The sequence below is a fragment of the Apis cerana genome, linkage group LG2 (genome assembly GCF_029169275.1).
Source record: "Apis cerana isolate GH-2021 linkage group LG2, AcerK_1.0, whole genome shotgun sequence".
Lineage (NCBI taxonomy): Eukaryota > Metazoa > Arthropoda > Insecta > Hymenoptera > Apidae > Apis > Apis cerana.
The window spans coordinates 5,652,501-6,162,805 of NC_083853.1; the positions used below are offsets into that span (position 1 = coordinate 5,652,501).

General features: G+C 35.9%; 5 protein-coding genes and 6 long non-coding RNA genes across 64 annotated transcripts; 7 read left to right on the top strand and 4 right to left on the bottom strand.

Annotated features, from left to right (window-relative positions):
• Positions 1 to 1,717: 1,717 nt before the first annotated feature.
• Positions 1,718 to 237,822, top strand: LOC107994245 (transcription factor AP-2-epsilon). Of its 14 annotated transcripts, none has more exons than XM_062071883.1 (12): positions 1,718 to 1,921; positions 2,011 to 2,094; positions 30,229 to 30,420; positions 104,815 to 104,939; positions 192,741 to 193,118; positions 202,594 to 202,809; positions 203,303 to 203,354; positions 218,727 to 218,925; positions 225,574 to 225,692; positions 233,121 to 233,262; positions 233,403 to 233,574; positions 233,771 to 237,822. In XM_062071883.1, exons 4-12 carry the CDS (start codon positions 104,877 to 104,879, stop codon positions 233,906 to 233,908), a joined length of 1,479 nt encoding a protein of 492 aa, XP_061927867.1. In that variant the 5' UTR covers positions 1,718 to 1,921; positions 2,011 to 2,094; positions 30,229 to 30,420; positions 104,815 to 104,876; the 3' UTR covers positions 233,909 to 237,822. The 14 variants fall into 14 exon arrangements, with proteins under 14 accessions (XP_061927867.1, XP_061927872.1, XP_061927869.1 ...); XM_062071888.1 differs by having other exon boundaries at positions 104,820 to 104,939; XM_062071885.1 differs by lacking the exons at positions 1,718 to 1,921; positions 2,011 to 2,094 and adding an exon at positions 25,193 to 25,355.
• LOC133665717 (uncharacterized) lies at positions 8,198 to 23,719 on the bottom strand. 3 transcript variants are annotated; one of them, XR_009828963.1, is made up of 3 exons: positions 9,099 to 11,567; positions 8,841 to 9,027; positions 8,198 to 8,424 (listed from the first exon to the last, which is right to left on the bottom strand). It is a non-coding gene; the product is annotated as an uncharacterized LOC133665717 (long non-coding RNA). The 3 variants fall into 3 exon arrangements; XR_009828964.1 differs by lacking the exon at positions 8,198 to 8,424 and adding an exon at positions 19,727 to 23,719 and having other exon boundaries at positions 8,702 to 9,027; positions 9,099 to 9,293; XR_009828962.1 differs by lacking the exon at positions 8,198 to 8,424 and having other exon boundaries at positions 8,567 to 9,027.
• Positions 107,669 to 108,801, bottom strand: LOC133665719 (uncharacterized). Its single transcript, XR_009828966.1, has 2 exons — positions 108,590 to 108,801; positions 107,669 to 108,170 (listed from the first exon to the last, which is right to left on the bottom strand). It is a non-coding gene; the product is annotated as an uncharacterized LOC133665719 (long non-coding RNA).
• On the bottom strand, positions 145,461 to 246,327 carry LOC107994247 (KH domain-containing, RNA-binding, signal transduction-associated protein 2). Of its 35 annotated transcripts, XM_062071908.1 has the most exons (17): positions 245,349 to 246,327; positions 244,365 to 244,486; positions 244,166 to 244,282; positions 243,654 to 243,966; positions 243,465 to 243,579; positions 243,278 to 243,397; positions 242,865 to 242,965; positions 238,309 to 239,708; positions 206,075 to 206,163; positions 177,038 to 177,344; positions 169,941 to 170,082; positions 169,383 to 169,866; positions 157,597 to 157,781; positions 155,889 to 155,986; positions 154,989 to 155,373; positions 145,843 to 146,559; positions 145,461 to 145,772 (listed from the first exon to the last, which is right to left on the bottom strand). In XM_062071908.1, the coding sequence occupies exons 1-8, from the start codon at positions 245,551 to 245,553 to the stop codon at positions 239,701 to 239,703; spliced, it is 1,101 nt and encodes a 366-aa protein (XP_061927892.1). In that variant the 5' UTR covers positions 245,554 to 246,327; the 3' UTR covers positions 145,461 to 145,772; positions 145,843 to 146,559; positions 154,989 to 155,373; positions 155,889 to 155,986; positions 157,597 to 157,781; positions 169,383 to 169,866; positions 169,941 to 170,082; positions 177,038 to 177,344; positions 206,075 to 206,163; positions 238,309 to 239,700. The 35 variants fall into 35 exon arrangements, with proteins under 35 accessions (XP_061927892.1, XP_061927896.1, XP_061927898.1 ...); XM_062071912.1 differs by lacking the exons at positions 169,383 to 169,866; positions 169,941 to 170,082; positions 177,038 to 177,344 and having other exon boundaries at positions 238,309 to 238,553; positions 239,151 to 239,231; positions 239,604 to 239,708; XM_062071914.1 differs by lacking the exons at positions 169,383 to 169,866; positions 169,941 to 170,082; positions 177,038 to 177,344 and having other exon boundaries at positions 238,309 to 238,553; positions 239,151 to 239,247; positions 239,604 to 239,708.
• LOC133665716 (uncharacterized) lies at positions 173,333 to 175,020 on the top strand. The gene is made up of 2 exons (XR_009828961.1): positions 173,333 to 173,740; positions 174,213 to 175,020. It is a non-coding gene; the product is annotated as an uncharacterized LOC133665716 (long non-coding RNA).
• Positions 246,327 to 247,640, top strand: LOC107994249 (N-acetyltransferase family 8 member 3-like). The gene is made up of 2 exons (XM_017051047.3): positions 246,327 to 246,629; positions 246,861 to 247,640. Exons 1-2 carry the CDS (start codon positions 246,331 to 246,333, stop codon positions 247,369 to 247,371), a joined length of 810 nt encoding a protein of 269 aa, XP_016906536.1. The 5' UTR covers positions 246,327 to 246,330; the 3' UTR covers positions 247,372 to 247,640.
• Positions 247,450 to 251,240, bottom strand: LOC107994248 (uncharacterized). Of its 4 annotated transcripts, none has more exons than XM_017051043.3 (8): positions 251,108 to 251,240; positions 249,889 to 250,029; positions 249,595 to 249,712; positions 249,356 to 249,517; positions 249,043 to 249,276; positions 248,827 to 248,958; positions 248,570 to 248,742; positions 247,450 to 247,692 (listed from the first exon to the last, which is right to left on the bottom strand). In XM_017051043.3, the coding sequence occupies exons 2-8, from the start codon at positions 250,023 to 250,025 to the stop codon at positions 247,617 to 247,619; spliced, it is 1,032 nt and encodes a 343-aa protein (XP_016906532.2). In that variant the 5' UTR covers positions 250,026 to 250,029; positions 251,108 to 251,240; the 3' UTR covers positions 247,450 to 247,616. The 4 variants fall into 4 exon arrangements, with proteins under 4 accessions (XP_016906532.2, XP_061927911.1, XP_016906534.2 ...); XM_062071927.1 differs by lacking the exon at positions 251,108 to 251,240 and adding an exon at positions 250,978 to 251,015; XM_017051045.3 differs by lacking the exon at positions 251,108 to 251,240 and adding an exon at positions 250,845 to 250,971.
• A 2,238-nt stretch (positions 251,241 to 253,478) lies between these two features.
• On the top strand, positions 253,479 to 255,252 carry LOC114577029 (uncharacterized). The gene is made up of 3 exons (XR_003696741.2): positions 253,479 to 253,527; positions 254,813 to 254,930; positions 255,106 to 255,252. It is a non-coding gene; the product is annotated as an uncharacterized LOC114577029 (long non-coding RNA).
• An 8,875-nt stretch (positions 255,253 to 264,127) lies between these two features.
• Positions 264,128 to 351,413, top strand: LOC107994244 (uncharacterized). 2 transcript variants are annotated; one of them, XR_001765286.3, is made up of 4 exons: positions 264,128 to 264,719; positions 264,804 to 264,894; positions 339,650 to 339,829; positions 341,390 to 351,413. It is a non-coding gene; the product is annotated as an uncharacterized LOC107994244 (long non-coding RNA). The 2 variants fall into 2 exon arrangements; XR_001765285.3 differs by having other exon boundaries at positions 264,149 to 264,894.
• A 60,644-nt stretch (positions 351,414 to 412,057) lies between these two features.
• On the top strand, positions 412,058 to 464,478 carry LOC107996648 (lachesin-like). Its single transcript, XM_028666231.2, has 8 exons — positions 412,058 to 412,103; positions 412,411 to 412,571; positions 427,404 to 427,595; positions 428,033 to 428,228; positions 433,872 to 434,000; positions 448,908 to 449,027; positions 450,123 to 450,293; positions 459,132 to 464,478. Exons 1-8 carry the CDS (start codon positions 412,058 to 412,060, stop codon positions 459,374 to 459,376), a joined length of 1,260 nt encoding a protein of 419 aa, XP_028522032.2. The 3' UTR covers positions 459,377 to 464,478.
• Positions 464,479 to 469,844: 5,366 nt separating this feature from the next.
• LOC133665718 (uncharacterized) lies at positions 469,845 to 492,258 on the top strand. Its single transcript, XR_009828965.1, has 3 exons — positions 469,845 to 470,295; positions 490,820 to 491,098; positions 491,169 to 492,258. It is a non-coding gene; the product is annotated as an uncharacterized LOC133665718 (long non-coding RNA).
• The last annotated feature ends 18,047 nt before the right edge of the window (positions 492,259 to 510,305 follow it).

Sequence of the window (510,305 nt, forward strand, 5' to 3'; positions counted from 1 at the left end):
ATTCCATTTTTCTTTTAATTCTTATTGAAAATCTCTATATTCTTCCAATTCTTTAGGATTAATGACGAACATAGAGCTTCGTTTGTCATCAAAAATGAACGAAAAGTAATAAAAAGTAAAGAAAATAATCATTTTATTATTTCATTCTTTCGTTTTTAAATTGAAAAAAAACCAATTAATTACAATCGTCGATGTTTTATCCAAGGAATGAAAATTGAAAGAAAAACCGAGATTTCTCCAATTTTATCTTATAATTCTTTCCAAACTTCTGCAAGATGGTTGTCTTGTTCGTGCGCAACACGCCAAGCAAAAACTTTGTAATGAGCGAAACGAGAGGAGGGACGATGTTTGCAAATCATTAGTACGGCGGGAAGGGCTGAGGGTTGGTACTTTGGGACGAGGGCTAAAAGTCTGCGATGTCGTACAGGTATATATATATATAACGCGTATTATTACGAGAAAGAATTCAAGACAGTTGTTTCGTTGTTTCGTTGAAATTACAACATTAAAGCTATCGTTCTTAATCAATCTCGTATTTTAATTCTGGTTACCATTTTTATTATTATTTAATATTAACTCGAGAAGTGATTTTGAGATAATCTAGATCTAAAAAAAAATTTTTTTTTTTGCGCAGTACGTTTCAGATAATCGAATCGATATTTTGGTATCAAGATTGTAGTGCAAAGAAGAATAATTTCGATGGATAATAAATTAACAAAGTGAATATTTTATGGAATATCATCCATAATTATTAATAATCTCAAAAATTTGCGAAAATAAATAAAATATATGAACCGGCAATTTTGAGATCGTCATCATCAACTTTGTGATGAAAAAATAAAAAAAATCATCTCGTGAATCCTCATGAGTATATAATTTAATTTCATTAACGAAATTTTAATAAGAATGACAGTGACGAGTAATTTCGTATCTTGTGTACTCTACAAATGAATATATCCTAGCTTTCTTGGTAATTCTCTGAGCATCCAGAAGGGAGGATTTCGCGTCCCTAAGGATCAGAGAAGGCGATTGCGAATAACAAGAACCCTTCGTCTGCGCCACGAGCCTTGATCCTGTTAACAGGATCATCCGAACGCCGCTGATAGAGCAAAAGACCGTGAGATAAAACCAAACTCCCTTGGACCTTTCTCTTTGACTGTTGTTTCGAGGTCACTGGATCAATCCAGAGGAAACTTAGTATTTTTCCCCTCTAGATCCTTTTCTTCTCTTATTTAATCGAAATATTATTTTTATAGAGCAATGCGAAGAAGTTTATTTTTCAAAGATTTGAGAAGGACTTGAAAACATTTAATAGACTAAATTAATGTGGTGCAACGAGAGAACGTGAATCTGTAATTAAAAATTTATATTTATAAAGTTATATTTATAACTTGTCTTTTATTTTTACTTTTATTTTTTTCCATTATTTTGAATCTTATTTAATCTTAAAACTATAAGTACAGTATGAATTGTAAGTATACAAGTATAATAATCTTGCATTTTTTTATTTTTTATTCTTCAAGATACAAGTAGGCAATAGTAAAAATCAGAAATATAGATAATATAATTGTAATAATAACATAATAATATTATCTATATTTTATCTATTATTGACGTATTCGATGACTCGTTGATATTAATTCTATGCGAAAATAAAGTTTCAAGTGAAAAAAATGTCCACATTATTTATTTTCCGCATATAGATTCATCATCTTTGTAATTATATCATTAATTAGTCTTGTCCAATTAAAAACAAACTTTATTTATTTCACTAATATAATTTTACTTTTATTTTAGAAAACTTGAAGTCGAGTTTCACAAAGTAAACGTTTGCTTAGCAAAAACTTTTCACTGTCAAGGGAAAATGATGAAAAGTACACTAACGCGGCAATGGTGCACATCTCTGAATATTCGTAGAAAGGTTTGCAAATCAGATTTCCCGGCGCTAGGCCGATTCGTAATGCTCGGTCACCGTATTTACATATGCATATCATTTGTATCGTATCGCAGGGGAGAAAGCTCTGTGCTGGTAATATCCCAGAGGACTCTCCATATATCCAAATCGCATTACTGCGCTGCCCATTTCGTGCTAAGGTACGTCATGAACGATTTGATATGCGTGCGCTATAACCGAGTTAACGATCCGCCATGACAGATGGTGATCCGAACGATTTCCCTCCCTCCCCCCACTTTCCATCGATGCGCTTCCGGTTTAATCAGGAAGACGTTCTTAACGAATTCACGTTTTTGAAACGTGAAACATATTTTTAATTAAATTTAATTGTGTGGCATTCTTAAAATGATTGTAAGATAATTTTTATATTACGATTTTTTCACACAGTACCCAATAACTATCTAATTTTTAGAAGACATATTAGCTCAGGAATATTACAGCAGACTGTTGTTATCCATTTATATTTTTTAAATAGCGAAGAAATCTTCGTCATTTCGATCATAATAATTTCACATACAGATTCTAAAGTGAGTAGTACAAACGAATAATTTGATGGCACAGTATCAAGTCGATATTCACAGAAGAATAAATTTTTTTTCAATTAATTTGATACTTCGACAAATTCACAGGAAAAATTTATACCTTGTTCCACTACTTTCTCTGCGTAAAAAAAGGTGCAAAACATGATGCAGCTAAACGATTTCGAAGATTGCCGGCTCTGTTCTCTCCGCCCCCGCTCTCTCTTCCTCGAACTTGCTCGAAACGGTCCAAAGAGTTTCTTCGACTTTTTCTCCGATGTCCACTCCCCGCGCCTTATACTTAAAAGCAAACATTTTTACAATCGGGGGCCAGGCTGGTGTAATCACTCGTCGAAAAAATTGCCGAACATCCTCTAAAGGGAGCGTGGTTGGTGTCCAGAGATCGATGGGAATCTTGGAGTTGTGGGTGCGACGACCCGTCGTCGTTACACACTGGCCAGCCGCAACTCGAGTGTTTTCGAGTGGGCGATGGTTATTTTTATGCCTCGTAATTATACATTCTTGCGCCGGTTGCCTCGAACTTTTAGGGTTACATTTAGACCAAATCGGCGGCCCGAGTTTTTCGCGGCCGATCCTCTCCCACGATCCACGAACGAAGGACCGCGGACTCGTACCCCTTTCGCACCGCGGCAGAGAAGCATTGTGCACCTCGACAAAGTGTTGCTCCCTTCCCCTTCCGCAACAACTTTTAACTTTTTGCGCAATTATTACGCAGTAACAATGCCGGAAGAGAGAGGGGTATGAATGATCGCTCGAGGTAAAAGGTTAATGATCGTATCGAGTAATTTAACGTTTGGGAAAGGATTTCTTGGGGGATGATGCTCCATTTTAGATGTTTGCTTGTTGATTGTACAGTTTATTCTTCGTTCATTCGAGGAAAGGTATATAAATTGATAACCGTGTCGAGAAATTTTAAGTTCGGAAAGATGGATCTCTCGAGTGATGATAACTTGGAGTTTAATACGTATAGCTCGAGATAGCTGAAATTCAAGGTGTTTAAATCTTTTTTATCGTGTGTTTTAAAAAAGATAACGGTACGATAATTTGAAATCGTCTTTAAATTCGAATTTTTAAATTTCTTGTTTCACGATTATTATTATTATTATTGTTATTATTATTGTATTGGTTGTCAACGATAACAGCGATAATCGTTATCGCTGGCCGTGATTTTGAGACGTCGATGATGAAACTTCATCAATAAACGGCCACAGCATACTCCAGCATACTTACTCGAGAATACCATAATAATTGCTCGTGTATAGAAGCTATCCTATGTTTACGAAGGACCTGCTATTAGTGGAAACACGTATTACCCGTCCGGTTGTTCCCCGTTTATGGTCGCTAAGTGATTTCAACCAATAGAAATTGGCGGCAAATTGAGCATTTATCCAACGCGAAGAAGACGTCAACGCGAGAAAGCTGGCTATGGAAATTTCAAACATCGTTTTCGAATATATTAAATGTTGCTCCACGAATTTCTTCCTCCATAAGATCATAAATTATAAAAATGATGGTCAGTCTCATTTTATCAGTTATTCAGATTAAAATGAGAAGTTTGGTATGTTTTTTTTTTCAAATAGTTACGTTTCCTAAAATTTTCTCGATATTGAAAATTTGTGGTTTCGATCTAACGATAGATGAGTATCTTCCATTAAGCTCTTCTTATTGAGCAAATATTGAACTTTATCTTCAATCAATTATTTCGACATAATTCGTCATATCACTTTAATAGGATATCACTTCTTTTCTGAGCTTCAAAATCTTTCTGCAATTCGATTGATATATATGATTCATTAACGATGAAGAAAAAAACAAGCTTTATTTAAGATAATTGGCTTGCCTACCTAGAAATAACTCTTCTCGAAGTATCTAACACAATACTCGCATGAAGAGAAGAAGTGTTACGCAACGAGGACGCGTACGAGGATCGATCGAAAGGGCAAAGTTGAGACGCAAGTCGAGCGCACGCTGGCCGACAATCGAATATCGTGATTAATAGATCCAGGCCGATGGATAGATCACGGTACACGAATCCGGGGACCGTGAAATTTACCTGATGAATTGTTCTCACAATTATCATGATCTACGTCGGGTCGGTGGATCCGAGAAACACGAAAGTCTTGGCCGGTCTGCTAATCTTTCTTCGGCGAACCCTTCACTTTGGCCCCCAGCACCCCCTCCCTCCCCCTCCCCCTGCTGCAGGGGCGGCCAGCTCGCCCACACTCGAGCGCCCTATAACGATACAACTACCACCACTTTTCTGCGCGGCGGCTAGCTGGCAGAAATCTCGGAAATTCTTACGTCGATCGAGAAACTATAATTATCTTTCCGGGCTATGCGGCATGCAGTGAGTAGATACGTAAGAAAAAAACTCGGTCGAAAGGCAACGCCGACGCGTCGTCCATTTTTTTCTCTCCCACGATCGAGCGTGCGTCTGTCGTCCAACTTGGTCACGGAAGGTGGAAACATGGAGGCGAGAAATTGTTCCCCGCCTTTGGCTGGATACGATGAAGAGGGAGAGGAAGATTACGTATGCTCGATAGAAAAGAGGGAATAATTTTATTTAGCTTCGATTATTTTGTGACATTAAGAGAGAACGGTCAATACATTCGAAATGGAATTTTAATTAATTATTAATAATGATAATTGGAGTGGTGTTTCACTTTCTTCAATGTGATCGTCATCGTCTGTATTTTTATTTCGCTTTATCAAATCGATTACAGCTACCGAGGATCTTTTGATACATTTAATTAAATAAATCATCGATGCCACTTGTGATAATTCCAGAAAATTTGCTATGTAAGCTTAGCTATAACGTACAATATACAACCTATAGAGATATAGAGATCTTGATAGCTTGAATAATACAGATAAGATTACGATAATAATAATAATAATAATAAATTTGAATATTCGATATATCTATGTTTTATCTTTCGAAATTTTTTTCAGCTCTGATTATTTGTTCAAAGATAAAAGGTGAACAAATATGATAAAAAAAAGTATTCTGTACAACGATAATTATTTCTGTGCCAGCTAATTCGCGCCATTTTCGTTAATCCGTGATAATAATGCGCCACTGATTAGATAAAATCACCATGACCGTGATCACGGCGGTTAAAGTTATTTCCACCTCGGTCCTCCATAAATCACGTCTCGTGGACGTCCAAAATTCTTCTGCAATCTCGCAAACCGTTTCCAGAGGAACCGCGAGATGCATTCCTCCGAAATGGCCCCCTACACGTGAAAATTTTATCCTTTGCCAGCACGCTCTAGGCTAGATTAGATTTTTATTTCTTGCGAGAAGTTTTGGAGGAGAGATTATTGCGAACCGATTCATAGAATTTTACTCTTCGATGCTAGAAATTGAAACGTGGAAAAATGGTTGTAAAGTAATTATAGCATTTTAAAGAATAATTTTTTGAAGTTTGTGCAACTTATATAACTATATATATATATATATATATATAGTTACATAAGTTTCAACGATTCGAATATTGATTTATAATAGAAGATAAAATAAAACATTTTGTAATTTTTTTATTCATCTCGTAAAAGTAAGAAATATCTAAATCAAATATTTAACGTATTCTTCAAGAACTTCTTATTACTCAGTTATACAAAAACAAGAAAAATTTCGAGGAATAATACGTCAATTCCGCATTTCACAACAGCCGTTTAGGCTTATCTATCTTCTTGTACCAATTATATCAATGATCGTATCGTATTTCAAAGATTTTACAATTTTATTCATAAAAAATAAAAAAGATTAAAAGTAAATAATATTCTCATCATCTCTCTTTCTTGCTCACTTATTATGACGACTAATTAAGATAAAAAATTTCAAAAAAAAAAATCTATGCTAATTTCTTATCTCCATATATCCTCGTTATCGTCGTTACACGATACGATCGACCAATCGAAGGAATTTCTCGTGTTGTGGACGCGATAACGAGGGTTTTGCATAACGAGGATTGATTATTGGCCGGCCATGGGAGCGAGCATGCTACTTCATTTAAACTGGAGTGTCACGCGGATACCCGAAATTAGGGTTATAATCCCCCCTGTGCCATCTGATACGCGCCACCCTTACCATTCAACCCCATTCCGCTCGCTATTTACCGATAGTATTTTAACCCTCGATTTGTCGTCAACAGCTTTCGCTAGTCCATTGGGAATCTTAGTTTTTGCCAGCCACGGGAACGACATGTGCCGATTATCGTCGACCATCGCGGCCCACGGTACCCGAGACGTTGAATCTTAGCTCGAGGTGTCGATAATTCGTCTCGAGACACTTCGGCCCTTGGCGTAATTGCCACGTACGCGTATATATAGCCACGAAGTTACGCCTAATGGCCGCTATTTTCGGCCGTTTCGATACCGAGAAACACCGAGATCTCGCCAATGATAAATGATAATCGATAAATAAGTTCGTTTTATGCTTCCTAGTGGCGATGAGACTGTAAATCTTGTAAGAATCACGAGGACTTCCTCCCTTCTCGAAAGATAAGAGTTCGAGGGAAGGTGATTGTTCCTCGCTTTGGTAAATGATATAGCTTGCGAGAAATGGAACGTGGGGGATATTAATAATCGGTTTCGAAAAGATATTGAAAGATATCTTTACGTTCCTTTTTCCTTCTTCTTCTTTTTCCGCTACCGTATAAAAACTGTTTCACATTTTATTTATTCGTTCACGTTATTTTTACTCTTGTCGAGGAATTTAAACTTGCGAATGTCATAATGTTATGTACAAATAAAACTACGAGGAAATTACGTATGTACTCGCATTTTAAGATAAATTAAACGAAGTGGCGCGAGTATGAGTCAGAATTATTCACACTGTCCCGATAACGGATACTCTTTCACTGTAATTTGGTCGCTTACTTATATTAGAATGCTTTGAATATTCTTAAAACTTTAAGGCGAAACTGTAAATTTATACAATTTTATACACTCACCTATATATATATATATATATTTCTTCCGACAATTCTTCCACCAGCAAAGCGAGATCTTTCGAGTTCCTCCGCGATTTCGCGACGCAACCTCGCGAATGTATATATATATGTGGCAAGAGTATACATACCAGGTACATACAGGTGAAATATTCGAAAGGAACGATTCGAAACGACGAACGAGAAGGAGAACAAAGAGAACGTCACGGTTGATATGACCCTAAGCGGGTATCGATCGCCGTTCTTTCTGCCGTAGTGGGCGCAACCAGCCAGGATATTTTGATAATTCCCTTTTTTGAGCGCGATACTCCGCAGCGTGTAATGCGGAAGAGATCAAAGGCGTCAGTAGCACCTGTCCTCTAACCCCCGTCTTGTCATCCAGCAGAATTACGCCAGGAGGCTGGGGGGATCCCAACGGATTCACTCTTTTCTCTGCTCCCACTCGTTTCTCCTCCTTCCTTCTCCTCCACCTACCTTCCACTCTATCTCGCTCCCAATTCTCTCCTCTGGAAATTTTCCTTTCCCCGTATTTCTATTATCTCTCCCATTTACTTTTACTCGTTCCTTCTCCCAACAGATTGTCCGTTTCCGTATGTATGTACGAAACGGTTTGATCAGCCTTTCTAAACGGGAGAGAAACAGTCTTCGTTCGGCTTGCTTGGGATCCCTAGGCCGGATTAAACTGCAATTATCTTTATTGCGTGACCCGGAGCTACTACCTGTGCTGGTCGAACACTTCTGCGGTTCCTCCATTTACAGATGAGGGTCGGTTGCTCGTCATCGAGTTTTACTCGTTTATACACACGTTTTGGTCCAGAGATTGATGGAAAAAAAAAAACTACGTACCATCGGAGAAAGTGGAAGATAAATTCGAAGGTGGATGCGAGATTAGAAAGCGAGCTTGTAGAGAAAATTATATATGTCCAAAGGAGGATTAAAAAATTATTCAAGATATGAATGATGTTTGTTTCTGAACCTGGAAAATAGAGCTTTCGTAAGATGAATGAAATTCTCAAGCATGATTTTTTTCGATTAATTTTCGAAGGGCTGCAAGAAACGTTTACTTTCTTCTTATCTATTTCTTCATTGTGAATCTCCATGTGACTGAACCTATTAGATTTTTCTTTGGAAAACTTTAATATCGATTTGCAAAATAATAATTCAAGAGATAAATATCTAGGAGTAGACAGGAAATTTCAATTTGTCAAACTTTCAATTTGTTAACTTAATCGAAAAATATCTTTCATTAATAAATTCAAATTTCATTATTTCTCCATAGATCGATAATACTTAGCTGCTAATAAGTTGAAATAAGTATCATACTATACATGCCATTCACGTGGAAATTACGAAAGGAGGTACAATTCAATTTCAACCAAGACAAGATACTACCTCTCTCTGATCCATCAGCAGACAACAGACACAGAGATTCGGCGTACGTCTTGTGTGCTAACATTTGCACAGAGCATCGACAAAGACGTCGGGGACGATTCACTGTGCCACCACTCGATGCACCGACGAGTTCAAATAACTTGAGCGAGCATAAGTCATCCGTAAGGCCTGAGGCCCCGTGGCTACCCTAGAATTATCGCTAAACGTTATTGCTTAGCCTCCATAGATCTTGCGTATAAAATGCTAGGTTATCCTTACCGTTTATGTGTGGTTAGAAGCGAGGGTGGATCTATGCCGGGCCGGGTTCGAGGCTAGAATTTCGTCGAATCGCTTCGCCCAAAGCCTCCTCGCGGATTTAGACGATCATGGCTCTGAAACCTTTTCGTTCTGCTATTTTTCGAGCTTGTTCTATTTAATTAGAATCGGCTACGGTTCATCACATTGGCATTAGGCCTACGATTTTATTGATTTTAAAAAGAGCTTGTAAAAAGTGGGGAAGTGTTTCTTAAAATTTGTATTTTTAATAGTTACTCATATATAAAATATTAATGAAATTGTTAGAAATAAGGAAGAAAAGATGGGAATGTTGTAGAGAAGAAGGAATGAATAATGAAAAAATACAAAATAAGGGAAAATTGAAAACGTATTATTCTGCGAAATAGTTACAACTTCGTTCGATCCTTGTGGAAGATTCAATTTTGCTATTTTTTGTCCGTATTTTATTCAAACCTAATATGTGCATCATGGTTACTATTTATTGATTTTAACAAGCTTGTAAAAGGTTGAGGAAGGTTGTTTAAAATTTATATTTTTGGCGCAGTATTCCAAAGCTAAAAGTAATATTTATTTTGCCATTTATATATTACGTATCGTTTTGTAAAATTTCAAATATTTAGATAAAAAATTCGACTCTACCCCTATAGATATAATTTATAGTTCTGGATGTTTCAACTTCATTGTTTATCGAACTCGTTTTACTAATTTTGTGGATAATTGAAGAGAAAAATTGAAACTTCTATTTTCGATATTGGTGTTATTCCATTTTCCAGGATTGTCAATAACATTCCATTCTATCATTTTACATTTAACATAATAATAATACGTTTCAAAATCATTATGTCAGGCTACAGTTTCGTTTTTAACAAGGATAATAATAATAATAATCTTTTATAATTCTCCGATTTTAGTATTCCATTTCTCCGTTTCATCAATAATATTTATCTCGCCATTTTTTATTTATTTATTTTTTTTTTCATTTTATTTTGCGCCCATATCAAACATTTAGCCGCATGAAAAATTCCATCCCCCATCATCTCGTTTCACGAAAGATCTCCGGCATCCAAATTCGTAACAGTGACGAGCAATTAATGTCCTTAAACGCGTTAAACGATCGTGTCATCATTATCTGGCTATGCTGCCGGTTCTTCTCGTTCCGTGGTAAATGATATAAAGCACGGGAACGCTTTGGATCCTGCCGCGAGACATTAACTCGTTTTTCGCCTTTTTTTCTCTCTCCCCCCCGGAAGCACGTAAAGGGACGATAGAAATTCACAGAAATGGACGAAGAGAGCATAGAAGCGGAGAAATAGACAGAGAGAGAGAAAGAGAAAGAGAGAGAGAGAGAAAGGGAACATATACCAAACGAAACAGGTCGCTTTGTTGTTAAACGACAGGAGTTGGAGGGTATAATTCACCGTTGTAACAGACTTTGAGCACCGTTACGTACAAAGATCAAAGCCAGCTAAACCGTCCGAACTCCGTGCCAGCCAGAACCATGATATTTTGACGTATTTAATGTTCGTTTCTTGTTAAATGTTGCGTTGATATTAACCGTGCCCGGACGCGCGTTAACAATTCGACTATTCTCTATCACGGTCTGGTAATGATACGTTTGTAACCGGATCGTTCGTATCGATCTATGACAAAAGTTCATTGATTTATTTTTTTACACGAATTAATACCAACGAAAGATCTTCCACGAGAGTATATTTGCGCGTCGAGATGTTAATTTTTGAAGCTTGCAGCTTCTTTTTTCTTTTTACGCGACAACGAATCTATCGATAATCGAACAATAATTTCTTTCTTAAAGTGTTTTATATGTATGTGAATATATCTTGATTATACGGGTAGATAATTTTTAATTCATTCATTATGTTATAATGAGTATTATAAAATTAAGCTCGAACTAAAGCTTTACAAATAATCCATCATATATAGGTTTCTCGTTGCCATATTGTCGATATTCGCGTTTGTCCAAAATTATAGTATTAATCAATTACGTTCTAATATCGTCCCAATAATCTACCCACAGTGGTAAGATAGAAAGGGGTTTCTCATGGGATATATGAACGCTGTAACCGAGGAAGACATTCTGAGTGATTGTGGTTGCGGCGATCTTGACATCTTCTGGAAATCCTCGCCTCTTCTCATCTACATTTGTTTAAGAACAGATTTATTTTTACATATCCCATTGAGTGGAAAATTTGGCTTTCAATTCTTCAATCTCTTAAAAGTAGTAATGGCAACTCGATGAATCGTTAATTAACTTTTTAATAATTTTCTAGAATTCTTACGTATTCATCAAAGTATAATTATTTCATATGGTTTCATAAATGTTGCAGATTTTGCAATATAAAAATAAAAATCAAATTCACAAAAAAAGATTCAATAAGTATTCAATCTTTTAAACACTTTATATCTGACATTTATTAAACAATTCTTTGTGTATCGAAATTAAATCTCCAATTAAAAAGCATTTAAAACTGTATACCCAGTTTTCCAAGTATTAAATAATAAAATTTCTTAATATCCTCGAAACATTTGGACCAGTTTCAAAAATAATTAATACCTGTATACCGAGATTGAGCTTTGATCCGCTTTTACACTATTGTCTCGAGTTATGAAAATTCATATTTCGCAAGGAGATTACCGCGCATAGATTTGCTTTGTGACGCATTGAACTGTATGATTATCGAAGTTCGGAGGCTACAGTGGCCCAGACATCTCCACTATTCACTTGAGCAGACAAAGCTACACAGTTGTTCATAAACGCCGTGAAAATTCTGTGCTCAAAAATTATCACGATTATATCTATATCATTTCGTCATCTTGAATCCTAGAATCGAGTTAATTGTTTCTATGAACTTGTATTTATACGATTAATTGATTTTTCATGAAAATCGCGTAAGCAACAATAACTAGAACTTTAAATCTATTGTCCTTTCGTGAAGAGATTCTTGCAAATTCAATTTGGAAATTTTCGTCGTTTGACAGGTCCATGGTCAACGCGTAGTTCACGTGAGTTTTAGAATTTCATCGTGGAAAATTGTTGAGAAAATTGTTAAGAATTTCGATTCGGGATATCGGATATTCTCGAATTCGAAGGGAGGGTGGCACGCGCGAATGTCGTGATTTGCGATTTACTTACTACAACGAGAAGGAAAATGTAAAATCAGGATTTTCGACAGATGGCCGGAATCTCAGACCTCGGGCCGTGAATACGCGGATAGCGAAGGGAACGGCAGACCTCACGATTTTACGCCCCCGGGCGGACCGCCGATGGAAAAGTTGCGCTCTGAGTGCTTGGTCTTTTTTGCTCTGAGACATTCGTGCCAGCTCGAAATTTTCGAAACATTTCCATCGACGACGTTTTGTCCACTGTGTCTCGTTTTCACCGCGCGCGCTTGTTAACGGAACATCCTAAACGAAATCGATCGTTTTTTACGCATACGACGCTTACGCTCCCATTGTATTAACGTTCCCCGTAAAAGATGGATCGACATTTTTCTAGAAAATTTTTCCACCGGCGATTTGTTAATTCTGTTGGTATTGAAATATGGATAATTTTTAATAACAAGACGGTCTTTTGTCTCTGATCGTCTCGATTATCTTCTTTGCATTTATTTTTAAGGGAAAAGAAACAATCAATTATAAAATGAAATGACTTGATGTCTTGTTAAATAATTTAGATATTTTTAATTATATTATATATATATATATATACTCAAAAAGAATCGAAACTTCAATTTCGACTTCAACACTATCAAATTCATCAGATGGGATTGGGTACAGATTTTCGTTGAATTAATCGTGGTGTAAAGGGATTCATCAATTACCGGGAAAATTTTACAGATCTCAGCCAGGGCGAGTACAAAAGACGGGGATTCGCTCTCTTCGCCGTATTTATCTGAAATTATTAAAAGAAAAGCATTTTCCTTACGCTCCCGCAGTTTAAAACTTCTTCTTTTCAAACCCCTCACGCTCCATCCCCCTCGTGCTCGCGAACGAAATAAAAAGGGATCCGTCGAGAAGGAGATACTGGTTATCCAAGCTTTTAAAGAAGAATTTTTCGCGATTCAAACGACCGGTGGAACGATGTTTTTATACTTTTAATTGCTAGAAATTGGATCTACAGTGTGCAATTTATAGCGGAGAATTTATAAATCTCTCTTTAAAAATAAATTTCCACGATTTGTCGATGAGATCCAAGAACCATAAAAGACTCGAAGATCGAATATACTTGTAATTTATTGAAATTGTATCGAATATATTTCCAATAAAATGTAATTGCGGATAACGTGTACGGCATATTTTATAATAGATTAATAGAAGATTTATCGAAGTGAAATTTTTACACGAAAATTGACAAGGGTTGCTTTTTTCTTTTTTTTTTGATATGCCTTATCAAGCTTCAAATATCATTTAACCACGGTGGAAAGTGAATTATTAAGAACGTTTTTAATGGTATTATTATTACAATCTATTACAACCCAGTTCCAGTATTATAAGTTCCTGCACCCTAGTAAATCGTGACGCGTGGTTGCGCGAAACTGGTTCAAAACAGAGTCGGTAATACATATCTAACGATACCGGATACTCCCCGTCGGATTTATGCGCGCGTTACGTTACCTTATTTTTGCATGAAACCACGCTAACCGAATATTATCGAAGAAATCGGGACTATAAACAATGAAACGTCGTGAATTATCAATTTTAATAAAACGTTTTCACGGTTGATCCCTCGTCGCAATTTGTTTGCTGGTAGCACTGTGTTATTACTTTGTTCCGTAGATGCAAATTGTTTCCAGTTACTTGAGATAACGTTTGATTTATATTTTACTCTTCTTCTTTCCCGAATTTCGTTTTGTATCGATTCATTGAAATCCCGAACGACAATATTCGAAGACATTTTTATGATTAAAATTGGAGTGAATCATGGTGAGGAGGAGGGGGAGGGCGTTACAAATCACAGGCAAAATTAGCGTGACGCGAAGATGCGTGTGGCGAATCAAACCGTGCATTTCAATTGCAATCGAATGTAACCGCTACATTGATATTATCCCGCGTATCGCCTTGGGCTGTGTAGAAAACTAAATTCATGGTTTTGGGCGGGAATCGAGTAAGAAGCGGAAAGTACCGCAACGCCATCGGCTATTCGCGCTTTATAATATCAGAGGAATCGTTAAACTAATACAGATTCGACACGCTATTCATCATAAATATTCCTCTGAATTATTAACCATTTCTCTTTATTATTCTTGTCCACTGTTAATCGGAACATTTTTCTAATTTACACCACTATCTTCCCTCATCATCGTATAATTTCATCGCATAATTATTTCTCGTATGAAGAATCACAAATTCCAGAGAAATTTTAATTTTTACACGTCACATCGTTCCGTAAAGCTATAAAAAATAGAAAAAAACAGGAAACAGAAAGATAAATGACCATGCATTTTTTTTTTACTGTAAAGTTTAGAACATTTTTATAAAAAATTTAGAAATAATTTAGAAAATTTATCGAAACGAAGGATTATTCTTCTATATTGAAAACTGATATTATTTATACGGAATAATCTGTTTGATAACAAGCTTTAATCTTTCATTAATGAGACACCTAGGCTTAACTAGCGATTCCCTTTCTCTTCAATGAGTAAGCGCTGGCAGAGAATCGCTTGTCCTTAACTGCGTATCACGCCCTGGTCTAACTATACAAGATGCACGTAGAACGAACGAGAGGCATAAACAATGCAAGTATCTAGCGGCGAAGGGGTTTGAGCACTTGGCACGTAGGGCTCCCTGCAAGCCAACGTCCAATTACCAGCTGGGCGCGTATCTTCATGGGGGGTCCTACACGCAATTGTTGTATTTCGCCATTGTTCCGCAGCGTGATTGAGCCCATTGTTTTTTCTTCTTGTAATTATCAGAAAAAAAAAGAAGACTCGAAAGAATCGTGGCGTGGAAGTTCGAGTGGCACGAACCACAAATCGAAAATTCGAGGGGGCAAGGTACATCGAGATGTGTAATTCGAGGATGATTGTTGTCATCTTTCCAATTTGTCGTCTTAAGATCCGATTATTCATCATATGATCGAACACGAACATATTTCTTATTCTTTAGATACTTTTTAATGCGAATCGTTCATAGTAGATTTGTAACAAATAATATTCATTAGAGAATACTATGATTGTAACAATTTTCTTTTCCTAGGTAAATATATCGTACAAATAAATATTGCGTGTGTTAAATATTAATGAATAAGAACAACCAGATTAGCACAAGGTAAATAGCAATATTCAACGATTCTCTGCGATATCCATTATTGCTTCGTGCTATTATCGATAAATATCGGTGACACAAACTTTTTTATGAACTCTGTTATTAAAATGTGATCCAACTGGGGTACTTTGCGCGCGAGGAAATACGATTTCCGGCCGTGATTTCGATCGATCGGCAGCGTATTTTCGGGCGATGTACGATGTTGAAATTTCTGAAAATACGGCGAACGTCAAACAAAACGCGAGCCTTCCCGCCCGTGCTAGTCTATCGTGCTTCAAAGCCCTGACGTTTTCATATTTCAATATTTAAAACTGAAGTCGAACTGCATTCGGCCAATCGGGCATTCGGTGGACGAATCCCCGCGGTATTGCAAACGGCAAAAAACTAGAGATGATTAAGAAGTGGTGATGGCATTCGCGAGGCCACGACTTTTTTTTAATGTCACGTGACAGAGGCAAGCAATCTAGTGATGCGATGCTGATAGAATAACATTTGTTAATCATTTAGAATCTAAAAGGATTTTACGAATGAATCGAATCGATAATTGTAAATTGTCGAACGATCTCTCTTCACCTACCTTCCGAAAAAGAAAAATTCTCTTAATCAGTCGCAAACTGTAACCCAGCTTACAAAAATTTCCTTTTTAAATAAATATACTACTGTATGGAACAGACAGTTCGAAATACGTCGATGAAAATGCGACGAATAATCACTGGTTTTCGCACGAGATTGACTTTCTAATTACCATTTTTCCAACGATTGGCGGACACCGGTTGGAGAAAGAAATAGGTCATTGACGATCCGTTCTCAACGCGTTGGTGCGTAATCGAAATTTTTGCGGTGTGACACTCACCGTATCACGTTTCCCTTTCGCCCGGGGCGCAATAGTGTATTATACGTCCACGTAGAATAAAGATCCTTTGACAAAATTCTCCCCGGGGACTCGCTTTAGGGACGGCTATATGGCCACCAGGAAATGACTGAACTGCGTTAGGATATTAGGTTATGTTAAAGGCGTTTCCCCGTAAGAAAGTCGGATGATTCTCGTCGGTGTGGCTTCTGGTATTGTTCCGCTTTATGTAACATACATTCGACGCGTCGCGTGTATCGTTTAAAAAATTCTTCGCACACACAATATCGTGAAACACAATATCCACAATCTACATCTTTATAAAAGCGGACCCAAAAAGTTTCATCGATTAGAACGGGAGTGAAAACAAACGAGATATCGGGGAAAGGAGAGGGCGCGAGTTCGAAAATAATTAATTAACCCGTAACGGCGCGATGCCTGTTAATTAGCAACGGGGCAAAAAGCGGCGCATGGAAGAGGCTACGGTTAATTTCTCGTTAAACGTGTATATATATATGTGTATACACACGCATATATACATATACACGCATATATATATACGATTTCGGATCCCCCGCGTGCCAACTATGAATCGCTTACTTGGGGTTCCCCTCTTTTCTTTTTCCTCTCCTCCTTCTCTCTCTTTCTTTTTTTTTCCTTTTTCTTACACGAACTGCAGAGCAATTTATACGCGAGCAACGGGGGAAAAGCGAGAAATATATATAATGATAAAGCTACGGGAATAACCGGAACGTCAGTTCCACGGAGACCGGTCGTTGGCTGTAACCGATGAAGACATAAACCCATGTCCACGCGTAATTTAGAGTTCTTAACTCCCAGTAGGTGGTTGCCCACCACCCGGGGCTCGAGACACCTTATCGCGCCCACGGCTACGGGCCATCTTTCTCTCTCTCTCTCCCCCTTCCCTCTCCGTGGAGGATGATCTCCTTTTTCCTCTTCCACTTTCGCGCCTGCTGCCGCTCCCTCCCTCTTCCTCCTCCCTCTGAAATATACCGGCGTACATGCGTTGGTACGATGGTTGTTTTACAAGCTGCCGTGCGTAGCGATCGGATTGGCAGGGTGTGCACATAGAGAACCGCGTCGGCACCCTCTCGAGAGAGCAAGAGAGGGGGAAGAAAGGAAGAAGAAGAAAAGGAGAAGCGGGTTTCGTGATAGGACAACGTTTGCACCGTCGCGACGGGTCAGAACCGCCGCAGCGAGAGGCGGCCGGTCAACCAGGGCCCCCGATTCACGTCGACATCCGACCTGACACGTACACACCGAGCCATTACTTTCAATTTATGTTCCTCCTGATCCTTAAATCGGCAAACTTTCGGGGACCGCCCGCGGGGCGCTCGAGCGCCGCTAAAATATATATGTCTTGCGTATAAGTAGAGAGAAAGAGAGAGGGGAGGTCCGCGCGAGCGCGGATCAGCACACGCACAGGTAACACGGCTTCTCGGATGGGAAGAGGAGAAATATGTTTTCGGGGAAGGTGGAAAAGGAGGATGAAGATCGACTCTGGATGAAAGGTGAAGGAGAGGAGGAGGAATCGGAGGCGACTGGAAAGGGGGAAGAGGATTTCGACTCGTGCGTATACAGGGTGTCAGGAACAGAAACGGAGTAAGGAAAAGAATTTTTTACTTTCTGATTAAAAGATTTTCGATTATTCGTGAGTTTGATCAATTGAATTGATTGCACGCGAACAAATTCTAACGAACGAAAAAGTAAAATACGACAATTTTATTATTTTTAATTTTCGTTCGAAGAGAAATGGTCAAGTTGTCCGATGAACTATTTCAAGTTGATTTCTTTCGATACGAAGTGTTTGAATTTTTGTAGTGAGAATGATATCCCCTGCTTGTGCCACTTGTCTTGAAACACTCGGTATATGTCCACGTGCGCGTGATCATGGCTGATCACGTTGGATGAGTCCCGTCATAATTTTTCTTTCGGCTCATAACTCTTCCTTTCGTGCGATCTGGTTGGCTGTAACGATGTCACGTTACGATCGACATGACTACGACAACCGATAAACAAAGTATCGGTTGGATAAGTCAGTGATTGGAAGTTTGCACGCAACGCGTAGTTAATTTAGCTTTTGCGTGGAAATAATTTCGCGTATCGTATGAGAAGAAGTATCGAGAACTATTTTCTTGAAATTGTTCCAATATGAGTTTTCTTAGATAACTTTAGAAAAAGAATATCTCTTATACAATATGGCGCTTCCATATCTTCTTGATATCGAGAATACTTTTTTACGTTTGAATGATAGGTAAAAAGATAAGTATGGATACAAGTATTGAAAAGTTAAATGTCATTATACTTCATTTAACGCGATGATGTTTTCAACGAAATGAAATGGAATGGTTTAAAATTAAGTAGTAGTTCGTTTTTAAACGAAAGAAGCAGAAGAGTGGTTTTATGATCGCATAAAAATTTTTGTACACTTTGCGATTCTATGGTACAAAAAATAAAAGTTCAATCAGACCAAAGTTTTCTCTACAAATTCGTCAAATTATACGAGCGTACTAACGAACCGCGAACTGTTTGCTCCTATAATATTTGGACAATCGCATGATGTTTTTAAGACTACGATTTAAGAGCGAGACCCAGCTTGTTGGCGGTGATCGAAAATATCCAGCCCGGGGCGGCGATTACTCATGAATTTTCATTTATTCACTCGACATTGACGGAAATTCAATACGTTAACTACTTTCCGCGGGTTCCTATATGAAATAAAGCGGGCTGAACAATTATCGCGTTAAATAACTATCGAAGCTGTTGATTTTATTTATTTTTTTCCAATTTTCTTCCTAACCTTTTTTTCTCTTTCTCTCTCTCTCTCTATTTTTTATTTCACCGCGTTTTTCGCGTTAAACGCGTTTCAAATAATTCGTAAGCCGATCGTTAATAGACGAATCATCTACGATGATTCGTATCGAATCAATGGTTGAAAACAGTTTGGCAACAAATTCGGAGAAAATATATACGCAAATGTGTATAAATAATGCAACGTTAACAAAATAAACCATCGGATGTGATTCCGTGCATACGCACATTATTTTCTATTTTCCGTCACTTTGCTTTAAACATCGAAAATATTGGATCGTGATTGAACCGTAATTCCGGCCGCGCAATTGTATCGATGATATTTGATCGTTGAATAAAACTCGTATTTGAAACAAATTTAATTAGAGCGCGCGCGCGTTTGTCATACATTTATTTACTCTCCCGTTGAAATAATATTGTATTTTATTCCCGCACAGTTTCACTCTTATTCCGTACCAAAAAATGCAAATAACATTTCGATTGCAAAAAATAATCAAACTTTCTCAGGTTACATGTTCGTACAATTTTTAGAAATTATTAGAATATTAACTATCCTTGTAAACGCACCATCTTTCGATCCATACTGAATATCACACTGAGATTTTCCTTCTTCAAATTCCATTTTTCATTTTTCTGATACCTTTACCTTACAATCCATCCATACAACACAAGTTCGATTATCGTGTCCAGAAAATTGTCCCTTGAATTTTCCCTTTCATCGGTTAACACCGGTGCCGGCGAGGTTGGAGAAAGAGCGGGCGACGCGCGCGCGTTTAACCGGGCACTAAAAGTTTAATTGGGCCGCGTCGGACGCGTCGTCGCCAAGTGGCGCGAAGGGCGGAAAACCTGGGGAGGAGCTGGCATCCCTTTCTTCGAAGGGGAAGGGAGGGAGGGCAAGTTCTCTCGAGAAATTCTCCAACGTCCAACAACATCGTATCCGTCGGACGCGTGGCTCTGGCCCCGCCGCGTGAAAAGGAAGAGGAAGGAAGCAGCGGGGGAAGGGAAGGTAACGCGGGCAGAGGGGGAGAGATGGGGCGGAGGGAGAAAAGATAGAGAATTGTCTCCGACAATGCGATCCCTTCCAACCTGGTGGATCGAAGTGAGTTTTGAAAATGTATGCGCACACGGCCAGATTCACAAGGAGGGCTGTAAACCCCGCCTTAGGCCAAGCTCGGGAGGGTCCCTTATATTCCGCACTAAATTTCACCCTATACCGCCGGCAGACGACGCCGTCCCCGCCCCACCCCGCGATCCCTCCGTTTCTTCCCTCACCGCCGCCGACCATGTGTGTACGAGTTTCGTGCCAAAGCAGTGACCCACGAACCAACATATTGGCGTTGTTTGAAGAACGAGAATTGCTCGACGCTCGGTTGGGGTTCCGCGCGACAGGAGCTTGAACGATCGATCGGGTAGCCGCGCGATCCGTGCCCCGGCACGGCTGTAAATACCGGCAGGCCTCCTTTTGATCGTCACGTAGCCGCGTAATGACGAGTGCATTCTTCTCCTCCTCCTTTCTGTCCTTCCCTTGCCCCGTCCGGAGGGGATATCCATCGAATCGAGCTGAATCGTGAACGACGAGCCGGGGGACCATTTCCTTTCTTAAGATTTCGAATCGAGGAAGGAGAAGATTTTCCGGAACGGATTTTGGGAAGAGGATACACGAGATGTGCGAAAGGAATTATTGTAAAAGGAAATAACGAACGTAAGTTTAATGTCTATTGGTAAAAAGAAGATTTCGAAAAAAAGAAGGAGGGAGGAGAGATGATAAGTTTATCTCGTTTGAGCCTCATCTATAAAAGTTTTCTTTTAAAAGCGATCGATGGCTTTCCATTCAACTGAAAAGTCTCACGCGACTCTCCTCCCGTATCTCCATCCAACCAAGGATCCCTTCCTCGATCTTTGAATTTCTTCCAGGTCCCCGAGGTTTCTAACCTCGAATTTATCCCGTCGGGATTCCATGATAATTGAGGTCTAGGTCCCGACGCGCATCGGGAGGGATATTTGTTCTCTCCACTTAAAATCAAGCCTCCACGCATTCCCATATTACGCGGTTTCGTGCCGCTGCTGCCGGGCCAGCTCCGGAATGCCGTAGCGTGCGCGCCGCCCACGCTGCATCTCTTGTCTCGCACGCACACGCCGAGCGGATCATGCGTCCCGCGTACTGCGATGCTCGTAACGCGCACGGAGCAAATCACGAAGAAGTCGAAGACGAAGGCGAAGAAGAAGAAGAAGAAGACGAAGAGGAGGAAGAAGAAGAAGAAGAAGAAGAAGAAGAGGAAGAGGAGGAGAAGGGCTACGTGTGCGGGTCCAGGACGGGACGGGTGCGCGTTAAGCGAGGACGAGCGGTGAGTTCACGCATACACGCGCTCTCCACGGTTCGCGCACAGATTAAACTCACGCACAGGCCGGCCCCGGGGGCGGCGTGCCAGCCAACTAATGAGAGAGGCGAGCGACCGAGCGCGATGATAAAGTCTCTTCAGAGTTCTCCGTACCAGGACCCCGAATCTTTTCTCTTCTCGCCGCTCTTCCGCCGACTTTTCTCCCCTCCTTCAACATTTCCGAGCAATCTAACACTAGCACCTCGGCTACCTCTTCTACACACGTGCCTGCACGTATCTAGATATACACGATCAGGTTGTACATGGAGAGATAAAAATGATCGAACGTTATCGATGAATAAGGATATTAACAAAATCGTTTCCTTTTCACACAGACACTTATGCTAATCATGCTTATAATACGTGTTAGGAACCATTTGCGCCCAACTACTCCCGATGGCCTCGTATTTTCGTATTTTCTTGCGCGCTCTTTTTTGAGCGCACCGCTTCCTTGGAACAAGCTTTTAGCATGCACGTAAACGCCCCGTAAGGAATCCCGAAGGAGGAGGATATCCGAGGATCGTGTTCGCGCCGTAGGTGAACACGGCGAATGCTCAATAAAGGGCGAACCAATGTTTTATCACGAATTAAGAGGCGCTCAACATGGCGCTCGCCTACTATCCGATGCGTTCCGGAATTCGGATGCAGGGACCGGCTCGCTTTCGAGTGCCACTTTCGATCACGCCACGCCACAGGCCACAGACCATTCTTCCCTACCGTACTCCGGGATTTCTCCTTTATCGACGGGAGGAATTGACACGCGCTTATTAGAATCGGCCGGATAATGGCGCAAATATCGTATATATACGAGCGCCGATTTGCGAGGCTTATTCCTTCGATGCGAGGAGCAGAGTGGGCAGGGAGACGTATCGGGACGTGTGCCGTTTTCAAATGCTACCGGATCACGCCACGCTGCGGGCGATTCGGCCACGGGAACGGACAGAACGTCGCTCATAGTGGGACGAGAGAGGCTTGGCATACTGTTATTAGAATGGCCGCATAAGTACCTGTATACCTAGGATGCATACGTCTTTCCGTGTTTCGCCTGGCAAAGATGAACACTAATTTAGGAACGCGGTTCCGTTGCCGCGGAGGATGCGGCGAGAAACTTATGGTTTGGACGGAGAGGGGGATTATTATTCCAAGCGATTTCCTCGGGGGTGGAACGATTCGAGCGGTATCTTGTATTTATTTAGATGTCAGCTTTTCCTAGGTCGGTTTATGGATCTGCTGGTTTATCGTGGTTCTTGGATTAGATTGTGAACAAGTCGATGGAAGGATTAAAACGAGGTATTTTATTGACTGAGTGAACTTATTAAGAGATTTTTAATGGATCGTAGAATCGGAAAAAAAAAGGAAAAAGAAGATACAATTTTCACAGTGATGAAAATAAATCCGCGATAATATCGTGCTCGATATTCCGCTCGCGCGGAACACTCTCGAACCCTCTTACAAAAATATCAAGCTTCAAAGGGCGGTAAACCCTGTTCGGATTCAAAGTAGTAAGAAATCACATTTCAAAAGAACCCAAGGAGTCCAGACGTTAGGTAAGCCAACAATTTGCATGCTATTACCGTGAGGCGTTTGTGCTTGGTGGCGGGGCGTTTTATCGCGGCAACCGGGACTTGTTTATTGTAATTACGAAAGTTCGACTTACCAGTCTCTTTAGCTCAAAGTCTGCCGTCGAACTCGAACGCGTAATGGGCCGGAAAAAGTTCAGGATATTTGATAAAATAAATTATCAAATAATTATTGCTCAAACGTGTTTATCACGTTCTCGTTATATCAATTGTAAAAAATGTGCATTGCATAAGTTATATCGTATTTTATACATATTAATTAATAGATTTTTATATCATTCGATGGAAGTTCGAATTCATATAAATGAACAAAAATTTGATACTGACGAAAGTAAAGCTTGATATAGAACTTGATAAAAATACAATTCCTAGGAAAGCAACAATGTGTAAATAGTTTTTTTTTGTAGCCGCTGTAGTTATTTTAAAAGAGTTTCAATCAATATTAAAGAAAAGAAGAAAAAGAAAAAGAGTTCACAAAAAAGGATCGATGTAACAATGCGATGCAGAGTACATAGAACCATTTCGTGGGCGTAATCCTCGAAGAAGCGTGGGGTAGAGGAGCCGTATTCGCGGTGGAAAACGTTTGAAAGGACGAAATTTGCCACGCGCTTAAGTCAACAAGCTCTTCACCGCCCGCGGTTGAAAAAAAGAGAGAAAAAAAAAAAAGAAGAAGAAAAAAAGGAGAAGAAGGGGAGGTTATTCAGTGGGCTTTCAAGATGCACGAATGTTTTCAGAAAAATCAGCTCCAGATACGCACATTTTTACGGTCCTGACGGCGGTAGCACCTGACAGCCTCGAGCTGTTCGTGAAACGTGAAAGGATATATACCGAGGACGCGTCGCGTTTGCGGTCCTCGTGATCAATAGGGATCAGTATCGATTTCGTAGGATCTGTTTATGGCAGCGGACGGATCATCCGGGATCTATTGATTCTGTCGTTCCATCAATCGTTTTCCCTCTCGTATAAAGATGCTTACGTGAAAAAAAAAAGGAAAACTGTTATTGGAAGGAGAACTCGGATAGAAAAAAGGGAATCATGTCAGGTTGAGTTTGTTACGCGTGTAATGCCGTGTGTGAAATTGTGCTGCGTAAGTTTAGTAAAAAATTATTATACTTTTTCAGATTCGTTTATCGAAATTTTTTAAATTTCTGTTTATGAAAGATATTTATTACTTATAGAATTTTTCAAATCAATCTTCTATCAGAATTCAAAAAGATTTTAATTTAAAGTTTTACTTTCTTTTTTTTTTTTTATTGGAAATATTGAAATTGATATTCATCCGTTGGAAACGAAAGGAACGAATATTATAGAATAATCAAGTTTGCGCGTGTTTCGAGTATGCCTATTAGAATTTGCCGGAGTTATAGATACATCATTCAACTTGCTGTGACGCGGAAACCACTTAGACGCGGCCAAAGTTAGGTCATCGCTTCGGATTATTAGGTAATTAGGGTAAGATGGTCTCCGTGACCATCTCGATGATGGAGAGGGTCCACGGTATATGGCAGACTACCTACCGATAGATAAACACATGGGCAGATTACACAGCGCTCTCGGCTCTTGCATGGATATATGCAATTTAACTAGTAATTTCCAACTTACACCGGCTTAACTTTGGGAGTAATGATGTGGTAGTTAAATTGCATCACACGAGCGAGTTATGGCGTTATAATGTGATGTGCTCTGGAACAAAGTGGATTATAGTGGATTTCTTAGCGAATAACTTCCCGGTTAGCTTGCGAAGCTTCGTTACAGGAAAGATTCTGTCTTTGATCGTACGTACGTCGTTCAACGAGGCAAGTAAATTTCTTAATGATACCTCGCCGTCAAACCTCGACCGAAGAAAATTTAATTGGAAAAGAAAATTTCGTTAACTATGCTCACCGTGTCGTCGTACACGTTTCATTTTCAATCCCATTCGTTCCTTTGCATCTTCTACCTCCAGGATAGCATGATTTTTAAAATTATAAATCAAAATTTTTGCTTTATTCATTGTACAAGATACGTAAACATCTTTATCTTTCAAGGTAATTTCTTTATCTTCAAGATCATTATTAACGTGTGATAAGTAAAACTTATCCGATTTCTGAGATTCGAGGAAAGAAAGAAATAAGAAAAAGAAATAGCTAATCATACGATATCTCACTCGTATCGTTAATTCATGCTCTCGAGCGTGGAAGAGGCCAGGCAACAGGCGACCGTCGATAGATAGATATATCGGGGCAACGACGAGAAGTCTAATTCCCTCCTCCATCGAACGCCCTCCTAGTCGAGGCGTTTGCACATCGATGTCCGCCCGATGCAACATTGTCCGCAGGTAAGCGCAAGATATCGAACATCTACGGTGCCGTATCGAGTTTTTCACGACGAAAAATCATTCGATTTGACCCTGTCGACCCGACGAGTTGCTTACGAGTTCAATCGGTTGGTCTCGTTAATTGCGCAACGCCCGACCCGTTGTTCGTCGATCTTGCATTTCTCGCTTCTCTATCCGCGGGCTATTCACGAATCACCGTGAATACCCTGGAGGATCGCATCAGGTTGTTCCTGGGCGCTAATATAACACCGGCGCTTCCTTCTTCTCGATCGAGTCACGATTTAACATAGGCGTGGTGCGCCTCCTCTTACAAGAAGATGGACGGTTTGACCTCTCCCGCGAGTCTAGCGGTTCGATCAGGGAAACTGGAGGCACGTTGTGACGATATATACCGTTGCCTCTTCGTAAAAGTAATCACTTTCCTTACGGAATCCGGGAAAAATATAGAAACACGATGAATAATGGCTCGATAGATCTTTCCGATTATCGATCGAAATGATTATTTGTTCTATTCGCGATTAGTCTTCCTGAATATTAAATACACGTCTTTAATCTGTCCATTGGCGACTTCGAATCGCAACTAGAGCAACAACACGATGAAATAAAGCTAGGATTCCTAAAGCTACGAGAATAAGAATATCGTTTCAGATATCGAATTCTCTTCTGTGAGAAGAGAGATTTTTATCTAGAATAGATCCATCGAATTGAAGATTCATGGTATTCCTGAAGAAAGGAATAGGCATAGAAGGAATGCGACGAGAATTCGGCAAAAAGACAGGAAGTAGAGATATCGGTAAAAAGAGACACGGAAGACGGCGTGAAAACCTGCCGAAATCTCCAGAGAGAAAAACAGAAGTCTCGACGTGTCTTGGAAGTCTTTTCTTCACTCCACCTCTGAACGTTTCTCCTCCTTTAACCGTGCACTCTCCTCTTGATCTTCCTCTCGTTCTGGGAACCTAGGGGGTGAAAGTGCCGGGTGGGATGGGCAGCGGAGGTAACGACAGAGCAGGGCTGTACGAAGAAAAGGGGCTGTAGTCCTAGTTCGCTGGGAACAGGGTGGTGGGGTGGTACGTAGTCGGGCGTATACGTACAGTAGTAGCGTAGTAGTAGCTCGTCAGGAGGGGTGATTGCGGAGAAGGAAGGGGCATTGATCGGTCATGCGCAGACGATGCTAAGCATTCGTCGTCCTTTTCGTGTTACGCGGCACAAATGTATTGGCGTCATACAGTTATCCAGTACGTCCTAGGATTAGGGATGAAAAGGGTGTGGTGAGCGGAATCCAGCCCTCTGTCCTCGTCGCGCGCACGCACACACGTTTACGCATCGTTTACGCGATAACTATCGAAATATATATCGATCGCGTATTCGATCTTCCTTTCGATTCATCATACCTTCGATCTCTTTCGAGCATTCCCTTTTTATCTATATCCATATTCAATATATTTTTTCCCAATAGTTTATTTTTATTATTTTTATTATTATTATTATTATTTATAATTGTATCATTTCATAAACACTCGCGATACCATGTCTATATCGATAAACGTAGATATAAAGGGAAAAATTTTGAAACCGTACGAGCCGAGAAGAGGTATATGCGATCGGTTGACGAAGCGCGACGCGTTAAACGAAGCGCGCTCATATAGGTTATATCACGCAGTCATGTAGGTTAGGTTAGACTATCCCCGCCGGCAGGCGCGTATAGCAGGGAGGCCGCGCAGGGTCCGTCATGTGACTGGAGGCGGAGGCACCACACCCCCGTGGGGTGCAACGAGAAGGGGAAGGTCGGTGGTGGACGCGCCGCAGGTGCGGGCGGGCGGGCTGACGAAGCGAAAGGGAGGATGAGGAGGTAGGGAGCGTGGTTTACGAAGGGTGGCTGTCGAGAGGAGTTGGGGGGCGCCGCGGCGCCTCTCTTGCCTCGAGCGCAGTGCGACGTCGCGACGCGCCACGTGCGGTGGCAACACACACCGGGGGAGGTACAACGTACAAAAGTCACTTTCTTCCTTCCCATCGTGTATCGTCGCGCTCAACGCCGTTTTCATCCACACGCGTCTTTATCGTGCTATACCGGTCCAGTTCTTGATATTCCGAAAATTTCGTGTCCTATTACCGCAGGGTTCTGCTATCGTAGTGTTCACCGATTATATAAGGGGCCATCGTTCTAAGTAGCTCGGTGAGGGTGTGAGAGCGAGAAAGAGACACAAAGGGAGTGAGGTAAAGAGAGAGAAAGAAAGAGAGAGAGAGAAAGAAAAAGAAGAGAGAGAGGGAGTGAGAAAGAAGGGGAGAGGGAGGACGAAAAGAAGGAACGAGAAAGAGAGGAAAGGAGAGAGGCACGAGTCGAAGGACGGAGCAATATCGCACAAAAAAAGGCGAAAGGTATGGGGAGGGGAGGCGAGTAAAAGAGAGGGCAAGAAGGGGATCGAGAAGTCGATGAGAAAGAGAGGAAGACGCGGGTTGCATTTCGAATTAGCCTTTGCTAATCTAGCCGAGTATTAGGTTACCGGGCCTTGGATCGTGTTTGTGTGTAAGCGTGCGCGAGTGTGTATTCGAAAATAAGAGGACAACCGAGTCGACGATATTGCGTATTTTCGTCGACCTAGAGAATGTTTATTATTCGCGAGGAGGTCGAAAGCTTTGGAAACGCGACAATATCTTAACGACGCACATTACGTTCGGTGTCGCGTCGCGTCGCGCACGCTTGCTTCGCGTTTCGCGAATCGTCGACACGATGGATCCTTGCGAAGCCACTGATACGAGTGAAAAGAAGATGCGTTTATAATTTTTCTATCGTGTTTATGCGTTCTCAAACGTGAATCGAACGGCGTATTAATCGACGAGAACATCGCGAGTGCTTTTTCGAACGATCGTCCTCGTGACGTGTGACGTTGCACCATTTTCGCGCTCAAAAAAACGAACGGACTGCTTGTGACTCTGTGATTTTGAATTTTTTCGTTATCCGAGACTGATTTCGGTGTGGTTTGGACGTGAATAATCGAGCACTCGTCTTGAAAAACTTGTGGTAAGTACGTTTTTCGTTTTCTCTTTTAATTTTCCGTTATTTCGTTCTTTCGATACGTGACGAATAACGTTTAGGTTATCTTGCATCGTGTACAGGTTACGTGAATGCGTTTCATATTCAATTAAAAAGAATTAAATGTTATATTTATCTAATTAATCCTAGTGTATGACAGTTTTAAGAAATTTTAAATCAATTTTACGAGTATTTGTTCTTTTTTTCTTAAAATGTCTGTAATTTTAAATCGATAATAAGGGTATTTATCTACGTAATTTTTACTTCGTTTTTTACATTCAAATATCAGATTTATCGTTTCCTTTATTTTTTAAGATATTTAATATAGATATCTACGCGTTTAAAAAGTGAGATTTACTTTCATACTTCATAATTCATACTTTCTAATGCTGATCGTATCTAATTATAATCGTAATATCTACACAATATGTACAATGATATATACAACAAGTATGTATTGTTGAACTATTACTAATCGAAAGTAAGCATTAGTAAGCAAGCATTATAAGTAATATGATAATTAAACTGAAATTATAAATCTGAAATATGTCGATGTAAAATACGATAATAAATAATTCGAAGTGATGGAATGTATTCGTTGAACGCGATGACTAATCAGAAAATCATCGTGTACCGGAATGGCTCAGGTTATCTTTTCGTTTTGTGAAAGTGTTTACAATTAAAAGGCAGTTGTGCTACCTCGGGGAGTTGTATTTAACTTTGCTTAACTAAGTTCTCGATCCGTTGACGGAACGCCCGGGGGATTTGAAACGTCGACAGTGTAATTCACATTTTTTTCGCTGACTTTCGGTTTCCGTCTATTTCTTCGTAATTCTCTCGGTTATTCAATTTCTTTTATGATATTATTATTTTCGTTTATTTTTTTTTCGTTTATATTGTTTACAATTTTTCATCAAATCCATGATAAATATTTCTCGGAAAAATCTTTTGGAATATTCGTTTTGTTTGACGTCTTTTGCAACTTAGGTATCAAATATGGTCGTATAAGCAGAAGTTAGGTTAGGTTAGATTTTGATCTTGCATCGTTATATAGGAATAAATGCATCGTTATTAATACATTTGAAATATATTGTTACAAATAGTCGTTGCATTAGTTCCATTTTATTTTGTTTCGAAAATACGTTGTATGAAAAATGCTTTTGTGTAAATATTAAATTTTTTCGGCTAAAATTAGCGATATTTTCATTGGTTTTTTTTTTACAAAGATTTATTTTTCCGTGGTTCAATTTTATTTCGGTGCGTTAGATTTATCTGAAAATTGAATGCTTTGAATCGTGGTATGCACATTAATATTTGCTTATTTATTTCTGTGTAAACGAAATTACTTTTATTGTCCTTTGTAATATAGCGTATTAATAATGAATGAGTACAGAAATGAAAGCTGTGGAAATAATATAAAATTGCGCAATAGAGGAAATATGAAACAGAAGATAAACGGATTATGAAAATAAGATAATTATTTGATAAATGAAAAGTTTAGATTTATATAAGCAATTAGTAATGTAATAAGTATTAAGAATAGGATAATATGCGAAAATTATTTCAAAATTCATCATCAAGCGCACGGTATAAGAATATGATTTAATAAGATAATAATTAATATAATATTTTAATTATAAAGTTAAATTTAACAAAATGGTATAAAAGAAATCAGAAAAAATATTATCGTGTAAAATATTTTATATATCATCTAGTAGTGTTTTAAATCATACAATTCCTATATTATTATAATTTTTACAATTAGTAAATTTATAGAAATGTGTAACAAGAAGTATACTTTTTTTTTATAATTAGAAAATTTGTTTTTTGTTAATATTGCAGAATACATTGCACGTTGTCGAAACCACCGACGGAAGATGCCGCCGACCGATCGTCTTGGGACGTGAGTGAAAATTTCCATATCGACAAAGTGCCGATCAGCCACGGGTTTAGAGGGTCCACAACATTTTTACAATCACGGAGGACAGTAACAACAATATGTCTTACCTCGCTCTGGACTCCAACGCCTGGCAGGTAAGTGTTAAATTCAGTTTTTCACTTACATTTTCATCGAAATACAAATTCTGAACAAAAATAATGAAGCAATCGAAAATCTACTTCTATCATAATAATTTGGACATCGTATCAAATATAAAGCTAGACTAGATAGCCTAGGTAGATTAATTTTTTAATAATTTAATCACACAAAATAACTTGAAAAAGTCTTCTTGTATATTTTATAAAAAGATTATTTTTATTAAAATAAAATCTTACAAAGATTAAAAAGTTAGTTTTATAGATAATTTTTTTTAATAAAAATAATCTTTTTATAGAATATGTATAAAAAGTTTTAACCAACAAATGGTATATATTTTTTTTCGTTAATTCTATAGAGAGTTAACGGAATATTTTTCATCGGAGATTATTCCAATTTTTATTCACTGATTAGCTAATTGTTCCACTGTTAAATTGTTCTACTGGCACAGTCCCTACAATTATCTTTCCACAATAGGGAATAACTCGAACGATTCGAGTTGTTCAATTAATTCGGTTCTATCGACATGTGTTAACCCGTGCAAAAGTCAAGGGAAATGCTCGGCGAACTGTTGCGCACAAAAGTTGGTTCGAATGATATGTAAATGCAATTACATCGTGTAAATACTGTAGTTGTACGGCGAACAGAGGTAACACGGTGAAGCTGTGCCGTTTAATTCGCGGAAAGTGCAATAATTTAGATGGTAAATATTTGTTGACGAATAGATTGCTTTTATGGGCGTCGAGTTGTGCACTCGATGAATTCACGTTGTTCATTTTGCCACGCGCGTTAGGAATCATTGGCCTGTTGAAAATAGTAGTATAAAATGTCTAGAACGCGTATTCGCGAGTAATATTCAGTTATTGTACGATGGAATTGAGATCCAATGTTAAATAGCTCAGATAAGGGAGTTAAATGAGGCCTGTGTAATACGCTATTGTTGCGCGATAGAATTTGATGGAACTTGTAATACACGTAATTTCCTCAAACAATGTGGTTACAAACGGTAGATAAGTTATTCAATGTAGTTCGATACTAAGACGGTTTAGCCTAGATTTATCCGTGAAGTTTTATACATTATTCGATCCTTATTTGTGCAAAAATTCATCCTTTGAAAAAAATAAAACGCTAATTTAACATTTTCCATATTTTTGAAAAATATATTATTTCGACAATTTGCTCAAAAATATAATTTAATTACTTCACGGTTCTTTCTTAATTTAAAAAAAAAATCCATCAAGTAGTTGAAAAAGAACACGGCCTTGGTTTTAAGCCCAATCAAAATGTAACATTCGATTTCTTCGAAACGCAGACGGAACTCGAGAAAAACGGAAATAGGATTTTTGAGGTAATCGGTCGCGTGCCCCAATTTCGAGCTATTATCACGAACGAGAACTATCGCGTCGATAGTCGGTCGAAACCTCGGGCCTGTTACCTCGGGCATTCCTAATAAACGTGGCAGATCATCGGGGACAGATCAATCTTCTTCCGTGATCGCGCGATGATCATCGAGGTTCCTCCCCATTCATAAAGCAGCCAACCAGGCGTCAGATACGGATCGAGCAGCGGCTCCCTTTTCGCCGGTTAATTCTCCACCGTAGTTGCAGTCATTATCGAGGCAAATTAGCGACGCCTGATTCGCGTACCGACATTCTGTGTGCGATGAGGGGAACCAGTTTGCTCGATTACGCCTGCGTTAAGGCTGAAAAACGTTTTCAGACGTTCATTTATAAAACAGCATGCCTGACATTTCGTGACATTATGAGTTTAAGCGTTTTTTTTTTAGGAAATTAATTGGATAGGTTCGATTCAATAATTTCGAAAGGGAGGTTATTCTTTTATTTCTCGTGTTGGGAATTTTTAGTATTTATTTTTTTTATTGTAAATTCCATTTCACGGAGAAAATTTTAAATGGGTTGGAAGGGAGAGTTCGGAGTGGGACGTATCCGAATCACGCGGCATGGAATGTTAAAAAAAAAAGAGAGATCGCAATTTTAAAAATATTGAGAATCATTAGACGTTTATTTCGAAAGGAAGTTAATAGCGTTTTCTTTTCTTTTTTAATTACGTGGTATCGATATTTCTTTCTCTGTTACAAATCACTTGAAATTTAATTTATTCATTTGTTCCTCAACTATAATAATGATTTGTAACGAGAAGCAATTGTTCATTTCGTTTGAGTACACAACGCTGTTGGAATAATCTTATATAGGGAACCAGTTGGAAGTATTGAATCAGAGGTGGTCTCGAAAAATTAATCGCGCACGCCAGACTTTCGCTCGAAAAGAAACGTTCTCGTGGCGATAAAAAGTTAATAGGATCACGGTGGAAACGTAAAAAAGGTCGTTCGTGCGGTGAAAAACGTCGGTATATATTCGACACAGTATGGCGCGTATCAAGATTCCCCTTCAGTAGCCACGGAAATCACATAGCGACGGCAGGAAATGTAAGGCCTCGACCATGGCGGATAACGGAAACAAGTTTAGGCAGACTCGGTCCATATCGAATTATATTGTTAGAGAACTTCACTAGCTTTGCCTAGGCTTCACGTAAAAGACGATGGTTTTGATGTTGCAACTTCTCTTCCGGCTCAGAGGACGCGTATTTAGAATTCATCTCCCTTGAATTCATGAGCGATAAAGCACGAAACATCGTTTCGCACATGATAAAAATTTGATATTTCGAGTTTTACATTACATCCCTCGCGCGTTTATAAATTTCGATCGAGTCGTTGTTTGTCGTTGTTGCAAATTGCAAATTAAAAACGCAATTATATCGTTCGATACATTTCAACGAAATACGTATTTCATCTATCGAACATATAATTAAATTCGCGATCCGATTTACATTTACACGCACATCATCGACGAATTACGAATAATATATTTTAACGTAAAAATTAACGCGTGTACGTGTTCTTATTCACAAATTCCTCTTCATTTACCATTCACTTGAAAATGATGAGATCTCGATTGGAAAAATTGTCCCAAAAAAAAAGGAAAGAAAAGAAAGAAGAGGGAGAAGGACCAAGAGAGGGGAGGGGTTAAGAACAGTATTTGCACATTTTCCAATAAAGTATGATGCGTGCGCGTGGCAAAGGCGAGCATCGCCTCGTGTCTTTGCTTGAAATAACAGGGGTGCGCCGTACGTGGAATTAATACTCGGCTCCCACGTATCGTGGATTCGTGGTCCTTTATCGACCTTCCTCGGCTGTTTGTCCGTTCCACCGCGACTTCCACCAATCTTCCCCCGATCGGGCGGCCGGTAAACGATAGGAAAACCACGAAGGCAAGCACGGCTCGTCCTCACGAACAACATACGGCCAATATTTCATCTAGGTTGGTCGCACATGCGTGTACGAATGCACACGTGCGTGCACACGTACACGCATGTGCCCTCCCTCCCGGCCGGAATCAGAAGAGTTAAGAGGCTGGAACCGCGGTTTCGTGTCCCCCGCATATTTGTCTTCGCCATCCACTCGACTTTCGCGCTCGTGTTCGCGCGTTGAAACGATCGTCCTCGTGGGGAACTGGGTGCGTGCACTCGATTAAGTGAACAAGGACCGGTCGTGTTTTACGATTTCCCTAGAATCCCTTTGATGCCACGACAACCACCGATATAAATCGACCTCCCCCATTGTGGAAACTCGTGTAAACCCGCTTCAACTCGATTCGTTGAATTAATTGGAGGATTATTAAGTTTGGACGATGATGAATTTTATGATTATGAATATCGGCCGATATTTGTCGATATTTCGAAGGCCCGTTTAGCTTTTCTTCGCATCTCGAAAGAAGAAAAATCTCGAAGATGTTTATTTTACTACGGGAAATTAATTGGATAGGAAGAGGAGGAAAGGAAAACTGTTTGCCCTCGATTCGACGAGCATTGGACGCTTTTCGATTACTTCGATTATTTGTCTCTTCATCCTAATGCGTGATTCACTGCTTTGCATGGCGAACGACGCAGGAACAGTTGGTGGCTACATCAAAAACCGTGCACTTCAAAGTTGCTCGATCCGTGTAACAGCTCACCACCGAAGGAGAGGGTTGAGGGGTAGTAGGGTAGGGGTGGCTCGTTTGCGCGGAGGATAAGAAGGAAAAGGAAGGGCGAACGAAAAATAAATGATAGCCGAATTAGCGTAATCGTGTGATGGTTTCACGGGGGAGATCCTCGCGCATCGAACGGGTATCAACGAGGGACGAGAAATTGAATTTCGATTTCATTCTCCCCGTTTGACGTTTGCCGCCGCGCGGCCCCGGAGATTTGCGGATTGTAAAACTGTCAAAACTTTTTCCAACGATCTTTTTGAAAATCCTTTTAATACGAACTATTCGGTCTCTCGATTGAAATGATGTATCGAATATCGTATAATTTTTTAACATTATAGTAGTATACGATGTTCGAAGAATCGAGCAAATACGTAATTCGCTCTAATTAATTAATTTCCAAGGACATTCAAAATTTTCTCCGACTTTCATACGCAAATTGATGGATAAGATCGATAAACGTGCAGCGTATCAGGAGACTAACGGAATACGATTCGCTCAATTGTTATTTATTCTGTACGGGTTGAACGGAAGCAGAGGTAGGAGTCGTGGAAAGGGAGACATGTAGCGTAAACTAAGCTCCGCTTTGTTAGCGTTCAAACTTCGATGCGGAGCGAAACTGGAATTCTCTAAAATGTACGCGGCTGATGTTCAGTAATTATAGTTCCACGGGCGAGTCACGTACGCAGCATGCCGCAGCACGCAAAGGGTTGAATAAAAGATGATGAGCCGATGTTGGCCGAGCCACTGCGATGCCAAACATCCGTGATACCCCTCCCTGAAAACGTTGGTTAACCCAGTGACAATGCGGAGTGCCGAGGTCCATTGTCACACCCCCATCGGGCACAAAGGGCAGCGCCACTTTGTTCATGCGCGCTTATGTACACCGGCCATGTCACGGGACACACATTCCTCTATAATGCAGAAGGCAAATTCAGTTGAGCACAGCGTTTCAATTCTTCCGTCAGAGATAACTTTCATTGCTTTTCGCGCGCGGAATCGGCGGCGGCGAATCGTGCGAGGAATCGTACGAGCGAAACGAGGGGGAATAGAGAAAGAGGGAAATATATACGAGCACGAAAGAGAAACGGGATAAATCGTTTGGTGTTTAATCCTTTCTTCCGAATAAATATTTAATTATCGACGAATATAGGTGTTATATGGGGTTTCGCGGATTTAAACCGGTTAAATCGATCGTGGGGAATTTGTGAGAAAAATAGCGAGGGGGAAGGGGGAGAAGGTGTCACATATCTTCCGCAATAATAATTTTTCTCGACCGTTTTCATTTGGCACGGATGTCAGACGCGACGCGCCGTGATCAGTCAAGCGACGTCGGCTTGTGTTTTAGTCTTTAACCCGTTCTGCTTCCAGTAATTAAGACTCGAGCATAAAAAGAGAGAGAGAGAGACGAAGGGACAGAGGAGAAGGAGAGGAAGGCGAAGCGAAAGTAGTCGAAGAGGAACAGGGGGAGGGGGGAAGGAGAAATAGAAGAACGAGTGGGCGAGTGGTATAGGGTGGCTGGTGATAAAGGTGGAGCATTCGAAGTGAAAGAAGAAGAGCGAAAAAAAGGGAGAAGGTGAACGTTGAGGCGGTTGAGGGGGAGGGGGGATGTGGGTGGTGGGGTAGGGTTGGGTTGGGTTGTACGATGACATGCTCCTTTGTTCTGCCCTTTTGCGGAAGACACCGTAGCGAGTAGCATTTGCAAGCACAAAGAGAAATAATGACTAGTCCAGTGTTCAACTAATATTTGCTTCCAACTTTTCCAGGAGATTTTTTTTTTTTTTCTCCCCGAGAATGCTTCCCTTTGTCATTCGCGAGAGAGCCGGTAGACACGACGTTGACGACGCTGGCCCGGTTCGGCTTGTCAGAAAAGTGCTCCCCGACGCTCGTGGGGGGAGAGGATTATCCGCGTCGTTGCAGAAAAACCGGCCTTAAGATGGCTAGTCTCCGGCTGTCGTCTTATGTATCAACGGAAACAAAGGATCATACTTTTGCCGGCTCGTTGCTTGGCCCTGCTTCCTACTCTCTTTCTCTCTGTCTCCTCTCCGCCTTCCTCTCGCCACATCTGACAAACAGCACGTATTACACACCTGACTTCTTTCCTCGAGTTTGCGCTCGCCTTCTCTCTTGATCTTTTTTTTTTTCCCCTTCCTTCCATTTTATACGTCTCTCTTCTTACATACGTCTTTCGACGTCTCACGGGATTTAAGAGACTTTTCTCCGCGTGATTTGTCGCAATTCGTTTCCTTTTTTTTTCTTCTTTCATTCTCAGTCGCTGTTAATTTGCTTCAATTCATTGAAGCAACTTTGCCAACGCTTCAAGGATAATTCCTTAAGGGTTTAAGTAGGACGTCGTTCAAGACGTCGAAGATATTTTTCCCGGATGATTCTTTCGCACGTAGCTTTCTTCCTCGTTGTTGGGGGGAGAAAAAAAATTTGAAATATTATTTACATCTTTCGCCAGTGGCGAAACGGTGTGACGGTGAATATCGGAGGTTTTTCATAGTGCGGGCTCTGGCGCGGTGTGCGTCGGCGAGAGAAGGGTGACCATCGAATTCACCCTATATCTAGTTTAGTGGTCCTGGTTTTTCGAGGGTGGTAGTTGCTGGTCGCAATGGTGGTGGTGAAATCGAGTTAGCCAAATTAACCATGAAATAGACTCCCTCCGCCCTAGTGTCTGTCTATCTCGTCAGCCGTTCGTGTCGTTCGCATCGTTCCACGACCACTAACCAAAGCTAACCAGTCCCGCAGGGCTTTTTAGGGCCAGTGCACGCAAAATTGAAGTATCAGGTCTAAAGAAAACGTAGGAAACGTTCGTTGGTATCTCGAATAATTGGTGCTCGCTTTGACGACACGTCATCGGGATAGTAGCGTGCAAATTTTTTTTCTTTTCTTTCTTTTTCATTTCCATTCCATAAAGAAGGTTATAAACGATTATAAGTAGATGTAAATTTTTAGATATTATTATTTTTCCATCCGATATAATTTATGGAGGTGTTGCGTACATATGTTAATCGGATAATCGTCGAAAGGAAATTATCCAATTTTTATAATTTCCGTATTCTCTCGTTTTTATTTAAACAAGTTCAAGAGCCGAATGCACGTGGGGATAATTCCGGGGCCTTAAGCCTTTGCAAATTACTTCTCGAAGGAAAAAAAAAAAAGAAAACAAATGCACGGTGCATACCTAATTACCAACATCCTCCTCTTGTAACACGCATCATTCTTCCCAAGGGGATAATTTCATTTACTTAAACATCGATTATCTTTAATTATTTCTACGATTGTTAATTAGTCGAGAGTGGCAAACCACTTTATCGAAAAGAGGGAGAATGGGAGAAAAAAAAAAAAAATAAAAAAGAAAATAAAAGGGAAAGAATAGTTTCAACCTTTTCAACGCGGTTGAAAAACCCAAGTGAGCATCTCTCCGGCTTGATTCATGGGCACGATGATCCCATTGACAAATAAGAAGGACGCGGGTCGGCCTTTTTCTCATTAGCGGCACTTTGAACTAACCCGCCCACGTTATGACAAACTAGATTAATTTTCTGTCCAAAAGGGGCCGCCTTACCGATCGTTTGTTACGAAATTTCTGTCTGTCAGGAATCGCCGTGGCTGGTAATGGCAAAAAAAACTCGGCGTTTAACCGATCGTTGCCGCAAAGCAAAATTGATCCCGCGATTTAGAAAACGATTCGTCGTCGACGTTCGTTTTATTTTTCTCTACTTTTTTTTTTCTCTCTATTTTTTTCCCCTATTTTTTTTTTTTTTTAGGGGTAGTTTTTTTCGTCGTCCGTTGTAACATTTGTACACGATCTCAATCGAGTTTTCGTCGTTGAACGTGATTGTTTCGATTCGACACGGTGGGGCTTGTTAAAAAACTAAACGTAAATTCAACGACAGCGTTTCGAGATGACAATTTTCATTCTCGAATTACGGCTCGGTGTATCGAACATTCGTAATTGAGCCCTGGATAACCAACTGAGCTGCTCCCCCGCGCTTCGATTATATATATATACGTATAAAAGAGTCTCGCTTAGCTTGGTTATAAAAATATAATCGACATCGAGGGAGGGGAGAGGGAAGGGAATAACATCAAATATCAACCGGGACCGAATTACTTTCGATAAGAAATTTCATCAACGTATACACAGTTTTTTACGCGAATATATCCCCGCGTGGACAGTTAATTTTTCATATATCGAAACCCCCGATTGCCATACCCCGTCGCCTCGTCGTATAAACGCATGGTCAATAACAGAATCCTTCCGCGATCCAACACGAGAGTTGATTCGTGAAACGTGGATGTACGTTTTAAACGATCCCGTCTATTTCAACCTTCGATACACGCGCTCCATGTAACATTAATTAACTTCGTCCTCGATGTAAGTGTAACATGCGCGTATAAAAGAGGAGAGGAGGGGAGAGGAGAGGAGAGAATTCTATAGAGAGTGGGGAATATAGCGAGAATGGGTCCCCATAGCGATAATAAAGCGAGGTCAGGAACGTTTGTAGAAACGGGCGCCTGGTTGAGGAGGAGGGAGTTTTCATTGTAAAAATCGAGATCCGGTTAAAAATATTCAAAGGTGGGAGCGATGGCCGGAGTGGGGTTTATAACTCACGTCAGGCAGGTAATTAGCCGCTTTTGCCCAGCTGTAATGGACCCGCTAAGCCACTAAGCGAGACCCTTAACTTATTTAAATGAACTGGTAACCCATGTCCATGTCCAACGTGAGCCAGACACGAGGCAATATAGAAAAACCATTTATAAGGGCACTATTCCGGATGCCTAAGACGCGTCCTTTTCGTTTTGCTACACTTTCGACTACGCAGACGTCAGACGATCTATTTTTTCGTGTCGACAGGTATGCAACAACGTGTATACGAGTCGTCCCTATTTATTGCTCTTCTTTTATTTCCCTCTCCCGACTTGCGCTTAGATAATTCCACTTACTTCTCGGCTCAATCGAGTTAGAATGTTTAATTAATAATTAATGGATCGTGGTTAAGTTGAGTTAAAATTTTATCCCGTGAATTAAGAAATTATCGATATGTATCTTCTTAACCGAAAGAATTAATTCGTACACGTTTTTTTTTTTTCATTTTATCATTCATTCGATTGGAATTTTAATTTCGTGCGCGAAAATAAGAAGATACGGGGAAAGCACTCGATATCTTTGGTCCTTAAACGCGAGGAGTGCATTGATTTGTTTTCGATGGAATTTAGGGACGTGTCCAAAGGGCGAATATTGATTTTATGTTCGGCTGTAAAAGTGTGATTTGAATTTTGATTGCGGGCTGGGAGAGATCGCGTAACAGGATAGTGCACGCTTTGCCAGACACACAAGAGCCCTTCAACGAACGCTTACTCGACTAGAAAATTGAAGGAATACACGTTTTAAAGTGGTGAACTTGAAAACCTCCTGACCGAATAGGGTCTTGCGCTTGAAATAAAGAAATCTGCCTTCTCTTTTCGATTCGATATATTTTTATACATTTCTCATGCGATTAACCAACGTGTATTTCTTCAAGTCAGCAAAATTAATTTTTTTAACGGAAAGGATATTTCCTTTCGCGCACCTGTTGTATTGTTATTTCTTTTTTTATCTCGCGCATAATCTTGTATAAATTATGCAAATCGCAATTTCTTTCGTCGCGTTTAATTATAATGATATTAAATATGCGAGATGGTCGATTCATTTTTTCTTTCTTCTTTTTTTTTCTTCGTCTAATTTAATATTCAGAGCGTTTTGTTTTATGTCTTTTTAACGCGATGGAAAAAAGAAAGGACCGTCACGACGTAGGCGTTTTTCTAGGTGAATCATCATAGTTTGATTACGATCTTCAGCCGGGCATAATTCGATAATGATACGAGGGCACAGATTTTATCGTGGAAGCATGCTAATTTCGCTTTTGTTGTAACCCAAGATGCCTATAATCTGTGGGAACATAAAAATAGAGATTAAAATATCATCATAGATCTCTTTTATTAGTAGGGGAAACCGGGGCCCCTAGTTTCCTTTTGTCAACTCACACTTCGAAATGATACGGCATCTCTTCCTTTGGTAATTATCGTCAAATTATAACGAGCGTATCTTTTATGGAGGCCATAATCTTAAATAATTAATATATCGAACGAAGAAGTTAAAAAAAAAAAAAAGCATTTCAACAGCTCGTTTTTTTAATTAAAATAAAAATTTACGCTAGTAGAAAGTGTTAGATACAAAGTGTATTTCCTTTCCTTCTTAATTATTATTATTTTTTTCTTTAATTGAGCATTTCAATCATTTTACTCGACGTTAATATAACTAAGAGATAAGAGAAATAATCTGAATTTAGTAGGTCGAACGCAAGATTTATAACGCGATACCAATACTCGGGAAATATGTTGTAACAGAATATTATTCCACTTTATGTCATCGTCATAGGGGTAGATGAGAGTCACCATTCGTTACGATACCCAAGGCGTATTTCTGGTGCATCTGCATGCAAAGCTAATGCAAATAAACGCAACGCGTGTCCAAAACATCATTTCGCACAAGGATATCGTGTTTATAATGCACGAAACGTCTCAGTGCAATATCGTTAAACAAACTCGCGTCACGCGGTCCAATTGCTAATTAATGTTGTACCGTAACGTATAATTTAATATGTCGGTATATAACTTTTCATCGAATTGTTCTCATTCGCCTTATAATAATTTTCCGTATCGATATTTCATATTCATTTTCAATTTCGAACGTATACACCGTTCCCTATAACGCTTAGTTACAACGGCAATATACCTTTATTATTCCTTTATACACGTTTTGCTTTCGATAACAATTCTTTGATCCGGCTCGTTTTCATTTGCATACTGCCAGCCCCTTGCAAAATATCTTCACCGACATTATAATTGATATCGATCAATAAAGAAAAAAAAAAAAAGCAAAAGAAAAACTAATCCAACGAATGTGCATACATCTCTGAAAACGTTCAACCAATTTTCTCGTTGTTGCTCGTTCAACTTCTTGATTAAAATTTCAACGAGAAAGTTGATCGACCTAACCTGCATTCAGAAAAGAGGGGAAACAAGAAGACGAAAATCGGTATCGTTAAACAAACTCGTAACACGGACGGACAAGTCGTGTTAATGCGATCATTGGCGCGTTCGATCGGTGGCGCACCACCCATCTAACGAGATCCTTTTCGAACACTTCTTCACCCCATCCTGCCCCTCCGTTTTTTTTCCCAACGTGCCATCGTCCACCTTCCCTGTCTCCCAACCCTCTTACTCGCCTCCTTTTGCCTCTCTCTTAATATCTCGTGGCTCCAATTAGTTCTGAACGTCGGACCGTCCCGATTGTCCGTCTATCCCCGATGTCTGTCCATCCATTCTGTTCGTCTGTCCGTCCGTCCGTCCGTCTGTCGGTCGGCCGGTGTGCCGTTTGCACACCGGCGCGGCGCGTTGGTTGCTGCGTTCCTCTCCTCGCTCGTTGCCTCGGCTCGTTCGTATCCCTCAGCTTCATTAAGAAACGGTAATGCGTTTTGTTTCTCTTTTACGCCCCTCCCCCCTTCTTCTCTCTCTCTCTCTCTCTCTCTCCTCCACCGAAGGGGAACGAGCCAGGGACTCTTTTAATAATCCCGCAGCACGCTCAGAGATTTATTATTTTCGGGCTACGTTGCTGGATAAGTCCATACGGCTGATGCTTACCCTTTCTCTCGCTCCTCCTCTCCATCCGTCCCTTTGTCTCTCTCCAACACCAACCACGGCTCTCTCCTTTTCTTTTCTTTTTTTCTCCTTCTTTTCGCCGCTCCTCTTTCTTTTCTTTCTCCCGCATTCGCAACCGCGTCCGCCGTCCGTCCTTTCGCGAACTTCTGTACTGGGTGACCTAATAAAGAGCGTCCATTTGAATGAGCCGTGCGAGGGCCTTTGCGCGCGGACAGTTTCGTGCGCGATTCCTCCTCTTGTCGAGACGGAGGATGGGACGATCTCGCGAATCATTCGATTCTGGATAGATAGAGAGACGGACATCTTTGGGAGGTTCGTTTCTTTCTATCGTATCGATATATTTATATCGAGGGGAAAAGGTTGAACAAAATTGTAGCCTGTTATTTACGATTGTGCAAGTATCCGATGGTTATCGTTGATTTTATTTTATGGTTCGATTTATCTTTCGTGCGATGATCCAGGTAAATTCTTTCGATTTAGAAGTTGAATTATCCCTTGTGAATTTGAGAATTATAATTTTGTTAGGGGAAATCTCTCGGCGTATGGATCATCTTCGTTGAAATTGAACGATGTACGAATTCGTACATCGGTTTGGCGCCTCGACTATGGCGGTATTCGATCGAGAGCCAGAAGAGACTCTCCCACTCGTTTGGTTATAATTCTTGGGGGACGTGTATAAGCATATTCCGGTCCTTTGATTTAACGAGGTGTGGTGTCGGTTATGGTATAAACGGTACATCGGAGCGCCTATAAACCAAACGGGCGAGTCGGTAAATTAGGAACTGAGACCTCTCGCAGGAAGCCCCTAAAAATACAATTAACGAGTCGTTTAGCGGATATACCTGGCGTGGCTCGCTATTTCTCAAGATTGCCCGTGCGAAATGATGGTAACTGATTTTTCTATGGTATATTCCATCCGGTGCAAGACCAAAGATGTTCCATGAATTTGAGATACTAGAGCATTGGTCATCGACGATGAGATTTTAGTTGCCACATTTATTAACGATCTCTCGTAGTTGGAACAATTCGAGTTGTACGTGATTAATCGTATTTAAATAGGGAGTTTATGTCGATTGTTAAATTTAAAAACAGTGACTTAATCGTGATGCTCTCTTTCTTCGACGATCGAAAATTTTGAAAAATGTGGAGCGCCGCGTAGGAAAGGGACGGAGGGAGGATGGTCGATAATTCTCTCAACGACAGCATCGTCTCAGCAGTAAATTACGAGTCGCGTAGTTTTATATCGTGTCCATAGCGCGCCAACGAATATAATCCACGATAAATCACCGACAGAATCTGTAGCTTAATGAGTTTTTAGTGGCGTGGGTTTCATCGACCGTGATTCATTTTGTTTTTTAATCAATTCCTTAACGCTGCGCTTGGATTCTCCTCTAGAGAAGAAGATAGATATAGAAAGAGAGAAATATTTCGCCTCAAAATCTGCTCCAATATTCGATCGACTTATATTTTCATTAAAAAAATATCATCATCGTTCTAAGAAGAACGATTCCATGGTGTTTTACTGAAAACTAATTAAATATTGATCTCACGATATTTTCAACAATAATTATTCGATTGTATATCGCGGTATATATTTTATCCCCGGTATGAAACGTTTCGTAAATTAGATAATTAGCTTTACTTTACGGGGTAAAAAGATGAATTATTTATTTATGCGGTGGAATGGTAGAATGAAAATTCAACCGAGAATTATACATACATATATATATATATATATAAATCTGTACATATTGAACGTAATTAAATATTAAAATTCCTCGATAGATATTAATGCGATTTTAATGTTAATATCTCAATCGAATGTTTTTCGCCAATTTAAATTTTCCTCCCCGCGTTACCTCATTTACATTACATTGAATTCGCCGCGCTCTCGCCGCCTTGTTTTGTTGTTTTAAATCAATATGCATAAATCTCGTTGATATATTCGAACAGGGCAAACAAATCCCTTACGAGATTGAAATTTTCGTTAAAACACCGAGGAAAAGAATCTCTGGTTCCACAGGTTCGCTTTATTCCCTCGTATACGTATCGAAATGTTGCAATTCAAAAGCAAGCATAATCGCAACGAAAAACGGTGGAAATTTATCCATATTTATCCACAGCTTTAGTTGCTGCTTACAAATTCGACAGTTGTTCGAAAATATATATTTATCATGGCCGACAAAAGCGCGTAATATCGCTTCAGTAATCAAAACGGAAATACAACCCTTGTACAAAGAGGGAGAGAAACACTTTCCACGCGTTAGGAGCCGCGTATTGTGGCACAAAAGCAAAGGGGGTTGTTCCAAGACAGTGGAGTGGTAGAAATTCTGAAATTCAAAGTGGCGAGAAAAGGTTTGCGGTTCGGCAAACGATCAAATATTAAATCATCAAATACCTCGAGTATTACTAGCTTCCTTATTAACATTTATCGTGCTCGTACACACGCAGAGTGGGAAAGGAAAGGAAAGAGAGAAGGGTTGGTCGCGTCGCACGAAGAGTAAACGCGTGGAGAGAATTTATGTAACGGAGGGGGCGAGTAGAGGAACGGGAAGCATAGTTTCATGCGCATTATAAATACAAATAGGAGGATGGAAAGGAGGGGAGGGGAAAGGGTGGAAAGAGAAGAGAGGTCGAAGAAGGTGTCGGTGCTGAAGCCCTGCGGGATACGACCCCCGTGGCGAGCACACGACTCCCGAAACAGCCTCCGTTTGGGAATCCGCGCCTGCCCCGTCCGGCGAAGTCAACCTGTCGACCGTTTCTTTTCGAGTACCGGTGGCCGAAACTGGTGAGGAATGCCCTCCTCCCCTTCCTCGGAACGAGATTATGGGTCACGATATCGGCCAACTTCCGTCACACCAATCACTATTCTATAGTCCGATAATTTTTCCTTTTTCTTGCATTCTATTTCGATTCGCGTTAATTCGTTCGTAAATTTATATTCGATTTATCTACGATCTGGCGCAAGAGTAAATTTTCACGGTGATCGCGGTGAAAAATTTCCTGATATTTGGATGGAACGATAGGAACGAGGCTCGTAGTGATTGTTGGCCGCAATGATAAATAATTGCAATTAGCATGGGATTGTGTTTACGTCGAGCCATGTGCGAATACATTCCGCGTGATATTGAAATAGAATGGTACGAGATTCCTCCCCCTATCTCCCCCCTATATATGGATAAATAATTCCGTAAATTTGTCCAATCGTTACAATTGCTATCCACCATCTCCGTGAAAAGTATCGAGAGCCACCTTGACGGAAAGAGAAAAAGAGAGAGAGAGAGAGAAAGGGAATATTTCTCCTCCAGAAAAATCTGCTCGTCGTAAACTTGTTTTCACGGTTTGGAGCACGGTTCCACGGGTGCACGATGAAAGCAAGAAATGAGCGGGCGAACGCGGTTGGGATGGCTCGTCGAAAGACGGATCTATTAAGGCTGCGGCGGTTGGGGCCGTGCTACGGGGGGAGGTTAGACCTGTAATTAACCGGTAGCTCTTTTACTCGCGAGAGAGCGTAACAACTGGCCGTTTAACGGTCTACTTTTATTGGTCGCTTATTGGTTATTTTTGGGGGCCGTTCAGTGGCCCTGGGCGCCGACCGCCTCCGGCCGGCGTGCCACGTAACCGGAAGCCGGAAGTGGAGATCGGTTGTGGATAATGGAAAGTATCGTTTTGCACGCTGACACTTAATACTTAATACCCACGAGCTCTGGCTCTCCTCGATTCGAATATCGAATTTGGCAGAGTGATTACGGGCCGCGGGTTAATGGATCGCTCGCGTGCCGACGAGTTTTGCTCGCGACGATCATCCTCCGCCTCGCAGGGGGCGTGGAAACTCGTTCTCGCCTCTTCGTTTTTTCTCGCGAATTCCTCTTTTTCCTCTCTCCTTTGCAAACGAGCCTTTCACGAGCCCTCTCTCCCCCCCTGTTTAGAATAGTTAATTATTTTGATAGTGTGGATGTCGATTTTGCAAAGCAATCTTAAAAATCTGGAATGTATCTATCTAGATATTATTGGTAAATTGATAGAGATATCGTTTCCGTTTCGTAAAATTCATAATTCTTAGATTTGTCGTGGATATTCCAATTCCTTATTTTCTCCTTTATTTCTTTTTTTTTTTTTATGAACATACGAAAGATCGAACTTGATCGTTGGAGCGAATTTTAATCGAGTCTAGCCGTCAGAATTAATTTCTCGCGGAAATGCATAGCGATAAACGATCAACACCCGCGCGAAACGAAGCTAATAAAATCCATTAAATCCAGGGCCGAAGAAAATCCACCTAGACGCAAATTGGATCACCCGGCCTCGGCCCTCTCTTCATCGTTGTTAGTCTACCTACTTGGAGCCGCTGCGTTCTCTCTCCCGTATCGAGAGGGTGGGCGCAACAAAAGTGAAGCTTACAGTATCATGATTTTAGCTTCGCACGTGTCCAACGTGCCCGTTCTGTTTGCTAAGCGAAGTGCACTCACGGAAGTACCCGTTGTTTGTTAGACGGCACTATTAAGCGCACTTCACGGCTCGTTCGGGTTCGAGTGCTCTTACCCGCTCGTGCCCGCCGATTTTAAACCAGAAGTATCGGCCGCTGTCAGCGAGCCCCGGCCTTTTGATTAATTAATCGTCTGAAATGATGAATATCCCTCGGCCCAGCGGGTGTTTTTCACCGTTCCGTTTAATGTTTACCGTAATCTGTCTATTATTCACCTTTGTGCTGCGCTCTTTGATAATGGTTTGCGGTGATGATGTCGCGATTACAAGGATTATGCATTTTTCCGCAAGGGAAGAATTTGGAATATTTCAAAGGGAAAAGGGAAACAAGATTTCTTTTTTAATCTTGGCATTTATCATAGAAAAATGACAGGGACGAAAGAAACGTTAACGAGTTACAAATAGATTGGTCTTCTTTGTGTCTAGTCGAGTCTCGGCCGTTATCGTATCGAGAAACGTGTAGTCGAGTGCAACGTGATAGTTTGGTATGATCGAAGGTTTCGCGGTTGAACGGTTTTGCAACTATTATCTGGAACGAGGGCTGGAACAGCGAGGCTCGAGATTATACGCAATTAACGCTATAACGACCGCCTTGGTCAAATTGGATTATTTTTTTCCGGCAACGTTTCAATCAACCCCGTCAACGTCCCCTTCAGCTATATCGAAAGATTCGACCCTGCAATTACTTTGCTAATTAAATCACGATCGCTTCCGTGGCAGATGTTTCTTCCACGGTCAACGACGGGTACTGAAAAATTGAAATATTTGAAAAAGAAACAAATCGGGATGTACAAAATTGTGTAATTTATTCACGCACAAGTTGCATCTATTTTGAAACAGATGAATTATTCATCCGGCTAATTTGACTCGCGATAAACTTTGACTTTAAATATGGTAGAAGAGTATCGTAAAATTACACCATCGAATATATCAATTGAAATATTTTATTAAGACTATTTCACAATTCTCTCTTCATTCTAATTAAATTAAAATCACCGTCTTCTTGATGAACAAGAACCGCAACCACGGAAACCTCTTTTTTCCGTTACGTGTCATTAGAAAGGCGATCAAAGGACAAGTGTTACGACGAAACCGACAATTATCCTCACCCCACAATCTATCTACTCGCAACACAGTCACATTTTCCACGCTCGTTTTAATAGCATTCCTCCTGTCTTATTTATGCACCTCGTTCAACCTGCCAAATATATTCCGCCTTTCCTGCTGCTCGTGTCCCTCCCAAAACCCCCTCGAGCCCTCTTCTCGCCGATTCTCTCTTTTCTCCTCGTTTTTCTCCGCTCGACCACGGAAAAAAGAAAAAAATATATATATACGTTCACCAGCGTTGTCCCTCCTAGAAGAAACCTAAAACTGATGGTTAATTATATTCGTCCCGCAACCGAGCCTCGGACTTCGAGAGGGTGGGTCTTTTTTAGTTTTGCGGCACGCGCCGCCACGTGGCTGGTCGCCGCGGACCCGTGAAGAGGAAACGAGCAGCGAGCGTTCGGCTTATGCCCGTCCGAGCTGTGTATATACTGTTACCGATACGCGGAGGCCTCTTCATCCTGGAGATGGAAAAGAGCCACACGCGCTGAGCGAACTGCGAGAGGTTGCACCATTGCTCGGCCATTATCGCCCCCGTGAGATCGGATACAATGGACCGATTCCCGTGCGAATGAGGCGAGATTTGCGGGGATAAATCGAAATGGGCGGAAATATCGAGTCTTTCGAATTGAATTCGTGGGATAGATTTTCTTGTTGGATAGATATTTGGATTCGTGGATTTCGAAGTTTTTGAAATTTTCTTTTCGACAAGGATCGTGTAATTTCGAATTTAATCGTGGAATAAGTGGTTGTGAGATTTGAACGATCGTGCGACTATCGAGATGATTCGTTATAAGTTATAAGCTTCGCTTAATATCACTCCAATGATATAATATTGCCAGAGTTCATTCTCTGCTTAAATTCGACGATATATTCCATAAAATGTGACGTTCATTGCCATTCATTTGGCGCATTGATGCGTGACGATTGCTTGCCACCGGGCAAGGAAATGCCAAGGTCTTGCAACGACTCTCACCTTCAACTTGCAAAGAGCAAGGGAAAGGGATAACCTCGACTCGAGGAGAAAATGTCTTCACTATTATCAAATTTTGTAATTTCGATATAACGACGATCGAAAGTTCAGAAGAATCATTGGTTAGCCTCGAGTCTCAAATGTCATCAACTCTCCTCGTACACGCTCCGCTTCGAATCTACGCCTGAAGAAGAAGAAGAAAAAAAAGCAACAGCAAATTGTCGCCGCGTGTGGGTAAAAAGGGCTCGTTTTGCATTTCGAGAAAAGACGTAGCACGCGAACATCCCTTTCAATGGCGAAACCCTCGATCATTAACCCGCGATTCTTCCTCCGCCAAAAATTACATGCGTCCGATCCTCTCCCCCTATACGGCATCGCAAAGTCGTGGCACGGCTCTCTCACGCCGCCCAATTTCCCCGGGCGACGATAATTCGGATTCGAAATGCCCGAAAAAAACGAACTTTTCAACCCTCGACCACGCGGTACGGTTTCTCGCGCGAGACGCGCCTGGATGGAAATGGGTTGCTGTTTATGGTACGCGGAACGATAATGCTCAGCCTTAAGTAGAGGGAACGGCGAAACTATTGGAGCTTCTCCGCGAGCGAAAATGGCGCGTGGGATTTGGGACAGCTGCGCCCGGGACAATTAATATGAATTATGGTAAACACCGGAGTGAAAGGGATGATCCGTGGGATTCGCGTATTCGAAGGCAGCCGGGCATAGGAGAATTTGCCCGGGGCATCGCGAATATTTTTGACGTATGTTTTTTTATTTTTTTTTTTTTTACGTAGAGTCGCAGAAGGTTGGTTCTTGGCGCGTTTGTTACCGGAGAATCGGTAAATCGGTTGCTCGACGAGCGGTTTAATAAATTTATCCTGGAGATTAGAGCGGGCGCGACACTCGAGGCTTGTAATTATGAGCGTTATAAAACGGATGCATGTAGGAATATCAATCGGAACATTTCCATTTGCCCCGTGGCGCGAACGCGAATTTCTACGTTCGCATTTTTGTTTCCAACAGGGCCGTGAGTGACTTGCTAACCTGTAAACGTCGAAATAAATAGTGTTGCATTATGTAACGATACTCGTGTCGTAAATTTATATAACTAAAGTATTTCGTAACAAGCAAATCCGGTAAAAAAAAAAGAATCCCCCTCGAAATTTTCAATCTCTCCTCGCACGTTCAGAGAATTAGAAATTATAGGAATCGTTTAAATTCTCCGTCGAACTGTTACGTAAAATTTCTCTGTTGCATATTCCAGTCCAGATTGCAAGTCATCGTAGTGTTTAAACTTTCTATCAATTAAGTCTAAGTCGTATTATGAATTATCACGGCAAGCGAGCCAATTTTATCGATGTAGGTCAACGGCTCTACGGCTTGCTTTAATTAGAGTTATCAGGTTGTAAATTAGAGGCCCGATTCCACGCACTCGAATCTGTCGGCATGTTTTCGATCGGCCGCCACGATATCTATTTCCCCTTAATTTCTTGCACGCGACACGCCCCCGCCGCGAAAATGGCTCTTTAGAGATTTATTGGCCGTTCCAATTTCCTTCTAATTGGCATCGTTGCCAACGCCGATCCGGGTTACGCGTAATTATAGAAATCAACCAACCAATTTTCGTTCGCCAAACTTACTTTATCGCAATACCCTCATTCAACGTGAGTGTAATCGACGCATAGCGAGTTGGGATGTCGAAATAAGTGAAAAGTTTCACATTCTCTCCACCCGAATGAATCCAAATCTCTCGATAAATTAAAAGATACTCCAAGAAATAACTTGGTCATTAAAAAGAAAGATGAAACTTTTCGACGTAACTTTTACACTACGCCTTAACTTAACGTTAACGTTTCCGATTATCGACGAGCGTGCAGAATGATTAAGATTCCTGGACAAAGACTGGCCTCCATTAACTCGGACAATCTGTTCGATACGCCACCCAGATAACGCATCCCCCCTGCCCGTTATTATTATTCCGTGTAATAACTTTGAACGCGGGCCGGTTCAACGCGCACGCCACGCGCAAAGACATAAAATCCTGTAAATAATAATAATCGGCCTCGGTCTCGATCGGGTAAACGTATCGATATTATTATTATCAACCGCGTCGAGTCGAGCACTCATTGTACGAGCGGATCGATTGTACGGCTCGAATGAACTCTAATTAGCGGCCGATCATCTGCATACGAATCGTTCCCGACGGTAAACTCGAGCATAGTTTTTTCCCCTTCGAAAAACCCGTTATTCGAGTTAAAAACCGCCTTCAGAGGCTCGCGAGTTTAAGCCTGCTTTAACGGATTAATGGAGCCAATTCGGTGTCCGGAATATATCGCATCACCATTTCATATTGCCACTGCTCGATGTTAAACTGCTGCGTCAGTTTACCCAAATATTCTATACGAATGATCGATAAATCGATTACAATTCACGATTGGTGTAAACGAAATATCATTGATAAATGAATTCTAGCACCAGATACAAATCTTGTATTTCGCAATAAGAAGTGCGTATATAATAATAATAATAATAATAATAACAACAATAATCGTGAAAAAATTCCGAAAACGCGATATCGGTGGTCTTGAGCCAATTTTTCCCGATATCAATCAGCCGGTAACGAAACCGCCGCTGGAAGATCCATTCGATACGTTATATACCCGTGGATCGGACGCTATCAGCAGGAATATAAGAGAGACTTTAATTTGAAAAACGTCAGTGGCAGTGCGCCCAATTGTAAATGGAATCGCGGATATTCCCGGCCTTCCACTGATTGGCAAGTTTTCCGAGATATACCGGCCGGTTGATAGCCGATAGACGAAAATTAATACCCGTGAAACGTGGGTGGGAGGGCGTGGTGGTTCGGCGGTAAACGACGAATTCAATATTTTGAGGGACAAATCGTTTGACATGCACGAGGAGGAGGCGCCTGTTCACCTGTCGATTCGAGGGTTGCCTCTCTCTCCGTCGAAACGCGGCTGACAAAATAATTAGTTTCCAAGTCCCGCCGCGTGAGAAGGATCCTCTCTCGAAATCGATCAAAAATTTGCGCTCTATCCACAGTGAAATATCGCCGGTGCGAGAGCATTCCTCCGGTGGAGGTCTTCTTCTTTCGAGAGGAGAACTCTCTTTTTTCCCCATTTGAAACCAGACGATTTAATTTTCAAACGAGATCGTTGGAGATGCATCGCAACTCGCTCGATTTATTTATTTGTCGCGTGAAACGAAATCGGTGAAAGTGATCGATTCGCGACCTCTTTCTCGTTTAAAAAATCGTCCCCCCTCGTTTAATAGTTTATTCGTTTAATTGGAAAATTCGAAATTACCGTTGATCGATCTTCTACGCGTAAAACCGTAGCGGGCAAACCGTTCGATGGTAATTTGTTCGTTAGTATTATACAATCTGGACGATTAATCTGCAGTTGGTTAACTCGGAGATAGCAATTACGAAGCATTAAATCATAATAATACGTACATACGTACGATTCGTACGTATTATCTTGTGTTTTAATCTTGTGTTTGGATATTAATGCGCGGGGAATTGTATTAACACCGTGCTCACGTATCGTCGATACGAGGATTACTTTTAAAATGTCACGAATTTTGTACGTGTAAAAGTAACGCGACTCCTTAATTTGACTCGTTGAAATAAATGAGGAAGAAGAGGAGTTAACGCGACACGTTAAATCGTTACGAGCGATAAATTCGCCGCGACGCCTTTTCGATTTCTTTCCCTGCGCTTAAACGATTCGTTTATTTCATGTCTCGCTCGAAATTTGTTCAAACGATCGATAAGAAAACGAAGCTCCTCGCAAGGGATAGAAAAGTAGGTAGTATCTACAAATAACGTTTGCATCGCTCTTAAAACGCTCCGTTATCGATTTAATCTTATCTCGTCCGATCTCGTTTATCACCTCGATTATTATCTCGAAAAATATGTTGGCGTGTATCCCTTCGCATCTTTCCTTCCCAATTTTTCTTCCTCCCTCCGTCCATTCTCCTTTTTTATCCTTGCCTATCCCGAACCAACCACCCGTTTTCGTTCGAAATGACTTCATACACGCTCGAATACACGATACGATCCCCCGATATAACCGTTCCTCTTCTCGCTCCTCAACGTTTTAATGGTAATTAGCAACCATTCGTGACGTTGGCGAGTAAAATGTAATTGGCCTTAATAATAGCGTAACCGATCCGATGACGATGATGGCCTAGTCCCGATCGGTCCTGAAATTTAAACGGTCTCTCGAGATAACGCGCGTTATAGATAATTTTGTCCCATTCGATGGGATAAAAAATGCCGTGTACAATGCGGATTCGAGGGTAGTGTAGCGTCTTGGAGACTTGTCTTGGATACACATCGGGGTACGCTGCGATAGCTGCAGGCTGATAGATGTCGGCTAATTATGTAGCCGAGAAGAAGTCTTCGTCCGGCCAGGAAGAGAGCTCTTGCCTCGCATTCTTTTCTCGGTCCCTCGCGGACCGACCACCCATTGACAATAAAAATGTCTTCGCGTTGCTTGGACAACAGAAATCACGCCGTTCCCCTGTCTATGTGTGCGTGGAAAAAAATCTTACGATTTTTTATCGAACAATTTTCCTTCCTACGTGTTTTCATTCATTCGTGTTTTCTCTACAATCGTATCGAGGGATTAGCACTGAGATTAAATATAAATTAAATAGATTCGTGAAATTGAATCACGTTGTTATTAATAACGAATAATTATTTTGAACCGATCTTTCGATTCATCGCGTGTGTCGTGTTTAAAAAAATCGTTTGTCCAAGATAAGAACACTATCGTTCGTAGATAAAGTACGTCAATAGGTTTAATTGTTACGCTCTACTATTCTTTTTATATATATTATCTTAAATTTTTATACAAGTGTCAAGATCATACACACGTGTATTCATTCGAGTCGGAGTAATCACGAGATCGTTTATCGATGATATATCACAATGGGAAAAACTAAATTAATTTTCTCTACTGTATACGGAAGCGAGATAACTAGAGAGGAATCACCCACCTAGTTCGACACTTTTCAATGTGCACGCGTGCCCCGAATAAAAGTCCATACAGTTTAAAACTCGACTCACACCTTTCTTTTTCCAAGCGACTTTTTTATCATCGTTAAGGATCGTGTGTCCCGAGGAACGCAAGAGGGATTAGTAGAAGCGAATTGGAGTTCGGTTCGAGGCCATTATCATTTATCCCCTTCCGGCGGGTCTTTACGAATTCCTCTACGTCCTTGGCTCGAGCATCACGAAACGCGGAGCACGAGGCGCAAAACGGGCACGCACGCGGTGATCGCGATGCCCTAAAACTCTCTCTCTCTCTCTCTCTCTCTCTCTTTCTATCTGGAGGAAGGTGGAGGCGTTGCGTTGTTTCTTTGCGTCCGTTCCGTCCATCCGTCCGTCCGTCCGTTGGTTCGGTGGTACTGGCCCTGTAATTGGGCCCAAACTCTTAGCTCCGCTCGACCGGCCAAAGATTATACACCCGCATGTCCCGAGGGCCCCCCCCAGCCAAACGTTCCTCTGTGATATATTATGCTGCGGATACCTGTATCTGATTCACGAGGTTCGAAGCCGGCGTAAACGGAGTAAACTTTTTCGGCCGTGGCGAAAAGCACGGATCGTTGCCGGGAACGACGCGTGTCGAGGCGATGCAACCGATCTATCGTAGCAAATAACACGTCGAGGCGATGGTCGGGGAGGGCGCGCGAAATGAAACGCCGCTGTTCAGGGGCCGCCAATTTCGGGGAGGGATCTTTTCATTAAGCGCATCTTCGCGCCTCGCCGATTAAACTCGTTGGAGATTGATTCGTTTGTTTATCGCAACGTTGGTTTCAAAAGGTTTATTAGCTTTGTTCATTCTTCCGAGGATTTAAGAATGATAAAAATTGTACGTGTATATCCGGATTCAAAATTCAAAAACAACAAAGTGTTTGGCGCGAATCTTTGTCGGAAAGAAAAAGAAAAGACGAGGGTTTTTATTAACCCTCGCTTGTGCCTCGAAGAGTACACCTTGTAAACATGCTGTAGATATCGCGTGTAGATCCCGTTATCTTTGAAAAGTGAGCGCGAGCAATTTTAAAACTCGAAATGGACGATAATGGGACGCAAGTTAACGATTGCCCCTTATCGGAACCCATCTCGTCACGAAATTTACCTCGTTCGAACGAGGAAGCTCTCTACGTACTCGCTCCTCCACCTGCGTGCCGGCCAATTACGTTTCCTTTGTTGCGCGGAAATTCGTTCTCTCGGGGCACGCGGGTGTACGCGACACCCTTACGTCGTTACGTTTAAAACGATTACGACGGAGGGGCGACAAAGAAGAATCGCGTAACGGCACGTCGATCAGCCTTAATGAATTCAACACTCGAGGCTCTCGATCGACGGCGCGATAAACGTTTTCCCGGGGAACTGGAACAACGAAAAGACGACGATGCCCATCGTCGTCCAATTACGCATGTCGGTCACTCGGCCAATTCACGTCCTCCTCCGCGCCTTGTCTTCTTTTTCCCCCGCCGTTTAAGAGAACGTTGTCAGCGAGAGATGAAAAAGAGAAAGAAAGACGACGTTGAGGTTGTTGGCGATAGAGGAGTAGCCAGTTGCTGCCGTCTGTGCTCCCACGTCCGTTTCGTCGAAAGACGTGCTGCTATACTGCGTTGCACGCTTGCCCTTTGTCGTTTATTGGTTGTATTTTATCCATGCCATCCGTTACGAGACGAACGTGCTGTCCGTGTCGGCCGGCTGATACCGGCCGTGTTCCGACTGTATTTTATTGCGCCAACGATGATCGAGATAGGGTGTTAACCGTTTCTTCCGATACAAAATGTGTTTAGCTGGAAGTGAAACTCTTTTACACCTCGTGAATTACGATAGAGACCCGTTCCAGGGAACGGAACGCGTTCTCGAACCAAGCCAAGGATTTAATGTTCATTTCGCTGCACGGTAATCGTAACCTTTCCGATTCATCGAGGACGATGAAGATAGCGCAATAGACTTCGAATCCTGTGCTTGTGTAAATACGTTAGATTAGCGAATCTGATGGGATTGGATCGTTTATCCGGGTCGAGATCTCGCCGAGTCAGGGGGTTCGCGAGTGAAATCTTCGATCTTGCCTCGAGAAGCAAGATTTCTCTGCCGAGAAGAAGAAATATAGAATAGAGCGGCGGTCCGATTCGAGGGGACGGATCGAAGAACGAGAGGCGGCAATGGTCGACGACTCGAAAGCGATTCGATGGAGCGCCATCGAGGGGGTCGAAGATTGGCCGAACGTAATGCGAGGGTGGTAAGAGTTGGATCACCACTCTTTGATTACGTTACGGGAGTGGCAGGGTGCTGTGTGCAGCGTATAACCCGTCCACGTTCACGTACGGGCGAAAAAATCGCGCGAAGAAGCTTTTGCCTCGCGCACATCGTTGATGTGGCCACGCCCGTGGCGGATTCCTCATACGTAACTCGTGCGGTGGCTCGACCTACCAGCAGACCTCTTTCTCCTTCTCCTACGCCTTCACCGTCTAAGATTACCGCCACGATGCTTTTATTGCAATTGAATCCCTCCCCAACCCTTCGCCCGCTTTACCAGCTTCTCTCCTCCCTTTATCTCACTTCCTCCGCTCGAGCTCGCCCGCTCCTCGTTTTTTCCTTCTCCTTTTTCCTCGCCCCGATCCTCCATATATACCCTTTCCGCTCGTTGCTACATCATCCTCGCCTTCATCCTCACCTCTACTTCCTCCTCTCTTCCTTCCCTTGCTTTTCCATCATCGTCCTCCTCTTCGCCTTCTTCTCCGTCTTCTCTATAATCTTCTTATACTACTACCACGTCTACCCCCACCACTGTCACTACTACTACTATTACTCTTCTCTTTCTTGCTCCTCTTTTTTTAATCTTCTCATTTCCCTCTTCTACTCTTGCTTGCTCGCTCCTTCTGCTTCTCTCCGACCACTGGCCTCCTCCTCGTCCTTCCCTGCCCCTCGTATGAAATATTTTCCTGGAGCACATGCCTTTTTGCCCTTGCACTCTCTCTTTCTCTCTCGGCTCACCACGCGCTTTTATTATACCGCGCGTTTTGCTTCTACTCTCATTCCCTCGCGCTCTCTCTATCCCCTTGGGTGGATCTCTCTTTCTTCCTGCACGAAGTGAACGAGCCTCGCAGCTCATTAAAGCGATGCCTTCTTGATCCCCTAATTACAAGATGGCGGACGCGGCTACATGGCGTATGAGCAACATTTGCCGGTCGATTGATCCCTCGTTTCTTGCGTTAGGTGTTCGTTCCTCTTTAGATAGGGCGAGGAAGGATTTTCTTAAGTATCGATGATTCAACGTGCGATTTTTTTAGGGATAGGATACTAGAAAATCGAAGGGGGGTGGAATTAATGTGGCGGTTTAAGAGCAGAGTCGAATGGCAATATTTTGAGTCTTTGTAACGTGACTTCTTTCTTTCTTTTTTTTTTTACAAAGGTTTGTGAAACCGAATTATATTTATTTCGAATAACTGTTTACTGAAATTAAATTATTGTTTATTTTGCGAGTAACTGGTCACGAAATTAAACGATCGTGTTTGTTAATAATAAAATAATCACTTTGGTATCGATTTCGCGGATAAAAATTCTTTTGACCACTATTGCCCACGTGACAATTGCAGTTTTGCGATTAAAAATATTATTATTAAATATCGGTTTTCCTGTGTAAATAAGTAGAGGTAATATCGCGAAAGGGGATCAACGTAAACGTATTAATTTACTCTTCAAGTTTTTACATTTTACTTTTGCTGTATCGGTTGGAATAATAGATCATACTTTGGACAAACTTTCCTCAAATCCTGTAGCATCGTTTCTCGGGGGACCTGTTTCAGCGTTTTCGCATTTAATGGCACATCTTGTCATCCTGAAATATAGCTCTCTCCCTTGTCGAGAACAATCTTGCCCCGTATTTTTATTCGACTTCTACTTGCGTCTTAGCTTACAAAACCCGTGCACGTTTTAAATTTTAAGGAGTAAATAATTTTCCATAAAGCGCACGATTCGAATGGATACCAAAACGATTAAATTTTTAAAGCCATTTACGAGAGTTTCGAGAGAATTATTATCGCAATTATCGTTGTCGGCGTGGCGTGCGAGTCGTTCGAAATTGCAACATTTACACGAAGAACGTACAATTGGCAATGCGCGAGAAAATATAAGAGAATAGCGAACATGGTTTAAATGTTACCATTCAGTTGCTGACATTTGAACTTTTACTGAACTGTTGAGTGAAAGTATGCAGTCACTTAAGCATTCTACGAACTCCCCTCGATCTTGTCTCTTGGCGATAATGGAACAAACTCGAAACGAGGGAATTTCGCTAATTTCTTCTCACGATTTCATTAGAAACTTGCTCGATCCTTTGGCCGAAAGTTCTTCATCCAATACTTTACAATTGTTCAAAAATGGTCTTGAAGAATATTACTCTTTTTACTCGAACGATTAGAAACATTTAAAAAATCATGAAATTTGTTAGGTGTATACAAGGTGTAAGCATTTTTATAATATTTATAATTAAGTTTTTTGCAATATGCAAAGTGTACACGCGAGATAATATTAATGTTGCGTTGTTAAAATTAGAAGTTGTTAAAAAAAAAAAAAAACGAAAAATAATGTTTACGAAATTGCGTCGGATATTTTAGTATACGGTGAATTTTCTACGCCATAAATCCGCCAAGTTTATCAGCATCGATGTAGGGTGATGTTTTGATGAGGTTGAAAATGCAGAACGCTGCTTTTCTATGGGAACAACTAAATACGCGTTCAGATGAATAGTGATGAGACAAGAGTGCTCTAATATGTATATGCGTGCATGCATATGTATGAATGCATATTCGACAGATTTTCTATCAAATGAGAAGAGCGAAATGGACGGGACCGGGAAATTTATTCATCACGCGTGTAATAATCGAAAAATAATATTTTCGGAAATGCGAAATTAATTTCGTCGAATCGATGAACGTGCGATGCGTACACCGATATTCATACCTCGTACTAAATATTAATTTTTTTTATCAAAATATATAAACTCTCGTGTTATCAACATACTCGATATTATTACGAAATGTTTACAAACTGTCCTCTATATAATACCTCGTCGGAAATAGTTTCAGTCGAAACGTGGACGCGTGTTACGAAGCACGCGTAATTCGTCGCTCCGTTTCAATATAATATATATATATTATTCGCCACGATCCCAATTATCAATTGTTACGATTATTTTTACATTTTTAACGATATCGTCAATGAAATTAACCAACCGATATCATCGTCAACTTCGATCTTATCCTCGATGCTCGAAGCACTTTTAATAGAAGAATGGAAGAGAGAAAGAAAAGAGAGGAGAAAAAGAAGAAGAGGAAGAAGAAGAAGAAAAAGAGGAGCGTTGGAAGGCTGGTCACCTTCGACCCGGTCCTCGAGGCTTCCACCTTTTAAAACGGAAGTAAAAGTAGACGTAGGAGGCCGCGCAGTGTCCCGCAGGTTGTAGGCATTGTTTCCGAGTGAGTTCGCCCGAAGGGTGCGGGCTTCTTCAGGTTGCTGGCGTCCTACTGAGCGGCCCACGCCGACTGCCGCTCATCGACATCCCGACAGCCCCAGGACTCGAATCCAGAACGATCCTCCCCGTCCACGGGCTCTCCATGTTCCTCCATGTTCCTCCATTTTGTCTCCTTCTCCCTCTTCATCATCATCATCATCATCATCATCATCATCATCATCTTCGTCATACACCTCCTCTTTTCCTTCTTCTTTTCCACCTCCAACTTCATCATCCTCGTCTTATCCGCTTCGTCCTCCCGTTCTTTTTTCCTCCTCCGTTGATTTCATCTTCCTCGGATACACTCTCTCTTTCTCCCTTCTTTTCGTTTGCGTGGCGTGGGTGTGCGTGCCTTCACTTTGCCCGGTAATCGTATGTAAATCGTATAGCAGATCTCTCCCGTCCTGGTCGCGCGACCGCCTCGATGAAGAAGGCCCCGCGTGCAGAATCTGCAGCGAGATGGACCGTGCAGCTTCTTACCCCGCGGCGGATACGGGGGATAGCCGCGTGCGTTGCTCATAAACAAATTATCCGGACCCAAGGGTCGAAGGTCTATTGAACCGAGGCGATCCGTTCTCCGTTCTCATTTACATAGTTAGCCCCGGAGCTGCAGATGCCCTCCTCTCCTTCTTCTTCTTCTCCTTCTTCTTCTTTCTTCCCCTCCTTTCTCCCAACTCTCTCTCCCCTTCCTTCGTTCGCGTACGTGTGTGTCCAGAATACCGGCGATTCTTCACCCTCGATCCTTCCCTCCAATGTTTCTTTCTCCGATGGATCGAGCGTTCAACGACAATCTCGTTGCTTGGAATTCCCAGACGAGGGAATTGTGACGAATCCCTTGAAAAGTCGAGCGTTAACCACCGACGATAACAGAGAGGAGAGAAAATCGTGATCGAAACGCTTGTCGCGAGATCGATCGTGTTACGGTTGTTGCGCGTTTTATCATCGCGCGCGAGGTCTAACTTGTATAATTACATCGGCGGTTGATTTATCGGGCAGGAAGGGGAAGCCCGGCCACCCCCGGTGGCTACGGGGCTTGCTCGGCCCCGTTCAAATAGCTTAATAACGCGACGATAAATATTCCAAGGCAAGTCGAACGATTTAATCGATCGCAGAAGGAACTGTGCGGAGCCGGACAGATGACGAGTTCAGAGCCACGAATCACGCACGAGATACACCCCCGTAGGGCGGTGTGTCCAGGATGCTCATTACTCCGATCGTTCGAGCCCCGGCGGTAATGTTCTTTCCGCTCTCTGCAAGATCTCTGCACACGCGTAACGAAACCGACTCCGCTGTTTATTATTACCGGAGGAGCGGTTTTAATCGTCGAAGATAAGGAACCAGCCTCGAAAAAGTTTCCTCGATATGTCCGTCGTATTATAAATACGATCTCCTCTGACGCGAGGAGAGAAGATGAAGCGAATTGAAAGATCTCCGTCTCGATCTCCGTGCCTGTACACCTACCGCTAGAGTGGTATCGTAGAGTGGAAGGAAAAAAGAAAGGAAGGAAAGAAGGAATGGATCGCGAGGTATAGAGGGTTCTCGAGTATCGTCTGGCTGTTAGCAGCGAGCGGCACGAAAGGAATCAAAGTGCAGGCTGCACGTCGATCGGGAAGACGGAGGTTGATTCGATACCCCGGAGGTTGTTGCAACAAATCCTTCCTCGCCGTGGCCGGGGTGGTACACCTAGGCGATACTCATTACGAGAACGGACGAGCCTTACCGGCTGTTTCGCGCTCCGATCGCGTTTCGTTTTGTCGGCGGTGGTCGTACCTCTATGCGGCGTAATCACAGTGCCCCGTAGCGGTGCGCGTCCGAGCCCCGCAAGAGTAATCCCCACGAGGGCAGGGCACCAGCAAGAAGAAGAAGAAGAAGAAGGAGGAGGAGGAGGAGGAGGGAAGGCAGAACTCGAGGAGGGAGAAGAAAGAGTATAGGACCGTTCTTCTTAGGGTTGCTACGCGGGTTGCACAGAGAGAGAGAGGAGGGTTACATTTTTTCCCCCTTTTTCTTCTCATTGCAGGGAGGAGGAGATTCGTGGGGGAGGAAGAGGGGCCTATAAAGGTGGAGGAGGGGATACGGGGACCGAGGTTCGAGGCGCTGGCTGGCAGGTTGAGTCGTCGAGGCGGCTCGACGCCGCCGGAGGGGGACTTGGGTGCGCGGAGGAAGGCTGGGGTGCGGGGGGAGGGGCACAGGGGACCGCGGCACGGTGTAGGAGGCACGGGGAAGAACGAGGCCCCCTCTCGTGGCCCGCCCCCGCCGCCCGCCGCGTGATTGCCTCCCCGGGGCAGGCATCGCGTGTCAGGCCCCTCTTGCGCGCTATATCCACCCCCCTCGTCCTCTCCTTTTCCCCGAGACTGGCGCTCGATCGGGCCCCACTCACTGCTCCCGCTCTCCCCCTCCCTCCTCTATCCGCTGCCTCTTTTTCCAGCCGCTCGGTGCTTTCCTCGTCGACCACCACGCGCTCTCCTCGTCCTCGTCCGTGCTCCGCCGCCCTCGCAGCCCCCCTCGCCTCTCTCTCTCTCTCTCTCTTCTCTTCATAGGCTCGCGCCCACTTCGCGAATACGCTTCTGCATATCCGTTTTTATTTAGCTTTATGTACGCTTCCACTTCGCGTTACGAGTTTTCGGGTAGTTTGAGTTTAGATCTGAATGGAGAGCAGGCGTTGTAATGCTATTTTAATGTGGTATTCGTGTGTTACTTTGGGAGAATCTTTTAGGTTCATTTAGGTTATTATCGAAGCATTGAGAGATAGTAAGTAATTAATTCTATAAGGTTAAACTGAAATGCATTTTGTTTCGTTTCATCGAGGCGATGAATTAATAAAGTTTCAAAGTTTCTTCGAAGATTCCACCATTTCGTGAATTTTCTTAGCAACGTGTTGTCATCAAACGATGGCAGAATCACGTAGACACGATCGTTTCTCGGTATCTTGCAGAGGGAGGGTTAGTGAAGACGACGATTAAGCCGTAAAAGCGATGATTTTTCTCGCATCCCGAAACAAACAACATCATGGCGAACGGCGGACGCGCAAAAACATTTCACTTCTCGAGAGAAAATGGTCGCTCATGATCTCCGCCAATTGAATCCCGGGGAGAGATCTCGTCCCCGTTCCGATGGAGCCTCTCCAACGCAACTCGATTCGCAACTCTCTTTACAATTCCCACAATAAGTCCATCATTTTTCCCCGAGAGATGGAATAAAACGTTGCGTTACATCGGAGATAATACCAGTTCCGCACGGTTTCTTCGCACGGTTCTCTCATTCTTCGGAGTAAAAGCGAGAAACTGTGAACATTCGGATCGATCGATCTCGAAATAACAGGGCGCAATCGTTTCTGGAAACTTTCCAAGTACGAATTATATTACTTTCTTCAAAATTATCTCACCTTGCGACCTTGCGTATCGGAACATAGTTTCTTATTAACGATTAACTCTGATCGCGCGATCTGTGCGTAATTTTCCTTGGCCAGCATGATCTCCCTCGCGCGTAGACGTAAGCATAGGGCAAAGATATCAATCTTAATAATACGGCGAGACCGTATCGTGGCCGAATCTCGCTTTATCCAGGCATTGCTTCCCCTTTGATTCCTTTCGCGTTGTACATAAATTCAACAAACTATTCATTTCACGGTGCAATCCACGGTTGCTATCGCTTGCCAACAAGCTTCACGAGTCCGTCACCGGGCATGATTTATTCCCCCGTTATTTCGTTTCATCTTCGATGAGTTTCCAACAGGTTGTATTTCTTGGCTGTATGGCACTTTGTGCGACGTAAAATTAAAATCGATTGCTCTGCTACGATTTGCAATTTTTAAGATTTTTTCTTAGAATTCCTAATTGCAGTGGATATTAATCGGTGGCAATTATGGCATCACGTAGGATTGACAAGTTCAATCGAAACATCGTATTATTCAAATTCGTTAAGAATTAAATTCCCGCGTTAAATACACTGTTATTATATCGTGGAATTTCTACGAATTCCTAGAAATTGTAATAAAAGCGATAGAACTTGTACAAGCGATGGATTGAAGATAAATTAATCCACGTTCAACAATTCTCCTCTGTGTTGTGTCCGTGAGACTGTTCAATCACTGTCAAACTTGTGTTAATTTCTTATCCGATGAATTCTTCCTCTTCTTTTTTTTTTCTTTCTGAAAAGAAACTGTAAGAGAATGGATTAATTCCTCATCGTAGATGCGCAATGATGGAGAAATCAAGGGCAAAGAAATTAGACACTAGAATCCGGGATCATGCTTTTCGTTCCACGAAGTTAATAATGACTGGGCGTATAATTGGCCTAGACTAAACTCCACCTGTTCCCAAGAGTTAGTCACGGCACTGAAATCGTTCCGTATCGTCCGAGTTTCGAACTAATATTACGAAACCGAGTCGGAGACGTTCAGTCCGTGGAAATAATTTCCCAGGGATCGGTAGCGAGTGTAATTTTCCAATTTCGTTTCGTCGATAATTCCCTGTGACAGTGTACACCCTCGTCTCGTCACGTACCACCTGACACCTGGCCATTTCGTGCGATACCTACTCGTCACACGAGTTCAACGTGAAATTATTCACACTCTTTCTTAAAAAGGAAGTTGGTATGATAATTATGATGGTATTTCATAGCAGCAGGATAGGTCTCTCTCCTTGATTACTGGTTAGTGATATACTCGTTATTTTTTTTTTTTAATTGTAATGTTTCTTAGATCGATCTTTCGTTCGATCCTCGCGCCAATCCCGAGTCGCCACTTGTCTACATGTTAAGTATCCGATTTGAAGTAATTTTTCTTTTGACGATAGTTTTTTGGATGTAATAAAAATTTCTTCAAGTTAGAAATTTTCGCAGATTGATTTTATCGAGTTTCTGAAGTAAAGATTGAAAGAAGGCGAAAGAAATTTCCGAAATTCGAAGGTCATACGGGCGCAACGACTGTAGAATTACAGGTTACAAAGACTCGAGTGTCATTTGCAGGCAGGCCTCATAAACGACTCTTTATTTGATAATAATTGCGGCATAAGAGCCATAAACACTCATTTTCTGAGGCTCATGCTTAATACCTGGTATTTGTTGCCTCGTTTTGTCATTCCACCGTGTTTTTCGGCGTCTCTTTCCGCCCACTTCTTCGTTCCACTCTTTCGAAACTCGCTTTTTTTTCCCGCCCTTCTCGTGGATCATCATGCGATCATCCAACTGTTAGCATTATGTCATTCTCCAACTCCAACGAGTTTCTAACAATTTCAAATCCATCGTTTCAAATTCCTTTTTTGTTATTTTGTATAAAATTACGCTAATAATTACTTGAATTCTATTCCTCTAAGAGCTGGTCAAAAAATATCAAAGAGAATATAAGAAAGGAGGGGAAGTAATTTTTCTCAATTACAAAGAATGTAATTGAAATAGTGGTGTTTTGAGATGTAAGAAGATAAAAATTTGTAAAATTTATTCACGCCAAATCGTTTGCGGAGGGTGTGATCGATAAATTTTATTTAAAGTCCAATGCATATTCCACGCGTTATACTTTCCTTACTTCTTGATGGAGGCCGTTATGTTTGCGCGTCAACCTTCTGGTGCAGTGGCCGACCTTTGTCGGCATCTTTTCCCTTCTTCTTCGCTTTTCACGCACGCAAAGTCGCCGCTCGCATTTTCCTCTTCCTCGCCCTTTTATCCAGCCTTCCAATCTATTCATGGAATCACGTGTGATTCCCCGATGAAACTTTCCTCAAAGCCCGCATCGCGAATGAAAGTCGTTCTACTGCTATCATTCACTGCTATTGTTTGCATTGCTTAAATATTAGATCGAAAAATAAAATAGTTCCATCGATTGATATTTCGTGAAAAATAGTATTTTCAAATTTTAACGAGATTGATTCTTTTCGAGTATTTCAGTTAGATTCTACGTAGATGCAAATTTCATCATTGCGTCTTTTATCACTCTTTTATTTTCTTATAACGATACACGCTCCATCGAGGGTCCTTTCTTGCATCCAACAATACAATTTACTCACGATTTTAAAAAGTAAGTAAAGTTCTCTTCCACGAGATTTAGGATAAAATAGAATTCCGTCGAATTAAGAAACGAAACGAGATGAATCATATTATTCTGAAAATATGCTTGGTTCGCGCCGTTCCCATCTCTCAAAGTTCATCACCCAAAGCGTACAATTTACAAAAATCGTCGAAACGAGGAGAGACACGGGGGCCGAAATTCCATCCGGGCGCGTAAAGTTCGACCCGCAATCTTCAGACAAAAACGTTTTCGTTACACCTCCCCCAAGTTTCATCCTCTCTCTCTCTCTCTTTTTTTTCCTTCTACGAGTCCCTCGTTCTTCTCTCTGTCCTCCTCCTCCTCCTCCTCCTTCGCTCTCTTTTGTCCTTCTCGTATCCCTCTCCCCCTCTCGTCTCGTCCGAATAAGATGGGGCAAAATACGAAACGGACGAAACCGCAAATCTATAATTTCGCGATGCGTATAATCATCGAATACCAGAAACTGTGCTATTCATTATTTCATTCGGCGCATTTGCTACCACAGCGCGCCGTTTTTCCACGCCGCGGCAATAAAAGTTCCCGGTGATTATGCTAATCCGGCAAATGATACGGTCCCCAAACTCGCGGACCGTAGAGGGAGGGAATCGGATCCAGAGATTTGGATCTTTCACTTTTGGATGATGGTTCTTCGGACGTTTCTTCGCCACGAGTAATTTCGTAATTTCTAAATCCTCGATTGCATCCTCGTCGTCGAAACGGATTCTCCCAGGATTGCAACATATCGATTCGTCTCTCTCGAGATAACGAGGAATTGTTCAAAAGAATTGTTCGAAATGGAGATATATTTCATAGCCGTCCCTGTAATTTTTTTAAAACATTCCATCGAATTACGATTTGTCGATTCCCTGGCAATTTATCATCCGGGTTTCTGGAACAAGGAAAAGAATCCTGGTATATCCGTGAAGTCCGTGGCCCAGAATTAAGATAACCCTTTCCGGGGCAATTATCCCTCGCCTCCTCCCCGTGGCATTCTTGATCGACCCGCTCGCGTGTAACAATCTCAAGGTCGAGGGAAAGTGTTTGAACCCGGGTCGTCGATGCACGTACGAAGGGATTACTTCCTCCTCTTTCAACGTCGCGCGGGTAAACCACCCACGCGTCCAACGCGAGTTGAGTTACGAGCCCGAATGCGAGCGCACCTGATCCACGATAATCGCCTCTAATCTTCCACTTTGCCCTTTTTCTTACCTCTTCCTTCCTCCTTCTCCGCCGCCAGCCTTCGAGTGGTGTATATAAATCATCCGGAATGGTAAAGTCGGTTGTTCCGGTAAAGTCCGCTCTGAATGTGTTCTTTTTTTTTTTTTTTTGAAGGAAAAGAAATGATGCGCGAAAAGAAGAAAGGAAGAAAGAGAGGTTTGGAACGATAGTTTGGACAGTTGTTGGATAATTCTTGAACGGAGAAGGAGGATGGTAAATCATTTTTATCGATTTTCGGTTAAAAATTGGACGCGTTGGCTCGAGTTGTCGGATAGTTTCACCATTGGATATTCACGTTATGCATATTGTTATTTATAATCATTTACTCGCGATCGTAAATATATGCAGAAAGATTTCTTTTTCGAGGTGATTGTTGTCGAATAGCTGGAAGGATGTTAAATGAATGGAAAGCTAACGACTTCAATGACCATAACTCAGGAAAGGTAGCGACAGGGGACAGTGATTAAACTGATTTATATAGCCCGGGTTTAGTGGCAGTAACTTCTGTTACTGTTGATTCTAGCCTCGTATCGAGCTATGCGTTATTATCGATAAATAATGTAATGTTAAAATTCGCAAACAAAGCGGAGGAGGGAAAAAAGTATAATAGAAATTTCTTTTCGAATCCCTTTCTATCATCCAACTTTCTATCAGACCAACAACAATATAAAGCAACGAACGAGATGAAAGAGGAAGAGGAAAGAATAGAAAGAAACATCGATAATTTACTTTCACTTTCAAAGTATAAATCATCTTTACAATCGTCATAAAAAGAAGAATGAAAAACTCGTCTCTTTGTAAAAATTAAAGCGCAAAAATTCGATCGAGAAATCATGATAATCGTCATCATCGTTCAACCCACCAAAGAAAAAAAGAAAATGCTTTCGAAAAACTTGTGCACGCCGCGAATCTGTTAACTCGCTCGCTTCCCCTCAACTTATCCTCTCCAGCGCGCAGCCCTGGACTGGACTGCCCTTCGTTCCCCAGCCTTGGAAGTTGCAAACACGTGTAAGAGCCTCGAGTTCCGCCCACGCACGCGCATTCTGCTCATTCGTTCCTCCATCCGCTCGCTCGTCCATCCGCCCGACAATCTGCCGGCTCCTCGTCCTTTGCCGCTACTCCACAACAGCCAACAGCCGAGGAGGCGAGCGTTGTTGCATTCCTTATGCATATCCCTAAGGGCCTGCCGGTGCAGGATCCGGCAATTTGTACGGATCCGCACATATATATATATATGTGCACGTAGGAGCAGTTAAAAGCGGCGTTATATTCAAATCAGCGCTTCTTCGTTTTCGAGGGAAAATTTTAAAAGGAATTTTAACGCGCCAGTTTTTGAATTTCTCCTCGAGGAGCGCTCCAACTTGGCAAAAATCGAGATAAATATCGCGATTCTTAGATAGACGGATCGGTAATAACGATAACGATGATGATGATGATGATGGCGACGACGATTATTTTCGGCAAGAAACGCGTGTCACGGTGCGATGAGCATCTTCGATGGAACTGCTTTCGAGTTTTCTGGATTGTACTAAAAGAAAAGGAGTAGAATTTATATTATAGATACAATCGAATCCTTGTAATTCAAGTACCGAAGGTTTTAAAAAAATTTCATTACACGAGCAAATGTATCAATTTTATATATATATATATTTTCAATAAAACACGGACATCCTTTACGGTCTATTACCAGCAGGAAAAAGGAAGGTTTTCGTTGCCAAAGGTAAAATACGAAAGATATCTCGTTGAAAAATCCATGGAACGGGCATCTTCCATGCAAATCGAATTCCTGTAGAAATGTCTGCGCCACGTACGCGCGCGGAGCCATTGAATCTGGTAGATGGTCGATTCCCCGGCTCGGGATCATCCCCGGGGGCCGAGGGCTCGTCGCTTCTCTGTCGACTATCTATCTGTCTGTCTACTTGCGTCTATGTCACACGAACGGATCCGCTTGATAATAATTGTTTGTTGCGATCGCGCGTCGTACGCAGTTTCAAGCCTTTCGGGCACAACTTTGTGCGAACCGTTGTTTGCCAATTTCGCTTCGTCCACCATCGCTTTTCGACGCGGTTTTCATATTCCGAGATATTGTTCCCCCTCCCCGCAGACGCTGTTCACAAAGTGTAGAGAATATTTTTTTTTTCCACTCCCTCCTCCCCGATTTTTCGATGAAACGCTTTGATCGAATAAGGAATCGGCACTGTTTTGATAGTTTTTGTAAATTGACGTGATCGGATGCGGTGGAATGTTTCGTGCAGATGATTTTTCTTCCTTTTTTTTCTTTTTTCAATTATCATACGCGTTGTTCGTTTGGTGGTTCGATTTATTAAATATCGGATGTAAATTTTTCTTGGAGAATTGCAAGATTTCTTTGAGTAATAATATCACATATATAAATCTTCCTTCGCTATTAATGAAATGGATACGTTAGAAAAAGCGAATAGCGTTATTGAGGGGAACGTATGATTAAGGGGAAAGGGAAGTTGGTCAACCGTGACAGAAGTTCAAATATCACATTTGTATCCCAACCTTTCTTTTTTCTTTGATACAATGGAACGTAGTTTGCGCAATTTTTCAATCGTTGAGAAATTTTTTTCTCAAACCAGCCCGACCTTCTCGACCTGTTGATCGCTGTTCCCTCCGTGATTAGAGGGAATCGAGCACACTCTCGTTCCTTGCATGCGCTTAGAGATGCTTAAATTACACGGCTCGAGCTCGTTCTATGAAACGATCGACTCCATAGATTCGCGGCTAAACAATGACACCGTCCAACGACTTAACGTTTAAGACGTGATAGAATCTCGCTATGATACGCACACACACATATATATATAACGTAACGAATTACGTGTGGGTGGAGGAGACAAAGAGATGAAAGCGAGAAAGAGGAACTCGTCCATCTGGAGCCGAGTGATAATTACCTTTCGCGTGTTTCCAAGCATTTAAATAAGCTCTAGTAAATTGTTAAGCGGCCGTATATCTCGGGCCACGATAAAATAATGACTTATAGGAGGTGGAAATAATCGGTGGACGGCCAGCCTATGATACAGGTACCCAATTTGTTATTATAATATATAGCGTTGTTAACGATGGGACTCGATGGAAAATATTATAACTACCGAGATTGCATCGAGCCAAGTGTAGATGGATGGAAGATTGTCTTGACGATACTTGTGAATATTTCGAATAGAGGTAATTCGATCAAAAATACGCATCACGTATGTCGATACTATGCTTTGCCTTTCGAACAAAACGTAATTTCTTAAAATCAAGAACGAACAGATTCAGAAATACGCGGCTCGTCGAAGCCAGCATCGGCGGCAGCAATTGGTTAAAGCTTCAATCGAAAGGGACAAGAGGATCCGCCTACGCATCGATCCGCCACGATCGATTAAAGATCCTTTGGCCAGATACGCGATCCCTTGCCCGATCGAAAACGTTCGCGTGTCTCCAAGCAGCGAGGTGTTCCGTGGCGCCATCCAAATTATTAGCCTTATCCGCGGCACGTTGATAATTATATAGCCGAATAGAAGGGCGAAACGCGTTCCGTCCCGCGGGGGGAGGAGGGGATATCCACTGGATGGACGGTGGTTGCGTCAATGCTTTTAAAACTTTATAGGCCGCGGTTGATGCGGCCTACACACGGGGTTACCTTAATGAAAAGGTTACTTGACCCCGGCCAGAACGCCCTGGCGCCTCCTTCTCTAGCTAGCTAGCTAGCAACTTCCCCCTCTTCACCCTATTCCCCTCGTTCTTTCGCTCCTTCACTTTCCTCTTCTCGGTTACTTAATCACTCCTTCTCTCTTTCTCTCTCTCTCTCTCTTCACCTATCCCCCTCTTCCATTTCTTTTCTCTTAGAGACCGGATATACATCTGGCTAAAGAGGCGAAGAGAAGGAGGGGGGAGATCTGGTTCATGAGAATCCTTCCGCCGAGAGTTCGGCGTTTCCGCGAAATCCTCCCCTTTTCGATGAGGGAAACGAGGTGCCGCCCTCGAGACGCCTCCCACGTAGACGTAGGATTTCTGGCAGAATAGCGTTGGAACCGAAAAACCGGCGACCTCCAAGACCCCGAATTGTGCGGTGCTCTTGCTGGCGAGTCGAATTTCAACGCTTTTTTTATTTCTTTCTCTTATGCTCCTTTCGTGATTTGACTTTTTTCTAGGATTCATCTAATTTTGGAGAGTTTTATTGTTAGCAGCATCACGTTACGTGCATCAGACACGGAGTTGAACGGAGTTCGGTTAGGCGAAATTTTATTTAATGTGGACGTTGAAGAAATTCGATGTAATTGTAATTTAAAAGCTCAAATGGATAACAGGTATAAAGATATATACACTATAATTTGTAAACTTGAAACTGAAACGAATGATTACAGGCAGTAAAAGGATTCGGAAAAGTGTAATAATAAAACATTACGAAAACGTGTCAATCAGAATGGAAAAATTGCAGAAATTACGCTCCTTAGTTTCGTAACTTTACAATGATGGATTTGATATCGTTTCATTTCAGAATCGAATTTCAAGAGAGATTGTAGCTCTCTGTAAATACTCTCGGTCACGGTTGACCTGTGCAACGTGCAATGCTCACATACGAGAACTTTAATAACCCAAGTTCGCCTCTGAACTTCTGTTTGGGAACTAGTCACCTCGATATCTAATAAAATTTAACAATTTCGAAACATCTCTTCCCCCTTCGACGTATCACTTCTAATACGTCTTTTTGGGAACCGTTGCTATTATTACATCGTTATGCTAATATCACGATAAAATCCTCGAAAAAAATCAACTGATAAACGATCGACATGGATGGCAGGCAAAATAATAACGAGGCTGATCATTTTCCTGAACAATGATCGACCCTTGTCACTCGAGATCGTGCTCTACCAGATACGGATACCACGTTGTGCATTGCAGCGTATCTTACGGAATCCCTGATGGATAAACATTCTTAAAATAAAATGAAAAAACTGAACGATTCTTTAGAAAGTATCGCATACCAATATATTAATTCGAATCGAGAACGGTATTTAGTTCTATTTCGTTTTAATTAATAATTTCCATAAGGAATATTTTATCTCGTATAAGAAAGTCAACAAATTGCAAGGCCTTCGACAAGCCTTTTCACGTTACAACGTCATACGATCTTAACGTTCTATTTTTTTCCTTTTTGGAATGTTCGACATTTTGCATTCATCAATTATCATCATTCTAACTCGCACGCATAACTTACGCATGCACAGGTTTAGAATAAACCTTGATGTAGTGATTTGCAAACTAGATTCGCAAAGCTCCATGCATATCAACTACTTTTGCATGCCAACAAGGAGGACAGATGTACGATCCCAGTATAAGTAGATTAAAAAAGAATATATTAAAAGTACGTTATTCCATTTTCCAACATTCCTCTCCCACGAGGAGATCTCCGCGAGAGAAGAAGGTAGCTCTCGACGCTCTCACAGAGACATTCCATCCTCTTTTCTTCAAAAAAAAAAAAAAAACGGTTTCCAAAGAAACCGATCACAAGAATCCCCATAAATCGGTTATGTTACACGAATTTCGCTCCGGAATTTCTCCCCCTCTTTCCGAATCCGCGGGATTCGTCGTAATGGCGAAGCGTGTTGTTTCGAGAGATCAGAGGGGATCCTCTCTGATCCGGAACCGTGTTGTATAGAATTCTAAGCGATTACGCGAAATCCCTAATGGAAATTACAGTGGTCTCTAAGTGGCGTGAGGATATACTTACCGTGCCTCGTGAGCTCCGTTAGCGCTTTTTAGCCAAGTTTGACTTGTTTCTGACTGTGAGATTGTGTGTGGGAAGCGTTTCGGTAATCAATGGTTCTGGCAGGTAGGCGCCCTTTTAGTGGCTCTTCAAGTGTATAACCACAGTTTTCGGAGTTCCGTTCCCCGGCTAGGCAACCGATCTTTCTCTCTGTGCTTTATCCACTCCCTCGCTTTCTCGTCGGGGCCACGATTCGAGATCGGGCTTGTTGCGTGGAAGACGAACTGGAATCTTGGAGGACAGAGAATTTTGGGGTCGAGACAAAAGCAAAAGTGTATTCGTCTTCTGTATTGTTGCTTAAACGATCCATCTTCTTCTCATCTCCAGTTTCGATCAAGATGACAGTTTTCAGAATATTATATCCTCTCAATAAGAGTTGTTATCCTGTTTTACTCTGCTCGAGGGATGAGAGAATTGACCAGCAGACTTTCGATATTTTTGCAAGAAGCGACGCTTTATAATTCGTCTGTGCAGAGGAATAGCGTGACAAAGTAAAGTAAATTTTGGACGAGGAGTTGGTTCAATTTAACCCGTCACGGTCCTCTCGAGAAGAAGTAAATGGAAGGGAAAGACCGAATTGTCCGATCATGGATCATCGCGTAGTCGAATTGAGGCGACCCCCGCTCTTCTGTTCAAACAGGCCAAGGTGCCGTGTGTACATTGATTCCGTCTACAGGCCACCTTCGCGTGTGTGCACGTGAATGGTGAATGGTTCTAATATCGGTCTAGCCTTTGTGCCGTTTGTTTGCCTTGGTCCGGCCTTGTCGGTATCGATCTCGACCCGTGGAAGATTCGAAGAATTCGCTCTAAGAGAATCAAAATCCGCAATTACATTCGTTCGAGGAAAAAACCAACGCATCGTCCAACGGATTCGATTTGTTTATTTATCTTTTTTATTTAGAAATTCGACGTCCATTGCGTGATTGTATTTCATCGAACTTGTCGCTGCCGATATATATATCGAATAACGAAGAAATGTTGGGTAAATTTTATTGATGTACGAGGATCGTCTCTATTCCAAGAATTTGTTTATCTTTCTTCTACACGAAAATAATAAGATTCGTAATATATTTGGAGCAAATACCGATTATGAAGATAAAACGGGGGGCGTTCAATTAGCGTCGATCATTAGCCCGATAAAAGTTGGAGGAATGAAAAGGCGCGTTGAAGATCAAAGGAGGGGTTTGGTGTTAAAGGCGTTCGATAGCGGACTGTTTACAAGGCCTATGGTTATAATTTGAGCAGTGATAAATCACAAATTCAGCACGTACTTCGGCAACGGTACGTTGGCAAGGCTTCGTTTCGAATGCACGGTGCCTAACGCCGGCGAGTCGGTCCCGACCTTCGACCCTTTAAAAACCCCCCTTCTTCTCTTCTCTGGTTTCGGGGGTCGAGCTAAAAGGTAGAAGAAAACATCGAAAGGGGCGTACGGTGCGCCACGTCGTAAACATATTTTTATTAAATAATTAGAGATTAGGGCTGCCCTTAATGGGTGGTTAGAGCCCAACTCGTGCCCTCCATTCCGCGCATTCCACCGCGGCGTACGTGAGATTCCCACACTGTGTACCAGTTTAAACTTCCTTTAAGGTTAACCAGCCTAACTCGCGAACATTCAATCGTTGCACGCTTTGAGAATTTTGCGCGCGTTCTAAAAAAAATTTCCCTTCCTAATCAATCTTCGCACCACGAATCATTTTAGCTAATCCCACAAAATTTTCCGTACACATTTTTCAAATTCATCAAAATTATCATTGATACGCGATTGTTTAATAACGAGTTCGTCGTGAACGGTGCAGAATGCTCGTGTCTCGTCTCAGAAATTCGGAGAATCATTATTTCACAATCCTCCACGGGAGAAATGGCGGCTGTCAGGAAGAGGAAGGAAGTAAAGCGGAGTCGAGGCGAACCAGTTAAACGCGAGGGAGAGAACCGGCGCTTCTAGGTGGGCTCGACTAGGTGTTTGCTAAACAAACGTGGCGATAATTGTCCTCGTGCTAGTTGTAAATTTAACGTTGTAAATGCGATCGATGGCGGAACGACGACGACGACTACGACGCCGACGCTCGAAGCGTATGAGGAGGAGGAGGCGTTCACAGGCGGTTGAGGTCGAGTGATGAAGCGTTCCTCGTTCCTTTCCCTGAATATGGGGCTGCTCATTAAAAAAAGAGAAATGTTAAAGGGCGAGTGAAATGAGCCGCGCGCGGGCGTCGCCGCGTTTCAAACGGCTCTGTGCGACGATGCTTTTTTAAGGGACCTAAAAATAGTGTCCCTTCTAAGATTGTGGGTCACGAGCCGCATCAAAGAAACTGGTCTTCCTTCTCCTCCACTTTTCTTAATCCTCTGCGCGGGGTCACAGAGAGGCTCGGCCGCGATATATTCATACACGGCGACGTGTATACACTTTGCTAAACGATTTTTTTCTCTTTCCCCCCTTTTCCCCCGAGACACGCCCGCTCAAGGTGTCCGCGAAACCTTCGAGCCCCGGGAATGGGCTTGTATCAAAGCTGCCTCCTTTTCTTCCCGATCTAGGTTGACGCATCAAACGCCACTTTAAAACGCGTCTCAAAGCGCAGCCGGGGTCGGACAGGTCTCTCTATCGACGAATTTTCCAATTTTACCCGATCGATTCCCATTTTCCTTTCTCTAGACGGGAGAGAAAAGGATTATCTAGATGTCCAGATAAAAGAGAACTGTCCGAAAATTGCAAATCCGTAAGCAAGGATTATCTCGCGGATGAGATCTTCCTCCACGCGTTTGGTAGAACTTTCGTCCAAAGCGCTCGATCAAAGGAGGATCTCGAAGGAGGCCGAGGGTGCGCGAGGCGAATCGATGGTGGAATGCTCAAGGCCAATTCCAGCGCAGGCCCCCACGTCCCAGGTGTTCGCCAGGTTAATTAATCGAAGGTTTAGGTGGTGGCCCGTCCGCGTACCCGCGAGCGGCGAAATTAAGAGCGAGGACAGCGGCGGCGTTCGCTATGAGCGCCGACACAAGCACCAGCGGGCTACTCATTCAATTATGTTGCCGACACCGAGCGCATCAATCTTGCCGGGCCGGCGCTAACGCGGGCTGGATTTCGATGGATTTCGTGTGCGCGCCGGAAGTGGACGTGCTCTTCCGCCCACGTGGCGGACTTTGCTATTGCACCACGTTGTTTTCGCTAATTTCGAAATGAGTGAAGATAAGAAAAGGATATATTCGCTGTAAAATTTGGGGGGAGGAAGATTGATTTTAGAAGATCTTTTCTAGGAAATTTCGTGTTTGGAGAACGTTTCGAGGAGAATGGTTTTATTTCATTTTATTTTTAAGAATCGATAAATTTTAAATTAATTACGTTTCCTGCATTTAAAATTCGGTAGCGATTATTCATTGATCACGCGAATAATTGCCCGGAAAATTAAAGGACACAAAGTTATTATCTAGTTTGCTGATTATTTGATTTATTATCCGTATTATTATCGCTTTGAAATTTATACCCTTGACAACTGTAGCGGGACTTGAACATATCCCCGTATACGTGATATATATTTTATCTTGTTGTTACATTATTATAATTCATTTAAAATATCGTACCGACATTTAAATCTACCATCCATCCGAGTATTCGATCGATGTGATTACTCTTATTAAAACTCGCACGCATTCGTAACGATTATTCAAATTCTTCCTCCTCTCCCTCCCTCCCTCCTCCATCATAAATCTTTCTCGAGAAATCTCCTTCCCCAGAAAAATTGGACGAAACAAAAAATTAAAAAGCGATCGAACGACTGTCTATCTCAAAACGCACACACAGCTTACGTAACGAGCGATGGTAAACGAGGCCACGAAAATTAGCGAAACCTGAATCCTCTTCACGCTCCATTCGGGGATCCACGAAAATTCGCGCGAAATTCGTGCACGGGGGAACCGTTTAACTCGAGCAAAAGCAGCAAAAATCGTACTCTCCAGAGAAGGGAGCTGGAATGGCGGAGGTGTATCCGTACCAGATTCCCGGAGATCTAATTTAAAATTATAATTCGCCGTTTATTTCGGCCAACCCGTTTTCCACGAATCTCACGGAACGCTTCTCGCGTGCGCCACAAAAAGCGACCAACAACCGGTGAGGAAAAGTGAGGAACGGAAGCAACAAGAAGAAGAAGAAGAAGACGAGGAGTAAGAAGAAGGGTTGATCGAGAGGATGGAAATAACGCGATTAAAAAAAGGAGAGAAACGACGAGACGAGGGTGTGATAAAGGTGGCGAGACAGAGGCGAGAGAGACGAGCGAAAGAGGATGAAAGGAGAAAGCGATCGGCGGTGGCAGGCTCGGCCGCACGCGGGAATTTCAATAACCCGCGGGACACAAAGCGGAATGTGTGTAGTCACATCTGGCCCGGTCTCATGCGGCAGTTCTCGGTTTACGTTGGACCGTCGGCGCGGGGACGGAAAATCACGATTGCCGGGAAGCGGCTGAGAGAGGAAGCGGGCGGGGAGGGGGCAGCGCGTATCCGCGGCTGGAAAGGGACAGAAGCTGCGGGGAGAGGAAAAGAGACAGACGGATGGAAAGAGGGGGCCCACGAGAACCGGGGGAAGAACCGGCGAAACGATTGGAGGGAGACGGAAATATATATATATATATATATATATACACGTGTACGCGCGGATGAATAGAGAGAGATGGAAGGAGAGAAAGAAGAGAGAGAGGGGGAGGGAGAAAGGGAGACGGGTTCGCGGAGGGTGGAGAGGGAAAGAGAGCGGATAATGATCCAGCCGGCGCTGCAACCACCCCCTCGTGGAGAATGTGTCTGACGAGAGGCAGAAGGAGAGACAGGGAGAGGATCGCGGGGAGGGTGGAAGCTATCGCGTACACGTAGGTGGATGCAGCGTGGTCCGGAGAAAGGGTGAGAGAGCGGTGTACCGCATGCATATTGAAGCGTCATTTCATGGTCACCGCAGACTGGTGCTGCTCCCAGGTTTAGACACGCACGCTGTTAACGGTGGAAAGGTCGTTCGATTAAACGTGGCGAAGGAATGGAACCGCTTGATGGATATTTATGCACATATATTTGGCCGATGACGAGGAGGATACGTTTCGGACAGGGCTCAACGACCTCGAGCCCGAAAAAAAGAAGAGCGAGCGAAGGAGGAGGAGGAGAACGTGGACAGGTGCGTCGACGAGATTGGGGGCGGCGACGGAAATAAATTATCCATCTCAAATTTTGTATAACGTTTCCCCCTCTCACGGGATGCGGAAATACTTATTATGATGTCGAATCGAAGAGAATTTTTGATTAAAAAGGAAGGAAAAATGGTCACTTGCCTGCGATTTTAATTTTTAACTCGGTGTGAAATTTATGGAACGGGAAATTGAAAATGTGAGAACGATCGATTAACATTTTGCATTCGAATGGATGGAAGACGGTCTCTGCAAACGCGTGATGGCAACCTCGATGCACGTTGTATTACATTCGTCGGGCATTTCATGGTCACCGAGACTTTGCCGCTTTGCACACGAGAAACTTGCGGCGGAACGGTAACATTCGATGTAACGCCACACTCGATGTGTACTTACGCACGTGAACAAGTAACCGTGCAAATTTGCATAAACGCATTGCTCGCTCGGTGCGCGTACAGTTTGAAGAAACACGTGTACCGACCGTCCACCGATCGTAAAATGTCATTATACATCAGGTATGCAGGTGAAAGAACGTCATTAATAAATTTACGCGCGTCGAAATGAGCGAAAACGATTTAATGTATCCCCCTTTTTTTCTCTTTTTAACCAAGCTTGGACAGAGGCAAATTATTCAATTATCGTCTAACGATCCGATCTATTTGATCAACGAAATTCCGTGTAATTATGTGATACGTCGCGTTGATAATGATATATTTAATCAAGTTTCGCTGTAATGAATCGAAACGTAATATTTGTAGAATAATGACATCAATCGACACTGTAGGAAATTAACCTATGATGCTAATTCGGAATAACTCTGCTGCAACAAAAGTATTAAGTATGTAAGAAAAATTAAAAGTATAGATTATGAGTTAAGCAATCGTATCGTGGGAGTTATTTTAATTGTTTTCTTTTTTTTTCTTTTTTTTAGAATTCATTTGAAACGATTTATTGTTTAAAAGTTTGGTCGTGTATTATTTTTGCACGCGTAATATTTTTGTCTTTGCTCTTAATCCAAAATGAAAATAATTGAAAATAGTTCGAAATTTGTACGTGTTATATATGAAAATATATATATTCGTGGCGAATAAAACTAAAAACGAAAAATTTCTTTGACTATTTACACAATTATTTTGGAAAATATTAGCAGAAGAGGGGAGGAGAAATGTTACAAAATGCGTTGGTATTAGTTTGTCAGTAACGTGGAGTTTTATTGTAATTGAAATTCCAGCTGCCCAGGTTTCAAACAATCAGAGCGAAGCGATCTATTATTCACCTCTATTTTTATCCAATATTCCTTTATTTCTTATTAAACGATTCTAAATAAAACGCAATCAATTTCGATCGATTGCAATCACATTTGCTTTCCTGATTCCCAGAAACATTTCTCTCTCTCTCTATCCACGGTTAAACGATTTAAACTTGTAACTCCTCCATTCTTCGATCGCCTTTTCAATCGTCTTCAAACTCGATCTCTCAAACGCGTCGCTTCTTAAACGTCCCCTCTTCCCTCTTCTCATCCCTCATTCGAAAACCAACCCAACCAGCATCCAATCGCCGATCGATTCTCGGCTTGAGACAAAAGTTCTCTCGACCCAACGAAACGAACCTTTCGAACGAGAACTTTTGGAATCGAAAGCGGGCTTAATACTCGGCAAGGAGTATCCGGCAAACGGTTACATCGCCGGTATCAGATTAAGATTCACTTTAGGAAGCCGGGTTTATCTTTAGAGGTTGCACCTTCCGCCTCGCTTGATAATTCAATTCCTTCCGCGCTGGCAACTCTCCTTCGTTCTCTCTATATCCATCCAACCAAACACACAGCTCCATCCACCACCTCCACCCTCTCCCCGAGACCAGAGGTAAGCTCTAGCGAGATTATACTCTCTCGGCGAGAGAAACGTGCTGCGAGCGGGGAAAGGGGGAGGGGGAAAAAAGGATAGGAAACGGGGAACGAGGGTCGAAAGAAAGAGAGAGAACCGACAGCGGTTCCTCTCTCCCCTAAGGTGCATCGATTTCCTCACACCCCCTCGTGGCCCCGCGCGCCACAGCAGCCGCCCATATTCGCATATACCTCAGACAAAGAGACCTAGATAGACGGAAGCCTACCCCGTACGAATAGCAAGGAAGGAATGGAACGCCGGCGGCCATTTTGTAAGCTCTTCCCGGAGGAATCAATGTGACGTCGCCTGAGGGGCGCTTGCGCTGCGGGCAACCCTCCGTTCGTCGTCCCTCCAATCCTTCCTCCTCCGATCAATTCCAACTTCGATGCCTCCCTCTCCCTCTCTCCCTCCCTCTCTCCCTCTCTGTTTTTTCGCGTTGTCTCTTTCCTTCTCCCCGTCTTCTCCCTCTCCCCATGTTTCCTTCTCCTTCTTTTTGCGCGCAATCGTTTTCCTCGCCGCTCCTCTTGCACGGAGCTCGTGTACATTTCGCGCTCTGCCACCCTCTCCAATGCCCCCAAACTCGCGCGAAAAAGAATTAAACGACGCTGAATTCTGTGGAGATTTATGCTCCCGATCTGTCCACGGGAGATTCATCGAGTTTGGTTGATGAAAGAGAAAGAGAGAGGAATTGAGGGGAGATGATAGGGATGATTTTTAATTCCAGGGAATATTATGTATAGGTTTGAAAGAGGTATTTTTTGGTCGAACAAAGGATTTCTGGAATCGGATACCAGGGATGTTTATGTTTTTTTCGATTGAAAGAAAAAAGGATAGTTTCGCTATCATCCCTTTGGGGGCTGGCCGCGTCTCGTACCCCGATCCATTCGATGTATCTTTGTTACTTCGTTTACGGTGTGTGTACAACGCGTGCAAAAGGGAGCGTTGAATCGAGCGCAGCCGAAAGCTGATTTTCCAACCTTTGTATCCATACCCGTGGAACGATGTTTCGAAACCGCGAATTTTAAACTTATTTCCCTCGAAAAGGGACGAACAAGAGTAAACTTCTTCCAAACCACGTCCATCCGCCAACTCTCCTCGGTTATCCAATATTTCAAATCGGTCATTTCGCAATCAAAAAAAAAAAAAAGAACAAATCAACGCAATTCCTCTCCGTCCTTTCGTTCCGCCATCCGTCGTCCACGCACCGACGCGTCGCATCCCCATCACTTTTACAATACCCGTGCAATACCCGTATTATTCCAAGTGTCCGCCATTCCACTCCCTCTTTCTTCTTTCTCTTTTTCCCTCCGCAAGCATGGCCACGTCCGCGGCAATGAAGCAACCGAAGGTAAAGAAATAAAACGATCGACTTCCTCTAAGAGGAGAGAAAGGCAGAGAGGAAAGAGAGAGCGAGAGCTTATACGCGTCTGAGGGCAACTGAAATTTATAATGCCGGGTAATCGTAGCAGGGCGTGCACGCACCTGGGTACTAGGGTACCGGCACGTTATTATGATTAGCTACTTTCGGTCCGGTCCAGGGGAGTGGTGGAGATTCCGATCGGATACGCGATACGCGACGCACACCTCGGATTACGGGCCGGAGAAGATGATCTTCCTTGTGGACGCCCGGGGCCGTCGTCAGGTACCTACACCCTACCCACCTCCTCCTACCAAGACATACTTCATTTATTATGACTGTGATCATCGATTATGCACCGACGTCTGCCTCCCCCCCTTCTTCTTACCTCGCCTTCCCACCTCTGCCTCCCTCCCCTCGCCTCCGCCAACCCTTCCTGTTCCTCTGGAGCGCGGCCACCTTCTCAGCTCGCTTCGTTTCCTTCTGTGCGGCTGTGTGTATGCGTCTTGATCTATACGGTGATTCAGAAATAATGATCCTTCATTCAGGGGATGAGTTCGATCGACTTTGAAAAGTCGATGGCTCGTTTTTTTTTTCTTTTTTTTATATATATATTGTCGATGATTCGCGCGGTGGAATTTTGAAAAATTTCGAAAAAGCGGAGAGGACGAGGGGATCGAAGGGGATCTTCCTTCGTCTTCTTTTGTTACACGATTGATCGAACGGTAGAACTAGAATTGTTGAGCTGTGATCGAAATATAAATGGAAAATTATATGATGCAAGTGTTTCTGAATTGTCCTGTACGTACCACTCTTGGCGAGCGCACGCATTATCCCGAGCTGGAGGATATATTCGGCCGGATTACGCCGAAGGGGGGCCGATCAACATCCGCCGCCGCCCCCTCTTCGTACGTACGCGGAGTTTAAGGTCCGTGGCGAATTTTTCGAGAGATGGTGCCTCGCCTCCCTTTCGAGATTCATCGATTTGCCCGATATTTCGATGCTTGGGCCGTGGTCCAATCCGTGTAGATGCGAGAGCTAGATTAAGACGATTCGAGGTTGACTGCGGTTATTCGGGGTGGAATAAGAAGTCATTGATCATCAGTGAGGGATGGTTGAGCTGGAATCGTTAACGAGATCAAGAATCGATACTTTGAGTTTGAATTGGAGAATCAAAGGAATTGGGCATCTGCAAAATTCGATACGTTATTTTATTTTACACTGATTTTAAAGTTCCTTTCAGAATAAACTCGTATGAGGTTCTGTCTACAAGAAAAATATCCGCACAACTGTTTCAATTTGAAACCTATCGAGTTTTGACAAAACAGATGCGTATTAATTTTTCAAATGGATATCAGAATCGAGTTTAGGAGATAATTGAATATTACATTTATATAGAAAGTTTTTTAAGATACTGTTCCAAATGATTATCTATCTTGGAACTTGGAAAAAAAACTTTCGCAATGCAAAATCAGGCAAGAATACGATTTCATCGAATATAAATATATTTCTTTTATCTTCGACGTTCAATCCCTCGGTGTTACGTGTTGCAGCATTTACCTTACCTCCCTCTATTTGAATAATTTTCTCCCTTCCTTTCAACTTTACCGTTCCAGATCCAATTATCTTTGAATCGAAAGGGAACTAAAAAGTTTCCCCGGGAAACCGAAATTTCATCAAGTCTTTTGTTATGATGTTTGAGCATTATGTTTCTCGCTTTACCGTGTCTCACCAGGGTCTAAGGATAACACGCGCTCGATTTATCGGAACACGATAACTATCACGGAGCAGAGTTTGAAACGCCGCTGGCAAGATTACGGATTTCTCCTCGTACACGTGTATTTCGAACGAAAACTCGTACACATATTCGTTTCTTGCATATTTCTCCGCCTCGTCGTTTCGATTCCTTCTCCCTCTCTTTTTCTCTCTTTTATCCACGAATAATAATATAAGTTAAGTTGGAACGCGGAGATTCGAAAGAAGGACGATCGCGGGAATATTTAAAAAACTATTTTTCCACGAATGAAGATAAAAATAGACATCTTTCATTTTTCAATTTCTAATCGTTTTAATAACACACACGTAAGAAATCAATTGGAATTACAGACTCGTTCAAATATATCTTACCGTTATCGCACGTTTTTCATTTCCATTTTTACGAGCGTCTGTTCTGTTTGAAGATTAGAAAATTGCCATCTATTACGTAGCCGCTTTCTCTAATATCTCGCGGCTACTTGTCACTTTCTACGATGCAAATTTTATCGAGAATGGAAAAAATACCTTTATAAAGAACGATATCGTTTAACCAAGAGTTAAGAATTAATCGAAATAACTAATTATTTCTATCCTAGTTAAATTGGCAAGCGATATCGGGGGAGATCGAATTTAAATCGATAGCCGATGTTCGCGCAAGAAGTTTAATATCCACAATAGACGTTGATATCGGGAATTTTCGCTTAATCAAGGCTTGCTTACCGGAAGCCAGTTGTGTACATAGGGCAGAACTATCAGCCGCGTGCGCGGCTATTTACCGAAATCGTATTCGACGAGTTTACATCGAAACTGGTTTCGACCCGGTTTGCACAAAATATATATATATATATATATAGTGAATTCGTGGCCCCCTCCCCGATCAAATTATGCCCACGCACCACGTGCCTTATTAACATATTTGTAACGTTTAATTGAAAACACATGGAAGGTGTTATGGACAAATATTTAAAAATCGATATTAAGCCGTGGGAGCGGCAGTGGTCCGGTTTAATTGGAATTTTAAAAGCGTATTTGCCATGCAGTTGCATAAAGGAAATATGGATTAAAATATTCGCGAGCGGTTTTTTGGAGAAAAAGAAGGAAAGAAAGAAAAAAGAAGCGAAAGAGGTTGATTAATTCATCGAGGCATAGATTAATCGCGTTGATTAATTTTATTCTTTGTATTTTTTACAATCCTATCTTCCATCCATGTGTTCTAAAACACATTTTCCGAGTGACGAGATCTTCGATTCACCCTCAAGTTCAAAAGAAGCTCGAAAGAAAAGTCAGGATCCACGTTTTTAGCAATCTCCTTATCCGAGAAATTTCAATATTGTTGGAGCGGCGCGTGTCGTTTCGGCCTTGTGGAAGCGCAACGCTGATTTACGAGTGTTGGAAGTCGCTCCAAGGCGGAAGAAAGAAGTTCGTAATACGGGCGTGTAAACATCCTGGCGGATAAGTACCGATAGTTAACGTGCTCGTTAAATATCGCCACGTACGCCCACGCCCTCCGCCACCTTTCAACCCCTTCGCGGCTTCTCACAGTTATTTTTTCTTGTTCCGTGCGAACCCGTATTTGGATGGAACGGAATTATACTTTGCCATAGTTGGTAGCTGTGAAGAGATAGTTTCGCCGCAGTCGATGGAACTTCTAGTTTCTGGAAAGTTTGAACAGATTGTTTTGCGGAAGAGACGTTGAATGTAAATATTTCTTCTTTTTTTTTCTGGTTGTTGTAGAATGTAAAAAATAGGCTTTTCGTGGAAATAAATTCGATAGTTTTCTCAACGCGTTGGAATATTTTTCAGAGATATACTTAGCTGTTAACCGAGCAGCGGTTGGAATATGAAGCTACTTTATTTGCATAACGGAATCATAGTGATTCTCGAAAGAAGAACGAGTTTGAAAAATGTGGCCGGGTTGTTGTAATTACAGCGCTACAAGTGTAAACGTCTTTATAACTCATATACGCTGCTCGGGGAACTGGTTTAGAAGCATATAGATCGCGGTGCGGTGTGTTAAACGCGCTTAACTTCTTTATGAACGCGAGAAAACGAACAAGAAGATCGCTCTCCCCGATTTTGAATTTCTCATTTTTTCAGATCAACCGGATCGAACGATGGTGAAAAATGTATTTCTTTGTGTGTAACGCCTCTCGTTATATCAAACAATTCATCTCCATTTACATATTCTACAAAAAGTAAGCCAATTCTTGGAGACCAACGTTTTTCCATCTCTCTATCCACCATCAATAACAACCTTCGAATTCCCCGGGAAACACACCTATCTCCTTCCGTCAAATGTCTCCTCGCCAGTCAGAGATAACACCCTCCTTTTCCTCCCAGCTCGAAGTTCACCCGTTTCGAACGAAGGAAAGGGGCAATGCGTGAACAAAGGGCAGAGTAATAATGGCGGTAATAATAACGTTCTCCCCAACGTTCAATGGTGTCTTTCGTTCAACGCCACGAGGGAAACATTCCGAGACGGATAGAGGCGATTTCGGTCGAGCACAGACGAACGATCAGCCAACGATGTATATATATATATATATATGCACACATATATATGTAATACGCGCGTATATACAATTTCTATGTACAGCCGGTTCTCTCCCTCACGGAGAGGGAAGTTCTTGGCGAACCCCTTTGGCGAAAAGGGTTTCTAGCTCCTGGTGATTGGTGTAAGTTAGCCCTCTGGGCAGAGAAAACGGTCTCGTGGGCGCATGCGCCAGCCACGGGGATCCCCCTTTGCTTTAGGGTTAGCCGCGGTCCTCCCTGCGGCCAACAGCCCAGGATGACACGCCCCGGGCTACCAGATCAATAAGATCCCTTATACCTACCTACCAACCTACCTACCTACCTCTTTGGTTACGCCCTGAGATGTACGCCGGTTTAAATTTTGCGATACGCGTGGCGCCCCTGCAACGATGCATACCGTTTCGTAGCCCCTGCTCCTCCACTCGCTCCAGGGGAAAATCCTTGGATGCTCCTCGAAAATCCTCTCCTTCCCTGCGTTGTTCGTTCCTGATTCGCCGAAATTCTGCCGACTGAGTGGAGTTTGGAAATGGAGACGAGAAGAAGAGGCGGACGAAATGAGATAGAAGCAATATTTTAATACTTTTGCAGAGTTCATTTGGCGTCTGTGGGATGGGTTGTCAGAGTTTAGATCGCGGATATTGTTATTGTTAAATTGAGGTATAATAAATGTACGAACGATATTTTAATTTTTTCTCTGGAACTCGGCGTAGAGAGATAATTGGCACAGTTATTTACGCGGCGCAGGATGAAACTAGCCGGCTGCAAAGTGTCGCGATGCGTCATCTTGTGACAATTGGATCGAAACGACGAATGACTCGGGACAAAATTGACGTGTACACGCACAAGTGATACAAGTAAAAGATTTCGAGGTGCGATGAAAAGATGCTTAATGTTAATTCGCTGAAGGAGGGAAAAGAAAAAAAAAAAATGAGAAAAATACGAAATGTCGAGAGAAATAAAGGAAATAAAAAGGTGCAGGAGAATGGTTGGGTAAAAAAAAAGAGAAAAAGGCGAGCGTAGGTAGGGTTTGGGCATCGCAGTTGATGACCGCATCTCGTTAAAAGGCCTCCCTTCCAATTTCGCCAGCTCGATCTGAAATTTTCTTGTAAGCTCGCGTGCACGCCCTGGGCTGTCACGATTCGGACCTAACTGCCGCGTTCGTACAACCGATTCACGAATTCCTCGTAAGGTAATTTCATCTTTGGAATTCCTCCTTCGCCCGTATATCCCTCCTGCAAAACGAAACGCCGCTCGCCTCTCTCTGGTGGCATCTTAATTTCGTCTAGGTGATTCGTCGAGATTCCTCGAAATCCCGTAGATTTCCGTCGTAGTGCTGGGTGACGTGTTTTCCCCCGTAAAAAAAAGAAAAAGAATATTTCAACTTTTGGTAATAAAATTCGACTCGAGTAAACTTGGAAAAGATTTTTATTGTCGTGCGTTTAATTCATTATGTTTTTGGAATTATTAAACAAACGATGGTTAAATCGCTTTTACTTTCGAGCGAAACTTGAAAATATCGATTTTCCAATAACGTAATAATTCATAATAATGTTTGAACTAATGGAAAGGAAACGATGGTTCGATTTATTTAAAACATTTTATTCCTCGTTTATTTCATACATTATTAGATTTTCGAAATATAATCGTAGAAATTATTTAATTGAAAAGTATCGGGAAGTTTTGAACGTTAATCATTTCGTTTACAAATCGTTCATATGACGATAATAAACTTCTTATTTTATATCTCGAAAATTAAGATATTATTCGTTCAAAGAAACACGAACATCGCTGCATCGTCATCAATCGTATCCATGAGCGAAACGTGACAAAAAAACTTAATCGCGTGGCCACGAATTATTCATCAGCCACGATATCCCGATGTAAATTTCATGAATACCAGTTCCGTGACGTTGGCTCCCCGGCCAAATTAAAACTCATCGTGAAACCCATCAATGAAGATGGCCACCATTAACGATACAAGAAGTTGTAGGGGCAATAAAGTCGAATGGGACAGTTATATTCTACGAAACGGTCGAAGGAATTTCATTCATTCGTTCATTGCTTCAGGTAGCCGATCGGAAATCTACCCTCTGGCCTGCCCTCGGGTTAAATAGGGTCGTCGACCAGAACGATGGAACTAGTCGCATTGAGTCGTGTCCGCCTGGTCAGCAAAAATCGGAACTATGTAGCCGTACAATCAACCGTGAACACTTTATATCAGAAATAGTCCTCTGGAAGAGTGGAATCTGCAATGCAAGGTGCGATAAAACGATCCTGCTATAATGAATATAAGTATTCATATAGAATAGAATTAAAAGTGCTAATTAAAAGATATCATCTATAATTAATATAGAAAAGTTTATTCGAATTCAAAATCATAATTTATCGCAACTTTCAACTATTTCCTACTCGAGCCTTGTCTAACAAAAGTGTACACACGTAACAGAGAAAAAATACACAGAATTCTGTAAAATCACAAGAGAACAACAACAGATTAGAATAAAATCAGAATAAAGCTGAGCTGGTTGCACAGCTCCGAGAATCGCGACGGTCTCGAAGCCCCGGCTCCAATATCGATATCAGGATCATCGGGGTCCTGTAGGTCCCTCCGGAGAGGGAGGCAGAGGAGGGCGCGAGATAAAGGCTCATCCTTTATTCAAGAAATAAAATCTCCACGACATTATCCGCGGGTTTATCCGACGAACAAAGACAAAATGAGAGAAGAGCAAAGGATACAAAGGAAGGGAGAGAGAGAGAGGAAGCAGTAGAGCGTGTATGCAAGCTGGCAAACTCTAACCAATCCCATACGAGCTGGGCGTCCCGCGTTTACGTGGCCAACACGAGCGAGCAACATGGGATTGGACCCATTCCTGGGCCCCTCGACCAATCGACGCTCGTTCGAAAACGATTCAGGCCTTGAGGCCCATCCCAGTTCCCACCCCAAGCTCCCTCGTCTGCCGCGTCTATCTGGTAGCTAAGGCCCCGCGGGCGCAGTAACCCTCGAGTCTTCCTCCGCGTACGACGGTTTAAGGCGAATACCCATACACAAAGCTCGAGATATCGGAAAACAATATCCTCGACTCCATATATCTCACACCTCTCTCTCTCTCTCTCTCTCCCTCTCTTGTTCCTTTTCCCTCCTCCGTTTTTCCATCCTCTCACTGCCAGTTCCTCCGGGTCCCACCTCGTCGCGACGTTGGGCCCGAACCCCGCAGAGACAGGTAGCCGGCGAGCAAACACGCGACCGGCTCGTGAAAGGTACGCGAAATTTACGTCTCACGTTCCTGTCCTCGCACTCCGTGCACGCTCTCAAGTGTTCTCTTTCTCTCTCTCTCTCTCTCTCCACGTCTCGAGATCGATCTCGCGTCGATCGAGGTTTCTGTTCGAGTAGTCGAGAGGAGAGAAGATCTTCGCAACCGACGATGTTTCGCGCGTGGACTTTATGAGGAACGGTGGTGGTGATAAGGTTTGGATGAAGACAGGACCTGAAAATTAGAGGACGCGAAGTTACGTGTGGTGCGCGAATATTGGTGATTTATATGAGTGTAATGATCGCGAAGTAATATCGAGTTGCTGTTTTTCGAGGGACAATCTATTCCGTGTTTTTTTTGGAAGTGTTTTCTTGCCAGGCCAGGTTAACGTCAACGCGAGCCGGATGCCGAATCTAGACTACTACAACACAGCGAGAATGCATCAAATGGTAAACTCTTTTCAAGATATATTTGAGTGGTTCTTTCTTTCTCTCTCGCGTATTTCCCTCGTTGTTATCTTAATCACGACTATTATCATTAAGCCTGCTACAATATTGATATCTAATCGGAGAGATTCCAATAAAGAAGTTTGAAGAGAAGAGCAAGATTTATAACGAGGAGTATTAGCCGTTCGTAACACGACGTTGCGCCGTAAGTTTTTTTTCCCACCCTGTCGCGTGTTTACGACGTGGAAACGCAGGTTTTTGAATGACGCGGGAGAATTCCCCTTTTTGTCCAACCATCTTCTTATCCAATAAACGTTTTCTCGCGCGGGGATCACCTGACAGCGCAAGTTGAATTCTTGTAATAATCCTCTAAGGGCACACCTTGGAACGTGACTAAACTTTCTAACGTTTCTAAAGGATAAATAAATACACATCGTGTCTTCAAACGCGATGGCTGTCGAGCGAAGAAAACGTTCATCGGTAAATTGTATTTCATTGGTACAAGGTATATATATATATATATATATTTACGATCCTGTGCAAGAAACAATCCACGATTTCTCTGTGCGTGATATATTAAAAAATATATTACGAAGCGACAGGATAGATTTAATCGAAAACTAGTTTTTAGTTTTCAGGAATGAGGAATTGGGATGAAAGATTGCGAATTATCCGGTTTTTCGTTATTCTCGTTTTTTTTTTTTTTGCGAAACGTGAAAACACGGTTGTGAGAAGTGGTTCTATCTAGCAAGAAATCGGTGGATAAGAATTGGATAATAAGATAACATTATGCGGGGAAATACGGTGTTACTCATAGAAATCGTAATCTTTTAGTCATGCGTTTTGCGATCATGATAAATGCTCGTCGTAAATTTGATACAGTGAATTGCTCGATGGGATCGTGACAAAAACAATTTAATACTCAAGTTTCTCTTCGTTAATGGTGTCCATTATGTATTTATGAATATTTAATATCTCTGTATTAAATATTATTCTAGATGGCTATTTATTCTATCAAAAGCATATACTTTATCTTTTTTTTCTTTTCTATTCGCACGAAAAAAAACCTGCGCGAATGGATTATTCATTGTTCATTCACGATATAACATCGAAAATAATAATGGTTTCTATTAGAAATTTCCATCAGGTATAAATTTCCGTACACCTTCAGCCGCCATCGCGTTTCTTTTTCTCCCGCGAGAATTCAAACGAAAAACTTATTCGATCGAAATCTCGTTTTTGCTTCGTAACAAATTAGATATAAATTTCCATCCAAAACGTAGAATCTACAATACTCTATCCCGAGTTTCCGTTCTTTCCACGAAAGATTCAAATTCGTGGCTATTTGACGATCCCATTTACCAAAATACGTATCTCGTGTCTCCGCCATTGCGTTCATCGACCATTTCTTTTCATCCCCGCGAAAATTCAAACGCGAACCGAGACGCGAGCTCGGGAAGAATCTCGCGACTTCAAAGATAATCCATTGAACCGATCTGCACCTATCTGTACACTTGGCCTCGGGTAATAAAACCCGGCACAATGGCGTTACGAGTAATGCGTCGATTCGTAACGCGCCCCGGGGACGCGTTTAAGTGAAATAGATACGTCAGTCTTATGGAATATAAGTTCATAAAATTGAGCGGTAAATCATCGGGGATTTGTGTTGCGTGGAGCAAACAGAGCGAGCAACATCGGAACAGCTCGGCTTGTAATGACAGGCTTTAACAGCGACTCGTAAAATCTTGCCACAATGGAATCATTCTTAACGGTGGTTGCCTCTATTGCACGGGTTGAATGGTGAGCGGCTCGCGCGAGTTCGCGCGTATTTTACAAGCGTGAATGGCCGCCGCCGCGAGTTTCATCCCCCAAGTGGTAGCTTCTTCTCGTTCGTCACGCTTCGACCGATTTTTGCGTGGGAGAAGTGCGCTCTCCAAACCGATAGATTTTTCTTTTTCTTCTGGTTAATTCGGTTTTAACAATTGGACGGATTTAAAGCAATGGCAGGTTCGTGTTGAATATTAGAATTATTGGGATTGGGTTATATGTTTAGTTAGATCTTTATAGTTTTGGTGAAGTTTATTCAGTTTCTATATCGCCTTTCAATTTGGAATTTCGTAAGGAGTAAAGTTGAATTTTTTAGTGCGAGGAATTGCAACACAAGGTTTGAATATTAATTAGATTCTTTAATTATAAATTTAGCAATTCTTGCAAGGTCCGAATCTAATTATAGATGTAAAATAAACTCTTTATATATTCTCATCTAATTCGAATTATACTGTTTTTATCATACATATTATACAGCAATTAATTTCATTTAATAACGTAATTTACATTTTCATTCAGCTTCCGCGAACGAAGAACGAATTGTTATTTCCTCTCTCTCTCTCTCTCTCTCTCTCTCTCTCTTTTTTTCATCATCCAAGCGAAAATCAAATATTTGCAGGAAATTTACACGCTTTATTTAGTTACTCAATATTGACTGCTACAAAACATATCGCGTTATTATCGTGAAATGATTGATAAAAATCTGTGAATTTCATGTATAATATTTACCTTTTGCTAATTAAAAAAATAACTTGGCGTTGCATCCGTGTATAGATATATCATTTAACAAAATTGAAAAATCAATCGATATTTCACCAAATTATTTACTCATATTTGTTCAATAAATTACGTCGGAATTTAAACAAAACGTTTCGAGAATTTCGAAACTTTGAAGAAGAGTAAGAAGAGTATAAATTTAAAACAAAATAAATATCATTATTCATCTTCTTGTCTACGCATTCGTTTTCTGGATGATTAGGTTTGTAATCGTCAAAAATGGCCGCGAAAAGAATGTCTGTACGTGTAACAATGGATAAACGAACGAAAAGAAAAATCACATCATGTTAAAATTAACGGCCATTAGGCTATTAATCGTTCGTCAGGAAGAAGTAACAATTTCGTCGTTGCTTTCAACATCTTCGAGGTGTTGCAAGTGTTTCCTTGATAAAACGTTTGCCGGTTCGTGAAAGGAAACTCTGAGTATTAGGAAAGTTGAAACTGTTTTATGAAACATTCGATATAAAATTTGACTAATAAAAATAATATTTCAAGTTTGGCGAGGAATACGCTTTATTGTATCTGTTGCAATCGAATCTCTGGTCGGAAATTTGTTGAAAAAACGACGATGGAAGCATGATGCGTTATATAAGGATTGAAGGAGAGAAGAAACGTGTAGCGCAACATATCGCTACATAGAACATAACTTCTGTTGGCTGACGTTTCAATCAACCGTTCTTCACCTCCGTCTCCCTCATCGACTTTTGTTGTTCGCCGCGCGAATTTTCTAATCCCGTCGTCGAAATATATTTCAGTACTCATCATCAACGTCGAAACAGTAGTAAATAACCGTTTCGTTCCATGAGAAAGAATTGGCCGTGATTTATTCTCGATCCAGGCTATCTTTCTTGATACCTTTCTTCCTTTAAATCATTAATCCCTTGTATTACCTATCATATCTATTTATACACGATACGATTTCCAAGAGTTGAGAGAGAAGAATACTCTCGCTGTTTCAACGTACATAAAGAACGCAAACAACGTTGTCACAAAATAGAACGAGGTTAGATGGTAGCGTGTTTGTTACCCCTACTTTGTTTCCTACTTTAAAAACCATTTGATAGCACGCAAAAGAAACAATTAAGAAAAGGAGGGAAGCGAAGGGGAGAAGGAGAAAGAAATGGCGTGGTGGGTGAGTGAGGCCCGTTTCTTTCACCTGTGCCACCACGAGCAATAAATAACCGCCAGCTTAGCCGATTTTACTGCCGTGTGTTTGGGTGATCCCAATAACACCGAGCGAACAAGGGACCCAATAACGCGAAGAAAACCAATCTTCCCGCTAACTAGCCATTCAGACGGCGGAACTGGCAGACAAGTACTCCAAGGACCTCTGGTTAACCCCTGAAACGAAACGGTTTCAAGCTTATTTCGGTATTAAAGAATTCGCGGGGGACTGGCCCATAGCCGCGTGGGCGGAAATGCTTCTCCACGCGCGTACATACCATCGTTCTGCCCCTTGCATTCCTGCATTGTCTTCGCGCGCATGTTTTAAACGAGAATGAGAATTCGATATTTCGCGACGGATAATTTTTCAAATATGGCAAGAAATAATTTCGAGTAATTTGGAACGAGCGGTGGAAAATGAAAGATTATAATTTGAAAATATAGATGATAAATATATTTATGTTTAATATAAAATGGAGGATAAAATTTTTCTCTGGAAAGTAAAATTGAAATTCGTGAAAAACGTAGATGGACGAGGCTTTCGTTGCCACTCGAATGCCATTCGGGCATTCCAAGTTAATGGCTGCTTATCCCGATAAACGTGTTTTCGATCGCGCGTTGTCATCTGCGTGGGCAGACAAGCGTCTCTCGAAGGCGTGCTATAATAATTGCTCGAAGATGGTAGCCATTAAAATGGCACGATTTATCACCCGGCCAATCGTAATTCAACCGAACACTATAAACGTATTGTGCTTAATTAAATTACATCCGTTGATAAAAACCGTGGATTCGAGAAGAGTCGTGGCACGAGCGAAACAAATCCTTATCTCGACGAGTTATGATTAAATACGATTTCGATTTTGTCATCGAACGTTTCTCATATCTTTCGATTGCCTTTCGATCGAAAAAAATTGTGAATTGTGTTTCGAAAATGTTTTAATCGCTGATTTCTGTTCGAAGGGAATGACTTTTCTTTTTGGGATCGAGTAGATTTCTACGTGAGATTTGGTGGAAAATCGTTGATTTAGAATGTCTTTTGCGATTAAAAAGTAATGTAAATAAAAATCCCATTGAAATTAAGGTAATTAAGCTTCTGATTTGAGATAAGAATTTTTCACAATGTGAAACTTTGTAGGCTATCTTTAAGATCGGATATACTTCTGTGATTTGCGCGGTTGAAAAGAATTAACGGTGTAAAGTAAATACATAGTGTTGATAAGAATCATTAATTTCAGATAATTCAACTTATCGAATTATAAATAGTTCCTTTCCTTGGTCGTTCTCTTCGTACTGAGACGCGTTATTAATTTACGTTTCTAAGTGTATAAATTTACCCCCCCTCCAAAAAAAAAAAAAAAAAAAAAAAAAATACAATCGTTTCTCAAATCCAATCACGAAACTAAATAAACCGCCCGATTCTTAAAAAATTCAGCTAATTAAATCATTCCACGATTGAAAAACGGCCTCTATAAATCTCTCGGCCAAAGATTAATAGCCAACGCTCAATCATACGTCTCTGAATATAAACTCGCATTTGATAAACTGTCCCATCGGCAACATCCTAATTAGAATCGACTTTAACCCAAACTACGAAACGCGCGCAAAAAAGAAAGAAAGAAATAATAATAATAATAATAATAATAAAGACAACGTAGGTACGTATCAATTTCAAAATACGTTTGAAAAATTCGTTCTTACATCGCGGATATAAGAAAGAAAGAAAGAAAAGAAAAATTTATTAAATCTGATTCCCGTAATCTCGTCACGCACGAAGATTTTATTCACAACACAATTTGCAATCGAGTACGCGTAACTCGTTTGCATCATACTTCAAATTTGCTTAATCATACTTGGACAAAGTTTAACCGTAGGATAGGATAGAGAAATGAATTTTACGGGACGCGGTTCCTACGATCAGATAATCCACACGCACTCGTTGCTTAATTATTAACGGGTGCCAAGCATGTCGTGCGTTAATCGCTCGAGCGCAACGGTGCGTGGCTACGATTTTGACAAAATTGCACAATCCGTCATTTAACCTGTGCAAACAGGTTAATCGCGCGATAAAACGCGCAAGAAAAATTGTGATTATCGTACCGTAGCGATGACGTTTTAACGAATTTCGTTCCATCTTTTTTTTTTTTTTTCCTCTCGTAGCAAGAAAGGCTAATCAAACGCGATGATGATCAATTCGAAATGGGCAAATGTTGAATGAAAATTAGTATTAGTTTGATGGCGTTGGAAAAGTGTTGGCGTTATTCGTAATGGAGGGTGATGAACGTTTCACGGTGAAGAGAATTAAGGACAGTTGATTCTTTGGCGACTTGGTAAGGACGTAGGAAATAGGAGATGGACCCCCATAAATTCAAACGTCGCCGCTCGAAACTTCATCAAATCGGTAGGAACAGTGACAGAGGGAGTATTAGAAGAGTAGAATTGAAAATTCTGTCGGTTGGCACGATGAGGTATTAAGGTCGTGATAATGAGAATTTTTCTCGAGAATGGAGAAATGTTCTTCCCTCTGAATATATCCCTGAGAATAAATAACAGAGATTTATTTGTTTAGTGATATAATTTCACGTAATTTTCCATTCCAGTTATAACCAGAAGTGATGGTATTATTAAGTTATTGGAAAATGGTCTATTGTACGATAATAAGTAAATTTTTTACTCAGAAGAAAATTCATCGAAGAGAAAAGAATTATTTAAAACAAAATAATCGGCTCGAAACAAATAATCATCCGAATTAAAAATTTTCGTAAATCGTCGAACTTGCAGAAAGTTCGCAACACGATTTCCACATCCAAACTATATCCCATCAGAATATTGGCGTCGCCATCGAAAACCCTTCAACCCCCGAATCGACGTAACTCTCTCTCTTTCTCTCTCTCTCTCACACACATTCTCCACGGGCACAGGATGTTTCAATTACGCGGCCGGCCAATTTCACCATAGCGGAAAGTAATACTTTCGGCCGCGAGTTTCAATTATCGAGCCAGTAACAAAGTTTCACGTGAGCGTGGGCCACGGCGTGTCCCATCCGCCTCTTCGTTTCCTACCGTCGTGTAACCGTCCCCTCCCCCCCTCTCCCCCCGCCGGCTGGCCAGTATCTATATAATAACTGGTTAAATTCCGGTAGTGGCGATCCTTACCGAACGGTAGCCTCTAATCAACCTAATTTCGGGTTCCTTTTGGCCCCGAATCTGGGCCAACATTGGAATTATTCGGTAATTGTAATGGATATGGAATGTTGCGCGTTCGCTCTTTAGAGAATAGCCATCCACGTCTTCGGGGCCCAGGCCCAATTTCTTACGCTTCTTTCCTTTCTTACGTTCTTTCTTCCCTCGCTTGCACGTGTTCCTCCTCCTCCTCCTCCTCTGCCACTTTCGTCGCCTCCTCGGCCGGCCATTATCGAGGGCCAATGTGGATTTGATTCTTCTCTCTCCCACCTAACTTCGTCATTATCCTTGCTCTTGATTATTTTCTCTCTAGTCGGTCGTGGATTGAATTCTTATGAAGCGTACGGGACGCGTCTCTCTCTTTCTCTCTCGGTGAGAAATGTCGATAGACGTCGATTCTTTCGTTAGAGGTTTCTCTCGATCCAGAGGAAGGGAGAGAGAGAGTATTTTATTCGAGAATTTCTTTGGACGCATCGCTGCTACCTTCGTTTTTTTAAATTACGGATCGTCGAAGAGGTAGTCTGGTTTTTTGTTATGGGGGATTAATGAGAGGAGACGGGGTTGCTCGGAAGAGAATTGCTGGGAACGAAAGCTGGCACTCCGTTGGATCTGTCGAGTTGTTGGGATAGGCGTATGACCGATAGCTAGAGAATATTTAGGGGAGTGGAGTAATAGTTGCTCCTAGTGTAAATTTATATTCTCTCGTTTGCATTCTCATTATTTGTTCGGACAGTCGATTTGTCAGTGTAAATATCTAAAGTTAACTATTGGGACAAATTGGTCGTGATTGAAGTTTTTACAAGCACGTCGCTTCAATGTTTCTTTTTACGATTTGTTGATTCGGTTTCTTATACAAGCATCAGCCATTGCTGCGAATTTCGTAAATAAAATCGTCCGTTTCCTGGAAATTGCTAGATTAAAATTCTTCTTCTGGACGAGTCAATGTCAATCGCGCAAACTGCTGTAATAAAAGTTTCGATATCCTCAATCATCACGAAATGATCAGGATGAATGCAAGCTGAAGCCTAGAACTCGCCAACCGGAATTCAGAACCTAATAATTTAATCGACTGACACGAAAGGAAAAATATGATCGTTCTCGAAGGAGGAAAGGTATGAATCACCAGTTCTTTGAAATGTCGAGTCATATATATACTTTTTGTTTCTGAATATGAAAAAGAGGAATGATTCTTAATCTTCGATCGTTTTAATCCTCCACGAGATGCATTTACTTTTAATTGCTGGGTAATTTGCTTATATCGATTGGGGCAATTACGGTTTGCTCGTTTCGTTACAAAAATTTTTGTAATTGTGAATGGAATTCCAGATATCATGCTTTATACTTAAAAGATTTATACTTAATCACGAATATAAATTTCATGCTAAAAGTCGATTCACCTTTTGAAATTCGTTTTTATTGGAATGAAAATTTTAGTTAGTGTGCGATTAAGTCCAGCCATAGGATCCTATCTAAACGCGAATTCTCATTATTCGAATGAAAAATCATGATAGCAGGGAGGGGTAAATTCCTATTACCCGAAGTCCAGTTATGGCAATATTTGTTCCCCAAGTTCGGATAAGTAAATGAAGTTGCAGATATTTTGGAAATAATTGATAAAATCTGTGGAAAATTTAATTTCGGTGTTAATTTGCTCTCCTTCTCCAAACTTCTCGGCTCCCTATCCTTCTAACATTTTTAAAGCAAAAAGGAAACTTTTTTTCGAATATTTTTAAATTACATTAAATTTACAGACACACTAACAGATATGTCGACAATAAAATTTACAAATCTTTTCACAACAAGAATTAATATTCCCAAACTAAAATTTGCAACAAGCTCCCTTGCGATATAATAACAAAGCAATCGAAGGGCAAAAATAAAAACCATTAAAGCGTTATTCCAACCGGATCACAGATCGGCAAAAATCAGAAACGACTTTTCCAAGCGAAATTAAACCTCCTCCTCCTCCTCCCTTCGTTCTAGCTTGGTTTTCACCCGTAATTATATCGTTTTATGCGATGAGTCAGCTCATTACAGATTCGAAGTCGCTCACCGTAAGATGGAAACAGGCGCGAACAAAACGAAACGGTGCGCGTGCACATGCAATAGAGATGGGATTAACACGGTTAATAGCATCAAATTGTAACCATAAAGAATCGCGGAACGTGGGAAGGGGCACGGTGCGCGAGCTGTTTTTGCCGTTTTTAATACGAACGCGTTCGAGGATAGAGCCAACGGATTCGTTGCAAGCCGGATACAAGGGGATAATAATTTTTTTAATTGCCTACCGTCCACTGGACTAATGACTTTTCATTCCCCCTCCCCCAATTAAAACGTACGTTTTAACGCGATATCTTTGGCCGTTTGGCCAGATACGATTATACACCCTTCGGTATGGCGGTATTCGTCGATCCAGACGAAGAGGAAAAGGAGAATTGCGTAATTTTGTTAATCTAATATTTGTCGTCACGGTGGCGATGAGAGGGTAATTAAAAAATGGAAATTTTATGCGAGACGGCGAATTGGTGGATGGGTGTTTGTCTTTGAAGGATTGCATCCTTGGTTGATCGTCATGTTGTTATTATTTTCTTGTTTTTAGAAATTACTCCGCTCTCGGGAGATGGTTGAGAGGAGATAATTTTCTTTATTCTTGGAAAGAAAGGAAAATTGATAGGCGTGCAATTTAAGACGCGATCATTGTATCTTTTCTCTGGAATTATATTCGTTTCGTATCGCGCGTGCACTTATTGCGTATGTGTGTAATGAATATGCGCGCGTGTGCTGGTATACTCAACCTCTTTGAGTTAACTCTGATGACGTTTTAATTACTTCGTGTTTTAAAATCGGGTCATGCTGTATTAACTACGCTGTGTTACCTGCGCTGTTCAAAAAAAGTCTCGAAACACTTAGCCGGCGTGGGATATAACGTATTCGTATTTTGAAATGATATACGGGGAAAATGAAGAAATGTTAGCTTAGGATATTATCAGATCGACGCTTTACACAACTGTGCAACGTAATTATTACTGTTCCTCCTCTCGGCAACATCGATACTTCCATCTCGAGACATCACAGTGATTATCAATTATCAAAAACTGCTTAAAGTAGTCTTAACCAGTGGATACGAATTTATTCGCGTGGAAAAGATTTTTACGATAATTTTTACGTGATCGTAAACACGTTTTTCCTGTAATTTCAACCGAAACCGGTGGAATGGCCGATACCATGAATCTTATCCCAGTCGCCGATTTAACAAGGTAGTCGAGGCCCAGCTTGCATTATTAATCGACCATCGCCGTCCTTTCCATTGCCTCCCCCCTTTCCCCTGTTAAAATTCGTTTCTCGATTTAATTTCGTCACTCGCGAGCCCAATTTATTCTTTAACGAGCGTATCAACGTTGTTGGAGGGAGGGAGGAGAAAAAAAAACAAGGAAAAATGGGGGAAAAAAGGAGAGGAGGGCGAGGAAGGGAGAGGGGAGGGGTGGACGTGTCAGAGTCCGTTGAACAACACCGGATCGTTTGAAATAACACGCTACGGAAGCGTAAATAAATTAAACCGAGCTGCCGCGAGCAAATGTTACACGAACAACCGCGATTCTATGGCAATCAAACAATTTACACGCCTGAATTTACATTGGGATATGCGGTAATCGACGTTAATAATCGAGCATTGAAAATCTCCATCATCATCGTCGCGATTTCGGAGACGCGAAGTTTAAAAAAATATATATATATTCAATATTCCCCAGATAAGTCGATATATAAGTTGATACGATGCATTTCTTACTTTACATTCGATCTCGATTTTATTTTCGTCTAAGTAAATGATAGATCTCGGTTAAAAGAAAAAAATCTCCAAACACCTGATGAATCTCGCCCCTTATAATATCTCTTCTTCCAATCTCTCAATGAGTTAATCAGCTCGCCAAACAATTTACCCACCACGCTCACTTCTCTCTCTCTCTTTCTCTCTGGCTCCTCGGTGGCCGCAAACCAACCGCAGGAAAGAAAGAAAGGGGAAAAGAAAATGGAGCCATCTCGTTCAAGAGACAAAAGTCGATAACGACGAAAGGATCTAACCGATTCCCTTTGTGAAAAAAGGAAAGAAAGAAGAAGATAAAAAATGATAACCATAACGCCGAATCCTCGAGAGCATCTCTGTCGCGGGCCAGCAGTGTCCACTGCGTTTCCATGAAAGGACGCATCGTTTTGCGGTTTACCGATTGCGAGGTGAAACGATCGTCCGCCTAGGAAATAGCCCGGTAAATAGCGCGGATCCCCCCTCGTTAACTCGATTTAATGGCGCGTCGTTAGTGGTGCTGGTGCAGTCGTGGATGACCATTAAAAAAAAAGAAAAAAAGAAAAAACAAAAAAAAGAAAAACGAGTACACACAGGAATTCGGGATACCCGGAATCGTCGAGGCCGCCATAGAGACAGCCAGGTTTCGAAGCTGGAAACTGCTGCTGTTATTGCAGCTGCCTTACCAGGCCATCGTCCGCCTCGCTCGGCCGCAACGATACCTATAAAAGATGATAACGCCTGCGATTGCGGGCGTGTAAATACTCGTGGCCTGTTCGACGATTGTATCAATACTGTGACTGTGTGGTATTCTGGGATTCTGGTTTTTCAGGAGATAGATAGATGGTGTTGGGAGGGGGGTTCTCGATGGATGAATTGACTCGACCCGGTATCGTGATTTCTTGTTGCCGATTGTTGGCAAGACGGATCACTAGGGAAAATTTATGTAAAGTGGTGCGAGTTACTATGTCGAGGAAATTATATAATCGATGTTATATATTCTAATATCGTGGACGGTTTGTATATGACGATGGAAATGGAGGATGTTTTTCTTGGTGCTTTATCGAGATTGATTTCGTGATATATTGGTCTTGTATATAATTGGAAATAATATGGACGTGGGAGGAGATTTGACTAAAATTAATAAGAAATATTTTATGAATAGAGTAGACGATGAACATGTTTCTGCGAAGATTTTTACTATTACTGGTGGGATCGTGAATTTCTTAGACGAGAGCACGTAAGACGAACACGTTTCAATTTAAAATACATAGTCGTCTCACACTTGAAAGATGAAGTTCAGCTTCGTAGGAATATAGGATTCCCTTTTCGTCGTTCCTTTTGTTCCACCATTTCTTTGTTGTTTGCAGTTTTTTTTCTTTCTTTTTCTTCTTTTTTTTTTTTTCAAAGTCTCGGGGAACAGAGGAAGAAGCATTTACAATTTTTATTTGAAACAGCAGTTTGAAGTAGCAGTTTAAAGTCGACTAATATTATCTTCTGCTTTGTGACATCGCTTTTACGTATTCCCTTTGCCTCATCTCTATTGTTTTAATCCTTTCCACGCGTTCGTAACCAGTGAAAAGCAGAAAGATGTTTACTATTTTTTTCTGCTGAAGGAATATTGCTTCGAAAAATAAAATGCGTTTTCTTATTATATATGTATATATAAATTAAAGGAAGTTATAAATAAAATTTTCACAGGTATTTTATATCTTTTATCAAACGATAGAAATTAAGCGCGTATAATTTATAATTTATAAATCAGAAGAATCGAAAAAAGAAACGATCACAAAAGTTGAATCGTGATAATTTGAACCTATTGCGTAAACTTAATTCCGACAATAAGGAAATAAATGATTTCATTCGAGACTCGCTTATTCATTGGAATTTTTTTCAAAGCGAGAGATTCCTTCCAACGAGGATATTTCTTTCGCAATTACGACGCTGCAAAGAATTTCATTTCTACAACAAGATTCTATGATTCGAATAATATAAGAATTACTCTAATATTACGATTTCTCCAATTCACTCCTACAACTCCTATAAATTAATAATTAAAAAGATCACGAATCAAAGATTTCGAACTTCGAATCTATTTTAAAATTTTAAACTCAAGTAAAATTCTTCCCAAACTTCTAAAATAGAACGGAATTCTATTCAGAAAATCAAACCGCCTAGCACACGGTGAACCAAAATATCAATCAGCGATACAATCATTCCCCGTTTAATCAAGCAGGAACCACGGGGCACGCGTACGACGACGAGCCTCGTAGCCAAATGACTCCATATTCAAACAGTAAACCTGCTAGGCCTAGAACCACGCGTGGTTTTCCGCCCGAACGATTTCATATTCGAAACAGGCCAAACAGCAACTGTGCTGTGCAGGCCCCGCGAGAATCGTTGGAGCCTTGTCCACGATCCACGCCTCTCTACAACGCCGATGGGTTTCCCGATGCGTTCGGACTCGCTTGTTGCCGGTCCAGAGCCGGCGTCCCGTTTCGCGAGCGCGTGCTCGTCTCGTGGAACGCGGCTGGACGTGCAGGATCTCGTATCGTACGCGGCGTAGAAACGCATTATGAATATTCAACCGGGGGGGAGGTAGCTGGCATGGCTGCGTTCGAAATCCATTATTCATCGCCGCGGCGGCATCGGTTGCTGCGTTTTCCGCCAGGAGGGGGAGGAGGTTAGGAGAGGGACGGGGGAAAGGGAGTGGACGGAGAGGAGTGAGAAATGGTTGGCAAGAAAAAGAGGCCGAGGAAGAGTGGAGATTAGATGAGAGGAGGGAAGATTGGAGTTGGAAGATTGGAAAGAGGAAGTTGTAAAAAGCGGGAAAGAGTGTCGAAAGAATGAGAAGGAAGAATGATACGGAGGATTGGAGGAGATTGGAGGAGCAGTGGGAAATTGTAAAAAAGAGTAGGAAGAATAGGAGAGAAGATGAAGTATTGGAAAGCGAGAAATGAAAGAATGATGAAAAAAAAGAAGAGCGGAAAATAGGAGAGAAGGATATAAATAAAATATTGAAAGGGAGAAATTAAGGATTAAGAGAAAAAGGGAAGGAGAAAAAAGAAATAATCGAAGGTATATAAAATTATAATTGAAAAGAGAAAAGAGAATTGTTGAATAGCGAGGGTAATACGAGTTATAAATTAAAATATAAGAAAAAGATGAAAGTATATTGAAAAATGACAGAGGAAAGAAAATATACTTCGTATTTTTGTCTGTCCATTTTTCCCCTCTTAACCATGCTTGTTCTTTTCGTGTGCATCTCTTTTGCATCGTCTCGTTTCTCTTCGGGATCCTCACCCTTCCCAGTCGCTGGTTCCTCCGGTTGTTTCGCGTGGTTTTATTCGTTGGCGGAAAGAATGCGCTTCGTTCGGCCTAGTAATCAGTTCGAGGAGGCCAGCTGAAAGGGAGGAGAGGATCGCTTACGCAACAGAACGCCCTGGTCGAATTTTTCGAATTCCTTAGCGCGCGAAATAAACCAGATTTCCGTGGTCGGAATATTCGCTTCCTTTTCCCTTTTCAAGTATAAAATTAATACGTATCTATTAAACTTATTATTTCCAATCGTCTTTCTAATCGAATAAACCTATTCGTTCGTTAAATTTAAATTTTATTCGAATTCTGTTCAAATAAACGAGACAAAAATATCATGTCCAACTATCGCGATAAATCACCTCGTCAAAAAATGCGGCGAATCTTCACATCCGTCACACGTGCGCGATTTTTAAAAAATAATCTACATAATAAATCATCCTCGTAAACAAACAAGCTTTCATCGGGACGCCTAAATCACAGACCCGGATCAACCACCGGTAATTACAACTTAATTATACCGAAAACAACCCCGGTATCTCTCCTCGGTCTCGTTTCACTTCCTCTCGTAAACATTTATCTCGCGAAAAAAAAATAAGGAAGAAAAGAATAATCAAGATACACGTTCCTCTAGGCCGCGAGTTAAGTAGCCAGACAGTTTTCTAGTTACACGCATCCAACCTGTGTGTGCAACTACACCGGTTATCGTTGGTCTGTTGGCGTGTTTTACATGAAATTACGTTCATTATACCCGCGGCGCGTTAAGGGGAAGTATAGCGTGGAAGGGAAATGAAAAATCAGGCGAAGAAGGTAGCTCGAAAGGAACACCCGCTGCGACTTAACTTTGCATCCGTATCAATGCGCCCCCAGGATTGCAGGGTTCGATGCTTCTGATGTTGCATTCTTGTGACACGGAATTCTCCTGGCAAAAACATCCGCGAGGTAGGATTAAAACGTGTTTACAATTAACTCGAGTGAAAAGTTTACTTTTCGATGTAGTTTGCCGGTACCGAGGGATTTTGTCCTTTTTTTTTTTTTTTTATTGGAATGTTTTCGCGGTTGAAAGATTTCTGTTAGAATTTTAGAGAGTGATCGTAAGAGCGTTGCTAACTATTCGAGGCTAGTTGTTGGCTCAAATTATGGTACCTGGTGTTTGAGAGGAATTATATCGCGAAGATTTCTTTTTTGGAAGTTGATATTTTTGATGCGAGGATAATTGTTTGATTAAATAATTTTGGAGAATTGATGTTACGTTAATATAAAAGTTTAAGTATAATAAGTATTTTTTAATGAAGAAAATATTATCTATTTATATGCCAGTTGTATTAATTATGCCGTTCACTTTATAGTGGATTATAGACTTTATATGTTTAACGTAAATATTGATGTTTCGTAAGTCCAATCGATAATTCTATGAAGCACAATAATAGTATATCCTTTCATTACAGCGAGGAGATTGCAATTATTAATGTTCTTTCAACATTCGAATCGTTCTTAATCAATTTATAAAAGATTGTAACGAATCGGAATTGATGAATAAAAAAAAACATGAACATTTATCATTATCATCATTATCCATCATTCTACAGAAAAATGAAATGCCTTCGAGTAATCAATACTTCTTATATTTACATAATTTTAGTTAATAAATCAACAACTTTTTCTTTTTCCATACTTTCTACGTAATTATAATTTATGATAAATTTTTTTCTTACATTACATTTCTTCAAGAAATATTTAATATCCCATCTTCAAGTATCTTTTTTTATGCAATATTAAATATTCATTAGTCATTTTCAGAGATGAGCATATAAGCTTTCTTTTTGCCTTCTCCTTCTTGCTCAAAATGAGTATTTAAACAGATATCTTTACCGTGATATTTCCAATGCTTACTAAACTTTATACATTTCTTTTAATAATGTTCACCGCTCAAATATTTCTTCTTTCTTTTTTCCAAATAAATCTTCCAACTTACACTGTCCTCTTCTTCCCATTTTTCCCCATTAATCAAATTAAAAAAAAAGGATTCACAATTGGATTGCTAAGTAGGCGTTTCGTCTTGTTCTAGGTAAGTTGTGACCGGAGAACCGCGGTGAACGTTTGGATAATATTTCGGCGGTAGAGCTCAGAATGACGTTCAGATGCATGCCAGCCTTTCAGACTCTCGGAGGCGGCGACTGCGGTGCATCCTGGGTAAGTGTGTTACTCTTATGCAACTCGGTTGCCGCAATCCCCACAGTCATAAATCTATCTTTTGTTTCGACCTTTTTTTCGCGCCGATCCCAACAATTCGTATTTTCCCGCCAATTTTCTAATCGACTCTCAGACACGAAGTTGCGAATTTTCAAATGAATTTAAAAAAAAGAAAATCATGTTTCAATATTCCGTATTTTTATCTCGGAGAGAAGGTGTCGGCTATCTTCGCAACGCGAACTTGAGCGATTTGAAAAATTTTAATTCTCCTCTCCCCGTATCTTGGCGGGGATCAATGAAAACTTTATTTTTCCCCGTGTTGCATGTTTGCTCATTTGTCTACCTATCTCGAGAGTACATCGTTCGACACGGCACGTTAACTTTTGTCCGTGGCACGTTTCCTGATTTCATTGTCGGCCAGCATGATCCCTGTTTAATTTGAACAAGAAAGCGATCTCTTTTCTCGATTAGTCGCTCGCTTGAACAGTAACTCAAATTCATTGAGATTCGAGTATCAACTCGAAAGAATATAAATAAGAGAATGAGAAGAACATAACGTGGATATTATCTCACGTAGAATCGTTGAACGTGAACGTGTCCATGATATCTTACGTTGTAATCACGTAAGAAGGAAACGATGATTTATACTTATTTTTTCCCTTGATCATCGTTTAATGGAAAAATTGATGGAAACGTTAAGTTAAATGGTAAGTTTAATATATATATATATATACATGTAATAATCATATTCACGGAACGTAATGGAAAAATAGACACGATTGTATTATTGTGTATGAAAGATAGAATTTGTATTTCTTTTTTTTAAACATATATCCTGTTAATTTTTTTTTCAAATTTTCTTATAAATTTTATCTTCATTTATTGCATACGTCCGAATCCATATCGTGCCGTTAAATCTTTGATCCAGTTTTTTTTCTGGAAAACAATAAAAGCGAACGTGCAATATTTTGTTAATAATAAAATAATACATTTAAATTTTCTATGAACAATATCAAAAATTCAGTCGCTGGTGTTACGTCTCCTCTCTGGGCTCGTGCAATAAAGATTTCTATTTCGTTAAAACGAAAGAGTTATATTCAAGAGTTAAACGAAAATCACGTTTCTTAAAGCACAAATCTCTGCAAACGGATAAGAAAAATTAAGAGAATTTGCGACCCAGCACGCGTTAAATAATTTCCACGAGGCTAAAACCACCGCCGTTGCTCTTCGTACGGAAACGAGTCTCGGCCGCCATTATATTTGCCGGCAAACCTGATAATTAATTCAACGAATTTAAACCATTGTAGGAAGAAACGGTAACGTGAGAGAAAGATTCAATTAAAGGTACAATGCTCCTTTTGCTATCTTTATTCATTTATTCTTGTAGAGCGAAATTATAGCACACGTGATCGTCGATCGATGAAATTTGTTGTACAAATTCGAAGAATGCGTAAATTTTTTTATCGTGCAAATTTGTTCATCCAAGTCCAAGATTCTGTTTATTCGATTCAATTCTATCCACGTAATATGCGTGGAAATTTTTCAAAGAATCCGAGAAAACTGCTAGTCTAGTTGTTGCACGTTGAATGGGAATAAAGTAAATTGTAGTAACAAGCTTCTTTTCATTAAGTTTACTTTACGCGGGAGGAAGTTTTTGTTACTTACCTGTTCGAGAAGAAATTGCCAAGATTTTTTCCCTTGTAAAATAAAACTTTAAAACTTGGAAAGTTTCTATTGGATTCCTGATGGATGCTTGTTAAATCAGAAATTAATTTCTTTAAAATATAGAGATAAATCTTTTAAAAAAAAAGAGAAAGAAATTATTAAATTGGTTGTTTAAAACGTTGTATTTAAATCATTGTGTTGGTATAAGATTTAATTAAAAAGATTGTAATAATCGCCAATCTATTTATATTGCATAAGAGAGATTCAGATTAGATAGCGCAGATTATTAAAATAATTACTGTTCGTTATCTATAGTATATGATCGAAGTGTAAAATTTTTACGCAATTTAATATTGAATATCGATCATTTTTGAATAGAAGACATATCGGTGGATCAAAGATGTAATACGATCTACAACATTAATACAAATTAATGTTCTCGATTTCGACAATAGTTTTCGTGACGACTGTGAAATTCAAGAAAACGTAATCACAACGGATTATCAATTGATAGTCGTGAAGTGTAATAGCAGTAATCGTCCCAATCCATTACTGAATTTCGTGCTTTGCTGAACACTGATTATCATTCATTCGACATTCAATCCTGCCAATCTAATTTACGTATAATTTTCAATGCAAAATTGATTGCAGTAAAAGGTTTGGTATTTGGAAATTGGAAATTTTGTTTTTTGGAAAAAATTAAAAAAAAAAAATATCGCAAGAGAGCAATTTCTCATTTTATCGTTTATGGAGCATGAATTATTAACATTACTCGAATAATAAATATATTATCAAAATTATTATTTATCTTATTTGAGGAATTCTTTGAATTTCTCAATATATTCATAATTTATCTACATATTCATTATCTATTTTTTTTATAATCGATATTAATTTACAAAGTATACAATATTGCAATTTGAAAGGGATAAAGTTCAGTTCTCAACGATCGATTCGAAAAAAAATTTCAAAAGAATTGTTCGATAATCGCGATAATTGCAAAAATTTATTATATATCTGGAAAGGAAAAGAGGAAGCAGGAATGAAATAAAATAAAATCAACGAACGAATATTCTCTTAATTCTTTCTAAAAACTTTCGTAAAGTACAATTCTCTAGCGAACGAAAATCCTCGATTTCAAAGGAAGCTTCTATATATTTTATAGAAATCGGCAACGAATTAGAATACAAAGTGGAGGATCGAACGGTCATCGCGGGGCGGGATTCACGGAATTAGAGAAACGAGGTTGGCAGAAGCCATTTGCCGCGGATAATAAACGCGATAGAAAGCCGCCTTAATGCGGCTGCGCAGTTGTTGAAGTTTGTGCGGCACGACCTAAGGATTCAAACCTACCTTCTTATTCTCATTCCGTTGTTATTACTTTGTTTCCTTTCTCCCCTCTTTCCGAGCCGAGTAAATAACTCCTCGTCGTTTACTCACCCTACCCCCGAGTTTATAATGTAGATTATCTTATTTGCTTGTTGAGACTCGTTTCAAGTCCGAAGTCCGAGTTTCTTGGTTACTGGAAAAGCGGAGGAAAATCGTCCGCCTCCTCCGTCGTGAAATCTACGGATTTATGAATGAATGAAAGAAGGGAAAAAAAGGTATGCCTCGCAGTGGAAAAATAATCAGTGGTTGTATTATTAATTTATTTCATATTTTTTCGGTTTACTATAGCGATTGTGTCGTTCCTTTTTGTAGGTATCATTTCGTGATCGTAGTTTGCAGACGATTCAATCCCGATCCTTTAAAAAGATTTTAAAAAAAGAAACTCGAAAAGAAGCTTGAGAAGATTTTTCTCAAAACGAGCCTTTAAATGTAATAACAAATCTTACTTGATTGAAAATTTAAAAGAACATATTATTTATAATCTTATATTTCACATATTTATTTATTCAGCAAAATTTTCATGAATATAATTTCCTTTTGAACGGATAATCATTTATTCCACGTAAATGCAGAATTCTTCATCAATTAAACCTTACCTTCAAATCGTTGTCAACTCGACAAACATTTGCACAAAAGTTGGGGAATCAAAAATAAAATAATCGGCTCGATCGAAATTCCCGTTCCACCTGCGCACTTTTCCCAAGAATTCGCCCAGCACCATTTGCCACGATCCACCAGTCGGTTCCATCCGTTTCTAGCCATTCGATCCGGCCGACGAATCGCGCTTAGCGCTGCACCTTGCAATTACGCGGAAAGGCGGTCCACCCACTCCGCGACTCCGCTCGTTGCATCGTACGGTAACAGGCCTCCTCCAACCGTCTCCCCTCCTCCTCCCCCTCCCCCTCCTCCCTTTCATTATTAATTATCGGGTCGCCAGTGTGTTATTAGTGCACTAGGAGAAACCGGCCGCCTCGCGGCGCGACTCAATCCGAGGAGGAGGAAGGAAGCGGGCAAACGCTTAAACCGACGATGATAAATAACGACGTGGCGGTGGTACACGCGCACGTATAATCTGCTCGACGGCCTGAGTTCCTGAGTGACACGCGGTTGTAATTACTATTATCAATTAGCGAATGGCAGGGGAGATTTATGAATTGAGAATAAAGGCTGCCGTCGAAGATCATTTGATATCTTCTCCGCTTCTTCCCCGTCTGTGGGTTTTATGAATCGAGGCCTCTTTCAGCTTCTTTTTTCTTTTCTCTCTCTCTCTCTCTCTCTCGCCCTCTTTGGCTTTCTCGAAACGTTCCAGGAATTTTTATTGTTTATATAAACGTTTTAGGGAGAAATAAATATTCTGACTCGTGATAAATTTATATCGAAATGCATTGCAAAGCGTATTTCTAAATTGGTTGCGTGTAAACTCGTGTCCGATGCGCAAGGATAATTAAAATTAGAAAAAAAGGGAAAGGAAAGGAAAGAAGAGGAGACGCGGAAGCAGAAGCGAAGTCGCAGATAGTTTCTCTTCTAATTATTAGCCGGTTAATTAATGCCGCGTAATTAAAACGGCGTTGAAAAATGGCGCGCGAATCGGCGCGGCCCGCGTTTAACCTCGCGCCGTTCGTTTTTCCTCCCACGAACGAGCGAGTCCATTTATTTCTACGCGGTAATCCACGACAATGCGCGGATCGGTCGATCTACGACAAGCGAAACAAAGCGTGTTGGGGGTTGTGGATGGCGCGCGTGCAAGCCGCAGACCGCTTCTTGGCAAACGAGATCCGCGCCGGAGACCCCGAGGGGCGGCGAGTATTTCACCAGAATTTACGTTGCGTTTCACGCTGCTAATGCCGCCGTGGTATAATTATAATTAGCGGGCTACGCCCTTCACACCGCCCCCTTCGCCTGGATACCTGACGCGCGCGTATCCTTCACCTTGATGTCCAGCTCGATGGCCATCGTGCTTTGGGGCGGTTCTCCCCGCGGCCTTGGATTTTCTTTCGACATTAGACGAATTTTGGCGATCGAATTTCTTTCTTTTCTTCTTTAAAATAGAGTTTACGTTGAATTGGATGGTGGTGTGATGGTTTTTGAGGAAAATGAAAAGGTTTTAATATCGTGAAGAATGAATATTTCTACGCGATACATTTTTCCTGGATATTTGTACGTAGATGGCGGCCATTGTATCGGCTATTTTGAAGAGAAATATTTCAAACTGAATTTGACGGACAACAATATATGCACATTTGTGGGACAAATATTGTAATTTTTTTTTTTTTTTACAATTTTTGAGTCTGGAAAAGAAATATACAGATACTAAATCGGATTACATATCGTAGAATTGCAAATTTGCAACCACGCATACAGTACTCGAGTGAAACATATTTTCCCCCAGAAACTTTTTGTAAAAAATTATTCACTTCGCATTGTTTCAAGTTCAATAACATTATTGCACGTTGTAATTCCGGTAGTTTAAACTCATCCCTTCGTACCAAATGGAAAATAGAACGAAGTTTATTTCAAAATTAAATAAAAAAAGAAAGAAGAAGACTCCCAAAATTTTCCTCCATCTTCATCTTCCACCTCTCACCTTTGCCCAACAACGAAAATACCTCCAATGAAATAGAAATCCATCCAATGTTGTTATTTCAAACAAAGGCACAACTCTATAGAATCTTCTTCGATCTTCAACCCTCCCCCTCGAGCCCAACCCTTCGTTAGAAACTCCCCATCATGCCTAATCGAGATTTTCCTTTGCAAACTCCTCCTCGAATCGAAGATCCTATCCGTAACGAAACCGTAGCCTATCGAAATATTCCAATCTCCCCTTAAATACCAAACCAAGAATCGAATCACGCCCAGAAAGCGCTCGTCCGTCGTCCCATGGAGGAGGGGGTCCCGTATACTCGAATAGATCTCGATCGAAGAGAAAAAAAGAGAAAAGAAGAGGAGGAAGGAAAAGAGGAGGAAGATGCGAAACGAGCATCGCCTTGTCCGCCACTTATAGCGCGGCGCGATCAGCGCGAAGTTTCCATGGGCGAGCGTTTTGCACGGCATGACACCGGCCAATCGCGCGAAATTACGATGGAGAGGCCGACGGAAACGGAGGGAATGGATGGAAAAAGGAGAGGGAGAGGAAGGCGAAAGATATGGTGCGGCAAAAGGGGGTGAGAGAGGGGAGGCGAGGGAGAAGGAGAAGTTGGCGGGCAAAGGGAAGAAAAGGGAGGAAGGGGGGGAAAAAAAGAGAAGAGAAAGAGAATGGTGCGCGTGCCTCGGGGCTAAGTCTTGGGCCTCGCGTGCCCAGGCATGGCCTCGTCTCACTCTCGAGCGTTCGCGGTCAGAGGTCATCATCGAGCACGAGCCACCTTCGGGTTCTCAACCTCCCCTCGGTGTTGCCAACGCCGGTATAAAACTGCCTCATTAAAGGCGCTCGCGAATTCCGAGCGTGCCTCGAATTCGGGACGAACCTGGGCCCTCGATTTTATGCGGGATTTTATCATCCTATCTTTTCTTCTCCTTCTCCTCGTTTCTCTTTTGAAAAATTTTGGTTTTATCATTTTTTTCTTTTTTTTTCTATTGATTTTAGGACTCTGCTCTTTTTGACGGAGCTTTTTATTTCGAAGAATGATACTGTGATTAATTCGGATGATTGTTGGCTCACTTTTGATATTCGAGGGTAAAGATATTGGTGATACTTTTTTATCTATTATTATTGCACGTGAATCAAAAGTGATTGATTTCACTATTCCTGAAGACTATTGTTCGAATTCATTTTTATTTCAATTCTGTCATTTTTAACGTAAAAATTTAGTTTATAATTAAAAAAAATTACTATATATACGTTATCGATCATAAAGATATATTTGGCCAACCAGTTAGGATAACCAGTTAAAATACCATTATATAAACAAATTATACGCTACATTCTTCGTCCACATTATTCGATCCACTCAATGTTTCTCCGCATCGCTATAAGAAACGCAGCTCATAATCGAAGCATTTAAACCCCCATACGCGGGAAACCCGTTTTAAATCCGCCCTAATCAAATGTAAAACATCGAACTGGATGCGATCATGCTATGTGTTCTATTCCATGTGTTTGCATACAACGTCCAACGTTCCTCCACGAACCGTTTCAATAAACTATCACGTAAGAGCAATAATTACGAATCGACGCGCACGAACCGACCGATCGTGCATTAAGATGATCGGTAAGAGGCGACGCATGACGGTCATTAACAAAAATCTCGTCCACGGGGGATCACCGAGTCATTCATTTCCTTTAATAACTATAAATTATGGGTTATCTGTGGGGCCGGGTTTCGTGACCGGCAAGTCCTATGAATTTTCATCGTGAGCGTGGCTGGCACCCCCGTGTGTAACCTTGTCTATCTGATGCGCGCGATTAAATCGCGTTTGCCGATGGACACACGGGGAAAAAGGTACACGAGAATCTAGAAAAAAAGAGAGAGTCGAAGAGAGAAAGAGAAGGTGGTGAAGAATAAAAGAAAGTGGATGGATACGCGTACGGTTGTCGAGCAAAGCGGATTTTTCTAAGATAGTGTGTCGGCTTGTAATCAGGCTAAGTGGCCTGTTTCACGTTTTAATGCCGTAAACACCGTCCAACCTCGGCCAACGTATCGATTTGAGAAACGATCGCGCGTTTTAAGCTCGAAAGCAGAATGTGTGTATAGGATGCGGCTAGTTTTTCTATAGAGTTTAACGGGATCGGTCTTAAATCATACACTTTGGACCGATCATTATTGGAATCAGTTACGTTTTAATAGGGGGGATATTTATTACCGTCAGCTCTAGCTGGATATTCTTCTCTTTATATTCAACTCTATTTTTCTTCTTTTTTTTTTTTTTTTTAGACCAATTAGTCGGCTAAACATATGACGGCATCCGAAACCGGTTCCCACGTGGCGTATGAATTTTAAAGGATAATTATTTTCCGCCTCTAAGTGAGAGATAGCGTTATGGGGGAAGAAGGGATTTGGAAGCGTAGGAGGGAAACCTTTGCTTAATAATGATTGTGGAAAGAATGATTGAGAAAGTATAGAAAGATTTAGATGGTTTGGGAAAGGTAGATTGGTGTTTAATTTACAAGATAAATTGAGAAACAGTTAGTTTGATTTATGGGAGTTTAAAGAATTGAGAGAGTCTAGTAACTTTTGTATATTGGTATTTCTGGGAAAGTGTCTATCGTGATTTGTAACTATGCTCTTCAGATAATTCAGGAAACGTGGGTAATAGTAGAGACCTATAATCACGGAGAAAGTGCAAAAATAGACCTGTTATCTTATAAGAAATTATACCCTATATTCTGATCCGAATATTCGAATAATGATAGAATCTTATTATTCGAATATTCAAATGTTTGTAATTCGCATTTCAAAATTCAAATTTTGATATTTTTTCCATATTCAAAATATGGTATAATTAATATATTATAAATATATGAAGATATATTTATATTGGAATTTAATAAAACGATCTTTTTTTGTTTAATTTTAGTTTCTAGAACAATGATTCGAATATAATTCTAAATCATTGTTCTAATAATCGTGGAAGATCATGAAATTGTCCGATTAATTACACAATTCGTAATGCGAGATATAAAATTTTACAAAATAACAGATCTAGGTATTTTGTATCTTGATTATATCTATCCTGTAAGTCCTAGTTTCAGAAGCTCTTCGGATACAATCGCAGAAGCCGGTAAATGGAGTCGGTAAGCAAGATATCTGCTGTTAGTTGAGAGGATAACGAGAGATTGTATATTCTTCATTTTCTCAGTAGATGGTTGTAGTATATATTTCTGTATCAAAATGCGCGAGATATGAAATGCGAGAGTTTGAAGATATTAATTTTAAATATACCTATACATATTAAATGCGGATGTGTATTTCAACATCATATCAAACAATTGCTCGTTAGCATTCTTTCTCATTTTGAATAATTAGTGGTGTGATTTTATTTTTATTTATCGCACAATAATATGTGTGGAACGAAACATAATTCTATGATAAAATGTATATTTTGGCAAAAGTTTTATTTTTATTTAAAATAATTAAGGATATCACTTTATCACTTTCATTAATTATTTCCATAAACTTATATATCCAATATAAATAATTCTTTAAATTAAAATTACCTGTATACACGTTACATTCTTTTTCCATGCAAAGATTAAACACAGAATTAACAAAACTCTAATCATTACAAGCACAAAGGGAGGTACAAGCCAGGTGCCGAGATTGTCGATCGAATCGTTATCGAGTAACGTCCACGAGGAATATGCAAGCTCATCGTAGAAAACGGCCAATTGTCGGCGGCAATATACGTGTGACGGATAGGTTTTGAGATTTACAAGAAGATATCGAGTTGTTCCTTTTCCTTCGCAGAAGGAAGAAACATCTAAAGACATTTTCTTACCGTTAACCCGATAGGATCTCCTTATTGATAGAGTCCGCGAGGAATTTTTAATTAGCCCGGAGCACGTCGATTAAATCTTGTCGAGTAATTACGAGCCGGCCCCTTCAAGTTATCTCGTAACTGTGCCCGCTATCGTGCAATTTCTTGCTTTCGTTTCGCGATACCACGTTCCAATTTTTATTTCGATTCGACGACACTCGTGAATTTCTTTTATTATGCGATTAATAATTATATTGAAGTTGAGGGAAACTTCTTTAAGGATTGTGAATTCGAGTGAGCATATTTCTTAATTTTTGATTCTTAGTAGAGTATTTAGATACCTAATATTTTGATTTTAGTTTATTTTTTCAAATTTAGAATTACATATTTTTGGTTCTGTATTCTTAAATTTTTCGATATTTTAAATTCTGTAAAATTTAAGATAATATCTCACCAATTCCATTTTACAATAATTATTTCTTCGAATATTAGTTTTGATTAGTTTATCAGAGAATTTTCAAAAAAATAAAATATTAAAAGTGGAGGAAGGCAATATGAGAAATATTCGTATTATACGAGTGAAGAGAGATATGATTCAAATCAAAGTTAACTTTTAATTAATCGCAAATGCATCGATTACTTTCACTCAGAGTTTCCCTTGATAATTATTATTTTATATAAGTGCAATCATCAGCCCAGATTGGAATCACATTGTATTACCAATGTGAAAGTGTTCACGACTCGGCGATAACAGATATAATTTTGCTGAGAACGCTCTATGGTTCTTTACCAGTTTTGTCGTTTCATTCCTTCTTAGTTCGGTCTTTTATTTACAGTAATTCCTTTCATTCCTTTTAAAGTTTCTTTTTTTTCTTTTCTTTTATTACGAAATAATAATACGTAACACGTAATTGGTAACTTATACTAATTTCTGTTTCAAATTGTAACATAAAAGTAAATTAAAAAGTAAATACCGCAAATATTTCTTTAATTGTTTAATATTGCTCGATAAAAAAATTAATTCTGAAATAAATTTTCAATTTATTTTTCCATTCATATTATTAAAATAACTTAAACTATTATTGTATTGCGATATTTTTTTCTGTTGCATTATTAAAACAGAAAATTAAAATTTCTAATCTTGGATTCAAATAAATATTTTAACGCAACTTTTTACAGTGTTTTGCGATCAAGGTGTAAGGAATGATCCAAGTTCGATAATAAGAATATAATAATATCAATGACGTGCATCCTTCAAGCTCATCCTCCTAGACTTGTAATCAAAGAGACTTGATTTGCAATTAATGACTTCTTCGTTGATGATTCTTGATGATCTTCGACGGTCGGTTCTTTCGGCCTATTAATGAATGTGTCTCGATTCATGACTCAAGATTTACGACCTTCTCTCCACCGTTCTGTTTCATGCAACGCAAGAACAATGTGTCTTTCTGTTTCATTTTTATTGCCACTCGAAAAATATAAAATGAATCGGTCTTTGTACAGTTTATAACTTGATTGCAGCCTTTGATACTTTTATTCGACAAAATAATGTTCAACGTAATTAAAAGTAGGATAATTGAAAATAAATAATGTTAAATTATATTTATCACATATTATTATTAAAGTCAACGTATCAAGATATCAATTTTCAATCCTCAATGAACTCAAAATTCAAAGAGTATTCAATTTCTGTCTATTGAAAGACTTTCAATATTTGAAATTTCTGAAAAAATTATTATACATATATATTCAATAATTTGACAAATTTAAAAACAGATGAAATTTATACAAATTTCAACGGAATAAGGATTAATTTAAGCATAGCTAACATTTCACATCCGATCGATCTATAAAAACGATTCGACCTGGGATGAGAAACATCTCGATTGATCGAGAAGAAGAAAAGAACAACGACGAATAAATTAATCCTGGTTCGGTGAACACGATCTCTTTTCGCGTTGTCACTTCTGTTGTCGGTCTTGGATCTCAAAAGGAGTACGCGCGATCAAATATCTCACGTGTGGCGTGTCAGCCGGTTAGAAAGTTCGCTCGATCCTCGAAAATGTCCCTCATGCATTAATCATTGTCTGGCTCGCGCGATTCTCTAACAACACCGTTCGATTTCAATGAGTGTGCACACACATACCCGGCAACAAGGTGGAAGAGCTAGAATGGAGGACAAGATTGATATATAGGTTTCTGTGCTAGGATCTAGTATATCGTTGCTGATGAATAAATTTCTTCCCTTCCTTAAGTTTTATTTAAAATAGAAAAAGAAAGAAAAATAGAATTCTTCTATATTGGGAAGGGATTTAAATTTAATCATTCGAAAAACAAATGGAGAAAAATAGGGAATGGCCATATCGATATTGTTGATTTGAAATTGTCAACTCAAGATACAAAATAAAAATATTGGAAGTTTATAAAGAAATAGCCCATTCTATTATTTTGAGTTACTGCGAATTTAAATTATTTTATTCCTGTATGTATTTCGAATAACTAATTTTTGAAAACTAAAAATATTGTAAAAATAATTTACACTTAAAAATGTCATCGTTGAAGCTCGGCCATTGGAAAAAACAGCCAAATCGGACGGAATAAACGCTAGAATTCGATCAAACTCGATCAATCACGCGCGGCACGATCGTCGTTATTACAATGGGAAAATATATACGGGAAGATATAATTTATCTTCGTTGGCGCAATTACCGTATGGTTGTTTAAACGATGAATCGAAATAGCGACGATCGCGATTCAGACGATGGGAATAAAACGTCGGTTACAAAAGAAGCTCGCAGCATTTCCATCCCGAAGCTTTGCCATTCATTCACGGAGTTATCGCGACGTATCCGTGCCGGAGAAAAGAAACGTGAAAGCAATTAGGGCATCGTCGAGATGAAATCTGCGTGTGAATTGACGGTGCCGCGTTGATGAAGTCGCCTTGCCTCGGGATCGATGCGAATAAAAATTAAGCCGAGAATAAAGTTTGACGTTGACCGGCGAGCTATCTTAATCGCACAATCTCGTTACTTGATTTTAAATCAATTTCGTCGCGGGTACTTTTAATGGAAAATAAAATGAAAATTTTCTTCTTATAAAAGTTTTTATTATATATATATACTTTTTTTTTTTAGATTTACGTCTTGTCTTGTTATCTTTATTCGATTATTTCAGTTTATATCTTACCAAACTGCTTTCAAGTATCATTAATTCTTCAAATTTTGATTTTTTTTTTTTCGTTGTTGTTTCCTTATCGCGAATTTCATTTTTGATACGTGAAAAATATTCATACAAGAGATGTTTTAATTTTAATTTTAATAAGAATTTTTTTTATGATCGATAAAGCATGTCGACGAGTGAATGGTTATATAAAATATGACACGGAATAATTTGTTCCTGGCACTTATCTCGTTGATATACAACGTATGGGAAAATTAATGCGTTGTAAAAATTAAATGCATTAGCATTAAACATTTCAGAAAAGTATGAAAATTATTGTGTACCCACGAAGAAATTTTGTTTGGCTGAATATAATATTTCTAAATTTATAATTTTTTTTTTGCTATTTTACATGTGATTCTATTATCGTCGATTGCGAAAAGTGCACGATGATTAAACGAAAGATAAGAATTTTCATCAGACTTTTTCACAAGTCTTTTTCAATTCACAATTTTGGATCAATTTTAATAATTAATTATCAAATCAATTAAGTGAATCTTTCGACTTAACCTTTGAAATAGAAAGCTGGCAACGTGATTGCCAGTGATGCTTTCACTGCACAAATTAACACAGTAACACTATCAATCAAACTAATGAATTTGTTTGATTATGTTCTTAGCCACGTGCAAATACATATAAATCATCTTACTTACCCCAGCACGAACACTTCAATTGTTTGAAAAAGTAAACTTCAGAAAACGTTCAGACCCTCCAAAGATATTCCATGAATATCATATCAACGTCTCATCAAAGAATAAATTTTGTACATCTGTTTCATAGAGCAATAAAACGATCATAATGCTCTCGAAAGACAAAAGAATAATCGAGGATAAACTGATCGGCACACCAGGTCGAAATTAAAAGCCTGGAAAGAAGATTTGCTCTGGACACGAAACGATGTAATTTGCTGTGTCATTGAAGACCATTGCTCTGATCATCAACCATGATAAAATTCTAAACGATTGCGTGTAACGTGACTCGCCTAACTTCTAATTATACAATGTATGCTGCGTCCGTGCGAAATCTTTAAAAGTTTGTGTACAATGTACACAAGTTCGAGCGTATTTTAATATTCGTCTTGTAATTCTTCCTTGAACGGATTGCGTTTCAAACGATCCGTTATCGTTCAATGCATAACTAATTTGTCACATAAAGTATCTTTTATTAATATATATATATATAATAATAATAATTTCATAATTGATAATAATCTTTTCAAATAAATAATTTTAAGTACTAGAAATTACCAATTTTTATTTTTTCAATTTCAATGTATATATTCAACTGTAATTTCTAAAACGATTTGAAGTTAATTGCTTGAATCACGATTATGGAAAAATATAATATTCACTTTTATGCGATTGGTTCCCGGGAGTAAAGGCGTATAATTCAAAGAAGCGACTCCATCGCGTGTACGCACGTTCCGTCAACGATCGTCTCGCACGATCCTGCCAACAATTACCGATTTGCTCAATTTTTTCGCGACGTCTAGCACGATTTCCCCAGCCGGATGTTACAGTGTGAAACAGTACTGAGTAGTAAAATGATAGGGGTGGTGAAAATGAAAGGATAGACGGATGTCGCGTCGTGGATGCAACGATTTTAAACCGATTTATTCGACCCCCATCCAAGCAGAGCTTGAAATTAACGTGGAAAAATTGATTCGTAATTTAATTCCCATTGATCAAAAATTCTCTTATTTCATCTGTAAAATCTAATAGTTCTCGGATAGATGTAATTCTTGTTCATAAATTTTGTAAAATTTTTCTTACTTGCTCAATGTTGCACGTGTCGATGATTTGTTTCCTTGACTCGTTATCACTGATTATTATTCGTAATACGTGGTATGAAATATCGCGTAAATATCGGGCGAAAGAGAGAGATTATTTTTTAAGTAAAGTTTGCACAACAGTTTGTACGTGTATATTCATTTTCGATGTAACTAATTGCAGTTTAGTTGTAAAAAGATCAATTTGTGTGTCTAAGATTTAGTGTTTGCTAGATATATAAAGAATTATCTTTATATATAATTAACGACCGATAAACGTATAAACATTTTCAAAAAGTATAATAATAAATCAGTATTATATTCACTCTTCAATATATTCAATTACGAATTCAAATAAAAATCACGAATCAGACACGATCGGACATTTACAATCCAATTTTTCATTTTGTCGAGGAAATATATATCCTTACGTAGATCTCTAAGATCGTGATTTAACAATTTCGCATTGGACGAGGCATAATTTATCGATTTTTTTCGTCAAATAACCTATCATCGCATTAAATATACGTAAGCGATAATCGAAAATATACTAATTTCTTCTAATTTCTACTTGTCCCAATTTTCTCTGAACATGCTCGTTAATTTCCAAGACACGGAAGGAACACGGCGAACCAAAACTTCCATTATCGCCTCATTCTCGGTCGAAGAGGATCCTTCCACATTTGCTTCCGGAATCCATTCCACTTCCGGGGAAACGGACGACTTTCTCGAGACGGGGCGTCGCCGCCGCGTTCCCTCTCCCTCCCCTACTCCCACCGCGACATTTTTTCGAATCTCTCGAAGCGGGCAGACGGGGAAAAAGTCTAACGTTGCTCGAACCCGTTTGCCCTAGATGCCCGCTCGCCACTCGCGCGCGTGCACGCACGCAGACACGCGTTATGAACGGAGGAACAAGGTGCGTTGGTCACTGGGGCGTTGACCTGGCTGGACCAAAGGAGCACGAGCGGAATCTCGCCTCTGCCTCCGGAGGATGAGCGGCCAAGGAGCCTCCGTTTTTTCCTCCTCCTCCTCCTCCTTCTTCTCCCGTTGTCCTCTCGTGTTCCAAGCTTTCGAGTATCCCTTTCTGGGGACATTTATCAGCAAGGCGATTACGCGAGGAGAATCGTTGGAAGGAACGAAAAGAGAAATGTTTTCGTTTACTTTTGTTTAAGGTTCAAGTTTCCAAATATTATTATTGAATTTCGATTATTTTCAATATCAGAGAAGTTTAATTTTCTTGTTCCCTGATAAAAAAAAGGGAAAAACGTCGCGAGTGAACATCTCCTCGACGAGAGAAGAGCAGCTTCTTTCCCTCCCCCCGAAAGAGAGTAGAATCGAAGATGTAGAATCAGCATCGCGTGTTCGCCTCGTATCGGGATAGGCTCGTGCGCTCGCCTTTATAGAGCATAATTTCCTTCTCCACGATTCGCGGGGATCGGAGGAAAAAAGAAGGCGGCTCGAAAATAATCCGGTTGGCGTGTCGTTTCACGGGGTTCGACCCTTCTCCTCCTTCTTCTTTTTCGCGTGGAAAAGAAGAGGGAGGAGGAGAAGAAGAAGAAGAAGAAGAAGAAGAAAATCACGTCTTCGGCCCATTCGTCGTTGACCCAATTCAACACGGACAATTTCGAGTCGCACAATCGGCTACTTAATGAACTTTTAAAAGCCGTCTATTATCGTTCCACTATAATCAGGCATCGGTTCCGTACGCTTAACGCTTTTTCGATTCTCGGCCGAGGTAGTAATTACGTCATATGGATTCGACCGGATAACGATTATAATAACTTTGCTCGACTAACGTTACGAACGAAGGTTGAAAGCTGTTGCGCGCTCCCCCTCCCCTCCCCGATCTCTTCTCCGAGGTCAGCCGTGAATCGAAAACTTTTTTAACCAGGGAGCCCCCTCTTTGTAGGGAAGAAAGGAAAAGCGAGGAACGAGAGGTGGTAAAAAGGGAGTCCTCGTTTATCTCCCTTTCTTTACCTTTTTGTTCCAACGTTCCGTTCAACTTCGCGCCGTCCCCGATCGAACTTCCTCCGCGAAAACTGTTCTCGTCGATTAATTAAAAGGTTAACGAGTCGATGCAATGACGCAAGCTTTTACTTTTTTTTTTTTTTTTTTAATAATTCGACGATTGCTTCAGCCTTGTGTCGTTCCCTCTTTAAAGATATTTCTTCTTCTTTTTTTTCTTTGTATTTTTCAGTCTTCACGAAAGTACACTCGAAAACGATACAATGAAAATATTCACAAACTTTTGAAAGGGTGCACGAGTGTATTATAAAATTGATTGAATTTTTTCTTAAAATTATCGAGCATTTGTTATCTTCGTTTTTTTTTCTATTAATTAAAGAATGCCGGAATTTCACCCCTTCTATGAAGAAAAGAAGGAATTTACAATTAATACTCCAATATACAAGTACAAGTTTTTATTGAAGAGTTTATTGAATTTCACATAGTGTCGCATGGTTCATTTTCACGAGTTATTATTATGTTTTCTTATAAATCTTTCGCTTCATTACATTGTCGAGAAATATACACATATACACGCCGTTCTTTCTCTTTCCACTCTGTACGATTATTCACGCGGGATTACGTTATGAAAGATCGATGCAACACCGAGCTCTTTGATGCGTCAGCCGTGGCTCGCTTTGTGCGAAGCGAGAACCGACGCGATTGTTGAATTTGTCAAGAGATTATTACCGATTTAACTTCGCATCCTGTATATTCTTCTATTCGTGAACGATGATTATTGCCTGCCTATTATATCCCCGCTAACGATAATTCGTTTTCTAACACCGTCAAACCGTATTCCACCGTGTTAATTCACCGACAATCGAACGATTTCCAAGTGTTTATCGATCTTATGACTAATCGTCGAATCTTCGATCGTATTCGAATTCATCCTCAAACGAAAGCGAGAGTAAAATCGCATTGTTGAATCGATGAACTTCGGGATTGTAAAGATATGTGACTCGTAGTTTAATCTAATATAATAAACAATATAATAAATATAATAAACAATATAATAAACAAGTGAGAGACATTTTAAAAGAAAATCGTGATAAGAAATCATTTCTTATCCTTCCAATTAGAAAAACTGATATTAATTTAATTACTTATCCTGTTAATTCACGTACGTATCATTTCACACACACATACACACATTACCATTTCAAAAGATTTTCATGTAATATTCTCTGTCAAGTTTTAGTTCGACATCGCACACGTCTGTTCCCACACAAGCGCGAAATCCGTTTTGGAAAAGAAAAGAGGGATGCCTTGTATCCGCGATCACGCTCCAGTTCGTCCACCCGTCGAAAGTGAACACGTAGTATACTATACGTAATCCACGAGTGATTTATCTCGTGGAACGGTCAGCTGGATATTGTCACGACCTCCGCGGCCCAGAAACAAGCGCGAAGAAAGCGAGCCAACCCGTTTTTGCGGGGCCTCGACCCGCGCGAAAACCTGCGAGCTGTAATTTACACGGCCGTAAAACGCGATAATGCGGACCGTGATATCTTTGTCCACCGATGCAACCGCTGTTGGCCACCGTTCAACACCCGTCTCTTTATTAACGAGCAACTGCTATCCGAGCCCTTGACGAAAGTGGAAAAGTTTCATCGTTCGAAATTTGTGGACAGTTTTCAACGGAACAGGACCGATTATTCATGGATGACGAAAATTGGATAATTGACGACTTGGAAACGAGAGATGAGATGGAGTTTTTTTTTAATTTGCGTGTGTAATTATAATACCTAAGCAATGTAATAATTTGTAATAATTTGTGAAACTTGAATGTTTGTAAGAATTAATAGTTATGTAAATAATGTTAAAATATATTTGTATAAAAGAAATAAATTGTGTTATATACATAGATATGAGTTGTACTTTTGTTCTATTATACCTAGCTCACTATCCTATATATATATATACATATATATATGTATATATATTTAATAATTTTTAATGATATTAAAAAATGTTTCAGATAAAATATTTCAAGAAATATACATTCTGATGTTATTAATTTTTTTATACATTGACTTGTGGGGGATTTATAAAAATCTATATCAATTTTTTTAATAGAACTATACGTTTTATAATGTTCCAGTAGATGTATCTCGCTGCTCTTTATAAAAAAAAGTACTAAAGCTCATATAGCAAATAATCTATAGTTTAGGAAATGATTATATTTGAAAGAATATTTCTTCAACTAATTCTATAATAGATTTAGTACTTTTTTTGTAAAGACTATCGAGTTCCATCTATTAATGCTAAAATATTACTGTAGAGCAAAAAAATTAATAACATCAGAATTCTCTTTATGAAATCGTACAATTTTAGTCCAAACATTTTTTAATATTATGAAATACTAAGATAATAATATTACATATCCCATCCTGTCTATCCCACAATCCCTTAGAATTAAGTAAATTGTTAAAAAATGATTAATTCTTGAAAATATGGCTGATTTAAAAGGTAAGTAAAATAGGTAAGTAAAAAAGGTAAGTATAAAAGGTAAGTATAAAAGGTAGGTATAAAAAAAGTCATCTTTTTATAAATAGAAGCATAAAGCAAAAAATCTATATAAATGAATATTGCTTTTTAAATAGAATTAAATATTTTTTAATACACTAATTGATGTCTTAGCATTTTTTATCCAAAAGCACTAAACCATATATATCAAAAATTTATAGTTTAGGAAATAAATAAATTTAATTAAATATCTTTTAAATTAATGGTTTTTTGTATAAATGGCTCAGTACTTTTTTATAGGAAATACTACGATACATCGATTGGATCATTAAGATGTATATGATATCACATAAAAAAATAAAGTTGAGCTTGAGAAGTTTTTTACGGTCAATATACGAAAAAAATTAGGCGACCAAAATATTGCAATTTCGAAACCATTTAACTTTTATTAGAAGAATTTTTTAATATTACGAAGAATAAACCAGATATATAACAAAGAAAATAAATATTGGAATTTCCTATCGAAGAAAAATTTTTGTCGAAAAATTCGATTTTGTATTAGGAGAACATGATACGATAGGAGGTCTTATATTTTACATTTTCTTAAATATCTCCTAAACAAATCGTTTTTCGCTATATATGGCCTAATACTTTTTTATAGAGAATACAGAGACGCATCGATTGATGCATTAAAAAATATACGATTCCATTAAGCAAATACAATTGACGTTGATAACTTTTTTATGGGTCCACCTACGAAAAAACTGAGATCACCAGAATGTAGCCCTTTCGAAACCATTCAACTTTTATTCGAAGCATTTTTTAATATTCCGAATAATAAGCGAGATATTCAAGAAAAAATGTTACGATCAAAATTCAGTGAGGGACAGAAAAATTTTTGTCGAAAAATTCGATTTTGTATTAGGAGAACATGATACGATAGGAGGTCTTATATTTTACATTTTCTTAAATATCTCCTAAACTAATCGTTTTTCGCTATATATGGCCTAATACTTTTTTATAGAGAATACAGAGACGCATCGATTGATGCATTAAAAATATACGATTCCATTAAGCAAATACAATTGACGTTGATAACTTTTTTATGGGTCCACCTACGAAAAAACTGAGATCACCAGAATGTAGCCCTTTCGAAACCATTCAACTTTTATTCGAAGCATTTTTTAATATTCCGAATAATAAGCGAGATATTCAAGAAAAAATGTTACGATCAAAATTCAGTGAGGGACAGAAAAATTTTTGTCGAAAAATTCGATTTTGTATTAGGAGAACATGATACGATAGGAGGTCTTATATTTTACATTTTATTGAATATCTCGTAAACTAATCGTTTTTCGCTATATATGGCCTAATACTTTTTTATAGAGAATACAGAGACGCATTGATTGTTGCATTAAAAATATACGATTCCATTAAGCAAATACAATTGACGTTGATAACTTTTTATGGGTCCACCTACGAAAAAACTGAGATCACCAGAATGTAGCCCTTTCAAAACCATTCAACTTTTATTCGAAGCATTTTTAATATTCCGAATAATAAGCGAGATATTCAAGAAAAATGTTACGATCAAAATTCAGTGAGGGACAGAAAAATTTTTGTCGAAAAATTCGATTTTGTATTAGGAGAACATGATACGATAGGAGGTCTTATATTTTACATTTTCTTAAATATCTCGTAAACTAATCGTTTTTCGCTATATATGGCCTAATACTTTTTTATAGAGAATACAGAGACGCATTGATTGATGCGTTAAAAATATACGATTCCATTAAGCAAATACAATTGACGTTGATAACTTTTTTATGGGTCCACCTACGAAAAAACTGAGATCACCAGAATGTAGCCCTTTCGAAACCATTCAACTTTTATTCGAAGCATTTTTAATATTCCGAATAATAAGCGAGATATTCAAGAAAAAATGTTACGATCAAAATTCAGTGAGGGACAGAAAAATTTTTGTCGAAAAATTCGATTTTGTATTAGGAGAACATGATACGATAGGAGGTCTTATATTTTACATTTTCTTAAATATCTCGTAAACTAATCGTTTTTCGCTATATATGGCCTAATACTTTTTATAGAGAATACAGAGACGCATCGATTGATGCATTAAAAATATACGATTCCATTAAGCAAATACAATTGACGTTGATAACTTTTTATGGGTCCACCTACGAAAAAACTGAGATCACCAGAATGTAGCCCTTTCGAAACCATTCAACTTTTATTCGAAGCATTTTTAATATTCCGAATAATAAGCGAGATATTCAAGAAAAATGTTACGATCAAAATTCAGTGAGGGACAGAAAAATTTTTGTCGAAAAATTCGATTTTGTATTAGGAGAACATGATACGATAGGAGGTCTTATATTTTACATTTTCTTAAATATCTCGTAAACTAATCGTTTTTCGCTATATATGGCCTAATACTTTTTATAGAGAATACAGAGACGCATCGATTGATGCATTATAAAATATACGATTCCATTAAGCAAATACAATTGACGTTGATAACTTTTTTATGGGTCCACCTACGAAAAAACTGAGATCACCAGAATGTAGCCCTTTCGAAACCATTCAACTTTTATTCGAAGCATTTTTAATATTCCGAATAATAAGCGAGATATTCAAGAAAAAATGTTACGATCAAAATTCAGTGAGGGACAGAAAAATTTTTGTCGAAAAATTCGATTTTGTATTAGGAGAACATGATACGATAGGAGGTCTTATATTTTACATTTTATTGAATATCTCGTAAACTAATCGTTTTTCGCTATATATGGCCTAATACTTTTTTATAGAGAATACAGAGACGCATCGATTGATGCATTAAAAATATACGATTCCATTAAGCAAATACAATTGACGTTGATAACTTTTTTATGGGTCCACCTACGAAAAAACTGAGATCACCAGAATGTAGCCCTTTCGAAACCATTCAACTTTTATTCGAAGCATTTTTTAATATTCCGAATAATAAGCGAGATATTCAAGAAAAAATGTTACGATCAAAATTCAGTGAGGGACAGAAAAATTTTTGTCGAAAAATTCGATTTTGTATTAGGAGAACATGATACGATAGGAGGTCTTATATTTTACATTTTCTTAAATATCTCCTAAACTAATCGTTTTTCGCTATATATGGCCTAATACTTTTTTATAGAGAATACAGAGACGCATCGATTGATGCATTAAAAATATACGATTCCATTAAGCAAATACAATTGACGTTGATAACTTTTTATGGGTCCACCTACGAAAAAACTGAGATCACCAGAATGTAGCCCTTTCGAAACCATTCAACTTTTATTCGAAGCATTTTTAATATTCCGAATAATAAGCGAGATATTCAAGAAAAATGTTACGATCAAAATTCAGTGAGGGACAGAAAAATTTTTGTCGAAAAATTCGATTTTGTATTAGGAGAACATGATACGATAGGAGGTCTTATATTTTACATTTTCTTAAATATCTCGTAAACTAATCGTTTTTCGCTATATATGGCCTAATACTTTTTATAGAGAATACAGAGACGCATCGATTGATGCATTAAAAATATACGATTCCATTAAGCAAATACAATTGACGTTGATAACTTTTTATGGGTCCACCTACGAAAAAACTGAGATCACCAGAATGTAGCCCTTTCGAAACCATTCAACTTTTATTCGAAGCATTTTTAATATTCCGAATAATAAGCGAGATATTCAAGAAAAATGTTACGATCAAAATTCAGTGAGGGACAGAAAAATTTTTGTCGAAAAATTCGATTTTGTATTAGGAGAACATGATACGATAGGAGGTCTTATATTTTACATTTTCTTAAATATCTCCTAAACTAATCGTTTTTCGCTATATATGGCCTAATACTTTTTATAGAGAATACAGAGACGCATCGATTGATGCATTAAAAATATACGATTCCATTAAGCAAATACAATTGACGTTGATAACTTTTTTATGGGTCCACCTACGAAAAAACTGAGATCACCAGAATGTAGCCCTTTCGAAACCATTCAACTTTTATTCGAAGCATTTTTAATATTCCGAATAATAAGCGAGATATTCAAGAAAAATGTTACGATCAAAATTCAGTGAGGACAGAAAAATTTTTGTCGAAAAATTCGATTTTGTATTAGGAGAACATGATACGATAGGAGGTCTTATATTTTACATTTTCTTAAATATCTCCTAAACTAATCGTTTTCGCTATATATGGCCTAATACTTTTTATAGAGAATACAGAGACGCATCGATTGATGCATTAAAAATATACGATTCCATTAAGCAAATACAATTGACGTTGATAACTTTTTTATGGGTCCACCTACGAAAAAACTGAGATCACCAGAATGTAGCCCTTTCGAAACCATTCAACTTTTATTCGAAGCATTTTTAATATTCCGAATAATAAGCGAGATATTCAAGAAAAAATGTTACGATCAAAATTCAGTGAGGGACAGAAAAATTTTTGTCGAAAAATTCGATTTTGTATTAGGAGAACATGATACGATAGGAGGTCTTATATTTTACATTTTCTTAAATATCTCGTAAACTAATCGTTTTTCGCTATATATGGCCTAATACTTTTTATAGAGAATACAGAGACGCATCGATTGATGCATTAAAAATATACGATTCCATTAAGCAAATACAATTGACGTTGATAACTTTTTATGGGTCCACCTACGAAAAGCTGAGATCACCAGAATGTAGCCCTTTCGAAGCCATTCAACTTTTATTCGAAGCATTTTTAATATTCCGAATAATAAGCGAGATATTCAAGAAAAAATGTTACGATCAAAATTCAGTGAGGGACAGAAAAATTTTTGTCGAAAAATTCGATTTTGTATTAGGAGAACATGATACGATAGGAGGTCTTATATTTTACATTTTCTTAAATATCTCCTAAACTAATCGTTTTTCGCTATATATGGCCTAATACTTTTTTATAGAGAATACAGAGACGCATCGATTGATGCATTAAAAAATATACGATTCCATTAAGCAAATACAATTGACGTTGATAACTTTTTATGGGTCCACCTACGAAAAAACTGAGATCACCAGAATGTAGCCCTTTCGAAACCATTCAACTTTTATTCGAAGCATTTTTAATATTCCGAATAATAAGCGAGATATTCAAGAAAAATGTTACGATCAAAATTCAGTGAGGGACAGAAAAATTTTTGTCGAAAAATTCGATTTTGTATTAGGAGAACATGATACGATAGGAGGTCTTATATTTTACATTTTCTTAAATATCTCGTAAACTAATCGTTTTTCGCTATATATGGCCTAATACTTTTTTATAGAGAATACAGAGACGCATCGATTGATGCATTAAAAAATATACGATTCCATTAAGCAAATACAATTGACGTTGATAACTTTTTTATGGGTCCACCTACGAAAAAACTGAGATCACCAGAATGTAGCCCTTTCGAAACCATTCAACTTTTATTCGAAGCATTTTTAATATTCCGAATAATAAGCGAGATATTCAAGAAAAATGTTACGATCAAAATTCAGTGAGGGACAGAAAAATTTTTGTCGAAAAATTCGATTTTGTATTAGGAGAACATGATACGATAGGAGGTCTTATATTTTACATTTTCTTAAATATCTCCTAAACTAATCGTTTTTCGCTATATATGGCCTAATACTTTTTTATAGAGAATACAGAGACGCATCGATTGATGCATTAAAAAATATACGATTCCATTAAGCAAATACAATTGACGTTGATAACTTTTTATGGGTCCACCTACGAAAAAACTGAGATCACCAGAATGTAGCCCTTTCGAAACCATTCAACTTTTATTCGAAGCATTTTTTAATATTCCGAATAATAAGCGAGATATTCAAGAAAAAATGTTACGATCAAAATTCAGTGAGGGACAGAAAAATTTTTGTCGAAAAATTCGATTTTGTATTAGGAGAACATGATACGATAGGAGGTCTTATATTTTACATTTTCTTAAATATCTCGTAAACTAATCGTTTTTCGCTATATATGGCCTAATACTTTTTATAGAGAATACAGAGACGCATCGATTGATGCATTAAAAAATATACGATTCCATTAAGCAAATACAATTGACGTTGATAACTTTTTTATGGGTCCACCTACGAAAAAACTGAGATCACCAGAATGTAGCCCTTTCGAAACCATTCAACTTTTATTCGAAGCATTTTTAATATTCCGAATAATAAGCGAGATATTCAAGAAAAAATGTTACGATCAAAATTCAGTGAGGGACAGAAAAATTTTTGTCGAAAAATTCGATTTTGTATTAGGAGAACATGATACGATAGGAGGTCTTATATTTTACATTTTCTTAAATATCTCGTAAACTAATCGTTTTTCGCTATATATGGCCTAATACTTTTTTATAGAGAATACAGAGACGCATCGATTGATGCATTAAAAAATATACGATTCCATTAAGCAAATACAATTGACGTTGATAACTTTTTATGGGTCCACCTACGAAAAAACTGAGATCACCAGAATGTAGCCCTTTCGAAACCATTCAACTTTTATTCGAAGCATTTTTAATATTCCGAATAATAAGCGAGATATTCAAGAAAAAATGTTACGATCAAAATTCAGTGAGGGACAGAAAAATTTTTGTCGAAAAATTCGATTTTGTATTAGGAGAACATGATACGATAGGAGGTCTTATATTTTACATTTTCTTAAATATCTCCTAAACTAATCGTTTTTCGCTATATATGGCCTAATACTTTTTTATAGAGAATACAGAGACGCATCGATTGATGCATTAAAAAATATACGATTCCATTAAGCAAATACAATTGACGTTGATAACTTTTTTATGGGTCCACCTACGAAAAAACTGAGATCACCAGAATGTAGCCCTTTCGAAACCATTCAACTTTTATTCGAAGCATTTTTAATATTCCGAATAATAAGCGAGATATTCAAGAAAAATGTTACGATCAAAATTCAGTGAGGGACAGAAAAATTTTTGTCGAAAAATTCGATTTTGTATTAGGAGAACATGATACGATAGGAGGTCTTATATTTTACATTTTCTTAAATATCTCCTAAACTAATCGTTTTTCGCTATATATGGCCTAATACTTTTTTATAGAGAATACAGAGACGCATCGATTGATGCATTAAAAAATATACGATTCCATTAAGCAAATACAATTGACGTTGATAACTTTTTTATGGGTCCACCTACGAAAAAACTGAGATCACCAGAATGTAGCCCTTTCGAAACCATTCAACTTTTATTCGAAGCATTTTTAATATTCCGAATAATAAGCGAGATATTCAAGAAAAAATGTTACGATCAAAATTCAGTGAGGACAGAAAAATTTTTGTCGAAAAATTCGATTTTGTATTAGGAGAACATGATACGATAGGAGGTCTTATATTTTACATTTTCTTAAATATCTCGTAAACTAATCGTTTTTCGCTATATATGGCCTAATACTTTTTATAGAGAATACAGAGACGCATCGATTGATGCATTAAAAATATACGATTCCATTAAGCAAATACAATTGACGTTGATAACTTTTTTATGGGTCCACCTACGAAAAAACTGAGATCACCAGAATGTAGCCCTTTCGAAACCATTCAACTTTTATTCGAAGCATTTTATAATATTCCGAATAATAAGCGAGATATTCAAGAAAAAATGTTACGATCAAAATTCAGTGAGGGACAGAAAAATTTTTGTCGAAAAATTCGATTTTGTATTAGGAGAACATGATACGATAGGAGGTCTTATATTTTACATTTTCTTAAATATCTCTAAACTAATCGTTTTTCGCTATATATGGCCTAATACTTTTTTATAGAGAATACAGAGACGCATCGATTGATGCATTAAAAATATACGATTCCATTAAGCAAATACAATTGACGTTGATAACTTTTTTATGGGTCCACCTACGAAAAAACTGAGATCACCAGAATGTAGCCCTTTCGAAACCATTCAACTTTTATTCGAAGCATTTTTAATATTCCGAATAATGAGCGAGATATTCAAGAAAAATGTTACGATCAAAATTCAGTGAGGGACAGAAAAATTTTTGTCGAAAAATTCGATTTTGTATTAGGAGAACATGATACGATAGGAGGTCTTATATTTTACATTTTCTTAAATATCTCGTAAACTAATCGTTTTTCGCTATATATGGCCTAATACTTTTTATAGAGAATACAGAGACGCATCGATTGATGCATTAAAAATATACGATTCCATTAAGCAAATACAATTGACGTTGATAACTTTTTTATGGGTCCACCTACGAAAAAACTGAGATCACCAGAATGTAGCCCTTTCGAAACCATTCAACTTTTATTCGAAGCATTTTTAATATTCCGAATAATAAGCGAGATATTCAAGAAAAAATGTTACGATCAAAATTCAGTGAGGGACAGAAAAATTTTTGTCGAAAAATTCGATTTTGTATTAGGAGAACATGATACGATAGGAGGTCTTATATTTTACATTTTCTTAAATATCTCGTAAACTAATCGTTTTTCGCTATATATGGCCTAATACTTTTTTATAGAGAATACAGAGACGCATCGATTGATCCATTAAAAATATACGATTCCATTAAGCAAATACAATTGACGTTGATAACTTTTTATGGGTCCACCTACGAAAAGCTGAGATCACCAGAATGTAGCCCTTTCGAAGCCATTCAACTTTTATTCGAAGCATTTTTAATATTCCGAATAATAAGCGAGATATTCAAGAAAAAATGTTACGATCAAAATTCAGTGAGGGACAGAAAAATTTTTGTCGAAAAATTCGATTTTGTATTAGGAGAACATGATACGATAGGAGGTCTTATATTTTACATTTTCTTAAATATCTCGTAAACTAATCGTTTTTCGCTATATATGGCCTAATACTTTTTATAGAGAATACAGAGACGCATCGATTGATGCATTAAAAAATATACGATTCCATTAAGCAAATACAATTGACGTTGATAACTTTTTTATGGGTCCACCTACGAAAAAACTGAGATCACCAGAATGTAGCCCTTTCGAAACCATTCAACTTTTATTCGAAGCATTTTTAATATTCCGAATAATAAGCGAGATATTCAAGAAAAATGTTACGATCAAAATTCAGTGAGGGACAGAAAAATTTTTGTCGAAAAATTCGATTTTGTATTAGGAGAACATGATACGATAGGAGGTCTTATATTTTACATTTTTTAAATATCTCGTAAACTAATCGTTTTTCGCTATATATGGCCTAATACTTTTTTATAGAGAATACAGAGACGCATCGATTGATGCATTAAAAAATATACGATTCCATTAAGCAAATACAATTGACGTTGATAACTTTTTATGGGTCCACCTACGAAAAAACTGAGATCACCAGAATGTAGCCCTTTCGAAACCATTCAACTTTTATTCGAAGCATTTTTTAATATTCCGAATAATAAGCGAGATATTCAAGAAAAAATGTTACGATCAAAATTCAGTGAGGGACAGAAAAATTTTTGTCGAAAAATTCGATTTTGTATTAGGAGAACATGATACGATAGGAGGTCTTATATTTTACATTTTCTTAAATATCTCCTAAACTAATCGTTTTTCGCTATATATGGCCTAATACTTTTTATAGAGAATACAGAGACGCATCGATTGATGCATTAAAAATATACGATTCCATTAAGCAAATACAATTGACGTTGATAACTTTTTATGGGTCCACCTACGAAAAAACTGAGATCACCAGAATGTAGCCCTTTCGAAACCATTCAACTTTTATTCGAAGCATTTTTAATATTCCGAATAATAAGCGAGATATTCAAGAAAAAATGTTACGATCAAAATTCAGTGAGGACAGAAAAATTTTTGTCGAAAAATTCGATTTTGTATTAGGAGAACATGATACGATAGGAGGTCTTATATTTTACATTTTTTTAAATATCTCCTAAACTAATCGTTTTTCGCTATATATGGCCTAATACTTTTTTATAGAGAATACAGAGACGCATCGATTGATGCATTAAAAATATACGATTCCATTAAGCAAATACAATTGACGTTGATAACTTTTTTATGGGTCCACCTACGAAAAACTGAGATCACCAGAATGTAGCCCTTTCGAAACCATTCAACTTTTATTCGAAGCATTTTTAATATTCCGAATAATAAGCGAGATATTCAAGAAAAAATGTTACGATCAAAATTCAGTGAGGGACAGAAAAATTTTTGTCGAAAAATTCGATTTTGTATTAGGAGAACATGATACGATAGGAGGTCTTATATTTTAGATTTTTTTAAATATCTCCTAAACTAATCGTTTTTCGCTATATATGGCCTAATACTTTTTATAGAGAATACAGAGACGCATCGATTGATGCATTAAAAATATACGATTCCATTAAGCAAATACAATTGACGTTGATAACTTTTTATGGGTCCACCTACGAAAAAACTGAGATCACCAGAATGTAGCCCTTTCGAAACCATTCAACTTTTATTCGAAGCATTTTTAATATTCCGAATAATAAGCGAGATATTCAAGAAAAAATGTTACGATCAAAATTCAGTGAGGGACAGAAAAATTTTTGTCGAAAAATTCGATTTTGTATTAGGAGAACATGATACGATAGGAGGTCTTATATTTTACATTTTCTTAAATATCTCGTAAACTAATCGTTTTTCGCTATATATGGCCTAATACTTTTTTATAGAGAATACAGAGACGCATCAATTGATGCATTAAAAAATGTACGATTCCATTAAGCAAATAAAATTGACGTTGATAACTTTTTATGGGTCCACCTACGAAAAAACTGAGATCACCAGAATGTAGCCCTTTCGAAACCATTCAACTTTTATTCGAAGCATTTTTAATATTCCGAATAATAAGCGAGATATTCAAGAAAAAATGTTACGATCAAAATTCAGTGAGGGACAGAAAAATTTTTGTCGAAAAATTCGATTTTGTATTAGGAGAACATGATACGATAGGAGGTCTTATATTTTACATTTTCTTAAATATCTCGTAAACTAATCGTTTTTCGCTATATATGGCCTAATACTTTTTTATAGAGAATACAGAGACGCATCGATTGATGCATTAAAAAGTGTACGATTCCATTTAAGCAAATACAATTGACGTTGATAACTTTTTTATGGGTCCACCTACGAAAAGCTGAGATCACCAGAATGTAGCCCTTTCGAAGCCATTCAACTTTTATTCGAAGCATTTTTAATATTCCGAATAATAAGCGAGATATTCAAGAAAAAATGTTACGATCAAAATTCAGTGAGGGACAGAAAAATTTTTGTCGAAAAATTCGATTTTGTATTAGGAGAACATGATACGATAGGAGGTCTTATATTTTACATTTTCTTAAATATCTCGTAAACTAATCGTTTTTCGCTATATATGGCCTAATACTTTTTATAGAGAATACAGAGACGCATCGATTGATGCATTAAAAATATACGATTCCATTAAGCAAATACAATTGACGTTGATAACTTTTTTATGGGTCCACCTACGAAAAAACTGAGATCACCAGAATGTAGCCCTTTCGAAACCATTCAACTTTTATTCGAAGCATTTTTTAATATTCCGAATAATAAGCGAGATATTCAAGAAAAAATGTTACGATCAAAATTCAGTGAGGGACAGAAAAATTTTTGTCGAAAAATTCGATTTTGTATTAGGAGAACATGATACGATAGGAGGTCTTATAGTTTACATTTTTTTAAATATCTCTTAAACTAATCGTTTTTCGCTATATATGGCCTAATACTTTTTATAGAGAATACAGAGACGCATCGATTGATGCATTAAAAAATATACGATTCCATTAAGCAAATACAATTGACGTTGATAACTTTTTTATGGGTCCACCTACGAAAAAACTGAGATCACCAGAATGTAGCCCTTTCGAAACCATTCAACTTTTATTCGAAGCATTTTTAATATTCCGAATAATAAGCGAGATATTCAAGAAAAATGTTACGATCAAAATTCAGTGAGGGACAGAAAAATTTTTGTCGAAAAATTCGATTTTGTATTAGGAGAACATGATACGATAGGAGGTCTTATATTTTACATTTTTTTAAATATCTCCTAAACTAATCGTTTTTCGCTATATATGGCCTAATACTTTTTATAGAGAATACAGAGACGCATCGATTGATGCATTAAAAAATATACGATTCCATTAAGCAAATACAAATGACGTTGATAACTTTTTTATGGGTCCACCTACGAAAAACATGAGATCACCAGAATGTAGCCCTTTCGAAACCATTCAACTTTTATTCGAAGCATTTTTTAATATTCCGAATAATAAGCGAGATATTCAAGAAAAAATGTTACGATCAAAATTCAGTGAGGGACAGAAAAATTTTGTCGAAAAATTCGATTTTGTATTAGGAGAACATGATACGATAGGAGGTCTTACATTTTATATTTTCTTAAATATCTCGTAAACTAATCGTTTTTCGTTATATATGGCCTAATACTTTTTATAGAGAATACAGAGACGCATCGATTGATACATTAAAAATATACGATTCCATTAAGCAAATACAATTGACGTTGATAACTTTTTTATGGGTCCACCTACGAAAAAACTGAGATCACCAGAATGTAGCCCTTTCGAAACCATTCAACTTTTATTCGAAGCATTTTTTAATATTCCGAATAATAAGCGAGATATTCAAGAAAAAATGTTACGATCAAAATTCAGTGAGGGACAGAAAAATTTTTGTCGAAAAATTCGATTTTGTATTAGGAGAACATGATACGATAGGAGGTCTTATATTTTACATTTTTTAAATATCTCCTAAACTAATCGTTTTTCGCTATATATGGCCTAATACTTTTTATAGAGAATACAGAGACGCATCGATTGATGCATTAAAAATATACGATTCCATTAAGCAAATACAATTGACGTTGATAACTTTTTATGGGTCCACCTACGAAAAGCTGAGATCACCAGAATGTAGCCCTTTCGAAACCATTCAATTTTTATTCGAAGCATTTTTAATATTCCGAATAATAAGCGAGATATTCAAGAAAAAATGTTACGATCAAAATTCAGTGAGGGACAGAAAAATTTTTGTCGAAAAATTCGATTTTGTATTAGGAGAACATGATACGATAGGAGGTCTTATATTTTACATTTTCTTAAATATCTCGTAAACTAATCGTTTTTCGCTATATATGGCCTAATACTTTTTATAGAGAATACAGAGACGCATCGATTGATGCATTAAAAAGTGTACGATTCCATTTAAGCAAATACAATTGACGTTGATAACTTTTTTATGGGTCCACCTACGAAAAACTGAGATCACCAGAATGTAGCCCTTTCGAAACCATTCAACTTTTATTCGAAGCATTTTTTAATATTCCGAATAATAAGCGAGATATTCAAGAAAAAATGTTACGATCAAAATTCAGTGAGGGACATAAAAATTTTTGTCGAAAAATTCGATTTTGTATTAGGAGAACATGATACGATAGGAGGTCTTATATTTTACATTTTCTTAAATATCTCGTAAACTAATCGTTTTTCGCTATATATGGCCTAATACTGTTTTATAGAGAATACAGAGACGCATCGATTGATGCATTAAAAAATATACGATTCCATTAAGCAAATACAATTGACGTTGATAACTTTTTATGGGTCCACCTACGAAAAAACTGAGATCACCAGAATGTAGCCCTTTCGAAACCATTCAACTTTTATTCGAAGCATTTTTTAATATTCCGAATAATAAGCGAGATATTCAAGAAAAAATGTTACGATCAAAATTCAGTGAGGCACAGAAAAATTTTTGTCGAAAAATTCGATTTTGTATTAGGAGAACATGATACGATAGGAGGTCTTATATTTTACATTTTCTTAAATATCTCGTAAACTAATCGTTTTTCGCTATATATGGCCTAATACTTTTTTATAGAGAATACAGAGACGCATCGATTGATGCATTAAAAAATATACGATTCCATTAAGCAAATACAATTGACGTTGATAACTTTTTTATGGGTCCACCTACGAAAAAACTGAGATCACCAGAATGTAGCCCTTTCGAAACCATTCAACTTTTATTCGAAGCATTTTTAATATTACGAATAATAAGCGAGATATTCAAGAAAAAATGTTACGATCAAAATTCAGTGAGGGACAGAAAAATTTTTGTCGAAAAATTCGATTTTGTATTAGGAGAACATGATACGATAGGAGGTCTTATATTTTACATTTTTTTAAATATCTCTTAAACTAATCGTTTTTCGCTATATATGGCCTAATACTTTTTTATAGAGAATACAGAGACGCATCGATTGATGCATTAAAAAATATACGATTCCATTAAGCAAATACAATTGACGTTGATAACTTTTTTATGGGTCCACCTACGAAAAGCTGAGATCACCAGAATGTAGCCCTTTCGAAGCCATTCAACTTTTATTCGAAGCATTTTTAATATTCCGAATAATAAGCGAGATATTCAAGAAAAATGTTACGATCAAAATTCAGTGAGGGACAGAAAAATTTTTGTCGAAAAATTCGATTTTGTATTAGGAGAACATGATACGATAGGAGGTCTTATATTTTACATTTTTTAAATATCTCCTAAACTAATCGTTTTTCGCTATATATGGCCTAATACTTTTTTATAGAGAATACAGAGACGCATCGATTGATGCATTAAAAAATATACGATTCCATTAAGCAAATACAATTGACGTTGATAACTTTTTTATGGGTCCACCTACGAAAAAACTGAGATCACCAGAATGTAGCCCTTTCGAAACCATTCAACTTTTATTCGAAGCATTTTTAATATTCCGAATAATAAGCGAGATATTCAAGAAAAAATGTTACGATCAAAATTCAGTGAGGGACAGAAAAATTTTTGTCGAAAAATTCGATTTTGTATTAGGAGAACATGATACGATAGGAGGTCTTATATTTTACATTTTTTTAAATATCTCTTAAACTAATCGTTTTTCGCTATATATGCCCTAATACTTTTTTATAGAGAATACAGAGACGCATCGATTGATGCATTAAAAATATACGATTCCATTAAGCAAATACAATTGACGTTGATAACTTTTTTATGGGTCCACCTACGAAAAGCTGAGATCACCAGAATGTAGCCCTTTCGAAACCATTCAACTTTTATTCGAAGCATTTTTTAATATTCCGAATAATAAGCGAGATATTCAAGAAAAAATGTTACGATCAAAATTCAGTGAGGGACAGAAAAATTTTTGTCGAAAAATTCGATTTTGTATTAGGAGAACATGATACGATAGGAGGTCTTATATTTTACATTTTCTTAAATATCTCGTAAACTAATCGTTTTTCGCTATATATGGCCTAATACTTTTTTATAGAGAATACAGAGACGCATCGATTGATGCATTAAAAAATATACGATTCCATTAAGCAAATACAATTGACGTTGATAACTTTTTTATGGGTCCACCTAAAAAACTGAGATCACCAGAATGTAGCCCTTTCGAAACCATTCAACTTTTATTCGAAGCATTTTTAATATTCCGAATAATAAGCGAGATATTCAAGAAAAATGTTACGATCAAAATTCAGTGAGGGACAGAAAAATTTTTGTCGAAAAATTCGATTTTGTATTAGGAGAACATGATACGATAGGAGGTCTTATATTTTACATTTTTTAAATATCTCCTAAACTAATCGTTTTTCGCTATATATGGCCTAATACTTTTTATAGAGAATACAGAGACGCATCGATTGATGCATTAAAAATATACGATTCCATTAAGCAAATACAATTGACGTTGATAACTTTTTTATGGGTCCACCTACGAAAAAACTGAGATCACCAGAATGTAGCCCTTTCGAAACCATTCAACTTTTATTCGAAGCATTTTTTAATATTCCGAATAATAAGCGAGATATTCAAGAAAAAATGTTACGATCAAAATTCAGTGAGGGACAGAAAATTTTTGTCGAAAAATTCGATTTTGTATTAGGAGAACATGATACGATAGGAGGTCTTATATTTTACATTTTTTTAAATATCTCTTAAACTAATCGTTTTTCGCTATATATGGCCTAATACTTTTTATAGAGAATACAGAGACGCATCGATTGATGCATTAAAAATATACGATTCCATTAAGCAAATACAATTGACGTTGATAACTTTTTTATGGGTCCACCTACGAAAAAACTGAGATCACCAGAATGTAGCCCTTTCGAAACCATTCAACTTTTATTCGAAGCATTTTTTAATATTCCGAATAATAAGCGAGATATTCAAGAAAAAATGTTACGATCAAAATTCAGTGAGGGACAGAAAAATTTTTGTCGAAAAATTCGATTTTGTATTAGGAGAACATGATACGATAGGAGGTCTTATATTTTACATTTTCTTAAATATCTCGTAAACTAATCGTTTTTCGCTATATATGGCCTAATACTTTTTATAGAGAATACAGAGACGCATCGATTGATGCATTAAAAATATACGATTCCATTAAGCAAATACAATTGACGTTGATAACTTTTTATGGGTCCACCTACGAAAAAACTGAGATCACCAGAATGTAGCCCTTTCGAAACCATTCAACTTTTATTCGAAGCATTTTTAATATTCCGAATAATAAGCGAGATATTCAAGAAAAAATGTTACGATCAAAATTCAGTGAGGGACAGAAAAATTTTTGTCGAAAAATTCGATTTTGTATTAGGAGAACATGATACGATAGGAGGTCTTATATTTTACATTTTTTAAATATCTCCTAAACTAATCGTTTTTCGCTATATATGGCCTAATACTTTTTATAGAGAATACAGAGACGCATCGATTGATGCATTAAAAATATACGATTCCATTAAGCAAATACAATTGACGTTGATAACTTTTTTATGGGTCCACCTACGAAAAAACTGAGATCACCAGAATGTAGCCCTTTCGAAACCATTCAATTTTTATTCGAAGCATTTTTTAATATTCCGAATAATAAGCGAGATATTCAAGAAAAAATGTTACGATCAAAATTCAGTGAGGGACAGAAAAATTTTTGTCGAAAAATTCGATTTTGTATTAGGAGAACATGATACGATAGGAGGTCTTATATTTTACATTTTCTTAAATATCTCGTAAACTAATCGTTTTTCGCTATATATGGCCTAATACTTTTTATAGAGAATACAGAGACGCATCGATTGATGCATTAAAAATATACGATTCCATTAAGCAAATACAATTGACGTTGATAACTTTTTATGGGTCCACCTACGAAAAAACTGAGATCACCAGAATGTAGCCCTTTCGAAACCATTCAACTTTTATTCGAAGCATTTTTTAATATTCCGAATAATAAGCGAGATATTCAAGAAAAAATGTTACGATCAAAATTCAGTGAGGGACAGAAAAATTTTTGTCGAAAAATTCGATTTTGTATTAGGAGAACATGATACGATAGGAGGTCTTATATTTTACATTTTCTTAAATATCTCGTAAACTAATCGTTTTTCGCTATATATGGCCTAATACTTTTTATAGAGAATACAGAGACGCATCGATTGATGCATTAAAAATATACGATTCCATTAAGCAAATACAAATGACGTTGATAACTTTTTTATGGGTCCACCTACGAAAAACTGAGATCACCAGAATGTAGCCCTTTCGAAACCATTCAACTTTTATTCGAAGCATTTTTTAATATTCCGAATAATAAGCGAGATATTCAAGAAAAAATGTTACGATCAAAATTCAGTGAGGGACAGAAAAATTTTTGTCGAAAAATTCGATTTTGTATTAGGAGAACATGATACGATAGGAGGTCTTATATTTTACATTTTCTTAAATATCTCGTAAACTAATCGTTTTTCGCTATATATGGCCTAATACTTTTTATAGAGAATACAGAGACGCATCGATTGATGCATTAAAAATATACGATTCCATTAAGCAAATACAATTGACGTTGATAACTTTTTATGGGTCCACCTACGAAAAAACTGAGATCACCAGAATGTAGCCCTTTCGAAACCATTCAACTTTTATTCGAAGCATTTTTAATATTCCGAATAATAAGCGAGATATTCAAGAAAAAATGTTACGATCAAAATTCAGTGAGGGACAGAAAAATTTTTGTCGAAAAATTCGATTTTGTATTAGGAGAACATGATACGATAGGAGGTCTTATATTTTACATTTTCTTAAATATCTCGTAAACTAATCGTTTTTCGCTATATATGGCCTAATACTTTTTATAGAGAATACAGAGACGCATCGATTGATGCATTAAAAATATACGATTCCATTAAGCAAATACAATTGACGTTGATAACTTTTTTATGGGTCCACCTACGAAAAGCTGAGATCACCAGAATGTAGCCCTTTCGAAACCATTCAACTTTTATTCGAAGCATTTTTTAATATTCCGAATAATAAGCGAGATATTCAAGAAAAAATGTTACGATCAAAATTCAGTGAGGGACAGAAAAATTTTTGTCGAAAAATTCGATTTTGTATTAGGAGAACATGATACGATAGGAGGTCTTATATTTTACATTTTCTTAAATATCTCGTAAACTAATCGTTTTTCGCTATATATGGCCTAATACTTTTTTATAGAGAATACAGAGACGCATCGATTGATGCATTAAAAATATACGATTCCATTAAGCAAATACAATTGACGTTGATAACTTTTTTATGGGTCCACCTACGAAAAGCTGAGATCACCAGAATGTAGCCCTTTCGAAGCCATTCAACTTTTATTCGAAGCATTTTTAATATTCCGAATAATAAGCGAGATATTCAAGAAAAAATGTTACGATCAAAATTCAGTGAGGGACAGAAAAATTTTTGTCGAAAAATTCGATTTTGTATTAGGAGAACATGATACGATAGGAGGTCTTATATTTTACATTTTATTGAATATCTCGTAAACTAATCGTTTTTCGCTATATATGGCCTAATACTTTTTTATAGAGAATACAGAGACGCATCGATTGATGCATTAAAAAATATACGATTCCATTAAGCAAATACAATTGACGTTGATAACTTTTTTATGGGTCCACCTACGAAAAAACTGAGATCACCAGAATGTAGCCCTTTCGAAACCATTCAACTTTTATTCGAAGCATTTTTAATATTACGAATAATAAGCGAGATATTCAAGAAAAAATGTTACGATCAAAATTCAGTGTGGGACAGAAAAATTTTTGTCGAAAAATTCGATTTTGTATTAGGAGAACATGATACGATAGGAGGTCTTATATTTTACATTTTTTTAAATATCTCCTAAACTAATCGTTTTTCGCTATATATGGCCTAATACTTTTTTATAGAGAATACAGAGACGCATCGATTGATGCATTAAAAAATATACGATTCCATTAAGCAAATACAATTGACGTTGATAACTTTTTTATGGGTCCACCTACGAAAAAACTGAGGTCACCAGAATGTAGCCCTTTCGAAACCATTCAACTTTTATTCGAAGCATTTTTTAATATTCCGAATAATAAGCGAGATATTCAAGAAAAAATGTTACGATCAAAATTCAGTGAGGGACAGAAAAATTTTTGTCGAAAAATTCGATTTTGTATTAGGAGAACATGATACGATAGGAGGTCTTATATTTTACATTTTCTTAAATATCTCCTAAACTAATCGTTTTTCGCTATATATGGCCTAATACTTTTTTATAGAGAATACAGAGACGCATCGATTGATGCATTAAAAAATATACGATTCCATTAAGCAAATACAATTGACGTTGATAACTTTTTTATGGGTCCACCTACGAAAAAACCGAGGTCACCAGAAAGTAGCCCTTTCGAAGCCATTCGACTTTTATTCGAAGCATTTTTTGATATTACGAAGAATTAAAGAGATATTTAATAAAAAAGATTGAGATCGAAATTCCTGGAGCGATAGAAAAATTTTTGTCGAAAAATTCCACTTTGTATTAGGAGAACATGATACGATAGGAGGTCGATCGAAAAATTTTTCCAAGAAATGACATCAAATTCTCGGAATCGCTGAAATTCGTGGAATTTCTGAAATTCTTGGAAGTGACGTCAAATTCTTGGAAATTTCCAAGTGCTCGAACAATATATTGAAACTCTTGGCTAAAAATTCGACTTTGTATTAGGAGAACATAACTTAAGAGGGGTTTTTTCACATTTATCCCATATCTATCGTTCTCCTACATGTTTCTTTGCCATTTTTTTTACCGCTGCCGTTTCCCTAGAGCTTTGAAGCGTTCTTTTTTACAATTTACATAAATTTCGATATTTTCCCTTTGCATACTTCTGTTTTACAACGAGTGCTGTCATTTTTTAGAATTTTTTTATTCTTTAAAAAACTCAAACGTTCAATTCGTGTTATTTGGAGTATCTCCATTGTTTTTTATAAGCCATTACAAAATATAGTATTGTGGGCGTCATGATAGCATTATTTGATGTATCTCCTTTGTTTTTCGAGATATTAAAAAATGTTTCGAATAAAAGATACGTGGTTTGGAGGGAGGAACGTCCTGCTGTAGTTTATTTTTTTGTACATAGAAGGGTTAAGGATTTGCGAAAGTAAGCCTTGTTTCTTTAAATGGAAGTATACGTTTTTTAAAGCACTTAGGTTGATATCTCTTGGCATTCCTTACAAAAAAGTACTGAGCCACATGTAGCGAAAAACTTATGGTTTAAAAAGTAAACGAATTTAATGAACTCTTAAACTAATGGTTTTTTGCTATAAGTGTCTTAATACTTTTTTATAGGAAATTCTATGATACGTCGTATGGTGCTTTAAAAAGTACATGATATCATTAAAAAAAATAAAGTTGAACTGGAAAAGTTTTTTATTGGTCATCCTGGTAAAAAAACGAGAGTACCAGAATATAGCCCTTTCGAAACCATTCAACTTTTATTGGAAACATTTTTTAATATTCTCAATAATAAACGAGATATTTAACAAACAAGCTTAGCATAGAAATTCTTCGATCGGCGAAAAATTTTTGTCCAAAAATTCCACTTTGTATTAGGAGAACATGATGCGATAGGAGGTCGATCGAAAAATTTTTCCAAGAAATGACGTCAAATTCTCGGAATCGCTGAAATTCGTGGAATTTCTGAAATTCTTGGAAGTGACGTCAAATTCTTGGAAATTTCCAAGTGCTCGAAGAATAGATCGAAACTTTGGATTGAAGATTCTATTTTCTATTAAAATAATATAATTTAAAAGATGTTTTACACATTTATGATATACTTATCTTTCTTGTACTTATTTTTTTATTATTTTTCTTATTGATATTTTTTTTTGTAGAGTTTCAAACTTTTTTTTTCTTGTGTCGTGCATGGAGATCTTTAGTTGTCCCATACTTATTTTCTATGATGCTGGTTCTCATATTTAAGACCGTTTTTAATAACTTTTTTAATTTTTGATTAATTAGAGAATATACTGAGCATATTATTTTTCTTATTTGTAATATTTTTTATATTTGTGGTTTTATTAGGGAATAGGTTATGAAATGGTTCAATAAAAATAAAAAATGTACAGTATAAAATAATATTTATTTATTATATAAAATTGGTACAAAATACATTGTATAAATTTCATGTACAAATATACAAAGTATAAGTTACATATATTTTTACATTTTTATCTTATATGTTATATTATATTTATATCTATCTCATCTTCGTCGAACATCGATCAAATTTTCGATCCTCTGCTATGCGTGCCGGACCGCTTATCAGTCATCCCACCGTTTCACCAACCATTCTCTTCATATATCCAACCAATGTACTCCAATTCTCTCCACGTAACGCGACCCCATAACTCGGCCGCGTAACAAGCCCGTCCTCTGTAACATACATGTTTCATTCTTGCATCTCTAAATCTTCCTTACCATAGTATACACCATATATACTCACTTCGAGTTTCGAGATCCTCATAACAGCATTGGGTCTCGTCATTCTTGGGATCACGAAGTCGTCGTCCTCCGATCCAGGGGACGTGTGATCTATTGTTCCTTCGAGCTCGATTCGATGCTGCAAGTTGGACGATCGCCGATCTTTGAAATTGAGAACGGAATGGAATATCGGTTGGAGGAAGAAGAATGGCGGATAACGCAGCCTTCACGAAACGAATACGATATCGTTGGAACGAGATTCTGATCGGCGTGGATCCACCGCTCCTCGATCGCGAAACCGCAACCAGGCCTGGCTCCAGGAATGGAGCTCACGTGGATGCTGTGTGCTGTGTGCCCTAATGGCCGAGTAGAATCGAATACGCCTCGTTTTGCTTTTTCCTCTCTTCTTTGCTCAAGCGCGCGAGATTTCTTTTTCTTCGTTCTCGTCCCACTCGGCCTGCTGCACGCCGTATCGATCCGAGATCGTTTCGCGATTGCGCTCCAACGATAAAGCGGGGAGGGAATTGGCTTTGTGTATTTACGATTTCACAGTGGAATGTCTTCGTTTGAGGGACGAGGAGGAGGATACGAGATTGGGTATGGAAGGAAGTCGTGTACTTTTCTTTTTTTCTGCTTTCGAGAAAAGCGGTTGCACGATTTGTTTCTCGAAGAACGATTTTTCTTGTTTTTTTAAAATTGTGGCGATGATGGAAGGACGGAGGAGACAAATTGATGAATTCTGTGGAACAAAGTTTCCTATTGTATTTAAAATATATTTGAAAAATTAAAACTAAAAATTACATATACGTGTGATAATCAAAATCTAAAGAAAAAAAGAAGTATAATGGATATTTTGAAATTACACGCGAAAAATTGAATAAATGTATATCTTGAGCTTCGCGTTTCACGTATTCAAGCAAGTTTTAAAATTAATAATTGTTATTCTATCGATTTTACGAGCGTAACAGTTTTATTTCACCGACAGAATATATCTAGCAGTGGATTTTATCGATCCGCTTTAACGACTGAGAAGGTTCGATCTTTGCCAATCGGTTAATCGGTTAATGGGAATGAAACAGATACACGTTACGATCCCGTTATGTTCTTCTTTCTTTCTTTCTTCTCTCTCTCTCTCTTTCTCTCTCTCTTTTTAATCTTTTTCCGCTCGTTTTTCCACGCGCGTGTCACTGTTTTGTAATAGGATTCGATTTTTATGGTTTATATAAATCGAACATATTTACGATCGTACGACTTGATGACTTTTTACGACGAGCTGTTCGTGTGATTCTTCGACTCGGTTTAGAAGGAATAGAAAAAGAAAAAGAGGGAAAAAATTGTTAGAGACGATGATTTTTTTAAATGCATCTTCGCCAGTATATCATTTACGAGAGGAATAACGATGATTATGAATGACACCTACGAGCGACGTCACGTAATTACGTACATTGCGTAATATAGAAAGATCGTAAAGCAATAACTTCGTAATTTATTGGATGATTGAGCCGCTTATACATGCAAATAATATGTTATCGTAAAGTGTCGAACGAATTGTCCGTGGTTCGTTAAGGATAACACGTTAAAGGTGATAATCGTGTATCTTCATTTGATTCTCACTCGTGGAGGAAATCTATCCATCCGTTTGTTCATTTGTTTAATGAGATTCTTTCTGAAATAAATATTAGCTTCGAAATTGAAGATCTGATAAAAGAGAGATAACAACAGAGAGAAATAGTACATAATTCGAATAGAAACGGTGAAAATGGGGAGAAAGAAGAATGAAAATCGGCTGGATTCGTGGCTGCATTGGAAGCGACTCTCGCAATTCGACGTCTAAGACGTGATTGTAATAACGAATCTCGAGTTGGCCACGCCTATTTACCATCATATCATTCGCGGGTAAATGGATAAGAAGCGAAATGGCAACGGTCGAACCCGGTCGTCCAAACGGTCAAATGATTGCGATCGTAACGTTCGATCCAGCGGCACGCAATTGGCAACGTGATTTTCTGGTAATCGGTGCTCGCATTTATTCCCGCTGCTTTTCCTTCCTTAAATTGTTTCCTGCTCCCTCGTCCACCGGTCTTGAGCCTCTACGATCTATGGCAAGCAACGCGTTTACGTTGAATTAAATTGGAAAAAAAGATGTAGAGATAATTTTTACTCGTGAAAAATTCTATTGTACCTACTTTATATAATAAACACCCCTTTTTAATTACATTTCTTCTTTTTCCAACAATTCTTTCGTAAGATAAAGTGATCTCGAGAAAGAGTCTTCTCTGAAACCTTCAAACACGTTTCCTCTTCGTTCCAATAATCTCATAAAAATTCTTTCTACGAGGAACAAATCGATCGTTGAAGTAAACAATTCTTGATCCCCCAATAACCCTTAATAACCCCGTTTCGAGATCGCCAACTCGTTATATCTCATTATATACGCGCGAGAGGAGTGACAAATAGGTCCATCCGAGGAACCGATTTTTCGTCGAATTTTTCGGGGAGAAAATAAGACGAGGGCATGGACGGAAAGCCGACAGAAAACGCTCGCGGAGAAAATCGAGCGGAGATAAGCGGATACAGGTGAAGGCAGAGGAGAAGAAGGGGGCTTTGTGCCATTTGTACAGCAATATATTATCCGAGCCAGTATTACGTCGTATCGTGCAGGTTGGATGGCCTTTACCATCAGGGACATTGTGCGGCTTCCATACGTGGCCACATATTGTGCGACACGGCCCCCGCTATCTGCATCCGGCAGAGACACCCTTACAAGAGACGTGAAAATATGCTCAAAGATTTCTCCGGGGAACGTCAATGCACGCCCCGTCCCACACCCGAAAGACGTATCCACCATTATCGAGCAATCCTTCTCTAATCTGAAAAACGTATCTTTCGCCGTCGTTCGACGATCGTGTTTCGTGACATACACAGGGTGTTGAAATATGAAGACGGGAATAATCTGAGAGAATCGATCGCGCGAATGTGTCTAATCTAATCTGGATCCAAGATGAATATCTTGTGTTGATTCGTCGCTTATAACGAGGCTCTTGATGCGCGTAATTTTTAAGAATTGGAATCTTTAAATCAAATTATTACAAGTAATTTCGTATAATGCCAATTTCTATGGCAATTTAATTGTTTAAATTCTAGAATTTAAGCATCTTTTTCTCCTTACCAAAGCATTGAAATAAATTACAAAATATTGTAACTAATTTGTAATAATCACGTCGGAAAACACTGTTGCCACAGATCACCATAAATCGCAGCGACCATCGTCCAACGGTATTATATTACGAGCGAAGGTGTTGCAAATTTTCTTTTCTTCTTCTTTTTTTTTTTTTCATTTTTTCTCTCCCAGTTACAATGAATTTTGCATGGTATATCTCGTTTATAGATCGCGGTCTATTTTTACACAGGTAACACATTGTAAATCAGCGAGAAACAAGCGTCGTTCCACTTTCATAGAAGCGTTTCGAACGAGCGTCGCGCTCGTTCTCCTCGAAATTCCCTCGCTTACGTCACGATATATCGAGCAACGTTTCTTGTAACACGACCGACGTATCTCCCCTTGTATCCTGACACGGGGAATGCGTCGAACGAGTTCGTTAACCATTCTCCTTTTTGCTCGTTCCCCCTCTCCACCACCGCCTTTTTCTCCCCTATTGGACATGGATCCACTGCTGTTTTCGGCAGTGATCTCATAATTACGCACGTGGGTGGCTTTCTCGAGAATGATCCTTGTTTCTCGATGCTTGTAGAACGTTTTCGATGGGAGTTCTCCTTCCGAGAGATTTAACGTTATCGAAGATTTCACGAGGGAGGAGGTATGACAGATTATGCAAAAATATGGATGGATATTTTTATATGAATTGTTACATTCATTGTTCTTACATCATCGAGAATCGTATGAAATGTTGACATTACTTATTTTGGATAATTAGAGACGAGCCTGTCTTTGCACGTTTATTTTTATTCTTTATAATTTTATCTTGTAACAGATCGTATAATAAACCGCATAAGAAATGAATTATCAATGGAATTGGTAAAAATTAAAAGAAGGAGAGAAACGAGAAGAGATAGAAGGAAGATTATAGGAAGCGGGATCAGCAGATCTCGAGTCGAAGCTGGACAGGTGTGCGTAAAGTGGAGAGAGGAAGAGGAAAAAAGAGGTGATCCGTCTTGGTATGTTGGAGGGACCAGCCTCCTTTGGAGGAGCTGCGATTCCAAGGTCCGCTGTTGCCAGTTCCTATTCATCTGACCCGAATATTTTCACTCGTTAAATCCTGATGCCGATATCCTCGGGATAACGAAGAGGGCACATCTCCAATTATTCCTCCCAGTAGTTCGATCGTAATTTAAAGGGATCGAATCGATTTTCGTGTGTGAGAGAGACGTTCACAGAGACGCTCCAGCAAAATATTAATTTAAGAAAAGAGGATAACAGGAATATGATTAATTAAAAATCTTTGAAGCGATACCGTGTACTTTTAAAAATCTCAATTAATTTGTGATAAATATCTTTAAATGTTACGATCGAAAATGGATGGGAATAAATAAAGAAATTTTTGAATGAACTTTAAATTTCGATAATAAAGATTATACAAAGAAAGAGAAATATATATATAAAAGACTGTTAGAACACCGTAATTGGAAGCAACAATAGTTTCCCTTTCAGGAGAGTTCAACAATATTTCTTGAAAATTGGTACTTATGACGTAATCGTTGGCAATGGACGCGTAATTCACAACCGATTACGGTTCAGTTATTCCACCATAAATCCGCGGTTGAGGCGGTTACCTCCTATTCGTTTGTTGGTTTTTGCGCGAATATTAGTCGCGGCATATAACATGAGGTAATAGAACAACGTGTGCTCTAAAGCAAGTTTATTGCAAGTTTAAATTATATACCGTTGCTAACCGTTTCTCAGCAAAACATTCCTTCTTAATGAGCGTCTTATTTCACGTTCGCCGTTGCTCATATTTGGGTTAACGTATGGAGGAATGTCTCTCTGTATACGCGATCCTGTCACAGGATGCCGACATTTCTTTCTTTTTTTTTTTTTTCTACTTTATCTCTCTGCACGCGCCTGTTATTCATAAAAATATCGATTATTAACGATCTCTCTTGACGATTAACGAAGTTACGTTACGTTTATTGATAAATTAAATCGAAAGTAATTAATAAAAAATTTGAGAACTTTAGGATTATTTATCTGTTGGAATTATAATTTCAATTCTGTAGAAATTCTTCGACACCGTTTCCTCAGGTTTTCCGAGATATCGAAGATATACAAAGACGATTATATCGGATGCTTATATCCGTCTTGATTCTCGAATCGAGCATTAAGAGTCTTAATACAATAATTCAATCGCTAATAGTTGCCGTTTTTTTATTATTATTATTAATATATGCATAACTCAATTTCAAATTTACATTCTTAATAAATATTTAATATTCCTCGATCGGAAAATAAAGAAAATCAATCCTTCCTCTCGAATAATAACTTCGACCAAAACAAACGTACAACCAACAACAAGACTCGATTAAAGGAAACGCTATCGCCACTTTTTTTCTTTTCTTCGATAAAATAATATTCGATCATACGTAATGCAACTTCGATTAAAAGCATAGGAGCATCGCATCCCGAGACTAAGAAATAAGAGCATAGCGTCGGGCTCGCAACTCTACTTACCGGATGCTAATTAGCAGAGTGACAAGAAAACGAAGACACGAAGAACGAAGAACGCGAAGAAAGCAAGGGTGGACGAGGGAGGGAGGGGGAGAGACCGGTCCAACGCGATTTACTTAGTCGATCGGATCGCTAAAAGCTTGGTAGCGATTTAAAGAGATGATCGGGCAAAAAGGATCGAGGTGTCGACGTCCACTGTCACAGCTTGAACACGCAACACGAAACGGAAGTAATGATTCCCGGCCGGCATTGATACCGTCTCGATCTCGGTTGACAGATTGATTGCGGTTGTAATGAGGCGAAAATTAGCGAAAGTATAACGCGTTACCTGTTATCAAACGAGTCGACGTTGGAGATCGTGAACGGAATTGAAGCGATCGATGGATTTGTCCGTGAAAAAGAGCACGAATATTTGTAATTTGAACGCGAAAAGGAGTAGCTCGCGCGCAAAAATGCGTAAAATAATCGATATAATGGATAGGCATTGTGATATTTTGCGTGGAATTTTTTAAAACGTTATTACAGAATAGAATGCAAACACGATTATTAAGATCATTAGTAAGTGACTCGTGCTAATTTAATACTTTAAACTTTCACACGTTCTTCAATCCGTATACCATTTATCACGAAAAATCTTCCAACGCTGATAAACAATTACAAACCGATCCAAAGGTGTCCGATTCCAACTCCAAACAATCCATTTATAATTCAGAAAGAAAAGCGAAAGATCTCGACACAAAGATCGAAAAACAAAGATAAAAAGTCAGGAGTGAAAACAGAATCTTACGTGGATAAGATAAAAGGGAGAAGTAGCATCGAAAGAATGTTAAAAAAGAGAGAAGGTAGAAAAAGAAACAAGGGAGATCCTTAGCAAATCCTAGGGCGCCGATGTTCCGCCGGTATCATCTACGATACGTCTTGGGATGACGGAGAGGCGGCGAGCTCTTGGTCGAACGGAGACAAGTTGCCGTTGCCCGTTCGAGGTGGGGGATCGGTTGGAGAGTGGGCACGGTCGTGGAAGAGGAGAGAAGGTGGTGACGGAGGAGAAAGGGAGACGAGAGCCGCGGAGGACAGCTGGTATCGGCTGGCGTTCTCTCGTGAAGGTGGACACGAAGCTGCGGCGGCGATGGTGATTCCGGGCGAGATGGCATCGTCGGCCCTGGTAGCTGGCTCGGTGTGTGCGGTGGTGGCGGCCGGGCGGAGGATGGTGGCCGTGGAAGCGGCGGCCAAGAGGAGACGACGGTAGTAGTGATGGTGGTGGTGGTCCAGCGGGCATATCGCGCGGGTCCGACACTTGCTCTCGGCGAAGGAGAGAGAGAGATTTGCCCCCTCCTGCCGCGGGCGGCGCCACTCGAGGAGATCCTTTCCTCTTTTCGCCTCTAGGCCATTCTCGAGAGGCGCGCGCGGCAACGCGGTGTCGCACGATCGGTCCTCGCCGACCTTCGAATATTCGATACGCGATTTCTACGATCCGATCCTTCCAGCCTTCGATTCTGGAAACGGTTTCTCGCTCGATTCTCGCCGTTCGAAAAATCTCCCGCGTTCCACTCGTATTCGTCGCAACTCGTCGCCCCCTCCTGCCCTCGCGGCCGCCCTCTCCGCCCCCACGTGACACTGGCGACCACGTGACTGAGAGATCGAGACCGCGGATTCTCCGCCACGGAACGTCAACATCCGTCGCACGGCCCCGAGGGATTCGCCGTTTCTCTCGCTCTTTCTCTCCTCTCTCTCTCTCTCTTTCTCTCTCTCTCTCTCTCCCGAGGATGTTTCGTGACGACGACGTGGACGAAGCTGATCGTTGCGTAACACGGATCACTGGACCGGATCACCGTGTGTCGAAAGGAAAATTACGCGCGTGCTGTTGTTGTTTTGTTACCCGATATTGTGGACGATTTTGAACGGACTGGTTCGATAAAGGGGAAAGATACATAGAAACTGAGATCAAGTGAGGCACGACATCGATCAAGTGCAACGTGTTTTCGAAACGAGTGATGAAATTTCGAGTAAAGTATAATTAACCGAATAAAATTGTTCAGAAGAGAGAAGAAGGAAGGACGATGTTGGATCTCGGAGGAGGATTTCGATCGATTGAAACGCGTACTGAAGAATGAGCGTGTGCATGAGAGAATCGTGGGTATGCACGAGGTGGGGCAGGGTCGTGATGCCGGCAGGAAGTGTGTGCGCGGGAATCGATCGGATGCAATCGTGTTTACCGGCGGCAGAGATCGTCCGCGACACGATTCCACGGTGAAATCAGGATCCGGGGACGCGAGGTTGTGGACGTGAGAACAGTAGCAGAAACGGCAACGTGATCACACGCCAACTCGCCACGTGACTGTTGCTCGCCGCCGGTCCGACGTTTTTCTTTTTCTTCTGCGTCATTTTTCTGCGCCTCGACTCGCCACAGTTAAACGATTCTTCTCGACTCTCTCGTCGTTCTCTCTCTCTCCTCGCATCCGAAAGATCCCGCGCAATTTTCGAGCGGACGATGCTAATCCCGATGAGCGCGGATCAACATCGGCCCGTGTAATCGGCCGAGTTTAATTACACCAGCGGCCGAGCGGTTTTATTAAACCGAGCGGGGAGATCGGCCGCAAGAATTCAGGTTTCCTGCGTCATCGATCAGTGGAGGGCCGGTGGAAAGCCGGGAGACTTTAATGCCCGCAGAGACGCGCGCCGCGGGATCGTTTTACGTCTGGTTTCCAAGCTGCGTGCCTCACGCACCCGTGAATCTTCGTGGCTCGTCCACTTGGATCGTTCCTTTCGCGAAATCTCGCTCTGCTATCGAATTCGCATTCCTTCCCGTTTCCCTTTCTCCTCCTTTTCGAAAAACTCTATCCGAAACTCGAAGAAGAAGAACAAGAAGAGCTCGTTAAAAAGCGAAAGAGAGAGAGAGGAAGGGAAAAAAGGATGTTGGAATCGTTAGGTTCGAGTCGATAGTGATTCCGCGAGCGTTTCACGTTGGGCCAGCAGGTGTTCCTCGACGTTGGCTGCGCCGCTCGATCGGCCGACTGGTCGCCACCGAGAGGAAAAAGAAGGTCAGGCTCGTTTGGAAAATTGGATGTGCTCCGGCCGGGATTCTGTTTACCGGTGAGCGGCACCGTTATCGGAGACAGGCGATTTATCAGCCCATTGTCTTCGGGCAGGGCGAACGCGAGCTCGAGCTTCACGAATGTACGAATCCTCGAATCCGCTTGGATATTCGTCCGTGGATCGAAGACGAGAGCTCGAACGAAGGGAATTGATCGATGAGAGGAAGAGCATATATACAAAACGATTCAACGAGCATACGTGAACTCTACTCTCGAATGAAAAAGAATTCGAAAGGAGAGTGTCGTGGTACACGCGTGTAAGGAAAGTGTCGGACGTTTCAGGGATTGGAATTATTTTCACGAAGCTTTGTCGTTTATCGGACAAGAGTTAGGGAATAGAAAGGAAATTGGGCAATTGGAAGGAAGGATCTATGAACGTGGATCCGTACTCACTTGAAGAGTGGAGGTGCCTCGTTGCCACCTCTCGTCTTGTCGAAGACGAGGCCCGACTGTCCGCGAATTCTGGTAATCGTGACGACCATCGAGGAGGCATCCGCGGCGGGAAAAGTGGCCCATCATGTCCGTGCTGGAGGCCGGTGAAGCCGACAGGTCGACCATGTCACCGCTGGACGAAGTCGTATCCCCGACGAGCGTCGAGTCGGAACTGATGGTCACCGACATGTTGGACGAGCACGAGACCACGCTGAACGAGCACAGGGACGGTGGCAAGCGCAAGAGAGACACGGACGGCGAGGAGCTGACACCCAGGAAGTTGCCCTCACTCACCAGGAACAACAACGACGTGGGCTTCGTCCTCGAGGAGAGCGCTGACGACGATCTCCGCGAGGACAGAGATGACGTAAGTCGAATATTTCTTTTTTTTCTCTCTCTCCTTTCCTTTCTTTCTTGTTTCCGCGGAGGAGAAAGAAAGAGAAAGAGAGAGAGAGAGAGAAGTGTTGGTTTCGAGGTGAATGGTGATTCGTCTCGTCGTGTCGATTAATATCGTTGGATTAGATTTTGCTGATTCATACGATGATGGAATCGAATGGAGTAAATTTTGGAAGAGTATGATGATTTTCTTCTTTTTTCTTTTATTTTTTTCGGGGGAGGGGATTTCTCAATTTAAAATTTAAATAAGCGAATAAGCAATATCTCGAATTCTCATATATATAATATTCAAATTTCAAATATATAATACGTTATGATCGTATATACGTTTGATCGTTAAGTCGTGATCTTGTGATGTATTTTATTCGATTTTTCCAATTTTCCAAAGACTATAAATGAAATCTTAAAAACTTTCTGAAAACTTTCTTCCATCGTATTTAAAAAAAATTTAGAATTAAAACTTACAGATCCTTTCGCCAGAAGGTTTCTCCATTGTGAAAGCTTGAAAGTATACTTCATTGTCATGCTTCAACATATTCTCCTCAAAACCATACCTTGTATACCTGAAACATCGACACACCGCATATCTTGATATGTTTGAACGAAAAATGCAAGGAGGGAATGATTGTTAATCGATAACAGCTCGACGAGCATATCGTGGAATCAATCGATTCCATGTTCTTTTTTTCTTTCTTTTTTATTTCTTCCGCTGGACCAGACATTTCTACGAAACTTGAGACTACGCACCGCCTTTCAATGACATTTATCCTCTTTTAAAGCGTACTCCATAACCCTGTTCTTCGACGAACGAGTCTCAAACTCTACATTGCGTAGAAACTAAATTCTCACGTGGCAAGTGAAAGAGCAGCTGTCGGTTCAAGTGTTGTCCGCCCACGCATCGGTTATACCTGCTCCACTGTCGTGAGCAGTATTCAACTCTGACATACGGCAACAAATCAGGTGTCTAGATCCAGGACTATAATAAAACGAAGCTATTAGCGCGTCATCTTTACGGCCCAGGAAGCGCGATATGCCGCTTGTATAGCTAATAACGCGCCCTTTTCTTCTATCCGATTTTCGCATGGTCGTCGAACCTTAAATCGGCCCTTTCCATTCCATGTTTTTCGTTTTTTTCTTCGAGCTGGCGATTCATTAAAGACGATTCATCGAGAAGCGAGTCGTGTTGAAAAATTGGAAAATTTACGCGATTGAGATTGATCTTTTCATCTCGGCCGGATTCGCATGAAATTAATAAAGATTGGATCTTTCGATTGGAAATCTCGCGTGCATTAAAGATCGTTAAAGATTTCTAAAGATGGTGGTCACGACATTTCGTAGAATTTATTAAAGATAATTGGAAATTTAGAAAGCGGTCTCATATTGGAAATTTTCTTCTTGGAACGTAACTTCTCTTGGCTGTATCTGTTCGAACGAAACGATCGAATTAAACGAAGAGGATCGAAAATTTGTCTTATCTATATGGAAAATTCGTAATAATAGCGGTTTCTATTATTTTTGATTGATTGAATACGACGAGGTGTCTTTAAAAATTAAAGAAATGTATAAAATTGTCGGTAATTATAATAAATTTCTTCAGAACCTATCCAATTCTCTCTAAACAATTTCATATTCGTAGTTCGTTAACTCTACAGAGAAGCCTTTTTTATTAGCTTCTTCCAAAGATATTAAGTTATCTAAAAATGCAACCTTGTTAGGATAAATTATCCCATTCTCTTTAAACTCTCGTATAACCTCTGCGCCAAGAGACGTAACTCAAAACAATTATCAAATTTCTTTCACCGCATAACGAACCGTACATCATCGTTCATTGCGTCATACTGTAATGTTATAATTGCTGTCGTAAAGGCAGTGTAAACGTTCTCTCTTAAGTATTCATTAAGTTCGTTTCGTATAGCGGAAGTATCTTAAAACGGGACATTAAAAACATTATTTACCGCATCGACGTCTTGGCGAATAATAATCTTCAAGATGTAAAAACAAAATTAGAAAGGAAGTAGCCAAATAACTGTGTTGGCTGATCGTTAAACGCGACAAAGAAGTAAATTTCGAGTTGTCCAAAATTGTTTTTTTATGTTGTACGTCCGTCATATACTATTCTTCGGCAAACGTCATACTTGCTAAATTTCACGCTCGTCATAAAATTCTCGATTACCTGTCTTAACGGTCGGCGATTGCCATTTGCACGTCCTCGATTGGTTCTTCCTTTAGAATTTTAGATTCCCTTTAGCTGTTACAGCCTTTTCGTCGAAATTATTCTTGCCGGTCAAAAATTTATCGGCTAATAAGAGATCCTCCCCTGGACACAATTTTTCATTTCAATTTTTCACTCCCACGAAACTGAAACAAGAAAAAAATGTTAACAAGATTACAAAATTCACCCTCTATATTAATTCTCTCTCTCGATTAACTAAACTATTTGACACGAAGAAAACTTCTATTCTTCTTTCTTCATCTACAAAACCAAAAACTAAAATCAATCGGCAGGAAAACCAAGAATCTGAACTTTCTCAAACGATCCTCGACAAAATCTCGATACATCTCCGTTGTACAAACGGATCTAATTGGTAACGAGAATCGCGTTAGCATTCGAGATAAGAGATCGAGGGTGTTCCTCCTCCTCCTCCTCCTCCTCCTAGTTAAGCATCGAGGAAGCGGTGTCCACTCACGAAAACGAGGACAGATGCATGCTCTGAGAGCGTAGGCAGGATTGTCGTAGGATACAAGCCTGTGCACACGAGGTCAGGAAACGGGTTTCAGGGAAAATCTCTACGATCCTATCCCGCACGAGATGCGTTATCCGTATATATATATATATATATATCTGCCTGTCTCGCAAGAAGAGATCCAACGTCGAACATTAATAGAGGTTCCATTAACCGCGTTTCCTGCCCGATCCCCGTGTGTCCACATCGCGGGGAACATTTTCTCCCGCGAATCGTTTCTCTTGTTGGATATTATATTGTGGGACGATACGCGTTGGCGGGATTAGATCGAACGTATCGAGAGACAGGTGTGTTTTCAGGATACGTTTGACGGATCGACTCGATTAAGAGATTATTGATCGAAACTGGAGACGGTGTGTTGCGTATTTAAACGAAGAGGGAAGTTTATTATTGCGCGTAATTTCGATGTATAATATATTTATTTATAGCTCGAAATGTAATAAAATGTAAAAATATTGGCCGTTTAAATAAAATTATTTTTCTTCTTCTTCTTTGTTAGCGATCATTTCAAAATCGATCGTTTTTTATCTTTGTAGTTCGAGTTAAACAAATGTATTTAAGTTAATAGATGTTCATCGATTAACGTTTCTTTGCTCAAAAATTTGCAATTTGTGCCGCATGTAACATAAGATTATGTAGATATCAGCAGAATTTGAATACATCATATTGATTTAAATAGAAATAAAATTCGATAATTTCTATTAAATATACGCATATTTTTTCCTAAAAGAAATTTACATTATCTCTATCTCAAAGTTCCCACTACTTTGAAAATTAATAAATTTTAATAATATTTCACCGATTCGATATATCCCCTCGAATACATCTGGAAATATTCACTACAACAACAATCATCCGAGGAATTTATTTCATTTCCATATCGTTTATCGCGAAACGAATTAAAAATCTTTCAAATCCGTCGTAAATCAATCCCTCTGTGGCTTCGAGAGCCACTCTTCGCAAGACGAAAAAAATAAGAAATAAAAAAAATAGCAAAAAAAAAAAAAATAAAAATAAAAATAAAAGAAAAAGAATAAAAAAGATAAAAAAAGATAAAAATAAAAAAAAATCGCTGAAAATAATAAATGATTTGCGTAACGGAGAGTTAATGACTTCGAAACGGCAATAAAGAATTTCTCGGTGCCTAGATCCGCGCATTGAAATCGCAGGAAAGGCTTTCGTGGAAACACCGGAAAGGATAATAGGCGAATATCGGTCCGGTGTAGACGTTGTAGAGGCGAGTTACGGACAATTTATTTACGCACAATCCTGAGATGTAGCCGTTCCTCGTGTGTACACAGTGGTCCAGCGAAACGTGTTTACCCCGATGCCGATTCCAAGATCCCATAGAATAGCATCGTGGATTCCATTAGCCGTATTTCCACTGGACGTGCCCGTAAAAATCATCATTTCTCGATCCTTCTCGCGCGCTCAGTGTTAAACTGTGAAGTTTGTTATTGCCGCGTGCAAACCTCGAGTTTGAGGGAAATAATATTGGATTTATAGGATTAGATTTATTGCGCGCGTTACAGGATATTGGATTTAGCAAGAAATGAATATTTGGATACAAATAAGCGGTGTGCGGTTTAAGATGGATAAAAGTGGACGTATTCGATGGTCGTTTTCGAAATTACGAAAGTGTGACGATGAGATGGGATTCTAGAGAATGATAAATTCGATAAAGAAAATTTTAAAAAAGAAATTTTGTTCCGCGATATTGAGAGAGAAAATCTTTTTTTTTAAACATCGAATACAACAGAGTCGATGATTAAACATGATCCCTGCTTCCGATCAGTTGGCTCATTTGATAATTTACTTTTCTCTATTCTATTTTTTCTCGGTGCCAATTTTTTTTCTTTTAAATCAATTTTTCCTAAGTTGATCGTGAAGTAAAACCTCTTTAAGAAACGCGATCAATTTATAATGATGCTGTAAAAATACCAATAAAATTATGATGACATCAGTGAAACATCCTTAAAGTGTCATAAGAAAAGAGACATAAACAGACGTACATACAAGTATACGAACGATCGTTTTACGAGACATAAAATTCGAAAAACGTTTTAAGAAATCGCGATAAGGAATAGAGATTTGATAGTTACTTAATCTTCATGCAACGTCGTAAAAACTAAAAGAACTATCTTTCTTTATCGAATCGAATTCGATAAAAATTTTCAACGAATGCACACGATATAATAAAATTTCTTCTTCGAAAAATTGTACGAGCATCTATAATTTAATTATCGTCCAAATATCAACATCGTTATATTTTAAATGCGATGCAAGACTTTTAAATACTTGGATCGTCGTTCGAATTTTCGAATCCAAACATTTACATAACGACAATTCCTATTATAATTATAATTGAACAAACGTTATATCACGGAGGCTTTCACTCGGCACGGGGAATTTTTGAACGAAACAAAAAAAAAAGTTAGTCGTTCACGTCTGACTTCGACGGCGATTCTATCTTCTTGATTGGAAGCCGAAGCGCGTGTTATTAGTTTTAATTACGGCTGGTTATGAAAGTGTACCCTTGTCAAAGAGAAACAGTCGTAACTTAAATCCTCGATCGGTGTGGATGTTGTTTAGAGAGGTTCGTACTCGTGAATCCTCGATTCATACTCGAGGATGAAAATTGGTTTTAGATAATGAAGAGATTGGTATCTTCGAAAGATATGATTTCAAAGACGCGTAAATAATAATAGAAGTGATAATGAATACGAAGCCTATCGATTATTTCTTACGTGATTCGGACAAAAATTTCTCAGAAGTAATAAATATTCATACCAGGGGTGTAAAAATAAATAAAAAATCTCGCAAGATTTGTAAAATTTGAAATAAAATCTTAATGCAAAATTCATAAAGAAACTTACAACGAGGAAGTCGAGCGAAATTTGGAATGGTTTTTCTTTTTTTTTTCAAAAATTTCGAAAAAAAGAAAGAAAGAAAGGGTAAATTCTTCGCAAGGATCAAAGATTCGATAAAATATTCAAGATATGGATATTTGCAATTCAGAATACACAAACGCAACAGGGGAATGGTGAATTGACAAGTGGTTTTGTCACCTACACGTTTCTTGCTACGTAATAAAACATAAAAATCTCTTCATTTCCGACAAATTGGACGGCAAGAGTGAGAGAAGGTGGTTACGACACCTGTAATCTTCATAATCGCTCGCAATTTACACGCCAACGAAAACGATCGCTCATGATAATTTGCGTACGATTCGTGCGAATAGTTTAATAGTCGTTTCGTCCCTATATCCGGCTGTTTAACCTTTGTTACATTGTGTGCACATAGAAGAGTGCGTAAATTATCGCGACGAAGGGTCTGTTAATGATTCAATCCTCTATTCGTAGTGTAAAGTTATTCTGCAAACCGAACAACATCGGCCGTTTAATGATTCAACGATACTTTGGAGTATAAAATGGATATTTCAATTTTATTGTATTGAAACTATACTTTTGCAAAATATCTTCAAATTTTCAACATCAGGAATTCATCCTCTAATCTTATCCATCGAAACTCTAACAAATCTTTGCAATTTGCGATTACAATATTACGAATCAAAAAGCATCAACACTTTCAAACCTCCTCCAACATCAGCAAATCTATTCTCAAAACTTATTGCTCCAAAACCACCAACACAAAACTCTCTCCACCATCGACAAATCGTTTCAAAACGATTGCTCCAAAATAGCCGATTCAATTTCAAGCATTTCTATATCTCTAAAACTTGTATCCTTCAAACCTTCTCCAACCATGTCCAGAGGAACCATCCTAGGGATACAAGCACCCTAGCGGACTTTCAACCTTGTCTCCTGTCCATCCGGCAGATTTTCGCCCGGAAAAAAATGGCGAACGGCTCGACTCGGTAGTCAAAAGGCCGCGTATAAATCACGCGGTGGCATCTTAGATAATGACAGTCATGCGGCATGCCCGTGTGCGCCGGCCACGACGGCTGATATATTGTTCGGTGGCCGGCCAAGGTAGCGGTTAAAATTCTTTGCCAATGATAATCCAGTCTTTTTCCTTCCTCCTCCTCCTCCGTTGCGTGCACGATTTCCGGTCCGATCGCGATCACCGGTTGGATCGATATCAAAGGGAACTCGCTCAGAAGAAATTACACGCTTCCGCTTGTTTTCATCCGGTTCGGGCCGTCACAGATCGAGTGATACTATTAAAATGCGTATCCCGATCGCAAAATACAAATATTCCTTCCCCTCCTGCACGTTTAACTTAATTCTGGGTATTTAGGAGGAGTCTCGATGTCTCTTTTTGTTGTTGAGAAAGAAAAAAATGGGTAAAAGGTAGAGTTATAAGAGGTTATAAGGGATGCTCTGATTTCGTTAGGTGAATGTTAGGCGCAAGCTTGATCGATAAACGAATTATATAGGTAACGAGCGAAGAAAGAGAGATGTATATGCAGATAGAACAGTGATTAAAGCAAACTGATTATCTTAACGAGTGGGTGCTTCTTCGTTCAAGTAGTTTATTTTAGCTGATTTTATTTGTACGTACGATCTTCTTGGGTGATTTTGAAGTGAATCTTTGATAAAGATGCGAGTAGTTAGACGTTGGATTGTATACATTATGTTAGTAAGATGTGTAAAATTTTGCAAGATTGATGTGTTATTAATATGGAAATTTGTATGAATTGGAAACGTAGCGGGATTTTGTTAAAAAAACGATTCTCGTTTCCTTCCTTCCAAAGGATTATTATACGTTGTAAAAGAAGGATTAAGTTATTAAATTCTGCCTGAATTAACTTCATTTATGGTAATTTGCGTAATCCTAAAAAATTAAATTACACGGAAGAGTTTCTTTTATCGTGTTGGTTGCTGTTGAGTGCAAGTTTCTTACGATGTGAATTAATATTTAGAAAGAAATAAACAAGAAACTTTTATCATTTCTGGAATATTTATTTTTGCTATTATAAAAGGAGCCTCGGATGAATTTAACGAAATAAAATTACAAACGGAAGAATAGAAAACCAAAGCGAAAAAAGAATTTTGATACGATACATATTTCGATATATATTTTTCATCATTCTTATTACCTTGAACGTAACACGCATAATATAATTAACGTTTTTACATTCAAATCAAGTAGTTCTTGAGCAACAATATTTACTGATTTGCCGATTAAACGGATATTTCATAATACTCATATCAAGTATATTTTTCGAAATAATTATATCAGAAAGATACAATTTTAGATCGCTCAAATTTAATCCATGAATATACATACGGAATTAAAATTCACGTTGGAGGGAAGGAGCAATTCTTTGAATAAATTCTCAGGTTGTATCGTCATCCGTGCATTGCGGCAGCTGCAGCAAGCAACGAGAAGGAAGAAAAAATATTTTCTCAGCGAAGAAAACCACCGTGCAATCCGCAAATCCTTCCGTTGCGAAAGAAAGACGACGAGCTTTACTTGGACTTTTGTAAATCTCATCGCGACACTCGGCTCGAAAGGTCTTTAAACTTGCCGCATTAAAGTATCCCTTTCATTCCATTATCCTTTTGAATGGTAATATTGAATTGTTTATTGTTGTTGCAAAGAATTCTTTTTTCGAGGCGGAGAAAGAGGAAGTGGAAACCGATTTCATGGAAGTTATGGAATTTATAATATTTTCGTCTCATCTATCTATCTCAAAAAAACACACATCAAAAATTGAAATTTCTATCATCATCTTCTTTCCACTTGACTCCGTTAAAAAGAATAGATTAAATCGTTCTTCTTAACATCGTTCCAATATTTCAACCCATTTCAATTTTATCCACAAGATGAATCAATCACAGAGAAACGGTACTTACTCCTATAAAATCCCTTTCTCGTATTCTTCACAATGTATATATTTGTCGAATATAAAATATAAGGAAACAAATCGCATCGTCCAAATCACGTTTACATCTTCGAAAATAGAAATAGAAGACAAAGTATTAATTTGTTCGCAACTACTTAACCAGCTATCCTTTATTCCGCGAGTTAATCTCTCGTAGTATCCAGTGGCGTTCAATGGCGCATTCGCACAGTGGCGCGAATTAAAAATTTCGAATCGGCGAAATACGAACCTGTTCTCAATCCAAACCAGGAAACCTCCCTTATCCGGAGGTCGTCAGCTTCCGCGCCTGCATCGGGGAGGAGAGGTTGGGGTCGGTTTCGAGTAATAATAATATACAAGGGGCTGAGTAAAACGGCCGTTACACGGATAAATTTGTCGGTCCCGTGGTCGTTTATCGACTTCCTTCCAACCACGCCTCGCGCCTATGTTTATGCGCTTGGCATCGAAGCAGCCAGCTTTAATCCAGATCTTTATTGCGGCCTGCAAAGCCTATTGCGAGACACTCGAGGCGTACGGGGGGTGGTTGGAGAGGGAAGATCCGCGTTTATTGGGAATAGCCTCGAAAGGATTCGTAAGAATCGAGATCTTTTCGAAGTTTCCCTGAAGGGAAAGGAATTCAAAGGGAAATTTTTCTTCTGTTGCTCGATAAAGCGTGCGAGGCTTTATTGTTTGGATTTGATTTTGCGACGGTTCAGATTTGATGGAGAAATTTTGTTACTAAGAGAGAGAGAAATATTTCAGCAATGGAAGGAATTTTCACATTTTTGAAAATTTTTCAACAATTCGTTTCACAAAATCGATTTTCATTAATTCCAAACCATCTCCACGGCTTTTTGCATTAATTTTATGTTTGTGTATCGCACAATGCTCACTGTTAAATGTGGCTCGACTACCGATAACGCGTTTCGCGAACAAGGACAAGATTGTGGCCATGAGCATCAATTTATCGTGGCAATCGTAACAAGTATAAAACCTGTTAACGTTTTATTCCCTTTCCCGATTGCTACGCATCGATATGCAAATAGTAAATGCATGCAGATCGTCTTATTTTAAAATCTTGAAATTGCAAGTGTTCCAATAAGGATAAAATTGATATTTTTTTCACACACTTTTTATATATTTAAAACGTAAATGAAACAAAACAAACGTTAATTTTAATGGAATATTTTAACTTGGACAATTTTCTTTTCTAAATTACTCTATATTTTTTCGGAATTTTATACAATCTATTCGCGATAATAGAATCAAACGATTCAAAAAAAAAAAAAGACTCGATTAATTTGCATCCATTATAAGAGTCAACGGTTAACCGTTAATCAACCGTTATGCGGTAATTATACCGCAAGAAATATGATACGCGCATTTCCATGCCGCGTACCTTTCTCAACAATCGCGTTCATCCGTGGAATATCAAGCCGAATGCAACTCCAACTACTACCAAACGAGTATTATCCACTGAGAACGGAGGATAATAAACGCGGCTAACAGTGCCGCGATGGAAGTTCTTTTTCCACCTGCGAGTTTTCTTTTGCCGTCCAGGTAGAACACGATTTTACACCGGCGTACGCTGCACATCCGTTTTACACGGGTTAACACTCGATCACTCGTTGAAACGCAGGAATCGAGTTTTCAACGTTTCTTCCTGCCTTCTGAGTGGGAGAAACCGCGTTACCCTCGCTTCCTGTCTCCGTTCTTTTCAACTTCTTATCGCGGAAATAGCGGCGGAGAGCGTTCAGAGTTTTATCTCGTAATCGAACAGGAAAGCTTCATCCTCATCCGAAGTGATGGATTAATCAAAGAGAAATTTTAATTGAAGGTAAATTTTCAAAATGGGGTTTTGCGTTAGTATTGATAATGCTATTCCGATGATTAAATTCTATCTCTGTGTTTTTATTTGTCACGCTTGTTCTTTATTATTCAATATCTCACATGAGAATCTCTTTCTGTATTGTTATTCTGTATTTTCAATCCACTTTTGATATTTTACGTGAACTAGCATCTCCAATTTTATTTCACTACACTTCGATTCAAATTCCAAAACGAAAATCATTTGGATTTTCAACGAGCCCCTAAACAGCATGAAGCAACAAAAATTAGAAATCCATCCCCTGTGGAAAGTTCTCTCGTCGGGGTTCGAAGGGCCGCATTTTGCTAATTTTCTCTTTGCCCCATTTCTTTCGCGCGTACACTTATTATTCGTTGTCGGCTGCTCGTCGACTCTTTGACGGCTCGACTGAGAGGTAATTTGGGATCAGAAAGCTTAGTAATTACCATGTAAATCGAGCATGGATTATTAAAGCTAAAGTAATGTATGCGTCTTATTTCGTGCTCGTTAGCCGAGCGGCTACCATCGCGGCTAAGAAGCCGACGCGTCGTCCGCCAAAATTCATTCCGAGAACTCCATTTTTTCTTATTTCATATTTTTATTTCGCACCTCTTGAAAAATTTACGTAAACGTATAGATATTCCTTTATGAAACTTCGTCTCGTTAACTTGAGCAAAACCTCGCGTGTCTTCCACCTCGAATAGCCAAGTGTTCCTTCCACGTGTGACACGTCCAATATGGACGATGCAAATTTTTGGTGGTAAATGTAGGTGCGAATTTCGTTAGCGCGACGAAATTGGCCTCTTCCTCGATTACGAAACCGACCAGCCGAGCTTCGTTCCGTGTACCCCCCTGTCCCTCGTTTAATATTCAGATATACTTGGCCGATACTTCGCGGAATCGATCCCTCCTTCATGAAAATTCATCGTTTCGAGCCCCCTCCTGTGAAAATTCTTTAAACGCTTTGATTTATTCAGTTTCGGCGCGATAAATCTTCAAAGCATAATTCAATATAATGTTACGTAATAAACGCTCGCAGGACAACCTAACCTTATCTTCTATGTTCTCTTTTTCTAACCTCAAAATTCAATCCATGCGTCCCAGAATAAGATCGAAACAACAAAATATTCCATAGACCCAACCTTCATTCCTTCGATCTTCCACTCATATTAATTTAATGATTAAGCTAGGTTAGATCAGGTCACGTTCCAACCTGAAAATTCAACATGTACAAATTATTATAATTCAACAATATTCTGTAATTCCTACACATAACGTTGTGAAACTTCGAAAAAGATGCAATTATTTCTTGGACGATCGTGCCGATTTTGGACGAGATATCTAAATAATACACGTTACGAAACGAAAAATCCTTTGATCCCACCTCCTCTTATAACACGTTTCTCCATCCATACGATTTCCTCGAGCTGTGCCTACTATCTCACAGCATCGCGCGCGATCGAAAAATGCGATCATCGGGAGAGGAATTCGAGCGATTCAATGGCGGATCCCCGAGCTTCCGTAAAAACGGTTCCGCGCGAACGCCTCGAAGGCAAAACACCTCGCGACGCGTTTGCGCTCGTTGGAAACATTATCGCGGAATTCCAGGCGTCGTTTCGAGCTTGTTATCAGCACGATCGGTGGATATCTCCCTCTCTTTCTTTCTCTCTAATGACCCTTGCCGCAACCCTTGTCGTGGACCAAGTCACGAATCGTATATACCGAGTCGAATGTTCATTCCACGATCGGTAGAAGACGACACAAAGTGTTTCGAGATTTCACCTTTCGGCTTATATTATTAGCCATTGTGCTCTTCGACGTCTCATCTCGCGCGCACACACACCCCTTCCACTCCTCCCTCAGATTATTTCGATTAGCCTTGAATGCCGAGCTATTGTCTCAGAGAGCTCTTACGTATCCGATGGCCGAGCTTCTTCTGCACGCGGATACAACCGTTAACCTTTTCACGTCCTACTTCGACGTTGGCCGCCTTGTAACTTGGCGAGACGTGTACACGACGCTCGAATATGACTCATAGATTCGCGCGAGAAATATGAAATATGAATCGTACGGTCTATCGGAGATGAGAGGGTACGGGGAGCGATAAATATTTTTAATCGTCGGATGAGTGGCACGGTGTTTGCGTTGAACCGAGTAGAGAGTTGTCTCTTGGTGTTTGTCTCGTGCCTCGAGGATTTGGTTGTGCGAGTTTAAACGAGGGATAATGGTAATGGAGGAAAAGCATCGTTTATTTGTTTAGTATGATTTACGATGGAAAATATTCGACGGATCTAGAGGATATTACGATTTAATTTTACGTTTGTTTTAAATATTTTTTTTAGTTTGAGATTGATTAATGTTGATAGACAACAGAAATGGATCATTCATGGATAAGTAATAATATCCTGCATAACGTAAATATAATTTAATAATACGTGTTGCATTTCACGATGAGGCACGTTGATGTGATAGATTATCATTTTCTATAGTTCTTATATTTATCGCTGTTAACATTAGATTACTACGATGATGATAACGATGGAAAGAGAATAAATTAAAATTCATAAATTTACATTTAATAATCACTCGACGATGAAATGGGAAAAGAAAAATATATACGAATGTATTCGAAGAGAATCAAAATACTTATCTGTATTCTTCTAAAGATATCAGAATTTAAAAGTTAAATATATACAATCTTTTTGAAATAAATTATTGAGCAAAAACTTTAAAATTTGCTAATTTCTTTTCTAATAAGAAATTATAAATTTTCAAACATCAGATGCATAAACTTTTAGTTTTAATCATGATAATTATGATAATTATGTATTATATTCTACGCATGAAGTGTCTGAGTTTTTATCATTAAGGAATTAACATGATGTTAAAATTAGAAATGATTATACATGCAAGTTTAGATTATCTTATCGATTCTCAAAAATTTTAATCTATCAATTAAAATTGCATTAACAGTACACGAAACGTCTAATATCATAACCATTAGTGATTTTACCGTTTACCGAAACCATTAAAAACGTGGAAATAGATGTTAATGTATCAATCATACCTCGTTAAAACGAATTATAACTGTACAAATACTGTTCCTAATGAATTTCAGATCACTTCTCTGAAAGACAAACTCTAATCTAATCATTAAACCCATAAAAACGAAATCTAAAAGGATTACGAAAACCATATATTTAAAAATATCCCTCATTTTGTCCACCCTTATTCACAAATATTCCTATTATTCCCATCCACAGAATAATAACAAAATCAAACAATTTCTCAATCAATCCCATCGTAGAACAGATCTACAAATTGCATCGAAACATTACCAGATCATTAACTTTTCACGGATTCCACTTTGATACAATATTGTTAAAAATCTTTTCTTAGAACCAGAGAAAAATCAAAGTGATCAGTTCGTGCGACGGGGAAAAGGAAAACATCAATTCCGCCCACGCGTGTAATAATTTCACAAAGTGGAAGGAAAGATCTCCGGATCGATCGGTGGATCAAAATCCGAATCCGCCTACCTGAAGCTCAGGTAACAGGTTTCCTCCACGCCCTGCGTTGTGTCGAGCTCGATTTAAACGCTCGTCCTATATCGCGTGCACACGCGTGTGGACGTGAACACACGTGGTTCGAATCGATGGGACGGAATAGAGCTCATGTTTAAATACATGCGGTGAAACGTAGGCAGGTACTTTGGCTCGCAACACGCCGTCGGGTATAGGCCGACATGCGCAGGTGCCTTCGGGCTGCCTCAAGCATTAAATTCACTCCTTGGACGATGATTCGACGAGCTGACGGAAGTAGCTTTCAGGAAGAACCTTTCAGTAGGCCTTTGAGGAAAGGATTTGATGACTGTCCTTTCGTTTTTTTGAAGCTCTTCATTTTCTTTTGATAGTTCTCCTTTTATTATTAATTTTATATATATTGTGGCTTGGTTATTGGTCTAAATCATCTCCTTTTCAAATTCTTTTCTTTGTAATCGCGAATTCAGCGTTTATAGCTCGACTGTATGAGATCAAATTAGAGATTAAAATTTCAATAAATTAATGAATTTAATTAATGAAATTATTTCGATATACCTTCCCAACAACTATTCGATCCACACACGTAAAAGATATCATCCGTATGTAATTGTATCGCGTGACGATGATCCAAGGGAAGTGGCGTCTTCGCGCGGATCTATCACTCGCGGGACCCTGCGTGTCACGTTGGAAATAATAACTATAAAACAAAGATCGGCGTGTTCGACACGTGAGTGAAAAATTATAAACGTGTTCTTTTATCATCGCGGTCACGCAGATCGTTCCCTCTCGACGGATAAGGAAAGCTTCGAGGGAGGAAAAAAAAAAAAAAGGAAGATGAAAGGCGTTAATACACGATCGAACAGCACGCACGCGTCTTGTAGTGTCGTATAATACGATCTACAAATCATACGGCGATACGTATACCCGTATTTATTGGCCGTGTTATTTTTCTATCGGCCTGGAGACCAGCTGGACCGACTTGACTTATCGATACGAGTCGAGGATTCGTTCGTCACGCGACTATTTTTCCAACCTGTACACGATGTTCCTTCGAATAACCGATAACTGGCGGTTATTGTTCTCGTGGATGCGTATTTTTCTTTTTTTTTTTTTTTTTGAAAATTGACCGATTAACGGAGATAAAGCGGATTCTATCTTGGATTCTAATTGGTGTCTAATAAATACACGTGTAAAAAGATTTTGCCAAGTCATCGATAAAAATTGAATTTATGTATGAAGCTATCGTTTTTATAATTGATTTTTGCCCGATACGAATGTAACGATAGTCGTAGTAATAGTAGATTTTAGATGTTTATGTAAATTTTTTTTCATTCTCTCGTGAGAATTCTAAAAGAGAAAAAAAAAAGAAAATACGACAATTCTCCGCCTCCTCGTGACGATTCGAATTTTTATAAATAAATTTAACAAGATCCGCCAAGAAACGTCCAATTATGGTAAAAAGTGAACAAACGTCGGATTCGATCAAAAATCAATACGAACGAGTAGAGTTAATAAAATCCTTCTAAAGACGATCGAGCCTCTAATAATAAATTGTCATTATTAATATAACTTTTATTGACATTTCGCAGCGCAAATCGCGCGTGGATCCCCGTTATCACGATCGGGGAAAAAAGCGGCAGCCATGAACTTTTGCTTGTTCTAAGCTTCGTTGGCGCTGATATTCAACGCCATTCACGCCGATCCTACGCCAATTATAATATTGTCAGCTGTAAAATCTGCGATAACCTTTTCATTTTAATCGATACGAGAGATTGTCGCGAAGTTTTTTTCCTTCCTTCCTTTCTTTCTTTCTTTCTTTCTTCTTCTACGTATTATCGCGTTATAACGATTGGTAAATCGCGATGAAGAGACTGTTTAAACACTCGTTTGATTTGTTGTTTGTAGTGTTGAATAAACCATTTTATTAATGTATTTAAGTTAAATGTATAAGTTTGATGCGTGTTAAATGTTTTTCTTGGAAGTTGGATTTTCACGAGTTAATATTTACTCGTCGTTAAAATTATCGAAAAGCTAGGATAGACCAAGAGTTTTCAATTTTATTAATTTACGAAGAAGATTTGAGAAGAATTTGTAGTAAAAAAAAAAAATTAATATATAGCGTAGTTTTCTACGTTTTCGATTTAATAATAATAATAATAATAATAATTTCAAACGAACGCGTAATTCTTGTGAAATAATTTTTGTGATTGTAAATCATTGTGCACGTGCTTCGTTTCTCAAATCTCGTTGCACAAGATTATTTTCCTCGGAGCGTGATAATTTTTAATTTGCATCGTATTCCAGATCATAATCATTATTGAATGGGAAACAATGCAATGAAGAATATAAGTAGAAGAAGAAATTAACATCGAATATATATATACATATACGAATGTATCCAATGCTTTCTAATAGAATTTCTAATCGTAAGATAAACATCGCATCGTCATGCCACATAACACGAACGTGATGAAAATATTCGCGTTATTTTATTATACGTATATAAAATTGAAGAAATTGCCACAAATATTGGCAAGGACAAAACTTTAACATTTGATAAAGGTTATGTAAATGCTAGAACAATTCAAAGTTCTCGTGAAATTCAAGACTATTTGATTTTTTATTAAAATATAAACTAACATAAGAGAAAGATTCAAATGTCATGGGCAATAATCATTTAAAATAAATATATATATATATACGATAAAAAGCAAGATAAATAAACGTTTCAAACGAAGGTAGCCATTATAGCATTATAGCATTATTCGTCACTTGATTCAAATAGGAAAAGTAAAGAAAATGGACAAATAGGTTCCGTATGAGTTAATCGATATATTTATGTGCAATGACGAATGGAAATGATCAGCCAAAGTTATTCTACTAAAATAAAATAAAATTCACAGGATAGGTTCTTCGAACGTGCCATGCATACTTGTCATCGCGTCTAAATTTGATATGATGATTAACAGTAATGTAAAATGTGAAATTTTTTTTTTTAATAAAGTTAAGTAAAATTCTATTACTATTTAACGGAAATAAGATAAATATTTTTAAAGATTCTAAATTTTAACTTCTTCTTACTGGTTTGTATTGCAAATTGATTTGGCATATTTGAATCTCCTTATTGATTCTACAAAGAGCAACTGGAAAAAATTTCCAGCCAGAAGTATAATTTTATTATACCATCGAGATACAATCTGAAATGTCGCGTTACACTTATGAGCATGTATTCTTAGATAATAAACTTCGATCTTATTAAATCATTTGCAAGAGAATTTAATTTATCAAACATAATTTAAGTTGTAATTAAATTTTTAAGCAGTAATTTAAATGGCGATATATAATTAAACTTTTAGCGGTCATTAATTAAATCTGGAAATTAAATCTTAATAATATGTATATACCCTGATTCTTTATCTCCTGTTATAATTATATTTACCGGTGCACAAAATGAAGATAATTACCATAGCAATAATTAAAACCAAAAATAGACAATAAAGATTATCGAGCAAGATACGAAAGATTCGTACGCTCGTGTTTGAATGCTTATCGGTATAAGCATGTTTTAAAAAAAATTTATTAAGACATCGAGCCTGAAATAAAAAAAAAAAGGGAGATTGCACGACATCTCAAAGATAGATCGGTAAAGATATAAATTACAGCGAAAAAATCTTACGTCATCATCCTTATTCCATTTAAATTTAACATTTATACGCTTAAGAAAATCGTTAATAAATCCATTTGTATCCGTTCTAAGTACTTAAACTCTCTTCTATAACTAACAATTCGTTCACTCTAATACGCTCAAGAATTCTTAGAAACGTTAGAATTAAAAACTATACCGCTTGCTCGCGACGAAAAGCAAAAATTATCTCGTGTAAAATTACAAAAATGATGGAACTCTACAAACGAGGCACTCTAATTATAGCCGACTTCCGCCCAACAAATTCGCCTATCCCGCATTGCACCTGCCTGTTCACGCTTTAATTCATGTCCAAGGTGGATTATGGTTGTCGACCGCCTACGAGGATCCGATCCTATAAGCTCCGAGATGATTGCCGCGTATCGGGCTCCGTACACGCGGACCGCATTAGCATAACACGATCTAATTGATGCCAGTGGTACCATGCACCTTCGCCTCTCACCGAACGAACGTTAGACGTGCGCCTCGTGCGTTACGTGCACGTTCGACTCACGGAAAATCAAAAAAAAATTGGAAGATATGTATATAGATAGTGAGAAGTGTCGATGCAAGAAGTAAATATGTGAGGGGAGATATTAAGAAGATGAGGTGATTGGTTAAAAATTAGTAATTATAGTTAAAAATAGTAATGGAAGAAATTGATGTAAAGAATGTAAGTATTTTTATGAATCGTGTGTTTTAACGGAGGAGTGGTCAACGTCCATTTTAATTAAGATTCCTTTTCGTAGAATTAATCTATAAATTCCGAACAAACCGTATTATGAATAAATATGTTTTTCTTTTTCTTTTTCATTCTTTTTTTTTTTTTTTCAACTCAAATTCTCCCACATTGAAATGACACAACCGAGAATTTGAATAATAAAGAGATAAATTATAATACGCATGCATAATCAATGAGCAGTCCAAATAACCTCGATGCTTACTTGTCTGGGCGAGGATCGGGCTGAATTTTGAGAGAACACCAACATCCCAGAAAAAGAGGAATAAAAAATAATCGAAACGACAGGAACATCTCGATTTAATAGCATCTATCATAATTTTCGTTCTACTGGTTCCGCGTCTACTCGTCCAAATTAATCGAGCCGATATTTACCATTCCTCTAAATCACCGAATCACGTTTTAGGAACGCAAAATATTTTTTTGACGAGATGATCGTGACACACAAGAGAGCTAATAAATCAGTCTAATTAATGATCGCGGTCATTGCACCATTCGAGCATCGGCCGATCCAAAAAAAAACTGGATCTATAATTCTAGCAAACAGCATACAGTATGGATATTTATTACACATTCGTTCGATTCTTCCATCGAGAGTCGAGAATGTCGCTCAACGAAAACGATGCCGCGATGACGAAGTTGAGGAAAGAAGGAAAAAAAGAAAAGATTTAGTTGGAGATCGAATGAAAGAAAGATGTACGGGATCTCTCGATTCGACGTGAGGATCAGTGTTTATCAAAAAGATAATGAATCATTTTTCTTTGGGGAGGGAAATGAAAGGAGCGGTGAAAGCAAGACGATGCGTATCCATCCAGCCTAACTATAAATACACGTTAATACCCCGGTTGCGGACAGTGAAAATGATTTTCAGCATCCGCCTGTTGCGGAACGAGCGTTGCATGTGTAGTTTTTTTTCTCTTGCAGTGTCTCGAGTTATAGAAATTATGGAGAGATAGATCGTAGATCTAGGCGTGACGTGTATCGTTTTTGTCGCCGCAACGAGGACGCGCGGAAAGAAATCGTGAAATCCGTGTTTTCATGGAGAAATGTGGTGTTCGTAATTGAATTTTATTCGAAATTAATATTTCTATTTCGTATTTTTGAATATCCACATACCATATATTTACGTATATTTAATAATTCACGCGAAATAAGCGAAACTGATCGATCAACTTCGTTCGACTTTTGTAAAATTAAATTCTAATTTCTAGGATCATTAAGCTATTCCTTTTTCTCAGCCTATTTCCTCTTGCCTATAACTAATTCTCGGATAAACTTTCGATACCCGTTTCGAGTACGAAATTTACAATTGCGGTTTTAAATCTTTTGTTGAAGGGGCATAAATTCGATATCGCGATATCGTCCGGTTTACAATTATGATAACGGTCGGCAAGTCGAAATCGAGAACGAAATATTCTTAAAAAAAAGGGGGGAAAAATCGTTGAATTTATCAGTCAGCGGTTGACGGACACCGTTAGACATTTATCACGTGACACGAGTGATAGCCATAGGAAATCAATGGGTTTCGAGACGTCATCGTGATCGAGGTGAAACACGCATAGACGATAACCGCTTCCTAATCTGTAGCTAATCGAAATTGTAAAGGTGGAATTGTTGGAATAAATCGGTGCTGCGTTGCGAACACTTTGTCATCGAATGCCTGGAATAAATTGTAACCCGTTCTCTCGATTGGCCGCAAAGTCGGGCAGATCCAATACGATCACGTACACGTTGTCAAGTCTCGTTTGATAATTATTATGCGCATAAACGTTGCCTTTCGGCGTCAAATTACCATCCCGTGCTACGTGATTGACTGCATTTGAACGAACAGAAACGGAGCGCGACAATTGACCCGAGCAATAAGCTTTTCAGAACGGATGATCTCTCTGTCTCGCAAATTTTTACTTGATAATAATTTTTACTCCATTGTAAAATTAAAACTTGTTATTTTGAATATCTTCTTGTAACGATCGTGATCGTGACACTGAAACTAAATAAATATTTTGAAAAGATATTTACACTTCAAATATCGTTGAAGCAAAAGCCCGATTGAATAAACGATACAAAACTTGCACAAGTTTTCCCACTACTCGAAGAAGAAAGATTCCGTCGTTAATTATTCATTTGCATATTCAATTCGACGATAACGCGAAATTATCGATGGAAAAAATAAATATGATTCCGTAACACGTAAAATCCCAATTCTTTCATGCGAAATATATATATTTTCGTTTCGAGTATTGTCAAACATTTGCACAGATTTTAAATCTGACTCTTATTCTTAGACGATCGTTGGAAAGTCGTAATTATAGAGCGCGAAGGATGTAAAACTTCTCTTGTTAAAAAATCATCGTCTCATTGACATTGGGAAGAAGAAGTAACGAAACAATGTTATTCGCAGCTTTGTAATTAACACCGACGTGAAAGAAATCGGCGATGGGTCCATCTTGTATTGTATTACCAGACGTCCGATTGATAAATACGAAACTAAAGCCGAGTCACACTTGCCGTTTAACATTGTAACAGAGGATTGTGGCACGGATTGCGCAATAGATCGTCACGTGCGCCACGCTATGAAAACGTTTCAACTGACATTTCCACTGACTAATGGCGATTAGATCTTTAACAAACGAAGATGTATCTACTGGGAAGATCCTTTATTACCCCTGCATGCGACATTTCGATCCGAACGATGACACGAGATTCAGGATTATTATTATTATTAATGTCGGTGGAAACAAGCAATCTATCATTCTTTTTTTGTTATCACGTTACGAGATTAATAATCCTCTAAATGTTCTTCATTCTTATATATGTAAAAAGTATATTTTCGAAGACTGTTTCGAATGTTCAATATTCTATGTATAAAACGTATGTAAATTTGAACCAAAATGGCGTCGATTATGCACCACGAATTAAAAACTCGCGCCTCGACAGGCATCGAAATCACCAGATACAGCGCATAGGCGAGGCGATGCTACCATGGTGTCTCAAAAATCCTTGAAAGAATTTATTTTTCCAATACGATTCAAATAATTCACCTTAACGAAATCTGCCACACCTCTTCCTCATACCTTAAATACTACTATTAACACGTAAAAAAAAAAAAAAATAATTAAGAAAATAAAATCCTTTCGTCCAATATATAAACAATAGATTGACTCCTCCCGTACAAAAATTCCTCTCGAACGAAAAGAAAAAGAATCGCTTCGAGTTGAAAATTTTCGATACCTTTTGACCAAAGCATTGGAGAGCAAAGCGCTGCCGTATGTCAACCTAAAGCTGTTCACGGACACGTACTATAAAAACCTCTTCCCCTCTTCGTGCGCTCGAGCGTGTACGTGTTTTTCGCGCGGGTGTGCGAAACGTGGCGACCACGAAGAGCCGCGCTCATGCGATCCGGTCCCGTTAGCTTGAACCCTCTGGACCGGACTCTCGCCTTCTTGGCACGGCTACGTGTGCACACGCGTGCCTGGCCCTCTCTGTCCACGCGGCCTTCACGCCGGCGGAACGATAAACGGCCGATTCACTCGTCCAACTGAAATTAACGGTGAACATCAGTGTTCTTCCAACTCGCTCGATCCTTCGCCGATCCTTTTTTCCCCTCCCAACCTGTGGTATTTCGCGCTGGAATTGCGGCAACCGGCCGAATTCGCGAGAGTCCCCCATATCAAGGGAATCGTTCGAAGGCAACGATTTTGTAATTAGAGAATCGAGGAGGAAATGTTTCGATCGGTGGATCGATGACGGATGATCGATCGCTAATTGCTAGGTGTAGTCGCGTTATTTTTTTTTTTTTTTTCTTTGAATGAGATGTAAGGAGTAATTTGTCGGTGTGCGTGCGTAAGATGATTTTGAATATTTTGTGTTAAAATTGATAATAAATTGTAATTATTGAACGATAATATTATACAAATTTATAAGATGTATAATGGAAGCTGATCTAAATGGGAAATTTGTTAATATTATAAATATATATGTATTATAGAGAATATTTTACCTTGGTTGTAATATTTGCATATTATTTGCATTTTGTACATTTTTGCATAAATATATCTGCAGTCTATATATTATTCATGACTGTTTTACTAATTAATGCAATAATTTCGGATATTTAATAACCACTTCGTTGGTTGCAACGTAAATAATTATCGAATTTTTCAAAATTTGCAGATCAAAAAAATTATATATTGTATCATTAAAATTAATTCATCTTCTAATTTTTTTTTTTCAATCGTTTTATGAAATTTAACAAGTAGTTAATCCATTAAAGAGTTTGAAATTCGGCACAAACTTTAAACGATTCGTAATTTTGTTTCCCGCAATCGTGCTCCAATTAAAATAATTGGATTAACCCACGCGATATCGATGATGCACGCTTCGTTATATTACGTAATGACACGTGGAAAATTATTAATTGAAATAGGTTGAGGCACGCTGGAATCCACACGCTGGATTCCCAAGATTACTAATTTGAAATATAAAAATGCAACGCTTTGAAAGTTCATTTCAAATCGATTATAATAATAACGTTCACCGATAATTGGAAATTAACAAATTGAAAATTCTTTAACTTACTTTACCTTACTCACGAAAAATTAATCTCTCATCAAAACTCCCATCAAATATAAGTATTAATTACTTGAATGAAAATATTTATTCGTTATTTACCAACGAAGTGCATTTAACTCGCCATCATCATCAAACATCAATCTCTCGTTACAAATATTTATCCATTTCACCGATAAAATTATCGACTTCCATCCGATTTACCCGCAATACCTACTCGTAATCCATCGCAACGAATTCTGACGTTCTTAAAATTTCCCACCAGTTTGAATAATCAATACGAATATGCATACCTCCATTCAGTCCAGCGTGTATGCGATAAAATTTCTCTCTCGCACCGTATATTTATATATCATTATATCCTCTTGAATAATTTCGTGTAATACATTGTACAAAAATGACCGTCCAATACAAACTGCGTAAATTAAATGACGCACATCGAGATAAAGGGATCGTTTAAACCCACTTATCGTTTTAAGTATCTCAGACACCTTTCATGAAACGCGGGCAAACTTGTTATTTATCGTTGCTCGCGCTTTTTATTATCGATTGGCAACGGTGCTCTCGTGCTCACGCTCGTTTCCGCTCGATTATTTCCAAAGATCGACGCGCTACTAACGCGCCGTGTTAAACTCCGTCCGTATATTAAACTTCGTAATTCATAAATTTTGAAAACAAAAATAAAGCGCGGTGTCGATATAACACGTAACTCGATTGTGTACACGAATGGATTAAGCGTTCGTAGACGAATGTGTAAACATTGGAAGGCATAGGAAAGATATGTTTATCGATATAGATATTTCCAATACGTGTAGATATTAAATATTATGGTGAAATGGGTAAAATGTATGTTTCATTGTGTTCGGCAATATGTTGTTGATAAAAATTATGCTTGGAATTTGAGAGAGAGATTTGTAATTGAAATGTATACATCGAGAATGTATAGAATTTCTTTAAATATAATTTAGAAAATAAAAAAAGGGGGGATATCGATGATATAATAATTGAAAATTGCAAAACTTAAAACTTTGGTAATGAAATTATCTGAGATACGATAGCATAAGAATATAAGGAGATCAAATTCATTAACGAAGGTACATCGATCGAAAGCAATCATTTGTAATAAACTATTACTCTTCTTTCGATTTTCAATCGATTTTCTTAACACAATTATTAATGAAAACGAGCAATAAATGTTTGATGATGGATCGATTGAAAATCGATTCGAAAGGTAGCATTTTTACGAGTCATTGATCGTCTAACAAAAAAATCCATCTTAACCACCATCAATGTACAGCGAAGAAATAATTCGAAGTTGAAAGATTGACCTCTTTCTCACGAATGTCGGCGCCACTTTCATCGTGACTTCGAATCCTGAAAAATTCAGTGATCGTAATCAATAACTCCAAACTTTAACAGAACTGCAAACTTTACTGGCTTTAACTGTTATTTCGAACAAAATTATTATTCGACTATCTTCATTTTTAATCTTCGAAAAAAAAAACTACACAGCGCAATACAACAGTATACCGTATTTTTAAATTTTAATATATAATAACTCAAATTTAAATATGCATAAACCTTTCGTTCATAATAGAATTACTTGCACTTCCGATATAAATGGATACTACAATATTTTATGTTCACACTTGCTTAATTATTTTTACAAATTTTAAAGAAAGGAAAAAAATGTCCTGCCCAAATTCTCCATTTGCTCGATCAATATTCGCTAATCCGACCGACGAGTAGAATGAACCGAAATGGCCGAAAATCGACGTTCTCCTTGACCATGGCCGATCCGTTAAGGTAACGTAAGGAAAGGTGCGGTAACACCAGGTAAGATAAGGGCGTCATGCGTTGGTTACCGTTGGGTGGCGCTGGATGGTCCGCTTGGAATGTCGTTTAGCGACTTCCCTCTCCCACCATACTCATCCAGAGCTCTTTCTTCGGCTTCGCCTCCTCTTCGTCCGACTCCTGGTACGTGCCTTTCATACCCGAACACCGTACCTTTGTACCCGACCGATTGTAATCGTCGAAGGACCCTCGGTCGCTACCCTCCCATCCGCAGACTCGTGTTCCATTTCGCGAAATAATCGATCGAGAATGGAGAAAATTTGACGGGGAGAGATATCGATTAACCTCTCTTGCGAATATTATTTTCTTTCCTTTTTTTTCCTTTTTTTAATGGAAAGAGCGTGTTTGAAAATCTTTGTAAGAGAGATTTTTAAGACTCGAAGGAAAGTTTGTTGCGAGAAAAAGGAAGAGAAGAAAGAGGGGGGGAAGAAAGGCATCGAAACCGTGTTGTGTGACTTTTTCTTTTAATTTATGAGATTTTTTTTTTTTTTTAAAGAAACGAGAAAATTAAAAGTACTTCTCCCTTTTTTTTCCACTTTCCCTCTCGTAAATAATAATATAATATATGGAAAAGAGTGTTGTAAATTACAAGGAATTCTCTTAAGATTTAATAACCGTACCCATTTTGTTTTAACGAAATTTAAAAAAAAAAGAAAAACTAAAAAGAGGAGAGAGGACGTGAAAGATTTCTTCGATTCGCCGATCCAATGAATAAATATATCACGTGTTTAAAGAGAAACACGAAAATCCACGTACTTGGACAATTTATACAGGGTATTAATGACGCAACGGTCGATCATCAAATCGTATCGAGGCTTGAATGAACGAGTAAATAACACGTTCTTCGAGGGAGTCGGCTGTAACCATTCCAAACTAATCCACGGCGTAACAGTGGCAATTACTGCTTTTGCGTAAGTAACGGACTGAAGATTACCGATGATTACCACCTCGGCTATTCCTTTATCGACAGCTCACTCTCACGCCACTTCTTCCCATAACACACATACCTGATGGCCGGCTTTCGAAAAAAATCCGTATTTCTTTTAGATACGGATGTTGTACGCTTGCGTCCTACCGTCATTGCGATAAATAACGAAGAGATGTGTATTTACAAGAGGGATTAACATTACACCCGTGGTTTAAACGCGGGTACAGTTATATAAATTGATGAATTTATCACAGGGATTAGATAGCATAGTTTGTGGAAAAAGAAGTATCGATCGTCATTTGTGTATTCGTTGGTAACTCTTGATAAGGATATTTTAAGGGATGGAGTTAAGTGAGGAAAAAGAAAAAAAGACGAATTACTCGAATTTGTTATATTACTTCAGATTATAAATTATATTTAAGGTAAGGCTCTAGAGAGGAGGGAAATTTTTAAAAATTGATAAATAACTTGTCGTGGAATCGTCGTAGATTGTTGCGTAGAGGTATATGAATTTATCACGTTGGATTAAGTACACTTAAGCGGGAGAAAAACAGAGATCCTTCTATTTTATATTATTTATAAAGTTGTATTCGAGATAGGATTTTTCAGAAAGGAAAAAAAGAAACGAATTTGAATCGAAATAAATAATTCCTCGTGAAACTATGACGCAGATTATTATTATTATTATTATTACAGAAGTATTAACAAGTGGCAGATAGAATAAGAGTTAGTTAGGTAGACGACAAGTATACTTTAACCATTCGTGGAACCGCTTATGGATTTAAACATTGTAAGGTGTGTAATTCTGAAAGTCAACTGAGACGAATTTGACTACTTTCTAAATTTTAAATGGCCGCCTTTCGTTGTTCTGTTTGAAGAACGGAATGAATGGCGCTAAATCACTTTCTAAATTTGCAGTAGAAACAGATGGTCCGTCGACAAATTAGTAACAGGCGAGCCAATATTTAATATTGAAATCGTATTTTAATTTATATAAATCGTCAATCCAAAAGATAATAATAATTATATATACCTTGGGGGGGAAAAAATTGACAGAAAAAAGGAAGGGAAGAAATATCCAAATTCATATGAATTTAACGCACGAACGTACTTGGTACGAGATTTTCACGAAGGCTCAACTATCGAATCGCAACCTGGAGCGGAAATTATCGAAAATTCACGAAACAATGAAAACAAGCAAACCATTAAAATCCTTTTAATTATCAGCACAATTTTATAAATTTTGTAACGAGTTTAATCTACATTAATTATCACTCATAGAGCGAGTGAAAATTTACAACAATTCCATTCATCTCTATGGGCAATGCTTAATAATCAAAGTTGCTTCGATAATTATAAACTATCGACTATAATAACGCAATACTTTGATAAATAATTACTTTATTCCAAATTCTTAACCAGTTAACTTTTTCAACATTGGACCGAAACGACCCCCGAAATGAATTAACCGCATCTTATTAAAAGTAATATATAATTTCAACGTTGGTCGCAACGCCTCTCCCCTCCACAAATTTCCAATTTCAGCGATCGCATTAATCCGCGTTAATTCCGGCCAGGCAAACATACGATCAAACACGCATTATCGAAACCGATGCTCCATAACAAGTGCTCGGTTCGTCCGCAAAACGGATCGGTTGATCGTTTAACGCGATCGAGTAATCGGCGTTAATTCCTGGCCGGCGAGCAGGCTTTACGATTCCATTCGGTTTACCGATTTCTCGACCGCAGCCCGCGGTTTCCACTGATGGACGCCGTTTCAACGAAACTGAAAAATGCATAGATAGAAACCTAACCGGGGCAAACTAGTTCCCCCTCCCCAAGTAAATTCTTGTCGCAACGCGATGCCTGCGGCTTCCTCTTTCCAGAAGGCGCATTATGCTGTGTACGATCGAAACGATCTTTTCTCGATCTTTTTTTTTCTTCTTCTAGATATATTAGATTAGATTAGAAATTGAAATTTATGTATCGCAGAGTTTGACAGGATATCGACAGAGATGATATTATCTATGTCGATCGTTTTTTGGAATTTTAGGAGAAATTTGTATGTAAATTATGTATCGTTAATTGATATATCGATACATTGTACGTTCAGATTCTTTTTTTTAACTTCTTTGTCATCGTATAAATTTAAATTTTATGCTTATAGTGGTTGTATTGTATCCTTATTTTCCAATAAAATTTGTTTTTTTTTTTATATGTTTCATTTTCAGTAACAAATTTTAATAATCGTAACATGAGACCAGATAATGATGGCGTATAATATACTTATTTGATATTATTGTAAAAGTATATAAAGATTGTGATTAATATAATTATATGCAAATAAGTTTTATAATTTAACTAAGGACACGCATGTATATATGGTAATGTAAAATATATATCTTTTCTTTTTTTAATTATACGAAATATCGAAAACGTCTCACGAATCTTTACTCGATGGTTTATCAAAACTTTCGCAATAAAACTTGAGCAATTTATATTTTCCAAAACAAACAAAGCGATCCATCTACGATCTATCGGAAGACCGTTTCTCATTAACCAAAAATAAATAATTCAATAATTCAACTTTCGAATAGAATCTTCAAGATCCACAAAGTGAGATACGCTCACTTTGTAAGTATTCTTTCGCTTCGCCAGCACGAAAATCGTGTTTCGAGAGCTTCTTGATTAATGGTACTCGACGTGAGAAAGGTGATAATCACTCGACACGATTCTTGCTCGCAACTATGATAAATTCGATGAACGCTAAATCAATGAGATGATTAGTTATCGAGCGATTGATTAATCTTACCTCCGTTTCAAGTGTCCGCTTAATTATTAGGTAAATGCACGTGAAACTTTGCTCTTCACGATAAATCTTCTTTTCTAATCATCGTATACGTATTTAGTGAAAGTAAAATTTCCATTTTTCCCAAACGAGATTCACCGTCTTACGAAATTTAAAAAATTTAACGAAAAGAAATCTTATTTAATTTGTACAAAAACTAGAAGAAAATATTAGAAAATTTTCAAATTCTCAATCATTCCAATTTTCACTTCTCGCGAAGAGAATTGTACACGTAACAAAAATATGAATTAGCATGCAAATTATTAAACGAAAAATAAATAAATAAATAAATAAAACAAAACTCGAATTGTCGAAACGATACTGAAATAACAAAAAAACAAAAAATCCATAATGAAATCAATTCCAATCAAAGGGGAGAGATTCCATCACGCGACAAATTTAAATCGCCGAGCGAAAAGAAACAGCATCGGTTAATGACCGATCCGTCGCCTCTCTCAGATATTTAATTAAGATTTACATCGATCGAAAGCGTGATTAAGCCCTTGTCCTCTCCCTCGAAACCGTGCTCTCCCTCTCCGTTCGAATCGAGTCGCTTCTTTTTCGCGACGACGACGACGACAACCACGTCCCGACTTTCGTCACCGATCGTGAATGGCGATCCGTGAGGCGTAATTACGCGACAGAAATTTACACGCGGCATAAATTATATATACGCGAGTCGACGACCCACAGCACCGCACCACACTTGCTCGTTTTCACCTTGCGCGAAATAAAAGTTGCGGCAAATGAATGAAACGGTGATGGAAAAGCGAAGTTGGAAAACGGAGCCACGTTAATTAATACGTAATTTCGTCTCCCGCTGAGCCGAATAAGATAACGAAGTCGGCCGTTATCGAGTGTCACGATCTAACGATAAATATTGTTAATATATCACGAGATACGGCCGCGATCCCGATGTGGGTGATAAGACCGAGTCGAGGATTATACTCATTATGCGCAATTACAGCGTAGTCTGCACTTCTTGGAGGAAGCTTGTCCTTGGAATTTCGCGCGATAAATATCGCTCGAGTACACGAAGTTGAGAAATTTTGTTTGAAATTGTACATGATGCTCGACAATGTAATTGAAGCGAAGTTTTAAAGTACGCGTCTTTTCTTAAGATAAATGATTTTTAAACCGAGTATTTTTAAACATTCTTCGCTCGATTAATTCGTGTAATTCGCAATGAATCTCGATACTTGATCTAGCGAAAGAAAAAAAGGTGGTATAAGATTCTGGTGTTCTTGTTTTAAAACGCTTTTTTAAGCAAATTTCAAAATGCAGATTTCGCGAAGGAAGTGATTGACTTTCATGCAAATATAAGACAGCTCACGATTTCATTGCCATAAAACCACCGCACCTTAAAATACCAATTGCGAAGGATTATTAAAACAATCCAGAATGAAAATCTCACGAGTTACTTCACTTGTTGCGAGGAGCAAAGAAAATACAATACATCCTAGCCACAAGCATAAAATCTGTTCCACACGGTTCGCACCTCGATCGAGCTGAAAATCGAAGGGAAAGAGAAAAAGCAAAACAAAAAAAAAATAAAACGACTTCCACCCCCTAAAGTTCGGCCTCAGAGTGGCGCGTGTGTCGATCGGGGAAGTAGAGAGTGGCTGTATCTCTCCTATTCGCTCGATCGTAGGACGTCCCCCTCGTGAATCTTGGCCGCTCTCGATCGTCTGGTGGGGCAGCTCTAGGAGTAGTTGCACGTGGTGGCGCGTATCCTCGGGCGAAATTTCGGTCGTCGTCTGTACGCGTGCCTCTCCTCCACCGTTCCCCTGTCTGCTCGCCGCTACGGGCCGTGGCCTGGTAGGGCAGAATTCTTAAAGGCGGTGATGGTGGTGGTGATGGTGGTGGTGGTGCAGCTGGCGGCGACGACGACGCCCGTGTCGCTGGTGGTGGTGCCGCCGGTGGTGGTGGCTGCCGGTGGTGTAGGTATGGTAGTAGTAGGCAGTAGTAGTGGTATTAGTAGTGGTAGTAGTAGTAGCAGTAGTAGTAGTAGTAGTAGTAGTAGTAACTGTCGGTAAGAGCACACCGTACCACCTCCCATTTCGTTCTCTCGTCGTGGCTGGGCACACGAGCTGTTAGCTATACTTTCGTACGGATCGCCGTCGTCCCTGTCGTTCAGTCGGTCGGCCGCAACACGACGCTCGATCAACCGATCAGCTGTTCTCCTCTCAAGCATCGGCCAACCTTTATCCTCTCCTCCGAAAACACTTGCGAATCTTCGTTTCGGTTCCACGATTCTTCGCTTCCTCGGAATTGCTGCACGAAATTCCTGCGTCTCTCTCGCTTTCTTTCTTTCTATTTCTTTCTCTCTTTCTCTCTTCTGTTCTCTGACACGCGAATGTAATAATAATTGTATTGTACGCGACGAGGTGGTCGGAACGTCGAATGCAATCCTTGATGCATCCTCGAGAGGAGAGTATGTTGGAGTTTGCGCGCGTTTGCTCCCTCGTTGCGACGGGCAACGAGTCGTTGGAGATTGATGGGTCTCACGCGAACGATGTTCGATAAATTCGCGGGTGTTTTCAATCCGAAACTTACGATTACAGGCAATATGTTTAAAACGTAAACTCTTTTCCTGACTTGGTCCATTAATGGAACTATGTGGTTAGACGCGTCATGTACATTTTTACTCGTCTCCGTCTGAAACTTTGAAACGCTCGTTATGAAGAGAGCACGATCGTCTTTGGTGCTGCGTATAATTATTTTTTAATTTCCGTCGATGAGGCTAAGAAACTTTGGTCGAACAAACCAGTGATTTGAACGAAAAGTGTACAAAGTGTCGAGGGAGAGAGAGAGGGGAAAAAATTGACAAGTGGAATGAAAACGGATCGTGTTTCTGTGATGTGAAATCAGTGCTCGAAAAGTGGTTATCGCGAGCCTATTGTTGCGGATCTAAACTGCGGAATCTGGCAAACTGGAGATCTTAGGGATGTTTCCGCCGCGGACGGAAGCGCCGACAGCGGACAAGCTGGCGCTCTGTTACGCGCCACACGTTGACATGACCACGGTGATCGAGGTCGAGGTGTGTTCCCATTGATCATATATTATATATAATTTTCACTCGCATTCTCAGAGTTGAAACACGACACCTTCGTATGTATAAATTTTGGGGGGTGAATTATTTGATTAAAATATATATATATAGTTATATATTGAATTGATAATAACGATAATAATGACAATTGAAATTTGAATGTTTGAAGAGTAGGATCTGACGATGCTAATCAATCATTTATTTAGTGAAGTGGTACAAATTGTGCCCAATTTCGTTACCGAAAAGAGCTGTGTTTCTTAGAAGCATTACTCGTGCAATGATTCATGTGTCGATCGATGTGTCGAAGATATATAACTCATCGATTCGAATTTCCAAGAAACTGCGTTGTAAAAAGTAGTAATATTTAAAAAATATATATATATTTAAGACATATTTTTGAAAACAAAGTTTTCGATTAAACTTTTCCCCAATTAAATATTTCCTCGTGTAATTTCGCTTATCCAGATTTAATAATTCTATCAAAACTGTCCTTATCTCTATTGAAAATTAAACACTTTTATCTCCTATTACTACTACTTAATTTCTTCTTATGAGAAGTTCAGTTCACAACTCATGCGAAGAAAATAGAAATACAAAAGTAATGGAACAAACTGCAATAAATTAAATTAAAAAAAAAAAAGAATATCACATCGATATTATCATTGCATGGCACGTACACGAAATACATAAAAAAAATATAACTAAAAAGTTAGATATATACACCGTTACAGCTAGTTAACGACGATAAATCGAACGGAATATATGTTCAGAATTCTCGTTTACATTCTCGACACTGTTAATTTCTTTCCTAGTTATTTATTCGTAATCTACGATCTGTCGATTTCGACACGAGGGCCGGCTTATTGGTTATTAATTGTCTACTTGTCATATGTGGCAAGAAGGACGATTTCTCCCGGCGTTATCAATAGCGATCTCAGCTGGAAAGTTCGGCTATGCGTCTTGTGAAATGAATCGGCCATTTGCAGCTTGTTCTCCACCCGAAATTTTATGCGTATGTATCGTGTCAGATCGTTTTGATCGAGCTCGTTATTAAACTCTCTCTCTCTCTTTTTTTCTCTCGTCTCCTCTCTTTCTTTTTATTTCTTTTCGCGGATAGTTAAATTACTTTCCTCGCCTCGATCAATCTTTTGCAACGGTTTAGAAATAGATAGGCGAATGATTTTTTTATGATTTCACGAAGGACACTCGATTCGAACCGGAATTCGAATTAATTATTAACCGTGTAAGTTCTTGGATCTTGCATAATTACTCGGATAATGAATTAATGAAATATTATCGCCGTTTGCGATAATATTTTCTTTAAGCTTATTAGCATCGTCGTTCTACCCTCTCTAATTACCGCTCTTTTCCGCTCTTCCAGTGAGAAACCGCTGTTTGGTCTGACGTGTAAATATTCTCTTCTTTGTTCGTTCTAATTTGTATATATATATATATGCCGTAGTAATAAATTCAATTCATTATCAAATTACGGCCTTCGTGTGTTTCTCTAAATGGTTTTTGTAATAATGTTTAAACAGTGGATCGTAAAAAGAGGAAAGGGATAATTCTGCGCGTGAATTCAATTAGTTTCTGATTTTATGTCTGATCGGAGAATACAAGCGTACAAAGGAAAAAAAAAAAAAAAAAAGATTACTTAGGATACAACGTATCCGCGTATTAATTCGTAACACGTGTTTCAATAATCCTGCCAATTATTCGACGATTAACGATCGTTTAATAAATTATTCATTAACAAATTTAACAATTTTAATTCAAAAGATATTCAAATTTGACAAAAAATAAATTCATACGCGGCGTTCAACTTGCACGAGAAATTGGAGGCGCGTGTCCATTTTCGACACGTGAAAGTCGGGCCTATAATAATAATAATGGTCGAGCAACAAACATTACTGCAAATTGAAATACGCCTTAATGGGCTCCCCTTGGCATCGAAGAAGAAACGGTACTCTACCATTGGTCCGTAACGACGAAACTCGTTAAACGGCGACAAAATATTTCGGACGGAATAAAACCGTGCACGGGGAATTCTGTTCCACCGAAATTTCCATTTCGAAATAACATGAATTTCGTTTTGGAAAGCGACAAAGTTGAATTTTTGTCTTGTTTGAGAACGTATATCCATCGGGTAGATTAGGAGCAGCGGCAGGCGTGTGTTTGGCCAAGCGAGAGTTCCCTTCTATAACGGGCCTTTCCGCCCAATTTTCGGCCTACCGTCGTTAAACTCCGTTATGGACTGCCTTCTCCATAATCGAATTCTTCCTCCTGTTGCGTCGCGATTTTACACCCTGCCACGGGTTGATGCTCGTCGTTTGACCTCCAACTGGCCCGAAGCCCTTCTGAAGAAGGTTCTGAACGGCGAAATTGACGAGAAAAAAGTTTTTGCTCGCGGTTCAAATTTATTTTAAATTGATTTAAGTATCGGTGAAAGCAATGAATACGTAATTTAGAATGTGATAAATTTTTTTTTATTAAAAGGTAAAAAACTGAGGCGCGATTAATGTTGAAATTGGAGGGGGGTAGTTGTGTTTAAAGGAATTGAAATTTTAATAAAAGAATTCTTTTTTCTCGCGAAGAATTAGATGAAATTAGAATTGAGAGACTCGATGAAACAGAAGTTGGACTTATGACTTATGACTGAAAACGAATTAACATAAAGAAATAATAAAATTTACTGGGAGTTAGATAATTAATAGAGACTTAAATAATAAATTATTAAAAGAATTTGAAAATAAGGTAAGTAACTTTCTTCATAACTGAGAATATAATAAAATTCATCCGATTCATCTTGAAGCTTGATCAATAAATTGCTTTGCCTAATTGGAAGCAACGAGTGACATTCGTGGATAGAGCATGAATGGGGGGAGGGAGAGGGGAAAGGTACACGCTGGCCCTTTCGCGGCTTATAAAGATGTTCGAGATCGTATCACGGGAACAGAAACCTAATGGCTTGCACAGCTATAGTGTCGATACAAAACCTTTCTGCCGATATTCAGATAAATCACTGGCCGATACTATCTACCTGAGTAATACCGCGTAATCGTTCCATCGAGAGATCGCGTGGACCAGATTAAGTCCCGTTTTCATCGCGCGAAAAATTTCGAAAACCTTGGAAATCAATCTCGTTCATTCCGTGTTATCCGTGTTCTTACTTCAATTCCAGAATTTTATTCCAAAGATATTTTGAAATGAAAATAATTTTCATTGATAATTTAAGGGGAATGGATAATTTTTATTAAGAATCTTTCAGATACTTATGCTGTACAATTTTTGAAATTATTTCTCGTTTGATTCAGATGATTTTTTCGTTCATTTTTCTTTTAATTTCGTATATACATACTTATTCCCACAATTATCAATATTTTTAAATGTGAAACGTGTTTTAATCACGGCGATTTATTTCTGATATAACTATATATACAATCAATAGTACCGAACTAATAAAATTTTATTACAAAGATATTATCGAACTTTTTTAATGATATTATATAATGGACAAAAATTAGAAAATCATTTTAAAGGAAAATTATAGGGAAACGATATTAGATGAAAGACAATGTTCTGATTTAATTTTGTTGTTAAAGTGGTTAGAAATTAATAATCGAACGCAAACGATAATTATTTGATCATAAAAATCCCAAATTCGTTTAATGGCGATTTGAAGTGATTGTAGAAAACTTTCTATGTAACAATGTTCGAGCATTATAATTTTATCCTATTTTACAAAGAAGCTTCTATCTTTCTATTTTCCTTCTCTTTTTAAACTTATCTTTCTTATCGTATTAATTTCGGTATACCATTGAGAGGAAAAACAAGAAAGAAAAAGTAATATTAAAATATGCAATGAAAACTAATTTCATGAAACCTGAAATTTATTCCGTTAAATGGATCATTTTTCAATCAAAAACTTCTTCGAAACTGAAAGTTAATAAGAATAAATTACTTTTAAACAGAGCACGATGTATTTTTCATGCAAATTTTGCATTGAGGAATAAAATAAAAATTGCGAATAAATAAATTACCAGACATATCAATTACTTAACCGTCAAATTAACATGTATAATTTTATAAATTAATCTCGAAAATTATAAATTCTTCAATTCATTTTTGAATCATCGTCGTGGAATTCTTTCAAAAAGTTCTTGCAAAATTCAAATATTCAAGGAAACAAGATCGTAATGATTATTAGACCAGTAAAATTCGCGCGATCAAGACAAAGATAAATCAATTAAGCTACAATTTCCGAATGAAAAATGTCGAAAAAACACGTTCGAACGATTACGAAACCTTTTTTTTTTTCTTTTTAGTCGATCTCTTTCCCCCCGTTGTATTTTAACCTATCACTTTCCATTCCACATCGTTCGCAGAATTTCGAATAATAAATCTTCTCATCCGTCTCATCAGTTATCGCTCGACGTACGATAAACCATCGAAGATTGCAAGAGAAAATGAGGAAAATTACGATGGATTTATGAACGACTTGAAAGGGGTAACGGGCCGTGATCCAGTAGCGAGTTTCCTCCCGGTCGCTTATCATTTCTAATAATAACATTTTATCGGGTTATCGGGAGCTTCGGGGATCGGTGTCCCTCGTTTCGACTTTAATATTCGATTTTCACGGCAAAGATCTATGGCATGGATCTACGTTCTACCCTTCAGCTATTTGCGTTACTCGTTGCTCGTCAAAAAATTTGCATGGTATTTACTCTCCGTGTTTACGTTCACCACCTTTCGCGATTAAACGCCACTGCCCTGTATACTTTATTGTAATGGCAGACTTGCAACGAAGCTGACACGATTTTTTTCTTCTTTTCTTTTCTTTTCTCTCCCCCTTGAAACCGGCATACATTAGTCACCGTAATTATGGCCAGCAATTTTTTAATAGCGGCGAAAGTTGCGCTCGACAACGAGTACGGACATGCGTCGGCGAGTGCGTTTCCCTGCTCAACTTTATTACGGTTATTACTTTTTACATGTTTCTTTTCTTAACGCCGTATATAACTATGTATAAATCAAAATTCGATCGATAGATTTTAAACAAAGTAGATTAGAAGTAAGATGTAGATGATAGTTTGAATTGGAATCATTGGAATATTATGCGAGTCATGATGTTGTGTATATATAAAACAATGTAACGATGTCTGAGCCTTATCATTAGGTGCTATATAAAATAAGTATGATGCATGAACTTTCCTTTTTGGTTCTCATTTCTTTTTCTTCTTCTTCTTCTTTTCTTTTTTTTAAATCTTTCTCCGTGTTCATTGCACGCTGTTGATACACATGGACGGATGAAAGTGAGGATAGCTTGAAACTTTCGAGGAAAAAGAAACTTTTTCCAAGCTACAAAGAATTCGATTACTTTTGAGTACAAAGACTTTTTGAATGCTTTGTGTAAAGAAACTTGAAGTAATACACAATCTCAAAAATGAAGATACCTTTTACTTGAAAATATTCAAATATTTTAATCATTTTCCACTTATAAAGAACTTATAACCCAAATTTGATATCCACAACTGTGTTATAATAAAAATATTTTTATATAATTTTCCCTCGTGATTAATATTTCATCTCACCCTTTTCAATGACCAATTCTTCCCCCAAAGAGCAAAGAAGGAAGGAAAAATGAAATCCTTTGATTAACGGAGAAATTTTTCTTTTGAAACAGGACCGTTTAACTGGTCACGGGGGCATTTCCTCGCTGGGCGGTGGAAACTCGTCGCCTTATTCAGGCGCCCATCACCACGGTCACAGAGGCAATGGAAACGGAAGCGGGATGCCCCATCACGGTGGCGCATCGTTGCCCACCGCCTCCGACTTTCAACCACCGTACTTTCCACCCCCGTTCCCCTCGCACCACCACGCGCCGGCGAGTCCTCAACATCCGGGCCTCGGCCAGCCGCAACATCTCGATTACCTCGTCGGCGATCCGTACACGCAGACGCTCAACACGTTGCATCAACATCACTATAATCACTTGAGCGCCGCTGTCACGGCTGGCCAAAGGAGCGGCGATCTTAGGAGGGACGCGGAGGGTATCCATGTGGTGAGTAATTGACTCGATGAGTTATTGGTTACGTTTTAACCCCTTCCTGTTGGCGAGCAGTCTCTCGGGACTGGAAGCGACTTTTGAATATTTTTCGGATGATTTTTAACATCCTTTTTTTTTATTTTATGCCAATCAAAGTGAGTTTCAGGGTGATATTTGAGAAAAGTTGGTAGTTTGTTTTCTAGTGCTAGTTTTAAATTGTTCTGTTAATATCTGTGAAATCATGACATGGTTCTGTTTTTCGTTAATTGGATCGATATATAATTATAAATCTTATTAGATATATATCCTCTGTTTTAAAGAAATTTAAAGTTATTTAACAATTAACTAATACATCGAACGGAATGAAAGAAATAAAAGATTGTAACTTGAGAAAATGGGGATCAAGATTCAGAAATGAAATTTTCAATTTCTTATTTGAATTATTTAAATTCATTGTAAAAATACATAAATAATAGAGTATTATGGTTTTCCAGTACATGAAATTCAATATCTTTGATATTATTTAACTTGCAATATATTATTATTATTATTATTTTTAAGGGGTAAAAGATACGAAACGGTAAAAAAGAGCATCTGACTGAAATTCAAATTGAAATTTCTCGCTTAAATATATTGTAAAGGAATCACTGTTTAATGAAATATAAAATAATAATAAAATATTAATAAAATATGAATTTCCTTTGGAATAAAAAGTGATAATGTGTTATTAATAGATCATTAACGCATTATGCGATGATTTTTATCGCTTTTCGTAATTTCATCCATTATAATTTTGCGGTAAATAGTCATTTACAAATGCTATTTGCTTATGATAATTATTATACCTTTTTTTTTACACTTAAAAAAAAAAATCAAAGATTGATGTCATCATAGAAAATTGATATAATCAGAGTCAGAGGTTCACATTTTATTAAACGACTGTTACGCGCATTACCTTTTCAATATTCTATCTAATTGACTATAACATTTATTATTCCATGTTAGAGTCATAAATTAACTTCGGTTAATTAAAATTTTCTTCGATTTCGCAATTTATACATAATGAATACTAACTAACGTTATGGTAAATTATATATACGACGTTGTTTTTTTTCTAAATTCCGATATTTTACTCTACTTCGACAATAAAAATTCAAAAACGTGCCCGTCAAGAGTAATCCTTCGTAATCAATCTTTTGAAAGAAATTGCGACGCGAAAAAATTAAAAATTATAAATAGAATTATAAAAGGTAACGAGAAATAGAATGGATATTTTGAAATCGAAGAAACACAATAAATAATTCGCACTTTCGAAAAAATATCTCGACTAGAATTTTACCGGAAACTTACTTACCAAAACCCAATCTTCCTCAATCCTGATCCAATTTTACAATCTTATTAAACCTCCTATAAAACCCCCTATACGTGCAATCTTTATCAAAATACATTCCACACCCCAACCAATAATCCAATAATAACCTTAACCCCTCCCTAATTATCCGAAAAACGAGATCACGCGTTCCTTAATCTCGTCATACAGCTTCGTCTTACCCCCTTGCCGAGAAATTCTCTTATCGGGTCCTCGAGATCCTCGAGATTGCCGCCGCGTCGAAATCGAAGATCCGGTCACGCGCACATCCGGCTCATTAGAAAAGGCGCGAGGCGTGTTATTTGTAGGACGAGCCGCTGGCTGGATCGAGGATCAGGGCGAGTAATAATAATAGGCGGCCTATCGATCTATTAGACGGCCAATAAGTCGGCCCGTGACATCGGTGATTGCGATCGTTGATCCCACAGAGAGAGAGAGAGAGAGAGAGGGAGGATGAGGATGCGACGAGGATGAGTCTGAGACAGACATTTGCGCGACATTTGCATTCGCCACGGTTTCTGCGTGCCCGGTGTAATGGATGGAGTGGTGTGCTCATGTATTAACTCGACTCGAAAGAAACGAGCGAGTCTCTCGACCGAGAGGACCTCCCTCGAGGGGGGAGTCTCTACAGGAAGGACGAGGACGAACGATAACGACGGATTTCGTTCCCGACTCCCGAATCGATTTTTCCGAATTAAAGGTCAAAGGATAATGGTTCTCTTGTTCTTGGCAGTTCTTGGACTCTTATAGGAGATAGGATTTCCTCCTTTTAAGGTTTACCCATAAGGTGAACACGGATCGGAATCATGCGGATCACGAGTACGGGTTAAGTGTACCTGCACCGGGCTTTTTGTTTGAAGAGGTGCGAGAGAGAATTTGTTTGCTCTAGCGGGAATCGTGAGTACGAGCGTGGTGTGTAGAGTGGACGGTCTATTTCCAATGTATTTTGTGGCGTGGAGAATTTATTCCCGAGATTGTGTTTGGATAAGTATTGGCCAGTCAACGGTAGTTCAACGGGGATTAGGAGTGGCTTAAAGGAGGAAGTGATGGGTCTATTTGAGCGAAAGAGTTGTCGAAAGAGGATAGGGACGTGTAGGTCTTGTAGAGGTCGAATTTGTGACGAGTTTAGAAATTGATATCTCCTTTCTTTCCAATTTGTTGTTAAGAGAAGGGAATTTTTTTCATTCGATCATTTCTGCTACGTCACAAATATACAACTTTCTTCCTTTAAACTCGTTCAGTTTGATTATCACGATACGACACGATATTTACTACAATCCCTTTCGTTAGCATCATCAGTTTATTCAATCATTAATAATTTAATCGTTGGGAAAGAAGCGTCTAATTTAAAAATTTATGTATCCCAAACAAATCTCCCGTCGTGTTCTTCAACGCCTCTGTAAAGTAAGGCAACACCAAGATCCAACCACCTATTTAGGGGTAACTTCAGACCTCTAATAACGCTCACAGTAATAGTATTTGCGGTACACCTTATCCCAATACCTTTTATGAAAGTATCACCCTAATTACAAGGGTGGGGCGCGTTGTGGATTATGTTTTGGGCGGTTTCCATGGGTGTCGTGTGACATTCGTGCGCAAAAAAAAAAAAAAGGACCGTGTTCAACGAAATTCGATACTCAGCCGAAGAATAACGTTTAGTTTCGCACAGCTCGAAACTGGCCAGAAAAAGAGAAGAGTGGGCTCGGTTTAACGCATCTGTCTCCACCATATGCAAGCTCGTGTTGCGAGGCCGAAATTCTCCATCGATTATTGTTTATTTCACGCCTTGTTGTAAAACGAGTAAAACACGGAGGGGAGTTTGCATTGGGAAAAATAATCATCGATGGATTGACAACGCGTCGTTCATTCGAAACAATCGATTAAATGCAGAGAGAGGTGTTTTGATGATTGTAATTTGTTGTTTTATAAGTTGGATAGAACGTTGCAGAATGTTCTATCAGAAATTCGGCTTTAAAATATTTACCCATTATATGAGATTGAGATATCGATTATTTCGCTACAACCCCTCGTACCGTATCTTGGCCTGCCTAAAGCACATTCTTCAAAAGAGGGTGCCCCGATCTCAATGAAATCTTACACCGATGCAATCTCTTGCTCCGCGAAATATCGAGCAAATCGTTCAAATACTTTTAGATACGCTATTTCGTAATTTATCTTCGTATTTTATTGAAGAAAATTATTTTTCAATAAGTGAAAAATATTATAAGTCAAACATAATCGATATAATTTTCAGATTCGAAAAATCAGAAAAAATTATTAGCTTAAAAATTGTTTACTTTGGAAATAGAAAATAAGTAACTGCAAAGTATCTATTTTTTTTTTTTTTTGAAAATACAGAATCTAGCAAAATATTCGCAGAATTATCTGGTCTGTCATAGAGGAAGATAGTTGTAGACGGGACAAAGTCTCAAACTATACGCAGTAATGGCGTCTTGCATAGTTGATCATAGTTAAGAAACTTGAGCACTATGTGTCGACTCTTGTCACCCTTAGAGTTTTCGGTTCCAAATATCCCTAACATCGAGAACGACAACGATGCGAGATTGTGCTTCGACAGTTTCAAGGGGACACGTTGTTCGAAACTACTTCAGAGTTTGAAAGCATGTAATTACACGTGATCTATAATAATAACGAAAAAAAATCTAACTTTTTAATCTTAATTACTATAATCCGAAGGGAATTAATATTCTAGCCGAAAGAAAAATTAGAAACTGTTCTACATTCTATCGCGCATAAAAAAAGTGAAAGTTTGGTGAAGGTTCTTCTAAATCATATTTCTCGTGTATCCTTGGATCACTATAACACGTAACGTAGAATAGAATTCTATTTATTGGAATGAAATCTCATTTAATGTACAATTATATGGTCTCGTGTTAATTGAATTCGTTTATCCGAACGTGACTTCTTCTTATTATTTGAATGGAAAATAATAAATGAGAAAATCGGTAAAATTTCTCTTTTACAGGAGTTGAAAGAAATATTTGTACGTAATCTTTATTTATTTTTTTTTCTTAAATTTCTTTCGTCAAATGTTACATTTTATTTTTATAGACACGTAAAAATATCACAAATAACAGGAAATATAATGTTGTCACTCTGATGATAAGATTATTAACATATGTATATTTCTCTTAAATAAACCTCTCTAGATAAACTTCACGAATAACACGAATTACGTTAGTCCTCCGGTAACTAACTGTCCACGTACACAGATAAAATACTTTTCTCGTCTCCTCTAACTAAATCCCAATACAACTCGATATCTAGGAAATGGACCACCCTCTCCAAGCATTGTTCCTTGCCCTTCCTCGAATAATTTACTTATTAAATTTTCGGCTGACCTTTGGCATTCCCTCGGGGAGGATGCCAGAGACGTTTACTTTGACGGAAATATGCCAAGCGTTGCAATCCTTAAGACAGTGTTGGAGATACGTAAAAGGGGTAAACGGTCCTTCACCCTCTTCCTCCACTCGCCCTCTTCTTCCTTCTTTTTTTTTTTCGTTTACGCGACCCACGAGAAACCACGACTTCCGGGCACAGTGAAAAATTTTTACAGAACGAGACACATGTGTGTAACTCGCCAAGGTAACGTTGGATCGGCCGTGTAATCGGTAATCACTGATCTCGCGCGATAAAACGATTAATAAGCGGTGTTCCAGCTGCCGATGACTAATGTTACATCATGCCCGAACAACAATGATACGGTAGTTTCTAGTATAAAATGTAGTATAAGAGAAACACGGAGGTAGACGGATGAACAACGTTTTACTGGGATCGTTCGAAAAGAATCGGGGGAGAGAGTGTTTCACGTTATGGTGGAGATCTTTTAGATAAAAGACGCGTGAAAAATTGAAAATTGAGAATTGATGTGAGTTTGCAATTTTGCATTGCGCGCTTATTGTATTCGGATATATGCAGAATATATTTCGAATATTAGATATTTAGCAAGTAGGTTCGAATGTCAGGAAATTATAAATTACCGCGATCGAAAGGAATTAAGGAAGAGAGGCATGGATCGATGGAGATCTTTTAGATAGGAACATATGAAAAATTGAGATTTTCTTGTCTTGCATTCTGCATTTACAAGTGTACATTATACATTAGAATAATGTAATGGAAAATTATAAATTGTACGCGTCTGTCTATGTTTTTTTCTTTAAGAACAAAATACATAATCGATAGCAGAAAGGAGAGAAACGTTTTTTGAAAGGGAGGGGACGATGATAGAGTTTCTGAAAAAGAGACGACAATGCCAATAATCAACCAAGTGGTTCGACCGATTCCAATAGCTTTATCCTTGAAAACGAGTAGCTTCCTTCTATTCCTACCCCACGCGTTCTATACTGAATTATACGTAGCTATCTCGTCTGGATCCCTTCACATTTATGCTCGAGAGAGTACAATTTGTGACAGCCTCTTCGCCAAGGGATCTTTCAGATTCGGAAAATCTGCCTTATTGTTGAGTCGAGCCTTTCTCACTCGACTCGGGGAAGAGTTAAACGTTTCTCTAATGATGATAATCCACATTCCTTTATTAAATATCATTAAAAAAAAGATCAATTCAATTTTTCCAATCATTATATCATATTCCTTCTCTACAAACAATTTCACTCTAACCAACAAAACACCACGATCGAATTACACGTGGAAAACGCTTGGACTTCGACTTGTCCTCAACTTCCTCTTCGAAGATCCTCGCAAATTTCGACAAATATTTGCTCGATCGCATAACACCATGTTATGCGCAAAAATTTCTTGCGCAATTTTGTCTCTCGATTAACGCCTCGACAAACGAAGAGAAACAGAGAGAGGCGTGTGCACGAATTGCGCAAGAGGAAACGCGGAGGACTCGCCTCTTGATTTCCGCCGCGTGGTCCCATTTATCAGTATCGATACCTCGAATAGCGGCCGACGTGACTTCATCCCGCCGCGGCGTTTAACGAGGGAAAGGCGATCACATTTCATCTCATTAGTCGGGTGGCATGGTTACATCAATTTATAACTAACACGACGATGGATAGTGGATAGTGGATACGCTCGTCCACTTATGTTGGCCGGGTTAATTAGCGCCGCGTTTCCATTTCTTTGCCGCGTGAAAGCCGCGCTCTAAATGGACGTGGCGCGCAATAAATCGCGCGATTTTCAAATAATTTTCGCTTCGATATCCTTCCGACGATTTAATAACCTTAACGTAATCGTGGAGGATAGTGGATAGTTCTTCTGGATAATTGAAAAGGATTGACGTAACGGAGTTGGAAAAGTTTTTAATTTCAATTATTTTTTATGCTGTATTAATACCGGGATAATTACATGTCTGATAAATAATCAAGGCAAGAACTAAATTTTCCTCTTTATTTTCATTTCTCTTTCTTTCTCTAATTTTTTTCATCTTTCAACTTATAAAACGTGTAATAATTATCATTATAATATTACTAAATTGCTAAGTTTCTGTAATTTTAATTGATTGTTATATGAGTTACTGAATTACACGCACAACACGTTCCCTCATATTTTACTACGAAGAAAATAACAATAATTGACAAATGTCTAAATAAACGGGAAAAAGATATAAAGAGAAAGTAGCATTTCTAAACTAATAGTTGCGAGATTATCGAGATTTACATTTTTTTTTCATATTACATTACATCGTAGCTCGTATTACTTTTACGTCTCATCTCGTTTTGATCGTGGAAACCTTTTAATTCTATTCACGGATAAATCGAACAGTATATCAAAGTTTTGTATATATATATATATATTATTTCCTCGTTCCATTCGCTGGCCAGAAACGAACGTATCGCAACAATCTAGAATAGTCGTTGCGGGGAAAACGATTACAATGGAGCGAACAATCTGGATAGGAAATCGGCGAAACGTGCGCGGAGATTTCTTCTCGATGCTGGAACCTCGTGGATCGCATAGAAAAGATATATGGCAATAATGGTAAGGGCTCGTAACACGAGCGTACTTGTGACCGACTTGCAGACACGATAAAATCTCTAGTTTTTCTCGTCGGATGTGATTAAGATTCTGAACGTATGTCTATCTTCTGTTTCGATTCTTAGAAGACTGCCTTTGTTTTTTTTCCCCTCTCTTTCTCTCTCTTTCTCTCTCTCTCCTCGATATATTTCTCTTTTTTATATCTTGTACGTATTCTTACATAAGAATATTTTAACCTGATACTGTAACTTTGTAACGAAATTCAAGAAAGTAAAAATTAATACGCAGAAATGTGTACAATTATTCTTCGAGTTGATTGAACAAGTTTAATTTTAGAAAAATGAAGATGGGAAGAAGATGGGATTATTCCATCTTGTTTTATTTAACGCAAAATTAAATTGCTTACAACTCGGGAAATTAAGCTTCGGAAATTTTTCTTTTGCCTCAATCCATAAAATTGATCCCTTAAATCTTCGTTCTAACCTCAACGTTCGTCCAATCGAATTAAAAATTGAAATGGAATTATGAAATGATAAGATTAAAATTGATAAACAATTATATTGATTCGCCCAGGGAAATTATTTATATATGTACACGACGTGGAAATAAAAAAAAAACAATATTTGGTTTGCCAAGTACGTAAAATAAAGGAACGGAGGCGATCACCGATCGTAAACATCAATTTTCATCGCTTTTGAATTTTAATCCACACATCCTATTATAACGATGATCATAATAATTTATGCGGCAATGATATAACTGCGTACGTGTACCGCACGACAATAATAAATGTGTTCTCCGGTAATGATCAAATATTTATGAACGGTTACGGTGATCGTTTACAATCATCCCGCCACGTCTCATCTTAATGTATAATACAATCTTTTCTTTTCTTTTTTTTTTTTTTTTTTTTAACAACTTCCAACTCTCCGCGCGCGTTGCAAATTTAATAAAATTAATCCTTTCCCCGAAGTGAAGTGAGCGATATCCTTTAAAAGTGCACGAAGGAACGATCGATTTACGTAATTCTTGGATACAGGATTAATCGAGGTTTTAATTGGTTTTAATATCCGACGCTCGCCTCGACGAATTATTATCGAGCCAGTTGAAAATTTATTTGTACTTGGGTCGAATTAAACCGATGTCACACGATGGATTTATGGCTAATTATCGTATCGAGTCGGACGGGCCATTTTGGAAAATTACACGTGAATTCGAGTTGCATTATTATTATTTTTTTTTTTTGTTCGTTCCTACGTAATAATAATGGTTTCTCACAAAGAAATTGTTTGCGTATCTCGACTGAGATTGGACTTGGAGAATTGAACCCTTTTAATTTCACGTTTTTTTGGTAAAAGAATTTCTCTCGATTTTATTTCATCGTAAGAGAAAATTTATATCCTACGTTTCTATAATATTTTAGAAGAATTTTAAGATTAAAATATATTTGTTTTATCGTACAACAGAAGACGCGTATAGAGGAATTAGAACAAAAGAGGATGTACGAGTTGATATGGTGGATATGGTAATTAATTAAAATGAATACTGTTTTTTTTCTGTTCGAGATGCATTAAAAAACAGAAGTAAAGAAGTTACATTGGATACGATTAGGTGACCTAGAATACCTGTAATAATGTTGACAATCTGCGTAAAAGGTAATCTACACCTGTCTTTAAATAACGCGGCTTACTCACTGCAACGTGTCAAGACTTGCTGGAAAAGTAATTATACCATGATTATTTCCATTCAACGATTCTTTCGTGGCCGTAATCATTTCGCAATTGTCATTAATTCGAATGGAAACGTTTAACGTTCAATTATCAACCGTATGTGTTGATAATTTTTATCATATTAATGAATTCTTCGTTAGAAAGAGAATGGAATTTTTTGAAAACCACATAAATTAATACTCGAAACTTTCATTCAAATATAAATATAGATAAAACTAAACATTTTCTAAATTGTTATTCTAATTAGTTCATTATTTGACAGGAAAAAAGTAAAAGGAATTCGCGTAATGTTCAATAAAACTATCTTTGGACAAAATATCTTAAATCTCCAACTGTATCGAAATTTGCATAAAAATCCTTTTTCTATGATTACGATAGTTCATAAATATCGCGAATAACGTATTTTTTCTCCCCCTTGAATGAATTTCAGACGAATATGCACGCGTCGTTTCCGTACGACGGTGGACGCAGTAGCGGCGGAGGCGGAGGAGGCGGAGGCGGAGGTGGAGGTGGAGGTGGCGGCGGGCGAGGCGTCGAATATGGCGCTGTCCGCCGTCCTGACGCCCTTCTACCACCCCCAGGCCTCGACCAAACCGACCTCGTTCTCCACAGCAGCCTCGTAGACGACCCCCAGGTGAGCGACGATGTACGTAATCGCAACGTATTTTCTCTATTATCTCTGTTTTACAATTGACACGAATGGAAATGCTACAAAACGACAATATTTACGAAGAAATTGCGATCCCACAATCGATTTCTCTTATGATCTTTCTCTGATCGTTTAAAGAACGAAGAAAGTTTAATGTTTATTTAATTCTATACATAAGAATAAAAAATTTGAATTATCAGATTATGGAGGGAGGGAAGGAGAGAAGTCAAATCCTCCTGATATCTTATTCTTATATAGAATTATCAAGCGTAAATAAATAAGAGTGGATACGAATTTCATTAATTTTATCGCAAAACGAATTTTATTTATAAGATTAAATTATTACTTTTGCTTTCGCGTGGAAGAATTAACTTCCATTAAAATGTATCTCGACTTTCAACTTTTTCCTTTTAATTCAAGATAAATTAGAATTTATACTCCCTTATGAATATGTATATACACTCTAATCTCTTCTTTAAATTCTTTCCAGAACACAAACGTGGACGATGGAGGGTTCATGAACGATCTCCCTCTCCTAAAAAGTAAGTAAATCTATCCTAATCGCTTGTAATAATCACGAAAAAGAAGAAATATCGCTTTATGATCATCCCGAAGCGATTGATCTTTCAAGATGAATCTTATTTCCATGATAATCGACTTCCTTCCGGTCTTGAACCTTTAAACCTGTTCCCCACCGGTTTAAATGCTCATTATCAGACGCGCCACTTAAATCGTTATCGTATCGGCCTCGTCCATCTCGATCTCGAAAGATGCCGTCTATTTTCCGAGCCCACGCTCCTCTGTTTCTTAACAGTGTTCTAAATACCAAATCGAATCGACAAATTTACGCGATAAGACGCGAATGCAAAAGAGAAAAAAAGGAATTACGTTTCGTATATAAGGATAAAAGCGCGAGAGGTGGCGGGCATTATTCCCATCGCGTGGAAAACGTGTCCGCCGCGCAAACCGGAAATATAAAATAGCCATGCCGGTAACTTGCCGCTTTTAATTAGAATTTATCTCCTCGAGTGTCGTATCGATTGCTTCTCCGTGAACGGATTGTGAATTTCAAAAGCAAAGATGGAAAGGTAGAAAAAAAAAGTAGATGGCCTTCGTCCTTCATCCGCCATTAATAGAATTTTAAAGACCCGTAATTGCGAATAAAATGAAGCACAACCGGGACAGGGAGGGATATCACAAGGATTTTTAATCGTCGTTCAATTTAACACTGAATATAGAGAATATCTTGACGTTGATTCGGATAGATAAGCGGAAAAAATTTACGAACATAGCATTTAAGTTTATACAAGTTTTTTCTAGAAATTATTTTCCGTTTTTTCAATCTTCTTTATATAATTTTAAAGAAAATTAAATATGCGAAAATAGAATCTTTACTCTTTGAAATGTCAAAATTTGAAATTTTTCATTTTCGAGATAGACGTGTATCTATATAATTACGATTCGATGATTCAATTGTGTTTTGAAATAAAAATCGAAAAGTGGTAATATGATTTGAAGAATCGAGGAATGTCAGTTTCTGTAGATTTCTCTAAGCGATAAAATAGATATTGTTGACTCGAAAAACCACAATCTTTCCTCTTACATCATGTTTCTCGTTTTACCCACGATAATCCAAGCTGAAAAAGAAGTTGCTTATTCGCAGATTATTTAACCAATTTTTTTTATTTACATCTTGCATTATTCTCGTCGTCTCGATTAAGGTAATCGCGATAAAAACCATCCACGAAGTAACTCATTTGATCGGGAAACAAAATTGCCAGATAATAAACCCAATTACCTCGCCACCCCTCTTCGCTCCGCTGAAATTCATTTTCCAATCCCCCCTCCTGTCAAAAAACGGTCGAGATAACATCGAACTAGGTAAAAGTCCACACGTCATCGGTTTAATTAAAAGTTTATCTTCGGAAACTCGTTTAATAAAATCGCCTAGCCGATAGTGGGTCGCACTTTCACGCCGATCTCGCTACCGATTCTCGGAACCGCGTATAAACCTACAGATAACCAATTTATACGAACAGCAGAATAGTTTCATTTGACTCGTATGTTTTTCCTATTCCAACTGTTCCATTACACGAAGTTTTTCTCGACTTCAACGTGTACAGAAATTTTTCTCTATCGGAAGACTGCCCGATACGCACGGTTGCGTAACGATGAACCGGTTATCCGTTTGTTTCGAAGAGAGGAGGATGAATCTCTGAATGGATGGAATGATATAGATTTGATTAAAATCTATCGTTTCGAAACGTATCGAGAAATCTTCTTAAAAATGACACAGATCTAGACTAAAGACCACTTGGACGTACTTTTCGAAGATAAAAGAATGCTAGATCGATACGTAATCACATTAAACTTACTGGAGACGAGGTGAATATTCGAATATTAGAAATGTGAGACACTCGTCAAAATCTTACTACTTGGTCTTGAAATTTGGCCGAATGTTCATTCAAACAACGAAGCACAAGAACCCTCGATGCGATTCTTGATTTTTCCGAATCACAATGGCGAGGAGGGAGGAAAAAAAAAAGGTGTTACCGGTCCACTCGGCCAGATACGTGCGTATAGGTTAGGCCAGGGTGTCGGAGGTGCGAAGGAGAAATAAAACTGGAGTGGAATTGGCCCGAGGCGGGTCGGATTTCGTTCATTGTCATTGTAATTTCTTGGCGGGGCGCAGTTTTCGGGGCGTTACACACCACGGGGGTATTACCTACAGATGGCTGTTTGTTCGAACGTCACCGTCGGTTATTATATGCCTTGTTACGCGCCCTCTCACGGCTTATATTTGCCCAGTTTTCCCTTCCATTTCCACCCCGAGCCGCCATTGTCCCTTTGTTTCGAACCACGTATTTCGACATTGTATCGTCGAATTTAGAAAGGTGTATCCGAGAGACGCGTGTTCACTTTAACGGGCGCGACTTCTTTCATCCTCCGTGTATATACGTATGTGGGATCTTAATGGAGAGAGAATAGTTCAACCTTTCTCCGTCGAAGATTTTTTTTTGTTTGTTCCTCAAGAAAAATTATTGATATTAATATCACAATCGAATATTTCTGTGATACGACCGTGTCAATTTCGATCCGCGTCAAAATTAAAAAAATCGCACCTCCACCTACGTACGTTGTAAAAATTGTTCGTCACACGTTGAAATATAGAGCCGATTGGCGAGAGCAGCGACAAATACATACAACATAACATACGTGTTCCGTTTCTCGGAAGCCGGTTATACAATTACTTGCAGCTTACCTTGGCTCCTTCGTCACTCCTCGACGTGCTCCAGTTTACCAGTTTAACGTTGCTCCAAGGTATACGAACGAAATGGATTTTTCTCGGAACTGTAAAAAAAATTGAAAATTTTAAGATTGAAAACTTTGATTGGGAAAATTGAAAGAATATCGAAGAAATTGGGGAAAGTATGGGGAATAATATTTTTTTGATAAAAGAAATATGTGTGTTATTATATCGAAGAAAAGATAATATAAAATTCATTCAGAAATCAAAAAAGTTGGAACATTTGGCGAATAACTACAGGTCGTAGATAACTAGTTGGCAAATCACATTAAACTACAAGTTCACGTTACAGCGTATAATCTGACATCTGTTGACATCTACTTTAACCACTAATCCGTTCCTCTTTTAACGAATAAAAAAAAAAATCTTACAAGAACAAATAAACGTATATCACAAAAGTTAAAGATCGAAGGATATTTTTCAGATCCATTTCTATTTAAAAAAAGAATCTAATTTTTAAAAATACTTTAAAAAAAGAAAAAATATTCAAGAAATCCTAAGAACGTAAATTCGAAAACAGGGTAATTTTCTACTTGCCAAACAGGCGCGAAGAGAAAAAGAGATCGCTAAGCGGCGCGTAAGGAGATGAAACGAGTTTTTGTGGTTAATCAATCGTCCTTCGTCAACGATGAGACCGTGTCGCGTTAGAAACAATTAATCATTCAAATGAGGCCAGCAGGCATCTCTTTACCATGTTAATGATTTTTCTAATTTAACCGGTCAATGGTGTCCATGGTCAATTAACTTTCCTCGTTACTTCTGCACGTTACGCGCGCATTGTGCTCTTTTAAAATTACGTAAACGAAAAGAAGAAGGATGGGTGTTGCCACCCGTGACAAGAGCTCAAATCTGAAAATTATGCGCGCCTTTCCACGTCGATCGGTTTGACTTATGACTAGAACGGTAATTTACGAAGCGAGCCTGCGTTTTGGATATCGGACGAGAGTCGTCGTCTCGTTGTGTTTCATTAGGAGGGCATATTATGATAATATCTTCGTTTTAATCTTCGACACAACAAACCTGTTTCGTCCAACACGTGCAATACACACGCGCGTAAAATCGTCTCGTTACCGTTGTTAAAAATGAGATTATTCATTTGCACGAATTTATTATTTATATGAATTATGCTGCGTAAATTTTATTTCGCAAAGATATATTGATTCTTTTTTTTTTTTTTTTTTTTTTAATGAATAAATGTATGCTGGAAAGGTATAAAAATTTGTCTGAATAAAAAAAAAAATATTCTGAAAATTTAATTCGTAAATTCAACACTATATATTAACAGCAATTGATTTTTTAATAATAATTTAAATTTTATGCATTTTTCACGCAGGTAGGATTTTATTTACCCTTTGGCGCCTGCAATTCCAACGATTCATTCATTAATCGTTGCATATATCTGAATAATTCGGTTTTTTTTCGCGCTTTTTTCTATAACGGAGTTCACATTTTATCTGCATACATTATCTTAGCGATTTAAGTATCGATATTAAAGGAAAAAAAAAATTGGTTGCATCATCTACAGGAAACCTGTTCGAAATGAAACTATTTCTATGCATCTTTTTCTTATTTGATTACATTTCTAGCGGCTGTATTTTACATTAGATCGCCAATGCTGTATTTTACATTAGAAATTCGTGTCTCGTTATCCCGTGTAGTTTAGTTAAGCAATACCAGACCAATATTTCCCTTAAAAATAAAAAAGATCTCTTTTTATTTCCCCCAAGAATATACTACTAAAGTTTCGTATTGAATTTTAAGCAGACATTTCTATCTATAAAAATTTCATTCATACCGTTTTGCTACATAAAATTGGCCAAGGAATGAACATGTTACAGCATAATCTTGATCTCCATTTATCTCATTTAAACCATTAAACCTCGAGATATGATCTTTCTCGTAAAAAAACTTTTGAATAGACTTATTCTATCACTAATCAAATGATTTCACGGCATTTATCAAAGTAGCTAATTATTCCGACAAATTACACGATTAAAAAAATGCTGTAACATCAAGCTATTTCAATATCAATTAATAAGATTTTTCTAACGAGGATACATTCAATAGTTATCGAATATATCGATTTAAATCATATAGCATAGATATTTATTAAAAATGTATTTCAAGTACAAAACTCTTGTCGTTTCCTCTACTTTATTTGAAGCATCTTAAGATTTGGAGATTATATTATATTCAAAAATTTTAGAATAAATAATAATTGAAACGTCTATTTATTGTATATATTATTATCTTTTTTATCATTATTTTTTATCATTATATATATATTATTATCTTTAATAATTGAAACGTCTATTTAAATTAAAGATTTGAAAAAATCAATTCGAACATTGGTTGCATATTATCTTAATCATTTTTTACTTTTACATTATTATTTTACAACTTAAAATCTAGAATGTGCAATATTACATAATATATATATACCTCATATAATAAATTTAATTTCCTTTTAGAGAATATTTTAAACAAGAGATTATCTCTGAAATTCCTCATTATTTTGCAAATTCAAATTTTCGCCGTAAATATCTTCTAATCTATCTCGCCTACTCGAAAATATTTTCCTCTCTACAACGTGAATCATTTTCAAATACTCACGACGAAAACCTGCATGCATCATACTTGATCCCATCTCCGATCGAGTATATTCTCGAACGTGGCCGCTAAATCGATTTCAATCGAAAGTCTCCTCTCGAGGAGCGGCGGATAAGTGCCTTTTTCTCATTGTCCCCTCCCCCCTTCGATTCGAAAGGATCGGGTTTTGGATGGAGGGTGGCCCACCATCTTTGTTCAAGGGCAGCCAACCTCCCAGAATTCATGGCCTAATGAAATTAACGAGGACCAGTGGCGCGTTGCCCCCGGGCCAGGTGGATCCCTGCCTCGCTCACGAGACACCCCTGGAGTGCCAGGGTCGAAAAGTCACACCCCAGCCCCTCGGTGGTAACCAATCAAGGTCGAGAAATAAGTGAACTCGTTTCTACGAGGCGATTGGTTAAGTTTCCGGGACGTTGATTGCCCAGGAAATTGTGCGTGCGCGGGACACACTGCACGTGGCGAACTTGGAGGCTCCAAGGCTCAAGGCTATTCTCACTTTTGCGAATTAACGCCTTTTACTGGAATGCGCGCGTGCAAGGTTTTTATCGTTTCTTTCGGGTTGGAGAATACTTTTCCCTCCCAAGATTTGTTCGATATTTGAATACGAATTGAATCGACGATTTTTTATAGGGAAATATTAGGAAAAATATTTAATCTACGCGAGTAGAATAGTATACGTATGTGGATATTATTTGTAATTATAGGTGCAGAAAAAACTGTACCAATTAAAATCGAAGTTGTTTTTCTTACATAATTAATTAATTTGGAATTAAAAAAGTTAATACGAGTGATATCGTAATATTTAATCGAATCTTTAATTTCATATAAAATTCTCTACATTCTACTTCGCAGAAAGTTCCCGTTTAATCGTTATGATATCCTAATGATATATAAGCGGGATATTGAAAAATTATTTATTACCTCCGGGCGAGGGGAATTAAAATTAAAAATTTGATGAAACACCTATCAAATTCAACCCCATTTCTTCGAGTTAACGTAACGAGAACGAGACTCGCCAAGATTAATCTCGATCGATTTTTCCCATTGTAATTTAAAACTTTTAAAAATTACTCACATCAATCACAAACTCATAAATTACGTCCTATTTGAGCCAAGTCACGGAATGTGTCGATAATTTTTCATCGTGCACGAGGAACATAGAGAAACGAGGCTGGGAAAGGAAGAAACTAATACGCGATTCCATATTCGAAAACGAGGCATGGCAAAGGTAAATGCGCGTAATAGAAACTTTATTCGAATGATTATTCAAACGCACGCTTATTTCGACATTGATCGATAATCGGCCGTGCAACATTGTGAAACAAAAACACGGAAGAACAAATGATCGGTTTGCGAGACCAATTAAAACATCACGTTACCATCCACTGGGAGCGAGCACTCGTGAAAGATTATCTAAAAGTTGTGATGGAATGGCGAACGATGAGAGATCGTAAGGTACATTTGTCGACCAAATGCGTGATAAGTTTCACGTCCATTTACGTAATACGTTGAAATTCAGCCTTGAGCAGTGAACGATCTTTGATGAGTTGGAACCGATTGATCCATGGATCCGCGAAATTTATCATAAACGTGACACAAATGAATATATATAGAATAACGAATGTATAGAAAAATTACTATTGGTGAGAGTTTAATATTTTCTTGATTATTATTATTAAAAGAGGAATTAAAAAAGGATGAGTAAACGAGACCTTCAATTTAATGTGGATAAATTTTAATAAAGAAAAAGAATCTGTATATTATTTTTTGTAACATTCTCCCTTTTTAAACGAATATGAATCTTATACGTAATTTTCTGAAAAAAGTCCTCCGTATTTCTCATCCATTGATTCTTTTTTTCACTTTTATTTCTGGATAATTATCGTTTATCACAATTATTTTTTATTATCATTTATGTAATATTAATATAAAGAGAACACTTCCAGGAAAAAGTGTATCAATGGCGGATCGTATACGATAAGTTTATTATATGATAAAATCTCGAGACACTAATAATTATCATCAATGAGATCATGATAAAATAAAGCACAAATTGGAAAGAATTAATTCCATTTCTCTTTCTTTAAGTATATTTTCGTACGTGAAATAGGCCTGTATTAAAAATACCTCAGCTTGGACAAAATTAATCGAGATCTCAAAATAATATATGCATAATTCTACAAATTCATTCTTTTAATCGCAATTTATGAAATATAATACGTGCATATATTTACACACGTATAAATACAAAACCACAAGCGAAAAAACCAAGAAGAAAAAGAAGAGCTCTTGCAAATTCGTTTCGTAACAATTTGATCGAAGTGATATCCAGAAAAACGGGATTGTTATCGAAATATCGAATCGATTCGTATTAACTGGCTCCAGTGTCTTAATTACAAAGCAACGAAACCGCACGCATCGATTAATTTAAGGTTCGCGCTAGCAACCGACCGCTTTTAATTTATCAATACACCTGTGCAATAATCGCGTTACATAATCGGCCTATTAATCACAAATACTGGCGTATATCGTATCATTAAAATCATAGACATCCAACTCGAAATGATCTCTCTAAATATCCCCGGGGCTATAGATAATACAGAATCGTTAAGTTTTTTCTTCGTATGAGTGACGATTGATAAATCGATGATGCGCCGAGAAGTTAATCGCCTTTCCTCGGATGACTTTTCACCGATGTGTGTATGTATTACATTTATATTTCATTGAGTTATAGCTTTTTTGCGGATTTTTTTAAGCTTTTTGTTTCAGCCCTCGGATGAAATAAAGTTTTATTCTTTTAAAGATCGGATATTAAGTTTGGAAAGTTTTTCCAAACTTAAATTTTCCGAAACTCGAGAACTTTGAGAGAGAAATATTTTTGCTTGAGGATATAATAATCTGGTCGATCGAGTTTGTGCTTCAAACTTATTTTAATGGGTGTCGAGAGTTTCGAAACTTTCGATGTGTTTCAGATTTGAATTTCGCAAAGAAATAATTTTCGATCCATTCTTGTTTTTGATAGATTTATTCATCATCAATCTTGGTAGGCACTTTTGCAAGCCGTCATTTTTTTACTGGAATCCGTGTGTATATATCAACGATTGATCATATTTGTAATCGTTTCTTTTTTCAATCTTTATCGTACTTTCTGAATAGAATTTTTATCATTCGAGTAAATTTTCCTCGTCATCAATCATAGTTTGAAATTTAACAATTGTACATGTTCACGTCAGAATGATTAATTTGATATAATCGTTATAGATAATCATGGGATAAAATCATTCTTACGGTTTCAATATGTTTGAAAAAGAGATATATCTCTCATTTATTGAATATAGGTAATATGTTCTTCTGATATTTTAATTTCGTTCTTCGATGTAGGTATTAGACATGAAGAAGATCGTTTTGCTACTTTGTAATCTTTGTTAAAATGAATTTAAGTATAATGAATTTTAAAAATTCGACTTACAGTTTTATTCCATAGATGCTGCAATTAATCTTTCACTTTTTATTTATACTCTATCATTTTTGTAAGAATGTGCATAATATTATTTTTAAATTTAAAAAAAAAAAGGAAAAGATTCCAAGATTCCACATAAAATCTACCACAAGCAACCACATTGATCGTAATTTAAATATTTAACTCTTTTGGGACAAATTTTTTTTTTTAAAAGTTTTTTAACAGAATAACGTAAGAGTTGAGTCATTGTTCAAATATTATATTTAAGTAACGTTCGAGTATTTTCTGACGACGTAATCCAACTAACTAAAAATATTTCTGGCTAACATTCAAAATTAAGCTCCATTATCCCGCCAATAAGTTCTACGAAACGCATTCACGATCATAATCACGTGTGCATGGCTTTATTCCCGGCAAATTATCGAAGATTTGCCTTCTGTCCCGCCAAAAGGATAGGTATAAATGTTCTTTGTATAAATGTGGGTCTCTTTTGCAACGTTTAACCGTCCAAGTTGCTTCATTGACGTCCAACGTGTTCCGCTCGTTGTGTTCTCCACCGTTTCCGTTGGAATGAAAATTGCACCCCTCGATCACGATCGTTATTAGCCATCGCGAGTAAAAGTGCTACTGGCAATCTGCCGTTTCTCATGTGCTCGACAACATACCATTTCTTCCTTATTATATAGATTTTACTTTTCGTTTATTGATATAAGAAAATATTTCGATATTTTTTTTCAATTGAAAAATTGCTAATTTATTTTTACTTTTCATTAGTTTTATTTCTAAATAAAATAATTAAATGCGTAATTTTAGACGGACACAATTAACAAGTTATAAATAACAGATTATAAATAACCAAATACTGCGTTTATCCTAAGAATATAATGAATAGCGTCGTGACTTGATACCAAAATGTTTTCTTCGTGCAAAAAAAGGAAAAAAGAAAAACAGACAACATTAAAAAGAGAAATTACGTATAATATATATTACAGAACTGCATTCGTGACGCTTAATTTTTTCCCTTACACGAGGGAAAACTTTTCAAATCTTGTTTAAACCTTGTTCGAATATTTAATTAGATATACAAATGATGAATGATGGCATGCTGGCCATGTATGATCGTATATGCGTTGATAACTGCTACATTGAAATGCACGAACAAATTTTAAGATATGTTGTCAGAAATCTCTGACATGTGTGTGTGTAGTAGTAATAAAACGAATGATAATGAACAAGTATAAATGTCGTGCCTATGTAACTTTGTCGATTTCTTGGAACCTGTTTTATTGATTAAATACGCTTATTGATCGTATAAAATTAAAATATTTAAACGGAAATATAAAGTATGAATAATTCTTTGATTAAAAACTATCGAGAAATTAATAACTGTTTGATCATATTTAACTCATAATGCTAAAATATGAATTAATATTGAATAATTTAGGCTCCCGTGTTTGCAACAAATTATCGATTAATAATATTGAATTGATAATGGAGATACAATTTGAAAAGATAAAAAGGGGAAAAATGAACATACACGAAGGAAACAATACAAAGATTGCAATATTCGAATTATATTTATGATATATTTTCGTATTTTCAAAATATATCATCCTATAACCAATAAAATCTTTAATAAAACGTTATTAAATTTCATTGATTCGCTCAACCGATTAAATTATTAACGAGTTTATTTTCGAATAATGGATAAATAATAACAAATTTCAAGAAAATAATTGATTTTAATAATGATAAAGAATTTTCAATAAAAAAAAAAAAAAATATCGTAATATTTTTTGATCAAACAATTTCTCTCTTTCAATATTTTATTTCGATTCATCATATCGAAACAAAAGAGCCAAGTTTCAGCAAGGAGAAAATATCGCGAGATAACGATCAACAAGCTTCATGATCGAGAATCACGTGGCCCGTGTTATTATCAAACTGTTCTCTCGATAATGTTACTCCATTGTAACTTTCCTAACATTATAATGATTGTGCCGAACGTACAATCTCCGCCCACGATTTACCATTTGCCACAATCTACCTGTCAGATAGTTGTTCCGTGCTCGAGATCCACCGACGTCAAATGGAAAGAAGTTTTATTCAGTCTCCCGATCAAACAGCAGCAACGATTTATCGCTGTTCCAGAGCTTAATTGACTACCCACGCTTCGGCAATATAGCCGATACCATTTCAATGTCTCTGACAAACGATCGTTGCTTGTTTTAACGAAGTGAAAAATATTAAGTGAAAAACTTGTTGCGAAATTAATCGGTCGATGAGAGTTTAATCAATGATCGAATCAATCTGTATTCTCGTTCTTATTTTTATTTTATCTCTTTCTAATCTTTCTAAACATTTTTCCTTTTCTAAACATTTAAATAAAAGTCGAATGATAAAAATATATTTTATTCAATTAATCAATTGCGATTTTAATAGAGAAACATACACCGTAACACGTAAGGCAAAAATTTTCTATTCTTTTTATCAATATCTATCCCTGCTTCCATTCATCATCATCAAAATTATTCCCTTTCGAAGAATTTCTAAAAAAGAATATAATTATACCACGAAGGATCATCTAATACCGTAACCAACGTATCGTGTCTATTATTATTACCATATTATGAGCACCGTAATTAACATAAAAGCCGGTTGTTTAACCCGTGCAACGTAGAAACGAGTCGTTTTCACGGTTGTAGAAGTCGTGACCAAGGCTTTTGCCACTTTTGTTTCAACAGTACGTGGTAATATATCCACGTTGCCCGAGTGACAAATTATCTGGTGGCGACTTCCTAGACGTTATCTCGAGTTAAAACAAGACGCGCCACCGATCCTTGGATACCGAGGCGTGGATGTGGATTACGTGCTTTCCATATCCAGGATGAAGAGAGCGCGAAGGATGAGTGAAAATCTCATTAGTCGGTTAAGTTTCGAATCCATACGAGTTGAATTTTAAAATACGATTACGTTTTTCTTTGGTATTAAGATTTGTGAAATTACGTTCTTGGTTAGTTGGAATGTTGTATGGGAATGGAAAGTTGCGAATTTCAGGAAACAATAGAAAATAAAAATATAATACCTTTTTTGCGATATCTTAATTTTCCCCCGTACAAGTTGTATCTATCATTTAATTAAAATAGAATAATTAAAAGGTATGTAAATTTGAAAAGGTATTTATGGCCGTGTACTTTTCTTTCACTTGAAATATCAAGCACTCGATCTTTCAACAGTATCTCTCACATTTAAAACTCGATAAACAGTCACATTAAATCCCCTGTTTTCACAATGATATTATTCTTAAATAAAACGCATATATTACAAGCATATGTGACATAATGATACTATCTTAAGTCACCATCTTAAATCGTGATTTCACAACGATGCAATAAATCAACGCAACGCAATTTTGAAAGTGAAAAAAATGGAAGGAAAAGAAAAAAATAAGGATAAAGAAGACGCGGGAAAAAAGAAAAGAAGAAATATATATATATATTTTTTTTTTCAACGCGCACCTAGCAATTTGCAAATTACTGCCATGAATGAATTTCATGGTATAATTTCCAACCAACGTGGTCCGTTGCATTGCAATTTAGTCGTTAAGATAAATCGAGTAACGATCGTTTTAGTTAGATATCGTTGAACATCCCTTGGAAAAAAGGGGCACATTTGTCATAAATATCGAAAGATGTCTCGACTTATTTACGATTGATATCGTAATATCGAAAAGAAGAATCGAAGAATGGAAATGTCACGGGATCGTTTATACACTTGAATTAATCGATAACATACCTAAGTAATTAACTCACGATCGATTGATCGATAACGGGCTCATCCCTGAGACGATTTCACAATTCACACCGGTGGAAAGGTTAAAACGATCCATAGGATAATTACACGTTTTATAACGTGGCCAAGAACGTAAGCAAAGAAAATGAGTTATCCCCATTAAATAAATTAATACACCTTCCAGTGCCGTTACCGAGATGAAGATAACAAGGCGAGATAACTCGAGGAACGTTTCTCGAAGCGTTCTTTCCTTTCTTCTTCTTCTTCTTCTTCTTCTTCTTTATTCAAAACGATACCTTCTGACATTTGATATCATATGATTTTTCTAATCCGTGAAATATAAAACGTGGAATTTCGAAGAGAAAAAGTGGAAAATTTCTTTCTTCTTCTCAATCAAATTCTCAAGTTTTGAAAAAAAGGAAGAGCGACGTTTCTTCCTTTCCTTTCTTATCTAGTTAACATGAGAAAACAATCGTGTTGGATAATTGATCGAATAATTTCTCAAATTGCAAAATCGAAATGGTGAAAGTCAGAAAGTATAAGGACATACATAATAATCTTTGTTTCTTTTATATCGATTATAAAATATAGTAACGGGCAGGTGTCTGCGGGTAATTGCTTCAAATGTAATTTTTTAAACCTACCAAATTATTTCGATCAACATGCCGCTTACCGTTACACGATTTTCTACCGCTTCATTCTCGGGATTACGATTTATAAGCGCGGAACAAATCCACGTCGACCTATTTGGTCTGCGTAGAAATTTATTACCCGTTTGACCCGGCCCGATCGAGACGTCGTTGTGGATTGATCTGCTTGACAACTTGTTTGCACTCTCTTCCTCTCTCCCTTCCTCTTTCGCCTTCCCTTTTCTCTTTCTTCTCGAAAAGCTATAAGCAAAGGTATAAAAGGTTGTCGAAAAACGCAACTGAATCAGAAAAATGATTCCGTGGCAAAATAAATTTCTTCGGATTTCGACGTGAATATTGCAACTATTGGAACTTGAGAGAAATTGAAGAAATGAACAGTAAAACTAAGAAGAAATTAAATTTTTCTCGAATTTGAAAATAATTAAACCTATCTAAGTTATCTAAGTTACAATTCTTAGAACGGGGAAATTATGAGTATCTCGATAAAAATTTGCGAACAAAATTCTTACGTTCGCAAGAAATAAAAAGCACGGAATTAAAAAAAGAATAAAGGGAACATCAACCCGTATTTCACCCGATCCACCCAAAAATCTTCAAGGGTTTAACTTTTTATGCATAAAACCCGAACATTATATACGAGAGAAGAAAAGAAGATTAAAAAAAAAAAAGAAAAAAGAAACGGCGTACGTTATGTCGTATTACAATATTTTTCAACGAGAATTTTTCGAGGTTATCGAGATTTAAAACTAGTGTTCGTTCTAAACTGCCATAAACCATAGGTGTAGCTCATGATCGAGGGAAGCAACGATGAAGAGTTTCGAGTTATAAGTTGACCATCGATTCGCCTTGTAATAACACGGCTTTGTCCGGACCCCGCGGCCCTATATTAAGCATTCCAGAGCAACGATGCAATAATGCGGGACTATCGGATGCATAGAAACGAAAACGGGACGGAGGCACGGCCACGAATTTAAAATATTTCGCGGATATAATATTGCCCTGATATCATGGTTATACATATACACACAGGAGGGGGAGGAAGAGGGAGGGAGGATAAGGTAATTTCGGAAGAACCTTCGGTTTCGATATTCCTTCCTTCCTTCCTTCCCACTCGTCCACTCGTTGAACCGAGTCTTTGACCTTTCACAAGAACGGGCAGAACACAGGATTATTATGGCATACCTCTTTCATCAACCGAAAATCAAATTAATTGAGAAATATTTTACGTGGAAACGTAAATAATTTATCGCTTTTACCGATTTAGAGAAGGAGATAGCTGTTGCGTAACATCGAAAAGTATTTTATTTCGTTAATTCGTTACGCGTTACAATCCATCATTTATTATATTTATTACTAACATACATGTTCATATTCTTCATGCAAATAATCGTTTGTTTCATTTCTATCGTCTAAGAATCGATCGTCCTCGTTGATTTGATTCAGATAGTTCTTTCTTGATTATGAATAAATATAAAAGTTTTCGGAGACTCCACTTATTCAATAGGAAGCGAATAATACGAATTTCATTCACTATTTTATTGTACTATTCACTCGTTCATACGAGTGAATGAAAGTTTAAGGCGATGATAATGAGCATTATTTAGCGTTACATCACACCTATCTACCCATACGAGTTTTCTACATCCTTTATCATTCAACATATATATATTTTCAATATTTCAATATTCGTTTCGAGAAAAACACTAATGAGACAACAACAAACGATAACCTATTATCAGCGATGCTCAGTCAACAAGATTACATCGGGGCTTGTCGCCGTTCGAGCAAAAAAAAAAAAATATACATACATTTACATTCAAATTTATAATATCCTGAATAAACACGCGGAGCGACAATTAAACACCCATCGTTCCATCGATCCAAATTGCAATCTCCGTCCATTTACAATTTCGCAAACACGGCCACGAATTTCTTAAACAAGTACATCCCATCCTACACGCGTATCCGCCACGTTTTTAATCGCGTTAGCGTTGATTAACCACGAATTCGAGCCGAATCCGAATTCACCTGGCCCGGTAATAATTGATTCCCAATCGGTGAAATGCATAATCCTCGGACCGCATACGTGTTACAGACATGAAACCATCGGACAGGAGCGAGAAGGCGATGCTGACCGGGAACGCGCAGCCTTCGGACGTGTTCTGTTCGGTTCCAGGACGATTATCGTTACTAAGCAGCACCAGCAAGTACAAAGTTACGGTAGCCGAGGTACAAAGACGACTATCGCCACCGGAATGCTTGAACGCGAGCCTCCTCGGCGGGGTCTTACGGAGGTAAGAGATATTATACGCGCCATCATCACCCTGCCTCTCGGTACACCGTCTCTCCTCTCGTTTTGCATAATGCAATCCTATAAGGGGATTAACCCCCGTTCAGACCACAGTTGTTTGTCTGGCGAGGAAAATGCGCTTTGGGGAAAATTATATCGTAAAATCGGCCGCGTTTTCCGCCAACTTTAAAGGATGCCGCTTCGATGTTTGAAATGCATCCGTGTTCGAGGTTCTATCTTTTTATAAGCTTTCGTGAAGTTTCATTGATAACGATTGGAAATATTATTATTGGCGATGAAGGAAGAGAATGTGATCAAAATTATGTATAATAAGTATCGAGGAAATATTAATTGAGATTCGGGTCAATTTGCTGGAAACGTTTTTTTCTATTCGATAAATTTACTCCGATAATATTATTATGACGTTATTAATTCCTCTACGAGCACTGCTTCCGCGAACGTGGAATCATTGACTCGCATCACTGATTCAACCGCGTCCGTTAACACGTCTCGTGCATGAAAAGCGACGAAGACGAACAACTCTCTATTATCGTTTATTACCACTGTCTTCCGCACACCTTCCATTCAAATCTCACCTCGGATCTCCTCCCCGTGATCCCCGTGTTTCCTCTAGAAAAAATCGTTCGCGCATGCACTTACGAGGCACAGGGATTTCACGTGCGTGAGATACATCCGGGCGTAGGTATACAGTGATTTATCCACGCCTTTGGTGATAAAGCATTGCGCAACGGATAATGTTCTGACCGAGTAAAATGGTGAATCAGATAAAGAACGGCTCTTCCCGCTTCCAAGAGGGTAACTCATAAATCAGCACGCTGTCCGTGCTCGAGCACGAGGTGGTCGAATAAAGCGAATGCGCGTTTATTAATTAACTGGATAGATAAAACCGAGTAACGGTATCGTTCCATTTCGATTATACGCCATATATATCGCATAAGCAAATATATTTCTACTGCGTGCGAGGAGAAGAGTTTTGCATCTTGTTTCTACAGATTGCTGAACCTTAATCTCTAATTTCGTTCGAAAACTGATGAATATCTGTCGACTTTTCAAATGTATTGACGCCAACCGTTCGTAAAGCACGATCGCTCGCATTGTCCCGTGGATCGAGCGAGCGAGAATTCCACAATGGTGGGAGGAAAAAGGAGAACGGTGAATAAACTGCCAGTAAAGCGGCCGATCTATCCCCGATGCAAATGAGACATTAATAATTGCATAGCTTCGAGTGTCAATTCCTGGTTGCGCGATCGGCCCTCGGGCCCTGCCAGCGTGCATTCGATGCAACACACCGCAGACCGCGACGATATAATTCATCCATTCGAATAGCGATCCGGCCGATAATTACACGCGCCCGGTTCTCTTGCCACCATAGATTTCTACCGTGCCCATCTGCCTTCCTTTTGTCTCTCTCTCTCCCCCCTCTTCCCTTTCTCCCATCCTCCTTTACCACTCCACGATCTTCTGCCTTCGCGGTATGAATCAATGTTTACGATCGACACGGTGTGCAGCCCGAGAAACGCGATATTTTTCGCCTTTTTCGAGCAAAATCCCCCCCTTTCGAATCGAGACGAAAATTAAAACTCGGTTTATCGAACTTCCCTCGAACCTGTTGGGGGAAGAGGGAGTTTGGATATTTTATTAACCATCGCGCGATGAAATTCGATTTCTCAACGAGTGCACGCCTTCTCGATCGGCTGACGATTTCGTGGCGGAATTGAGAGAAGAATGCTTTCAGAATGTAGAGGGTATTGGCTCGTTTCGATTGGCGATATAAATAAGACTTGGGGTGCTACCCTTATTTCGTATTACATGGATATTGGTGGATATTCGTTTCGGAGGGAATAATGTTGATGGGCGTGATTCTTGATGAGCGTGATGTAGAATTTTGTATTGATGATTCGTGATGAAACGCTGGTCGATTAAAATTTGTCATTGAATTATGCGAAATTTCAATCGTGCCAAGTGAACGTTGAATGGGCGGACTAGTAGTTTTCAAAAATGAAAATTTTTCTGTATTTCTAATTATATTCTACTCAAAGCCAGAACAGCAATTGATATACGTTAATAATTCTTTACAACGTTGGAACGTCGTTACTTCTTTTCTCGTTTAAATTGCAAACAATTACGTCTGAAAACGGTTATACCACGGTGTGTTTTACAATGATCTTGTAAATGTTTGTTGAAATGATGCAGAAAAAATTTTACACGCTCCCCAACTGAGAAACACGCGTACGTTTTTTCAATCGTAAAAGTCGATTCGAGCGTATGTTTTATTCATAATTTCACGTTTCATTTTCATATCTATCCGTTCTCACAATCGGTTAACGACTTTCAGAAATTACCATCGAGCAATTTTCCATTGTAATCTCTCTACTTTAACGCGAAACACAGACAATAAGACGTATTAACGTCATGTCGTTATTATTGTTTCACCGACCCAAAAAAAAATCCTCAGCAACTTACGACTAGTTAAGCAATAAGCGTATTAAACGCATTAAACAAATGTAGCAATAAGAAACAAATAAAATTCTATTTTACGAGCAGATAATCTTTGCTTGCTATTTCTGTAGTTTCCTCTCGGACATTTACCGAAAATTTCCACGATAAAATATTCATGCTCTATGCAAATCGAAAATTTATAGAATTTTTTTTTTTTATTGAATCAAATTCTGATTTAAAAAAGAAGTCATAAATGTTAATGCAAATTTGTCCTTCGAGTCAGGAATCAGGATCAAAACTTAGAAAAAAAATATGTATATCTCTAAAAATATGGAGAATTCTTCGGATAAATCGTTGAAAACGATTATCACCTTTTTTATGAAGGAAAAAAAAAATTAATTCAAATAGATGACGCGAATAATAATAGTTGGATCGAAATTATGCTATTCGCAGATGGTTATTTGATGACATCGTAAATTTTCCTTTACCACTCTTTCGTTTATCTATTTCTTCTACTTTCTTTCGAGTTGCGTTGCATCTTTATGACCAAACGAAGGTTTACGATCGACGGTTATATTACGTTGCAAAAGATCCTCGAGATACGATTGTTTCTACAACGAATAAGCGGGATAATTTAAGTATCGTCGATCGTTCGAAAAAAAAAAAAAAAGAAAAAAGATCGATGCGTTCACCTGTCGACAGTATCATCGATCGTCTTCTTCTTCTTTAGATCTTTTTTCACTTTGGTTGAAACGTGATAATCGCTGGATTTATTGCGAGTTTTCGAAAGAAAAAAGAAAAAAAAAATATCATGAGATATACAGAGGCGAGTGAAATTGAATCATTTGAAAGACGCTTACGAAATGTGAAATTGCTTGATGTAATTTATAATCTTGGATAATTGGTTGCCGCGTACTATGATCTTTAGAGATGTAATAATTATGAATAATTAAATAGCCATGAAACGATCGTATCGTATTATAACTGGCAGTATATCGTATATACTGGCAGTAAATTATTTCGAAGTTAAATATTATGAAATATCGTTCATTAAGAGAGAAATAATTCAGAATGAAAAGCGAAATTCATTTCTAACTTCACTCACTTCTTGAATCTTATCTTATTAAAATAATCGAGAGGGATTTTTATTTGAAATAAAAGGAAGAAACAATCTCTTTTAACTCGAGGGGAGGAAAAAAAATAACATAACATAATATTCTCTTCCATTCCAAAAATTTTCCATTCTCGATCGCGAATCATTCGTTCACTTATCAACGGCGATCGAGATTTTAACGATTAATGTTAGTCGAGGACATCTCTCGAGTAATCAGGGGTGATTTCTGAAGTTCATATCGGGGGAGGATCGACTGGAGAAGGGTGTGAAGAAGTAGAAATCTCTGGGAAGAGGGAGGATTCGTTGAAGAAGGCGAGAATCCTTCTCGGGACAAGACTGTGTAATGAATGAAGAATTGGTCTCGTCACGTACAAAGGAATCGCTTCGATAATAAATATGTATATGGAGATACTGTCGTTTAATTCCTTCCATGGCGTAAAATAAATCGAAGATAAATCGAACAAGTGGAAGGACACCGAGTTGCGTAAACTTCTCGTATTAAACGGGTAAATGTCCTGGGACGATAATAATATAATTATGCAACTTGTACTTGTAGGATGATCGAGTGTGAATTATATATAATGATGAGAAGAAGGTGTTTTGAGAAAAAGAAATAAGTGTATCGCGTTAATGACGAGTAAAAATTTGAATGTGTAAAAAGCTATAAACACATGCACGATATGCAAAGTGACATAAAATCTAAAGTATAGTGCGCACAGAATACTATACAGATATAAAATTATATAACGAAAATATAAAAACGTCACGTCGTCCAAAACGAGAACAACAAATCAGAAAGTAAAAATCTCGAATTCCCTCGTTGAAATTCAATCAAATCTTTCAGTTCGACAACGAAACGATTAAAGATACAAAAGAGAAACGTTCGTTGACGGTAAAACGTTATCTGATCCCCCAAACTAATAAACGTTCAAAAATTATCGAAAGAATTCCACCTTATATGACAATAAAATTACAATGACAAAGAATTTATTTATAACATAGAAGAAAATCAATCTTTTTATCAAAAATGTATAGAAAATGTGAATATAGAAGTTGATTTATTTACTAACTCATAAGCAATTTAAATTAGATGAACACATCGTTCGACAGAAATTTTCATATACAAACTTTTGTACTTATTTTAGAATCGATCCTCCAAAAAAATGTATTAACACTTCGTATATATTACCTATTATAATAAATAACGAATAAAAATTATTTATTTAATACGTCTTAATATCATAATGATAAAAAAAAAAACTTTATTGCCGTATCGCATAATCTATAATGAAGAAAGCATCGAAGTGTTTGCTTAGCATCTCCATGATGGAAGAATCACGAGGCCGCATTTCGAGGAGGCGTAGATCCTTTCGGCAGATATATTAAAAACTCATAGCGGTAAAGTGTATTAATTGCCGAGCGAAGCGAAAGATTACCGGATGAACCGGCTACTCGAGACGAACAAAGGTAGCCGATGTGTATAAGTACGTATTACCGTTATGTCGGTCCACGAATGATGGATGAATAGGGTGTGTTAAGAAGCGCTATCGAATTCTCGACCATCTTCCGCGAAATAACCTCGAGAGCTTGTGAAAGATTTAGGATGTTCTTCGAGCTCCGTTGTCGTTCTTTTTTTTTCCTTTTTTTTTTAAATATTTTTGATCTATTCGCTCGAAAAATGTTTACCCTTTTCTCAAACGAATATTATTAGCATGAATATTCAATGTCAATATTCGATTTAGGTTATTGAAGAAGTTCAAGGAATTTTGTAATATGATTATACATGTACATATTTAAGATACATATATAAGGTGTAATGGGATTAGAATGAGAACGTGAATTGTAATATATCGTATATCTTGTCGAGAGTTGAAACCATATTTGACATTGATTTTGTCTTCGAGGAATTTCATTATGTTTTTAGAAAAGATTTCTAATTTTTGGGAAAGAGAACCTTGGAAGAATTTGCATAGTAATTTATTACTTTAATCTCAAAGTTAGGAAATTTAAAAAAAAGAAAAAAGATCGATGAATAATCTTTCCCTATCGAAAAATAATATTATTTTCAAAAATTTCTACGAAGGTTCAAGAAAGAATAATTTATTAGTCAATAATAGTATGATCGAAGTATAATGTGAAAGAAAGTAATGTAAAAATATAAGATATGATTAATTTTTTATGTCGGATTCAATAATATGTAGAACACTTTATTCTTTTATGCAACACGTGCAACATCTTTGAAAGTATCTTGTCAGCCATCGACTCGGTAAAGTTACTCAATCGTCGATGGATGACACGCGTACGGATTATGCTAATTTTCTCGTTTCTCCGTCTCCCTTCCTCTCTCGGTTACTAATCGATTTTTTTTCTCTTCCCTCAAAGATCAGAAATGATTAATGGGGCAATTCCGTTTCGTAATTTCTGCGCTCTAGAACGAGTCTTAGTTTGAAGCGCGTTTCGAACACTTTACTATATTTAAACGCAAAGTGAACAAAGGAAATCAAAAAATAGAATTTCATTTCAATGAATTTGCATGAGCAAGATACGTTGAATGCAACGAGTATTTTAGAATATATAACGAGATGATTTGACTTTTTATAAGTTTTTTTAAAAAATGTACACGTGTACATTTTTTGTTCTATCATTGTAAATTTATTATTGTATAATACACATGTATTATTTTATCTTTTCATTTTCGTATTCCACGAGATGACGGAACTCTATTGAATAATAAATGATAGTTTTTGTTTTATGAAAATGAAGAATGACAAAATTATTTTCTTCAATATTTTAATTTTCATTTTGTAGTTCATATTCATCCTTTTTTTTTTTTTTTTTAATACATTCAATTTCTTGAATCATTATATTAATCCTTATGTCAATATCTACGTTTTTTAAATATTATTCAACTTTTGACTTTAGGACTTTTATAGTAATCTTTTAAAGTTTTATCTTAAATCAAAGAATATTTGTATCCCTAAATATTGATATAAGGATAATTATATGCTCTTTTATTAAAAGTGCTATATGTTATTATAGTAAAAGTCGCTGATTGCATTTTTTTCTTATATTTCTTAGAGCGAAATCCAAAAATGGCGGACGTCTGCTTAGGGAAAAATTGGAAAAAATTGGGCTGAATTTGCCAGCAGGAAGAAGGAAGGCTGCCAATGTCACGCTCTTAACATCCTTAGTGGAAGGTAAGTTGCAATAATATATTAAATATTAATGATAACACGATAAAATTTATTCGCAACGATAATAATTTTAGAAAAAATTAAAATTTAAATCACTACGTCGCGATAATGGAACGAGTTATTATTAAAATGGATTTTTAAAATTATTAAAATAGATCCATTGATTTAATTCATTTTCTTTCTTATAAGTTTCTTTTTCGTTAGAACTTTAATATGATTTATTATGCCAGAGAGATTAAAAAAATTCAGCAAAGATGAAAAATCTTCATATGAATCTGACTATTTAATTATTTTGATTTATACAATGCGTTAGATCAAAGGCAAGAAAATATTTGCATTTACGTAAATACTGATCAATAGCTTCAGACTATGCCATCATGTTAATATCAATATTACGATGTCAATATGATTAAATTGATTGGAAAGCACTTCCGGGCGTGAATTAACGAAGTTAATATTAATTTTTACTACTTTAAATGAAATATATTGCGCAGTTTATTTAAAATCAAACATTTTAAATCAATCGTTCTATATTCATCATCCCAATTCCAACTATTTTAACGATCTAAATTTCAATTCTCCCCAATCATTACACGAACCATTCATGTATTCAACTAATATTTATCTATTTTCTAAAAAAAAAAAAAATAATAAATTATAAATAAAAGAATCTCTTAAAGTACAACATACAACAAAAGTTTTCTATTTATCATAATCATTACTACCATAGGTAACATTATGCTTCGATCCATCATCATCATCATCTCTTAGATACTCATCGAAATTATTTCAACGAAATTATTCGCATAAGCAGAACGACATTAAATACTTTTTAATGACAATCGAAGCATGCCCACGAACAACCAATACGAGGCCAAGACAGTTAATTAGAACCATTCCTATAGGATATTCACTATTAACCACGCTCTTAATAACACACGTTCACATAACGAGATTCAACGTATAAAGGTCGATCCACCCTGACGAACCTCTAATGACTCAACTGGCGAATTGTTAGAGTGTTAGTGCAGACGTTGATTATAATTTATGGTCGATGGGCTGGTATAAAACACCGACTCGATTTTTCTTTCTTTCTTTCTACCGCTGACATATCGCGAAAGAACGGTCGCAGCACGCGTGTATAATAGTCACAATATATTTTAATAAGTCGGTTCGTCGAGATTCGCGGAGTATAATGCTCGTTAAGATGTGTGAAATACGAATAAGAATAATTTTATCGAATATTAAGTCGACGATTATAAATATTTTAGTTAAATTATCGATGATAACACGATAAATAAAATCAGCAGGAAGATTTTTTAGGAAGAATATTGTAACGAAGTATTACTTTTGATAATTGATTTTTTTTTTAAGTTTTGTGAAAATATATCTAATATTTGATTTATGATTTAGGAGATTGATGATATCAATTTCCCAAGAAAACTTCATCAATGATGAATAATGAAATATTTTCACGATTTGAGATCTAGAAATTTTGAGAGTTTGATATGCCAATCTAATTTTTCAAATCTTCTGTGAAAATTTCACTCTATGTGCTTCCGATAAAAAGACTCTTTCTTAACGAAACTTATCTTCTCTTTCATAATTATCCCATTATAAATTAAAGATAAAAAAATCAAGATTTCTTTTTCGTAATTATCCCACAATGTAAATCGACCCGTTCATTATTCAATTTGCAACGAATACAATTGGATCGCGTTACAAACGAAACACATTTCATTTCTCTAAGCACTTCTCGTTCCAAAATGCCAAATACTCGCCAAGCTATATACTCGAACAATAAATTCCAACTTTGTTTTTAACATACTATCAACGATATAATCTCGTTGCAGACTGAGAAAAGGAGGAACACACGTAACTTCTTAATAACGCATAAACAGAATCAATTCTGTGAAGTGGCTAAACCATATCTCGAGCTATCCTGTCCACCAATCTAATTAACTGTCTGGCATACAGGTTTTCAAACTAGTTTCGACGGACATTTAGAATCTTCATTTCGTTCATGGCATTTCGAAGACGGAAGTTAATCTCGAAGATATTCTATTCGAATAACCGTTTCGTGTTCTATGCTTCGTCCAATACATTCTCTTCCTTTCTATTCTTCCTTTCTTTTTAATCGTGTATACAATATAAGAAGGAATAGCGAGCACAACAAATATTAGTCAGGACACTCTATCATATTCGCAATTATCGATGCTTATTTGAATAACTGGATATAAATATATACGTATATAGAAGGCGGTATGGTTGAATCTAAAATCTAATTATGTGTTGCGTAACCGTGCAGATTTGTAGCAGCGAGGAGGAATACCACTTGTTAATTGGAATTCGCTCCTCGGCTCTTTCACGGTCCATGAATCGTCGGGACAGAATGTTGGATGCATCGATTCGTTGCATTTTCGTATCTGGTTATTGACTTTTAATCATTTCGAACCGATTCCTATTCTTCTATTTGCGGTATAGTAGTGGAACGATGATACACGATTTATCAGCTTACGAGATTACCTTTGTTCGGAGTTTGTCCATATATAAATGATCTTTTCTGAGAATGAGAGGGATAAGAATTTGGAGAGCGTGGTTTTGGGATTAAAATTTTTGTCGGAAGAGGGAAAATATTTTCAACTCTTTCCATTTCTGAACCATCGATGATTTCATAGAAAAGAAACATTAACTCTCTCGATTACCTAATAAAACAATTACTGAAATACGATTTCACTTGCTCGTAAAATAAATTACGAAGTTTTACAATATGATCGATGGACGATCGATCGAAATCGTGAAGAATCTTTCCCCAACGAAAATCTTACTTCATGCAGGTAAATAAAGATATAAATTGGAAATACAATGAGATAACTGTATGCAATCGATCAATCGATCTGAAGTGTACGCACACGTTTCGTTAAATTTTGAAGAACAGTGGCCGAGGAAAGTCAAATTCGTCGAATGATATGATATTTCGAAATATCCACGTGTGTCTAACAGATACGTGCAGGTACAACACGTATGATAGCCGTCGAAAGAGGTGGTGGTGTGCAGCGAAAGTGTGGGAACCTCCTCTCAAAGGAGGACGTAAACGCGCCAGGTGTATAGATATACTTTGGCCGTGTACGATTAACGTATACCTGTGCGTGATTCATGCGTAAATTCGTGTCTGGTTGCCTGTACGTGTGACGCAATCTCGGTTGTGTACGCATGACGAAAGCTCGTTTCTGCTCTTGTCTCCGCCTTACTCGTCGCGATTTCTTACGATAAATTTTGTTTTTTTTAGATAAATATAATCGAACATCCAGCGTTGTTTACAATTAAAATTCGTGATCTCGGGTAATTTTTAATATCATTGATCCGTATCGAACCATAGGACAACGATCGATTTTAAATTCTCCTAATTATACAAATCTACAACGTTTTTTCTTTTTCACAAGCTCCTCAATTCCTCGCTTTAAACGATCCCTCCATAACGTATCCCATAAAAATCATTGACAAAAATACGAAGAAGAAAAACATTCGACTCGTTACCATGTGTACATAACCGACGGTATAAATATGAAATCAGAACACCGTGTATATACGCATCGACGTGTCTACATACTTTCTGCGTATCGATCGCAATCGGGTGGGTTTCGACACACCGGTGAAACCGCAAGCATACTCAAAGCTATCTGAACACCGGTGTCTCGAGGTACACGGAAGAGGATCCCCCTCTCCGAAATCCTTCCCCAGATTTCGATTATCGAGACACATTACAGCCGAGCATAATTTGCGGTCGCTCTCAAAGATTGATCATCCAGGGTAGACTTATCGATTATACGAACATCCATCGAATGCCACTATCGACACCGTTTACCGTTCCTCGACACCGCCGTCGTAAAAATTCAGGACGAGCGTAAAAAAAAAAAAAAAGAAAAAGAAAAAGAAAAAGAAACGCACACACGGAATACCGAATGAGATAATTATGTAATTTAACGAAGAAACGACATATTTAAATATATATATATATATATAAATGAATAAGGGGAAGTAACGATTTGCGATTACGTTCGAATTTTTCCTTCTTTCTTATTAAGAAACTATCGAAATCTTTCTTAAGTAGGTTAACAGTTCGTATTGTTTCTTTCTTGATTCTGAGAAAACTTGATAAATAATATGAATAATTGTTATCCATTCGCTATCTCTTCACAGAAATATTTTATATAACTCGAAATACAATGAGATGAATTATTCTCTTCTGTTTTACAAGTAGTGTTTATAATGTTTACAATTTGATCGTTTTTTAATTTTTTAATTTTAAAAAAATTGGTGATGTCATCTGTTTTATCGCTACTTTATTTCCTTCAAAACGCATCATCGATATACACGGTAGAAAATTATTCATCGATGCATGTAATGTAAGAAAAAAAGGAAAAATTCGATCAGCAATAATGCGTTATCGATACGTACAAATAAATTAAGTAACCACGTTAATAGTTAAAAACTCGTCTTCGCATTATCTGTTACCAATCGTTTGAAAAAATATCCGATGTTTCAAAGGAGAACAATCTATCGTAATGATAATCTATGATAAAGACGTGCAACGAGATAACTCAATGCAATGCAGATGAGGACCACAGATTGGTCGAAGGTGATTGCAGATGCGAATTGCAGATTGGTACACGTGAACACTCAGCAACGTGACTCGTGAATTAACGATTATTTTTTTCGCTTCATGGCTTTACCATGTACGTCATTCGTTCAAAAATCAACGTGATATAATAATGAAAAATATAGATATCAATCTTCGTTTTAAAACTAATCTAAGATGCTTCTGGATTAAATGGAATATAATTGAAGTAGAAACCAAGGTAATAATTCAAAGCGAAGATACACAGAAATATTTTATCTTTATATTATCCTCTCCAAATATTTCGTCCGTTCGAAAATGTAATTATTAAATATTCAAAATGATGATTTCCAAGCCTCGAAAACAAGTATCGCATTGACATAATCAATAACAAAACGAATGGCTGATAACTGAGCATTTCTAACGTTTTCACTATTGCAATTAATTTAAAACCATTGACAAATTAATTTTATACGAAAATTATAATTTACATCTAAATATTACATCTGAAAACTGTGCGATATTTTTTCCGATATAGAATCAACAGTTATTACGTGCGATCACGTAATATCTACATATATCTTGTGATCTAAACAATAATACGCATACCGCCTCGCAACAATACTTCCAACTAAAAAGACACGACAGATCAAAGGGCAACTTATATAAAAGATTTTCATAAGAAAAATTCTATTACCGCGTCCCATAAAAAGGAACGATCTTAACGATCTCTTAACGATATCCCGATTAACTAATCCCACGTGTGCACAACGCATACGTAAAAACTCGCGCATCTACGAAACGTGACAGAAATATCAATTCAAGTTAAAAGGAAATTAAAAGAAGTTATGAAACGCGCGACGCGCTACGAGCTCGTATGCAAATCACCGGTCGTATGCAGCAATACATCGTGGACGGTACTAAAAGCTAGTTGGAACGACCTGTTGCACTTTGTACGTGCATCGTGCAGAAACTAGCGCGACTTGCGTTCACGATTAGATCGTCGATAGTCGGTTGTTGGTGACACGCGTTTAATTCTTGGCCTCGCTCGGAGACGACCGATCCTTTCGAGTTTACACGGCTTGTACATAGTTGTAAACTAGCTTTTACACGTTGGATATCGACAATGAGGGGATATTTCATCGCTTTTATCGGAGGGGGGGAAAAAACGTTACCAAAGCGAATCGTAGAATCTTCTATCTGTGGAAACATTAATTAATATTTCGAGTTCGATGGTACGTTTTGTTTAAATGCAAAACTATCAATCCCAGTGGATTTATAAGATTTTATAAGAAAAGATGGTTATATTGAAAAGGAGTTGTAAATGTTGACAATGGAGTTTACGATGAGAAATTTTTTTCCGTGTTATTTTAGGTGTTTTATTATTTCTTATTGGTTTAGAAAGTTTTATTGCAACGATATGCAAAAAGTAATATATGGTTAGAATAATTTATTGCATGATATGCCTTTTTTCCTTCTTTTTTTTTCTTTTTTTTTTTTTTTTGAAAAAGAAATAAGAGGAAATTTTTCCTTTGAATTTGCCAACAATCGATGGGAGAAATGCAATTTGAGAAATTATATAAATTACTATCGATTGTGAAACAATTTTCCAAGATTTTCGATTCGCTTGTTTCGACCAATTCGCGCCGCTGCAGAGCTTCCAATTTTTGAACTTACGCTCGATTATTATCGATCAAAAATTCCAAATATTCCAAAAATTCTTTTGAAGTTTAAGCTAAGAAGAAATGCAATTATCAATCAGGATAATTTTGGATACTTTTCACCCGCGCGAAAAGGAAGAAACGGCGGAGTCCGCGAAATTGGATAATTCGTTAACTGCAGATGGCTCTCGAGGCCGTGTTCCTCGATCTCTCGTAAGGACGAAACCCGGCAGGCCTGCGGGTGGTTTTGCTCGGTTGTCGATAATAGAGCCCAGCGGGCTCGCTTCCATCTTGCACGAGAGTCTGCTTGTAGGTACCTAATTACCTGCCATCATCGGGAGCGGGTAGAAAGGGTGCAGGGGACAGAGACAGCGGGAGCAAGAGAGAAATGGTGACGGATGAAGGGGAATTGTTCCGAAAGGGGAGAAACGGACCACCACGTGCTCGAGAGAAAGCACGTATGCCGTTTCATTATCGTAAATTAGTTCCTCCACTAGAGAACAATCTTGTAACTTGGCACGCGCGAAATGGCTAAGGTCGTTTTGACCTATAAGAAGGGATCTGAGGAAGAAGTTTCTAGCGTTGGATTTTTCCATTCAACGGAGTTCGATTCGATGAAAAATTTGCATTGAGATTGAGAGATTGTTGAGAGATTACACGTTTATCTTAAATTTAACGAATTCATTGATGATGAGGATGATGATGATGTTGTTGTTGTTGTTATTTTGGGGTAAAAATAAAACGTATTTGAGAGTAATGCGGAGGATAATTTTTCACAGTCGAGGATGTAATAAATTAAAAAATGACGACGATATATAAATCTCCCCAATCAATTAACAATATATTAACTTTCGGTTCGTTGAAAATGGTTCGTTTTACGTAAGGTATCATTATTCGGAGGAATCTGGAGTGTTTAAAATAACCCATAAAATGAAAGAAGTACATAAAGAAAATACGTGCGAGATAATTTTAATGGATGAAAAAAGATAAAAAAAATTTGTATACAAATTTCTCGTTCCATTGAATCGTAAATGAGCGATAAAAAAATTCACGCATTTCCATATGATGGGTTGCGTAATTGAAGTTATCCCATAACAAGTTCATTTTATTCTCCTTTCATTTATTTTTTCTTTTTTTCCTTTCTTTCTCCAGGAGAAGCCATTCACCTTGCCAGAGACTTCGGCTACGTGTGCGAAACCGAATTCCCTGCGAAACAAGTTGCCGAATACCTCAGTCGGCAGCATTGCGAACCGCAAGATTCCTACAGGAGAAAAGAACTTCTTCATGCCACCAAGTAAGAATTCATTTCCACGTGGAGAATGGCGAGAGATATCGAGATAATCGATTCCTATTATGAAATATATAGGGAATATGTATAGATATTCGAGTTTAATCGAAGTTGCAAGATTTAAAATCTGAGATTTCCTCTTTCAGACAAATCACCAAAGAGCTGATGGATCTTTTGAACCAAGACAGATCGCCACTTTGCAACACACGACCGCAACACATCCTCGATCCAAGCATACAGAGACACCTAACACATTTCTCTCTCATATCACACGGATTCGGAAGCCCTGCAATCGTAGCCGCTCTTACGGCAATACAGGTACTGCCCTCTGTATTTCTTAACTTGAAATTAAATTTTTTTAATAGGAAAGATATTACGAAAGATTTCGCTTAATAAAAATAGTAATCAATTTTCTTTTTTTTCTTTTTTTTTTTTGCAATTCAATCATGATCCTACAGGTTCATTGCTACAATCCAGTAGAAAAAATTCATTGATTCGAAATTATTCGTTACAGAAGTTCCTAAGCGAATCCCTGAATCATCTGGAGAAGATGTATCCAGGCAACGGAAGCGGCGTGACAAGTAGTCAGCAGTCGAGCCTCGACACGAACAAGAGCAAGGACGGCACGTTGATGAACGACATGAAGAAGTGACGCCCAGATGACCCGCCTACCTCCAACGTGGTCACTTCAATTAGGCACTCCTGGCCGTACAACTGAGCTTTCGCGAGCCTTTTCTTTTTCTCTATCCTAATATCGCGAACAGCTTCTGATGGACCACTGAGACGACACGTATGTCCGCGCTCCACCCACGAGCTCCGTTGTAATAATCAAAAAAAGAAAAAAAAAAGAAAAAAAAGAAAAAAAGAAAGTGGGGAAAATATATAGAGGAAAAAATATAGGGAAGAGGAAGAGAGATCTGTTCTACCCTCGAGGCCTACGTGCTCGCGGATATCCGTGTTCGCTGAGGTTGGCTGGTCGAAAGTGTTCTAGGTAAATGAATGACAAAGAAGTCACGAGAAATGTGCAATCTCTGTTAGTCGATTAAATCGAACGAGAGCCTCGTGGTGAGCCTCGCTCAACAAGCTTCGTCGAGGACAAGATCGAGAGAGTCGAAACGATCGGCAATGGGATAATAAACGAAAAGATATTACTATGCTTCATTCCCTCTTGGATCGACGACAGTCGGGACACGATACCTACGTGTATCGCAGTTTCGAAGAAACTACACGCGAGATTCTACGGTTACGTTTATCAACAACGAGAACGTGCTCTCGATTAAGAGTGACTGTTATCGGTTTGTTCTTTCCACTGCCTGTTTCAATTCAGTTTGAGAACGCGCCTGTGCCGAGGAGAAGAAGGAACGTATCGATCGATTCGACGGGATCTATACGATCGTCGTGGCGTGCGAGAGATCGAAAACTTTTCCATTCGCGTCTTCCCCCGCTTGCTTTTCTCGTCGTACGTTTTCTATCACGTGCGATCGTTTCGAACAAACGATCCCCCGAAATGTTTATACGCGCGTTGCGTATTACTTGTGATAGTTCTTTTTTTAGCGATACCTCCAAACGTTTGTGCAATCGATTTTAAAACGGCCGCGGTGATTTTTACAAATTTCACGATATAATAATTGTATAATAGGGAAATATACGATAATAAATAACGATGTAAAATTCGAACGATGGCTAAGAAATTGAAGAAATTATAACTGTTATAACGGGAGAAATACGGAAAGATATATTTCGTATTCGAATGCCTTGATCTTTGTGTCCCCTCTTTGTAACTCGCGAATCGATCGATAATCGAGAGCGCGCACAGAGGTAACAGCGACGAAAACAGCAGTTCTAACACCAACGTTTTGTTTTCTCTTCGTATAATTTTTCGACTATTTATATATTGCTCAAGCATCTGCTACTCTTTGCTCATTACCGAGCGTCCGACATACGCGCAATAAATATCGATTACGACGCTGTTACGTAAGCATTAATATTGTCAGCATAGTGATATATTGCTCTCTATATCGCGTACAATTTATAATTTAACGATTTTACAACGATTGTAAATCCGCTTGCGTCTTATGGACCACACTTCTATGATTGATCGAGTCCATCACGCGTGGAATAATTTAACATTTAAATGTGAACACGTATACAACGATCGTTCCATATTCATATTCGTGTTGTGTGTTTTCTCGTAAACATAAATAAACATTATTTTTTTTCAAATATAAATTTACGATATCCATGATTTAACATAAAACTTCTAATTGTGGACTCGGTCATGAAATTATGTTTTATATTATATTATTATATCCTTTAAGCTCTCGTTAGAATATCTGCGAATCAATTATCCATCGAGAATGTAGAAGAGCATACGCTCGATCTCGATCGCGTCGTGCGAGATTAAAAAAAAAAAGGTGTCACAACGAACAAAAAGAAAGAAAAAAAAGTGAGAATTCACACGTGCAACAGCCGTCCGAGGCTAAGAAAAAAAAAGTATTAATTTAGAATCTTTATCTATTAAATAGCCGAGCAAGTTTTATTTAAATCAAAATAACGAAGGACGATGAACGATCATTCCAATAATCGTTTGTTCATCGCAATGACCGATTGTTATATTCAGATTCATCACGACGACACCGAGTTTTCGAACGATTCCGTGGTAGCGAATTAGGAATTTACGATACGATAATAGTTTTCCATATGCTCGAATTTCGATCGAGTTCGATTCACGATTCATTCCACGTAAAGATTTTCTTCTCGAATAGCTGGAATAGTTGATGACACATGACCGTGCGAATTACGCTCTCCAAGCACTTTCTATTAGCGATTCGATCAGTTGAACGATGATTTCAATCGAGAATCTTTTATGATCACCGTTATGCTTAAAGTCGCAATTCTCGGACAATATTTCGATGCTTTGTTATTACGCTCGATTGATCCATTTCGTGTAATGTAATGTTTCATAGATTTGTAGCATAAATTCAATATAATATCACGGTATGACCGGATAGATCGAATAAACGAGTGACATATATAATTTCGTAAATCGTTATTGAACAACGACATCGATTGAGTTATGTTCGTTTGTGCCAATTGCCTCATTAATGCAATTACATGGATTCATCTAATTGTTAATCTAAAAAATTTAACCCTCGAAAGCGAATTTAACAAATGGGTAATTTTTAATTGCATATTTTGCTCCTTGTTACTATTTCTCTAAAAATTCTGTTCACATACAGCGTGTGTGCGATCATCGGTGTCGACAAATTGAGAAAAAGAGAGAGAGAGAAAAAAAAAAGGAAAAAGAAGACAAAAACTCTAAGGATCATTTTAATCGTGCCAATACGAAAGTTGCCATTTGAGATGTGCCAATTAACGATATCGAGTTTAGAAATGTAAGATCTATCGACGATTAGAAGCGAGTAGCCGAAAATATCTAAATCGAACGAACATCGTTCGAATTTTAGAAGAAAATAAGTTTCGAACTTTTATTTCGTGAGAATCACGAAAGAAAGTATCGTGAGAGAAGAAAACGATCTCGATCAATGGTATCGAGGTTACTCGAAAAGTTTCGTGTAAGGAGGGGAAAAGATAGGAAGAAACGCAGAGTGGAATACACGAGAAATTGCGTTGAAGTACAATACCAGGTGAACCTGAGACATATCTAACTTTGTAATTAAATCTTAGGCGTATGTAAATGTAAGATTAAGAAACCTGATCGAACGTCTCGCGTTCCGGGATATTATGTACAGAGTATTTGAATCTTTCTTGTGATATAATCGTAATATTACTAAGGCATAAACCGAACAAGACAAGAACGAAAGGAGGGAAAAAAAAAAAAAAAAAACACTAAAATTACTATTATCATTCCATGTTTTTTCATAGGTACTAGCGCGGTTGTAGATGGCGCCACACACCAGACTTTTCGTTTACCGGAGACGCGCACCATCGAACTTTATTCGAAGCAACCAAACGCTAGTTACGAATAGTTATCAGACTTTTATCGCATCGACAAATTTTATTTCCAACGACGAACACGTCATTTTTTCCCCTTACGACGTTGCGTACTACTTTGACCGCAATTTTCTTCAATGAAAAAAAAAAAATTAAGAAGCAGAAAAAAAGAAGTTATGGAAAATAGGAAAACATTTTTCCTTGAATATCGAGACCAACGCCGTGAGTTTAGTTAGAAAATGAAAGTGAAAAGAGACGGTAAAAAGTTAGAGAAAAAAGACAGAGAAAAATCCTTGAATCCCCTTATTTTCATTCACGAATACTTAGGCGACTTGTTAGAACGTAAGGTCCCGTAAATTAATACTTATTTATAATCCTTAGAGCGACCGTAGAAAAACGTTTTTCTACCAGAATTTCTGTGCCAACTGCAAAGAATGTTGTAGACCATTTTTGTTCGAAGTTGAAGCATCATTCTAATCTTGTAAGATACTCAGATATATCTTTATTAAATATATTTGAATTTCGTAGTATATTATATTCTGATATTGATTATACAGTTCATTTTTGTATATTGGTGTGTGATAAATAAATAAGAATATTGTTTCTAAGCAATTTATACACTTATGTTCAGTACAATCCTATTTAATCATTTAAAATGGACTTTAATGATTTAATATTTTAAGTCAAGAATTTGTGGTAATGAATTTTTTAAAAAATTACAAAATATTTTATCTATTTAAAAAAAAAAACTAGAAATGAATGATTATTTTGTTTTTGTAAAAAAAAAGTAAATATTTAATAATAGTCGATAAAGTAATATGATATTAAAAAAAAAATATAATTAAGAAAAGAAATAAAAAATCTGTTACATAAAATTGTAAAAATAATTGAAATGAAAACTAATTCGAACGTCAAAATATCAAAGTATATAAAATAATAAATTATTTGTCAATGTAAAATATGAGGATCGTTCAAAAGTTTTCATTTTGTAATAATTTATTTCAAAAATATTAACATAAAAATATGAAAATTCAAATGTACAATATATGTTTCTAATAATCTTCAAATATCAATATGTCGATTTCAAATAGTACATACCTATAGCTGTGAATAGATGAAGCGCGCCAAACCATGCAAGTTAAACGTTATTCTCACTTCGCTAATCATCTTGATACACAATAAAAATTTACACTTTATCTCCACTTACTTTCTAGATACTTCTAAACTATTCTTAAATATTAATTAAAACCGTTTACACAGAAAACAGAATAAATATTTCAATTTACTTCGTACACACCGCGTTTACAGACGCCATTTTGGTAGCGAACTGCAACTTGCGCCATCTGCCGAAAAAAATTATAATTTCATATATTGCGCGGAAAATTCAAATATAAACTGAAATAATAACCTTATTATTTTTATCATTTTTTACAAAATAAAAATTAATATTCACTCCATCCTTATTTTCGATATTTATTTTAAATTGAATCTTTTTATTCTAGATAACGGATGCATACATGTCCGTATAATATATAATATATAATATATTTGTGTTACTATGTTATGAAATGAGAACTTAAATTTATACTTCTAAAATATTATTAAAATGAAATGAAGATCTTCATTTTATTCGAAAGTTTAAATATTACTTAAATATTAAGTTATTTATATATTATTTAAATTAGATCAAAATGAGTAAGACTATATTTTATTGACATCAATTAAATCTAATTGAAAGATCTAATAAAATTTCCATTTTGTAAACTATTTTTTATATCATTAATTATTTTTAATTCTATTTTCTAATAGTTTATAAAATCATAAAAATACACAGAATAAATATTTTTTAAAATCTTGTCTATTGCATCAAAAGAATTATGACATATATCGACATTGAACTTTAAAAATATTTAAAATATGTAGCTTGTATTTTACCATACCAGTCACTGTTTAATAGTTAAATTCCATTATTTCTTCAACTGACGTAATTATAATTGTGCATAGACTGTACATCCCATTGCCTGAAAAAAAATCTTACTATCTCATAGATTTTAGCATAAACTAACAAAGAGAGCAAATTAAACTAAACATGCAAATCAAAATTTAATCTTTTATCACTAAAAAATTTAAGCTTTTATCACTAAATTAAAACTGTGTTATCTATGCTTTAATAAATATTAATGCAATTTCCAAAAATGAAAAGTAAAAACTCTAATCTATATATCTTGAGATAACATATATAAATAAATAAAATTTTTTATAAATAAAACTAAAACTACATTAAATATAAAACTACGTAAAACTACATTATATATATATATCTTTTTCATGTGACAAAATATTTTTTAAACTAATAAACTAAAGTTATTTCATAATAATGAAATTATACTCACATGATTTCAAGGCACTTCAAACTCCACTGAATAGAGAAACAGGAGATTAAAATATTTCAATCCATGAAAACGTTCCCACACAATCTTCTGTATTCCTCTATACACCTAAGAAGGATATATGAAAAAAATATGTTAGAAGTAAATGTTTTAAATACTTTAAAATGAAACTTCAATCAGATTAAATTAAAAATATGTGTAATAATAGATTAACACTGTTATTCTGTATTTTTCACAAATTTATTACTAATAAAACTGTAAATAATTTGCAAACTTTTTAAGTTTAATACAAATTAACACGTGTTTAATATTTAGCATATATAGTATATTTTAAATTTTATTGTTGCTTATATTATATTAACGTAATTAAGACACATTCAAACATTTAAGGAAAATTAAATGTAGTTTATTATATTCTTTTGACAAGATTTCTTAACATTAATTAACATTCCATGGTTGGTTTAAAACAAACACATTAAATAAAAATTACTAGTATATCGATGAATAGATATTTTTGTGAATTTCTGAATATATTAATATTACGTATTAGGTCTAAAAACATTTCATTATTTTCATGTTATAATGTTATTGATTAGGATTTTGATTTAAAGCTTTTCAAATGCTTATTATATAGCGCTATTATATTTCTTATTTATTTCAGTTTAAGAGAATTACATATATATGTAAATGTATAGCAGAAAACAGATAATTATTTTAAAAATGGGAAAATGTTTATAAGTTATGGACAAATTATTTTATCATTTTTTTTTGTATTCTTATATTATAAGATCTTAAGATTACAATTTTTTTTTTTTTTTTTAATATAATATTATAGCTACTGAATCTTTATAAGCTGTATGATTTTTCACTTCACATATTCTGCACATGTTACTATACACGTATTCTTTAACATTTATTTATGCCATTTTAAGTTCTCAACACGTTATTTTTATTATTATTCTGTTTTTTTATTCACGTAAATACTATACATATTAATATTAAATGAATTACGATATAATTCGCATTACTATATGCAACTTATTTAATATTAATTTATGTGATCATCTGCCATTGGATGTCATTTACAATATTTTATTTTCTATTTTAGATACATATTACTAATTTATTATAACGCACACGACTGTCTGAGCTATGTATTTTTCAGTATTTAGAAAACTTGACATATTAAAACCAAAGAATAGATATCTATCTAAAGGAAAAATGAAATAAAAAAGAAAGGAAAAAAAAATATATATATATATATAAAAGTTAAAAATTCTCAAAGATATTTACAAATCTCTCATTTACGTACATAGTACGTAATTTATAGTTTCGTATTGACTTTATTATATGCAATTATATTTAAAAAAAAGAAAAAAAAAATTAAGATTTCGCGTATGAAATGAATCAATATAAAAAAAGATAAATTTGATATCTAGAAAAATGTAACACAGCTCCGACGCTTTTTTTTTTGTTTTTTTTTTTTTTTTTTTATTTAAGAATTTTACTTGTCTCGTTCCACTGATCCTCTTGGTCCTCTAGTCTTCCACTCTGACGTGACATTTTTTTTTCAGGAGGGGAAAGGATTTGAAGGAACGTATGATTTTATCTCTTTTTCTAATACTTTCATAGAAAATCAAAGATTACGATGGAAATCGATTTAGAATTTCTACGGAGTTAATATTACATGCGAACATTCGAGATATAAACTCTATCGAAATCGCGGAAACGCTTTGATTAAAGTTTTCATAATTACATGTCTTGGTGTTTATTCAATAGCTACAAGTAATTGATTAAAAATTACATTAGCTTCATTACACCATTGACTCGGAAAATTGTATACAATGGAAATAAAAAGAACAAGCAAAAAATCCGCAAGCGTCAAAGTATCTTTCATTGAGGATAACGAGAATCTCATTCCAAAAGAAAAAAATACCGGTCAATCAGAAGTTTTCTTTTAAGCAAAACTTCGAGGAATCAAATTTGTAATGGCAGTTACGTTATATCTGTTCTGTTTTATAATTGCTATATGATAAAAAATCATAGTATCATTTACCACAATCACTTCTTGCGTCTGATTTCATTTAAAAAATGATTTTAGTTTTTTTTTTTTTATGTTTAGGTTTGTCATCTCTGACATCATAAGTTATTGTTTGTTACGAAAATTATATGTCAACAGTTTAAGATTATGAAAAACAATAAAGTTAGAAAAAGGAAAGATCGTTGTTTCGTTTTATAATGCAGGAATTGTTTGGATGTGATAAAAATTAAGAAAATATTTGGGTGCTTTTTTTTTTTTTATATGGATTTTTACTTGGAAGGTCGTGAATACGGGGCGTTGCGGTAGCGCGAGCTTGAGCCCGATGTCGTTGTCGTCTTGTACGATTTCCATGCGCGGCTCGATGATTCCTCTGCGAATTTTATGGAGTTATTCATTTGCATTATTTTTATTAAATTAGTGCACCACCACGTTATAGTATATATATATATATAAAATATTAATCGGATGTATATAATATTAATTTCTTAAGTATATACTACACGAAGCAAGAGCATTATATTATTTATAAAGTTTTAAGAAGAAAATTATTGCGAATGAGAATTGATAAATAATTTAGCTAATATCACACGTTATTATACAAAGCCATTCCATATTTATTTAGTATAGGATATTATATAGGGAAATCTTTAAATTCGATGTGGAAAAATATATTTCAATTTTAAATAGTTGATAGAAATTATTTTCGATTAAAAATATTAATTTTTATTCGCGTATTATTTTATGTAGAAATATGAAATTTCTAGATTTTTTGAAAAAATCAATCTTAATATTTCTATTAAATCATTTAAGTTTTAATATAAATATAAAATTGTTATATTATTCACATAATTACAAGAATTAGTTATTATAACTAGAAATCATATTATTAATGTTTTTTAAAATTCTGATAATATTTAAATTTTTGTTTAAAGCTTTTTATATTAATATAGCTTATTAAACCAATTTTATTAAATATTTCATGCTTTGACTTCTTTTTATCAACTCTTTATATTTAATTCAAATTGAAATTTAATATTTAAATAATAGTTCAGTAAAAATTTGTCTATATATAATTTAAATCTAAAATATTTTAACTTTAATCTTATTATGTTATTCTCTGCATATCACACATGCGTATACATATGTTTATAATTTTTTTTTTATTTATATGTTAAAATTTTATATTAAAAAAAATGTAAAATGTAAAATAAGAATTATATTACCTGGATATTCTGATGTTTCGTAGTAATTGTGAGAAGAATGTGGCACAGAATCATCTTCGTATTCGTAAGTTGCGTACCTCGAGGAAGGATACATATCATCTCTAAATGATATATAAAAATATAATGTATAGTAAAAAGTTACATTATTTTATTTTACAAATTAAAAACAAAAAATTTTTTAAAAATTAGAAATTAAAAAAAAACAGAAAAAAAAATCAATTATGAAAATAAATACGAAATAATAGAGTATTAATACGCCTTAAATATAGTTATAATGTTAAATATAAAAATATAATATAGATATGAAAAATCAAAATAAATAATAGATAAGAATAGATTGTCAATAAACATATCAATTAATAATTCTTTTTGATAAAAATATCTTCTATTTGATAAAAATATATTATACTTACCCTGACGTTGATGTATAATGTCGGTCTCCATATCGGCTGCTACTGCTCGTTGATGTGTGATAATCATAATCATGATGAGTTCCAACACGATTACTTGGAGGCGGAGTAGCAGTTTCATAACTATCCGCAATACAATGTTATAAATTCAATACGATATTTTTTTCTACTTGATTAATTAAAAACTCACCCATAACTCTGATCCATGGCGACTCTTGCACGATCTAAAATAGAAAAAACTTTACTTTTTGCTGATACAGGACGTGTGATTGGCCCCCGACTAGAAGGCGGTGGAAGTATTGCCGCTAAAATAAAAAAAAATAAGAACATTCCCCTTTTCTTTTTTAAAAGCCTAATAATTGGAAAAAATATTGCCAACCTCGGGAAGATCGTTGCATTGTTGGTCTTGTGGATGGTCTTAATATTCCACCAGCACCTGGTACACCTCTGGTAGAAGGTCTTCTATCGTCATTACTCGTTGGATCATCTGCCATATTCATTTCCATTTCGCGCATTTGCTCTTGGCGTATATTGTCATTATTATCTGGGATCAAATATTTCCGAACTTCGGCTAACGCAAATGCAATACGAGCATAAGCTTCCGCCGGAGGTGCAAGCGCTGTTATTTCAACATGTAAATCGTCCGAAAGATGAGCATATTTCGGATCCAGAGACATACGATATTCTTCTTCCTATATCATAGAATAAATTTACAAAAAACTTTTAATTATGTGCATTATTATGCATATTACATATTTATCAATATAAGTTAAAAGTAATACAATAAATAAAAACATTAAAAATAATTAAGTAAATAGAGAAACATAAAGTGGAGATATGAATAAAAAATCTAAATCAAATGAAAATTACAAATTCTTAACACAAAATTACTTTTTGACGATCTTTCATGGATCCTCTTCCTAATACTGCCATTTTACACATTGTTTCTTCTTGCAAACGTTTCATAGAATTACCTTTCGGTCCCAATAATTTTCCAACAAAATTAAACTGCAAATATATTTCAACGTATAAATTTATATTTATCTGTATATTCATCTAAATTATTTAATTTATAACAAAACACAACTACCTTTGGATGTTCCCGAACGGGCACCAATACTTTAACCGAAACTCGAATTGGTTTTTCACGATAAATATCCACATATTTCGGATCCCTTACTGGTTTGCCAATAGCTTGAGTTTTTTGAATTTCTACAGAATAAAGTAATCATTTTTAAATTTTTAATATATTAATATGTGACGTTAATTTAAATTATAGTATTTTATAATATAAATTATACTATTTTTATTTTTTGTTATCATAACTAATAAATTAATTATAAAATAATATTTATTTATAAAAAATTAAATTACAGATTAAATTTTAAAAAAATTGAAAATCATAATAACAATTATTTAAATATTAATTTATAACAACATTATAATATAATTTATAAAATTATAATATACATATACATTAAATATATACATTATAATATACATTTAAAATATTAATTTTTTAATATATTTTTATACATATAAAGATATAATAATTTAACATATAATAAAACATATATAAAGTTTAATATTTACTGTTTAAATTAAATATATTCTATTTTGAAAAATTCATATATTACTAAATTCATTAAAAAATTGTCTTATTTATTTTAATATAAACTATTTTAATAAATATACAAATAATTAGCAATTGTCGTTAAATATTTTGTATTTATAAATATTACACAATAATATAAATTTTTAGAAAATGATTAATTCAGAAATCCATAAATTAATAATATAACAATAATAAATGTAACAATAACAAATGATAATAAAAAAAAATTTTTTAAAATTAATTAAATTATAATTCGTTTTCGTTTACATATTAGTCTAACCTTAACTATCAATCAATTTGATTTCAAAGCAAAAAAAAAACTGCGCAACAAGAAGTTATATCAACAAATCACAAAAATAAATATACAAGCAACAAACGAAACATAAACATTCGCATTACAAATAATAAAAATGATTAAAAAACAATGAATAAAAACAATAATAGAACAGTCATATTTACCTTGATCAATTAGTCTCGTTGCATTAGGCCATTTCTGCGAATCCAATTCAACTTTTTCTTGTAAAAGTTCTCGAACATATTCTCCGGCTTTGTCAACTTGATACTTCTTTTCATCACGTTCCTTTTCCGACGATGTTTTTGCCTCCGAATCAGAGTTTTCATCTCTTTTATACTTAAATTCACCATTACTTGGTCGATCGCTCATGATTATCACTGTTTTATTAGATGGTTCTAACGATATCAAACAAAAAATAATAATTCTATTAATTAAATAATTAAGTGGAATAAATCATTCGCGCACAACGCGTCTTCGGAACAGAGTTGCAATTTGCAATGGCTGAACGCTGACTCTTCCACTTCCAACTAACCTTAAGGCGTATATGCATGTGTGAATTATTTATATATCTATAAATTTAAATATTTTTATACTAAATCACAATTTTTTATTTTATTAAAAAATATTTTTAGAAAACATTTATAATGAAAAAAATTTGTTATTTATTATATAAATTAAAGAATAAATATATGATTATAAAAAAAAATAATAAAATTTAATAGTTATTAAAAATATAGAAAACAATTTGTAATTACATTAAAGATACTGTTATTTTAATTAAAAATATATAATATTAACAATTAAAAAATAACAAATAATGCATTATATATTTATTATATTATATTATATGTGTTATAATGATAGTTATGGCTTAAAACAATTAAGGTTATTTTTAAAATTGTTTATATTTTTCTTATTATATAATAATTTAATATTGAAAATTCTAGTATTTCTATATATTTTTGTATATTAAAAAAAAATTTTTAATGTTGATCATATTTAAGTATAGATACTATCGGTATTTGTATTAGCTGCAGATGGCGAAAATATCGAAAATATTATAACCTCATAATATATTATGTTGAATTTCTTTATTAATTATGTATAAAAGTATAAATAGAATAAAATAAATAAATATTTTTCAACATGAGTCATATTATAGTAATACGAAGTTATAAACCTGGCGATGAAATTAATTGTAAAGAATTAGTGAAGACAGGTGTAATGTCTTCTTTAAATTCAACATTTTTTGGAATTGTACTTAAAGAACTGACTTTTCAATTAATGATATTGTTCGCTGCTATAATGTTTATTTTCTTTGGATTACCTTTAACAGTTTGCCTTTTAGTTATTCCTCTTGTCATTTTTTTTGTGTATGTTGGAACTTACATAGGTTTCACTACGAAAGCTATGGAAGTTAATGAAGAAGTTTCTAATATACCAAGGTAAAAATTTTTTGTATTTATTTATTTTTTTGTGGTAATATTATTATAATTAAGTTAAAAATTGAAAATTAAAAATATATTAAATATATATTATATTGTTATACTTAAAAATCTTGTAATTAAAATATGTTCAAAAAAAATAGCATGTTGATAATAAAATTTTGATCACAGAAACAAACTTCACATGAAAATAAATTTTAATGTAAAAACTTCTTCATTTAATTATAACAGGATTTACATGTCTAATGCCTTTTCATGCTTTTGGATTGCTGAAGCATTTGAACCTTATTTAATGACACATTCTGCAAAGAATATACATTATACTATAATGACAGAACAACAGTTCCGTAATTCAAATATTGATATTTCATCTCAAGTTAAGAAGATTGTAGGAACTGTTGCCTTATGTAAAAGTCATAGATTAAATAAAGGTGCATGGATCAAAAGATTATATGTACATCAACAATATAGAAGAAAAGGAATAGCTTCGTGCCTTATAAATGTTGCAGTGCAGTTTGCTATTGATGAAGGGTATAGTTGTGCTAATATTGTTGCTTCAGAATATACAGAAGGAGGAAGAGAACTATGTCTTAAAAAAGGTTTTGAATTACAACAAATGTATCATAAACCCATTTTGGGTTCCCTTATAACTATATTAATGTATGAATTGACATATCAAATTAAACCTGGTGAAGATGATTATGTGCCTACAGTTTACACTAGATCAATGCTTAATAAGTAATTTAATATTTTTTTAAATACAGGACTAAATTTTTATAAATTTCATAAGTCTGACTTTGTATTCCAAAAAAAAATTGCATTTATACTTTATTCTATAAATATATTTATATTATATGATAAATGTAATACTTTATATTGTATTACATATTACATATTCTAAATTAAGATAGATTACATAATAATAATTTAAAATATTATTAAATATTATGTTTATCATTGTATATAATATAAAAAAATATATTTTTCCTACTTTTTCATATATTCCCAATATATTTGAAGTTCTTTGTTTTCCCAGTGTTTCTCTGTTATTTTGCACAAATATCTGAAATAAAGAAAAGAATCATTTTATATATCTTTTATTATAAAAAAGTTACAATTTTTATTTTAAATGAATTTTTTAATTTTGTACATAAATCTGTTTAATATATTATTAGTTAATCATCTTATTATTTCTTTAAGAAAAATTTTTATTTTAATTATTGTTAATTCACATAAGATTAAAAAAGTTTTATGAAGAAAATCTGGTGACTTATAATCATAAAAATGTGTAGCTAAGATATAATCGTATATTATTAAAAGTCTTTGATAACGAGAATTATTAGCATATAAAACATAATATTTATTTTCTTAAATAAATAAGATTATAACTCATAAAGAATATTAATCTATAATCTATAAAAAAAATTTGAAAAAATATATATAGTGCTTATAAAAAAATAGGGCAAAAGTGGATTCTATTCTTCATTTCATATATTTATATTAATATTAATAATTTTATTAATATTATTAATAATTTAAAATAATAAACATAAAATTTATATATTATTTATTATCATTAAAATAAATCATTCATAAAATAATTAATTAATTTTATATAATTTATAAAATATATCAAAAAATATTATTATATTATTCAAAATAACATATCATAAGAAAAAATTTTTTTCTAGGATTTACGTATATAACATATTTGTTTTTATAAGTTTGGATATAATAAAAAGATATTTATATTAATAAATATATATGTATTATTATATGTTAATAATATTATATGTATTATTATCCATTAATAATACAATTTTATAGAATAGTTTATTTTTTAATCTGTATAAAAAATATAAAATAATAACAAGAAATTGTTTTTAAAAATTATGTATCTATTAAAAATTAAATGTTATTTACTTTAATAATGTACTTACTTTTTCTGTATTTCTTGAAGTAAACTTTTCTCTTTTTTTGTGATACCATTTTTTAATACATCAATATTCATATACAATTCCTTTAAATTTTGAATTCCAACTAAACATGTATCAATATCTTTGCATTGCATAGAATACCATAATGCTAATTTAGCTAATTCTGTTTCATAATCCTACAAATTTTAGTTTTTAATATATTGTATTATGAAAGAAGAATTTCTGAAAAATACTTATTTAGAAATTTAAAACTTATATACCTTACAATATGCAGCAGCATCTGCGCATATTTTTTTTGTCTCTTCTGAACTAGGATGCCAAGCTGGTGGACCTTTATTTGTTAAAAGCCCCATACATGGTGCAGAAGCATTAATTATACCAATATTGTGTGTCTAAAATTTATTTAACAATTTAAGTTATCAAAAAATATAACATTCAGAACTATCAATTAACAATAAACAATTACAAAATTTTACCTTGAAAAATGAGATATATTCAGATAAAGTATCATCTATTAAAGTATATCTACAATAACTTAATATGCAAGAAATATTAATATCGCTTTTCTCGATACATTTTTTTAAAATGGAAACCGGATACCCAGTGATACCAATATATTTTGCTTTACCGTCCGCAACTTGTAATGATAATTCTGGCAAAGTTTGCGTAATTACTATATCTAAATTTGGATCAAATTCAATATCATGAACCTGCAAAATGTTTACTAATTAATGAATAAAATAAATAAAAACTAAATATGCTGATGGGTAAAAAGTTAAATATACTTACTTGTATGATATCAACATAATTCAAACCAAGAAGTTCTAAACTTTTGTTAAAACTTTTTCTAGTTTTCTCTTTAGAGAAATTAAACATATTTTCGTAATCTAATTCATATCTTCCGACTTTTGTGGCAATATAATATGCTTCACGCGGAATACCTTTCAAAGCCTAAAATTCCAATATTTAAATATTAAATAAATGAAACAAAAATATATTTTCGATATGTACAAAAAAAATGAAATTACTTTTCCAATGATAGTTTCAGAACGACCTTGGCCATACCATGGTGCAGTATCAATGTAATTAATTCCCCGTTTTATTCCTTCACGTATCGCTTCAATTGCTTTGGCTTCATCGAATGTACTATCGCAAAATAAAAATATAAAATAATAAAAATCATGAATGCTAAATGTACTTACTTAAAAAGAATCTTTAATAACTTATTTTTGAATTTTTTAATTTCTTTATAAATGTTAAAAAAAATTATATACTATTTTATTAATATAACAATTTAAAAAAAAAAAGAAAAAAATACTAACCCGTAATGGCAACCAAGTGGTCCACCACCAAATGATAATTTGCTGACCATTAATTCGGTTTTACCAAGTTTTCTATATTCCATAGTTTTCACAGCTTCTAAATCGTGAAAACCTTCAACATATGTTGCTGGTAACATTTTTCTAAATATCAATAATGAAACTAATTAAAATCATAATAATCTTTACTTGAAATATCTATTTATGCGAAAAAAATTATATTGTATTATTATGAAAAATACTTAAGATATTTTATAAATTTAATTTTATGAATTTATGACAAAAAGAAAAAGAGTGAAATTTGTATGCACTTTAAATGAAGAATTTAGTAAAAAGTAAAATATAAATTAGTTAATGATGAAATATTAAATAGGTAAAATTATAATATCTTTATAATATTCACTTAAAATAATAAAAATAACATTAAATTGATATCAAAAATAAAACAAAATTGATATTAATAAAAGACACCATTGTCTTTTATACAGCAATTTATTTTAAGAAAAATACATTAATTTACATTTTTCATTCAAATAATTTAAATAAATCAATAAGTTTATAAAAATATTTTATTATTCATTTAATTGTAATTTTCATTTATATATTTACAAATAATATTGCATTTTTACAAAAAAATAATGTTATCTTAAAAAGATCAATTTAATATAATTTTTAAATTTTTATTGTACTTTATTCTTTTATTATACTTGAAACAAAAATTTCTATAAGTACAGTTTATATTTTTATTACACCAAAATTGTACTACAATAATCAATTTATATTCTTAAACGTATCGAATTTCATCAAATATTAAATATTTTAAATTCTTACAATTAAATAATTAAATATTTTATATTCAATACTTAAAATTTTCACAAAATTTCACTATTTTATTTTCACAAAAAATAAGAAACAATCATAATACAAAAATTATTTATATATGAGTCAATTATCATTACGTCTTTTTTTATATATTTGGCATTCAAGAACTAACACTCAAAATAAATTTACTATAATTATTTTCTCCAAAGCATTTATAACTATTTATATATGAAGATAATATTATCTTGAATATATGATAAAAATAATAACTTTAAATGCATATAAAGAATCATGTATTATTTGACTTTAATTTTACGTATATGTTTTGTAATTATATTTTTTATGATCATAATTTAATCATTAAATTTATATTTAAATAAGAAATTTTATTTCCATTCACATTTAGGAAGTTTTAAGAAAGTCTTTTTATCCAACGATGCACAAGTTTAGAAATTAACATTCTAAATGATAAGAATAATACTGATTAAAAACATGGGTCTCAAATATGAAATAACAGTAGTGCCATCTTTTTCAAATAAAATGAATTTTAATATTATTTCTACAGACTAACATATATATAATATGTGTATATTTGTGTATATATACTTATACTTTTATGTTAGCGGAAGAAGCAATATATGGAAAAATTTGGTAATCAGCGCCATCTCTAGAATATAAATGAAATTAATGTAGATGAGAAAGAAAATAGTAAAATAGTATTAGAATTGACTATGACCGCCATCTATCGAATACCATAAATATTTTAATTATACTTTTAAAGATACTCAAGAGATGGCGCTGGGATTCACTTTTCTCCCTTTTTATTGTATAATATTTTTAAAAATACTCAAGAGATGGCGTTGGGATTCACTTTTCTTCCCTTTTATTGTATAATATTTTTAAAAATACTCAAGAGATGGCGTTGGGATTCACTTTTTTCCCCTTTTATTGTATAATATTTTAAAAATAATCAAGAGATGGCGCTAAAATTAACTTTTGCCTATTTTTATTGTATTTGTATATTCTATTTTTTCTTACTATTTGCTCTCTTTATTGGCTCTTTAATTTATGCTGTTAAAAGAGTTTTGGTAATTAATTAATTTTATTATCTTCTTTGCTTAATCTAATTTAATTGATTAGAAATCTTAAAATTCTTATAAATATAGAAACTATTAATTTTAGAATTACAAGATGTTTCTATTAATAAGAAATTAAGCATATTATCTATAATATATGTTCCATATATGTTTCCTATTTATTTTAACATATACACACACACACACATAAATATGTTATACAGAAGTAGAATAGATTACAATAGATTTTTATCTATAAAGATATTTAAAAAATATACTATATAATAAATAGTATACAATATATATATAATAATTGTCTTATTAAATGAACTTATTAAATAAATTATAACAAATATTGGCAAGAAATATAGGGTATTTTTTAATGTATGTGTATTTTTATAAAAAACATACCAAAATATATACTGAAATGAACAGAGGACAGATTAAATATATATTATAGAAACAATAGTAACAAAAACATTTTTTAACTTTGAAACTAATAGTTTTTAAATCCATATTTATTAAGACTTTTTTATTTCTTTCGACGAGTAATATATGTTTTTAAAGTTTGTCCCCAATTTTTTTGTACAATCTATGTTTATATTCTTTTATGACATAAGAAATATACATATTTTATATATAAATATATAATATATATCTTTTTTCTATATGTCTATATAGAAAAATTTCCTATATATCTTTTTTCTATATATCATATAGAATGTATGTATTTTATACATAAATTAATTTTTTTTATCATAGAATACCATGTAAAAATTATATAATTGAAAAGAATTTTATGTAAAAATTTTCAAGAAGAAATTTGGCTTCTTTTCGAATTTAAAAAAGATTTTTATTAGAAAATTAGAGAAGTTTTTAGAAAAATTATAATAAAAATCAATAATTAATTATTTTTATGTTCAAATAGATGGATACGTTATATCATATTAAATTTTGAATATATTTTTATATTTTTATATGTTATATTTTACATTTTATCGTATTTATATTTTTAAATTTTTATATGTATATTGTTAAATTTTCATAATATTTTTATATATTAAATTGTAACTAGATATTATTTTATATACAACATGGAATCATTATAATACATTGTATTTTAATCTTAATGTAAATGGATATCTTAATTTTAAATAAATTATAAAATAAATTCTTGGATTTAATGTAATACGAATATTTTAGTGTAATATAAAATTTATTATTTGATATTATTTTCCAAATTATTAATTAATAATATTACATTAGAAAGATCATAGTGAAAAAAATTTATTCTTTGGAAAGCGATGTCGAGTTAAAAACTAACTTGAACTTATTCTTTTATATTTCAGTTTTTTCTAATTTAATTATATTTTATATTAACTTCCTTTTTATATTACAGTCTCTTCAAATTTAATTAATTTTTATCTTATATCTTTCTTTATTGTGTTTCTTTGAATTATTTTTAATTAATTTTTATGCCAAATTAATTTTAATAATTAACTTTTATTGCATATTTAAAAAACAATCTTTTTGTAGATCATTTATATTAAAATCTATAATTAAATATATGTATTATAAAATACTTTAATTTTCGCGCGGTTTAAGTAAATAAGGAATCGTATCGCTCCAGCCAATTAGAAACGTCCTGGGAGAATTTGTAACACGTATTTAGGCAAGTAGTGTCATTCGTCTATCGAAAATCATTGTGGTCGGATGATTCTCCGGTTTAGGACATACAATAATAGTAAGTAATTTTATTCTATTATTCTATTACTGCATTTATAAAATAATTTGTTTATTTAATAAAGTATTAAATATTATTATAACAAAATTAAGTAGTCTTTGAATTTCTTTCTACTTTTTCGATTGTTTATCTGATTATTGAGGTTACCGGTAGCTTCTATTATTATTACGTTTTTCAGCTAGAATTTCAATTTAATTATTACTTTATTTTACAACTTTATACATTTTTTATGATTTTTATTTTTAAAAAGACCAGATTGTTTGATTGGGATTCTTCAGAAATTTCAAAGAAATATATGGTGATTTATAATCGATAATTCTTCTGATATTCAGGTAATATTTGATTCTTTTTTGTAAAAATAGACGTATTTAGAATATTTAGAATAGATTTTTATTCATATTGAAACAAATATAACAGATATATATATTTATTAGAGTCAATTTTATATTATTAAAATAAATTATTTTAATAATACACTTTTTTCTTTTTTAAATATGAATGTGAACATTTATTCGTCCTATTTATATATTTATATTTCTTTTTCGTTGCTGTAGGTTATTGTAAACATTTCTTATAATATAGAGTTTTTATGAACAGAGGTCATACCTTGTTCGATATATTTTGGCCAAATTACAAAGCATATTCCCTTCCAAACTCGTGATTCGATAATCGAAATTGACATGTTTATCGCCATTGTAATATCGATATTTATAATAATTAAAAATATCATTTTTCTTGAAATATATAATTTATTTATCGTATAATATATATATATATTTATTTCTAAGAGATTAGAAATTAGAAATATTTCTTATAATATATTTTTTTTATGAAATTAGGCATTCGTATATATCGAAATTCGATATTTCGATTATTATTAAATTATCGATCTCTCCTTCTAATTCAATTCGATAATCGAAATCACAATGTGGCGTCATTTTAGTTTCGGTGATTGAAGTGTATAGACGTATAATTTTTTCTTGAAACTTGTGATTTTTTAAAGATTTTGTGCTGTGTAGTTTTATTTTATAGTTATTGTTTGTGATTCATATATTACTAATTTATAATTACGTATTTCTTATTATAAATGGATAATCCTTTCGCGAATAAATTCTTTTTTTTCATCCATATATTATTTGAGCATACAGGTTACAGTTAGCTTATTATTCATATTATAACTTTGTGAAATGAAATTTGTGCTTGATTATTGTTTTATTTTAATATAATCGGTTAATACTTTTACAATTTATATGTGTATTTGAAAATTTTGATTTTTTTTGTGCAGATATTGTTATATGCAGTTAATCGTTAAAATGGCGAAATGGCGGGAAGAATTTCATTAGATATATAAAAATTTCAAATTTCAATGGATGCCAATGAAATTAAAATGGCTTCGACGAATGGTAAAATTTCTCATTTTAATATATTAATAAATTATATTTATTAATCTAATTATATTTCTATCTCAAGTTTGAAATTTAACATACTTTGTTAATTTTTTTCATTATTTCAAAAATTTTTAATAATTATTATCCTATTTAAAATAAATTATATATAATATTTTATTTTTTATTGAAGGTACTGACAACTTTTATGAAGATTTTTTCTGTGTTTGGTGAAAATTATTTGTGACCGCGCGCAATGCGGTTAATAGAATATATTTGTTGTAACAATATTTTTAATATTTTTTTTTAATATAACGATTTTAATTAAATTCAATAATCATACGCGAAATTAGAATCAGTGTTAGTTCGTCAATTATAATATAAACGGATATAGTAGTCTTTTACTTTTTTTTCTTTTTATATATTCGTTTTCGGAATTAGAGTCAGTGTAAAAATCAATTAAAAACAAAACGAGCATTCAATATATAAAAAGGTATTTATTTTTTATTTTGTTTAATTTTTTATTTTGCTATTTCTGAATAAAATTGTTAGATTTGCAATTTTTAAATTTTTAAATCTTTATATTAATATTTAAGAATCTATTTCTATTATTTCTATTATTATTAAATTTATTAAAATTTATTATTTTATTATATATATATATACTTTATTATTTATATTATTTTAATAAATAATAACTTTCTTTCTTTTATATTTTTTTGAATAATAAATATTATATTTTAAATTATGATATTCACTTTTTGTTACAGATATTTCCCAATTTTTCTTCAGTTTTTATGATCTCATTTGATGAAATCTACTTCTTGAGAGCCATGATAAACTATTTATTGACAACGTAATGGTGAGTCGCATGCATTATTGTTCCTCCAATCACTCAATCATGTCGTAGGATAAAAGATCCGAATCGACACGGGTGATTGGTTGTATACGTAGAATTTTGCAGGAGCATAGTGATCATGGGTATATATATATATATTTGTTATACCCATGAGTAGTAACATTTATTATTTTATTTATTAAATCAGGCTAGGTCTTCTTGCACATTGTGTATTTTTAAATATATTACTAATATTAAAGTCTTTTTTCATTTTTTCATTTTTTGCTTTATAATAATTTAACTATCTTTTAAATTTGAATAATTTGTTATTATTCGATTATCATAGATTTTAAGTTTAATTGTTTAAATTCATTTTGTTTACAAACATAATAAAATCTTATGTGTAAGAAGACATTTCGCGACAGGTAGATTTCGAAATCAAAGTAACAAGTTTTGAATACTGTTTACATTTCTTCAATGATATGCTTTGATGAAGGAATCGCCTGAGGTAATACTCTATCAATATTTATATTTCAATCTTATATTGAATCTTAACTTTTTAAATTCATTACCAATTTCTTTTACATTTTTAATAATTTATTAAATTCAATTCAATTATTACAGAATCTTTGTATTTATATCAATAATTCTTTAAATTAATAAAATAGAATATAAAATAAAGTCAAAAATAATTTGAAACAAGAACATATGAAATTAAAGAACATTAGCTCGTTAGATAAATGCACTAATATCTTTTTTAGATCAGGATTTTCAGATTTAATCCTTTCCATGTTCATAGCCAGGATCTTACTCACGTGCCCAGGTGCTACTTGAGTGAGAGAGAGGCAATGGGCATGATGGTTATAGTTTATAAGCTTATAATTATTTCTCAGCGACTGACAATGCGTTAGTGTATCGTGCACGACGTATTTTCCATATTATGTATGTGTGGTTAGGCTGTGGAATTGCGTCGTTTCAACTATTATTTAATTATCAATCGAATCACCATTTATAATAACAATATTAAGCTATTAAACATTGCGGATAACATATAAACTTATTGATCTCAATATCACAGTCCTATAATATATCACAAATTATTATATTACAAATTATAATAGTGGGAAAATTTAATAAATATATAAATATTTACAATTAAAATTGAGATAGATAGATAGAGATGTTTTTATTATAATTTACGCAATGGACACTAGCTATTGTCAGTCGATTTCAGGAAAATGGTACGTAAAGTTAGAGTATGAAAGTAGCGTGTCAAGCTCGGGTGTCGAAGGTGTCCCGGGACATTCTTCCTAGTGTAGGCTTTTGCGCCCGAGTGTTATGTGTGAGAACCGTAGAGAGAGTGTGTTGGTGTGCCTGTTTTGCCATTTTTTAAATATAGAGCTAGGTAGGATAGGTAGCATAATTTCTGGTATGTGTGTGTATTAGTGATAAGTAGGTAGAGCCGGGGTATTTTTTTTTCTCTTTTATTATTGTTTATTATTAGGGAATCTCGAACCTAGTTTTAAGTTTCAGCGGGCATTGCGCTCGAAGAAAGAAAAGGCTATAAGCCGAAGAGGCCCGGCAAATTGCTATAGAAGAGGGCAACTACCAATGGCTTCTCATCTTTTGGATCGTGTTTCGATCCAAAGGATGGGACGTCATTTTTGTTACTACTTTATCACTATGCTCCTTTTAATAATATGTAGATGTAGCAGTAGTATTTGCATGCTATCATTCGATCATCATGGGCAAATCGCGATTTATTCTTATTAGTGTTGCGATAAATGAATTACGGTTTGATTTAGAGTTGCGAAAATTAATTTCAATTTGAACTACGTTGCGTTAAAATAGTTTACCATAGTATTACAAATTACAAAATATCGCGATTAGTTTTAATTATTCAATCATTTTTTTATAGAGTTTTTTTTTTACTTAAATTGTAAAATCATTTACAATTTTCCATTGTTGTAATCCTTAATGTTGAAACGTTTATAACTTTTTTTTTTGTTAATAGTAAATTTCTTAAAAATTTATTTTCATTATTAGAATTTTGGGATATTCTCCATCACGTTTATTTTAGTGATACTTAGTGTTGCGTTAACAAATGATCGCGTTTTTTGAAGTAGTGTTGCGTTTAAAAATGATCGCGATTTTTATAATATTTCGTTTACAAATTGCCCAATGCCCTTCCACTATTATCGTGGAATTTGATCCTATTCTTGGATCACCGTGCAGCCAAAAGAGTTGCATAAGAATGATTTGACTACAGTCTCTTCATTCTCATTAATTTTACAGCTTTATTTTATTATTAAAAGAAGAAATTTTCCAGGTAAGCTTGAAAAATCTTTATATTTGGCGTAATACGTGGTATAAGAAAAATTTTGAATTTTCTTGAGGTCAAAACATGTGTTATAAAGTTCTATAAGATGTTACACATCTATTTCGTTTCTCTTTTGATTCTTGTCAATATGATTTTTAGGTATAGGTATATAGATAAAGATAGAGAAATCTATCTCGTCAGTATAATTAGAAATATATATATATATAAAAAATAGGATATCAATATATTTTTGATAGTTGGTAAATTAAATTTAGCACCAATTCTGTGTTTGGCCGAACTAAATTCAAACAGTTGTTGGCATTAATGTGTGTTGTGAAAACCTTTTTTTTATATTAATAATCTCATCTTTCCGAAGAAGACGAAATATCTTCTTTTCCCACAAGCTGAATATCTAAACTAATTCTTCCCAATCAACAAATCTCTTTAACACGTATACATATACATATAAAGACAGGAATAATTTGTAAAACTTTTACGTGTCTCATTTTATTTCAAAGTGTTGATACAATAAATAAATGATGTTTCTAACGATTTACTTAAGTTTTTAAGGTAATAACTTAATTACTTTGACGACAAATAAAACGTTTAAGAATAAAGTTATTACCTTTAAGGCTCGAGAATTGCGTCGTCGTGAGAAGCAACGAAGGGAATTCAGGGATTTTTATGCGGCTACTAAATAATAAAATTAGTACGCTGTTAACAGTACGCCGTGCACCAGCGGTTAAAGCTAATTTAATGATTTTCGTTATTGGCTCGAGCATCGTAAAGCTATCCAAACCCATCTGTTGCCCGCGTAGATTTTAATATCGCTCCACTCATTTGCACCGCCTGAATCGAACCGAATCGCTTCGGTTTCGTTTCGTTTCGCCGTTTTAACGTTTTCAATTCTCCGACGATTTGTTTATAACTCTTTCACCATCGTCGAACGGCTATCAATTTATCGCATCCTACAATTTTCATCATTCTGTTCAATTTCGAAAGTTATTGAATGAAAGAAGGATAAGAAATTGTTGACTGGATAAGTCGAATTTATCGCAAATGTTTTGCGACGTTTAATTAATATTTCGTGTGGCTTGTATTACGTCTTAGGTTCTAGAGTTTCAAATTGTACTATAATAATGTTTGTAATTACGAATATTTAGAACGATAATTAAACTTGCATAGGAATAGGTCACGATATTAAATCGTCGTTCCATTTAAAGTGAGTTTAAGCAATGCGATATTTCAAATTTCCCTTCCAAACTCATTCGATTAATAAATCTTATTCCTAACATAAACTCCTCGAGAAGATTATCCACTCTTCACTAGGCTTGGTCATTATCCAAATAAACTGTTCGAAAAATAATCCGAATTGAAATTTGCAACTTAATTAATGATCGATGAATAAACTAATCAGTTAATGAAACATTAAAGAACATTAAAAGTCACGAAGTTCTTTACGATACTCGTGACAGTTTTCCACTTTCAACGGTAACGTTTCACCATGTTCGAGAGGCAGTACATCAAGTCACCAGCTTGTTCAATAATTCCGCTGGGTATCGCAAAGGAACAATGAGACGAGTATTGGCCTTTCTTCGTTGTCGTTGCCAGCTTTTCCTTTTCGCGCCCTCTCGTTCCACCCTCTCGTCACCCTTTTCTCCCTCTCTGGAAGGAGAAAGAGAGAGAACTGCCCGAGTGACAATGGCTCGTTTATTAATAAACGAAAAAAAAGAAAGAAAAGAAAAAGAAAAAAGAAAAAGAAAAAAAGAAGTAGAATAAAGGGCGAAGCAGACTAAGGGGATGGAGAGTGGCAGTCGAGTAGAAAGCTCGGGGTTGAAAAGGAACGAAATGGTAGGGCGGCGCGTGACGCGGGGTTTAAGGAAGCCGCCGAAATATATACGCGCGCCGATCGTTCGCCACCCGCTTTAACAATTCGCGACGCGTCCGCGTTAACAGCGTTACGACAACAAGCTCGAGTTGTAGAAACTTATAACGAGAAAATAATGAACCCGGTTCACCAAGTCTGCTTGGAATGCGAGCCCCGCTCTACTACACCCAACCTCTCACAAGTAGCTCCTGTCCCGTCTCCCTCGCTCGTTTCACCGTTTCCCGGTTTAACCACCTTTTCGATTTTCCACCCGCTTTTCCGCCCGCCCTCGCCGCTCCAATTCCATTCTAATTTTCCTCTTCCCCCTCCTGTCGCACGATCCACCACCGTTGTCCGTTTTTCTCGCTTCATATTTTCCATCATCTACACCTGCCCCTTTTGCTTTCCCTTCCTCGCCTTGTCGTTCGCATTCTTCTTCTTTCTTCTCTCTTCTCTTTTTCTTGGATTCGTTTTTCCCCTGTAAACAGGGATATATTTGAATATTTTGAGGATTGCACGGGTGGGAAGAGAGATGAGAAGGGGAGGGTAAGAAAAACGGGGCACGGAGAGAAAGGCGTTTGTATTGAACGAGGGAGGAGAGGGCGGATCGAGGGTGGAATTTGGTCGTGGAATCTTGCAGCCCCCTCCTCCCTCCCCTGGAACGAAGCGAGGACAGGAAAGACTGATGTCTTGTATCCTGTCCTCGAGCGTCGGCCCTTCCAATCGAAGGGAGGGACGAGGATGAAAAAAGTGGAAGGAAGGCGAGACGCCTTGCTGGTATCCGGAATGGATTACGGAATCGGATGGAATAGCGGACCGGAAAGTCCTCCTTGTCTATTCCAGCGCGACACCTCATCATTCCGCCACGTTCGCCGAGGTATCCTTCCGTCGTACACCGTGTTTCGATTTTTCCCCGGGGCGGTGTACGGTGATTTAAGTCACTGTTTACGTTTTCGTGTCTCTCACGCCCTCCCCCTACTTTTCCTCGTCCAGGGATCCCGTGGGAATTCGTATTCGCCTGCGATCTGCTTCCTATATCTTCCATACGTAAATCCATCCTGCTACGTATTAGATCAAACATCGTCAGGTTATCGAAAATCGAAGTGGAATGATCGAATTTTGTTGTTGTTGCATGTAGTAGAGGGTAATGTGTACTTCCACGTTGTGATCCAACTCGAAAGATCTTCAAATTTTTAGATATTTTTTTATAGGATTTTAAAATCGTGTTATTGGAAACTGTATAGAGAAGAAAAAAATTCTGTCGCGTAAAAAAACTAGCCCACTTTCCTTTTTTTTTCTGAAACTGATCGAATTCGAGAAAAAAAGAAAAATTGGATTGAAAATTAACTTTGAATTTCAAGTAAAGTTATTCGGGCAAAGGTGACGATATTGTTAATCGGGACAACGAGAAAGTATAGCGTTAACAGAAACGCATATATCTCACGATATGCGCAAAAGCGAAATGCTTGCCATTGGATTAGCATACTATCATTTAAACAGGGATTCCGGATGCGTCATCCGGCCGTCATTAGTAGCGCTCATTGAAGGTCCATTGAAAGCTGAATCCAGTCCTACAGACTAATTACGGTCCAGCGTATACGGTATCGAAAGCAGTCACGGATCTATAAAAGGTCTGCGAAACACGTACTATCTCGTCGCACCTGCGTATGCGTTTCGTATTGTGCGCATTAATGAAACCGAACATTCTACTTTTACACCGACCTATTGACGCTCGTAATTCCACCCTTACTCACATCTTCGATAGAAAGATCCCACTATCATTCCAAGTGAAAAATTTTTTTTTACAACTTTTCTTATAAGTCTATCGAAATTTGAAAATTTTCTTTTATAATCATTGCTCAACAACGAATCGCATTTAATCATCGTTAATTTTTACGAAGAGACGAACGATTTAAATAAAGATTGTTAGATTATTGAATTGTTCTAAGCGATAGTTATTTATTGTATTTATTTTAAAATATAAAAAGAGATTTTTTTCAATGAAATTTTTGACGTATCTGTTCAATGGACAAGAAAGTGAAAGATAATGCCTCTCGTATCAATGACGGTGACATCGAGGTCGAGTGTTTTTATTCCATTACTCGAATAACATCGTCTTTCTTAACCATTTGCTTCATCCTAGTCATCCCTTCGTGTCGTCATCCCTTGATCTTCGACAAGTTAAATATTATCCGTTATTCGATTCTCTCTTCCTCGTCGCGAGAAAATGGACGCGTAATACGTTGTCCAAAATGTAGATACAACGCTCTAATTCATCGCAATATAGAAATAATAATCGAACTTTTTTTTCATTGCAGATCGTGATTTTTCTTTTCCTCGTTCTGATTAATAGATTTGGCTTTTTTTGCCCTTATCTGACGATCTTATTTTTAGTTAATAATATCGTTAAAAGTAAAATTTCTTTCTGTTCTTTTTTTTTATAGAAGGAAAATCTTATTTTTCTCAATTCTCAATTAAGAGTTAGTTTAGCTAAAGGGAGCAATATTTATTTTCATTGTTTGTCGTTTTAGAACGAAACGATTTTTTTCTCAATGATAAAAAAGATGAAGTGAGATATGTCAATCAATATTAATCGGATTTGGAAAATATCTCTTCGTTCAAATCGTTTATCTTGTTTATATTTTTGAATTGAATTTTCCTTTATTTTCCCGATCATCTCATAGAAGCTTTCTATATATTATTATAAGTTTTGTTTTCTCCATTCAGAATTAATAATTTACTTTTAATACTTTTCGTTCCTTAAAATTTTCTTTTCTTCTTATAAAATCGTAGATATCGTTTCTTAAAATAAATTGTGAACGAAAAATTAGGGGGACGAAATGGAATAAATAATTGATAAAGATCTAAATGTCTACGATTCAAATGGAAAGTAAGATTCGTTCGACTTAATGTTGTATAGAAAAATTGGAGAGGGTTTTACGTCAATCATGCTTCAAATCTCTGCGTCAACTGTTTTAAATCTTTAAAATATCACCGTGAGAGAGATTGATAAATGGAAAAGAGGAATATTCAAGGGGAAGGGAGAAAGTGACAAGAGAAATACATCCGTAAACGAAGAGAAATACGAGCGATCCGATTCGAGAAAAAAGAAACGCATTATACTGGCCGGTCTCGTTATAGAAATTGTAAATAAAAACTTTGCTGCTTGTATCTGCATTTCAACCACATCCTGGACCATTTGCATCTCATTTCGAACGATTATATCAGTTTCATTAACGAAGTGGAACAGTAGATCGCTATTCCATTGATTACACGGGTTGCTTTTGTACATATACTTGCTACGTATTAAAAATGAAATTTATTTTAACAAACAAATACCCTTTATCAGATTATAAATATTATTTTCATATTCTTTCTCGAGCGGATATGAGTTTTAAATTAAGCTCTGTTTAAAACAGGTTGAATAATTGGAATAAATAATAAGGATCGTATAAAATAATTTATTTTATCATTCGTTCTCAAAATTCGAATTAAAATTTTGATTTTTATCATAAGTGCGAATATTATTTTCGTTTGAATATTCATAAAGTTATTTGCCTCGTTCTTAGAATTTTTAAAACTTTCTTCTTATCGTTTCATAAAAACGTATAAAACAATAATTTGCATTTGTAATGAATGTGTCGGAATCTTACCAAAAATCTTTCTTCAGAGTTATTTTAAAAACGCGTTGGAACCAATGAATGAATTTTTTATTCCAATCTTTCCAAATTATTCTCAAAATATCCAAAAAAAAAAATACTTTATATATTTCCCCCGCATTGCATATCCAAATAAAATAGTTCTCTCTGAAAATAAAAATATCCCAATATATATATATATATAAAAAATTAAAAAATTCTGCTCGACTGAAAGAAGAAGAAGAAGAAAAAGAGTATCGTCCGAATTATTTCACTTTCGTAACGCGCGCGCCCACCGTGTTTCCACTATCAGAAACGATAACAAAGCCCCCTCTTTGTCGTCGCGGAAAGAAACCGAGACGATGGTCAACGCGAAGCGTAGGATTACAGGGGGAGAAGGGGGGTGCTGGAGGAAGGGTTCTCGGTTGATCTCGGGGGAGAGGCGGCGCGGCGTGAAGTGGCACGATCGGATGCCGGGTGAACGGGAGAAGAGCTGCCGAAAACGAAAGAAAGGGTAGAGAGGATCCGCGAGGGGGGTTCGTTGGAGGGGTGCAGGTAGTTGTACGTGGGGCGGAGCGACGCCGCGCGTCGTGTCTAGCTGGCGACGTCGGGCGTCCTGCCCCCAAAGCGTTAGGTGGGGAGTCGTGGTGAACGCAGTTCTCGACGGGTCGCCGAGAAGGTGTAACGGTGTTGTCCTTGCCAGGCTGCGAGCGGCGGCCACCCGTGCGAAAAGCCACGTGATCCACTGTTGGACCGGCTTGCTCGGCTATCTTTCTCGTCGGTCTTTGGGCCTCGTCGCGTGTGTCGATGCTCGATGACGTCGTAGCGAGCCGATTCGCGATAATTGAAAGAAAATTCGAAATCGTGAACGCGAAGAAAGCATGGTTGATCGTTGATCGAGTTGTTGTTTACCATTGATTTCGAGAAACAGCTATGATTCACGAGTTCTCGATTTAGTTTGTTCGTCTCGTTTGTTTTCGTTTCTTTTTTCTTTTCGTGAGTCATGAGTGGTGTTTCGATTCGTGCATGAGAAGGATCGCGCGAGTATCAAGGCCGCGCGTGTTTAGTTGGAAACTTGTCGCGCGGTTGCCCTTCTGGGATACGTGTTTTCATTTCGATCGTGTTCGCCACGCGGCTTGGACATGTAACGTATTCAAACGGACACGTGATTTCTTGTGTGATACAACGTGGACCGCGTCGTGCAGTGTTTAAGGGTGTTTTTTTTAAGGTGCCGCCAATGAAGGGATAAGAATGCGAGCGGTGGTCGAGGGGTAGAGGGTGCCACGGATTTTTCGAGGTCGAGGAGCGGTTTGGATAAGGTAAAGTGCAAAGTTTTTCACCGTGGTTGATTCTTCCGTTGGGGACAATCGGGGTGATCTCGTTGATCGATCGGTTGTTCGGACACTTTGGACGTGTTTGAATGACGGAATATGTAACAACGGGGGCGGGGAAGAATATGGATTAGATTACGAAAACTTCGAATAATGAATCAAGTTTTTATACTAGGTAACTCTTGACGTTTCTGAGTTTTTTAATTCTGTGTAAAATTTTATTTAAAAATGAAAATTATTAGATTTTTATTATTTTAAACATCGTTTCGTTAGAAATTAGACGTTCCAAACAAATGCAGGCGTTCGATTGTTCGAGTATATTATTCGCAAATTTGTCCATTGTCGATTATAATATTCGATAAATCATTATTTTTCATCGATATTTCGATAAACTCTGTCTTTTTAATATTTAAAATCGTTCGAAACGAAGTAAATATCCGAAAGGAGTGAATAACGAGAAATTTACAGAATCATTTTCCAAGCGATTAACTTTCCACAATGGAAGAAGTTTAATCGCGCCAAGTTTCCACGTTTCCTTCCGAATAGAACACATTCAAAACAGAAATACACGAAGATCGCAAACTTCGATCGTTTATTTTTCTATTTCTTTTCCTTCCACCTATTTTCCACTCGCGGAAACGAAAACGCTAAATTCGTAGTTGATGGGCAATGGTGGTGTACCCGTTCCATTTACTTCTATTTTATTTTTTTTTTTTTTCCGTTTTTCATTCTCTGTTTTTTTTTTCTTTTCTTCTAACTCTTACCCTTTTTCCTTCTCTATATTTACTCGCCCAATTCTACTTGAACAAAAGTCACTGTCGCGGTCCATGGAAGTGGATGGATTACTCGGTGTTTCTGCATTGATTCTTCTTCTCCATAGCCTTAATTGAGGTTCTAAATCTGGACAGGCGCTTTTACACTTTCTTTTGTGACAGTACTTTGTTGCCGCGTACCAACGAACCCGTTTCTTTCTCCGTGCACGAAATTACACCGTGTAATCTTTTCCTTTTATGGTTTTTACTGCGCACTAAAAGCTTTTTTTGTTTTCTTCTTTTTAATTGCGTGCCCGTACGGGATACAGCAGGAAACGGTGATGCTGTTTAAAGTTTCGTGGATAGCAGCGGGAAGCAAAATGAGATGGAAAAACGTAGTTAAAACACAAATGTCTTGTCAGATTGTTATGTAATCTGCTGTTAAAAACATTCCTGGTTTAAAATTATTGTTTCTCAATGGTTTGGATTAGAATTAGACAAAATGATTTTTATTTATTATTTTTAGCTATGTATTTTGTGTTCGCATTTTTTTTTGCATATGTCATTTTTGTTTTGTAACGTAACAAAAATGAAATATTAAATTTTATTTTCGAAAATATTTTTTTCATAAAAAGATATCCGGTTGTGTTTTACATTTGTATCGAAATATTAATATATGAATTTATTTTTCCATGTATCGATATTCGAATTCAATTGATACGATAAATAATTTTTGGTTTCAGTTAATTGTAAACGATATCTGAAAATGATCTTTCTACTTTTTATTTTTTAACAATAGAAATAGATTTAAAATTTTCATCATATAGGATATCGATATATTACTTGGTATTTCATAACTATTTGTTTTTTTTTCTTTTTTACATATTTTCTTCGTGTAATGCTTTAGTCAAATTTTTTGCTATTTACAAAAATGAAAAATTGTTACGTTCTTTTAGAAAATATTTTAATCGTTTTTAAATCTTCTTCAGGATATCATAAAACAATTGAACTTATCGAACGATATTGAATCTTTATATGCAAACTGTATCGGTTATAGTCTACGCGTTCGCGTATCGTTCGTCACGAGATATCGATACTGAAATTGAAACTAACCGATATCGATACAATTTTTATTGATACATGATAGTAAACTTTAAAGATTTTATCAGAACTTTTAACTTCCTCTTTCCCGTTTTTTAAATTAAATTTTAATAAAAACAAGGGGGAAAAATTTATCGAACAGGCATTCAAGATAATTATTATAGATTCGTACATTTGCATGTATTTAAAAAAGATAAAATTTACAGACAAAATAAAGGATGAACCGTTGCAACTCATTCGAAGATATTCTTTCATTAATTTATAATATTTCCGTAGAAAGAGGAAGAAAAATGGATATATCATGTATTATATGAACGAATCGTAACATAGGAATACTTAAAATCGCAAAATTTATCGTACATCGGCTAATAAATTTACAAATATTATTTTTATACTTTTATAAAATTATTCATATGGAAAAAAAACAATATCGAAAAAGATATCATCAACATAAAACAATCGCAAACACCGTGAACACATCGACAACTTCTCATAAATTTTTCTTCAAACAATTTTCCACTTACGCGTCCAAGGAGATACATATGGGAGATAAGGTAAAAAGATTCAAAGTTCCATTTGCGTATGCGGCTCACGTCTCGGTGGCACATAGTTTTCTGACCACGAAGGCGAATGCAAATATCCAATACACCTTGATGTATCCCCCGTGCTAGTTTCGGCAACGGAGTAACGCGCGAAACTCACATATACACCCTCGCATCGCCAAGAGATACGCTAAGTTTAAAATTGGGTTGAGATAGGTCAAGTCAGGAGGCGGGGGAGGAGAGAATGCGACTATTGGACGAATAAGAGAAAAAAAGGAAAGAGAAGCAGGAGGAGGAGGAGGAGGAGCAGGAAGGGGAAATCGTTTTAAACTACCATCCACTTGATTTCCCTTAACTGAAATCGGGAATGTGATAGCAGTGGATAGTAGTTTAAAACGATCTTTGTTTATTTCCTTTTTGGATTTCTAGGATTCCATCGCCGTGCATTATTATCCTCGCGCTTCTGTAGAACTCGATACATCACGGATAAGGGAGAGGGAAAGACGATGTCGGAAGGTATCTTCGTCCATTATTTGTTTCTTTCCTCTTCTCTTAGAAGCTTTAATCACGCTTTTCGATTACCATTTTTTCGAATTGATTGATTGTTCGAATCGATGACACGACCGCTCTTCCAAAAAATAAAAATAAATCAATGATTCCTTTATTATGTGTAAAAGTATATATAAGAGAAAGGAAATTTTCATTTCGTTTGAAACCTTGATTAAACGATATTTTTCATAGTTTTATTTATCACGATATTTGCGTATATACGAAGGACAAAGAAATATCATCGTCGTTGAAAGGATACGTTCACGGGTAGAAAATTTCACCTGGTTTCGCGAAACACGATGAAGAAGTCCCCTTATCGCTTGTGCCGGGAACAAAGGGCTAACTGTAGCTGATATCGCGCGATATGCCATCGCTCCATTGTTTTTAAAGAGTTTTACGTGTCATGCGTCGAGTTTGAAAGGCATAAAATTGATTTATGCTCACTTCGGCTGGCACATTGTGTTTTTTCCCTTTTATGAAAACCGGGTAAATATGCGATACACGAGCTGCAAGATTAAAACAGGGAGCGGGGCATTCGTTATACGGAATCAGAACTCATCGATCGAATAATGCGTTTTCATTATATACGCATTTTTCACTTTATATATTCCCGTAACCGAATTATCAATTAAACAACCAATCTCAGCCCAACGATCGATTAACGATCTTGCTGCTTTTTCTCGTTCTTCTTCTTCTTCTATTTATTTCTCACGAATAAATAACGTATTTCAGGCACTCTTCCTTAAACCCGAGTTTAATGTTAATAAAAGGATCCAAAAGGGAGTCAAACGAGCTCGTCTCGATAGAAGGACATTAATTTAGGTGTCATTAGGATCGCGATGAATGAAACTCATGTATTTCTGAACGCCATTCTTCCATCCTCTTTCCAGTTCTTCTAAATCGGTGGGAAAGGAATTATATCCCTTCTTTTGAGAGGAAGGCTAAGATAGCGAACGAATGAATCTTTGATCTTGGCAAATTCTCGAATTGGAAAATTAATTTTCCAACGACCTGATCGCGATTTCGTTCACGCCCCTAATATTTTGGCAACGTGCCTGGCGATGCAATGCGCGCCACCAATCGTATCGCCGCGATTTTCGGCGATATCCTTTGCCTATCCTTTCTGGGTATCGCTGTATGATGGAATCGTGAGAAAAAAGAAACAGCGAAGAAGTAAAGGAGAGAGGGGTCTAGCAGAGAGAGGAAAATTAGCACGCGATCTTCTCGTAATTCTGCACGCCATTCGTGCCTCGCTTTGTCTTCGTTTCTATCCGACACTGTATACACGTTCTCCTGTTTCCTCCTCCCCTTGTTTCACCCTCGTTTGGCGTTTATTATCGTATTATAGTGATTATATTTAAAGATTTTCCGAATTTTTCGGATTTGATATTTTATTTAAAATTTTTTACGAGATTTATCTTGTAGGATAAAAATTGTCGATTTAATCCCAATATAAAATTTTTTTTCGATCAAACGTAGTTTCTTCCGCTATTCCCTTTTAACAGCAATTCAAATATTTCTCGAAGAATACAACGTAACGAGGGCATTTAAGCACGAGAACCGGGCAATTTCTTGCTGTTCCGAGAAATTCCCCCGTAGGACGAGTGAGAAGCTTAAAAGCCCGTGCCTTTCTTGCAACGCGGATACTCGTTAAAAGAATTTTCCGACTTTAAAGCTTAGAAACTTGGTGAAACGTGGAACTCCATGATGGAGATGAAAACAACGACAGATATCCTTGGCGAGGATGGATGTATCTCGAGATATAGCGGGTGTTTCGAGGAAACTGGAGCGGGAGTGGTTTTTTATTCAACGGTGATTTTATGATAAAAGGCGCGAATTATTCATGCAAAGTTCTTCGTTGTTCTTTGTTACGTAAATTAAAGTTATATCTCTGATACGTAGGAGAATTCGAGTATATATATATAGAGAAAGAGAGAGAGGAAATACGAGAATACCAATTAAACAAAATAAATTCTCTTCCCTTCTGCGTTCGCGAATTTTATTCTACGATAAAATTCTTCCTAAAATTTCTTTTTTGAAATTTTTTTGAATACACATATAGTGTATTCGTTTGATGAAAGTGACTTTTAAAATTTGGAAAGTGCAACATTCACATACGATATGAACGACAGGATTAAAATAAAATATAAAATTGTAATTTCCACCAACGAATCAATTCGTACGATTATTTTTGCGATTTAAGCTAATGGAAATCACGATTGCAAAAATAGATTTTAATTGCAAAATAACTTTTTATTCTTCGGATATAATGAATTGAATTTCATTTCAGTTCTTCTTCCTTTTATTCGATTGTTTGTTGAAGTATTACACATTCGTGTAACGAAGCGAATGAATTTTCACTATCTTGAAAATAGAGCGGGCGAACAATTAGATCTAACGAAACTAAAGTACGAAATTGATCGTTATACTGTTTGGTAGGAAATCAACCGCGATATTTGCAAACTCAATTGCACGAATGCTATTCTAACAGGACAATTTTGAACGCGACGTCACGCACAAATGTGTGAACAGATGCATATGCATGCCCGTGGAAACAGGATCCTTTCCTGTCCTATTGTTCGTGCTTCATCAGAATTAGACACGTATCGATTTCCCGTTTTCCTCGTAAGTCCTAACATTTGGAAGAAATTGGTAATTTGATTTCTCTTCGCGGGAAGCTCGAACGATACCGATAAAAATATTTGTGAATTTAATCGTGTTGCAAAACTGTTTCGAAACGGTAAAACGAATCTGAAACGGAACACGTATTGATTAAATTTATTATATTTTTATATTATACGTCGACTTTTCATGATTTTTAATATTATAGCTCGAACATGTACAATTCTTTTTGCGTAATATGTATAAGGACAAAAAATTAACGATCTCTGAAGTTACAATTTGGAATTCTATAATTAAAATAGTTAAAATAGTTTGTTCGGTATTTCTGTTATTTTTTTAAAGCAATTTTATAGGAAATAAGAAATTATATAGGAGATTAATTAGAAAAGAACAATCAATTCAAAATTAATAATTAAAGATTTATTACTGTGCGTATTAGAAAAATATAAAAAATTTCGAATTTGTACAAGAATTATCATTCACGATTAAGAAATCTGTCTTAGTTTTGCACAGTTTAGAAAATTACTATATTAAAAAAAAAAAAGAAATAGAATAGATAACGCGATACATTGTTCAAACACCAGACAAAAGTGTCTGTCTTTCTCGCAACATCCCTCAAATGTATTCCCTAGAGCCAATAGCAACGTTTCACGATCGAGATTCGATGGCGTTATTCGCCTACGAATTTCCAGCTGACCTCTTGTTCGCGATGGAAATATATCTATGTCGAAGACCGCAACTCGCTACCATCGAGGATGCTTTTGAGAGCTTCGAGCGCACTTTTCTGCATCCAAATTCATAGGTGGGACGAGGGGATCAGCGGGAGAGCGTATAGTGGGATCTCTGCTTTTGAGAATTGGCCTGCGACTATTTCGTCCGGCAATGGAATTGCCTTCCCTACGAATCTCCATGCCCGGTTTATTGACGCAATAACGATTGAACCAATTTGTCAAGTGTAATTCTATTATATTCGATATTTCGACTTGGATTTTTTCTGTTTCTTGCGTGTGTTGGGAAAATATTCCTTACTTATAGAATAATTCATCAGTTAGGATATACTAGGTCACTGTTCGTAAATTAAATTTTGTTTTATAATTTTACAATTCGTTTATAATAGGATAAGTGATTGGATAAATGATATTCGTTGAATTTGAATTCGTTGAAATTTGAAGAGATAATATCGATTTTGGAAGAAGATTTCGATAAGTATAACTATATATTTTTAGATTTGTGCAATATCCTTTTTGTTATTTTGTCATTTTATCATTTTTCTGGTTAATAAGTGTACCATGTTTGTGTCAGCTTTCGCGTTTTAGTATCATGAAATATGAAAACCGTTGAAACAGCATACATAATTCGTGTCTAGTGATCCTCAATTTTCGAGACTAAAACTAGATTTGAAATTAAAATGAAGCTTATATCGCCTATTTGACGGCGTCATAAGTTGGATATTATAAGGAGAATATTGGCATTGTTTCGAAGAATATCGAGAAAATATCGAAATATGAAAATACAAGCTTTTAGGCTTTCAAACTATTTTAGTTTTGGAAAAAAATCAAAACGAAAAAAACTGTCACGCAAAGTGAGACATATGGCATATGGTAAACGAGTTTAATAAAAATAGATCAATAAACGACACTATTTCTCTTCGAAAAAATGACTTCCCGATTCGAACTTGATTGTTTTAACGATGATCAATAGTCAACAAAACTTCCCTTCCATTTATTAAATATCGATATATTATAATATGTCGCACTTTTTTTTATCACAAAAAGCGTTCGTGTTTTTTTCATCCTTTAACAAAAAAAAAAAAAAGAAAAATACTTTAAATATCTTAAGTTAGAAAAATAGTCAGGAAAACGCATTTAATTTCTGCGCAGTCGGTTGTATACCTCCACGATTTCTTTGAGAGAGAATTTCATTTTCCAAACTTTCTACACAGTTACCCTTCACGATTTCTTTAAAAGGGAATTTCGTTTTCCAAACTTTCTCTTTCAAAAAAGCGTTCTCGAATTCCGAACAATTTCACGAATCGAAATATAATCCTCTCGTTGGAAGAGACTCGATGGAAAAACTCGACATTCTTGGCCGCGTTACTTTTGATCGGCCAAGTGTTCCCTACAAGCTATCGCGCCATTAGCACGACCACCCTCTCCTATCTATAGAAAGTTTCGTCTCTTCTAGCAATGGGATAAGTCTAATTAGAAGTGCCACGAAAGTTTTCACAGAAAATTCACGGGAACGAGGGAGGGGGCGGGTAGGAAAGAACGAAACGCGAAGCAATTATTGTTCTTCCGGCCGCGAATTTAATTGAGCCAAGGTGTATGAACCCTCGGTAACAAGAATCCGTATCCGTCTTGATTCCTCCCCAGCCGAGTTTCTTCGTTCCCTTTGCACTCCCCTTCCCTTCTCCTCTCATCCTGTATAATTTTTGATCCAAAAACCTTTCGCCCGGTTATCGAATCCGCGCCGCTTCTATCCGCGAGCGTGTTACGCTTTTCGAAATAAGTTTCGTTATTAAGACGTTGTTCCAGGATATCTGGAATAGTTGGATGTTATAGTAGTGGCGGTCCGGATATCGAAACGCGAAAGTTTCGAGCTACGTGTGCCTCTCTCGGCGTGCCGCGTTCGAATAACGACTTTCCTTCGGTAAACTTTCGAGGTTACGCGTGTTTTGGTTACGCGTATTTATTCAATTCGATGCTCGGAATCGGAGTTATATGTATATATCCTTCGATTATTTCCCCTCTGTTGTTGTGTTAACGATCGTCTCTCTCTCTCTCTCTCTCTCTCTCTCTCTCTCTCTCTCTCTCGAAGACGTTTCGATTTATCGAGGCGAGGCGTTAATCGAATTTCGATGTTACTTCCGCGTTGAATTCAGGGGTGGAGGGATATACGGTTTACTTAATTCTTCGATCGATCAAGGTCGTAATCACGTCCACTATATGCTAAGTAGTCGTAAAACGTTCACAAGTGAGCATACAAAGAGTGTATAGAGCAAAGGGTGTCGTAAAATGTGCGTTGAAAACGCACGAATATAATACGAAGACGCATTGAATATTTTACAACGTGTCTTTGTATTCGTAACCTCGTACTCAAAAATTTCAATGTATTGAGCGTGTAAGATGGAATTACATTAGGAAGAAAATTATTTGGATAATTTTGCGACAAACTTTTTTTGAAAATTTACTCGGTCAATAAGAATTTAAATTTCCTTTTTATGAATAAGATATATCTTGTCAAAATTATCTTATTGCTAAAAGCTTACTATATTTAATTAAAAATAAAAAGAGAAATAATTTTCTTGTGCCGGATTTTTAATGAAATTTTTAAATACATCATAATGGATTATCGACAGTTGTCAATTTATCGTATTATTTATATATAAGTGATTTAATATTATATTATCCATCGAAGAACGCTATTTAAAATATGTATATAAACTTTTAAACAGATATTGACGATACGTCACTAAACTCGATCTATCGACGATACTTAAAAATATTTCATAAATATTTGAGGATGAAAATTTCCATGTAAATTGTTTGAAACCGAGGACGAAGTAGATATCTTATAAAAAAAAAAAACCTTATTGATATTCCCGTCAACGCTATATTATATGGTGTTATATTATGTACACGCGTGCGCGAGTCATTCATCAGGGCTCGTGATAAATGGGTACTTAATCTACCGTGATAAGCGATGGAAAGAATAAAAAAAAAAAAAAAATTGGATGCGTTCGATCGCGTATCGGAATTTAAACTAACGCAGTATGGCTGATTTAAATTTACGATGAGACAAATTTTCTTTTCGTATCAGCGCGCATCGACCGTCACCTCTTTTCCACGGCGAATCAATACACCCCCTCCCCCTCGTGTGTATCGTAACGTTTCGAAAGTTGAAGCGTTAAAAGCCTGGAATTAATTTTCAATTTGGAAAAAAGGACGCGTCTCGGTTAAAGTGGCGATCAATCATCACTGACAACATGTCCTATCAGATTCTTTCAAATTTTCGTCCAACGGCATGTCCGTAACGCGTCGTTGGTTAAACTATCAGGGACGTCTGTCAACAAATTAAAACACGATCTTTTTTTAAATAAAAATTAGATTATACAGATTTGAACAAATTTTCCATACGATCAACGAGTCATATATTATCTGTAGTAATTATTGGGGATAAAATTATAGAAATCGCATCGTCTCAAAAAAAAAAAAAAATCTTTGGTCCAATAAAAATCGTTCGAAAAAAAACTTGGTGTCAAGAGATTGGAATGCAAGATGCAAAGAGACGCACACAAGCGCTTTCGGGTCGGTCGATTCCTGACTCTCGAAGGGGGTGGAGGAGAGACAGAAGACCAGGACAGGAACCGCAAGTATGAGGGGGTCGCCCGCGTTAATGTATATTTATGTATTAAACAGGCATTATTTATACGTCCGATGAATATGCATTGTTTGGTGCCAGTAGCGAGGTGTCGAGTGCAGACCCGTCGCTATCACTGCCTCATCAATCACACACAGTCCCGCTGGCAACCCCTCCCTATACGAGCCGTGCTGCAAAGCTGCCGAGGGCACGGTCTCGTTCCTCTCTCAGAATGGTAAACGCGCCGTTCCTCTCGACACAACCACCACACCGACATTTCCACATCCGGCGCCGATTCGCGCTAATTTACGCTAATTTTTTTCTCCCCTTCCTCGTGTCCAAACTCGTGACAAGCTCTCTTCGCGGACTCTTCGTGTCCATCTTTCGATATGTCGATTCACAAAAAAAAAGAAAGTGGTTGTATCCGCGTATACGGATACGGTCGACGGATTCATCCAGTCGCGAACGCGGGACCAGACACGATAGACACAGCAGATATCGGATGAAAGAGAAAGAGATACAGGGGGAAGTGAGATGCGATGAAGTGGAAGAGGGAGGGAGAATGAAACCACCGTGAAGTCTCGCCAAATGGTCATCCGTGGCCACCGTGGCGACGATATTCAGAACGTTAATCGGACGAATCAATCGGATCTCGTCGGCCGCAAAACTGACCCGCGGACATTCGAGGACTGCACGCGCGGAATGTGTGCCCCAGCTACGCCGAAATTTTTCAGCCGTGGAATGGACGTTTGATATGTTGTTTTGCCCATGGATTTTGGTCGGGGGAATTGCGCTTCGGCGACGAGAGTCGGGGAGGAGTTCACCCCCATCCCACCCTATCGGCCCGAGGGCGCGCATGGTATATCCTGTTAAATATGGATCGTCGTATAATTGTCGCTGCTATTAGCCGCGGCCAGATGCATCGGTTGTGCGGTGGAATTGCCGTGTGGATAGATTAACAAGGCTTCGGCCGAAGTTGAACCGGTGGAATGAATTTTGGGATGTTAATGCGGGCATTTATTTTTCACTCGCCTTGGATTAAGTAGAATGGATTATATAAATCGGGCAATTATTATTTCTTTAATTGAGATAGAATAGGATTAAAAGTATCTTCTTGTATCGGTTGTTTTTTAATAGCGGAAAAATTGTTGGAGGGAAAAATGTTATTCTTGAATATAGAGAGTATCACGAGGAAAGGAAGAATTTTGTTCCTAGTCGTATTATTATTTTTGAAGATTTTTTTAAAGTAATGAAAATTTCTTTCTTGTATCTTTTAGAAAATGGATATTTTTTTCAATTATAATGATACTCGTCGTTTCTTTTCTTTTTTTTTTATGTATTTTAGATTTCATTCTTAGAAATTCTTTTCAGTTAATAATTTAAAACAGTATAGGTCCTATAGATTTTCAATAATGTGTTTCATCTTGATTTATTGTTTCGTAAGCGAAATAATTCAGTAAATGTGAATTAAATAGTCATTTCTTGATGAAAATTAGGATTGCGACTAATTATCACGGTAAAGAACTTTATAACACATTTGCCGTTTCTATGGTAAACAGAAGTTTGCCAGGCAATTCTGTTTCGGATGTACAAACATTCCGATGCAGTTAAACACGACTAGTTTCTCCGTATAACTTTAAAACCTGTCACTTTTGGTGAAATTCTTTACGCTCTTTCTACGACAGCTCTTCCTACAGAGAATTCTAGTAATTAACTAATTGTTCCATTAGATTTTCTTTGCTAATTTTTATATTCCGCCACATTAATGAAAGAAAATTCGAATTCGTTCCTTGAATTGATTTGAATCGCGAATTTTTACAATTTTGAATGAATAAAGTAAATATAATATTTCATTTTTAACGAGTGAGAGAGAGAGAAAGAGAAAGTAAATCAAGATTCAATGAATCTTGAATCCATTAAAAATCATTATTAAAATCTTATTGAAACAAATAATATAAATAGATTCAATACGAGGAAAATGTTTTATTTAAAAAAATATTTTCAGTTAAAAATATTCATATTTCATCTTATAATTATTATACTTTGGATATCAAAATAGTTATCGAATAATTACGTATGAAACTTTCTCTCTAACGCTATATTTACTTTGTTCTTATTTGTCATGGTATCTTTGTTGTCTTCAAGTTCTGGGTAGAGTTTGATACCATTCATCGAGACGAGTTTACTCAGAGCGCCATAAGGTGGATTTTATTACCCAGCTTCAATCTCATTTAGCTTGCTGCGACACCAATTCAAACGGAGTATCACTTAATTGCAAGGCAACGCTTCAAACGATAGCGTTTTTACGCGTCAAGAATTATATTCCATATTGTATACAAGTGGAAAATCGCGTATTTATAATAAAAATTCCTGTAATATTTTAAAAAGGGAAGAAAGGAAATTAAGTAAATTATTTTTCGATTCGTATTAGCTCGATTTTTCCGTGACAAAAATGAAATTATACTTTGGAAAATATTTTAGAGAAATATTTTAGAGGGATCAGTTCATCCAATAAATCAACTCTGAAGACCGATTTCTCTTTCATATCGATAATGATTTTCCTTTCACATTTACATGTAACAGAGTAAATCGTTCGTATAATCGAATACGTATTCACGAGACTGTTGAATCGTCGAACAAACGCGATCCCAAGTTTTACTAGATTTTCTTGCTTTCCTCCTATATCCTGTTTGTATAGCATTGGTAAATAATACACGTCAAACAATGACGTTCATACCATAGTAAATATGAAATATTCCTTTAGAAACACGAAATATGTATGCAACGTGCGCGAGATGAATTTTCTAAGTTGATCTTTCAAATATCTTATAATAAATTTTTTGCGTAAATAAATTGATACATTATTATATTCATCTTTAAAAGGTGTAATACCTTCTTGAGAAAACTTCAAGAGACTCGTTTTATATGATAAGAAAAAAGGCATCAAATTTATAGGATATGTTATGTAATTATTGTTTATTTTTTTTTTTTTTTTTTGATAAAACAAGAGTTAGATTTTATAATACATCGTGTTCATTCTTCACAAAAATATTCTTCAATAATTGATAATAGAGAATTTTTTCCACAGCTTTTAAAAAGTTTGCCTCCTAAAAGCATTAAATAAAGCGTTGAAAAATCGTTTCCCCCAATTTAATCAGAGTTTGGTGCTTGTAATTCGAAGAATCGGTAAAATAAAGTGGAAGGCCGATAAATCACTTTCCTATATTTCGAGAAAAATTCACGAGGTTGAGGCGAACCTTGAAAATTCACAGGTTCGAATTTTTATCTGGCTTATCGTTTCTCGATACGGTTCACTTTGCTGCAATATGTATATACCGGTAATTTTGCGCACTGTTTCACGCAGATTCGAAATTGAGGCATATATAATTCGAGATAGAGTAAATGAAGAACAGAGAGAGAAAGAGAGGGGGTGAAAGAAAGGAGCTCGCTTCGAGATGTTCGCTTACATATCGCAGAAGGAACTCTCAATTTTCGCGCACTCGTTCTCTCCCCTCCCCCGCCAAATTAGATTCGCTCGTACGACTTTTATCGTCCGTTCCACTGGTAACCATCGTCTAATACTCCCCTTGTAGTTCACACTCGAACGGTACCCTAGGAAACGGCGAACCATTTTCTCCTTTGCCGTAATAATAGTCTGAATTCCTTCGAAATCTCTTCCTAAATTTCTGCTGAATTTCCTTCCAATGAAAATTTGATGCTTACCCTACGCCTGGTCCCAACGTGTCTCTAAATCTCGCCCCGTCGTCGACTCAACCCTCTGTCCTACATATTTCTGTGTAATTCTCCTTCTCTCTCTCTCTCTCTCTCTCTCTCTCGATTTTCGGAGAATCGTCGAATTTCAAGGTGTATACCTGGATGATTGCAATAAAGGTTGATTAGCCACGGTAGAGCTTCGTTGAAAGCCGATTCTTATTTTGCGAAGAAAACCTCGCGTTGAGAAAGGTAGGTTGATTCGATAGCGTGATATCGTAATATGAGAAATCGTTAAATTGTTCGGTATACAGGCACGGGAACGTGTGCGAATAAACGAAATTTCAACAGTCGGTTACCTTGCGGCCAGTTTTGCCAAACGAACTTTCAGGATCGTTCGCTCACCAATCACTCACTGTCCGCTACAACTCAACCAGCAGCATCGCGTATTTCGGTTATCTACAATTGATTCCATGCCCCATGCCATTCGTTTTCGATCTATCGGTCATTCGTTTGTTCTTTGCCTAGGTGCGGTGTCTTTGATACCAGTTATTTACGTTTCTTCGATTCCTCGATTCTTGGTAACAAGTTCCATCACAAGTCCCCTTTAAAAATATTCTCGTGAACAAAATATGTATATGCGGTGATACACGCCGTTTATCGGAATGCTCTCCTTTTGCCGAAGTAGCCAGAAAGAAAATAAGAGAAACGAAAACGCGTGATATTTTTTTCCATCGATTATTATTCGATTTATCTCTTCTCCTCATCGAAATTCGATAATGGGAAATTCGTTATAAATGACGCGGCCAAACACTCGAATAAGCGACCGGTTTTCATTATATCGGGATGGATAAAATATTAGACGACCGCGAAAATGTATTTGGACGAAAACGAAATAATATTTCATTTATAACGTCAACGATGGAATATATATATATATATTTCGTTGCATCGATCGATTTCCCATCGAAGCGAAAATGAATCTCCCTTGATATTTACACCGAGATCGCTTTTCAAGGAGGTAATAAAAAATGAGGAGGGAATCCATTTGCCACGGAATGCCTAATAACGGACGTCACCGTGAAATGTCACAATATAGGCAGCCGTAATGAATGGACAAGAGTTTCATTCGAGCCGTTGCCTGTTCTCTATGCGAAACGAGCGAAGAGTGGATCGGTCGGCACTCATCATTCACTGTCTGCTACGAGTCAAGCATACCGCATATCAGTTCTCGAATACCTTTCGGTCTTCCCTTGGACGCTGTTACAAATCTACCCTCGCGCCACGCATCCCGGCATGTAAAGCGATTCAATTTCAATTTGTATGCACGGACGTTTTTGACTTGCCGTTAAAACAAGCGCGATTCCTCCCCATTTTTCTTCCGACCCGTGTGTTTCTCCCCTCCCGTTTTCTGCAAAAACGACGCATCGATCGGGATCGCGCTTTATCCGTCACGCGGGCTTGGAATTATTTTTTTGCACTCGTCGTTGCACTCGTATGATAAATAGTGCCATCGATTATTGATTATTGACATTTACTAGCATCTTCTTCGTTGAAATTTTGACGAAAGTCGATAAGATTATCAAGAATGTGCAATTATTGTGGATTTGAGTAAAATGTTTGTGTTATCGTTATACGTTTCTCATTCGTCGCAACATTGAATTTTAATTAACATATATACTCCTCGTATTAGAATGAAACGTATACTTTAATAGTAACAATCAACGATTTTAACAATGATGCAAATGTGTTAAATTCTCTTCGAAGCAATTTTCAAAACGAAACATATATTTCGAATATATTCGTCATATCAACTCATAGAGAGAAGAATAGTTTTCGTTGGTTAATCACTAAAAGTTCGTTCTCCAAATACTTTTAATATACGAAATATCGAAATTAGCAACTCGTGCATCCGATTTCTACGTGAAAGGGGAAGGAACGAGGTTCGGCCTTATCCGAACTACGATGAAGAACATTTGGCATTCACTACTGTCAACAGAAAACGAGCTTGAATACAGTTGAACACACGTTTTGATCGTAGCTGCCGGCTTCGTTGATGGAACACAGTTTCGGTTTACCACCGCCTTTGGCTACCTTCGGCTTCCTCGCCAATGGGCCGCCCTCAGATCCGCCACATTCGTACAGCTGTTGAATCGTGGAGGAAGTACTCGAGGATATCCTCTCCAGTTCCGGTTATTGCCGAACTCTCTCTTCTCTTCTGTGGAAGGCGAAACCGGTCGAGTAGTGGCGCATCTCGAAATAGGAAAAATCACGATACACGTCTCGACTTTTATTCTGCAGAGGACGACACGGGCGTGCGCGCCCCATTTATTCCACGTCTCTGGAGCACCACTCCCGAAGTAGTATAAAGATTAAACGCGGGATAGCGACACGGGTCATCCAGGATCCGATTGGCCTTTATTGTTCGAGGCAACAATGGGGATGGTATGCAGATGCCCTGTCGTTCGTAAAACCTTGCGTTCAAATCGTGCCTCAAACCTAGCGAAGTGTTCGAATTTTTTTCCTTTCACGCTCGCCCCCTTCCCTCCCTTTCCTGCTGCTCGTCCCTTTTATTGGCAGGTCGGAATGTTTGCGTTGTGCATCGCTTTCGCTTGTGCAACGTTCATGAATTTCGCTCGCGAGAAGCGACAGCTTTTCCGTAGCTTTCTTTCGAGGAAATGAAAATTTTTTTCTTCGCGTTTTTTCCAACGAAGAATCAAGTTCAGGATCGATGGTTTCGGGTATATTCTTTTGGGAATAATAGGAATAAGGCGTAACAAGAAAGGATATAGTAGAGGATATAGTGGTGAATTTGCAACGATGAGCCATCGTGACGTTCATGATGGAAGAATAAGGGAAGAACTGATCGATTATTTCTCGCGGTGGTGGTAATTTCTTTCGTTTTCGTTCGAAAAACACTTATCTTGCGCTTTCCGCGTCAATGAGTATCATTAGTATCAACGGTGTTCTTTGAAACCTTGCTTCGAAACTTCTTCGGGCCCGTTAATAGCCACGTACGAGGCTCGATAGGATATTTTATCTACTAGTAAGATAACTTGGACGGTGCTTTTTTTTCTTTTTTTTTATTAGCGAGTAACACGGATCAAGATGTAATCAGGCAGACAATTACAATTTCTTTATATTCTTCTTGTTAATTCGAAATGATACGTAATTACATATTGCATTTATTACGTATAACAATCTCTCCTATCTATTATAAAGTTAGAGCGCATATATAACGAAAAGATATTTCGTAATTTATCCATATTTAACGACACGTAATTGCACGTTTATTAATCGCAGAACAATTTCGATGAAGTTTTCATCATGGAACAATTCGTACGGGAAACTTCATATTTAGCCAACCAGCTAGCGAGATTATGGCGATCGTTAAACATAGATATTTATCAACGTACATAACTCTGATTTGTACGTACACGAACACGGTTGCACGCTTTATTGTAGAATTTGCGGAATCCTCTTTATTTGCCCGGGATCAAGGGATGACTGCCTCATCCTCGGCGGGTCGACGTGTTACCTTATGAAATTTTCATGTTTCACGCGACCTTCGTCGACAACGTGATCCACGTGTTTCGGGTGTGTGCGCGTTTTCCACCGGAACCATAAAGTAAATGTTTATACGAGAATCGCGGGAATGTGTTTAATTCTCGCTATTTAGGAAATGTAAATATTTGAAATCGGCCGAAAAATTAAATTAATCGCAGCGAATGCCCGTGCAAAACGTATGCACAAATACAAAACACGATGTGTTGAATTCTTCACGTTCCGTTCTTTGAAACGAAGTTTGGAATTAAAACTGTCTTTAAAATTATCGTTAACCAGGTTGTGCGATTTTAAATAATGTAATTTTTAAAATTATGTTTCACTGTATATTTATTCGCGGGGGAATTCCTTTCTGGTATTAATTTTGAGAAAGATGAGAGAAGAGAATTTCGAGAAATAATATGAATATGTGAAACGATTGTATTTAGAAAAAGGAAAAATTAAAGGCAAGTGTTCTCTACGTTCAGTAAGTGGAATAAGTCAATAGTGGATATTCAACAGAAGTGAGAAGATAAATAAAGATCTTCCGATTAACCGATGATATTTTATTTACGAAGTAAATTTTTTACACAATTCAGAAACGAAAAAATCAAAGATTGAAAGAGAATTTAATAAAAATATCTCCATCTTTAATATATGTATCCAAATTTCAACGAATTAAATAGCAGAATTATCGATTTAATTTTCACGAATCATTTAATTTTCCATTCGAAGTTGAATCAAGACGCGCTTAATCAGTCTTAATTTTCACGCTTGAATCGGATTGATGGCCCGTGATAAAGCCTGGATACGAGACCTTCTTACTTTTCTTACTTACCGGAATTCACGAGCGTACATTCACACCGCCAGTGATAGGACTGGCTGGAACGATGGAAAGATTTGATATATCGGCGGAATTCCGTAGACGTGTAACGTCCCGGGGTGAAAATCAAAACGGGTACGACATATCCTCGGGCAAAGCAGAAGGAAGGGTATTCCATGCTATAAACCTGACACTTCATTTTTCCCTCGTTCTCCTCCACCACTTTGCGACCTTTAAATCCCCCCCTCTCTCTCTCTCGTGTTTCTGCTTTTCCAGCGTCTCCTCCACTCCTTCCAGCTCGTGTCCCTTCGCGCGACTCCGTATTACTTGAGCTATGTAAATGAATTTCGTTTAATTATCTAGCAGGATGGCGTGAGAAAGGGTAAGAAACGAGGGATGAGAGTTCCCTTCGGGACCCATGGAACCGAGAGAAGGGACATCGCTGCTTCCGTTACAAGGCCACCTTTGGAGTTTCGCTTGCGAGACTACTCCTCCTCGCTCTCCAGCATTTACGATTTCTTTTGCTTATCCAATCCGTTTTTCCCTTTGTTGCACGAATGTTAACTCGGGTTTATGGCTTTTATTTTTAATTGTCGGGCGACTATTTCTCGGGATTATTGATTGGTGCATTCGTTTCTTTCCGAATAACGGAAGAGAAGTGAAAATTTTCTCGTCGATTTCCTAAGATTGCCGTGTTTGTACAATCATTGGTGGGAAATTTTCACCGTTTTGTCCGCTATTCAACCACGTTTATTAATCCGCTATTCAATCGGTCGAAACAGATTTTTCCTTCGATTCCGTCAGCTAAATTTAATCATCGCGGTAAAAAATCTGTTTCAATTTGACTTTCAACGTTTCCCAGTTACATTTTCGTTTTCCAAAGGGTTGATCTTTAGGGCGTTTTCCGTGTCCATCGGTCGGAAATAAAGTATTGTTCCTTTGTCGTTGAATTTGCTTAACGTTAATTGTTTAATTGTTGCCTTTTGACGAAGGAGTTTGTTGTTGTGGAAATAAGCTTGTTTGTTCTTTGCACGATTTTTATTTGTGATATTCAATCATGCTAGTTTAGATTATGATTAATATAAATGAAAAAATTTAGCTTCCAATGTTTGTATATCGTGCGATCGATCTATTAATAATTTTTTCCATTAGTAATTGATTTAATACAAACGTATTATTTATACAAACAATTTTATATTGTACAAATACAAATATCATCAATTTATCAATCTATTCGCATTATGCATTAATCGATATCGCGTTATGATATGCCCGCTTTAGAATATGTTATCAGGGATACGAGTGAAAAATTAAAATCGTTTCGATGATAAATCCATTTTACAATACCAATTTATTGCAAATATTAATTTATTTCCTATAAAATTATGATTCTGATTAATCGGTAATTTGTTGTTATGTTGGCGCTTCGGGATTTTTTATCAGCGGTAATGAATGAAAAATTAAAATTAAATTTAAACGATTCTTCATTACGCGATGCACGTATCGATTTAATCTTCTATCGAACATTACGAATAATTATTGGTTAAATCCATGCCGTGATACAAAAATTCGTACGACATTCGACGCGATTCTCCCCCTATCAAATTACAAAATTGGAAAATTTCTCTCAGAAGTTATCGATATCCTTAAATCCGATTCGAGTATTGAAAGTAGGGAGGGGAAGAAGTATTGTTGAGATCGGACAGCCTTCGATTTATTGACATGGAATAAGAAGGTTCGTCGGAAGTTAGTTTAGAACTATGCGGATATTAAATCTCGACCGGCAACGAACCGGTTCCCTCTCTCCTTTCTTTTTCGCTTCTCTCTTCTCTCCTCGTTTCTCCCTATGTATTCCACGTCCCTCGTCTAATCGGACTCTCCCCCGCACGCCCGATGTTGGTTAAGATTAGTTAAAGTTGGATGAACTTCCTCCGTGTTCGAAACTATGCATAAACGGTTGTACCACACCGCCGGATCTTGCACGTTGTACCGTGTATAATGCAACCTTTAAATTCCGCGCATTATTCCAATTCTGTTTTTAATGGATTTCTTTCGGAACGATCGCACGTGCACCGACTGTGAAAACCTTTCTTTTTTTTTCTTTTTTGATATCGAGAGATTGTTCCTTTATTCAATCTCTTTTTTCAACGATATTTTTTTATTATTTAAAGAACCCAAACGCTTCGTGATATTTTATTTGTCGGGTCAAATTTTTAAATTCTTCGTTTAAACTTGAAAAAAAAAAAAAAAAAGAAAACTGGATATAATTGCCGCGAACAAGCAAAACTTCATCCCCTTGTTATTAAATTCTCAAATCCCATAGATTTTCATCAACACCGTCCTCCCCTCCCTCCATTTTAAATCTCCGCATAACCGAACAAATCCCAGATGCTCTAAGAGAGAAAGAGAGAGAAAGGAAGAGAGGCCAGCTCTTAATAACGCCGACCGCTAGCAGTTGTTTTTACCCTTGATCTATGGTCCGTTACGGTTATCTGTACACCGGGACAAAGTTTCGCGATATTACGCGTGCATTAATTAAACGGCCAAGTATATCACTTCTAATCCCAGGTTTGCAAGAGTTGTGTCGTCGACCGTCCGGGCGGTGGTAAGTAGCGCGTGCACACCACACGGTCCGCGTATTTTTATTAAAAAATATTTGCGAGGATTAGCGGCGGCCGCGCTTTCATTACTTGCGGCCGGCGGGAAGAGTCAAAGGGAAACGCTCGAAAAAGCGAGTATTCAGCGAGTGTGGGTGGGGGATCGGCGGGATACGGCGGGCGTTCATGTATTTAAGCGCGACTGTGTCCATCGTTAGTGGTCTACGCTGGTTTTTTTTCCATACGAGCCTCTCTATCTGGCGATGCACAACACACGTGAAACGCTGGAGGCATTTTCCATCCCGTAACATTTTTTTCAATGGCAGTTAGTGCCAGTCTGCTCGGCGCCAAGTAGCTTTAATATCCTTCTTTCATAGATTCGCGAGCATCTTGCCAGAAGCGACGGGAGTGAGATTCTTATTCCCTCTGTGTCTGTTCTAATTGTTTTCATTTTGATGAATTATTAATAGAGAGAGAGAGTATTATTGTTTTTTAATTGAATCATTGAATGCTATTTTGAAAAAAAGAAAACTAATTTTTTTTATGAAGTTTTGGCCAATCCTTTCCCAATAATTTAATCTTTGGTAATAATTATATTATTTTTTACAAATCGTTTTGACTTTTTCCCGTGTGTGACAGTTTCGCAAATGTATATATATGTACGTACATGAAGCGTAAACTTATTTTAGTTGATAGCAGGTGCACGAAGGTTAGTTAATTAAAGAACTTCCACTATGTTATCGTATTTCCTCTCCCTTAATTGAAATTCTATATTGTTGTATTGTTATATAACAAGGATAATTAACCATTGGGAAATTTGAGCTTACGTATAATTAAGTTTTTATTCCTAGAAAATTTGAAATTGAAATAAATTTATTCCTTTCTAAAAATATAGCTTGCAGCAAATATTTAAACAATGGTTATAATTATTTCGTTATATTAGGTACTTTTATTGCGTAAAAAATTTTTTTACCACGATAACTTCAGCTTGAAGATCTCACTTATTCTCGAAAGTTTAATTCACGCAACTTGAACGTTCTTATCCAGAAGCAATTTTCTGAAGTTCAATTTTTTTTCTTATACCTCAGCATATTTGGCTTTAGGGAGATACATATCCATGGTAACGGAGAAAGTAGAGACGCGACGCTTCGTGGCTGAATTTTTGACACGGTTCGCGATCATCTTTTCACGTATTTCCCGATTCTAAGAGTCTAAGCATAGTTTACAACATTTTTCACGACATTTTTTTAAATTCCCTTGGAACACATTCTCACGGATAAATTTCGATTACTGGATCGGGCTTGAATTTCTTCCCTCATTCATCTTGCCATTGAATCGAACGATTTCAAGCACCGTAATTTACCCGTAATACCATTCCACGTAGATCGCTTTATTACATTTATTTCGTATCGAGTTTCTCAATGACCACGTTTCCTCGCTATCTCATCTTCTACGCACGTCGAATGAAATTTATTATTGATAAATAAATAAAATTGATGCTGATTACGAAACTTTAATAGATAAGGAATGTTTATATAATTCGTGCATATATTTAATACAATTTATAATAAGTCGAGCACAATTTTTCCTTCGTTCGTTATTTTGTCACAAGTATATATATGCACATATTTTTCTTAAATAGAAGAAAAGAAAGAGAATAAACATTTTATCCAACACTGTAACACTCTGTTACAAGTTTCCCCTTTTAAACGAATTTGCCGCAAGATTCGACCGATAATTCCGATCGCAAAATAATTATCCATAAAATAAAGAAGAAACTACTTTTCGATATACCTGCAAACATACTTGCACACGCGTAAAAAGCGTTCTATTTCATACGTTAATACTTTCGATTCAACCTACCGCTATATATATATATATACATATATTTCTCTCTTGCTCGCAATCAGCCCGATACCGCGTCTCTATCTTCGTCCTGTCACCCTCTGCCTCTCCTCTTTCCCATCCAATTCCCGCCCCGTAACATGCACACAGAGCTCCAAGTCTCTCATTCTCATTCTCTCACTCGGTTTCCGCCCGACTCACGTACACACGCGCACGTTATAAAATGCTCGTTATAGTTGGCCACGGTGCTCGCGGCGCACGGGGTGAGGAATTTAATTTAGAACTTGATTTATATTTTAGCGGGCCATAAAATGGGGAAATAATTTGTCCCCTGCACGCGTATGAGATGGGCTTCCCTCCCCGCTATACTCGCCTCGCCCTCTCGTTCCAACCTATCTTTCTCACTCTCCCCCTCTCTCTTACTCTTTCTCTCCCTCTTCCTCGTTATTCCGTCTTCTCCTCGCCTGTCCTCCTCGCGCCTTTGCGAGTCGACGTTCATACGTTACGTCAAGGAAGGCAAGCCTTCGTTGCACGCGAGAAACTTTTCTATTTCCGCGTCGAGTTTAGAACGTTAGATTGTTCAAGGTTGCTTTTTGTTAAACGATTCGCCTTGATAACGTGTTATCAAGCGATACAATCGAAAAATCGATCCTTTTAATGCATGCATCGAGGTTATCGCAGGATTGCTGTTGCGCTATTAGGAGGTTTTTTCGTTTCTTCTTTCGAGGGAGAAACGATACGAAGGCTCCTCTCTTCTTTGACGAATCGATGCGCCGTGTTTTCGCGACGTGGAAAGATTCGGGGCTCGAGTGTGCTCGCGATGCACATTTCGAAGGGGTAATTTTTAAAAGTTTTTATGGCGGTTTGGGTCGGGGGCAATATTTTGTATGGATATGAAGTTCAACAACTGTTTAATAATTTCGAAAGAAGATTTCTTTCCTATGTTACGCGTTGTTGTTTTCTTGTGATTATTTATAAGAGTAGGTTTAATTGGAACGAAACTATATACAGTACGATGTGTGGATTGAAATTTGTACAATTGTACAATTAAACTGGATTATTAAATTATATTACACGATGGTTTACTTAAAACAAAAATAATTAAACGACGATTATCTTGATATCGTTTGAAAATTTAATGTCAAGAATGTTAAAAAGAATGGAATTAGTACCTGTTGCTTGCCAACGCAATTTTCTCGAACATCATCGCTTTTCTGCTTTCTATGATATATTTCATTCGTGCGATATAAATAAAACAAAATGAAAGAAGAGAAACGATAAAGAGCAGACTATAATATCATAAAGTATCTTACCACTGAAAGTTAATAAAATTAATGAGATAGACGTGTCCATGTAACAACAAACGATATCTTCTCATCTAAAAAAAAAAAGAAAAAATTCCGTCTCGTTCAAACCGCAAGATGTACCCGATGTAAACGAAACAGTGTTAAAACAGTGGAACGATTCTTCTGGGCGTAATCTTCTCTAAAGCGTAGTGTTCCTTAACCTCCGCTGAATATCAAGTTTCAAACCATCCCCGGTTCACGGAATCCTGGAATTCTTAAAAACTGGAAACTTCTTTGCGCCAAGATAGTTGAATCACCGGCCACGTTGCTCCAACGTCGTAATTAAACAGCGTGCGATTTTCTTTGCTTCCTTCGGTCGAAAGGGGATAGCGAGATAAGAAGAAGGATGCAGAGACAAAGGGATGCAGGGAAGAAGGAGTACGAATGCAAGGCTCTGCTGGGGTGAGGGTGCAAAGATATTTACGACTTCGAAAGAGGGAAGGAAGGGGATGCTTTGGAAAGGAACGAGAATATGGAAGGAGGGGTTTGGATGCCGGATCTTTCCAACCTCGAGACCATCTCGTGAGGGATTCATTAAGATAGAACGAAGGTGTTAATATAATGAACATTGTCGGCAGAACTCGGTGTGTGTGTACCACTTTGCTCCTCATAAGATAGGGATACCATCTCAGTCATGCTCTCTTTATTTCATACGACCTGAGGGTGGAATAGAGGGCACGAATATAAGGAGAGGATCACCGAATGAAGAGGTGAGACGAGATATTTTACTCGTAAGGGAAAAGATATAGGATATAGAATTAAAATATTGGATATTTATTTATAGTTTTTAATTGGAGTTTATTATTTTAGATTCTTATTTAAAAATTTTCGATTGTGTCATAAAATTATACACGTGAAAGTGTCCAAAGTTTGTTTGAAGATGAAATTTCATATTTATTTTATTTCAATGTTTTCTCATGCGTAGGATATACTTTTATTTTATTTTATTATTTTTTAAAAGCATAAAATTGTCTCGAAGATGTGTACAAGATATATCAAAAGAGGATGCATTTATTCTTCATATATATTTGTGAGCAGTATACTTTATTTATACATGCTTTCTTTTTATCCGTCTAAAATTGATATTCGTCTATGATATTTTATTACATCTTTCTCGTTGATACGATAGAAAGGTGGACTTCGTTTATTGCACATATAGTAAGCAGGTCAACGAGAACTTATCAAACAATATAATATAAAACAAACTTTTATGTCATAATTTCTCTCCTTTTATACCTGCTTTTATTAGATTTTACACACATTGAAAATATAGATGAGATCTATATGACGAAACGTACGTAACAAGTATACGTAAATAAATAAATAAATGAATAAATAAAATTCTAATTCTACACAAATTTTAATTCCACATGATATCGAGTATAATAGAGATGTTGAAAAATAATTTCTCATTGGTCGAAGTTTCATTAATTTGTACAAAGATGACAGAAAGTTTGAGAATATTCCTAATCCAATTTTATTAAAAAAAAATTTTTAATCATACGTGGCACATGTAGTGAGGGATAGAAGGAACACGGATGAAACAGATATCGATTGCGCTTTTTCATGGTTCAGCGGCGCCAAAGGTCACGAATATTTTACAGCACGCCAATTCATTTACATTTGGCGTACAGTAGATAAAATATTCGTGACCTTTGTGCAGCGAATTAGCTACCACCGCAATTCCGTTCATGAAGTATTGAACGAGCGGGTACCGATAATGGCACGGCTGGTGCACGATCAAAGAACATCGAACATCGATTTCGCCCAGGCGAAAAGAGCCGGCGTTGCTCTGGAAATTTCACGTTAGTTAGACGTAAACGAGCCGTTTCCATCCTTTTCCTATGGCGCCAATCTCTTTCTCGAGCAAAAGGGTGATGCGAATCTTTCGATTATCTGGAAAATTTTTCTACATAGCGAATCTTTGAACACTTGTCGCCATCTTGATTATGAATTATCTTTTAATTCTTTCTCGAAAGATCTCTAAAAAAAAGAGATAGAAATTTACTTTAATCGCTTAGTTTGTTTCGAATTTAAAAATTATTACGTGTACTTAAACTTTAGTAAGATATTCCTTAAGTCATTTATTAATATCATTCGATAGGTAATTTAATTAACGTTCGATTTTATTCTATCTGATTTTTGTGCAATTATAGTGATCATTAATAACGTTGAAAACGAATATCTGAAACAAACTTGCGTCGAGTCGAATTGTTTGAAATGGTTAACCTCTTCTCCGACAAACGAAACCACGGAATAGACAGAAGTCATTAGTTCCTTTTGCTTCGTATTGATCCAATTTTGGAGCAGATGATTTTCTAAAATTATTCAAAATTTTCTAACAATTTTTTTAGAATCATTAAAAATAATTATTTGGGATTATCGTTTCACGAAATCTTTGTTGCTGTGAAAAAAAAGAAATATGGTCTAGATATCATTTATTTAAATAAAGGGAAAGAGTTTTAATTTCCAATTGTTCTATACAAATACTTCGTGAAAGTATTTGAATCCTTGTGTTAAACAATTTCACTTTATCGATTGCGCGTCAAGACAAACACGAAACATGATATCGAACTGCAAGTCACATGAATGCATCGTAATCAACGTTGACGAGTTCCCTTCGCGCAACTTCTCTGTTTGCACACGTCAGGAGAAGTCTCAATTGCAAGCAGTTAGATCGAAATAGCTGGACGATGTTAATCCTAATTTCTATCCGGCAGTCTCGTACCTTCGATAGAATTAAGCGTAGAATCTGTACGTAGAACTGCTGATAACTTGATCCGATGTTCTTATTTCGAATGATTAAATATTTAAATAAAAATGATTATTTTTCTTTATAGTGCTATTGTGTGTTATTAAGGAAAATTATTTAATTGGAAAGAATTTTCAATAAAAGTTTTGTTTTGCGTGTAATTTTGGAATTAAAACTTTTTAATATCCAATATTGATTAAATTTTTCACGTGTATAAATAAATATATTCCATATTTCAAAGTTTAGAAAACTTAATTATGGAAAAATTGCAGCAATTTTGCAATTATAAAACGTTACAAAAAAAAGAGAGAGAGAGAAATGTATAATATTTCAAAATTTTAAAAATTATAAAAATACATGATATCAGTTCAATGTATAATATTTTTAAATCTGTTAAAAAGAAATCAGATTTATGTCAAAAGTAAAATAAAATAGAAATACTATACATATCTGCTAATATTTTTACATTACAATCGAATTAATAAAGAGCAAAACTTCGAGAAATTTATTTTATTCACACCATCGAAACAATAGACGTTCACCACACCGCGACAACAATTCCTCTTTTCACGGGGTTTATTGTAAATATTGCATACTTCCACGATACACAATCCGCCAAAATATAAATACAAATTACTTCATCCATTTATAATTAATCCCCTCTTTGTGGGATTTTTACATAAACAAATTCTCTCTCCGTCACGCTTTGTTCGAAGCGAGATCGAGTATTCATTTTTATTCGTTGTATCGAAAAAAAAAAAAAGAAGCGATATAAAGCAATACACTGACAAATCGTTACACGGAAAGTCACCGAAAACGGATTAGGTGCGATAAACACAGGAAGAGGAAGCGAGAGAGGATGATGCTCCGGGGTTGAGCTTCGTACAAGGGCGTCGTGTGTCACCGACGTGCAACAAGTTGCCTTCCTCGGATCCTATCCCCTCGCGCCCTCTCTTCCGTCACCCTCTCTGCAAGCCAACCCAGGTCACATTAAATCATTTTTAAACGTCCTCACGCTCGCTGTCTGACTTCTATTTGACCGATACAGACCGCACTTTGACGTGCACCCTTCTCCCATTTTCATCCCTCGTTGCTCCCCTTTGTTCCAGCCGGAACTATGGATCCTCGATCCACGAGGATCGATCGTTTCTATGCGAAACATTTTTTTATATACAGAATTTCTATTTCATTTTTCATCGGTGATCCACTTTTTCCCCCCCCTTCTTTTTGTTTCTCTTTTGATTCAGTTTGTTAGTTATTGTAGTATATTTTTTCGTTGTTTTTTTTTGTACGTTGAGCAAGATCAAAATTAAAAGTTTTTTTTAAATGGAAAGTTGTAAAGTCGATCAAGATTAGTTGAAGTAAAATGAGAGAATTGAAATTTTATTGGAAAAATATTTTTTTGAAAATATTGAAATAATTTTTATTGTTCTTATTGGAAATAAATTTTCTATGTTTAAAGTTTATTTATATCATGTAAAAAGTTTAATTAAAAGTTTACTAGTAATTAAATACGAGATGGATAGTTGTCAAGATGATAGAGTATATATATATGTACATCCTGTTATAAGCACATGAGTATTCACGTGAAACAATGTTCCAGTAATACCAGAATACCAGAACATCATAATCTGGCTAATAGTATTATCAATTATCTTCCGAGTAACGAGATACTAAATGCTTGTAGAGATACTAATGCTTATATCGGTATAGGATACATGTAGTTATCCCAATACTCTAGATTACTAACAACACATAATATTCAGAAAAACGCGAGGTTTTAGATTAATTATTATATACTAATACGAATTAGAATATACAATTCTTAAAATTTGCACTTTTAAAATAATTGAAACTTGTGCAAATAAACATTGATTTCATTTACCTTCTTAATAAGATTGTAATATTCCTTTGAGAATCTCTTTTATCATTTATTCATTTAAAGTTTAGATCCAAGCATTAAAAAAATTTAGATTAGAAGAAATAATCAAAATTGATCACTATCTCGAAGAATTTTCTTGGATAAAGGAAGCAAAGAAAAAAATGACAACGTTTTTTTTACATTTCAGAAATATTACATCAGATTTATAATATATTATTATAATTATAACATTCTAGATATTAGATTGTAAAAAGTTTTGTTTTCTTTTCAAATTTATCAAAATAAAATATAGAAATTCAAAAAAAAAAAAGAAATATTTTTACATTTCAATATGAAAACAAATTTGCATAATAAATTCTACTGTATTCAATCAAAGCAATTTTTCTTCGATCCACCAAGGATCGAAACAAAATTTCGAAAAAAAATCCCCTTCGAAATTCCATCGAACGAATCACCCTAGTGAAGTTTAAAGAACGTCTCGCCGGATTATCCTCGCTCGCAGTAGAGTGGCAATAGTTTAGGGCAGACAAAGTTGAATGGGCGAACAAACGATCGATCGATCAATCAATCAGTCGTAACGTATAGCGGAGAACCAGCTTACCGGCTACGATGGTAAGCCGAGTCGGGCTTTGGCTGTTATTAAAGGCAAAGCTGAGCAGACCGAATACACACTAGAGGGCTAGAGCCACGGGGAGAGCAAACTCTAACGACCTGCCTCGACTGACCCTTCCGAATTCTCTGAATAGTTTCAACGTGTTACCGATCGTGTTGCGGGCACAAGAGTACTAAGCCTTCGCGTATCCCTCACGAATGCCAAAGGCTGTAATTGATCGACGATACAAAGTAATTGGCGGTATAGCGTTGGCGTCGGATGGACGTGTGTCAAAAGTGTGCATCTCCTTTCGCGAATATATTGTTTCTCTACACGTTGGCGCCAGTTAGTTGTACAGAGGTGTTGTACAGGAGTTGCTTCGTATGTAAACCGATGCCAACTTGCGGAATAGGGAGTTGGGGAGAGGGATTTTAATGGGGCGAAAAGTTTTTGAGGAATAATCAGAAGATACGGCGATTGTGAAGAGTATTTTCGCAATATTTGTACATTATTCTTGGAAAGTTTTCAAGATCGTTATAGAGAGGCACATAATTGATTATGTTGTAGTTAGTTTAATTGGCATTCTCTGGAGAAAATTCGTATATTTTTTTTTTTACTCACATATCGTAGTTACAAACATATCACCATTATATGCCTCGATCTGCATAGAAAAATTTCTGTTTCCATTCTATTCTTTAATACGGTTGAGAAGTATGAGTTTACGAAAGTAGATGTTTATAAAGATGCTCGCGTTATAGGAAACATGGGTTTAGGAATCTGTCATAGGATAGTGCAAAGCTTCTTACGAATAATAAATTAATAGCACAGTAGCGAAATTGGTGGCTGGCCGCTCATACAATCTTCTACGCAAACAGCTAGGCACTTCATAATGTTGCGAAATCTCGAGAGACGATCAAACGTGTAGCTTGTGTACAGAGGATATATTATGGGGTTAGACTCGTGGCGATATTCCTTGTAAAAGATTGCACGAAACATACATATATAAATCTGCCTACTGTTCTGTGCTATTTAAAACAAAAGATGATCGAGTTCGTTCTGAGGAGTTAACTTAATTGTTTATAATCTTTTTATTTATTGGAAATATATTTTCTAATCTTTAAACGATTCAAAAGTTCATACAAATTAAAAAAATTTTCTTTCTAGATGTATTACTAGCATATTATTAATTAAAACATTTATTTCTCGTCCCCTTAAGTATTAAGAAATCTTATGCGTTAGAAGAGATCTGATGTACAGTCGCGTATAATTTTGTAAATTATCCCAAGAAGTGAAAAATAATTATTTCCATCGCGAAAAATCGCGAACAAGTAGCATAAAGTGAATGGTACTTTACATTATTAACATTAGCAGTGCAGAACCGAAGTAGATGCGCGACGCATCTTAACGTTTCGCCATTATTGTGATTTTCATCGTTAGGATAGTATTACGAGTACTTTCACCCCTGGTTACTACAGTAACCGATGCAACGAAGACTCTTGTGGTGTTCTCTTCGCTTTCGTCTTTTTTTTTCCTTCCAAAAGAATCTCTTTGATTTTATTTGCATCGTTCGTTGTTATTATATCTGTATACCTGCTATATTTCTCTTCGCAATTGTAAGTTTCGTTGTTTCTAGTGATTGATACGCGAGTGTAAAATTCACTCGAACGAATTACACTTGAAATGTTGATGTAAGTATTGAAATTTCGTTTTTCTTGGAGAAAATAGAAATTGTGTGATCATCACGATAATCTTCCATCGCTCGAATTTCGAGATATCCAACATCTAAGAAATCCTCTCCATTGAATTTCACGAATTCCAGGGACAAAGGAACGCTCAAAACGCGAATTATTTCCTCATCGAGCTTGTTTGGGATCGCGCAAAGAAGTTTTATCGCGCGAATCTCGCTCTTCTTTGTATTTGTACATGAGAATTTATGAATTTCTTCATGTTCCAATATAAAATTACGATTTAACGCGATCTTTTCACCATTTATTTTCGGCATCGTGCTTATGTTGTCAAGTCTTCACGTTAATGGATTATTAAATTGAAAGTGAATTCAAATAAAAAACCGGAAAAATCCTAAATTAATGTTTTTATATCGATGAAAGTTTCTAATTGGAGTTGTATAAAAAGCTCACTAAATTCGGGAATTTATTCAATGTTTCTCTGGAATAGCAAATCTAATACAGAACAGGAGAACATTATCAACGCAACAATATTTTCCATCGTCAGATTTGAACCAATATTGACGAAAAATCAATGAAAAATTACGCTTAAATGCTCGTCATTGTCCGATTGAAAGACTCGTAGAAATAACTCGATATGATTTTAAATAAAGAAATAAGAAATTTATTCGAGCAGAACTCGTAAGCAGTTTAATGAAAAGAGATTTCGCTGAGCTTGTATCGTAGCTGTTCTGAATATTTTCAATTTCGCGATTCTTAGTAATACAAAGGGAAAATTTGAAGAAAAATTTCTCTTGCATTTTTATAGATACCAGAGTGCATAGATAGTAAATTGTTAACAATCTTAATTTGATTAACAAATTCTACTTAAAAAAACATCTTTCTTTTCCATCTTTCTTTAATTATAATCTTTACCTTAAACATTCTACGGAATTATAAAATCCTTATACTCCTTTGAATGAATACCGGCAGTCCGAATTTCCGAAAATTCTATCCGAGGGAGGTCGACCGCGAGAAAGGGAGCGTTCTTGAGAGATTTCCAAGCAAAACGGGGGAAACGAAAAGGAAGAGTCGGAGTAAACCGAGGCGAGGGGGAGGTGGCTGCGGCCGAGGCACGTACGGGGTTAATGCATTGACATCAAAGTGGCTTGCCGGTACAATTATTGCACACTCGACGTTGCGCCCACATACGCACACGCGGCGAAGGCCATCGAGGCGAAAGGGTTTGCTGCCGGGACGAGGTGCGCGAGAGCACCCGACAGAAACGCCGTATATTACATTCTTCCGCGTTTAACTGGTCGGACATTAATTTGAAAAAGTAGGTAGCTGCCCAACCGCTGACCCCTGCGGTCTAGAATCTCATATCCCGGCCCGGAGGCGCAGACTTGTGCGAATGTTTAAAGCAGAACTTACGCGGATCTCGGTGCCCGCATATGTGGAATACCTTTTCGACGTACGCGCGCGTGCAATGTTCACCATCTCTCTAGTTTTTTAGCGTTTGGATATCGAGTTTTTATTCTTGACGAAATGAAACTCGGCTTCGTTTCGGCAATTCTGAGTATTATATATATGTATATATTGTATGTATTCGATCAGCAATAGTCTCTTTTTTTAATCGGTGTTATCATTAATTTCTGGATTTACCCGATTCTCGAATTTGTACGATCGTTTTGTATTCGTTTGATCGTATCGAAAATGTATATATGAATGATTATATTTATATTTATTCAATTGATTATCGTTATAATATTTATGGATTTATGGTATAAGTTAAACGTGATAATACGATAATTGTGTAAAAACCAAAATTGGAAAGCAAAGAATCAAAATTTATAGCGGAGTCGATAAATTCGGTTATCTGGAAACTATTGCGCCCATGGGGGCAAGTTTAATCTTCGTTCTGGAAAACGTTCGAAAGCTTTCGTCATTCGGTCGCCGATTGAATCATGCCAATTTAATTCCCGTATAATTTCCAAATAGGATTCCCTCGAAAATGTTGCTCCCCCGTGTGATATCTCGACGCGTCTGAATCATTACGATTTCGAAACGTACATAGGGGATGGCTTTTTACCAGGATATAAATACTTACAGGTTCCGCCTGATGTCGAGTTGAGGATCGAAACATGGAACGTTGGGAGGGGAAGGCACACACGCGCGCCTTGGAAATATGTAGATTTATATGCGCATACACTTTTGCTTGTCAATAAACGTGAAAAGTTGATAACGTCGAAACGTAAAAATTTTATTTATGATTGGGGGGGGATTCTTTCACTCGCTTTATCGCGGATAGGACACGTTCCACCTTGGAATTTATCTCTGGATGATTTTGGGAAAAATGGTGTTCACTCGGAATAAACAATGGTCGATGTTAGGCAAAGTGAAAACAATGAGAGAATCACGTTCATCAAATATTTGTATGGCTTTGAAACGTATATGGATATATATACGTGTGTGTGTGTGTATACGTGAAAAAATATTTTGGCTTCACCGCGGTGGAAAAGATAAAAATAATTTGTACGTTCAAGCCTGTAAATTATCAGACGTATTTCGTTTGCTATGTTGCACAGCTACGAGTATTATTCCTCTATATATCATTTTAATACGAGCCCTTTTATATGTCATTTTATATTTTAATATCAGTCATGATGATAATAATGTAGAATACAGATAAAGAGAGAGAGAGAGATTTATTTGAAAAGTAAATTTTAAATTTTAAATTTTCTTCTTTCTTCGTAAAACTAATAATTTTTCGGTAGAAAAATATTTTATAAGAATTTTAGAAAATATTGTCTCGATTAAAATACCGACATAGAAACTATTAAATCTTTAGAAAATGAAATTATAAATTATTAAAAAGCGTGATTTGATAAAATCTGTTTTTTAAATCTTTTTTTCAATCTTTGAAAACTAGGCATCTGGTTCAAATTTTCTACAATTCGGAAAGGTATTTAATCGCATTCCATCAGATCGGATAAGTCGAGCAGGAGGGGGCGTCGTCTCAAATAACGGGTTCGATTCGGGGTGGTCGGAGAAAAAGCGGTATCCCGCTTTTCCTGATTGAACTCATCAGGATGACAGCTTTTCCCAGTCATTTCCAAAAAGCAATTGCCGCGGGAAACGTTAAAGCGTGAAAATTGCGCGTCCTTTTGCCTCGCTTTATTGGGAATGTTTACCGGGTCGGCGCCGCAGGGGAATATCCATGTAACGTTTGCTCAGAATACAAATAAAGCAGGCGCAACATATCACCACGTCGCGATAGTTGCACATGTTTTCTATTTAATACGGATGAATTACTTACATCCATCCTGAAAATTGATATTTCGTCGTATCTAAATTGCAAAATTCAATATCCATTTTTAGCGCATTAGCGGATCTCTCACTTTTACGTACTTTGAATAATTTATTTCTCTCGAATAGTTTCTATATACTATTTCCCGAACGCTATTTTAAATGCTACTCGAATTGCTTCTCAATTCCATCCAAGAAAATTTTAGTAGATTTCGAAGGATTGCTTCGAACGATGATATGAATAAAAATTACTTTTTTCTTTTTTTATGGTGATTCAAATTTCAGATCAATTCTTATCAATTATTAATGCATCCTTGTTGCATCGATGAACAAATCATGATATAACACATAATACAATTCTCCATCTTAAATCGTTCATTCCATAATAAACAATTTTCTATCTTGATCGACGAATTGACGATCAAAGAAAGGTACATAAAAATTATTCCTCGTCATCAATGCTTCCATCCACTCTTTCGATCCGATCTCAAAGTCGATCGCGCTTACAACAATAAACCACGTCGGATGGCTAACTGAAAATGCCGGACGTGCGTGCGCGGTCGCTTCATTCATTGCCATTGCCGGCCATTTCGAAAGCGACATTGTTACCGACGAATGGTAAAACGCGAAAATTGTCCGTCGCTTCGGCTCGTTTTTATTGCGCGCATTCGCCGATGCTGTAATGGAACGCGGGGGACGGGAATGTTTGCCATGCGGATATACGTACACACGCGTGCTGCGCGCCAGGAATGTTGCACAAGGATCACGACCCCTCCTCCCATTGTGCCGTCTTTTTAACGTATTACAATTTTCGAAAATCGTTTCGAAACGTGTCCAATCACGGATATGCGTATATGTGTCCTTCCGGTTAACGACGCGAGGAACTGATATTCGTTGGAGGAATCGTTCGATCCCTTTCATTTCATGCCAGTGGCATTTAGAATCGTGCGCGCGCGAGCTCGCCACCGTTTCATTTCGTTATCGAAAGGATGGAATGAATGCCGTGTTTTGTAGAGCGCGATGCATCAGGGAAATCGAATTCCTGCCGAGTCGAGGAAAATTTTTTAAAACGCGAAACGAGGCTACGAGGTCTCTGCCTCTGTTTTTTTTCTTTTTTTTCTTTCTTTCTTTTTTTCTTCTTTTTTTTTTTTTTTTATTCTTTTCTGTTCGATTTCGTTTTCGCTATTCCTACTATGCGTGATAAAATCGTCGCGAGGTATCATATTTCGCTTCGTCCTTTTTCCGCGCTGCAAATAACATGGCGTTAATTGAGTTTTAATAATACAAGCATCGTCGAGGAGGAAAGAAAAGTTGGACGTATCGATTCGTATCTCGTCGAGTGAATATTTATATTTCGATATTTCTACTTCTCGATCTCGCGGTATCGGATTTATATCGGTTTCGTTGTGTAATGAAATGAGGGAAGGATTGTTTTGCGGCGATGCTTTACTAATGAATTTGGTTTCGTGGAATAACGTTGATTGTTGCACAACGGGAACTTGTTCTTTTTAAAGTAATTTATTATAATACCGATTGATAATTATTATTCGATCACGTCCAATTGGTATATTTGTTAAATTATAAGTTTCAAATTGAAGTGAAGAGCAATAATTAACGTTCCGAGCAATCTTTAAAAGTAAATAAAATTGATATCTCCAACTTCGTGTCCTGATGAAAGTTAATATTAATTCGATCGAGCAGACTTGTATATTTTTAATAATTGCAAAACTAAAAAATTTAACTTAATAATATCATTTAATTATTCAATTTGAAATAAGTCAAATTTAACAATATATATATATCAATACTTCTATGAGATAACAACAGAAAGGGAGAAACGGTAATCTGTTACGAAGAACTATATATATATATATATGTTATTATTATGATAATTAATCAATTCTAAATGGAACAGGATTTGATACAGCTAAACAATAACAGCAAGGACAAAACATTCATCTGTAGTATTCTATATAGCGTACTAGATAATAATTCTAACCATTTCACCGTTATTAATCATATTCATTGGTAATCATAAGTACATCGGCATCTTTTCCAAACAACTTTAATATTTTCTACAAATTAATTTCAAAGATTTTCTAAGAATTATCATCTTGCCTCTAAAAAAGAACATATTTTCGATTTCGTCGCGTGGTCGAAATAACTGGTGATATCTTTTCCATGCAGAAATTATAATATAAGGTGTGCCGTATATAATGTAATGCGACATGGCAGCACGTAAAACAGCAGGGCGAGCCAACAGCGCAAAATGCAACACCCTGTCGTGTCACATGGCAGTCAACGTGTTAGCAAAAACTGTCTCGATCCGAATACCAAGAATACCTCCAAAGATCCATCGCATCGAAATTGCAAATGGAAACACTTTAAAATTTCACACCAACAGTTATTATTCTTGAACCTTCAAGTGCAATCAGGATTCGAGAAATCATCAAATCTTCCTTAATTTGTTCTTCCTCCCGTAATACAATTAAACTCTGACGAGGAGTATTCTTGGAACGGCTGAAGCGGTTTTTTCTACATGTCACAAATCTCGGTTCAGCTTTAATTCGAAGAAGTGAGTGATACGAGAGAACAACAAAGGCGGGACAAAGCGGGGTCCCGTTTGAAACGTGTAATATCTCGCGTTCCTTTCGATCGAGGTGGTGACCGGTGTGACAGGTGCCAGCGGCTATTACCGAAACGCAATTGCACGCCGAAACACGTTAAACCGTTGAAAATTGCGTGTCCCTCAGCACCGCTTTATGGCGTGTGTTTGCCGCTTGTGAACACGTGTAATGTTTGCGCGAAGCGCGTACACACACACACACACACGGAAGGGAGGGGTCGTGTTCAAAACTGTGGAACGTGACGTTGGATTGAAACGAGTATCGACAATCATAAACGGGGAGGAATGGAATCCCGGTCGATACGTTACACCTGTCGATCGTTAAAGGATTCATAGTTTCGCGTGAATGTCCGGCATAATTCAATCGGAATATGGGACAATTACGTGCTTGCTAGCTAGCGTGTCCCTAATTTTTATTTATCCGGTTTTTTTAACTGATGACCCACTGCCTGGAATTTTAAACGAGGCTCGCTTCGAGATTTTTATGCATAGTTAGAGATTTAGATAAATAGTAGATTGTTTGGCGATTTTTCAGATACAATTTGAAGAGAGTCGTTAAGTTCTTTACGGTGGCCTCGATTGTCGATTTGCGATTCTTGTGAGTTTCGTGTGGCAAATGGAACAGCTTTCTGGAACAGCAATGTCGTTCATTAACATTAGATTTTTTTTTTAAATAGTCCGCGTGAAAAATAAATTCGATTTAGTCAGAAACTGTAGCCTATTTCTTGAAGGCTGAAGATTTTATAAAGAAAGAAACTTTAATCTTTCACGGCGCTGAATAAATCTAGCAAAAACTTTTCAAAATATCACTTCATCTTCTTAAAAATCCGTCAAACTTTCCTCTTCAAACGAGAAAAGCACGCGCCTTTATTGTTCAACCTGTCGAATCGTTCTCAGCGATTAGGTTAAATTCATTGGCATCAAAGAATCCAGGGATTCCTCGAGATGTGTCCCCTTTCCTACGGATCTCCGTCCGTATCTCCTCTCGACCGAGGATAAATCCGTCACGGTGAATAATTCGCGGGACGGATGCCGTCCGCGAACGGAGAAATCGGGTTGAGTTGCCAATAAATCGCGTTGGAATTTCCGCCGGTGTTGGTTTCCATCAGCACGAACGACCATCCAGTTCCACGCCACGTTTAACCGAAGCAAGTGCTTTTGGTGTCCTTGCTAATAGGATTATCCGGATTCGCGAAGTTTCTCGAATGACCCGACACAACGTAAACGCGAGGAAATTTCGGTCGCGCAGGGATTTTCGAATCCTTTAACGCCGCCTCGGGAACCGGTTGCACCCGCCATTTTCGTTCTCGAATTCGTATCGGTATCATCGTATTAGTATCCAGTTTTCGTTTCCCCTCGGTCAATGGAAATAACTTGCGAAAAGGATTGCTAGATTGGAAGATGCTGCTTCATTGTGTAGCTTTATTCGTATTTAAGATGGGTTAGTGGTTTTGATAGAGTTTTTTGTTTTTGAGATGATCCAAGGATATTTTATTGGATCTGTTCTTTCAAAGGAAAATAACTATCATGCAATGATGTACACGATCGTAATCACGAGAGGTTATTTGAATAAGTAGTAGTATAAGAGTGATATGGTGTGACAGAGAGAAGAGAATAGTCTGGGAATGCTACTTATGCTACTGGCAAATGGTATAGGTCGTTGGTTGAGATATAAAAATTATTCGTGATTTTTCCTTCTATAAAAACTTAGTTTTAATTAAGATCGCAGTTTTTAATGGAAAGAAATGTGAAAGATAGAGGTTTAATTTTCTTAAACGGGGAAGAGTGAGCACGGTTGTCGCTCAAATAATAGTTACATATTTCGAAAGAAAAGAATAACTAAAATAATATTTACTTAAGAAAGCGTAATACGGTTGAGAATTTCTTGTAACTAAATATTTCGTTAAATAAAACAAGAAGATTAAAAAGCTGCCTTAAAGTTTCAAAGTTGTCTTTTCCAACGAAGTTACTTTCTTCTTGCGCGTAATTCATTAGCGAATAGTTTGCCGCTTTCCAATTTCGATTCCCTTCTTTAATTGATTGTAAGTGTCACTTGCTGAACGTTCGACTCCTGTGAAAACTATTAAAAAACTTTTCTATAAATAATAAACTTCGTTAAAATTTAATCAATCATGCTAATAACATTAACGTAAAAAAATTAAAATTGCGTAACAGAATTTTTCAATGATGAAAAACTTGCGATTAGTTTTCCAGATTAATCCTGCAAAATTTTCAAATTAATTTTTGAAGTACACGAAGAATTTTAAAGTTCTGATTTTTCGTTTCTTTAAAATATTTTATCTCTTAATATCCTCGATTTTATCATATAAAATATATTATATAAAATAAATTCATAAATGCAATCGCAATCGTTATTAAAAAAAATAATATTAATAATATTTTATAATCCTTTCTTCGCGTACACATTTACGAAGAATCAGGTGTTTCTGAAATTGCTATTTCGAAAGCTAATTCTTTTGCCTCCTCAGTAACAAACTCAAAAGTGTATTTATCACGGTAATTAAGCTCATGCCTGAGGTTAACTCGAATCCGTAATTCAGTTACACGCAAAATAACGTATCCACGAATGGTTGATCACCGCGCACAACGATGTTAATTGTCAGCATGATTTATCGGAAAACTGCAAATATGGCGAGAGAGCGGAGAGGAGGAGGGGTGGAAATGGTTCGCACCGAGAATTGGAGAACAATGGCTGTGCGTTTATCCAAAGGATAATGGCGTGGATAAATTGAGTCCATCTAACATCATAACTCTTTATCACGTTGGAAAATCCTTGGCTGAGAAGATAAATAGAAAAAGAAGGTTTCGTAACTATCTCGATTTCCACCCCTCCATCTCCCCCGAATCATGAATAATATTTGCATGAATTAAAGTAATCGATAATAGCCAACAAGAATCTAGGAAGATTCGCGTATCCAACCCCCATTAAAATTGTTCCGCGACGCCATATAACGTGTTTGTCCCTCCCGTGTAATGTGACCACTTACCAAGCTGTAGGTATGCAGTTTAATACTTGGCAGTGTTTCTTGTAGCAACGGTATTCGCGTTGTTTCTACGCTGTCTCCGGGAAACACGTTTTGTAGAAAGTTTAGATTTGCAAACTTCGCTACTGGTTCTAGTTGTGTTTCTTTTTCACGAGCGAGGGGACAATAATTATTTTATATAGTATGTATTAACAATTAAAGTTTCAATTAGAACACACGCTTTCTTCGATCCGTCCACGAAAGATACTAAAAACGCGTTTCGAGTTCTTTTCTCGTGTTCTTGAAGCAAGGAGAAAACAGGAACGAAGGAAAGGAACATTGTCAGATAGGCGGGAAGGAATTCGAATGATAACGAACCCGGTTTCTTTGACACGGTCCCAATTATCGGTGCGACTCTATCTTGCGACTGGCGGAACATCGTGCGACGCGTGACCCGATCCGAACTCGAGGCGACGTCTAGATCTTCCCGTATAGAGGACCGTCCCGCTGAGGAAAAGCCCATGGAAACTCGTGCAGACAGTTTCACCGACTCTCCTTCGACGAGTGACGTTACGTACGTGCGTGTAAGGGTGTGTAAGTGTAACCGCCTACGACATACCACCGGTAGCCGGCACGACCGGTTTCAACTCGGTCGAGTGGCCGTTATATGGGGTTCTAAGCATTCTGATTCTGCTGACCGCTGCGCACAACCCTCCTCCTTCTCCTCATCGTCCTACTGTCCACCCTCGCCGCTACGTGGACTGCTTTTAAACCATCTCCTTTCCAAACCTCTCTTCCTACGTTCGTGGCTCACTCGTTTACTTTTACTTCCCCTTCTGTCCGCTCTTCCCTCTCTTTCTTCCCGGCGATCGTGGTCGTCGAAAGCCAACCGTCCCTCGGCATCTCCTCGACTCGAGTCGATCAACTTTATCCGTGATTTATCGACCGATCCCGCCTTTTCTTTCGGGCATGTCGTTTATTATATCGGCAACATCCAGAACGAGGATTAGACGGAATTGGAGGAAATTAAGGGGCGACACGCGTTATTTCTTTTTTTTTTTCTGCGTTTTTGGATTAAAGAATTAAGGTAGAATTGAATGAAGCAGTTCCCAAGAAAGCGATTTGAGGTTTCGTATCACGCGGAATACAAATTAAAACGTTTTCTCTTCAATTAGTTACAATTTGACCGACTTGGTTATATTGAAACGAGTTTTGTTGGGGTATTAACCACGCTTTGTTATAACGAATTCCTTCAGGAATTGGAAATTGTTAGCCTGTGTCGTAGGCGGGGGCGCTTTATTCGAAAACAGAGAGACGCGGGTTGACGCGAATTCAATTTTCAACGGGCAAGTCTAAGTAAAAGAAGATTTGATCTAATTTGGCAGGGAGTCGACAGCGCGATATTGAATAGTAATGTATATCCGGCGGTGTGATTGCACCGGTCTCAAAGCGGCAACAGCGTTACGCGCGCTCGTAGATCGTAAATATTTACGCGCCATGATTTTGTTCATTTTCAGCTGGGGACGGAATGGAAAGATGGAAGGAGTGGAATTTTAAATAAGTATTTCCTGGATATCGCGGTTAAGGAGGGGAAATGCATTTCCGCAGTTGAGGTAATAATGTTTATATTCCCGTGGTAAAAGTGGCTGGCACTTGCCACGAGGTTGACAGTCGGATTTATTACAAGGCGGATTAAGAAAAAAAAAGGTAAAGGTAGTTTAATTATGATTTCGAATATTTTTCTGTCTACGAACACGCGATCTTTGAGAATTTTAATTCATTCGGTATCATAGAGAAAAATTTTATTATTTTGATGTTATGTGAAATACGAATTGATGGAAGGGAGGAAGAGGACTATCTTGAATCTGAATATCGCGCTGAAGAAAAATTTCTTCGAGTAGAATTTATTTCGATATAAAAGGAGCAAAGGAGACTGCAATAAAGATTCTTTCGCGAAAGATATGAAATAAAATTTACTCGAAAACTTTGCTCTTTTGTTTCATTTTTAATAATTTTAATGGTAATACAAATTAATCGTTAATCAATATAAATTAAATAGATTTCTCGTGAAATTTACAAAAGGCGAACAAAGATATTTTGGTGATTGTAAAATTGTAGTTTAAAGGTTGCTGTAACGTAGGAAGTAAATTACAATTTCTTGTGGAATACGCAATGTCTGTAGGGAATAATTATTTTGAGAAACGGGAACGGAAGGTATAACAGAATCTCTGTTAGTGACGGGAACGGAAAGAAGGAAATAATGGAAGCTAAAGACCCAGGAAGGAAATCGGATACAGGAAGACAAGTAGGAAACAAAGAATATCTAGCTAGTACGTATTGTACACATGATGATAAACAGACATAGAGTTGATAGAAACGTTTTCTTCGTGATTTTCTTTTCTCGAAAAAAAAATTTTTAAAATAAAATATTACTATCTTCAAATTGTTCGTCTATTTATTACTATATACTTTTTCTTTCTTTCTTTCTTTTTCTATTATTTTTTATATGATTACTTTAACTACTATTTCCGCATTATTTTATTATTTTTCTTTTTTAGTATTTTTTAACAAATAAAAGAAAGTGCTTAGAAAATTTTATTTCTTTTTTTACAAATAAAAATATCGTATAGAAATATATCGATAAAAATAATTCTTATTGGAAATCATTACATTCAATTATAAAGTTATTCGACGCCGTTCCTTTTATACGACACGAATACGCCGTTTCTGAAATGCTTTGTCAAATTATATTCGTAAATCTACATAATGGGTTCCTCGAATGTAGCGTATAACGCGTCTCATTACAAAGTCTGAAATAATAGTTGCTCGAATAAGAACTTCACAGAAAGTTACTACAGTTACCGTTGTTCCAAAGCGTTGTTAAGGATTACAATACAGCTATATCTTATAATCGAGAGGATACTATCAATTTTATCTATACATTTCATCTCGCTTCTTGGAACAACGTCGTGAAAGTATCCTTGTATCCTTGTTGCTTTCGTTTCAAGATGGATTAGAAATACAAAATTGATCTCGATTCTTGCGTGGTAAGGAAAGTAACGAATAAAATTTCGTTAATTAAATTTTTAAACGCAACTTCGAATCATTAATTTCAAGTTAAATATTCGCACAGCGAAGAAATCTCCTTCAATTTAATTAACAGTTCTTTATTTAAATTATGATAAAAAAGATAGTACAAGATTCGAGAGTTAATTCTTAAAAGATATTTAAGAAAACGATTATTTCTTATAGCAAATGGTGGATACGCGGCATTTAAATACACATATTTACCGGTGAATTTACCGGTGGATTTATTTAAGGTCGTATCTCGACCTGAAAGAGAAGGATCCGAAAAGGCACGATTGGAATTTTAATCGAGAATCTCGTTGTCGCGGATGGCATTCCAAGACGTAGTTCTTGCAATCGGGTGTGTGCGAGGGTTGGATGGGTTATCGGCTTTATTCTTAGACATTTGCTCTTGCTCGTGAGAGAGCACAAACGGGGAGAAAATATAAAAGGAGAGGAAGAAGGAAAAGGAAAAAAAAAAAAAGAAAAGAAAAACTTTTTCTGAAATCGGTACGGAATTCCAACAAATTTATCGAAATCGATTCCACTTCAATCCCCTGTAATAATTTCTCCCTCGAACCTCGTGCTTTAAAGGCACGACCTCGTGAAATATGAAAATTCTTCGGGATGACGTGTTTTAAGTGTTCGGGAAAAAAGTGTTATAAGTTCGGTTACATTGATTCCAATTAAGCCCGCGTACCGTATCATAATTAAAATATCGTATGAGAAAGTCGGGTGATTATTCATTTTCATTAAAAATTAGAACGACGACGAGTACAACACGAGCGGAAACCGGGATAAATGAAATTCTGCGAATCTTCTCCCGTTTTTTTCTTTTTTTTTTTTTTAAATAACCACGTACGTTTTAAACGGAATTTACGTTAATTATAGGGGAACACAGAGATAGAGTTGGATTAATATTAAAATGTGTTATTTGCGAAAGTGGAAATTCCTTGTGAATTCAATAAGATGGCCTTTTAGAGGGAAATGGATACGTAAGAGTTAATCGTGGCCTTTCTCGTCTTCGGCCTTTTTTTTTTTTTTTTTTTTAATAAATTTGCGAAAGTTACGAATTCAAACAGGAAATTGAAAAGTAAAGGGAAAAATACGTGGATGGAATTTTTAAAAGGGGAGAGAATCTGTGGCGTCATCGGCCCCCGTTGACTGTCGGGGGAGAGGAGGCGTGTTCGAAAGGACACTCGGGTCGATTGCAACATTTTTCAGTATTTTTAACACGCAACAAAAGCGTGATCTGCATATTTTAAACGCGCTGCTACGGGGGAGAAAGTTTCTTGCATATTTCACCCTTCGATGGATCCGCGATATTTTTTGTTTTTCGTTTCTGCCATCGACAGATTTTAGTTTGAATTTACTTTGACAATTTGAAACGTATTTCAATCCTTCTAATTTATGGTGGGGAGGGGAGGATCTTTCGAAATACACGGTTTAAAAGAAAAAGATTAATTTATCACATTTCACGATGAAATCTATCTCGTGTCGAAATTACGAAATTCCCTACGATTACGGTTAATTTCGAGCTTCCCCATTTTCAATTTCGTTCGGTAAAACTGAAACACGAACGATCAAATGTTACTTTTCTTTCTTTAACCAATAATCCTGCATTCTTTCTTTCTAAAAAAAAAAAATTGACACTTTCGAACTTACACGAACGAACCCTCTCCTCCCCCCACGAAAATCCTCACCTTTCGTTACAAATCCGAATGGCATCGATCACAATTTCAATCTTCACTCTGTCGCCGAGCCAAAAACTTGTTGCATTCATATTTATTCCAAGTCGGCTGTGTGAAACGGAATCACTATCCTCTGTGCGGTCATTCGAGACAGTAACTTTAGAAAAGAAGCGACAGAGAAAGAGATGCAAGACAGGAAGAAAGAAAGAGAGAACCGGTGGTCGGCCGGGGGTTGAGGTCGGGATCGAAGGGTGAAAAGAGCAAGTCGAAGTTGGCGGAAAGTCGTGGACGGCGGCGGGTATAGGTACGCAAAGGGTGTGGGGGGCTCGAAGAAGAAGAGTAGTTTGCTCCTGTTTCCAATATCACTAGTGTCTTTGATGCATCGACGTCCCGTAGCACCACTTGTTCTTTTCGGTCCCGTGGACGGAAAATCAAATGAATTCCAAGTGTGTCGGCCCGTGTCTTTTCCGCCAAGCTCTAGCTTACTTTTCTTCTTTTATCGTTTTTTTACTTTCTTTTATTTTTATGTAAAAGCACGCTCCACCAAAGCTGTAAAATATTTTTTTCAACTTTTCTCTTTGGGGTAATACGATGCTCCGTTTATGTTAGATTTTTGGTAATAGGATAAAATGGAATCTGTAAATTAATTTTAACTTGATTCTTTATTTTTTTTCATTTTTTATCTTGTTGATATATCTTATTGAATTTTTGATTCTGGATTTTTCTGCTTGAATTAATAATCTTGTCATATATACGGTAGTGTAAATTTGTATATTTTATGAATGAATCGTAATATTGAATCGAGAAGATTGTTATAATATTAAATATTTATCGTGGAATCGTAGAAATGAAACCAAAGAAATTTAATCAGAGATTAATTGTTAAAAGCGGATTGGGTAACAATTAAAAGCCATGAAAATAAGGTTTCTAAAACTCGACAAAATCTTTTCATGAAATTTTAAGATCCTTATGTTTCTTTCAAGAGATTGAAAATATTTAATAAGCCACTTTCTTGCTTCAACGATATTTAATAAAGAAAGAAAAATTTAAAAAGATTAAAGAAATTTAGATTCTCCCTTATTCATAGTCTTAATTATATCTTAATGTACATACGATCTCTTTTATCGACAACAATCTCGAAATCTTTTCAACCAGTCCATATCCATTCATCGCATATAAATAGAAATTCAACATCGAAAAAAGAGAAAATATCAGAAAGTTAAACGTGTTTAACCGAACAGAACATATTTCAATCCTCTTTCTCTCCCATTCTCGAGAGTTTCTTGATCCCCGAATGGTCGAATGGTTGGTGCCTAAAACGGTTTATAAATTTTCTGATAGACCCCGCGATAGAGATCCGCGAAATTTATGGTTTTGAATAGGCTTTAAGTCTCTAGGAAGTCAAAAGAAAATTGACGATGCCTCTTTCAGCCGTCTTAAAGTCAGATTTTTGTACCGTAGTCATCGATAATAGCGAAACGCCGGAACTTTCGGTACAACTAGTGCCCCTATCCCGTCCAAATCGAATTCCATCAAATCGAAGAAGTATATCGGCGACGAGAAGCGTTTCGAGAGCGAAATGGTTTCGAAACTTTTCAAAAGTACGTATACCCCCATTGACTTCTTCTTTTTTCTTCTTCTTCTTCTTCTTCTTTTTCTATTTTCGACGATTTCTCCGACGATTACTATTAAATATCGAATCCTGTTTCCTCGTGCTATCGTCTATCGTGTCATTTGACAAGATTCATTTTATGTTTTGATGTGAAAAGATGTGTAAAGAATATTTGATACATTTAATTAAAGGATACTTGTAGTATTATATTTATTGTGTTTTGAGAGTACGTTTCCATTTAAATTTTAATAAAATTTGCAATCGTTTTTAATATCTCAATATCGTACAATGTTATTATTTGTATGTTAAAAGGATTTATCGTTTGAAAAGTGAGTAATTGTACATATTACTAGTTGTAAATAATTAATAATTAATAATTTATCTTCATATCTATCGGTAGCTAAGGATAATCTTCAAGATAAATGTTGAATGTTTATCGGCAATTAATTGATGGCACAAAGGAAAGTAAGTTTAAATATCAATTAGAATGCACGATGCAAAGGGAATATTAATTTTCATTCGTATCAAAGGACTCTCGGAGTTAAGAGATCTCGAGGTATTAAATACCATCTGCATAAAATTTATCTCTTGAATAGAGAATTACCGTGGGCGAAACTTTTATTCGTCAGAATAATTTATAAGTTCTTTCATAGTTTGTTATTGTATGTAGACACTCAATGTTAAGTACATTTAAATATTATATATAATTCGTAACAATGGAGAAATCAGATAAAAAGATCTTAAATTATTATTATTTTGTCTCAAATGAAATTAAATAGAAATATTAAAATTATATAGAAATAATTATAATCGATATGAATTTTTATATTTTGTTATATATATATATTTTCATTATTTCATTACTTCTTTTCTTTTAAAAAATATATATTTCGTTTTAAATAAAATTAAATACAAATTCGGGATTAAATTTTGATTAAAATTTATCATTCTGTATTATTCTATATTCCTTTCTTTCATCGCGCACTCGATATTAAATTTTTCATAAAGATATTATTATACGCGCTGATATTAATTTCTTTTTTTTCTTTTTATTTTCAAATTATAAAAATCAAGTTAAACAATTTCTCGAATTAGTTTATCACATTTTTTTATGCTACTATCAAAAATTCTTTATCACAAGTTGAGCGTAAAAAAGTAACTGTAAGAAATAAAAAAGAAGCATCGAGGTAACTAAAGTGATTATATCGCCTTCACTTGTCTTTGATATCGGAGCTGTGTTGCCAGCAATGATGCGATAATGTTTCATGTACTTTCATGAAGTTATTTTTTTCTTCAATCTTTTTCCATACCTTATATACGAGACGTACATACTTTCGTTTTGAACCTCCTTTGCCAACAAAATGGCGCATAAAACTGCACGAAATAAGAAAACTTGGAGGAAAATTTAGATAGCGATTTCACTTTTATTAAATAGAAATCTTATAATGGTCGTATTAAATCGTGGTATTCACAATTATCACTTTACAAAATTCAAAAATATCGAAGAAGGAAAATCAATTTGATTTAAATCTCATATCTAACTAATGATAAAGAACAAGTTGGTCAGAAGAATTGGTTCCACGCTTGTTTCTCTCATCGGGCGACATTTGTAGCGGTTATTTCTTGCAAGTCGACGACGATTCTATTGAGATCGAGTCTCGAGACAGGGGAATTTCCCCGCGACGAAAGCCTGCCCCGTCAACGAAACTTTCGATCTTCTTCCCTTGCTTCGCAGTTTTATCCCCGCAAAATCTCCTCTTATTCGTCGCTCGTTCCTCGGCAAAAACTTCTCCTCGCCACGGCCGACGTCAGGTGCAGAACGACATCTTGGCTGCAGCCTATGCGCGCGCGCAAAAAAAAAAAAAAATAAAAAATAAAAAAGTGAAACGAAAGAAAAAAGAAAGAAAGGAAGGAAGGAAGGAGGAAGGTGTTTTACCTCTTGGTCCGATGATGACAAAGACTACGAGTAAAGTTTTCTTAATGGATAGCCTCCGGTGCCTTTGTAGAGCAAGCAATCGCTATCAAAACTTTCTCGTCTAACGCTGCTTAATAGATAAATCGATTTTCTTTCGGAGATCACCGTGTGAAAATCCACCACCGTGTGTATAAACGATAAATGCGTTTCTCGTCTCCGCTTTTGTTCTTTCCCTCCATGTGGATATCGTGGAATTAAAGTCATCGACGAAGAGAGCATGGATTCAATTGGTCCATCTTGTGCTGTGTTATGATTTTTGATTCTTGCTTGAAAGATTCATTTTTTTTGTCGACCAACGTACAAGTGATTTAAAACGAATTAAAACGAATAAGTCGTTCTTTCGTTAATCTATACTTAGTTTGGAATTAATTAATATATTGTTAATAGAATTTCTTCTTTGTTTTTCCAAGTAAAATTACATTCAATTATCGTGAAAAAATCTTTCACAAAGTGTAAGACGAAAAATAGCGGTGCATCATCATAATTTTCTGAAAGTAGAGAGAGAGAGAGATGTCTTATACGCGTGGAATACACGCTCGACAATTTCGTGGCTAAGATTTCAGTGACACGCGTCTCTAGATTGAAAGAAAACATGGTGTATATGTAAGAGGACCATCGTGTATCCATCTTGGTGTGTTTCCCTGTAGAAGTGAACGCTCTTAAGAATCCACAACCTTCGAAAGTGCATCCTGGCCATTTTCTTTCAAGAGTTACTATTATGGTATACAGTATGCAAGCACCGCATTCAGAACTGTATGTAGCGCACGAGAAGCACCCTATTTCACGGTCTCGGGAACTCGCGACTCTATTTTTTGAGGTTAGTTTCGAAATGTCCTACATGATTTATTTGGGGAAGAAAGTGACTGCGGTAGGAAAACTTGGAGAACCAAGTCTCGCGCATTTGCCTCGATTTTACGATTTGCACATTGTGTTCTCGTTCTTAGCAGACGGTGTCTTTTATTTCCGTATTAAAATACATTTATTAATCCTTCGATGGTAGGATAAAATTAGGAAATTTTTAAAAGAATATCTGTATTTATTTTGACTTATATTTTTCAGGACAAGTGTAAGAAATTGTTGTATATCGATGCAATTCGTTTATTTGAACGAAACAATTTTTATTCATCGATATGTATAAATAATTCAGGAACGTTGTCGAGATATAAACAGAAAGTCTTTCTTCCGAATTTGTTAATAACAAATCACTGAAATTCATCTAAAATATTAAATCCATAATGGTAAAAAAATTTCTGAGAAAATAATTCCAGAATAAAAATTCGTGATTGAGATCATCATTAAAAACAACATTGTGATCTCCAGTCGTACGTAATGAAATCCACGTTCATCTCTCACAGGATTAATTTCAAAGTTTCTTCTACTTTACCTTTTCATTACATATTTCCACCTTCTCTTTTCTATTTTTAACAAAAAGAGAAGAGAAAGAGAAAGAGATAGAGATAAAGGAAGTCCAGGAGAAACGTCAATTTTCGATGGTGACAGTTTTTCGATTTCGTATTGGTTCGATCATCGCGTTAGTGTAAACGGGGGTAAATACCCTTCTCGTGGACGGAAATCGAGTCGTTTCGCTTCTTAAACTAGACAGTTGAGTATCCATAAAAAGAATCAGGCTGTTTCTTTCATCGATTGACTCGTTGCTTCCCTCCAATGTCGCGAAAATTCTCTATTTACAAAAATTTTTCTGCTTTCAGAGGGAGAAAAAAAGAGAGAGAGAAAGAGAGATTAATCCATTAGCTCGTCGAAAATTTTTCCTTTCTTCGTCTTCTTTTCTCTTTTCTTGTTTTTCTCTTTTTTTTCGCGAAGCTTTGCAACTGTTTGTACGATTTAACGGTGAAATCAGAAAAAAACAAAAAAAAAAAAAACAAAAAAAAAAGAGAAAGCAAAAGAAAAGGGAAAAGAAGAAAGAGTAGAGAAGTTTTCCGCATTTCAGTAGAGTCCTCTTTCTCTACGAGACACTCCTTTTGATAGGAACGCTTCTCATTTCCAAGGAGAAGTATTATTATTTTGTTACAAAAGTATCGGCTATTGAGTACACTTAGTAATTTGAACAGCCAGGATACGCAGTGTACATTTCTCTTCTTGTTATATAGTTCTTTTTTTACCCCTTCGCTTTTTAATGGCGGATACAGGGGGAAAGGAAACTGGAACGAAAAACGGGTCAATGCAATCTTGGAAGGTGCTTCTACAATAACAAACGTGGCAGTGCCTCTGTAAGATTGCATTGACCCATTTTCCATTGCGTCTCCTTTTTTTTCCCCCCTCCCTTCTTCTTTTGCGAACGATTTCTGTGAAATACCTGCCACCCTCCCTTATATAAGTGAGATTTCAAAGTTTCCTTAATCCTCGAGCGTTTTAGCTCGAAGGGGAAACGAAATTTGCGTGAATAGGGGAAAAGAATTCGAATTCTCTTCCCCTGTGACAATTCTTTTATTTTTTATAACTTTTCTTTTTGACTGATAAAGTTGATGAGCTGTTTCGATATTTTCCATCATAATTTTCGAATAATAATTATTTTATTTTAACGAGTGAAAAAGAATATTTTTATTTCGAGAGTTAAGGTTAAAGAAAATTTTGAAATGTTTTCTGGTATAGTTAGGATAGGCTACAATAATGTAGTCCACTCTACTTAGTAAAATCAATAAAAACGTTGCTATAAAAAGCTACAATTAGATCGATAGCGAATGTCAAAAGCTTTCCTCCGTTTTTATCGCGTGAATCCCATTTTTTTTTTTTTTTCTTAAATTACCATCTACATTTTCGTCGTACGAATAACTATATTTTAAAGTCTCAATTTCACATTAATATCTCTGGAATCTATGAGGAAACTTCGTGCCAATTAAATCCATTTATTTATCCATGTAATATAACTATATTTTAAACATTATTTAAAAAAAAACTGTATTTCCGTTCTATTATCCACTTTAATTTAATAATGCAAGAGGGAGGAAAGAAATGTCGATCGAAAACACTCGATAATAGCGTCATTATTATAACCTGTCCTTACATCGTCCAATAATGTAGCGGATTCGAAGAGAGATCCCCGTTTACATCCCCCGACACCGTGTTCCAACGACTAACCCATAGCGTGCTAATGGAAGGCCTAATGACTGCGGAGTGGGTGCCGCTCCAAAGACTTTCTTGATCCACTGCCAATTATGTAAGACGGTCGGCTTAACGTTTTTCGGGTCACGAATACCCCGATCGAGATCACCGCGTAACCCTTCCTCCTAACCCCGATGTCGTTCCAGAAGAATATCGATGCAATAATCGTCCGATTTCCAAGATCGTCTTTCGTCGTGATAGACGACAGAGAAAATAGATTAGAGAAGGATATTAGATAAGGTCTTTGACGTGGTCGATCTTTTGCCCCTCGAAAAGAAAGGGGCAAAAGCCAACGAAATAGGGAAGAAGGAGAGATATGTTATAGGATAGGATAGTAAAGAGGGGATGGGCTGTCGATAGCCTGATGTGACAGCCGCAATTTTTTCTCCAGGCACTCCATTAACATCTCATTATGAACACTCGAGTAGCACGCCAACGGCGGTCTCGTCCTACGAAATATCTTAAGTTCGAGCTTCCATTAAAATATCTGACGAGCCTGGCGAGCCTTCGTGGCCCCGAGTCGACCCGATCGCCTTTCAACTCCTCCTCGTTGCTTTCGTCCGCGTTGCCCTTTTCCAAACGGGGTCCTCCTCCTCCTCCTCCTCCTTCCCCTTCTCCTTCTGCTCGAAAAAGAGATTCGAGGAAGCGAGAGACCGCGTTGGAATCGAGCCCATTCGCGAGATTGAAAGGAAGGAGACCGGAAACGGTGGACGAGGACGACGACACGTGATTTCTCGGAGGCGAGCAACGAGGGAGGATCAAGGTCAGTAGCGGAGACTTTCGCGTGAAACGATCCGTTGGCTTCGATTTCGGGATAGTGCATCGAGGATTGGGAACTCGGTTACGTCGAGTTTCGTGGCTGTTAAGCTCGTTTAAGGCGGGGATTGTAATTCGATCATTCATGACTGCTTCCAAGCTTCGAATCCGGCTCCGGAAATGGAGAAGCTTGTTTTGTTCCAGGGAATTCGGATTTCCTTTAACTGTTTCGCCTCGATTGTATTTTTTTTTTTTTGGACAAGGTATTTTTTATTTATCGTAGAATTCTTTTCGTTTGGTGAAAGTTAATTTTTCTTCGTGTTCACGTGTTACATTTTTATCTTTGGTAGTTTTATTTTAAGAAGGTATAAACGAATCTTGTACCAATCTCGAAGAATTGGAAATTATCTTTTTCTTATTGTTTGAATAGTTTAATATTCGGTGTAGATTTCTCCTCCGTATCTTTTATTGGTTATTTAATTCTCTTCAGTTCTAAAGCAAATATAACTTTCCTAAAACTTTCGATCAAAGAGTTGCAGGAATTATAGGGAGTATGTTCAAGTAAATGTATTTATTTGTTGGATCTTTTTGATTTTCTTCCAATAAATGTAATTCTCACTAACAGATAGAAATTGATATCATAGAAAAATTTCGTTCAAAGATTTATATGTACGTAGATTAATTAAATATCAATGGATAGAAAAAAGAAATTGTTCTCGATAATAAAACAAAGATTGATTTCATTCGATATTATAAATGGAGGCGAAATCAATGAGAAGATAGGTTAAGAATTCTCGTAACATTTGGAAATTCCAAATTGACCGAGAATCGAGACATACTTTTTCTTTCGATGTCTTTTTCTCTCTTTTTTCCCCATCTTTTCCAAGTTTAATTAAAGGGACGAGAAATCGTCAGCAATGTTTGGCAACGAGTAACACCAAAACGATAGGAATCCGAAAAGAAAAAGAAAAAAAGGGGGAAGGAGAAAAAAGGAAGAGAAAGAAAAAGCCTCTCGTTGCCTTTCTCGTCGTTTTATGAAAAGTTTCTTTTCCCCTTTAAATTCGTCGAGACGATTCCACGTCGATTTCCACGTCACGGAGAAAACTACAGTTGCAGCTTTGTCCCTTTTCTTAACGCGGAGGAAACTTTTTTTTTCTGCGGATTCGGGAGCAACGATTTCTCTCTTGAACCCGAACTTATTGCCAAGATTCGAAACGACGAACGAGACGATAGTTACTTCCACCTGCGAATATAGAGAGTAATAAAATGATAACAAGTGTTGGGAAGTCGTGTTTGCTTTTTTTTTTTTTTTCCTTTTTGAACTAAATGACACGCGGAAAGCTCTGTCGAAGTCGAAGAAAAATTCTTTCTCATAGTTTCTCTCATAGATTTCAGATCGAAGAATCTATTTTTCAAAAAGGAAGGTGGATTATTTTTGAGGAAAAATAAATTGTTTAAATGAAAAGAATATTTAAAATTATAATATTTCTCCATATTTCAGAAATACTTGTCAAAAACTTCTTATGTGTGGAATAATTATGAATGAAATAGTTATTATCTAAATTTACATATCTAAAATTTTTTTTCTTAATCAGTGCCACGAACACATTCGTTATTATTAAATAGTGCGCTCTATATGAAAACAAGAGAAAAGGCGTGTTTCTCAGACGAGATAAAATCCACGGATAACAATGCATTTTTGCATTACTCGGATAAACTTATATCTCTGCACAAAGAACGAACTTCGACACGGATTAAGTTATTTCGATTCACTCAATTTTCTGAGGATTAACCGGAACCGTATTCTCCTCTTTTATACGACCGCGAAACAATCTTTATTAAACAAGATCAATGTTGAATTTTGAATTCTTTTTCTTCCTTCCCTATCTCGCTAGAGATTAATAAAAATAATCTTGCTTGGATAAAAAGTATCCTATAAAATGGAGAATATCTATCTCTATCAAAACCATACGTACTCTTCTTTAACGCGTTATAAGTTCAAGGAAATAAAATGAAAATTCGTTTTATTTATATTAAATAATTTTTTAAATAAAATTAAATCTTGGTTTTACGTATTTTTTTATTAGAAAGATAAGATAGGGATTCAAAATTTCTTTTTTTTCTTTTCTAAATAATAGCATATCTTGCTTCAATTCTTTATATTAAATGTGTAAAATTAACAGGTATCCGTATAATTCAAGCACGTATTCAAATCTCTCTTTATAGAATTACGACAACTAGACGGAGTATGACTTGATATAGTGGGACTGTGAAAGTGTTAAATTGTACATGCTGTGGAAAACGTTTGCAGAATGCTAATGCGATGCCGCCTAACCATGTTGTAATTTGTCTTTCTTCCAAGATGTACCCGCGAAAGTGATGTCTTTCATAACAAAGGATAATGTGAAACGTGCAAGAGATAATTGTTGAAATTCCGTATAAATGTTCCTTAAAACGTGTAATAAAATGGTTTTGGAATCTTCCCTCGGTCAAATATTCAATTAACAACTGTTAATTATAATTTCGAATCGTTGAGAAATACTTTCTCGGTTTTATAAATTTATATAAATTCAATACACAGTTTCGTATGATCCTTCGAATTATTTCTAGATAAATAATTTCAAAAAAAAATAATAAATAAATTTGCTCTTTTCCATCGAATACAATTTCTGTTTCTCCCCTTCTTAAAAATTTATCGCCCGTTTTATCCAATTACCAATTTTTCATTTCTACGATTTATCTGGAGAATCAAGAATTATAATAGTATTATAAATATTGCACGGAGGCTCGATGTCGCCTTGGACACGATTATTAGTCAAAGGATTATTAGTCGAGGATAGGGAGAGAGTAAATTATAATATTTGAAATAGGTATTAAAATTGTAAACCGTACTCGCCGTGGAATATCTCTTGAATGCACGAGCCCGGTAATAATTTGCCCTTCGTAACGCTTTAATGTATATGCAATATACATATAGGTGGGGGAGGTGCAACTACGTGAAGTGCGCCGAATAAAATGATATACGCGAGACGCACGCTAAAGCGGAAAGTAAAATGATTTATATCCGTGGAAACTCTAATACATTTAAGTTATCTGGTAGAGCAGTTTTGCCGTAAAGTGACCCGTGAAACTTTGACTCTCCTCGTTTATTTCGTTCGCTGCAATCGTGCCTTCTCCGCCCGCGCGAATTTCAAATGTTTAATTCATAAGATGTAATATAATGGATGGTTATTTACGATTTTAATGGAAGAAATAAATAAATAAGGGAGAAAAAATAAGGTGTAAGGTTTCAAAGTGAAATGGCAGAGACAGGTATTTCGTTGGAGACGTTTCTGTCCTGTTGGAAAAATTTTAACACCGGTTCCGACAAGTAGGTCGGAAGTATGTAAATATTACACGAGAAATTGGAAAATTTAAGTTATATTTGTGCATATTCTTTTTTATTTTTAATTTTTCCGATTAAAAAAAACAAGAAAAATTATGTAAGTTTTAATACATATATTCGATATTCGCCGTTTTGTTGTTTGCTTATTCGTTTCTGCGTGCCTCGAAAAATCAATAAAATCTTAATCAAAATTGAATGTTTAAAGTAGATGCTATTCATCAGGATCAGTGTACTAAAAGTTTGCTTATGAGAATCAATAACCGATATTCGCGTACATGAAATCGATTTCATAATTAAATATATATGTTTCGAATTATCGAAATTATTGAAAGCTGAATTTATTATGAAATTTAACAATTTAATTCTATGATCAATAATTATAATTTCAACTTGGTCATAAATTTCATATTTATTTATCGATTAGAATTCATAAAAGTCAAATGAAATCAAAATAAATAACATTTATCGTTACGAATCAAAGTTTGATTTTAAAATTTAATTTAGTTAATAAAAGTAGTTGAGGCAGTTAAGGGAATTAAAGGAAATTAAATTTTTATTATTAAATTAATTCATTTCATTTTAGATTCAATATAAATCGATTCGTAAGAAGAACGAAAGGGATATCTGTAACGTGATGTTATCAATAATGAAACCATGTTTATTGCTAAGAAGAACGATGTTATGGGCGACAACGTGTCGGGTAATATCTAGAAAACACCTGAGCCAATTGTTGTGCGTTATATTCCAATATTTGCAACTCAACAATTTTTTTATAGTTATTTCGTTCGATCGATCGTTAAATAATTCTCAAGAGACGAAAAAGAATCTTAATCGATGATTCTATAATTGGATGTAAAATTAAATTATGATGATAAATAAAATATAGATTAGAATTTTTAGAAATTGTTATCTAACAATATATTAATTATTTACTTCGTCTATTTTGTCGATTTTAACAAGATTGCAATTTCACGAGAAATTCGAAAAAGTGATATATAAATTTATACCGCGATCATGTTTTAATTAAAATATAGATTTTCTGGATCCACGAATATTGGATAACAAACTACTCTGTGTATGCACCATTCGATGTACAAATTTCATACGAATTAACACTCCAAATATTAAAGATTAACAAATATTGCATTCCTCGATCACGAAAATATGCACGATCTAATTAATAATTAATGACAAAATTTTTTACTTCACTTCCTTTATTTCGTCTATTTAAATATTTCAATTATAAATTACACACGATCATTATCGTTAATAAAAAAAAAAATTCTCGATACCAAAACCTACTCAAAATTTCTCGAATAGTAAAAAAAAAAAATAGAAAAAAAAAGTAATATCCAACATTCGATGAAATACTTTTTTCTATACATGATAAAAGTTCCAATATATCCCCCGTTCACGGTAACACGAGTCGTCGAACAAATCGAGGAAACACGAGTAGAACCAGGCTTTCTTCCAGATAGAAACCGAACGATCCGAATTTTCCTTGACACGTTCTTCCCGGGAAAGAAGACGAGATGAAAGAGATAGAGAGAGAGTTCATCGCTATTCCGAAAACGGAATATAATAAGTAATAAGATATCCCTGTTCCAAAGGGGGCGAAGGAGAGAGTCGAGTCGATTCGAATTCTTCGCTTTTACATGCTTTTACACGCCTCTCTCTCCGTTTCTTAACGGGTTGATTGCCGTTACAGAACGAGCAGGTAGTACGCAAAAGCGAAGCGCAATCAGCCCGATCGCTAATGCGCTTCCACGACAGCATACTACCACATTGGCCCCGCGGTTTTGCCCCTCGTCGAAATGGAATTTGCAATTATCCAGCCGCAGAAGGACTGGTTGGAGATTCACTGGACGGCAATGGGCTTTGTTCTGAACAGCATGTCGCCGTCCAGAGTCTTCAGCCAACTCCTGTTACAACGATATCCAGGCAAGAGTTCCTTCTGCTCGATGGTATTTGAAAAATTGGACGAATTAAGCGACAAATTTATTCGGCATTTTAAATATGATTGAGCGGAAGATTGGCCCATTTATTTTTTATCTCGAATGATAGAAGAAATTGATATTTTTGTGAATAGGATAAATAAGATAAGTCGACGTGTATCGATATAATCACCGTTATCGAAAGAGAGTTATTTACAATAAAAAGCGAAAAACGAATTTACAATTTAAAAAAAATTGTCATTGTTCTAAAAACAGTTACAGTAGTCCGTCCATCCACGAATTCTCGTGGAAATTTCGCTTTCCACCGGTGAATCTTTCCACCGCAGCCGAGAATGGTTTCTGGAATAGGTGGTGTTTCCGTCGGTGAAATTAATTCTGGAGGGGCTAGTTTGCAACGGACACAACAGGTATTATGAACACGAGTCGAGGGGGGGGAGGGATTTAATCCTCCGACGGCGGTCGACGAGGAGGAAGGGGAGGAGGGGGATGAATTTGCGATTATCGTGTTGGCGATCTTACGAGTTTGGCTGCGCGTGATGCGCAATAATTCTTGGGCGTACGTTTTCGTAGCGAGCGAGGCCCCCGAGTGCAATTGTCAGGAACAACCGCGTTTTCCCTTCCTAATGGGCGAGTTTGTTTGAGCCGGCGCAGTGACGAGTTACGAAGGGAAGGGGAAGGGAATTCCGCGAATCCAACTCGTATTTTTGCGGGGCTGACGTTTCGAACGAAACCTTTTCAATCTTTCCTCCTCCAGCGTGGAAGACAAGACGATCCGCGACCTTTTCTAATTCGCGCCTATCGCGAGTAAACCAAGGATTATTATTAAAAATTAAGTAAATAAATTAGTGAAAAGGATTTTTTAATTTAGTGAAAAGGAATTTTCTTTGCTTTCAATCTCTTTTTTTTTTTTTGTAATTTAATTCAAAAGAACGGAGAGGCTTGCTTGCTTGCCTTGTCGCGACTTCCTCGGGCTAATCGAAAAGTAGGTGAAACAAGAGGAAGAAAGTTATAGAGAGAGGCTAATGGAGCTTATTGTCAAACGAAACGTATGTTATAAATAGTTTCAAAATATTTCTGCTTGCTGTTAATATCGTGTCGCGTTATTGTTGATCAACAAACGGAAAAGTTATTAGCTTATACACGTATATCTCCAGCTGGGCAAGCATCGATGTATATATCATTCACTAAATTTTCCCAAGAATTATCACTCCGATCCAATTCGAGAAGTACATATATGTAGATAAAAATATTTTATTCCGCGGGAGAGAATTTAAAAATAATCGTCGAAATTTTATTTAATTTTAATTAAATTTTACAAAAATTCAAAGATTTATATTATAAATACGTGTACGAGGATACACGGAGGGACAAGCATCGAGGGGCGCGACAAAAGACAACACCATAAGAGAATTGAAGGCAAATTGGAAGCTAGACAGCCGTGCAAAGGGGCGAGTTGCAGAAGGTAGGATGGGAGGAAAATCCGGGGGAAGGATAGAAAAGGGGTAGCAGCAGGGGGAGGAAGGGGCATGACTGGCGAGCACCACGGGCGGCTATGCGCACCACGTGTAATTAGCAATGTTCTGGGGTGTCGGGACTCGACTTTAATGGAGCGCGTCGCATTAACCCCGGCATTTACACGTCAGGCATGAAGATCGAGTGGAATCGGGCAGCGCGCCTCTTTCGAGCCTGTTTAAATGGATTCACATTGTGCAACTCGACGGCATAAATCCATTTAAGTCGTTCGAAAGAGGTTGTCGCAATCTTCGCAACGCAGATGGCCGAAACGCCTATGAAAATGATCCATTTGTCTCTCGACGAAAGATTCTCGGAATATCGAGAGATTAATTATAAATCAAACTTTACGATACGATACGAGTAATTGCAATTAAATTTAATTAATTAACTCGATAGAAATTGACGAGGAAGTAATTGAAGATGCTATCGTAACGTTCTCCTCTTAATCCAATATATTAAATATTCGGCAAAAATTAATATCCATCGATATTTCGTTTTCTTCGATTCAGTTCCCTGTAGCTTGTGCAGCAAACTCGACAACATCGTAATCTGAGTTAAGCTTGTTACTAATTCGTAACTAGATTATCACTTAGAAACTCTTTTAACTCTTCTTTCATTCAATTCTCTCTCGTTTCTTCTTCTAAAAGAAATCTACGATTTACGAAAACACAAAACTCGTTCGAGAAATTGTAGAATATAGAATATTTCTAATTAATAATAATCGATAATTTTGATCAATTTTCATTATCGAGTATGCGCGATCTCTGGCAATTTTAACCCTTCCACTCTCTGGAACGAAGTTGAGCACAGGATCGAGAGGTTTCTGCTCGGGCAGCTACCAAATAAGGGATAACAAGTCTCGCTACGTTCCAGAAGCGAAACGCTTGCATTGTGGAACGGGTTTCCCTTTGTCAGAAGGATCAGGTGTAATCGGTGAAACTCCTCACCCGGTATCACGGGTAACGATAGCGCCGAGTCAATTTATTCCAAGATTATGCGATGCGAACGCACTTGCAGGAATTTCAGATTGCACGGGACTAACAATAATTCTGTGAATGATATCGGGATATATTGGTGATTCGAATTAGATTGGCAAAATTCTTTGATTAATCGATTTTATAATGGGGATGATAATAGAGGATAATAAGGGAAATATATTTTGCTTTTAGGAATATTAATTTGTTACGATGAGAAGAATAATTACATCATATATAGTAATGATAGTTTAACATTTATGACGAATATTGTTATCGTTACAACAATTCAATTTAGTAGATAAATTCATTCGAATAAAGAAGAATAATATTCTGTTATGCAAAGTTTGAAAATTGATTATAAAATGATTATAAAATCGAAATAATTTCAACCACTTTTGTATTTTTCATCGATAACGTTAAATTAAATCCTCGTTTTGCCTAATGAATTATCGTTCGATTTTCAAAATTGCTGACACGTGTCTAATTTTTAAAACGAAAATTTTAAATTTGCAACGTCCCTAATATCGCGTACAGTATTGACACTGGAAATAAAATAAAAGTAATATCAGCAATTTCGATGTAGTTCTCATCGAAAATGAAATATTAAAACGCGAAGGGAGTTCGATTCAGTGTTGAATGTGCAATTTATCGGCTGCCATTGCATTCACAATTCGTTTTCCGAATTATATCGCGAAATGAAATGACAAATGTCACGATATTTTTTAAAAATTAAATATCAAATGGTATAAACGTGATGAAGATCACGTAATTTAAGAATTTCCCCCTGTTCATGATATATTATCGTGAAAAAAAATAATAATAATAACAACAATAATAAACAACATCAACTCATCCATGGAATCTTTATTTATCAAACCTCTAATCGATTAAAACGATCATTTCATTCGTGTACTTTATTTTATTTTCCTTCCTTATCAATCTTCCTTATCAAGCAACAACTCGCCATATACTCGTAATCACACATCAATACGACGATCACAACAAACATTCAGAAACGAGTGTAAACATTTACCAGAACATCGTCGCCAATTTCGACCGTAACCTACTGCTACGTGTATCATTTCACGATCTATTTTTGGTAATCAAACATCGAGTTACTACATTCGATAGTTTCCTTAAGTCAGTGTAGTAGAATTTGAGAGAGGAAGAGAGAGAGAATGCAGCCCTCCATTGGAAAGTAAGACGGTTAACGATCGAACGTGTCGATGGAGAACAGTCGTCAATGAAAGGCGTCTCGAGCGAACTTAGTTTACTATCATGGATATTTTACCCTACCTTCTTCTTCATTGGTAGGGGCGACACGAGGCCACAATAACACCGACCCTAACCTAACTCGAATCGAAACGAAGAGAGAGAGAGAGAGAGAGGGAATGGAAAGATGGAGAGCAACAGACAAAAGGAGGGAGGGAGGAGGGAGGCTGGAAAGCGGTGTGCACGGTTATAAGGGTGTTGCAGGGCGAAAAGTGAACAGGACGGGTGAAAGCTTTGTTCCCGTGACGTCATGATGGAACGTGTCCCGTAACTTCTGCTCAGGAAATTGGAGAAGTATTGTGATGCAGGAGGTAGCCTGTCGGACGAGGAAAACCGAGGAAACCCTCTCAAACTCCTTCTTCAACCCCACCTCCGCTTATGTTCTCGTGGAAAATTGTACGTGTTACGAGTACGCCTATTTGAATACACTAGCGTGCACTCCTCCCCTATTCGAATAGACGCATCTTCGGCACGAGGAGGAATAAGGATCTCGCGGATTTTTCGGTATTGGAAATTGGAGACTCGAACGCGTTGGACGAATCTTTGGATTTCTATGTGTATATATAGGAGTGTCGTGTAGTTAAAGTTGCGCTTCTGAATTTTTTGCTTTTTGTAGTTGGAGAAGATTCTGAATTCGGCGAGTATCGTTTAAGAGATCGATCAGGATCAATTATCGGTGGGATTGGATCGCGATCTCTCCGTGTATCGAGGGCTCGAATGGCTTTCCGCGTTCCAGTTAAATCGTTACTCTCGATATCTCTTTGATTCCATTTTCGGCCGACCGCAAAGTTTTGATGATTGCACGACCACCTGAAGGGAAGGGGAACGAAATAATTTTGTCCCCGGGTTATACACGAGCGAGAATGTTGTTTGGCCAACGACGAAATTTGCCCGATACACGTACTCGAAATAATGAACGTGTTACGTGTTTAATAAGATCCATTTGGACAATGAAATTTCGCTTTAATGATTGATGTAGTGTTAATCGTGTATTATGGTAATATCGCGGTATGAATATATATATATAAGATCTTTGTTGATCCGAACTGTGAGAAATCGTGATCTTTTGAATTTGGAGAATTTGAATGTCTGGAAAAGAAAGAATTTTTTGATTGAGAATTCTTTGAATCTCTTTGGAATTTAATATTTCTTTGTTATTTAAATAAAGGAAAGTGTCGTTAAATAAACTTTGAGAAATTTTAATTTTTAATTATCCGTAACTTATGGTTGATTATGGATCTCTTCTTTTTTTTTTTTTTTTTTTTACGTGTAATCTCGTCGTAATTAATTTAGTTCACAGCGCAGTAAGTTTGGAGTATATTATTAGGTTGTTACAAGTCAATTTAATATTTTACGAGGTTTTAAGCAAAGTTATGGGCAAAGTTTCGTCGTATCATGTAAAACAAAATCTTCCCCAAACTATTTTGTGTCCATTTATGCCAGACTGGCGAGTATTCCTGGCGAACTTCATAGCTGAGAGGGTCAGCTTGATAACCTAGTGATGCAAGTCAATGAAAGGACTAGGTCCAAGGGAAAGATAACCTCATCTTCACAAATTGCTTCTGCGCCGTATAATCAACTTACGACGCGCGGCTATTGAGTGTGTACAAACACCATATTCTAGCAATTCATAAGGATCGCGGATATGCAGATATCTTACCCGTTCGTGAAATAATTTCATGCAACCCTGAATCCTCGAACGACCAACTTTACCTGTTTGTCGATTTACATTACAACATCAGATCGAACATCTGTCTTTCTTCTCTGCCATCTTTAAATCGAAGCTCAACATTATTCAAACAGTAAATAATATATTCTTGATATTTAGCAAAATTAGAACATTTCAAATTGAGGATTAAAATTAACGTAGATTATTATAAATTTATTAAAATAGATATCTCTAAAGTGCTTGCAATTTTCACGCTTTGCATAATTTCGCGATTAAAACGATCGACATTGTAGAAAAAAAAAAAGTCTCACCTTGTCCATCTCTTCTCTCAATTTATCTCCACCCATAATCACTCCATAATCTCGCCTTTGATCTCATAATCCCAGAATTAAGGATCCGCACACTACAGGAAATCCGTAAAATTAAAACCGAGTCACGTTGTCGATTCACATTCTTAAAACGTATTTCCCTGCGTGGATCACATACAATCTCGACGTTCGCCAAACTTGCATAAAATTCCTTTTGCACGAGATATTCGAATTCCCCTTTTTTCAAAGGGATCCTGCACTTGGTAATTCGAAACTTCCGTTCTTTAGCCTCTCTCTCTCTCTCTCTCATACACACACATACACACACACTGTCCCTCTCTCTGTCCCTCTCTCCCCCATTCCTCCTACCCTCACTCTTCGGAGTTCATCTAAGTTAAGCTCCGGCGATTTGCATTCCAGAGCTAAGGACGTTCGAAGTTCGATAAGGCAATAAGTGTGAAAAAGTGATTCCGCGCCGAGACGAGAGCTTTCCGATACGGCCGACAACATATAAATTAATCGCGAAATTCCAATGGTACAACGGTGAAATAGAGGATAAAAATAAAGAATCAACTTAAATGGGAGAACGCTCTCTCGCGATAGCCGATGATGTGGAAAGCAGAGTGCTCGATTAACCGCGTTTCACCCTTTCGTTCTCTTTCCCCCTCGATCCAATCGTATTTGAACAATCGTGCAGGAATTTTTTCGCGCGTTTAATTCGCGATTTTCCGATGTTGCAAATTGATTATTGAAAATATTCAAGGGATGTTTCGAAAATGTTGGACAATTATCGTTGAGGTGATTTTGATTCTTCGATTTAATTGAATAAACTTGCTTAAGGTCTTGAAAAATTGAACAGAGGATAGTGAATATTTATTTTAGGTTTGGGTATCTCTTTGATTTAATTCTTATTCGATCATCTAAAAATGAATTGACACAAATTGTTTCAAACACGAGCAGGAATAATACACGAATTTCATCGCGTGGCAAGTTAAGCTTTTATCGATAATTTAGAAGTCAGCAAGAACTGAAACACGCGAATGAATGAGCGCATAATGATGATCGTAACGCGATTTAGAGCGGAAGAGACGATAGTTTGAAAAATTCGTGATATCCGAGGAAAGAGGCAGCAAAAATTTCGTGAACTCTGCGCGGCGTATCCCGTAGGAAATCAAGCCAACCTCGTCGAAAAATCAACAACTTTTATTTCTCCTATTGTTCCTATATACTACGAACAAATACATTTTTTTTTGACGTGGCAAATTTCTTTTTCCCCAAAAATATGTCGCATGTGTCGTAAAACGTCGCCCGTTTTAATTTGAAAAGATATTTTTCCCTGTTTGTAGATTTTCCCAAATTAGCGGCAAAATTGCGAGCCAATCGGGAGGCCAGGTGTTTTCCTTCCCGTTTTCCCGTTAGGAAGTCAATGCCTGTTATTGGCAAAACAAACAGAACGAGCGGAGCGTGGGTTGCGGTGCAATTAAAAAGAAATTAGTTTTTAAAGAATAGAAAGGGAGAGAGAGAGGGATCTTATGAATATAAAATAGATGTAACGAATGGTGAAATGTAATTTGAGGAGATAAAAAAAGAAAGTAATCAGAGAGGACGAAAAGGAGACGTAATAAATTAAAAATTAAATGGTATAAATTAAATAGTAAAATGAAGGGAAATGGTACTGTTCATAGTGTTTACCTCGAATCATTCCTTTTCTTTTTTTATTACAAATTACGATTAAATAAATTTCCCTCAGATTCCAATATTCATCTCGCAATCCTATGACAATTCTCTTAAACTGAATACAATAAATCAGTAATACAAAGCAACACTCGAGGAACGAATTAACGTTACAAAACTTCCCAAACGTATTCTTATACTCGCCAAAAATTGAAATAGTGCTTTCTTAATTAAGAAATAATCTATAGATTATACCCAATCAATTACGCTTTCTAATTAACAACATGTTCACTGCGATTAAAACTATAAAGCGTCTTCCAAGACGGGGCTTATAAATTTTCGATTAAAAACCGTGCGGGGAAGCTGAAGAACAAGTTGCTGGCGCCAACTTAACCAACTTAAAAGCCGTCGAAAATTCGCTTAAATCACCACTCGGAAATTACGTTCTCGTTCTCCACGATCCTGCTGTTCTCGCGACGAAAACAAGAGGAGGAGAGGAAAAGAGGGCGAAGGAAAAAGAAAACGAAGCGAGAAATTTGAACGACTGTCGAGCAGCCCCCCGGGGGCTCTTCGAAAGGAAGATCCTCGATTTCCTGGAAGATCATCGTGTATAGATCACGGTCGAGAGGAAACGTTCTCTCGCGCATTGATGACATCGGGAGGGAAGGATGGATTCGCTCGTTTCATCTTGACGAACTCGTAAAAAGTGGAGGAACTCGTAAACTCCGAGCTCCTTGCCGCGGAGCTGAATATTCACGAATTTCACATGCGGACAAACCGGAAACAGAAGGGAGAGGTGTCTTTCCTATTATTTGAAAGGCACACATGCGCGCCTCTGCATTTGGAAATGCGAACTAATCGAATTTCGATCTCGTTAAATAGAGAAACCGGTCGAACCACGCGGATATAATCGTGTTGATATATATATATATATATAAGTTTGTCATTTCTGAAACTTTGTAAGAAGCTTTCGAGTTTCGTTGCTGGCTAGGTGTTTTCGTCCTCGTAATCTGTCGTGGAATGATTTGAGGAGGAAAGTGAGATTGGTTGAATTAGAATTATAAGGGAATTTTGATAGAAATTGAAATTTGTTTGATGAAATCTTTGTATGAAAGAAATTTTACTTAAAAACATATTTTTCTTTCTTTTTCTTTTTTTTCTTTTCTTTTCGTGTTATAAAATTTTTAGCGAATACATAAAGAATTATACGAAGAATTGTTTTTGGAATTTTGTTATTTAAGCGAATTCTCCTGGTGTTTTTATTACGAACTTTTTCTACGGATTTATTCAGGATTTTTATAGCTGGAGTATAGTTTTATTTTATAATATATTCTGTATAAAAATGGTGTACATCAGAGTGTATCGATGTTTAAGTTCGATAAAGTATTTTATTAATAATACACGGTGAAGAGAAATTTTTTAATAAATATTGATTCGCGATTTAGTAGATTTCTAGGTAAAAATATTGCTCATTTACGTTTGCAGAAGGTTTTAAATTAAACCCACCACTGTTATGCGAAAGTTTGCTTGGAAATATTTACATTGCAAACAGTTTTTGATTCGACTATATAATCAATAGCATCTCTAATGACAACATCCATGTTAAAATTATTTTTCCTAGTCCATGTTTTCTTCCTTGAAATATAATATATTCGATAAATTTTATTCCTTTTCTCTATAGAATATTTTACATTTTAGCTCGATAATCCTTTTATTCGGCTCGTTGTAATCGGATAGCAAAAAATTTCTCGCAGCTCTATTTGTTCCTGAGCGCAATTTTGTTGAAAACACGGTATCTGCACACAAAATGCCACTTTCGATCGATATAGAATATTGAGTAGAAAATTGAATAGTAGGCATAAAATTTGAATAAAACTTATTAATTCGATTTGATACGTAAGAAAGGGTATAAAAGACGTTTCGAGAAATTGTAAAAGTGTCTGTAAAACATCAGTGCCGATAGATTTATTCGAGGAGGAGTTTCTGTATTCTTCAAGGGACGTTTGTTCGAGTCTCCTGTTTTATGTGACGTTTAATCCACAATGGTGAATTTAACGTTCTCCAGAGAGTAAGTCGATATATCAGTCGAGACCATTGCTCGTGACTCCTTAGGGACGACCATCCATCCAATAATCATTTTATTAAAACGCTTAAAATATCCTCAAAATCAAATATGGATAATTCAATATGGCTATTCGAGTTTCCTGATTCCCTGAAACGTTTAGTAACGTGTTAAACATCCTTCTGAATCAATTTATAATTTTTTAATTTGCAACGATTATACGATTATAATAAGTATGTATCATAGAGAGAGATATTGTATTTGAATTGGATATGTTTTAATTTTAATTTATTAGTTTTGAGGTATATATTAGATTTTTTTTAAATTTCGTATTTTGGTATTTGTATTATATTATATTGTTTCTAAATTCTTATTTATATACGTCTGAATCGTTTCGAGTGAAAAATTTACAGTTTTATCGTCATGTTATTTAATGGCGTGCACTAAAAGCTAGCTTTTATCCGCTGCAGTTGTTTACCTGTTCGATTTAATTTCGCTTACGAAAGCATTGTCTCGAAGAGAAACAACAATTCTTGGCCGGCAGTTGTTCAAGGAAATGAGAAGACTTGGAAGATTGGAATCGATATACAATCATAATTCGCGGATTAATTGCTAAAATACTCTTTATCCGTTCTCTATTTTTATATCTAAACAATCTGATTATTAAATACAATTATAAATATTTTTTCCAAAATTTTTAAGAATTTCTCTTATATTTGTTAAAACTTTGTTGTTCGTTTGTATTTCTTTATAGATATCACAATACAAAGTATAAGAAGTAATTAGCGCGATGCAAAATCGATGGAAAGAAAGATAAAATAGCTTAAACTGAACGTAAAAGATAATAGCATAATCAGGTAAAAATAAAATTAGAATGAAAGTAATCTTTGCAAATTTTCTTCCATTTTTAAATTCTACTCCTAATAATAACTTTTCCTTATTCGAAAGAAGATAATCCGTTGAAATTTATAATATACAACACAATAATTTTTTCTTAGCTCGAGAAAAAGATAAGCTGTTGTTTCTCCAACGTTGCGATAACATTGAAATTTGCAATGTTTCCGGGGAAACATCATTTTTATTGGCGGAACGATAGAAGGGGAGGAGGGGGGACCGCGTTGAATAAAGCGATCCGGAAATTGTGGTGTTCATGCAGCGTTTCAAATTTATTTTCACGTAAATTTCGCCTACTCTTGTACCGAAATACCTGTGCAGCCGCAAACGATCATCATCGGAAAAGTGATAGTGTCGCGGTTTTCGTGTGACACAGTATACTGTGCCACAGAGTGCGAACCACCGTGCACAGGATCAATGGTCCATGATGAATATTTTAAACGTTTTGATGGAACGATCGAGAAATTGTGAAATTTTATTTTAAACTATCTATTTGGATATCGACCGCGGCTGGGGGATGAAACCATGAGCCGTTTTTGAATTTATGATCAAACGATAATTTCTCCGATGGTTTCCGAGCCCCGAAAGTTTATTTTAATTCGAGAGATCGCGTTAGACGAGATGCGCGCCGTGTTTAGAAATTCTGATAATAAACACGTTGCGGGCTTTTCACTTTGCACGCGCCGTTTAATAAATAATTCTGATTCATTCGTCGTTTTGTAAAATTATTCAGAGATGTATTATTAAGTGTTATTATTTATATATATATCGAATTAATTAATTGTTTATTGGAAAAGTTAAGTTAAATTTGAACACGTTGGATTAATTGGTAATTAATTACGTTTTATCGGAATATTAACCGAGATGACTGACTAATTCACTGGCGAATCGTGAATATTTTATATTGTATATAAATCTTGGTATCAATTTCTAATCAATGTATAATAAATTCGAATACAATGCAATAGTTTTAAATTATACGAATTATATATTTCTACCTTCAACGAAAATATTTTTCTTCGTTAAATGGAAAAATATCAAAGTGTCATTTCTAAAATAATACTCATTATAAAGGAAAGAGAGAGAGAGAGAGAGAGAGAAAAGAAGAATATTCCAGAAATGTAATTGAGGAAGAAATTAGAGACTATTAATAATTCTTTTCCTCATTAAGTAAGAAAAATATCACATTTCTATTTTCAAAATATTACTTAATGGAAAATTAATTATTTAAAACGGAAAATGGATTGGATTAAAAAATACGATCGTATTTAATAACGATCTTAATGAGAAAAAAGAATGAAGTACAATACTTTTTACTTGTGTGGAAAACATAAAAGTGTGTTAATAGGTTTATCTCAATAAGAGAAAGTAGATAAAAGTATGTTTGTAGATCTAATTCGGTGCAATTTTATTTCAGGGGAAAAAGTAGAAACGAGTTAACAATACTACCTTATCCTTTCAACGCTTCCCGGATCTGATTAATCATCCACCGGAAACCACATGCTTTGCAAGCATCACGTGATGCCTGAAAAATAATTATCTCGAACGAGTGATCTCTCACGCTAAGCCCATCTCCGAGTACGCTTTAATCTGCATCTAATCTATGCACGTAAACCCTTGTTACACGTGCAACGTGGTGAACTTCACTGTTGCAACTGTTCCCTTTTCGTTAATCCTTCTTACACGAACCACGAGATAGAAATGATATTTTATGAAAAATCGAGAGAGAGAGAGGTTTATATACATATATTTTTTATTTATATAGATTTTTACAAGTTTTCCACTTGGACTGATGAATATTGTAAATATAATTTTATTATCGCAGCTTGAAAGATAATATTTAGATGCAGATGCGATGCTGAGATAAAACGTTAATGATTCTTGAGAAAAGTTGGGTTAAAGTATTTCAAAGTAATTCTTTTTTTCAAACACTCCCCGATAGAGTTATGAATTCTTTTACCAAGGCAATGAATAATTCAGAACAATCGGAGTTTGAATTTCCTCTTCCTTTTCTATTCGAGTCCGGAAAGTGGAAAATTGTTCAACACGTGGCCCTTTTCTAAAAGAAGAATTCTAAATTATAACGAAATATAAATTTTTAAACGACAAGTTATCCTTGATCACTTTTAAAGATAGAATTAAGAGAAGAGAAGAATAGAGAATAGACTTAATCAAAATAAATTAAATTAATACATTCACGTTTATAAAATAAAAATAAATTTCGAATCGATAATTTTAACATTAATACCAATTTATATTTACCGTCAACTACTTCAAGAACTAAGAAAAAAGAAAAAAAAGGATTAAAAGATACACGGCCCATGTTCTTTTAATAGCAGCAAGAGTTTCCAGGGAAAAAATTATCTTTTTGAAATCGTCTCGGTGTTAAGTCAAGACATTCGCAGTTTGTCACCCAGCAACCCCCAACGTATGTTACATTGTAAATGGTGTACACGTGTACGCGAGAATGTAAATTAGAGTTAACCCCGCCTCGAGCCTTTTTGTCGAGCTGTCTGCGTGAAAGAGAGCCAACTCGTTGCCCGCTTCCGCCATCGCTACTTGTGCTGTTTGTGGTATAGATCGGCTTTACTTTGTTGGTAACGAACTGCAGCATTTCGTGCTCCGTGTTTCGCATTTTACGTCGCCTCGTCGTCATGGTGCGGAGACGTACGTATAGGAATATAGGTGGTTTCGCAAATATTGCCGAGAAAATTTTTACCGCCACGGAAAAACCCCCCTCTGCGATTTTCCTTTGAGCCATTGTGGAAATTGAATTTCATTTTTAACGGGAGCAATTTTTTTTTTTGTTTTTTTGTTTTGAGAAGAATTGGTTATTGTAACATTGGAATTTTTGTTATTTTTGGATAAATTTTGTTATTGAACTTGAGTTTCGATCAATATTGAATCGAGTTTTTAAACAATTGAATTTAATATCGAAATTTTTATTATTACTTTTTTTATTTTTCTTTTTCTTTTTTACGCTTAAGAATTAAATTGAGTTTTATTATTTTGCAATATATTTATTTTAAATCATTACAGAAATGTAATGATGTGTTATACAGAAATCGTAAAATGTTTTGATATGATTGTTAAAAAATTTGAAGGTTCCCTTGTAAATTGAATGATGTTAAAAAATTCAAGTGGGCAAGCGTTAAAGGCACTCGTAATTTCGTCCTTTTATCATAAAAGAATTTGACGCTTAAAGTGGCGATCGAATACGATAGTTGGATAAAGTTACTGTGATTTCTTTTTCTTTGAAGGTTGATTCACAGTTCAAACGGGCTCCATTTCACTTTGTAACGCGAAACGTAGTCATTTTCCGACAAATAGCGGTACTTGTCTCATGATAGCTTGTACATTGGAGACATATCGTTATTCAGGGATTACCATTCTTGGTATTCACATACAAATGAAGTAAATGAAAATAATGAGGAAAAATTTTGCATAGCATGTAATTATTTAAATTCTTTGGATTTATTTATTTCGAATTTAATTAAAAAAAAAAAAAAAGAAAGAAATTTTTTTTGTCATCTATTTTATTTTAATTTAACACGTGCACATTAATTAATATTTGCAGACAAGAAAAAAGAATTTTTAAATTTACACTGTTTTTTTCCATCATAAAAAAAAGTCTCAACTATTATAATATTTATCTGCGGCAAATTTTTATAAAAATTTATATCATTTTGTGAGGAAAGATTAATATTAATGTTGATTAATATTTATATAACTAGACTTATAGAAAAAAATTTATCTATATATTCTTAAAAAATTGAACAATATCTATTTATTTATAAAAAATTTCAGAAAATCTTAATCTATCATAATCAAAATATATATAATATAAATAATTCTATTATATTACTAAATCCTTGTCCATGTTATTATATAAACATATGCAAATTATATCGGTCGCGATCTCTATCGATAAACACTGCCGTTCTCTTGCTTCACGAAAATTTATTCCAATATCTTATCACTCGTTAGAAAAACAATAAACATAATAATCGCGTCTAACCTACTAGGTATCGCCTTCTCCATCTTCGTTTCTCGAATAATAATATTTGTAAGCAGGACTTAGCTCGTTTCACGAGGTGTTATATTCCCCGGCACGCGACACATTTCACCGCGTAATTTATCTGTAGTCAGACTATACGGTTACAATTTAAATAATTCCACCGTATAACGCACAAGCACCGTCACTTACCTTCCATCATACATACATACATACACACGCTCTACAATTTACGTTTAACCACATTTTTCTCATCGTATACGTGCTTCGAAAATTTTCTGCCTCGGGGTATCTTACATGGATCGACTTATTTAAATCGTTTCAAGATCCTCCGTCGCGATTCTTTCACTTTTTCTTCGACTTCAATTCATCATGATGATAATTGCGCATAAGATAAAACGGGGTTATGCGATATATAAGTTCCTAATACAAGATTAAGAACGTTCTTGAAATTTTTGCACTTGTGGTTTTGGAATTTTTCCAGTTAGATTTAAACGTGCCTTATTGTATTTTATTTCTTTCTTTTTATCAGAAGAGATTGGACGAGAAATTAATTTGGACGATTGTGTAATCGCAATCAAAATCCAATATATCATTATTCGTTTCACGTGTGTCAACTAGTGTCAAATTGTGGTGACATAATGTTACGGATAATGTTACGGCTCATTTTCGATGATAATATATAGCAGTGTATATTTGTCAAACCAACGTTACATTTAAATGGAAGATGAGAATTAGATATGACAATTATCGAAATTGTAATTATATCTTGGTTTACATATACGTTTATAAAGTTTGTGTTCAATTATTTCCATAAATGTATGATCGGTATTCCCGACATTTGAGCGAAGAAAAATTTTTCGATGCCTATATTCTTTTATTTTCTCTTTATCATATCGATAAAAATGAAAATCGTATAAAATCTCTGATATTTATCGTCGAATCATTCGCAAATCGAGTAAGCAACACGGTGGACCACGGGCTCGGATAATTTCGACGATCACTTTTGAAATCAATGTCGCTTGAATCGATGAAACCATCCGAGCATATATTCGTATTATTTATGCCGTTTTAAAGCAAATCATCGTCAACGATAATTAACGATTTATCGCTCGTGTGACAATGAAATACAATACACAATTATTTTCAATCGCATATCGTAGGAAACGAGGATAATCTTCCTCCTAATCATCTCTTTTATTTTATTTTAAACATATTCGACGCGATAAGAAACAACTAATTATTTTAGATCGATTCCTCTATATTTATATTCGAAATGAGATATGTATAATCGAATAAAACTTTTCTTAATAATTTAATTTGGAATTTTTGGAAATGAAAAAAGTGGATTTTGTAACTGCGACACCAACCAGCCGTTTAAACCAGATTAGAATTACAAATAATACTTTGTGTAGGAGGATGAAACCATATCTCTGCCCCGTTACACGATGCCATTGGTCGAATGGGAAAGCCGCGTGAATCTGTTCAATGGTGTGCACATTGTGGAACGTAGCCGTGTGTCGTCAACGCGTGTCCCGTGGAATATGGAAAATTAACAATTTCGCGTTATCCGGATGGGGAAATTCCTATGTCGAACAACAATTTGAATAATACCCATACGTTACAGATTTTCGTTTCGTCGAATAAACGCGACACGTGCTCGCCGGAGATAGAACGTTATCGATGCAAACGAAGAATCCAGTTGTCTGGCGCGAGTATTTTTGATAGATTTTGTTCTTTTCAATAGGTGTTATCGTTTGCTTTTTTTTTTTTCTTTTTTTCCCTCCCCCCCCGTTTACCGTTCGTGGCGGTTTCGCGGTTTGGGAAGAATGGAGAATCGAGTTTGGGTGAACAGAATTTGATACAGTAGTATCGTTGGGAAACGAACGAAATTGAAACGAAATTTTGACAGACGTAGTGATTTCGAGAAAGGATATTGGCTAGATTTGTTCTTATCTAATGTAACGCAATGTAGAAGATTTATTCTCATTTTTAACTTTGCTTACCGTGAATTAGATCGTCGTGAGTACTATTTTTCAATGCATCGTTTCCAGGAAAGAAACGTAGATCAATTCATAATTCTTGCTTATGAAAATTTTAAATCCTCGGCGATCGATTGAGATGTCGAGACGAATCAAACAGTCAAATTTCAATACCATTCCTCCTAATTAAATTTAGTCAAAGTCGAAAAGTCGAAAATATCCTGATCGATTATAAAGGCGCGGTTATTCGATCGACGAATAAATAAATACCTGTTCCGTTCTGGTCTCCAATTGAAACTTGCAAACAAACAACAATCCTCGAATGTTTGAAAACTTAATTTCGTGAATCCAATCTCCGTAACAAACCTATATGTGTTTGTCCATCCAAGTCCCCGCTCAAGATCCGAGCGAACAAAATCCCCTGGAACAATTACACCTCGTTTGGTCCGCAAACAAAGCCCATCACGAAAGCTTCCTCACGTCCCTGGAACATCCAGGCCGTAGTTCACCTTTGACCGAGGCCTGTTAGTCAAGTTCCGCGGAACAGGATCGAACGTCACCTAGGAGAAACGGCAGCTTGGGGCCAGATAACGACGGTGGTTAGGGTAGTCAGTTTTGCGATGCACGAGGGTGCACGAGTCGAAAGTTCGCCAACGTGGAAACGGCCGATAAAGCGTCCCACCGACGATGAGGCGTCTGTCCGTTCGTCCAAAACAGAGACGCGTTCGAGCACCGTTTCTGCCAATTCGATTCGTCAACAGGAATCGGTGGGAGCGTACACAGTGCACGTGGGGTGGTGACTCGATAATTTTGATCATTTTCGCTATCTTTGTGTCTATTTTTAGAAATATAAGAAAACAACTCTACTTGTTGCGTGGATAAGAGTGTAATAACTTGTAATAATTTTCTTTTTTATATGTGAACCATTGTCAGCAATTTTCAACTCCAGTTTTTAAATATAAATGTTTTGTTCTTAGGAAAAGTACACACTCGTTTCTTCTTCTTTTAACTCTAATTGACAAAATTATTCGTATCGAGATCATTTACGGTATAATTGATTTTTTCTTTTATTCGTTTCTTTCTTGTCTTCGAAAATAATTTACAGAGTTATTCCAAAGTGATCGATTATTATTGTTCTATTGCGTGGGGGGGAAGAAAGGATAGGAGGAACGATCGAACATACGTATTTTAAGCATGGTACACTCGTTTGTTTCAGGCATGCTATGCGTCAGAAGACTGGAAACAGATGTTCTCGCGAAAGATGACAGGGTTAAGTAGATAAAAGGAGCAGCTGCTGGTTCCAACGACCGACGACGATTCATCGCGTTTTCCATGCAGTGCACAATGCTCTGCCATCGCGCCCTTGTCGTTCTCTTTGCTGTCAACGTGCCAATCGGTAAGTGAACGGGGTATACGGTGTCGTTTGCCTTCACTGTCTCGTCTGTTCATCTTGTTCGTACGGAGTGGAATCAGGCTCGATTCGATTTGAGAATTTTACTCGATATCGGCTGCCTTCGTTTCGTCGAATTGCTTCGCATTCGGGAATTAATTATTCGACAGGGGAAAAAATTAACTGTTTTAGAAATAGGAATTTTTTATCATACTCAAATAAGCACTCAGTTAAATAAAGAAATACTAGATGTACTACAGATATATTAATCAGGCTTGAAGAATGGAAAGTTAATTTTCTGATCAAATTAATGCATTCTTTTTTATAAGAGATACGTTTGTGTACGTGATCAATTTTTAACCAGTTATCCGAGCATAGAATGAAACGAATAATGAATTAATAATTGATAATCATCGTTTTCATCCGTGGTAATCGATCGAAGTGAAATATCGGACTCAATAGAGATATATCGATGCTGTACAGCATTTAAACAATTGCTCGATAAAAGATGGAGGATCTTTTGTTCCGTTAAAATGGACGTATCCTATGCACGTGTCGTTATCCCCGATTTTCAGCTGTTAAGCTTTTGTATAGATGGAAAAGCGGCGGATATTTCCGGAACGGATATATCTCTTACAAACCGTTTCGATTCGATTGGTTTCTCATCAGATCTTAAATAAATTCCGTGAGAACGATCGAGAACGAGAAATTTGAAATTGCATGCACAGAGGGAGCCGCGGATGAGAAATTCAACTTGTCACGTGCTATCGATATTGGAATCATTTTTTATTAAATTCCCTTACACGCCACCAAGAGTTTCATATTTCATAAGAAATAGTTTTGTGATTCTCAAAGGAAAATGAATAGAGGCTTGGTTTATGAATTTCAAATAAAATTACGACTACAGTGCTACAATGCACTGTATTTTTCCGAGTACGTGTCTCTTTTTTTTAGAGCGGAGAATTGTTATTACATTCTCTTTTATTTATTCTACGTTAAATGTGAATTTTCTTTTTTTTTTTGTTACATTTCTGTATCACTTATGAAATTCTTGTTGCGTCCATGCGTTTAAAAAAGTTATGCGTAAAATTATAAAAGATGCTTCTTACCACGTGCCTGATTATTAATCTGTTTCTACTCATTGCTTTGTATTATTTTTTTTTTAACATTTCAAGTCAATAATATTTATTTTATTTTGCACAGTGTTTTTAAATTCTTTCAGATGTAATTGTTTCGCAACTATTCAAGTATTTCAAATAATTTGTAATTTGTTTTACGAGAAAATGTTTCAAAAAACCAAAAAACGCATAATTTCGTTAAAAAAAGAAACAAATTTAAGTTTCATTCATCTCCATTTGCAGAAAAATTAATAACTTTCATACGAAACATTTTTTTCATACAACAAATAATTCTTCGAGCTATTTTGACTGGTCATTATCGCTCTTTAGAGATTCATCTTCTATATTTCCTAAATTTAATATCTCTATTCACAATTTCTTTTGTTTAACGAAAAAAACATGCTTCAATCGCACACGAATTTCAATCCTTATTTCAATTTCATTCTAGGATGCTCAGAATTACCCCATCCTCGACAAAAACTCCATCCAGAAAGACGGAGAAAAAAGCCCTCTCTTCTTCTTCTTCTTCTTCGAGAATAAAAAAAAAGGAGAAACGAATGCAAACACACGATGGAAACACACTCCACTCCTCGCCCCTCCCAAATTCCGCTCGAAGTCAATCATCAAACAGTTCTCGGGAGTAAACTCGAAATTGGGGCGCAATCGGGCGAGCGTTGCCCGGCGCAAAAGCAGTTAGCCCGCTAATTTCGCCGAGGCCCCCGAATTGGATATCAATTCGTATCGCGCCAATTCGCGGATTGCGATCGACACAGTTCGGTTTATACAGCGAAATCAAACCCCCTCCTCCCCCGTCACCGCGACGTCCGATGCAGATGCGAGGGAGGGGGGCAGAGGAAGAGAAGGGCGCAGAGAAACGAGATTTGGAAACCTGTGCCAAACACGCGGACACGCGGGGAAGGTTTGGATGAATTCCGGATATGCGGGATCCGGAAACCGACATCGAGCACGGCCGAGAGGAGGACGAGGACGACGACGACGACGAGGACGAGGTCAACTTCTGCCGTTGATGTTTGTTCGCCGAGAGCAACGGGGCTAAGGGGTATGGCGACTGGGCTTGTCGTTCGTCGCGAATTAATTCACCGTTTCCGGGTCCCGAACCTTTATCGCTCTTCGACGAGATTCGAGGTCGGCGTTGCATCCTTCGATTTCACCCTTCGGAATTCCAGCAGGAATCCGGTGCGGAATTCGAATCGAGCTCGTTTCGTTCTCCTTCTAGAAAATAAATTGCTAAATCCTTGTCCCTCTGTATCCGGTTCCCCATATTTAGGGATCGTATGATTTTAATATTTAATATCCAACGACGAGGGATAATTGGTTTATTTGATCGGCGCTGTTCTAATTTTAATTTATTTTATTTTAATTTCGTTCGCTCGTCGTTTAAGAAATAATATTTAATCTGATATATTTGGTGTCTAAAAATATGTGCTCTTCAAGGAAATAGTGGAACATTGTTTCGAGATGTGATAATTGATTTGATTTAAATTTTTATATAGGATTTCTAAGACTTTTTCGTGAAAGAAATCAAATCTCTTAACGTTCTAATTTACTCGCAGTTATTTTTTATTGTTCGATTATTGATCGAGCAAGGGAATAATCAAACAAGTTTGCGATAAGTTGACTCGATTTCTCTCACCTGGTTCGTATCCCCGACAAGAGGGAACGGTTGATGGAAAAATAATTAAATAAGTTTAGTAGATGATGTCTCGGTACACGTATCTTGGCGCCCGGCCAAGCTACCCCCTTGGGGGATAGAATTTAGCAACGATTTGTCTGGTTGAGAATATTCGATGGAACAAAACGCGGATTTACGCCAGTGGATGAACATAAGGAGCTTTAACGAACTTTGTCGTCATTTCGTTACATAAATCTCCCCCGCCTTTTTCTTTTTGCGTATTTTCGTTGTGGTATTCCGTCTCTCGTAATGCATTGTACGAATAAATATTATTTCGTTTCTCGATGAATTAACTTGGAATCGTTAAATTTGTTAAATTCAACAAGCAAAGGAAATTTAAATTTTTAATGTAACAATATTTATAACAATTTCGATATTTCGATGAATATTTCTGAAAGAAGATTAGAGAGAAGAACGCTTTTGAAATCGTTATTGAGTTTTGTAACGTGCAATTCGGTATTCGATTTACTTAATCCTTTCACTCTCCTATCGTCTGTCCTCCGAATCGTGATTAGGTTTGTACACTGGAATCAGATGTAGGGATGGATGGCTGAGAGTGTTTCCTCGTCCGGACGTCAATCACCCATTATTCAGTTTAAATTATGCTCGACTAACGAGAATGCATTACCGTCCCTCTCGAATACATTACGCGTTCGACAAACGACAGATATTTCTGTATTGTCTGTTACGATTTACAACAATACTTTTATTTTCAATCTTCGAGTGAAATTCGCTCGAATAAAATAAATCATGAAAGGAAAAGGAGACTACTCGAGAAATCGTTTTATTAATCGATATTCTAATAATATTCTTCGAAACGATCTTTCTAAATTTTCTCGAAGAATTGGATTAACCATAAAAATGATGCAACACCTCACGCTCTACCTTTGTTTTCATTAAGTTAAGTTTGATTATTATTTGTCGCAAGAAAATCGGTTTAGCGTTGTCCGAATATTAACGTTGGACCTGCCGAATCGCTCTACCATGACCCGGTATGGTGTAAATACCAGTATCTATGTTTACGGTTGCGAGTTGCATTTAGACCAACTACTTGCATAGTAGTAATTTGTGGATTTAGTCGACCATAAATTCAACAGTCCTAACACTGATTGCAATATGATGTTGACGTAAGACGCTCTATGCTAGATATCGTGCATATATAGATGTAACAGAATTTTCGATTAATCTCAGGGCGGGATTATATTCATTAGCATTGCTCGTCGAAACGACGAACAAGGTGGTTTGATCTCTTTCCTTTTCTTTTTTTCATAACAATTCAGAGAATAACAAGTTTCAATTTATCGGTTATTTCAATCAGATCCGTTTTGAGATAAAAATTTTTTTAAAATTAACATCGCTGCATTTTGAATAAGAAGTTAATCAAGGCTAGAAATATTGGATTCATCGTAGGAATTATATTTTCGATATAATGCCTGCGCACATTTATTAAATGGCATGCAAATTAATCCGAAACATCATAATTTATACAACTACTGGCTATTCAATCTCTTTGTAATTGTTTATCCGCTTTTCACACCCTGTTTCTTCTTCGCAATTGCACGTTACACGTTACGTCAACCCGCCCATCCAATCAGCCATATTCATCTAAATCTAATTCAACTCTCCGCTTTCTATACCCGTGCATAAAATTAATATTCTTTGCGCGGAAATTGCTACCTTGAAATTGAAATTTGCTTTGTGCGAATTTATAATTTTCTACGGAATATAATCGATTAATAACTCGCATCGATTGTCCAATTTCGTTTCATTTCGTTCGCTTCATTCAATATCGGTATAAACGAACAAATTAATTTTCCAAAGATTACACGATTGTAAAACACTCGAAAATTAACTTCGTCGCTGCGTATCGCACTCAATGCCATAACTTTTTAATCCTCGTTCAAAGATTCGTCGACGATATTAACCGATCCCGGTCGAGGCGAAGAAATTTCCCCTAAAGAGGGAGGGAAAAAACCGTGCACACAAGAAGAAAGATACAAAATTTCATCAACAGGCAAAGCGTAAAAAAAACGAGTGGAGAAAAACTTACTACCAACTCCCCTCTTCTTTATTACCACCACCTGGAACACCTGTTTGCTTCCGATATTCCCCTTCGACCAATATTTATCAGTCGGCATCGTGATAAATCCGTCTATCCGTCACAACAGGATCTTGTTTCAGACAGGTGCAAAAAAAAAAATAGAAGAATCGATCTCGAAAAATCTCGAGATTCGAGCCTCGAATCGAACCGAAAGGGAGGGAATTCGTTCGTACGTGGAAGCACGAGGGACCAATGGAGAAAGAAGAAAAGAGAAAGAGAGAGAGAGAGAGACAGAAATTGAGAATCCTATCTCTTGGACGGATAAGATAAGATTGTTTGTCCATACTCTCCGGATCACGGTCGGATTCGTCGATTGTTCCGCTTCCTCTCGTTCCTTGCCTCCTCTCCGCTCTTCCTTATCTGAAAACAACGACCTTTCCGGGCAAATTGGTTGGCTCGGGCTCGAAGTCTAGTAAAACGTGATTAATCGTTCCCTTCCTTTCCTCCACCCACCTTGACGCCGCCGACCCATGGTCCTCCATCATCGGTTTCGTTTCACCAGGTTTCATACAGGTGGACGCTGTTGTATAGCGCGATAATCGGATAAACCGGGGGCCCCGGAACTCGATTGGGTCCTCGAGGGGGTCGAGCGTTCGAGCACTGGTTTTCTCCCCTTGGGACGATAGAAGAAAGAGAGGAGAAACCAGGGGAAAGAGAGGAAAAGAAGGGGAAAAAGACGCGGTCAGCGAAAGTGTACGTTCGTTAGGGGTGGGTCGAGGGCGAGGAACTCGCATCCGCGAGTTTTATTTCTTCCCTGAACTGGAAAACCATTTCGTTGATCGTTCTCGGCTTGTTCTCTGGTTCCACACCCTTGTCTGAGCGAATTAAAGTTACGAGTTGTTTTTTTTTGAGGAGCAGGAGGAGAGGGGAGCCATATGTTATCGCGAGCGTGCGTTTCGTCCAACTTTGTGGATCGATTCGTTCAAGTTCTCTTTTCTTTTTTCTTCTTAAATGAAAATTGAAAATCGATGGAACCAGAAATCGTAATTTGTGTTTATGAGTTGCAAGAAACAACGAGAATTTGGAACTATTGTTACTTAATTGGAATATAATTTTCTAATTTGATGTTACTTTTATCGTGAAAAATATTTTATGAATTTTATGAGTGTAGAACACGATTTGATAATAGGTTTCGAGCCGTGCAAAGATTAGAAAAATTTCGTAATATGATTTTTCTTTATATAAAAAAGGAAAACACGCGCTTTATCGAATATGAAATTTATTTTTCCTTTCGTATCTAATATATTTGATATTCTCCCTGTGGACAACAGAGATCCTTTAATTGTTTCGAGCGGCGTTTCCACCGGTTTTATTCCGGTATTTTTATATTTCGTTATGCAAATTAAAGAGGTCGTTATGCGGAATATTTTTTTCACGAACAAACGGGATTAAAGGTAGGAACGTTGTGAGAACGAAACAACGAAATTACACGTAAAGATAAGATGGCGCGTGACAAAGTAAAGAAACGTGGCGTGGAAAGTAGAAATATTTGGAAATATGAAGTTAGCTTGGAAAGAAACCAACGAAGAAAATTGTGGTCCCTTGTTTCTTTCATACCCTGAGTATGATTAAATTTTATCAAAAAGTCTGTTGACTCGAAAAAAAAAAAGAAAAGGGATACAAAGAATTTTACAAACAAATAATTAAAAGTAATATTTACTTAAATTATTCAAACTTATCACTAAAACTCTTCTTCACCAAATATTGTTAAATTTTTTCAAAATCATTGTATTTGATTCAAAGAAGAACGAAGTATGAATGAAATTATTATCAGACAAAAAATATATGATTTATCGTAATAGATATCTTTATCTTCCTTAAAAGTTAAAAAAAAAAAAAATCTCAATTTATTCAAACGACATTCGATTAAGCAACGATTATATTAACAATTACGATACGATTGTTTATCAAAAATAATAATAATAATCTCTTGTATCGCGATTTTAATTGACTAATTAAAACACGACGTTTCCCCGGCGAAAAATGAGATATATCGCAAATGAAGGCAAAAACGGAAAAAGGGGAACGGCGTTTTGTGCAATTTTTCAAACGGTACGCTCATTATCGCGCGCGTGCAAAGCTCGCGCTTCTTAGCCACAGATTTTTGCTCATAATTTAAATAATAAACGCCCCCCGTCATTATGTTAAAATATTGTTACGCGTATGTCACGTCGTGGAAAATAAATACGAATCGCCACGACCCCTTTACCCCTTTGTGTTGAATCCATATCGATCCTTCCGATAAAAGAAATGAAATTAGACTTCTATTGTTATATGTAAGAAGTTTACAACAATCAGACATTTAATGAAAATGGTATAAAATAAATGGTCGATCGGACGAAAGGAGATGAGCTGTCATTCACAAGAGATAAGTTATTCGAGGCTTTGTTTCAAGAATATTATCAAGAAGGGTTTAATTTCTCGGTCGATAGAGCTTTCAATCGTAGCTAGAATAATTAAATTCTAGATTTCGAGAGGTAACTAATTTATTGGACGGTTATAAATCAACGTTCGGCATTATTAAATATCTCGCTCTCTAAGAAGTTATTTATATTAACACGGAAGATAGCCTTTAATTACTTGTGCTTTAATTAGAGAGATGAAAGAACTATGCTCGTCCGCGTTATTTCATGCCGAGAGAAATTCTTCTCTTGAAAATTTTTACGGGGAATAGGCGAATCTATAAATCGCAGCGTATCGTAATAAATAAATATTTGCACGTATGTTGGATAATATTTTTCGGGAATATTACATTGGCATTGTGTTAAGACGTATCTAAAGGAAATCTTGACGAAAACACAATTACTATATTTAAATTAAATGAATAAAATCGTCAAATATTCGCCAAGTTATGCAAAATTCTATAAATATTAAAATGGAATTCCTTCGAAATTATTAATACGAGTTAAAATTATTTAATTTTAAAATGTAAAAGGAATAAATTCAAAGGCACTGAAGTTAATATGCATACCTAATATCACATGAAGTGTAAGTGCATATCCCTGTACGATGATATTATACGCGCGTATCAAATATAAAACCCGTTAAAACCATAATTTCTCCTTTTCCCCCGTGAAAAAGATTTTTTTAAAAAGTCGCGCGCAATTCTATTCTACGTTTTAAAAAATTATTAAACGTTTTAAAAAAATGTTCATTAATCAAGATAAAATCAACTTCTTCGAAAGAAAGAAAGAAAAAACATTGAAGTCCATTTGAAAAAGTATAATACAATATAATAAAACTCTCTCTCTCTCTTTCGCTCCCTCTCTTCGAAACGAAGAATAGAATCTACGTACATATACATACCTATCTTTCAAATTAAACAATTCGAATCGACAGAATACAGGTAACGTTCACAAACGTATCGCGGCCAGATAAAAGATCTCGAGCACGTAAACGAAGAGAAATAAACGACACGACGGAATCATTCCCGTCATCTCGTTCCAGCCGACTTAATAACGATTCGATTGAAACGAGAGCGGAAAGTCATTGGACGTCATCCATCATTTCTCACCGATATCTAGCACGGCAATCTCCTCCCACGTTACGCGGATAAAAGCGAACATTCACCCGGTGCGTCGAGTTCCATCAAATTTTCTGCGGTCCAGAGACGTCTCCATACCGAACGACTAAAAGACAGTATTGCGAAAAGTATCATTGATCCTATGGATACACGTGTGTGTGCGTATGTGTGAATAGGATACTTCGAGAGTATCGAAACTAATCATCTTTTACATCCGATTTATTTTTGATGGAATTTCGTTTTATTTAATTAGAGTATTAATTTCTTTTCAGAGTGTCACAATGAATCCAAGAGAATCGTTAGATAAGATTAATTTTCAAAGGGGTATCACGGTGATGAGAAAATTTACATCTATGCACACGTATTTTGTACGAATGCTTTCGCTTTTATTTGTTATTATTTTTATTATTATTAACGATCAATTCTTAGAACTTAGGAAAAATAAAAAAAAAGAAAGAGAAGGAAAGAAATCGAAATGGACAAAGTGAAGCAAGAATTTGGAGATTGATAAAAAAAGAAGGAAATGTAATGCGATATTAAAACATCACACGTACGGAAATATTCGTGGAAACAAAAGTGACAAGCAAAAAAATTGAAAAAACCGAACTGATATTTCTCTCTACAGATAAAAATCCATCCATTTCATAATACCCATCGACCCATTGCTTCTCTAACCTATAATCCTGAAATACCCTTTACGTACTACATACACATACATATATATATATATATATCCACGTATATAAAGTATGGATTTCAAGTCCGTGACAGAATACAAGGAGGGTTCGATTTGATCGCATTGCATTGCGAGAGCACACTGGCTTGTATCGGTCGTGGCGAGATTCGAAAGTAGATTGGGAAGAGTCGGGGCAAGCGTGCGGCAGACAGCCGAGGTAATACATACAATCTCCCTTGTTGTCTGGCATCGAGTTGGTGGCAGCGGGGGTAGAAAAACTAGAAAAGGAGATCGGGAGGAGGAGGAAGGAATCGAAGGCCTGGAAACGAGAGAAAGAAGAAGAGAGAAAGACGGTTTGAAAAGCGCGGAAGTCTTATAAACAATCCCAAGAGCGAACTACCCTCCAACCTCGTGCAAAGAGGATCAATGGCGGACGGAATGCGTGTAAACACCGAACCAAAGTTACACGCGTGTTTCAGTATACATTTCTAACGAATTGAAGTCAAGAATAAGAAGAATAATTTATTGTTATTTATTGAATTTATTATCTATTATTCGAACCAGTTCAGGAAGAAGTATTATTCGAAATTTTAATTAATTTTAAAATATTTTTACGCAATTTTCTTTGTCTTTCTCGTTTCTTCTCGCTTGTTTTCCCGTCTCTGGCTTCTTCATTGCGCGCCCCTCCGATTCTCAAATCTCTGGTATCGAGGATCGATATAGATCCGTTTAACGTTTGCGTCTGGAGGAGATGCGTTCGAGTGTCAATAGCGTAACTCGTAGAGATCGTCCTGTCGAGAAACGTGTCGCGCGCGTTTAACCTTTCAGAGTTGGTTCGAATAATTTGCGACGTGTCGAACGGGGTATCGCATGCTTTTCGTGCGAACGTGTGGAATGTTGGGTAAATTCTTTTCCTTGGACTGCGATATTTTATTGAGGAAATGGATTGAGGATATTGTGGAGTGCACAGAGGGAGGGAGTGACTTTAGGTATTGGCGAAGAATTTGTTGGAATATTTATTTATAGAATCTATAAATGTTAAATTTGTGTTTTTTTGTTTGTTTGTGTTTAAATTAGATGTATCGAGTTGAAAAATTGAGCAAGAATTTTAGAATTAATTTGTTTATTTATAATTTGAAAAAACTGGGTCAATGAATGTATTGGATGATCGAAACGAATGTGAAATATATTTATCATTGTGTTATTTGAAAATCGAGAAAAAGTAAAGAGAGATCGATGCATGGAAGTATAAAAGTAGCTGTGGCAGGTCAGTATCTAAAAGTTGAGTGACGTATCATTTTTCAGTGTCCTATACATGGTATTAGAAATATAGGGTCACGAACGGAAATTTTCGCTTTTTTGATATTTCGCTTACAAGTTTTGATATTTCCTTCACGTACTTATTTTTTACTCGATTCCTGAAACGTCACGCGTTCTGTTGCTGACACAATTTTATTTCCTAAGTCTTTCTTTTGATGCTGCAATTTCACTTCCTTTCTTAACATTTCTTAATCAGAATTGCTTCTAATCGGAAAAAGAAATAAATAAAAAAGTTATTATTTATAATTAGTTAACTTTTGGAAACAAATTTTTTGTTTTATTCAAATTCACTGTGTGTGAAGGGAATACATAACAAGAGATCATTAATTTATTGTTGGCAAATTTCTATTTTCATTAATATCTTCTCTGAAATTTTATCCACGATATTCAAAATAATTTGCATAAATGCAACAATTTTCGTTGCCTCGATTATTATAAAATTAAACTAGGATAATTAAATGTAAGTGGCAAGAGTAGTAAATGTAAATAACGCTTTTAATTTTTAATTGCTACTAACTACTCTGACTTATTAAAGCTAATAGCCATCTCTTTTTTAATTTAATAAAACTTTTTCATTATTTGTTGTATACTTACGTTTCTCAACAGTCTCTGCAAAGAATTAAAATTGTATCGTGTTATATTCTCGTTCTATCTTCATACGTGTCTTGTTTTTCTTTTTATTTCTCTCTTTTATCTTGCCGTTTTTTCCTAATATTATTTTCCATAGTTGATTTTTTTTTTTTTGTCAATATTATACACTTCGTCCCCTCAGTTTCTTTAATTTTCTCTTTCAACGATATTTCTGTCACGTGCCCCATTTCTTCCACTATTTTATTATCTTTATATGCTTTTTCCATTTTCCCCTCGACCAATTTCTAATTTTCCTTATAATCCAACCTTTTTATCAGGATACACACTTTTCACGAACTTTTCCCTTCCTCGTAGTGGACATTCTTATCCAGCGCTCTGAATTTATCTTCGAATTTGCATTTTCGTCTCGTTTCTTTTTCTTTCTTTCGCGCTGTTTCGCAATTTTTCTCTCTCGTTAACTTTTACAATATATCTAAGATTTTTATGCGAAATTTATGGAATATTCATATTCATTATTGAATATCGAACAACAATGGAAATGATCAATTGATTAAACAGAAAATTTCATAAATAAAATTTTCTTAGATGGCAATTCAAAATTAATATTAAATATTAAATATAACATCTATCCCAATTTCGTAATTCATTTCCAACAATAATTCTACAATTGATAGAATACGAGAAGAATACATTAAAAAAAAAAAAAAACAAACGAACGAACAATCACGTTCCATCATAATTTAAGATCCATCCTCATCGAAAGCCGGCACAGAATAGAGAAAGGGGTTAAAAACGGGCTCGGAAGGGAAATCCTTTTCGAAATCATATCCATATCCGACATTGCTATGTATGATGCCACAGGCCTCGTGCATTATGCATCGCGTCATAATGCAAGCCTTGAGGGGTAACGGCAGATTCGTGAATTCCTTTTGGCTGTTTTGCAATATCGTCGGATGCGGTTTCCTTTACCGGAACCGTTTCACTCCCTCCCACCCCTCCACTCATCCAGCTTATACACGCGCTTATATCTGCTTAACACGTGATCCCGCCTCGCCATTTCGAATGATGTTCACGTGCGATCGGAGGAAACCGTTTCCCCGCTCGTTCGTTCTCTGATTATGAAATTATATCGTGCCCCTGAGAATCGACGCCTCAGGATTGCCCGTCAACCATCCTTATAGCCGAGCTGACGCGTCTCATTCCTGGTTATATCGTCATCCGGTTATCCTCGCCTCTTATTCGATCGCCTTAAGCGTAATAAAAACTCTGTATCTGGATATCGAGGAAAATTGCAAATTGTTTCGTTCTTTCTTTCTTTCTCTTTCTTTTTTCCCCCCTTTTAAATCAATCGTATGGACGAATGTCGAATGGATTTTCGTCATTCGAATAATGGCGTTGATCGTTTTAATCATGGGAATATCTTAACGCGTGTGAATTCATTAGAAAGTTTTACTTTTCATCGGAAATTTTCGATCGATTCCTGTCAATTTTCAATCGTTTACACCTACCGTCCCCGTCGCTTCTGTGTTCATTTCAGAAGCGTGTGGTAATCGAATCAGAAAGGGCGACCTCATCGTGCCGGTTTTATGAGAAGCCGAATTGAATAAACTTCGACTTTAAAGAGCTCTTCCTATTCACACCGTATCGCGCACGTACTACAATCTAACACGTGCGCGTAATTGACGATAAATAACGAAACACACGAGATCCCCCTTCTCCACCTCGGATAATCTTTCACGACCGCCATTAAAGGTGCATTTACGAGCGGCGGCGGCGTCGTCGTCGTCGTCTTCTCTAGTATTTTCTTTTATCTCGGCTTAAACAAGAACGCAAAGGATCTTCCGTGCGGGAGCTTAAACGATTTTCTCACGCCGTATTTACGTGGATGAGCGATCCCTCGGTTGATGAAGGGACGGAACGGTGTTGCGGGTGGTCGGGGATACACAATCGGGACGCGAACTAATAAGAGAATAACGAGAGAGGGCGAAAGAGGGGATGGGGAGAGAGGAGGGAGGACTGGTCGTTTGTTGCGGCAAAACTTTCTCTCTATTACTGATAACGCTTCCCCGCTTTTCTTTTCCTTTTCCACGCCTTTCTTTCCTCCTTCCACGTTTTCTTTCACGTCCAGAGAGAGGGAGAGAGAGAAAAGGAATTTCGTTTGAGGTATCTTTGGAAATTAATAAACTCTCCCGCGTAATTGGAAAGGCAGAAAGGGAAAATTGCGCCGGAGGGCACGTCCTTGCTTCCCTCCATCTCTCCCCTCCTTCTATGATCGTTTTATCACGGTAGAAATTAAAAGGTCGTGCTGTCGCGCGGTGATTACATCACGCTTTTGGCTGTATAAATTGATTTCACTTTGATTAGAGTAGCAAGCAGATTTCTCTGTTCAACATAGAAGCGAAGAAGTTTTCTCGTCTGATGATTTTTCGTCGATGTTTACATCGATTAATTTACAGATAGTTTATGTTATTTCGCATTTCTGATGATTTATTAGTTTAAAAATATATTATATATTTTTTTACGCGTACGTTCTGTTCCAATGAGAGAATGAAATATCATAAATTACCATAGCATAAATAAGATTAACAAAGCGTTCTTTAACGTTGGAATAGCCGGCTTGTAGTATCTATTTTACATATAAATGAAAATGATGTCACGAAAGTAAGTAGGTAATACTTCCATCTCGATAAATATTACAATATTTTATCTCGTAAAAAAACATTTTCGTGAATATATAGAACAAAAAAAATATGAAATCTCCTTCTTGACAACAATTTTAATTGTCCAAAGCGTTAAGTTTCGTTCAATTGTAAAATTTCTCGCTATATACCCTTCCATCTTCTGAGATGTGTACACGAAACAAGCAACGAACTTCAATTTCGCAAGTGTACACTTTAACCAAAACGGATAAAGGATAAAATTGAATCTATATCTATATGAAAAAATGATTTTCACCAAGAAAGAGGAGGGAATAAAGACGTAAAGGAGGATAGAATTGCGACAGGGACGGGACGAATACGTAATATTACATTACCCCGGGTATTAGAGGGTGGAGGTCGGAGTATGTAAAGTAAGGACATATTACCAATTTCGAGGAGCATAAATAATTCTCGGTTGGGGATGAGGCGGACGATCCGGCGAGCAATTTTCCAAATTAGAAGACTCTCTCCTTCCAACGATAACGTGTGAACATTCTCGACGAGCCACGACCCTGCCTCTCTCTCTCCTCGAGACAGGTTCAGTATTCCGGAAGCCCGATGGAGAAGGGTTCTAAACGCGAAGGTATGCCACGGGACTGGCGCTACAAAAATCCACCAAGACGATCACGACGCCGTAGGAAAGAGACGCAAATCTATCTTATCCCGTATTCTTCCGTTGAAATATCGATGGTAGGATCGTCGGCTAATGGATGGGAATATAATATGGATTAATTATACAATTTTATCATTGAGAAAAAGTTTAAACTTCTCTTTGATAAGTCAAATGATCAGTATATAATTTCTAATTGTAAAAATACCAAGATATCCTTGATTCGATAGAGAATTTTTCTGAAAAACTTGGGTTCCAACCGAGGAGAAGACGAGGTGGCGATGATCCATCGTCGCGAAGTGGTGACGACTTGCAAGAATGGGAAGGGAGAAGGTGAAACGACATCCTATCAGCGGATGTTTGGCCGGGGTTAGAGGTTGAAGGCCTAGAGGAGAGGCGGTGGTGGAAATGGGCGAGCGTAAAACGCGAGGAGGCCAAGGAATAACGAGAGCATGATCCTCCCCGGGTTGGCAGGGGATATGACGTAACACAATATATGCGGTGTCGTCTGTCTCATCCCATTTGTTCGTTCGCAACCATGTGTGTGCACCGGCCTCGGAAAACGGGTTCTCCTCGAGTCCGTCACCGTCCCTGCGGCGAGACGTAACATCGAGGGGTTGAAAAAGGAAAAGAAAGATGGAGGCTGGCGTGCGCGCGTGCACAGAAAGAGGGGACAAAGAGAGGAGGCACGAGCTGCGCTGGCGTTGATAACGACTCGCCAGCGTTCATATTTTACGCGACTCTCATCAATAATTCATGCTGTGAATAATGCAGCACTGTTTCGCGTTACTTTATACCAGTCTTCCTTCCTTCCTTCCTTCCTTCCTTCCTTCCTTCCTTCCTTCCTTTCTTCCTTTCATCCATCCTTCCGTTCTCTTGTCTTCCTCTCGCCAACACCCACGCCATAATCTCTCTTTTTTTCCTTCGTATTTCTCCTTCTGTCGTCCTCCATTCCCCAACAAGAAGACAGACACAGAAGTTCCGTTCAGGACATTTTTATCTTTAGGTTTATCCTGTGAAACGAAGGCACGCGCCTCCCCTCCCCCTCGTCTCGTTCTATTCTTATCCCTCGCTGCGCGCTGCTTCTTTCTCAGCCTGTAAATAGCGCTCTTTATGCGATAATTTCTGGGCAACGCGCGCCTCCGTGGGAATCCTTTTAGCGGATCGTGACGTTAAATAATTACCGGCTATCTTCCTCTTTTCGCTTCTTCTTCTTTTCTTTTCTTTTTGCATCCTACTTTCTTCCTCCTTCTCCCTTTGAAAGGATGATTGTTTATCGACGTTTCGATTAAGGAATTATGGCAGGACTCTGTGTGCATGATATATCGTGTATTCAAAGAAATATTGTTGTGTTATTAATTATGAAACATCTTTCCATTATTTCTCGCATTCGGTAAAATTCGTTTAAGGGACGTTACATTAAGGTTATGTAACGGAAGATAATTGGGAGAATTAACAACGTTCGATGATACGATCGATTCGTTTCTGATAATGGATTCTTTTAGTCTCGTTTTAATTACTGTTTAATCCTTATCTTTAATTGCTGTTTCGCGTTTATTCGCGACGATTATTTTATTATTCTTCTGCATTTTTTTCCTTTTGTGATTTTGTCAAGTCAGTGATCTGTAATGAAATGATATATTTTTTCGGGATAATTTTAGTTTGTAGATTTAACTTGAATTATATGGGGCATGGAATAGAAAGTTAATGACGAAATATGTTAGCGTAAGTGGAATTTTTATAGAACTGGTGGAAGCTATACGTCTTTGAAGAGAAACTGTTTTAAAAGAGGAAAAGTATTACGGTATGAAATACAGTTATGACCATTATTTCTCTATTTCAACTTCCATTCCTTTAATACGTTATAGTTATACGAAATGGAACCTAAATAGAGATTTATTCTTAATTTATTTATTATTATCATTGTCAAGAAAATGGACAAACGTAAAAATATAATTACATATGTATATATCCAAAGGATTTATTTCTATATCGTTTATTAAGAATTTGGCACAATTTTCGATGTATAACGAAGGGAGGATCAACGCACGGAAAATAACGCAATGATAAATCCAAATTAGCTGATAAACTTTAATTACAATCTGTTTCCACGCCCTCGTCCTAATTTTCTTTCTTCACACGCCTCCTCGTTACCGCCGACAAACAATAAACTTCACTTTATTTCGGCCAAGTTTACTCTGCGGATTGTTCGCGTGGAAACAAAAGAAAGTTTCCCTCCACGGTGGACGATGGTGTCTCGAGGAGGAGGAGGAGGAAGAGGGGGAGGAGGAGAAGAAGAAACTTGGGAATAATTTTATGACGGTGTTCCCGATAAATTATTTACTAAAATCCCAAGTCGAATTTTCTCATCAATAATTCATAGTATAAGGCGGCGGCACACCTTGCTACCTTTCCCGCCACTTTGTACCATTCCCCTTTTATCGTTTCCAACCCTTCCTCCTTATCTGGCCCACCCAGGACAATGAACTTCGAATCGAGACATTTATTTTTCCATTTATACCCGGAAAACTGAAGTCCCACGCCGCGACAGAGAACGATTTCTTTCGGTTGATACGAGACCTAACCCTCTCCTCTTCCCTCCATCGCGTCCTGATTTATAAAAATTGGCTCCCCTCCTCTCCTGATACACGATTGCGTATTCGTTGGTTTCTATTTATATACGATTAATACAATAGTTGCTTTTAATTGTAAATTGTTTCATATTGTTTCAAACTTGATAACTTTTTCGGTAAAAATGAATGAAAATATAATATTTCTTTTTCACGAATTAATTCATGAATTGAAAAATCTGGAAATTCTCATCAATTTCGAATATCTCTCTTAATCTTCGATTTTTTTTTCCAATCGTATTTTTCTCGGTTAAAACGAATGGAGGTACAATTTCCACTCAACGTCGGATTAGACAAATGAATGCTCGAGAAACGTTAGTGCTTGTGCTAAATGCGTGTACACTACAATTTGGAGACTCTCGAACGCAATTTATGTTAATTAAGCTGGAACGTGGTTCGCTGTAGTATTATTAATCATGCGCGAGGCACTCGATAAATTTTTATTCTTTCTCGTGAAAAAAAGAAAAAAATTTCGATTCGAATCTTACCCTTGTTTATTTTTAAAGAGAAACTTCAAGACGACGCGCAATTAAGTAATAGAGTTCCCCCTCCTTACATCGGCGGCATTTAAATCTTCGTCTTTTCATTTCTCGTTTACATCTGACTTTTAAATTCACGGCGATGATATTATTATCGTTTTCCAGAACGAGTTTTCTCCGTCCACTCGTTTCGGTTTAGAATATTTTTTTAAATTAAGGCGGGAAACGTTGGGGGCGAGGAGAACTCTGAGAAAACGTTTATTGATTTGTTCTCACTCCCTATTGTCGCAAGCAAGTGTGTAATCGCGGCATTTCCCCTGGAGATTCGATTTTTCCGATCGGAACACATCCGAGCTCATTCGATCTGATTCAATGCACGGTGATTCATGCTCTTCCGTGCTTTTCAATTTCGCACGATTGAATTGCTTCGATCTGATACGACTACTCGATTCAAACTGGAATTCTCCTAGCTTTAGCAAGACGTTCCACCGTCGCGGAATCCTCTGATATTCGTTTCACGGTTTCTTGTAATTAATGGTTAAATGTTTGCCGATCATCGTTATTCACCAATTCATTTTCGGTATTTGTAAAACGAGATTGAAACTGTTAATCTTGATCTCAAGTTTTAAATAAAAAGGGATGTGAAAATATTTCAAGCGCGATAAATTAATAAATAATTCTCTCTTTGTAATTTTTGAAAATATTAATACTTTTAATAGTTGATCAATTATCGATCTATAATTATCGTTTCTTTGGAAATACAGGGAGTAAAAAGATTAAATCTATTAATATTGCATCACGCGTCATTATGCTCCACTAAGCAACGTAAGAATAAGGAAAGCATGCAGCGCGATATATAGATTTATCGATAATATTCTACTTCTTTCACGCTTGATCGACTTCCTTTCCAACATTTTATTTATACATTATTGTTTTTCTTTATGCCTCTTGTCGAGAAAAAGCTTTGCCTCTTCTTGTCAACTCAACGTTGTATACTTTTATAACATTTTTAATTTAGATCCAAATACTTATATGTGAAAATATTCCTAATTCTATCGTATATCTTCTTAATACACATATATTTCTCTTCTCATCTCTGAATTATCCAAAGAGGATAAGAGAAATCGTGCATATGAGAAAATCAAAACTCGATTATTCAAAAGTGTGGAGAGATTCTCGATTAACTCGCGGTTAAAGAAACGAATCACACTTTCACAGTGTTCAAACGCGCGAATAGTTATTAACTCTAAAGGAAACCGCTGTATTCTCTCCCAGTTATACAGACGTCGTTAAAAATTTAAATGTCATTTCGTGAACTTAAAGCCTGCACGATCTCGCTCGATAGGTCATCATCGAGGAGAGCAGTTTACGCTCGAGGTAACCTTTCCTGGAACAGCCCTCCTCCGATTGCAAAACTGGAAAAGACCGCATAATGCGCAGGGAGAGGGGAAGGGGAAGGACGGTTATCGATGCAGCGCAATATCTGCGTATTCGATACAGATATAGTGTATCATTTTCACATAATGGGAAGGTTGGGTAATGCGGAATGGAATACAAACAAAGCCGCGTGATATTCCTCCCGGTACTATATCACATCAACGTTTTATGAATAAAACATCTGCTTTAGTAGCTTTCCGCCGGTTGGCCCATACATTAGAATGTTGTTTCGCGAACAATGTTCGAGAAGAGGGGGACGCCGCGGCTACTTATCTAAATGAAAAACGGTGTGTTGCGGTTGAAATTGCTTGTACCTGATGATGAATCAATATACTTACCTCGTTCTCGTGGTGATTGTAAATATTTCGTTCTCAATTGTTTCTTATATTGTGTGTTGATAAACGGGTAATTCTCTGGTAATTTTAAGCGGTTAATTAATACATGATTAATGTATTCTCTGTATACGGGTCTTTGTTGAGAGAGATAATAAATAATTATAGAAACGGACGAACAAAATGGTTGCTTACGAGATTCTTTCGGTTTTCGTTATTGTTCTTAAATGCGTGGAAAAATCTGTCGGGTAAATAATGATGGAAAAAGGTTTATCACTTGATAGGACGAAAGGATTGATGCGCAAATAAAATTGTGAAACGTGTGAATTATTAGGCCGTAAATTTTCTAGCCCGATATCCAATCTGACGAAAATTAAACGTGATTCGTTTCAAGACAGAGAAGAAATCGGGTTAACTTGCCGGATTTCATTTTTATTTCAATTAGGTACTCTATTAGCGTGACTCGAGCTTTCATCGAACTTGCTAACTACTCGATTTTAATTCGGGGAAAAAGTTTCCTCATAAGATCGTATCGGAAGGATTCTAATAGCAAGTTTTTTATCGTGAAGTAAAATCAAACCTAGAATTGTTGCAAATCTATACCTGTAACAAGTCATATTTCCCTCGATTTTTTTAACTGACGTTTTCACTGTGTGCGGTAATTTTTGATATACGTTCGTTTAGTATTATTAAAACACGACATACACTATAATTTTAAAATTCGAAATGAAAATGTGTGCGTTGTTGGTTAAAAAAATATGAAAATGAATACACGTGTCCTAGTTTCCTTCTTTCTCTCTCCTTGTTTAATCTACAAGAGTGAGAATTGTATGGAAAAAAAAACTCGTTCGTCTTTTGTTGTCTATAACGAGGCAATGTATAATTATAATTATAATTTGGAATATTGTTGTACAAATTCAAGAACGCTATAGACACATATATTTTTTCACAATAAAATAACGAGGAACAAGAATTTCGAATTATTATTTTACATAATACGTAATTATATATTATGCAGTTATTTATTCGTACAGATAAACTTTATATAATATAATTCAACACCAGTACAAACTTCTCGGATTTGAATCGACGCGTAATTTCATGCATTTGAAACATGCATTTGATTCGAATCTGGGGCAGGAACGAGGGATCACAAATTTTGGGAAAAGAAAATTTGAAAAAAAAATAAATGGCTTGATATTCCTTTCCGAATATTGACTCAACTTAAATTCTGAATCGCGCAAGAAAACCATCACTGCCGTACGCGTTGTCGAATGAATAAACGGAAAGGACATCAACGTCCAATAATAGCAGTTTTGACGTGGTATTAACGGATCGAAGAATAATTGGAAGCCGATTTGTTAGGGACGATTATCGCCATGGCAGCGACAATCATTTCCACAAATGTGATTGATTACTTTGACGTATGTACTTGATTTACGCTTCCTCGCTTTCTAAAATCCTCTTAAAGGGGGCTAAAATCGCGATTATTTATGCTCTTTCGCATACGATTCATCAGTAAAATATCCGACTGCATTAAATAGTCTATTTGAATTTTAGGAGAAAATTCTTTGAGAAATAATCTTATTCTGGGATCATATTAAAAATAAAATATTTTTACATAACAAACAATTATATAAATATATTTTCCTTTTCCTTCTTCTTCTTCTTTTTCTCTCGTATTTTTTTTTTTTTATTTTTCTCTTCTTTCTTTATCGTTTTGATTGCTTTTTAAAAAAGCTTTTAAAAGGAGCTTTTTAAAGGAGCTGCAGCGTTTGAGCCGAGTAATCACGGATCGATACGTGATCGGAATCCAGTAATCTAAGTGATATCGTCAAATACCGTGCGTGCTTTTCGCTCGACAGAACAGGACTATTGATAAGGGTTATATATAATACGCGTCTTACTAAGATAATCCGAGTTCCATCTGCTATTATTTTAACAAACAATTTTAACAAACATCGATTTTGCAAAGAATCAAAAAAATTTCATTATTTTCATTCGGATAGAAAAGAGGAAAAGTACGTTGTTATTTGTTGAACATTATTAAAAATAATAATAATTATATAATAAAAATATCGATATGAGTTCATAGTTTTAGAAATAATTTAGAACATTTTCAATCCTACTTTATATTTCCAAAGAATAAAACTCCCCGTATAGATTTTCCTCAAATGGTTACCAGCGAAAGCTGATTTAAATCTTAAAGTACATACATCATGGATTTACGATTTATCCACTTGTAACGCAGCAGATATACTTATTTATATCTCCATCCGTATCATTCTTCTTTCTACTGTCTTTCCATACTATAATACATAAGCTTCTTAACGTTGATGGAAGACGGTTGGTTGCAGAAGATCCAATACTTGTTCGCGTGACGGTAGATGCACCATTTCGTTACATCTCATATAAAATTGTCATTATATTTAGTTTGATGAAAATTCTTGATGTATCTTTGAGATTTTCTTTTTCTTTCTTTTTTTTTTTTTTTCTTTCATTTGCTTCGTTTCAGAAGAAAAGCAAGCGTTTTCGTGGAATTGTATATCCGAATGTAAAAGTTAGGTTGTAATATGCAACGTGAAGTAAATAAGTTAGAGAAAATTCCATTCGGGATCCAAGAATGGAGGAGAAAAGTATAAAGGATCGAGAAGAGGGAAAGAAGTATTACACTTCAACTCTTTAGCCTTATGAGCCTTCAATCCATCTTGTAGTTTGTACTTAGCAAATAAACCTCATCGTTCTTTAAAAATATCTTTCTCCACAATCAATCTTCGTAATAATATTTAACCAAAGGAAAATGGTACTTTGCTGGATATCTCTATCACTTTGCTCTTTATCTTCTTTAATCTGGTTTACTTAAATATTGTGGAAAAGAACATCTTGTTCCTTTCAAGAATAATTTAATTATCGTTGATTAAACGATGGTTAATATGGTTTAATCGTTGCTATTCTTGTCAAAAAGTGTTAAATTATAGAAGATATAGAAGATATAAGAAAAAAAATATAAAATCCGTTTGTAGATAATTTAAATTTGAATTAATTTATTCTTAGATTAATACGATCAGTCATGACAGGAATCAAGAAATATGTGGATTCACTTTAATCCAATTATAAGAATTTTTATTTATAAGAATCCTTTTATTTATAAAATTTTTTGGATGATTATTAGATTGCCAATTTACACTCGTAAAGTAAAAATTTTAAATAAAAAAAGTATTTTAAAAAAAGTATTTTTGAACACGAGAAATTGTTACTTGTTAATTTATCTTAAAACTCGATCAGAAATAGAGAGAAATTTGCTCTCTTTAAAATATTTTTTCATTTATCTCGATACGATTTTCGGTTTCTGAGATATATTCCCTTGCGCCTCGTTTCACTGACCCATCTCAAACTCTAGACAAGTGACAGACGCGATTCCCAGAATAACATAAATTTCCAGGAAAAAGTTCACGGATCCATTCATAATCTCCGCGCTATTATTAAGCGCTATGGAAACTTTGAATCTTTACATCTCTGCAACTAACTCGAGGCTTTATTAGTTAGCCTGACAATTTCCTATGTATCAATTGCATAAAGTTCTGTTTCAACTGAACTAAAAATCCATAATCTATTAAATTACGAATATTATACAAATATGTAAAAGAAAAAATCATTAAAATTTGTGCTCATCGATTCCATGGTTAGCCCAGACTCACATAGAAGAAAATTCGTAAAAAAGAACCACGTTCCTTCTACTTCGACTTTTCCACTTTCAAACGAAACAAAGAGCATCCAATCCACCGCAGTTATGTGCAAACTCTGTTTTACAATAATTTTCAAAAAAAAGGGGGAAAATGTTTTAACGGCCGCAAATTTCATTTCTACCGGGGAGAATATCATTTAACCCTTTCGTCGGGGGTGCGCATTGAATGGAAAGTGCTCGAGGTTTGGGAAAACGCATCAAGTTGCTGCTCGTGCACGTTTGCTTCGATGCATAATAACGTACCTTCAACGTACCTTCAAGCGTACATGTGCATTCTTATTGCGAAAGGGTGGAACGATGATGACACGAAAGTTTACGTTTGTGAAAAGATCTCGGGATAAAATTTGGTTAAAAATTGCCATCTCTTTGTTGGAATCGCTCGTGAGAACCTCTTGTAACTCTTAAAATATTAAATTTATTACGAAAAGGAGGATTCGAGGATCTATCAGATTAATTTGTTATACGAGAGATAGTTGAAATGTATTTTTACAATATGTATTTGATGGAAAATAAGGAATATAAATAACAAATATATATATTGGAAATATATTTTAATGAATATATAAGTAAATTAAAAATGATTTGAAGTAAAAATTGCATAAAAGTTTCTGAGAAATTCCAATTTGTTTTTATTTTTACTTTTTACACATTGTATTTATTTCATACATTTTTCCTTTATATACAAACATGAAAATCTAAAGTAAATACGTCGCAATTTTTTTAATTTATCAATATGTGAAACGAAATTGAAATTTATAAATAGAATTAAAAGGAACGATGATGAATCGTTTCAAAATTCCTATGTAAACGTCTTCTAAATTCACGAACTCGTGAACGTACGTATTTGTAAACACGAGCTGTATCGGAGACATTTCTCGACACAGATGACAATATAAAAGTTGATACGAATTCCACGAGCTCTATCGAGCGTAGACACCATCCGATATCCGCCGTATACATAAGTGAAACAGCTACTATACGAAGTAGATAGGGCCATTACATTAGACATTTTCTTAACTCGGCCGATCGTTGAATAATGGATCTTTAAGTTTTTCATTTGTCACGATACATAGATCCCGCTTATCCCCTTCCAAGTTTTATTCCTTCCTTCTTTATGTTATATCCATTCCAGTTTCGAAATTCCTGCCTCAGAGATACTGTAACACAGAGTCAGAAAAAAAATTAAATATAATATTTTTTTTAAATTCAAAACAAATGCAAATCGATTCAAAGCATATCATTTATTCGATAAATTTTCCACTATTTTAATTAATAGAAGGAGTAAAAAAAAAATTGTTTTAGAGAATATAAATCTGCATAGATATTTAAATGATATTTAAATTTTAAAATAATTTATTCCTTTCGAAATAACGGAAACCAATCAAAATTTAATTTCGATTAAAACTAATTTTTAATAACATATTCCTATTTCCAATTATTAACCATTCCTCTCACTATTAATTCCATCCAAACCTTGTTTCGTTTCCTCGACAAAGTAAAAATTAAATCAAACGAAATATTAAGAACAATCCTGGTTCCTGGACCAGCTACCTGGTTCCAATCATGGCCCCGCCACGAGGGGTCAACCGCGGCCGATTACGAAATGGAAGAAACAGGGAGAAGGTGGGTCCCGGGGGGAGTTTATCGATCCCAGACAGGGAATATCGGCCGATATGAGGTTGAATTACGGCCACGTCGTATGGAGGGACATCGAGAATCCTACGGTTTCTTACACGAGTCGAGCGTGTACCGTGAAGCGTTTCATCCCGCGGGGGCGGAAACGCCATTGCTTTTTCGCTAATTTGACACGAAACGTTGGCCGCCGTATCGGAAAGGTAAAGGCTCCCCGATACGCTTCGGCTATCGGAGTGCAGCGTCCTGGGGATTCCTACTAGAGAACCTACTCCCGCGTGATCATAGACAGCTTGAAAAGCAGCAACATTCGACGGTTATCGAATCGAATACGGACACAAGTGGACAAAGTTTTATGACAGGGAAAGGAACATTCAGCGGTGGATATTTGGCAATGATGTTAAGCAGTTTTTTATAATTTTTCAATTATATTTACAATTCAATTGTTTGCGAGTATTATATACGAGAATTATCAAGATTGTCTGGACAATTCTACGGAGGAAAGTAGAATTATAGAGTTGATTTTTAATTGGCGTTTTTATATATATAACGAAGCAGCTCTTTACGAAACAGTTTTTCCTTTATTATTCGCCTGGTCCGGTTAATTTCGGTGTTAGAGTTTTATCGCTGTATCGTCAGCTAAACGGTGAATCCTCCGGAGTGTCGTAAGTTTAAATAGAGCGTCGTTATGTTTGTCCTTCCTCACGTCAGGTATTACTTAAATAGAGGGGCGACACTTTGAACTACATATTTCACCGTCTGTATTCATTCCAGAACGAAATGTCTATATAAATGAGCGGTGGCTCGACCGCTCCTATGAAGTTTCCCGTAACGAGACTTTGACGTTTGCAACTTTGACACCATTTAGACACCCCCTATCTGATTCGCGTTTGAACATTTCGAACAAGTCGCCCACCCTTTCGAGGAGCTTGAACGGCTCGTGATTTTAATTATATCACCGAGATTGGGATAATTAAAATTATTTTTTTTTCTTGGTAAAAATTGAAATTTTGAGATTGATCTAATTTTGAAAAAATATATCCTTCTGAAATCTTTATTGAATATAGTGCATACAGTATTAGTGGGGATAGAAGAGAGAAATTTCTAAATATTGTTCCTAAATTAAAATATTAAAGTTATGTTTCGAAGAGGATATCTTTTTTTTTAATTTTGCAAAAAGAAATTTAAATATTCGCGAAATTCTTAAGATTCGATGCGAGGAAAGAACAAGTTCACTATCCAAGAACGTATTATTCTCGATTCCACGATTTTTAACTTAATCAAAAATCATGAGGGGAGGGGAAGTGTTAGAAAACGCGGTTTAGAATGGGTAACAGCTGTGGGAATGTGACAAAAGCAGAATTTATCTATCATTCGAGACGAGTGCAGGGCCTCGATGATATCCGGAACATTCACGTTGAATATCGATTCTTGGTGAATATATCAGTCCGGCAAGAAGTGCTCGATTTCACTTGCCGCGACGTGATCTTGAAAAGGTGGCACCAGTGTCTAGAATTCGAGACCTCGTCGTCGGGAATCGAGAAGAGGATCGCGAGAAAAATTGAGAATAGGTATGGGTGGAAAGATGAAATTGAGAAAAACGACGGATGAGTGGAATTGTAAAGAAGGTATAACACTTCGTATAATACGATTTTCGGATCGCGTGTCAACCTGTTAAACGTGGCCTTTAATTTTTAGACGGATCGAAAGTTAATCTGGCAAATTTAAATTTAAGCAATTTTAATCACGTCGATTTTAATATCTAATACAAATGTCTAGTAAAAGGAATTATCGATTCTTTCATGATTTTCCAAATAAATTTTCTTATAAGAATTAAAAACATATTTTATATTATTCCTGAAATTATTACGATTTTGTCTCGTTGCGGTGAAATGGGTAGTATCTCGTCCGATATGATTGATTGAATTTCATAAAATTCACAATTTGTATTAAAAACTCTCAAATATATAATGAACGATGAATCATTAAAAAAAAAAAAATGATTCTCCATCCGTATAACATCAATTGAGTCATAACGGAAACAAAATCACCCTTTCGTTTCGATTAATTTCATTCGTATTTTCCGATTCGTTTGCAATGTACCCTTTTTTCGTAGCATTGCAGCTGCAAACAAAGGTAAGGTAAACGGACTTGAATATCAGATCTCAGACTTTCAAGATCTCATTAGGATTTTCAACTTGGCGAGCAAGGAGGCCTGGGTGAATACCGGGGGGAAGTAAGGGAGGAGGGTGGATTTTCACGGTGAAACGGATAGAGGGTGGTCGGGGAAAAGGGTTCGATGGAAAGAAAAGGGTGAAACAAGCAAAAGATGTACGAAAGGAAAAATTGTAAACGCGAATCGACAGGGTTGGAAACTCTTTTCTATATGTATAATAAGAAAAAGGATCTCTCGAGCATCCAAGTTGGAAGGGAGGGAGTTGGTTTGAAATTTCTTCGTATCTTGGAATAAAGATCGGAGAAAATTTTCTGATGATAATTTCCATGATTACCCTTTGTCGATCTTCCTCGAGGGAACAAAATAAATTTTCCCATCGAAACGGAGGGAAATGTGTGCAACGTTTGATCTTGTAATCTTATAATCCAATGGAATTGATTTTCATTTTACGCTGCTTTCGTAAGTTTATCCCTGTGTTTCTTTTATTTTTATAGAATAGTTTATTACGCATTTAATAAGAGATTTAGATGATAATACTATTTTATTAATTTATTATTTTATATATTCACGCTGTATATCGAAAGAGTATTGTTATTTTTTTAATTTATATATATTATAATATACTGCTTCATTTTCTAATAAAAATCTTGGTAATTTGGATCGAATATTCCTACTATACCATAATCTCGTAATTCCCACGTACACGTATAAAATACAGGGAGCATAAGATATCGCCGTTGAAATTCAATACCTTGGATGCGACATTGTGTAATCAATTTGAATTGAATCGCTCGATGGTAGTCAGCGATAAATTTCCAAGAATAAATTGCGATCGATAAACGAGCAGGGAAAATACTATTCTCCCCGTTAGTAATTGTACGCTTACCAACTTTCCACGAATAGTATGGCGGCTAGTAATGGCGCATAGTCCGACTTTAATGACCTGTGAATTAAGCAGCATTACAAATACACCCGTTTGGTATATATATATAGGGCGGGAACGGAAGCTGAATTTCTCCTCGCGTCAACGCGCCAAAATATTATCCTTTTCACTTTGGAATCCCAGTTGTGCGTGTGAAAACGATGATGTCGTCTCACCAAGGCGTCGTAGAGCGAACTTGAACCACTTATTAACCCTCGAAACAGGACGGTTAGACGGTTCAATTCGCCGTGAATTTAAGGCAAAATAATATTTGATCAAACGTAGAGAGGAGCTCGTTTGAAACGTTTCATCAAGGTCTTCGTAACGTAATTGTAATTTAATTGTCGACACCTGATTAATTTTTAGGTCGAAGTTAAAATACCCATTGCAAATATTAAACACGTTAAAATGACGAACCTTTATTTTTTAAATAATGATACATGCATAAAAAAAATAAATAAAAAAAGATAGTGTTACATGTGTGAAATTTTAATAACACAAATATTTTAATATTCTACGATAAATTTCTCACCAGCCAAATAACAAATCCGCAAATTGCTCATAACTACGATCGTGTACGTAGGAGGGAAAAGAAAATGGCTGGCGTAGAAACTAACAAGCGGCAACTTGGACCATGGAAGGTCTCTATTCACGGGCCCCGGGAAATGGAGATGGATAGATACTATTCGATAACAATACCATTTCTATACCAACTTCAACTACGTGCGGTTATCGCAGTTACCTCATACTTCGGATTGGACTTCATGGGCGACAGCCGTCAATTGTGTACGTCGCGAAACAAACTTGTTAGAATTCCGTTTTGCACTTGATATAATTTTAACATAATGGGAAGAAAGTGGATTTCTCGATAGGGACGTGCCCGCAAATTGGAAATCAAGAATGATCGATTTATTGCTAAATGCTTCGATGGAATTCTCTGATTCTTTTTCTTAAATTTGCTAGAATGCTAGAATTATTTAACGGAGTTAAGACAGAGAACGCGAAAGTATTGGATAGTGTTGTTCGATTTTCTGGGGAAGAAGGAATTTGAATACGTGTAAAATGAAATTTTCTAGAGAAATGGATGTCGAATGTATATATATATATATTCGTTTTATAGGTATCTCTCCACTGGGATCTCGTTTTTTGATAAAATGTGTATTACGTTCAATGTATGTAAAGGAAGAACGTTTCAAGTTATTTATATCGAATTTTGCCTAAAATTACTTAGCAATATCTTATAACGTAATTCAATTTTTGTTTTTTTTTTCTTATTTGACATTTTCAATCGATCCAATCGCAATACGATTATTATCTATTTTATATATACACATATATATGTATCTGGAGAAATTTTTGTTTCTATTTTTTTTAAAATTTCAATCATCATGAACACACAATCGTACCATTTTTCCACTATCAATGTTCGTCATAGTCAAACACGTCACCGGTGTCTTAGACATCTCTCGAAACGGTTTCCCCTGCGCCGATGTTTCTTCCACGGTCTTCCACACGGTTGTTTCTCATTACGAGCGATCAAAGGTAAACGGTGGACAGAGAAGGGTAGAAACGACGAGCGACGTTCTCGAGGAGCGAAAGCAGAAAAGTAAATTTACCGTTCACGGTATGTGTGTGTGTGTCAGTATGTGTGTACAAAACGACGGAAGATAAAAAAAGGAGGAAAGGGAGGAGAAAAAGAGAAGGAAAAATTCAAGGAATCGAATTCAAGAAGAAGAAAAAAAGAAAGGAAGGAGTGAAAATTTATGTATATTTCAAAGAAAATATATAAAAAGAATCTGGAGAATGAACAGAGACACGGGCAGAGGAGAATAGGGGAAGAAGGGGAAGAATCCCCCATCTGGAAGAGGGTATAAATGCGAGGACGTGCTGGATAGCGGAAGGAATCCCAATGGTATTGGAAGCGGAAACAGAAGTGGAGGAACGAGAATTGGAGTGAGGTTGGTGGAACGTGGCGTGACATGTGGGATGATGCTTGGACACATGGGCACAAGTAGTGGATTTCCTGGCCTGGAACTCCTGTTTGCTTACACCCAATCAACTCCAACCTTTACGTTTCTTCCCCTATGTTTCTTCGTCTCCTTCTTCTCGTGTGCTTGCATACACACACACACACGTATTTACACACTCGAATGCGTGTCTTCTACGAATCCTCATCAACCAAACGCACCTGGATTCTTGTAGATTCTTTCAGATAGATGATGATCAACTTTCGCTACCTGTTTTTTTTTTAAGGTTTCACGTGTTTGGTTTAATTGGTGATTATTGGTATACAGTTACAGTTATCTCGTAGGTGCACGCGTGTGGATGAAATCACGTTTAACGTTGGATCGTTAAAGGGATGCGATGGAAACGATGATAGTCGTAAATGATAACGCATGATTATGGGGCGATAATTGTTCGATAACAGCGAAGTTACTCCTGTGTCGCGTGTGATTTCAGTGAATTTGCCTGTGAACAAGGAGAGTGAAATAAACGCATAGCAAATTTTTCTTTTCGTAGATGACGAATTAATTATAATTGAACACGATGCTCTCACGAGTTTCCTCTCCGTTTTTATTTTTTAGATTTATTATATAGCGAGCAGTTTTGATGGTTATTTTTTAACGGAAAAATTGGATGGAATAGAATCTTATTAAAATTTGCGAAACGAGAGAACGCTGGAAGTATTTACTACACACAGATTCGCATCCGTGCAACCGAGAAAATCGTGCGATTTCCGCGATTGCGCCTCGTGTTTACCCCATCCTCGATGGTGGTGGAAACTGAAAATCGCGGATGTAGTGATGTATAACTCATGGTGGTTTAATTTTCCGGTTTTGGAACACCTGCTACAAACTTTAAACCGTGGAGCACCTGTTTATCTGATAATTTCATGAAATTGTACCAATTAATTTTAGTGTCGCGCGGCAAGTTTAAATGTTTGTTATAAGCCGAATTTGCAAGTTTTCAGATCGTTATCCCGGCAATTATAAAGGTTACGTTTAAAATAAGGGATCATTTATAATCGTACGTATCGCACTGGTTGTAGATAGTTACAAAAGCTATCAACTATATCCTTAAGGTATTATTACCATTATAACAGAGACAAATTGATACGTGTAATTCGAAAATTAATTATCTTGAATTACGATAAAAGAATCCCTTAGCTCATCTTTCATTACTTAAAAATTTATTCGGTAATATATATTTTTTCTCGATCGAGTTTCTTAACTTAATTCAAAAATTCAACTGTAATTCGCTTCGTGTATATACATATATATACATATATATATATATAAACAAGATAGATTACAATTTCTACCAACAAATCAGAAACGTTTGCTTGAACTAAATTCTAATTTCGAAATATGTATGTATCTGTTTGTCTTGTCAACCCTGACAGTCAAACAATGTGTAGCAATTGCATGGCTGTTCGTTAATCACTTACCAGGGCCGAAATGCGCTTTACCGTTCCCCTCGTAAACAAACAAAATTAGCTAATAATCTAGTCTCGACCGAGCACGGAGAACTGTCGTATCATCTCAAAATTTATGCGCACGCCTATGATACGTGAGCGATGATGGATACACCGGTTGATTACCACCAACACTTTCCCCATTGATCCTCATGCTCGCTTATACGAGAACATGTGGAACATCCTTCATTACGACCAATGATCCTGTGTACTCCGAATCAAATTTTTCTGTATCGTAAAAAAAAAAAAAGAATGGAAGAATTTAGTGTCGTTCAGTGAAGAGTAAATAAGAATTGGTAATTAGAACGGAGCAAATGAATTGAGTGAAAATTTGAAATTTCCTCGATTCAAAATTTTTATTCCAAAGAATGGTAATAAGCGCAACGGTAATTCGTTTTGTGCAAACGATTTGATTTCTTTGTAAGTAAAATTTGAAAAAAATTCCTTTATACCCCCCCCCCCCACGGGATTACAACAACCCCGCTCTTTTGTCTTTTTGACGATAGAAAAATATGGAAAAGACTTAAAAGATAAAAATTTATCAAAGAAAAAAAAAAACCATGAACGATTGCAGTGTCGTTCTTTGATGGTTGTTTTGAAAAGGAAATACTACTAGCTCGCGAAAACAAAGCGAAAAAGCAAATTTTCACAATCTGTCTCTCGAACAATACGTATCCAAATATTTTCTGTGTATCATGCACGCGCGGAATAAATCGTTTGATAATATCCCTTCGATTAAAGAATTACTCTCCCCCGTTAAACTAAAATCAAGACAAAAGTCGTCGCCCGTTTTATACAAACGCGTATATATATATATCCACCTTTTTAGTCTCCGGTTATAAACGACGCTTTACAGCGGGTAATTAAAACATAGTGTCGTAATGAGCTTCGTCCTTTTTACCTTCTTAATCCGAAAGTAGAATGTTTAACACAGGTTAAAAGTGCGGGGGATGGAGTTTAATTGCATAAAATCATTCGACAGAATCATTTTTCCATTTCGTTTGACATTTCATGGCAAGACGTTTAATATATTCGTGGCGAGAAGAACTTGAAACGAAGATAAGAGGAGAGGGAAAAAGAGGTTGCGCTTATTTGTTAGAAATCATTCTCTCTCGAACTTGCACATATTTACATGTACATACATTCATCAACGAGTAGGTTAAAAATCAACCCAGTGATGATTCGAAGAATTGGTTTAATTTTTCTTTCTTTCTTTTGCACCTCGCATTTGTATTCCGCGTGTCCTACTATTATTGATGACGAGTCGAGAGCAACAAGAAGGAAGGGGTGGGTCGTTAAATAGCGGCGGGAATGAGAAATTTCGGTAACATTTCACGCGCAACCATTCCGAACACGTATCGCCTCACGAAGCGCAACACGGGATCATTTCTTACCTCTTGGTGAACAAAGAAGAGCGAAGTAACTGGGTCGTTCGGCGAGGACCGATTGTTCAACGTCACCCAGCCTGCTTAAAGAATGCACTTTTGTGTTTATCCTAATGTACTTTTCATTTGCTCTCGTTGCCACGACCTCGTTACGTGTAAAACACCATCTTGGTCGGATTGTATTTCTTTTTCCTTTTTTTTTTTTTCTTTGATCGAATTGTACGTACGATCTTCGAGGTATTTTTTTATAGGGAAATATCCATTGATCGGAATTTTCTTTAATAATTTTCTTCACGTTACCGATTGTATGATATGCTGTTTGACGAGTAATTAATACCTTTCTTTTTTAAATAATTTATAAGTGCATTTGAAACATTGAAATATAGTGTAATTGCAATTTGTGACTGGCTAACAGGCATGGCCCAAATATGGTAACACGAAGGGAGACGTGTGTTCCAATTAACAAGTTTGCAAATAAATTTCGAATATATCTAAATTTTTTTTTTTAATAATTATCAGTTTATTTTTTACCGTTCCAATTATCTCGAAATATCATCATAACTCTTTTATGATGTAATGCATGTTTCTTTAATGAATTTTTTAATGTTATTGCATTTCGATAATAGTAACGAATAATATCGTCTCGAGTATCGTACAGGCAAAGAAAAATTTTCATTTCTCTCGAATTCTCTTCGAATATTTTATTATAACTCATGATTACTAGATTTACGATCAAAGCATGTAATAATAAAACAAATAAATAAATTTACTATGTTTTGTATTATCGTAATCCGTTCTATGAATATGTCTTATTCTATTTTGCACCCACGGCTGTCCTCCTCCATTTGTCTAACCACAATTGCCTTATTCTACTTTAATCATTTAACCAACTTGCGCAACCACAACCGCTTTATTCTACTTGTCCGGTCATGATTATTCCACTCTACTTGTATCTAACCACGCTTGTCTTATTTCACTTGTTTTATGGCTGACGTATACAACTTATAATTGTCTACTGTAGATTCAATAGATTTAAGTTTTAATCGAAATTGTGCCTCGTTTTTTGCATTTTCTTCTTCTCGAATAAGAAGAAAGTATAATGTGATAGTATAAATAATGTATGTATAATGTATGTATAATGTGATAGTATAAATAATATAATAGTATAATATAGTGTAAATGGTATAACAGTGTAATGTAATAGTACAATGTAATATTATAATATAATACAAATTAATAAAGTATAATACAATGTAAATTTTCGTTTATTGTATCTCGTGTTTTCCCCTTTATTTTCATCCAAACGTCCCAAGAACCAATTCCATTCACCTATTCGGAGTTCCATCGGAGGGAAAACCAACTTTATATTCTTTGGTTGCTAAACTAATCTTTCCTTCTTACATCAAAGAAACTCGGAATCGTAAACGAGACCTTCGTTAAACAGGGCGGATACAAACACATACATATACACACAGAGAGGGACGTAACTCTTTGGTCCTAAGATTTGTACTTTACATCGATCGCGACATTCTTTTTGCGGGTGAACAATCGCAGAGAGAAATACGCTTTCTTCGAATATTTATCTGCGAGGATTGGGATCCAAAGAACAAAACATACGCACAAACTTCCACGATTTTCGGGTTGATATTAATTTGATTTTTACTTTTTAAATCTAAATAGGAAATTTTAAAAAAGAAATTAATATTATTCCTTTCTTTTTCAGTATTCAGATGTGAAAGATGAATCGATTGAGAAGTCGTTCAATTAATTTCCGGAGAGTCTTTTCTTTCTTTTTGAATTCTCGAATATTTGTTATGTCGCCAATTTGAAGCGAATCAATTCGTTCGTAACAAAAAGGAAAAACATCAAAGACAAATCGTTTCGTTTTTTTTCCACGAAATGGAAACAAAGACACGAACGAAAAACAGAAAACGCTGAGAGAAAGAAAGAGAGAAAGAGGAATAAAAGAAGAAAGAAAGAAAAAAGAGAGAAGAAAAAAAACGAGTAAAAATAATGTATAATCTCGACTCAATAGTTCAAACGTTTTCATTTTTCTCCCCTTTTCTCCCTCGGGCTTCAATTTTTAACGCAAATAATCGTCGAATGCGTTACACGCGGTTAACCAGAGTTATCCCCCGTATATAACCGAAACAAAACTATAAAAAAAAGAGAGAGAGAGAAAGAATGAAAGAGGAAAGTTGTAAAAGGGTGAAAAAGCTGTCGGGTTTACCCGAGAAAGATTGAAATTTAAGCCCCTTCAATGTTTCCTATGTTCAATTACACATGCTTATATGTGCACGAAACGCTTTTTGACGCGACGCGATGTAGAAATGCGCTTGTTAAACGAATGGGGGGAGGAGGAGGAGGAGGAGAAGGTTAAAAACAGAAAAAAATAGAAAACGAGGAGAGGGGAGAGAGAGATAGAGCGAAAAAAACAACGGGGTGAAGCGACGACGAGGAAGAGAGAGGGGGAAAGGGAGGGGGCTCTGGCTGGAAACAGTGGAATGGAGGTTGCGTAGCGCGGATTGTTGCAAGCTTTTGTAGAGAGCACGATATGTTGTGAAACGGATTGGCTGGTCGGATCTGTCACGCGGTATCTCGACTGGCAAGAAAGACGAAACAACCAATAAACTGTTTCTGAGCCTTTTGTTGCGTGCAGGCGGTCGCGTAACGTTCCTATTCGAATTGAAAATACCTCGTCAGCGAGAGCTCGAATTGTTACGCCTCGCCCGTTCTTGATCATCGCGCTGTCCAATGTCTGGGTACGGGATCGATGGAATCTCTCGTGACGATAAGTCGATAAATCGCTCGTGGAGAAAACGGATTGGGGTAAAGTCGATGAAATATAAAAGCGATTTGGATCAGTTTGATCTGGTTTGTTGTAATTGTGAAAAGATTCTTAGATGATTACGTAGGTGAATGAATTGATAGATTCATCGAGAGATCGAAGGTATAGAAATGACGAGGTAAATTTTTGTTTTATTTCTTATTAATAAAATTTTTCTTTTCCATCGTTGAAGATATTAAATGAATATTTAAATAATGAAGAGATTTCAAAATTGATAATGCGAGTTGGATGGTCAAACAGTTCGTTACAAATTCTATCTGCATTCGGAATTCATAGCCAGTGGCCAGCTTCTTTTCCTTTACAGCCAACATCTTGATAGGTAAAAAGCCAAGCAGTAACGGTTTCAAGATAATTGCATTTATAAATTGAAACACGTGACGCTTCCTTTCTTTTATTAGATAATATATATTTCTTTCATATATTGTTATATATGAGTTTATACATGTGAAGATGCGACTTAAATTTTGTATATTTGTGTGTGAATTAGGTATCACTGGATGGGATCGCCGTTTCCATTTTCTTTTGTCTCTTCCCCTTGTTAAACCACGTGCAACGCGATATAGTGAATATAGTGCAGTATAACTGAAGCAACGACATAATATATATACATATAAATTACATAATTTATATAATAATTTATTCTTATTTCCTTCAATAAATATATTTTTTCTGTCGTATATCGTTTATTTCAATCAAACCATTTCACAACTTACCCCCTATTAAGACCAAAGACGAGATACTTCAAATAATAAAAATACAGTGAATGGTATTCGGAAAATAATATATTAAAATTTCCTTCATTCAATCTATATATCTATATAATAGAAAAGTCGAAGAATTTAAAATCAATTCTAAAAATTTTAAAAATTCCGAGAATTCGACGTCATCTCCAGAAACTGTTAAAATTCTTGGAAAAATTTTATGAACAACCTCCTATAATGTTATATTCTCCTAATACAAAATCGAATTTCTGATAAAAAGTTTCGTTCATTCGAACATTTGGTAATTTCCAAAAATTTAACGTCATTTCCTAGAATTTCGGAGGTTCCAAGAATTTGACGTCATTTCTTGGAAAAATTTTTCGATCGACCTCCTATTGTATCATGTTCTCCTAATACAAAGTCGAATTTTTGGACAAAAATTTTTCTTCGATCGAGGAATTTCCATGCTAAGCTTGTTTGTTAAATATCTCGTTTTTATTCGCAATATTAAAAAATGTTTGCAATAAAAGTTGAATGATTTCAAAAGGGCTATATTCTGGCACTTTCGTTTTTTTCGTAGGTTGACCAATAAAAAACTTTTCAAACTCATCATTATTTTTTTAAATGGTATCATATAATTTTCAAAGCACCAATCGATGTATCGTAGCATTTTAATATAATTTTAATAATTAAATAAAAAAGTACTAAGCCACTTGTAGCAAAAAACCATTAGTTTAAAAGATATTTAATAAAATTTGTTTATTTTTTAAACTATAAGTTTTTCGTTATATATGGCTCAGTATCTTTTTATAGAAAATGTCTGGATGTATCAATTGGTATATTAAAAAATGTATATATCCATTTAAAGAAACAACATTTACTTTTACAAGTCATCAACGCTACTATATATAAAAAAATAAATTACAGCAGAATGTTCCTTACTCGAAACCACGTAACTTTTATTCCAAACATTTTTTAATATTTTCATAAACAAGGAAGATACAACAGAAAATGCTATTTTGACAATCAAAATAATATATTACATAATCGACAATAAAAAACAATCGAGATACTCCAAATAATACGAATTGAACGTTGCAGTTTTTTAAAGAATAAAAAAATCATAAAAAACGCACTAGAAATAGCAGCATTCGTTGTAAAAAATAAAGACGCAGATAGAAAATATCTAATTTAATAAAAAAAACGTTTTAAAGCTCTAAAGAAACGGCAGCGGTAAAAAAAATGGTAAAGAATTAAGTACGAGGACGATAGATATGTGAGAAATTCGTAAAAACTCCTTTTAAGTTATGTTCTCCTAATACAAAGTCGAATTCTTAATCAACAGTTTCGATGTATTGCTCGAGCACTAGGAAATTTCCAAGAATTTGACGTCATTTCTAAGAATTTCTAAAATTCCAAGAATTTGACATCATTTCCTAGAATTTCGGAGGTTCCGAGAATTTGACGTCATTTCTTGGAAAAATTTTTCGATCGACCTCCTATCGTATCATGTTCTCCTAATACAAAGTGGAATTTTTGGACAAAAATTTTTCGCCGATCGAAGAATTTCCATGCTAAGCTTGTTTGTTAAATATCTCGCTTATTATTCGGAATATTAAAAAATGCTTCGAATAAAAATTGAATGGTTTCGAAAGGGCTACATTCTGGTGATCTCAGTTTTTTCGTAGGTGGACCCATAAAAAAGTTATCAACGTCAATTGTATTTGCTTAAATGGAATCGTACACTTTTTAATGCATCAATCGATGCGTCTCTGTATTCTCTATAAAAAAGTATTAGGCCATATATAGCGAAAAACGATTAGTTTAGGAGATATTTAAGAAAATGTAAAATATAAGACCTCCTATCGTATCATGTTCTCCTAATACAAAATCGAATTTTTCGACAAAAATTTTTCTATCCCTCAGTGAATTTTGATCGTAACATTTTTTCTTGAATATCTCGCTTATTATTCGGAATATTAAAAAATGCTTCGAATAAAAATTGAATGGTTTCGAAAGGGCTACATTCTGGTGACCTCAGCTTTTTCGTAGGTGGACCCATAAAAAAGTTATCAACGTCAATTTTATTTGCTTAATGGAATCGTACATTTTTTAATGGAACAATCAATGCGTCTCTGTATTCTCTATAAAAAAGTATTAGGCCATATATAGCGAAAAACGATTAGTTTAGGAGATATTTAAGAAAATGTAAAATATAAGACCTCCTATCGTATCATGTTCTCCTAATACAAAATCGAATTTTTCGACAAAAATTTTTCTATCGCTCCGGGAATTTCGATCTGAATCTTTTTTATTAAATATCTCCTTTATTCTTCGTAATATCAAAAAATGCTTCGAATAAAAGTTGAATGGCTTCGAAAGGGCTACATTCTGGTGATCTCAGTTTTTTCGTAGGTGGACCCATAAAAAAGTTATCAACGTCAATTGTATTTGCTTAATGGAATCGTACATTTTTTAATGCATCAATCGATGCGTCTCTGTATTCTCTATAAAAAAGTATTAGGCCATATATAGCGAAAAACGATTAGTTTAGGAGATATTTAAGAAAATGTAAAATATAAGACCTCCTATCGTATCATGTTCTCCTAATACAAAATCGAATTTTTCGACAAAAATTTTTCTGTCCCTCACTGAATTTTGATCGTAACATTTTTTCTTGAATATCTCGCTTATTATTCGGAATATTAAAAAATGCTTCGAATAAAAGTTGAATGGTTTCGAAAGGGCTACATTCTGGTGATCTCAGTTTTTTCGTAGGTGGACCCATAAAAAAGTTATCAACGTCAATTGTATTTGCTTAATGGAATCGTACATTTTTTAATGGAACAATCAATGCGTCTCTGTATTCTCTATAAAAAAGTATTAGGCCATATATAGCGAAAAACGATTAGTTTAGGAGATATTTAAGAAAATGTAAAATATAAGACCTCCTATCGTATCATGTTCTCCTAATACAAAATCGAATTTTTCGACAAAAATTTTTCTGTCCCTCACTGAATTTTGATCGTAACATTTTTTCTTGAATATCTCGCTTATTATTCGGAATATTAAAAAATGCTTCGAATAAAAGTTGAATGGTTTCGAAAGGGCTACATTCTGGTGATCTCAGTTTTTTCGTAGGTGGACCCATAAAAAAGTTATCAACGTCAATTGTATTTGCTTAATGGAATCGTATATTTTTTAATGCATCAATCGATGCGTCTCTGTATTCTCTATAAAAAGTATTAGGCCATATATAGCGAAAAACGATTAGTTTAGGAGATATTTAAGAAAATGTAAAATATAAGACCTCCTATCGTATCATGTTCTCCTAATACAAAATCGAATTTTTCGACAAAAATTTTTCTGTCCCTCACTGAATTTTGATCGTAACATTTTTTCTTGAATATCTCGCTTATTATTCGGAATATTAAAAATGCTTCGAATAAAAGTTGAATGGTTTCGAAAGGGCTACATTCTGGTGATCTCAGTTTTTTCGTAGGTGGACCCATAAAAAAGTTATCAACGTCAATTGTATTTGCTTAATGGAATCGTATATTTTTAATGCATCAATCGATGCGTCTCTGTATTCTCTATAAAAAGTATTAGGCCATATATAGCGAAAAACGATTAGTTTAGGAGATATTTAAGAAAATGTAAAATATAAGACCTCCTATCGTATCATGTTCTCCTAATACAAAATCGAATTTTTCGACAAAAATTTTTCTGTCCCTCACTGAATTTTGATCGTAACATTTTTCTTGAATATCTCGCTTATTATTCGGAATATTAAAAATGCTTCGAATAAAAGTTGAATGGCTTCGAAAGGGCTACATTCTGGTGATCTCATGTTTTTCGTAGGTGGACCCATAAAAAAGTTATCAACGTCATTTGTATTTGCTTAATGGAATCGTATATTTTTAATGCATCAATCGATGCGTCTCTGTATTCTCTATAAAAAGTATTAGGCCATATATAGCGAAAAACGATTAGTTTAGGAGATATTTAAGAAAATGTAAAATATAAGACCTCCTATCGTATCATGTTCTCCTAATACAAAATCGAATTTTTCGACAAAAATTTTTCTGTCCCTCACTGAATTTTGATCGTAACATTTTTCTTGAATATCTCGCTTATTATTCGGAATATTAAAAAATGCTTCGAATAAAAGTTGAATGGTTTCGAAAGGGCTACATTCTGGTGATCTCAGCTTTTCGTAGGTGGACCCATAAAAAAGTTATCAACGTCAATTGTATTTGCTTAATGGAATCGTATATTTTTTAATGCATCAATCGATGCGTCTCTGTATTCTCTATAAAAAAGTATTAGGCCATATATAGCGAAAAACGATTAGTTTAGGAGATATTTAAGAAAATGTAAAATATAAGACCTCCTATCGTATCATGTTCTCCTAATACAAAATCGAATTTTTCGACAAAAATTTTTCTGTCCCTCACTGAATTTTGATCGTAACATTTTTTCTTGAATATCTCGCTTATTATTCGGAATATTAAAAAATGCTTCGAATAAAAGTTGAATGGTTTCGAAAGGGCTACATTCTGGTGATCTCAGTTTTTTCGTAGGTGGACCCATAAAAAAGTTATCAACGTCAATTGTATTTGCTTAATGGAATCGTATATTTTAATGCATCAATCGATGCGTCTCTGTATTCTCTATAAAAAAGTATTAGGCCATATATAGCGAAAAACGATTAGTTTAGGAGATATTTAAGAAAATGTAAAATATAAGACCTCCTATCGTATCATGTTCTCCTAATACAAAATCGAATTTTTCGACAAAAATTTTTCTGTCCCTCACTGAATTTTGATCGTAACATTTTTTTTTGAATATCTCGCTTATTATTCGGAATATTAAAAATGCTTCGAATAAAAGTTGAATGGTTTCGAAAGGGCTACATTCTGGTGATCTCAGTTTTTTCGTAGGTGGACCCATAAAAAAGTTATCAACGTCAATTGTATTTGCTTAATGGAATCGTATATTTTTAATGCATCAATCGATGCGTCTCTGTATTCTCTATAAAAAGTATTAGGCCATATATAGCGAAAAACGATTAGTTTAGGAGATATTTAAGAAAATGTAAAATATAAGACCTCCTATCGTATCATGTTCTCCTAATACAAAATCGAATTTTTCGACAAAAATTTTCTGTCCCTCACTGAATTTTGATCGTAACATTTTTTCTTGAATATCTCGCTTATTATTCGGAATATTAAAAAATGCTTCGAATAAAAGTTGAATGGTTTCGAAAGGGCTACATTCTGGTGATCTCAGCTTTTCGTAGGTGGACCCATAAAAAAGTTATCAACGTCAATTGTATTTGCTTAATGGAATCGTACATTTTTTAATGCATCAATCGATGCGTCTCTGTATTCTCTATAAAAAAGTATTAGGCCATATATAGCGAAAAACGATTAGTTTAGGAGATATTTAAGAAAATGTAAAATATAAGACCTCCTATCGTATCATGTTCTCCTAATACAAAATCGAATTTTTCGACAAAAATTTTTCTGTCCCTCACTGAATTTTGATCGTAACATTTTTTCTTGAATATCTCGCTTATTATTCGGAATATTAAAAAATGCTTCGAATAAAAGTTGAATGGTTTCGAAAGGGCTACATTCTGGTGATCTCAGTTTTTTCGTAGGTGGACCCATAAAAAAGTTATCAACGTCAATTGTATTTGCTTAATGGAATCGTATATTTTTTAATGCATCAATCGATGCGTCTCTGTATTCTCTATAAAAAGTATTAGGCCATATATAGCGAAAAACGATTAGTTTAGGAGATATTTAAGAAAATGTAAAATATAAGACCTCCTATCGTATCATGTTCTCCTAATACAAAATCGAATTTTTCGACAAAAATTTTCTGTCCCTCACTGAATTTTGATCGTAACATTTTTCTTGAATATCTCGCTTATTATTCGGAATATTAAAAATGCTTCGAATAAAAGTTGAATGGTTTCGAAAGGGCTACATTCTGGTGATCTCAGTTTTTCGTAGGTGGACCCATAAAAAGTTATCAACGTCAATTGTATTTGCTTAATGGAATCGTATATTTTTAATGCATCAATCGATGCGTCTCTGTATTCTCTATAAAAGTATTAGGCCATATATAGCGAAAAACGATTAGTTTAGGAGATATTTAAGAAAATGTAAAATATAAGACCTCCTATCGTATCATGTTCTCCTAATACAAAATCGAATTTTTCGACAAAAATTTTTCTGTCCCTCACTGAATTTTGATCGTAACATTTTTTCTTGAATATCTCGCTTATTATTCGGAATATTAAAAAATGCTTCGAATAAAAGTTGAATGGTTTCGAAAGGGCTACATTCTGGTGATCTCAGTTTTTTCGTAGGTGGACCCATAAAAAAGTTATCAACGTCAATTGTATTTGCTTAATGGAATCGTATATTTTTAATGCATCAATCGATGCGTCTCTGTATTCTCTATAAAAAGTATTAGGCCATATATAGCGAAAAACGATTAGTTTAGGAGATATTTAAGAAAATGTAAAATATAAGACCTCCTATCGTATCATGTTCTCCTAATACAAAATCGAATTTTTCGACAAAAATTTTTCTGTCCCTCACTGAATTTTGATCGTAACATTTTTTCTTGAATATCTCGCTTATTATTCGGAATATTAAAAAATGCTTCGAATAAAAGTTGAATGGTTTCGAAAGGGCTACATTCTGGTGATCTCATGTTTTTCGTAGGTGGACCCATAAAAAAGTTATCAACGTCAATTGTATTTGCTTAATGGAATCGTATATTTTTAATGCATCAATCGATGCGTCTCTGTATTCTCTATAAAAAGTATTAGGCCATATATAGCGAAAAACGATTAGTTTAGGAGATATTTAAGAAAATGTAAAATATAAGACCTCCTATCGTATCATGTTCTCCTAATACAAAATCGAATTTTTCGACAAAAATTTTTCTGTCCCTCACTGAATTTTGATCGTAACATTTTTTCTTGAATATCTCGCTTATTATTCGGAATATTAAAAATGCTTCGAATAAAAGTTGAATGGCTTCGAAAGGGCTACATTCTGGTGATCTCAGCTTTTCGTAGGTGGACCCATAAAAAAGTTATCAACGTCAATTGTATTTGCTTAAATGGAATCGTACACTTTTTAATGCATCAATCGATGCGTCTCTGTATTCTCTATAAAAAGTATTAGGCCATATATAGCGAAAAACGATTAGTTTAGGAGATATTTAAGAAAATGTAAAATATAAGACCTCCTATCGTATCATGTTCTCCTAATACAAAATCGAATTTTTCGACAAAAATTTTTCTGTCCCTCACTGAATTTTGATCGTAACATTTTTTCTTGAATATCTCGCTTATTATTCGGAATATTAAAAATGCTTCGAATAAAAGTTGAATGGTTTCGAAAGGGCTACATTCTGGTGATCTCAGTTTTTTCGTAGGTGGACCCATAAAAAAGTTATCAACGTCAATTGTATTTGCTTAATGGAATCGTATATTTTTAATGCATCAATCGATGCGTCTCTGTATTCTCTATAAAAAGTATTAGGCCATATATAGCGAAAAACGATTAGTTTAGGAGATATTTAAGAAAATGTAAAATATAAGACCTCCTATCGTATCATGTTCTCCTAATACAAAATCGAATTTTTCGACAAAAATTTTCTGTCCCTCACTGAATTTTGATCGTAACATTTTCTTGAATATCTCGCTTATTATTCGGAATATTAAAAAATGCTTCGAATAAAAGTTGAATGGTTTCGAAAGGGCTACATTCTGGTGATCTCAGCTTTTCGTAGGTGGACCCATAAAAAAGTTATCAACGTCAATTGTATTTGCTTAAATGGAATCGTATAATTTTTAATGCATCAATCGATGCGTCTCTGTATTCTCTATAAAAAGTATTAGGCCATATATAGCGAAAAACGATTAGTTTAGGAGATATTTAAGAAAATGTAAAATATAAGACCTCCTATCGTATCATGTTCTCCTAATACAAAATCGAATTTTTCGACAAAAATTTTTCTGTCCCTCACTGAATTTTGATCGTAACATTTTTTCTTGAATATCTCGCTTATTATTCGGAATATTAAAAATGCTTCGAATAAAAGTTGAATGGTTTCGAAAGGGCTACATTCTGGTGATCTCAGTTTTTTCGTAGGTGGACCCATAAAAAAGTTATCAACGTCAATTGTATTTGCTTAATGGAATCGTATATTTTTTAATGCATCAATCGATGCGTCTCTGTATTCTCTATAAAAAAGTATTAGGCCATATATAGCGAAAAACGATTAGTTTAGGAGATATTTAAGAAAATGTAAAATATAAGACCTCCTATCGTATCATGTTCTCCTAATACAAAATCGAATTTTTCGACAAAAATTTTCTGTCCCTCACTGAATTTTGATCGTAACATTTTTTCTTGAATATCTCGCTTATTATTCGGAATATTAAAAAATGCTTCGAATAAAAGTTGAATGGTTTCGAAAGGGCTACATTCTGGTGATCTCAGTTTTTTCGTAGGTGGACCCATAAAAAAGTTATCAACGTCAATTGTATTTGCTTAATGGAATCGTATATTTTTAATGCATCAATCGATGCGTCTCTGTATTCTCTATAAAAAGTATTAGGCCATATATAGCGAAAAACGATTAGTTTAGGAGATATTTAAGAAAATGTAAAATATAAGACCTCCTATCGTATCATGTTCTCCTAATACAAAATCGAATTTTTCGACAAAAATTTTTCTGTCCCTCACTGAATTTTGATCGTAACATTTTTTCTTGAATATCTCGCTTATTATTCGGAATATTAAAAAATGCTTCGAATAAAAGTTGAATGGCTTCGAAAGGGCTACATTCTGGTGATCTCAGCTTTTCGTAGGTGGACCCATAAAAAAGTTATCAACGTCAATTGTATTTGCTTAATGGAATCGTATATTTTTTAATGCATCAATCGATGCGTCTCTGTATTCTCTATAAAAAAGTATTAGGCCATATATAGCGAAAAACGATTAGTTTAGGAGATATTTAAGAAAATGTAAAATATAAGACCTCCTATCGTATCATGTTCTCCTAATACAAAATCGAATTTTTCGACAAAAATTTTCTGTCCCTCACTGAATTTTGATCGTAACATTTTTTCTTGAATATCTCGCTTATTATTCGGAATATTAAAAATGCTTCGAATAAAAGTTGAATGGCTTCGAAAGGGCTACATTCTGGTGATCTCAGCTTTTCGTAGGTGGACCCATAAAAAGTTATCAACGTCAATTGTATTTGCTTAATGGAATCGTATATTTTTTAATGCATCAATCGATGCGTCTCTGTATTCTCTATAAAAAAGTATTAGGCCATATATAGCGAAAAACGATTAGTTTAGGAGATATTTAAGAAAATGTAAAATATAAGACCTCCTATCGTATCATGTTCTCCTAATACAAAATCGAATTTTTCGACAAAAATTTTTCTGTCCCTCACTGAATTTTGATCGTAACATTTTTTCTTGAATATCTCGCTTATTATTCGGAATATTAAAAATGCTTCGAATAAAAGTTGAATGGTTTCGAAAGGGCTACATTCTGGTGATCTCAGTTTTTCGTAGGTGGACCCATAAAAGTTATCAACGTCAATTGTATTTGCTTAATGGAATCGTATATTTTTAATGCATCAATCGATGCGTCTCTGTATTCTCTATAAAAAAGTATTAGGCCATATATAGCGAAAAACGATTAGTTTAGGAGATATTTAAGAAAATGTAAAATATAAGACCTCCTATCGTATCATGTTCTCCTAATACAAAATCGAATTTTTCGACAAAAATTTTCTGTCCCTCACTGAATTTTGATCGTAACATTTTTTCTTGAATATCTCGCTTATTATTCGGAATATTAAAAAATGCTTCGAATAAAAGTTGAATGGTTTCGAAAGGGCTACATTCTGGTGATCTCAGGTTTTCGTAGGTGGACCCATAAAAAAGTTATCAACGTCAATTGTATTTGCTTAATGGAATCGTATATTTTTAATGCATCAATCGATGCGTCTCTGTATTCTCTATAAAAAGTATTAGGCCATATATAGCGAAAAACGATTAGTTTAGGAGATATTTAAGAAAATGTAAAATATAAGACCTCCTATCGTATCATGTTCTCCTAATACAAAATCGAATTTTTCGACAAAAATTTTTCTGTCCCTCACTGAATTTTGATCGTAACATTTTTTCTTGAATATCTCGCTTATTATTCGGAATATTAAAAAATGCTTCGAATAAAAGTTGAATGGTTTCGAAAGGGCTACATTCTGGTGATCTCAGTTTTTTCGTAGGTGGACCCATAAAAAAGTTATCAACGTCAATTGTATTTGCTTAATGGAATCGTATATTTTTTAATGCATCAATCGATGCGTCTCTGTATTCTCTATAAAAAAGTATTAGGCCATATATAGCGAAAAACGATTAGTTTAGGAGATATTTAAGAAAATGTAAAATATAAGACCTCCTATCGTATCATGTTCTCCTAATACAAAATCGAATTTTTCGACAAAAATTTTTCTGTCCCTCACTGAATTTTGATCGTAACATTTTTTCTTGAATATCTCGCTTATTATTCGGAATATTAAAAAATGCTTCGAATAAAAGTTGAATGGTTTCGAAAGGGCTACATTCTGGTGATCTCAGTTTTTTCGTAGGTGGACCCATAAAAAAGTTATCAACGTCAATTGTATTTGCTTAATGGAATCGTATATTTTTTAATGCATCAATCGATGCGTCTCTGTATTCTCTATAAAAAAGTATTAGGCCATATATAGCGAAAAACGATTAGTTTAGGAGATATTTAAGAAAATGTAAAATATAAGACCTCCTATCGTATCATGTTCTCCTAATACAAAATCGAATTTTTCGACAAAAATTTTTCTGTCCCTCACTGAATTTTGATCGTAACATTTTTTCTTGAATATCTCGCTTATTATTCGGAATATTAAAAAATGCTTCGAATAAAAGTTGAATGGTTTCGAAAGGGCTACATTCTGGTGATCTCAGCTTTTCGTAGGTGGACCCATAAAAAAGTTATCAACGTCAATTGTATTTGCTTAATGGAATCGTATATTTTTTAATGCATCAATCGATGCGTCTCTGTATTCTCTATAAAAAAGTATTAGGCCATATATAGCGAAAAACGATTAGTTTAGGAGATATTTAAGAAAATGTAAAATATAAGACCTCCTATCGTATCATGTTCTCCTAATACAAAATCGAATTTTTCGACAAAAATTTTTCTGTCCCTCACTGAATTTTGATCGTAACATTTTTCTTGAATATCTCGCTTATTATTCGGAATATTAAAAAATGCTTCGAATAAAAGTTGAATGGTTTCGAAAGGGCTACATTCTGGTGATCTCAGTTTTTTCGTAGGTGGACCCATAAAAAAGTTATCAACGTCAATTGTATTTGCTTAATGGAATCGTATATTTTTTAATGCATCAATCGATGCGTCTCTGTATTCTCTATAAAAAGTATTAGGCCATATATAGCGAAAAACGATTAGTTTAGGAGATATTTAAGAAAATGTAAAATATAAGACCTCCTATCGTATCATGTTCTCCTAATACAAAATCGAATTTTTCGACAAAAATTTTTCTGTCCCTCACTGAATTTTGATCGTAACATTTTTTCTTGAATATCTCGCTTATTATTCGGAATATTAAAAATGCTTCGAATAAAAGTTGAATGGCTTCGAAAGGGCTACATTCTGGTGATCTCAGCTTTTCGTAGGTGGACCCATAAAAAAGTTATCAACGTCAATTGTATTTGCTTAAATGGAATCGTACACTTTTTAATGCATCAATCGATGCGTCTCTGTATTCTCTATAAAAAGTATTAGGCCATATATAGCGAAAAACGATTAGTTTAGGAGATATTTAAGAAAATGTAAAATATAAGACCTCCTATCGTATCATGTTCTCCTAATACAAAATCGAATTTTTCGACAAAAATTTTTCTGTCCCTCACTGAATTTTGATCGTAACATTTTTTCTTGAATATCTCGCTTATTATTCGGAATATTAAAAAATGCTTCGAATAAAAGTTGAATGGTTTCGAAAGGGCTACATTCTGGTGATCTCAGTTTTTTCGTAGGTGGACCCATAAAAAAGTTATCAACGTCAATTGTATTTGCTTAATGGAATCGTATATTTTTTAATGCATCAATCGATGCGTCTCTGTATTCTCTATAAAAAAGTATTAGGCCATATATAGCGAAAAACGATTAGTTTAGGAGATATTTAAGAAAATGTAAAATATAAGACCTCCTATCGTATCATGTTCTCCTAATACAAAATCGAATTTTTCGACAAAAATTTTTCTGTCCCTCACTGAATTTTGATCGTAACATTTTTTCTTGAATATCTCGCTTATTATTCGGAATATTAAAAATGCTTCGAATAAAAGTTGAATGGTTTCGAAAGGGCTACATTCTGGTGATCTCAGTTTTTTCGTAGGTGGACCCATAAAAAGTTATCAACGTCAATTGTATTTGCTTAATGGAATCGTATATTTTTAATGCATCAATCGATGCGTCTCTGTATTCTCTATAAAAAAGTATTAGGCCATATATAGCGAAAAACGATTAGTTTAGGAGATATTTAAGAAAATGTAAAATATAAGACCTCCTATCGTATCATGTTCTCCTAATACAAAATCGAATTTTTCGACAAAAATTTTTCTGTCCCTCACTGAATTTTGATCGTAACATTTTTTCTTGAATATCTCGCTTATTATTCGGAATATTAAAAAATGCTTCGAATAAAAGTTGAATGGTTTCGAAAGGGCTACATTCTGGTGATCTCAGTTTTTTCGTAGGTGGACCCATAAAAAAGTTATCAACGTCAATTGTATTTGCTTAATGGAATCGTATATTTTTAATGCATCAATCGATGCGTCTCTGTATTCTCTATAAAAAGTATTAGGCCATATATAGCGAAAAACGATTAGTTTAGGAGATATTTAAGAAAATGTAAAATATAAGACCTCCTATCGTATCATGTTCTCCTAATACAAAATCGAATTTTTCGACAAAAATTTTTCTGTCCCTCACTGAATTTTGATCGTAACATTTTTTCTTGAATATCTCGCTTATTATTCGGAATATTAAAAAATGCTTCGAATAAAAGTTGAATGGTTTCGAAAGGGCTACATTCTGGTGATCTCAGTTTTTTCGTAGGTGGACCCATAAAAAAGTTATCAACGTCAATTGTATTTGCTTAATGGAATCGTATATTTTTTAATGCATCAATCGATGCGTCTCTGTATTCTCTATAAAAAAGTATTAGGCCATATATAGCGAAAAACGATTAGTTTAGGAGATATTTAAGAAAATGTAAAATATAAGACCTCCTATCGTATCATGTTCTCCTAATACAAAATCGAATTTTTCGACAAAAATTTTCTGTCCCTCACTGAATTTTGATCGTAACATTTTTTCTTGAATATCTCGCTTATTATTCGGAATATTAAAAATGCTTCGAATAAAAGTTGAATGGCTTCGAAAGGGCTACATTCTGGTGATCTCAGCTTTTCGTAGGTGGACCCATAAAAAAGTTATCAACGTCAATTGTATTTGCTTAAATGGAATCGTACACTTTTTAATGCATCAATCGATGCGTCTCTGTATTCTCTATAAAAAAGTATTAGGCCATATATAGCGAAAAACGATTAGTTTAGGAGATATTTAAGAAAATGTAAAATATAAGACCTCCTATCGTATCATGTTCTCCTAATACAAAATCGAATTTTTCGACAAAAATTTTTCTGTCCCTCACTGAATTTTGATCGTAACATTTTTTCTTGAATATCTCGCTTATTATTCGGAATATTAAAAAATGCTTCGAATAAAAGTTGAATGGTTTCGAAAGGGCTACATTCTGGTGATCTCAGCTTTTCGTAGGTGGACCCATAAAAAAGTTATCAACGTCAATTGTATTTGCTTAATGGAATCGTATATTTTTAATGCATCAATCGATGCGTCTCTGTATTCTCTATAAAAAGTATTAGGCCATATATAGCGAAAAACGATTAGTTTAGGAGATATTTAAGAAAATGTAAAATATAAGACCTCCTATCGTATCATGTTCTCCTAATACAAAATCGAATTTTTCGACAAAAATTTTTCTGTCCCTCACTGAATTTTGATCGTAACATTTTTTCTTGAATATCTCGCTTATTATTCGGAATATTAAAAAATGCTTCGAATAAAAGTTGAATGGTTTCGAAAGGGCTACATTCTGGTGATCTCAGTTTTTTCGTAGGTGGACCCATAAAAAAGTTATCAACGTCAATTGTATTTGCTTAATGGAATCGTATATTGTTTAATGCATCAATCGATGCGTCTCTGTATTCTCTATAAAAAGTATTAGGCCATATATAGCGAAAAACGATTAGTTTAGGAGATATTTAAGAAAATGTAAAATATAAGACCTCCTATCGTATCATGTTCTCCTAATACAAAATCGAATTTTTCGACAAAAATTTTTCTGTCCCTCACTGAATTTTGATCGTAACATTTTTTCTTGAATATCTCGCTTATTATTCGGAATATTAAAAATGCTTCGAATAAAAGTTGAATGGTTTCGAAAGGGCTACATTCTGGTGATCTCAGCTTTTCGTAGGTGGACCCATAAAAAAGTTATCAACGTCAATTGTATTTGCTTAATGGAATCGTATATTTTTTAATGCATCAATCGATGCGTCTCTGTATTCTCTATAAAAAAGTATTAGGCCATATATAGCGAAAAACGATTAGTTTAGGAGATATTTAAGAAAATGTAAAATATAAGACCTCCTATCGTATCATGTTCTCCTAATACAAAATCGAATTTTTCGACAAAAATTTTTCTGTCCCTCACTGAATTTTGATCGTAACATTTTTTCTTGAATATCTCGCTTATTATTCGGAATATTAAAAATGCTTCGAATAAAAGTTGAATGGTTTCGAAAGGGCTACATTCTGGTGATCTCAGTTTTTTCGTAGGTGGACCCATAAAAAAGTTATCAACGTCAATTGTATTTGCTTAATGGAATCGTATATTTTTAATGCATCAATCGATGCGTCTCTGTATTCTCTATAAAAAGTATTAGGCCATATATAGCGAAAAACGATTAGTTTAGGAGATATTTAAGAAAATGTAAAATATAAGACCTCCTATCGTATCATGTTCTCCTAATACAAAATCGAATTTTTCGACAAAAATTTTTCTGTCCCTCACTGAATTTTGATCGTAACATTTTTTCTTGAATATCTCGCTTATTATTCGGAATATTAAAAAATGCTTCGAATAAAGTTGAATGGTTTCGAAAGGGCTACATTCTGGTGATCTCAGTTTTTCGTAGGTGGACCCATAAAAAGTTATCAACGTCAATTGTATTTGCTTAATGGAATCGTATATTTTTAATGCATCAATCGATGCGTCTCTGTATTCTCTATAAAAAAGTATTAGGCCATATATAGCGAAAAACGATTAGTTTAGGAGATATTTAAGAAAATGTAAAATATAAGACCTCCTATCGTATCATGTTCTCCTAATACAAAATCGAATTTTTCGACAAAAATTTTTCTGTCCCTCACTGAATTTTGATCGTAACATTTTTTCTTGAATATCTCGCTTATTATTCGGAATATTAAAAAATGCTTCGAATAAAAGTTGAATGGTTTCGAAAGGGCTACATTCTGGTGATCTCAGCTTTTCGTAGGTGGACCCATAAAAAAGTTATCAACGTCAATTGTATTTGCTTAATGGAATCGTATATTTTTAATGCATCAATCGATGCGTCTCTGTATTCTCTATAAAAAGTATTAGGCCATATATAGCGAAAAACGATTAGTTTAGGAGATATTTAAGAAAATGTAAAATATAAGACCTCCTATCGTATCATGTTCTCCTAATACAAAATCGAATTTTTCGACAAAAATTTTCTGTCCCTCACTGAATTTTGATCGTAACATTTTTTCTTGAATATCTCGCTTATTATTCGGAATATTAAAAAATGCTTCGAATAAAAGTTGAATGGTTTCGAAAGGGCTACATTCTGGTGATCTCAGCTTTTCGTAGGTGGACCCATAAAAAAGTTATCAACGTCAATTGTATTTGCTTAAATGGAATCGTACACTTTTTAATGCATCAATCGATGCATCACTGAATTCTCTATAAAAAGTATTAGGCCATATATAGCGAAAAACGATTAGTTTAGGAGATATTTAAGAAAATGTAAAATATAAGACCTCCTATCGTATCATGTTCTCCTAATACAAAATCGAATTTTTCGACAAAAATTTTTCTGTCCCTCACTGAATTTTGATCGTAACATTTTTTCTTGAATATCTCGCTTATTATTCGGAATATTAAAAATGCTTCGAATAAAAGTTGAATGGCTTCGAAAGGGCTACATTCTGGTGATCTCAGCTTTTCGTAGGTGGACCCATAAAAAAGTTATCAACGTCAATTGTATTTGCTTAAATGGAATCGTACACTTTTTAATGCATCAATCGATGCGTCTCTGAATTCTCTATAAAAAGTATTAGGCCATATATAGCGAAAAACGATTAGTTTAGGAGATATTTAAGAAAATGTAAAATATAAGACCTCCTATCGTATCATGTTCTCCTAATACAAAATCGAATTTTTCGACAAAAATTTTCTGTCCCTCACTGAATTTTGATCGTAACATTTTTTCTTGAATATCTCGCTTATTATTCGGAATATTAAAAAATGCTTCGAATAAAAGTTGAATGGTTTCGAAAGGGCTACATTCTGGTGATCTCAGTTTTTTCGTAGGTGGACCCATAAAAAGTTATCAACGTCAATTGTATTTGCTTAATGGAATCGTATATTTTTAATGCATCAATCGATGCGTCTCTGTATTCTCTATAAAAAGTATTAGGCCATATATAGCGAAAAACGATTAGTTTAGGAGATATTTAAGAAAATGTAAAATATAAGACCTCCTATCGTATCATGTTCTCCTAATACAAAATCGAATTTTTCGACAAAAATTTTTCTGTCCCTCACTGAATTTTGATCGTAACATTTTTCTTGAATATCTCGCTTATTATTCGGAATATTAATAAATGCTTCGAATAAAAGTTGAATGGTTTCGAAAGGGCTACATTCTGGTGATCTCAGTTTTTTAGGTGGACCCATAAAAAAGTTATCAACGTCAATTGTATTTGCTTAATGGAATCGTATATTTTTAATGCATCAATCGATGCGTCTCTGTATTCTCTATAAAAAGTATTAGGCCATATATAGCGAAAAACGATTAGTTTAGGAGATATTTAAGAAAATGTAAAATATAAGACCTCCTATCGTATCATGTTCTCCTAATACAAAATCGAATTTTTCGACAAAAATTTTTCTGTCCCTCACTGAATTTTGATCGTAACATTTTTTCTTGAATATCTCGCTTATTATTCGGAATATTAAAAAATGCTTCGAATAAAAGTTGAATGGTTTCGAAAGGGCTACATTCTGGTGATCTCAGTTTTTTCGTAGGTGGACCCATAAAAAAGTTATCAACGTCAATTGTATTTGCTTAATGGAATCGTATATTTTTTAATGCATCAATCGATGCGTCTCTGTATTCTCTATAAAAAAGTATTAGGCCATATATAGCGAAAAACGATTAGTTTAGGAGATATTTAAGAAAATGTAAAATATAAGACCTCCTATCGTATCATGTTCTCCTAATACAAAATCGAATTTTTCGACAAAAATTTTTCTGTCCCTCACTGAATTTTGATCGTAACATTTTTTCTTGAATATCTCGCTTATTATTCGGAATATTAAAAAATGCTTCGAATAAAAGTTGAATGGTTTCGAAAGGGCTACATTCTGGTGATCTCAGGTTTTTCGTAGGTGGACCCATAAAAGTTATCAACGTCAATTGTATTTGCTTAATGGAATCGTATATTTTTAATGCATCAATCGATGCGTCTCTGTATTCTCTATAAAAAAGTATTAGGCCATATATAGCGAAAAACGATTAGTTTAGGAGATATTTAAGAAAATGTAAAATATAAGACCTCCTATCGTATCATGTTCTCCTAATACAAAATCGAATTTTTCGACAAAAATTTTTCTGTCCCTCACTGAATTTTGATCGTAACATTTTTTCTTGAATATCTCGCTTATTATTCGGAATATTAAAAAATGCTTCGAATAAAAGTTGAATGGTTTCGAAAGGGCTACATTCTGGTGATCTCATGTTTTTCGTAGGTGGACCCATAAAAAAGTTATCAACGTCATTTGTATTTGCTTAATGGAATCGTATATTTTTTAATGCATCAATCGATGCGTCTCTGTATTCTCTATAAAAAGTATTAGGCCATATATAGCGAAAAACGATTAGTTTAGGAGATATTTAAGAAAATGTAAAATATAAGACCTCCTATCGTATCATGTTCTCCTAATACAAAATCGAATTTTTCGACAAAAATTTTCTGTCCCTCACTGAATTTTGATCGTAACATTTTTTCTTGAATATCTCGCTTATTATTCGGAATATTAAAAATGCTTCGAATAAAAGTTGAATGGCTTCGAAAGGGCTACATTCTGGTGATCTCAGCTTTTCGTAGGTGGACCCATAAAAAAGTTATCAACGTCAATTGTATTTGCTTAATGGAATCGTATATTTTTAATGCATCAATCGATGCGTCTCTGTATTCTCTATAAAAAGTATTAGGCCATATATAGCGAAAAACGATTAGTTTAGGAGATATTTAAGAAAATGTAAAATATAAGACCTCCTATCGTATCATGTTCTCCTAATACAAAATCGAATTTTTCGACAAAAATTTTTCTGTCCCTCACTGAATTTTGATCGTAACATTTTTTCTTGAATATCTCGCTTATTATTCGGAATATTAAAAATGCTTCGAATAAAAGTTGAATGGTTTCGAAAGGGCTACATTCTGGTGATCTCAGTTTTTTCGTATGTGGACCCACAAAAAAGTTATCAGCGTCAATTGTATTTTCTTAATGGAATCGTATATTTTTAATGCATCAATCGATGCGTCTCTGTATTGTCTATAAAAAGTATTAGGCCATATATAGCGAAAAACGATTAGTTTAGGAGATATTTAAGAAAATGCAAAATATAAGACCTCCTATCGTATCATGTTCTCCTAATACAAAATCGAATTTTTCGACAAAAATTTTTCTGTCCCTCACTGAATTTTGATCGTAACATTTTTCTTGAATATCTCGCTTATTATTCGGAATATTAAAAAATGCTTCGAATAAAAGTTGAATGGTTTCGAAAGGGCTACATTCTGGTGATCTCAGCTTTTCGTAGGTGGACCCATAAAAAGTTATCAACGTCAATTGTATTTGCTTAATGGAATCGTATATTTTTAATGCATCAATCGATGCGTCTCTGTATTCTCTATAAAAAAGTATTAGGCCATATATAGCGAAAAACGATTAGTTTAGGAGATATTTAAGAAAATGTAAAATATAAGACCTCCTATCGTATCATGTTCTCCTAATACAAAATCGAATTTTTCGACAAAAATTTTTCTGTCCCTCACTGAATTTTGATCGTAACATTTTTCTTGAATATCTCGCTTATTATTCGGAATATTAAAAAATGCTTCGAATAAAAGTTGAATGGTTTCGAAAGGGCTACATTCTGGTGATCTCAGTTTTTTCGTAGGTGGACCCATAAAAAAGTTATCAACGTCAATTGTATTTGCTTAATGGAATCGTATATTTTTAATGCATCAATCGATGCGTCTCTGTATTCTCTATAAAAAGTATTAGGCCATATATAGCGAAAAACGATTAGTTTAGGAGATATTTAAGAAAATGTAAAATATAAGACCTCCTATCGTATCATGTTCTCCTAATACAAAATCGAATTTTTCGACAAAAATTTTTCTGTCCCTCACTGAATTTTGATCGTAACATTTTTTCTTGAATATCTCGCTTATTATTCGGAATATTAAAAATGCTTCGAATAAAAGTTGAATGGCTTCGAAAGGGCTACATTCTGGTGATCTCAGCTTTTCGTAGGTGGACCCATAAAAAAGTTATCAACGTCAATTGTATTTGCTTAAATGGAATCGTACACTTTTTAATGCATCAATCGATGCGTCTCTGTATTCTCTATAAAAAGTATTAGGCCATATATAGCGAAAAACGATTAGTTTAGGAGATATTTAAGAAAATGCAAAATATAAGACCTCCTATCGTATCATGTTCTCCTAATACAAAATCGAATTTTTCGACAAAAATTTTTCTGTCCCTCACTGAATTTTGATCGTAACATTTTTTCTTGAATATCTCGCTTATTATTCGGAATATTAAAAATGCTTCGAATAAAAGTTGAATGGTTTCGAAAGGGCTACATTCTGGTGATCTCAGTTTTTTCGTAGGTGGACCCATAAAAAAGTTATCAACGTCAATTGTATTTGCTTAATGGAATCGTATATTTTTAATGCATCAATCGATGCGTCTCTGTATTCTCTATAAAAAGTATTAGGCCATATATAGCGAAAAACGATTAGTTTAGGAGATATTTAAGAAAATGTAAAATATAAGACCTCCTATCGTATCATGTTCTCCTAATACAAAATCGAATTTTTCGACAAAAATTTTTCTATCCCTCAGTGAATTTTGATCGTAACATTTTTTCTTGAATATCTCGCTTATTATTCGGAATATTAAAAAATGCTTCGATTAAAAGTTGAATGGTTTCGAAAGGGCTACATTCTGGTGATCTCAGTTTTTTCGTAGGTGGACCCATAAAAAAGTTATCAACGTCAATTGTATTTGCTTAATGGAATCGTATATTTTTAATGCATCAATCGATGCGTCTCTGTATTCTCTATAAAAAAGTATTAGGCCATATATAGCGAAAAACGATTAGTTTAGGAGATATTTAAGAAAATGTAAAATATAAGACCTCCTATCGTATCATGTTCTCCTAATACAAAATCGAATTTTTCGACAAAAATTTTTCTGTCCCTCACTGAATTTTGATCGTAACCTTTTTTCTTGAATATCTCGCTTATTATTCGGAATATTAAAAAATGCTTCGAATAAAAGTTGAATGGTTTCGAAAGGGCTACATTCTGGTGATCTCAGTTTTTTCGTAGGTGGACCCATAAAAAAGTTATCAACGTCAATTGTATTTGCTTAAATGGAATCATATATTTTTTAATGCATCAATCGATGCGTCTCTGTATTCTCTATAAAAAAGTATTAGGCCATATATAGCGAAAAACGATTAGTTTACGAGATATTTAAGAAAATGTAAAATATAAGACCTCCTATCGTATCATGTTCTCCTAATACAAAATCGAATTTTTCGACAAAAATTTTTCTATCCCTCAGTGAATTTTGAGCGTAACATTTTTTCTTGAATATCTCGCTTATTATTCGGAATATTAAAAAATGCTTCGAATAAAAGTTGAATGGTTTCGAAAGGGCTACATTCTGGTCATCTCAGTTTTTTCGTAGGTGGACCCATAAAAAAGTTATCAACGTCAATTGTATTTGCTTAATGGAATCGTACATTTTTTAATGCATCAATCGATGCATCATTGAATTCTCTATAAAAAAGTAGTAGGCCATATATAGCGAAAAACGATTAGTTTAAGAGATATTTAATAAAATTTAAACCGTAAGACCTCCTATCGTATCATGTTCTCCTAATACAAAGTCGAATTTTTGGACAAAAATTTTTCTTCGATCGAGGAATTTCCATTTTAAGCTTGTTTGTTAAATATCTCGTTTATTATTGAGAATATTAAAAAATGTTTGGAATAAATGTTGGATGGTTTCAAAAGGGCTATATTCTGGCACTTTCGTTTTTTTCGTAGGTTGACCAATAAAAAACTTTTTAAGCTCAGCTTTATTTTTTTATATCCTACCATATACTTTTTATAGCATGAATCGGTGTATTGTGATATTCTTTATAAAAAATATTAAACCATATAAACCGAAAAATTTCTTTGTTCAGAAGATAATTAAATATAATTGAATATCCCTTAAACTAATAAATTTTGGCTTACTGTTGTTGGTTTTTATAAAGAATAATATGATATTTTTAATTATACATCAAAAAACATGGAAATCTATTTAAGTAAAAGAAGTTTTTTTGTCATACAATTTTTGTTTGTTAAAAAAGAAAAGTAATTATATAATTAATATTGTTTCTGTTTTGAAACATGACTTTTATTTAAAAGGTTTTTTAATATTTCTAGAATAGTTTTTGATATATCAAATAATATTATTGAGATTTCGATATATGATATTATATGATCAATATTGTCTTGTTAACTTTTTGTTTTATTAAAAAGTGTTTCAGATAAAAGTATGATTTCATGAAAGAAGTACTCTGATATTAGTAATTATTTCACATGTAAATGTCCAGAATTTATCTTATAAATTTAATTTTATTTTAGTAAATAGAACCATATATTTTTTACTACAGTAATAAATTCGGTATTCTCTATAAAGAATTACTAAGCCATTTATAGACAAAAAGCGTAAATTCTTAATTTGTAGAAGTTAGAAACTATTACTCAGAAACCTATAAAAAAATCGGAAATCACGATCGGAATTCCTCCTTTCTCGAAATTCCGACAAGCATTAAGCACGCATACGTTCGAGGAATAACTCGATCCTCCCCTTTTCTCCGATCGGCCATCCCCTTTCTCGGTTGCGGGAAAGAAGAGTTTGTTTCAACGACATCGGGAATAGTAGCACTCGCGGGAGAAAAGTGGACGTGTAAGAAAGGGTGAGGCGAGAAAACGTTTGAGGAAGGGTCAGAGGTGATCGGCGGCAATACTGGCAACGATGGCCACGGTGGTCGGATCCCCGTGGGATACGTGGGATAGCACGTTATTCGCTTGCGACTCCTTATACCCGAAGACACGACTCGACCCTTGACCCATCGAACCAACCTTCTGTCTCTGTTTTTCTTACACGTTTTTCCTCTCCCTTTTTTCTTTTTTTTTTTTTTTTTTGGTTCCTTGCCCTCTCTACTTCTCTCGATTTCCCCTCTGGAACGACTTTCTCCTTTTCCCACCCTTTGCTCCTTATTTCTTTTCGCACGTTCTCTTAGCGCGAGTCTCACTGTTTCATGTTATATACCCAGTGTCCTTCTCGTGCTATACGACTTTCGGTGGTGGATGGTCATAAACGTTTCCACCTATGGTAGCTCGCAGCGACAATTATTGGCCACGAGCCACGTTGTTAAAATAACTGACGATTCTTGCTGAGCACGTGCTCCTTGATGTCCTGTTGACGTAAGGGGATCGAGGATCATCGTTATCATCGTTATCGAGGCACTCGTTATCGCCGCGTTTCATCAACTTTTCGAATTCTCCTCCCTTGGTTCGGAGGATGGATCGATGAGATTAGGGGAATTGAAGAGAGGCTTGATTTTGATTCCGTTTTATTCTGCGTGAAATCTTGTTTTGCGGTTTTTCCCCTGTTCTATATTTTATTGAATTTTATCCGAGGAATTATTTATCGAGCTTTGCTTATGAATATATTCAAATATTTAAACTTTAATAAAGATTGAAAGTTTGTTATACGTTTTCTATCTTAATTATACCGATATTTAAATTTTAATCAAATAATACGTATTAACCAGAGAGAAAATAAGAAAATAAAATAATTAATAAAAGTGATTAGAACAGGAATAAAAATTTCAAGTTTCTATAAAGATTAATATTAACGTCGAGTACGTTTGTTTTTTTTTTAAATATATCGCACGTACACAAAGTCTTGTCGAACACGTGTTTCTTAATACCCCTTGACGTAGAGATACGGAGGATCACTCGTTACCGTAACTTTCACCAACTTTCTGACTTTCTCACGACTGGTAGCACGAAAAGTTTCAGAAATAAAGAAGTTTTGGTCGAGAAGGAACACGACTGCTCGCATTGCTAACGGCTACGTAATTGCAGATGTGTCGAAACTGTGAACAGGTTCGTTATGGTTGGTATTGAAAAACCTTGCTCGGTCGAAATTAAGCGCAAATCCTAATCGTAATTACTGCCAATTTTGAAGAAAATCTGACGAGGTTAACGTCAATTTATGGTACGTTGGGAAAAATAACAAATTTTATGCGTGGATCGATCTTTAAATATCCAAGAAAAATATTCGTTGATCCCACAATTTTCTAAAATTACTTGATAAAATTTACACCGATGTGTCTATACTTCCTCGAGAATAGAGTGCCGAAGAAAAGAAAGGAATGATAAAAGGAATAATCACGGGGATAATAAATCGATACGCGATTACAAAACGAAATACAGGGTAAAAAGGTCATCATCCGTCCCGCTCGAAAAGTATTGACCCCCCATATTTTCTGAGCAAACTATCCACGCTCCAACTATTTACTTCTGGAAACCGCGAGAAAGGATCAATCATCTTTTTTTTTTAAATCGATACCTCTCGCCTCCCGTTTACTCTTCTCCTTCCGCCTCCAACGTTTCTCGAAATATTTCTCGGGGTGAGTAATATTTATTCAATTTATCCCGCGTACCCGTGAAACGATTCTCCATTCATCGTTTCCTTGCTTCTTAGTGCAAGGAATTCTCGAGGCACGAATGCAGCACGGCACGAAAGGAGGAAGGGACGGAGAAGTATTTTGCTGAAATAACCACCCCTGCTAGCCTCTACTTCATTAATGTGGGTTCAGAATTGCTGCTGCTCGTATCCATCGTTGACCATTTAGTAATGTTTCGCGGCCGCTTAATGAATCCTGATAGATTCCCGCTAATATTTCGTTCGGTTCAATTTTGGCTTGGAGGGGCGGGGGAGAGGCGGGGGTTCCGGCCGCCGAAAAGCCAACATTTGTTTCCGGTGAAATCGAGCACGATGGAATTGAATTATGGGCCGCGGTTCGCGTTCTACTTTCCATGGCGAATAGAAACGGATGTCTATTCTATTTTGTACATGTGGAATTTTGAAACGATATCGATATTTGTAACGAGTGGATTAAATTTTTTTTTTTGAAGAATCGGACGATATTAATATTGTACAATATTGCGATATTTGTTTTTAGATACTTTATAATTTCGAAATAATAAAAGTTTAATTTTAGAAGATCGGAAGATTTATTCTCGTTTATCCTTTCAAGAAATTTTATCGTATTAGATACGATACGGTCTGATATTTTTCAAGAGATTAAAGAGAAATATTGTGGATCTTTTCTCAACGATACGTCTAATTTTCAAGTATTATTTAATTATATTCTACAATTTTTACAATCGTACAAAGATGTCTTGTGTTTAATGTCTAATGTTTAAATTTTGAATTTTCGAAGGCAAAAATTCTCGTCAATTAATAATGCTTGCAAGATTGAAAGTATTACCTGAGCGAAAAGCAAGAGGCTCTAAATCACACACTTTGGCCTATTTTCTCGAAAATGAAGAAAGACGGCGAGATGCGCCCGAGGGAGGGTAGAATTCTTCCTGCGGCTCAAATTAGTGTTTGAATACGACTGATGGTCATTGAAATTACTCGGAATGTCCGTTTACTCTCTGGAGAATGCTTACTCGACGGACATGGTCTATCGGGGGATCAATCTTGACGGTGGAAATTCGACGAAAAACAAATTGTTCCACCTGCTTTCTGCTATTTCGACCACCACGCTTCAAAAAAGTTTCTTCTGTGATTGACGTCCACTTGATATCCATTGTATCGAAAAGAATATCAATCAGATATTTGCATCGTGTTTCACTTCGGATAAAGAGTTTCTCCGTAATTAGAGGGAAAAAGAAATTATTTTAAATATGTGCGGTATGATATAATATCGAGGATTTAAGGATTTAAGGAAAAGGAGAAATTGGTAGTTAGTGAAAAAAAAAAAAACTTTATTCGATGAAAATCCAGATTATCTCTTTACACTTTACAAAATTTATTTTTTTCGGTAACTAACTTAAGAAAATCTCGTATTTATCCCTCTCGTTGTCTCCAGTTTTTATTAATATACTCTCCGGTTGTTTATTACTATATTAGATTCTCATAAATTCTGCCTTCTGCAACATAAAATTGCATTAATCTTTTACAAAGATATACGAGATATTTTTAAAACGTAACTAAATTAATAATACGTTATTATTACATTGAATAAATATAATATGCGCAACATCGTTATAACCAACGAATGATTTTTAACGTAATATATAAATGCACGTTTTAATACACACGGATCTCGAAATAAACGGGCGATTTATGCCCGTTTAATAATTTTCCGACGACAAACGAAACGGGGAGGAGGGGTTGAACGGCCCCTCATAAACGCCTGCGTGCCTATGGCGGATATTAAAATCGGTAAAAGAGCATCCTTGGAAGAGTCATGTGAAAAACTCATTAAAATCGTTGTCAACCGATTAAACCAAATAATAAGTGTTTGGACCGGGTTGGCCAACGTTCGTTCGAATTAATTTTAATTGCAATTTGCTGGTGATACTGCCTTATCGATATTCATTATTTAAGGACATATTAATCGTGGCCGACCCCTCCACTTAATAGAAATGGCTGTTATTAATTTCACGATTAATAATATCTCATCGGCATAAAATCTGTATTATCCCGGAAACAACCGTTGCATCGTTGATCTTCCATCAATTAATCAAAATGACAACTAAATATACACGGCCATTTCTTCTCCAATATCGTATCGTATTTATATATATCTCGTTATTTTCAAATAATATCATAGATGACGATGATAAATTATTACTTGATAATTATTATCAATATTTTTGTAATTCCATTTTTTTTTTAACTTTATAGCGTATCGATGGATTCGAAAAAAAAGAAAGAAAATGAAGGAGTGAATGAATGAAACGCGAATAAAATAATTCTCGATACAGAGTTGAACGTACACCGATAATCTCGCATATTCTTCATGCTACCACCATACCCTGAACAAGTTTCGAGGGATTAAATCGTGGGTCGCAAAGTTGGATGGATAGTTCCGTGGTATTACCCTTGTAAATTTTCGGATACACGTGGAAATACACCGTTGGAAAAACAAAAACGGCGTCGCGTCGCGTCACGTGTTACGTGTGCATCGGTGGGCTAAGAAAAGTGGCAGTTTCACGAATACGTGTGGAATATTCTATGCCAATCAAATTGTGAGAACACATCCGTGCTTGCAAATGCAAAATTGATACGAGTATTAGAACTTTATTAAATATAGAAAATATTCCTCCCTCTCTCTCTCTATATGTACCATCTTGGAATATTTAAAATTTTTTCATTCTCTATCAATCTCTCTTGAAAATTTATTTATCGACGAGTTCTCTTCCAAAATTTTATTCCACTATCACAAAAAAATATTTCCATTACTCTTTCAAAAATCGTAAAGATTTGAATTAAGACTTCAACTTGAAAACATCTCCAACTACATACCTTTATTTGAGAAGTTCAAATAAAAATATCTCGAGAAGGATCTTTCTTTTTTTCCTTTTTTTTTTTCGAGACATCGACAAACGAAGACGAATTTCACGATGAAAAAAAAGGAGAGGAGAGGGGTGTCTTTCGAGCAGTTTCTTCTTGACCGTTATTCCAGCTTACACAAGTTGCCAGCTGAGCCGGATAATCGCATTAACAATTACGCGCCGGTTCTACTGCGAGTTATCTAAATTGATTGCAAGAGTAATTGCATTCGCCGCCGAGGTTCCACCGCGTGAAATTAAAGCGCGCCGTTTTAAGCGTGTGCACATCGTCCATTGATATTTACACCCGTGCATTTTGGGATCCCGTGAAATTTTCCAGACTTCCTGCTGTTCTCCGATTCTCGATGAATATTCCTCGATGAATATTTTTATGGATTATCGAGGAATTTTTAATTTCCTGCACATTCAAAACCGATTTAATTAATTCGTTGTTATTATTTGAACTAAGTTAATCTAATCTATTTTCTTCTTTCCTCTCATTTATACGTCTTGATAGATCATTATTTCGTTTTTATTTCGCTTTTAATGATGCAATGTTCGATTTGGATTTCAACGGGATTGCAAGCATAAAATTAGGGATTCAGGAATGTCTCAAGAAACTGAGATAAATATTTATATTTAGTCGCATTTCGGATACTATTTAAATAATAGAAACACCAGGGGAGTCGAAATTGCCAAGCGTAGTGGCACGATGCATTAAGAAGCGAGAATAAGGGAATGTCCGAGGGAAAGTACTCGCAATTAAAGTTAATGGCCCACGTCTCGCTTCGAGCTTATATAATTGTAAGTGCTAATTACCTTAATCTATAGTCATCTGTTTTATTACAAATCTTCCCGTATTGTGCCCATTAAATTTTATACTCCCATTTCTGTACTTTTCCTCCCGTTTTGATTTTTTCGCTCCGAAAGAAAATTGAAAAGAAATTTTCAAATCAAAATCTCGTGTTTCCAAGAAAACACTATATCTAACCAAATATATATTTACAAGATCTGATCGATCTAAATCCTTTCAAACTCCAAAAAAAAGATCTCGAGCAACAAGCCTGGAACAAAAATTACCATCATGAGATACGCCTTTTCCTTTTTTCATTCCCATCCCACTCACGCACGCGTGCAGGATCAACCCGAGAACAGGATCCCACGCGACAACCCAACCGTTTTCTCGCGTTTCCAATTTCAAGTGGCTTCCTTTCTTTCTTCCTTCCTTCTCCTTCTCTCTTTCTCTTTCTCTCAGCGCGTTGCCAACAAACAGACCACCCCCACGTTGAAAGGCAGAGACGAGACGGAGAAGGGGATGGAGAAGCGATGAGAAGGAAGGGATGAGAGGAAACGATAAGAAAAGCCGTAAGATAGCGCGTAAGATATTCCAGGCGAGGTATGGCGAGCTACCTTATCCACGGTATGAGAAAGAAATCTTTAAACGCGGCGCTTTGATTCATAGGTGGCCGCCTTCGCCACTGAGGGACAGGAGAACGTGACCCGGCATCAAGTGCCCTATAAAATATTGCGGCCATGTAAATATCCTCGTAAAATTCAGTTCGACCAGTCTTGTGCGCCGCATCGACCACGTTTTCTCGTCACGTCGTTGATACGATCGTCGAGATATCTCGTCCATTTTCTTTTCGATCGTCGATCGTTGTTTCGATTTTTATCCGATCGTCATCTGGGGATGTAATTTTGGGGATGATTGAATGAGAATAGGTGATAAGATATGGTGTAACATATCTGCCATCTTTGGCTGTATTTGGACAATTGCCTATAAAAGTTTTTATACATATTTGTAGAATTTGTATCATCGAGTAGGTTATCCGATTCGTATTATGGGAATGTACGATATTCGTGGAATACTTTTTTAGGCTTGATTTTAGAGATCAAAGTCAATTTGTGTAATCATATGAGCAGATTAGAAAGTGGAAATATATATACATGATTTAAATGTGTATATTAGATTTATATCGCCTTGGGAATTGTTTAGGGCACGTATGGAAAACTAATTATGAAGCATAGTAAGGTTCAATGTATTATAATTTTCTGATATGATCTAATAATATAATATACCTAAAACATTTGATATTTTATCTTATAATAACCCGTTTTTGTTTTCCTTTATTACGACAAGTATAGTATTATCAATAATTTTAATCACACAATTTGCACGAATAATGACCAAGCCTAGATGCCAAAGCAAACAGCTCGCGAAATAATTACAAAGCTTTCATAAAGCCATAAAAATAAAAATCAATCCAATTTCAAAGATCTGGAAATTCCATTTAAAGCGTAAATCACATGCGAATCTACCGTACAGGAGGAACTCTGTACAGAGTATAAACAAGAATCAATTTTCTCCTCGTTCAACTTTATAAACATTAGATCCATCTCTCCAAAACATTCCCCTCCTCCTCTCTCCTCTACCTCCGAATCTCTCTCCAATCATCGAATCCGAAACGCGAGTTAATACATTTTCGAACATTTTCGCTCTTCGAGCACAACAAATTTCCTTCTCCTTGCAATATTTAACAGAATTTCACAGAAATGTTTTAGATATGAACTCCTCTATAATATTAATCCTCCTGCTACGAGCTACGAGATCACGAGAAAGAATTTAATAAATTATTTCTTCGAAGAGTTGGATCGAAATTTCTAAATGTTGAATAATAAAAATTAAGCGATTTCATCCAGTTGGGGAGAAGTTGTGGCAGTTTTCGATTCTTCGTATGAAGCCACGTATATGGATGTCTCGATGAAATAAATTTTTACCCCGCAACTCGGTTCAATGCGCTTCCGGCCACCGAGTTCTCAACTTTGAAACGCGTGCTGTGTACGCGAATTTTGTAGCCGGGTGCATACCACCTCGCAGGATCTTCAGGGCCCCAATCAAAAAGTTTCCTGATTCATTGAAATTTTCATTTTGCCAACTTTTTCACAAGAAACACTTCTGAAAAGGAACGTTTCTCACGTTGTATCTAGTCTTCTTGCATGTTTGGCCGAACGTTGCAAGTATACTTGTATTTTTTCTTCGATAAAATTTCATTTCGTAATTTTATTTTTTTTTTTTTTTAGTAAAATTACAAAGGTATAGAAATATGGTTGAAGTTACGTACAGTTGTACGTAATAAAAAGACTATGTTGAAAAATTCTTGAGTTAACATTTGTTTGTGAATTGATGTAATCAAACACTATTCCTTGTTGGATGCGATAAATTGATTGGAAATGTTAATTGAAAATTATATATATATATTCGTAGGAAAATAAATCGGAGCGAATGATAACTAATTTCAGTGAGAGGAAAAAAATGTCAAATCGAGGAGGAAGTTTGTAATGAGAACCGAAATTGAGTAAACGATCGAACGTGTAATTGTTGGTTTAAGAATTCGTAGCTTGTATTTAGTTAAGTAAATATCAACGTAATTTGATTTGCCAACGAATTCTTTTAGTTTGTACTAAACAGGAATAAAGAAAAACAGGAAAAAAGAGATTTAACGATTTAAAAATATTAGCCAAGCAGCAAGCGAAATAGAAATAAAAATAGAAGATGAAATCAATAGATTTATTAAATGTGAAATGTGTAGTTTGAATATTTTCTTGATTTGAATAAATAGAATCAACAATTTTTAAGACAAAAGAATAATGAAATATATTAAAGATATTCAAACTTAAAACTCTGTTTCTCAAAATTAGGAAAACTTAATTCAACATTTTTATTTTAGATTAATTTTGTACTTTGAGCATTTCGTATTCGACAAGGTATAATTATGCAACAACACAGATAAGATCCTCACTATTTATTTAAGGGTGCGCTATTTCTCTTTATCACGAATTCAGCCATACAAATTGGAAATGATTTTTAGAGTTGAAAGAGTTTTTAATGGTTGCGTTCTTTCATACGAACTGTCATAAACTGCTGACCCGCACTCACGTAAATGACATTTGATATTTCAGGAAACCTTTCCCATTTATTTTTCCCTTATCTTTCGCGTGCATTTGTAAAAAAAAAATAAAATAAAATAAAAATTATATGTCATCTTTCGGAAAAATTTGAAATGATCCGACAGAATCCTCCGATACGATCGAATCCTTGAACGTGTTTTGTAATAAATTACAAAAAAAAAAGAGAAATATATATATATATAATAAAAAGTCAAAACAAACACAAATTTACAACAGATTTTTTACATATAACACAAATTATACAATCGAAAGAAAGAAATTTAAGAATCAAAATATTCTAATATCTCAAAAAATCATCCTTAAATATACATTTTTCTTCGTTAACATTCGATCAACTTAGAAATCACAATTCAAGATGAAAAGATATTCACGTACAACTTCCCTCTCTTTTTCTTACCAGAATAATGTCAACAACAAAAAAAGAAATCCTAAAATATGATAAACAAGTAGCAGAGTTCTCAGTAACACGATTTCGCATGAATTACACTATATTCATATTCGAGCGAAATCTCACGCGGCAAAAAGTCACGCCATACCATAATGCAACCGCTTTAACCGATTCTCTTGTTTCTTGTTGGGCCGGTATCGCGGCGAGCCAGTCGTCGCGATGGTATAAATTCGAATTGCGCAGGTATCGCGTTTTTCCTTCGGAAATATGGAAGGAGAAAGGGGAGAATCAGTTTCTTCACGAAGCGGCGTTTTATTGAGCCCGCCCTTTATTTCGCCCCGGTGATATATATTCGATTGCGTAACTGTCGTTCCACCTGTGTTGGAGATACCATGGGGAGGGCTTACGTCTAATTTTTCATTGTAATACGATTTACGGAAACTTCTCAATGCGCCGCCCCACTCTGCAACGCGGTTGCGCGTAACTGGGGCAAGCTGTATTTTTTAAAACGATGGGGAAGGCGTCGTGGGACAAGATGAAATTGCGTACCGTGATATATACATTCCGGAATTAATTTTATACTCTTTTCCGTGGATAGGACAATTTGAAATGTGTAGTTTTACCACCCAAGTGGCAATAGAGACGAGTAATAATCTTCATTTTTGTTTAATCGCGTGTATTTTCTTTTTATAATTAGGCAAAATCGATGATCCCCTTTGTAATATGCTTGCGAAAAGTAAGCGAAGATTTGGAGGATTCGTTTTCAGTCGATCGATGATGAGAAAATATATATTTTTTTTTTTTTTTTGATCTTCGCTTAATTGAAAATTGAAAGGGAAATACAAATCTTAATTAAAAGAAGAAAAAAACCCGAAATATATAACGTTTCATTTTACAATTTACTCATCCATTTTCATATAAAATTCGTTTACACGAAATGTAGTTAATTCGATTCTGCATTCTGCATGAAATGTGCAATATCTTATCGCGCACGGTAGAAAATAGTCAATTTCACGAAATTTCTGCATGAATATGCGCATATACTTATTTCATATTTCATAATCGAAAGGAATACCTACATCGTGGGTAACAAATCAAAAACGTGATAAAACAAAGGGAAGAAAGGAAATTTTTATTATGTGGAACTTTTCAAATGTATGAGTGTATGGTATTTAAAATATATCGCGAAAAGAAACGAAAAAAAATCATCATTTCGATAAAATAGATAGAAATAATTTCATAATTTGCAAAATCGTGGATTAATTCGATACTTTTATTAATTTCATCAATATAAGGATTCAGCGGTTTTTAAATTTATTTAAATTCCGATATTTTCGATTATTTTACATTTAAAGTACATTTGACATATATTTATTTTAACCAAAACGTTTATTTTAAAAATCCGCTATTTCCTTCCCACATTTTCACAACACGCTATTTGGCAATAAAACGATAAGATAACAAACGAATTTTAACGAGAAGTTATTCCCAAAATAAATAAATAAATAAATAAATACGTAAAAATGAATATTGAATTAAAATGCCCGTGTAACTTTATCGGTACCCGATATTTTGTTTCTTGTTATCGAATATATATGGCTCGCGAATACATTATTGAGAAAATATTGGTGGCGTGTTGTGTATCAGCCTGGTGGATTAACAATTACCGAATCCATAGGCATGTATATCGATTGGGAAGAACATTTTTCGTGTCAATAATTTTGAAAAGCAGTTGCTCGACGAACGAGTGAAAGGTAAATTATTCGTCGTACTTTCACCCCCTGAATTTTACATGTATTCACTGGAAAATGCGGTAATTTAATTCCATCATAAAATGTGCATTCATTTCAACTTTCATTACAATTTTCACTTATCGTCGACACTCACTTGTGTTTATTAACTTTTCATGGAATTCAATATCGATATTAAATTAATAATATAGAAATACAAGGATCAAATGTTGCGATATCGATAAACATTTGTTCGGGGAAAAAAACAATAAAATTAATTAAATTTTTCAATAGATTCTTTTCTTTTTTTTTTTTTAATAATCCATTAGAGTTTAGATATTTCGTACTTTTTTTTTCTTTTCAATTCTTAATTATTCATCTCAAAGATATACATTTGTTCCTTATTTTTTTTAAAAACAATTTTTATATGCTTTTAAAAACTCATGTAAAGACTATCTCTTCTCTCCATTTATTTACTACCATCATTTTAGATTTTGATACGATATAATGCTTCAACGACAGTAAGATTTTAATAAAACATCATTTGTAATCCCATAATAGAAGAGGGAGAAAAAGAAAAAGGGAAAAGTAACGATTATCACAGCGAATGCTTTAATCCATAACCCTGAACATTAGTTATGCGAGCAGTTATCTCCACTACTTTTTTACAATGAACATTTCCTGCTGTAAATTTATCCTTTAATCCTTTCCATCCTTTAAAATTTTAAAGGTTTTTTTTAATTCCAAGTGTACATTTCGTGAATTTCAATTATAAATGATACGTGAAATATATCGCGCCAATATCCAAAAATCTAATCATATTATTCCATTAGAATGAACTATTGGACTATTAGAATGAATGATTTTGAAAACATTATGAAAAATCGCGTTGAAATCATTACCAAATTGGAGGTATTTACTTACAAAAAAAAAAAAAGGAAAAGGAAAAAAAGAAAGGAAAGAAGCGTTTCTTTAGAGATAGTAGAATTTCCTTTAAGGTAGAAGATAAAATGAAAATCTCGAGGAACAGAATTTTCCTTGCCGCTCTGTACCAAGAAAGATAAAGCATCCGAAGTGTGCGCCAGTAAAACTTTTCGACGTTGCTTGCTTTGCAGATAACATTCTCTTAAGAAACCTGATGTCTCTGAAAATTAGACTCTTCTTCGTTTATGCTCGACGTCATTTTTCCTCGTGGTTAATTATTATTGAGTTCGTGAAAATATTCTGAAATGTATCGTAGGAACGAAATTGAATGAACTGTAAAATAATTTTAATAATCAATGAAGTTGGAAATGTTTTTTCTCGTGAAAATTGATAAAAACTTCTTATTTTAGTTGTTAATTAATATTTTCGTTAATTTTTTTATGTGTATTTTATCAGAGAATTTTAAATATCTTTTTTTTTTATTCTTTTTTTTAATGGTATATTAATATTGCTAATAAAAGTAGAGAGCAAAACCTGGTCCGAGATTAATCTCTTGTTGAGATTTTAAAGTTACTCGAATCCCTTTTAATTAAACGTTAACTTCTTTAAACTAGATTAAAAAGGCACTACCTTTTCGAATAAAGTAAATGCATACTTTGCTTTATGAAATTAAAATGTCTTCTTTTTCTACATTTAAAATAGAGGGATAAATGTCAAAACATAGAAGAGATTAAACCACTCTCTATTTTACAGTTGGCTGTACTTTCTACTATAGAAAATAAAATTTTTTAAGAGACACGCAAACGAATAAAAATGGGGGAAAGCTATCTATAAACGTGTGTGACACACGTGGTATATTGGAGGGAATCAAGTGCTGAAATCGACACGAAACCAATTTAAGACATTAATCTCCTGTATGGCTATATGCATCCTGACTTTAAAACAAGCTTTTCTTTTTTTCTTTTTTTTTTTACCGATTCGAGCAAAAAGTCAATCCCTTCCACAATACGCGGTTTAGTCGTTTTATATAGGTATTGGCTTTTATTATATCCATTCATTCCATTTTTTGAGACTTTCGAATGTTGAACGCCATTGCCTCTTCGCTTTTCACTTTTCACTTTTCATTCCATTTTATTTTCTTGTTTCAGAAATATATTTTATATTCAGCGCTAATTATTGAAATTAAACGTCAATGAATAAGAAAATAATCGTTATAAGCAATATTTCTCGAGAGAAAAACACACAAGTACTTATCTACCATTTAACTTTACTTTAAAACTCGATTAAATCATATTAAAATTAGGAAAACTTTAAACCGCTATAACTCGGAAGATAATGACTTTTGATCAATGAATCAAAGATCATTAGGAGCGCGGAATCTTCCCCTTTAAAACGCTTTTTCATTCATCCCGATACGACTTCCGGTTCTCGAGATATCGTCGTGTAAAGGAAACGGTAATTTTTAATCGTTTACTGTCTCCCTCTTTGTCGCTTATTCGGATCTCTCACTCGCACCTCGTCTCACTGACCCACCCCAAACTGCAGACAAGTGACAGACGCGATTCCTGGAAAAACGTAGTACGCAATCCCAGGAAAAAAATATAGGTCACTGGGTCGGAGATCCATTCATAATTTTTGCGCTACGTTAAGCGCCATGAGAACTTTGAATCCTCGTATCTCGACAACCAATCGAGATATCGGTATGAAATAAAAAAGGACTTCAATTGCAAGGTTTCCTTTATTTTCTGAGTGTGTTTGGATGACAAAATTTTTTAATTTTTTCTCGCACTTTTTACACAAAAATTTTACAAATTTCCATTCAATACAATATCTTGCACGATCATAAATGATTTATTTTATACAAACTGTACAAAGATACGCGAATTAATGTTAATTTCACACTTTTATCGTACATACAACATTAATGAATTCGTCCTGAATTCATCAATGAAACGCGCAAAGTTTCGAAAGTTATCTAATAAAACAATCATCTGTTGAATGTTTCAGTGACGGGACTCGAGCCAGACTTCGTATACCCGTTGGAGAACTTAACGATCTCGCAGGGTCGAGACGCAACCTTCACCTGCGTGGTGAGCAACCTCGGTGGATACCGGGTGAGTCCTTCCTCCTCCGTGAGCGGAGATCACTCTGGCGGCGCCAAGGCCCGGGTAACTATTTTACCATTTACCTGTGTCCGCCTGTAATGGACTACCCTTATCTACTACTACTACCTACTACTACTACTACCACCACTACTACTATTACTACTACTGCACTACTTATATGCGCGTGTGCCTGCACCTCACAGCACTGCATTTAACTGCACCATTGCCAGCTATGAAAAGAAAACTACCGCAGCAGCCGCCACCATCACCAAGCATCTCTCTCTCTCTCTCTGTACGATATCCATTTTCACCCATCACCGATATATATATATAAAACGCGATCAGCCCGCGTCACTTAAAATTTTCGACCGTAATTTTTTTTTCCTCGGGCGCGATTCCTTTCTCCTCTCTTCTTCGTTTTATATCCTTCTCCGTTTTATATCCTGTTTCGATCACATCTTTTCGAAAAATAATCCTGTTTATTAACAAGAAAAAAAAAGAAATTGCGGACATGTACTTACTTATATATAAAACGAAAAAAAAAAAATGAGAGAAAGAAAATAGCTTTGCGCATATATTTATTATAATTTTCCATTGTATATATAGGATAAAACAGTATATATATAAAACACGAGACCAAACGTAGTTGAGCGTTCGGCTCGTTCGCTTCGAGGACATTCCCAGTGCCAGTAATACTTAAATTGTGCAGATTTAAATCTGATACAATTATTTTTAAAATATTTATAAATATATATATATATCAAATTAAATGTGGGTCAATTCTTACTATTACTAATAATACTAATAATACTAATAATACTAACAATACTAATAATTTCTAGTTTAACATAATAAATTTTTATATATAAATATATAATATTTTCATATATAACTTTATCTTATATCTTATATCTTATATTCTTATATCTATCTTATATTCTTATTAATAATCTTAAAAGGAATTCGATTTCGATGATCGTGAAAAATCGATGCGAACTTGCCTTCAACTGCTATTAGGTATCAATATCAAGATAGCATGCTTACTGGACTGTTTCATAGTAAATCTATTTTTTAATATCTTATTAAATAATTTAATACAGAAAATAGTAATCTTATTAAATAATTTACTAATTATGTTACAGAAAATCTATTTTAATAATTTTTATTAAATATATAAAATATTATTATAAAATATGAAATTCAAATGAAATTCAAATGAAATTCAAATAAAAAATAGCATTAACTTTGAAACAGTCTGAAACACACATATTAAAAAATAGCGGTAGCTTGGAAGTAGATTATATGAAATCAAAACAATAGCTATAACAGAAAATTAGTAAAATCAAATGCTTCTCTCTAAAAATATACAAAAATAGTATTAGTATTCTTCTTACAGTACAATTATAAATTCAAACAAAAGTATTTCGACAAGCTTGTATCGATGTCCGATTATTAAATTCAGAATTCCATATTAATACTCCATATTAACATTACTAACATTACTAACTTTTCACTAGGTAGATAATAATTAAATATAATTCTCAATTTTCCCATAGTACTTTCGTACTATTTGATTAATATTCGATCAAAGAATCGATATAATCAAATACAAGTAACTTACAGTATTACATACAGTATTATAATATTTAAATTAAATTATATAATATTTAAATTAAATTATATAATATTTAAATTAAATATACAATTATATAAAATATTCTATTTATTTATAATAAAATATTTTAAAAAATTAAGTCTGTAAATACTAGATAATAGATTTAAAATATTGAAACGTAATATGGATAAACAATAAATAACATTTCTAAAGAATCATATCAATATTTACATAATTAATAGTGATATTTACATAATTAACACATAAATAGTTTTCTTTTGCTTAATTTGTAATATGAAATCATAATTAAATTGATATAGTGACATATTCCATCTATTTTTGCCGAAAAAAACGCAATACTCTAGAGAAATCAGCACACTATTTTTCACACAATATAGGTTTTTCACACACATACATAAAATCAAATTCATTCAGTCGTTTTTTTTTCGATTTTCATTACTCGTATTTTATTACAATGTTTCTATAACTCAATATTCATTTTAAATAAATATTTGATGAACATAATTTTTATCAATAAAATAATATCAAATTCAATTACACCTCAAGATATCTATATTCGTTTCAATATTTATTAATTATATTTTAAAATTTATATTAAAATATTATTAAATTTTAATTTCTTTTATAAATTATTATCTAATTATATATCTATCTATCTATATATAATCTATAATCTATAATCTATAATCTATAATATCTATATCATTAATATTTATTTAAAATGTAAATATCAATTTTCTTCTAATTTCTTTCTTCTAATTTCTTTCTTCTAATTTCTTTCTTCTAATTTCTTTCTTCTAATTTCTAATTTTTTTATAAAATTTAAAAGTTTAGGTTATTTTTTTTTTCTTGTTTTTATTACAACAGTTTAAATTTCTATAAAATATTTTACAATATTATACAAAATACATGACAAATGTACAATTTAAAAAATCAAAATGATAAATAACCAGTTGGATTGGAATTGTTATTAAGAGAATTATTTCGATATAAATTAATGTTTTGCTTAATTATCTCGCACAAACAAAAGTGATAATTTCATAAGTGAACTCCAGAAAATATATTTGACACTTTTACGACCCCACTTGTTGATCTTACTACAGGCAAGAAAGAGAATATTTCTTTCTAAAAGATTTTCACCGAAAGTTTCACTCTATAGACTTTAATTAAGCTTTGGAAATCTAAACTTTAAAAATAATTCTTTTTGCCGATGGAGTTCACGATTCAGATTCCATTCCACAAACACTTACAGCTCTTTAAACAAAAGAAAAAATATTTCAATAAATTTTTTTCGTTCAGCCATTTTGTTAATAGTATATTATTGGTAATTAAGCGATTCATTATTCAAAGATTCAATTGTTCAATTATTCAAAGACCTATAAATATTTTATTAACTTCAAAATAGATCAGAATTATTAATGTTTATTGTGATTTAATTAAATAATTATAATGCCGATAATTAATAATATCATTTGAATTAGAAATAGTATTTTTAATAGCCATTACAAAAATTCGTTCTCTTAATAACAATTCTTAATAATAGAATTTTGGAAATAGTTCGCTTAAAATCACAATTTTTACTTATAAATTATCACAGCAAAACTTGCAGATCACATTAAAATTTGTTTTCTTAATAATTAAATTCTACATTTTTTAGAGAAAAATTGCCAAAGTTTGAAAATTGTTTCATTTGTTTTGTATTAAAATTGGATATTTCAAAATTGCAATTCTACCTAATATTACAAATCTGTAATCTACTGCAAGGAGAGAGGCGAGGAAAGTGCAATGACAAAATACAAATTTCCGAAAACGCATGCATAATTTTGGTTGTTCCACCGACAAAAATCATCATTCTTTCCTGATCGTGACGCGGTTGAAGCGCGAGCCCACTTAACTCAGTTCTATTTGACTTGCTGATTCGTATACGACAAATTATCATTTTCATTTTCATCCTCATGATCAAGAGTCCTTGGTTTAAAGTCTTGTGCCAAATGTATGCGCATATATACGGCCATAAACACGCCGAGTATCTTTGCCCCTTTGCGAATACGCTGAATGACAAATCACTCTGGCCTAACCGGCTGATGTCTTATGATTTACGTTGGAAAACGCGTTAAAACGGACAAGGGGAGGTTGATTTTCTTTCGTGTTTTTATTATTTCCCCGCGAGCTCATTAATATTATATCGAAATTTAATTTCAAGGGATTTAGAAATTTAGATTTTATTGAGATTCTGTAAAATTTTGCAATTTTTCTGAAAAAAAAAAAAAGTATTGTTCCAGTCATAAATTGAATCAAAAACCAAATGACAGAACTCTCGTGGAATCGAATAAATCTCGAGAAAATTCTCAAGCATTTTCAGATCTCTCGCGGGCAGATATTTTTCCAACTCGAATATTCCTTCACGCAACCATCCAGCGAGAACCTCCCTAAATATTCTTCCTATCGTGGCGGCGCGTGTATCCGGCAAGACGAGCAACTTAAACAAGCGTGCTCGAAAAGCTTAATCTTCCCATTCACGCGCCGATGAATAGCCCGGCAATAAATGCATTCTGTAGTGTGTGCGACATTCCGGTTAGAAATACAAGTTTCGAGGCGGTGATTTCCCTTCTCCGCGCGGATTTGATATTGTCGGTTCTCGTCCGTATTTTCCACGCTGTAGATTTTAACTATTGAAAAAAAAACGTGGACGTTAATGTTTCGAAAAAATTTCTGATTAGAGAATTATTCAATCTAGCGTGGAAAATATGCGTGTTGTCGGTTGAATTATTATTGTTATCGGTTGCGGTATAATTCGATAAAGGAGTTAATGACGTAGAATCGTGAAAAATTGTTCTTTGGAATTATTATTTAAAAAAAATATTTTGATGTTTGATCGGATGAGATTAAACCATTTTAAGGGATATTATATTAGTGCAATTAATTTTGATTATTAATAATTATGTTCTGCTTTTCGTTTCTCTCGTAAAATCTATTTCATAATATTTTATAATGTAAACTATTTGTTTCAATTTTTCTTGAACTGATTATATTTCTTCGAGATTCTTATTAATTTGGAATGATCTCATCGTAGTGGAATTTTCGAGCAATAAAAGGGGCGCGTTAAATGGCTTATTGGCTTTTTAGATTTAAGCTTCCGTGCTTAAATACTAATTGGAAGTTTCGAAGCAAACCGGGCAAATTCCAATAAACATGTACGAAATGATTTAAAATTATTTCATGGTGTACGAAACGATTTAAAATTAATCGTTCTATTTGTTTTTGCCCGTCTATTTGTTTTTTTTTTTTTTGAAAATATTCCAAAACTTTTGTCTAAATAAGCTATTGCAACGTAAATTTTAAGGTCAACTTCGAAGCCTTTTATTCACATAAGAAAATTTTAACAACATTCTGCGAGATGAATTTTAAACTTCCTTCGAACAATTTACTCCTTGATCTACATAACGAATTTTTGAAAAATTTTGTAACAAATTTTGTAATCACATTATATATTTTTATTATCATAGCTGATCGAATTATAACTCCCCGTCTTTAACCTTAAGACAACAGCGATACAACGTGTTGTCGTGAGACTTGGACTCGATGACGTTGTGCAATTCCACCCTTGTGAAATAATGAGAATGAATAATCTATAATCGGATCAATTTTATTCCGAGGAATTTTTGTATCGAAGTATTGAAAAATAACCAGAATACCTGCCGTTAAGTTGTTTTCAAAAATCAGACGGAGGGGAAAAAAAAAAAAAGAATCTCCCATAAATTCTTCGCGCGCGCTCACTTCTCAGAAAAATCGGATTACTCGTGGAGCACGATCTAATATAAAGCTGTCGAATAGCACACCGTCACCTATCCGAGATCACACGATCGTTCGTTCGTCTGCACCGAGCCTTGAACATCGATTCAATCGACGATTTATTCGTTTCAAAAATCTGGTGCTTTCCGACCAGAAAAAAAAAAAATCTTCCGCAAACATCGAGATTGCGTTTCACGGTCTGCCCAGAGACACTCGTCACATAGGGGGAAAAAAATGAAATAAAAAAAGAGAGAGAAAAAAAAAAAGGAAAAGAATGAACGCGTATGTCGCACAAAAAAAAACCGTTTCTGCACAATTGCACAACACACTTGAGACTGTTTGTTCGTGGGATGAAACATGATGCAAGCTGCATTGGACGACAGTTGAGTGCACAAAGTTGTTAAGATGTGTTATGCGTCGTAAGTAATAGCGGTCTCGACGAATAATCTCGACGATCCTCGAGTCGAATTGTTCGATATCAGATTGCTCTATTAGCGTATCTCTGGAATCTCACTTATATATATATATCATAGGCATGCTTTGATGCATGATTATATGAATTAACGAAAAGTGATGATCGAGATTGCATGAGCATGTTTTTTTTTTTTGAATAAGCATAATAACTTTTAGATTAAATAATATAAATCGAGGGCGAGTAATCGCCAGTAGTATATAGTAGATAAAAAAAGATATATCTACGTATGGAAAAAGGATACATATTATACATATCTCCTATCATATATACATATCAAATATATATGACGTCAGATTTTACAGACTTAGTGTTACTTTGAGGTTTAAAAAAAAATAAATTTAAACCTTAACTCGTCAAAGTACTGTGATACTAAACTTAAAAAATATGATCTCATGTTCACCTTCAAATAGATGGTAATTTGGGTGAACCTTAGTTCTTATAAGTTACTAACGCTCAAAGCTAAACAAGTGATACTAAATTTAAATAAAATTATCTCGATTATTTTAATTAAATTGTATACTTTAATGTTAAAGTAAAATTAGAAATTTAGTTTTAATTAAATTTCTAACCTTACTCTACCAGAGAAAATTTTAACGGATTAAATTAATTCTTAATTTAAATATTTTTATATATAAATTAATAATTATACGTTAAATTTATTTTCGTTGCTGTCTGTTAATAATCACTATATATTTTCAATGCAATTGTTAATTGCATTTTCTTAATTTTGAATGAATTACGATTGTATTGAAAATATTACGAGATTATAACTTAAGCAACATTTTTTTTTTTATTTCATAACTAACAAACACACATAACCCAACTAACCACTAACTTACAATATTAACAGCTATTAACACTTATTATTTTTATTATTATTTGTATAATCCTAATATAAATTGAATAATAAGAATCGCGCCATACCATATTTTAAAAATTTATTATAAATAACTAAATCTTAATACAAATAAAAACTTAACTTATAACAACTAATAATTTATTCTCTAATACAAATTATAAATTTGGAATCGCGCGATTCCATTGAAAGCATTTAAAGAGAAATGTAAACTGAAAATTGTTTTATTGAAGAAGAAAAAAAAAATTAATAACAAATCAAATAAATAAAATCGTATCACAAAACAAACTAAAAAAAAAAAAAAGAGATCAAATCTTCAAGATGAAAGAAAAAAAAAAGAGTGCCATGAAAATTAATAATTGTGATCCGTAAAAAAATTGATTCTCGCTTATTTTTTTAGCTCCTCGAAATTACAAGTAATTATCAAAATTCTATTATCGAATTTCACAAGTGTTAAATCCAATTTATCGTTTGCAAAAAAAAAAAAAAAGAAATTGTTAACAACTCCACGATTGCATCATTAATTGATAACGCCTTTTCAACTATGAGCGAGTGAAATATGAAAATGGTGAAACACGTGATTGGTTGAAACGCGCAGGAATCCTCGTATTCGAAGGGGAAACCTGTCGTATGCATTATTGCAAGATCTCAAGCCGGTATTCGAAATTCAACAGTTCTGAAATAACATTCCTCCTCGCTATTGTTTATAATCTGTTATTAGCATATCTATTGCGTCACTCGTGGAGGGATTCGGGGAAAGCTGAGCATCGTTCGTTTGCCAATTCAGTCACCGAAAGTACAAAAAGAATTAGTAGTAAGAAAGAATTGTTTATCCTTGGATACAATTTTAATTGAAATTCGATGTACAAATTAAAATACGAATTTATGAAACCAATTCAATATTATACATATTGTAACAATGAATTATTCATATGAATATATAACATATATCATATATTACTCGTATGTATATGTATATGTATATATATATGTATAATATCATACGTTTTTATATGTATTTATATATATATATATGTATGTATATATATATATTTAGTGTGTAACTATATAATATATACGCGTATTACATAGTTATAATAAAGAAAAGTACAAATTAATTTTATATCGAAGTAATAACTTCATTAGGATTAGGATTAGAATATTAAGAGAGGAATAAGTGGAAGAAAATATTTGATGATATTGAGAAAAGAAAAAACAATTCTCGACTTACACTTATCTTCTAAATTAATTAATGGCGAAAGATAAAAATTAGTATAAATTATAATATATAGAATTATTAAGTATAACTTAAATATTTAAATTATTTTCATTCAAATGTACCTGATTAGTATAAGTAGCGTGTAATTAATATATATATATATATTTAAATTTATCCGAGCATATAAATCGAGCTCGTCATATCGTACTATTATTTTTTAAGTTAATATTAGTATTAGGCATAAGTTATTTTCTGTGAATTTAAAATATCTAACGTGTCACAATATGTCAATGTATAAACTTTCTTTCGTAAAAAGAAAGAAAAAAGTACATGTGAAACAAAAATGTGTATTTTGATCCTTGCTGTGCTTTAAACAGATATTAGCAGTTTAGATTAAATTATATCCCTGCTGAATGTGTGTATGTGTAATCTTTGAAATTGAGAAAACTGAAAATGCAAACGAACGAATAAACGAAAACGAGGGAAATAAGATTAGCCGTGTAAAAAAAAAAAGGAAAATAAAAATAAAAAGGGCTGGACACGCTTTTATGGACGCGGGAAAGTCGTATTGTGCGCTCCACGCGTTGAAACAATTACTCGTTCATCCTGGTTGAAACGTAGATAGCGGGGCGTACACAGCCATGAAACATCGTTCGGCTGAAACACGGTGATGTGCAACGCGTTACAATATGCTGGCTATGTTTACGAGAAAGTACGGTTTTCCAAACGTGTTGAAATATTGCTTTTTGCGGAAGAAACTTGTGTTTTAATTCTTCTGCGTGTCGAAATTGAAATTCTAGAAAGGGTTGGATATATTTCGAAGATGCGAAAAATTTTGAATTTCTAATGGATACTTTTCTAGACACGGGATTATCACGGCTCTTGCGTAATTGAGAGAAAGTCTATAATGAGGATATGAGAATTCCGAAATGTGCGTTTTCTCGTATTCTTATTATAGACTCTCCCTTAATTATGCATTTTCCGATAGATCATTAACTATGCTTTGAGGATATAATTTTGGTTTTTTAATAAAGAATATGAACGTTTCTTGAGGGAAAAAAAGGCTATCTCATAAAGTGCAATTCTCTGAATCTTTTAGTCATAAAATGTATTTACTGTATCGATGAATAATGGAAATAAATCGAATATCTGTAATATGGAAAAAAATTTTTTAAAAATTATACTTTGATGGCGTGAATCCCAAAATGATATATCTGTTTGCATATATTACAAAAAATGGAGGAGAATGGAGGGAATAAAGAAAGTTGCCAACAGTCATCAATTTCACCGTGAAACACACACACACACACATACACATATATATATATACATATATGTTATTTGTGCCTGTTGGAGAAGTATGAAACAAGATAAAACCGTGATTTAAACGAATATTTGTATCAAAGGGCGTTATATATACACAACTATACACAACTGATGTATATAAGGTCGCCAGAATCCGAGAGCGTTGAACGGTTAATCAAAAGCTGAAAAATGAGTCGAATCCGGAGGGAAAAGGTATCCCGGATTCGCGATACGTGTTCGGCCGAATTTCAACTCGTTTAGCTCGTGATACAAATTACGTGGAAAGTCAGGAAGATTAAGTTAAGCCTTTGCTCCCCCTCTCCGGATAAATGTATCAAAAGCAGCAGATGGTTTCAAAATTCATATCTCTCTGGTACACGCCGCGAAGTAATCTGTTTGACGGCATAACGCGTGGCTTCCGTGTAAAGTGTCCGATGAATTTCTAATTAACGAATATGATTTCGATATGATCGTTCACGCGAGAACTGCGAAAAAAAATATGCCGAGAAAGAATTCGAGAACAAATTATTTGGATCGCGCGAAATCTGTAAATATTTCGATATTTTTGAATATATTGAATCATAACAACGTTGCGGTGATTATAACACGGGAAGAAGGTAAAATTTTATCCTCAAAGTATTATTTATGCTCCGATATTATTTCTGTTCCAACGTTTAATGCTAACGAAAACGCTATGGGAGGAAAAAAAGAGTAAAAAGAGCTGTGCTTTCAAAATGAATAATAAATCGTGGAGTGATACTCGTATATAAATGAGCATAATGTTATTCGAAGTGACAAATTGTAACGCGTGCATAATTCAATCAATTTTAAATATCAAGTTTGTGAAAAATCGCGAGATCTTGGGGAGAAAATAATGGAAAAAAAAGAAATAGTTTCAAAAAAAATAAGAAAAGAAAAGAAAAGAAAAATCAAGCCTGATAGACTCAGATAAGTGGTACCAACTTAAACGATACATAATACCGATTCGATATTGTTATCTTCGATTGGCGATATATCATCATCGTCATTTTTTCTCTTTTTTTTTTTTTTTTTTTCTTTGAAACTTCGAACATTTTATTTCCAACAAGATCCAATTAATTACACATCGAGAATAGCCAGAATGAACAAGTAAAATATTCTAAGACGAGAGTATTAGCAAATTGTTTTGTTCTCTCGTGATTCTCGGCGAGCGATCTAGGAAACGGGAGCAAACATGAGCATCGAAAATCAAGACCGGCCAAGACCAGCATCAACCCTTTCGCGTAACACGGGCGGGAATGTATCCAGCATAGAGGGCGGGGAAAAATGATGGCCGCTCGTTGTATCACGCGTTGCTGTATAAGCCTTTTGCCGCGTGTCGCGATCGGGTTTAATCGGTTGTGGTGCCCGCCGGGGTGTGCGAAACGCCGGGGACATATAAGGGGTGAGTGCGTTTCACTGTAACGCGAATACCGAATACGGTAACGTTCCAGTAATAAATTCTAACATTTAAACTTGTCGCCGGTATTATAAAAAGTGGTTGTGCACACAAAAGCGAGAAATAATAGTCGTTGGAATCTCGAGCGTGAACCCGGTCGGCTACTAAATAGAAAAGGGTGAAGAGGGGGGCGAAGGAATAGAGAGGAGAGGAGGAAACAGACGGAAGGATAGGAATAGGAAGACGATGAAATAACATTAGACGAGGGGGGGTGAGAGCTACGGAAGAAGAAAGGGGGCCTTGTGAAACTTTTAATTAGCAAGCTTATCCATTTATCTGCATGCCGTTGAAAGGGAACGAACGGTCGTGGCTTGCTACCGAAAACAGAAGTCGAGGAAATAAAAGGGCAAAGGAGAGGGAGGGAGAAGGGGTGGTGTAGCGAAGCATCACGGGTTAGACCGATAGGGAGAATGAGATAAGGATAGAGGAGGGGAGGAGCAGAAGGATGAGAAAGAAGATGAAAAAGGGGGGAGAAGATGGCGAGAAAATAAACGAGGTGTGGTGGAGACTGGACCAAGGCTCGTGATCCCACAATGCACAATAGGCGGCGACGATGGTTTTGCATATGAAAAGAGGGCCGAGAATGGAGATAGGTGCGCACGTAGTGTGATATTATATCTCGCTACGTGCGCGCACCGATCTTCTCCAACGTCGACCCTCCCCTGTTTCTCTCTTTTCTTCATCTTCCTCCTCCATCGATTCTCTTATCCTCCGTATTCTTCAATTTCTTCTTTTCTCCCCCTTCAACTTATAGTGTATATACGCTTCTTTTATCTTTTTCTTCGTTTCCCTTCCAAGTTCTTATATTCCACCCTCCCGACAAGAGGCCGATCGTAAGTTGAAAATACGTGGGAGAAGCTGCATCGGGCGAGAAAAAGAGAGAGGACGCGTCTTTCGTTTAAGATAAACTCGTTTCCATAGAGCTAGGCCTTTTAAATCGTAACCATGTCTCTCTCTTCCTCTCTCCCTATCTTTCTTTCTCATTGTTCTGCAAATTTTCGACCTCTTGCGAGACGCTCTCTTTTCCCTTTTTTCTTTCCTACCTTTTCATTCCCGTTTCGTATATTTTATTATTATCTTCTTTCTCTTTTATTGAAATTTTATCTCCAATTTTATATCCTTCGAATTTCTTTATTCCATTTTGCCCGACCTCTTTTTCCTCTAATTTTCTATTTCCTTCTTCTTTTTTTTTTCTTTTTTTCTACAATTTTCTCCGCCTTCGTCCTAGAATTTAATATATCTCTAGCGTAAGATAGTGCAATAATAATTTTAGAGAATACTTAAACAATTTCGAAACTAGTCTTTTAAATTCAATAGTTGCCAACTTTTTTTTCGGGGTGGATTTCGTAATTCGGCGATCTTGAGTTTACTACGAGGATCGTGGAGCTGTTTCAATTTTAAACCGATAACGATAAACATGAGAAAAGTAATTAATTGTGAATCGGTAAATAAGAATAAAAATTAATTCATAAATATTTTACGATATTTTTTTAATATATTCTATGAATACTCCTTTTCTCGTTTTAATATCGTTTAAGATATATAAACCAGATACCAGATGCAAGGTGAAAGATATCGAGTTTATATTATATTTTGGTAAATAACAGTCTTGAGATTCCTGAACTTTGGCTTGAAAATTTAATCAATACGTTCAAAAGCGATTTAATATATCTTCTCACGGTGAAATAATGTTAAAAAGACCGATCGATATATTAGTACATGCTCGAAATATTTTACGAGTAATGCAACACGCGTATCTTTCAAAATTCTTGAAAATTTTTACCCAAATCTTTCGGCCAAACCAACAACCCTCGAAATCAAAAATCGATAATGATCGAAGATCAGATTCATGGAGAGGAAGAAGAGGAGGGAGGGAAAAAAAAGAAAGAAAAAGGAGAGGAGAGGAAAAAGGAAAAAGTGACACGAAAGAGCTCGCCGAGAACGATAGGACGTAAGAGGGGCGGGAAAGTGGCATAAATGTTTCAGAATCGCGAGCATCTGTCGTCCCGGGGACTTTTTCAGTTCCCGTGGAAAAGCTCGTTTTTGGAGCTGCTCAGGAAGGCGAACAGCAAGTAGAGGCAAAAGAAGAAGAGGTTTACTATCCTCGTATAATGTATTATAAGTGGAGGCACTCACAGAGCCGTCACTACCAAACACTCAAAGCCCTCCACCGCCCTCCTCGCGTTCTATACCATTCTATCTACAGGTACCGTGTCTCTTTCCCTCCTCTCCAACCAACTTCTCCGTAAATCCCTCTGGCCGCCTTCTCTGTACACCCCGCTTTCGAGTTATCGATAAGAACCGCAGACCTCTTTTGTCGGTTGATAGATAGCCTTTCAGAGAGACGCGAGGTCAAATATTCGACATGCCGCCGGTTCAATTTCGCGCCAATAATATCTACTCGAAATAAGGTAGCAGAGCCATTGCACAATACAATATCCGTGTGTTGTTTACGAATTTGTTCAGTTTAAAAATGTTGGCCAGTTCGGTTCACGAATGTACGTGCTATAATGTTGATACTTCGAACTTTGCGCGCGGTATCTGGCTTTTTTTAATGTTTGAGATCTCGGGATAAATAAATACATGTATAGAACTAACGAAATATTTTGTATTTTTAATAATTAATTTAAAAAAAACGCGTATTTATGAACGTATAACATGTTTTAAATGTATTTGATAATAATTAATTTTACATGAAACACGAGGAGACGTTATAAAATATAACGATAAAAAGGATTATAGAGAGAATTTTTATAATAGCTATATTCAAATATTCGAAAAAGGTATATTTAAATTATCATCATGGCACTCGATATATAATAATAGTATAACTTTGACCAAAGATCAACTAACTTCAATTAACAAACTAACCTAACTAACCAATTAACAAATTTATTTATGAAATAAATAGAATAGAGCATTAGATTAGGAAAAATCTGACGATCATCCCGACGAAAATTATTCAGTTCCGATTCATGATAATTATAATAGTGAGATATAACAATTTTATTTTATTATTTTATTATAAAAGTAATTTTACAGTTACTTTGGATAATGTGTGTGGTAGTTATTAGGATTTCTCTTAGGATAAAAGTATGTAGGTATTTTAAATTATGCTCCATATGATATGTAATTGATTCATGATCTTATATGATATATAATTAATAATAATAATAAGGGATAATTAATAATAATTGGAATAATATATATAATTATACGCAATAGTATGTTTCACTTTCAAAAAAATAACAATATAACAAAAAACACGAAAAAGTTTTTTGGTAAATTATATTATAACTCTGTACGTATATAAATATATACATTATATACTGTATCTACATGTATATATTGTATATATATATATATTGTACAATATTAATATATAATTGTACGTATATATTGTTAAATTATTATGCGTAGAAATTTTAAATTTAAATATCTAATTTAAATATCTAAATTGCGAATCTTTCGATTTAAGCGTTCTTTATTTAATATATTAATTTAATTTATTAACTACGAAACGACTCGTATACGAAATGAATCGGAATCGTTTCAGAGAGCTTCAATACCACAATTAGCATAATAAAATTATAAAATTCAAGATTTTTTTATAAATGTAAATATTATCAAATTCGATGATATTCGATAAAATTTAAAGCAATAATATTTCATTAAACGTGTGTATAATCATTTAATCAATTATTTAATGTTTAAATATTTAATTATTAATTAGTATAGGAGACTTTTATAATTATAAAATTCGTTAAGATTAATAATTAGTCAATTATCAAAAATTCATAAGCAATAAATTGTCAATTATATTCAAAATTCGAAGCTCCCTATAATAGTCAATAATACAGGATTCAAGACGAGTAAGAATAAATCGAATAATTAGACGTCAATTGTATTATCATAATTATTATAAAAATCCAAGAACTGTTAAAATTATTAATTGTATGATCATTGCATATAAAATTGTACATGGCGATTAAGCCATTCAAACTATTATGTTATACGATAATTATTGGTATTAATAAGCGTAGTGTAAAACGCCGGTACCTCTTGATGGAGCGAAACCGTGCACACCACCACGATTCGTGGTTGAATCCCGGTGTATTAAGAAATGGGTTTGTGAGGCCAGGTGGCGTGGATCAAAGCCGACACCAAGGCCGTCCTGGCGATTCACGAGCACGTGATCACGAACAACGCCCGTTTATCAGTTACACACAGTGACTACAATACGTGGACGTTGAACATTCGTGGAGTACGCCGAGAAGATCGGGGCATTTATATGTGTCAGGTCAACACGGATCCTATGAAGAGTCAGGTACGAGAAAGACTTATCCTTGGCGAATAGCGGGTATACGATAAGGGGGGAGGAAAGGGGAGGGGTGAAAACTGGAAAAGAAAATGGCAGTGGAAGTAGAGAATCTTTTTACCCTAGATCCGGGTCAGATTTTTATTGTGCGCGATGCTTTCGCGTGGAGGGTATTCATTTCAAAGTGAAATCCGTTCTCTGTTCTTTCGTGGGAACCGGTATGTTTTCTCTGCGTTCCAAACAACAGGGGGCGGTTAAATTTCGTGGGATTGTTTTTTTGAAATTTCCCGCGAAATTTGGGTTAATTTTCCCTTTTTCCGGAAACGTTCTCTATTTCGTTTTTCTTTTTCTCTATTTTTCATCTCACTTCCTCCCCCTATTATCGTATACACACGATTCCTTCTATTACGTCAATTAATCGTTTCGTTCTCTCCTATATTTTACAGAGTGCGTTTCTTGAAGTGGTGATACCGCCGGATATAATATCCGAAGAAACCTCGAACGACCTGATGGTACCCGAGGGTGGGTCTGCAAAACTAGTATGCAAAGCCCGCGGTTATCCAAAACCTGAGATCGTTTGGAAACGGGAGGATGGCGCCGAGATTATTTCCCGTGCCGGATTGTCTGGTGGCAAAACGAAATGTGAGTATAATTATACCTATTATCATATTATCATTCGATCATGTTCGATTTTCATGTTATGTGACACGAGACATTCTAATATTGCGTATTATTTTAAATAAGTTTGCGAGATTATCTGATATTCTTCAATGAAGATTATCTTGAATGGAAATTTGTAAAATTCTGTTTGAAAGTATTACGATCTTCTGGGAAAATAATTTAAAAAAATCTCTTTTGCTGGTGGTATGATCAGATGAAAGAGAAATTCCAAAACAAGATAAAAGTGAAATTAAGAGAACAAGGATGGGCAAAATATTCAATGAAATATAAAATAAATCAACCGACTGTGTCAATGATATGTATCCTAATATGATAATATATATCCTAATTCCCTTTTTTTAATCGAAACAGCACTTGATTAAAATTTTAGAGATACTGCAATTTTTAGAAAAATATAAATATATATGAAAAAATAAATAAATAAATTTACTATATGTCAATTAGAAATATGCAAGGTATTTTACACTAAAAATAAAAAATAAAATAAAGAATAGAAATAAAGTATAGAAAACACAAAATCTGTTTGAAAGCCAAACATATATTTGGAAAAGAAAGATAATGGAAAAATATTCATTAACCATATTTTTTTATCCGAATGAATTTGAAAGGAGTTTTTTTTTTATTCTAAAGAAAATGGCAACTATTATCTTCCCATTTGTCAGAGGTAGGTTGATTCCCAAGCGAAGGTGAAACTGCATTTTCACCCCTTTGTGCTCGCTTTTACTTGGCGGTGAACTCGAGCGAGTAGTATCGACGCGTTAGATTGAAAGCAAGACCTTAAGCTTCGTATCGTAACTAATCCAGTGTTTGATTAGTAATCGAACCAATTCGATTATTTACTCGATACTCGGTTAAACGACTGGAGCGTATAAGTAGCTTTCCATTGACATCGAATTTCGATGGAGTATTGAACTTTGGTTCTAAGCTTCTTATATTATCTCATAAATATAAAAATATAATTGGTATCTTATTTAATTTTATATGAAGACTTATAAACTATACTAATTATTTTACACTAATTATTATATTATAAATAATATACCTATAATATACCTAAATAATTATAAATAATAATAAGGAATCTCACTGTTGATGAATATTTTATTTGAAGAAAATAAAATATTCTGCGGGAATAAATGTGTTAATTAATCACATTTCTGAAGATCTCGATCTACTAACTACTAAGAACTATGATTACTCTTATCCAATGATTACTCTACCAAGATAATACTCTTAAATCACAACACAACAGTTTTCTTTGAGCAATTTTAAATTTTACTACACCCTCAATGATAATAAAAAATAGCCTAATCAAAATTATGACATCCTCTTCGACCTCGATCCATCGATTAGAAATCGTCCATTCGTTCGCTTCTCCTTTTTATTTTATTCTTTTTTGTACTAACACGTTGTACTAACGTTAAAGTAAAAAAAATAATTCTTTGGGCATTTTTAAATCGTATTATTTCCACGATAAAAAAAATAAAATTCATAAAAATTAAATAGCCTGGTCAATATTACGATATTCCCTTATTCGTCCCCGATTGATTAGAAATTGTTTATTCGCCTCTCTCCTTTTTTATGTTATCCCTTTTTTTATATAAATAAATAGTAACAACAATCGCAATTTTTCTTCTTTTGGAAAAAAAGAACTAGAGAGCTATTTCCATATCACTTCGAAATCGTGTTTAATAACAGCGGCATAATACGTATATAATATCGCTCCGTCTCGCTTCGAAACGTAAATAAACAGAGGTTCGAAATAATTCTAAGTTTTGTTTCCATTCATTCGCCTCGAGGCAAGCCTCGCTGTAAGATGTGCTTTACGCCGCTCTTATCTTTCCCGTGCTCGATTTAAGATCCTTAACAAAGATTTCTCTTCGGGTATTCAATTGATAAAAAAGAGAGAGAAAGAAAAAAGTACCCTGTTTTGTCCAAGGCATTTAGTTCAAATTTCTTTTTTATTCTTCTTATTTTCGAACCTCTGTTTTTTTATCAATGTGGAAATATATAGTCTAAATATTCTTCGAGTTTCTTAACCACGCAATTAACGGCATACGCTGAAATAAATCGAATAAACCGAAAGCGTATGCGTAAAAATTTATAGCACCCATCGGATTAGATTACAAAAGCTATCTTTTTTTTAATAGAGGAACTCTAGGTTTTTTTATCTTAAAAAAATTCGTCGCTATATTCAACTTCGTAGAATCCTTTCGCCAAACTCTTTTTGCTTCTCGATTAGCGAATAGCGATCTTATTTATTTGTTTTCTTTTTTTTTAAGAATACATCGTGGAGTAATATTTTTATATTTCCACATTTCTATAATGAAACTCAAGAAGAACAAAAAAGATATAAATTTTCGATACATATTGTCCTATAATATTATACTCCAAAAATATATATATATCTTTTTAAGCGTGAATCTTTTCTTTTCGTTAATCGATAATTCTATATTCTTATCACAGTCCGTTACGTCTTATCTATTTACTCATATTTAATACCTTGTTTTTCGTGCGTTCTCCGTGGCGGTCGTCACTTCTGCCTTCTTCTCGTTCGTGATGTTCGTCTTTCTGTCGTCGTGTCGTCGTGGTGCACCCTCGTAGAAGCAAGCAGTTCGATCTCAACCCCCGATAAAAAAAGGCTCTTTCTTACATATTGATCAAGCAGGATCGATGAGTAAGTCTTCTTCCATAGAGAATTCTTCCAATGGATAGTCGTCCTAATTCGAATGATTGAAGATGGATAGATTGTTGATCGTCCCAACAGATTTTTCCAAAGAAGCGTATCTCGACTTGTCTTGCGACGCTTAGGCGTTGTTCTGCCTTCTCGATTTTTGTAGCGCCAATTTTTCAAGGATGTCGCATTGATCCTTTATCGTTCGAAAAATTATCGATATTTGTAAATTTCTGGATGAAGAAGATGATCGATGAGAGCGTGATCAATCGCCGTGTTCGTCTCCACGAATTTGCGGAATATGATGTTGAATAAGGTAACATCCGTGTCTCTTGTTTCTATCATTTTTTCTTCTGATAAATGGTTGTAAATCACCAGTATACGATATACTGAATGAATTCTGTATCTATTTTTTTTCTATGGATCCTGTCCAATGTTGGAATTTTTTGAAGTCCTGGAAACCCAGGATGAATTTTCTCTTCCACAAATTCGGGCGTCGGATGTTTTCTTCTTCTTCTTCTTCTTGGTGTTATGGACGACCATACACTATCAAAGTTCTTGAAATGAGTGGCATAATGGGCCAGTCAATAGGCCTTTTTATAAGAGGGTATCCCCACTACGAGGCGTATTCACTTTGGCAACGTGGCACTTCCAACCTACATCTATTTTCCGTTAGAAATCCCTACGAAAATCAACATGGCGGTTGGAAAGACCCAGCAATTATCGTTCGTCAACAATACTTTTTACCTGCAAACTAGACCTAGACCCTACTATAAATTACTCGAGCACAGTTTCCAAAAGGCCCAGATCGATAGGAAATTTCGAGGGAAACGAGAGAAAAGATGGAAAACTAGAAATGTATAATATAAAATTTTAGTCCCAGATAATTATTTTTGCGGGTTGTTATTAAAAAAATATTAATAAAAATTCGATGATGATGCTGTGATATTATATTATTGTTATGGATAGCATTATTGACTTCAATATCTGTACAATATCTCGACTATTCTATGCTCCATGATCGGCTAGTATTTTTTTGTTAATCAACAAAGATAAAACGTTTTGAAAAAATATTATTTTGCAACGAAAAATATTTTTTGGAACATATTATATAAAATATCTTATGTGAAACATTATATAGTTTGTTTTAACAACGTGGAATCGGGTCATCCATTATTTCCTCATCTTACTTATTTTCCTTTAGAAATTCTTACAACAAGAAGACAGATAAGAGCCATTATCCAACAGTTTTTTTTCTATCTACAACTAAAAACTTGGTCTCTTATAAACTGTTCAACTGTAGTTTCGAAAGAGCCCAGTGATTAATCGATACGAAATTTGGTAAAAGACGGAGGATGGAGATTTAAAAATATAAAATATAAAATCCTGGGCCAACTGTTATTTCTCGATATATTAATAAAATAACTTTCAAAATCATAAATCATAAATAAAGGCATAATAAATTGAATAATCATTGCCTTTATTACTTTTATTTATTACTTTATTACTTTATTACTTATATTATTACTTTATTATTTTATACAACATCTCGATTCTACGTATTATTTTTGTTTTTTAATAACATATTCTCTTAATAACTTGCCAACAAAAAGGAATATTTTATTTTTAGAAAGGAAAAATGCTTAACGGATGTTTCAACATTTTCAAGGGACACGCCCTTCCAAAAATTTCCGTTGGGAACGTGGCCTCGTCCTCCCCACTCCATACACAGATTTTCTAAATTATTATACTTGTTCACTTCGGCAACGTCGCATCGGGTCATCTACCACTTCCAACTTAAACACATTTACTTTTCTTTTCTTAGAAATCCTCGTGATAATTGACAGCTGTAAAGACCCAACGTGAAGCAGATGCCCCTCCCCAACATTCTCCAAACCTTCTTTCTATCTACAACTAGACCTAATCCCTACGTTACAGTTTGCTCGACACTAGTTCAGAAATTTGGAGACTTGGAATTATACATCCGTCCATTATTTTACTTTTATTATTATTTCTATTAACGTTATGATATTATAGTTTCAACTGGCTACGTCAAGTGGTATTAATTTCCATTCACTGGAAGGGCAGCCAATAATTCTTGAAATTTTATATAGGACACGTGTAAATATTGTGTAACGTGATATTGTGTAATACATATTACGTAATTATGTGATACACAATATTCAGTGAAAATATTTGATTAATCTCGAAAAATATATAAGTAAATAATATAAATAATAAGCTTATTATAATATAATAATAAGTTTCGGTAAATAATATAATCGACGAAAGCTATAAAATTTTATACCTTTCCAGTCCATGAGTCATTTGAAGCCCTTTGGAACTATGATCGAGCAGTTTATAATAGGGAATAGGGTCTATTTCAGGTATAAAGAAGTATGGCAGCTGTGTTGGCTTTTCCTGTCACGTGATTAACCTAGGAATTTCTAACGAAAAGTAGTTAAACTTGGAATGCAGGATGAGTTGAAAATTTTTATGGAAATTTCCATAGAAATTCAATAGCATACCAAATTAAAGACGAAGTTTCTTATAAATATTAAAAAACATATATGTGTGTATATATATATATATATATATATATTTAGTATTTCAAATATGTTAATGTTCTTGTATATATTCAAAATTACACCACGTGTCCAACCATTTCTAGCTGAAATATTTAAATATTTTTTGGACACACGTGTAGAAGAAATTCTACTCTCATAATCTCTTGAAATCATTATTAGTTAACGTAAAATAGCACGAAGGTCAAAATACAATGGAAATGGAAAACCACAAATGGAAAAGTCGCCATTGACGAAAATATTGGCGGTCGTATATTAAGTTTCCATTTGTTTCGGTTAAAATCATTTGGTTTGTAATTTTTCCTAATTCTTCTTCAATGCCTTTAAAATTTGTTTGTATTACAGTAGCAACCGCCGAAGGAGAAACGCTGACTCTGTCGAAAGTAACCAGAAGCGAGATGGGCACTTACCTGTGCATCGCGAGTAACGGAGTACCACCATCAGTCAGCAAACGGATGATGTTGCATGTGCACTGTAAGTGAGCTTTAATATCGTTTCATCGGCTATTTTCGAAAAGATCTACCTCTAATTCAAAGATTATCTTCATATTCGAACGAAGATTTCCATCTAATTAATTCCGATCGGGTTCCAACTTATTTCTAAAAATTCTTATATGTGCAAGTATCCTCTCGTCCCTATTCATTTAATGTTCAATTATGTTTAATTATTTCTTGGATTAATAATAGAGTAATAGAGTTTACTTATGTTAATAATAATATAAAGTTTAATATAGGACATTTAATATTGGAAAGATTAATGGATAGAATTTCAATTATTAGAAGTTATTAATTAGAGGTTCGATCAAGGGGATCAAGCTGATTGTGAGTTTAAATTGTGAACAGTGTAATATATAAAGATTTTTATGAAACGATTCTATTTAATATTTATATATATATTTTTTAAATTAATGTTATATGAAGAATAAAAATAATACCATGTCTTTCTTTTTTAAATTAAACTTATAAAATTTCGATCAAGGAGAAAGCAATATATTTTTATTGACAATGACAGTGAAATATTTACGATGTTTTAATAAAGTTTCAATCTATACTTCTTCAAATTCCACGAGTTTTATCAAATATCAATATCAAATATGTATCAAAGTTGAATACATTCTTTCGTTAAACAGAACGTCAAATTTCAAAAATTTTTCCCTTTCTAAACGATATTTTGCAAGACAATTTTTCTTTTTTTTTTTTTTTCTAGAAAGATCTAAATCTACGGTTTTTCTTTTATTAATATTTTTGAATTATTTAAAGTGTTCTATGACGCCTGTTTCCTTGATCGAACTAAAAATTAAAGATCCGTTTTAATCCACTTTATTTCTTACTCTCTTAGCAATGTTTCAAAATATTTAAATAACTCCATCACGCTTGTTTCCTTGACTGATTCAACGTGAAACTGTAAATTGAGTTACATCACGCGACATACATACATTCATACGTTTAATGTATTCATCATTCGTATTACACATGCAAACTTCACAACTTGTTTCCTACCACAATATTCAGAACAGATACACTTCGAAATTCGCGTTATTACATTGTCACAATAAAATAGTTTTTCCATGAAGTTTGAAAAATTTCAAATTGAATGTATCACCGCTTACAGAATACTTATGAACGTTTTATTCTTATGCTTATCCTTTAAAACGATATATCCTTATAAAAACGAAATTGTTTTGAGAATCAGAAAAATTTAATGAAACATTTTATGTAAATGTCAATCGACCGTTTATTTCTCGTTAATGCGTAATATCGTTAGAGACAATATTTTAAAAGACGGTGCAACAATTGTGCTGCAAACAATACAGAATATTATGGAATCTAATAATAAAACAATTATTCTTCTTCCCTTTAAAATTATCGTTCACCGTAAAAATCTATTAAAAATCCTTTTGTCCAATCCTTCGGCATTTATTTTCCCCGTGAAAACAAATTAACTTTTATCCTTTTAATCTTTCGTGCGCGTTTTCATGAATTATTCTATATACATATACATGTATATATGAAAATTGAGAATTGTAGTTAACTTATTAGATGGTAAGATACTTATTTTAATTCATTCGTTAAATAATAAATTTTGGAAATAATATATCAAGAAACTTTTTCGGTGATATAAATCGGGCAAAAAGTAAAGTTCGGGAATTAATAATTCTATGACACGTACGTATATTTTTTAAAACTTTTAAATCTCTAAAAATTATATAAAATTTTCAAACGCGTAAAAATCCTAGATATCTAGCTCTAAATTTTTAAAATGCTAAAAAACTTCTAAAGATAAAAAATTCATGAATATCGACTCGTTGATCAAAAGCAAGAGCGCTATTATAAAATATATTTATTAATCGATAAGATAATCCTTGAAAATAATTGTTGATATATTTTACTTGAATAAAATTTTGCCATCGAAAGATTCGAAAATAAGAATACAAAAAGAAAATACTCCTCCTTCAAAAATTTCTCTCAAAATTCTTTCAAAAACACGCGTTAAGAGGAAGGGAATCGAAATTAACGACTTCCAATTACGTGTTCACGTTACATGTTCAACCGTTTCTCTCGATTCTAACGAGAAAAAAAAAAGAGAGAGAAGAATCCAAGAAAAAATCCAACCTTTGAAACATAAAGACAAAAGAATTTCTTGAAATTCACATCGTCGCGGAACGAAATGCATCATTGACAAAGCACAAGGGATACAACAAAAGGGAAAGAAATAAAATTCCCCCGGCCACGAAAAAAAGGGGGGAAGCCATATTCTCGCGCCACTTAGGCCACACGGCGTTTTCTCTCAATCGCATGCAACACGAACCACCGGAAACTCGCTCTTACCCGGCGCCAGTTGCATTCTTAAGAAACGTCCCAGCTCCAGACCAAATGTACACAGGCAATACCAAAGGCAAAGAGGAAGGGGACGAAGGGAGAGAAAAAAAGAGAGAAAGAGAAAGAAGAAAAAAAGAAAAGAATCTAAAAGAAAAATGAGACAGAGTGTGATGCGAGGAGATAGCCATCGCCTTCTTCTTTGCATAATTTCGACATGGAAAAAGGGTGGCTCGTACGGTGTATTAAAAGAGAAAGGGAAAAGGAGAAGGAAAAAATGGAGGAGGAGAGATGGTGGAAAGTAAGTATGGTAAACGGATGGGAGAAAAAAAAGAAAGAAGAAGAAGAAGAAGATGAAACAAAGGTGGAGCGCAGCTTAAATAACAGTTGGAGACGAAATAAGAGGGTCTGGCGAAACCGGTAGCTGGAAAAAGGAAGGAATATAATAAAATTACCCTGGAGACGATATAGCTGGTGGAAGTGGGTGGTGGAAGATGAAAGAAGAACGGGGTTGAAGGTAGAAACATATGCGAGGGATTGTAAATAAGGATGGTTTCAGAAGCAATTTGAAAGATTGAAATACGAACAGATTGAGTTAACAGATTCGCCTTTGATAAAATTTGTATTATCATTCGTGTCGTACATATCGAAGAAGCATGGAATCGTTTTAAATAACATGGAAAAATGTACGTAAAGCGTTCAATTTAAAAAAAAGAAAATTAAAGCTTTCTCCAAAAATATCGTAAGTACGAAAAATAGTAATTTTTTCTTTCTTATTATTAAATTCTTGTAGAAGTAAATTTTTTTAAATTCCCTTTAGATCAATTATACAGTGATAATATTTTGAAACTTAAAAATTATCCGATAAGTAATAAAATTCGATTAATTAATTATTCGATTCTCGACTTGTTTGGAATATCCTTAAATAATTCTCCTCGAAGAAGAGAATTATGTCCAGCTATGACGGCTCACCCTCAACCAACGACAGGATGGCAAACGAAAAGGGTGAAAGTCAAAAATAAAGGGAGCGAGGTGAATTTGCGTGGGTGTGTTAAGCCGCGGTTACGACTGCGTTCCCCTGTGTCTCAGGGCCGACAGAGAGGTAATTCTTCGCCGGAAATTGGATGTACCCAGGTTCGTGCTACGATCTTGCACCTGCCCTCGAGCGATAAGATCGTGCGGGATAATCGAATTTCATTGAATACGCTCCGTGCCCGCAGACCGTATAGACGATTGCGTCCGCGAGCTATTGCTTCGAAATTCAAGCGATCGGGGGCTATTGTCGATTGAGAGACCAAGACGAGGAGGGGGAGGGGAAAGGACAAACCGGATCATCTCGAAGATGGCTCGAGGTATCCTCTTTGCCGCGAGAAACGCTCAAGAACGGAGGGAGGGGGGAGAGGGGATTTAGAATCGATTCGGTTCAGATTCTGATTGTTACATCGCCACGCAAAGCGAGAAATTTACGTGGTCCCTTCTCTGGTTGATAGTTTAAGGAGGTTCTTCTTCTTACTTATCTTTTGTAAGATGAGAGGAGAAAAAGATGTTCGAAAGAGGGGTGATTATTGTTCTTTTTTTCCCCCTTTTTTTCTTTTTTGATTAACGATGATAACCGAAAAAAAATTCAATTTGATCGAATTTCATTTTGACGCAATTTCCAGAGAGGTTTTTATTACAACAAAACGTGAGGGAAATGTGTTTCTTGTTTCCTTGCTTTGGATTATTTTTCGATCAATTAGTCTATTCCAATAAGAAACTACAAATAATAATTTCGTAATATTGTTTAATTAAAGAAAAAAAAAAGAAGTATTATATCTAAATGCATATATATCATTAATTATCAAAATATCGCCCTAGTACAATAATCTTCATTCTCATTTCTCCTCCAAATATAGTTTTTTAATTGCGACCACTAAAGAGGTATCACTTGTTCCAGTTTCACGAACCATATCGCCATTCATATTTTCGCGTATCAAACAATACGAGTTTAAAAACTTCCATTATTTCTCTTATATCCCATTTCTCCAATATTTACTTTTTTAAACTAATAGATAGACAAAAAAAAAACATGTTGTATTACGTAAAACATGCGCTAAGTTACGCCGCTATGTACTTTATATCACAACAAAGATCATTGCATTCACGAAAAATTATAATAAAACTTCAACTTTTTGTGTAAAAAAACGTGAGAAAAAATTAAAAATTTTTTCATCAAAACCCACTCAGGAAATAGAGAGAACCATTCCATTGAAGTCCTTTTTTGTTTTATCCCGATATCTCAATCGATTGCTGAGATATAAGGATTCGAAGTGTCCATTTACGACAGTGCAAAAATTATAAACGAGCTCGCGGCCCAGTGACCTACATTTTTTCCAGGAATTGCCTTGGTCACTTGTTTACAGTTTGAGATAGGTCAGTGAGACGAGGCGCGAGCGAGAGGTCCGGGCAAGCGACAGGAACGAAGATAGTAAACGATTTAAAATTACGATTCCTTTACACGACGATATCTCGAGAACCGGAAGTCGTATCGGGATGAATGAAAAAGCATTTTAAAGGGGAAGGTTCCGCGCTTCCGACGATCTTTGATTCATTGATCAGAAATCATTATCTTCCGAGTTATAGCGGTTTAAATTTTTCCTAATTTTAATAAGATTTTAATAAAGGTAAAAGAGACGTTTCGTTTCACGAATTTGTTATACCTTATTTATTTATGTAGAACGGAAGTGGAAAATCAAATTAATCTTTGAATTAAACATGCGGTAGCTCAAATTCATCGCGTAATTCCTAATTGTGCAAATAGCTGGTCATTATTGCGCAGAAAGCGTGCTTAACCGTTGGCAACACCTTCCATTTTCCATCCCCCTTGTTGTACGACTCTTGAATAGCAACGTGTGAATGGAAATAACTGTCGTTGCGCTCGCGGAGATCCGGTTAATTGTCGGTTGATTACACGCGATTTATTAACCCTCCTGCAAACAATTTCGATTGTTTAATTAGCGTGTCTTACGAAACGATACATCCGGAATCCAGTTTGTTTGCGTGTAATTTATTTACGTAAATTTCACAGTGGTTATCCGTCACTGTTGTTTGTCGGAAATGGTTCATAGGACAGTAGGAGAGCCGATAATTGGAAATGACTGATATATGTAAATTGTGAAATTTTAGCAATGCAATTTGAATTTCATTTTGCTTGGTATTTTGATTTTGATATGATGAAACGGTTTTCAAACAGTTCCGTGTATTTCATTATTTCGTATGAATAAATAAATATATTGAAATAATAATCTCTAAATATGCATACAGTATGGGATTCAACGTTACGAAATGGATCTCGTTTTTAGTATTATCGATCAATTACTGTGTCAATATTTGACACAATGATCAAATTGGAAGTAAAATAGGAAAAAATATTACAAAATTCCTATATTTTATATTTTTAACAAATTTCAATGCTAGATGTAAAATTTATTAATTAACGAAAAGAATATTTTTGACGTTAAATTGGAAATGAAAGTACAGAAAAATGATTTATGCGTAGTAAAATCGTATTGTCCCTCCTCCGGTATTTTATTATTAATTTAACTGTATTCATACAACTGTAATGAAATATAGAAATAATTCCATTTAATTTTACAAATATCTGGAAATTACAATTTTATTCTATAATTCTTTTCTGTATAATTTTTATAACTTTATTTTTTTTTTTGGTAAAAAAATTTTTACCAAAATAAAGATATATCAAATAATATACAATAAAGAATTAATACAGAAATATCATAGGAAACTATGATTTATATCAAATAGTTACAGCCGTTATAGAAGAATGAAATTGGGTGTCATTTTATTAAGGTAGAAATACCATGGTTTTCTCGTTTAGTGGAAAATGCTACTTTCCGTTGACCGTGCTTATCCCATGGAAACCGCAGTTTAGACTCACCAGACAATAAAACCTGGAAAACGTACCTAGATAATCCTTTAATGTCCCCCCTTATAAACTTATTTTACAAGGAACACCACTCTTTAAATGAATCTTAATTTGTCAACAATTTCCTTGTTCTCGGAACATTTATAAATATCTCGCTTATTTAGAAAAAAAAAAAAAGAAAAACTCAACTGCAAAGAATTTATTATCTTTGTTTTACCTTTATCAAGATCTTCTATTTAAATTCAATTCAATTTAAAACAACAATCTTGAATCTCCTTTCGATTCATTCACATTGTCGGTCGATAATTTTCAATTTTATCGTAACGAAAAGAATAAAAGATTTTCGAATTATGAGAAGGAAGTTTGAAAATTCATTGTATTTTACGATACATTAAGTCTTGGCCACGGAATATTTATTAAGAGAAAGCTGTATCCAAGTAAACGTGGCTCGTTTCTACGGAATATTTCGCTGGAGAAAATTAAAGGGTTAAATCTACCGGTGTGTAGTAACTATTCTACCCTAAACGTGCCACTAAACGTGCTATCTATCTAGTCCGCTTCACTTGCGAAACTTAATTTAGATTCGTACGGATTAACTTCCAACTTTTGACTCAGGGCTATAAAGCTTCTCAAATATCGTTCGAAACGATAAACAATTAAAATCTTTGCAACAATTTTTTCCACATTTTTTAAATTAAACATCGTTTCTTTTAACATTGCAAAGAAAGATTTTCGTAATCGAAAAATGTGATGAAATGATTTATGCAAAATTAACTCTAATTAAAATAGGATCACAATTGCATACATTTGCAATTTTAATCAATTAAATTGATACGTCACAAATCCAAGTCGATATTTTATTGGTGAGGAAATACTTGAATGGGTATTTTTAGTTAAACATTTTTAATTCATAACAAATTTCGTATTGATTCTCTATGAAACTCTTTCTCGAAATATCTTTTTGGACAAGGATTGAAAGAGGGTAACTATATTTGGAGTTAATATTTTTATATTTCAATAATTAATACAAAATAACATAAGTGTGGAAATATATCTTTTATATCATATTGAATTATATCGATATAATAATTAATCAATAACTCGAGGGATTTAATTTAGATTCGTGAAATTAATTAACTATTGAATAAAATATTATCTTCAAAATATTAATAACTAATATAATTGACGTTTATAATTGATGATCAGATAAAATGATTGTATTATAACGTCTAGGATCCATTATTATTGATTAAAAAAATTAAAATAATTTGAGATTGAGAAAAGAAAAGAAATTAAATCGTTTAATTTTATAGTAACGTTCGTTTTTACTTTTTATATTTTCCCAATAATATTACCTCCCAATACTTGTTTTTAATACTTTTACTGTTCATTCCAAATCAATTAGCTATGATATACGTTAAGAATTAATTATTCGTTGAGATATATTTTTTTATACCAATAGAATAATAAAATTGATAAATAAAAATTGTAAAATTCGTACAATAATTAATTACCAATTGTATTAATTTATTAACTAAGAAATAATATTTCAACTGTATTATTACAGATCATCTTTTCAGTAATGACGTGTCTCTTGTTAAATAATTCTTCAAAAAGTTTTGAAAACAGAACTTTCATCCTCAACTTTAACCCACGTAAACAAATAAACCAATCCCAAGTTAGCTCGTTAACGAAACAGCTATACAACTCTATGAAACTCTATGAAAGTAACACGAGGAGTTATATACCACAAATTTTTAAGAAGCTATAATACAAATCATTCGTATCTCATCTTCGAATATTTCAACAAAAAGGACAACCACGATTGATTAACCAAAACCACGAGCAACGGAACAGCAAATTATGAAAACAGGCCAACTCAATAAAATAGTTTAAAAAAAAAAAAAATGGAATCGTTCTTACATCTCGGATCGTAACATAATTTAAATACACAGTTATTAATTCGATCGTTTGAGTTAGCAAACATCGAACGAATCGACGAGTATTAAGCAGTATTAAAGAGTGCCCGTAACGAATTCCATTGGACGGAAAACAATCGACAAGAAAATAATAGGTGGCACGATACTACACCCAATAGACTTAATAGGCAACGCCAGCCGAGGCTTCGCGAGTTCCTCGCAAATTGAAGTAGCCTCGATGCATCGCCCTAGCTGCATTTATCGCCCCTGTCTGCGTTAATCAAACTGATTACAACTGCCGTAAATCGCTGTCACCGGTGGAACAATTTCGGGCCCGGTTCGCCTCTTCTGGGACAAATTGTACCAAGCTTTATTTTGTTCCCCCAATTTCCACTCTTTCTCGAGTATCGCGGCCAACGATCGCTTTGCAATTGCTCGTAACGACGGGTGTAAGTACTCATGAGAGACGCACTCGAAAATATCATTTTCTTTAACTTATATTCAAAGATATCTCGTTTGTTTTATTTGTTAATAATTTTTTTCGACCCCCTCGTCAGGATAAAATCCTCCTAATCTTAAACCTCGGTAATAAAATATCTTCTTTCCTTTAATATCATTCCCTCCCCTAAATACCTTCCTCGAAACGTGACAAACGAGAGAATGAAACACGACCGGCTATTATACGCGCATCCAACAACGTCATCGAGAACGACGCGTGTTCGGGAAAGTTTGGGCAAGGTCGATGGTATTAACGAGATTCCTGATAGTGCCAGTAGCGACGCGCCAGCGGAACGAAACGTTACAGCGGAAGTTGGATGCTAAAAAGCGAAGGGGCGGTTTGTACGCGAGTTTCTAAGCGGCTCTCAACTTCTTCTGTGAAAGGAAGGAAGAATGGAATTGTTCGAACGAAACTCTTCCACGGAACCAATGGAATTCGACCATTCGTCGAAAGCTTAAAATATCGATTTAATTGAAGTTGATCGATCGGACTCTAATGCAATATATAAGAATAAATATTATTTTAAAATTTATCATTATATCGTCAGCTCTCTATATTGGATGGAATGAATAGATTTCTACCCTTTCTTGCTTATCGCTGTTCGCCCTTAAAATAATTCTGTTTTTTATCAGCCTCTCTCTATCTCTTTCTCTATCATATTTATCACTGCACTTTTTTTTTTATGCAAATTTATCGCGTAAAGTATTCAGATATTCGTCGAAATTAGAACGATCAGAATGGAAAGTTTTATCGTTCGCACGCCAATCTGGAATTTCGACTCTTGTTTCCATAGATAAGAATTTTACGCGCACACCTCTTACCGCCAGTATTGGATTTCTGTCGCCTTTGCCTACCTAACCACCCAGTTACACGTTAAACTGCAGTTTACGATTTCTGCTTTTTTTTTTTTACACCGTGCACTTATCGTAATATGAATTCCTTTCCCTGAATACCATCGAAGCATTTTTATATTTCCAAGGATTTGTTTCCCTCGCGTCGAAACGCGATACAAGGAGTGGCAAGGAGTGCAACTTTAAACTTGGTTCATCGATATTGAGCGAAGAAATTCGTACGAATCGTTTCTGTTCGCGGATGGAAGGTTATGGTATTAGGAACGGTAGGAAGTAGGAAGAAGATCTGTCCTTTGGCCCAGAAGCAGAGGGAATTCCGCTTTCTACGCTGGCCATCCCCGCAAAACCACAGCGCCTCCTTCCCTTGGCCAGTCAACCCAGAAACCTATTACAGGATTTCCTAGCGTTTTGCCGCAGCACGGCAAGCGTATTTCGCTTGCACGATATTCCCAGCTGGACATCCTCAAACGATCCGATGTTTTAACGTCGTTTATAACGCGTCGCGCCTTCGACCCATCCACCGATTCGAACGATTTCCAGCAAATTTTCCGTCTAACGTCTAATTGGAGCTGTTTTGGAGGGAATTTGTTGGCAACCTCTTAAACGCTAGGAGATTTCGTTCCGTGGAAATGATTTATTCCAATTTATTTCGGCTCCGTAAAAAAGAAATAAAACAGGAAATCTTGGAACTTGAAGTTTCGTGTATCGACTTTGGATTAATCATCGTCGAACTTGATAAATAAGAGCAGACGGGATTATTAAGAAGAATTTATCGAAGGGAACTTTTGATATTATGGAGCTAATACTCATCATGAAGATCGTCCACCATCAGGGAAAGCACATAAGGCGGGTTGACCAGCCGACCTGGAAACCTATTAGGGCGTCCCAATGTTTCGTCTTACAGGCTTACTTCATCGCCGCAATCGCATCAGGGGACAACACCTTCGCCAAGATCCTGAGCTATTAGCCGGGATTTCTCTTTCCAATTTAAATGATTTATTTCGCAACCGGCCGACCAAATACCATCCCTAACATTTTCGAAGAATATCACCTTCATCCCCTGATATCACCTTTCGCCCTGTCACCCTTTTCCAATTATCTTTCTCTCAGCCTTCCCTTCCAATTATTAGTGGATATGAGGAAAAAGGGTGTTAAGAAAAAAAAGTCAGAAAGTTTATAGTGTATTCACTTGATCCTCTCGATTTTTGTTATCCAAGAATGTTTGTAAAAATAATGAAAATCGATTTGGAAAAATTAGGAACAGGATCTTTCTCGCTCGATGAATACCATTTAAACTCTTTTAAGGTTTTTGGAAATTTTGATAATGATTTAAAAATCTTGGTATTTTGTTTTTTACGACGTTATATATTATTGTTTATATTAGAGAGGATTGGAACACTTATCCGCGATTATAGATGAGAAGATCTTGTTGGATCGATTAAAATCCGGCCATCACGGTAAAATTTAAATTCTGCCTCTATTTAATTTAAATTTACCTGAATCGATGATCATAAATCAGGGCTCACCCCGAAATTCGTGCGTGTAAATATACAAAATCGAAGACTGCGGTCGGAAATGTACATATAACGTCTGATAAAAGATAACGAATGAAACCGATTCGCATTTAATTCGTGCCAACATTGCTTATCGTTAAAAACATGGCCACCCAGCCAATTTGCAATTAGTTGCAACAAAATTAGAACAATGATAAATAAACTTAACTCCGTACCATACGGATAATCGATACGTTATTAATACCAATCAAACCCCTGTTACATCACTGTATTATAAATTCATAAAACGAAACAACTCGTCGTAGACAATTTAATCTTTAATCGGTAACGTTTAAATCGCAAAGATAATGATAGAAAGAAAAAAAAAGAAAAAGAAGAAAAAAGAAATCTCGCGTGAAAATCGTGGTTCGACACGCACGATTTCTACGGAGAAAGAGAGATTTCGACCCGTTGTTCCCAATTCGATCGCGTTGGAACGTGTCGGCGTTTATTGCCCCACCGGTACACATCTTTATTCGCGTTTTTTCGGTGTCATCGATTTCAATTTCGCGCCGGCCAATTACAGAATTGGATTACGTTCGACTCATTAATCTAAACACGGGAGGGGAGGCAGAGGCGAGGAGCCACAGGATCGGAGGATAAATGAATTCGAACGAGTACCAATCGATACCACGTGTCCAGGTATAAAGATTGATTTACGATATAGCCGCAAGTCTGTTGCTCGCGGGAATCGAGAGAAGGAAAGAGGGAGAGGAAAAAAGTTTTAATTGGCCACGCGATGTATTAAATAATTCTGTCCGTATCGACAGTGGATAAAACTTTCACGTGCCGGAAATTGTTCGTAACGTGACACCTTTCGTCCGTATGTACGTTTTTATTTTTTCCATATCCCCCTTGGATAAACGTTTCTCAGCCACGTGATTTATTTAATTACCTTGTAAAATTTGTAAAATGATTTACGCGCGACGCGTATACGTATTTTACGCCTGGTTTTAATTAATTATTTTCGTTGATGGAAATTTAACGAATCTTTCGGCCGGAATTAAAATTTGCTTCGTTTAACTTTGCTTCCAAGATACGTAAAAATCTTGTATTCCCACTTTTATTTTCATTGTCGTTTATTTAAATACTGGAAATTTAATCAAAGTACATTGAAGATCTTCCTTCACGATTACAGATTAAAAACGAATCAAGTTCAAATGTTATGTATATATATTTGTACAATCGTATAAAATAGTAGATTTCACGCGATTGTACGCACACAAATCGAAGGTTTGGTTAAATTTATGATATTTTATTGGTAAGAGGCAACGATATAGTTCATTCCGGAGGCTGACAGTTCAGAAAATGTATTTTCCTCTCACCAGGGAATCAAAGGCCTCTCTTGCTTTACTCCTTCGCAAACCTACAAGTCCCACGGGTGCACGAGAAACTGCAGATTTGTTTTCGTGTTATATGCACGCCGTGGACTTGGTTGGGTTAAGGGTTTTACTGTATAAGGCATCCCAATATATGCGCAACCATCGTCGAGTTACACCACCTTGGTTCAATTTTGATCTTAATCAAGTCGGCCCTTTTCGAACTCTCAGCTTTCCAACTTGATCAACCTACATGGCTTTGACAATTTCATCACGCTCATGCGGATCTCACGCATTCAACCGCACTATTTTATTACACCCTCGAGATGTAAACGAGACGTAAAATTTCTAATCTAACTTTTGCATCAGGTTGAAGAATACACCAGGTATCATTTAAAACCGAATGATCTCTAAATCTAACGACGACGTGCACGAAAGAAAATGGCGAAATCATAATTCTCCTTTTACTGGAATAATTGAAAGAATGATATACAATCTCACGTAACAATTACGTAAAAAAAAAAAAAAAGAAAAACTAAACAACTGAACCCAAACCTCCTTATCCCTCAACATATCTTAAACCTATCTTAAATTCGTTCCTCCAACGAAACGAGATACCCTCCAAGACGTATGCATCTGGTCCACTTTCCTCTACTTATCTTCGAAATATATGCAGATGAGCTCCTCTCCGATACACGGCGAGCCCTTTGTGCCCTCCCTCCGCCCCCTCTGAAATGCAGGAACGAGGGAGGCTGGTCTTCCGGTCAAAAGAACTGGTCGAGTCCGAAGCTTGGATGGCTGTTACAACGTAAGCAGCTCATGGAAAGCTGCTTACGATATTTGGAACGAAAGATGCGCGAGTTACTCTCCCCCCTCCCCTTTTCTAAATGACAGGACCACGCCGGCATTTTCATTATCATAAGTTACGCGGGCCTCCCCTCGAGAGGGTTAATGCTCCGAACACAAAAGGACAAACACCGCGAAAATATCTCGTAAGGCGATTGCTTGCCAGCAGGGCGAAATACATCGACTTCTGTCGCTCCTCTTCAGCTCGTCTGCACTGCCTCGATGGGCGCAGCAATTGTGCAAATTGCGGAATGAATATGATCCGGCTACGAGTTGGCAAAGAGGGGTTGGTTTCGTTGTGTAGTGTGACACAGTTTCGTGACGGCTCGTCTTATATTTAATTCAGTGAGATGGAGAGAGAGAGAAAGGGAGGGTGTTTGTTTGCGGCTGGAAAGGTGGTTGAAGTTGAAGAAATTGGAAATTTTTGGTGTGTGAGCACAGGAATATCACGTGATTTTACGTGTCGTGACGGAGGCTTTTTGTTTGAGAGTTTCTCTTTCTTTCTTTCCTTTGAGATATGCGATTATTAAATTTATTAATATTTTATGTTTACAACAAAAAGGATCATCGGTATGTGAATCGATTTTTTTCGGTTTAATATTTATCGTATCGTGATTTTTTTTTGATAAATATTCATCGTTCGAATTGAGGGTAATACGATCTATCGAGCGATTTTTGTATAAATATTTTTTAGTTCTCGATAAATTATTCGATCGGTTTCACAGTTATTGTTATATATATACTTTCTCTCTGATTGCATCGTATACAAAATGTTGACATAATATCGATATCATGCTAAAGTAACGAAACAAGCACACTTAGTTTCAAATAATGGAACATTTGAATGGATGGTAGAATGTTTGGACAGTAGAACCGGATAATATGTTGAACATTCTACTTTATCTGTATTTACGTAACGATACGTCGAATAAAAGCAATTAAGGTTAAAATACGATAATTTATTTTTCTTTTTCTCGCCGATTTTACTTCCTTTCCTTCTATCAGTTTTAAAATACCAAATTGCTATCGTCGAAGAATCTTTTCCGAAGAGGACAGGAAGCAGCAGTGATAAAAAACGAGTTTACTTGAAATACCAGGAAAGATAGTGAAACAGAAGGAAGCGTATACAAACAATGTGTATAGGATAACGTAGGTGTATACTTTTTCTTGTAAACAGTGCCCCAGAGACTCATTACATTGCTTTACGATGATACAAGTTTTCGAAAGAGTTTAAACATTCTTCTATCGTGAACAACGGTACAACTTTTTCGTAGAATACAGCAAAATTCCCTTCCCAATTTTTGGAATTCACTTTCAATTTCAATTTCAAACAACAGGTTACAAATTTTTAATAACAAGATGGAAAGGATAGAATAACTGGATAAAAATAAAATAAAACTTAAAACTCTTCGTTTCAAAATAGAGAACGTTTCGCGAATAATAATTATCCTCCGGGATCGGAGGCATTAAACGCAATAATTTCACGAGGATCGAAATTTACTTTAAATCTGCAACCGCGTGTCGCCGCGTTCCAACGTTCCATTGATCCGGGTCCAATGTCGGGTGACAAATCGCGATGCGGCCGATAATTATTACATATACGTATACTTTATATGTTTGGCCATTGATTAATGGCGTCACGATAAATTGCAGTTCACCCCATGGTTCAAGTACCGAACCAGCTAGTCGGAGCGCCAACTGGAACCAACGTTACGCTGGTCTGCCTCGTCGAAGCTTCCCCCAAGGCCATTAATTATTGGACACGCGAATCAGGTAAGATTCGATTAACCGTGTCGTTTTATCTCGTATTTCGAGATTGTGCTACTTTGCCTAATTGTAATAAATTCGAAAAATCTATACATGTCATATTTTCACAATATGTTATCCGATTGTAATAAGTCTTGTATCTCTATTAGACAGTTCTGTTCTCTATTCTACTTATTTTAATCCTCTGGCTTGTATACATCTCTTGCCTTAAAATTAAAACAATCTCATGAACGAAATCGCGTAGCTGTGTCCAGAGATTTCTTTCTTGTTCTGTAATAACACGTTACTCTTGAGAAAATGGAAAATTTAATATCAAAGTCGGCTCGATACTGTGGTTAACGTTATTTTGGAGTATTCTTTTTACACGGTAAGAAAGGTTAGAAAGGAGCGAAAAATTGCGAAACTTCTGGAAAATAGATAAATATTCGTTGGGAAGAAAGAGGGAGGTATAAGAAGAAGAAAGGATATTTTATTTTTCCCGAGTCGAAAAACGTGAATCGATAGGTTTATTAAATCGCACGCGATTTAGAAAGTGGATTTTCGTTGGCTGGCTGGGTAAAATAATAATCCGGCGAAGCGTGTACGCTCGCGAAGATAAGTCACGTACAAAAATTTAAATGCGAAGCGAACCTCGAGCATTGTACGGTTCGAAAATTTCCCATTTTACCGGCTTCTTGGCACATTTTTTTCTTCCCCTCTTCTTACGATGTAACGTTTTCCGTGGGACGAAGTTTGCATAATTCGATTTGCCTTTTATTTGTACAGATTGCTTTGGAATTTTTTCTTCCTTGATTATTGTAAAAGTAATCGAAATCGTGTTTGAAAAAAGAAAATGAAGATCCAACAAGATCACAGTTTTTTAAAAAAGGAATCCTTTTAGGAATTGGAGAGAAGAAAGCAAGAATATTTCTGCTTAGAATATTTCTTGCTACGTAGAAATGGAAAAAATGGAAGTTGGTTTTACGTTACAAAACGCGTTATTTCGTAAACTTCTTCGTTTCCACAATTTCACGATCGTGTACGAAATAATAATCTTAATTAAAATTGGCAAAAAAAAAAAAGAATTCGATGCATTAACACAATATGAAATTTTTGTTTCAGGTGAAATGATAATTAGCAACCACAAATACTCGATGTCAGAGACGAAGACGTCCGTGTACAGTGTACAGATGCGGTTGGTGATCATGAATCTGCAAAAACAGGATCTCGGTGGTTACAAATGCATCTCGAAGAACTCGATCGGCGATGCCGAGGGAAACATTCGACTTTACGGTGAGTTTTCGTGGATAATGCGTTTATGAGGATCGCAACTTGAGAGTTTTCGAACTTTCTCTACCTCCACTTATCCCAGAGAATTTTTCTACTTTGCAACTACTCGTTGTAAAAATGTGGTGTACTCTCGTGCGCGTACAGTATTCTATGTTATAGGTGTACAGTTTCGTGAAAATGTTTCAAAAAAAAAAAAAAAAAATCAGTTACACGAAATACTTGGATAAATAATAAATATCGAATTTCTAAAAGTGGATAATAGAAGATTTTTTTAAAACGTAAAAATCGTGAATCGATATTGATTCGGGCCGAATTTAATTTTATATTTTATCTTTATTATTAATTCAGTTCTTTTAAAATTACGAAGTAACAAATTATAATATTAATAAATATTTGCATTTATATTATTTTATTTTTTTTAAAAATCGTTCGTTTAACACAGAAAGATGTAATTAAAGAAACGATAATTCAAATGTTTTTTTAAATTCATATTCTGGAAACATACACGCGATATTTTCTCTCTTTTTTCTTTCTTTCTTTTTTTTTTTTTCTTTTTTTTTAATACATCCTGCGTGAAAAATACACGTCTCATAATATCGCGATTCTGTGTAATCCAATGTTAATTGGATCGCATACGTGTGTTGCGTTACGTTCGCTTAATTAGAGGAAGTGTGATAAAAATTAGACCAGAGAGAGGTCAGTCGATGCAGAGACTGCAGCAGCATGGATAAGGTAAAATTGTGTTCTTCATTTTGTTTGTTAATAATTGCTATTTGTTAGAATAGCAGGGAATACGAGAAAAAAAAACAGAGTCATATCTTATTATCTCATCACTTTTACGTTTAATCTTATACCATACGATTATTCCTTTCTACAAATAAACGTATACAACGTATACAATTTAGCTCGAAAGTTCATTAAATCGTATTAAAATTAGGGAAAAATTTAAACCTCCATAACTTCGAAGATAGTGATTTTCTGCTAATGGATGAAAAATCATTAGAAGCGCGAAACTTTCCCCTTTGAAACGCTTTTTCATTCGTCTCGATACGAGTTCCGGTTCCCGAGATATCGTCGTGTAAAGGAAACGATAATTTTTAATCGTTTACTATCTCCCTCCTTGTCGCTTATTCGGACCTTTCGCTCGCGCCTCGTCTCACTGACCTATACCAACTCTAGACAAATGCCAGACGCGATTCCTGGAAGCACGCGTATTTCCAGGAAATAAAAATATTAGCGGGACCCATTCATAATTTAAGCGCCATGAAAACTTGCTTATATCTCAGCAACTGATCGAGATATCGAAGTAAATCAAAAAATGGCATTCAATGGCATTCATTTCTCTATTTCCTCGGTAGATTTTCATGACGAAATTTTGTGAATGCAATGGTTCGATCGTCGCGATATTTTTACATTAATCGAATATTTGAACATGTTTCAAATATTCGCTTATCGCGTTTAAAAATATAATATACGTAAAAATATCAACTAAATTAATTTGATTATCAGCCAAATTTATGAAATCACCAGAGGAAAAAAAAATTATCATTCAAAGTAGAAAAATAATTATTATTCGCGGATAAATATACACGTCAAACTGTCAAGCTTCACAGTACGCGTGGATTATTGAAATCGTTGTTAACAATTTACATGCAAATCAAAGATAAATGCCCGCACGGAATAATTGAAATAATCGCATTATTGATATACAAGAAGATATCGGGAATAATAATTGATTCCCGACGACAGAAATAAAATGTGATATATATACGTATATACATTTTTTTTTCGAAACAAGGTTGACCTAGGTCCAGTAAAAAAAAAAAAAAAATAAATAAATTTCGTTGGAGTCTGCAAAATTTTCCACGTATCTATATCGAGTTAGCCGATACCTACTATCACTGTTGGCAAAGTAGATCGAACGACATAGTTATTCGCGACGTATAATGGTCGTTCACCTAATGACAATGGCAATTAGCATTGATTATTAATTTGAGCGTAATAGCCGCTGTATCGGGGGCTTGGAATTGGCCAAGCTGCTTATTTTTGCGAAACTGATGGTTATCGTATACCGATCCCCGCAAATCCAAATTTGTTTCGTTGCCGATTCCCGACGTGGATATATTCGTTCGACTATTCGAAGGAGGGGGGAATAAATAAATAAAAAAATGTTTCGTCCCCGTATATCGTTGCCTAAAAAACGATAAATTTTAATTCTAAGCAAAACTGCGATATATTTATTCCGTGTATAATAATTTGCAATTTTGTCAGTGATGTATTCATAACGTACACGTATATTTTTTTTTTTATATGTTTCTCCTTTTCTTTCTTTTTTTGAAAATATAATATTGACAAACACAGGAATTAACATAGATGGGATGAAAATAAAATGTAAAATTCCTTTCGATTTTTTGGTTGAATGATCGAATGATGTTGACGGATAATAAGTTGAAATTAACAATGTGAGTTTGAATCTGGGAAATTGTAATGGTTGAAAAAAATTTTTTGACACTTTTGATATACAGTTTATTTTGGATAAATCTTTTTGGGGGAAAATTTGGGAGAAATCTTTTCGAGTAAAATCACACAGAAAAAAATATTTTATATTTTTGCAAAGTTAATAAAATTCCCTGTATAAAAAACTTTCACTAGAATAGAAATATTTCCATTAAATTGCTTTATAACATCTCGGTAAAAAAATATATAACGGTATATTTTGACAAAAATTTATAACTGGAAGGAATGAAATGAAATAAAATATTAGATCCAATTCGATATAAGACTATAAAAATTTAATAAAAATATCAACAATGCCATATACCAGGGGATATCTAAAATTCCACTGGATGGAATAAATATATTGGGCAATAAAATATTTTTTTTTTTTTTTTTTTCTAAAAAACTATTGACTATTGACTGTTGGGTTAATAAAAGGAATGAACGTTGACCATGGTGATAATTCTCCAAATATCAAAAATCCGTTAGCCATTTCCGTTCCGCTCGTTTTATTCGGTGAAAAATCTCGAGTGCGCTTGAAAAAAAAAACAACAAAACGGGGGGGGAAAAAAAACGAATTTCATTCCCAAATAATCGCACGCGGCGCATGTTGCCCCCTCCCCATCCTCTTCCCCTCCCCCTCGTACTTAGCAATATAAATTTTCGAATAAAAGTTCCGGGAGACAACGCGTATACGGTACATAACAAGACTGCAACTTTAAAATGATCGAATTTATTGCGACGTCCTTGTTCGTTCGTCGGTGGTGCAACACGAATTTTATATATCGCAAACTTCGTGATGTAAATCCACGGAGAGAAAATTATGAAACGAAATTCAGACTTGAAAATAATCGTACTTAAACTCTCGTATGCCTCGAAACGTTCTTTTTTTTTTTCTTCTTCTTCTTCTTCTTCCTTTATCTTTTTTTCTAACAAATTTTGTTTCGTTCAAAGCTTTTTTTTTCAAAGTAAATGTTCTAAAGCGGAGATACATACATAATTCTAATTCATGGTACATTTTGCCATCATTTGTTATTCACAGTTGAGGAAACACGGGTGTTAAAGAATTCTGTTTATATTGAACCGTATTGGAAAATATAAAGCCAGAAAGTGAATGTTTGAGAAAGGTATACAGAATATTTCAGTAAGCGGAATATTTTAATATTGATAGAATTTTTAAAATTATAGTAAAAAAAAATTTTACTTTTCCCCGATTAAATTAAGAAACTTTATAATCCATGAAATCGTAAAATTTTCTATTTCTTCTATTAAAACTAGCAATAATATATCGACACGCTTATGGAAACGTGATAAAATTAAATCTCTTTTAACTCCGATTAACCTCCGCGATATTTAAAAAAAAAAAAAAACAAAATAAATATTCAATCATTCGATTCGAATAATTTAATTAAAAAGTCTGAATTTAATTCCAAAAAAAAAAGATCAAAAAATACGAGCAATCTGATCATCAAAAGCGAATCTAAAAATCATATTTCAATCCTCCCTAATTGATTCCCATATTCCCACTCCCGATTCTCTTTGATAAACAGCTTTGATAAAGCTCGTGACACAAAATTCACATGCAAATCACGATCCACATAAACATAGGGGGAGGGGGAAGAGAGAAATCGATTCCCTTCGATTCGAACACGAAAGGCGCACGGAGGATGGTGTTGCAAGGCTGGTGTTGAATGGATACGTAGAAGACGTAACAAGTGGAGCAAAACTGAGCTCAAGTATTTACGGGGAAATTCACGGTTAACACGCAGTCCATTATCAGCGCGCTACGCCTTTCCTCGTTTAATGACGGAAATTTTATCGCGTAAACCCTCCCCCGTGTTGAACTAACTGATCCAAGGCGTGTATTAGCGTGTATAGGGGAGGGTGGCGGTTGTCTCGCAGCGTGCTTCCAACTTTCTCGTTGAAGTCACGCGATCGGATAAGCTGCGGGGGATTAACCGTTAAACCGATGGTATAAACGCAAAGAGAGAAAAGAGGGAAATGTAACGGGTGGGAAGGAAGTTTAGGTTGATCTAATATTTGGGAAAATTGAGTCGAACGTTTTGGGAAGTTGGCCGGTTTGGGAAAGGGAGATACAACGGTTGAAATAGTTTGATAATTGTTTCGGATGCTTTTGGATGTGTTAAGGTGGCGGAGAAGATGGTTTCTCGGTCAGGCGTTTGGTAAATTTGGAATTTTTGGAAAGTGGATGATCTTTCGAATATACGTGGATATTTGTAGTAATTGCGGGTATTTTGTTATTTAGGATATGTTCTTTTTTCTTTTGTATTTTGTGACGATGGAGAAAAGTAGTTTTATTGGTTAATGAAACTTTATAATATGTGTTTGTAAAGTAATCTTTTTTTTTTTAATTTCAAGTTGGAAGGAAGGAAAATCTATAGGGTCATCCTGTATATATCCTGTTGATCCTGATGATTAGTAGGGAGAGAAAATGAGAGAAAAAGAGGGAGAGATAACAGGCTATGTTGGATATTAATATTATCGTTAGCACAAGCAAAAGTTGTTTGTTGTAAAACTTTAAATTGAAATAAAATCAGGAGAAAGTAATGAGAAATAGAAATATAGATTCGTATATTTTGAATAAAAAATGGATATCTATTAAATCTAATTAATTTAAATTTTAATTCATTAAATTTCAATTTAAAATTTCCAATCAAAGCCGATAATATGACGATTATCTTTAATCTTGTTTCGTGATGATATTGTTCAGACGTTTAATCGATAATCTTTATTACAATTCATATAATAATTGCATATTATTAATGTTTAAATCTAATTAATTTAAATGATTATTAATTTATAACACTTTTCTTTTTTTATTAAATTCTATGAACCGTACTTTGTACAATAATTGTTTCCAACTTACTTTCTGCTTTTATTTTTATTTTTCCAATAATCCTTTATCTGATTATATCATTATTATATCATTATTTATTCTGGAAATTTCGTTGGATACTCAAATTTCTATACTGCCTGTCTAATAATTTCAGTGAAATCAGAACCTCTCTTTATCGACCTCGTCCTCGAGCATGAAGTGACATCGATAGTAAATATTGATTACTAAAAAGTATCTCATTAAAGATATTCGATAAATATATAACGCGAGATAACAAAATTGTTACATCGTTTATGACAATAAACAATATAATAAATCAATAGAGATTAAAACTTAATATACAAGTACTCAAAAGTACACAAAGTATTCAAAAAGAACTATTTTTCCTAATAATCGATGAACAAAACAAACATCCGTTTTATATTTCAATTTTTATCTAAACACACACACAAAAAAATAAATAACATATAAAAAATCTGGCTCCATTATATTACATCTCGTTCCTTCGTTATAAATAATTTCCATCATCATTATACAACTTCAAAATTAGCTTGTCGAATGTAAGAAAAGCCTCGACGACAATCCACAATCCTTCTATGCATCTTTAGAATTAATAAGAATTAAAATTCTCCTCGATTTAATTTTAAAATCAAATATCGAATTAACACCTCCATCGATAAACGATGAGACAAAACACCTTTTACAAGCCGAGTGCACAAGCCGGGATCAAAAAATCGTACGGCACACCCCGTACACGAAAAGACACGATCGAGGATTGGTTGAGAAAAGAAGTGGAAGAAGTGGAAGCAAATAAGGGATGTAGTAGTATTAGGAAGCGGCGAGCACGAGGAGGGGGAGGACAATGGCGAGATGTTGGCACGTCACGTCAAGGGCTAAAAGTCCGCGAAACAATATCCAACCACCATCCCTCCTCCCCCACCCGGACTCTACATCTCTCTTCCCCTTTTCGGCCGCTTCTTCTGTTCCGTATTAGTTATCGTTTATCAGGCCGGCCAGACAAAACGCGCCGCCGGGAATTGGGTGAGCCATCTGTTGCCAGACATGATCGATAAAAGTCCGCCAAGTGCTATCAGTGCTAAACTGCTATTTCGACGAGCTGCCGCACGTTTCACCCCCTCCTCCCCACCCCCCATAACCTTCTCCTCCTTCGAACAAAACGGGCCAAACACCAGTGTGTCTCTTTCGTTCTTTTCTTCCCGATTTCTTCTCTCTTCCTCTCTCTCTCTCCTTCCCCCCCGCGCAACATCTGTACGGAACCAGAAACCGATCGAGGAAGTGTATACGCAATAAATTGAATCCGGCCCCTGCAAATTGCTCGTTACGCCCTCGCCCCCTCCCCTCCCCCCACGCTCGATTAGGCTTTTTGCGGAGAGAGGATTCTCGATAAAGGATAGAGAATGGAGTCGCAGTTTTTTTTTCTTCCACGTGGGTTATGCCCACGTTTCGATTACGCTCCCGAGGAGATTTTTGAAGGAGGGTTGGATACGTTTTTCGAGCAGGAGGATTATTTTGTTGGGATTAATTTGATTGGGATTGGATTGTAATTTTTTTCGATATGGGTTTATCTTAATTCTTAATTATTCGAGAAGATATTTTTGTTTAAATTTAACTGCTTATTTAACAGCGGTCCAATCAATCGAACGAATCAATTTGTAAATTCTTTCGTTCTCAATTTGTGCCTCCGTTATGTGGAAACGTTGAACGAAAAAAAGAAAGTACTGGATCGTTTTTATTTCGTAATTTCCGGTGAATTACTTGAGGGATATAATAATTTTAGAGAACAATATCGAAATAGTAGGGGCGGGAGGAAACTTCCCATTTCGCCTTTTCCAATTTCTGGTGTGTCAATTTTGCAACACATGGCCCTTGCGTTATCGCGATAGAAGATTGCACTTTTTTCTTCTATTCTCCTTTTTTTTTCGGACAATTCCTCCGGGATAACTTGATCAAATTGTTCCCTCGTCCGTGATAAGCCCATTGAAAAATCATTTTACTCGAAAGAGAGCAATAACGAGTCTAAATAATTTATTTGTTATTGATATATATCTTTTTTTAATTAACAAGTAAATTTGTGTGACAATTTTTTTGAATAACAAACTTAGGTTGAATAATTTATTTATTTTTTCATTTTTTATCATCTCGTGTTTCTACGTGTTTTTCATATATTCAGATTTTATAATATAAAAAATTCCCAGCAAAAATAACATTCTAATTTTAGTATCCGTTCTAACGAGACTCTGTGTACTCTGTTGACGTTTTATTCGCTTGATTCAGTAAAAATATTAGAAATCATATTTTATTAAATATTTATAAGTATTTTTATTATTATCAGCGAAGGAAACAACATGAAACGATCATCGGTAAAATAAATTATATTTTTCTACAAAATTTCTACAAAATTATTTTTATTCGTTCCACACACTTTTGCATTTACAAAAAAAAAAAAAACAACTTATTATTACTCCTTCTCGTAATAAATTTTATCCAATGTTACATCAAAAATGGAATTAAATTCAACGTCCAATTTAAATTAAATCCAAAGTTTCTTCATTTCAGGATTAATCTCTGAGGAAGGGGGGGAGGGAGGGAGAGTTTGTCCACGTGTTGTCGTGGAAAAATTTTCGAAGGAACGGAATCGTAAAGAAATTTTAATATAACAAGTTGCACGGTTTTGCCGTCGGGGATAGAGAATATAAAAAAAACTGAAGTATTTTTATGAAACCGCAGCACAAATTTAATATCGCCTGTAAGCAGTTGCACGGGAGATGCCCGGCAGAGATTAGTGTGAGAGTAGTGTACATGTCGATACATGTATAAATTGAATCCACTATAGGAATTCCTCGTCAAAGAGTGGAATTCTTGCTTCCTCTTTTTCCGCCAATACCGCCTTCTATGTACTGTGACGTCGAGCGTGAAAATGCTCCACTCCACCACCCCATTCCAGTTTCTATCAGGGAGTTATGCATGCGGTAAAAAAAAAAAAAAAAGAAGAAAAAGAGAAGAAAAAAGGAAAAAAAAAGAGTGACGTCTGATGTCAGTTAAATTGTCCTTCTAACTATCCGGGGAATTGGTAACGTGACGTTCTATCGTATGGTTAGTCTTGCGCGAATAAAAATTCGAAGATGTTTCTCGCGTTGTTAGATAAAGAATTCTTTCTATATAAAAAGAAACTTGAAAGTCAGTTACGTAAGTAATTTGTTAAGAATTGTTATATTTGATGATTAAGAGATAATAAATACGTGGTCTGACTATGTAACGACTCGTACTACTAGCTTCGAATCAAATAATTAGAATCTTTCGAGTAAGAAAATATCACGTTAAAATAATGCAACTGGAACTGTAAATATAACAATATACCACAATTTTCATCTGTTTTGTTTCTTTATACGTAAAAAACGATCGATGACGGTCTCTTTAAAAAAACTCTTCTTTATTAATCTAACGTGAAATAATTTCTCTCTGTTTAGACATGGATCTGCCGAAACACTCGAAGAAATTCATAAGAGGGGAGGATGACACGAACGAGGCGATCAGCGATCGAGATCACAGACTGAATCACGTGTATCAAGGTTCTTTACGGGAAACAGGTTCGACTTTGGAGCCATTCTTCGACGGCGACGACGTGTCTTCGTCCACGTCCTCGAACGACATTCTACCACCCGCCTCTTGCATCCTTTTGATAGCATTTTCCCAATTTTTCGCTTTCACGTAAAGAACATTATTAAAAAAAAGAAAAAAGAACACGCGTGATTAACGAAGAAAAAAAAAAAAGAGAAGGACGAAGAAATCATATATTTTTATTTCAACGACGACGACCATCGATTTTTTTTTCCCCCGTGTGTTTTACGCATTCTGTGCTGCGTTATACCGCGAAACAATATGATTTTGGAACGATTACGTTTAACGAGGTGTTTGCGTCTCATCGTTGCATTTGTTCGATCACTCCATCGATGATACTCTACAGGATCTAGCCGATAAATTAGAATCGAAATGGAATTATTTGCAGAGTTTATTCGGTAAGTAAAGATTACTAAACGATTATTTTATTAGTTATATTTATTTTGGATATTTGAAGTTAAAGAATAAGGAAAAATATTCGTATCGTTTCTTTCAAAGGATTTATTTTACGAACATGTTACAAAATAAAATTGATCGACGAGAATTACATACGAAAATGTTATTCGACGTACAGTCGACAAAGTTTGTTACACACCATTCTACTATACAAATTTATACAAATTTTGATATTTCATTTTGGATCGATTAACTTTTTCTACAACTTTTCGCAATACATTTGTCTATAGTTTGAAAATAAATAAATAACGCGTAAACGTAAAAAGGGTTTAGCTGAATTAGAGCAATTTTATACGAAACTTCGTGATCTGCACTGTTGAATGACTGATAAAAGTATCGTAAGCCTTATCGGTATACTTTTTAACTAAAAATTCGAGAATTCATTAAACTGGACCAAAATACTAATATATCTAATATATCTAAACGAAAAATTTCTTCGAACGATTACTTAGATCCTCTGATTCTTCAAAAATCGATATTCTATTTATCATTTAAAAAAAAAAATGTACAATATATACAAGTGAGAACCAACAATTAAACGTCCACATTTTATATCGCGAAATTCGCAAATATCAAATCTATATTACTTATCATCAAATTTTTAATTATCATATTTCGAGATTTAAACATTAACTTCACTTGTAAAAGCTCGAATCGAACAACAAATTATACAAATTATATTTCATCTTATTTGTTAAAATTTTGAAAATTTATTCGTTTCTTTAATTCACTCGCGAATAAGAGAAAGTTTAAAAAATTGATTTTTAACCAGAAATATTTCGGGATCGTTTTAGAAGGCGATAAATTTAAATTCGTTTTCTCGGTGTGTTGGGCATTTTTATCTTCCCAATTAGGAAGACACGTCTCGTTAGAGCAATTTCGCCATCCACCTGTTACTCTGTAATCTACTTGACCTATGTGTAAGTCCACACTTTAATGTAGCACCACTCGTGCGATCTTTCAACAAAAGAACCAGACCAGAGAAGTATTTTAAAGTGGTTTTAAAAATACGCGCCAATGTGTCAGGTAGTTAAATACGGTAAATGACTATAAAAACCGAAGCGGTTGAAGGGAAGAAAAACATATATATATATACTCTTGGCCTATTAAATGATCGTTTTTTAACGGTTGAAATTCAAGAAGGGATCATAAAAATTTAGAGATTCTAATTTAAAAAAATTATATTACAATCAACTATAATAAATTTCGAATTTTTAAACTTCGATACTTCGATAATCTTTTTTGTTTTTACTAAAATTATCCTCTAAATAATATATCGTTATATAAAATTTCTCGGGAAATGATACCAGAATTTCGTATAAATTTTTAATTTGTCTAAAACATAATAGGATACACGTAAAGCCAACAATCCTCTTTTGTAATCTACTAAAATAATTTCCCTTTGTAATCATTTCACATTATCCCCTATAATTTAATATTGTTTCGTTACACACGGAATTTTAGATAGAATACCTCGATTATTATTTCATTCTTTGACAACTACACACAGAATGACCAATTATCCTTACTTTCTCTTTTCGAGAAAAACAGATAATTAAAATACCAAAAAAAAAAAAAACTCCCAAATTTTATTTCGTAATTTTATTTTTATTTGTTGATTAATCCTATCGTCATTTAACCTATTCATTTCTTAATTTTTATCAACAATTGTAATAATACCGGGATTCTTCGATGCAAGCAGAAAATTTAACCCCTTCCTATTCTAAATAACGTCACGAAAAAAAAAGAAACGAGCGAGCGAGCGAGCGAAAAGTGGTTAAAAATTGAAACGAAATTGAATCCTTCTCGCTCGGCATCGTCCACAAATTGAGCACGCCTATCGGATAACGAGAATGCCCCGCAAAAAAAAAAAAAGAGTCCCCAACAACCCCGCCCCTCTACGATTCATCGAATTTCATTCGATCCACACCGATCATCTCGAAAGCAAATCGAGCAAAAAATCTCCGCGACTTTAGACCTTTCCCCCTTTTGTTTATTTACTCGAGGAGGAAATGGAGGCATCCACCCCTCCATCCTCCAATAAACTCCGTCCACGGAGGTGGTGTGCATTATCGCGTCTGGTCCTGCGACGAACGTGAAATTAATATTCTAAATATCGGAGAAACGTAGTTTACGAACATCTCTCGTCACGTCGAACAGCTCGCTCCACCGTGTGATTGTTCATTCGTAGGCTTAACGAGATATCTCGTTAGCGGCGCATGTTCGTGTCCCTCTCTACTCGACGAAACGGCCCGTCGAATTGTCCTATCTGTTCCAGTGATAGAATTATTAAATCCCGTGTTTTCTCTCTTTTTGTCCTTTAGCGGTGTCCAACGGACGTCTTCCTTTCTTCTGTCCTTTTTTCAATGGGGGGAGAAATATGCGCGTCTCTTTTCAACGCGAGTTCAGTGTTTCTCAAGGTAACGCGTGTGGAATAAAAGGGATGAATTTTGGAGAATAATGTATTTATTTCTCAAGACAGTGATACCGATCTCTGGTATATTTAAAAATCGTTATGGGAAGGGGAGAGTTAAAGTTTTTAAGATGTTGTATACAAAAAGAGGGATTTTGATAAGATACATTCTCAAAGAATGATTCACGGCAGAGGGATAATAAAAATTTTTGAAGGCTCAGATTGAAAAGATTTGAAAATTATAATGCTAAGGAAAGATTCCAGTTTTCCAAAAACGGAGGAAGAATCAAAGAGTGATGAAAAGTCATTTAAGAGAAATAAAAATCTTGCGATAAATGCAAAAAAAAAAGATTGAGAAACACTGATACGGAGGAAAAGGAGGAGTAAGAGATGTCTCGTTGAAAGTGGACGTGGTATTATTATAATCGTTGACAAGGATATCAGGCAACCGAGATAAATAAACGTGAAATTTAGTTACGTACCTCGTGTGAATTTAATTTGATTAAAACGAATCGACGAAATGTATTTATAAATGATATGGAGGATGGTTGGATAATTTGTTGTTCGATGACTTTTGATAATTCTCACTTCGTCGACAACTCATTGAACGATAATTTACAATTGAGAAGATTGTTTAAAAAAAGTTACATAGACTTGAAAAAAAAAGAAAAGGAAGATTTGAAAAATGATAAAGGAATCCATTGTTTTACGATAATTTAATTTGATTAATTCTTCTTTTCTTTCTTTTTTTAATTAGTAGCTTAATAATCGTTAAAAAAATTTACACAGAGATTTCATGCGTCAATTTTTTACTAATGAATCCAATTAAAATTACGAACGGTATTATTCACACGTTTCATTAGAACAATGAAAAAAAGTGAATGGAAATTTCATCGTTGATGTAGGTATCATCGAGAGGAAAAAAATGTGAATTCCATTATTTCGTTATTTCCTTTTTTCTTTTCTTTTTTATTTTTATATATATATATATATTTTTTTTTTCGATGGAGAACAAGAAATAAATTGGCAATTATCAGCAATATTTATGCGAATCCAATACATATCCCTAATCAATTACAACGTAGTGATAATTAATTTGACATTTTTAAGCAACGATTAGGAGTACACAAGTCTGAAGATATAAGTTAGATTTGTAATAAATGCGAAACAAAAAAAAATTGTACAGATGACCTGAATTTATGGTAATCGTTACACGAATTACAAAATTAAATTGACAAATTATTTAATTAATAAAGTAATTTAAAGTTACTGTAGGAAATTTAGTTAACGAGCAAAGAAAAATACATCTTTTAATATTCGAATTAAAGTTTTCTCAGTTTTATATCAAATTATATATTTCATACTTATTCTTTCTATTTAAACTTTTAATGAGTTCAAAAATGGAAAAAAGTTCTTTTGTTAACAGCAGAAACAATTAGATCGATCAATTTCTTTATTAATTTTGATATATAATGGTATATAATACCGTTATTTTAATATTTATTTTATTTTAGAGACAAACATACTATCCAAAATTGTAAATCAAATCTTTACCACGAATTGAACCGAAGCAATTTTCCTAGCTTTTTTCTTTTTGGAAAAATGGCAAAAATTTAAATTCATATCCCAATTGAAAATCTCAATGGAAAACGTATAATTTAAAAAAAGTTATATATAAAGTTAAACTCTAATAGGAAGAGATCAACATTCAAATTTTTAATATTATCTCATAAAAGTTTTCAAAATTCGCAGATGAAATAATACAAATTAAATCCTTGAAATATCTATCAATGTGAATCAAGAGGTATATAAAAAAAAACCACGCATAATCAAAAATTTTCTTCTGTCACGAACTGGACAAGAATAATTCCAAACCAACAAAAGATCATATTTTATTCTATCTAAAAAAACGTTATAAAAATTATCTGTGTAACGATAGCGATAAATGCACTGCCACAACAGTAAAAGTATAGTCGATCCATTCAGCGTGCAGCGTGCAGCGTTTTAGCTCCCATTTTTCCATCTCTCGCGAGTAAAAAAAAAAAAAAGAGTGAGACGAAGAAAAAAAAGAAAGCAAAAAGGGGAAAAAAGAGAAGAAAGAAAAAAAAAAAGTCCAAAAAAGAAGAGAGTCGCGCGATCAAGCACAAAATCATTAATTAAAAGTCGTCGTAGAAGCGTGAAAACGAAGTTGTATCCTGTGCTTTCGATACTGTTATATCGGTGTGCATGCAGTGAACGCCACGTTGTTCGTATGATGAGCTTCCACCAGTATGTAGTGTAAAGTAAAAGAAATAAAGTAAAATTAAAAAAACAAAAAAAAAAAAAAACGAAAAACGAGGTAAAAGATAAAGTGAAAAAATTATACCGAGCTGTAACTCTGTAAGAAACGTAACTTCCCCTGAACCCCTTTGCTTTTGCAATCGACAAAAATAAGAGGAGAGGAATATGTATCGTCGAGCATTTATTATGGCGAGTCGTTTATTATGGATGAACGTTTGCAGCGTGTGTGCATGTATGCGCATCTTAAACGGGTATGTAACGTTAGGAGATATACGTACGTATGATTTTTACTTATGAATGAAGCGAGCAAGATTCGATATATACGTGTAATTTGTTATCTTCTTTTAAATTTTAAATTGCGTTATATATTTAATGCGTACAAAAGATAAATTAATTTTTTTATTGAAAGATATTGCAGTTTCTCGTGCATATACTTTACCATAAGATTAAATTAATCTTTATGAAGATTTCTATTTGACGCATAAGAAATCAATTGTTAATTTTACGAATATGCGATATTCGTTTCAAGTGTGAAATGGAATTAAAAGAAAGTAAAAACTGATGCTCGCTTCGCTTGAAAGAACGTGCCAAAACGTATGAATTTAGGGTAAAAATACCGTGTTCCGTGAATTCGATCAATCTGATTTTTATTCCTCGCCTTTTTTTATTTTGTTATTAACGCGCGTCGTGAATATTTTTTACGATTATTTTTATATCAGTATTCAATCAATACAAGATGTTAATAATGTTTTCGATAAAGATATCATCTTGTTAATAATCGAAAGATCTTTTATAGAAATTTTATTTAATTAGGAAGAAATAAGATATAATGAACGCTAGCTTTAATTTCTCTTTAACTTATTCGACGGAACGAATTTCTTTGTTTCATGAGAAAATAATCTCTGCTCCTGACTTCCAATTTAATAATTAAACTAGAAGTACTTTTGAAAGAAAAAGTGTGAATTGTGCAAAAAAAGAGAAAAAGAGAAATTAAAAAATTCAAGAAAGTTTAATTCATATAATTGTTAATTGAATTTTTAGAAGAATTAAAGTATTTGAGAATTTATGATCGAGCGAATTTTTGAAAAATTAAAAATATTATTTCGAAATTAAAAATTTCAAAGTTTCAAGTACGAATATTAAATTTAAAATCCCCTTTAAAAAATTTACAAATGCAACAATTCAAGATTTAATCAGAAATAACATTAGAATTAAAAAACAAGAGAAATCGTTCCGAATATCAAGTTATTCAATTATAATGATAATTTGAAAGCTATTTCTAAAACCAAATTGCGAATATGCAAAATGAGTGAAGTACGAATGAATGGATGGATCGTTAATAGAAAGAAAGAATTAAATGCGACATTTAATATCAGTGGATATGAGAATTCATTTATGTGTAGATTGTGTAAAATATGGAATATAATGAAACGATATTATTAAAGTTATTGAATTGTTGACTGTAGGTGTTTACGACGGTTACATGATAAATATATATATATATATATACATAACTATATAATAGATTGTAAGATATAAATAAAAAAAAATGAAATCAAATTACAGTAAAATCGGCCTTCCACGTTACGATAAAACAAAATTCATAGATTTTACGTTTAAAAAAGAAATTCTATCGACTCTCTTCTTCGAATAATAATAATGCAAAATGAAGAAAGACCGGTAGAATTTTCTAATAATAATTTAGCGTAACAGATATTCCGTTAATGGATCATTAGATAATTTATTTGATATTAGAATTAAATATTGCTATTATTCTATCATGTTACATAATTTGTTAACATCGCGAATCGTTTTAAAATTGTAACTTTCAATTTTTCAATTTGCAAAATTATAAAAAGAATTACAGGTGTAAGTGAAATGAAGTGTATATTTATGCAAGACAAAAAAGCAATCGGTATAAAAGCGTGTTGTAAAATATATCACGATATTATTTAATTGATAGTGCATTGGTTATGAAAAGATGATGTAAATACTTTTGTTCCATGAATTGTTCTGTTTTCTCACTACTAAAAAATTCAGATCCTTTAACGAATATATCATTAAAAGTGAAATCGCAATGAATTATCATCTTTAAAGAAAAATGTACCGAATTTAATAGTGTAAGCTAAAGAGTACGTGGATGAAAGCTAATGACGAAGGAGAAAAATTGTTTAAGAAAATAGAAAATTCATATCGAACACATATCGAAGGCATCCACGTTGTATTTTCCTTGCATATCAAGAAAATATCTTTCGGAATTTCCTTGAATTTCAAGCGATTTCAAAACGAGATCCTCAGGACTATCAGCATCTGAATTTTTATAGTATTGTAAATATTTCATTAGGTATCTGAGGATGGCCTTAACATTTATGCATATTGCAATTTCATCAAACGTGAGTGAATAAAATATTAATATACATATTTTAATACACGACATTATTAATTCAAAAATTTATATTCGAATATTTTACAAAAATTCGAAAAAATTGGAAAAGCGGAACACCTATCCCGTCTTTAGATACCCAATGAAAAAAATTTAGAAAAATGGACAACAACATCGCAGAGAATTCCTCTTTCCATTTCTATCACTCGATCAATTTCATTTATAAGAAACGATCTATCCAAACACGATTTTCTATGCTTAATCACTTAACGAACGCGAAATTAGTGTTAGTATCCATTATCATCAATTTGCGATGGTTAGTACTCATCTATGTGCCGATTTGATAATAAAAAAAAGAAACCAGAATAAAAAGAGAGAGAATAAAAAAATAAATATGTATATGATTGGTTAGCCTTTGGGAAGGATTCCAAAAAATTATATCCTTCTATAAATGGTCTGACCTTAATATATTTTGCACTATACATACATACATACATACGTACGTACGTACATAATGTTATTTAAAAAGGAAAGAAATAAAAAATGAGCGGACAGAAACATTTCTCCTATTGTGAATACGATCATCTTTCCCTTCGAATATTTAAGGGCGCATCGCATATTGTACAATAATCACGCGCATACGTATGTAATAAGTTAATATAATGTATGCATATATATATATATATAGTATAACATATGAATATAATTAACGATATGCATACCTGCGTCAATGTAATTAAATAATGTAATAACGTGATCCCAGTGATGGATACTTGTACTAAGCCTACCATAATGAATTATCGCACTGCTGGTACCAAAGGAGATAAATATATAAATATAAATATAAATATAAATATAAATATAAATACAAATATAAATATATATATATAAATATAAATATAAATATATATATATATATGAAACTGAATAAAGAAACGATTAATGTATAATTTTGTCCATCATTTTCAATCCTGTCAATTTACACGATGATGGTTATTGATTTAATATTAATTATTGATTTTTTTAACGATTAGTTGAAAAATATTGAATATGAAAATATTTCGTGATGTGTATAAAATAATTTCTTAATTTTATGAATATAGAACCAAGAAACGAAATTCTATACTTTACCTAAATTTTGAACCTATTATTTTAACGATTTTTCCTTTCTCTCAATTTCAGATCAAGAATCCGCCTTAATCAACGTAATATTTCATTTTACAAAAATCCATCAAACGTTTCCACCATCCAAGAGCAGATTCATTACACTCCTCGCATTTACGAGCCTACCTTTTTTCATTAAAAAAAAAAGGATGAGCAAAAAGAAGAAAAAAATATATATATATATACACATATTTCTGCATCGTTCGTCCCATAGGATAGATGCTCGGAGTCTGCGCGATGTTTCGCGTTGAAAAAAATAGGCGGCACATTCGAAGCATTGATACTCGTTGACCCTGAACAAAATCATCCAACTTGGATGCCCTTCGCTTGCCAGGCACAAAGGGCGCAGCAAAGGGCGAGCTTTTCCATTTATATCGTTCAAAGAGACATCGGGCAACGTCCGTTATTCGTATATCAAATGGAATGTATCGTGTTTAGCCCCTCTCCCCCCCGCAACCATGTCATGAAAATGACTGATGGCAGAACACCGAAATCCTGTTTCACGGCCCGGTTTTCGGATCTAACGAGATGAAACCGTTGAAAGTCGGTGTCTTCGAAACGGAAAGGCTTCTCTCTCTCTCTCTCTCTCTCTGTGCGATTCATGCATGGACAAATTGCCCCCTTTTTTCCACGAATGTAGCTTTGTTAAAGAGATCCTTTTGTTCGTTTTCGTTGGAATTTGATACTACGATTGTTTTTTTCAGATGCTCATCAGATGGATTTAGATTTCGTTCAATTTTAAATAGACAGAGGTAAGAAATTGAATCTTCTTTCCTAATTGAAGATAATTATATATAAAAATCGATTTTTTTCCAAATATAATATTTAATATTTGAACTACGTTTTTCAGCCACGTAAAAATCCATACAGTTCATACATTTTTGCGTAACTTTGGCGTGTGTTTCGCTCTACGAAATTGTCTCGCGAATGTATATTATCATTTTGAATGTATCTGTGCATCTATTCCCGTATTCAAGATGAACACTTTTTACGACGGCGATATTCCTTCGACATTTGCCGGCGAAAATTATATGTTAATGCGTAGCACCGGCGAACAGACGACGGGCATATAAAAAAATTGCGGGTGAACGAGAAAAGGGAAATATGCGGGGGTGGAAAGTTGCATGGATGATGAGCGAAGTTTACAGACATGCGTGGATGTTCGCCTCTATTTTTATCCGCGTGAGAGAAAACCTCTTGGCCGGAATATTGTTGTAAAACTAGTTTAAGGTCGAAAATATATCCGGGGGGAATTCATTATTTTAAGGTAATGTGATTTTAAATTTATTAATCCCAATTTTAATAAAACGATGCGATTGATTATTTCACGTTGTACTTATTTGTACGACGTTACACACGTTCGACAAATGTTAATTTGTACGATATTTATTTATATTATTATTATTTATACGGATTATAACGATATTCAATATTAATATAATTGATTTATCGTCTACCCTTAAAGAGGATAAAAGATACGGTTCGTTTTTAATCTTGGATTAATTTATTCGCAAGAAAATTCTCGAAACGAAAGAACTATCGAACAATATTGTTTCAATAGTTAGTTTCTCCGTTGCTAGCTGTATTACGATTTCAATACAGTATAGCTCCATTAACAACTGTGCCACGATCTCGATATGCGATTCATTTGATTCGCAGTAAAGAGCATTAGGATCGATGCTCATCTTTAATGAATCACGGAAACGAACGTCGATTACATATCGATTAACGAGTTCTAAATAATACCGGTTAATAGAAGCGGGATGTAGACGTTTATTGCGGTAATTTATCCTGTACAATTCTTTAAAGTATGACGGAAATGTTTCGGTTATGAACCGAATCCGATACGAGCGGACGCGAAGTAATAAAAGCCAAATTGGTTCTGTCCGATTTGAACAATGAAAGTGCGAAGAGTGATTAATTAAGCGATACACGTGATAAACGGATATGCCATAAACGTCCGTCCTGACCGGTGCATTATCGCGTACGATGGAAAATATGTACTCATCGAGGGCATTATACACCGTGACAACGAGTCGATGCGTATTATTATATTTTGCATTGCGGTGCCCGTTGCCAAATCGATGCCCGGTTTATAACAGAATACTCAACGAGTAAAATTGATAGTTTGCCCGAAGGTACGCGATGTCAAAGAGCGCACTCTCTCGTGTGATATCTGTTTTAATCATTTTTTTTAACGGATACATATATATCTCGCGAGTGTAAATTAAATACAGGACGCAATATCTTTTTTGTGGGTGGAGGATCATGGGGAATTTCAAGATTAGTTGGACGTTTTTAAATGTCAAGTGTAATAGTAAGTATTTGAATGTTATTAAACTCGTTTCTTAAAACATGTTGTACGATTGCTCGAGAGTAGAAATTTTACCTAATTAAAAATTCATTTATTAAAAAATAGATAATTACGTGGAGACCAAGACGAATATTTACGATACATGTTAAAATTTCCAAATTTTCAAGATTGATGGAAGGAAATTGAAAATGCGTCGATTAATCGCAAAGATACAAGGCCTCGAATTACAGAGCGCAAAACGCATCGTTTAAGACGATCATGAATGGCGAATCGCCGTGACCTAGTTTCCTTCTTGGAAATGCGTACGTCGCGTAGTAATAGTAAAAATAACGCTGAGTCAGCATCTGTCACTGACCAACGCGCGGCGGCCGCGGTTCGGATAGGTCAGTGGCGACGTGCGAGCGAGAGGAGTGACCGTGCGACGAGAACAGCGGTGGTGAAATATTCAGAAATATAAGCTCCGCTTTAAACGATCGTATCTCGGAAAGCAAGCATCATATCGACGTGAAACAAAAAGCACTTTAAAGGGGAAGCTCCCCTCTTTCTTGCAGCTAAAGATATTGGTGCGGTTAAAAATACGAGGCATTGATTTCGATGCAGTTAAACGGGTTTTGAATTATTATCAGAGATTTGAAATAAGTGGAAAGTGATTTATAGGACGTATGTAGATACTGGATATTTTTTTAGAAAGGAAGAAGAGTCGAAAGAGTTTTCGAAATTATTTAATATATAAACGCTACTTTATATACCGGTCTCGTCGAGTCAATACGAAGGGATAGGAAGAACCAACATCTTGCCATGGCAGTTTGTAACCGGGATCGTCAGACAAACATCGTTGTAGACATCCCATCCAGACTCAATACACTCGATGATAGTACTTGGCCAACTGGACTAACATAACTTTGCCGGCCGATGACCAAGTAAATTGCAGATACCGCATCCTCGCCGGCTTGGATATGACCTCGATGATTATTCAATTTAATGAGCCATTGTAGACGCCCTCTGAAACGTGACGTTTACACCGCAACCGATTTCCAAGCCTCCAACGATCGGTCGTTCATGCTTAACGAGTTCGCAGCTCTCTCTCTCTCTCTCTCTTCCTCCACTTGCCGCCTCTCTGCCCACTCACGAAACGCGCGAAAGTTGTCTCTGTCTCGCGTAAATACGGAACCCACCAATACGCGAAAGGTTTACGGCCTGTTTCCTCTTGCTAGAATTTCGATCCTATGACAACCACGCAATTCTAGCCCGCCGATAATTAGTAGACACTTGGAATCGAATTAATCCGCAATACGACGACGGGGATGGCCCTCGACGTCCGGCCATTAATTAAAGATCACCGCCCCAAGGCGCGCAGCGAGGGGATGAAATCGCGAGACCGTGGTAACACAATAGGTAAATAAAACCTCGGCGAGCATTCGCATTAATTAAATTGCATTTATTCGTTTCGCGTCGACTTTCGAATCGATCACTGGGTTATTCAACCCAGACCTCGTGTGCCATTCACGTGCCTCGTCTGTGGTTATTAACGAAACCAATCGCGTTTGCCGATTGGACCGACAGCCAAGTAAACTGGCCGCGCTAGGAATCCCCTCGATTTTTCTCTCAGAATCGAAAATGTGTACAATTGCACGGATCGAGAGTAATCGAGAGCGTGCCGTTTACGTGCTTTCCAGTGTATCGAAACTAGGGACATTTTGAAATTTTTTCGGCCAATTTTTCTGCAATATTTATTGGCAGTCTTTTGATACTGCAACACGGTCAAAGAGAATCGATCTGGTATAGCGTATGCGTGTTGTATTTTCGGATAATAGCCTCGTTGCGAAGTCTGTTTTCGATAAAGAAATTCTATTAGACGAAGCTTCTTTGGAAGAGAATTTTTGTTAAAATTGATATGTCTTTTTCATTGGAATTTTTAAAGGAAATTAAAGCTTTCAAAATTTACGTAGTATAAACTTATTAATCCGCGATATAACCAACAAAATACAAGTGTGCGCATTATTAATAGCGCCGAATATGAAATCGATCAAACCCGGGTTAATAATTCGATTTAATTATAATTCAGCGCAATGAGATATTTCACCAATTGATCATTATTCAAGTTATTTTGAAAGATTCCCCCTCCCCCTTTTCAAGCTAATTTCCTTCGTTTGTAGCGAAAAGTGGAAAATATTGATACCAAAATCAAAATTAACGATATTCCCTTTCTTATTAATTACATAAGAACAATCTCGTACGAAATGAATATTTCCTCGTATTCAACTTCTCCTTAAATTCCGAGTCCAGATCCGAAAGAACGGCATTGAAGATGGAAAAAGCTCCAACTTTTAACGTTCCCCCCGATAAAAACCAATGGAAAAAAAACACCACTTCATAGGTAAAAACTGTAAAGACCACTACCATCCGGAGAGGAAAATTACTAAAATTAAAAAGTAAGAGAGAAATAAAAGGAAGGAGAAAGAAGAAAAAGTATCTCGCGGAGTACATAGCTGTGCTACATATACATACATAGATCGCTCGTTTCGAGGCGAGTCACGAACGGGCCGGATGGAGGGGCAGTTCGAAGTGGACGATGGAAAAAGGGTCGGCTCGTTAATCCAGATCGGCGAGGAAACGCCGGAAGGGACGGAGAAAGAGACGTTCGAAGGGTGAGTGAAGAAAAATTGGACGGATCGGAAGTGACAAAGATGGGTGGAGTGCGGAAAGAGAAGAAGGGAGAGGAGAGAACGAAACGTTTAGAGGCCTTCCTTTCTTCCAAAAAAGATGGAGAATAGATGGTGGAGGGAAAAGAACGAATGGAGAGAGAGAGCGTTGATGACGTGGATACTGGTAAGAAGATGAAGAAGAAGAAGAAGCGGCGTGTATGGGGTTGGAGGGGCGGTTGATGGGATGGAAAGGAGAGGAGGACACGAAAGGGGAAGGTGAATGGGCAGATAAGATGGAAGGCTGATATCATAAGTGGCTGCGAATCCTTTATAACTGAGAGGAGAAGTGGGCGAGGTTGGAATTTTTGATGTAGTAGCAAGCAGATATGAATATCGGAAAGTTCCCAAAGGAATTCCACGGAGAGGGGAGGCGGATCGCCGGGGAGAGAGGAAGTAGGTGAACGAGAAAGAGAAAAGAGGGATGATCGAGAAGAGGAAGGGAAGTAATCCTGTCTTTCTGTTCGCGCTCGTTCGAGCGGCTCAAAGTTTGAGAAATCGCCGCGAAACCCGATAAACTTGCCGCCAAACAGGCCCTCAACGATCTCGGAAACGGAAGTCGGGGTGGCGAATTCTTACGGGGAGATGATTTTGACGATTGAAAAGTTTAAGATATAGGGGATAAACTCGTCGAAGGGTTCGTTTTCGGAGGAATAGACGAGTGAAATTATTTATCTTAAGGAGTTATAAATGATGAGTTATTGAGTAGGCGCGTACCTCGTTTTCTTTAAAAATAATTTTTAGAATGGATATATTCATTTGAAAATTAAATTTCAATTTCAGATAAAGATTATAACACGCGTTGATCAGAATATTCTTTATTGAAGGAGAAATTCTGAGAAATTATATCGATCGATTAAATATGACGATAAATGGAACAATTTCTCTTCCTTAAAAAAAAAAAAAGAAAAGAAGAATTAAATAGTTAACCTATCTGTTAGGAACAATCATGCTCCAGAATGCACACGTGCATTAATTACGAGAAACGATCCGATAGAAATCATTAATTAGAGCCGCGACAACGCCATGCTCGTCAAACTAATACCCGTTTACGCGAGAGGACAACTTTCATCCTTCCATAATTTAGCGGCGGCCGTGTCGACGTCGGTAAAATCAGCCGTAAAATAATGCAATAACGCGTCTTTACACCGTGTTTGCAAATAGTTTCCTCCACCGAAATATTTGGCGCTGCATCAATACTGTTTCCGGGCTTATCAAATTCATTTGCGGGATATCACGAAACTTTGCCTCTAGGGTGTAACAAACTTACGTTTCGACTCGGTATCTCTCTCTCTCCCCCCCCCCCTCTCTCTCTCTCTCTGCATCGACCAGAATAAAGGAAAACTTTGATGCTCTCAATTACGTGTCTGAGCTACAGTTGTTCGGATGATATGCTTGTAAACGGCTGCCTCGATGACCGTAACTCGTTTATCAACTCTCCCTTGAACGTTCACAAATAATGATGTTCGATCGTTCGAGACAAAGCGGCATTTTGAGGATAACGTTGGGAATGGAAGAATTGTGATTCTCGAACGAGAGCCTCGACGATACATCCCTTTCGGTTAGTATTTATTTTCGTATTTTTTTCATATTAAAAAATGTGGGCACATTTTTGTTTTCATTACAAAAATATAATAAGGGAATAAAAATAGATAATTAATGAAAAATATAATTTCGAAGGGTATTTAATGAAATTGAATATGCAATTATTATTTTAACAACGTTTAATCTGTTGGGGAAAATTTTTAAACTAAATTAAAAAAAAAAAAATGAATAAAGCATCCCCATCGACGCACTATATAATGGGATCAACTGGTGATTTTCCAAACATCGTCCAATGAATCGTCCATTTACCGCAAACGAAGGGCTCGTGTGTGCAAAGGTAAAGAGCTGCGGGGCACGTTTCGCGCCCCTATCGCGAATCTTACGGCACGTGTAAACCCATAAAACGTCGACCTTTGTAACCGGAAGAGGATTGTGAACCAAGTTAAGACTCGGTCGGAACCGCAATCTTCCGGAACCGAGTAATAACCTGCTGTCTTCGTGTTTCCGGATTTTATCGAGCTCTTACATTTTTAATGAATACTGCGCCACAACAACGACGGCAGTCCTGCTACAATAATTACAATCCTACGATCTCTTTAAAATTGAAGACTAAAACGCATTTTGAATACTTATTTAAGATTTGCGTGGATAAGAAGAATACCAAGTGTGTATTTTTGTGATAATTGTGATAACGTTAACGTAGTGATAAGAAGGAAAGAATGTCGATTATTATTTTGGTATGCTGGCAAGGGTTGAAATAGGTTAAAATATTTTTTCGAAACTCGAAAGAAAGTGGAACTCGTAGATGTTAAAAAAGCTATGGAATGTAAAGGAAATTCCGCAAGTTTCGAGGAATCTGTTAAATAGGTCGGTGTTACGGAATGTCTCGCGTGAGTAAAGAAAATACTGTGGTTTTTTTTTTTTCACTTGTAACTTTTCAAATAAAAAGGGAAACGGTTAAATGAAGATATTTATTCTTGGAATTTTTATATAAAAATTTTCAGCAATCTATAAAAATCGATATCTTTTTTCAGAGACAGATATTTCAACGTTGAATGGTACACTTTGCGTAGAAAGTTTATTGACAATCTAGACGGTGTAATTTTTTTTATTAAATCTCGAAACGATTTCAAGAGACAGTTCAAGGGAACGTTTTAAAATTTCCATACGGAAAAGATAAATAGCCTTCTATCGAAACTTATTCGAGCACTGTTAAAACAAATCTCGTATTCAAAGCGAATAAATTCAAAGTTATCCTCCTTAATAATTGAAAAGCAAAATTATTCCAAGTCGGAAACAGCAAAAATTGAATTTTTTTAAATGGATTTATGTAAAGTTATCGATAGAAATATTATGATGTTCAATGCTATAAATTTATTATACGATATTAAAATTAATAATATGTAACATAATCACGTACACACGTTTCTCTTAATTCAATGAAATTTCATTACGCTAATTTAATTTTAAATTAAACATAGCTATCGATATACAACTAATTTAAAAGCTTAAAATTGAAATTTATTTGAAATTAATATTGATACAAATCAATATTATTTAAATAATATAACGTATTCCTTTATAACTCAACCATTCTTTCCCCCTTTTATAAAAAAAAATAAATAAAAACAATTGTTAAAACAATACGTATTTGTCACATGATACAAGATCATTCAAATTCAAAAATTCATACAGGTTTGATTATCGATTTCAAACTTATTACATTCTCGAAATGTGAGCAGGATGCATTATTGTTATTAACCCGGATCGATAACACTTGACAATTCATTTGACTCTAACAACAAGGATATTTTTCAACGCGATTGAAAATTTCAACGGATTTCAACTAGAGAGATTTCAATTTCTTTTCGAGTTCATTTTAAACCAGTCGCGAATATTTACGAAGAGAGATTTGCAATTAATCGACACTCGTTATTTGGCAATTAAGTTAATTGAGGATCATTCTGATAAATCTGTATTAAGCTTACGTATGACTCATTAACGTAATTACTAGTGATTACTAGTAATTAATATAGTGTACAGATAATTAATTAATAGCAATGTGATAATTATTAAATAACTACAATTTAATTATTATTATTCGTTAATCAATTGTTTTATCACTATTTATTATTAGGAGAATCCTCGTGGTAGTTAATAGCGATGAATTAAAAAACTTTGAAAGGAAAGAATATTTGTAAAAAGTTATATAATTAATATATGAATACACGTGTTTGTGATACGTTACATCGATAAAGGATTTTCACCTCGAAATCTATAAATTTTGCAGTTTGCATCGTTATTTCTTATTATCGAACTTTGTTTCATTAACAAGTTTTCAAAGTTTTATTTTTCTCACCTTTAAACGCGATATTTAATTAATCATAAAAATGATAATATAAACTCGAAACTTTAACTAGCTTAGTGTAAAAAGAAACGAAACAACGGTTTAAATCATGTTCATTCGTCACGAAGATGGTGAATTTTTTATTTTTCATCGATAATTTGCGCCCATAATGATTGCCCATGAACAACCGACAAGTTTGAGCCGAGTTATGGGCTCATCTCCAGCGTAAAAAGTAGCTGGAATAGAAACGAATAGCTGAAACTTTTCCGGGCTACCATTATAACTCGTTACCTCGTAACAAAGGGAAAGTTTTTTTAATACTTCAGCTCACCACCATAAGCCTACGGTTCTCTTTACTAAGGGGCGTGTCGTGTTACGGTCTTTAACGTTCAGGGTGTTTCGAAAGATTTAGTATAATTTAAAAAGAGGAAAGAAACGTTAAACGTAATCCTGGACAGATTCTATTATAGTTAAATGACATTGTAATAATTCCAATACGAAAAAAGAAAGGAGGGTTTTGATTAAAATTTTGCAAATCAAATTTCCAATAATTAACTGAATCCAAAGAATTTCTAAGAATTTCTATTTTTTTCTTTTTTTATTCGATATGCGATAATTAAACGAATCGAGACGAGTTCTTGAAAAGAATTTCTCTTTTTTCAAATTTTCAATATTCAATAATATCATCTAATAATATATCTAATAATTGATCAAATTCAAACGAATCGTAAAAACAGATTACAGTTATAAGTCGAAGTTGAAATCTCTCTAAATCGAATCAAATTCTTAATATTCGTCTCCCGATTCTTGATTTTTATCAATATGTCGTAAACTTTTCAATGTTGCATATCGTTATATCATTGATTGTTGCTATCTTTATTATACCCCAAATAGAATACGGCAATATATTTGTAAAAGTAAGTATCATAAAAGAGATGAGAAATACACTTGAACTTCTTTGAATACATTTTATGTGGAACTTTTCCAAAATTTATATAATGAATTTTCAGATTTTCAGAATGGAAGATAGGACAATGATTTTATGATAATTAAAAAGTCAATATGTAAAAGATATTTTAATTATTGTATTATTATACTATATTACTATTGTATTATTATATTGTATAATAATTTATATGGTAATTAGTATAATAATTTGATCAGATATTTAACAGTATGATATTTGGAATAATCATATTCATAATAGGATCAGACTATAATAAAGATCTAATAATATAAATTACTTAAAAAACAATACCTAATTGAAAAATGAAGAAATAGTTCTAATTGCACAATAATATTTAAATATATTTATACTTTTCTATTATCCCTTTCAGATCTACTTCATTTTCTATAAATCATTTAATAATAAATGATGATATTTACGATATCTAACATAAATGGTATAAAATATAGAATGTTGAAATTTATTCAGATAATTTATCACCAAGAACCAAATTTATGATGAAATGAAATTTTATGATTTGGAAATATACGTAAAAGACACATAAAAGATAGAAATAAAAACAAAATAATAAAAAAAAATTAATTAATTGTTTTTACTATTCTAGAATACATATTTTGAAATATTATTAGACCTTATTTTGAATGCATATTCATCCTGTGTTCGGATGATTAATCATTTGAATAATCAAACTTCGAATAATCAACTTTCTATTGTATATCATATAACCATTATAATTAAATTGCGAATATTCATACATTTATGCAAAATTTTAATATATAAAAATCTATAGAATTTAAATGATACGTATAAAAACAGAAAATATCCAAACTATATTACATTTGAGGAATAAACTATATCTCTATTTAAATTCCAATTTTTTTAATCATCCATATAAATTTAATTTTGCATAAAATTCACAATCTAATTATAATAATAATAATTATATAAACAGATAAAATAAATCAAAAAATATAAAAAAAATCACAAGCTCATGCTCGTGATTTTTATCATAATAAAATCTATTCTAAACATACCTTTCATATTCCTATTCTTTTCAGGTATTCTTCTAAGATTCGTATTCTTCGCCTTCTTTCGTATTCTTCTAAAGTTAACAAGTTGGAACAATTAATTCCAGATCGTGTTTTCCCTCCATCTTTTGCACTTTAACCGAACGAATATCGTGATTCTCGAAGTTTGACTCTATCCACTCTAGCAAAACTTTCATTCGAACCAGTTTCTATTCCATTTACCTGTGTCAATGTAGTACGTACACCTCACATGATCTGTTTAAAACAATAAAGTGTGGTTGGCCGCTACTGGTGTTGCGTTAATCAATTTTATCGCGAAGTCGATTCCATCCTGATACCGCATGAAGAGAAGGCGAGAGAGAGCCTCTGTGTGAAACGCAATTCGCCCATGGCCGCCATATTATTAATTGGCCGACGCATAACACAGCAATAACATTAGCCGAATAATATAATAATACTATCGGCACTGTGTAGCCCAAGCCTGTCCACACTTCCGAGAGAATCCCGAATTTGATGACGGAGCACGACAAACACATTTGCATAATATATATTTCGTTATCGCACTAAACACGAGACGATCAAGATTCCGTTAATCAATGGCGGCCATATTGGTGACTACTGAAAACGATTCAACTCGTTCGAGAGAAAGTTGAAAAATATCGATATGTATCGTTATTTCCGAGAGTATCGTTTATCGATATATATCGTTTATCCTATCACGAATAAGATTATTTTTTCTTCGATGTATTATATTATTACGTTTATTATTTAAAAAATTATATTTAGCAAATATATTGCGATATGTATTAATTTATTGAATTGAAATTCGAATCGATTAAGAATTATTTCATTCAATGATATCGAAACCATCAAATTTGTCTACGCTAATATAAATGACTTTCTCATCACATCGAATGACTTTACCACAGAATCCTGATCGTCAAATCGTATAGTTTTGAAAAAAGAATTATATTTAGCAAATTATATTGCGATACGTATTAATTCATTGAATTGAAATTCGAATCGATTAAGAATTATTTCATTTAATGATATCGAAACCATCAAATTTCTCTACGATAATATAAATGTCTTTCTCATCAAGAATCACATCGAATGACTTTACCACAGAATCCTGATCGTCAAATCGCATAGCTTTGCATAACTTTAAAAACTTTTCATCGCTTTAAGAGTCACAAATAAAGCAATCTGACATATTCCCTTCGGAATATCCAGATTGCCAAGGATTTTTCAGACTGTCTACTATCGAATTCTCTTTTCAACCACACATACTAAAACATTAAAACTATTCACATCTATTCTAAATCAACCATTCACTGTCAAATTACAAGAAAATTACGATCCAAACTTTTGTTTAAATAAACCTAACCTAATCCAAGAGTGACGATCATACTAGAAACGCGATCCCGGGTATTTATTATACAATTTAATTTTAAGATTCACAATCATACTATAATCGTTTACACACGATCCGAGTATTTATTTATAATTTAAAATCAAAATTCACAATCACACTACAAACGTTTCCAGATTTCACGATTCAGACTAATCTATTTTACGATTCAGATCAAAGATTCGCGATCACGACTCAACTCGTGGCGCCCTCTCTCATTTATATAATCCATCTTGGCTCTTATTCGCCGTTTGGACGACGTCGAAGACCGAAGCGACAGGTAGTCGGATGAGAAACTGGTGTTGGAAGGATCTGAGCCGGCGTAGGTATGGGTTTTAATTATTTCCACGAGATGAGATTTTGCCGCGGAGGCTAGCATTGAACGCTAGTCCGGTGTAAATTCCGGGGAACCTCGGCTAATCGGCATAATTCCACGGAATCCGTAATAGACTTCAGAATGGGCTGGGAGACGTTGGCGAACATTGGCCTGGGAGCAAGCACCACCCATACTCTCCTCTTTGAATCCTTCAACCTCTCTCAAGGTTCCTCGTCAGTCGTTCGTTTTGCTCATTTTACTTTATTTTCGTAGTTCTTTCCATGCTCGCGTATATTTCTTTTTCCCCCTTTCCTCTTTTTTTCCTTTTCCTCGTACGTTGAATTTTTTTCTTATTCGCTTCCTCTTTTATTTCGTCCTTCTCTTGACCATTTTATTCAGTCTCACAGCTTCTTTCACTTGTCTCTTTTGTACTCGAGGCTTGTTTCTCCTTTCTTGCACCACGTTTCTTTTTCCGCCGGATTTTTCTTCCTTGCACCTCTTTATCCCTTCCTGTTTCTTCTTTTTTATTTTTTTTTTACGTTTTTCTTCAAAGGTTGTTCTTGCTCCCTCTCTGAGAATCTCTTTGTCTGAACTGGATTAGCCTCTTCTTTATTCACGCTCTTTTTATTTAAAGAGAATTAATACACGATTACTTGCAAATGTTTAATTTTATAATATTGACTTTTTATGAAAATTTCTTGTGGAAAACGGTTTCCTAAACAAAGTCAAGCTCTCTTTTATGATTTCCACATTTTGCATTATATAATAAATACATCTTCTTTAAATAAACTCAAGCAGTAAATTTTTAAAAGTTTTTTAAAATATTATGCGATTCCAAACTTTTCTCTCAAGATTACAGTCTCGTTAACATGTATTTTCTCGCTGATATATCCTCCAAGTCCTTCAATGCATTACAAAATCGCTCGAGCTGTTTTCATAAGACGCTCGAATCGACGGATCATACCGTCTAAAGCGGATTACACATTATGTTAATTACGACCAGGCTCGTTTTCTTGTAGATCGAATAAAATTTTTTTTAATCTATTCTATTATGCTTGAATGTCAGACAATCGATAAATAGGATTTATTTGAAAAGTTTCATTCTGTATTTTCAAGTATTATTTTTTATCCTTTCCAATCCCTTCCAATCCAAGATCAACATTGAAAAAATACTCTGACAACGTACAGAGTACGAACATAACGGCATTAACACAGTTCCATTTAAGAAACAAAATTGTTAAATACACAGATTCCGTGTAATATCGTTAAATTTTAACAAAAAAAGAAGCATTTGCATTTTATTCCATATTTCGATTAGATTAAAAAATAGATAAATCGAGATTAAATGATCTATCATTCGTTAAAATTTTCTTCCACATAAGCGTCCATATAATTTTATTATTAATTATATTTCAAATAAATTGAATTTTAATCAAATTTAGTCGAAATTCTCACAAAATTGTGATCGTAAAATAAATCTCATTTTTACACCTATACGCTTGATACGATGATATCATCGCTTCCACACGTTATTAATGATAATGTCGCCATTATCGATGCGTTATTATATGATAATATACAGGATATGGCGATAAGGACAGTAGACAAATCCGGTATTTGTGAAGAAACGCCGGTACGAATGGCGGACTTGGACAGTTCGATGGCAGCAGTTCGATGCTAATGAAATTCCGCCGGTCGCTCTCATAGATTGTGCAGTCGGTCCAGGTGACTGCTAGTTTGGCATGAGTGTGAATCCACAGAATGCACACTATGGGATTATCCTGGATTCAGATAAATCTGGTATCTATTTGCACATGATCAAAATCCAACTGAATATATGTAATGTTAAATATTACGAGTGAAATAGTGATATAATATATTGTTGGATCTTCCTTTATTTTTTTTTTCTCTCTAAAAAGAGATATATACGAATTTTGTTGAATTTTCATCAAGATTCACTTCTTCGAGGAAGTAAAAATAATATCATTGTATTATTTTTCATAAAATGAAAAATGATGAATGAGAGGATTGGATTGAAAATTTGTAAAATTTTAAAAAATGCAAATTTTAGATTCGTACTTGAAGTTCTTTTTTTACTTTCTTTTAATTATAATAATTATAATATTATTTATTAGAATAATTATAATAAATGAATAATATGAAATCTAAATAATCAAAATTTTAATATTAAGATATAATACGGCTTTAAGGGACGGATTTAATAAAAGAAGGTCGAGGAAATGACAAGAAGTTACATTTTTTAATTAGAAAAGATGGTTGGAACGAAGACATGATTCATTCAGCTTCATAAATGTCCACATTAATTGGGATAATTTTGCTGTCAACGGAGGGGATAATTAATGTCAAGCCAAAATACTTGCTGGAAAAAAAAACACACTTTAACGTCGTGCTTTACCTTAAGTATAATTTTTCAAATGGGTCCACTTCCCCTTCTACAAGTTTAATACGTTAATCTACGAATGAAATTCACCAACGTAATTTAAGTTTTTAATTTCTCAACTGTATACCTTTTTCCCCCCCTCCGAATTACAAATTTTTCTCCTTTCATAACTCATGTAATTACAACGTAACTTATCTTGCATTAATTAAAACGTTACGTGCCTGAATATCCATTCAGATAAATTATCGATATCAAGTTTTACACATGGCAAAAAATACAGTTTTAAGCAATTAAATAAATCCTCCATAGATCGCACAATAAATCTCTCTATCCAACTTAATTAAACAAGAAAAAAGAAAATAAATAAAAAAAGTTCATCAATTTCATCTCAGAATTTCTTATTCCCTTTTTCGAACAAATAATAATATATCAAAAAAAGAAAAAAAAGTTCAAATATTAGAAGATTAGGGGAAAAAAGAAAGAAAGATAAGAGTAACATGTCAAATTGCGAAAAGTAGGAAACGATCGCGATTCGAGTCATCTGGAAGCGAGGGTGAGTTTTAATCGAGCAGAAGGAAACGAGAACGATCGAGGGGAGGGGGGATAGCGGAAAGAAACATAGTTGGATTTAATAAACATTCCCGGATCGTAATCGGGCGTCGAGACGGGTACAAGGATCAATGTTCCGATTTCCGGCAGGAAATCTAGATTCCAGGGTAGATTAAACTTACCGGAGATATGCTCATCGCCGATAAGTGACTTTAACTTTCGGAAGCTGTTCATAGTTCAGTGCGTGCATAATGAAGATTCGTAGCCGTTGAGTTACGAAGGGAAAGTCGTAAAGCAAAGTCTTGGGGAAATGCAAACCGTGAGGAATAATGAAAGTTTTCCCTTTGAACGAATTATCGGTCAGTAACGAATGTAATTTTAATGATTTAATATTTTTAGTTGATGGATGGAGCAAATAACTTTACGTTTTCTTTTTTCTTTTTTTTTTTGTATGTAATTTAAAATTGAAGTCGAACACTTTATAATTTCGATCGATTTTTCTAGAATCGATAATATAATTTTGAAATTTATATTTTCTGAGAAATTTAATTTCAAGCGTTAATTTGAAAAATTAGAAGTTTAAAATGGGAAGAGATATAATTGGCCATTTAAGGTACATATAGAGATTACAATTAGTACGTTGTGTACACGGTAATCAAACATCAAATAGGAACGTGATGGATTGATCTCCTCAAATACGCGATTAAGATTATTATTTGAACAGGCTAATATATCCGAGGTTATAAATTTTTCTTCCTTTTTTCTTTTAATAGAATTTATTGAAAAAAAATCTGTACGATCATGAATACCTCGTTTCAAAGATTACTCGCCGAGGATATATCCTTCGATTCTCGGAATCGTTAGTCCCTGAATCGTTGAATGCTCGTAAGCAGACGTGAAAATGAAATGTTTTGACGTTCGTAATTATTCATGGTGTCAACGTATCCGTCGGTTTCACACCGTCTCGAATAGATTCTATTCATTACCTAACTCCTATCCTATCTGCTCGACATTTTCTTCTGTTCCTCCAGACTGCGAGGAATGTTAATGCCCGTTTCCACGTGACACGTGACAAATGGGAACCGTGTTAATTCGGAAAAAAAAGAAATCACTTTTGCACACTATACGGTGAGAAAGATTTTGAACATTATTCCATTTTACGAAATGAATTATTATTTCGTTTCGTCCATGTTGAATTACTCGCCTATCAATTTCAATAAAAAATATTATACACGGTATATTAATTCGTATAGCAATTACAACATCGTATTTTCAATCCGTGTATAACTCTTCTTTAGCATTCACCGTTTCGCCCGCCCCAAACTTTTCTCATTCAATTATGATTCTTTCATACACCTTTATTACAACCCACGGTATTTCACCCCGAGATCTATATATAAAAATAATCAGAAACTTCGCAAGTACAAATTATTACTTATTACACCGACCATCGTTTCAACTAATCGAAACTAATTAACCAATACGGAGCATTAAAGGGCAATTTGTTATTCCTCCTTAAACGTTACAAATGTTGATAAAGTTAAAACTCTTGCGAAAAAAAACATCTTATCTCCGTTAAATTTCAATCTCTATCTTTCTATCTTCCCCCCCTGTCTCTCTTTTTCTCTCTCTCTCCAAACAAAAGAATTCGTATCGAGCATAATAAAACTTCTTTTTTTTTTTTTTTTTTTTTTTTTTTAACCAATCGATCGATATCATTACTTCGAAACGAGCGTGGGGCTGACGTTTAACAAAGCGAAATGCGGTGAAAACGGGAAAGGGGCAAACGAGCCGTGCCTCGAATTATACGTGAATTCGACAGTCTTGAATCTGTCCATCTTGCAAACGGTAAACAGCTTTGTACGCGGTATCATATCCGGGGTGACGTTAAATTGCCGCGGCGCAAATCCGGCGCGAAGTTACGCATGCCGGTCGGTGTACACACACGGTGAACAGTATTAGACATTTACACGGTCACAGAGCCTGTGACAGTAGCACGAGTGTCTTTGACGTACTCTCCGTTACAATGCAACGCTGCCGGGCCTTTGTGCGAGCAAATGTGACGACTGCACGCGGCAGCATGTCGGTAATGGTCCCTGTCATTCGTTAACAGAATCTCTCCCCCTCCCCCCTGCTCGCACGAAATAAATCAACGATCCAAAGGTGTTCCATCGTTCTGCGGTTCGTTTGCCACGAATATATATATATATGTACGAAGAGGGCTGGTCTCTAAGTTCTGAGCGGCGAAGTCGATTAGCGGAAACACGTGTATATATGTAACGTTTCTTTATTTTAATCGCTTCATCTTGTTCCTTTTTGATGAGCTGAAGAAATGAAGAAACTTTTGGAAGTTTAAGGATTCGAAAGAGATGGTGGTTAAAGGAATGGAACTTGTGATGGTTTTTTTTTGATTTATTAATAAATAAGCTATTGAATTGATATATATATGGTAATATAATCTGGTTGAGGTTTAATATTTTTTTATGGGAAAATTATAGATTTATAATATTTGGGTGTAATAATGATAAAAAGTTTTCGATTTCGTCTTATTATTGGATAAAAGAGAATATTGGTACAAGTACTGTTGATTACGTACTGGATTGAAACGCTGAAACATCCAATCCAGTGTTACCATACGCAGTTGGTTAGTGTATCATCAACAGCAATGCACAATGTATCATAACCACTCGTATGCTACTGTATTACAATAAATCGTCCCAATTCCGCTGTTAAAACAGATACTTGGTAAGCGTTACAACAGAGAAACAAACCCGGCTCGAAATCGAAATTAAAACTTTCACAAACAGACCCCCCCAGAAGAATTAAATTTTGTATATATTATTTATTTATTATAAAAATAAAATGAAGAAACAATTTCTAAAAATGTTAAATCTAATGATTTGAGATGAAGATTTTAAAAAATACAAACTAATAAGAAAGATTTCACAAATGTATCACAAATGATATAAATCTTGCGGAAAGGAAAAAAAAAAGACAATGAAGCACAAATTTCCTCTACTGAATTGTTGAACTTCATAAACACGTGGAACCACCCGTCAAATGTTCCACTCGTCGGCGAAGAGTCAGGTTTTATATTTTCCACGGTCAACCGCGAAAGTGTCTTCGACCGAAAATTGAAAATCCGTTTGCGTTTGATACAAAATAGCGTGGGAGGAGTACAGTATGAAAACGGCACCCGCCTGAAGGCTCTCGTTCCCCGTTCGAAATTTGAAATTCAGATCGGTTTATTGTGCCCAGGATGCATTCTGCGGATTACAATTATAAAAATATTTGCTCATAAATCTACGTTATAATGGGGGCCAAACAGAATTTCCGTTTTATTACGCCACCTCCGTAAAATATCGCCATCCCAAATTTAAATATCCCAATTTTTTCCCCCCCTCTATCGAAATGGATACGATACGCCGAACTAAGCGCGGAAAATTGAATTTTTTCGCTCTTCTTTTTTTATTTCCTCCTCCTCTTTTTTTTTCGTGTTCCTACGTGTTGTATTTTTTTGCCCGGATAACGCGCCACAACGCGTGACAAATATTATAACGCAGTGAAGCGACTCGATTGACGAGATATTATTTAGTTCCATCCATAAAAATGCGGATGGAAAGGGCGGTTTGTCGTCGTGCGTTTTACAACACCGGCAGAGTGTAGTGTTGATCTTTTAATGTTTTGAAACTGGTGAAAATTCAACATGGTTTTATTTATTCGTTGATAAAGTTTTATTGCAGCGAATTTAGTTTCGAATAACGAATGTTTCAAATTTCGATACGTACGTTTTATCAAAGGTGTGAATGAAATTTTTCGATTTCGTGATAATTTATTTTAAGATTATTTAAAAATGTATTGTACTAATCTTCATCGTCGTCGTAAATCATAAATTTATTTTAAAGTGATTTTGTAAGAAGACATTTATTTCTATATCATTCCTATCAAAGTAACGTATTAAGTTTCCTTTAATAATACTTTCTCGTAATTACAAATATTTCTTGCTACTGTTTAAAAAAAAAGATTCAATCAAATTCAAGAATCAAATTCTCAAAATGTGTATAATATTAATTTTCATCGACGATATTTTCACATGTAAGAAGAGTAGAAAATATCGTTTACCACAGAGCCCCTCAAATATCGATTTCTTCTCCATTTTGTAATATAATTCTCGAATCCAAGAATTTATAAAACACCCTCGAACATTGAATGCGCTTCTTAAACATTCCCTTCCCTTCTCCAGATTTTCCTCCTCGCGTTTCATCTCTCACATTCAAGCTCGCGTTAAATGATAATAAGCATCGAGTTTCAGTATTTTTACATCCCTCCAAGTATAAACGCTTCTTAACTCCCGAAGATAATTTCCTCTCTGGCGAACACGAAATAAAAGGCGTATATTATGTTTTTTATAGGACCGAAACTGTTACGATTTACGAAGTTCAGTCGGCCGATTATTCGTGTATATTGTCCGCATTGGATCTGTATAAACGTCAGTAGCGTAGACAGAGAGAAAATCGTATCATATATAGTTGAATTATATCGTAGAATAATAGATAATTGTCAGAAAAAGAAGGATATATTGATTCGAATGGAAATAAAGTTTTATTCATCTGGAAATGGTAAATGGAATTGTTGAATAATTTTATTTTATTTTTTTTATTTATTGATTAATGTGAAGAAGAGAGATGAAAATAAATTTCAATTGGAGAATGAATATTTTGGAATGTTTTAAAAATCGATTACAGATTGATAGAAGGAACGAAAAGAATTATAGAAGAAATTATTATATGAAAAATTGTGGAATCAAAGAAATTAATTGTAGAAAATTAAAGATCCTACGAATTTATTGAAATAATGTCTTTGTTTCATTCGTGTCAATTGGATTTCATTGATAAGAGGGAACTATGATTCGATGGAAGATTATTGAATTTCTCTGTATTTGCTCGATGAATATTTATAACGAGCCTTGTATTATTTCCGTGCTAATTTCGATGCAACAGGTACAAATTAAATATTCCAGATTATATTAATAATATTCTCGTTTTGACGTTGAACCGTATTTCACGTTCGATATTTAATTCGATTTAAAAAATTCCGCTTTAAATTTTTCGGCTATGTTTATTTATTGATTATTTATATAAATACGATATTAGAAAAAAATTTTTTTAGAAAAATAAAATATTTAATATAATAATAGTCGTTATGTTCCGTTAATAAATAATAAATAAATAAACATGAAACTATCGGAATAATAATCCTTTAATTTGCAATCAAACAATTAAAAAATTAATATGGATACGATCTATTTTATTTAACAAAATGATAATCGATCATAAGGTAACAATTTCAATATATTCATCATCGAATCGTCGAATAACATAAATAATAGGAATCCACCGGCCAAGTTGCTACGCCATTGTGCAATAGTTGTTTCCTTGCTCTTCTGCACATCCTACACCTGTATAATTTACCACCATGCAGCGAACTGGGTATATCCATATCCCATTTGTATTCGGCATTACGGGCGCATAGATCGCACGGGAAATCGCGTTTCTATTTCCGGCAATATCATATCCGTCACAGAACGGACGTTTGTTGCTGTTGGTAGTTGTGGTCACGACGCGATTCGATTCTACGCTCGTTTCCTTGCTTTGTGGAAAAACAGTTTGCCATATCATCTGACAATAGAGAGGAAACGTATAGAAATTTCAAGACAATTATTCATATTTTATATCGACAACGATATCGGAAAAAGGACGAAAAGTATAAGGCATCGTCTTCCATATTGATATCAATTTAAAAAATTAATATCGAACACGCGATACGTAAATTTTAGTTAACAAATTCAATTTGTAAATCCGTAGAAATTATAATAATCATGAAAAAATTAATAAATATTGTGCAAAGCGATGAAAATATATTACATTATATTATATTGAAATACGTAAAAACTTATGATTTTGTCAAGTGGCAAGATGGCTTTACATACGTCGTCGCAAAGAGAGGCCAGTCAATAGCAATATCACAAGTAGAGTAGATACGTGTATCAGTTCTACACGTGTATCGTGCATCCTCGTTCAATTTCCTTTATATTCCCCTAGTTTCTCGAACTGCTCTCCCCTGTCAATCGATACATCCCACACGACATTTCACGATACTTTTGTCCCTCTGGCCATGCACACCTTGACCTACGTTTTCCGATCTTTTGCGCGAAACTTGCTTATATACCCGGCTCGAGTGAATTGCTCTCCAAAGGCCGTGGAAAACCTTCGGTTTCCCTAGAACTGTCTCTTCTCTACTAAAGTCGAACTACAAAGATTCGAAACTATAAAATACACGTATGAATAAAATAACTATCAATAACTAACAATAAGCAATCAACGTAGCATATCCTGCAATGAAAAGGGAAACTAATCGATAAAACGTCTCAACATTCATCTTTGAACCTAAGTAGTACGAGTCGCTAGATTCCGGCTATCGGGCGCCGCCGCAGTGATACGCGTCAACGTTCAATGAAACGTAAACAAGAAACTATAAAATGGACATGGATTATATGTTTCTTTTTACGGGCATTTTTACGGGCGTGCATTGAAATATTGGCCGATCGGGGATCACATCGAATCCCCCTTAAGATTCTTTAAAAGTCGAAACTGAGGGGGTGTGGTGGAAAAGGAAAGAGAAAGGAAAGAGGGAGAAGGAAGAGAATGGATTCGAGCGTAACTCGGCGAAGTTCGTTCCGCTAGATTCCATGTACCTTTTCCTCCCCGATGTACGAGCCAAGAATGTTAGAGGGTGGCGGATGGGTTAGATACGCTCGTAAAACCATCGTCCCATAAAACCGGCTAGTTCACCGGCTACCGAGACGCCCATCAACCATTCCTTACATGGTCTAATTCCGAGCCGACCTCGCCATCCTTCTCGCGTATGTCCCACACGTGTGTGCGTTTCTGTGTGTGTATGCGTGCGTGTGTACTGGTCGCCTCTTACACAATCGCGCCTTACGTGTTTCCATTCGTATGAATCTGATGGAAAGTTCTCCTAAACACGGGAAATACGTACGTATGTACAGATATAGGTATACGTGCGAGCGAAGAATGAAAGTGTCGAGTTTAATGGGTTGGAAAGAAGCGTATTTTCCGCCGGGGTGAGAAGTATGCATATGATGTTAAGACGATAATTGATTCGCGATACCGTTTCGTGAATACGAATAGATTAAATCGTAATAAATCGGAGCTCCCTTTTTATTTTTTTCTTTTTTCAGATCGAGGATTATTTACATTGGAAAAATGTTACGAACGATAAAATTAATTCCGTAACCGGAATTATTCGAATTAATAAAGAAGGAAAATATTGAAGAAATATTTGTATAATTGAGAATTGTGAAAAAACTTGGAATCAATTTTCCGTCTTGGAAATACTGTTATATATAAATCCAGCAAAAATCTAAAAATTTATACCGAGGTAATAGCAGGTTGGGGGGAAAGTCGTTCTTCTTCGACTCACGACGCTACAATTATGTAAATGGAAAAGCGTTACTGTTGTTAGTATGTAATAATTGTTGCCTAATGATTCGTGGCAGTTGGCGATTAATCTTTTCGTTTTGCACGCAGGTTTTTAACTGGATTTATTTCGGCGGTGTTGGGCACAGAACTTGGAAATGAAAAATGACACGGAATTAATGCCTACGGGAGGCAGCTGAGGATGAAAATATAATAATATCTCTGGTCGAATCAATGGTGAAAATTTTAACGAAAAATTGTAACGGAAGAATACGATGTAAAAAATATCATTGTGTGGTGCATTGTTGATGTAATAGCACGTTGCAATGTAGTAAACAATGCAATGGAATGCGATGTGTTACAAGGCAACACCGGTCAGAGATAATGTAACGTAACGAGACGTATAATATGGTCCAACACAGTGCAATGCGACATAACACAATGCAAATACAATATAGTGAAATATAGTGGAATGCAACGTTAACAGAGTAAGACAGAAAGGCACGAATCATTTGGGACAAAATTCAATATAATACGATGGAATGCGATTGCAACGTGGCATAATGTCAATATGACGTCAATTACGATGCAATAAAATACATTGCAGATTATTAGCGTATCTCGGCAAATCTTTGATTATTCTTAGATAGAAATTTAGAAATGATTCTCGTGCTAATAATACTGTTTGAATCGGTTTTTACGATTTGTGAGTCGTGAGGAATGAGATTATTAAGCTTAACATATTCATTTCGCAGGGGAAAATCGCAATATGATTAAAAAATTGATAAAATAATTTATATGAGAATTGGAAATTCCAATTTTTTTTTAAATACAAAAGAAACGCCTTTAAAAAAAATAAATAATTCCCAAGGAATAAAGTAAGAGTAACATTCTTTTAAAATCTAGTTCTCGTCGAATAATAAAATAAATAATAAAATTTCAGAGTTCGATAAAAAAGAAATAAAAAAATACATGAATAATTCCAGCAAAGGCAAGCAACACGATATACTTCACAGATTTATCGAAGAATCGAATCGAATGATTTCAACGTTGCAACGTTATAAAAAATTTCCTCGTAACGAACATTTTTATTTTTTTTTTTCAAATTTTTTCCATCCCGTATCGATATAGGCAAGTTTTTTATTTTTTATTTTTATTACTTCTTTTTTTCGGTAAAAATTTGAAGGAAAAAAAAATGAAAAACGACGAAAAAACTGTGCATACTTAAATACATCAGAATCGCTAATGCAGTTGCATCGAGTATGAACTAACCATGTATGTGAAACACTGGTCCGTATCAACAAGCATTTGTCTCTATTGAATAAAACAAAATCCTCGGTGTATATTTCCACCGGGTATCCACACGCGATCCATGAAAAAAACTTCATTTACATTAATTTTTATCGATCTTTCCTCTTCGCCACGCCTCGAGCATTCAAATTCACGCGCGATTTTATTATACGATGTGAAAAATATCGAGCATGCCGGAAGTAAACTTTTTCGATTCGCAATTGATCCCTTTGGGGCATTTTACAAAAAGTATCTCTAGTTGGAAACTTTCCGTTAAACATTTCAAGTTCTTTTTTTAACTATAACAAATATGATAATAATTAAAATAATATACAAATATCGGAGAGAATTTTGATTCGAAGAGAAAATTAGAAAGTGGTATCGCTTACGAATGGAAGAATTTCGTTTCGAAAAGAAAATTTGTTATTTTTTTTTTGTACGAATAATTATTTTAATATGAATAATATTTTAATAATTGTCTCATTATTTTCCTTGAAATTTCAATCCGAATTTTAAATATTAAATTCTGTTATTATATTTCTCTATTCCATTTAATGTTCTTGAAAAAATGATTCGAAAGACTTTTTTTTTTTTTACCTAAAAGATTGGAATTTTTATGCGTGTGGAAGTAAGGCGAATAAAATAGATATTATAAATTATTTTGAATAATAATATTAAATCTAAATAGAGATATATCGTTTCATTGCAAGAAACATAAAAAAGCTTTCACATTCATTTACATATCTTGAAAAATATTACAAAGTTAAAGTAAACGTTGAATTAAACATTTTACGAAGAATTTCAAAAGGATTTTATTTTATCATTTGTCGAATGACGAAATGCAATTAATCCCTGGAAGGAAATTGAAAATTTTAAGAGACACGGTGAAACGTAAAGGCCAAACTGAAAGCTATGGAAATCTGAATTTCGAAGAAAGTCAAGTATGAACATTCTTCTCTCGGTCCACGATATAATTCATCCCTCGTTGGGATTCAGTAATCCCAAACGTAAGATTTAGGGATAAGTCATCGACGAGAACGATATTCATCCTTTACTAGGTACTCTCCAGAGGATAAGGGGCAAGAGTTATTTGATCTCTTATTGTCCTTTTCCGCACTTTCTGTTTTTTCCCTCCTCTCCTTTTTTCCCGTCCCTCGCCACGATCCCCGTGGACCAATTCAATCTTAGTCTAGCTTCTTCCACGGTTATCGATACTTTTATTCTACGACGTTGTCAAATAAATCCGTTTCACTTTCGTAAAAATTATGTCTAAGTATTATATACATCGTACACACTTGCTCGTAAAATAATATTTCTAATTTAATTGAGAATTAGATCAAGAGTTGGTTCTTTAAAGTTGCATATTTATTATTCATTCGATTTGTAAAATTAGAATTTCTATTTAAAAAAAAAAAAAAGAAGAAAAATCAAACGAAGATATAAAATATAAATTATCAGAAGCAAGTACAACAAACGAATAGTAGTTCAATTTGATTAATTTCAAACTCTCGTGATACGAAATCCAAAAAAATAAATTCAACGATTCGTAATCACAGGAATTGAAAAATTGAAACAAAATGAGAATAAATTTATAGAATAAGACTTTTCCAAAAATTACTCTTCCAATATCGTAACTTCCTCTATCTATTGGATCACGGGAAGACAAAGAATCGGATAGAGGAACCACAGATAGGGAACGATGCGTTCGAATCATTTAGACGAGCGAACATTTCGAGGGAGGAAGAAATTGGGGAAGGGTATTTTAACAGGAATAGAAGGATCCGCGAATAAATCGGCGATGATAAGATTTGCATATTAACAGCGTTACTGTCTGGGTACCGAGAGACGAAGGTTCGGGGTCCTCCGCCCTTTCCGTGTCGTGCCCTACCCCCGCCATTCATTCGCATTCTCCTCGGGGGCTTGCAACACCCGAAAATCCGCCTCCGATTCTGACCACGACTTTTCACCAACCCTTTCCAACCTCCCGTCGAGGCTGAATCGACGAGAAACGCCTCGAATTCCGGCTCCCAGATGTTAGGTAAAAAGTCTTAAAAAAGACAGAGGTTCGAGGGAAGGAGAGATGGACGAGGCTTGATCACATCGAGCTCCGCCGTATCAGAAAACGAAGAAACCGAACTCTCCCTTTACACGAGACGTTCGATCAACCGCTGTATTTCCACAAAACGTTGCAAATTACGTATAATATGATGGTGGACGAAAGGATGGATTCGAATTGCTGAGAAAGAAGGTTAAACAGAGATTCATCATGGAATTATTATCGTAGTATTCGAGGAAGTGAATATGAAAATAAATAGGAAAAGATAATATGCAATTAAGGAGATGTAAAATATGATTAAAAATTAAATATATCGTTTTTTTTTTATTTCTGAAGGATCGATTGATAATGATAAATTTGGACGAGTAGTACGAAGAGGCAATCGCTGCAAGTAGTACGGATCAATGTATAACGCGACAGGCGATCAATAGCATAACCCGATGCGTGGACCAAACATCCTATGTGTAAAATGGATTAACGTTTATTTGATCAATGACAAGTAAAAATGGCAAATAGGTACACGTTGTGTATCTATAATAACAAGCTGATCGAGTATATAGTTTTAATAAACTTTTAATAATCGAACAAAAATATTTCCATGCAGATTAAATAAAATTATTGAACAATTTTCAGAAAAAATAATAAAATTAAAAAAAATTTTAAAAATAATACATTAGTAACAGATGATATAATAATAATTATTCAATAACAATTTTGAATTTTTAAAAAAACTTGAATCTCATAAAACTTGTATAATTTTATAAAATTTATTGTATTCTGCATACTAAAAAAGGATATTAATTTATACAGATTGTCGAGAAAGTGTTCTTTAAGAGAGCAGTATAATGATAAAATACAAATTGACACTGATTCAATTTATATAAACTTATATTTAACAAGAATTATAAATTCATTCTTTTACTCCATACAAGATTAGTTTTAATGGGATAAGGATGGCGTATCTTAATACTCATTAATCAAATCACATTATTTTATACTGAATATATATTAAAGTAACAGTTATTATATTTTCGAACAATAATTTTCACGTTAAATTTAACAAAAATAATAACAAAAATAAATAAAAAAAAAGAATACATATTATAGTACGTCGTATTGAACTCAATTCGCTCAAAATTGTTTTTCTTTAAATTCGAAAAATCTGATCCGGAAAATGCATCGATATCAAAAAACTTTCGAAACATTCGATTTTCCAAGGTTTGTTTCCGTTGAAAGAATTTTCAAAGAATGTACATACCGACGATCGTGCCAGGAGAAACGACTCCCACTTCCTGAGCGTTAAATCTTCCACGATACGTGCCCCGAAATCAAGTTCTCCACTTAAAATCACGGAACAAAAATTACTTGTACATAAGTTATCGGCAAATCACGTGAAAGTAACTTTGACGTAAAATAAAAAGTTCCCATCTCGCAGAAACGTGCAACCGGGAGAGATAGAAAGTGAAAAAGGATCGAACGTAAATGTTTGATTCGTCTCATCCGTGAAAATGTTGAAGCTATTATTTTCAAAGAATCTATTTGAAATAAATCTACGTGGTATAATTATCATGCATATTTTCATAATCAATATTCATTGAGAAAAATTAAATATTATGCAATGATTTATTTAAAAACAAAATTATTATATTGATGAAAATCATATATTCCATTCCATTGCTCGGTTCTTTCGAAACGCGAAGAATCTCACGTTTTATTTGATACGTGTTCAATGTTCCGTATAAAAAACATGTTTTGAACAAGCCTGATATTGAAGTCCAATCTTTTTGAGACATAGAAATTAATTATTCTCATGTAATACCGAAATAAATACCATTCACTGTTACAAATTGGAAGCAAACAGTAAATTCTTAATATAAATTAAATTCTCTTTTTATCCAGGAATTCCAAACTTATTAAAATATTTTATCGAATAATACTATTCCCATAATAATTCGCAAAAATTAAATTCTCCTTCTATTCAAAAATTCCAAATTTATTAAAATACCTCCCTTACTATTTCCAAATCCATTTCAAAATTTAATTCATTTACATTCTCCTTACGTTTTCTCTTTTCCAAAATCAATAAAAATATTATTAAAAAATCATTTCGAATTTCATTTCAGAATATTAATTTATTTAGACAAAAAAAAAAATTCCCTACGATCCTCGATCGAGCTAAATCCATACGATACGATTATTTCACGTGTTACCATCCTTTTTATAATTCACAAGGGGCTCTCAGTGAGGCACACACGATTACTTTTCAATCCAGGGCCAGGGCCCATTTAATCGGGGCTGCTTAATATCTCCCCTCGCCAATGCTCCCTTTATACACTTCCACCCCGACGTCTCGAGGAATACTCAGCATCTTATCCCTCGATTATAATACACAATCCACCGTGTTCCCCGCCACGCTCTTTCGAACCTTTGCTCCCTTTTTTTTATCCCTTTAACCTCCACTTCATCCCCCCATTCTCCCACTTCTGACTACTCCCCTCTGCAGGACCAAAACGACCCTTCGTCTCTTTCTCTCTTTAATCTCCCTCCTTCTCCGTTCCTCTTCACGAAACAGTTGCGGATATCTAGCACTCGCTAATGGATATTGCTGCTGCCCTTGCTCTTGCTCTTGCCTCAGCCACCTGACTTTGCGAGGCCGTCTGCTCGCGTTTCGGATAAATTAGAAAACTCCACAGGCTTAGCCTCCTTTTTTTCGGCCAGATCGGCGCAGCTCACTTTTGCATGCCGGGCAAAGCGTATTTGCATGACAAACGGCCCTTGCTCGTGTACTCCCTTCTCATTCCTCGAACTCACTTCGATTCTACCTGGCCCTAATTTCTTCCACGTCTTTCCCGCCGTTTAATCGCCGGATACTCTACGTTATATTATTTTTTTTTTCTTCTATTGATTTTTGAGTATGAAAATTACGAAATTTAACAAGATAAATGTTGAAATTTTTCAGAATTTAATTATTTTTTTAACTTGCAACAATAATTTAACATTATATATATTCCTTATTGCAAGTATTTTAGTTATTAGAAGTACAAATATTAGGAATTCGATGAATTATTACAAGATAAATACAGAAATATTCTTCGAAAGATTAGAATTCTACTTTAACTTCCAGAAATCAGAATATTATTCGATAAGAAAATTTTTCCTAATTTCAAAAGTTTGTCAATTAATTTTTGGCTACGAGGAATGAGAAGGAACAAAGGGGAAAAAAAAGAAGGAATTATAAAGACGAGAATTTCCGAGTTCATTCTGATACCGAATAACCCTTTTCATTAAGCAATTCGCTAGCTTGCACTTGAGAACGAAGTTCGATGAGTTATGAGGGATCTTATTATTTATTGGAAAGTAACCCGCGAGCGGAGCCCGGTCGCATATCAACTTAATATTGTGCGACTCACCGAAGGGTGCATACCAATAAGACTTCTCGAGAGATTCGATTTATTGCATAAGTTTTAAACTATGCAGCGCGAGGTGTTGCTTGTTAAAACTTGATAGGTTGATGGGCAGAGTGCATCCGATATGTTAGAGAAAAATTCTCTCTTGCGAAACTTTGTAACAGGGAGATTGAAAGAAGCGTATATCCCATATCGAATCATCGAATAAATTTAACGCCCCTTGCATTAACGCTTCTCCCCCTTCACCTAGTTTCTAATTTAGAAACTGAGCTCCGATTCAGCTGAATTTATTTCATCTCCATCGTGAATTATAAACGTGTGTAAATTAAATAAACATCTTTTCAAGGATGAAAAAAAATCTCCTTTCTTGAAAAGAAAGGTTCTAAAATATTTCGAAGTATATATCAAGATCGATATTGAACGATCTTATTAAATTCCAATATTAGAGCCAATTTAAGATGAAAATCTCCCAAAAAGAAGTAATTGCCTGTTACCTAATAAACATTCAATTACGATTCAAATTACAAACATTGCATTACAGTTACGTTACAACTCACTTATTACTAATTCGATCAAGATTTTACTGCATTTGCAAGTGAAAAAAATACTTGGAAATGGAAAAATCTGAAACGCGTTGAAAAACGCATGGCTCGAGTGTTAATATTCCCCAAGTTGAAATCTAGCCACCGAGGAAACTTCCGTCTAACGTTCCCTTCTTGGAATTCTGTGAGCGCATGCCGTGAGATTAATATTGACGGCTTCGAGGCCGTACCGATATGCACGATGGAGCAAATTTAATTTTCGTGTCCCGGGGATATCGGCCGGAGGGGAGAAACGGTGGAGAAACGTTGGCTATCTCCGCTGGACTGCGGACCTTTCTTACCTGCAATGGTTACGGCCGGATGCGTAGTCGTGGCCAAGAATATAATTAAAACTTTACCGCTGTATCCACAACAACCGATCGAGATATAAATCAACAAGCTCCTCACCCCTCTCGCTTGCCTCGGGTTAATATTAGATTGGGTAAGTAATATTGAATGAATATCTCTAGAAACTATTTTTTTTTTTAACAAAGAGATAGTTATAGATATCCTAACTTGGCTGTAATATTATTTAAATGTTAATACTATACTCGACCCGCAATTCTAACAAAGTAATGAATTTACACGAGAACGAGATAAATAGGCATTTTTAATCTAATAAAAAATTTTTTATAATAATATCGTTTTATTTATTTATAGATAATTCCGTTATATCTCTAAAGTCGGAATGAGAATAGTGTCAAGAAGAAGAAAACCCCTTCTTTATATCGCGCAATTGGAATAGCTAGCCCAGTGGACAATAGTAGGCAGAAAGTTTCGAAATTCGCGTCAAGAATTAACGCAAATAATAGTCGCTTATTGGTATCTTGGAGTGTGTGTCTGGCCTATGCATCTTTATTGACCGATACTTTTCTTCCAGCGTGGAAGTTCTTCGACTTCCGTAGCCGCGGAAATGGTTGGGAAAAGTATCAGGAAGTCCAATCGGGCAACTCGTTACCTAAGAACCGGGGAGGTCGCCGCCACTCGACCCCCTATATTGCGATTCGATGCGCACTCATCGTATTGACACTTGAATACGAAATAACCGTAAGGAAAACTCCATTTCGTCCACCCCCTCCCCCTGTTCTATTAAATATACCAAGGTTGAAACATTTGCACGACATCATTCTAATATACCCTCTCCATATTTTTCGATCAAAGATAATTTTAGTTTAAACATATATATATATATAGTTTGTGAGTATACATTTCATTTCTTTTTCTTCTTTTTGGAATGGAAATTTAGTTCGAAATTTAATTGCAGGGATAGACAGGCTTCTCTATGGAATTCTTAATTTCCAAATATCTCCAATGGAGCTGACATTCGAACCAAACTATTCCATCTGTTCGTCTGAGCTCACTTCGCTGACAAGTAACTTGATTTATCATTGCGAATTCGAGTATGCGTGCTCGATGGCCACGAAGAAAGCTGCAGAAGAGATAGCGTGCTCGGTCGCGGTTCTCAGCGCGCGTACAAGTCCAATTGCCCGAAACCAAGGAGGAAAGAGGAAATTTCCGGTGCTCGCCTCTTTTCTTCTCCTTCCCCTTGGAAAGGGGAAATGGTAGCGAGGCACCTCTTTCCGAAAGCTGGAGACTTTTGGTCAACGAACTCTCTGGACTGTGGCCCGAAAGTTTTGCTACGGGAGCAGCGCCAGTATTTATGTCAGGGGTAACAGAGCGTGCACTTTCTGCTCCCGTGCTGAGGCGAACAGAGGATTGAAACTTACCACTCTTTCTTCTTCTCGATAACTTCCGCACCCCCTGTCGATCGAAACATTATCGCTCCGTCTTCGATTTGAAATTCATTCAACCATCGAATTATATGGATACGAATCCGTCTTTTGTATTTTTTCCTGCACGAGAAATTTTATTATAGAATTGAAATTGAAACGAAAAGATCATCTTTGGAATTTTCATCATCTTGTATAAGTGATAAATATTTTATAATTTGTTATTCTTCTAGATTTTAGATGGCTGATCAGTTTTAAGTTTTATTTTATTCTACGATGTGTCATCTATTTGCATAACATTATTTTCTGTTATTAAATTGTTATAATTCCAAATAGAAATATCAAAAAAAATTGGAACATTTTTCCACAGCGTATTTATATAAATTCAGAAAATCTCCATTTTTTTTCGTACAATTCAACATATTTTGTTTTTACTCACATATACATTTCGCATATACATTGGTATCTATATCTGATATATATATATATATGCATCCAAAATATTTTCGAAAAAATTTCTCTCACAGAATTAGCATGAGTGAACTTTTCTGGAAAAACTCCCTTCAAAACGGGAAAACCGGCAAAAATATAATCGTTAGAAGAATTATGAGATGGTAAATTAAAATTTCGAATCTGTTTTCTTTTTTGGGACGACAATGGCCATGGAAAATTCGAGTAGTTTTCCGTTCGATTCGAAGATGATTTCTTTTTGGAAACCAAAACTTGGGTATTTGCCTCGCGGTTTTCTTATGTTCCTCGCAATTAGCCAAGATTATAGCTGTTCCACGAATTTGCTCAAGACCCAGGAACCTGAGTTCCTGAGTTATCCATGGTGTTTCGCTTTCGTCAATTCCAGTTTCGTGGAATCCCAAACGCGCGAGCAGAGGGACTCCAATTTCTGTGTGCATCGCGGGTCCGCGTGCAATTTGTGACTGTTTCTGGCTGTAAGGTGTAACGTTAAATCAGTCCAGAACGCGCATTCAACGGAAGAGTCATTGTCAAACTCAAAATTGACTTCGCTCCTGTTTGAAATTGTTAGAGAGAATTTATTGCGATGCATATAAGAATAATTGAACTGTATAAAAAACATGTAAATTTATCTTAATTTCTTTTTCTACTTCGTACGTGAATTGGGTACGAAAGAATGTTTCGTTAGATTTTTATTAAAAATTTTCAGATTTCCCTTTCGTATATTTGCATCGAGTTTAAATATTTTAATCAAACAGGTTCTGTAATTTTTAAGCTAAACATTCTATAACGTAAAATAATTTAATTTTAGTAGAAATATATTTCTATAAAAATTTACTAAATATATTTCATTAAATCTAAAGATTTCAAAAATTTCATCAAACAAATTTGTTACTCATTGTTACTTTCTACTTCTAATTCTCTAATGTTCGTAAAACTGTAAACACAGAATCAGAAAATTGCATATGTTGTATATATCTTTTTAATTTTAGAGAAAAGAAAACTACGAATCGAAGCGAGAAATCTGTTAATCGAGCAAACCATAGAAACTCCAAGTAGAATTTTAAATCTCTTAAAATGCATAATAATTCGAAGCAGCTATTTCACTCCTCTTTTCGGTCGAGAGAAATTTCATTAAAATTCGAAGCAGCCAATGAAATGAAATCTATCCACCGGCTCCTGTTACTTACTGTCCACGATAGCAACAGGTAGTGGTCGGAGGGTCGCAGCTTCCTTTCATTTCGCAGACTTCCGATTACCTATTTTAGCATGCGAAACGAATATACGATTTCAAATGGCGGAGGGACGCGAAACCAATCGCACGATCGAACGGAAATTCGAGCAAGCGAAACAATTCCTCGCCGAACTTACAAGTATCGAAAATTCGAAAGTTGAAATTTCCACAGAATCATCGTGTATTAATAATAAAATGATTGAATTGAGGAAAAATTTAATCTTCGTATTCTTTGAATAATATGTGATTCACAATTGAATTTCGTGAAATTTTCGTGAAATAGTATGATGAGTTATTTTTAAAATTTTATATTGATATATATATATAAAACAAAAAGCACGATATAATTTTTTTTACGTTATTTTATTATATTATTATTTGTGATATTATTATCGAATGAAGAAAACAATAGAGTGAATGATAACGATTCGTCTAGATAATAAACGAATAAATGAGTATTTGTAGTGAACATGAATGAAATTGGTAGATGAAATTGATGATGGAACGATGAAATTTTAGGTAAACGAACATAGAAATTATCTTTGCAATTGCGATGAAATTAAATCAATTTCGCCCTCGCGTCGATGATTCCGCAGATTTCATGACCAATTTATGAAATAAACAGTTCGTTTTATTGCACAGAGATGGTGTCGATTATTACAGAAATTCGTCGGCTTTGTTAAATCCCGGAATTTTAGGTGTCAATGGATTATATTTCGTCTTCTGGTCGATAAAACAACAATATAATTCAGTTATCGTTATTGAACATACTTTGAAACATGATATTTGAATAAATTCTTGAAAAATTTAAAATAAAACGTTTTATCGTTTCGTATTAATTCCGCGATAAAAATTTTTCAATTTTTCAATTCCTTTGCAAAAAAAAAAAGACAGCAAATATTTTACAAAAACCATCGAATATCTTTTAAATATTCTATGACAATAATAATGATAATTCTATCTTAATTTTATCCTCGCAAATTTAATATTTACTTAAACTTTAGATAACAAAAACAAACTATCAACATTATCTTTTCATTAACCAACTTTTTTACTAGCAAACAACTTAATAAAAAGATTTCGTAATATCATAATCTCGACGTTAAATTCAATCTTAATTTACAACTTTTTATCATAAAATATAGAAAAAGTGGTAAAACAATGCTCGTACGGTAGAAAATTAAAAGATTATGAATCCGCAGGAACCAGTCCTACAAATTTTGTGTCTCTAATTCGCGCTTTGAGCTTCATAAAAACCGCTAAAACGGTATTATACAACCGATTTAGCGAGCCGGTAATGGTTGAAATTTACGATTCTTGGTAATTCGCATTAGAAACGGTATAATGATCCTAATCGACTAACGAGTCTCGATTAGTCTCGAACGCACAATGTATTATGCCGTTCGAGGGTAGTCACGGCGAAACTCAATAGTCTGGCCAAATACCAACCGCAATTAGTACTTAATACAGCATCGAAATAGAATTTAAATTAATCTTGGAAATCTATCAGTTTCTAAAAAAGAAAAATAATAATAGCAAATATAATAAAAAAAATATATATATATTTACTACAAGGAGATTATTTTTTAAAAAAAAAAACTTTTATCCTTCGAATTTTTCAAGAAACTTGAACAATTTACCATTGAATATGTCTCTTATTTTTCTTTTTTATAAGTATTATTAAAAGATTTTTATTTCGCAAAAATCAAACGATACTCTTATATTCGGTTTATCTCTCGATCAAAAATATTTTATTTGCAAAACGCGATAAGATATCTAAAATACTTGGACGTATGGTCCATCAATTTTATAATATACAAGAATTATCGAATCTCATCCCCCCGTAGAATGAAATCCAGATTCGATTAATAAAAAAATCGATTGATAAGATTCTGATATTCATTTCCCTTTTTCTTCACGATCGAAAGAAGACGAAAAAGTTATTTCTTAACGATCGGTTTGGAAAATTCTTGGGGTATGCGGGTGTTATACGTATATAAAGCTGCAGAATTTCAAGCGGCAGTAAATCTTTCTACCAGTTCCGGGGGCTAGGGGGTTTTTCCAACTCCCAAAGAACGTAAACCGATTAAGTCGGACCTGCAGACATAAATGAAATATTTAATCCCACCAGCTCCGGTGAATATAACTTCGTTCCCGTAGACGCTTTGTAATTATCATTCTCTCAAGTAATTCTCGTTCATGGTCGGAAGAATAATCGGCACGTAAGCAAAGCCCGTCATTGTGCCGTGTTTACGGACGAGGGGGCGTCTTGATTGTTCTATCACGTTAAAGTGATTAAGATGAATGAATATTATCTTCGTAAAAAATAACATCTTTTCGAAAGTACTTAACAACCAATCTATTAATACCTCTCCTAGAATAAGAACACGAAATCTTTATCTCATCGCTATTTGAAAATCTTAATTACATACACTCGATGTCTATATATCCGATAGATACCACTTGATGTATCGAATAATTCAGATAAACTTGCACAACTTGTCAATCAATGAAGAAACATCCAGATTTTTCGTCTCATCTCGCCCACAAATTCTCGAGTTGTTTGGATTATCGCGAAGATGACAACAATGACAAAAAAGGGGGAAAAAAATCCAAGCATCTCCGAAGATTATTAACCTTGTTTCCTTGGAACAGGAGCGGCGATTAACGAGTTAAAAGCAGCATTTCGGCCGGCTCTCATTCGACAGGGCTTTACTAATATCCCTAAGTGCATCGTCAGCCGCTTGATGCAGCGTTGCACAAGCTCTGATACGCTGGGCTCGCTTACTTTTTCCTTCATCCTTCTCCCTCCGACCACCGCCGCGGTTCTACGGCCTCTTTCTCGCCGGTCCACGCTCTTCTCACCGTCTCCGTTCATTCAACCCCCTTTCCCTCGTCCCATCCTTCAATTCGAGCGCGTGGCCGAGCGAGCGCGCGCACCCGGGATCCCCACTTCTCGTGATTACTTCCGATTTTATCCTAGACACAGAAATTGTGGTGGTGTACGGTTTCCCAAAGAATAGTAATATAAAAAGTAGTGCAGCCTCTCATGCACAGCCTTCTCCGCGGTGCGGCGCGAAAGGAAGAAAGGGCGACGCGCGAAAGAACGAGACGGGGCCGAAAATATTCCCGAATTGTCTCTCCCTCGAACGGTTATATCTTCTATAACCCCTTTCTTCTCTTATCCTTCTGCTGAATCATTTTATCCTCTTCTCGGACGATTGAAATGTTAATTAATTGATTAAATGGTTTAGAGTAAAATTTCGATCGATGGAAAATGATGATGTTAAAAGTATCATCACACTAGACGATCATATTTTTGAATAATACCGTTTAATTCGAGGACAACGCGAGGGATAACCGCGATAAAATGTGTCTGTCCCGTCCGAGCAACGAAATATTTCCATAAAAGTAACGTTGAAATTTCCATAACAGCGCGTATTATTTTCGGATGTAGAAATAGGAAACTGGATTCGCGTTCTCGCGGTAATATTACACGGATGAGAGTTCGGCGTCGTTCACTGTAATATCACGTGTTTCGTTCCAGGACGGTGGCTCCGTTAAAAGGGATATCGTTGTCCGAATTGCTTTGACCATTTTAATTAACCTTCTTTGATGTTGCTGGACAGAATATATCTCCCGTTGTAATATATCGTTTGATTAATAGTTATAATGTTTGGAAAAACAAATAACGGAACATATTTGCAAATTTTGTTATATTTATACGATGGATGAGATGAATAACTTTTCCTCGTGCATGTACACGTTTGTTCACAAAATATTTCCAACCTCAATAAATACACATCTCCATTCCGATACCGATAATCCTTACACAAAAAAAAATCTATAATACTCATCGCGAAAGCGTTGGTTGGCTTGGCTTTCTTCGAGAATAGGGCTCGTGAAATTCGAGCTTAAATACATGAATATACGTAAATAAAGCTCTCCTTGGCCCGGGGTATCATTCTTTCAAAATTCTCGAATGGATCCGGATAAAAGCGTGGGTTCCCTTTTCGCCCAAAAAATCCTGTTACCCTGTACAGCGCTGGAATAGAGGGATCGAGAGGGTCCTCGAAAATCGGGAAAGATTCAGACCGGATGGAAAATTTCCGGAATTTCAATCCCCGACCTCTCGACTTCTCCGTCTTCTCTCCTCTCCCATCATCCTTCTCGGATCTCGTCCTTCTCGATTCTTATGCACACTCTCGAATTAACATTCGAGGAGAGGAATAGATAGGGAGAAAAATAGGCGAGATGTTAGATGGCCTCGGACACGAGTTGGTTCGAGATACTAGGATACTGTGTATCTGTGGCCAGGCCTGGTATTCGAGGATTACCGGAGTTTAGCATAATATTAGCGGGCGGAGGGGAAGACGGGACAACAGGCAGACGACGCGAGGGCGACGAGAAGATGGGAGAGTGTAGCGGGTAGTGCAGAGAGTAGCAACGGGTGAGAGAAGGGTACAGGTATTATTCATGGATTACCTCACTTGTCCCGGCTACAATCCTCCCAAAGCCTCCATTAGAATAATTGCTTCTTCATCTTCGCGCTTATGTGGTTGCTACCGCCCGCCACTGCGTCATTCTCTTTCACAGCCGCGATCCGCATCCATTCTCCATCCCTCCAGGCATCCTACACCCCCGTCACTTAGCCGCGATGCGAACCTACACCGGTGTGTTGCGGGTACCATTCTTCTATCAGCCCTCTCCCCGTCGTCACAGCTTCCCTTCCACGCAGCTGAGAGAGTATTCGCCTCTTCGTGCAATTTCGAAATCGTATTATCGTGCTTGTCATCGATGAAAGACCAGTTTTCGGCCAGTTAGAGGATAAATAGAGAGACAATTTAGAGTTAATTTAGGATTATCCGTGGAAAGGTTTCACAATGACAAATTACTTCTTGCTGCCTTTCGTCCCATCTTCACGTGAACAGACTCTAAAGAATTGATATATATATATATATAGGTATAGCTTATATATGATCATAAATACAAAAAGCTTTTTTATATCTTCATCTACTTTTTTATTACCGATAAAAATTCAAGTGTCGATACTTGGTCATTCGTCGATACTTGCTTCTATAAATTGAATATTGAATAAATTCTTCTTTTTTTTTTTTGATTAATCTACGATCCTGTTTCGTCGAACGATATTATATTTCATTTCCTGAAACTCGCGAGCCCGTTTACTCCTTTTACGATGTTTTTTTATATCTAGAATCGGACACGGTAATTTCACCATAAAGCTCTTCCGCAACCGAGGGAAAACTATTCAAATATTTGAATAGCCTTGTCGCAGCCACTTTCTTTTCCGACTTCACGCGACACGCTCTTTCAAAAATGAACCGGATCGCCAGTGTATCTCTGCCTATAATGGTTTTAATTGTCCTTTTTTATCTTATTTCCTCTCTCCTTTTTTCTCTTTTTGCTCTTTATTTTCAACCAAAGAAAATTCTTGTCTAGGAGATTTAATTTGTTTTTTCATGCGAGTGTCGATGCAGTTGACTCCGAATGGGAGGAAAAATAGCCGTAGTATCGATCGTTGCCGATGAAACGGTGGAAACGGCGAAATATATGAGGCGAAATGTCGAGGAACGTTCGGCGTAAATGTTGAAACTCGCGCGAGAATGGACTTGTCAACAGTTGTTCTCTTCGCAAATGTTTATTTTGGAAATTGAATTCCCGCAATAAAAACTTGGCGCGAGCATTAATCGTTCCCTCTTTCCTTTTCTTTTTTTCTTTTTTTTCTTTCTTTTCTTTCTTTCATCCCCCCGCTCGCGCGCTTTACTTTGGTAAGAATACCGAGCGAAATAACTCGCTGCTTCTGTTGGGAATGTTCTGGTTAATTGTTCCTCCTCGTAGCGGCGTGCAAACGATGATAATCGATTAGAAAAATTTAATTAAAAGTTAATTGGAAATTTCATTCCCCGTGTTATTCAAACAGGTTAAAGCTTTTGCAAATTATTTAAACCGTTTATGCTTGTCCTGGAAAGAGGAATCGAAGAAGGTAACAAGATTGGAACGATATATCACGCGAAATGCTGAAATAAACAACGGTTCTTTTTTTTATCTTGTAACAATTACATTGATAAAAATTCATAAAACAAAAAGAAAACAAGTCGATATCACATACAGTAGTAACACTTTCGACACGATTCAACAACTATCCCACTATTAATAGTCACGACTCCGCAAGATTACCCAATAATTAACGAAATAAATCGGGATAAATCGATGGAAGATGCGTGTAAAGAATGACAACACGAAAGAGAAGGAAACGAATTAAACAATCGTATCGAACGCTTTCGATATTCGAAAAAGGAGAAGGCATTCGCGGCGGGAGAAGGAGGGCGGCTAGAAATATTCGCGGCAGGTGTTATAGCAAATGTCGCGTGAAATGCAATTTGCAGCCGCGACGTTGGCTTTTCATTCGATGATTCTCGTTATCCTCGTTACACGTGCCCGTGGCAAATTGCGCGCGAAACCGTGAGAATAAATTGTCTCCACGAGCGGCGACGACGATTGCATACACACAGCATGGCGACGTCGAATAGGGCCGCGACGAGCATTCGCCTCCCTTTTTCCACCGTTGGCCCCCCGCGATGCGATCCTGCGAATATTTAGTTACCGTGAACTACACTCGTTACCGTTTCATCTTCTGCTGGCAGATACGTGCGACGATTCCTTGAGTCCTTCCGCCGATCCTTTTTTTTTTCTTTCCTCTCTCTGCTCGTCGATCGTCGGCGGTCTGGCGGGCACGTTTCGTCTGTAAAATGTTCAAGCGCGCCCCCTCCCCCTTGTGCACTGTGTCTCGCATTACCGCTACCTCTCTCAACGATACTCGTACCCCTGTGTGCGTGTGTTTCGCGTATCTTATCTTCGGGTACGGGCTCACGATTAATTTCAGACACAGTTTCCTCTCTTCCTGTGGGTGATACCTGTTTCAATTTCTCTTCTCATTTGTGTATCGAGTCGACGCGAAACAGTTTTAATTTCTTTTGTAAATCCATCGATTTCGACATCCTTGCGTATATTTCTTATGTAATGCGTCTATTTATATATGCATCGATAGTGAAGTTAGGTTTAATTATAATAAAGTTCTATAAATTTAAATGTGTGAATTAAATATTAGACGTCAGGATTAAATTCTTCTGGAATACTTCTCTGTATTCATATTGCACGAATTGTCTTTCTCGTGAAAATTATCCGACGTATATACGAATGTTTAACTAGAGGCCGTTCCAAAATCATCGATAAAATTCATTAAGCTGAAGCATCTTCAAATCTAATGTGGATGTGGTACCAACACAATACATAGTCTGGCGGATAATGCAATTGTTGCAGGTAATGTGCTTTGCACAGTATACTATAGTCATTGAATTGGCCGTGGTAAACCGAGAGCTTGCACTGCTCGTTTTCCTACCTCTCCACGCTGTTTACCAAGATATTACAACAGCTGGAAAATATGAAATGAAATTATTGATACCAATTTTCATAAAAATTCAAAATAATAGGTTTATCAAATGTATCATACATACTTTACAATTGAATAATTAAAGGATCAACTTGAACGTTTCAAAGGATCAATTTGAAAGATGATATTAATCATATGCTAATCGTATTTTTTATCATTTATTCATATACATATAATGCAATTGTTCAATCATCAATTCATACGTTTCTCCCTTCCCATCCAGGATGCATTTCGCGCACAAAAGCATTGTCTCTTGTCAGCGTTGGTAAAAATTGGTCGAGCCGAGCGTGCATCAGTAAGACTGCATCGAGGCCGCTTTAAAAGGAAATACGCGCGTTTCAGCGAAATTCGTGTGTATAAATACATAAGAAAAAGGCAGGAAAAAGAGGTGGCGACGAGAAGACTGGCTGTACATAATCGCGTCGCGACAAAGAATCCATAAAAGGTTGGGCTGCCTGCGTTTTTCGTATAGTGCCGAAGAGAAGAGAGAAGAGAGAAAGGAGACTGAGAGAGCGACTCTAAGCTGTGTCGCACTCGTGTTCCCGTGAACACAATAATGCTCCGCTATTAACCGAGAGCTTGTATTAAGCCCTCGAAAAAAGCTTTCATGCACTTAACGACAAATAATATGAGAAGTAGTGCTACGCAGCCGGGACACCCGTCTCGCTAACTTTCTACAGATTCCACTACAAACATGTAACGATTCATCACCTGCAAAATAGAATTCATAATAATTCGGAATTGTTTTTTTTCTTTTTTTTTTTTTTTTGAAATCGATAATCATCATCTTTTCTTTTTACATCTCATGAATGAAATAATCAAATTGTTCAATCTTGGAAATCATTTAAAATTGTGTTGTTTCTTTGAAAGCATCAAATATTTTGAAATTAAGATTTTAATCAAAATTAATTCTGCTATTAATCTTGAATCTGATATTGTTTGATATCTTGCAAATTGTGAATTGTGAATTTTATAAGGAAAAAAAAGTTTAATGTTTTTAAATAATATAAT

Coding starts and splice junctions, on each gene's coding strand:
- LOC107996648 (XM_028666231.2), top strand. CDS start 412,058: ATGAGAACTTTGAATCCTCGTATCTCGACAACCAATCGAGATATCG. Junction 412,104..412,410: donor GACAACCAATCGAGATATCG/GTATGAAATAAA, acceptor TGAATGTTTCAG/TGACGGGACTCGAGCCAGAC. Junction 449,028..450,122: donor TTATTGGACACGCGAATCAG/GTAAGATTCGAT, acceptor TTTTTGTTTCAG/GTGAAATGATAATTAGCAAC.
- LOC107994248 (XM_062071927.1), bottom strand. CDS start 251,000: ATGATTCTTTATATGCATTTAAA. Junction 250,030..250,977: donor ATTCTTTATATGCATTTAAA/GTTATTATTTTT, acceptor ATTGATATTTAG/AAAAATGTTACCAGCAACAT. Junction 248,743..248,826: donor ATGCTGCTGCATATTGTAAG/GTATATAAGTTT, acceptor TAAAATTTGTAG/GATTATGAAACAGAATTAGC.
- LOC107994247 (XM_017051040.3), bottom strand. CDS start 245,553: ATGAGCGATCGACCAAGTAATGGTGAATTTAAGTATAAAAGAGATGAA. Junction 243,580..243,653: donor AATGCAACGATCTTCCCGAG/GTTGGCAATATT, acceptor TTTTTATTTTAG/CGGCAATACTTCCACCGCCT. Junction 243,398..243,464: donor GCCATGGATCAGAGTTATGG/GTGAGTTTTTAA, acceptor TATTGCGGATAG/TTATGAAACTGCTACTCCGC.
- LOC107994249 (XM_017051047.3), top strand. CDS start 246,331: ATGAGTCATATTATAGTAATACGAAGTTATAAACCTGGCGATGAAATT. Junction 246,630..246,860: donor GAAGTTTCTAATATACCAAG/GTAAAAATTTTT, acceptor TAATTATAACAG/GATTTACATGTCTAATGCCT.
- LOC107994245 (XM_017051038.3), top strand. CDS start 155,113: ATGTCCGTGCTGGAGGCCGGTGAAGCCGACAGGTCGACCATGTCACCG. Junction 218,926..225,573: donor CTCGGCGGGGTCTTACGGAG/GTAAGAGATATT, acceptor TATATTTCTTAG/AGCGAAATCCAAAAATGGCG. Junction 233,263..233,402: donor GAACTTCTTCATGCCACCAA/GTAAGAATTCAT, acceptor TTCCTCTTTCAG/ACAAATCACCAAAGAGCTGA.